The 487,587-nt window shown below is 49.9% G+C and overlaps 9 protein-coding genes across 11 annotated transcripts; 4 read left to right on the forward strand and 5 right to left on the reverse strand.

Moving 5' to 3' along the window:
* Positions 1-36,711: 36,711 nt before the first annotated feature.
* On the forward strand, positions 36,712-46,190 carry LOC128830028 (tubulin alpha-3 chain). 2 transcript variants are annotated; one of them, XM_054015644.1, is made up of 4 exons: positions 36,712-36,810; positions 40,492-40,735; positions 43,046-43,194; positions 44,771-46,190. In XM_054015644.1, exons 1-4 carry the CDS (start codon positions 36,808-36,810, stop codon positions 45,746-45,748), a joined length of 1,374 nt encoding a protein of 457 aa, XP_053871619.1. In that variant the 5' UTR covers positions 36,712-36,807; the 3' UTR covers positions 45,749-46,190. The 2 variants fall into 2 exon arrangements, with proteins under 2 accessions (XP_053871619.1, XP_053871630.1); XM_054015655.1 differs by having other exon boundaries at positions 36,776-36,794.
* Positions 46,191-68,024: 21,834 nt separating this feature from the next.
* Positions 68,025-75,142, forward strand: LOC128830034 (tubulin alpha-3 chain-like). Of its 2 annotated transcripts, XM_054015674.1 has the most exons (4): positions 68,025-68,080; positions 72,305-72,527; positions 72,874-73,022; positions 73,977-75,142. In XM_054015674.1, exons 1-4 carry the CDS (start codon positions 68,078-68,080, stop codon positions 74,955-74,957), a joined length of 1,356 nt encoding a protein of 451 aa, XP_053871649.1. In that variant the 5' UTR covers positions 68,025-68,077; the 3' UTR covers positions 74,958-75,142. The 2 variants fall into 2 exon arrangements, with proteins under 2 accessions (XP_053871649.1, XP_053871642.1); XM_054015667.1 differs by lacking the exon at positions 68,025-68,080 and having other exon boundaries at positions 72,299-72,527.
* A 7,769-nt stretch (positions 75,143-82,911) lies between these two features.
* On the reverse strand, positions 82,912-85,255 carry LOC128830048 (tubulin alpha-3 chain-like). Its single transcript, XM_054015687.1, has 3 exons — positions 85,018-85,255; positions 84,483-84,631; positions 82,912-83,950 (listed from the first exon to the last, which is right to left on the reverse strand). Exons 1-3 carry the CDS (start codon positions 85,244-85,246, stop codon positions 82,973-82,975), a joined length of 1,356 nt encoding a protein of 451 aa, XP_053871662.1. The 5' UTR covers positions 85,247-85,255; the 3' UTR covers positions 82,912-82,972.
* Positions 85,256-99,568: 14,313 nt separating this feature from the next.
* On the forward strand, positions 99,569-105,525 carry LOC128830055 (tubulin alpha-3 chain-like). Its single transcript, XM_054015698.1, has 3 exons — positions 99,569-99,764; positions 103,214-103,362; positions 104,429-105,525. The coding sequence occupies exons 1-3, from the start codon at positions 99,584-99,586 to the stop codon at positions 105,407-105,409; spliced, it is 1,311 nt and encodes a 436-aa protein (XP_053871673.1). The 5' UTR covers positions 99,569-99,583; the 3' UTR covers positions 105,410-105,525.
* A 12,973-nt stretch (positions 105,526-118,498) lies between these two features.
* UCN3 (urocortin 3) lies at positions 118,499-133,413 on the reverse strand. Its single transcript, XM_054029818.1, has 2 exons — positions 133,336-133,413; positions 118,499-118,972 (listed from the first exon to the last, which is right to left on the reverse strand). Exon 2 carries the CDS (start codon positions 118,961-118,963, stop codon positions 118,499-118,501), a length of 465 nt encoding a protein of 154 aa, XP_053885793.1. The 5' UTR covers positions 118,964-118,972; positions 133,336-133,413.
* Positions 133,414-171,496: 38,083 nt separating this feature from the next.
* Positions 171,497-214,819, reverse strand: LOC128830375 (collagen alpha-1(VII) chain-like). Its single transcript, XM_054016197.1, has 13 exons — positions 214,771-214,819; positions 214,415-214,468; positions 213,949-214,011; positions 212,320-212,382; positions 204,436-204,552; positions 195,933-196,010; positions 193,387-193,440; positions 189,485-189,533; positions 185,808-185,846; positions 183,283-183,483; positions 177,357-177,425; positions 175,825-175,995; positions 171,497-171,825 (listed from the first exon to the last, which is right to left on the reverse strand). Exons 2-13 carry the CDS (start codon positions 214,442-214,444, stop codon positions 171,818-171,820), a joined length of 942 nt encoding a protein of 313 aa, XP_053872172.1. The 5' UTR covers positions 214,445-214,468; positions 214,771-214,819; the 3' UTR covers positions 171,497-171,817.
* Positions 214,820-217,255: 2,436 nt separating this feature from the next.
* Positions 217,256-398,725, reverse strand: LOC128830334 (collagen alpha-1(VII) chain-like). Its single transcript, XM_054016154.1, has 84 exons — positions 398,562-398,725; positions 378,705-378,820; positions 372,481-372,620; positions 364,613-364,793; positions 362,902-363,061; positions 361,899-361,992; positions 361,406-361,579; positions 355,003-355,163; positions 352,472-352,601; positions 349,394-349,510; positions 348,842-348,997; positions 347,275-347,391; positions 344,080-344,226; positions 343,191-343,310; positions 341,601-341,759; positions 340,525-340,653; positions 339,245-339,394; positions 338,287-338,424; positions 335,178-335,324; positions 334,293-334,412; positions 327,845-327,991; positions 327,455-327,658; positions 326,186-326,325; positions 325,412-325,535; positions 323,409-323,552; positions 321,965-322,155; positions 321,273-321,404; positions 320,173-320,190; positions 317,858-317,884; positions 317,084-317,158; positions 316,245-316,325; positions 316,114-316,140; positions 314,992-315,036; positions 312,772-312,840; positions 311,783-311,860; positions 310,840-310,866; positions 310,085-310,138; positions 309,313-309,384; positions 308,658-308,717; positions 307,061-307,096; positions 304,029-304,064; positions 303,435-303,479; positions 302,255-302,290; positions 301,040-301,075; positions 299,708-299,740; positions 297,062-297,133; positions 295,994-296,053; positions 294,651-294,686; positions 292,831-292,911; positions 289,509-289,544; positions 288,484-288,528; positions 288,033-288,104; positions 287,567-287,602; positions 287,414-287,449; positions 285,754-285,795; positions 283,636-283,689; positions 282,504-282,542; positions 282,205-282,243; positions 278,052-278,090; positions 275,898-275,933; positions 273,269-273,403; positions 268,785-268,907; positions 262,184-262,300; positions 256,959-257,024; positions 254,003-254,083; positions 253,848-253,898; positions 251,400-251,435; positions 251,216-251,269; positions 249,792-249,836; positions 247,548-247,583; positions 247,011-247,070; positions 246,086-246,211; positions 243,711-243,782; positions 243,201-243,236; positions 241,503-241,562; positions 238,776-238,820; positions 236,431-236,466; positions 235,472-235,507; positions 232,038-232,094; positions 230,523-230,594; positions 228,629-228,700; positions 226,332-226,367; positions 217,959-218,039; positions 217,256-217,345 (listed from the first exon to the last, which is right to left on the reverse strand). The coding sequence occupies exons 3-84, from the start codon at positions 372,554-372,556 to the stop codon at positions 217,256-217,258; spliced, it is 6,759 nt and encodes a 2,252-aa protein (XP_053872129.1). The 5' UTR covers positions 372,557-372,620; positions 378,705-378,820; positions 398,562-398,725.
* Positions 398,726-413,559: 14,834 nt separating this feature from the next.
* On the reverse strand, positions 413,560-460,919 carry LOC128830060 (protein phosphatase 1 regulatory subunit pprA-like). Its single transcript, XM_054015714.1, has 10 exons — positions 460,850-460,919; positions 448,786-448,967; positions 448,702-448,734; positions 447,060-447,170; positions 444,243-444,432; positions 443,102-443,302; positions 442,094-442,371; positions 440,723-440,788; positions 439,807-439,972; positions 413,560-415,618 (listed from the first exon to the last, which is right to left on the reverse strand). Exons 2-10 carry the CDS (start codon positions 448,941-448,943, stop codon positions 415,547-415,549), a joined length of 1,275 nt encoding a protein of 424 aa, XP_053871689.1. The 5' UTR covers positions 448,944-448,967; positions 460,850-460,919; the 3' UTR covers positions 413,560-415,546.
* A 296-nt stretch (positions 460,920-461,215) lies between these two features.
* SLC35B4 (solute carrier family 35 member B4) lies at positions 461,216-486,717 on the forward strand. Its single transcript, XM_054015729.1, has 10 exons — positions 461,216-461,359; positions 470,059-470,172; positions 470,939-471,041; positions 473,561-473,610; positions 474,746-474,827; positions 476,434-476,494; positions 477,702-477,811; positions 478,404-478,479; positions 479,881-479,956; positions 483,115-486,717. Exons 1-10 carry the CDS (start codon positions 461,283-461,285, stop codon positions 483,359-483,361), a joined length of 996 nt encoding a protein of 331 aa, XP_053871704.1. The 5' UTR covers positions 461,216-461,282; the 3' UTR covers positions 483,362-486,717.
* Positions 486,718-487,587: the final 870 nt, after the last annotated feature.

The following is a 487,587-nucleotide window of genomic DNA, read 5'->3' on the forward strand; positions in this document are numbered from 1 at the left end:
GATTGTTTCTGATTGCCATGGAACAGATTTTCAGATAGTTAGATGCCCAAAGACGCAGATAGGTACCTACTGGGATTTTCAAAAGTGCATAAAAAGGTTAGGTGCCTAACTCCCATTGAAACCAAGGAGAATTAGGTGCCATACCTGCTTAGATATCTTGAAAATCCCACTAAGCATTTATCGGCATGTTTAGGTGCATAAATATCTTTGAAAATCTGGCCCAATGTCCTTCAAGTCTTCAGAATTAGTAGAACTTATTCTTTATTCTTATATTGGAAAAGGAAAACAAGCTTTCCTGCATTCTCAACTCTCAATCAGTTTCTCAACTTTGAATAAACTAATCCAAATGAAGAAATCTGCTAGACAAACTGAAACCAAAAGTAATCAAGGCAAAAGCTTTTCTGCACAACAGAAACAGAGGAAAGGTATTTGGAAAAATACAAATACCAGTATCCATTGTAAAGAAAGAAAACATAGAGAACCCCTATTTTACACCAAGTAATTGGAGATTGAGTTCATAAAAGTAAAAAAGTGAATAAAATGAAACTTCTCTGAAGTACAGTAGGTACGGTGCATGAAACTGTAATATGGTGCACGGCATTGATTTCTTCTTGTCCTTCAAACCATTCCAAAGTGATTTCCAAAGCGCTGAAGGCATGGGAATATGAAAGGACGTCAACATGTTTTCATTGATGTCACTTTCATTGTGTGACTCCTTCCCCTGGCTGAGGAAAAATATTCCATATAACTCATCATTTGTAAGTGGTGTTTAAAACTGAGGTTCTACTAACTATAGATACTTAATGCAGTACATGACATTAACTCCAGTTCTATAAAAGTTGCAACCTCAAAAGTTAAAGATTTTTGTCTTTCCCGTTCTGTATATAATTAGAAAAGCAGCATCCTTTAACATTACAATTTGAGGAGGGCTCATTGAGCCAACACATTTTATACATAAATGATTAATAGATTATAGTACAGTTAGGGCTGACTATAAATTGTCAACCTCAAAATTAATTTTAAACAGATTACAAAAATAAAAATTCGGATGTATTTTTTAAATGAAGGGGATCAGGGAGAGGGTTACACTCAGATATGATTGGGGGGTTGAAGTAGTAATTTTTAATAATAGTTGTAACACTTATATAAAGTGGAAACCAGGAGGAAGAAGGAGGCCACCTCAGTATCAGCACATGACCCCATGGCCCACTGGAGGTCTCAGGATTGCTTATACCCATCACTCCTAATCTTTATATTTGCTTTGGGCTCAACCAGTCCTGTCTCAGCATCTGGGATTTAACTCAGCAGCGAAACTCTGCAAGAGCTATCTAGGACTGGAAAGTCCTTTCCTTTGGGAATTGCCTGCGAGCATGTTGAGGGTCCTCTGAGGTAAGTGAAAGGGGTGCCTGGATATTTATTCTTTCACAGGAGGAACTCTGGGTTTAACGGAGTAGACTGACACTTGAGAAATATCCTATGCTTATCCTTTAATTCATGGGACTAAGATTATCTAGCTTCAGCAGTGATAACACATTTTTATCCACCCTGAGTTTCACACAATTATAAAACAGTAATACAGTATTTTGCAAATCATCAGTAACATTGTTGCCCTGAGAATATTAACAATTGTAGCATGAACAACAGATTATGCAACTGTATGTTAACAGAACATAAGAACAGGCATTCTCAGTCTGACCAATGGTCCATCTAGCCTAGTATCCTGTTTTCTGACAGAGTGCCAGATGCTTCAAAAGGGAATGAACAGAACAGGGCAATTTCTAGTGATCCATCTCTTGTTGCCCAGTCCCAATGTCTGGCAGTTGAAGATTTAGGGCAGTGGTACTCAAACTTTTGTAATGGTGACCCCTTTCACATAGCAAGCCTCTGAGTGCGACACCCCTCCCACCTTATAAATTAAAAACACTTTAAAAATATTTAACACCATTATAAATGCTGGATGCAAAGCGGGGTTTGGGGTGGAGGCTGACAGCTCACGACCCCCATGTAAGAACCTTGCGACCCCCTGAGGGGTCCTAACCCCCAGTTTGAGAACCCCTGGTTTAGGGACACCCAAATCATAGGATTGCATCCTTGTCCATGGCTAATAGCCATTGATTGACCTATTCATCATAAACTCATCTAATTATTTTTGAACCCAACTGTAAGTTTGGCCTTACAACTGTCTCGGCAACAAGTTGTGTGAATTACTTTTGTTGGTTTTAAACCTACTGCCTATTAATTTCATCAGGTGAGCCCTAGTTCTTTACCCTTTCACATTACACACTTCCCTATTCACTTTCTCCATACCATATATGCTTTTACAAACTATCATATCCCCCCCTCCACCCCCAAGTCCTCTTTTTCTAAACTGAGCATTCCAATCTTTTTAATCTCTCCTTGTATGAAAGCTGTTCCATACCCCTAATCATTTGTTGCCTCTCTCTACTTTTGCCCATTCGAATATCTTTTTTGAGATGGGACAACCAGAACAGCATATAGTGGCATTATGATATTTGCTCTTATCTATCCCTTTCCTAATATTGTTAGCTTTTTTGACTGCCACTGCACATTTAGAGGATGTTTACAGGGAACTAGCCATTATGACTCCAAGATCTCTTTCTGGAGTGGTAACAGCTAATTTAGACCACATCATTTTGTATGGATAGTTAGGGTTATGTTTTCCAGTGTGCATGGGAAGCAGGGGGAAAAACAAAAACAAAACAGGGAAAAGGAAGAGGAAACCAAGGGAGAAAATGGAAGGAGGCCAAAAAGGGTGGGTCTTATAGTAACAGGGAAAGAAAACAAAAAGATTGTAAAAAAAATCACAAAATTGACAAGACTACTCAGGTGCAGTAACAGACTCTGAAATAATTAAAAACAATTAGGATTTCACATTTACTATTCTTGTTAAGTATTCTCTTAAAATAATACAGTAAGGTGTGGCTGTAACAGAAGATTTTAAAATGTGTCTAGATTTTTGGAAAGCTGCACTTCAGCTTTCCAAATTATGGATTATGTTATTTGTTAATGGTACAACCAAGTTTGTTTTTCCTTTTATCGAAGTCAGTAAAACCTTGCACTGTTTCTCATTGTTTTACCAACCAACAAGAGGCTGGTAGCAGCTCCTAACATATATAAAAGGAAATATCTATCCCAAGGAGCTTAAACACTCATTTCAGACAAGCCACAACAAGGGGGTTTAAAGAGAAAGGAAAAGAAGAAGAAAAAAGAGACAATGGCATCGCCATCAGTATTACTTGGCTGCTAAGTTAATGATGAATCACAGTCCAACATAACAGATTTTTTAAGCATGAGATAACTGGAAAGAATGAATAAACATAAGAGTTAAATGGAGAGTTACTTGCAGAAGAGGGTGTTTGGGAGGGATTTAAAAGAGAAAAAAGGCAGTGACTTCACATACTAGTTCAGGAAGGACATTCTTCATTCAGATCTCTCCTGAAAATTCATCCTTTTCTTTCTGTGCAGACAGCCAGGCCCTTATCTTCGATCATGATTACAGTAATTCCATCTCTGGCCTTCCTAGCAACCACATCATCCTTCCCCAGTTCATGCAGAATGCAGCTAAGATTTTTTTTTTGCCTGCTGCTCTGACCACATCTAACACGCACACTACTTTGAATCATTCTTGTGACTCCTCCTGTTTTACCACATCAAATTTAAGCTTCATGTCCTCACCTTCAAGTTCCTTCATAGCGCCACATCATCTTACTTGAGCACTCGCCTCATATGTCCCACTCACATCAGTGATGCCAGTCTTAAGAAGCTGACAAACAACTGTTTCTTCTCCACACTGTCCTGTCTTCATGGATCAGTTCAGGGAGGGCACTCCATGTATCACTACAGTTTTCTTTCTAATCCTCCTCAAGGCTGACCTCTTAACAGTGATGCCTATAAGAAGCCATCCAGTTAATGACCGTCAGTCAGGTAACAACTGAGGACAATTTGCTCTTTATTTATAATATATCTATATATAAAATTGCATGTGTGACTATTTTTTCTCTTCCCTACCATTGCATGTGTCTTGTCATCTTACACAAGAAATGCCTATGTACTTGTACAGCACCCAGCACAATGGTGGCCTGATTCCGATTGGGGCCTCTGGGCACTGCTACAATAAAAGTGCTATGTAATTTAGGTCTCAGCATTGCAGGGAATGGCTGACCATGAATAAGAGGACATTTGAAATGTTAACTGATACCTTTTTCTGGTTTCTTAATGATTTATTTATCTTTCACTAAAAAGCATCAAGTGTGAGTTTACTCAGCACATAAACTTGCCAGATGTGGCGCAACCTTCCATGTGGGGACAGAGTTCCAGCTGCAACTCCTTTTGGGGTCTGCCTGTGCACAGGACTCCACCTGCATGGATCAAACTGCAGGACTGGAGCCTAAGACAAGACGACACAGCCTGTCCACAAAATAGTCGCATTATTTCCTTGCGCAGGGACAGTCATTTTGTTTGTACAGTAACTAGCTGTGATACATGAAGGGGGGGCGGGGGGAGAAGAGTAGCTCCCTTTGATGGACACTCAGCTAGCTGTAAAATCTCTCTTGGTCTGTTCTCTGCTTGCTTTACCTGTAAAGGGTTAACAAGCCCACAGGGAAAAGAAAAGGAGTGGGCACCTGACTGAAAGAGTCAATGGGAAGGTAGAACTTTTTCAAATTGTGAAAGAAACGTTCCCTTTGTCTGTTGTTCTCTGGGCTGCTGGGACATGGAGCAGTAATGCTGTAAACAGCTTTAAGCCAGGTATGATTATAGATTATCAAGTCATACCTCGAACCTACTTATCTGGAGCCTCAGATATGCAAGTAAAATTAGGGAATGTCTAAAAAGACAGGATTATGGTTATTTCTTATTGGCTTGTGGACTCCTCTGTGCTTACCCCCAGATGCATTTGTTAGCTTTCTTGGGGGTTCAGCTTAAAGGTTACAAGCAATTTTGGGTGCTTGAGTTTTAGAATTGCTCTTTTAAAATCTAGCAAAAGCCTAAATTCCAGATGTATTTTACTTTTTGTTTTTAATAAAGTTTACCTTTTTTAAGAACAGGATTGGATTTTTGGTGTCCTAAGAGGTTTGTGCATATGCTGTTTTATTAGCTGGTGGCAACAGATAATTTCCTTTGTTTTCTTTCCTCAGCTCTTCCCTGGAGTGGGGGGGGGGGGGGGGGAGGGGCATGAAAGGGCTTGAAGGTACCCCACAGGGAGGAATTCCCAAGTGCTCCTTCCTTGGTCCAAGGTGGTTGGGTTTTTTTTGCATTTGGGTGGTGGCAGCGTTTACCAAGCCAAGGTCAGAGAAAAGCTGTAACCTTGGGAGTTTAATACAAGCCTGGAGTGGCCAGTATTAATTTTTAGAATCCTTGTGGGCCCCCACTTCTGCACTCGGCGTGACAGAGAGGGGATTCAGCCTTGACACTAGCACAATGGGGTCCTGGTCCATGAATAGGGCTGCTAGGCACTGTGATAATACAAATAGTAAGTAAGTGTTCCATCAGCTTATACAGCAACCTAAAGACTTCAGCACGGTCATCCCCATCTATGCTACAATTTGACCCATACCAGCTTATTGTAGAATAAGGTTTTTAACATTAATTTTAAAATGTTTGCATAAGCAGTTGTGCCATCCAGAGTGGAAGATGTTTTACTAAAGCCAGTCATTTTAAAATAACTCTAAACAATATTTTATCTATTTAGATTTAGACTGGCCAATTAAAGAAACACCTTTCTGATGCTCTGTGGGCCTTTGACACTGTTCAGCAACTTAAAGTGTACACATTAAACAAATATACTGCCATAACTGCTCCCAGAACACAATACTAGAATGATCACATTCCACATCAGCTAGTATATTTGGAGAAATCATTTCCTAACTCTACAGGTAGTAAGAAGAGAAAGCCAGATTGAATATTTTTGTCTTGACTTTTCATAGCTCGGAGTTAGTAGCTGAGGGAGAGTGGTAATAACCAGGGACCCTAGAAATCCATCTGCTAGAGGAAAAACACAATTTGCATTTTTACAGAGAATCTTTAGTTTTTACTCCAGCTGCCCAGCTCTGACGGCAGAGCGGAGAGCAATAGCTCTGACGGCAGAGCGGAGAGCAATAGCTCTGACGGCAGAGCGGAGAGCAATAGCTCTGACGGCAGAGCGGAGAGCAATAGCTCTGACGGCAGAGCGGAGAGCAATAGCTCTGACGGCAGAGCGGAGAGCAATAGCTCTGACGGCAGAGCGGAGAGCAATAGCTCTGACGGCAGAGCGGAGAGCAATAGCTCTGACGGCAGAGCGGAGAGCAATAGCTCTGACGGCAGAGCGGAGAGCAATAGCTCTGACGGCAGAGCGGAGAGCAATAGCTCTGACGGCAGAGCGGAGAGCAATAGCTCTGACGGCAGAGCGGAGAGCAATAGCTCTGACGGCAGAGCGGAGAGCAATAGCTCTGACGGCAGAGCGGAGAGCAATAGCTCTGACGGCAGGGCGGAGAGCAATAGCTCTGACGGCAGGGCGGAGAGCAATAGCTCTGACGGCAGAGCGGAGAGCAATAGCTCTGACGGCAGAGCGGAGAGCAATAGCTCTGACGGCAGAGCGGAGAGCAATAGCTCTGACGGCAGAGCGGAGAGCAATAGCTCTGACGGCAGAGCGGAGAGCAATAGCTCTGACGGCAGAGCGGAGAGCAATAGCTCTGACGGCAGAGCGGAGAGCAATAGCTCTGACGGCAGAGCGGAGAGCAATAGCTCTGACGGCAGAGCGGAGAGCAATAGCTCTGACGGCAGAGCGGAGAGCAATAGCTCTGACGGCAGAGCGGAGAGCAATAGCTCTGACGGCAGGGCGGAGAGCAATAGCTCTGACGGCAGAGCGGAGAGCAATAGCTCTGACGGCAGAGCGGAGAGCAATAGCTCTGACGGCAGAGCGGAGAGCAATAGCTCTGACGGCAGAGCGGAGAGCAATAGCTCTGACGGCAGAGCGGAGAGCAATAGCTCTGACGGCAGTGCCACCACCTGCAGCAGTGCAGAAGTAAGGGTGGCATAGTATGGTATTGCCAGGGCTTCATTTGTAATAAAAAAGGTGCCGAGCTCGAGCTTTTTTTTTTTTTTAAATATAAACTTTCATAACTGACACATCAAGCCCAGAGGTGCCGGGGCACAGCCCTGGCACAAATAAAGCACTGGGTATTGCCACCCTTCCTTCCTTCAGACCTGGGTGCCTGGCCAACAGCTGCCACTCTCCAGCTGCCCAGCTCTGAAGGCAGAATCTGTTTGGCCCACACAAGGCTGTGCTTCGGTTTATGTGGCCCTCGTACATAGCATGTCATTTTAATTGCAGAAAAATGACAATTGAAGTGTTTTTTTAAATCGAAGAATTTTGTTTTTTAATCACAGAAAACAAGGATCACCAGTAATAACAAAGTGGTCTAATTTGTTACAAATTGTTGGCAAGAGATTTGTAAATGTTCCCAAATCTCTTTATGACGGACAGGATAGAAACAACTACAAAATTCCCCAGAATAGCATAATCATAAAAAAAAAGAAAAAAAAACGTAGATTATAAAACAGACAAATCATCACCACCAATAAACAAACATATGTTGAATGATGGATGAAACAAGACACTAAATACAACTCTTAGCTGTAATGTCAGATTCCTAGATTCCAAGGGCAGAAGGAACTATTGTGATTATTTAGACCAGGGGTCGGCAACCTTTCAGAAGTGGTGTGCTGAGGCTTCATTTCTTCACTCTAATTTAAGGTTTCGCGTGCCAGTCATACATTTTAATGTTTTTAGAAGGTCTCTTTCTATAAGACTATAATATATAACTAAACTATTGTTGTATGTAAAGTAAATAAGATTTTTAAAATGTTTAAGAAACTTCATTTAAAATTAAATTAAAATGCAGAACCCCCCGGACCAGTGACCGGGACCCTGGCAGTGTGAGTGCCACTGAAAATCAGCTCGCAGCCGCCTTCAGCACGCGTGCCATAGGTTGCCTACCCCTGATTTAGACTGACCTCCTCTATAACACAGGCCACAGAACTTCCTCAAAATAATTCCTAGAGCAGATCTTTTAGAAAAATATCCAATCCTGATTTAGAAGGGATTGAGAATCCACCATGATCCTTGGTTAATCCTTCCATTAGTTAGTTACTCTCACTATTAAAAATTTGCATCTTATTTCCAGTCTGAAATTTGTCTAGCTTCAGCTTCCAGAATTCAATTGCAATGCTGCAGCTGTGCGACTGTCACGCTTCAATGTAGACACGACAGTGACAGAAAAGGGTCTCCTCACCTCCCTGAGGGGCTGTAGCGAGATCGATGGACGAATTCTTCCGTCCACCTAGCTCTGTGTACACCAGGGTTTAGGTTGGCATAGTTATGCTGATGTAAGTTTTCAGTGTAGACCAGCCCTGTAATCAAGTGATCCCTTAATCATCTCTTTGTTAGACTCAAGTTGCTCAATCTACTCAGTTTATCACTAAGGCATGTTGTCTAATCCTTTAATCATTCTCTGAACTCTCTCCAATTAATCAACACCCATCTTGAACTGCAAGCACCAGGACTGGACACAGTATTCCAGCACCCATCACACCAGTGCCAAAACAGAGATCAAATAATCTTTCCCAGCATCACACTGGGCGCTCATGTTTAGCTGATCATCCACTATGACCACAACATCTTTTTCAGAGTAACTGCTTCCCAGGATACAGTCCCCCATCCTGTAAATAGGACCTACATTATTTGTTCCCAGATGTATACATTTACCCGTATTAAAAAACAAAAACAAACAAACAAAAAAACATTGCTTGTGCCCAGCTTACCAAGTGATCCAGATAGCTTTGAATCGGTAACCTGTCCTGTTCATTATTTACCACTCCCCCAATTTGTATGTCATCTGCAAATTTCATCAGTGATGATTTTATATTTTCTTCCAGGTCATTGATAAAAATGTTAAATAGCATAGGGCCAAGAACAGATCCCTGCAGGACCCCACTGGAAACATACCTGCTTGATGAGGATTCTCCATTTACAGTTACATTTTGAGACCCAAGAGTTAGCCAGTTTTTAATCCCTTTACATGTGCCATCTTTGTTTTATGTATGCAGGGCAGTTGTAGCTGTGTCTGTCCCAGGACATTAGAGACACAAGGTGGGTGAGGCAATACCTTTTACTGGACCAATTTCTGTTGGAGAGAGAGACAAGCTACACAGCGCTCTTCCTGAGGTCTGGGAAAGGTATTCTGGATATTATAGCTAAATACAAGGTCAAGCAGTTAGATAGTTTCAGTATAAGTAGCTATATTCTATCTCTGTTTGACCTTGTAACTACTTACACTGAACTAACTGCTTGACCTTGTATTTAGCTATAATATCCAGAATATCTTTCCCAGACCTGAGGAAGAGCACTGTGTAGCTCAAAAACTTGGCTCTCTCACCAACAGAAGTTGGTTCAATAAAAGACATTGCCTCCCCCACCTTGTCTCTAATATTAGTTTTATATCATTCTAATTTTTTAATCAAAATGCGATGCCGTACCAAGTCAAATGCCTTCCAGAAGTCCACGTATGACAACACTATTACCTTTATCAACCAAACTTGTAATCTCATAAAAAGATATCAAGCTGGTTTGACAGAATCTATTTTCCATAACCCCATATTGATTTGCATGAATTACATTACCCTCCTTTTATTCTTTATTAATCGGTTCCCATATCAGCTGCTCCATTTATCTTACCCATGATCAATGTCAGGCTGGCAGGCCTATAATTAGCCAGGTATCCCTGCTCAGCCTTTTTAAAAGCTGGCACATTAGCTTTCTTGTATCTTCTGGAACTTCCCCAGTGCTCCAAGACTTATTGAAAACCAATATAATAGTCCCACAAGTTCCTCAACCAGCTTTTTTAAAACTCTTGGATACAAGTTATCTGGACCTGCTGATTCAAAAAGTTAAGGGTCACTTCCCTCCCACCCCTCAAAGGAAAGAAGACTCAAGAGTCCTGACTTCACTGGTGGACTCAGGTTTCCAGTGTTAATTGCGAGATTTCTCAGCTTTTAATTGGAAGGGGGAGATACTGAATCCACATCAAAGGAGTTATTTGACTAAAACACTTGAGACACACTAGGTGTTAAAAGTCCAGTTAAAAACCACTTCCTAGCTCAGATTTCACTTGCTTTCTGCTTATGCTCTAATAAATGTGTTAGTCTCTAAGGTGCCACAAGTACTCCTGTTCTTTTTGCGGATACAGACTAACACGGCTGCTACTCTGAAACCTGTCACTTGCTTTCTGTTTGAGATGGCATAATCCTTCCAGCTCTCCAGCCAACTATGGTGTCATCCAGGCAGTGTAGTGAACACCTCACTGTGTAGTGTTATTTTTAAATAATACAGGCAGGGGGAAAAGCCTTTCAGGTATTTTGTATGCCTCTTTTACAAAGGAAGAGGCCAAAAAAAGTTTCTCTTTCCCCTGGCTGGCCACCTTTAGAGCAGCCTCCGTCTTTTTGTTCAATTTGTACAGCACCTAGCACAATGGGGGGGGCAGGTCAACAACTGGGATTTCGAGGCAGCCTTGCAAAACAAGCAATAAATAGTAATAAACAGAAACACAGCCCGGGTCAATACCCAGCAGCCAACGCTAGATCTGCATTTAAAGCCTTTCCTCCGTTGCCCACCGACACCTCTTCATGGGTCCTTCGATGGCGGGGACCAGGAGAAACGCTCCATTGCTACACAGGCAAGAGAGATGCCAGGAGTGCCCGGACCCCCCTCGCCGGGCCGGGAACTGCGGGTGGGGGGACTCGGGGGTCCCTGGCCCGGGGTGGGGGCAGCTGCACCTACCGGCTGCAGGAGGCGGCCGATCCCGATCCCATCCCGCCCGGGGTCGTCTCGGTCTCCGCCGCGGGGGAGCGGTTGGCCCGGGCGCTGGTGCTGGCCCTGCTCCGTCTCCTCCGGGGGGGCTTGTCCCCACACGGGCCGGGCCCGCTCTCCATGCCCAGGCCTGGCTCTGGGCAGCCCCGGGGCGGGAGGAGGAGGGGGAGCCGGGCCGGGCCGCTTCAGCTCACGGGCTAATGGCGGCGGCGGGCCCACAGCGGTTTGAAAATGGCGGCGGCCACCCCCCGGGCCAATCAGCGCTGGCGATGGTTGCTAGGAGACGGCAGGGCGGGGCCGGGCGGCCCAGGGGCCGGGCTGAGATCGCGGCAGCGAGGAGGGGGCGGGGCCAGCCGGAGAGCCCTCAGCTTCGGGGCGGGGCTGTTTGGGCTGAAAGCAGGGGGCGGGGCAGCTCCGTGCTGCACATGCGCTGTGAACCCCTGTAGACAGGGGAGGGGAAACAGAGGCAGAGAGTAGCAGAGGGGCAGAGAGAGGCAGCTCAGGTCTCCTTGCCCCGTGCCTTACCCCTCCCCCTCTTGCCCACATTGCCTCAGCTGGCCGGTACCCATGATCCTACTGCCCCACCATCCCCACAACCAGGGCTGCCTCTCTGCCAAGGACTTGATAATAGCCCCACTGCTTTGGAGCCCATGAGAATTGGGGGCCATGGTGGGGAATAAGGGGCATGTAATGTGCCTGCCATGCAGCTGGGAGCCAGCCTGGGTTGGCCGACTGGCACTAGCGGCACTCTAGCCAGGGTACTAAAAATAAGTGAGGCTGGTGTAGTTCCAGCTGTTCAGCGCTTGCCCCCCAAAGCTCGAGCGCACCAGTCCCCCACTGCTACTTCTAGCACAGTAGCTCCAGCCCAGCTAGCATGGGTCTGTCCCTGGGGTCTAGGAGGCTTGCACCTAGCTGCAGTGTAGACATACCAAAAGCTCTCATTTCTTTGCACCCTGCTGCCTTAAGGAAACTAGGCTCTAGCCCTGGCATGTATCATTTTCGAGGGCCACGCTCACATAAGGAGAAATCAATGGAGCTGCTTGTAATTGCAGTATAAGTGCTGTTCCAAGTTTTGATGTGTTGAAACTAGTTGTTAGCTGAGGATATTAAAACAGGAGGGGGGGAAGCAGCCATTGAGGAGAGGAGGCTGCACAAAAGCAAGCCGTGATATTATCTAGTGCAGGAGTCTCAAACTCAAATGACCATGAGGGACACATGAGGACTAGTGCATTGCCCCGAGGGCCACATTACCGACACCTCCGCCCCTGCTGCCCTCAGCCCCGCCCCCACTCCACCCCTTCCATGAGGCCCCGCCTCTTCCCACCCCTTCCCTGCCCCCCTTCCAACCCTGTCCCCGGAAATCCCCACCTCAACTCTGCCCCCTCGGGGTGCAGGAGGGGTGTGGGGTGTGGTGGGGGCTCAGGGCAGGGAGTTGGGGTGTGGGGTGCAGGAGGGGTGAGGGGTACAGCAAGGGCTCAGGGTGCAGCAGGGAGCTCAGGGCAGGGGGTTGGGGTGCAAGAGGAATGCAGGGTGCAGCAGGGGGCTCAGGGCAGGGGGTTGGGGTGCAAGAGGAGTGTGGGGTGTGGCAGGGGGTTCAGGGCAGGGGGTTGGGGTGCAGGAGGGGTGCAGGGTACGGCAGGGGGTCAGGGCTCAGGAGGGGTGCGGCATGGGGCTCAGGGCAGTGGGTTGGGATGCAGAACGGGTGAGGGTGAGGCCGGGGGTCAGGGTGCAGGAGGGGTGCAGGGTATGGCAGGGGGTCGGGGTGCAGGGTGCAGCAGGGGGCTCAGGGCAGGGGGTTCAGCTGCAAGAGGAGTTCGGGGGGCAGGATCTGGCCTGGCATGTACCAGGGGCAGGGCAGGCCTACCTGCCCTGCCCCGCCCCCACAAGAGGCTGGGAAGGGGGGGCGGAGGGGCTGTGTGTTTCTGTTGCTTGAGGCACCGCCTCCAGCAGCTCCCATGGGCCACGGTTCCCCGTTCCCGGCCAATTGGAGCTGCTGGGGGCGCTGCCTGAAGCAACAGCCACACACAGCCCCTCCGCCCCCCCTCCCCACGTTCCAGCCTCTTCCCGGAGCTGCGCAGAGCAGGGCAGGGCAGGGAGCATACCCTGCCCCCGGTGCATGTCTGGCCGGAGCTGCTCTGGTAAACACTGGGGGAGCGCGGGCGGGGGGGCTCACAGGCCGCAGAAAATCATGTGGCCCACGGGCTTTGTGTTTGAGACCCCTGATCTAGTGCATGAGGATTTGAGCTACTGACTTCATACAGTGCTAGAATCTACAGGATGCTAAATATTATGTTTAATGCCATTTCTGATTTTGTCTCTACAGATTTTTTTTTACACAACCAAGCCTGCTTCCTCCCTCAGGGACATTTTGGTTTTAGCATAGGCCCTGTCACCTAAGAATTTTTTTTTCAGATTTATCAGTGTTGCCAACTTCCACTATTTTAATCAGAAGTTTTGCCCTCTAGCACTGAAAACTTTTAGCATGCAGCTTAGAATTTAAAAACTGTAAACAGGAAGAAAAAGGGGAAACAAAAAAAACAAGCAAAAAAAAAAAAAACAGCTACTAGAAGGCAAATGAAAGTGTTTTGCAATGATATTATGGGATCTGATGGTTATCTGTGCCATTTCATGGACTTCTAGCATAATGTAAAGGATCGTGGTGAAATTCAATCCACTAAGGCCTGTTCAACACTATGGAGTTAGGTCGACATAAGCCTCCTTTGTCAACCTAACTATGGAAGTGTCTACACTAAAATTTCGCTCCCACCTCTGTAACAGCCCTGTTACGTTGACTTAACTCCACCTTTACAAGAGGCATAGTCACTGTCGATGTATTTAGGTTGACGCAGTGTCACTGTATTATGCTTATGTCAACAAGGAGTCCGGTGGCACCTTAAAAACTAACAGATTTATTTGGGCATAAGCTTTCGTGGGTAAAAACCCCCACTTCTTCAGATGTTTTTGTAGATACAGACTAACACAGCTACCCCCTTATACTTGAGGTGTTCACACCTCAACTGCTAGCAGAGCACCTCACCCTCCCTGATTGAACTAACCTCGTTAACTCCACACTGATATATACCTGCCTCTGGAGATTTCCATTACTTGCATCTGAAGAAGTGAGGTTCTTACCCATGAAAGCTTATGCTCCCAATACTTCTGTTAGTCTCAAAGGTGCCACAGGACCCTCTGTTGCTTTTTACAGATTCAGACTAACACGGCTACCCCTCTGATACTTGACCCCTTATACTTGACACTATGCTTATGTCAACTGTTACTGGCTTTCAGAAGCCATCCCACAATGCCCCACTCTGAGAGTACAATCAGTACAAGCATTCCTAGTGGGGATGCACATCGCCAGCAAAGAGCAAGCTGTAGACATGCACAAGCGATGTAATTACTGTGATGGCAGTATGCTGACATAAAATAGGTTGACTTAATTTTGTAGTCAAAACATGCCCAAAGTCACTAAAATAAACTACATTAGTTGACACCCAGTTTTACAGGATACTGAAGCCCTGTCTAAACTACAAACTTACATCAGTATAACTACATTATTCAGCAGTGTGAAAAATCCACAATTCTGAGCACCACAGTTATACCAGTCTAACTCCTGGTGTAGACAATGCTATGTTGATGGGAGAGTTACGATGGATTAACTACTACACTGATGGGAGAAGCTCTCCTGTCGGCCTACTAACATCTTCACTAAAGTGCTAGAGTGGCACAGCTGCACCCCTGCAGTTTTTTAAGTGTAGACCTGCCTGAGCTTCCCCAGATAGGGCAGGAGGACAATGGATGTTTATTTTGTATTAGTGTTGAAGAGTTGTTATTAGCCAGTTCTTACAACAGAAGTCAAGTTTGGCCATCTATGCAGGTCTGCCGTGGTTTTCTCTCATGCTTCTCGTACTAGCAAGTGCTTTATATGATCTAAGTAGAAGACTTTAATATGTTTCTTCCTTCCATTGTCACCTCTTATTCCAAACACCTGCTATTTTGGTTGAAAGAAGCAATTTACTTTTTCAGTTTGCGCATAAGAACATAACGTAAGAACATGCACCTTGAGGTTTTTAAACCACGATTTGAGGACTTCAATAACTCAGACATACATTAGGGGTTTGTTACAGGAGTGGGTGGGTGAGATTCTGTGGCCTGCATTGTGTAGGAGGTCAGACTAGATGATCATAATGGTCCCTTCTGACCTTAAAGTCTATGAGTCTATAAGAATAGCCCTACTGGGTCTGACCAAGGGTCCATCTAGCCCAGTATCCTGTCTTCCGACAGTGGCCAGTGCCAGGTGCCCCAGAGGGAATCAACACAACAGGCAATCATCAAATGATCCATCCCCTGTTGCTCATTCCCAGCTTCTGGCAAACGGGCTAGGGCCACCATCCCTTCCCATCCTGGCTAATAGCTATTGATGGACCTATCCTCCATGAATTTATCTAGTTCTTTTTTGAACCCTGTTATGGTCTTGGCATGACAGCCCTTAGTCTGTCACTTTCACCATTTCCCCTGCAGGGCCAGTTTCTCCTATTTGGGCTGGTCTTCATACCAGCAAAAAAACAAAAAACAAAAACAAAAAACAAAAAACCCAGAAGATAAGAGACAGTTACTACCTTCCTCTGAGGGACAGCTGAGGACAGGGGCACTCTGGGATTAGTAAAGAAAAGTTTAACAAAAATTATAAAGACTGGATTGCAAGTTGATTCCATCTAAGATTGGATAGCCTTAACACTAGCTTTCTGTCTCTCACCAGTGCTATGATGGAAGAGTCTTTTAGAAGACTAGATGAATGTGGTCTGCTGTAAGACAGTCCCCACTTCCATTTGGGAATTGTTCAACAATACTTTGATACCCAGGAAAGGTACACGTACAGTATGCATCTCAGTGCTGTAAGGTACTGCATAGGGTCTTTTGCTAAGTGACAAGGCTATTCAGAGGCTGCTAGAGAGCACACCACAGATGTGCAGCTGTTTTCAGAATGAAGTTAAATGTTCTGTTGCAAGAGATTGGGGTACGAGGATTTATTTGTTAGAGTTCACCATAGGGCTAAGCAAACATAACTTTGAGTGTCTAGGCAAAAGTTCGAGGGGTACAGAAAGGCCAGATGGTACGTCATCCGGACATCTGCTACTAAAAGAGGTGGAATGAAGGGTAGGCAGGAAGAACGTATTAGATAGATCAGATTTATTGTCAGCATGAAAGTCTCCTGCAAAGCCCGCATAGTCAGATTTCAAGTCTTGATGTGGTTTGAGAAGATCAGACAGACTCAGAATAGAATCAGCTTTGCTTATTTTGTTGAGTTGCTGACTTGTAGTATGACAAGTTGCAGGGTTGTGGAGTACCTAGCCTTTTGTTCCCACTTTAATTGTTGGTCAGTAGGTTGGACTCATCCAGCCAACATTTGATAGTCTCCCTTTTCTTTATAGTTAAGGATTAACATTCATCATCATCATCTACTTCCTCCCCATCTGCACAATCCAACCCAACTTCCTCATAGTCCTTCTCGAGAGCAGCCATTTCCTCCCTGGCTTCAGAGAATTCCCCCTCCTCCATCCCCTCCTCCACATACCAATGCACAAAGGCCCGTTTCACGTACATCAGCTCAAACCTATGATCCAGCAGGACCCAGGCTCCTGCAATAGCCGTGGCTGCATGGTTAAGGCACTCCATCTCACACGGAGGGACCTCCTCCAATTCACCCAGCTGCAAAATGGGTACCCGATCCATCAGGTTAGGGCAGTCAAATGCAGTTGGATGTGAAGCTGGCCACACCACTCCCTTGTGTACAGTTGTCTATGAAACTGATGTGCCTAAACTGTCAGCCCCGTGAACCATTGGCTGAGGGGAACTGTGATTATGGTGAAAGAAACATTTTATGTCTTCTTCTGCCTTGCTGAACTCCGAGATTTTACCTTTGACGAGCCTCTTCCTGCCCTGAAGGTGTTTCAAAGGGATCCACAAATCCCTTTTGTTTCCTCTTTGCAATCAGATCCTAGGGGCTCTCACCTACTCCCATGAATTATGTACTGAAGTTCACAGCTCCACCTCTCCTTGCTCAGACCAACATATCTGTATGGATGTCTCAGACCTTGTTTCTACCCATTCCCTTTTGCAGCTTATGCCTTATTTCTCCGCCGTGCTGCTACCTTCTGCCATTACTGAGAAGTTTTGAGCAGCTGTTGTCTTTCAGAGTGGGAAGCCTCCTCAGTCTGTCCCTATCCTTGGCAACTCCATTCTGTTTGCCTTCCATCGCAGCAGCTCCAGTGCCACTCATTTTCTGTTCTGCTGCCTGATTCAGTCCAGTCAAGCTGGACTGCAGAACATCACGATGCAGTGGTCCCTGCACCTTTGTCACTGACATGTTTGTCTGGCCTATTGAATCAAGGACAGCTATCTGGTAGCTATGCCAGTGACCAGCTAAAATGAGATTCAGTCATTTACACACTAGCTAATGTTTGTGTAAAACTTCTGAGTGTCTGGAGTACTTTAGGGCATTGCATTAGTCCACTCCAGTCACCACATCAAAATCCAGTTAAAACTAACAACTCTCCAAGGGCAAACCAAGGCCTCATAACCAAACACAAATTGAAGTATAAGCCCACCGCTGTTTTACGCAGCCATTTCACAAAATCCACGGAAAGCTAAAATGACATAGGCCTCTTGTTTACTTAATTTCTGATTACACAGCTCATCTCTGTAGAGGAAGGGTTGGAGGGAGGAGCATAAGGACAGATTTCTGAGGTTAAGGGGGAAAATAGGCTGAATTATGGAGGGAGAGCAGGAAGGGAAGCCTGACCTTACAGTTCAACAAGAAAACTCAGGTGTCGGTTACACCTTCCTTCCTCCACCATCCCATCTGTTTTTGCATTTAAGCTATATGCTCTTCAGGGTATGGGTGGCAGGTGACCCCCCCCTTCGGGAAGGGGCTAGCCCAGTGCCTCCGCCCCTTCCGCCCGAGACCCCGACTGCCCCTATGCCCCAGGACAGGCCACTAGCCCGACTCCCGCCATGCCCTGGGCTGGGCTGTGGCCCTGGCCAGCAGTGGGCCCTAGCTCCTAGCTATGGGCTGGAACTGAGCCCCAGCCGGATTCAGGGGAGAGGGAGGGTGGGGCCTCCTGAGGGAACATGGACAGGGCCACGGCCTGGATCAGGGGAGGTTTAGCCTGCCCTGGCCTTTAGGGTTGCCAGCCGTCCGGTGTTTGACCAGAACACCCAGTCGAAAAAGGACACTGACGGCTCCAGTCGGCACTGCCGACTGGGCCGTTAAAAGTCCAGTCGGCAGTGTAGTGGGGGCCCGGGGCTAAGCTCCCTGCCTGCCCTAGCTCCGTGTGGCTCCCAGAAGTGGTCACCAGGTCCCTGCAGCCCCTAGCCGCATGGGCGGGGAGGGAGGTTCTCCCCCCTCACCCCGAGAGCTGGCTCCGCAGCTCCATTGGCCGGGAACCGCGACCAATGGGAGCTGCGAGGCTAGCGCGCGGAGCCTCCTTGGCCGCCCATGCATCTAGGGGCTGCAGGGACTGGCGACTGCTTCCTGGGAGCCGTGGTAAGCGCTGCCAGGATCCCACACCCCCTCTTGCACCCCACCCCTCCTGCACCCCAAACCCCTCATCCCCAGCCCCACCCTTGAGCCCACACCCCCAGCCGAGCCCACACCCCCTCCTGTACCTCAACAACCCCCTGCCCCAGCCCGGAACCCTCTCCCACACCCTGAACTCCTCATTTCTGGCCCTACCCAGAGCCTTCACCCCCAGCCGGAGCCCTCACCCGCCCCACCTCCGCATCTCAACCCCCAGCCCCAGCCCTGTGAAAGTGAGTGAGGGTGGGGGAGAATGAGCAACAGGAGGGGAGGGGGAGACAATGGAGTGAGCAGGGGAGGGGCCTTGGAAAAGGGGCGGGATAGGACGGGACCTTGGTGCAGGGGTTTTCGGTTTTGTGTGATTGCAAAGTTGGCAACCCTACTGGCCTTTGATACCCACCACCCATGAGGCAGGGAAAGACTTCATCTATCTTTGGAAAACGTGTAGCACTGTGGCATACTACCCCATAATAGACTGATAAGAAAGAAATACTGCTGCTCCTCCTACCCCTTTCATTTGAAGAGGAAATCATATTCTCGACTTGCCATTTTATGTGCCCTCTCACTAACAGGATCGATGATTTCCTTCCCAATGGTGGAGGCGCCCCTCCCATAGTTATTGGCAGCCTCCTCCTTGCCAGTTAGGGTGACCAGACAGCAAGTGTGAAAAATCAGGACAGGGGGTGGGGGGTAATAGGAGCCTATATAAGAAAAAGCCCCAAGTATCAGGTCCGTACAAAATCGGGACATCTGGTCACCCTATTGCCAGTGATGAACTGCTCAGGGTGGAACAGTGAGCAATCAGTCCCGGTTCAAATCTCATCTGCAAAGTTGTAAATGCAATTTAATTATTCTAACCCAGAGATCCCGAACTGGGGCCCACGGCCACAGTGCAGGGCTCTGCTTACTGTCAGCCATTACCTGGAGGTATTTGCAGCAGTGAAAAACTTGGATAAGAGCCTGGAGGCCTGTAGAAGCATTCACAATGCTAACAAGGGAACCCTGGCTGCCTCTGTGCAGAGGAGATCGGATCTAACTTCAGGAACTGCTACTATCAGCCAACAGCAGCCAGGGATGGCATGGTATTTGCTAGGGGCATTTTTTTTACCAGGCAAAAATCTTGGTTTTTACTGCCTTAGCAAAAGCTAGGCAGTCCCACTTGAAGACATTTTCTATTTTAAAAACTGTTTCATTCATGTATGCTACATTCATTAGTTTCAGTTACATATTCGAGTTAAAAGAACAGGAGTACTTGTGGCACCTTAGAGACTAACAAATTTATTAGAGCATAAGCTTTTGTGGACTACAGCCCACTTCCTCGGATGCATATTCGAGTTGTGGTTACATAAGGCAGTAGATCTTTAGATTTAGGACTGTACAAACAAAAAATAAAACTGCAGTGGGCGTATTATGTAGTTATAATATTGAACATCAGAAGGACGACACATTTGGTTAGGTATTTTCTAAAGGAAGTTATACATGTCATGATGACTCATTTCAGTTTTCAATGTTACGTAAACAAAAGTCAAAAGCATTTGATGTTTGAAAGCATAGGTGCCGACTTCCTCTGTTCCGGAGGGTGCTTGACCCCCATTCTGCCCCAGACCCTGCCCCCACTCCACCCCTCCTCCAAGCCCCCTTCTCATCCTTCCCCCTGCCCCTTCCTGCCCCCACTCCTCTCTCTCCCCTCCCCAGTGCCTCCTGCATGCCGCTGAACAGGTGATTGCGGAGGGCAGGAGACACTAGGACGGAGGGGGAGGAGCCAATCGGCGGGGCTGCGGGTGGGTGTTGAGCACTCACTTTTTTTTCCTGTGGGTGCTCCAGCCCTAGAGCACCCGCAAAGTCGGTGCCTATGTATGAAAGTGACAATACTGCAGAACTGTGGGCTTGAAGCATTAAGCAAATCAGAAGTAATCAGAGTTGCAGACTACCAGTCCAGGGCCACTTGGTCCTGTAGCATTCTGTAGCAGAAGACCAACTGGATAGACAGAGCCTATTCCACAGCTTTGAACGGAGGTATCCAAGTTTAAAGAGATTTGTTCTATGCTTGCTGGATACTGATGCAGTTATTTCCCCCTGTTTCCTGGCTTACACCAATATTTGCCAGCCGCCTGTCCTAAATTAGTTTTTCCCTGGGAAATTGCCAACCCTCACAGCAAAAGGAAATTGCTACCCAGGTCAGGGTGGGGGGGAAAAAAAAAGTTAGGACCTATGTAGCACATCCTGGGGAGAAGAAAACCAAACACAGCAGAGAAACATGTTCAGTGGGAGAAGACAACCAGAAAAAAGTGTGATGGGACCAGCTGGCAGTGGGAACAAGGATTAAACAGACTGCTCTTGACTCCATTTCTCCCCGCACACTTGGTGGTTTTTTTTTTAAACAGATCATGGTTATGACATTAGATTTTGTAGTTTAAGATACTGTCCTATGAGTTTTCCATGTAACTAGTTGCTGTAACAGTCACGAAGAACCTGCCAGACACTAAGAGGGAGAGGAAGTAGTCCACCCGGTTGCAATAGGGAAGGGAGTGTGACGGTGTGGGACTCACCCCTGCGGCACCTCCTGCTGGTCTCTCAGGGAATTAGCTTCCAGCCTCCAGAGTGCCCTCTGTCAGCCAGTGTCTTGCTACTGCTGGGCCCCTGTGTCCCTCCTGGACCCTGGTGCCCCTGTCCACTGGGGCACTACCCCCTGGCAGTAACCCCACAGTCTCTGGGTCCCCCCCCTTCCAGGGAAACCCCCACCCCCTATCCCCACCTCGCCTCAGTATATGGCAATTGCCCAGTCCCCATCTAGCACCCATTCACTGGGGCAGACTGTAGTATATAAGCTACTCATCACAGGCAAGGAGAGTTTGGACCTGTTGCCTCTGCTTACCCTTGGGCTGCCCCCTGCAACCCCAGTACCTATTTGGCCTTAGGCTAGGCCAGCAGCCTGGGGGGTTTCCAAGCCAGAGCTCCCCAGCCCCTCTGGCCTTCCCCCAGCCCTGCTCCACCTCAGGTACCTTGGTACGCTCCCCAGCAGCCAGATCCCTCCCTCTCCAAAGGCGAGAGAGAGGGACTGTCTGCTCCTAGCCCACTGCCCTCTTATAAGCGCCAGCTGGGCCCTGATTGGGGCGTGGCCACAGCTGAGGCTGCTTCCCCAAGCCGCCTGGGCTGCTTGCCTCCAGCCACAGCCCTCTCCTGGGCTGTTTTAAGCCCTTTATGACAGGAGCGGGTGACCACCCCGCTACAGGAGCCATCAGAACCTTGGCCAACACATGGACCACACTTCGGAAGAGGTTGAGTGCCCCTGTTTTGAGCCAGTCTAAAAAGCTTGTTTTGTACCTGGAGAAGTGGCTCCAACTGATGAATGACCCTGTTTACAAGTGGCAGAGCAGAGAGGGCAATTCTGCCCTGCCCCAAGCCTATCATAAAGAGGATCAAACTATCCTGGCAGAGTTTCTATAGAGGCAGTTTTCTTACCAATGGCTGGTGGTCCCAGGTCTAGGAACACTGCCCTAGGCATGTGCTTTCCAGATCCAGTCTCACTGAAGAAAGTCCCAAAGGAAGAGTCAGGTTGTTCAGTTGCTTTATGACTAGGAATGCTGCCAACTGGCTGCTGGAACCCATGCTCTAGACAGTATCGTTCCCAACAAGCATTGCCCATCTGACTCCAGCTTGGCCAATATGGACAGAAATACACTCCTTCTGGATTGGAGAAGGAAAGAGTGAGGCTAGGTCTACACTACCCGCCTGAATCGGCGGGTAGAAATCGATCTCTCGGGGATTGAATTATCGCGTCTCGTCGGGATGCGACGATCGATCCCTGAATCGACGCTCTTACTCCACCAGCGGAGGTGGGAGTAAGCGCCGTCGACGGGGAGCCGCGGAGGTCGATTTTGCCGCCGTCCTCACAGCAGGGTAAGTCGGCTCCGATACGCAAATTCAGCTACGCGAATAGCGTAGCTGAATTCGACCTATCTTAAATCGACCCCCCCCCCCCCCCCCGTAGTGAAGACCTGCCCTGAGACATTCTCCACAATCTTGTCATTGTTTTAGTTTCCTGTAATTATCTCCTGGCACCCTTTCAACAGTGCCACAGTTTGTGGCTCACTTTTGGAATAAGCAAGCCACACCTTCCTTGTGAAGATCTGCAACACCGACAGGAGTCAGATGTACGTTAGGGTTGATGTTATGCTGGTTTCCCCTATCCCATCCATACTCGCAGGTCAGGCTTGAGGCATCACACCTCAGCAATTCTAGTCCTCGTCCTTTTAAACCTAGGCTAAAACCAACCATCATGCGGTGCAATTATGTGGACCAGTGTTGAACCGGAAAGGCACCACTTCTCATTTAACCGAGTATTTGAGCAAGAGCCTGGTCATTAATGCATGAAGAGCTCCTGACAAGGAAGCAAAGTCCACTTCTCCCACGTGGACTTGTGTATATACTGTGAAGACATGTGCTCTCCAGCACCAACTGTTACTTGTGCAAACTTATTTTCCCCTGCTAGTCTGTCTTTACTAGGTCATGGCATTTTAATAAGCTTTTAGTACATAGAACCTTTAATCCAAGGCTCATAGACATTAAACTCATTACATGTATAAAGGTAGGTACAGCGATCCCTTTATAAGGGTCAGGAAGCAGGAACTAAAGAAGTTGCGACTTGTCCAAGGCCATCTAGCAAGTCGAGTATAGTTACAAGTAGTATGGAGGATCCTTATGCTGTGTGCCATTCTTCAGCCAAAAGAAGAACAGGAGTACTTGTGGCACCTTAGAGACTAACAAATTTATTAGAGCATAAGCTTTCGTGGCTGTAGTCCACGAAAGCTTATGCTCTAATAAATTTGTTAGTCTCTAAGGTGCCACAAGTACTCCTGTTCTTCTTTTTGCGGATACAGACTAACACGGCTGTACTCTGAAAATTCTTCAGCCAGTAGATCACTCTAGCCAGTCAGACAAGAGATTGAGTTACAGATCTGAAGCGTTAGTTATCGTGTTAAGAGCATTAGGCCCAGAACTTCAGACTTTGACGTCTTAAAACTGACATTAATTACAGGCTTACAGTCGCAGCATTCAGCCACTGCAGAGGTGTGTAAAAGGGGAAGGGTTTGTACAGGGCTACATAAGTTCCACGTGGCAGTATAAGGGGTCACCTAGTACAAATGCTGTAGGAAGGTTGCCGAAAAAGACAGTTTCACCCCATTTTCATATGCTTATAGCTTTCTTTCAAAAAAAAAAAAAAAAAAAGTATTGTAGGTTGAGGTTTCCCCAGTGCTTGGTCTCTGTGCAAAGAGAAAGGATTTTGCTCAAAGGAGAACTTTCAGCCAGTTGACTCCCTCAACTCGAAAGAAAAGTATTAAGAACCAAGCTGGCATGTAGAAGGACACGCTGTTAAATGAGGACTAGGTCCATGGTCATTTATTAGAGGTTGGCTGGATTATACAATTTATCGGGACCGTATATCAGTACATATTTATCCAACATGCGCTCTAGCTCAGGAATTGTACTCCCAGGTGGAACCGCCCCTGGCACCCATGCAGGGCTGGCTCTAGGTTTTTTGCCGCCCCAAGCAAAAAAATGTTTGGCTGCCCCCCACCCCAGCCCTGGGCTACCCCCCGCATCCCCCTGCTGCCCCAGCTCTGGGCTCCCCACCAGTGCCCCCCACCCACACACCTCCTGCCGCCCCAGCCCTGGGCTCTTCCCTGCCAACTGTACCCTCCTTCCACCCCAGCCCTGGGTCACTGGTAACTCGCTCCCAGGGTGGGTCATTGAGCAGGAATTTTAGATGTGCACAGAACACAGACAGGATCGGTTCCCATATGGTTACAGAACTGCAGTAAAGTGGAACAATTTTCAGCTTGTGTGATTGGAAGATATCTGGGTGCATATTATAAGACTGTCCTAAATAAATGAGGAAAAGTTGAGGTGCCTTTATTATTCTTTTGTTCCACTCTTAGTTTCTATGGGGAATTTGCCAATGCAATATCACTGTCTTCCTTTTAAACAAGCAAACAAAAGGCAATGGCTGTTGAAAATAGTAATTCCGGTCCTAATAACCTCTGGGGAGCATTTCTTGTTCAATTTTATCCTACTTTTTCTACAGCAAGTTACAGTGGATCAGTATATTTGATTTGGGGGAAATGAAGTAACAGCTGCCCGAATTGAGCTTGAGCACTCCTGAAAGTTGAGGTGTTCAAATCTGGAAGGCAGGTGCTAGATTCCCTTTCTGAATATTAGCTAAATCTGGAAAGGAAAAATCATTTTCTACTTCCATGGCTCAGATGTGGAAATCCTCCTATGTGCCTGGTTCTGTATCTAAAGCTGCCCAGGTCCAGAGCCTCCCCTCCCTTACTTTTCATTTTAAATTCTGGTGGGATCCACGGACCTCCCTTGCTAGGCTTCAGATAGAGAGGGGCACTGTCCATTTAGTCCACCCAATTCTTTCTTTGGGGGCTGCAAGGTGAGGTCACAGCAGTATCCCTAATCCAGTCTGGGGATGTCTTCAGAAGGGGATAGCTGGGCTAAAGCCTTCTACTCCTTGGGCACACTTGTTCCCCGTTCCCAGGGCCACCCCGCTCTAGCGGTGAGCTCTCCATTCACAGCAAGCTGCAGCATGAGGTTTCAGCTACCTCACTCCCTCTACCTCCCTTTCCTGTTGGTAGCAGCCAAGGGAATGCTGGGAAATGTAGTTCTTTCCCTGCTCCAGGGCTGGCTCTATAGGCAGGGAGCTAACCAAGGAACTACAGCTCCCAGGGCCCGCTGTTGGTTCTCAGCTCCCATGCTGGATCCCTGCCGCCCCTGCAAATGGGCTGCCCCAAGCACCTGCTTGCTTTGCTGGTGCCTAGAGCCGCCCGGGCATCCATGGGTCTGCCCCTTTCTTTTGGGCCCATTCTAACAACACCCTGGGCGGCGGCACCGCTCCCCAAGCGGGGGTGTCTTCTCACTTGGCCTGCTTCGCATTTTTCCCCCCCTTACCCCACAGTGGCATACTTGCCAGCAGCATCCTTTTCTCCCTGCAGTGGGTTGCTAGCCTACCACTTTTTCCCCCCACACAGGCTTGAGCTGGAGCCACTCAAGAGACTAGCAGGGGGCACCAGGGGACCCCTACTCTTGGGTCAAATCCTCCACTAAGCTGACTGCATCCTCCCCCAGTAATGTTACCTGAAATTGGGCCAGCTAGTAAGCTTAGGGAGGACTAATGACCCACCAGAGTTTGGCAAAAAGTAACACGTTTATTATACAGATAGCTAAGCTCAAAGGGGGGGGGGCACACACTCATATTCACATACGCTCCCAGGACAGGCACGGCACTGGAGATGTCAGGATCCTTCAAGGTAAGTGTCCCACAGCACAGCAATGGATGGTGCGATGAAGGTAAGTCTTCCCGAGGCACAATGAAGTGCAATGTGGTGAACCACAGTCCAGGTGAAGGGCCTTCATGGGAGGTACAAGCTTGTGAGTGCACTGCTGAGCACTTGGCCCCTTCCCCTTTTAAGGACCTGCTCCTCATGGCCTGCGACTAGAGATGACTTGGCTGCATCTGGTTGGTCAAACTCCACCTCGGGCAGTGTCCATGCATTGGGTGTGTGAGTGCCGCCTAATCAGAGTGCCAGACACCTGGTCTACCTGGGAACTCTTCTGATCTTCCAGCTGCTCAAGCAGCCATTCATCCCACAAGCAGGGTGGGGGGAGGGAGAAAGCCACTCCACAGGTATTCAAAGAGGGAGAGGAGACAAAAGGGGGAGAAGGTGTAACAGACCTGTAGCATACAGATCACTGCTGCTCCTACAACAAAGATCATATGCATTGTTAAGCACACAGTTTAAAACACTTGTCAGTAGGCACTTGTTGGCCTTCAGGATTCAAAGTAACCAATTCTGTAGAATTTACACACTTGGCAATGTTAGTAGTTTAAGCACTTATACTGCCTTAAAAGATTGCTATCTAGAGGATACAAGACAACTTAGACCTTTATAGTGTCATAAATTACATTGACCAGGTTACCAAAGGTTGTGGTGGATTCGCCATCTGACAATTTTCTCAGAGATCTGCTCTAGGAATTATTTTGGGGACATTCTAGGGCCTGTGTTATACAGGAGGTCAGAGTAGATGGTCCCAATGGTCTCTTCTGGCCTTGGAATCTATGAATAAAGCTTTAAGGCTAAGCCATAAAGGCTCAGGTGATTGGAGTTCTTTTGTGACTAAGTATTTGCGGCCATTTAAAAAGCCATCTTGTATTTTTCATCTTTAAAAAAACACTTGCACTTATTTCTTAAGTATCTTTTTGAGATGAAAATTAGAACTGCACTAAAGCAAAGAGTCCTGTGGCACCTTATAGACTAACAGACATATTGGAGCATGAGCTTTCGTGGGTGAATACCCACTTCGTCGGATTCATGAAGTGGGTATTCACCCACGAAAGCTCATGCTCCAATACGTCTGTTAGTCTACAAGGTGCCACAGGACTCTTTGCTGCTTGTACAGATCCAGACTAACACGGCTACCCCTCTGATACTAAAGCACCACAGTTAGTCATCAAGCTTTAGGCGATGGAAGAGTTAGGATTTAAAAGCCACAGTGGCCTTCACAACACCCCCTGGCAATGAGTTCCACTGGTTGACTGTGCATTGTGTGAAGTACTTCCTTATGTTTGTTTTAAACCTGCTGCCTATTAATTTCATTGGGGAACCCCTTGGTTCTTGTGTTATGTGAAGGAGTAACTAACACTTCTCTCTGAGGGGTGGGAAGGGATAGCGCAGTGGTTTGGCCTGCTAAACCCAGGGTTGTGAGTTCAATCCTTGAGGGGGCGATTTGGGAATTTAGTTGGGGATTACTCCTTCTTTGAGCAGGGGCTTGGACTAGATGATCTCCTGAGGTCCCTTCCAACCCTGGTAGTCTATGATTCACTGTCTCCACACCATTCACAATTTTATAGAACTCTATCACATCCCCTCTTAGTCATCTCCTTTCCAAGCTGAAGAGTCCCATTCTTTTTAATCTCTCCTTATATGGAAGCTATTCCATTTCCTTGATCATTTTGTTGCCCTTCTCTGGGCCTTTTCCAATTCTAATCTATCTTTTTTGAGTTGGGTGACTAGAGGCTACAAAGTCAGAAACCCAATAATAATGGGGGATTTCACCTATCCCCATATTGACTGGGTACGTGTCACCTCAGGAAGGGATGCAGAGATAACATTTCTAGACACCATTAATGACTGCTTCTTGGAGCAGCTTATCCTGGAATCCACAAGGGGAGAGACAATTCATGATTTACTCTTAAATTGAGCACTGGATCAGCTATAGTCACCTCATGGATGAGAACCACCGAGTAATAGTGACCGTAGTATAATTAAATTTAACATTCTTGTTGCGGGGGGGGGGGTGGGGGGGTGGAGGATACCAAAGAAGCCACTACTGTAGCATTTATCTTCACAGAGGGGAACTATGCAAAAAAAAAAAAAAGAGGAAGCAAATTAAATGGAAATTAAACAGAACAGTCACAACAATGAAACGCCTGAAAATTGCATGGAAACTTAAAAAAAAAAAAAAAAACCCAACACCATACAGGCTCAAACTATGCAGATACCCCAAATAGTAAAAAAGTAAGAGAACCAAAAATATCCACCATGGCTAAAGAGTATAACAGGTGGTGAGAGATGAAAAGGCATCTTAAAAACAAAACAAAGTCAAATCCTACTGAAGAAAATAGAAAGGAACAAACTCAGGCAAGTCAAGTATAAGAGTATAAAGCAGACCAAGAAAGACTGAAGAGCAACAAGGAAAAGACATAAACAGCATTTTTTTTTAAAAGTACGTCAGAAGCAGTAAACCTGCTAAACAGTCAGGGGGACCCCTGGACGATTGAGGTGCTAAAGGAGCACTCAAGGAAGACAAGGCCATTGCAGAGAAGCTAAATGAATTCTTTTCATTGGTCGTCACTGCAGAGGATGTGAAGAAGATTCCCCTCCTGAGCCATTCTTTTTAGGTGGCAAATCTGAGGAACTGTCCCAGACTGAGGTGTCAATAGAGGATGTTTTGGAACAAATTGATAAGTTAAACAGTAATATGTCACCAGGACCAGATGGTATTCACCCATGAGTTTTGAAGGAATTAAAATATGCATAGGCGGCACGTAGGGGGGCATGCAGGGTCAAGTGCCACCCTAGATTTCTGCTTGGCCTGCCAGGGGGCTCTGTCCTTCTCCTGCTCTGCCTGCCCTCCAGCACGCCTCCTGCCTCCGGCTGCGCCTGCCTCCCCATCACGCTTGGCCCCTGTCTCTGGCAGCCGAGCCCGGGCAGGGAGCAGAGGGAGCAGGACCAGCTCCTTCTGATGCTGGCTGCTTTGGGTCACTGCTCTGTGCAGCGTGGCCGCTGCCTGTGAGAGCCTGGCTGGGGAGGTGGCAGCAGGCCGCCCGCTGCCCAGGCCCAACTGCTGGGAACAGGAGATGAGCAAGCTGAAGCCCCCCTTCGCTCCCAGCACATTTCCAACTCGCTCGACCCGTCCCAGGCAGCCAGGCCCAGGCGGGGTGGGCCGCCGTCCCAGCTAGGTTCTCTCTCAGGCAGCCGCTGCACTGCACAGAGCAGTGACTTGGAGCAGCCAGCTTCAGCCTTCATGAGAAGCTGCTCCATGCCCAATCCAGTCTGTCAGGAACAGGGGCAGAGTGTGCCGGGGGGCAGGTGCAGCAGGAGAAGGATAGAACCCCCCACCCTGCATGTAACTCCGGTGGGGTGGGGAGAGCGTGGCAGCCCCAGGCTCTCACTGGGAAGAGGAGACTAAAGGAGAGGACATGTGTCCTCCCCTTTAAATTGTGGCCCTCAGTATCGGGAGGCACAAGTCATCTATGCAAATATGAACTTGCTGGACTACTAACTGTGATCTGTAACCTATCAATTAAATCAGCCTGTCTACCAGACGATTGGAGGATAGCTAATGTAATGTGGCTTGAAAGAAAAACTCCAGAGGCCACCCTGGCAAGCACTGGCCAATAAGCTTAACTTCAGGACCAGGCAAATTGGTTGACACTATAGTAAAGAACAGAATTATCAAACAAAGGAACATGATTTTTTGGGGAAGAGTCACAGGTTTTTGAAAGGGAAATCATGCCTCACTAATCTATTAGAATTCTTTGTGGGTGTCGTCAAGCATGTGGACAAGAGTGATCCAGTGGATAAAGCGTGCTTTCAGAAAGCCTTTAACAAGGTCCCTCACCAAAGGCGCTTAAGCAAAGCAGGCAGTCTTGGGATAAGAAGGAAATTCCTCGCATGGATCACTAGCAGGCTAACAGATAGTTTATTCCTACCCTTTGTTTCCCATCAGTTTTCATAGTGGAGAAGAGTAAATAGCAGGGTCACCCAAGGATCGGTATTGGGACCAGTTTTGTTCAACCTATTCATAAATGATCTTGAAAAAGGGGTAAACAGTGAGGTGGCAAAGTTTGCAGACAATACAAAATTATTCAAGGTAGTTAAGTCCAGAGGTGACGCGTAGGGTAGAGATGTGGGGGGGTCAAGTGCCCCCCAGTTTGGCCTCCTGGGAAGGGAGAGGGGCTCTGTCCTTTTCTCCCTGCGCCTTTCCCCCCAGCATGTTTGGCCTTCTCTCTGGCAGTGGGGGGGAGCGGGATGGAGCCGCTTCGGCCTGAGAGAGCCTGGCTGGGAGGGCCCTCTCCCTGCCCAGGCTCAGCTGCTGAGGACAGGGGTCAAGCCGGGGCCGGTGCCACCCATTAGGCGACCTAGGTGGTCACCTAGGGCACTAACATTCGGGGGGGGCAGCGAATGCGGCGCCCAGAACTTCCACCGCCTCTGTCAGGGGTAGCATTTCGGGGGCGGGACCTTCCACCGCCTAGGGCAGCAAAAAAGGGTGGGGGAGGGGAAGCTTTGGCTCACTCAGCCCCTGTCCCCGGCAGCAGGGCCAGGGCAGGGGGCGGCCCATCACTGCCCCAGCTGCTGGGGATAGGGGCTGAGCAAGCCAGAAACATGCTGGGGGGAGGTCAAAATTGAAACATTTTGGAAACTGAGTTATATTAGAATTTTGTTTTAGATGAAAACCAGCAAGAATGGTTCCAACAACTTTCAGAACAAAATGTTTCCATTTTTTTGTTTTGAAATGACTTTTGGTTTAAATTTTAAAATTTTTGCATGATACTGCAATGCAAATATCATGTCCAATACACATGTATAATGCAAAATTAAAAAAAAAAAAAAAAAGAATTTGAAACATTTTGATTAACCAAAAATAGATTTTTTTTCCCTTCAGCATTTTCCTTCTCCGAGAACGTTGAAATGGTTGGTTTTCATTCCAATGTGGAATGAAGCCAAACTTTGATCTCTCAAAATCCTTCATGAAAGAGACCATCCACCCTCTGCACAGCTCTGCTTTACGGTGTTTTGAATAGTGGGGAAAATAGATAGCACTGGAATTTGGAGACTTGCACATTTAGGATGCTGGTTCTAATGTAGTCCATTTGGTCAACGACAAAGGCTCCAATCCTGTAACTGGATCCATGTGGGTGGACCGCTGGGGACACAGACATCACTGACTCGCACCCACAAGTAACTTTACACAAGGGAGTAGCCCAGTTGAAGTAGAATCCTGAGATCCACCACCTTCGAAAGCAAGGAGCAAATTCAATCCCTCTATAGCTGGACTCAACTTCAGGGAAGTGAATGGAATTGCACCAGCTTGTGTCAAAACTAGGGTTGTCAAGCGATTACAACAATTAATCGCACTGTTGAACAATAACAGAATACCACTTATTTAAATATTTTTGGATGTTTTCTACATTTTCAAATATATCGATGTCAATTAGAACACAGAATACAAAGCATACAGGGCTCATTTTATATTTATTTTTTATTACAACCTAATACAAGTACTGTAGTGCCATCTCTTTATAATGAAAGTTGAACTTACCAATGTAGAATTATGTATACAAATAACTGCATTCAAAAATAAAACAGTGTAAAACTTTAGAAACTACAAGTCCACTCAGTCCTACTTCGGCCAATCGCTCAGACAAACAAGTTTGGTTACAATTTGCAGGAGATAATGCTGCCCACGTCTTGTTTACAATGTCACCTGAAAGTGAGAACAGGCTTTCGCATGGCACTGTTGTAGCCAACATCGCAAGATATTTATGTGCCAGATGCGCTAAAGATTCATATGTCCCTTCATGCTTCAACCACCATTCCAGAAGACGTCTCCATGCTGATGACGGGTTCTGCTCGATAACGATCCAAAGCAGAGCGGACCGACGCATGTTCATTTTAATCATCTGAGTCAGCAGAACTCAGCAGAAGGTTGATTTTCTTTTTTGGTGGGTTCGGGTTCTGTAGTTTCCACATTGGAGTCCCCCTGGAACCCAGAGCACTCTCACCGTGGCCCCCGCCCTAGGCTGGCTAGTGCCAGCAGCCGAGAGGGAGAGCGTGTGGTGGCGCTGCTGCAGTCTCCCCAGCTACAGGAAGGCAGGCGGTGTGGCCCCAGCCCCTGGAGCCCAGCAGCACCACTGAAGTGGGCCCCTGGGGGCAGAGTGTGGGTGGGGCCACGCCTGGCTGTTTGGGGAGGCACAGCCTCCCCCAGCTTTCCCTACCTGCCGCCCATGCTTGCCAGCACGGTGTGTCTGTTACATCCCAGTTGTGGTCCTGCCACCAAAGGAAAGGCGCCACCATGGCCCGCCAATCTTGACTTCACCTCCATTTTTCTCCAATCATGTTCTCAAAAGAATTATCTTTCCTATCCCACCTTAAATGTCCATGGTGCTGTACCGTGGTAGGTCAGCGTCACCCTGGTAACAGGTTTCTGCCCAGGAACGGCTCTCGAGGTACAAACTAAGGCCAGAAGAACGGATACGGCCAAATATACATAAAGTGGGATGGGGGCCCCCCGAGACGTGGAATCCTCCCTGGAAGAACTTTGTTCGGCTTGTAGAACTTTCTTGTGTCACCTGTTGAGCTGGGCAAAATTTTTCAACCCAAACTATTTTGGGGGTGAAAAATGCAGAGTCAGCGACGCCGAAACATTTCACGACTTTGTGAAAATTTGGGGCAAATTGTTCATTTGGAAAAAAAGCAAAACAAAACTAGTTTGTACCTTTTGATTTTTCATTTAGAAATTGATTCAGCCAGCCCCAGCCACACCCTCCTGCCCCTCCCCGTCACCCTCAAAGGGGTGGCTAGGTCAAATGAGGTGCTGCTGTGATCTCGTTCTAGCTCTGCTGCTGCTAGCGCTGCGTGACACGAATCGGTAGAGCCCTCCAAATCTGCGGCTATCCACTTTATATCCTCAGATCGCCACCTCCGCGGATGCAGATATCTGTAGACCATGTTTGCAGAGCATGGCTCAGATGCGGATACAAATTTTGTATCCATGCAGGGCTCTATTAATAGGGGCTGCTTAGCAAAGCACCTCCGTCTCATACATACCCCACCCCATACAGATGCCCCTCCCACCCCATATGTACAGCACAACCCTCCGTCAGCCCCCACTTATCCTGACAGCCCTGACATACACCCCGCTCGCTGCAGTCCCTGGCATCTCAGCCCCACTGGCCCCAGCCCCCAACATCCTCCACTCGCCCCCAAAATCCCAGCCCACAGCCCACCAACACCCCCTCTTCCTACAGCCCCCCAACACTCCCCACTCACCCCATTGCACAGGCCTGCTCCCACTTTCCTCAAGCTGTGTAGCCAGCCTGACCTTCCCTCTTGCCTCTCTCCAGGCCTTTCCTCTCGCCGGCAGTCCTCTCTCTTTGGTATTGCACCGGCTTGATGGCCCTGTCCAGAACTTCAACCCAGCAGCTTATCACAGAAACGCTTCCTCTTGGAATGGTCCAGGTGGGGACGTTGGCCCAGGCTTCTGCTGCAGAGTGGGTGAGCTGTGGAGGTACCGAAGCCAGCAGAGGTCGAGGGGCTGGAACAGGACAATGCACAGAGGGTTATTGTCTCAAATAGCTCCACACAGGAGTGGCAGAAGCTCCCTAAAAGTGTGTGTGGGGGGGCACTGGTGCCCAAAACATGGCCCTGCCCCCATGCCACCCCTTCCCTGAGGTCCTGCCCCCACGCTGTTCCTTCCCTGAGGCCCCACCCCCACACCGCCCCTTCCCTGAGGCCCCGCCCCCAAAGGGAGATGTTATTCCACGCTATTGGTGGGGAACCTGCAGCGTATGCAACTGAAGTATTCAAATTAATAGTGACTGAACTGCACATCTGGGAGTGGAAAGAGAACAGGAGTACTTGTGGCACCTTAGAGACTAACAAATTTATTAGAGCATAAGCTTTCGTGGAGTACAGCCCACTTCTTCGGATGCAAGAAGTGAGCTGTAGTCCACGAAAGCTTATGCTCTAATAAATTTGTTAGTCTCTAAGGTGCCACAAGTACTCCTGTTCTTTTTGCGGATACAGACTAACACGGCTGCTACTCTGAAATCTGGGAGTGGAGTTAGGGAGGTGGCCCTGGAAAATACGCCCCTCCCGGAAACATGAAATTACCTGTCTGGAATTCCTGCTACGGGAAAAGTTTGCAGTTCTCAGCACCCAGGGTTGGGTCAAAATTCATGAGGGAATCATCAGGCTACTGTGTTAACTTCCACATGACATAGCCAGCTATGGCTGCATGAAAACACAGAGAATGCCCCAGCCATTCTCCTTCCCCCACTCCGCCCCTGCCATATTTCTGGGCAAAATTTCAAACCCCAGTCGAATTTGGTACAAATGATTTTGTCAGCTATGGACCACATGGGATTGTGGGATACTTTTGGTGGACTTCCGGGACTCGAGTTGGGGGAGGGGGCCTGCGTCTACATTGCAAAGCAAGAGGGCTCGAACCCTGGGTCTTGGCTTGACTCGTGCTCAGACTCTCCTCCCCCGCAGGGTCCTAAGACCCATAGGTCTGAGCCTGAGTCTGAGAGACTTGTGTGTAGACGGAGGGGGGTTTAGGCTCAAGCCAGAGTCTGAGCCCAGGACCAGACCTAGACAGCCTGAACTGCTTATACTAAACTGGTTACAAAGGGGCGGACACATGAGGGGGCCCTCTAGTATTACTAACTGGTCTTGCTACTGGTTCATTAAAAACACTTCAGGCTGTTTACACCTGTTCTATGCCACCAGTTCTAAAACTGGTTTGAATGTTTGAGGCTAGTTCTAAGGGGACAGTCCAGTGGTTAGGCTACTAGTCTCAGATATAGGATTCCTGGGTTCACATTTCCTCCTCTGCTACAGGTTTCCTGTGTGACCTTGGGCAAGTCACTTAGTCTTTGTGTGCCTCAGTTTTCCCATCTTTAAAATGGGGGTAATAGGCCCATCCTCCCTCACAAGGTGTTTGCAGGATTAGCACATGAAATCCTGTCAGATGCTCAGATACCATGGTAATGGGGGCCAGATCAGTGCCTTAGCTAGAGAGACAGTGCAAACAAGCCCATTGAAGTCAAGGAGACTGTTCACAGAGTGAGGAGTTACTGACAGATGAAATTTACTCCTGTGCCAAGGACCTGCCTAAGCTCTAGGCACCACTTTATTCCTATTTGGGGGGGGGCTCAAATCCAGACCTGCGAACACTTGTGCTCATGCATCATTCTAATGGGAGCAGCTCCATGGATGTCAGAGTTCACTGTTTGCAGGATGGGGGCTGCCGGTGACGCACAAAGCCAGTGCGAACGCTCTACGCAGGGCTGGATTTCACCAGCTGTCACAAAGGGGAGCAGAATTAGACAGACATAGGCCTGACCTTGTAAGTCACTCCTCACGGGTAGACTCCTATGCCCAGGTGGGAATCCCACGGATGGCAGTGGGGTCCTTGGTACAGATTGACTTGCAGGAGTATGCTCATAGAGTAGGTGTAACGATGCTGGTTCTGGCGGGACCCAACTGAGAGTATCAATTCAGGACCAATTGCTTAAAATAGGGCAGTTACAGCCCAAGGCTGGGGTTTTCCCACCTCTAAGGCAAACCAAACCAGTCAGACAAAGAGGACTTTGGTCTCACCCCACTGGCTAACCACAAGTCACACAAGCAATTCCCTCAGACACTCCAGTTTCCCAGTATCACCACCAGTGCCACTCGTTATGGGGATGAATGGTTATGAAAACCAATACCCCAGTAAAAGAAAAAAAGTTCTCCTGATTCCCATGGACCAAGCCCCAGACCCAGGTCAATATACAGATCAGATCTTACCCACAAATCATGCTGTTGCCAATCCTTTAGAATCTAAAATCTAAAGGTTTATTCAAAAAAGGAAAAAGACAGAGATGAGAGCTAGAATTGGTTAAATGGAATCAATTACATACAGTAATGGCAAAGTCTTGGTTCAGGCTTGTAGCAGTGATAGAATAAACTGCAGGTTCAAATCAAGTCTCTGGAATACATCCGCAGCTGGGATGGGTCATTCAGTCCTTTGTTCAGAGCTTCAGTTTGTAGCAAAGTCCCTCCAGAAGTAAGAAGCAGAATTGAAGGTAAGATGGAGATGAGGCATCAGCCTTTTATAGTCTTTTCCAGGTGCAAGAACACCTCTTTGTTCTCACTGTGGAAAATTACAGCAAAATGGAGTCTGGAGTCACATGGGCACGTTCCTGCATACTTTGCTGAGTTACAAGGCGTATCTGCCTTCTCTCAATAGGTCCTTTGTATAGCTGATGGTCCTTAATGGGCCATCAAGCAGGCTAGGCAGAGCTGACACCAACTTGTCTGGGATGTCACCCAGAAGCATAGCATAAGTTTGAAGTACAGACAGTACAGAGACAACATTCATAACTCCAACTACAAAATGATACACACATAAAGACAGCATAATCATAACCAGCAAGCCATAACCTTGTCTTAGACACCTCATTTTACCCCCTTTATACAAGATTTGGTGCCTCTACAGGACTTTGGTTGCAACCATGTTCTATATGGTCCCAGTTCAAGTCAATAACGTGACAGTAGGCAGGACACAAGATAGCGTTGACAGCTTTGTTACTAATCAGGATGTAGATAACTGTTAAAGAATAAGAACCGGGCACGCTCGTGTGCCAGCCTGCGGCTTGGGAGTGCTTAGTTTATCCTTACGACACAGCCTCAAGCTTCCCTTCAGCTAGAATAAAACCCTCGTGTTTTATTTATTTATTTAATTACTTTTCAATCAAATCCCCCTTTGGAAAACACTTGGGGCCAAACTACCTCCCCCCCCAACCCTATTCAAATCAATGGGATTGCTCCAAGCACAAGTCGGCACAGAACCCGGCCCCTAAGGGATTGTGTTTCAGGCCAGCCCCAAAAGGGGGTCTCTGCCCCTTTAAATGAGCACAGTGCTTCTTTACATTCAGGTGGAGTCAGTTCTTACTGGGATATAAAGTTCCAGGAAGAGAGGGGGAGGCAGCTGAGTTGCTTAAATCTTAGGAAGGTACAAAGGCATCATGGTAAGGCATGCATTATTATTTGTATTAGTGCTAATGTATGTGGTTCTTAAACGCTATTGATCTATACACCTAGTCCTTCCTCTGTGGATGTTAATTCAAAGTAGCTATCTCATTTAATTGTTGCTTGCTTTGTAGTTTATTGAACCAACAGTTTGCTCCTTATAAGGTAAAAGCTAGTCCTTGGATTACTCTAAGTGGGCCCCCTCACTCTGGTTTTTCTCTCTAAGATTTCAGCTGGTGCCTGTAGAGTTGTTAAGTGTTTAACTTTTCATAGGAGTTGAGTTTTTCTTTTTATCTGCCACTGGTCTATATAGAGGCACAAATGTTTTCTGGCAGGCTAAAGTTTTTAAAGTACAGTATGTTTGTGGTCTTTCCCCTTGAAATTAACACTTCAGCAACAGTAACAATGTATGAAACTAATGGATTTTGCAGAGGATAATTTTTTCCTTATGAGCTGCCATGTTCCCTTTGTCTACTGTAATCCCAAGGGTTTGTCTGGTAAATGAGTAAAGTTACAACTGTCCCTTAGCATTTCTAATGTAATCTTGACTCTAAAAAGCCTACACTTTGACGCTCAAATGCTTTAATATACAAGCTTTACAAATGCATGCAATCTACATAACTACCCAGAAAGCTTACAATAAGGTGACTTGTATTATTCTAAGTATATTGTTCTAAAAAAAGGTTTGTGGAATGCTGACAGTTGAATGTGATGTTCTAATCTTGTAAAATGTGAAGAAAAGGAGTTTTCAAAATAACTTTTTTTTTTTTTTTTTTTTTTTTTGCAGACAGTAAAGTCAGACTTCAAAGTGCTGTTCTAGGGACTTGCCTGTTATAAAAATTTAACACTTTCATGACCATTTAAATGCAAAAATCATCTGGGCAACAATGTTTCATCTGTTTGTAGCCTGATGCTGTAAAATACAGTTTATCTTGGTGCAGGATGCAAATACAGTTGATCTGGTACCTCTTAACTGCATCCCCAAGCAAACTGTTATTTCAGCCAGCATTTCCTGCTGTTCCACAAGGGTTTTTCCATTTGCCACGCACTCATTTTAAAAATCCCAATAACTATGGTATGTTGGGAGCAGGTGCTGTCTCTTGTGGACTAGAATAGGTCAGTGATCCAAACAGCTGTCTCTGCTATAGCTGGAAAAAAATGGCAATGGTGGTGACCTTAGCCACATTTTGCTAAGAACTATTGCAACTATCTAAATGGTGGGGATGGGTGAGCTGAGTAACACGTTTCCCAAATAGTACAAATACCAGCCCTGTGAGATGGAGAACTTCAAATATCCGCCAGATAGAATCAGGAGTGGCCATGCCCACTAGAGATGGGACCCACCATAAGGCCTTGGGTTTGAGCTTCCCCCACAGTTTAGGGGTGATGAGAAATCAAGCCTGGACTAAAATTCTGTCTCTGGCAAATATATGATGAGAGGTTAGTGGGAGATCTTCCAATCCCATGAGAGCAATCCAGCCAATTGGCATCTGGATTTCACATTATGTGACTTGGCAAATTTGTAGCCCTTCATCCCTCACCTGGGGTGCTGAGTCCGAGTTAGCTCCTGAGATCTCAAAGCTATGTAGCCTCATGGCATCTCGCTGACTATAACTGCTTGAGTACTTAACATGCATTTAAGGAAGTACCTTTAATTCTAGATTATGGGTATAGCTATTCCAGTTGCTGAAGCTCTGTTTTATTTTATATTAAATAGTCCCTTGCCCATCCATTGCATCTGTCTCTAGATCCGTGGAAACTGAAGTAATGCTTATAGAGGGAAATGTGTATAACAATCAAGGCTCTTCAGTAAGACACAAACCAAACATGAAACCAGGACAATCTTATTGGCTGCTCATACCCTAAGGCCATGACACTGTTGCTAGAAGCCAAGCATCTTTCAGATTAACCCTTTAAAGCCAGGGCTGCCAAAATCTTCCTAGTGCGGATGTCCTTGTGGAGGCCCAGTGGATGGACAGCCACTATATTCCCTTGCACTGGGCTAGGTTACTAGGGTTGCCAACTTTCTACTGGCACAAAACCGAACACCCCTGGCCCCTTCTCCAAGGCCCCACCCCCACTCACTCCGTCCCCCCATCCCTCTGTCACTTGCTCGCCCCACCCTCACTCACTTGCTCATTTTCACCAGGCTGGCTCAGGGGGTTGGGGTGTGGGAGGGGGTATGGGCTCTGGGCTGGGGGGTGCAGGTTCTGGAGGTGGGGCCAGAAATGAGGGGTTTGGAGCACAGGAGGGGAATCAGGGTGGGGGGAGGGATTTGGTGCTCAGGGAGAGGGCTCCAGCTGTGGGCTGGGGGTTTGGGGTGCAGGAGGGTGCTCTGGGTGGCACTGAGGGGTTTGGAGGTAGGGTGACCAGATGTCCCAATTTTATTGGGACAGTCCTGATTTTTGGGTCTATTACCCCCTGTCCTGATTTTTTTTTTTTTTTTTTTTTTTTTTTTTTTTCCCCACACTTGCTGTCTGGTCACCCTATTTGGAGGGCAGGGGGTTGGGGTGCAGGAGGCGGTCAAGGTGCTGGCTCTAGGTGGCACTTGCCTCAAGCAGCTCCCAGAAGCAGTGGCATGTCCTCCTTCCAGCTCCTACACGTAGGCGCGACCAGGCAGCTCTGCATGCTGCCCCCACCCCACATGCCAGCTCTGCAGCTCCCATTGGCCAGGAACTGCAGCAAGTGGGGGCAGCGCCTGAGGACAGGACAGTGCGCAGAGCCGCCTGGTCGTGCCTATGTGTAGGAGCCGGAGGGAGGACATGCCACTGCTTCTGGGAGCTGCTTGTGGTAAGTGCCCCTATGCCTAGAAGCCGGAGGAGGGTCCTGCTGCTGCTTCCGGGAGCCACGGCAGGCAGGGAGCCTGCCTTAGCCTTGCTGTGCTGCCGCCCGGACTTCTAATGGCCCGGTCAGGAGTGCTGAGCGGAGCCACCAGGGTCCCTTTTCGCCTGGGCGTTCCAGTCTAAAACCAGACACTTGGCAACCCTATAGGTTACAGTTGTTAGTTTTTTGGTCCATCTTCTCTCCCTGGTTCTTTCAGCCTGTCTGATCTCTTGCTTTCTACTTTTTTAATACTCATGTGGCTTCTCAGTTCCCTCTCACCAGCTACATGCTGCTTGGAGCTCTGGAGGGAGGGTGAATTATTTAGTCTACAAGTGGCTTCTGGATGCAGAGCCTTATGTGAGGAGCTGAGAACCTGCTGGAGCTGAGACACACTTGGGCCAGAAAGCTGCGCTTGCAGCCCTGTGCAGTACATGTATGCTCCAGTGAAGACTGTGCAAGGGGAGGGATAGAAGGCCAGTGGTTTACAAGGAGTCACCTACTGCATAAATCAAAACTGCAGGTGCCCATTTGCAGTGCTGGGTTGGATCGGTCCACAGCTTATTCTTTGCTCCTTGTGTCTCCCCACCTGCCCCCAGGCTGGAAAACCTTGCATCAAGGGTACTGTCACATACAGGACTCTGTTATAGATGGTCTAATCTCTTTGTGTATTACCTGAAAACGAGAGGTTCTGTCCCAGAAATCTAAGTGTAGACCAAGACCTGCTGTTGGGCTAAATGTCTGCATGTAGGAAATAGTTTGAAAGAGCAAAATACAACTGCCAAGGTGAACATCTAGTAGCCACAATGTGTGATAGCTCCATAACCTGAAGCAGTAACTGGACTTGTCCCTAATTCCAGAGGGAGTGTCTTTCTATCCATATTGGCCAGGCTGGGGTCCAGATGGGCAATGCCTGTTGGGAGCTGTATTGTCTGGAACATGGAATCCAGCCAGATGGGACCATTCCCAGCAACAAGGCAGCTAAACCGATAGAGCCAGAGACTGAACAAGTGGATTCTTCTTTTGAGACCTTCTTCTGTGAGACTGCATCAGGAAAGCACGTGCCCAGGGCTGTGTTCATTGACCTGGAACCCACGGTCATTGGTAAGATAATGGGACAGGCCCCTAAATATGCAGCAGAACGTTCTTTAGCTTCCTTTCCGGTCTCTTGGTGGGAGGGTCTAATGGCTAATGTCCCTGATGGCATCATCTAACTTGCCACCTCCATGGGTTTAACCCTGGTAACACTATCCAATCATGAAGTGTTGTATTTTACGTGTCACTAATTCCAAACAGGACTCTACATGGCAAACAGGCTACTCCTACTACACTAGGGTGTGTGTGGCATTTAACTTTGGACTTTGCTTTCTTATGAGGGCTAGAAGCTCAGCTACTGAAACTGGCCTAGCTCCATTAACTTCAGTGGCACTATAGACTATCAGGGTTGGAAGGGACCTCAGGAGGTCATCTAGTCCAACCCCCTGCTCAAAGCAGCACCAATCCCCAGACAGATTTTTGCCCCAGATCCCTAAATGGCCCCTTCAAGGATTGAACTCACAACCCTGGGTTTAGCAGGCCAGTGCTTAAACCACTGAGCTATCCCTCCCCCCTGTTGCTGACTTACACCCACTGAGGATCTGGCCCAGCAAGCTTGTTTGATACCAGCTACTAAAGCAGGGGTCAGCGAGCTGATTTTTTTTGAGTGGCACGCAGCTCCCTGCCGCGGTCCCGGCCCCCAGCCCCCACTCAGCCCCCCCAGCTCTCCCCTGTGGGGGCAGGAGGCAGAAGCTTGGTTCTGCAGCAGCCAAGCTTCCCCCTTGTCCCCCACTTCTTCCCCCAGTGTGGTGCTTTCCTGCCCCTCCTCCTCCCCTGCGCCAATCAGCTGATAGCCCTAGCGAGGGGGAGGGGGAAGAGCAGCAGCATGCACACAGCTCCGTAGAGGATGCAGAGAGAGGTAGGGACGGAGCCTGGTGGAACAAGGCATATCCCTTCCAGCCCCCTGCCATGAGCAGCTCATGGCAGGGGGCTGGGAGCACCCCCATCCCTCTGCCCTGCACCCCCATTCCCCCAGCCTTCCCCCCCTGAACCCCCTACCCAATACACACCCAGCCCTCTGCCCTGACCCCTGAAACACCCCCCTCACCCCCCCCAGGTCTGGGGTCCCGGCCGCAGGCCCTGCTCAGCCCGCTGCCGGCCTAGGTGAACAGAACCCTAGGCTGGCAGTGAGCTGAGCAGGCTGGTGGCATAAGATCAGCATTTTAATTTAATTTTTAAATGATGCTTCTTAAACATTTTGAAAACCTTGTTTACTTTACATACAATAGTTTAGTTATATAATCTAGACTTATAGAAAGAGACCTTCTAAAAATGTGAAAACGTATGACCGGCACGCAAAACCTTAAATTGGAGTGAATAAATGAAGACTTGGCACACCACTTCTGAAAGGCTGCCGACCCCTGTACTAAAGCATCCCCATGAAGTCTGTGTAAACCAGTTTACCTGGTTCCTGTGGAAAACCAGCATCACACTTTTCAACAATCTGAAGTAGTGAAGAGTATTTCTCTGAGTAGATCACCATAGTCTCTCTTATGTTGGAAACTTCTTCATAAATGTTCACTGTAAAGTGTTTGTGGTGGTTAACCCAGGAGACCTCTTCACTGCTGCCTTTGATTCCTGAGGATTTCAGAGATTTGTTGCCAGAAATCTTGTCTTCGGGTCTGGGTGACTCCCTGTAGATTAAGGGGGAAATAACTAAATAAAGAACAAATCTCCTAAGGCAGGGGGAAGAAGCAGATTAGTCTGTGTAACATGCTGAATTTTTCCCAGTCAGGGAACTGAATGTTTCTCTAGAAGATCTGCTCTAGGAATTATTTTGGGGAAGTCCTATGGTCTGTTATACAGTAAGTAGGACTAGATGATCACAATGGTTCCTTCTGGCCTTAATCTATGAATCTACAGCATATAATGCCACCCCTAGAGAAAATGCTACTAGAAATTCACTGGTGCAAGTAAACAAGACAAATACACAAGTTTCATATGGCAGCTATACTCCCACAGACAGAACATGGGGGAAAACCAGCCAGTGTCCTAAAATGTACTGTAACCCTAATCGGAACAGGACTTTGACTTCCACCTTGAAGTCATGTTCTGATGTGCATTACCTGGGCAAACTTGTGGGTGTTGATCTAGATAGCACTCTTCTTCAGTCCTAGCTCCCCAATCCCAGGCCCCTCCTCTGAAAATTCATACAGTATCTTCAGTACACTGATGTTTCCACTTCATGCTGGACCTTCTTGAAGCTTGTCCCTCACAGACTCTTAAGGGCTTTGCTAGCAATGGTATTCAGTCACGCACTTCTAACATCCCCAGTCTGTTAACTGTCTGCTGTTTAACCAATAATCCAACTTCCTGCAGATGAGATCCGAATTGGGAACTACCGAGCACTCTTCCATCCTGAGCAGCTCATTAGTGGCAAAGAGGATGCCGCCAACAACTACGCCCGGGGCCACTACACCATTGGGAAGGAAATAATTGATACAGTATTGGGTAGAGTCCGTAAAATGGCAAGTAGACAAATACTTTTTCTTCTAAAACAGTGTCTTAAAGCACCTCCCTAATTAATCTTTGGGTCTGGAGGGGTTGGGAGAAGTGGGGTTATGAGAAGGGCAGTACCCACTTAAAAAGGGGATTGTAACAAGAGGCTAACAGGGCATTCCGACGTCCTACCCCAATGTTTGTGATGGGCACTGCAAGCCAAGTAGAAATTCATTGCTTCAAAAGAACCCTCAGGAGCAGTTACTTCTCTTGGAGATGGCTTCATAATGAGATTTGGGGGTCTTGTAATAGAGGGGTCATACCTCTGTACTTAGTGACTATTGTGTGGGACCTAAATAGCTCAGGGCCTTGCAGTCTATCAATGTGTCAAATCCCAGCCTTGATGAGTAGATTACAAAAGTACATAAGAACGTAGGAATGGCCATATTGGGTCAGACCAATGGTCCATCTAGCCCAGTATCCTGTCTTCTGACAGTTGCCAATGCCAGGTGCTTCAGAGGGTATGAACAGAACAGGCAATCATCAAGTGATCCATCCCCTGTCACTTCAGAGCATAGTTTTGCATCCCTGCCCATCTTGGCTAATAGCCATTGATTGGACCTATTCTCCGTGAATTTATCTAGTTCCTTTTTGAACCCTGGTATAGTCTTGTAACCCTTGAATCGCTGGGGTGGCCTATATAAAATCAGCTAGTGGTTCTCCATCCAGTTCCAAATAGACCAGTGTCCAGATCATAAATGACTTGAGACTCCAAGCTGTCAAAAAGCAACTTGCATTTCAGTGATCGTGAAACACTGAGGTCATAGAATCCTAGAATATCGGGGTTGGAAGGGACCTCAGGAGGTCATCTAGTCCAGCCCCTGCTCAAAGCAGGACCAATCCCCAACTGTTAGTTCTCTATCTGGTAGTTGTCCTAGAACTAGCCAATAACTTCCACTTGGCACAAGTGCTCTGTTGGCGTGTGATACATTGCCTGAAGGGTTTAGATGTCCGTGCAATAGTATCTCTAATAGCTCCAAGTACTCTGTCATTGTGCCATCCCTTAACACCCAAACTAACTAATGATCTCCTATGGAAACATCCAAGGGGTAGCTTAAAGGCCCAAATTAAAGCTGACTAACATTCCTCTTAAACTGTTAGTATTACTAAGTCCTGCCTTGCAGGCCGGGGATTGGACTAAGTGACCCATTGAGGTCCCTTCCCATTCTACACTTTTATGATTCTAGGAAAAGGAGAATTATTGGAACTTTATTCTTGCACAGAAACTCACTATCAGAACTTTTGACTAATCCTGCTGTCAGCTGTTAATCAGCAATGAGATTTTCCCAAGCAGCGGGGGGGAGGGAAGAGAAGCCGCAATTGGCAGCACCTCGGCGGCAGCTCCACCGCACCGCTTCATTCTTCGGCGGCAGGTCCTTCCCTCCAAGAGGGACTGAGGGACCTGCCACCAAAGAGCCGGACGTGCTGCCCCTCTTTGTTGGCCACCCCAGGCACCTGCTTGCTGCGCTGGTGCCTGGAGCTGACCCTGGATTAAATAGTGTAAAATCATTGAGTCGAGGAAATTAACAATTATTTTTCTTGCAGGCTGACCAGTGCAGTGGCCTTCAAGGGTTCCTGGTCTTCCACAGCTTCGGAGGAGGCACAGGCTCTGGATTCACGTCCCTCTTGATGGAGCGCCTGTCAGTAGAGTACAGCAAGAAGTCCAAGCTGGAGTTCTCGGTGTACCCTGCCCCACAGGTCTCCACTGCGGTGGTGGAACCCTACAATTCCATCCTGACCACCCACACCACACTGGAGCACTCAGACTGTTCTTTCATGGTGGACAATGAAGCCATTTATGACATCTGCAACCGGAACCTTGATATTGAGCGTCCCACTTACACCAACTTGAACAGGCTGATAGGACAGATAGTGTCGTCTGTCACTGCTTCTCTGAGATTTAATGGTGCATTAAATGTTGATCTGATAGAATTCCAAACTAATCTGGTGCCCTATCCCCGCATACATTTCCCCCTCACTACCTATGCGCCCATAATTTCGGCAGAGAAAGCCTACCACGAGCAGCTCTCGGTGCCTGAAATCACCAACTCTTGCTTTGAGTTCTCTAACCAGATGGTGAAATGTGACCCTCGCCGAGGCAAATACATGGCTTGCTGCCTGCTGTACCGGGGGGATGTGGTGCCCAAGGATGTGAATGCAGCTATAGCCGCCATCAAAACCAGGAGGTCCATCCAGTTTGTGGACTGGTGCCCAACTGGGTTTAAGGTGGGCATCAATTACCAGCCCCCCACTGTGGTGCCAGGGGGAGACCTGGCTAAAGTGCAGCGGGCCGTCTGCATGCTGAGCAACACCACGGCTATTGCAGAAGCCTGGGCCCGTCTGGATCACAAGTTTGACCTGATGTACGCAAAACGGGCCTTTGTGCATTGGTATGTGGGGGAGGGGATGGAGGAGGGGGAGTTCTCCGAAGCCAGGGAGGACATGGCTGCTCTAGAGAAGGACTATGAGGAAGTTGGCAGGGACTCTGCCGATGGGGATGAGGCAGATGAAGATGAGTACTAACTCAAACCTCAAATTCAGTACCAACTCTAGTTAATCAGGCTAAAGTTGTGACAGTGCTCAGGCAGCATCTCACAGGATTCTCCCTTAATATCAAGGTTGCCAATTGAGATACTTTATGCCCTCTTATGCTTGCATAATTGAATGTGGCCAACTCTCTGTAGCATGAGCGCATACTTGCTGAAACTATCAAGCTTCATTGCTAGGTCTCTGAAATGAAATCTGATAAGGCACCAGCTTAATGCTTGGTGCAGATTTTTTTTTTTTTAGGCGCAAAGGATACTAATGTATGAACCAAAGGACCTAAAGCTTGCAACACTCTCCTGCACGAAACATGAAGATTTCTCTGCCTCTTTTACTGCTAAAGCACCTTTTATTCAAAACCGTGTGTTGACATTAGACTATGTATGTCTTGTATATTTCAATAAAAATTATTTGGCTTTAACTTCTCTGCTGTATCAACTTCCTAAGGTTGTCTTAAATGTGTGACTTCACACTAATCCACAAGTAAATACCAAACCCATGTTTCAGGACTAGCTTTGTAATGAGGCTTGGCTACCTAGACTCCCCACTCCTACACCTACAATCTGCTCATCCCTCATTCGCTATACACTGCAGAGATTATTTCCACTGCAAACTGTCCCCAGCAGGAGGCTGCCCTCTTCTCCGAAAGCTGATCCGGCACTGAAATTCCTAGTCTGCAATTTATTGGACAGAAGGGTGAGCGTCTTAGCAAGAGTTGAGGCCGTAGGTGCCAACTTCCTCTCTACATGGGGAGTGCTTGCCCCTTTCCTCAAGCACGCCCCCCTCCCAGTACCTCCTGCACGCTGTGGTAAGGTGTCGCTCAGCCAGGCCAGCAATATGCGGGAGGTGCTGCGGGGAGGAGGGGGAAACTTGGCGGCTGGTTGGTGCTAAGCATCTGCTAATTCTCCTCTCCCCCCTCCCCCCCCCCCCCATGGATGCTCCAGCCCTGGAACATCAACAGAGTTGTCACCTATGGTTGAGGCTATGGAAGAAGTAGCCTAATAAGGCCATTTACTACAGAAAATTCTCTCCCAGCTGTCTGGTGGGTGAGCCTCACCCGCATGTTCAGGTTCTAACTGATTGCCATATTTTTGGGTTGGGAAGGAATTTCCCCCCCCCCCCCCCCAGCTCAGATTGGCAAGGGAGGGATGCCTGCCTTTGCAGTATGGGGATATGGGGGCCCCTTGCTGGTTTGAACTAGAGGAAATGGTGGCGTCTCTGCAACTTGAAGTCTTTAAAACCTGATTCAAGGACTTCAGTAACTCAGCCAGAGGTTATGGGCCTATTATAGGGGTGGGTGAGGTTCAGTGGCTCAGCCTGACCTCCTACATGTTGCAAAGGAGGATCATGGTCCCTCATAGACTTTAAGGCCAGGAAGTAGCCAAATTATTGTAGTGAATGCTGGGGTGCCAGAGCAATACACTGGCCTTTGAAATACTAGTCCTCAAATCATAGAAGATCAGGGTTGGAAGGGACCTCAGGAGGTCATCTAGTCCAACCCCCTGCTCAAAGCAGGACCAATCCCCAACTAAATCATCCCAGCCAGGGCTTTGTCAAGCCTGACCTTTAAAAACCTCTAAGGAAGGAGATTCCACCACCTCCCTCGGTAACTCATTCCAGTGCTTCACCACCCTCCTAGTGAAAAAGTGTTTCCTAATATCCAACCTAAACCTCCCCCACTTGAGACCATTGCTCCTTGTTCTGTCATCTGCCACCACTGAGAACAGTCTAGATCCATCCTCTTTGGAACCCCCTTTCAGGTAGTTGAAAGCTGCTATCAAATCCCACCCCCCTCATTCTTCTCTTCTGCAGACTAAACAATCCCAGTTCCCTCAGCATCTCCTCATAAGTCATGTGCTCCAGCCCCCTAATCACTTTTGTTGCTGTCCACTGGACTCTTTCCAATTTTTCCACATCCTCGTTGTAGGGTGGGGCCCAAAACTGGGCACAGTACTCCAGATGAGGCGTTACCAATGTCAAATAGAGGGGAACGATCACATCCCTCGATCTGCTGGCAATGCCCCTACTTATACAGCCCAGAATGCCGTTAGCAATGATTCCATTGCTCCTTGTCATCCTCCACACGTGAGTGAAACACTCCACAAGATTCTCTCTAGAAAGGCAAATGGGCATGATAAGCTTTGATCTAAGAGCAAAGGACTTCAAATGTCTGGAAAGCTTTTTTTAATGCTTGTGGAGAGCACAGTAGACAGACATAGATCAGTGACCACGGTAATAGAACCAGCTTGCTACAGGCGAGGACTTCTAAGGGCAGCTGTTGCTCATTACTGAGCTGTCTTATTGCTGCTCTCGCTGCATAACCAAAAGAGGCTTCAGCCGGGACTGTGGAATTAATATATTTAGCTTGAGAAAGGAACAAACCAGCCCTTAAGGGCATGTGTGGTGAAGAGAACATGGGGAAAGCAGCAAGGACAGCTGGCAGGGTTGCTAAATCAGGATTTTGAGGTTTCAGTTATGTCCACTAGCTGGTCCCATGACTCTGCTAATAGCACCTGCCCGTGTAAGAGGCTGGGGGCCAAGCACTTACAATGTCACTGAGCTGGGATCCTTTCCGTTCTGAAAAAGGATGGTAACGAAATGCCTTGATGGATGAGAGAAAGGGAGAAAGAGCATCTGCTATGGACTAGACTGGATGTTACTGGATCAACTCCTCCAGTATCCTGTAGCTGCTAGTATGTCCCCTCTGGGGTATTAGACATAGATGGTGTGAATCACATACTCAAATTCCAGTGTTGTACTTCTCTGAGAGGAGGTCAGGTTGGGAGCCTTTTCCAGCCTATAAAATAAAAGGGACAGCTCAGGAAAGACCTGTAGGCCCAGAACATGGGAGTGGGGCCTGCTATGTACTAGAAATTTTAAGTAATGGAGGCTGAAAGTTTAAAAAAAAAAAAAAAAAAAAAAAAAACTTGTAAAGACACTCCCAACTTGAAGGTAATGACTACAGAATAGGGTTGTAGGTTAGGTTAAACCTGGCTGAAGCAGGTGGGTGAAATTCTACCCTTCGCTGATGGGTAGAAACATTTAAGTTCCTTTATGAAACAGCAGTTTCCAAATTAAAGCACAGGCCCATGTCACTGCCCCAAACAAAGCGAACTCAAGGGTATTTGGGAACTTGAATGATAGAGATAGGGGCTTTGCTGGGTATTTGATTCAATAAAGGGGGGGGAGAGGGAGAGGGAGGAAGCAGATAAGCAGAAACAGAAGCCAAATACACAGGCTGGACAAGCATGGTGAGGTCCTGCCTAAAATAGGCTTGAGGCTGTAAGCAAAGAAACCTCCTCCTGTGTTCAGGGAAACAAGACTTTCTACGTTTCTCGTAAAGAAACAGGATTGCATTAAAGGTACCTCACTCCAGCAATTTTTCTTCCTAATTGGAACAATCTGAATTTTTGGCCCCAAAGGGGTAACAATAGGTAAGGGAAGACTTGGGAAAACCTGCTTTTATAAATGTTTCCTAGTCCAGCTCCCTGTGGAGTTAGCTAAAAAGTAGGAATTCTGATTTGACATTTTAACCAATGATAAAACACCCCCAATACAAAACAATAACAGATAAAAACATAGGTGTTTAATAAATACCAGAAACAATTACTTGTAGCTCAGGGCTTGTCTGCATAGAGCCAGGGGTTGATTTCTAAAACATGTTAACGTGCTGCTCATTAGTTGGGCAAGGTAGACCCAGCTGGTGTGCATTAAAGGCTCCCTAGTGTGCTTTAAGGTAGTGCTATTTGAAACAGTACTATGCTAATGTGGTCTGGGGAATGTTACAAAGATGTTACTCGTTATAGTATTTAAAAAGAAAAAGCCCTGAAAAACACTGCTTTTTGGGCATCTGTATAAAACTCAAAAATTGCTAAAAATACCCCCCCACACACCCAAAAGAAGCCCTAAGATAAACTAACTGTGCTAGAGGCTATATTTTAAAAGTGATTGAAAATTGAGACAGTAATAGAAAAATGGTATCAGGTGCTTTTCTACCCCATAAAATAAGGAAACAACTTACACTTCCTCCCACCCACCCTTGTGCCCTTGACTTCTTCCTCACTTCCCCTGTGCTAGCTACTGAAACGATGAGCAATGAAATAGTTCATGCTGACAGCGTTAACATCCACGCAGATGAATGAGGAAGGGAGGGAGGAGTTCTTGTGGGCCTGGGCCATTGTTTCAGGCTGGCTGCAGACTCAGGAAGACAGTACTGCATCCATTTACATGTACTTCGCATTTGGAAGGTTATCCTTGCAACCAGAACTGACCGGAGGACGATGATGATGTTGTGTGGCAACTTTTGAGGTTTTGGAAGTTGTTTTTGTCGCGCTTTGGAATGAAAAGAAACCCTTTTGAACCTGAGGCACTGTGGTGCTTCCCAGGGGTTCTGAGGCTGAGAGGCACTTTGCTACCACCAGCCCATAGGGTGAGGAACCCTTGGCTGTGCCTGGCATAGGTCAGCTCCATGGCTCCACGGGCAACACAAGCCCACCCCTCCAGGCCTAGGCAGGCCCCACTCTCTATCTACAGGTTAGTGATTGGCAGAGTCCAGCCCCTGGTCCACTGGACACTCGCAGGATTCAGAGTCGCTGCTTCTGAAGGAGCAGCACACCCCAGCTCACCAGTTCCACCTCCGCTCACTGCTCCGCTTCACACCCGGCACGGAGACCTGGTGCTAGCGAAAACAGGTCAAAGTTTATTTAACACAGAACAGCACTTCAAGCGGTCGCAAGTAGAAGGCTTGGAAACAGACGATTACGTACCAAATAAAATCAGCACACACATTCTAGAACCTAGACGTGCTGAACGAAATACATTCATGTCCCGTAAAGCAACGCTCGCCCTAAGTCCCTCCAGCGTTTCATAGCCAGGCGAGGCAGTGATCTTCCCTTCCTGAGCAGGGCCGGCTTTAGGCCAATTCAACCAATTCCCCTGAATCGGGCCCCGCCCCTAAGAGGGCACCGCGCCTAAGCCCCGGTACGGCGTCCCGGCAAGAGCCGGTGCGCTGTACTGAGGTGGCCCAGCTTCCCCAGGGAGCAATTTAGAGGGCCTGGGGCTCTCAGCAGGGCTGGAGCCGCAGGCCCTTTAAATTGCCACCAGAGCCCCACTGCTGGAGCCCTGGGGTAGGGCTGCAGGGCTCTGGGGGCTATTTAAAAAGTCCGGGGTTCCCGTTGCATCTACCGCCCTGGCCCTTTAAATACATGCTGGAGCCCCGACGCTTTCCCAGGGCTCCCGCGGCTATTGAAAGGGCTGGGGCAGTGGAACGCAGGGGAGCCCCGGGCCCTTTAAATAGCCCCCAAGCCCCGGGCTGCTGCTGCTACCCCAGTGGGGGAGGGAGGAGGAGGGGGCACTTACGGTACAGGGTGGGCTGTACCCGTACCCTCTGCTCACACCAGCCCCACACCCCTTGCCCTGCCCGCAGCTAGCCCCTGCCGCACCCCCTGCCCACAGCCAGCCCCTGCCGCACCCCCTGCCCTGCCTGCAGCCAGCCCCGCACCCCCTGCCCTGTCTCCAGCCAACCCCTGCTGCACCCCCCTGCCTGAAGCCACTCAGTCCCGCACTCCTCTGTCTCCAGCCCTGCTAACCCATGCCGAACCCCCCTGCGGCCCTGCCTGAAGCCAGCCAGCCCCCCACCCCTTTGTCTCCAGCCAGCCCCGTACCCCTTGCCCTGCCTGCAGCCACCCTACCTCCAGTCAGCCCCTGCCCTGCCTCCAGCTAGCCCCATGTCCACTGGTGCCCTGCAGTTCCCAGGGCAGTAACCCTGCACACCTGCTTCAATGAGGGGGGCAGGGAGCAGCTGGGACCCACACATGTGAAACGGAGCTCATTTCTAGTTCAGGCCCATCTTTTTAAAAAAGAACTTTAGGTAGGGTTAACATACATCCGTATTTTCCCAGACATGTCAGGCTTTTTGGTTCTTAAATCGCCATCCGGGAGGAATTTTTAAAATTTAAAAAACTCCTCCCGGGAAAATACGGACGTATGGTAACCCTATTGGTACAAAAAATACATACTGTGGCACATCCCTTAAATCAGAACTTTTTATAGGGAACCAGTTGCTAAGAAATGAAAGGCTTTTTTTAACATGGTTTTTTTTTTTTAGTCCTCCCTGCCGGGGCCCCGCCGAAAATGTTCGAATTGGGCCCCGCACTTCCTAAAGCCAGCCCTGTTCCTGAGACAAGCACACTGTCACTTGCCTCCTCGGGGAAAGATCCTGGGGGGCGGGGGGAGGGTCTGTTTGCACCCATAGATTATATATGCAAACAATCCACTGTCCTTATTCATATGCAGGACAGGACTCCACCTCTGACTGTGGTGGTTTTTTCCTGTATAGGCCTTTCTTGTAGATTTCGCCATCTCTTAATCAGCAATGGGCTATGTATGCAAATAGGCCTTGTGAGGTGCACACAATGACCATCCTGGGCGATAAGTGTCTGTTACCCCCTGTCCAAACCAGGGCAGCTCCTGGGAACCTGCCTTAACTTCAAGGCCTTAAGAACATAATTTCCCGTGTCTGTGGGGAATGGGGTGGGAGTGTATCGGGTCATTAAGCCCCTGGCCTAGGATGAAGAATGCAGCACAGAGGTTTCATCAGGTGGAACAGGGAATTGAAGCCGGCTGTCCCCATCCCAAGCAGTGCTCTTCCCCCAGGCGATAGAGAGACAAGGATGCCCTGTGGGCCTACCTCCTTGCTTCTCATGGAGTAACACGATTTGCCCGTACAACACAGATCAGTGTATCTAGTCTTGTTACGAAACCTTATGAACAGCTTTGGTTTCAATTACCTGCCTCTTTTTTGGTTTCCCAAGTGCTCACCCACCGATGGATGGTGCCACCATAAGCTTTATTAAAAGCAAACCCAGGCAGCCCAGCTGGAGTGCACATGTTCATCAAAGAAACCCACCTGCTGTGGGAATCCGTGCAATATCGCTGGTTATGGCCTTGGACATCGGCAGGGCACCACTTCTCCTCCCTCTGCTTGCATGGCGGTGGAGTGAACAGGGAGCAGATGCTCATGCACACTTCCAGTCCAGAAGGGCATCGATCGGGTCATTACGCATCCTCCCACCCCAGAATTGTCCAGTGGCTGCTGGACATGGTAGCGTAGAGTCCATAAACCATGGCTGCAGCGGGCCAGCGTCAGAGTCTACAGCCTGCTGGCCATCAGGATAAGCCACTCAAATCGCTCCCTCTGCTGCTGTCAGCCCTGCGCCTTATCACCCTGCTGTGCTCCAAGTACTCCGCTGTCAGGGTCTCCTCCTGCGCCCTGTCCTGTTCCGTCAGTCCTACTAGGGGCTGGTCCACCCTGCAGCCAAAATCCTTCTTCATCTCCTGCAGCAGGTCATCCCTGAGCCTTTTCCTTTTCCCCAACCGGTTTCGGGTTCTTCCCCCGAGGGGCCTGAGTGAGTGCCTCACTCCCCCAGAGGTAGAAAGCCCTGCCAAGGCAAGGAAAAGGCAGAGTATTTTTCCCCCAGAGAAAGAAAAGGGGTTTTCCCACTTTAACGTCCTGCATCACAGCAAGGCCACAGGTTGATATTGTTCTCTCGCCTTTATTCCATCAATACCCGGTGGGCTGCCCAGAAGCAGCTGCCTCTCAGGTCACCGGCTCACCAAGACTAAATAAAATAAATATGGAAATATTTACCATAATAGCAAAAAAAAAAAGTGGTTTTGGGTGGAGTTTTGGGGTCCACAGACCTGGGATTTATTATTTCAGCCATTGGTAGCAATGGTGGGAACAACTTTTCCAGGCCTCTTGTAGAAGACCATCCGTCTGTGCCAAGTCCTGGGTCTGTTTCAGCTCCTCCAGGGTCTCTTCTGGCTCCGCCATCACTTTGGCTCCATTCCAAAAATAAGTCCGTTCTGTTTCAGAAGCCCTATCCAGCATGATGCTTGGCTCCGTGACTGGGGCTGAACCCCATGTCAAAGTCCTTGTAGTAGGGGCAGGTAGATAGTGAGTTTCCAGACGTATCATTGGTGTTTTTGCCTTGTGGTATACGGTCTTCAGGGTTTTGTATGCTCTGCAGCACTGAATTGCCTTCCACTTAAACCCCTCCTCTGCCGGCCTTGGAGATATTAGCATACAGGGGATGATTTCATCAGCAGCATGCCGGGAGGAGGATCTCCCCGACGGCACCTCTGTTCAAATGAACTGGGTGGGCAGAAATGGAGCAGGCCATGTGGCCGGTGGGGTTTCAACACAACTAGGTCTGTATAAACTGGTAGGTAACTTCCGTTGCGGAGGAACTGAGTAGGAAAAGGAAAATACACGCCTGGGGAATTATGGGAGGGCATTGGAGGACTGGGAGAATCCAAATTCTGAAGCCTGGGTTTCAGCTTGTGTCCATACAGCAAAGTAGACGGGTTAGAACCCTAATGAAGGTGAACTCCAGGCTCTAGCCTATACCCCCTGGGTAAGCAAGTCTAGGTTGAAATCACATATAAACTCAGACAAAAGGCTTGTAAGTGTGGATGGTTGAGGCTTTGGGTTCAAATCCAGGTAAGAGCCTTGGCTAACACTGTAGTGAAGACATCCCCTTTCACCTGGGGTGGCCAAACTTACTGACCTTCTGAGCCGCATACAACAATGTTCAGAAGTTCGAGAGCCAAGATCATACCTGCCGGAGCTTGTGGCTTCAGCCCTGTGGGAGGTGCCTGCTGGGACTTGGGTATCCAGCCCCGTGGGACGTGTCTGCTGGGACTTAGGGCTTCAGCCCACCTCCTGCTTAAGCCCTGAGCTCCAGCAGACGTACCCAGTGGGGCTGAAGCCCTGAAACTCCCCCACCCCACTGGGCAGAAGCCCTGAACTCCCCCTCCCCAAGTCTTGTAGGTGGAGAATGGGGGGGTGGGGGCTTTGTGAGCTGCACTTTAACTGTAAAAGAGCTGCCTGCGGTGTGTGAGCCGCAGTGTGGCCACTTCTGCCTTAGACCATCCTGCCACTTGGTGACCTTAGGAACAATGGAGTTGGGCAAGAGATGGTTTTCCCTTCCCATCAATGTTTTTAAGTTTGCGGTTTGTTCCTGTCCCGAATTGGATTCAAAGGTCAAAAATCCCAAATTTTCACAAACTGAAAAAACAGGGAAAAAGAAAAGAGTACAGAACACAACAATTGGTTCTGATCATTTTGAATTTTTTCTGAAAGTTTTGCTTCGATATTGACACTTTTTCCCCATCTAACAAGACTCCCTTTCAAAACAGAAAGCCGCTGCAAACTGGGGCAAATGGAGTTTTCCCTTTAGGGCGCGTGGACAGGAAATGTTTGGAGAATTTTAAAACTTCCTCCGTCAACCTTTTTTTTTTTTTTCCCCCCCAAGTCGGGGGAAGTGTCAAAACTGGACCTGTTTTCTAAACAGGTTTGGTTTGGACAAGTTTGGGATTTGCGGACCCCCTCCCGGCCAGCACATCAGGCTCGCCATCAGAGGTTCTTATCACGGCAGTAATGGCCGCCACCCCCCTCGCAAAGATTAGCACTGGTTATTCATAATGGGAGACCAGGTGGGGCTAATTACCTTGTCCTCTACTTGCAGACCAGCTGTGGGGACGTCCCAGAGAACACGCCCCACCTACCCAACTTTGGAATGGGCTGGCTCCCCCACCCCAGTCCTGGGCCGCCCCGGCCAGCCCGCCCAAGCACCCGCAGCCCTGGAGTGCCCCCAGCAGTCCCAGTGCCCCCAGCCCCCGAATGCCAGATGGGGGCCCCAGCGCCCCCAGCCCCGTAGCACTGGGTGGCCCGAGCACCAGCCCCAACTGCCTTGAGTCCCGGGCTGTAGGCCGGCCCGCCCCAGCCCCAGCTGACGCCCACGTCGGGGAAGAGGAGCAGCCTCGGCTGGGGCCATGGGGAAAGAGCGGGAAGCAGGAGGGGGCCTTGGGATAGAGCATGGGTGGCACCAGGCCTGGCTGTTTGGCGAGGCTTAGCCTCCCCTAGCCTGCGATACCCGCCACCCATGGGAGACATCACATACCGTGGTGCAGCCATTCATTGCACCAGTGTCAAATCCAGAGGTAAAACAACCTCTCTACTCCTACTCGAGATTCCCCTATCTGTGCATCCCAAGACAGCCTTAGCTCTTTTGATCATTGCATCACAGTGGGCGCTCGTGTTCAGCTGATTATCCACCATGACCCCCAAATCTTTTTCAGAGTCACTGCTTCCCAGGATAGGGAATCCTGTATGTGTTTCATGCATTTGGTGTTCCTAGAGGTATACTTTTAGACTTAGCCATATTAAAATGCATATTGTTTGCTCAGTTTATCAATCCAAATTGCTCTGAATCAATGATTGGTCCTCTTCATTATTAACCACACCCCAATTTTTGTGTCATCTTCAAACTTTATCAGTGATGATTTGGGGTTTTCTTGCAGATCATTGATAAAAATGTTAAAGAGCGTAGGGCCCCCACTGAAAACATCCCTGCTCAATGACAATTCTCCTTTTACAGTTACATTTTGAGACCTACCAGTTAGCCAGTTTTTAATCCTTAGCCAAGACTATAACAGGGATCAAAAAAGAACTAGATAAGTTCATGGAGGATAGGTCCATCAATGGCTATTAGCCAGGATGGATAGGGATGGCGTCCCTAGCCTCTGTTTGCCAGAAGCTGGGAATGGGCGACACGGGATGGACCACTTGATGATTCCCTGTTCTGTTCATTCCCTCTGGGGCACCTGGCATTGGCCACTGTCGGACGACAGGATACTGGGCTAGATGGACCTTTGGTCTGACCCAGTATTGCTGTTCTTATATTCTTTTAATATGTGCCACGTTAATTTTATATCATTCTAGTTTTTTAATCAATATGTCATACAGTATCAAGTCAAATGCCTTATAGAAGTCTAAGAATATGACATCAACACTGTCACCTTTATATCAACCAAACTTGTAATCTCATCAAAAAAGATGTCAATTTAGTTTGACCAACCCCTTCCCAGCTTGGAGTCATCCACAATTTTGATAATAAGCACACTCTCCACTCCATCATCCCAGTTGTTAATGAAAATACTGACTAGTACCAGACTCAAGAAAGCACCCTGCAGTTTGACACCAAACCATGGATAACTACTCTTCGAGTATGGGCTTTCCACCACTTGTGCACCCATTTTATAGTAATTTCATCTCGACTATTCCCCCTAGCTTGCTTATGAGAGTGTCATGTTAGACAGTATCAAAAGCTTTACTAAATTCATGATAAATCACATCTATTGTTTCCACCCCCGTCACTGGACCAGTTACCATAGGTGCCAACTCCGTGGGTACTCCAGGGCTGGAGCCCCCATGATAAAAAATGAGTGGGTGCTTAGCACCCCCTGGCAGCCAGCTCCCCCCCTCACTCCCATACTCCCACCTGCCGCAATCAGCTGTTCCGTGGCGTGCCGGTGGTGCTGGGGAGGAGGAGAAGGAGTGGGGACAAGGCGAGCTCGGGGAGGGGGCAGAACGGGGGCAGGAAGAGGTGGGGCAGGATTGGAGGTTGGAAGAGGCAGGGTAGGGGTGGGATTTGGAGGAAGGGGTCGGGTGGGGGCGGGGCCTGGGGCGAAGCAGGAACTTGAGCACCCCCGGGACCTGGAGGAAGCCGGCGCCTGTGTCAAAGAAGGAAATTAAATTGGTTTGGCATGAATCGCCTGCCATACTAGGCCATTTAAGACTTTGTTTTTGTTAAGAAAATATTTAACGAGAGCACCCCGGGAGAAAAGCTTTGTCAAGGATTCAGTGTTTCCATTCCTTCAATTGAGAAAGCCCAAACATCTCAGAGACTTACAAGTCCTCCAGCAAAACTGGATTTGTTATTCCTGACATCTCTAAAGTTAGAACAAGCAAGAAAAAGCCTGTCAGACCTTCTTTGCATCAACTCCCCTGTTCTTTGCGGGTCACTATTAGCTCTTTTCACTTTTGTATGTATTCAGAAAGACTTGCGGGTTTTTTGCCTCTTTGCAAAAAAGCCACATGCATGCTAGGACACCTTAGAGTTTAACAGAATAGTACAATCACAGCATATGTTCTTCTTTCAGGTTCATGAATGGGCTAACAGAGAAGGAGGCACATACCTTTCCTAGTGGGCCTGAGACCAGCCAAACAGCTGAAGTGTATGAATTATCTCGCAAATGTAGAGCAGGTTTCCAGACAGCCTGAACTCTGGCAGCCCTCTGTGCACTACTTTAGCAGGGACTCACAGCATAGCTAGGGATTTAAGTAATAGGCTCACGTTCACAGCCGTTGCTGCATATGTCACTTATTGAGGCACAATATCGTATCGGTGGTTATAGAAATCTGGAAATGCAGCCATAGGGGGATATCTGCCATCCCATTGCCCTGTTCAGATAACAGCTGAATCTAGAGCCACGGTTGCCGCTGATATGTTTCTGGTACAATTTCCCCAGTCACTTCAGCCAGAGATTTCTTCCTCCCGGGTTTTATTAGAGCATGGTGTGAGGAGTTACATGTCATTAAGTACAGCTTCAGTTGTGGTATCATTACAGCTGAGGAAGACAATCCTGATGAGGGTTACAACTAGGGTGACCAGAGGTCCTGATAAAATCGGGACTGTCCTGATTTTGAGGAGTTTGTCCCACGTCCTGTCCGGAGTACGGTCGGGACGCCATTTGTCCCAATCTTTTGTTTCCTGGTCTTCGGCGGCGGGTGCTTCTGTCTTTGTCGGCAAGGTTTATAACCCGCCGCTGAAATACCGCCGAAGACCGTCCGCGACTGAAGGACTCTCCACCGAAATGCCGCCGAAGACCCGGATGGGTGAGTGTAAAAAAAAAAATGCCCCCCCTGTGGCAGTCCCGATATTTTCCCCTTACCATCTGTTACAACTAGGTTTGGTTTAACGTTTTCTATCAACATTGTTTTGATGGACGGTTGGGTTTGCCAAGGGAGATTTTGTGAAGAGTCTCTGTGGAAAGTTGGTGTGTTTAAAAAGAGGCGTGAAAACCAAGCTAATTCTGGGTGGAAATGCTGCCCTGGTGCTTCCTGGGAGTTGTAGCAGGGCTCCATTCTCTTCTCTGGAAGGCCTCCCCTCTCCAAGAGTGGGGCATTCTGGGAAATGTAGTCTGGTTGGAGCCATTGGACTACAGAGGAGAATGGGAACAAGAGGCAATGCAGTACCATTTCTAAACTGAAATATTTTAGCTAAAGCTTTTTTGTTATATGAATTTCTGCCAAAACACAACAAACAATCCTATGGTAGAAAAGCCATTTTTTGACTAGCTTTAGTTATGACCCCAAAGTTGCACTGGTCATATGAAGGCAGTGATGGAACAGCTTGGAAATTTCATCAGGACAATGTGCAATATCCTAGAGGCCAGCAGAGTTTGAAGTTTACTAGATCGGTGTTTCTCAACCAGTGTGTCATTACCAAAGGTGGGATGGGGTGGGGGGTGAGGAAAGGCAGAGGGGTTTGAAGAGATAAAAGTTAGGTCACACTGTAAATCAAAGAGACTCTTGCTCTCCACAAGTATTCCATCAACATCTTGCAACACACAAGTAAGATCATATACATTAGCTGTTCTGGGAGTGATACATTACTACAAGATAGGGTTACAAAAAGTGTTTTACTTTGAATAAGGGGTTAAGAAACACTGGGCTGAAGCAGGATTTTAAAAAAATTAAGAAGTCAAGTCAGCAAGATGCTGGCTCAAAGTAGTACTTTAGAAATATATTTCAGTATATTTCCCTCTCACTCCTCATGCCCATACATTGGGGTTTAACACGTTTAGGGCCAGATTTTCACCCTTGGCTTCTTCAATAGCTGTGGATGGCTAACTTTAGGCACCTTACATTTGCAAGTTTGGGCCTTAGCACTCAGTAAAATGCAACTCCCCCTCTACTGCTTTGCTAATCCAACTTGACTCTGGCCTTCATTATTCAAGCTAATCCAGTCCTGGCTTCTTTTCGGCCTAGGTTGCCGCATAGGCCCAGATCCATAAAGGGACTTAGGTATTGTGATGCTGAGCATTGTAGTGCATGAGGTGACAGATCTCTGTTCAAATCCTTTAGGTGGCCAAATGCCTATTTTCACTGATTTGTGAGTCACTCTGGGGCTTAGATGGGAGACAGATGCTGGGGGGCCTAGAGGGAGGTAGCAGTGTACACACATAGAGGCAATAATTTAGGCACCTACAGGATTAAGCAACAGCCAAATGGGAATTTTGTGGATCACAGCAGTGCCAAAAAATGGGACTTAGGGGTGCATGAAGGGGTGCAGGACATGGGGGAACAGACACACATATTAGGAGCACACACTAAAACTCTCCAAATGCCTGGTTCCAACTTTATACTCTCCCAGAAGGAGAGGGCATCAAAGCTCAGCAACATGGAAGTCCCAATAATTAAAAAAAAACAAAAACGAGGAGTCCTTGTGGAACCTTAGAGACTAACAAATTTATTTGGGCATAAGCTTTCGTGGGCTAGAATGAAAGCCCTTGAAAGCTTAAACCCATGAAAGCTTATGCCCAAATAAATTTGTTAGTCTCTAAGGTGCCACAAGGACTCCTTGTTGTTTCTGCTGATACAGACTAACACAGCTACCACTCTGAAACCAATAATTTTAGTCACTTAAGTCATGTTAGCAACACTGGGTGTCCAGTTTGAAGAGATTTCCTATGCTGACAACTGCTGGTGAACTATTAACATCAGATTTTCGGATGTTCTTCCCAGCTAGTGACAGAACCATGTGATGCCTCATCAGAATCAGAGGTAGGAATGTAAAACACATGTCCGGCACATCAGCATTTGCCAGATCAGCAACTGCCACTGGAAATCTTTGCAGCTGCAAGGACGTAACCCTTTAGCGAGAATAACGCCGAGTGCAAGTTGAGGCAAGGCTGAAGGTTCTAACTGGTCACTAATGTACCTGCACTGTCGTTACACTGATGAACAGGGCAGTTCCAAGTTACTATGCAAGAGCTTCAGTTATACTTACTCTCAGGATTAATGAGTGCTAGTTAGGTGGCCTGTAGGGGATTAGAATCCCCTCTCGATTAACATAACCTAGGAGGCCAGCTGTGCTTCTTCTTTATATATGCTTACCTGCATACCCTCATCTTATTACCAGACCCTTGTCCTATATGGTCACATGGGTGGTGAAGCACTGGAATGGGTTCCCTAGGGAGGTGGTGGAATCTCCTTCCTTAGAGGTTTTTAAGGCCCGGCTTGACAAAGCCCTGGCTGGGATGATTTAGTTGAGAATTGGTCCTGCTTTGACTAGGGGGTTGGACTAGATGACCTCTTGAGGTTCCTTCCAACCCTGATAGTCTATGATTCTATGATTCTATTTCGTCCTTCTTCGGATTGCAGGTTGCTTAAAACAAGAACCATTCATTGTCCTGTCATACAGAACACAGTACAATGGGACTCCTATCCAGAATGGAGCCACTGGATGCTAAATAAATATGTTTACCTAGTGGCAGGGTCAGATGCTTTATATATGAGGACTTGTTCGCCGTAGATTAACAGAACATCCATGGAGCAGTGCCATGCCAGCCTCGGTTACAGCATCACCTCAAACCTAGAAAGCTGTCGCATGGGTGGTAAAGCTGTGAAATCAGGCCTCCAAGCCTGCCCCCACAGGAACACAAGTGTGAACTGGAGTTAGGTTCTGTCCTAAATCAGCAGAGCTGCATGGGAAACATACCAAGAAAGGCAGGAACGTAACAGGTTTACCACTCAGGGAAGAGATCTTGGAGTCATTGTGGAGAGTTCTCTGAAAACATCCACTCCATGTGCAGCGGCAGTCAAAAAAGCAAACAGGATGTTGGGAATCATCAAGAAAGGGATAGATAATAAGACAGAAAACATCATATTGCCTCTATATAAATCCAGGGTACGCCTGCATCTTGAATACTGCATGCAGATGTGGTTGCCCCATCTCAAAAAAGATATATTGGAATTGGAAAAGATTCAGAAAAGGACAACAAAAATGATTAGGGGTATGGAACAGCTTCCGTATGAGGAGAGATTAATAAGATTAAGATTTTCATCTTGGAAAAGAGTCGACTAAAGGGGGATATGATAGAGGTCTATAAAATCATGACTGGTGTGGAGAAAGTACATAAGGAAGTGTTATTTACTCCTCATAACACAAGAACTAAGGGTCATCCAATGAAATTAATAGGCAGCAGGTTTAAAACAAAGAAAAGGAAGTTTTCTTCACACGACGGACAGTCAACCCGTGGAACGTCTTGCCAGAGGATGTTGTGAAGGCCAAGACTATAATAGGGTTAAAAAAAAAAAAAACTAGATAAATTCATGGAGGATAGGTCCATTAATGGCTATTGGTGGGGATGATCAGGGATGGTGTCCCTAGCCTCTATTTGCCAGAAGCTGGGAATGAGCGAGAGGGAACGGATCACCTGATTATTACCTGTTCTGTTCATTCCCTCTGGGGCACCTGATGTTGGCCTCTGTCAGAAGACAGGATACTGGGCTACATGGTGTGACACAGTATGGCAATTCTTATGTTCTTATGGTAGTTGTCATTCTTCAACAAAAAGCGTAGTAGTTAATTAGACCTTGACCAATGACTAGATCCACAAAAAGGGACTTTGGCACCTAAGTCTAAATCCTCAGCTCCCCTGCTCAGCTCCTTTTTAACCATGTAAAGGTCTGTCTACGCAGCAGAGAAAGCCCTGTGGCTGGCCCATGCCAGCTGACTGGGACTCAAGGGGCTTCGGCTGCAACCCGAGCTCTGGGACCTTTGCAGGGTCCTAGAGCCTGGGCTCCCGCCTGAGCCCACAAGTCTACACAGCAATGAAACCAGCCCCACAGTTCAAGCCCCACAAGCATGATCTAAAATGGGTTTTCCATCAAGAACAGCAGGGCCTTTTTAGTTTAGATTTAGGATGTTGTTCAGAAGAGTTTTTGGCAGGTTGTAATGTCAGATTTCAACCCTTCCCCCCAAAGCCAGACAGGAACAGTTGAAATACAAGATGCCAGGCTAGCTTGAATCAAAGCTTCAATTCAAGCAACAAGTAGGTTAGCATTTGCAGCTCAGAAATCCGTCAGTCTGACAGGGCAACGCCTGCAAAGAGTTAATTGTTTCTGTTTTTAAAAAACTGTTCCCATTCGCAGAGAAGGAACAGATTTAAAAACCTAACCAAGCTTTTAAACACTGCTCAGGATATAGCTAGTTACCTTCACAGGAACACAAGCCAAGCGTAAAACAAAGGAAGAAAACAGCCCCTTCCTTAGTCACTCTGTGCCAGACGGGAAATCGCACAACACTGATATTGAACAGGAAAAATTTCCCTTTAACTTGTGCTTTCTATCCAGTTACAACATTAGAGAGGAAAAAAGAGACTAAGACAGAATACACCAGCAAACGCATCATGGCGACAGTCCAACTCGACTCTGCAGCAAATGAACCCTATTGCCAACCCCTGGTCAACTTATAGCTGGAATTGTGTGTGTGTGTGAGCCCGACCTACACAGACTTTGTGCATCCGCTTAAGTTTACTTTTTAAGTGTGTAAAGTTAAGCACATCCATAAATCTTTGCAAGGCTGGGGCCATAACTTGTAGGCCTTTCTACTCTCTTGCTCTTGGGGACTTTTGTCCTTCTTCTTCCTTTATGGATTCTGGTTCAAGGATTTTGTTTGATGCAAGACACTGATGCAGCAGCATCGAAACAAACTCGCCATTTGAATTGCTAAAAGGAATTTCATCCACACCGTTTGCTCTACTTTAATTATCATGGCATCCACTCTGAGCACTCCTGGGGGAATTCTGCACCACTGCGCGTGCGCAGAATTCATGTCCCTGCAGATTATTTTGCTTCCCCACAGAAAAATGACTTCTGATGGGGAAGCAAAGGGAAGCTGCAAGAGTGGTTATGAGCTCCTCCGCTGCAGCAAGGGCGCATCATTTCGGGGACTTGGAACAGGTGGAGAGGTAAATCAGTGTGTGTGTGGGGAGGGGCTGCGGACACTCCTACCCTGTGCCAGGGTCGGCTGCTAGCTCCAATTGGGTTGGCGACGGGGAAGGATGGGACTTCCTCTTCCCCTGAAAGGAGCAACTGGGGCCAGGTCAGTCCCAAACCCAGAAACCTTCCCTGACTGTAGGAAGCTCTGCACCTACCCCTGCTTCCTGTTCCCATTGCTCCAGAGCTCTCTGTATGGGGAGCTGCTCCCTCATCCACCCAACCCCCATGCATCTGACTCCCCCATCTCCATCCCCCCACTGAGCCTCACCCCCGCACCCAGAACCCCCCCACCTAGTCCCTCGCACCCGCACCCAAACCCTCACCCAACCAAGCCTCAGCCACTGCACCCAACCTCACTGCCAAGCCCCTCCCCTCTGCACTGGGACCCTCCCACCAAGCCCCTTCCCCAGCATTTGGACCCCCCTGCTGAGCCCCACCCACCCTGCATCCAGATCCCCACCAAGCCCCTTCCCCCTATATCCATACCCCTACCCCTGCACCCAGACCATCGCCTGCTGAAACCCCTGCATTTGAACCCCCACCCCGACAAACCCCACCCCCTGCACCTGAACCATCACGACGAGCCACCACACCCAGACCTCCACCCCACTGAGTCCCAGCCAGCTGCACATGGTCGCCCACCCCATCAAGCACCACTCCCCCAGCACCTGAACCTCCCTGCTCAGCCCCCTGCATCCAGACCCCCTCCCACTGAGCCCCCATCCTCCTGACACCCAGACCCACCCTGCTGCATCCGAACTACCTTCACCTGGACCCCCCCTTCAGCGTTCCATTGTCCCTGTACAGAGAACCCACCAAAGAGCCCCTGTGCATCCAGATCTCCCCCTGAGCCGCCTGCACTCAGATTGCCCCACACAGAACCACACACCCCACACCTGGATCCCCCTACACTAAGCCCCTCCACACTTGGATCATGCCAGGCTAGGCCTGCCTGCCCCATACCTGGATCAGGGGGCAGGGCCGAGCATGTGTGCGAGCTCTGTCCTCTTGTTTGTGATCTTGGTGTGCCTGGCGTGGAGGGGGAGAGCCCTGGAGTGTTTCTAGGCCAGGTCAGGCCCTTGTGCTCTCACAGGGCTGGGTGCAGCCTCATTGCCGAGTCCATGTCCCATCTCCATGCAGCCAGTGGCCTGTGCTCCCCACTGCCATACGGGAGCCTCCACATTTCTTTATTGACAAATAAAATTTGCAGAATTTTAAGATACTGTGACAGAATTTTTATTTCTTTTGGTGCAGAATTTTTAACTTTTTGGCACAGAATTCCCTCAGGAGTAAACTCCCACTAGATGAGCACAGGCCATCATTCAGTGGTTTGGGACTTACCTCTCATGAGCCGCTATTCTGACAGCAAAAAGAACAGGAGTACTTGTGGCACCTTAGAGACTAACAAATTTATTAGAGCATAAGCTTTCGTGGACTACAGCCCACTTCTTCGGATGCATACAGAGTGGAATAAATATTGAGGAGATATATACACACACATACAGAGAGCATAAACAGGTGGGAGTTGTCTTACCAACTCTGAGAGGCCAATTCAGAGAAGAAAAAAAAAAAAAAACGTTTGAAGTGATAAGGTGCCACAAGTACTCCTGTTCTTTTTGCGGATACAGACTAACACGGCTGCTACTCTGTATTCTGACAGCGACTCCATGTGGACAGACACCCGGGGGCTCCATTCTCTCCAACAAGGCTCCATGCAAGTCAACCTCAGACCCAGGGTCCAGGGCCCCTGCTCCAATGACTCTTTAATTATTGGTCCACAGTGGAACAGCTACCACAGGAGAGATTGAGGGAACCCCATAACAGAATACCCCGTAGCCCAGAGCTCAGAGGTCTCACCTGAGCGGTGGGAGATCCCAGATCAAATCCCTTCTCCTCCTCAGGTGGAGAGGGGCTTGAACTGGGGGGGGGGGGTCTTCCACATCCCAGCTGAGTACCCGAATCATTGAGCTAAAAGTGATAAGGGAGCTCCGTCTTTGACTCCTTCCCCAACGTTAGGACTTCCATATTTGAACTTTCAAAAAAGAGGACACTCCATGGGAGGGGGTTATCCACTCCCTCCAACTTCCCGCCCCCGACTGCCCCCCACAGAACCCCCAACCCATCCAACCCCCCTGCTCCTTGTTCCCTGATCGCCCCCTCCAGGACCCCTGCCCCTAACCGCCCCCCGGGACCCCACTCCCATCTAAGCCTCCCTTCTCCTTGTCCCTGACTGCCCCCTCCTGAGACCTCCCCACACTAACTGCCACCCTAGGAGCCAACCCCCTACCTGTCCCCTGACTGCCCCGACTCCTATTCACACCCTCACCCCCTGACAGCGCCCTCAGAACCCCCGACCCATCCTACCCCCCTTCTCCCTGTCCCCTGAGTGCCCCGCCCCCTCTCCATACCCCCGCCCCCTGACAGCCCCCCCAGAACCCCCAACCCATCCTACCCCCCTGCTCCCTGTCCCCTGACTGCCCCCCAGGACCTCCTGCCCCTTCTCCAGCCCCCTTACCGTGCCGCTCAGACCAGCGTGTCTGGTTCCACATGGAGCGCACAGCCCCGCCCCCCAGAGCGCTGCCGGCGCGGCATGCTGAGGCTGTGGGGGAGGAGAGGGGGGAACAGGGGAGAGACTCTGGCTGCTGGAGGCCCCGATGCGAGCAGTTCAATCTGGCCCGGCTGCTCTGTCAGCCGCGCCGCGCTCTGCATTGGGAGGGAAATCCCGGACCTTTTTAGATTTTTACAAAGTCCTCCGGGACGGCTATTTAAAACCCCAAAATCCGGACACGTCTGGGATAATCCAGCCGTATGGTAACCCCACCCAACGTCTTGCAAAAGCGGCAGAGGCACCGAACTCCAAAGAGGGCTCCCGGCTGTGACTCCCTAGCCGAGAGAGATCTGCAGCCCAGACGTAGTCACTTAGAGACTGGTCAGCGTCTCCCATTGGCTGGCTTAGGAGGCTTCCTGCCTACCATGCTGCGTTCTAAGGCAGTGGTTCTCAAAGCCGGGCCGCCGTTTGTTCAGGGAAAGCCCCTGGCGGGCCGGGCCGCTTTGTTTACCTGCCGTGTCCACAGGTTCGGCCGCTCGCAGTTCCCACTGGCCGCGGTTTGCCGCTCCAGGCCAATGGGGGCGGCGGGAAGCAGCGCGGGCCGAGGGATGTGCTGGCCACCGCTTCCCGCCACCCTGATTGACCTGGAGCGGCGAACCGTGGCCAGTGGGAGCCGGGAGCCGAGAGCAGCCAAACCTGCGGACGTGGCAGGTAAACAAACCAGCCCGGCCCGCTAGGGGCTTTCCCTGAATAAGTGGCAGACCGGCTTTGAGAACCACTGTTCTAAGGCCCCGCTCTCTCCCCATACATTGCGTGCGGAGCCTGGTGCCTAGCTCAGGCTGCATGGATCCCAGGGTTTTTCCAGGGCCCCTGCTCCACCTCTTACTCTTACTCCCAACCCCCGCCCCCGTTCAGCCTTTTCTCCCGAGGACCCATCCCTGCTCCACCTCTTCCCTTGAGTCCACACTGTCTTCTCCTCTTCCCCTGGTCCCACCCCCTTTTTCGCCTCTTCCCCCAAGCCCATGCTCCCATTGCTCACTCCTCTGCCCTCCTCTCCTTGTCGCTCGTTGGATTGTCTCAAGAAGCCTGCCTGCAGGTAGGAGGCAGCCCTGGCTAAGCAGGGGCTGGCGTGGGTTCATGACCCAGTGCCTCCACCCACCCCGCGGTAACTGGACTTTTGGTTTGGGTATCATTTAGGATTGCCAAGTCCCCAAAAACCAAGCACCTGGCAACCCTAAATGGCACCCGGACACAGAAGCCAAAACCTGGATTGTCCAGGTAAAACCCTAAGCCTTAGCCTCGCTGTGCCTCAGTTCCCCATCCGTACAATGGGGGTAATAACACTGCCCTGCCTCCCAGGGGTGTGTGTGAGGATAAACACATGAACGAGCGTGAGGCGCTCAGACACTATGATAATGGGAGCCCCAGAGTACCTCAGACAGACACACAGATAGCTAGAAAACACAATGGGGCCATAGGGGTGCGGGGTAGCGGGAGCTACTGCAGTGGAAATAACAGTAATAATGACAGCAGCACGTTGGAGAATTTTAGGTGAAGTAACTTCTTGTTATTATGCTTGAAGACTGGGCTTTAAATCCTATCCTTCCATGCCAGTTGGGAACACGCCTGCAGCTATACAGCTGACTTAGGGCTTTCTCTGTAGCACCCCTACCAAGCTCCCACATGCTGTTAACAATGGTTGAAAAATGAGCTCTGTCCTTTTAAGACACACCCCTCGCCTCTGCCCAGCTGTGATTGTTTGCAGAGGGGGCTATAAGTGAGCTGGGCGTGGGCAAGGCTGAATGCAAGCTGTTTTGTGTGAAGCTGGAAGAGTTAGGTTACCAGCATGGTGAGTTTGTGACATGGTGGTTTGCAAGTGTTGAGTTATAAATTGGGCTGCAATGCTGGTGGGAAGTGAATGAATCCAGATAGAGCTTTTCCTTTGGTTGCTCTTATTGGTGAAAGCTGGGGTGGGTTTTCTGGGGACCTGCTGCTGTTGTTAGAGCCATTTTCTCTTCAACCCCCCCCCCCCCCCAAAAAAAAAAAAAAAAAAAAAAAGAACTCTGCTCCCATTCCAATAGCTAAATAAAGCTTAGCAGTTGTTTCAAGAGTGCCAGGCTGACAGTCTAAGTATTGTGATCTCCTGGGGGCAGGGACTTTTTTTTTTTTTTTTTGAACTGTTTGCACAACAACTAGTGCAAGGGGGGTGTTGGCTTGTGCAAGGAATCCTAGATACTTCTGCAATACAAATAATTAGAGGGATTTTTCCAAAGGGCTCAGTTTGGACTGCTTGGAAACTCAGTTGCTTAACTTGATGCTTGAATGGGACTGAGATCTCTGGGGAGATCTGGCCCATGCCAGACTAAGGGGCTGGTACTTCTGTTATGGAGAGGGATTGTTTCTGTTTTAATTGAAGTCAACAGTAAAAACTCCTAGCCCAATGAGTGGGTCTCTACTAGCATTTCCTTAAACTGGGATAGCTACGGGCTGACTCTCAACCAGCTTAGCTTAACACTTGTAAGCTGGATTGTTCGCTGTGTGGGGCAGGGTGTGTATGCAGGAAAGTGGGTTCTAACTGGGGAGTAAGGACTGGTAGCCCTATCTTACCTTAATGCTTCCCTGTGGCTAGGGCCCTGTGACTGTATAGGGGTCTAATAAATGAGCTGGGTCTACTTCAGGATTCCAAAGCGCTGCACAGATACTAACTAACTAGCCCCATTCTGAGGGGGGTGAATGTTCCCACCTTACAGAGAGGGGCACAAGGGTATGACAGTGAATCTAGCATTAACTCAAGCAGATTCTTAGTGGTAAAGCTGGAATGAAATGGTGTAGCTAGAGGCAGGGTGGCCTAGTGCAGCAGTTCTCAAACTGTGGGTCAGGACTCTGTTTTAATGGGGTCGCCAGGGCTGTCATTAAAGTTGCGGGGGCCCAAGGCTGAAGCCAAAGTCCAAGCCGCACTGCCCAGGGCTGAAGCCCTCCAGCTTCAGCACTCCCCAGGGCGGGTGTGGGGGGGAGGCTCTGGCTTCATTTTCCCCCTTCCTGGGGTCTTGTAGTAATTTTTGTTGTCAGAGGGTTGTGTGGCAATGAAGTTTGAGAAACTGTGGCCTGGAGGATGGAGCACTGGTCTGGGACTCAGACCTGGATTCTATTCCTGGCTCTGCTGCGGGCCTGCTGGATGACTTTAAGCAATCCCTTCCTTTCTGTGAAATGGGGATAATGAAGTGATCTCAGGCCCTGCTTTAGGAATGACTTTGGGGGAGTTTTATGGCCTGCACTAGCTAGAAGCTCTGACTAGAGGATCACAGTGGTCCTTTCTGGCCTTAGAATCCAGTTCCTGACTCTTAATCTTGTGTTCAGTCTATTTCTATTATCAGAAACTAAGTAGTTTAGAATACCATCAATATGCCTGGAGTTTACTGGACCAGCCCCTGCTCTGATCAGCTCACATCTTACATTATAGCTGTGATAATCTTTCTCACTCTGCATTACGAAGCTGATAGATCTTAGTCTATGTGGAGTGACAAGTAGGGTGACCAGACAGCAACTGTGGAAAAACTGGGACGGGGGTGGGGGTAATAGGAGCCTATATAAGAAAGACCCCAAAATCGGGACTGTCCCTATAAAATAGGGCATCTGGTCAGCCTAGTGACAAGCCCCAAATTATTGATGCGTCTTCGCTTGTCTTCCCAGCCCTAGTTCTGTGTAAATTTCTCTACTGAATCTAAACTGTCCACATGCCTATGGAGTCAATTGTTTCCTCAGAATTTTTCCCTAAATTGGAAAAGGAATAAAGCTGAATTTTAAGCGAGCAAGTAAATAGCTTGATCCCCGTCCCCGTGGGGAGAGAAGTTGGCTGGCCTAGCTTAAACATACAGGCATCCAAGTCTGGATGGAGGGTAGGATCCCGCGAAGAGGCACTGCTTGTTTTCCCTCACTTCAGGGTGACCTTAACGTTGAGCAGACTGAAGCTATGGGCTACATGACAAAGTGTATGGCGGTGTAGCTGCTTTAAAGTCTCTAGCATAGCCGCTCTAAGCTGACAGGAGAGAGCTCTCCTGTCAGATTAATCTATCCACTCAAGGAGCGGCAGTAAATCTGTGGGTGAAAGACGCTCTCCTGCTTACATAGGGTGACTAGATGTCCTGTTTTTAAAGGGACAGTCCCATTTTTGGCATAGGCGCTGACTCCGTGGGTGCTCCAGGGCTGGAGCACCCACAGGGGAAAAATTGGGTGCTCAGCACCCACTGGCAGCTCCCCGCCCAGCTCATCTCCTCCCCTGAGCATGCCGTGTGCCCGCTTTTTCCCCCTTGCTCCCAGCGCTTGGGCTGCGAAACAGCTGTTTTGCGCGGCGGAGGAGGAGGAAGGCAGCGTGCTTGGGGAAGAGGCGGGGCTAGGGCAGGGATTTGGGGAAGGGGTCCAATAGAGGCAGGGAGGGGGCAGAGTTGGGGCGGGGACTTTGGGGAAGGGGTTGGAATGGGGCCGGGGCAGGGAAAGGGTGGAGTCAGGGTATGTGGGGGGGGTGGGAGCACCCACTGGCACAGAGGAAAGTTGGTGCCTATGATTTTTTGGGACTTGTATAGGCACCTATTCTCTTCCCCCCTCTCTCCCCCCCCCACCCCTGTCCTGTTTTTTCACAGTTGCTATCTGGTCACCCTACACTGACATAGCGCTGTCTACTCTGGTGCTTAGGTCGGTGTAACTTATGTCGCTCAGAGGTGGCTTATTCACACCCCGGAGCAACATGAGTTGTACCAACATTGCCAGCATAGCTGCAGGAAAGCTTCAATTCCATTGATGGGTCACTAAGGTTGCAGTTTTCATTGCCTGAACTCTAATTCATAGTTAAAGCTTCCACACCAAGTCTGCCCCTTGTGTTCATGCCCTGCAATAGGGCTCCGTATACAGTAGATACAGAGGGAAGAACTGGATTATTGCTGGTTCTCATTATGCCAGGAAAGAGTTAATTTCTCTTCTGGAACGACTGGCTCTGCAGGACTCATAATAGTAAATGTAATTCCCCAGCCCTCACTAGTTGGAAGAGGAATCTCAATACGCGCAAGGAACAGGACTAAGGTGATGCTTTGTTTCATATCAGAGCAGCCAAAGTCTCTGATAACATTGCTCTGAGTGTGCTCCAGTCCAGTGTCTAGTGTCTCTCCTACTGCAGTAACGTGTATTTAAAGCATTTCACAATGTCCACTATAACAGGGTTTAAAAGAGAACCTCCATGAATGTATCTAGTTCAGCCCATTCATGGGTATTAGCCAGGATGGTGTCCGTAGCCTGTTTGTCAGAGGGTGGTGATGGATGGCAGGAGAGAGATCGCTTGATCATTACCTGTTAGTTTCACTCCCTTGGGGACACGTGGCATAGGTCACTGTCGGTAGACAGGATACTGGGCTGGATGGACCTTTGGTCTGACCCAGTATGGCCGTTCTTAACAAATTAAAACTGGCCAAGTCTCGGGATGGTCTGTCTTCATCTGGTAGAACAATCTGGAAAATGGGCTGGTCTTAGGCACGTCACGCCAGTCACATCTTCAGTACTGGAATTCCCTTTGCCCTTCAAACCATAAGGCCAGGGAGTTTTCCACTTGAGCATCTCTGACTGCACTGAACCATACACAGCCCTTGCTAGAAATGAGCAAACTGTCTTAAATCCCCTTCTAGCCTTTGGGCCTGGCCCACGTGCCATTGGAGAACAATGGTTAGACATGGCTCCAAGAAGCCATGGTAGCCTGGATGGTAGCTCTGTCCAGTAACCAGGCTAAAGCCCTGCTTGTCTCTTGATCGAGGGATCCTGGTTTAATGTGGCCTTAACAGGGCTGTGCGCATAGGACAAGGCTGTAGTTGAACAGCTGGAAATCGAGCCCATTGGTCTATTCCCATTTCCCAGAAGTGAGGGATGAACCTCCCCACACCCAAGCTGCTCTTGAGCAACGCTGTAGCTCTGAGCAGGGATGGAAGTGGAGTGACTGGCTCCCTGTTTCTGGGCGTGAAACACGGACTGAACCACACAGTTAAAGCCACAGTTTCATGGATGCAACGTCTTTGTGTGCCTCTTCCCCATGCAGCGGGAGTGTATTTCTGTCCATATTGGCCAGGCTGGCGTGCAGATGGGCAATGCCTGCTGGGAGCTGTACTGTCTGGAGCATGGGATCCAGCCGGATGGAATTATCTGTTTGGAAAAGTCCCTGGGACAGGCTGATTCTTCCTTTGGGACCTTCTTCAGTGAGACTGGGTCAGGGAAGCACGTGCCCAGAGCGCTGTTCATAGACCTGGAACCCACAGTCATTGGTAAGACATCGGAATCTGCATAGACCAGATCCCTTCTTAGTTTCTATCACTGACCTGCTGGGAAGAGGGGATAACACAACCTTCCTCTCCACTTCTCAATAACTTCTGACACAGAGCTTTTCCTGCAGATAACCCAGCATTTGGGGGTAATCCTGTCTTTGAGCCCAGATCCACAAAAGCTGTTTAGTTTCCTAACTTCTGTTTGCTTCCATGGAAGTTAGGAGCCCAAATACCTTGTGGATCTGGGCCTTAGTGCCCAGATTGCTGTTGACTGAGTGTGGGTACTACAGAGACTCTAGAACGTTCTGTGGCCCTGAAGGTTTTCATGACCCCTCCTCCCTTACAGATGAGATCCGAACTGGGACCTACCGCTCCCTGTTCCATCCTGAGCAGCTGATCAGTGGCAAGGAGGATGCTGCCAACAACTATGCCCGTGGCCACTACACCATTGGGAAGGAAATCATAGATCCCGTGGTTGATAGGACTCGTAAAATGGTAAGTGGGCAAACTCTTTTTTCCGTACTTCCCTTTAGAAGTCGAAGGGACTGCAACCCTTCTAAACCAGACTGGAATAATGCTGGTGAGGGATGAGGGACTTACCAGAACTGTTGGGAAGTCGGTGGGATTTCCTTTATGCCGTGCTCCTCTCATTGTCTCTTTGCTGACTGAGGAGAGCTAAATACAGAGCCCATCACTCCTGGTATAAGGAGGCAAAGCCTTGACTTGCTCTTCCCGTAGTTAGCCTAGAAATAGAGCTCCTTGTGGGGGCTTCTCAAATACTCCTCTAGCACTGGGAATCTTACTGAATGACAGCTGCTCATTCAGTAGCAGATTTAGTGCTGTCAGGCGCCGGCCTCTCACTGCCTAGACAGCTAGCTTGAAAGCCAACTCTGGCTGAAAGTCAAGAGGAATAATTGTATCTCACTCCCATATGATCGTTGTGTTGGAGTTTTGTAGCTGGAACTGTGAGTGGAAGAGCAACCCAAGAATAGACCAGCCACAATGTCAACTTGTAATGGCATTTGTCCACCCAGCTGTTGTATGGGAATCTAGAACCAAGCCTTTAATTCAGTGAATGCTGATGAGGTTCATTCTTGGGATGGGAGGAAACCCTCAAGCTGACTCATGAACCAGCATCTTGCTTGGTACAGGCATTGTGTTCTACCTCAGCTGGCTGACTTATTCAATAAAATCTTCCACCAGTATTATCTGGTTGCTGTTTTGGGAGTTCTTGTCTTGATGTCTAGCAATCTTGAGTTCCCCAACAGGTTGTCATTACAAACTACTTCTGACTTTGTGTTTATGCATCATAATTACACACAGACCTTCAGTTATCCCATCACGGGCATGTGTTAAGTAGCTGATGTCTGGATGGTGATGGAAGGGAAGAGGGGACCCAGCATGGGTAGCATGACCAACACTAGTTCAATGTCCTCTTACCTTGTGCAGGCTGACCAATGCAATGGCCTTCAAGGGTTCCTGGTCTTCCACAGCTTCGGAGGAGGCACAGGCTCTGGATTCACGTCCCTCTTGATGGAGCGTCTCTCAGTGGAGTTTGGGAAGAAGTCCAAGCTGGAGTTCTCAGTGTACCCTGCCCCACGGGTCTCCACTGCAGTGGTGGAACCCTACAATTCCATCCTGACCACCCACACCACGCTGGAGCACTCGGACTGTTCTTTCATGGTGGACAATGAGGCCATTTACGACATCTGCAACCGGAACCTCAATATCGAGCGTCCCTCCTACCACAACCTGAACAGGCTGATAGCCCAGATAGTGTCATCCATCACTGCTTCCCTGAGGTTCGATGGTGCCTTGAATGTGGATCTCACTGAATTCCAAACTAATCTGGTGCCCTATCCCCGCATACATTTCCCCCTCACTACCTATGCGCCCATAGTCTCGGCAGAGAGAGCCTACCACGAGCAACTCTCGGTGCCTGAAATCACCAACGCTTGCTTTGAGTTCTCCAACCAGATGGTGAAATGTGACCCTCGCCGAGGCAAATACATGGCTTGCTGCCTGCTGTACCGGGGGGATGTGGTGCCCAAGGATGTGAATGCAGCTATAGCAGGCATCAAAACCAGGAGGTCCATCCAGTTTGTGGACTGGTGCCCAACTGGGTTTAAGGTGGGCATCAATTACCAGCCCCCCACTGTGGTGCCGGGGGGAGACCTGGCTAAAGTGCAGCGGGCCGTCTGCATGCTGAGCAACACCACGGCTATTGCAGAAGCCTGGGCCCGTCTGGATCACAAGTTTGACCTGATGTACGCGAAACGGGCCTTTGTGCACTGGTATGTGGGGGAGGGGATGGAGGAGGGGGAGTTCTCCGAAGCCAGGGAGGACATGGCTGCTCTCGAGAAGGACTATGAGGAAGTTGGCAGGGACTCTGCCGATGGGGATGAGGCAGAAGAGGGAGAAGATTATTAAACACTTGTTCTAGGCATTAGCCTGGCAGTGCTATTCCTTTAATGGGCCAGATGTATCTGGGGTTACATTTAGTGACTTGCAGTCTGCTTCTCAATGCATCTCTGAACACACTACCCTCTCTCATGCTGTAACTTCTGACAGTCGTTTGCATGTGTCATGTCCTCTGCTTGCCAGTTGTGTTTGAACCTGAACTGTGAGAATAAATTCTTAACTGCAAACCCCTGTCTCTCTCATTCAGCTAATTCTAGCAAAACGTGGAGGTGGGAATTCTAACTGTACGTATCCAAATCTCAGGCTTTTGCATACTTCCTAGTACAAATGACCTGACTTTCAGGGGCTGAGTTTCTGCTTCTATTACAGACAGTAGTAGAAGCAGTAGGTTTGGGCAACCAGGGACCTGCTTCTAATCTGAAGTTAGGCACATGGGAGTGTTAAATATAGGTGCCTGAACTAACTCCTTCCCCTGAACTCAAACATTCTGAAAGTTTGAATCAACCAGTAGGTTCACAAGGAAGAAACTTACAGATGTCTAAGTATATTGCATCAAAATATCACAGGGTACCAGATCTGCAAGGGGTTGCAGACACCTAGATGTGAAGGTGGTCAATAGCAGTCAGCAATATGATTCTAAACCAAACCTAGGGCTCGGCTCTCTTCGTGGGGAGAGAGGAGTTAGTAGTACCCTCTTAGTCTAACAAACACAAAGCTCCAACGTCTACTCTTTACATGGTGAATGTGGAGTGACTCCATTGCTGGTTGGAGCTGCTACAGCCACATACGGGAATAGTAGAGAGGAGAATTTGGCCTTGGGTGTTTGGTGTTTTTGTTTTTTAATTTTAATAAACATAGCAGGCCAGTGGGGTAATATGATCCTCCGGACTAAAGATGGGGAAAGACTTGAGCTGGTCTTTCCCCATCATCTCCTATGGCAGGGCTACTCTCTGCAGTGCATGCTGAGATGTTCTGTCCAGTTCTCAATGCCTTCAGCAATGTTTGTCACAAGACCCCTAGGGAGATGCTTTCAGGGTCTAACGGGGAGGGGAGGGGGGGCGCACACAGCAGAGGGGATGGGGAAATTATCCTGATACACAACTTAAATGTTTTTTCTTTTTAATCTCTATTAGCTGTAGTCCTCTCCTTCCTTGGTAGTTATACCCTTTGGGCCAAATCCTCAAGTGAAATCTAAGGCACCCCATCACATCTGAGGATCTGAGCCTAACTCCCATTGCTTCCCAGGGGAGTTAGGTACCTCAATACTTTTGAGCATTTGGAACCAGGCTGAAGTTCCATCTGAGCATATGACCCTTTATACATGTGTTAATAATTACCTCACATCAGTGCTTATCTGGCCCCTGTTGCATGTGCACCTCACCATCTTTAATGCTGGTGTCCTCACTAAGGTAGGGCAGTGTGGTTACAAATGGGAAACTGAGGCACAGGGGCTAAAGCCCAGATCCTCCTAGATATTTCAGTTCCTAACTCCCAGTGTGACCAAGGGTCTTTTGAGAGCCTGGGCCAAAGTGACTTGCCCAAGGTCACACAGGAAGGCTGTGGCAGAGCAAGTCTCCCAAGTTCTAGCTTAGTGCTCTAATCACTGGGCCATCCTTCCCCTCCTCCTGCCCCATTCACATTCGGTTTGTTTGATGGCCCAGAGCTGGGTGAGGCAGCTCGTGCTGTAGCGACGTGGGCTATGCCAGTGCACTCTATGCCCTGCTTTCATAGGCCTTTAGCAAACCCTGCCTCTAGGGAAGTGTTTTGGGATCTAGGTAAGAACCTGAAATCAAATGATCCATGAGTTAAAATAGAAAACAGCATCTGCCAGGACTCCTAGGTTCAGGAGGGATGTATTCGGCTCAAAGCAAGTGAAGTTCTGGAGGAGCAGTGAAGGCAAAAAACCAAACTGGCTTCAAGCCTGCGCTGGATAAGTTTGTGGAGGGGATGGTACAATAGGACTGCCTAGGATGGCATATGGCCTGGTGGTGACTGTCAGTAGCAAAAATTCCCAATGGCCAGAGACTGGACCCTAGATGGGGAGGGCTCTGAGTTACTCCTACAGGTGGGGTGGCAAGATCTAAACCTGGCTACCCCCCCAAGGAGCTTAGCTTGGTGTCTGGGGCTCGGGTGCTAGTAACTCGGAGAGGGACATGGGTGCTGAGTGGAGGGTGGCCAAGGGCAGACTTTGCTCGCTGGGCAACCCAGAGGGAGAGGAGAGACATGTTGGCACTAGGGGGCCGGTTGTCTGGAGAAGGAGGCGTGGGGAGGATAGCCAGTATGCTTGGATGGCCACCAGCTCGGAGCAGCAGTGGAGAGAAAGGAGGAGTGAGATTCAAACAATAACCAAGTAAAAGCCTGGGAAGAAAATCTTGCCTGACCAGAGGAAGGTCCCCAGTGAGAGGCCTACCACTGGCAGTGCTGTGAGAGGGGGGGGGGGGAAGCCATTTTGGAGGAGTCCAGAGCCAGCCACTGAAAGGGCAGGACTGGCTGTGGGTGAGCCCCAGGCCTGCATGCATGGGGGAGAAGGCCCCCCTGAGAACAGGCTCTGGGAGTCTGGTAGCAAGATCTCTTAGCTTGGTCCCTTTGCTGGTTGAGGTGACTCCAAGTACATAGAGTCTGGTTGGGAAAACTCCCTCCCCAGCCTGGTGGTGTTCATCCTCTGCTCCTAGATAAACACAGTTACCTAGGGGCAAGTGCTGCTCTTGGCACTAGGTCAGGGCTGCCCACCTGCTGTGAGGGGATCTGAGCGCTAAGGAGGAGAGCGGAGTTTGGAGTGTAGCAGAGTTGTTCTGATTTGCACCCGGAGCCCTGCCCCCCTTTGTGATGAGGGCCGGAAGCAGCCTGATTCCTGCACAAAGAGGACACCCGTTAGCTGTGATCCTCAGCCCCTCTGTAGTTGTTGAGGAGCCCACAAGGAAGTCAAATAAAGAGCCACTCTTCCCTGGGGAGGGACCCAAAGCCAGCGATTAAGCTACCTACAGTCTCTCTATATCCTAAATCCAGGCAAAGGATGGCCCAGTGGTTAGGGGCTAGTCTGGGACTTGGCAGATCCAAGTTCAATTCCCTGGTCTGCCACAGACTTCCGGTGTGATACTTATACTCTGTCAGTAGACAGGATACTGGGCTGGATGGACCTTTGGTCTGACTCAATAGGGCCATTCTTATGTATTCTCAGTGCCCAAGTTCCTCCCCTCCCCGGTGCAATGGGTATAACGGCTATGCCCTGTCTCCCAGGATACTCGGAGGATACATTCAAGTTTGGGAGGTGCTCAGGTATTGCAGCCACACAAGCACTCTAGCGTAGCTGAGGAAGTCAATATACCAGCACAAGAGCCCCACCCTGCAGTTCAGGGGCCACCCATAGAGGTGAAGGCAACTCATTCCCCAGGCCCCACCTTGGGCAGAGGGGCTAATAGGCCAGTTATGGAGCTGATCTCTGAGACAAGGGGGGTAATATATTTTATTGGACCAAAGTCTGTTGGGGAGACAGACGAGCTCTGTCCTGCGGATGCCTGTCTATGAATCAGACGGAGCCCCACCATTTCTAACCCACGTAGGTCACCAGAAATGAATTTCAGTCACTGCTGGTTTGGGCTGGATTTGAACCCGTGACCTAGTAGAACCCACCTCACCGAAGTCCAATAATGGACGTGCTGAGGGTCCAGGCACAGCTGTAGATCAGCATGTGTGGGACAGAGACTTCCACTTGCAGCCTCCTGTTAGATGCTTTTCCAGCAACACGTTTCTTGTCTGGCCATTCTGAGCGTAAACTCAGTTCAGCGCCATGGGCTGATCTGTAAGTGACACGCTGCCTCTGCGCTAGACCCGGAGTATCAGTAGCACCACAGCATGGCAGGTGAATCACAAGCCAGGCTGGTCAGGGTGAGTTAGGTAATGGGAAGGCTTTAATAACAGGTCAGCTTCTGAGGTCATTAAAATTCCACCAGCTGAGTTTCTGGGTGGACTGGCTGTTTCCTTAATACCTCAAACTAAACTACAGCCAACTTCCCGGGGTCAGACACAAACTGACAGGCTCCAAAGGGCCTTAACTAAAGACTCCCATTAACAATGGCCTGTGTTCTATTCAGCTGAGAGAGGCAGAAAGCCTAATATACAGGGCAGGACTAGGAATCAGGAAACCTCAGTTCTAATCCTGATTGTGCCACATGGCTTTGGGCAAGTCACTTCACTTCTCTGGGCCTCAGTTTCCCCTCCACCCTTTGGGTGTTTAGATTGCAAGTTATTCAGAGCAGGGGCACTCTTGTTTGTTCACACAGCACCTAGCACCATGAGGCCCTGATCTCTGGGCATTATTGTTGTGATGTTGTATGATTGAAGGTGGTCATTTGTATCATTGTGGCTATCAACTGTTATACAAATGCAACAAATCTTAGACAAAGTGTATCATGTAAGGTGTCAATGGAAAAGCTACATTCTGTCATGTATGATGATTCTGGTTAAATCCAGGTATCATCATTGTCTATCTGTGTTGACTCTTGGGGTGACACCCCCAAGACAGTGTTCATCCAGCCTGTTGTGAAGGGACTAGTCAAGCTGGATGGGCCATTAAGAAGAATCAACTCTCCGGCTAACTGTTTCTGAGGCTTCCTCAGACAGCAAGGAGCCAATGGCTACTCCTGTGATTCAGCAAATCATGTAAGGGCAGGTGATGTGGACATGTGACCTTGGACTCTACCTTTGTCAGTAACTTTCCATAGACAGGGCTATTAGCATTTTCTGGGACAGCAACTTTCCATGCACCTGGCAGAAAATATAAAAGACCCTTGAGACACCTCCATTTTGTCTCATTCCTGCTCCAATTCTCTGAACTGTGGATTTACAACTAAAAGGAGTATTTTGAACTATGGACTGAGAACCTTCCAGCCTTTTAGAAGTTACAAGAGAGATTTTTGCAAGCCAGCCCTCTGTTCCATCACAGCTATGATCCTGGCCTATGAACACTTGTATGCATATGATTCTTAAACCATTCAGTAACTCTCTTCTATTAATAAAATCTTTAGTTGGTTTACTGAGGATTGGCTGACAGTAGGATATTTAGGTAAGATCTGAGATACAAATTGACCTAGGGATAAATGTCTGATCCTTTGTGAATGGTAGAACCTCACGTATGGTGAATTGGGTTTTTAGTAACCTCTTACTGTAATGGACCAATTTGTCTGGACTGGTACCAAGGGCTGGAATGCCGAAAGGGGATTGTGTTTGACTCTTGTTAACCAAGGTGGTGCTACAGAGGCTCCTTTCATACTGGTTTGGTGAATCTAATTATAGAATAAACCAGCAGTTTTTGGTGATTGTTTGCCCTGTTTCTTGCAGTCTGCCCTAAGTTTGGCATTCTCCATGTGGTTCATTCTAGGCACCTGGTCACAACCTTAATACAAATGATGAGCTGTCCTGTCACCAGCTTAAGGATGTGCAATAGGATCTATCTGCAGCATCTGGAAAGCTCCTCTGTGCAGGAGGCAGAACTTTCCCAGGGACCTGTCCATGACCATGGAATGAAATTGCCCCTGAACTAGGGACAATCTCAAACCTCACCACCTTCTACTCCACATGCAAGGTGCATTTCTTTGACCTGCCTTCTCTGACAAACACAGCAACATGTGTTTATACAAATGAAATAAACTCCTCTGCTTCTCCCCCTGCTGAGAGAGACACCTGAGAGCTGTTAGTCACGTTGCTTGATGCACAACAAAGGAGTGCAATATAAAATCCTACACAGAACACAGTAGAGAAGCCAGCTCAGAGCACCCACTAATAAAATTTCCATCAGGCCTTCACACTGTCAGTATGAAGCTACTGGCCAAGCTTGTAAGAAGTTTTCCCCATGTCACTAGCATCATCTAGTGGAGAAAGACAAAAATAAGTGGCCTGGTACTGGCTGGAGAATGCCAGGAGAAAAGTGTTTATCAAATATGCTGGGTAGTAAAGAGGACAGTTAGCCCTGAAGTTAAGGGCATCTCAGTCCAATTCCGATACATTCCTTGTATGATCTCGAGCAACCCCCTCCACCCCTCAATATGCCTCAGTTCCCCCCTCTCTACAGCCAGGGCTGCACGCCATACTTCTGCCAGCCTCACGCTACCGAGCCGGGGTGTGATCACGGACTGACACAGCAGCCCCTAGCACCGAGATAGCTAGAACAGCAGACCGCTTTTACCAGCATAGCTCATTTCACCAGCAGGGGCGATTGTACTGGATGGGTTAAAAGCACAGTTTTGCTTGTATAGCTGCATCCATACTAGGAGTGCTTTGATACAGTGTCCCAGTAAAGCACTCACTGTAGACATGGCCCACATTAGGCCTAGTTACTGCCTTTCCTCCAGGCTTTGTCCCTTATCTATGAGGCTGTAAGCTCTTCAGAGGTCATCTCCACGGTTCTATACTGCACCTTCCACAGAGCAGCCTGGTGATCTCAGCTGGGGAGTCTACACCCTCCTGTAATACAACAAGATGAACAGTGAAAATGTATCTCAGTCATGGGTGTTATGTTGGATGGGCACTAAGCCAGCCAGTGACCAAGGCTGCACTAGAAACTTTTGCCAGTCTAGCCCTGGCTAGTGGGGTGTGATGTTGTGAGGGGTAGTTCTTTGCTGGCAAAAGCCCTAGTGAAGATGCCGTTAGGGCAGCATAGAAGGGCTTGTGCCAGCAGAGCTAGTTTTGTTTGGGGACCCAGGATAAGCAGTACTGGAAAGAGCATTCATGTGTACACTAGGTGGGGTTCCAAGATGCTGGACTTGCAAGCCTTTCCTGGCTTAGCCTAGGCCCAGCTGCTGGTCTAGAAGACAATCTCTAGTCACATGAAGGAGGGCATTGGCTGGGAAAATGAGTTTATAGCCCTGGGCAGAGCCAAAAATGGGAGCAGGCAGGGTCTGCACAGGGCACTGCCAATGTAGGTCATTAACGCTCAGTAACTCAACAGCTACTCCAGTGCTAGGTGTGGCTTTCTACCTCCCCATCCCCGATCCAGCCCTCTCAGAATCAGAGCACCTCCCCCCTGACTTGGAACACCCCCACTCAATAGCTCCAGCCACCAGTTGAATGAAACTTGCTAGTTATCTTGGGCAGCAGTGGCAGGCCCATGAGATGCTGCCAGCCTTTTGCCACCATAGCTGTGATTGTGTAGGAGCCACTTGAAAGTCACTGCTGGGTCATGAGCCTCATGAAGACCAAGAGGAGCAGCAGGCACAAGGAACAGAGGGCCTTAATGGAGTTTGTGAGAGGGGTTAGTGGAGGAAAAGAGCAAGGGAGTGGAGCAAGAGGTTATGGACAGAGTGGCTTGAAGAGGGAGGATTTAGACAGTGAGTGAGTGGAGAGGGAGAGCAGTAAGGAGGAGCCTGAAGTGAGACAGTTAATGTGGTGGGATCCAGCAAGACCTGAAAGAGACAAGTTGGTCCTAGATGGCTCTAGCCTTGGGTAGAAGCTCTGAAGTGCATCTACCTTGTTTCTGGAAGGAGAGGTCTAGGAGCTGCTGATCAGCTCTCCCTTCCCTTTATGACTTAGGCCAGCCAGCGAGCTGGAGCAGAGCCAGGTGACAGACAAGTGTGCACGAGCGTAAAGGGATGGACAAAAGCTGAAATTGGTCTACTCCTGCTGAAGCAGTATTGTGAAGTGTCTCACTTAGCATAGAAGATCAATGCTAGGTGAAGACCAGTCAATTAGTGTTAGCAAGTATTGCAGCCTCTCTTCAATACAACCCGATTACAGCCACTAGCAAGCGACACATCTGCTTGTTCAAAGTGCTAGAGAACTGGAAGCGCTATATCCTGGTGACTCTTAACTAAAGACCAAGCAGACAGGTTTGCTGTTCAGAGGTTTATTTTCAATTTCCAGGCTCAGTCTCTTGACTATGACCGAGTCCACAACATATATTATAGGTACTTCAGAGATGTCCCCTCCCTGTGCTGGATGGATTGCTGTTACATACATCTGGAACACTTTCTCCAGTAATTAGGGTGACATTGAGGGGATGCCAGCGGTTTTGTTTTTAGCAGCCACACAGTTTAATATTCATCATCACCTTCCTCTACCTCCTCAGCAGAGTCCCTGCCAACTTCTTCATAGTCCTTCTCTAGAGCAGCCATGTCCTCCCTGGCTTCGGAGAACTCCCCCTCCTCCATCCCCTCCCCCACATACCAATGCACAAAGGCCCGTTTCGCGTACATCAGGTCAAACTTGTGATCCAGACGGGCCCAGGCTTCTGCAATAGCCGTGGTGTTGCTCAGCATGCAGACGGCCCGCTGCACTTTAGCCAGGTCTCCCCCCGGCACCACAGTGGGGGGCTGGTAATTGATGCCCACCTTAAACCCAGTTGGGCACCAGTCCACAAACTGGATGGACCTCCTGGTTTTGATGGCGGCTATAGCTGCATTCACATCCTTGGGCACCACATCCCCCCGGTACAGCAGGCAGCAAGCCATGTATTTGCCTCGGCGAGGGTCACATTTCACCATCTGGTTGGAGAACTCAAAGCAAGAGTTGGTGATTTCAGGCACCGAGAGCTGCTCGTGGTAGGCTCTCTCTGCCGAGACTATGGGCGCATAGGTAGTGAGGGGGAAATGTATGCGGGGATAGGGCACCAAATTAGTTTGGAATTCAGTGAGATCCACATTCAAGGCACCATCGAACCTCAGGGAAACCGTGATGGACGACACTATCTGGGCTATCAGCCTGTTCAGGTTGGTGTAGGAGGGATGCTCGATATCAAGGTTCCGGTTGCAGATGTCATAAATGGCCTCATTGTCCACCATGAAAGAACAGTCCGAGTGCTCCAGCGTGGTGTGGGTGGTCAGGATGGAATTGTAGGGTTCCACCACTGCAGTGGAGACCCGTGGGGCAGGGTACACCGAGAACTCCAGCTTGGACTTCTTCCCAAACTCCACTGAGAGACGCTCCATCAAGAGGGACGTGAATCCAGAGCCTGTGCCTCCTCCGAAGCTGTGGAAGACCAGGAACCCTTGAAGGCCACTGCACTGGTCAGCCTGCACAAGGTAAGAGGACATTGAACTAGTTTTGTTCATGCCACTCACAGTAAACCCCAACACAACGATCACGTGGGAGTGAGATACAATTATTCCTCTTGACTTTCAGCCAGAGTTGGCTTTCAAGCTAGCTGTCTAGGCAGTGAGAGGCTGGCGCCTGACAGCACTAAATCTGCTACTGAATGAGCAGCTGTCATTCAGTAAGATTCCCAGTGCTAGAGGAGTATTTGAGAAGCCCCCACAAGGAGCTCTATTTCTAGGCTAACTACGGGAAGAGCAAGTCAAGGCTTTGCCTCCTTATACCAGGAGTGATGGGCTCTGTGGGCGCTATATTTACCTCACCTCAGCCAGCAAAGAGACAATGAGAAGAGCATGGCATGAAGGAAATCCCTGGACTGAAGTTCTGCCCACTCCCCAACAGTCCTGTTAAGTCCCTCATCCCTCACCGGCATTATTCCAGTCTGGTTTAGACAGGTTGCAGTCCCTTCGACTTCTAAAGGGAAGTACGGAAAAAAAGAGTTTGCCCACTTACCATTTTACGAGTCCTATCAACCACGGGATCTATGATTTCCTTCCCAATGGTGTAGTGGCCACGGGCATAGTTGTTGGCAGCATCCTCCTTGCCACTGATCAGCTGCTCAGGATGGAACAGGGAGCGGTAGGTCCCAGTTCGGATCTCATCTGTAAGGGAGGAGGGGTCATGAACACATTCAGGGCTTCAGCTTGAGAGCTGTGATTTAGTCAAAGTTTCATTGTAGAGCATGTTCCAGGGTCTCTGCTGGAGACTGAGTGTGGGTACTACAATCTGGGCAGTAAGGCCCAGATCCACAAGGTATTTGGGCTCCTAACTTCCATGGAAGCAAACAGAAGTTAGGAAACTAAACAGCTTTTGTGGATCTGGGCTCAAAGACAGGATTACCCCCAAATGCTGGGTTATCTGCAGGAAAAGCTCTGTGTCAGAAGTTATTGAGACGTGGAGAGGAAGGTTGTGTTTTCCCCTCTTCCCAGCAGGTCAGTGATAGAAACTCTAAGAAGGGATCTGGTCTATGCAGATTCCAGTGTCTTACCAATGACTGTGGGTTCCAGGTCTATGAACAGCGCTCTGGGCACGTGCTTCCCTGACCCAGTCTCACTGAAGAAGGTCCCAAAGGAAGAATCAGCTTGCCCCAGGGACTTCTCCAAACAGATGATTCCATCCGGCTGGATCCCATGCTCCAGACAGTACAGCTCCCAGCAGGCATTACCCATCTGCACGCCAGCCTGGCCAATATGGACAGAAATACACTCCCGCTGCATGGGGAAGAGGCACACAAAGACATTGCATCCCTGAAACTGGCTTTAACTGTGTGGTTCAGTTCGTGTTTCACGCCCAGAAACAGGGAGCCAGTCACTCCACTTCCATCGCTGCTCAGAGCTACAGCGTTGCTCAAGAGCAGCTTGGGTGTGGGGAGGTTCATCCATCACTTCTGGGAAATGGGAATAGACCAATGGGCTCGATTTCCAGCTGTTCAACTACAGCCTTGTCCTATGTGCACAGCCCTGTTAAGGCCACATTAAACCAGGATCCCCCGATTGAGAGACAAGCAGGGCTTTAGCTTGGTTACTGGACAGAGCTACCATCCAGGCTACCATGGCTTCTTGGAGCCACGTCTAACCATTGTTCTCCACCGGCACGTGGGCCAGGCCCAAAGGCTAGAAGGGGATTTAAGACAGTTTGCTTATTTCTAGCGAGGGCTGTGTATGGTTCAGGGCAGTCAGAGCTGCTTGAGTGGAAAACTCCTGGCCTTAGGGTTTGAAGGGCAAAGGGAATTCCAGTACTGCAGATGTGACTGGATGATGTGCCTAAGACCAGCCCATTTTCTGGATTGTTCTACAAGACTAAGGGAAAGTATCCTGAGTCTTGGCCAGCTTCAGCCGGATGACACTGTGCAATGCTTTCAATGTGCATGTCTCTCATATGGCAATAACATTAGGGTTACCATACATCCGGTTTATCCCGGACATGTCCGGCTTTTCAGCAATCAAACCCCCGTCCGGGGGGAATTGCCAAAAAGCTGAACATGTCCGGGAAAAATAGCGGCCGGGCACTTCCCCTCCTGCAGCTGCTCTGCTCCTCCCCTGACTCAGACTTCGGCTCTGTTTAAGAGCCGAGCTGCCCGAGCGCTACCGGCTTCGGGCAGCCCCCTTGCCTCTGGATCCCAGCCGCCGGCCGGGCACTTCCCCTCCCCGGCTCCAGCTGCTCTGCTCTGGCAGCGCAGGTTCCGGAGGCAAGGGGGCTGCCCGAAGCCGGTAGCGCTGGCTCGGGCAGATCGGCTCTGTTTAAGAGCCAAAGTCTGAGTCCTGGGAGGAGCACAGCAGCTGGAGCCGGGGAGGGGAAGTGCCCGGCGGGGGGCACAGGGTCCAGAGGCATGGGGGTTGCCCGAAGCCCGAGCGCTACCAGCTTCATGGTTTGCCAGGCAGCCTCCAGACCCTGCGCCCCCAGCTGGGCGCTTCCCCTCCCAGGCTCCAGCTGCGCTGGGGAAGCGCCAGCCGGGGGCGCAGGGTCTGGAGGCTGCCCGGCAAACCGTGAAGCCAGTAGCGCTCGGGCAGCCCTTTTCGTGTGGCTGGGAGGGAGGAGGGGGAGTTAGGGCGGGGACTTTGGGGAAGGGGCGGGGTTGGGGCGGGGCTGGGGGTGGGAAAGGGGCAGGGCCAGGGCCTGTGGAGTGTCCTCTTTTTTTATTTTTTAAATATGGTAACCCTAAATAACATATTAGATACTGGCCTGCAGTACAGCCGGCACAGTGCTATTACAGAAATTGTCTGCACTGACATGAATTGGTCCTGCTTTGAGCAGGGGGTTGGACTAGATGACCTCTTGAGGTCCCTTCCAACCCTGATATTCTATGAAACTAAGAGTAATACCTTAGTCCCTGCCCTGTGTGTTTTGAGAGTCCTCTTCAAACTGGTGAGGGCTGGGGAATAAGTTTTACTAGTGTGAGCCATGCGCAGCCAGTAGTTTTGGAAGAGAAACTCCTTTCTGGTGTAATCATCAGAACCCCATTAACTAATTCCAGTTCTTTCCTATATGTTACCTACCATGAATGGAGACCTATTGCCTGGCCTGAACACAAGGGGGCAGAGTTGGTTTGGAACGGTTTTTTCCTCCTGCTGATAATTGCTCATCTTAATTAGCCTCTTAGAGTTGGTATGGCAATTACCACCTTTTCATGTTCTCTGTATATCTATAGATATCTATCTTCTTACTATATGTTCCCATTCGCTGCATCTGAAGAAGTGGGCTGTAGCCCACGAAAGCTTATGCTCTAATAAATTTGTTAGTTTCTAAGGTGCCATGAGTACTCCTGTTCTTTGTGCGGATACAGATTAACACAGCTGCTACTCTGAAACCTTTAACTATGCATTAGCATTCAGGGAATGAAAAAAAATGGAACCTTATTGAACTATCAATGGAGTTTAAGCCTTCCTGCAGCTGTGCTGGCTAAGAAAGGACATTCAGTCTGCTCAGTGTTAAGGTTATCCCGAGGTGAGGGAAAATGAGCCGGGCCTGTTCATTGGGGGAAGCCAATGATTAGCCCAGACAGGGCTGGCTTATGTCTAAGTTACAAGTAGGGAACCAGGTTAGATCAGCCAGCTTCTTTCTCTCTCCCCTATTGGTTGGGGCTCAAGCTATTAACTGAATTTTAATCAGGCAAGTCTATATTCCCTTTCCAATTCAGGGAACTATTCAGATGAGACAATTGGCTCCATAGGCATGTGGAGCGTTTAAATTCAGTAGAGGAATTTACACAGGACTAGGACTGGGAAGACAGGAGTAGAAGCACCAATAAATTGGGGCTTGTCACTCCAGATAGATCAGTTTTTAAACAGTTCCTTGCTGCATAGTCAGGAGGAATCTCACAGCTCTAATGTAGGATGGGAGCTGATCAGAGAAGGGGCTGGTCTAGTAAGCACCAGGCATATTGATGATATTTTAACTACTTAGTTTCTGATAATTGAAATAGACTGAACACAAGAATCAGAAACTAGATTCCAAGGCCAGAGAGAACCACTGTGATCCTCTAGTCGGGCCTTCTAGTTAGTGCAGGCCATAAAACTGCCCCAAAGTCATTCCAAAAGCAGGGCCTGAGAATGCTTCATTATCCCCATTTCACAGAGGGGGAGGGATAGCTCAGTGGTTTGAGCATTGGCCTGCTAAACCCAGGGTTGTGAGTTCAATCCTTGAGGGGGCCACTTGGGGGATCTGGGGCAAAATCAGTACTTGGTCCTGCTAGTGAAGGCAGGGGGCTGGACTCAATGACCTTTCAAGGTCCCTTCCACTTCTAGGAGATGGGATAGTTCCCTTTATTATTAGAGAAAGGAAATAACTGGTTCAGAAATCACCCAGCAGACCTGTGGCAGAGCCAGGAGTAAAATCCAGGTCTTCTGAGTCCCCAAACCAGTGCTCTATCCACTAGGTCACACTGCCTCCAACTACACCATTTAATTCCAGCTTTACCACTAAGCCTCTGCCTGAGGCAATGCTAGATTCACTGTCGTACCCCTGTGCCCCTCTCTGCAGGCTGGGAACATTCGCCCCCCGCAGGCTGGGCTGGTTAGTTAGTATTTGTGCAGCGCTTTGGAACACTGAAGTAGACCCAGCTCGGGTAACATGCCCATACACAGTCACGGTGCCCTAGCGGCAGAGAAGCGTGAAGGCAGAGTAGGGCTACCAGTCGTTATTCCCCAGTTAGAACCCAGTCTCCTAAATTCTCCTGCATATACAGGCCCTCCCCCACACAGCAAACAAGCCAGCTTGCAAGTGTTAAGCTAAGCTGGTTGTGAGTCAGTCCGTAGCGATCCCAGTTTAAGGAAACACTAGCAGAGACCCACTCATTGGACTAGGAGTTTTTACTGTTGACTGCAATTAAAACAGAAACAACCCCTCTCTGTAACATTAGTACCAGCCCCTTAGTCTGCCACAGGCCAGATCTTCCTAGAGATCTCAGTCCCATTCAGGCAACAAGTTAAGCAACTGAGTTTCCAAGGGGGCCGAAGAGAACGCTTAGGAAAAATCTGCCCCTCCCCAAGTGCTCTAGTTATTTGTATCACAGGAGTATCTAGGAGCCCTAGCTCCCAAGCCAACACCCCCTTGCATTAGGTATTGTGCAAACAGGACCAAAAATGATCCCTGCCCCCAAGAGGTTACAATACTTACCACTTCACAAGTTATTTTTCCTCCCTTGGTATCCTGCTGTTACTAGATTTATCTCCTTAGACTGACCTCACACTTGGTAAAGCAACCCCCATCCTTTCACATATTTATACCTGCTGCTGTATTTTTCACTTTGTGAATCTGATGAAGTGGGTTCTAACCCACAAAAGCTTATGTCCAAATAAATTTGTTAGTCTCTCAGGGGCCACAAGGACTCCTCATTGTTAATACTTAGACTGGCAGCTTAGCAAGCCTGAAATAAGTGCTAAGCTTTATTTAGCTACTGGAATGGGAGCTGAGTTTTTTGGAAGGAAAAAAAAAAAAAAAAAAAAGTCCCCAGAAAACCCACCCCAGGTTTCACCAATAAGAGCAACCAAAGGAAAAACTCCATTTGGATTCATTCACTTCCCACCAGCATTGCAGCCCAACATATAACTCAACACTTGCAAACCACCATGTCACAAACTCACCATGCTGATAACCTAACTCTTCCAGCTTCACACAAAACAGCTTGCATTCAGCCTTGCCCATGCCCAGCTCACTTATAGCCCCCCTCTGCAAACAGTCACAGCTGGGCAGAGGCGAGGGGTGTGTCTTAAAAGGACAGAGCTCATTTTCCAACCCATTACTGGGTTGCTAACTCTGAGTGAAGCTATTCCGGGAGACTTAACCCCCGAAGCATGACGCGATGCCAGCTCCTTAAAATAGCCTATTAATATCTCCAGGATTGTTTTCAATAGTCACTGGGAGATTGATGCCGATTCTGGGAGACTCCAGGCCAATCCTGGAGGGTTGGCAACCCTGACAGCATGGGACTTTGTAGGGGTGCTACAGAGAAACCCCTAAGAGTGCTGTAAAGCTGCAGGCGTGTTCTTAACTGGGGTGGAAGGATAAGATTTAAAGCCCAGTCTTCAAGCATAATAACAAGGAGTTACTTCACCTAAAATTCTCCAACGTGCTGCTGTCATTATTACTGTTATTTCCACTGCAGTAGCTCCCGCTACCCCGCACCCCCATGGCCCCATTGTGTTTTCTAGCTATCTGTGTGTCTGTCTGAGGTACTCTGGGGCTCCCATTATCATAGTGTCTGAGCGCCTCACGCTCGTTCATGTGTTTATCCTCACACACACCCCTGGGAGGCAGGGCAGTGTTATTACCCCCATTGTACGGATGGGGAACTGAGGCACAGCGAGGCTAAGGCTTAGGATTTTACCTGGACAGTCCGGGTTTTGGCTTCTGTGTCCGGGCGCCATTTAGGGTTGCCAGGTGTCTGGTTTTTGGGAACTTGGCAACCCTAAATGATACCCAAACCAAAAGTCTGGTTACCACAGGGTGGGTGGAGGTGCGGGGTCATGAACCCGCGCCAGCCCCTGCTCAGCCAGGGCTGCCTCCTACCTGCAGGTAGGTTCCTTGACACACAGGGCCGGATTAAGGCAGGGGCTTAAGGCTGCAGCCCAGGGCCCCGGCTCAAGTCCCGCGGCACAGCAGGGCTCAGGCAGGCTGCCTGCCTGCCATGGCCCCAAGCTGCTCCTGGAAGCGGCTGGCTGTTAGCACATCTCTGTGTCCCCTGGCAGGGGAGAGGCAGCTCCATGTGTTGCCCCCGCCCCCAGCACCATCCTCACAGCTCCCATTGGCTGGAAACTGGCCAATGGGAGCTACGGGGGCGGCATTTGTGGGTGCAGGCAATGCACGGAGACACGCTGTCCCCCTCCCATCAGGGGCCACAGACACGTGCTAGGAGCCAGATGCTTCCCGGAGCAGCACGGGGCCATGGCATGCAGGCAGCCTGCCTGAGCCCTGCTGTGCCCCGCTTGTGGTAAGCACCTCCCGGCCGGAGCCTGCACCTCGCATCCTGTCATGCATCCCAACCCCCTGCCCCAGGTCAGAATCCCCCTCCGGCACCCAAACTCCCTCCCAGACGGCACACCCCCTCCTGCACCCCAACCCCCTGTCCCTGCACCCTCCTGCACCCCAACCCCCTGCTCCTGCCCCCTCCTGCACCAAACTCCCTCCCAGACCCCACACCCCCTCCTGCACCCCAACCCCCTGCCCCAGGTCAGAATCCCCCTCTGGCACCCAAACTCCCTCCCAGACCCACACTCCTCACCCCCTCCTACACCCCAATCCCCTGCCCCAATCTCCTCCTGTACCCAAACCCCACACCCCTTCCTGCACCCCAATCCCCTGCCTCAGCCCCCTCCTGCACCAGGAAAAAGACTTGTATACAGGAGCCCCACAAAGTCTAATAGTCCCGGGCCCACAGGAGAGTTAATCCAGCCCTGTCTGGCCTAGTACAGTGAACGAAAGGGGGAGGGGGCAGAGTACAAGTGCTGGGGGTGGGGAATTGGGGGAAGATGTGGAGCATGGGTGTGGCCTTGGGGGCAGAGGCGAAAAAGGGGGTTGGGCCTGGAGACGACATGGGGTCTCAAGGAAGAGGTGAAACGCAGCACGCTAGGCAGGGAGCCACCTAAGCCAGCCACAGGAGACGCCGACCAGTGGGGGTTGCTAAACCCCCCACCTCCTCACGGAGATAGACACCTAAATCTGGCTGCAGGGGGGTGCCTATCTCGGCTAGGGCTTCACAGCCGGGAGTCCTCTTTGGAGTTAGGCCCCTCTGCTGCTTTTGCAAGAGGCTGGAGGAGGGAGCAAAGGCGGAGCTCCCTTACCACTTTCAGCCCAGTGGTTTGGGTACTCAGCTGGGATGTGGGAGAGCTCTGAGCACTGGGCTATGGGGTATTCTGTCCTGGGGCCCCTCAATCTCTCCTGTTGAAGTTGTTCCACTGTGGACCAATAATTAAAGAGTCGGTGGAGCAGGGGGACCCTGGGTCTCCCACCGCCTGGATGAGACCTCTAACCCCTGGGCTTTAGAGCCATTCTCCCTCGCTTTTCCCCCTCCCCCAGATGACTCTTTTGTTAGTTATCCACAGGGCAACAGCTTTTAGAGGAGAAGCTGTGGGAGCCCCACGTCAGAGTATCCCATAGCCCAGTGGGCAGTGAATTCTCAAGCCAAGGGCTCCCAGAGGAAAGCTCTCCACCAGCAGCCGCCCCTCTTTTATCCCCAGGGGTCTCCAGGTCCCTCCGTTGCTTGCAAGTGCAGCGGTAACACACAGGCAGTGGGGTGGTCCCTTTGGCCCCGATCCTGCAAGTGATGTCAGTGGAGTTCTGGGTAGGCTCTGAGGTCGACTTCCATGGAGCCTTGTTGGAGAGCATGGAGCCCCCGGGTGTCTGTCCACATGGAGTCGCTGTCAGAATAGCGGAGATAAGTCCCAAACCACTGAATGATGGCCTGTGCTCATCCATGATGCCATGAGACTGAAAGTAGAGCAAAAGGTGTGGGTGGAATTCCTTCTAGCAAATCAAATGGCGAGTTTGTTTCGATGCTGATGCATCAATATCTGAACAAAACTCTATCCTGGAACCAGAATCCAGCAAGGAAGAAGAAGAAAAAAAGTCCCCAAGAGCCAGTGAGTAGAAAGGCCCACAAGTTATGGCCCCAGCCTTGCAAAGATTTGTGGATGTGTTTAGCTTGACATGCTGTGGTAAACTTAAGCACGTGCACAAAGTCTGGGTAGGTCAGGCCCAAGACTGGAGCCAGTCATTGGCATAAACCCAACATGTGAGTCTGGAAACCGTATGAGGTCACACGCTGTCCTGATTGGAGGGGGGAAATAAAGAAACCTGATTGGAGGGGGGAAATAAACAACTTCAGCCTCTTTCTTCACACACACACACACACACACACACACACACACACAGTCGAGTTGGACTGTCGCCATGGTGCGTTTGCTGGTGTGTTCTGTCTTAGTCTCGTTTTTTCCTGCTCTAATGTTGTCACTGGATAGAAAGCACAAGTTAAAGGGAAATTTTTCCTCTTTAATGTCAGTGTTGTGCGACTTCCCGTCTAGCACAGAGTGACTAAGGACGGGGCTGTTTTCTTCCTTTGTCTTATACTCTTGTCCTGTGAAGGTAGCTAGCTATATCGTGAGCTGTGTTTAAAAGCTTGGTTAGGTTTTTAAATCTGTTCCTTCTCTGCGAATGGGAACAGTTTTTTAAAAACAGAAACAATTAACTCTTTAGAGGCGTTGCCCTGTCAGACTGACGGATTTCTGAGCTGCAAATGCTTTGAGTCAAGCTAGCCTGGCATCTTGTACTTCAACTGTTCCTGTCTGGCTTTGGGGGGAAGGGTTGAAATCTGACATGACAACCTGCCAAAGACTCTTGTGAGCAACTTCCTAAATCTAAACTAACAAGGCCCTGCTGTTCTCCATGGAAAACCCATTTTAGATCATGCACAGTCTAGAGCTCTGGCTAATTAACTCTCACACAGTCAATCTAGCATCACTCAACGTGGGTTCTATTGACCACAACGTTCGGCACTGCGGATAATCAAGCTCCGAAATAGGCTACTGCTTTTCATCACGGCATCTTAAACTACCCTACAGATGTGGGTACGTCTCCTTCAAATGGGCCAGAAGTGAAGTGACGAGGCGCTGGGCCATATTTTGGGTCCATGGCAGCACTCTGGTGGGCCACGCTGGCTCCCGCACAATGCAAACAGCTGGCTGGGTCTTGACATACGGGCAGTGAGTTGTAGGGCTAGATCCACCAAGGAGATTTCAACTCAGCATTGCAATGCCTAACGTAGATGCCCTACAGTCCAGTGGAATCCCTGAGTTACCCACCTAAGCGTGGGATTCACAGACGCCAGCGTGCTGAGTGGGGAGCTGCCTAAGCCAGCGAGTTGGAAATGCTGAGGAGAGGGGCATGGCGTAAACCCTGCCCCTCCAAGGAACCTAGGCACTTAGGGTACATCTACACAGCAACTAGACAGCCAGGGCTGGCCCCTGCCAGTTGACTCAGGCTCGCGGGGCTGTGTAGACTTCCGGGCTCAGGCTGGAGCCCAGACTCTAGGACCTTGTGAGGTGGGAGGTCCCTTCCCCCCATAAGAGGTCAATGTACATTTTGCTACTTGAATTGGAGTTACCAAACAATTCAGTTTAAACACAGCACTGGATTATCTTCGATTAAAGAATAAAACAAGCTTATTTAACTACAGAGGGGAGGGATAGCTCAGTGATTTGAGCATTGGCCTGTTAAACCCAGGGTTGTGAGTTCAATTCTCAAGGGGGCCATTTAGGGATCTGGGGCAAAAATCAGTACTTGGTCCTGCTAGTGAAGGCAGGGGGCTGGATTCCTTGACCTTTCAAGGTCCCTTCTAGCTCTAGGAAAGAGGATATCTCCATTAATTAATTTATTTTATTTTACAGAGAGAAAGAGAGAGATTTTAAGTGAGTAAAAGTATAAGGCATTAAAGGCAGAAATGGTTACAAGAGTAATAAAGAGAAAACGCTTTCTAGGAACTAAAACTTAACAAACTAGACTTGGTTCGAGGTAAAATCCTTCCCATGTGTTCCCAGCAACACTGATGACCCGAAATCTCAAGACAGGATCCCCCCAGAAATTCAAAAGGCTGGTTCCCTTGTCTTCGTAGGTGAAAGAGAGAAGGAGAGAGGCAGAAGAAAAAAAGATAACCTGGGGGTGGTTTTATCCCTCCCTTTTACAGTCCAGTCACCCTTTGAAATGCATTTCCCTGAGGGCTACCCCTGGATAAAGCTCCTTCCAGCTGTGAGAATGGAGACATGGAGTCTCACAGTGACAGAGGTTCCATGTTGTTGTTTGCTAAAATGCAGATCAATCTATTCCTGCTCCCGTTCTTTGCCAAAGAATGGCCTCTTGACCAACGATTGCCAGTCATCTCTGACGGCACCTGGCTAGAGGGGTCTGCTTGTCCTTTGTCTTTGAGAAACAGGTTCACCCCGTCCCCTGACTTGTCTGGTAAACACATTTCAGTCATGATTTCAGCTTCTGTTCATAACTTTACATCTAAGGTTGCTACACACATTTCATCATGATATTATTGACCGGTGAGTTATTAGTTTTCAAATGATACCTCACAAGGCACATTTTGTGCAAAGATTATTACCATGGGATTTAGGGCGTGAATACAGGGGTGTATTCGGTCACACTCAGTTCCTACACTATCTTCCCAGGAATCATCCCCCTTTTGTCATTCAGTTCCAAGTCCTAGGCTAAGGGGGATGATTCCGTAGTGTCTTCAGCATGACTAATAAGGCTGATCTAAGCTTACTTTGGAGTTGACTATTTCAGGCCTTCAGATGTGTCTGTCCCCAGGCTTTCCCCCCATCCTCCCATGCAGGGTGTGTTTTCTGGTTACTCTCAGACTAGGACTTCTGAAGCTCATCAGCCTGAAATAAAATTGACTGTGAATGGGTGATTACTTGCATTGTAGTACCTCCTAGTGGCCCTCTTGTATGTCATATCCAAGAACATCTCTGCCGCTAAGAGCTTACAATCTAAGTAGAAAAGACAGCCATCGGGTGGGAGCACGGAAGCATCTTTATCTCCAGTTTTTAGATGGGGACCTGGGTATGAAGCCATCAGCCCTCAGGAAACTCCACCTAAGGGAGGAGTGCTGTTGTGAGAACATCCAACCTGCCCTCTGCTTGCTACACTAGCTTCCCATAGAATATTGAGTCAAGTTCGAGGGCTCGGTCTTTATCTTCAAGGTGCTCCACGAGCTGGTCCCAGTGTATCTAGAAGAGCCCTCCAGGACAAGGAACCTAGTTGATAGTTTAGTTGATAGCTCCACTCCTCGGGTGCCATGCAACTTTCAGTTACCAGGGTGGAGCTCATCTGTGCAGGAGGAAGAGCTTTCTCAGGGACTGGGTCTGTGAGACTGTAGAATGAACCCTCCTCGGAGCTGAGGGCCATCACAAACCTCATCCCCGTCCTCTCCGAGCGCAAGGTGCATTTCTTCGACCTTGCTGTAAGGTGGGAAACAAAGTGTAGCACTTATGCTTATAAATCAGTAAAAAGCCTTGCCAGCAAGCTGGCCCGTTGCATTAGAAGGTGCTCGTTTAGTGAGGGCCTGGGTTCTTTAGCTGTTCCCCAACATTGCCTCCTCTACCAAACATGGGCATTAAAAAAAAAATCCTGCCACCACAGTACACTCAACACAGTCCTCCTCCTGGGAGCAGAAAGAGCAAAGCCCATGTGACGGATGTTAGCTGCAGGCACTGCTGGAAGGGGCTCAGATATCACAGCGATGAGGGTGGTACAGAGAAAAGGGGATTTGCTTAACATCCCACAGTTAGTCAAGGGCAGGTGCTAGGAATTGAACTGAGGTTTCTTATAGGTGAAGCAAATGCCTTAACCACAAGGCCATCCTTCTGCAAGGATAAGGCCTTCTCCTGTAGCCATATTGTAAGGCCTAAGGCCTTTGTTTGCAGCCATGTTAAGAGAGCACCAGCCATTAGCTAAGAAACAGGAAGTTACCGCCTCACACTCCATCTAAATGACATTAAAACAAAGTAATATCGGGCTGATAAGAAGGCGATCCTGTCCTAATAGCACCCATCATCACCAGATAAAGAAACAGATCTTAAGAGAGTTAAAGACAACTTAGGCTGGTAGCATTCTGTCTGGCAAGAAACCACTTATCAATAGTTGTGGTTGTGAAATCCTCATTTCTTTGTTGTTTTATCTTTATGGTCCCCACTTCCCTATTGTTTGTCTGTATGGTCTCTGTCTGGTTCTTTGATTGTTTCTGTCTGTTACCGTACAAAGAACGATTACTATATCCCCATCTGCCAGATGGGGAAACTGAGGCACGGGGTGGTAAGTGACTTGTCCAAGCTCACCCAGCAGAGCATTGGCAGAGCCAGGAATTGAATGCATGTTTCCTGAGTTCCAGTCCAGTGCCTGGTCCTCTAGGTCATTCTGTTTCCTTTCATAGCCAATGTATTTATCCTCCAAGGGCTAAATCAGTGCTACTGAGATTTAACCCCATGGTTTTAGGGTATCTAAGGGTTTCAAAAGTGAGGCTAGGTAACCCACCACAGCAGTCTGTACTTCACTACTATAGCACAGTCCTCCCCTCAGGAGATAAAGGAGTAACTCTGCTAACCAGTAGCAGTAGCAGGCTGTTATCCTCTAGTGCAGGGGTTCTCAAACTTCATTGCACAACGACCCCCTTCTGACAACAAAAATTACGACAGGACCCCAGGAGGGGGGGACTGAAGCCTGAGCCTGCCCAATCCCTGCCACCCCGGGTGCGGGGGGTTGGCGGCGGGGGACGGCAAAGCCAAAGTCTCACCACCCCAGGGCTTCAGCCCCAGGCAGGGGGCCTGTAACCTGAGCCCTACCACTCAGGGCTGAAGCCCTCAGGCTTTGGCTTTGGCCCTGGCCCTGAGCCCCAGCAAGTCTAAGCCAGCCCTGGCGATCCCATTAAAACGGGGTCCCGACCCACATTGGGGTCCCGACTCACAGTTTGAGAACTGCTGAAAGTGACCCATGCTCCAGGCTGCAGAGGAAGGTGAACCCCCCCCCCCCCCCCCCCCCAGGGTCTTTGCTAGTCTGACCTCAGGGAAAATTCCTTCCTGACCCCAATTATGGTGATCAGTTAGACCCTGCGCATGTGGGCAAGCCGCTGGCCAGACACCGGGGAAAGAATTCTCTGCAGTAACTCAGAGCCCTGCCCATCTAGTGTCCCATCGCGGGCCGTTGGGGATATTTGCTGGTAGCAGTCGCAGGATCAATACTGTAGTATCCGAGCACCTCCCAATCCTTAGTGTATTTTTCTCACAGCCCCCCGGTGTGAGAGGGAAGGGCTCTCATCCCAATTGTACAGAGGGCCAAGAGACAGAGGGGCCCAGATCCTCAAAGAGATTTAGGCACCTAACGCCCATTGAAAGCAATGAGGCACCTAAATCCCTCGGAGGATCTGGGGCCTGAGTGACTTGCCCAAAGTCCCACAGGAAGCCTGTGCTGGAACAGGCATCTCTCAAGGCCTAGGCTAGTTACTCTCACCGGAGCATCCGTCATCCCAAGAGCATCCAATTTGTCTTCGAAGGCAACACCTAGGAGAATGGACTAAGCACCGCACCCCTGTGAGTACAACAGAGGGTTTAATGTCTCGGACACCCCCCAAGAAGGGGCTCCGTAGCTTTAAACTTGCAAGCAGCTTCAGGTGGTGCCCCTTGCAAGCAGGCTATAAAGTTCCAGTGAGCTACAGCAGGAGAGTTATCAGAAACTACTGCTAAGAAAGTGCTTAGACTTGATTGCCATGGTAGGTGTCTACAACTGAGGTTTTGTGGGTCAGCTTGTGAACAGGCTGGAGATTGTGAGGTCTCTGGCGACATGTGCTTTGCTACTGTCTCTTGGGATGCTAATGCAAGCGGTGGGTTTTGGGGGGTGCTTTTTGTTTTTGGAAGGGCTTGTGGCTTATTAAAGCAGGAAGTGTTCCTTATAAGTATAGCTTTACCTCTGATATCTAGTTTCCCTTTCAGACCTGATCAAATGCTGCCTAGGATGGTATAATCCATTAAAGTCTAGGAGCTTTCAGTTGACCGGCTTGCTTTTTCCCCTTTGGCCTGTTGCCTCAGTGAGAACTTCTCAGGATAAGAATATGACACTTGTATGGCTGAAAGGACCCTTGACCTGGGATTTGACCTTGAGGCTTGAAGATCCCAAAAGCACAGCCTCCTACCACTTAAGCTAAAGGAGCAATTCAGTTGACTGGGGAGGTGGGGGATAGTATTAGTCTTTTCCCCTCTAGTAGCTGGCCCTCTACATACACTAAAGGTTGTGTTCTAGTGAAATATAAATGCAGAATGTTCAGGGGTGGGTGTGATTCCTTCAAGCTATTTCACTTTCCTAGAATAAGGTTCTTCCCTGGCATGTCGGTGCCCCTGACACAAGCTTCCCTGGTCTTGCCAAGTGTGTGATCCAGTTAGCCCTTGATCCTGATTGAAATCAGCTGCCATGGCTTCTGAGCTAAAGTACTTCCCCGCAGCATTAGACAGGCTACTAGTGAGTCCCTTGGACTTGGCATGTTACTGTGCTACTGACCTGGCTGTCTGAGAGGTCCTGTTCATTCCATACAGCTCCATTATGGACATGCCAATGTTAAATACAGGCACAAACTGCTTCTCTTGGACTTAGTCCAAAGTGGTAGAGATGGTCACTGAGTCTCAAGCTGGCTTAACTTCTCCATACAGCTCCCTAAGTAGCTTTGTTTCCTCAAACAGATTCTTCACTTGCCCCCTCTAGGGGGAGGGAAACTGTGTGGGGCAGAACTCCTGGGCACCCTATAATAACAAACCAGTCATGGAGGGGTCAGAGGAGAATAGACTTCTAGCAAAAGACTTCAGGGTGATGTTTAAGGTCTCTCTAGAAAAAGGGAAAATATGGGAATTTTATCCTTCCTACTGAAAATGAATCCTGATCCTGCAAGGTAGAAGGTCCCACTGATGCAGGGTTGAGGTTGTCTAGGTCTGTTATTTGTGTGCGTGGCACATACAGCCTGTGTCTCTTTCCAGAGGGAGTGTCTTTCCATCCATGTGGGCCAGGCTGGAGTCCAGATGGGCAATGCCTGCTGGGAACTCTATTGCCTAGAACATGGAATCCTACCAGACGGGACCATTCCTGCCCCAAAGGCAAGTGAACAAGTGGATTCCTCTTTTGAGACTTTCTTCTGTGAGACTGCAGCAGGGAAGCATGTTCCCAGAGCCGTGTTCATAGACCTGGAGCCAACAGTCATTGGTAAGATACTGACATGGCTGAATCTCCTTGACGTACAGTGTGACTGTCAATCTTGCCATGTCCTCTCCATCCCAAACTGCAAACACTTGCAGGGTTGGGAGAATGGCCTCCAGATTACTGGGGTCCAATCAGGCAATGAGCTAGCTCCACCCCATCCCTTTCCCAGCCTCACCAGTGGGGCCAGATTAATTCTCCTGTGGGCCTGAGGCTATTGGATTTGGTGGGGCCCCTGTATACAAGTCTTTTCCTAACTTAAAACAAAAATCACAATTATGGCATCAAGGTTATTAACTTTATACTAAACTTGCCTTTTAATTAACATAAAGCTGTTCTGTGGTTACCTTTCAGTCTTAAAACATGTCGCATATAGTTCAGTTAATTCAAAATAGCCTACTTCTTACTTTAAAACAGCTGTTGTATTAGTTTCTTTCTGGGAGGGAGTTTGGGGGCAGGCTGGGGCAGAGTGTTGAGGTGCAGGAGAGGGTGAGAGGTGTGGGCTCTGGGAGGGGGCTTGGTGCAGGAGGGGATTCTGACCTGGGGCAGGGGGGGTGGGATGCAGGAGGGGGTGTGAGGTGCATGTGTAACCCCCACACCTTTTGGGTGTGGTGGTCTGTCCCATCTAGAGCCACCGAGACCATTAGAGATTAATGAGACTGCTCTACAGCCTCTGCTAACAGCCAGTTGGCTTTTAGCTCATGCACTAAGCTCCGGAGGTCCCTGGTTCGATCCTGCCCACCGGCGCCCAGGGTCTGTCGGCACTAGCCAGGCTCTGGCCGGCAGGCGCTTACCACAGATGGCTCCTGGCTGGCAGCTCAGCAGGGCGCAGGCAGGCTGCCTGCCATAGCTCCATGCCGCTCCGAGAAGCAGCTGGCTGCTGGTAGATCTCTGCACACCCCCAGGGGAGAGGGACAGTGTGTCTCTGTGCACTGCCTGCAGGGATGGTGCTGGGGGTAGGGGCTCTGCGTTGAACCCCCCTGCCCCGCCAGGGGGTGCAGAGACATGCCAGCAGCCATGGGAGTGGTGTGGGGCCACGGCATGCAGGCAGCCTGCCTGAGCCCTGCTGCACTGGGCTTTTAGCGGCCTGGAGACGGTGATCAACTGGCAGAGGTTCCGGGATCAACCAGTCGATCACAATCTATGAGCTGGTGACCACTAAATTGTATATAATTATGGATTTATTTCTGTGGGGCTTCCCTTAGCCTGAGGCCCTGGGCTGCAGCCCCTAAAGCCCCTGTATTAATCCAGACTTCTAGAGAGGGTGTAACTGATAGGCCTTCATTCAAATAGTGGATGTTCAATATTAAAGGGATGCTGCTGGATTGCAGGACCTCTGTTTAAAACATGGTGCTTTATTCATCAATGAAGACCAGACTCCCAAAGTGTCCCGTTGGGATGAGCCTCCCTGGGTGAGGTCAGGGAAATGGGCACAGGAAGGTTGTGGCAGTGGCTAGTGCCTTTCTCACCCAAGCAACTTCTCTCCCTCCTCCCTATGTGCAAGGGTCACTATGTGGGAGTGGGGAGGAGAGAATGCAGATGGTGAAGGAAGCTCACGGTGGCCAGCCTGGTGGAGGGATGCTCTCGCTGCTTCATATCCTAGATCTCCTCCCCAAGGTCCATATCCAGTCTGGGCACAGTGTCACTAGCTCAGCTGGCTTGAACCTGCCATGCTGAAATGTTTCTGAGAAGTCAGAGGGGACAGTGGAACAGACCCTGACAGTGGGGACAGTCTCTGGGCTTGGAGACATGTGGTTGCCCCATGTGCAAACACAAACCTACCTCATGGCCTCCAAAGGGCTGGCATTCTCCTCTTTCATGTGCATTGGGGAGGGAGTGATGCCCGTGGGGGGGAACATGAGGCGGGATCTGAGACACAGGGTCGCTTCTTAGAAGAATATCTCTGTGCTTGTTACTACACCTCTTCAGAGCACAGGAACTGAACACTGCAACCTCCTGCAAGTCCCTCAACAGGGACAATTCCCAGCTCCCATGAGCTAGCACAAAGCTGCAGTGTCTGATAGGGGAATTATTCCCGGAAGTCACTTAAAGTAGTTTTAACCCTCTCATTCAGGGTCTCCTGGTGGACTCATTGCTGTAGCATCCAAGCAGCTTGGTGTGATGGGTTCAGTCACAGAGACCCCCTTGGGACTGTTACCTGATGTGCTGAGATTACCTCTGAGCCCATTTTCCCTGGCAGCTTGGAACTCTGAACCCTGCCTTGTTGAGCCAGACATGCTAGCCTGCTGCAACCCAGACCTAGGTCTGGTCCATGCCCCAAAGCTGCAGGCTTTAAGTGAAAACAGCTCCACTGGTCACCTATCTCCAGCACCCAGACACCCAGTTCCCAATGGGATCCAAACCCCAAATAAATTCATTTTACTCTGTATAAAGCTTATACAGGGTAAACTCATAAATTGTTCGCCCTCTATAACACTGATAGAGAGATATGCACAGCTGTTTGCTCCTCCAGGTATTAATTACTTTGAGTTAATTAATAAACAAAAGTGATGTTATTAAGTATAAAAAGTAGGATTTAAGTGGTTTCAAGTAATAACAGACAGAACCAAGTTACCAAGCAAAATAAAACAAAACACGTGAGTCTAAGCCTAATACATTAAGAAACTGATTACAGGTAAATCTCACCCTCAGATGGGCCAATAAGCTTCTTTCACAGACTAGACTCCTTCCTAGTCTGGGCCCAATCCTTTCCCTGGGTACAATCCTTGTTAGTTCCAGCAGGTGTCTTAGGAGAAAAGCAGGGGCTTTCTCAGGACTGGGACCCCTTTTGTTCTGTTCCACCCCTTTATAGCTTTGGCACAAGGTGGGAATCCTTTGTCTCACTGGGTCCCCACCCGTCCTTCTAAATGGAAAAGCACCAGGTTTAAGATGGATTCCATTATCAGGTGACATGTTCACATGTCCTGTGAGACCCCCTCTATTCTTCCACGGCTGGTCTGCAGGTATACAGGAAGGCTTGCAGGTAAATAAACCATTTACAACCAATTGTCCTAGTCCATGGGAGCCATCAAGATTCTAGACCACCATTAATGGCCCACACTTTGCATAATTACCACAGGACCTCAGAGTTATACTTCATATTCCTAGTTTCAGATACAAGAATGATACATTCATACAAATAGGATGAACACACTCTGTAGCTTATAAGCTTTGTAATGATGCCTTACAAGAGACCTTTTGCATAAAGCATATTTCAGTTACATCATATTTGCACTCAAGCAGATTTCCATGAAACATTATGGAGTGCGACATCACACTTGGGTCTCATGAAACCTACTGTGTGGGCCTAACCTACCCTTGGTTTAACGCACTGTGGCTTTGCTTAGTTGCCCTGGCAGTTTATGCGCCTCTTCTCACGCTCTTGTCTAATAGCAGCTCCATTTTAATCCTGGTAGATTGCAGATATCTCACTCTATGGTCTGACTCCCCCACAGATGAGATCCGCACAGGGACCTACCGCTTGCTGTTCCACCCGGAGCAGCTCATCACAGGCAAGGAGGATGCAGCCAATAACTACGCCCGAGGTCACTACACCATTGGGAAGGAAATCATTGATAATGTATCGGCCAGGATTCGCAAAATGGCAAGTAGGAAAATCAGTTTTGTAAGTGTTTGTTTGGTGTGGCACAGCCTGGCATAGCTCTGCTGCGTGGGTTGGCTGCAGAGTTCAAACCCTGGGTCTTCATGCGTCTCATCCTGAGCTTACATTGCTGGTGCTAAGGGACAGATTCCCCTAGGAACCCTCTCCCCTCAGGAGGGAGCACAGGGCCCTGCTCCCATCACAGAAAGGCAGTGGCTCGCTTTCCACCCATCCCCTTAGGAGCAGAAGTGTGGGGTCCAGTCTCTCCCAACCACACCCTGAATGGTTGTAAGGGTCCCAGTATGTACCCTAGCAGCCAGTCTGTGCCTGTGTATCCCACCGGTGAGGTATGTTATGGCTTGGAGGTTCCCAGCGTGTGGCCATGAGGGCAGAGTGGGTGGGCTGGGCACTCTTTGCCCTGACCACACTCCTCTGCTGTAGGTGGGGGTGGCTGGGCCCCCCAGGGAATGGATCTGGGAACCAATGCTCCACTGAGATGCATAGGACCCCTCACACTGCTTAGAGCTCGTGTCTCGGACTCAGGCAGGCAGCATTGCACTGGTGACACTTGGCTCATGCTTCCAAGCCACCACAAGGGCTAGGAACTCTCTAAAACGGAAGCTGAAAGCCTCCTGGAATAACGTGACCCAGTAGTTGAGCTTCTAGGTATGGGCCTGTCATGCATGGGAACTTCATAAAAACATTTCTCCAAAATGCTTGGGACAAGCTATTGAACAGGTATCCCTCTTACCATGCTCCCCACTCACCTGCTGGCATATTGCCTACACTAAAGGTGAACCCCCTAAAAAATAAATACACTAAACTTGACACAGAAGCAGGGTCTGCTTCACTAGCTGTGTTGGCTGGACCTTGTCCAGGGTAGGCTGTGACTTGTGCCCACACAGCCTGAGGCGGCAATCTATGGCACGTTTCACCTCACTGGCAACTGTAAGTGATGACTAAAAATGTATCACTTGTGCCTTGTCTCAATGATGGTTTCATAAACATGGTGCTCTAAATCCCAGCCCTCAAGAAGGGAACAGGAGTCAAACTCTTTCTTCTACTGCAGGCTGACCAGTGCAGTGGCCTTCAAGGGTTCCTGGTCTTCCACAGCTTCGGAGGAGGCACAGGCTCTGGATTCACGTCCCTCTTGATGGAGCGTCTCTCAGTGGAGTTTGGGAAGAAGTCCAAGCTGGAGTTCTCGGTGTACCCTGCCCCACAGGTCTCCACTGCAGTGGTGGAACCCTACAATTCCATCCTGACCACCCACACCACGCTGGAGCACTCGGACTGTTCTTTCATGGTGGACAATGAGGCCATTTACGACATCTGCAACCGGAACCTCAATATTGAGCGTCCCTCCTACACCAACCTGAACAGGCTGATAGCCCAGATAGTGTCATCCATCACTGCTTCCCTGAGGTTCGATGGTGCCTTGAATGTGGATCTCACTGAATTCCAAACTAATCTGGTGCCCTATCCCCGCATACATTTCCCCCTCACTACCTATGCGCCCATAGTCTCGGCAGAGAGAGCCTACCACGAGCAGCTCTCGGTGCCTGAAATCACCAACGCTTGCTTTGAGTTCTCCAACCAGATGGTGAAATGTGACCCCCGCCGAGGCAAATACATGGCTTGCTGCCTGCTGTACCGGGGGGATGTGGTGCCCAAGGATGTGAATGCAGCTATAGCCGCCATCAAAACCAGGAGGTCCATCCAGTTTGTGGACTGGTGCCCAACTGGGTTTAAGGTGGGCATCAATTACCAGCCCCCCACTGTGGTGCCGGGGGGAGACCTGGCTAAAGTGCAGCGGGCCGTCTGCATGCTGAGCAACACCACGGCTATTGCAGAAGCCTGGGCCCGTCTGGATCACAAGTTTGACCTGATGTACGCGAAACGGGCCTTTGTGCATTGGTATGTGGGGGAGGGGATGGAGGAGGGGGAGTTCTCCGAAGCCAGGGAGGACATGGCTGCTCTAGAGAAGGACTATGAGGAAGTTGGGTTGGATTCTGCAGATGGGGATGAGGAGGAGGAAGGAGAAGATTATTAAACACTTGTTCTAGGCATTAGCCTGGCAGTGCTATTCCCCTTGTGGGCTAGATGATTCTGGGGTTACATTTAGTTACTTGCAGTCTTGCTGCTAGATGCATCACTGAGTATCCCTTTGATCGTTCCAGCATGGAAGAGGATCGTGTGTCCAATGACTGTCATATCCTCTGCTTGCCCGTTCTCTTTGAACTGGAACTGTGAGAATAAATTCTTAACTGCAAACTTCTGTCTCCCATTCAACTAATTCTGGCTAAGCCTGGAGGTGGGAACTCTGAAAGGCGGGTGTCTACAGTTAGACTTTTGCATGCCTGTTCGTACAAGATTTCAAATGACCTGTCTTTCAGGTGCGGAGTTTCTGCTTCTCCTGCAGATTGCAGTGGAGCTGTAGGGGCTGGGCTGTGGGTGTAGCCTGAAGTTACACACATGAGTGTCAGACTCCTTCCCCTGAACTCAAAGGGTACATCTACACTACAGCGGGGAGTCGATTTAAGATACGCAAATTCAGCTACGTGAATAGCGTAGCTGAATTCGACGTATTGCAGCCGACTTACCCCGTTGTGAGGACGGCGGCAAAATCGACTTCTGCCGCTTTTTGTCGGCGGCGCTTACTACCACCTCCGCTGGTGGAGTTAGAGCGCCGATTCGGGGATCGATTGTCGCGTCCCGTCGGGACGCGATAAATTGATCCCCGAGAGGTCGATTTCTACCCGCCTGAATCGGCGGGTAGTATAGACCAGACCAAAGATTCCAAGTGCTTGGATCAACCACTAGGTTCTTGAGGAGGAAAAGGCTCTGCCATTCTTCAGCCATAAAGTACTGCCAGACCCAGAAAGTGTGTGTGTTGGGGGTGTGTGTGTGTGTGTGTGTGTGTGTAAGGTGACATGGGGGGGCCCACTGGAGAACAAACAATGGAGTTTTGTGTAAAATGCTGCCGGATAGCATGCATTTTCCAGCTTCTCCCAACCCTAATTCTGTGTTGCTATCCCCACAGCTGCCAGTCTCATCGTACAACAGCAAAGTACTTGCACACAAGGAGAAATCTATGACCAGCAGAGTTAAGGACAACAAGGAGTTTTTTTTAATATTAGGAATAAAAAGAATCCTGAAAATGGTATTAGCCCATTACTAGATGGAAATGGTAGAATTAGCAATAATAATGCCAAGAAGGCAGATGTGTTCAATATTTCTGTTTTTGCATTTGGGGGAAAAATATTGTCTCATGGTGATAATACCTTTTCCTTTCCACTAGTATCTGTGGAGGATATAAAATGAACAGCTACTAAAGTTACACTTTCAAAATCCACAGGTCCAACTAACCTATCCAAGAGTTCTAAAAGAGCTGGCTGAGAAACTTGCTGGCTGATGAGTGTTGATTTTTCAATAAGTCTGGGAACACTGGAGAAGTTCTAGAAGACTGAAAGAAAGCTAATGTGCCAATTTTCAAATGAGATGAGCTAGGTAATGTCATCAGGCTGACAGGTCTCTAAATCCTCTAAGATAATGGAATGGTTGATATAGGATTCAATTACCAGGCGTTAGTTCTCTTTTTAATGTTCATGCAAATCAACATGGGTTTATGGAAAATAAAACCTCTGAGACTAATTTGATTTTTTTTTTCCAACTGAGACTGCAACTTTGATTAAGTATATTAGAACACTATTACCTTTGACTTCTGTAAGGATTTGGCTTGGTACCACATGACATTCTGACTTAAAAAAAAAAAATCCTATAAAATTAACATGGCACATAACTGGATTAAAAATTGGCTAACTGACAGGTCTTAAAATGTAACTCTAAAGGGGGAGTTGTCAGTGGGTGTGTTTCCAGTAGGTCCTCTAGGGCTTTGTTCTTGGCCCTCTGCTCATTAACATTTTTATGAATAATCTGGAAGAAACACACAATCTTCCCTGATTAAAGTTTGCAGGTGCCTCACAAATGGAGGGAGTGGTAAATAACCAAGAGGACAAGTCACTGATCCAGAACGATCGGGATCGAGTCGTCAACGGGTGTACAAGCAAAGGATATGCATTTTCATAGGACTACACAAAAATGTATACAGCTGGGAACAAAGAATGCATGGTAAGTCATGCATACTGCCTAGTCTGGCCCTCTAGCCCCTCCTCCACCACCCAGCCAAACCAGGCTTCTGTGATAAATGATTATTAAAACCAAAAGTCACATATATTAGGTTCTTCCAGTTCCAAGCTCAAAATGTATTTCAGATCTTACCCAAAACCCATGCCGGTAGCCAATCCTTTAGCAACTAAAGGTTTAATATTAAAAAAAAGCACTAAGTGATTATACACTACAGTTGATTTTAGAGTTTGTAAGTCAGGCTATGACTATCGAGTCCTGGCTCGCGTGTGCCTTGCTGAGTCATGAGGCATTCAGGGCCTAGGTGCTGCCTGAAGGGACCTCAGGAGGGGTCCCTGGAAGAACTGATTGTCCTTAATAGGCCAGCCTTGATGTAAATCTGTCTTGAGGGTGATACCTAGGAACACAACAGGTGTGAGATAGAAACAACTAGCAAAGTTTCATAACCTCATCTACAATGGTGATGCATGTGTATAAACAGGATAACCCTACTTAGCAGACCATGCCTTTTCCAATGATTCTTTATACAACATTTATCACAATTGTGCAACAGTGGTGATACATTAGTGTAAACAGGCTCGCCTTTCTTTTACACAGCGTCACACATGATGGGGAACTCCAGCCGGGGAAGCAACAACTCTGAAAAAGATTTTCACAAGTGTTTTTATCATACAGCTTATCCTGGGTCCCCAAACAGAACAAGCTCTGCTGGCACAAGCCCTTGTGTGCTGCACTAACTGTATGTTCACTAGGGCTTTTGCCAGCATAGAAATACCCCGTTCAACATCACACCCCACTGGCCAGGGCTAGACTGGCAAAAGTTCCCAGTGGAGCCTTGGTCGTTGGCTGGCTTAGTGCCCATCCAACATAACACCCGTGACACTGAGGTACATTTTCACTGTTCATCTTGTTGTATTACAGGAGGGTGTAGCCTCCCCAGCTGAGATCACCAGGTTGCTCTGTGGAAGGTGCAGTATAGAACCATGGAGATGACCTCTGAAGAGCTTACAGTCTCATAGATAAGGGACAAAGCCTGGAGGAAAGGCAGTAACTAGGCCTAATGTGGGCCATGTCTACACTGAGTGCTTTACTGGGACACTATATCAAAGCACTCCCAGTGCGGATGCAGCTATACAAGCAAAACTGTGCTTTGAACCCATCCAGTACAATCGCCCCTGCGGGTGAAATGAGCTATGCTGGTAAAAGCAGTCTACTGCTCTAGCTATCTCTGTGCTAGGGGTTGCTGTGTCAGTCCGTGATCACACCCCGGCTTGGTATAGTGAGGCTGGCAGAAGTGTGGCGTGCAGCCCTGGCCGTAGAGAGGGGGAACTGAGGCACAGTGAGAGGTGGAGAGGGTTGCTCGAGATCATACAAGGAATGTGTCAGAATCGGGAATTGGACTGAGATGTCCTTAACCCCAGGACTAGCCGTCCTCTTTACCACCCAGCATATTTGATAAACACTTTCCTCCTTGCATTCTCCAGCCAGTACCAGGCCACTTATTTTTGTCTTTCTCCACTAGATGATGCTAGTGAAGTGGGAAAAACTTCTTACGTGCTTGGCCAGTGGCTTCACACTGACAGTACTCCTAAGAGCTCAGGGTGAGGAACTGAGGGAAATTTTATTAGTGGGTTTGGCTGGTGCTCTGGGCCGGCTTCTCTACTATGTTCTGTGTAGGTTCTTATACCGCGCTCCTCCTCGGCGTGCATCAAGCAACATGACTAACAGCTCTCATGTGCTTCTTCTCTCAGCAGGGGGAGAAATGTGTGCAGAGCAGTTTATTTCACTTGTATAAACACAGGTGGTTGTTTGTCAGAGAAGGCAAGTCCAAGAAACGCGCCTGGCAGTGGAGTAGAAGGTGGTGAGGTTTGAGATTGTCCCTAGTTCATGGGCAATTTCATCCCATGGTCTTGGACGGGTCCCTGGGAAAGTTCTGCCTCCTGCACCGAGGAGCTTTCCAGATGCTGCAGACAGATCCTATTGCACACCCTTCATCTGGTGACAGATGTATTACTGTAATGCCTGGAGGAGCTAACTTGAGATCAGGACCTCGTTGGGCTAGGTGCTGTGCGAACAAACAACAGTGACCCTGCTCTGAAGAACTTGTAATCTAAACACACAAAGGGTGGAGGGGAAACTGAGGCCAGGAGAGGTAAAGTGACTTGCCCAAGGTCATGTGGCACAGTCAGGATTAGAACCGAGGTTTCCTGATTCCTAGTCCTGCCCTATCTATTAGGCTTTCTGCCACTGTCAGTTGAATGGAGCACAGGCCGTGCAAAGCCTATTGTGGATGGTCACTGGTTCAAATCCAGCCCAAACCAGCAGTGACTGAAATTCATTTCCGGTGACCTACGTGGGTTAGAAATTGTGGGGCTCAGTCTGATTCATAGACAGGCATCCGCAGGACAGAGCTCGTCTGTCTCCCCAACAGCCATTGGTCCAATAAAAAAATATTACCCCCCTTGTCTCAGGGATCAGCCCCATAACTGGCCTATTAGCCCCTTTGCCCAAGGTGGGGCCTGGGGAATGAGTTGCCTTCACCTCTATGGGTGGCCCCTGAACTGCGGTGTGGGGTACGTAGCCCCTGCTTCTGCCTTAAGCAGCCTCTGAGATGCCAGCGTCCTATGGAAGGCCGAGGAAATGCTCGGGTGTGACGTGTTCCGAGGGGCTGGCGTGGCGAGGGCTGGACAGGGCAGAAGTTTGTGCTGGGGTTAGAGAAAGGATTTTAGGGTTGCTGAATTGGCACCTTTTCATCAGCGCTAAGATGACAAAGATAGAAGACAGGCCTGTCGGCTTCCTAACGGCATCATCTTAGTCCAGAGATGAGGCTCTTATATTGACTTTCTGAGCTATGATAGGGTGTTTGTATGGCTGCAGTACCTGAGCATCTGCCAATCTCACATGTATTTATCCTCACAGTGTCGAGGGAGGAAGGGTATGACTGTTATACCCATTGCACAGGGCAGAACTGAGGCCCAGAGAGTGTAAGTATCACACAGGATGTCTGTGGCAGACCAGGGAATTGAACTTGGTTCTGCCAAGTCCTAGACTAGCCCCCAACCACTGGGCCACTCTTTGCCCAGGTCTGGGATAGAGAAAGACTGTAGACTTTTGGCCCCCACAGGGAGGAGTGGCTGTCTATTTGACTCCCTTACCCCTATTGCAGAGAGAAACTGAGGCATCCTCTTAGAACAAGCTTGTTAAAGTGGCACGTCTCGGGGAGCAAACCTGGAACGGGCTGCAGGAGTGCCAAAGCCCATTTCTCATTGTGTTTCGCACTCACTCGCTCTGAGGGCCAGGCTGGTTACGGGCCGGGAAACGGAGTGTCTCCTGCTGAAGTCTCTCAGGCTGGTGCGGTTGCCTGTTTGTGCAGGAATGAGTGGCTGGAGGAGGCAGAGGCTGAGCAGGTTTCGATGTGGAGGGACCTTATGCCCAGTGCCCCGGGACTAGTGGGGAGGGATCTCAGAGGGCAGGCCGTTCGCGTGCAGGGATGGGGGAGACATTCAGGGAAGTCAGGAAGCCTTGTTTTAAAATGTGTGTAGCACCCTATCCACCTGGTTACTTCCTTGAACGCCAATCTCCTTGTGGGTTTTGCTGGCCAGGCCTGGGGTCAGCGGGATCCCACCTCCAGCTCATCCCCACTCCACCCCCACTCCCACCACCACTCCACCCATTCCCCCAAGGCCCCACCAAGCCCCGCCTCTTCCCTGCCTCATTCCGCCCCCTCCCCCACTCTCTCCCCTCCCTTCCAGCACCTCCTGCATGCCGCTGAACAGCTGTTCCGCAGCGTGCAGGAGGCTCTGGGAGGAAGAGGGAGGACTTGATCAGCGGGGCTGGAGCCGGGCAGTAGTTGAGGGGAGGGAGGGCCCAGAGGTGCCAGGGCCATGAACTGCCAAGCCTAGCTGTGCCGGGACTCCACCCTGACAAGCCCTGGTACAAATTAAGCACCGCTCTTGATATATGAGCTCATTTCTGTTTGAACCATCAGGAAAAGGCCAGGGGGGAAAGACCACAGCTCTGTGACCTATGGAAATCTAGGCTGTATGTACTTTTTGAGTCAGCTCCCCAACTGAAGTCATTTGAGCTATGCCGATAGATACCAGCCGAGGATATAGACCAGGGGTGGGCAAAGTACGGCCCGTGGGTCGGATCCAGCCTGCCAGCCATTTTAATCCGGCCCTTGAGCTCCTGCTGGGGAGCGGGGTCTGGGGCTTGCCCCGCTCCGGCACTCCAGCTGGGGGAGCAAGGCCGGGGGCTGCTCCATGTAGCTCTCGGAAGCAGCGGCATGCCCCCTCCACTCCCACCTCCCCCCGGCTCCGACGCGTAGGGGCAGCCAGGGGCCTCCACTCTGCATGTTGCCCCAAGCGCCGCCCCTGCAGCTCCCATTGGCCAGGAACCACAGCCAATGGGAGCTGCAGGGGTGGTGCCTGCAGATGAGGCAGCATGCAGAGCCACCTGGCTGCACCTCCACGTAGGAGCTGGAGAAGGGACATGCCGTTGCTTCCGGGAGCCACTTGAGATAAGTGCCACCCGGAGCCTGAACCCCTGAACCTCTCCCCATGCCCCAACCCTGTGCCCCAGCCCTGATCCCCCTCCTGCCCTCTGAACTCCTCAATTCCAGCCCAGAGCACCCTCCTGCACCCCAAACTCCTCATCCCCAGCCCCACCCCAGAGCCCGCACCCCCAGCCAGAGCCTGCACCCCTTCCTGCACCCCAACCCCCTGCCTCAGCGCTGATCCCCCTCCTGCCCTCTGAACCCCTCGGTCCCAGCCTGGAGCACCCTCCTGCACCCCAAACTCCTCATCCCCAGCCCCACCCCAGAGCCTGCACCCCCAGCCAGAGCCTTCGCCCTCCCCACACCCCACTCCCCTGCCCTAGGCTGGAGCCCCCTCCTGCACCCTGAACTTCTCATTTCTGGCCCAACCCCGGAGGCCGCACCCCCAACCAGAGCCCTCACCCACTCCCTAATCCCAATGTTGTGAGCATTCATGGCCCACCATACAATTTCTATGCCCAGATGTGGCCCGCGGGCCAAAAAGTTTGCCCACCGCTGATCTAGACCATGTTTCCCATCCTTATAGTGTCAAATATCAGGGGGTAGCTGTGTTAGTCTGTATCCACAAAAACAACGAGGAGTCCGGTGGCACCTTAAAGACTAACAGAGTTATTTGGGCATAAGCTTTCGTGGGTAAAAAACCTCACTTGCATCTGAAGAAGTGGGTTTTTACCCAGGAAAGCTTATGCCCAAATAACTCTGTTAGTCTTTAAGGTGCCACCGGACTCCTTATTGTTTTTATCCTTATAGTGCAGTTCTACTCCTGAAAGTGACCCTGCGGGGCTCTGTTTTTACTATGTTTCGCTGATTCCAGCTCCAGTTTGCTCATCTTAAATGACCCCCCCGTGCATCCACACTGGGATCTGAGGGTCAAGCTGGGTTCTTTCTTTCTCATGCATTAGCCCCGGGACTAAAGAATCTTCAGAACATAGTAGGGCCTCACGGACTCCAACGTTTTCCCCATCTCTTGAAATGATGCCCTCACTGGACTTTTTGCATCCCTGTTAGCCTTAATTTTGCAGTGAGTTACTATGTAATTATCATGACTTCCCAGGCCGTTACCACTTAATGGCCATGCTTTGCATTGGGAGCACTGTGGGCCATTTTGTGCCTTTGATTTCATCGATTCATGAACAGTGATTTCAATAAAGACTTCTGCTTAAAGTTGGATGGCCCTGTATTCTTGCCACGCTTGCCAAATAGCGTTATTACAAAACAGCCTCTGTGCAGTGAATTGGCCTCACTGTTGTCATCGGCTCACTGCTTTGCTCATGAAATCATCCTGCCTGAAGGAAAAGGAAAGTCTCCCAGGGGATAGTCAGAATAAGAAATAACCCCGGCCCCAGGTGTATGGGGGAAAGAGAAAAGCATTGGTCTAGTTTCCAAGCATCACCCTGGCTTGCAGAATAAAACCTCAACCATGGTGACCTAAGAATATAAGAACGGCCATATTGGGTCAGACCATGGTTCATCTAGCCCAGTGTCCTGTCTTCCGACAGTGGCTGGTGCCAGATGTTTCAGAGGGAATGAACAGACCGGGTAATTTCTAGTGATCCATCCACTGTTGTCCAGTCTCAGCTTCAGGCAGTCAGAGTCTAGGGACACCCAGAGCACTGGGGTTGTATCGTGACCATCTTGCCTAATAGCCATTGATGGATCTGTCCTCCATGCATTTACCTCATTCCCCTTTGAACCCACTTATAGTTTGGGCCTTCACAACACTCCCGGCAACAAGTTCCACAGGTCGACTGTGCGTTGTGTCCCCGTATGTTTGTTTTAAACCTGTCGTCTATGAATTTTATGGGGCAACCCCTGGTTTTTGTCAAGTATCAGAGGGGGTAGCCGTGTTAGTCTGTATCTACAAAAACAACCCGCAGTCCGGTGGCACCTTCAAGGCTAACAGATTTATTTGGGCATAAGCTTTCGTGGGTAAAAACCCTCACTTCTGAAGTAGTGTTTTTTTACCAATGAAAGCTTATGCCCAAATAAATCTTAGTCTTTAAGGTGCCACCGGACACCTCATTGTTTTCCTGGTTTCTGTGTTATCCGACATGGTAAATAACACTTCCCTCTTCCCTTGCTCCGTAGCATGCATGCTTTGATGGACCTCTATCCTATCCCCCCTTAGGCCTCCCAATCACAGACATGGTATCCACTGCTCATTATCACCCAAGAGATCCCCACGCCTCAGAGAGCAGACACCTCTGATCCTCTCCCACCTAGTTTTTACTAAGTGATTTCAATTTCAAGCTGCTGTGACTTCTGATGCCTATTTGAACGTTCTTCCTCTTCCCTCCCACTATCCTATCCGTGCCGACATGGAATGATCATTTGCATTCCTGCTGCTCCTGATGAATCAAATAAATTGGTTGCTTTGGCCTGCAGCCAAAGGTCTTATACAGCTGACGGACAGACGGAGGCTCAGTTTGCCAGGCCTGGCCCACTGCTGGCTAGAGAGAAGAATGACTAAGTGGCCGCTTTTGTATCCCAAGGCCCTTGAAAGGAGGAGAGATTCTTCAGACTGCAGGGGCACGAAGGACCTGGTCCAATGCCCAGTGAAGTCCATGGGCATCTTTCCTTTGATTTCAGTGGGCACTGATCAGGCCCTAAGGGCGCTAGACAGTCCCAGGATGGGTTTGCTTAGATCGGTGCAATAATGCAATGGCCACACCTGCAGTAATGGACCACTAGAGGGCCTCACTGAAGATGTGAAGGTTCCTGTATGTATTTCATTCTGGAAGCTGTAGGGCAGAGTGAAGGGGAAATCTGGCCCTGTATGGACCATTATGTGATGGGTAATTGGGCACATTAATTAGGTTGAGCGGGGTGTTGTTTTAGCAGGGTAACCGCTGTGCCATGTTTGAGCTGTTGCCATCTGGCTAAACAGGCTTTGTTGAGTGTTTCAGAAACCCACAGATCTTCCTTCAAGGTCGCTCTTTATTGAGGTTTCATTGCACTTTTTTGAATCAGCTGATTAACGAAAATATTGTCCTCACCGTTTTATCAGCAAATCGGGGGTCAGCTTTGCATTTAGCATCCACCCGATTGACTGGCAGCCATTTGATTTCGTTAGAGTAAATGCACAGAAATGACCTCACTGCATCCACAAGTGACCCCTGAAACGTAGTGGTTTCCTGACAGGTCACACATCTGAACTTCTTTGAATTGGCTGTGAGCAGGAAATCCCATGCTAGCAAATGACATGCAAAAGACCACACTCTTTATTGGGTAAGAGCCGACTACTGTTACCTGCTAATGGAGCTACCCCTTTAACTCAAATGTTAGGGACCTGTGCATTTGGGGCCAAATTCAATGCTCATTGAAGTCAATGAGAATCTTTCCATTTAATTCAATGGGCTTTCGGTTGGTCCCCCTTGGTGATGAAGGTCCCAAGTTCAGTTGTTGCTGACAACCCACGGTAGGTGTCACTGCACAACCGTCAAACTCCTGTTGCACTTGAGATTCTGCCTCCATTTGGCTCTGGCAAAAGGGGATGTTTAGGGTTTGTCAGATCTTATGCAGGCAAAGCCCCCGTTGGACTAGAGCCTGTAGGCGTTTGCTTTGCCATGTTCCCCTGAAGACTCAGTAGATCTTTGGATCTCCCCCAAGGAGCCCCTACAAGTGGCTATCCTTTAGCTCATGTAGTCAGCTTGAGTTTTAGGAACCAAACAGCTGAGGGGGTCTAGGCCCAGCTCCCCAGGTGTGTCATCTAGATGCTAGTTGTGTCTGTTGACTGCAGAACAGGAATCTGTCATGTAAGTTGCCGCGGGTGCATATATTACCCAGCAGGCTCCTCTAACTCACAGCACGTCGCAGTGGTGGTGGAGTCTGAGGGCTGGGGATTGTAGCACGGCTTGCGGGTGCCCGGAGTTCACATGCTTTGAACTCCGGGCACCTGCAAGCCGTGGTACAATCCCCAGCCCTCCTTTTAGTGTCTGTTCTGCTACTGGGTGCAATTAATTCATCTTTGATTATTAGCAGGTAAATATGCCCAATGGCCTGTGATGGGATGTTAGATGGGGTGGGATCTGAGTTACTACAGAGAATTATTTCCTGGTTGTCTGGCTGGTGAGTCTTGCCCAGGTTTTAGCTGATCGCCATATTTGGGGTCGGGAAGGAATTCCTCATTCCAGAGGCCCTGGGGGGGTTTCGCCTTCCTCTGCAGCGTGGGGCATGGGTTTCTTGCTGGAGGATTCTCTGCACCTTGAGGTCTTTAAACCACGATTTGAGGACTTTAATAACTCAGGAATAGGTTAGGGGTTTGTTACAGGAGTGGGTGGGTGAGATTCTGTGGCCTGCATTGTGCAGGAGCTCAGACTAGATGATCATAATGGTCCCTTCTGACCTTGAAGTCTATGAGTCTATAAGACCTGCCCTTTGCTGTTTGATTGAAAGGGAGGAAGGGGGAAGAAAGCCCCGTGTAGAGACAGGACAGATTTGGGTGGGGGCGTTGGAAGGGGGAGTTTGAAAAGTAGCCAGGTGAGCGCAAAACAGGCTTTGCCCCCTGTTCCCTGCTGCTGTATATTTTGGTGTGAACGTGGCACTAGCCTGGCAGCGTTCTGTTTAGCCACCTGAATATAGTCTGGGTCTTTGCCCACGTCTTGTGGCCGGTCCACACCAGAGGCTTAGGAGTGTACCACTGCCCTTAGCTCAGGCAGGAGAATTGTGTGTCCCTGCAGACTGATCTGTCCAGGGGGTGTTAGCCACAGGGCCAGCTTTCCCCACGCTGCTTCGTGTGTGTGAGACATTGCAGACTGAGCTGGGTCGCTTTAAGTGCTGGCTTACCAAAGCTGCTGCTCCCAGAGGATGACCGAAGGCCCCCCTCCCTCCTTTTGTTCACACCACTGTAAGCCGTGCTTCTAGCCAGAAGAGCAGGGCCAGGAGAGGGATTGGGTCTGGGTGTGTAGGTGGTGATTGTAATGTGGACATCCATCTGCTGAGAACTCCCCAAACTCACGTCACGTAGGCCTCTGAACGGCTGCTGGATAGCAGCAGCTTGTGGGTGTCATTACCCACCCAGAGAGGAAAAGCTGTTCTGGAGGGTTATGCATCTTATCAGGGAAGGCCATTTGGAAGGTGGCTTGTCATACGACCAGTGTCCCCTTCTGCGACTGCTTCATACTTTTTGGGTGCGTCTACACGGCAATGTAAACCCGAGGTTAGTGGGACTTGAGTCAGTTGACTCATGTTAGGGAACCCTAGGCTTGAGCATCTACACTGCATTTTAATCCCATGTTTTCTAACCCATGCTCGGACCTACAGCTCTGGTGTCCACACTGCAGTGCACAGACCCAGGTCAGAGTAGCCATATCCCAGAATCCTCGGCGCCCACCCCAAAATGCGGCCACTCTAGCCTTAGGAGCATGGTGCACTGTGGGAAAAGTTAACTGCCCGCCCTGCCTGTCACCAGGAAGCAGCTCGCCTTGCAAAAGGCTTGATGGGTTTGTTCTCCACTGCAAACCCAGGAGGCTGTCTGCTAGCGTGCTTGCAGATCGGGGATCAGAAGACAATGGGTTGACGCTGACCTGAGCTGCTGCCATTGACAACGCGGGGAGGGATTGCAGATGGTTGGGATAGAGAGGACTAAGGAAGATGTCTCTAATAAATTTGTTAGTCTCTAAGGTGCCACAAGTACTCCTGTTCTTCTTTTTCCAGGGAATTGTGGGATACTTCTGGCTGCCTCCCAGGACCCGAGACAAGCGGGGCTGCATCTACACTGCAAAGCAATAAAGGCTCTGACCCTGGGTCCCAGTTGAACTCGAGCTCAGACCCTCCAGCCCTGCAGGGTCCTGGGATCCAGGATCTGAGCCCTGGGTTAGTGCAGTTGCAGTGTAGACGCAAGAGGGGTTAGGCTTGAGCAGCCTGGGCTTACTTGCAGTGTAGACATACCCTGTGTGGTGACCTGAGGCAACACAGGCTGTGTTTGGAGAGCCAGGGATGGTTACAGGGTCTTGTCTGGGTCCCAGAGCCTCCGTAACAAATCGTCTTTATAACCTTCACAGTATCTTCTACAGCTTGAGGAACAAGGCCCCGTCAAGCTTTATTTGCCCAGCTAGGCCTGAATGAGAGGAGAGGAAAGGAAAGAATTGGAAACTTGAGAGACTGTTGCTTTAATCGAGGCCCGTGTTATGGGAAGCCAAACATCCCTTCCCCTGGTGTGAAAGCCCCGTCTGCCTCCTCCTAGCAGCGGGAAGCAGTCAGGGTTCTGAGGAGAGGAAAAGTTCAGAGCGAGAAAGAGAGAGAGAGAGAGAGAGATCTGAATGTTATGCAGCTTTAAGGATCAAAAATAGACAGCACTTATATACAATTCCATTTGGGCAGCCCCAGGAGAGGTGGGCTGAAGACCCCAACGGCTACCGCCCTCCCCGGCCCACCCAGCCCTACCTCACCCACAAGTTCGCTCCTCACCCCACCCCACCCCATCCCACCCCACCGCCCTCTTCACTTCCGCCGCCCGATCTGAGCCATCAAGTGGGCGTTGGCGGCGGCCTTTGCCCTCAAGTTCTTGGCCTTGGCGATGTCGAAGAGGATGTTCATGATGTTGGTGGGCACGTCGAGGGAGAGGGTGAATTTGGTGCGCCGGTCGGTCTTGGCCCGGTTCTGGTACATCTTCCCCTTGAGTTGCGCCTGGGAGAGGTATTTGTAACGGGCATCCCCTGCGAACGTCCTTTTCTCCTTTTCCTTCTCCTCCTCTTCCTCCTGCAGTGAGGGTGCCTCCTTCCCAGGCGGGGAGTCGAAACTCCTCTTGTCCACGAGGGAGTTCTCCTCCGGGCGGCTCTTCTCGGCCTCCGAGAGGGCGGCGTTGATGCAGCTGAAGAGGGACTCGGCTTTGTACAGCTTGAGGGACAGGCCCGTCCGCGTGGCGCACACCATCAGGAGCAGCAGCATGAGTCTGGTAGGCGACATGGTTCCCCCCTGAGGCTCAGGAGAGGGAGAGAAGGTAGGGAAGGTAGAAACATAGGTGAGGGTCATTTAGGGTTACCATATTTAAAAAATAAAAAAAGAGGACCCTCCATGGGCCCTGGCCCCGCCCCTTTCCCACCCCCGGACCTGCCCCAACTCTGCCCCTTCCCCGCCCAACTCCGCCCATTCCCCGCCCCTTCCCCAAAGTCCCCACCCTAACTCCCCCTCCTCCCTCCCAGCCACGCGAAAAGGGCTGCCCGAGTGCTACTGGCTTCACGGTTTGCCGGGCAGCCTCCAGACCCTGTGGCCCCGGCCGGCGCTTCCCCAGCGCAGCTGGAGCCCGGGAGGGGAAGCGCCCAGCCGGGGGTGCAGGGTCTGGAGGCTGCCCGGCAAACCGTGAAGCCGGTAGCGCTCGGGCTTTGGGCAGCCCCTATGCCTCTGGACCCTGTGCCCCCGGCCGGGCACTTCCCCTCCCGGGCTCCGGCTGCTGTGCTCCTCCCCTGACTCTTTGGCTCTGTTTAAGAGCCGAGCTGCCCGAGCGCTACCGGCTTCGGACAGCCCCCATGCCTCCGGACCCTGTGCCCCTGGAGCCCGGAAGGGGAAGTGCCCGGCCGGCGGTATTTTTCCCAGACATGTTCAGCTTTTTGGCAATTCCCCCCCGGACGGGGGTTTGATTACCAAAAAGCCGGCCATGTCCGGGAAAAACCGGACGTATGGTAACCCTAGGGTCATTAGCATTAATAACGGTGTATCCTCAGGGCACATAGGCGCTGACTCCATGGGTGCTCCGGGGCTGGAGCAGCCATGGAAAAAAATAGTGGGTGCTTAGCACCCACCGGCAGGCCCCACCGATCAGCTTCCCCCCACCCAGCGCCTTCTGCCTGCTGGTGGCCCTGCCGATCAGCTCCGCTCCCCCCCTTCCAGCGCCTCCTGCACACCACAGATCAGCTGTTCAGTGGCAGGCAGGAGGCGCCGGGGGGAGGGGGCAGAGAGAGAGCAAGGCACGCTTGGGGGAGGGGTGGAATGGGGCAGGAAGGGTCAGGATGGGGGTGGAGCCTGGGGGAAGGGATGGAGTGGGGGCGGGGCCTCGGGTGGAGCAGGGGTCAAGCCCCCCCCAGGGAAATGAGAAGGTCCACGCCTGTGATGGCAGAATAGTCCAGCGGTAAGGGGAGGGGATTGGGATTTCCAGATCCTGGAGGAGGTGTCTAGTGGTTAGAGCCGGGGATGGGGAGTCAGGACTCCTGGGTCCTATTCCCATAACTAGGAGGAAGTATGGTCTAGTGCAGAGGCGATGCATGGGGTGGGCACACGCAGGGGAATGTGCCGCCCTCCTCCCTCCCCCTGATTTCTGCCAAGGTTTGCTGACCCTTTATAAATCCCCTTTTTAACCCCCTCCTTGTGTGGTAGCTCCTGCAGCTGGCAAGCCACAAGCTACAGACATGGGAATAGGCAGCACCAAACAGCTGGGAGCTGCAGGGAGGGGCCACTGAAGGTAAGAGGAGGGTGTGAGCCTCGGGGGGGGTGTGACTCAAGTTGTTGGGGGGGTGAACCTTTAAATTGTGCCCCCCCCCATCAGCAGGTACCAGTCATCTCTTGTCTAGTGATTAGAGCAGGGGACTGGGAGTCAGGCCTCCTGTGTGCCACACCCATGGGCTCCCCCTGTACTTTTGGGCGGGTCGCTAAGACCTACATTTGGAAAAGTGGCCTCTAAGTGTACGTGCTGAACCGGAGACCCGATGCTTTGCAGCCCTACAGACTATTCATACATAAGCATTGCTTTGCTTCACCGTCGCTGAAATGCAGCTGCCTCTGGGGTGGGCCACAACAGCTGTTATAACAGCTCCAGCAATATTACTTGGGACACAGCCACGGGATTGTCAGAATAGCATGGTCACCTCCCAGCCTTCTTCCACGTGGCCCCCTGCGCGCGATATGACTTCCCTGACATAAAGGCTCCCCCCGCCTCCCACCCCCACCCTGACCAACTCAAACCTGGTTCAAAATGTCGATTTTTCGAAAAAGCACTTCCGGGCAATCTGCATCCCAATTGGACACTTCCCGTGGTGCTAGCTAACTCCAGTGGTAACATATGTTCCTATATCAATAGGAAACCCCAGGCGGTGTTGGCAACCCATCAATGGCAGCCCTGAGAGTCCATCTGTCTATAAACCCCAGTATTGACAACCCTGACTAGTCAAAAATCAGGAGTCAGGGCCCCTCGAAATCACGAGCTGACTAACTGAGTCACCTTGGCTTTACCACAAAATGTGGGGCACGGGTCACTTGCAATGGATTCTCTGCACCTTGAAGTCTTTAAACCACGATTTGAGGACTTCAATAGCTCAGACATAGGTTAGGGGTTTGTTACAGGAGCGGGTGGGTGAGATTCTGTGGCCTGCGTTGGGCAGGAGGTCAGACTAGACGATCATAATGGTCCCTTCTGATCTTAAAGTCTACGTCCGATAAGGAATGCGCCATGTCTAGGGCAGGCAGGGGCTGTATAACCGGGTCACCCCAGAGGTTTGCTGTAGTACCAACAGAGCATCCCCAATACACCTCAGTCCTGCCTGGCCACACAGCCGTCTCATCCCTCCATCATTCCAGAGGCAAGCCCGTTGGTGGATGGATTTTCCATTGCAAGCGAAGACGAAAAGCTAAAATTTGGGGGGAAATGAAATTCTGAAAAAATGTTCATGCGGGGCCAGTGGAAACGTTTATTTGTCGCTCTCTGACTCTCCAGACCATGCAGGTCCTTGGCCACTCTCAGCTTTTCCCCCACCTCCTCCAGCCACGGGCCTATTTCCCCCCATCAGTGCCTTTGCACTGGTTCCATTTCACCTATTTAAACCTAACGTAAACTTCAAAAGGAAGGTCGTTTCAGGATGACCAAGCAAAACTTTCTGTGCCAAAAGGGGACATGTTGACTTAAACTCCTCCCCACCCCATTTTTTGCTAAATGTTATGTCATTGACGTGGATGTGATTTCACGACAAATGCTGGTTTTGTCCAAACACCGTTTTCTGATGGTATGTCGTGATCAGCTCCCTTCCTGAGCTGCTGTTCCTCTAGAAGGGATGGCTGACAATAACGCTGGATATGTCTATACTCAGAGGCGCCCACTCCGTGGGTGCTCCGGGGCTGGAGCACCCATCAGAAGCCCCCCCTATCATCTCCGCTGATCAGCGCCTCCCCCTCCCTCCCCATGCCTCCCGCCCGCCATGATCAGCTGTTTTGCGGCATGCAGGAGGCTCTGGGGGGGAGGGGCAGGAGTGAGGATGTGGTGCACTCGGGGCAGGGGGTGGAATGGGGCAGGAAGAGGCACAGCTGGGGTGGGGTGGGGAGAGGTGGGGTGGGAGTGGGGATTTGGGGGAAGGGGCGGGGGGGGGCTGGGACAGAGCCAGGGGTCGAGCACTCTCCCCGCGCATTGGAAAGTCAACGCCTGTGTCTACACTGTACAGTAGCCCAGGTCTCTGGGACGTATGGCCAGAGTGGGTACGTCTACACTGCAATGAGGAACCCACGGCATCGAGTCACAGAGCTGGGCTCTGAAACCCACCTCGAAGCCCAAACTCACTAACCCAGGCCAGCCACAGCTGTGCTGTGGGTGTGTTACTGCAGTGTAGACATACCCCTTGTTTCCAAGTTCATGCTTGAGCATCCACACTGCATTGTAAACCGGGCCCATAGTGTATTATACAGACCTTCTGATCCAGGGCTGTGGTTTGAGCTGTGTCCACACTGCTCGGCCCTGAGTCACTTGGGCTCTGGCCCATGCCCTTAGCAGGTTCCTAGGGCCAGGGTCCTGCGTGCTTTGCTGACCTGCGTCAGACTGAGTTGTGTGTGGGAGGAAGGGGGCTGGGGCCCAAACCGGAGTCAGAGCCCAGGCTTAGTGGGCTGTGTAGACGTCTCCTCTGTGATATGAGCAAACATTCCATCGGGCCTGGAGTGAGACTTCCCGACTCATGCTCCTGTGACCCAGTCAGCGCTGGGGAGCCCAGATATTCACAGACCTTAGGGCCAGGAGGGACCATCTCATCTGATCTCCAGTATAACCCAGGCCACAGAACCTCACCCAGTTCCCCCTGCCCAGAGCCCAGCGCTCCAGTGTCTGGGGAGAGGAGGGCTGGAAGGTGGCTGCAGTAGGTCTGCCCCAGCAAGCCAGTCTAACCTAGTGGGAGGCTGAGTAACGCCTGGCTTTTCGCGGCTCTGCTGCGCATTGTCTTTCTGGTTTGAAAGGGTTTCTCCTCCTCGGGGCGGCTCTTCCTGAGAGGCACCGGGCATCCCAACTCCCTTTGAAGTCAAGGGGAGTTCTGAGTGCTCGACCCCTCTCAAGATTAGGCCCCACGTCTCTTGAGTCAGCGAATGAGCCATTCACGGCAGGCAGGAACCCTGCTGCAGCTGGACCGAGTGGAGAGACAGGGAGGTCCCAGCCAGCCTGGCACGCCTTTTGACTGTTCACAAACTTTGTTTGCTTGGGACACCCCAGGGCGGCCCCCCTCCCATCCATGGATTCTAACTGTTTTCCTGGCTAGCACGACAAACGCTGGCATGGGACTCCGGAGACCTGGTTTCTAGTCCTGACTCTGCCACCGGGCTGACCTCGGGAATATTACTGCCCCGTTCCGTGCCTCAGTTTCCCCATCTATAAAATGGGTGTAATGGTATTGCCCTCCTTTGTAAAGCGCTTTCAGATCTACTGATGAAAGTGCTGCATAAGAGCTAAGTGTTGTTATTAATAATGGAAACTCCATCGAAGGAGCCATTTGAAATAGGAGGGAGGAATTCGCCATAGGGAACAAGCCGGCTTTGGCAAACGAAGATACGGAGGGATGAAGAGTTGGCATTTCTAACAGCACGGTCTCCTAGACATCGTCATGGTGACAATGCATTGTCTGGCTGTGGGTGCTCAAAGGTCCTGGGGCGGTCACTGGCCTGATGCACCCATTAACCCAGACGTGGGCAAACTACGGCCCGCAGGCCATATCCGGCCTGCGGGACCATCCTGCCCGGCCCTTGAGCTCCCAGCCGGGGAGCCTAGTCCCCGGCCCCTCCCCTGCTGACTCCCTCCCTCACAGCCACACCACCACGCGGGCCAAGGTCTGGCCCGCTGCTCCCGCTGGGCAGCGTGGGGAGTGCAGCTGGCTCTGGCCGGGTGTCGCGACTGCGAGCTCCTGCTGCTGGTAAGGGGGTGGGAAGTGGGGGGGTTGGGTAAGGGAGCAGGGGATCCTGGGGGGCAGTCAGGGAGGAGGGGGTGGTTGGATGGGGTGGAGGTTCTGGGGGGGGCGGTCAGGGGATGGGGAACAGGGAGGGTTGGGAGTGGGAGTCCCGGGTGGCCTGTCGGGGGGTGAGGATGTGGATGGGGTCGGGAGGGCAGTCAGGGGACAAGGAGCAGGGGGGGTTGGATAAGGGGGTGGGATCCCGGGGGGCAGTTAGGGGCAGGGGGTCCTGGGAGGGGGTGGTCAGGGGACGAGGAGCAGAGGACGGTTGGATGGGGGTGGGAGTACAGGGGGGGCTGTCAGGGGGCGGGGGTGTGGATAGGGGTTGGGGCAGTCAGGGGACAGGGAGAGGGGGGGTTGGATAGGGGGCGGGGTTCCAGGAGGGGGCAGTCAGGGGACAAGGAGCAGGGGGTTTGGATGGGTCGGGAGTTCTGAGGGGAGCAGTCAGGGGGCGGGAAGTGGGAGGGGTTGGATAGGGGGCCGGGGGCCAGGCTGTTTGGGGAGGCACAGCCTTCCCTACCGGGCCCTCCATACAGTTGCGCAACCCCGATGTGGCCCTCGGGCCGAAAAGTTTGCCCACCCCTGCACTAACCATTGCTTTGCAGTGTAAGGGAAAGGGACACGTTGCTACCTCCTGCTGCAATCACAATGCGCAAGCTCAAGATACAGTCATTCTTGGGTCCCTTAACGGCTTGGCTTGGGTTGCAGGATACGGGAGGGCCTTTCTGGCCTTGGCATCTGTGAATTCCACCGTTCCCAAGGACGCTGTTCATTTCCTCTTATCTAATCTATTCCATCCGGTCATCCGTGACAATTATAAGGAGCCAGCGAAAGCGTAGGAGCGATTTCCCTTCGGGTCTCTGCCCCAGCTACGCCCCAGTGGATAGAGGGGTGGTGATTTTCATTAGCAGTGTGGCATGCGGTTACACCACGGGCCGTGGCAGATCGCTTGTTTCGGTCCCTCTCCCAGCTCTCTCGCCCCTGCAGCCAGCAGGATGATGCAAGGCTGTGAATGAACCCGGGACCAAATAGGTAGACAGCTGAATGCGGTGCCAATGTTGTCAGCTGGCATCGCCAGACCCACGCCCCTGCCGGCGGCAGGGCAGCATTGTCCCGGGGAGAAAGCAGGGCGAGGGACCATACATGCATGCACTGACCGTGGGCACACACAGACCCACGGGGATGGACACACAGACACTCACCTGCTTGTTAGAAAAGTGCCGTATTCAGCTCATCTTCCCCCCCATTGTTCCAACCTGTAGCACTTGGGATGACCTCACAACATTTCACAAGAGCAGGAGCCAGTTTTACAGACGAGGAAATTAAGGCGCAGAGGGATGTATTTATATTACGGCAAAGCCTAGGGGCTCCGGGCCAGGCTCCACTGTGCCAGGTGCTGTACACACACACAATGAAAAGTCCCTATCTCAAAGAGCCTTCAGCCTGGCTGCCCAAGATCACACCCTGGGAGCTAGGAACTAGTAGTGTGATCTAGTGGCTAGGGCACCAGCCTGGGACTCAGGCGTTTTGGCTTCTTGTCCCAGCTCTGCGTGGGTGAACTTGGGCAAGTTCTGTGCCTCAGTTTCCCCATATGTGAAATGGGGATAATGACACTGCTCTCCTTTATAAAGTGCTTTGAGATCTACTAATGAAAAGCACTAGATAGTATTATGCTCTAGCTACTAACCCACACTGCAGACTCAAAACAGCCATGTTTGGCTTTTCCATTGTACCAATATCTACCTTGATCCTGACACAAAACAAAGCAGTGTGCAGAGACCCTTGTGTGTGCTACCTTTTGTGAGCCACAGGCGCCCCCTAGTGGTTATTTCAGTACCATGCAGGCTAAGCAATAAGTGACAGAGACCCTACCCGTACGTCTACACGGCAACTCGACACCTGCGGCTGGCCCAGGCTGCCGGGGCCTGAGCTGTAGAGATGTTTCATTGCTGTGTAGACTTCCAGGCTCTAGCACCCTGCGAGGGGTGTGTGTGTGTGTGTGTGTCTGTGTCTATGTGTCTGTCCAGGGCCGGTGCAAGGAAGTTTCGCGCCCTAGGTGAAACTTCCACCTTGCACCCCCCACCCAGCCCTGCGGCAGCTCCCCGCCTCCCCCCGCACCCTGAGGCGCTCCCCCCGTGGCAGCTCCCTCCCCGGCCCGGGGAGCCATGCGGCAGCTCTGACCCAGGGGTTCCCCCGGGCTGCCAGCAGCGTGCTGACCCAGGGAACCCCTGGGCTGCCTGCTGGCGGCTCAGACTCCCTCTCCCTCCCAGCGCAGCGGCCACTATAAAAAAAAATAAAAAAAAAATCTTGGCGCCCTAGGCAACCGCCTAGTTGGCCTAAATGGTAGCACCGGCCCTGTGTCTGTCTGTCTCCCTCAGGCTCCAGCCCGAGCCTGGAAGTCTACACAGCAACGAAACAGCCCCCCAAGCCCAAGTCAGCTGGCACGGGCTGGCCGCAGGATTGTCTTTGCTGTGTAGACAGAACCGAGGCGAGACGAGGTGGGTGGGGTAATAGCTCTTACTGGGCCAGCCTCTGTTGGTGTGAGAGACACAGTCCGAGCTTCCACACAGCTCTTCTTGTCTCTCTAATATCCTGGGACCAACGTGGCTACAACACCGTAGAGAGCCTCAGCTGTGGGTCCAAAGCAGATGTCCTACGCAGTCCGGCTGGATCCTTTAGTGTCAGTCCCGTGGGTCACTCACCCGGCTCAAACACTCTGTGACTTGCTGCAGGGCTGGAGGGGGGCAGTTGGATTTTCAATTCAAGATCACAACACCAGACAGCCTAGAAGATAAAACCTCCCCTGATAGTTAGGGCTGGTGGAGGGGACCAGAGGGACAGCCCCGCAGCCCTGCTGCCAGCTACCCTGCCCCAAACCTGACCAGGCTGAAGTGATCTCCAGTGGCCAGAGCCGTGGCTTTGGGAGCAGGAATGGGGAGGGCAAAGCAGGGGCCAGTGGAGAAAGGGAACATGGGGAAGCCAGCAGGCCACTCCGCCCCATGAAAGGCTTGTGGAGGCCCTACTCCGGGCCTTAGGGCGTGTGCTGGGGGCTTCCCACCCATTCCACAAACTTTATTATCTTAGCTGGTCCGCCCAAGCCTCCATCGGCTCCTTGGGGTCCCTCCCAGCCAGCTCCCACCAGATGGGGGCATTATGAGCCTTGTCAGATCCCCACATGGGAGCCTGACTAGGGTCGGTCCCCGTAATGGGCCAAAATCAGACAGAGGGGTGGCCCTGATGAGAATCTTCAGGATGGTGGAGGCTGGGGACCCCTCTGCCAACCACCTAAGGCTCATGGGGGACCCCCTGTTCCTCTTCCCATCTGTGTGGGGAAGGTTGAGGTACCCCAAAGGTTTCTAAGGTGGGCCTCAGGGAGCCTTCTACCACCCACGGGAGGTGAAGCTGGAGCACCTTTCAAGTAGCCTTCTGGGGCTTGCCAGGGAGCTGCTACCTTATCCAAGCAGAGCGCTCCTCCTGGGTGCCCTCTAAGCTCCACAGGAATCAGGCCTGAGGAGATGCACAGGAAGGAAGTGGGGAATGCCCTTTGGTATGTGCCCCCACAATCCTCCTGCTCACCTTATCCCCCCCCTTTAAAACCTGACACGGTTCCCACTAGGGTGACCAGACAGCAAATGTGAAAAATCAGGATGGGGGTGGGGGGTAATAGGAACCTGTATAAGAGAAAGACACAAAAATCGGGACTGTCCCTATAAAATCAGGACATCTGGTCACCCTAGTTCCCACCCTGCACACATCCTAAGGTCTGCCAGAGAGGGACTCCCCTCTTGAGCTGTGCATGGAAATGCTCCCCTCCCCACAGACAGTAGGGGGTCAGGGGGAAGGGAGGGAGAATCTCTTCCCCTCCCCCCATTTCCAAGCCCACTGCTCCCTCCAGCCCCTCAGTAGGACAATTTAAAAAAACTAAGGAAATTCCCATGCAAAAAAATTTCTTGCAGGGTGTTTAAAGCTGCAAGCCCATCCCAGTGTGTTGAGCGGGCATCACCTTTCCAGTTCATTAGAGTTAATAAAATAAAATAAGTACCCCAGGAATTTCAGCACTGAGGTTTCACTTCCATAACAAGCCACAGTCACGCTAACAAAATACCCATAACCTTAACTCTGCCCCCTAGAGCGGCGAGACTGTAGTATTCTCAGCTGGGTTTAGAAAGCATTGTGTAACATCACTGCCAGGCTTGGGCTTAAGGAAGTCGGTGGTTCAGCTGAATAATGTCTTTTGAGTGAAAGAAGTCATCTAAGAGAATGAGAGCAAAGATTTGATTTATGGACCAGACGCCCAACTCTTGTTCAAGAACATCTGGCCCGGATGGTTGTTTGAAATTGTTCCCAGGGTACTAAGGGCTAGAGTCACCGTGGAGGTTTATAACGATTAATGTGTAAGGGCTGGAGGAATGACCCTGTAATTCACATCTTGATGGGTGACTTTGCTTACAGAACTGCATAGAAAACTGTCGGCCTGATTCTCAACTGCCTTGCACTTTATATCTCAGAACCCGCTGGATCCCAAATTTGGATCACTGACCCCAGACAGTGCTCCCCAAATTTCATGGCAATCTGAGAAACTATGCAAATTTTAGAGCACTTAGGAAAGCCGAGCTTTAACCAGAAAGTTGGTCTCAATTTTAGCTATAGTAGATCTGGTGGTCCACTATAATATAGTCATTTACACGTGTGCAAAATGGGTGCAAAGTGGTGCACAAGACTACCATCTGGAGCTGGTCGCATTCCTCTCCCCCACCCTCCCACACTTTTCACAGGCGTAAATAACAACACAAAGCAGAAGGCAATGGCGGATCGGGCCCACCGTGTTGTGAAAACGGTTTTAAAAATGCCCGATACCTTGAGAAAATATATTGTGACTGTGGATTGTTAATGAAGAAAGCCCAGAGTGCCTGCATTGGGCCTGCTGACGCTGGCCACTGGCACAGAATGCATAGTCTGGTGTGAACTGGTGGTGTTTTTTACAGTATGCATCCCTCTAGTATTTTGGGGAGGGCTCTCTGGACAAGGAATCTGCAGGGGAGAGCGTTCTGAAGGATGTTTTTTTCAGGCCCATGGCTGCAGCAGTATTTTTACCTGCTCTTCCCGAGGACTGAGTGTGCAATGCGACGTTTCTCCATTTCCCCACTCGTGAGGTTTGGCAGCTGTCTCCATCGGGGCAGAGTTAAGGCTACGGCTGTTATCTGAGGGGAACTCAGTGGCTGGTGGCGGAGATGCTAGCTCAATTTGGAACTTCCTAGGCTTCTCTATTTTCATGAGGATTGTCAACTTGAACGTGCTCAGAAGGGAAGAGATGCTCATCACCCTGATACGGGCCTGCAATTGTCACCTCCCCTGGACTAAGGGCTGAGCTGGGGACTAGTGAATGTTTGTGTAGTGCTTTGAAAGCACCATGGAAACGCTGTGGGTATTGGTATTGACCTCTTTGGGACGGAGCCTTGTATTGCGGGGCCTGTTGGCGTGGTGGCACCTCGGTTTCTCCTGCTTTCCTTTGCCTCTGGCACACAGTTCGGCCACTTGAGGACAGAAATGCTTGAATTTAATTAAAGTAATTGGAATCAATACAGGGGCAGCTGGGTGAAATGTAACGGCCTGGGGCAGGAGATTATACTAGGGGATCTAATGGTTCCTTCTGGCCTCTATGAAATCAGGCATCCAAGACAGTGAAGGGTCTGTAGGTCTTGAGACCTTTTCGTATTACCAGTTAGCACAACCCTGCTCTGGCATCAGGTCTGGGCAGGTCACACGGGCTCACAGTAGCTTTGAAGAGATCCATGCTATATAGCTGGCGTAGAAAGCTGTTTGAGGACAGGCATGGATCCCTTTCAGCTGAGATCAGCTCAGGACGACTTATAGTGGCTGGGCGAAAAGGAAGCGCCTTCCTGACTCCGGGAAGAGCGCGATGGACCAGTTTGGGCCTCAGTTATGGTGCAGGAGATGCCCACCCACCCACTGAGCTTGACTGGCCTGCTGGACAAGGAGCCCTGCCGTTGCTCACAGCCATTCTCACTTATTTCCTTGAGGCGATGTGGCAGGCACAATGCTGACGGAATAGCCTGCCGTGGTTCGGAGGACAAGCGGCAGGAGAATGGCAGTGGAGCTCTGAACTAGGCCCAGATCCAGCGGAGCAGGTAGGCCTGTGAGTAACACTGAGCATGCGTGGGCACCCATTGCCGTCAGCAGAACTAGCCACACGCCACACCATATTTCACCCCCTCTCTCTGCAGAATGAGGCACATCTGTCGGCTTAGAAGACCCAGGCCCGAGCCTACAATGTACATGTGGACATGGTTCGGTCTGAGGCCCAGTGGCTGCATACGTCAGAGCAGGAGTGAGGGTTGCCTGGCATGGGGGGCGAGGGGGGCGCTGTTGGCTTTTTCAATCCCATTCCAGTCCTTAGCGGGTGGCTCCCACCTCTCACCCCTCCACCCTCTCCTTGGGGCTCTGCCCATTCTCCATCCTTCTGCCGCCTTCCTCTTTTAAATAGAAAAGACTCCCTCCTGCCCCGCTCCCAGCCCTCTGGCTGCTGAGGGACCAGGAGAGCCTGAGCTGATCGTGGGTCCCAAGGCCCAGCTCTGACAGGAAAAGCCATGGGGAGCCTCAGGGCTGGAATAGCACCGGGACAGGATTGAGGTGGGAAGGGCGAGCCGTGTGGACCAGGATTGTGGCGCCTTGGCGGGGCGGTGTGTGTGTGGGGGTAAGCGCACGCCGTGTCTGCCATGGCTTTGCCTGGCTCAAGCTTGTGTGATTGGCCCCTTGTTTTAGTACCACTGCAGGCCTGATCCTGTGAGATGTTCAGCACCCTTGTTAACGGCAGGGGAAAGTGCCCAGGAATCGCTCCTCGCCTTGCAAAATCAGGGCTTAAACTCTGCCGCCGGATCGGCGGGTAGTGATCGATCTATCGGGTGTCAATTTATTGCGTCTAGTGTAGACGCGATAAAATCAATCCCCGATCGCGCTCCCCGTCGACTCCGGAACTCCAGCTTGCGAGAGGTGGAAGCGGAGTCGACGGGGGAGCGGCAGCGGTCGACTCGCCACCGTCCTCACGGCCAGTAAATCGACCTAAGATACCCCAACTTCAGCTATGCTATTTGCGTAGCTGAAGTTGCGTATCTTAGGTTGACTCCCCCGCTAGTGTAGACCTGGGCTGAGATTCAGCCTTTGACGTGGCATTTCACCCCCCCAGCCCTGGGAACAGGGAGCCAGGAGACCCTTCAAAAGAGATTTCAACTTCCTGCCAGAGGGACAGGGACTATGTGTATGTGTGTGGGGGGCTGTTTTATAAGAGTGACTTTCCGTTCTCCCTCTTCTCTGATGTCCGCTGCTCTCATGCTGCTGTCCCGGAGTAATCAATTGCACCAATAAACTTGGCTGCATGAGCCGGAGCCAGATAGATGGAGTCTTGCTAGGTTTTAAACCATACGCCCTGCAGGATTCATCAGCCTGCACTTGCCTGAATAGATCTCAGCAAAGACCCACATCGTGCTTATTTTTCCCTAAAAATGCATGGGCCCGGCTCCTCAGCGGGTGGAAATCCGTGTTGCTCTACAATGGGTTTCCACCTGTTGAAGATCTGGCCCCGTGTGCTCTGTTAGCGTCAAGGGCTATTGGCCCTGGATTATTACGAGCTGCCGTTTTGATAGCTGCGTTGTTCAGATTTCGTTTGGAAACACCCAGCTGTAATTAAGAGCTAATCAAGCCCCTTCCCATGTTGTCTCTAGGGATGATATTCCGCTAATCAGTGCGAATCCGTCCGACGATTTGCATCTCTCTGAGCCCTGCACAACGCACTATCAAATCAGTTCGTAACACTCTTTATACCGTCATCTGCCAAGGAAAGTCTGGCCCTATGTCAGGCTATGACTGGACTAGCTTGCCCCATCTCTGAAAACTCTCTGGGGGCTGTCATTGGCGATGGGGACCGTAAAGCATGAAAAAACGCAAATGAAAATGCCCCGAAGCATCGTTGGTTTTCAGATCCCCAGACGCGGGATTGATATAATAAAAAATTCAGTCCAGGCAAAGTCTCAACACAATACACTACCGATGGCCTGGCTAATGAATTCCCTTTCCTTGGCTACTGCAAAAAATACCTTTTGGTCGCCATCCCATTGTGTCTCTTGTACTTGAGAATCCTAGTGCACTGTTAACCATTACAAAACCTCGCTCCCCGGAACGGTCCCCAAAGAAATGTGGAATTCAGCCTAAAGAAGCGGCAAAACAGTTTCGGAAGAGGCTTGGATTCAGGCTAACGATGACATTTACGAGATGTGATCCCCAGGTGCCGTTAGGGGCACATCTTCAGCTGGGATAAATTGTCGTCTCTCCAATGGACAATTTACAGACATTATATCGAAAAGCTACAGACAATTGGAGCTATCAGACTTTCCACTAGCTGGGGACCCACACCTGCCTCTTAGCTATTAAAGACAGGAGGCAAAGTGAAGCAGACATGCCAGGCAGTTCAAGCAAGTTGGGAATAAAGCTTTTTCTGACTTATTGGGGTCCCCCCCTAACAACAACTCCGGCTGGAGCTAATTAGATGGCTCTGATTTTCATAGCTCAGCTTCCTGGGGGTCAGACCAGATGATCATAATGGTCCCTTCTGACCTTAAAGTCTATGAGTCTGTTGAAAGTAGTCACCGGAAGATCAAATATTACAAATTTGGCTCTCAGCCACAGACACCTCCACTTTGCTAACTAATAAACCAACTGCACGTTTCAAACGGCCCGTTTTGCTGCTGATGCACAAAGCTGACTCTAGCCGTGGGGCTGACTCTGTCTTGCTGCCCCATTCTGGCTTTAGAAACCGCATCTTGTGTCCTCCTCCCTGGAGATACCCCTCGAAAAATGTCAAACCCACCTCTTTCCCCCATCCCTGGAACTAGTCAGTTTAACTCTGAAAATTGCAGCCGGTCCTTTAGCTAATCCTTTGCCTCAGTAACTCAAAAGACAGAGTCGTTTTGGGCTCTTAATACAGTTTCTTAGCCTGCTTTTTGATCGAATGCCTGTCTCCTCTCGCATAGAAATGCGGCGCCCAGCAGGGACCTAAGCACCTATGAGAAGCACTGAAATATTTAAACTTCATTGCAAACGAAGCTGGTTGCTCTTTCATAAATGAATTCCAAGCAATGCACTCACCTGCAAGTCTCCTGTGCTCGGGAGCGAGAGCGCTCTTGCTTGCAAGCCGCCGCCTCAGAGTAAGGAGAAATACATCAGGAACATTAGCCTGAACTTCTGTATCCTGCCTCTTCTTTTATTGTTATTAAGAGGGCTGCGATATTTTTTCTCTCTATGGAAACGCTTCGCCCCCTCCCTTGTGTATATATAAAAATGAGTGATCACGGGGTCTGAATCGTAACTCCAGACGCGGAGCCTTCATTTGGACATGATTTCATTAAAATGAAATCTGAAGGAGCTGGCAACGTCACGGGGCTGAGATGTCCCTTCTCATTCAGGAAAAAAAAAAAAAGCTGGCTATTAAGAGTCACACCAAGAAGAGGAGCTGTTGCAAACTCCAGGACTGTACAGAATACACACAGACACACATATTTTGCCTCAACCCTCCTGCTTGGAATCAAGGGACGTTGCACTAACACTTCGCACTTTGGGCTAGATTTTTAAAGGTATTTAGGCCCCTAACGATGAAGCTAGGCACCTAGTGGGATTTTTAAAAGCTCCTGCTACCTCTTGGGCTTTTGTTTTCAGCTAAAACCAGTGCATGCAGCGCTGCAGACCAAAGCTACAAAAGAAAAAGGTACCTGAACTTTTGTAAATATGGACCCTGCTTTTCAGAAAGTGCTGAGCATCTGCCCTCTGAGAAGTGGGTGCCTCCACTTAGGTGTCTCCACTTAGGGCAGGTCTTCACTACGGGAGGGGGGGGTCGATTTAAGATACGCAAATTCAGCTACGCGAATAGCGTAGCTGAATTCGACGTATCGCAGCCGACTTACCCCGCTGTAGGGACGGCGGCAAAATCGACCTCTGCAGCTTCCTGTCGACGGCGCTTACTCCCACCTCCGCTGGTGGAATAAGAGCGTCAATTCAGGGATCGATTGTCGCGTCCCGACGAGACGCGATAATTCGATCCCCGAGAGATCGATTTCTACCCGCCGATTCAGGCAGGTAGTGTAGACCTAGCCTTAGACTGGCCTGTTTCAAGGAAGGTTGAGCTGGTGGTTAAGACAATTGAGTTGGATTCTAGAAACCGAGGTTCAATTATGGTCCTGCTACAGTCTTTTTGGGTGACCCTGGCCAAGTCACTTAGTCGTTGGCAAGCCCCAGAGATGGGTTACTGTGCTTGATAGACCAAATATCTGATGGGTTATGGGCAGGAGCGCCGCCAGCTTTTCTGCCGCCCTATTCGGCGGAAGGTCCCACCCCAAAATGCCGCCCCCCACAGAGGCAGCGGAAGGTCCCGCCGCCGAAATACCGCCGCGGTCGCCGCCCCCCAAATTGTAGTGCCCTAGGTCGCCTAATGGGTTGCACTGGCCCTGGTTATGGGGTAAGTCCTTTGATGAGCCTCAGAGAGAAAGAAAGTGGGGTTTGAAAAGGATTAACTTATCTCCTTATTATCTGCTTAAGGGTTTCCTTTCTTGTTCATTCCTCCCATTATATCGAGGGCCTTTCAATGCTACATGCCTGATTCTCCACCCTTTACATCCTTATAGATCAGAAGTAACATTAGTGAAGCCAATGGAGATTCACCCGCAACTGAGCGGAGGATCAGGTTCTGTCCTGCTTTACTCCATTGGTTCTGAAACTGACTGATCACGGCAGGGACTCCTTCCTCATTTACCTGGGTGAAACTGACTTGATTTCCAAAGGTGCTGAGTACCTGCAGCTCCCATTGACTTCAGTGGGATTTGTGAATGCTCAGCCCTTGGGGAAATCAGGTCCGTTTACATATGGGTACCTAAGGAAGGATTTAGGAGCTTAAAACTGAAAAAGGTTGGTCTCTGTTTCTGATCAGCAGCATCGTTGTGAGCATGGAAGGGCTGGTACAGCTGCAGTATCTCTGGACGGGGATACATCTCAACAAAGACAATGAACCCCCCCCCCGCCTCCCTCCAAATTATCATAGTAGCACATGTGTAGTTCAGATTCCACCACAAATTACTGTGGTTTATGCAGGAATCCTTGGGGAAGGTTCTCTGCCCTGGGTTATGCAGGAGGACAGACTAGATGACCTCCATCATAGAATCATAGAAATGCAGGCCTGGAAGGGACCTCCAAATAGCATCTGGTCCAGCCCCTGTGCTGAGGCAGGACCAAGTAAATCTAGACTATTCCGGGCAGGTGTTGTCCAGACTATACTTAAAAACCTCCAGTGACAGGGATTCCACAACCTCCCTTGGACGCCTGTTCCAGAGCTTAACTATCCTTAGAGTTAGAAAGTTTTTCCTGATGTCGAACCTAAATCTCCCTTGCTGCAGATTAACCCAATTGCTTCTTGTCCTGCCCTCACTGCATATGGAGAACAATTGATCCCCGTCCCCTTTCTAACAGCCCTTAACATATTTGAAGACCGCTATCAGGTCCCCCCTCAGTCTTCTGTTCTCCAGACTAACTAGATCCAGTTTTTTTAACTCCTCAGGTTTTCTAAACCTTTTCTCATGTTTGTTGCTCTCCTCTGATGCTTTCCAATTTCTCCACATCTTTCCTAGACTGTGGTACCCCAAACTAGAGATAATACTTCAGCTGAGGCTTCACCAGTGCCAAATAAAGTGGAACAATTACCTCCCGTGTCTTACATACAACACTTCTGCTAACACACCCCAGAATGATATTAGTCTTTTTTGCCATTGCATCACGTTGACTCATATTCAATATGTGATCCACTATAGCTCCCAGATCATTTTCAGCAGTACTACTGCCTAGCCCGTAATTCCCCATTTGATTTTTCCTTCTGAAGTACTTTGCACTTGTCTTTATTGAATTTCATCTTGTTGATTTCAGACCAATTCTCCAATTTGTCCAGGTCGTTTTGAATTCTAATCCTGCCCTCTAAAGTGCTTGCAACCCCTCCCAGCCTGGTGACATCTGCAATTTTTATAAGCAGATTCTCCACTCCATTATCCAAGTCATGAATGGAAATGTTGAATAGTACCAGACCCAGGACAGACCCGTGCGGGTCCCCACTAGATACAGCCTTCCACTTGGCAGTGAACCATTGATAATTGCTCTTTGAATATGGTCCATCAACCATTTGTGCACCCACCTTACAGTAAGTTCATCTAGCCACATTTCCCTAGTTTGCTTATGAGAATGTCATGTGAGAATGTCAAAAGCCTGACTAGAAGATACATCACATCTGTTTATAGCTGACTGGGATGTAATTCCCCAGGTCCCCATTTTCCCTATTTTTAAACATAGGTGCTATGATTGCCTTTGCAGGGCTGCCCAGAGGATTCAGGGGGCCTGGGGCAAAGCAATTTCGGGAGCCCCTTCCATAAAAAAAAGTTGCAATACTATAGAATACTATATTCTCATGGGGGCCCCTGTGGGGCCCGGGGCTGGGGCAAATTGCCCCACTTGTCCCCCCCCCCTCTGGGCAGCCCTGTGCCCTTCTCCTGTCCTCTGGGACCTCACCTGTCCTCCATGAGTTCTCCAAGATAATCACTAATGGTTCTCAGATTGGTACAGCTGGTTCCTCAAGTACCGTAGGGTGAATTTCATCAGGCCCTACTGACGTGAATACATCTCATGTATCTAAATATTCTTTAACCTGTTTCCCCCATCTTCTGGCTTGTGTTCCTTTCCCCCTATTGTTAATATTAACTGTGTTATGCATCTGGTTACCATTAACCTTTCTAGTGAAGGCTGAAGCAAAAAAGGCATTCAACACCTCAGCCTTCTTGATGTCATCTGTCATAAGCTCTCCTTGCCCACTAAGTAAAGGACCTCCACTTCTCCTCATCTTTCTCTTGCTCCTAATGTATTTACAGTTCCTCTTCTTCTTGCCTTCTCCATGTCCCTTGCTAGGTGTAACTCATTTTGTGCCATAGCCTTTCTGATTTTGTCCCTACATGCTTGTGCTATTTGTTTGTATTCCTCCTCAGCAATTGGTCCACGTTTCCACTTTCTGTAGGACTCCCTTTTGATTGTCAGGTCATTAAAGAGCACCTGATGGTGCCATATTGGTCTGTTACTGTTCTTCCTATCTTTCCTTTGCATCAGGGTGGTTCATTGTTGTGCCTTTAGTATTGTCTCGTTAGGAAACGGCCAGCTCCCTGAACGCCTTTATCCCTTAGATCTTCTTCCCAGGGGATCCTTACTTACCAGTTCTCTGAGTTAGTTAAGGCTGCTTTTTTGAAGTCCATTGTCCATATTCAGTTGCTCTTACTCCTTCCTTTCCTTAGAGTCATGAAACCTACCACGTCATGATCATATTCACCCAGATTACTTCCTGCTTGCCGGCAGAATGGCCCCTATTGGCCTTTGACTCGGAAGTGTTTCCATTGGAAACCTTGTGTTTCACTGTAGAACTGTGATGAGATACCCTGCCCCTTTCAGGCCAGCCCCCTACAATTAGCTCTGCCTGGCACACCTGGGGCAGGGGTTTCATTAGTAGACCCAGCAGGGTATGAGGAGCTGATTATCCTATAAAGAGATGCAAGAAGCTGATGGATTGTACCTCTCCAGTGCCCTGCATTGTTCGGGACATCCCGCACCTGGCCCCAATTTTTACAGCTGTCCCGTATTGCCATTGCAAAGTCCCGGAGGGGCTGCTGGATGGAGGGGAGGGCGGTCTCTTCCCTTCGCAGCCCACCACTGGCCGAGTGCCTAGCTGTGGGGCTGGCCCAGTGGTGAGCAGAAACATTGTCTGGGGGGGCCATCAGTCAACACTGGGCAGTGGCAGAGGTAGGAGGCAATCGTGGTGCCCCCCCATGCTCTCCCCCTTGTGAGACCCTCTATCCCTCCCCCCACACCAGCTGGGGAGGGGACAAGTGGGACAGCTCTTGGGGGTGGGGGCTCAAGGGGAAACTTTGAGGGAAGTGGGGGCAGGTGTGTGTGGGGGTGATGGTTGGTGTAGATCTAGGGGGTGGCGGATGGTGGGAGCAGGTGGGACTGGGATGCTCCGGGAGCAGGTGGGGAGCCGGGAGCTGATGGGGAGCAGGTGTCAGTGGAGATGGGGAGCAGATCTGCACGTGTGAGGGATGGTAGAGGCCAGGTGGGGCTGGTTACTGCTCAGCCAGTTTTCCTGGTTTCCCTACAGAGCAGCGTGTTCAGAGGCAGATCAAGATCTCTTGGGACCCTGGGCCGGAGCAAGCGAGGGGGTCCCGGCGCTGGAACCGTGGCCCTGCCCCACCCCTTCCACCTGTGGCCCCACCCCCATTCTGCCCCTTCCGCCCGTGAGCCTGCCCACGGCCCCACCACATTCTGCCCCATCCTCCGCAGTCCTGCCCTGTTCCACCCCTTCCTCACAGCCCCGCCCCACCTCGTTTCTTTCCAGCCCCCCTCTCGCTGCGGCACTGAGACTGGAGAAGCAGGGGAGATTTTTTCCGGGGCCCCAAATTGGCTAAGGCCCCTGAGTACGGACCCCGTTGGCCTGGGGAGTAATCCACTACTGAGTGTGGTCAGTAAAACATCTGAGGTCCCTTATTTCCAGGTGTGTTGGCCTTCATTCGGAGCCTCACTGCCCATCATTGCAGAATCCAGAGGTTAAAAGTTAGTCTGTGTGTGTGTGTGTGTGTGTGTGTGTGACCAGAATGGTTGGGAATGGGGCACAAGTAGCCCTAATTGAAGTCCTCAATGGGGTTACTCAGGTGAGTAAACGCTCACCCCTGAGAGTGAAGGCTTCACAATCTGGCCTTTGGCTTTGATTCACCCCTTGCTCAGGCAAAAGCCCTTTGACTTGTCTAGCGCCGCAGGGCAAAGTTTCTCTCCTGGTTGGCTTGTTGATAAATGAGACCTACTTTCAGCCGGGCCCCCCTGCTAGGGCGCTGTTAAAGTGATTTCCCATTGGACCCATCAGAGATATTTGAACTCGGAAGCCCAGTGTCCCTAGTTATAAATTCTGCCTCTGCCAGACAAGAGGCTGGGGCAGGGGACTTGAGTCAGCCTGTAGCTTTATTAGCCCGGCTGCACTGAGAGACACCATGGAGAACCAAGAGCAGAACTGGGTAGGTGCAATATGGATGTTTCCTGAATAAATGCATGTTTCTTAGGGTGATGGCCGGCACTGGGGTTCGGGGGTGGAATGAAGAATGGGTTGGTCTGAAATCCGCAGGTAGCGTACGGACTTGTATCTTATTAAAGCAGCTAAACGTGAGCACCGTCTTCTCTCCTTAGCCCGCAGTCCATCGCTGTGATCACTGAACATCTTCCAACCGCGTGTTAAACAACCTGCCTAGAATTGATTGCATGGGGTTCTTTCCTGTTGCTTTCCCCAGGTGGAAAATTGCAGGCCGATTGTCTGCTGTGATGTCTGCTGTGCCACGTGTGTTAACGATGGCACGGTGGGAGAAGGGAGTGAGCTTGGCAGCGGTTCTTCGATCCTGTGGCATTCTGTTCCACAGGCTGGGACCGGCCTCCCAGGAAAGCTTCGTCTCCTGCACAGATGAGCCAAACCGCTGCCATGGACAGGTCCATTGTGACTGCGGGGCAGAGCTGTCGATGGCGGTCCTCAGGCTGGACTCTAGATAATCTTTTAGGTATCCTGGACCCAGGCTGTTGAGAGCTGTGACTAAAAGAACTGATCAGAACCTTGTTCTTTAGATCCACCAGGTCTGTGTGTGTGTTTGTGTGTGTGTGTGTTTGTGTGTCTACTTATCTATCTGCCAGGGTATTAGCGGTGTCAAAAGTCACAAAGGAATATGAACAGCACTATTCCCATTTTGAAATGAGCACTGAGAGAGCATTGCTGTACGTTGAATTGTTTGCCCTGCTAGCCCTTGTTGATAAAACTCCAGGGGCTAAATTTACCGTTCCCCCCACCCCCCATCCCAGTCCCAGACCCAGTCCCAGTCCCAGTCCATCCCTTGATGTCTGGACTTTGGGCTCAGGCACATTTTTTAATGAGACAATCACGTCTTCTAGTTGTAAGCTGGCAAGCTGTGGTCCTGATTCGGATTTCGGCAGAGGAAATCAGCCGGGAAGCCAATGGGATGAGCTCAGGATGCGGCCTCGTGTGTAGTAGTCATTTGATCTCGTACCGTATTTAGAAGTTAAAGCTACTGGCTTTCTCATATGGGAAGAGAGGGGGGCGGGCTTGCTCTGCCATTTGTACCAACTGTGTCAGAATGAACCCCAGCCCCACATTCTGTGGGGACTCGTGGTCAGGGCCTCGGCTGGTGTAGTGAATGGGTTGCGTCACCTTTGTTCTCAGAGCTCTGTGCTAAACCAGCTGTGGCTTCTGCCCCACGGGGGCTGCGCCGTCATTCAGCCAGTCAAAGCCGGGCTGTAAACTTCTCTGTAAATCATTGCGGCTCCTAACTGCTTGGGGCGACCTTTCCACACCTGCTCCTGCGGCTGGCAAAGAGGCGAAGTGAAACAAAGCCCGGAATGGAAGGCCAGGGTCCAGAAGGGGGAACACCGACAGCCCACGCCCTGACGTCACGCCCTGGGCTGTTAAAGCCTTGCTGATTTCTCTTTAAAGGGACTGGGGACCAGCTGGAAATGCCAGGGTGGCATTGGGGCTATGTCTTCAGCTGCTGTTGTGTAGTGTGTGTGTGTGTGTGTGTGTGTGTGTGTGAGAGAGAGAGAGAGAAATATTGTCATTTTGACAATGAGTTTGGGCTCCTTGCTGCTTGGCAACTGTGCCTTGCTACCGTCTCGGCCTGGCACAGTTCCCTTTGCATCTGTGGAACTGCTCCCCTTGTTAGCCCTCCAGAAGGTCCTTGGGCCCCTCCTTCCAGATCGGTAAAGGTAGCCCAGTGATTAGCATGGCAGCTTAGCGTTCAGGAAACCTGGCTTCAACGCCCTGCTTTGCTACAAACTCCCTGTGTGGATTTGGCTACTTTACATCGTTGCCAACTCTCTGTAGCATTCTGCTTAAAGCCCCAGCTGCTGGAATCATGGTATTGCATCCGAATCTCAGCTTTCATTTAAAATCCCGGTGGCAGAGAAAAGCGTGAAAACGTGAAACCAGTGCAGCCTGAAGGACGACGAGGCAGAAGGCAAATCAAAAGACCCCAACCTATTTAAAATAAATGAATAAATAAATCTCACTCTTTTGAAGCCAATCTTGTGATGGGGTGGGGGGAAGGGGAACGGGGACTGGGCTCTCTCATTTTGAATGTTTGGGGTTGGAGATACTGGTTCTCCCTCTGGCCGATGGGGATGATAGCATTGCCCTAGCTCTCGGGGGGTGTTCGGAGGATAAATACATGAAAGATTGTGAGGTGCTCAGATACTCTGGTAATGTGGGGGCATATTCAGTACCTAAGCTAGCACTGGGGTTCCAGTACATATAGCTTAAGATAGAAGTGGATGAATTTGGGCCTCACTTTGCAGCATGTGATAGGAAAGGCCCGCCTACCTGAGGGCGGGGCTGAACGAACACGTAGGGTATGTCTACAATGTAAAGGAAAACTCGAGTCTTTAAACCACAATTTGAGGATTTCAGTGACTCAGCCAGAGGTTAGGGGTCTGTTACAGGAGTGGGTGGGTGAGTTTCTGTGGCCTGCCACATGCAGGAGGCCAGACTAGGTCAGTGGTCCCCAAACTGTGGGGTGTGCGTGCCCCCCTAGAGCGGGTGCAGAGGAACGTTCGGGGGAGTGTGGTGGGGCCCGGACCAGCCCCCATGAGAGGTAGGGAGGGAGTGCCACGCAGCCCCATCCCCACTCCAACCCCAGCCGCAGTTCTGGCCCTGGCCTTGGCCCCCAGCTCTCAGCCCCGACCACAGCCTCTGCTTCTGCACCAAAATGCTGATAAACCTGTGCTAAATCTGAAGATGTTAGCAGCCCCAAAGGAGCAGGGGGTTAGCATGGGGTGAACAAAAACTTTGAGCAACAGGAAACTTATCATAGCAAAACACCAGTGCACACCCACAAACAGCTGTAAAGAGGCATTGGACCAGTGTGGGAGTGTTGTTTAAATAGACTAAATGCGTCTTGTAGAGCACTGAAATGCATTGCACTGCACAGTCATCTCAATTAAGTTGATTTTTGGATCCTACTAAGCTGATGGTTCAGTCTGCCCTGCCCTCATAAATGCTGTGTTCTGTCTGTCGCTCACTAATAATAATATGTTATAGGTGGGGAAACTGAGGCACAGAGCCATAAAAGTGCCTCATTGCACACAGGAGAGCCAGGAAAAGAATTCTTACTCCTAATTTTGTGTTGTAACCAGTGGACGATGCGTTTTTAAAAATTCCGTCTGTACAGCTATTCCTCATTGTTTTCTTGCTATTTCACAGAAAATCAGACTTACTAAGAAATATTTGGTGAAATTGATAGTTTGGGTATGTTTTGAAGCATGGCATACTAGAGATTTCTGCAACCCTTAAACAGCTCTGCCGTTCTCTTACTCCATCATGTGCAGCGGAATTCACGACAGAGGTCAAATCATAATTCCAGACATGGAGTCTTCAGTTTAGGGGTGATTTTATTAACGGGAAATAAGAAAGAGAGGCTATTGATAAATAAGAAAGATAAAGGAACTTGAAACATCCATTTTACCTCTGTTAAGCTGCTTAAAACACAAAAGCATAAATGTTTTATCCACCACGGAACTGAGCAAGCAATTATCCTGCTTTGTATTTTGCTTTTTGGATAGTATCACACGCTAAGATTTTGTTGCAAAACTAGAAACATCGTGGCAACCCCCATCCCACCCTCATTAACAATAATGCCGTTGTAGTATTGTCACAAACAGTCTAGTATATACGTGTGTAACTCTTCTGCTAGCGCTTGTCAGCAGTGAAAAGAAACAGGTTCCAATAGCCAAGGGTTGCTCTTGAAATGATCATGCACCATTAGCTCGAGACCCTATCTCAGGGGTCTCAAACTCAAATGACCGCGAGGGCCACATGAGGACTAGTGCATTGGCCCGAGGGTCGCATCACTGACACCCCCCCTCGCTGCCCCTGGCCCCGCCTCCACTCCACCCCTTCCATGAGGCCCCGCCCCTTCCCTGTCTCTCCTCCTCCTCCTCCTCCTCCAAGCGGTTTTAATAAAATATATACACTCAGTAAAGCCCCCCCACTGCCCTGGGCTGCACCACCACTCCAGCCCTGCTCTGCCTCTTCCAAGGGTGGCAGGTTTTTAAAAATTTTGGTGATGCCCAGAACCTGCCCCCCCCAAACTCCGCCCCCACCTGCCTAAGGCTCTGGGAGGGAGTTTGGATGGGGGAGGGAGTCTGGGGTGCAGACTCTGGGATGGAGTTTGGGTGCTGGGTGCAGGCTCCGGGTTGGGGCAGGGGGTGGGGCTTTTGCCAGGGGTGTGATTTGTGACAGACAGAGCTGTGCCGGCAAAAGCCCCTAGTGTAGATGCACTTCCGTCACTGTTGCGTGTTTCACATGGCAGGGCTGGAATACGTTCCACTGGCAAAAGCACAGTTTTGCCGGTGTAGCCACACCCACCCTAGGAGTGCTTTAAATCAATTAATGATCTGGAGGATGGCGTGGACTGCACTTTCAGCAAGTTGGCAGATGACACTAAACTGGGAGGAGTGGTAGATACGCTGGAGGGTAGGGACAGGATACAGAGGGACCTAGACAAATTAGAGGATTGAGCCAAAAGAAACCTGATGAGGTTCAACAAGGACAATTGCAGAGTCCTGCACTTAGGATGGAAGAATCCCATGCACTGTTACAGACTAGGGACCAAATGGCTAGGAAGCAGTTCTGCAGAAAAGGACCTAGGGGTTACAGTGGACGAGAAGCTGGATATGAGTCAACAGTGTGCCCTTGTTGCCAAGAAGGCTAACAGCATTCTGGGCTGTATAAGTAGGGGCATTGCCAGCAGATCGAGGGATGTGATCGTTCCCCTCTATTCGACATTGGTGAGGCCTCATCTGGAGTACTGTGTCCAGTTTTGGGCCCCACACTACAAGAAGGATATGGAAAAATTGGAAAGAGTCCAGAGGAGGGCAACAAAAATGATTAGGGGGCTGGAGCACATGACTTATGAGGAGAGGCTGAGGGAACTGGAATTGTTTAGTCTGCAGAAGAGAAGAATGAGGGGGGATTTGATAGCTGCTTTCAACTACCTGAAAGGGGGTTCCAAAGAGGATGGATCTAGACTGTTCTCAGTGGTACCTGATGACAGAACAAGGAGTAATGGTCTCAAGTTGCAGTTGGGGAGGTTTAGGTTGGATATTAGGAAAAACTTTTTCACTAGGAGGGTGGTGAAGCACTGGAATGGGTTACCTAGGGAGGTGGTGGAATCTCCTTCCTTAGAGGTTTTTAAGGTCAGGCTTGACAAAGCCCTGGCTGGGATGATTTAGTTGGGGATTGGTCCTGCTTTGAGCAGGGGGTTGGACTAGATGACCTCCTGAGGTCCCTTCCAACCCTGATATTCTATGATTCTATGATAAGACTTGAGGTCACTCAGCCAGAGGTTATGGGCCTATTACAGGAGTGGGTGGGTGAGATTTTGTGGCCTGTGATGTGCAGAAGGTCAGACTAGATAACCATGATGATCTCTTCTGGCCTTACAGTTTATGGGTCTATGGGCTTGTCTATACTTGAACTCTACTGTGGGTTCAGGGTAGACACTACCCACGCCAGCAAGAGGGGTTTTCCCCTCAGCATAGGTAATCCACCTCCCCGAGAGGCAGTAGCTAGGATGACAGAAGAATTCTTCCATTTACCTAGAGCTGGGGGTTAGGTCAGTGTAACTACATCACTCGGGGGGAGGGTGGGGGTGGATTTTTCACACCCCTGAAGCTGGGTCAATCTAACTTTTTAGGCCTATGATGAGTCTGTGGTCTGTATGCTGATATAACAGCTAAACAGGCAAAACCTTCCCAGTGTAGAGCTGTCTGTAATCAGTGGGAACAACACTACCAGCACAGCAGGCACTGGCAAGCTGGAGAGGATAGGGGATCATGATGGCATCGCATCTGTCTCTGCAGGGGCAATGGGCTTACAACCCTTTCTCTTTACTAGCCAAGAGCCCCAACCAAGACCCATAGCTCCAAACACCTGGAGAGTTTGTAATCTGAACCTGGAACTGGATCAGAGTGTTGCAAAGAGCCCCTGTTTTTAGAATAAACTGAACCAAAACCTCGGCTCTTTGGAGTAGTCACCATCCAGACTGGAAGATTGTACTGACCTTTTAGCACCAGAAGGATAAAATTCTGCTCTCATTTATAGTGCAAAGCAGCTCACAGAAATCCACGCAGCTGACAGTGACTGCAGAGTCAAGGCAAAGCTGATCAACTGCAGGTTTTTATCATCTCACGGGGCGTGGGGCGTGTCCCGGAGTCCCCGGGCGATGCTCTGGAACCGCTCCCTACGAAGCCAGGCAGGACTCTGGTGAAGTCTCCTCTCTGTGAGCAGACTGTCTGCAGGGCAAGAAGCTCACACGGCTTCCACCTTCCTGGGTCTGACCTCGGAGCATTCAGCATCCTCTGCCCCTCCATGCGCTTCCCACAGCGAGTCCGCCTGGGCGGGGTCCTGGGGAAGCCACAGGGTCCTGCACCCCAACTTCGCAGTCAGACGTGACTCTCAGCCAGCCAGTAAAACAGAGGTTTATTAGATGACAGGAACACGGTCTAAACCAGAGCTTGTAGGTACAGAGAACAGGACCCCTCAGCGGGGTCCATCCTGGGGGGCAGCGAGCCAGACAACCAAGTCTGCACCTCACTCCATGTCCCCGGCCAGCTCCAAAACTAACTAACTCACCCTCCAGCCCCTCCTCCTCTGTGCTTTGTTCCTTTCCTGGGTCAGAAGGTCACCTGATCTCTTTGTTCTCCAACACAGTTAGCTATGTCCTTGGGGGGGGGGGGGGGCGGGGAGAGCCCCGGCCATTAGTTGCCAGGAGATAAGAGTATCGGCCATTTATGTGCACTGGCCCTTTGCTCTGCAACAATCTTACCCCCTAGAGACTTTAGAAATGCATAGGAGAACCTGAGGCACTCATGCAGTATTCAGAGGAAACATTAAGAACAGTCCCACTTTGTCACAGCTAGCAATGTTGCTAAAAGGGGCGGGGGGTTGTCATTCTTTTTAGTCTGTGCAGCACCTGTAGATAGCAGGAGTCTCCCTGCGTGCTGCAAAGGCATATGGGAGTTAGCTGCAGCTCTGAGTTTTGGTTCAAATGCAGACTGTTACTGAGTGAGAAACACACTGTGCTCTCTCTGATAGAGGCTAAGCACCTTCACTGAATCACTGCAATCTTTTGCAGCCGGTATTTAAACCACTGCTGTCCAGTGTTTGACAGCTGCCTTTGTAAGGGGCGAGGTCAACTCACACCGACTTCTGGGCCTCTAGGCCCTACACACAGGGACTCTTGTAATGACCCCCTTGCTCACTTCTCCGGCAAACGCAAGGTCCAACAAATTTTAAAACCAACTAATCGAACTTATAACTCAGACTGAGCAGTGAATTCTCCACCTTTAGGGTATGTCTGCACTGAAGCTGGAGGCTGTTGGCTAATATATGCTGGCTATCATCTAAATATATAACACATATATATATATATTAGTATGTATTAAGCACTGGTAATATTAAGCACAAATATTGTACTGTAAGGTCATATAGCCTAAACTGGCCTAAACCATAATCCTCTTCACTTATGCTAAATATCCCATAACACCTTGAATTTACTGAAGTAATCATTTGTCACAAGTAGATCAGAAACTTGTCAAAATCAAGAGACATTTGTTCTTTGGCTTAGTACAAGCTAGGGCCATCCCTTCCCGGATCAGTACCTGGAATGCCAGTATCCAAAACTAAGCTAAGGAAGGAACAGAACAAGTCAGGGAACTGGGACGTACTTCGGGGTTGGATTTTAGTGCCGTGTAAAGAAATGTGTAACTAGTAAAATCATCTCAATAGTCCTGGGTGAAATGTGTAACTCAGGGAGCACACCTGCGTAAGGTGAATGTGGCATCGCTCCATGGGACTGCACTTCGGCGACTGGAATCATCTAGAACCTTTTTCCTGTACCGTATTAATAAACCTGACTGGCACTGGTTATTTGGTCTCTTGAGTATATTTCGTAACAAAATAACGAACCCAAGTGTGGTCAAGCAATTGACCATACAATTAATCAACGAGGCGTAATCACCAGCGTGAGTAGACAGACCCGTGCTAGCTCTGACCAAGCAAGCGTGCTAAAAATAGAATTGTAGTAGTAGTGGGAGGGGCTAGCTGTCTGAGTATGCCCCTAAGATCTGGGATGGGATTATACGCGGGGCAGCTAGCCCCTCGCAACACTCGTGCTGCTGTGGCAACACTAGTGCACTATGTCTATCACAGCGGGCGTGGGGATGTCTGCTCGAGCTGGAAAAGACCCCCTCCAGCTCCAAGGGCAGACATACCCGTGCAGTGAAATTCTGCTTTTAGTTACAGCCGGGTCAGTCAGGAGGCACTTGACTGACGTCCCTGGATTTACACCGGCGTCAGCAAGCTAAGCATCAGATCTGTTCTCATCTAGTTTTGAACCCATTTGAACATTGCGGACTCCGGCACGTCAGCGAAATCCAAACCTTGCCAGCGCTGTGCGCTGCTGGGGGCGCTGTGACAGCAGGAGGAGTGGAAAGACATGGGCCAGGGAGTCACTGCAGTCACCCGGGCCAGCCTTTTTTGTGTCTATTTAAAGGGTAACAGACCCAGTGCCTGGGTTCCATCCTCAGGGCTGGCCGCACTGTGCAGGACCCAAGAGACCAGGGGTCTCTGGAAAACTGTAGCCCCTCCAACCAACCCCCCTGTCCCACCCACACCTCTACGGCAGGGACTGCAAGGAGAGGGAGGGGGGGACTGCCAGGGCGTTTCTCCAACTAACATCACGGAACATTCGGTCTGCACTGAGCATGCTCCAACCTGGGGTGGTCAGGTCTGAGCAGGCCTCGCCCTGCAATTGTTCCTCCCGCCAGCTGTGTTGCCGGGCAAAGGGATGAGGAATGGGCAGGGGTAGAGGCGAGGAGTAAAACAGCAGGAGAACAGGAGCAGAAGCCAGTGAGGTGAGGCGGGGGGAGCAGCTGATGTGTGCGTGGAGGAGAGGACAGGAGCCAGGGTGGAGGTGGTTGGGGTGAATAGTAGCAAAGGGGAATGGGGCAGGAGATGAAGTGGGGTGGACATGGGCAGAAGGGTCTGTAACCACTGGAGTACGCTTGCCTCCAAAACCTGGAACTGAACCCAGCAGTATTGAGTCTCCACATTCCTCTGCTGTGAAACTATTTATAGACTACACAGCTTGATTCATTCCCTGGGCACTGGGCACCTGAATGAGGAAAAAATATGATGTGATCATGTGATTAAAGTCTGTACCATCATGAAGATGCACAACCGGGCAGAGTTAAGGTTGCACAGGCAACCTTAATTCTGGCATTTCCTAACTTTTGGGCGCTTGACTTTGCAACCTTGAAATTCTTTTAGTATCGATTTTTTAAAAAAGTAATAACTAGGTTTGGCAGAATTTTTTTATAAATTTCAATGGATAATATGTTTATTTGTAAGCATTTTTAATTTTTTTTATTGATTTAAATGTTCACAGTTGTGCAAAATTATGGGTGTTAAGCTTTTTAAAATATTTGTATCTATTTAAATTTTCACAGCTGGAAATTATGGAGGGGATCAGATAATAATTAATTAACAAGAGTAGATGTTGAGCTTCAAGGAGTTAAAACACAAACCGTTAAAACACAAACCCATTAAAACAGAAACTGTCAACATCACATGTCAAAATATACCAAGTAAATAGCCTTAAATCAAACTCTAATAAGTTCCCAAGCAACATTTTTCTTACTTTGCCTGTCTGTAAATTTCGATTTGTATCGATGACAATATTTATTCATCAGTTTGTGTGTGTGCAGGGAAATTGACATTTATCAATATTTACCGATACAAATTTATTCCTTCCAAGCCTAATTAATAATAAATAATAATCATGGGCCACAAGGCTATGAGAAAGGCAATAAAATCCCCTTCTATCTGGTGTCCCTGGAGGACAGAAAGAGACCATAGGTGGGTATATTTTTCGCTGTCAATTCTCTGGCATTTTGTTAACACTGATAGAAGCCAGGGATGAGAGGTTATTCCATTGAAAATACTTCCACATCTTGAGCTTCTCTCCCTTATGAGTCAGCGCCCGAATGATAACACACTGCTCTTAAGCTGATGGCAGACCTGAACTCACCGGAGCATGGACGTATGGTTGTCAGCTGGCACAATGAGCCTATAACTCCCTAACGACTCATTTAATACAGTGGCAACCCTACTCACGGCTGAGGCTGTTGTGAACAATTGACAAGCGAACCCTACCGCTCCCCACTCTGCAGTTTCTTTTATTGTGGGATTAACGCTACCATTTGCCATGATTTGCAACTGCCAACATCTCGACGCTCCCCACAGGGCTTTGAAGGCAAAGGAAATGTACAGAATATTGTTGCCAACTCTTGTCATTTTATTGTGAACATGGTCATATTTTTTGGTTTTGTTTGGGTTGGGTTTTTTTTGTAAAGCTCCAGCTACTGGAGGCAAGTGATTAGGTGAGACTCTCAGCTTTCATTGTAAAAAAAGAGAGAGATTTCTAGCCCCCATGGCTGCAGAGAAAAGCTTGAAGCACGGCTCAGGTGCAGGCTAAAGGCTCCGAAACCAGACAGCAAAAAGAGAGCAGCCAAAATGCATTATTTAAAAAAAATCATATGATTTTGAAGCCAAATGCTTTGGGGGGGGGGCGCAGGGGGGACTCAAGCTCTTTGAATGTTTGGACTTGGCAGTACTGCGATTTGCTAATAAAAGGAAAGAAGAGTAAAATACTTAATCATTCATATTGCAGTTAATTGGCTTGAGCGAGACACACACACACACCACTGCCCTCTACAGGCTGAAATCCGAACCACTAAATGTTGTGTCATGGGCCCTATAGTGCTAACAGCTAATAGTTCAGGTGCCAGGAGTCTGCGCTTGGGAAGCAGGAGGGAGCTAGTTATAGATTCAGATCTCTCCTCTATCTAGCTGGATGAATTCAAATCTTTATAAACACAACTATTTTGAGAACTCAAGCTCACAGTCGTAAAGGACATGTTTTAACAAGTCGCATTTAGTACTACCAGGTACTCAGATCTAGGGCCACACCCTCTATCTCGCCAAAGCTTGGGGACTTTGAATCCGGGGCTTTGCTTCTACCTGTTACCCAGGGCCGGTGCTACCATTAAGGCAAATGAGGCGGTTGCCTAGGGCGCCAAGATTTGGGGGCGCCAAAAAGCGGTGCCCCCAATTTTTTTTTACAGCGTTCCTACACCCCCTCCCCGAGCGCGCGGTCACCGCTTCACTTCTCCCGCCTCCCAGGTTTTCAGCGCCAATCAGCTGTTTGGCACCGCAAGCCTGGGAGGGGAGGAGAATTAGAACGGGGGCGGCGTGCGCGGGGAGGAGGCGGAGCAGAGGTGAGCTGGGGTGGGGAGCTGCCGCATGGCTCCCCCGGGGGGAGGGAGCTGCCATGGGGGGGGGCGCCTCAGGGCAGAGGAGGGGGCAGGGAGCTGCCGCAGGGCTGGGGGGGTCTTACCCCTTGCACTGGCTCTGCTGTTACCGAGATGAGGGACAGGGCAAAGTCAGCGTTTGGCTCTGACTCTAAACTTCCCCAAAGTTTGGGCCGATTTGGGAAAAGGTTTTGACCCTGTCGAGGCTGCCCACCGCTCCTTGTGTTGTTCGGTTCCGCACTGGAAAACGAGTTTAGAGCCAGGCCCTTCGTCCTCCCGCGGCTCTGATTTGAACGAGTCCCGTAAACTTTGAGCTCCGTGGGCAAAGTATGTTTGGAGCGCAAGACAAACGGCGTGGGGGTGTATGTAATCTCTTCCCGAGCGCAGGCACATGGCAACGGCAGCCGGCTTGGCAGTGAGGAGAGGGACCCATTCCGGGTGAACAGCTGCATCGGGTGATTGTAACTGCAAATCTGGGAGCCGTTCAGAAACAAAAATAAGCTGTAGTTAAGTGTGCGGCGAATTGAGTGCAAGGCCAGTTCTGTACACCGGGTACAGTTGGCTTCTACATTTTGTAGGGAATATGGTGCTAGTGAACTAGCCGCAGAGATTGAAGCTTCTATGTACCTGGGACGGAGCAGGGAGTATTTCTGTGGAAGGCACCTGGATACCATGGTGAGGGGCAGCAGTGCAAACCCCACAGATGGAGGGAGCACAGGCATTACATCTACAAGGCCAGCCTGTGATGGGGCTGGCTTGGAACCTGACCCAATCCCAGATTTCTAAAGCAAGTCTAACCCATGAGTTAGGTCATTTACATTCGAGCCTCGTATTCTTTGGGAGGACTATCTCCAGGGAAGTCTAGCTGTTCAGTAGTTACCCAAGGTCTATCCAGATTACATAAGAGCCTATACCTGGGCTCCCTTGTAGCAGCTAAACCACTTTGGAAGCCTGAGGTTCCCTTCCCCTTTTAGCTCTACAAAGAGTTTTTCTTGCAACCCCGAGGTCTGTCTAAACACAGCATTGCGGCCGTTGCACTGAAGGTGTGGTTTTAAACAGAGTTAGGTCTGCACTTAAAAGTTAGGTTGACGTAGCTATGGAGCTCAGGGTTGTGAAAAGTTAACACCTCCCAGCGCTGTAGCTATGCCAACCTAGCTCCTGGTGTAGACGCAGCTAGGTCGACAGAAGCATGCTACCATCACCTGGGGAGGCGGAGTTCCTACAGCAACGGAAAAACCCCTTCCATGTCTGTAGGAAGTGTCTGCACTACAGCCACATAGCCACGGTGCTGAAGCTGTGCCACGGAGCACCTGGAGCACAGGGATGGCCTGAGTGCAGCGTTGTGTGTAGAAGCTGGATATGAGTTGACAGTGTGCCCTTGTTGCCAAGAAGGCTAACGGCATATTGGGCTGTATTAGTAGGAGCATTGCCAGCAGATCGAGGGGCGTGATCATTCCCCTCTATTCGGCATTGGTGAGGCCACATCTGGAGTACTGCGTCCAGTTTTGGGCCCCCCACTACAGAAAGGATGTGGACAAATTGGACAGAGTCCAGTGGAGGGCAACAAAAATGATTAGGGGGCTGGGGCATGTGACTTATGAGGAGATGCTGAGGGAATTGGGCTTATTTAGTCTGCAGAAGAGAAGAGTGAGGGGGGATTTGATAGCAGCCTTCAACTACCTGAAGCGGGGGTTCCAAAGAGGATGGAGCTCGGCTGTTCTCAGTGGTGGCAGATGACAGAACAAGGAGCAATGGTCTCAAGTTGCAGTGGGGGAGGTTTAGGTTGGATATTAGGAAACACTAGTTCACTAGGAGGGTGGTGAAGTACTGGAATGGGTTCCCTAGGGAGGTGGTGGAATCTCCATCCTTAGAGGTTTTTAAGGCCTGGCTTGACAAAGCCCTGGCTGGGATGATTTAATTGGGGGTGGCCCTGCTTTGAGCCCAAAGCCCTTGAGCCCATCCCTAACTGACTTCTCACCCCTTGTAAATGTCAGAATATTGGACTCTGGTGCTCTCATTATTTTGGCAGAACTCGGAACCGAACCCCTCCTTTGGGCTATTCGTCCCCAGATATTTCATGTTTCTGACAATTAATTAGCTCTGCTTTGAGCTTTCGAATCGGAGGTACAACGGTAGCAACAAAAAGCTTATTCCCATTCAGCGTACATTGGGCGCCCCGGTATTTGATAGGTTCCTGAGCCCCTGTGAATATTAATGTTGTCTCAGTAAGAGTTTCCAGAGTCTATAGCAAGACTAGCCTTAATGCTTCTGCGTTTGCATCGATAATCTTAGAGACCAAACATAAAATGTAATTTTCTGCATTAAAACCCAGCACCTATTTAGTCTGTTATTGACCGTTAGAAGTTAAAAAATCCCTTAAGAACTAAATAAAACTCTGATTTTGATCTTGCCATCCAGAGGGGAAAAAATCCACAATGGAGCAGAAAAAAATACAGCGAGTACCTTGGTGTCCCACCATGCCGCGCACTGTGCATCCGAGACAGTCCCTGCGCAAGCCTAGAAACAAGGTGAGAGAAAGGACAGCTTATCTCCATTTGACAGATGGGAAACTGAGGCACAAAGAGTGACGTGACTCACCCAGCAAGTACTTTAGCCACGTGACTATCCGACCTCTTCCTGCTTCACTGCTGGGTGCCCATAAGACAATTCTCCCCCACGCGTCTGGCCTTTTTTCCTGTCTTCTACAAAAGCTGTTTGCCAAAAGCAATCAGAGAATTTAAGGGCATTGGACCAGGCCATACACGCTTCAGCTTCGCGCTGCTTGAGTGCCAGCCACCTTTTCTGAAGAAGTGTGTGTGTGGGGGGGGGTCGGGGGGTGGCGAGGCAAGGCAGCGGGGATATCCAGCCTGGAAAGAAGAAAATATTTGCAGAGACATTGAGGGGCTCCTGTCCACGAGCCCCCACGCCCGGATCCACATATTTGAGCCACATCAGGCTCTCACAGTTGATTTTGACAGGCGTTGCATAAACAAAAACTAATGATACCACATGGAGCAAATGATTAAAAATAGCTTTTCCCCCCTGCAAGCACATGGCTAGCTCCAGCTAATGAGGCTGTCAGGCTGCAGAAGGGACAGGGGCTTGGTAAACAGCGTGCTTCTCCATGACAGCTTCATCTAGTCCCTGGCTCAATGCAATTGCCCTTTGCACCTCTCCAGCCATCATTTTCCCAAAGGCTCTTTGATCTAATGACCAGCGAGTCGTTCTTCATTCTTCCGCCCCGTAACAGAGCATAGATTTCTAGTTCCTTTGCAACATCCTGCCGAGCCGCTTTTTGATTTTCATTTTTGAGCATCGTAGCAGTCGGGCGAAAAGGCCTGCACAAAAACGAGACCCAGGTTTATGTCCCGTCTACGCAGCCCCTTCCTCCAGGCGAGACATACAGTTGCACAGCAGCGCCCCCTCTGGCCCATCCTAGGAACTGCTCCCCTCACTGCTTCCCTCTTGCCCATCCTACTGCTGCTCCTACTCTAGGGGGCTCCAGGCCACCCCTCCCCTTCCTCGCCCACCATCTGCCACAAGAATGGCTCTCGACCCCCCTTAGGTCACCTCCCATGTTTCCACTCTGGGGTCCCTCTCTCCTCCCCTAGCCGCTGCAGTGGAGTCCAGCAGTCTCTGGCTTAATCACGCCCCTCCTGCCAGACCAAGAGGAAGATGGCTGCTTGGTAAGGATGGGTCCAACCGGCTGCCTGGCGCGGGCATAGGGGAGGCTGGGGGACCATGGCTCAGGGAAGGAGAGTGTCCTGATTGGCACGTGGGCCAGGGAGGGACAAAATGGGGAGGGGAGAGATGGAGAAGCAAGCAAAAATAAAGGCAAAGAGCATTGGGAAGGACAGAGACCCCAGGGGGAGCAGAGCAGAGGATAGGACTCAGTGGAGGGGCCTCTGGGGTGATCTGGGCACCACCATTGGGGGCTACCATTGCAAGAGACAGAGTCAGGCTGGTCCAGTGATGAGGGCACTAGCCTAGGAGAGACCTGGGTTTGCCTGCTCTGCCCCTGGCTTCCTGAGTGACCTTGGGCAAGTCATCAAGGCCCACATTCTCAAAGGTATTTAGGCCCCTTGGTTTCAATGGGAGTTAGGGGACTAAAGACTTTAGCGGAGCTGGGCCTTACCCGTTCTGTGCCCCAGTTTCCCATCGGTACAGTGGGGATGACAGCACTGCCCTGCCTCACAGGGGTGTTGTGAGGACACGGGCACTGAAGAGCGTGAGGTGCTCAGATACCACGGAGATGGGGGGCAAGGGAGGGGCTCACTTGCATCTCCCTGGGCCCCTGGGCCCCTGTGAATCCTGGCTGCTGTCCTGGGCATGGCGGAGGAGTTCGCCCAGGGAGTTGGATGCATTCCACTGTACTGAGCCAGCCAATACAGCGACGCTTTACAGGACACAGTCCAGACAGGCTCCTTGCCCTGGCTGTCCAGGCGTTCACCTGGGGGCCCAGGCCAGCCTCTCCAAGGGGAGCTGTCGCCACAGATGCTGTGATGAGGTCTAGAAGACTCCCCCGCCACAGGGTCGCCGAGGCGCTTTCCTAAACGAGTCAGAATGCAGCTCTGGTTAATGAGATTTGATACGCAGCGCTGCTGCTACCAGCTCCAGAGATTCCCGCATTGAATTCAGCCTGTCACTTTCAATGAGGGAGACTGCTGGGGAAAGAGAGTCGTCACCCAGAAAGCCAGGTACCTTTAACCTTCCCCATCAGCTGCTGGCAGCTCGGTCATTCAGCATCCTCGTCAAGCATCAGCTCTATCAGTGCCGGAAGGGGGGGGGGGAAGAGGGCCGGGGCCCTGGCCCTCCCACTTTTGGAAGTGGTTGGTCCATTTTTCCACCATGGGCCTGGCCCTTTGCCCCTTCTCTTCCCCCTGGGGTCCCACCTCCCGGCCTGGCAGGGAGCCAGGGCAGCTGTGGGAACCGTGGACTCTCCATCTGCCCTGGGCGAGGGACCTGGGGGGCAGGGACACAGGCCGGGGGCTGCACTCATGCCTCCCCCAGGCAGCTGGAAAGGCCTGGCCCAGCTCTGGCTTCTGGCTTGGCGGGGCAGGGCGGGGCTTCAGGGGGAAGAGGCTGGGCAGAGGTGGGGCCATGGAGTGGGCGGGGCCTCGTGCCCCCTCCCCCCCCACACTTTTAGGAAGAATCCGTCACCCCTGTGTGACTAGTACCAAATGTAGTTCCCCCCTTTTTACATCTGGCCGTCTGCCTGGCCGGGGTGATGCTGAAAAGGACTGATCAGTGCTGCGCATGGAATGAATTGGTCCCATTGAGATCAGTGGGAGACTTCCCGTTGACTAAAATGGGAAGCTAGATCCGGCCCTAGGAGAAGCTGCCCTTGTGCCTAGTTTATTTGTTATATTCTACTGGAATTACTGGGCTCTGTAATGCCCAGAGATGCATTAGGCACTGGCCAGGACAAGCCAAAGGCCTCCAAAGAGGTTACAATTGAATTGTAGATGTGATACAATGGCAGGTGTGTGTGTGTGTGTGAGAGAGAGAGAGCGAGAGAAGCCAACAGTGGGCTAAGGGCAAGGAAAGATCAAGGTGCTCCAGCAATAAGATCACCTGGTTACCCATTTTAGATGGGGGTTATCGTAAAGGTGCTGTTATTATGATGTCTGTGAGGGTATAAAGTTCACTGGTGCAGGATGGGTTCTGTGTCTGCCTCTAGCAGCTGGGACACTCAAGAAGAGAAGCCCCTGCAACTGAGGACTGTTGTTACTCCATCAAGTCAAGTGCCTTTGGCATGGCAGGTTGCTGATTTGTTCTCCACGGAGGATCCATAGGGAGGAGGCGCTGAAGTGGGCACTGTTGCATGTATATCGATTCTAGAGACATTTTTTTAGCTCACCTCTCGTAGGTGCAAAGGTGGAGGGGAGCGTCTCAGAGCACCTGAGTCAGGAGACTGTGACCCACGGACCTCTGGATGCCAACTGGCAGAGGGCACAGGGGGTGCACGGGGTTTTACAGGGATCCCCATGGTTAGGTAGATGCATAATAATTCCCTGAAGGGTTGCACATAAGGCCACTGCTGAGAGCCAGTAGCCCCTGGTCATCATAATCACTTTGAAAGCTATGTACGGAGCTGTGTGTCTATACTGACAATTATGTTCTTAAGGCAGGTACCCAGCAGGTGATGTGTTTCGGACAGGTTCTGTTCAGGCAGGGAGTAACAGGCGCTTAGCTGCCTGGCTGGTCATTGTGTAGTGTTTGCTTCGCGATGTATGTCCATTTGCACCCTGAGCCAGATGTGCCAGGAATGGCAACAGCTACAAGAAAGGCGTATACAGGGGAAAACCACCAGCGGGAGGAGAATGTGGGGACAGGGAGCATCTTGCTTCCAAATCAGGACAATGAAATTATTCTACTATCTGGGGGAGGGGAGGGGAACAGATCCCCGGGATCTTTCCCCAAGTAGGCAACCTGGCGTCATGACTTGTCTCATGAATGGAAGATCACAGCCAATCCTGGCAGTAAAACAGTGGAAGGACTTTGCCTAAGCTTTGGTCTATGAGACGTGAAAGTGTCTGGATAATAAGTCCAATACTTTACTTGCTATCCCTGGAATCTCTGTACTCTGTTAAATCAACTTTGACCTGTTTTCGCTAGCACCATGTCTCCGTGCTGGGTGTGAAGCGGCGCGGTGAGACGAGGTGGAACTGGTGAGCTGGGATGTGCCGTTTCTTTGGAAGCAGCGACTCTGAATACTGCGAGCGTCCAGTGGACCAGGGGCTGGAAGCTCCAGGGAGATGCTTGGAGGACCTGAGGGCTGGACTCTGCCAATCACTAACCTGTAAATAGAGAGTGGGGCCTGCGTAAGCCTGAAGGGGTGGGCTTGTGTTGCCCGTGGCCAGTGGAGTCATGGAGCTGACCCATGCCAGGCATTGCCAAGGCTTCCTCACCCTAAGGACGGGGTAGTGAGGTGCCTCACAGCCCTGGGATGCCTGGGAAGCGAGACAGCTTTGGTGCCCATGGTCTGAGAAGGGTCCAATGGAGGTCTAGCAGAAGAAGGAAAGATTGGGGCGGTGGAAACTTGTCACGGGTGGAACGGAAGGGGCGTCTATAAAGTGCTTTGGGATCCTTCAGGATGAAAGGTACTACACCAGCGTCAGGAGCTAGCCGGGAATACGGCACGCACAGCCCCTGCCTTGGCAGCCGCCAAGTGGCATTTGATGTGCCCTAAGGGCACCTTCTGTGCTGAAGCACCAGTCGCTCTCCGTGCAGGGAACTGACAGGCCAGTAATTAAACAGGCACCTCCAACCTTATTTGCTAGTCACAATACGGGCCCAAGAAAGATTTGAATGAATTGCTTGCTATCTCCACGAGGAACTGCCTGTCAGCACAGCAGGGTGGCCGTCAGCGGCTCTGGGCAACAGGAACTCTGTCAGAGGGGACCTAGTGAGCGGCTGGTGCTGACAGTGTTTGTTTGACGGGTTCCTGCTGTCGGGGATGGGCGCGGTGAGCAATGCACCTCACGGCACCTGATGGCCTTGCAGAGCAGCTCAGTGGCAGAAAGAGAAGGAGACTGGTGATCAGGGAGTGAAAGACTGGCCCCTCCCCCCAGGGTAAATGCCCTACAGCATTACCAATTTATCATAAGGAAACGACATTTATTTACGGTGGGGCCCGTAGTGTTCACGGAGCTTTCCAGATGTGGAGGAAGGGGTGGGAGGTCAAGACAGATGGGCAGCCAGCCTAGGGGATAGCGAACACCCGAAGGGGAACTTTTTATACAAGTCAGTTCAGCTCATTGAAGCCAGCAGGGTCGGAGTCTAAGAGGGACTTGAAGGTGGGCAGGTGAGAGACCCATTGATCTTCTCACCAGTGAGATGACTATTATTATTTAGCCTATGGCAGCACCTACCAGCTGCAGCTGAGATCAGGGCCTGGTGAGCTAGGCACTGTCCCTACGCATAGAAAGAAACCGTCCCTGCCCCTAAATAGACAAAGGTCGGGGAAGGAAACTGAGGCACGGGGAGGTTAAATGACTTACCCAAGAATAGGGTTACCATATTTCAGCAAGCAAAAAAGAGGACGGGAGGAGCCCCGCCCTAGCCCCGCCCCTGCCCCTCCCACTTCCCGTCCCCCCAGAACCCCCATCCCTCCCCCCGTTCCTTGTCCCCTGACTGCCCCCTCCTGGGACCCCTGCCCCTAACTGCCCCCAGGACTCCACTCCCTATCTAAGCCTCCCTGCCTCTTGTCCCCTGACTGCCCCAACCCTTATCCACACCCCCACCCCCAGACAGACCCCTGGGACTCCCACGCCCCATCCAACCACTCCCCACCCCCTGACAGCCCCCCCCCAGAACTCCCAACCCATCTAAACCCCTCTGCTCCCTGTCCCCTGACTGCTCCGATCCCTCTCCCCACTCCTGCCCCCTGACAGCCCCCCCCCCAGAACTCCCAGCTCCCCACCCCCCCGCTCCTTGTCCCCTGACTGCCCCCTCCTGGGACCCCTGCTCCTAACTGCCCTCCAGAACCCCACCCCCTACCTAAGACTCCCTGTTCCTTGTCCCCTAACTGCCCCCTCCTAAGACCCCCCCCAACTGCCCCCCAGGACCCTACCCCCTACCTGTACCCTGACTGCCCAAAACTTTCTCCACTCCCCCCAAAAAGCCCCCCCCCCGTTTCTTGACTGCCCCCTCCAGAACCTCCCTGGCCCCCTTACCCTGCTGCTCAGAACAGGGTGTTGGGCTCTGTGCAAGCCGAGCCGGACACATGGCTGCGCTCCCCAGCACAACAAAACCCGGTCCCTGGCCCTGCACAGTGCTGCTGGACCGGGCTGCAGGGGAGAGCTGCTGGCTCAGAATGCAGGGCGGATCCGGCTCCTCTACAGCTGCTCCATAGTCCAGCCCGGGACTTTCCTGCAGCCCTCCCAGCTGCTCGCTCTGCTCTGCCGGGGGAGGGGGGGAATCCCGGACATTTTGAGTGATTTACAAATTCCCCCCGGACGCTATTTTTAGAACAAAAAGGAGGACATGTCCGGGTAAATCCGGACGAATGGTAACCCTACCCAAGAAGGCTGTATCAGAGCCAGAAAGTGAACTCAGGCCAGCGCCTACCCCGCAAGGCCCTGCACCATAGGACCGTCCCTGAAGAGACGTTCGGGACATGATCCATCAGGGCAAGCACGTGTTGGATTTACACACCAGAAAGGAAGGGAATTATTTAGCCTGGCACCAGGGGAAATAGCTAGGGATGAAATAACTAAAATAGAGATGGGCTAAATGGGGGAGGCGGGGCACACATCAGGGACGTGTCAGCTCTAAGGCTGGGGAGCAATTTTCAAGGCCAGTGGCGGGAGCCCCACTAATTTGGTTTTGCTAAGAGCCTGGAGTACAAAACCCTCTGCCCTCAGGTCCTTCTTCATCCCTGATGCAAAGCGACCATCTGGGGACTGGATTCTCCCAGCTAGCCGCTGAGGAGTGGGAGCCTAAGTAGTACAAGTCCTTCTGCGGCTGCCTTAACAATACGCTTCAACTTTGGCAGGGCAGGACCATGTCTATGGACAAGAGGGTAGTTCAGGACCCAAGGCCCATTCAGTCCTTGGCCTTGCTGGCAAGAAGCCAGCTGATTCCAGCTGCAATAGTGGATTTGATTGTGAGGACGTGTAGCCAGGGCACCAGAACAGAGGGGGCCAGAGGGCCATGGCCCTATGACTTTTATTTTTTGCTTGCTTTAAGGGCGAGTGATGAGGGGGCGGGGCCTTGGGAGGAAGAGATGTGGTGTGGGTGGAGCCTCAGGGAAGTAGCGGAGTGAGGGTGGGACCTCAGGGGGAAGAGGGAGAGTGGGGGCGGGGCCACTGTTGTAGCCACTAGGAATTGGATGGAGTCCACCAATTGAGTCATCATATTTATTTATTCTGGAAGGTGGCCAGGCCCAGATCCAGAAAGGTATTTAGGCTCCTAACTCCCATTAACATCTAGGGAGCTGGGCCTCAGATATCATAGTGAAAAGCATAGCCCAGGACAGCATAAGAGACTAGAAAAGAGCTCATTTCAAGAAGTCCACAAAATAACCCCGAGCAAGTGAGGGCTTCCAGTCACCTCCTGCATGGGATGCTTACAAAAGGGTAAATTTGGAATAAGCAGATTTCCAGAAGCTGCTGGAAAGAATCACGCCCACAGGGCACGCTCAACCAATGGCAGACAAGCTGCTCTGAATCTGGCAGTTCGTTGGTTGGGTGTGTCAGTGCTGCGGGCGGCGGAGTTTCTGCGAAAGCTTCAGGAAGTTTCTCTCCAGCACCCAGCTGAACTCAGCTCTGGTTAAACCCTGTGGCTAGATCCCCGAGTCGTCTCCAGACTCCAAATTACTCTTGCTCCAAACAAAGCAGGTAATTAGCTACCCCGAGCCCGATTCAAACCAATGACAAGGAGATGAATGTATTCATACGCTGGGGTGGGAGGCAGGAGCTATTGCCAGCTTCCTTGCAAACAGCCGACCGACTGGATACAGCAAGAAGACACCAGACTATGCTTTGGCCCCTGCTGTCTGTTCTCGCAGCCATTATACTGACTGTAGCATTACCAAATTACTCAATTAGGCTATCCTAGCCTTGTCATCTCACAGCCCATTTTCTTTTGTCAAGGTCACTCAGAAACTAGGCACTGACATTTTAATCCAAGATTAGTCAGCTCCCCTGCCCCCAAGTACTTTCTTACTAAATTCATACTGCTACCCTGATAAAAACAAGCTACAGCGCAGTCGTTGCCCTGGCTGACCCGATGCTGTACGTGCTGAGACAACTAGCATCAAGGAGGGCTGGGTCACCGAAAGCAGACTCCCAGGCCTAGTGAGGACACGGCTGCAGCTGTTCTGTGTGTCAATGGGCCCAGCGTTGAACTGGTTCTTGAAAATCCAGCAGTGGTAGGCTCTGGATTTATGTATGAAGTATGTGATTATTATCTCCCACTGAGGAGTATAGAAGACATGGGAGGTCATTTTCCCACTCTCCTCAGCACTGGGTGAGGCCTCAGCTGGAGTTAGGGGACCAGATGTCCCGATTTTATAGGCACAGTCCTGATTTTTGGGTCTTTTTCTTATATAGGCTCCTATTACCCCCTCCCCCCCCGTCCCGATTTTTCACATTTGCTGTCTGGTCACCCTAGTTGGAGTACTTTCCAGTTTAGGAAAGATGTGGCTAAATTGGAGAGAGAATCCAGAGGCGAGCGACACAAATGATAAAAGGCTTAGAAAACCTGACCTACAAGGAAAGATTAAAAAAACTAGTCCGGAGAACATAAGACTGAGTGGGGACCTGATAGTGGTCTTCAAATATGTTAGGGACTGTTAGAAAGAGGACAGTGATCAATTGTGCTCCGTGCCCACTGAAGGTAGGACAGGAAGTAATGGGTATAATCATCAGCAAAGGAGATTTTGATTAGATTTTAGGAAAAACTTTCTAATTATAAGGGCAGTTAAGCTCTGGAACAGGCGTCCAAGGGAGAATATGGAATCCCCTTCACGGGAGGTTTTTAAGAACAGGTTGGACAAACACATGTCAGGGATTGTCTAGGTTTACTTGGTCCTGCCACAGTGCACGGGGTTGGACTTGATGACTTATCGAGGTTCCTTCCAGCCCGACATTACTGTTATTCTGTGTTTCTATGTATGTATCGGATATAAAATACTGAAAAACACACACACACACGTATATATATATAACATATGGAAGCAGGTGGGCATTTTTAGGTAGGTAGAGTATAATCGCCCAAACTGGAATTTGGATCAGACACTAGGGCAAGCACCATTTCATAAGTGAAAAATATCATGGGATCATTGACGTGGATTAAACTAATTTGGAATAAAGCACTCTTTTTCCCGAATAAGAGCATCCACACATGGAGTTAATCAGAAGTAGCTGTTCTGGAATAACTCCCTGTGTAGAGACATCCTTAATTCATCTTTTTTTTTTTTTAATGAAAACTGATGTAATCACATGACTCCAGGAGCTGAGTCCCTAAACGTGGGCCTATAGCGCCTATGTCTTAATCCAGACCTGACTGGGATGACCAAGAGATCTTTGTCATCTCTAACGTCAATGATCCCATGATACTTTTCACTTATGAAATGGTGCTTGCCCTAGTGTCTCAGTGGGCCTACACTCATGGATTGCTTTAATCCAGCCCAACCCCTAGCCAGCGTAGTATCGTTCCTCCCAACACACTATTGTTTTGAAAGTTCCCAGTGATGGGCCTTTCCACCTCTTCCCTTGGGCCAATAATACTCCACAGTCGAACCCGGCCCACTACCAGCAAGTCTTTGCTGTTATTTGGCTTTCTCCCTTTCTTAAGATTTCCTCCCCTGTATTCTTATTTAAGCCCCATTGTACCACCCTTCATTTTCGCCTCCAACCGTGCAGTTTGAATGCCTCAGTGATTAATAAACTATCATGTCCCCGAGTTAGCTGCGTTTAGCCCGTTCAGTCTTGCCTTGCATGTGACACCTGTCGGACCCTACTTGAGCATTCTCATGGCTCTTCCCTCAACCCCTTCCAAGCTCTCCGTAGTTCTCTGGCAAGGTGGCACCTGCACTAGACGTAGCGCTTCAGCTGTGGTCTGCCCTGATCTGCCTAGACAGCGACACTGTTACCGCTCTATCCCATTGCTATGGTTTAACACAGAGTCAAGGAGCTCAATCTATTTATCCTAACAGAGAGATGGTTAAGGGGTGATTTGATCACAGTCTATAAGGATCTACATCAGGAACAAATATTTGATAACCGGCTCTTCAGTCTAGCAGAGAAAGGTCTAACAAGCTCCAACAGCTGGAAGCTGAAGCTAGACAAATTCAGACTGGAAATAACATGTAATTAACCATTGGAGCCATTTACTAAGGAGGCTGGTGGCGTCTCCATCACTGGCCATTTTTAACTCAAGACTGGATGTTTTCTAAAATATGTGCTCTATTTCAAACGGGTTATTTTGGAGCTCTATGGCCTGTTCGATGCTGGCGGGCAGACTAGATCAAAGGGATCCCTTCTGGCCTTTGAATCTATGAAAAAAACCCTCGTGTGTTTTGCAGTGATGCCTTGCAGTCACAATGTAATGCATTTAATACACAGAGCAATATCGCATTGGCCTTTTTGCTGGCATGTTGCTCTGTACACTCATGGCTGATTTGCTGTCCACTGTTGCCTTCCTGTATCCCAGCTTTCCCCTTCCCATTGTGTTTCAAATTATTTATTCCCCTCTTTCGCGGTGCAGGACTCACCCCTGCATTGTAGTAGCTATCCCAGAGTGCAAGTGGCTGCAATGTGCTTTTCAAATCGGGGGTGGGGGTGGGGTGGAATGTGACAGGAAGTGTGTTGCGTGTATGTGGGAGGAGACAGAGTGGGTTTTGGGGGGGCTGAGAGCATGTCAGCATGCTGTCTGGTAAGTTCAGACAGCAGCAGACCTCCCCCTCCGCCTCTCTCTCACACACAGCATTCCACAGTAATGGTTGCTTTGTCTCCGAGCAGATAAGCAGCCGGCTGTCAGAAACGGAGCTTTCAAAGGGCATCTCCAAAACAATGACAAGAGTGGCCTTTTGGCTTAAGGGGATTATGGGACGTTTTCGGAGGCCGATCAGAGCGCAGTAACGCAACACCTCATTCACACTGACGCTGGGGCGCTCCAGCGAGGGCGCATCAAACATTTTTCTACTCGCCGAGGTGGAGTACCAGCAGCGCTGTAGCCGCGGAGTGAGAGCACTCTATGTGCCTTGCCAGTGTGGACGGGGAGTGAGCTAGGGCGCCCGGGGCTCCTTTAACACGCTGTAACTCGCAAGTGTAGCCAAGCCCTAAGGCTTAGCACTTGGACCTGGTTATCTGTGATGTCAGCTCTATTGGTCCACAACAAAAGACTCGTAATTGAGTCTTAATCAGTTGTGTCCTTGAACAGTGGAGAAAGAGAGGATCAAATGGTGCCGAGGGCCCTTTGGTAGAGCCCACACCACCAGGAACAAATACCTGCCCTCACTGCCTCTCATCTCCACTGGGCGTTGGCGCCCCTACTCCTTGCCTAGCGTGTGCAGTTCAGTTGAGTGTGAACCCTCAATCAAGGCATGCCAAGCACAGTTCTGCTGCCCTTGATTCACACAACAAGGATAACAGCACTTTATTAACCAATAACAAAGTGACTTGCCACCCAACCCCAACCAAAACTGGTCATGTGGGCAAAGCAGCCCCATCATGCTGTGCACGTAAGCAAAGTGGGCGTGTCTATGCAAACGAGGTCAGTTCCTGAAGTCGTCTCCCCCCAGCTCATCAGACTCAGCTTACAGATATTTCTGCCGAGTATATATATCACTCTATCTATATCGACACTATATCGTACAGAGGCAAAAGGGGGGCCTGGTGGCAGGGAAGGGACAGAGACAAGACTTGGGATCCGGAGGAGGGACTGGAGCAGACAACCTGGTGCACCAGATCAGGCCCTCTGCCAGGGAGCAGGTAGGATTCCCCGGCCCAGCCCAATCCTGCCTTCTAGCCACTGCAGGTCCTGGCAGAGACCCTTGGCCTGGGGGAGGGGAAGAAGAAGGTGAACCAGCCGCTGGGGTGGGGGATGAGACAGGGCACCAGCACCTGGTTGTGGGGAGGTAGGCGTTGGTGCATAGGGCCACAGGCACTGAGGAGGGGCAGGGGCACAGGGTACCAGGCATCAGCCACTGAGGAACTTCCATAGGAATGGCAGTAGGAACTACTGGGACACCCCTTCCCAGCCTGGAAGCCAGCCGCTTCCCTCCCCCGCCAAGTCTCAGTAGCTCTCCTCCCTCCCACTCCTATCCCTCTGCCCCCCATTCACCCACTTGCCTTTCTGTACACCAGCTAGAGCATAGTTCAAATAGGGAGATTGCACCATTGCCAATTCTTGTGATTTTTATCACGTCTTGCACTAGTTGGTGTTGAAGCCCCAGGACCTGGAATCATGTGATTTTGTGAGACATTCAGCTTTCATTGCTCTTTAAAAAATTTCTAGCCCTCATGGCTGCAGAAAAACGCTCGAAAGCATGACTTGAATACAACCTAAAGACTCAAAAGTCAGAAGGCAAATGAGAAGTGCCCCAAAGGTAAGTTTTTTTTGGAAAAAAATCTCACATTTTTTAAGCTATTCGCATGAGTTTTGGGGCTCTGACTCAAGCTATTTTGAGGGCATGGAGTTGTGCCTACTGGGTTTGTTTGGTTTTTTAAAAGTCTTTCTAAAGGATACATTTAAGTATTTATGGACTCTCCAGAATGCTTCCCATTTACAATAACGCCACCTCCTGCATGTCTCAAAAGCAGCCTGCTCTGCTGTTGATTGTTGTGCCCTAAAAGTCTCTTCTATCGCACAATCAAATCAACCAGAGAAACTCAATTATAGTGGCATGACATTTCCAAGGAAACGTGGCGGATACATTCCAGTCATATTTTGGTCCTACCAAAGCAGTGCAGATGGTAAATCAATAGTAAACATTTAGGGCTAGATTTGTTTTAAAAAAAATCAAGTTATCCATTTTCCATTATGTCCAACCTCCTAGAGCACTGATGGGAAATCCAAGCTGCCTTTAATACACCCAATTCAGGAACAAACAGTTTGACCATATATAGCCACAGAGCAAGGTTTGTTCCAGGTAGCTACCAGTGATACTAGTTTGTGTGACTATCACCTTCCCGTCAAGGATCTCAAAGCACTTCACAAATATGAAGTCTCACAACTCCCTTGTGAGGCCGATGTAAGTTCGATGATTCCAATATTACAGATGGGGCACTGAAGTTAAGTGACTTGCCCAAGAATTGGGTATAGAACCCGGGCGTCTGGATTCCCAGGACCCCGGCTCTAACCACTGCAGAATACTCAGCCAAAATGTCACACGGGCATCCAAGAACGCAACGCTTGTAAGGACGGAGAGGGGTGACCACTGCGGCAATTTGCCAGATCATTCATGGGGGTAAAGGGTGGGAGTCACAAAGGCATTTGGGTGCCTAACTCCCATTGGCGCACAGCACCTCTGAAAGTCACCGCTTTTATTTCGGAACCTAAGGTTAGGCTGTAGATTTAAAAAAAGAAAATTCCACCAATTGCATCTTTCTTGCAGTGACTAAAGATATGTCTACACTACCCCCCGCCCCGCTAGTGTAGACCAGGGCTAAGGAAAAGTGGGAGCGAAGGAGATTTCTGCTTCTCACATTCTCAGGCAGCTACTGCATCCTCAGGCCAAGAAGTCAGATAGTTCAGAGACCCCTGATCTTTGTTAATGGGTAAAAACAGCTGCAAGGGGAGTTGGGTGGGGGGGTGTCTCGTCAGTTATAAATGTGCCTTAGATTGTAACACTAGCTAGCAAAGAAGGTTCAGACTGGAATAAGCTGCCTGTTTCCCAGGCGTTCCAGTCCTAGACATGCTCCTTGTGCCCATCACCGTCCTGGAGTGCACTTCATAATCCTGCTTTATTGTCGCTGTTCCCACAAGCCACGTGGTTTTCATTTAATGTCACACCCCTACCCAGCTACCCCCGTCCACCTTGACTTCCTGGCTGTCGGGTGTGTGGGGTCTGAAAGGTCATGTATGCTCTGGGACTGTGCGAGCTTTCGAACGGTCCATGCAATGCTTTGCTCTAGTTCTTTCCATTATAGGGACTCAGGATGGAGTCAGGGAGGCCAGTGACATGGTGCTCACTCTGAAAAGGCCCCTGGGCACAGACTGGGGAGCCATTATAAGTGGGGGGGCCTACAGGGGCAGTCCCATTTATAATCGAGTGGGAGGATCAGAGTTCTAACCCTACTAGTGCTGGCCTGGCCATGCACCACATCAACAATCATGAATTCCTGTGTGGCCTGCTGATTTGTTATGGCCTTATCACCCCACTCGTGAAGATGGGCAAACTGTAACTCAGGGAGGCTAAGGGACTTGCCAAAGGTCATTTAGCAGCTCAGTGTCAGAACCTTGTAAGGGCAGAAAGATGTGACCCCCCGGGAATAGAACCTCCAGGCTGTCTATTCTTCTGGAAAGGACTGAAGTGGATGGTTTCCTTCAAGCCATTGCTCCTTCCCTCACTTAAACTACAGTAATACCCCTCAATATCAGCATTATACGGCATAGGCTCTGTATCCAGCTCACCTCATTCTCTTCCATCCCATAGGAGTATGCCAGGCTGTTCACCCCACACCGCTGGGTTGTGGACCAAAAATTCAGCTCCCTCCCCCCTCTTCTCATGTGGTTTATCCTCTGATCCTTGGAGCGCTTTGGTTAGCCTAGGAATTCTCTCTCATTTCTCTTCCTAAGTTGTGGGGGCCAGGGGGAAACCAATTCTCTGACCACGTCTCGCAGGATTGCTTGCAGAAGAAGCAGTGGCCAAAACCTTCTAGCTAAGCGGCGGGTTGGTGTGGCACATTACGCATAAACCCATTGTGAACTGAGACTTGGCATGCTGCTGATTCCCAGTCATAAGAGACATCGATAATATTGTTAATCCTCCCTGTACTTGATATCAACCTAATGCGCCTCCCAAGGCGTCCCACTGGGCAAGGATGATGTACCCTTTGTTTTTCTAACACTCTGCAGTTCACAGCCTGTTGGAAGAAAATGAAACACGCAGCCAGATTCACCGAGGGAAGACGACACGGGGTAGAGGGACGTTTTCTGCTTGGAATTTTAACAAGAAGAGGCATCTTGCTTTACTCAAATAATGAGCTCTCCTGTGGCAATTACCCCATTTCATTGCGTGGGGAAAAAGAGGTGCCTCCACCGATAACAGCACAGGCGGACGTTATCACTGAATCAGAGACACGTAGGGCTGGAAGGGACCTCCAAATGTCCAGTTCCCTGTGCCTGAGGCAGGACCATGTAAACCTAGACCATCCCTGACAGCTGTTTGTCCAACCCGTTCTTAAAAACTTCCAGTGATGGGGATTCCACAACATCCTTTGGAAGCCTGTTCCAGAGTGTAACTACCCGTGTAGTTAGAACGTTTTTCCTAATATTGAACCTAAATCTCCATTGCTGCTGATTAAGCCCATTACTTCTCGCCCTACCGTCGGTGGACATGGAGAACAATTGATCACTGTCTTCTTTATAACAGCCCCTAACTAATTTGAGGACTGTTATCAGGTCCCACCTCAGTCTTCTGTCCTCAAGACCAACCATGCACAGTTTTTTTTAACCTTTCCTCAGATATTGGGTTTTCTAAACCTTTTATCATTTTTGTTGCTGTCCTCTGGGCTCTCTCCAATTTGGTCACCTCTTTCCTAAACTGTGGTGCCCAGAACTGGCCATTGTATTCCAGCTGAGGCCTCACAAGTGCCAAGTAGAGTGGGACAGTTACCTCCCGTGTCTGACACAGGATACTCCGTTAATACAGCCCACAATGATATTAGCATTTTCGCAGCTGTATCACATTGCTGACATATTCAATTTGGGATCCACTGTCACCCCCAGATCCTTTTCAACCATTCTACCACCTAGCCAGTTAGTCCCCATTTTGTAGTTGTGCGTCTGATTTTGCCTTCTGAAGTGCTGTACTTTGCACTTGTCTTTAGAGACAAATTCTCCAATTTGTCAAGGTCGTATTAGCTAGGATGGGGAGGGATGCAACACTATGCTCTGAGTGTCCCTAGCCTCTGTTTGCCAGAAGCTGGGAATGGGCGACGGGGGATGGATCACTTGATGATGACCTGTTCTGTTCATTCCCTCTGGGGCACCTGGCATTGGCCACTGTTAGAAGACAGGATACTGGGCTAGATGGACCATTGGTCTGACCCAGTCTGGCCGTTTTTATGTTCACAGTCTCCACTGCTGATGCAGGAGCCTTACCCTCGGCAGCCCCTGCCATTGCACTCTGTAAGAGAGCTGCAGCTGGACTGCGAAGGTTATTTAGAAACAATACAGCACTCTCTCGCTCTCTCTGTGCTTATCCAATCTACTGGAAGAGGTGTCGGTACAACATTGAAGCAGTAAGGCCCAGATCCTCCCAGACAGCAAGGCACCGAACTCCCGTGGACCTCTACCGGCTAATGCCTGTTGTGCCTAAATATCTTTGAGGGTCTGGGCCTAAGTTCTATGAACAGCACAGTGGCAAGTAACAAGAGTCATTCTCAATTTGGATCGACAAGGGTTAATCAGATTGGGGCTGTGGTGTCAACATGTGTTTGCTTTTTATAGTCACCAACATTTACACTTTGTAAACTTAAGTGTGCGGTATGTGTGATACCCTTTAGATGGGAACGGCTTCCACCAACAAAGGGATCATGGCTTCTGGCAGGGATGAAGCAGTACCCGTAACTGGCTATCCTTCTGGGTAGATTTGGTAGGTGGAGTTTCTGAATATCCTGTAACTGTAAGATGCAGAATTCGCCCTTTACAGCCTCCTCACAGGCAGTTTCAGTTAAGATCTTACTAAATACTTCTCTATTTCCTCTCCCATATCCCTTATTAAACCACTACTCCCATCCGGGTTGTCTTGAAAAAAACATGTGGGGAGTTTTCACTCAGAAATCTCTACCGTTGGCTGGCGTTGGACACAATACTACAAAGCAATTAAACCGCACAACACTCCTGTTAAATAAATGAAGGAGTATTGGAACAGTCATTATAATGGCCACAGAGAGGTGAAGTGACTTGCCAAAGTCTTTGGAGGCTAGTCAGTGGCAGAGGCTGACTGGGAATTCAGGAATGCCATGCTTGCTATACTAGACCACATTGCCTTTCCTGTACAGGACCAAATCAAGGGAATTTAGAATGAACTACATAAATTTGAGACCAGAATGGTTATATTAAGCCAGAAAATTTGACAGTTCAGGAATTGCCTTTGTTAACCAAGCCCCATTTAGTAGGTGCAATTTTTAGCGACAGTATATATATTAGAGATAATTAATATTTCCTTACCAACTCTAAGTTGTTCGTAATTTTCTTTTTCATTTTCCCACTGGCAATGAAATGATTAAAGATTTAAAAAGATCTAAGAGTCTCTTGTACCTTAAGATAGATACAGACGCATCTCATGCTGGGTCACCAGTGGCTCCTCTGATAACTGGTTACTCCTGCCTTATGAAATTCGGTTCAAAGGATTCCATTCTTCTCATCTGAAGGGGACCTCTCAGCCCGTGTTACTTAGATCCAAGACACTGGAATCTTTACCACAAGCCCATCTATCCCTGCAGCTGCTGATCTCAGCATCTGGCAGCTAAAATTGGTGACAGTTAGGATTGCCCTCCAAATGTATCCAAAACACTTTGATCTAGAAACTGGGTTTGAAATTTCACAAGACAAGGCAATGATTTCCAGAGTGACGTGGTATCACCCAATTTGAGAACAGCCTTTGTTGTCAGATTTTAGTAACACTTGGCACGTTCCCTCCACAATGAGATTAACTAATGAGTGCTCAACACATCCCTGTATTACAGGTGGGAATCTGAAGCAGACAGAGGCTAAGTAACTTGTCCAAGGCCACAGAGAGAGTTTAGTGGCAAAGCTGGGATTCGAACTCAAGAAGTTCCATGCGCCCAGTTCTGTGCTCAGATCATGCCCCCTCTCTCACAACAGCTTCCGATCCTGAAAGAAATCAGGAAGTGGGGAGACACGTGAAAACGGCAAACAAGCTAGAGTTAGCGATGGCTGAAGGCTGATTTGAACGATGATCCAAGTTGTCCCAAACTGGTTCCATCTATCCCTAATGACGATTTAATATGAGCGTCACAAAAAATGTACCAGCAAAACTGACCTGTCCTTCCTTACCAAACTGATGGTAATGGAAAAACAATTACATTTTACTTGCCCATCACAAAGAACTCCCTGGTGAGCAGGTGACTGGAATTAGGCAAGGTTGGCTTAACCTACAATTTTATTTTAAAAAATAAAATAACATTTAGGTATCTGTTGGGTGTTGCACAGTGTGAATGGGACTGTCAAGAGCCTCTGAACACTTCAGCTTTTCCAGCCAAACAAAAGATTCCCTTATCAGTCCGATTTATTACATATCCATAACCATAACTATCTCCTTGTTTGCAGAACTAACATCTACCACCTCTTTGTGTTCAATGGTTCATCTTGCTGTATTTCCAACCTCTGAGCTGTCCTGGATTCACCTCCTGCAGCTCCCTTCTCATTTATATCACCTGTCTGCAGCCAGTCACCTTCCTGGGACAGATTTTGGAGAGAAAGGAAAGAGAAAACAAAGGGGTTCAGTTGAAGGCTGGCTGGAAGGTCTGCTCCTCCCTGAGTTTCTTGTGACATTGCCATTGCAGAAGGAACAGTGTTAAGGCTCATTTTTAATAAGTCATTTTTCAATTCTGGGGCAGTTCTAAACAATTTTTGGGGAGTTGGCCTCCCCCACAGCTTTTTGTTTCAAAATTTTCAGTGAACCAAAAAGTTGACCAAAAATTTATTTTGGGGCAGAATGCAACTTTTTGTTTGACCCAAAACAAAACGTTTTGTTTCGATGTCTAGCTGTCTCATGGAAGATTTTTCGAAAACTGGAAGAAGTTTTGAAACAGGAATGGCCATTTTTCGCATGAAAAACAGACATTTTTTTTTGAAAATGTCCCAACAAAAATCTTTCCATGTTTTCGGGTGTGGGGTTGCTCCTTTTCTGACTGAAACAATTTGGCAAATTCACAAAACATTTCCGTTGACCTGGGTCTGCATTTTTCGCTGACAAAGAGGTGGGGTCAAAAAATTTCATCCTGCCCTAGCCATTCTCATGCTGACTGCCCTCCCCTTCCAATGTCCTCCATTCTGCTGTCCCCCGCATGGTAAGGAAATATACTAGACTTCCCCGACCAAATCCAGCCCACCTTTCGAAAGGCGCTAACTGTGCCCCGATTCTATTCCCTGATCGTGAAGCACGTTTCAGGCAGCCAGACTTGATCACGAGAGGAACCTGGCAGGGTAGACTGCGAGCGACCATGTTTATGGGTGCATGCTCAGATTGCCAAGGTGTTCCTTTCCCAAACTGTAGGGGGAGATTTTGGCAAACCAGTAAGGCGTATTGTTAAAGGCGGCCTAGTCAGCAAGCTGTAAATTGGCCATTCAGCAAGTCTCAGTTTGACCAAGGCAGGAGGGGAGGGGGTTCTGGGTGCCTCAGAAAGGGCAGCTTGACAACGCGTCCTTCCTGATAAGAATTGTGTTGAAGTTGCTGATATGCCCCAGGAATGTCTATTGGGGTCTCAAGGCTGAAGACTCTGGAAAAACCCACACCTGGTTAATCAATAATCAGAAGGAGCCTCTTGCTTGCCCATTGGAACTGTTTGCTTGACAAGTTTTCTTCAAGGGACATGTCATTGTATTACTAATGTATAAATAAGGGGAAAAAGCTTGAGATAGGTGGGACTCTTCGGGACCGGTCTCTCCCTCTGGATGCATCTTGTGTTCTCCACTGGCAGACGGGCTGCCACTGTGCCACTCGAGAGCCACACTCAGCTTTGGTAATTAGCGAGGGTTGGGGGTGTGTTACTAACCTGTTGCGGACGCGTGTAAGTGCTTGTGACTAAGTAAAGTTTAGCTTTAAGTGAAAGCACTCTTGTGTTGTCCTGTTTGTGCCATCTATCTATCGGTCGGACAGCCGTGTCTCCCCTGATTTTTTTCCTGACACCACCTCGCACAGAGTAAAAGTTACCAAGAGCTTTGGGTTGCAAGAACCCCGGGTAACACCACATCAGGCACTCACTCAGCCCGGTGGCTGGGATTTGATGTGTATCAAACCGGCTGTTGCTTGGCTGTATATCTTGGCCATTTAGAATGTCATACTCAGTGGCTCAGACAATCAAGAATCATTACACATTTGCTGTCCTAAGCAACCAGCTGCTCTCCAGTAGGGTGATGCAGGTGCTGACCTGGGTCGGATCCACTTAGGCCTTGGCTACACTGGCGCCGTACAGCGCTGCAACTTGCTGCGCTCAGGGGTGTGAAAACGCCCCCCCCCCCGAGCGCAGCGAGTGCAGCGCTGTCAAGCGCCAGTGTAATCAGCGCCTGCAGTGCTGCACGCTCGCTCGCAGCGCTGCAAGCTACTGCCCTCCGAGACGTGGAGTACTTACAGCGCTGTGAGAGAGAGGTCTCGCAGCGCTGGCGGCAGCGCTGTGAATCCCCAAGTGTAGCCAAGGCCTTTATCTATCGGTGGATTTGTATGTCTCCGTAGCATTTGAGCCTTTGACTAAGATAATTCTTCTGCTCACCAGAAAGATGTAACTGAGGTCTGAATCCATGCGAAACAGTGACTAAATGAGTGTATTTTATACATATTAGGAATGGGCTTAAATCAGACACCGAGATCCAAACACCTGCAAACTCTGAAGTGAATCTGAACTTTGTGTCTTAGGCCCTCTCCCCACCCCCAACACATCTATTTTTGATTCTATAAAAATGCACAGTGATAGTGTTTAATGAGAAACTGACTTTCAAGGAGTCAATCACAATCCCAGGCCGTCTTTTTTTTTTTTTTTTTTAATTTAAAGGTGGGAGGGATAGCTCAGTGGTTTGAGCATTGGCCTGCTAATGTGAGTTTAATCCTTGAGGGGGCCATTTAGGAATCTTGGGCAAAAATCTGTCTGGGGATTAGACTAGATGACCCCCTGAGGTCCCTTCCAACCCTGATATTCTATGATTGATTCTATCTACAGCTATATCTAATGAACATCATCAGAAACTTGACTGTGGAGAGTGAATTTTGTCTAGACTGCTACCCACAGGATGAATTGTTGGATTTGATCTATGCAGAGAGCCACTGATCAGCAGCAGATAAAATTGGGGTTATTGTCAACAGCAGCATCCAATTTCCTCTGGAATATCTCTGCAAACCGACAGCCACCCTGAAGAGGTGCTTACCTGTTTATCTAACCCCACAGACTTTAAATTAGGCAATGGAAATCCAGCTGTGCTTCCAAGAACCATTTTTGCCAAGTGAGCCCCTGCATGAGGTTTGATTCTGAGCACAAGGAGTTTTGGGGCCAGATCGGGTAGATTGGTGACTTCAATGGAGCTACGCCACTGGAGATTGGACCCTTGTCTGCTGTACAGACCAGAGAGATAGTTAGACAGGTTCAGAAGAAAACCTGAGAGGTCAAAGGGCACAGACCCTAGGGTTCCTGTGAAATTTAGCAGTAAGAAATGCTTTTTGTCAGTTTCAAACATTAAGGGGGGGAGCTTGCACTACAAAGGCTGCTTCTAACGAAGATTTCCTTCTATGAGCTTAATAATGCCACTGATTAGAACATCTTGCATCCGCTGGATGGAATTGTTAAGGGACCAGATTGTGTTCGCAGGGAACACGTTAACACATGTCAGCAGTGTCAAAGCAAGTTTCCATAGGCACAACGGGAACCAGTGCTGACTTATCATTCCAGCATCTGCTCTCTTTCTGGCAAGAAAGATTAAAGGGACCTCATCCACATGGAATCGAGTCAATTAAAAGGGTTCAAAGTCATTCCAGGGCGTACACCTGCCCTCCACCCTTGGGATCGCCCAGCCAATTTGTAAGGTTTTACCGCCACCTTTTTCTGTTGCAGCATGAAAGACTGGCACAAACAACAGAGGGAAAGGACCAACTCTGCAGGCTCACCAGTGGAAGTGACTCTACACAAAGTCAGTGCCACCAACGTTCAAAGTTAATAGATTAAAACTGGGAACTTTGGTCCCCTCCTCTCTTTCAGACCCAGCGATGTGGCCTTTAACAATGGGAGGCAAAGCATCTCAGAAGGACACGTGGCTTTTCAATTGATGGTGACTCCCGTCTCACAAATAAGATCTTTGTGTCTGTTAAGTATCAGGGGGTAGCCGTGTTAGTCTGTATCTACAAAAACAACAAGGAGTCTGGTGGCACCTTAAAGCATCCATCTGTTAGTCTTTAAGGTGCCACCAGACTCCTTGTTGTTTGTGTCTGTTGTAACTTATTTCCACTCCCTGCTGGGATCAACTTCCTCCCATTGCCCAGTACGTTCTGCTGATGATGCCGCCCTGTCCTTGTGACATCATCACCATTTCCATGGGAGAGACCTGTGATGTCACAGCGCGGAAGGGCTCAGAGGAGCAGGATCAGCTTAATTTAAGCAGCGCTTTTCTAAACAGGTTGGTAACATAGCAAACTGGCGGATGTGGGCACGTGCGTGCCACTGCCATAAGCGAATGGAAGAGAAGTCCCCCTACCTGTTGTGATTTTACACCAACGCTCACATGTGAATTTGGATTTAAACCGATTGCTGTTCCCTCCACAGCCTCCAAACACGAACGGCCTGCAGGCGTTGGCTTCTCCATGGTAATACCAGAGCAACGTGTAGTGCAGGCAGGAGCCCTCGTCCATAGGCAGCCGACAAGGGTCTGAAATGAAACAGGTCCCCCCCAAACGATCGACGCCGGAAGGGAAAGCAACAGGCCAGATGCTGCCCCCTTCCCTGCTGAGCAGTGGCTTACTGCGTAAATAGCCCTGTTCATTTCAATGGGAATTCAGAGGGAGTAAGGTAGGCCAGGATCCTCAAAGGGATTTAGGCCCCTAACTTTCAAGGGGAGTTAGGAGCCTAAATACCTTCCAGGATCTGGGCCTGACTGCTTCCCAGGGCAGAATCCTGCCCTATGTGAGTTTTCCAATGGGGTGTCCAGGCCAGCACCTTGCTCCACAAGTAGCACCATTGAGTTCAATAGGATAACTCACAGAGAAAGGTACTGCACAATGCAAGCAAGGGGGGCAGGATCGGGGCCGTCAGGAGTGGCGCGTGTGTGGCCACGAGCTGGCATGGCAGGTTGGCTTGTGCTGGATGAATAGGATACTCAGGAAAATGAATGAAGTGCTGAGCAAACTTCCCCTCCAGGCAGTTCTGGCAATGCACTGACCTGCCTCAAAGCCCGCTATTCCTGCCAGCAGCCCCGTCCCGACCTGCAACCCCCCCTGCGGCTCCAGCACAGAGACGGTCAGGGCAGCTGAACTGCCTCATGGATTTTTTGCAGACGGGGGCTAAAACGTCTCAATGTCTGCAAGCATCCAAGCTAGTTTCATGGGGGAGAGGGATAGCTCAGTGGTTTGAGCATTAGCCTCCTAAACCCAGGGTTATGAGTTCAATCCTTGAGGGGGACATTTAGGGATCTGGGGCAAAATCAGTACTTGGTTTTGCCTAGTGAAGGCAGGGGGCTGGACTCAGTGACCTTTCAAGGTCCCTTCTAGTTCTATGAGATAGGTATATCTCCATATATTATCTCGGCAGGAAATCAGATTTCCAGTGGTTGGCAAGCAAGAGAACACTTTTCTGCCGTAGACCTCGCAAACGCCACTAGGTGCTAGCCTAGGTCTTCCTAGGGGGCCCATCCCCAGAGCGTCTGATCTCCAAACGTGCAGCTGAACCCTGCCACTGTTGAACTCTGCTGAAGGCTCTTTGTGGGACTCACTGACCCCAGCAGCATCCTGAGACACTTGACCCGGTTTGCAGGGCCACTCAGGCTGGATGGACAACATTGTGGCAGGGGGCAGCAGGTTGCAATTAGTTATCTCAATTATCTCAACAACTGGGGAAAGTCCGGCTCCTAAGTTCATCTGCTTCGTGCAGGAGGAGAGAGACCGAGATTTCCCGTGGCGCTAGTTAGCGGGGGTAACTGTTTCCATGTGTGTGTCCCCTTGAGCTCAATTTTCAAAAGCACTTCCTCTCCTGAAAGTGACTTCCCTAAATGCCATTTAATTCAGTGCATTTCACCTTCTAATGGGCGGCGGGCATGTCGCTGCTCGCGCCGAGCCTGAGCCATTAGCTGCTTATCACTGGGAGCTGCAGAGAAAGCAAATGGAAATCACAGTTAATGAGGGCGTGCAAATAAATCAGCCGCGATTTAAATATTGATCGTTGCAGGTTTACATGGTTTTCCGACGTATAACAAGCTCTTGATAAATGTCACAGAACAACTGGTGAGAGGTGGCAATAAAATCCTTAATGGCTTTTAACAATTCAGTCAGAAAGGTCAGATGTTAGAGAACACTGAAGTCTCTGTGGTGTTTGTGGGAGAAGGGAGATAAATGTCTGATTGGGGTTCTGTAAATTGGAGAGGTTTGAAAAGCCAGTAGCAACGGTAATCCAGCAGTAATAGCCGCCTGACTGCAGAATCCTGTTAGCGTTTAGAATGCCTGTCCACACTCATCACCTAGCAAACCCATTTGTGTGCCTTGTTGCTGGCAAACCAGGCTCTAATGGGGTTGCCAGCAGGAGACAGCTACAGCTGTGATTCAATAACATGGAGTCCGGGCCCCTGATCTCAAACTCCCGAGATCCAAAATGTTTCTTTAAAGTAAATTTAGACCCAGACGGGTGATGCCATCAATGTGTGATAAAGACCCCGAAATGGAGAAGGCAGCTCCTTAGAGGACAAAGCAGGGAGGCTGCAAAATTTGGATTCAGAGACCGTGTTGGGTGATATTTGGATTTAGCTCATAGTAAGATACGGGCCATCTGTAAATGGGTTTCTATTTCAAGCACTCTTCCCCAAAACTCAGGGTAGTTTGGCCGGAGGAGGTCGGTCCAGGTCTGTCTCCAGATGTTGGGGCTCTTTTCTTTAATGAGTCTTGTAAACTTTGCTTCCATTACATGAATGAAGAGAAGTGGTGGCAGGTTTGTGAGCCAGCTCCAGCCTAGAATGCGATAGGTGCAGTTAGGTATGAAACCTCCCAGGAAGGCAGGTGCCCCTTGAAAATAAAGCACAATGCGTTTAAAAAAAAAAAAGGAAGGGAAGTTTCTTTGTTGCTTTGCAACATCTGTGAAAAGTCTCTCAGGGGACGTCTACATTTAAACCTCTCCAGCAGCGCTGACACTGCCTGTGCCGACGGGCGTAGGTAACCCACCTCCCCAAGAGGCGATAGCTAGGTTGACAGAAGAATTCTTCCATCCACCTAGCGCTGTCTACGGTGGTTACATCACCAGAGCTACTTCTCTCAGGGGGGATGAGTTTTTCACACCCCTGAAGGACGTAGTTATGCTGATGGAAGCTGCCTGTGGAGACCAGCCCTCGGAAACCCAGGCATTCTGTTTCCATCTGCATCTCGATTGTTGCTATTTTGAAGGCGCCTCTCACTGCGGTACCTATGGGCAGGGTTAGACACTGTGCCCATTTTGTGGTGCGATATGGGGCCCACATGATTTTGGGCGACAGATGCAGTGACATGAGGTCACGAAGCGAGGGGGTGCAACTGGCCGCACGCCAGCCACCGCTGGGATTGTGTATCTGGTTAGAGGGGCAGTCGCCTGAACCGCTTCCAAAGAGCTTGGCTCAGTCTGTGTCCCCACAGCAGCAGATTTTCTGCTGTGGACATGGTACTGGCACAGCCACACTTCCTATGCTGCCTTTTAGTGCCTCCTCGGAAAAATCTGGGCCGCTTTCCCACAGTGGTGTAGCGCTGTGATTCTGCTGAGTTCAGTGCCATTAGTCTTGATTTACACTGGTATGTTGCACAGGCGTCGCTGGCTGGCTGCTCCACCCCCACTCCACCTGAGGCCCCGCCCCACTCTGCCCCTTCCCCCAAAGCCCCACCCTCCCTCCGCCTCTTCCTGCCACCGCTCCACCCTTTCCCCCAAAGCCCCACCCTCCCTCCGCCTCTTCCTGCCACCGCTCCACCCTTTCTCCCAAAGCCCCACCCTCCCTCCGCCTCTTCCTGCCACCGCTCCACCCTTTCCCCCAAAGCCCCACCCTCCCTTCGCCTCTTCCTGCCACTGCTCCGCCCTTTCCCCCAAAGCCCCACCCTCCCTCCGCCTCTTCCTGCCACTGCTCCGCCCTTTCCCCCAAAGCCCCACCCTCCCTCCGCCTCTTCCTGCCCCGCTCTGCCCCTCTCTGAATTTGCCCCACCCTTGCTCCACCTCTTCCCACCCCCACTCTGCCCCCTCCCCTCCAGAGCCTCCCGCCTGCCGCAGAACAGCTGATTGGCAGGTAACTGGGGAGTAGTGTAACGCCAACAGGCCCCGGGCGTCGGCGGGCAGGATTGAACCAGGGACCTCTGAAGCTTAGTGCATGAGCCTCTACAGCATGAGGTAAAAGTCACCTGGCTGTTAGCTAAGGTTGTAGAGCAGACTCATTAATCTCTCTCTCTAAGTGGTCTCGATGCCACTAGATGGGACAGAACACCACACCCAGAAGGTGTGGGGTTACAGTAGCACCCATTGTTTTTTTTCTGTGGGTGCTCCTATGGTATGTTGGAGGAACATCAGGCCCAGTGTACCTCTGTCCCCCTGAATCGCTTGCTCATGTACAGCTATTTTCTGGCATGAAAAGCCCACCCAGAGTCTGCAATGAGCCCAGCGTGCTACACGGAAAGAGCCTATCCATTTGCAATGCAGAACCTGCCTCCATCCTCACCCCCGCTCTTTTCCTCTCCACGGGGTCGGAGCCTGGCCGCAACGCCTGGCCTCTCCTAAGAGCCTCTGATTACGATGCAATTTCACAGCCGCCGAAAGCAGCGTGTCAAGGAGTCTGGACAAAAAACGGAAACAAAACAAACTCCCCCCACTTCGGCGTTGCTATTAACCCGGGAGCAGCACTCCTAGCACACCCACTCCCAGCTCTCTGCGGAGGGAAATTACTGCTGATTGCAATGAAGATGAGGGAACGGCCCCCTGCCCCTTTCCAGTAACGAGCAAGTACGGATAGTTCCTGGGCGGCAGGGGATTCAGACAGGACAGGAAGCAAAGAACAGATTGTGGATTTTCCTTTACAGGTGCTTAATAATCATTAAGACCTAGCACTTCTATAGCGCTTGTCCTCCATAGAGTGCAATGCTTTACAAAGGTCAGTACCAGGTACATATGTTTCATTATCCTGTACAATACATGAGACAATAGGAATAGGACCTAGAAGTTCAGGGTTCCTAATAACTGGGGGCAAGTCTTCACTACCCACCGGATTGACGGGTAGGGATCGATCTATGGGGAATTGATTTATCGCATCTCGTCTAGACGTGGATAAATCGATCCCCAAACGTGCGCCCCGTCGACTCTGGAACTCCAGTTCGCAAGAGGCGGAAGCGGAGTCGACGGGGGAGCGGCAGCAGTCGACTTGCCACAGTCCTCACAGCCAGGTAAGTCAACCTAAGATACGCTGACTTCAGCTACGCTATTTGCGTAGCTGAAGTTGGCGTATCTTAGGTCGACCCCCCCCAGTGTAGACCAGGGCTAAGTCTCCCAAGCCTATGCTAGTATTAAGTGGGTTGGGTTAAATCACATCTAAACTGCTGTGACCACCACCCCTCATGAAGACAGTTGTGAGAGACAACTCATCAGCCCCACCTAAGACACAGCAGGTATAGACGCCCACCCGTAAGTCAGACTTTGTGGGCAGAGAGCACCACCGGGCAAGGTCTTTGGGTTTGCTGCCACTTGAAACACTACAACAGCACAGTTGTAGCTGCCTAGCTGTAGCCTTTGGGTGTAGACACTACCTACGCCCACAGGAGGGGTGCTCCCATCAGTGTAGGATACAGATTTTTCACACCCCTGAGTGACGTAGCTGGGTCCAACTAACTTTTTAGCGTAGATCAGGCTTTTGTGTGTCTGGCTCTGTGTTGGTGGGACAAGATGGGGGACCATAGGTGCCAATTCCGTGGGTGCTCTGGTGCTGTTTGGCAGCTCGGGGAGGGGTTTGGGGGAGAGCGGACAGCAGTGAGTGGTGGGCAGGCAGGGGTCTCAGAGGAGGGGGTGGAGTGGGGGCGGGAAGAGGCAGGGGAGGGCGGAGCCTTGGAGGGAAGGGGCGGAGTGGGGGCAGGGCATCAGGGTGGAGTACCCCCTGGGAAAAATAAAAGCCAGTGCCTATGAATGGACCTACTTCTGATGGTGAGAGAGACAAGCTTTCAAGCTACAAAGAACTCTTCCTCAGGTCTGGAGGGAGACCCGAAGAAGAGCTGTGTAACTCGAAAGCTTGTCTCTCTCGCCCACAGAAGTTGGTCCGCTAAAATACATTGCCTCACCCACCTTGTCTCTCTAATATCCTGGGACTGACGCAGCTACACCAGCACATACAATCTGTGTTGGTGGGACAGAGCCATCACACCCAGAGAGACACAGGGACAGAAGCAAGACAGCAGCAGCAGAGAGAAAGCTGAGCAGACACAGCCTGGAAGCACAGTAACGCAATCCTGAGATAAAAGTTAGAGAAAAAGCATTCTGGGTACAGAGCGTTGGCTAGAAAGGCAGGCTGCAGACAGTTAACAAAGGAACTGTCTCCTGCTGTTTGAGATCTATATCAGTTTGCCATCCAGAGGTTCTTTTCCCCATAGATTTAAGGACCAATGCTGAGGCCAGGGAACCATGTCCCCCGGCTTTTTAACAAAAGAATCATAAGAGCAGAATTCATGTCCCTGCAGATTCCCTCTCCCTCCCCCGCAGAATAATAGATTCTGCCCTGGAGGTGCTGCAATTACACCTTTTGCCCACCAGGGGCTGCTGTGGTGCCATAAGAGAGGGCAGCTGGCTCACCCCAGAGCAGCCAGCCACAGAGAGGGAGGGGAGACTTTGGCCTTGACCCCCTCCCCCTCCACACACACACTTCTACAAAGGGTCCAGCGCCCTTGGCCAGAAGGACAATTAAGATCATCTAGTCGGACTAAGATCTTTTAGTTGGGGATTAGGTCCTGTTTTGAGCAGGGGGTTGGACTGGATGTCCTCCTGAGGTCCCTTCCAACCCTGATAGAGTCATAGACTTTAAGGTCAGAAGGGACCATTATGATCGTCTAGTCTGACCTCCTGCCCAACGCAGGCCACAGAATCTCACCCACCCACTCCTGTAATAAACCCCTAACCTATGTCTGAGCTACTGAAGTCCTCAAATCATCGTTTAAAGACTTCAAGGTGCAGAGAATCCTCCACCAAGTGACCCATGCCCCACGCTGCAGAGGAAGGCGAAACCCCCCCAGGGCCTCTGGAATGAGGAATTCCTTCCCGACCCCAAATATGGCGATCAGCTAAAACCTGGGCAAGACTCACCAGCCAGACAACCAGGAAATAATTCTCTGTAGTAACTCAGATCCCACCCCATCTAACATCCCATCACAGGCCATTGGGCATATTTACCGCTAATAGTCAAAGATCAATTAATTGCCAAAATTAGGCTATCCCATCATACCATCCCCTCCATAAACTTATCAAGCTTAATCTTGAAGCCAGATATGTCTTTTGCCCCCACTGCTCCCCTTGGAAGGCTGATATTCTATGATTCTATGACCTGCGCATGACACAGGCCAGAGAACTTCATCCAGTAATTCCCACATCTACCCCAACAGTTTGGCTGGACTGAAGTTTTACCTCCCCCCGTTTCCAGGGCAGATTGCAGCCTACACTCAGTGATGGTCCTGGTCTCTCCACCTTACCAACACACTCATACAGCCTATGGGACCATAGTTGCAGCTAGTTACAGGTTTGTTTCCCAACAATCATCTCTGAACTGTTTCCATTCATGGTCTTCCAACCCTGGCTGTCCTTCCTGGCTTTCCAGTCCCATGCCATCAGACATCCTGACTGGCCCTCGTTCCATTGGTACACTGGGAAGCGGTCTTATAACTACAGTTCCCAGGTTGCTGTGGGTGAGGTGGGGGGGGGTCGTCGTCAATTGTAGCCAAAGCTAAAACGCACACACAACCACATCAAAATAAATTACCGGGCATAAATGGAGTTGATTCCATGATAGGCATCTCTAGTTCGGTCGTATTCTGTATTTCACGAAGTAATTCTTGTTGAGCTTCATCGGCCTTCCCTATGAGTTCTGGCGATTGAAAATTCTCTTTGATATTCCTGCCGATTTCTCCTGGAGAGTCTGCACCCAGGTCTGCAGATTTAATTAGTAAGTGAAAGTCTTTCCCTGAATGAAAAGTATTGGTACAGATTGGAGAGGGGACCTCAGCAATCCTATGATGGCAGAAATCTATAGACAATGGTAGGAGAAGCCTAACTTCAAACCACATAGAGTTCTACAGCCATGTCATTTATTGAGGAAAGATAATCCTGGCTAATACTTCAGTTGAGTACGAGTAAAAACGGACACTCAAGTTATGTAGATTGAAAGCTGGATCTACAGTGTGCACCAACCCAAACTTCACAGCTGTGTCAGAAACGAAGCTGGTTGAACAGTGCAAAGCAGGGCATGGACGTGTGCACACGCTCGAACACATGTCCCAGTACTGAATGGCTGATTGGGCCAATCCCATTCCAGCTCTGTGTTGCTCACTCGTGAGGAATCTTTGCACCATTGATGGGTTGATCACACAAAATGGTGGGAGGTTGCTGCTTTTATGTACAAATCCAAGGGGAGTGTGCGAGCGCACCAGGGTGCTCACATGGGAACAAGAGCAGTCACTACATGTTCCACTGTTTAAAACGCAAAGGTGGCCGAGGAGTAAGGGGGCCGAAGCTGGGGCCAGAGCTGGGGGCAGGGAAGGGGCTGGAAGTGAAGCCCCGGCTGGGAGCCGAGGCTGGCAGCTAGGGCCCTGAGCGTGGAGCCCTGGGTGCGGAGCCGGTCGCCCGGACCCCAGACATGGGGTCAGCAGCTGGGGCGGCCGGGAGCAGAGTCCGGGGTGTAGGGCCAGCAGGTGTGGGGTGGACAGCTGCCAGGGCTGGGGCCAGGAGAGAAGCTGGGTGGTTCTCCCTCACCGTCCCCCATGGGGACTGGCCCAGGCCCCAGCCACACCCCCCCGAACATTCCTCCATGCCCCCCAGTTTGGGAACCTCTGACCTAGAGGCTCCAGAGGACACTTGAATTGTTTGTCCAGCATGGGACAAAACTTCAAAGGTGAGACTGAAGGAGCCCCCACATCAGAATACCCCATAGCTCAGTGGTTAGGGCACTTCCTGAGAAGCTGGAGCTCCCCTCGTTCAAATTCCCTTCTTCTCATTTGGCAAAGGGGGAATTGAACCTGCTATTTAGGGTTTTCTGAATTTAAGGTAGTGGCAATTTAATAATTTTTTTTAGGGGGGGGGTTAGGAATAAATGAATAGGGATAAAGGTTTTTTGTTTGATATATGATTGGTATAAACAAGCGTGTTTTTACTTCAAATTACTTTTTAAATAGATTTTAAGCACATACACATATACGTTATAGCAATAGGTTTAGAGCACTTTAAATATTATAATATTAATGCATCCGAAGAAGTGAGGTTTTTACTCACGAAAGCTTATGCCCAAATAAATCTGTTAGTCTTTAAGGTGCCACCAGACTCCTTGTTGTTTAAATATTATAGTTACTTAAACTTTGAGATGGTTTTGAGAGATTAACAGCCGGGCTTCCGGGGGCCCTCCTTCCGTCCAGCTGCTGGGGAGTTTAGGTGTTAGCTTTTGGCTTAAAGAAAAGATTTTTTGGATTGCTTTAAAGTGTATTTTTATTTCATTTTTTATAGTTAATATAAATAAAGTATATACTTTATAGTGATTTTTAATGAGTTATTATAGTAATCCCTACTGGATTACTAATTTTTTTTTGTTTTAGCACATTGTTTATTTTTTATTAGTAAAGTATTTTAGTTATAATAATAATAAAATGTATATGTTAGGGGTATTTCAAATTAAGGTTGTTGATTTTTATTTTTTTTATTTTTAAGGTATATTAATTTTTTGATATTTTTTATTTTGATTAGTAAGACTGCAGGCATGCAGCTATTTGGGTTTGCTTTTTAGGGTTTTAAAAATTATTTTAGCTATGTGGTATTTGGTTTTTAGCTAGCAGTGGCTGGACACACAAAATGGCTGACGGCTGTAATGTCAAATTTAATTCTCCCATAACACCACATCCCAGGTATGTGCTCTAACCACTAGTCTAAAAGTTATAGGGGATCTGCCTCCTCCTCCACTTGCCTTCAGGAGAGGGGTTCCTGCCTGTAGATTGCTGTGAGAGGGGGCAGGGCTTAGGACACACCCCTCTCATGAGCACCTCCCATTGGCTAGTATAGGCAGGGCACCACCTAGCATGCTGGTTTTCATGGATCGCGTTCTTAGGTGCCTCTCTCTCCACTTCATTGTATAGGAAGTGTAGACACCTAACTCAGACTTTGTGCATTCCAGTGATTTTCTAGGTGCTCAGAAGCTAGGCATTACAACACCTAAGTCGTTTTGTGGATCTGGGCCCATGTCTTTTATTTGACTGTAAAACTCCATGTGTGTTTTCCAGGTTACATACATGATAACAAACTTACCGCGGTTTATGGGCGTTCGTCCCAACTCACCTGCACAAACTGCAAAGATAGAAAAGAAAGGGATTCATGAATAAAGCAAACACAAGACCAGGCAAGCCAAGGCATTGTGGGCTCAGAGGCAGGGTTAGGGGTGGGCAAAGATTTTCCATCAAAACTTTTTTTTCGATGGAAAAGTCAGATTTTCAACTAAATGAAAATGTTCACAGAAAGTCTCTGCTTTGCTCAAAAATGTTCAGTGTTTTTGTTCAATAACTGAAAACTTTTCCATGAAAAGTCAACAATTTCCATGGAGAAGAAAACAAAAATTGCAACCAGTTCCAGTTAGTCTTAATAAGACATGCCATTGACAAGAAGGAAGGAATTAATGGCTATGGGCTGGTCCACACTAAGCCCCCAGTTCGAACTAAGATACGCAACTTCAGCTATGTGAATAACGTAGCGGAAGTCGAAGTATCTTAGTTCGAACTTAAAGGTACTTACCGCGGGTCCACATGAGGCAGGCAGGCTCCCCCGTCGACTCCGCCTACTCCTCTCACAGAGCAGGAGTACCGGCGTCGATGGTGAGCACTTCCGGGATCGATTTATCGTGTCTAGACATGACGCGATAAATCAATCCCAGAAGATTGATTGCTTGCCGCTGAACCAGCGGGTAAGTATAGACGTACCCTTAGTCATGTGGCTTCCTTGGTACAGGGCATGGATTAGGGACAGAGCTCACTGTCTGGAACGGTGGTCCCTGGAACAGAGGGGAACAGGAAACGAAGGAGAATGATGCTGGATTTGCAGCATGGTCTTAACTCTTCTGAAAACTCACCAAACTCCATCCTATTTAGCCTGAGCTGCCTTGTATGACAGCAAAGATTCATAGAGATTTTAAGGCCAGAAGGGACATAAGAACGGCCATACTGGGTCAAACCAAAGGTCCACCCAGCTCAGTATTCTGTCTGCCAACAGTGGCCAGTGCCAGGTGTCCCAGAGGGAGTGAACCTAACAGGTAATGATCAAGTGATCTCTCTCCTGCCATCCATCTCCACCCTCTGACAAACAGAGGCCAGGGACACCATTCCTTACCCATCCTGGCTAATAGCCATTAATGGACTTAACCATCATGAATTTATCTAGTTATGATCATCTAGTCTGAGCTTCTGCATTACACAAGCCACTGAACTGTGCCCTTCACCACCCTGATGACATGGGCGGCAGGTAGCATAGGCAAGGGAAGGCTGTGCCTTCCCAAACAGCCTGGCATGGCACTGTCCGCTCTTCGCCCCCAGGCTCCCTCCTGCCTGCTTCCACCAGTTCCCTTCCTGCTCTTCTGTGGCCAAGAGACTGGGATAGGCAGGAGGCCAGTGCACACAAGGCCATAGGTGCCAACTTTTCCCGGAACCGGTGGGTGCTTGACCCCTCCCCCCCCGCCTACACCCCTGCCCTGCCCCCATTCCAACTGCTTCCCCAATGTCCCCGCCCCAACTCCACCCCCTCTCTGCCCCTATTGGACCCTTTCCCCAAATCCCCACCCCAGCCCCGCCCCCACCTCTTCCCCGAGCATGCCGCGTTCCCACTCCTCCCCGCTGTTTTGCAGCGGCAAGTGCTAGGAGCTAGGGGGAGAAGCAGGGATGTGGTGTGCTCAGCGGAGAGGAGGCAAAGTGGAACTGGGGTGGGGCGGTGAGCTTGGCTGCCGGTGGGTGCAGAGCACCCACCAATTTTCCCCCGTGGGCGCTCCAGCTCCGGAGCACCCACGGAGTTGGCGCCTATGCACAAGGCCCAGGGCTGGAGGCGCTGGAGCTGGGGCCACACCACCCGTCCGTCGGCCCGACTGGCACTGGGGATGCTGGGACCATGCTGCCCATCCAGCAATCCGGGGCTAGAGGCGCTACTGGGCTGGGGCTGGAGGCGCTCCAGCCTGACCACTTGCCCACCCAGCACTTGGGTTTGGGGGGCTCTGGCCACGCCACCCCCGTGCTGTGCTGGGGCTGAGGGAGCGCGGGAGGACAGGTGGCCATGCGGGGGTGTGTGCTCCAGACTCCAGCGGGGAAGAGGGGGCGGAAGGGGAGGGGCGGGGCCTTGGGCATAGGGGGAGGGGCTGGGGGCTAGCCTCCCCCAACAGTGTGTTCACCCACCGCCCGTGCCTGATTAGTAAGCAAGGCCTCTAACTTCGCTGAGATTCGGGGAATGGAACCCAGTTCTCTAACATGGCAGACTCATCCAGCCTTGCTGCATCTTAAAAGTTGTAAATGGCACAGTATTATTTACACCTGTTAGCAGAAGAGGAGAGTCTACAACTCGTAGCTTCCTGGTTCACAATTCAGTGCACCTTTCACCAGGCCAAAAAGTATTGTGAGCCAAGTGCCACATCTGAGACTAGAACCAAAGTCGCTTGGTTTCTACAGCCACTGCCTAACCCAATAGGTCTCAGTGCTTGAAATGGGGAAAGGAAGTGACATTCCGATACTGCAGTATGATTGGGGCCCTTCGTTTTCGGTTTTCCCAGGAATTTATCGGTCTTTATTACGACAACAACAAAAACAGGTGAAAATTGGTGGAAAAATATTAATAATTTTTCTGGGTACATACTGGGATTTATTTGGGTGGATGGAAGGACTGGGGGGAAATGTATGCAGTATATTAATACTCTGATGAATGGAATTCAGTGTGGTTTGCTGCAGAACTAAAACAAACTCAAAACACAACGCCACTTCTGAGTTTGAGAAAACAATATACCTCTAATCCCCAAATAAAACGTCAGAGCTTGCGTGAGTGCCTATTTGCTTGTTGTGTGTAACTTCCAGACTAATACATAGCCTGACTTCAACAGGCAGCTTTGCATACACACACAGACTAACGTATTATCGTAATACATAGATCTCATGCAATGTGTTGTATTTTCCTAATACAAGAAGTTATTTTTTATATATTTGAATGATATAAGAGTAGGCTAAAAATTGGGGAAAAAATGAATAATACTTTTTATAAAGCCTGGGATTTTTTCAGTAAAAATCTATTTAAACTGAAAACGAAAGAACTTAAGTATGATTTATGGATTATCTCTCCGATCCTCCATTATGCAAAATGCTTTGTTGTTGAAACAGGGTCATGCTCTGTATACGTCTATGAACCCCAGGGAACAGCATTTCCCGTGACGTTGGGGTAATGGAAGTTTTGCCGTATCTTGAACTCCAAACACCTGCAGCAGCAGCATCACGACAGAGCGGCTGCCGAAAAGGAAATGCTTTGTATGTCCAGTTACTAAGAAGAGCCAGAACATTGGCATGGGAGTAAGAGGTGGTTTGGAGCCATCATCAGGTGTATTCAATCACCCCGTGACCCTTACCTGTGGTACAATACTATCAGCCAGCTACAAGAGAGCCAACATGGCAAGACAGGAAGGGCTTTGCTGTTGAAGCCACATGAAAAGAAATGGAAAAATTGAGTGTTTAAAGGGAAAAATTACAGCTTGGGAAGGAGGTCAAGACTGCAGCAGAGCCCTCGTGCCCACTGGACGCTTGTATTCATCTAGGGGGCTGGACTGGTAATGCGTCGCTCTTTGCAGTTAATGGGATGATATTAGCTCCGCCAAGCAGGGCTGTGCTGGCATTCAAATTGGTCCAATTTAGACACTGACAGGACTCCCGGCGGTGCCGCGTCTCAGCAAATGGGGCTTCCTTCGACTTACTTACCGCATTTGTCACTCATTTCGCTCCTGACCACATCCTTCACTTCTTCTTCCTGTGTTTGCAGCAAGCAAAGCTTGGTTTTAGGATTGGTTTCTATGGTGAGTGACACCAGGACCTCCTCTTCGATTCTATGCCCCCCAGCGACCTGGGGCCACACACATCTGACTCTGCCCCCTTGGCCAGTGGATGTAAGTTACACCCACTTTACGCCTGCTGCCGGAGTGGTGTAAAAGGACCCTGATGTCACCGAGAATCAGGTTCAGGGTGTGCAGCGTGTGGATAACTCATCTAAAGCAATTCTGAAATACATTTGATTAAGGCTGTTTTATAATGTAACTAAATCTCTCTTCAGTGGGAGGCGTTGTGCTGCACAGGTGAGAATCAACACAGACCTAAAGCCACATAAATGCCTGTTTCTTCCTCCAACACTATGTCATGATTGGAGGTGTTTGGTTTCTCAGGGTACGTCTACACTGCAGACAGGAGTGTTATTCCAGCACACGGCAGCATACCCAAGCATAGACGACTCGTGCCTCCCCATACTGGGGGGTGTGGGGGCACAATCTAAAGGGGAGGACATGTGACTGCCCCATGTGTCTCCTCTACCCTCCCTCGGCCCTGGGTCCAGCCTGGGGTCGCTGTGCTCTCCCCCCTGGCACTTTACCTGCCGGGGGGGCCTCTGGCCTTCTCCCACTGCGCCACACTCCCCACACCCGGCATGGCTAGGGTGGTGGCGTCAGCCCACTCCCTAGCCAGGCCCAGCTGCCGTGGACAGAGGCGGAGTGAGGTGGAAATGTGCTGGCGGGGAGAGGAGACTCTGGCTCGCTCGGCTCCTGTCCCTGGCAGCCGGGCCCAGGTGGGCAGTGGGTGGCCCCCACCTCCCCAGGCAGGCTCTCGCAGGCAGTAGCTGCACTGCACGGAGCAGTGACCCGAAGAGGCCAGCTTGAGCTATGTGAGCAGCGGCTCCCTCCCGCTCCCCGCCCAGGCTCAGCTGCCAAGGAGAGCGGCTGAACCAGGGGCATAGCCACAGGGGGGCCCACCCACGTAGCACCCAGGCCCACCTCGCCGGCCCCGGCTCTGCTCGAGCTCCAGCACTTGCCCCGCTCCGCCTGGCGCTCCTGCCGGGCGGGGGCTTGGGGGAAGGGGCGGTGTGAGGGCTCGAGGGCTTGGGGGAAGGGAAGGGGCGCTGCGAGGGCTCGGGGAAAGGGGCGGTGCAAGGGCGGAGGCTCGGGCGAAGGGGCGGGGCAAGGGGGAAGGGGCAGAGCGAGGGCGAGGGGGAAGGGGCAGGGCGAGGGCTCGGAGGAAGGGGTGGTGCAAGGGGTCAGAGGAAGGGGCTGTGTCAGGGCAGGGGCTCGGGGGAAGGGGCAGAGCGAGGGCGAGGGGGAAGGGGCAGGGCAAGGGCGAGGGCTCGGAGGAAGGGGTGGTGCAAGGGCGAGGGCTCGGAGGAAGGGGTGGTGCAAGGGGTCAGAGGAAGGGGCTGTGTCAGGGCAGGGGCTCGGGGGAAGGGGCAGAGCGAGGGCGAGGGGGAAGGGGTGAGGCGAGGGCAGGGGCTCGAGGGAAGGGAAGGGACGGGGCTCGGGGGAAGTGAAGGGGTGGGGCGAGAGCAGGGGCTCGGAGGAAGGGGCGAGAGCAGGGGCTCAGGGGAAGGGGCGATGTGAGGGGTCGGGGCAAGGGGCAGTGCAAGGGTGGGGCTCAAGGGAAGGGGCAGTGTGAGGGCTTGGGAGAAGGGGTGGTGCGGGGGGGGGCGGTGGAGCCTTGGTTTTGGCCCCAGTGGTTTCGCTTCCGCTTCCTCTACTTTGGACATGTCTGATCCGGAAGCCAAGCTGGGAATCTTAAGAGAACAGGTTCTCTGGTGAGATTTCTGATGCTTCCCGGTTCCAGGGGGATCAGATAGAATCATAGAACCATAGAAGATTAGGGTTGCAAGAGACCTCAGGCGGTATCTAGTCCAGGGATTCTCAACCTTTTTCTTTCTGAGGCCCCCCCAAAACATGCTATAAAAGCTCCATGGCCCACCTGTGCCACAACAACTGGTTTTCTACATATAAAAGCCAGGGCCGGCGTTAAGGGGTAGCAAGCAGGACAATTGCCCGGGACCCTACGCTACAGGGGGCCCCACAAAGCTAAGTTGCTCAGGCTTTGGCTTCAGCCCCCAGTGGAAGAGCTCAGGGCCCATGCAGTTGGCCTTCAGCTTTCTGCCCTGGGCCCCAGTGAGTCTAACACTGGCCCTGCTTGGTGGACCCTCTGAAACCTGTTTGAGGCCCCACCAGGGGGCCCCGGACCCCTGATTGGGAACCACTGATCTAGTCCAACCCCCTGCTCAAAGCAGGACCAACCCCAACTAAATCATCCCAGCCAGGGCTTTGTCAAGCCGGGCCTTAAAAACCTCTAAGGAAGGAGATTCCACCACCTCCCTCGGTAACCCATTCCAGTGCTTCACCACCCTCCTAGTGAAATAGTTTTCCCTAATATCCAAGAGCACCTTCTCTGATTGTGTTCCAGCACCTCTGCCCCGTGCTGAAGCCACAGGCAGCCATGGCAACAGAGGTTATGTATTTACAGGCTTTTCTACAGCGCTCGTCTCCACAGTATGCGAATGCCTAGTGGAAATGAACGTATTAAATCTAACTGCACCCATTTCATTTCCCTCATTTAACAGATGTGGAGACAGAGGCCCAGAGACATTAAGGAACCATCTCTGAAATCATATAGAGAATTGGTGGCAAAGACAGGGAGAGAACCTCATTCTCCTGCATCCCACCCCTGAGCCTTAACCACCAGACCCTCCTTCACCCAAGTCAAAATACAAAATAAACCAATCCTTTGGGAGCCTCACTCACTTTCCCAAGCATTGCTAAAGTGTTCCCACTGATCCTTATTATATAGGTAGCCATCCTGATTCACTTCACCTTCGTTCCTCACTCTAAGCCAGGCCTAACTCATTGCTCCATGCGTGTCGTCCTCCCCGGATCTTAATGATTCCGTTTCATGATATGGAAAGGGACACCTCCTGTCACCTGAACGTTGGGTTTCTCATCATCATCTTGCTGTATCTCCATCTGGAGTTAATAGCATTGTGGCTCCTGTTTTCTTTTGCCATCTCTCTTCTTGGGTAGCTCTGACCATCATCTTCATTTCATCAGCTCTAAGTCTCCCTTCCTGGGAGTTGTTTCTCTACTGACTTACCTTCTCCTGCATGGTTCCATGGCACACCTCTCATTCACACTTTTGCCCTATCTACCAATCTTAGGGTTTTTACACAGCCACCCAGCTGTAGTACCTGGGCGCCTTCTATGTAAAACCGATCAGCAATAGCAAAGTCCCTATTTGACCTTCATGGAGTCTCAGCCTCTTCCCCCTTTTACCAAATAAACAGTCTGCCTGCGGTAGGGTATGCTGTTGGTGGATTGGTGGTGTGTTAGTTAGCTTTTGGGGTGGGGTGGGATAGGTGTCAGCATTGTGAATGTCATTCCTGTTACAGGGGACGGGCTTAGCCAACGCTTCTTTTTGCTGCTCGGGCACACTTCTGTCTCCCCATCGCTGTTGGACAGACTGGTCTCGTCTCACCCATGGAACTCCTACTGATGTCAACAAAAAGCAGAGGGTCCACACTGAGGATGGGAAAGGAGAAGTTTGCCCCTAGTCCAGCACCCTCGGAGAGCAGAGCCACGGTCTGCTTTGCTGTTATGCTGCTCTCTGCGTTCTCTCTGACTCAGCGTGCAACTAGCTGACATCTTATCAGCCGCTAATGGTCCAATGCGCTGAACATTCATCTCCTGGAGCCATTCGGAATGAATTTGCTCTGAGTGTCTCTGTCCTCCCCCGTACCTCTCAGGCATCATTTGCCCTATTTTCTCTATTCTGGCTTGTGCACTAGGCTGTTGATTTGGGGATAAAGTACTCACAGAAAGGCCAGGATCTCCTTTCTCTCCTTTCACACCAGCTGGACCATTTTCTCCCTGTTAAAAACACTCAGGTAATTACAGAGGTTCAGCAGATTAGGCAGTAAATGCCTCCAACAGTAAATGCATCCTGAATAGAAAAAGATGCTAAAGAAAGAGGGGGAGGGACCACAAGGTTCAAATACAGTGTTTTCCCGTAAATTTAAGAGACACCAGAAAATAGTTCAGTAAACTGAAATTGCCAGATTCATCCCAATGCAGGAGAGGAGGGGATACATTAGGGGGGCTGGTTAAGTCTCCCTGATTCCGTGGACTGATCTGCACTTGCCCCAGCCTCCAAAGAAGCTAGAGCAGCCCAGGGGCTGCTCTAACATATGCCGTTTGCATATGGTCCCTAAGGGACCATAGTCCAAATGAGAATCTGCTTTGCACTGATGGTCCCCTCCCAGCTGCCTGAATGGACCTCCTACCCCCGATGTGCCCCCAGCTTTATTCCAGATCTCCTCATGCCAGGTGAATTCCCAGCTACAGACAAATTCTGGCTCTGTGGCATTATCTGCGTGGAGCAAAAGTTCTGGGTTGGGGAGAGAATCTGGCCTCAAAACTGAGCTACTTTACACTCCTGTAATTCAAATGCCAGATAGACGATTGCACCAGCTTTCTGGTGGCATTGTAGTTACAACCCTGGGAACACAGCGCCACCACCCTCAAGGGAAACAACAAGCAGGATGGATGATTTCTCTACTCAGTGCAGACAACTGTCCTGCAAAAGTCGCTCTGAGCCATTTCCAACCAAATTTGTTGATTAAAAATTGCTACGGTAAAAAAAAGCCCACACGGCACAGGGCGAATTGTCCGAACGAGAGCCGCGATGGCCATTTTTCTGAATCTGTGACCACCTAACGGGGGCGAAAGCACTGGAACAAATTGCATCAGCCTCAAAGGCTAAACCTGTTAGGGGGCAGAACTGCCATGGCGACTCACTGCCGCAGCAAAACAGTGAGTCAGGGAAGTCGACCCTGCGGCAGATAAAACCTCGGCCAGAAATATGACTCGGTAGCAAAGATCTACAGCTGGCCAAGAAGAGAGTATAAAGAGAGGGTGATTTCAGAATCGATCAGCCTTCGGCCAGTCAGTCCTTGTGCTCTGCCACCCGTACCCAATTCCTGGCCAGACTAATAGGCGTGAATGATTTACGCTGCTTGTCTCTTGCCTTGTTTTGCCTTCCGTCTGGCTAACTTCGTTACTGGAGTATGGGCAATTTTATGCATTTGACTTGCTTGCAGAATAACATAAAACCCTTCAGTTCTTGCATCTGCTGCTTTTTTTTTAGGTTGCCTGGCCTAGACGTAATTTCCCTCTCGCTAGCAATGCAAACAGAGAGAGCCAAGTCGGTCAAAAACGGGAGACTAAAGTTAGCTGATTCCATATTCAGACCTCTAAATAAGTGGCCCGGTTTTCCATAGTGAGAGCAATCAGTAGCTTGCGGGCAAATCAGACCACTTGTTTAGAGGCAAAAACACAGGCTCAGAATCCTAACTTTAGGCTCCCATTTTTTAAAGTCTTTTTCAGCTAGACTAGCTGGGTGAAATGAACTCTGCCTAGCTAGCTAGTCAAGTGCTCTCTAGAACCCTCAGAGGATGCAGGATCGCATTATTGAATTGGACTGCGCAACCCTCTCCAGTCAATTAAAAGGCGGAGGCTGTCAAGGAGGGTGGGCCCCAAATATGGTGTTTCCCCAAGAAGTGTTACAAACATCGTTGGCAAATGCCTAAAACAGACAGACAGTCTAGCCAGGATTGTGCCGCAGAGCCCGGATCACTGACCCTGAGGGGGTGTCTGCACTGGAGCTGCTGGCAGTGATGGAGCTCGCGTGCTGACAAGGGACGTATGCCTGCAGCGGTGAGAACGATGGGGCAGGCTGGCCACTTGAGTATGCACCTAGGATTTCAGACGGGATCCGATTCGGGTTGGCCAGCCCTGCCTGCTGCTCGCGCCACAGCAGCTACACTGTTATTTTCAGCGCACTAGCTTGATTACATATGTCTAGGTGAGCTGGAAATTACGTCTTCCAGTGTAGACACACCCTGAGAATGCCGGCACTCTGGGCCAACACGCTGTCTGTACACAGAGCAGTGACATTCCACAAGGCCGGCAAATCAAAACCGAAGTCGACAGCCTTCACCCAAGAACGATACTAACAAACGCTGCTCCCAGAGCTCAGCTGAGAGTTGGCCTGACCCTCTGTGTATCGAAGCCAGTGGACGCCTTCCTGCGGAGTTCAGTGAGAGTCGGATCAGACTCATTATTATGGCAGAGCATGGGACTGAATCCAGATGTCCTGAACCTCAGTCCAGTGGCCTTTTATCATTCATTATTTGTATTACTGAAGTACCTAGGAGCCCCAGTAACGGACCAGGGCCACCATTCTGCTAGGCATGTACAAACACAGAACAAAAAAAATGTTCCCTCCCCATAACCACGCCCCCCCCCCACCACACAGCTTCAGCTTCGTTTTCTAAGCTACCTGAACAGTTCTCAGTACTCACCTTCTCTCCTTTGTTGCCAGGAATACCCGCAGAACCCCTGAGGCAGAGCTGAGGTCTTCCTCTTCTACCTCTTGCACCCTAAAAAATATAGCAAAAAGGACCATTGTATTCTAAGTGATTGGCCAACTTCCACAGATGCCTTTGAATTCATTCTATATTTCTGGGTGTGTGTGTCCCCCAATCCTATTCTCAGCATAGCAAGACTTCAGACATCAAAGGCAACTTGGGGCAAACATCTGGAGTTCAGGTGTTGCCCAAATACTTCCCCTTCCACCAAACGTTTATGCTTCAGCCCCAGTACCTGCCTCATCCCCTGCAAATAAGAACCCCAGGGAACAGTAAACCGAGCAGCTCTTTAGAGTTTCCTCTGAGTCATCCCAGCAGAAGGGTGAGCTTTGCTTCTTCTGAGCCCTCCAACAGCCAAGGATGTCAGCCCCTATACCCATGACTCGCAAGCAATCAGCCATTGCCCCCCTCACCTCTTGGGAGCACCCCCCCAGCGGACAGCTCCCCCTAACCCTGTCCTTGGGGGTTCTCCATGGAGGACCCAATTCCTGTCCTCCATCCAGTGTGGCCCAGGACCAACCTCTTGCTTTCTTTTCCAAGTGAGGCTGCTAAGAGTTTGTTGAGTCCTGTCTCTGTTGGGAAAGGTCACCTGCTTTCACACACACAGGCAGCAGTCCCCCCACTAATTTAAGAACCACCGTCTCGGCGGGAGGAAGAGGGCTCCTGGGGCTTTGACGGCTGCAGCTCCCTCCCACGCGGGCATCTGGAGGGCCTCTGTGCTGTTCCTGAGGCCTTTATCTTTTAATTTAGGGGAAACACAGGGAGCAGCGTGGGTGGGGAAGGCAGCGTCTCATGTGCGCTTTAATCAGTGCCAAAGCTGGCATCAATAATGATCTCTTACACAGCTTTTTCGGTGTGTGTCACTTGTACTGCTAATAGAAAAGATCCGGCCTGTTTAAACATACATGAGGGTATCTCTTGCTTTCAGTTCCTTCCACTCTCTCGGCTGCTTTTAAATAGTTTTCATCTCCAGGGACGGCAGAGAAAAGGAACAGGGCAGAAGTGCTGGAAGCTCCCACACCCCGCACCCCAACCCCCTGCCCCAGCCCTGAGCCCCCTCCTGCACCCAAACTCCCTCCCAGAGCCCACACCCCCTCCAACACCCCAACCCCCTACCCCAGCCTGGTGAAAGTGAGTGAGGGTGGGGGAGAGCGAGCGACGGAGGGAGGGCGGGTGGAGTGAGTGGGTTGGGGCCTTGGAGAAGGGCAGGGGCAGGGAAACGGCCTTGGGGAAGAGGCGGGGCAAGTGTGTTTGGGTTTGTGCGATTAGACAGTTGGCATCCCTAACTCCTCTACAGAAGAAGCCAAGCGCCGCACTCTTGCGAAGCAGCGCTGGGTACCATGGTGGGCTGCATCAGAAGCAATGGAGGGGATTCTGGGCCGCGCATTCTTCACGAAGGCGCAGGAATTAGAGATGGAAGATGTTATATGATGAGCGGAACTGAAGGTAGAGGGCCAAGTATCAGGAGGGGCCCAATTTAGGGTTGCACCAGTGGCCCAGCAAGCCAAGCCAAGCCAAGCCAGTTTCCTTACACAGAAATGATAGAATCTAAGCACGTAACACTGGCCACGCCGCAGGCGTCACAAAGATCTCTTTCCCATGGCTTGGCCTGCCTGCCACGTCGCTTTTTGCTAATGAAACAGAAAACATTGGTCATCTGATTCACCCCCCCATCCTCCAAACACAGCTCTCTGAGGCCTGCTACAAGACAGGCCTGTACTAAGAGCAGCTGCTCACCCAGGCCCCTGATCCTGCAACTCATTGGGTGTGTGGGCAGACACCAGTCTCAATGTGAGTGCCAGGGTCTACCCATATACAGCCAGTTCCAGGATCAGGGCCCGGGCTTTCTGCAGCGAGATCTCCGCAGAATGTTTGGCACACAAAATGATGCTGATGAAGCCTCACCGATGGAAAGAGAAGAAGACAAGGAGATAGTGAAACAGCGTGTAATACCATAGAGGTGCTCCGGACATGGGTGCAACCGCTGCTGGAACGCTGTGTCCAGTTCTGGTGTCCACAATTCAAGATGGAGGCTGATAAATTGGAGAGGGTCCAGCGAAGTGCCAGTAAAATGATTAAAGGATTGGAAAACCTGCCTTATGGTGATAGATTCAAGGAGCTTAACAAAGAGAAGGTTAGGGTGTGACATGATTACAGCCTTTAACGACCTACATGGGGAACAAATATTTAATAGGCTCTTCGATCTAGCAGAAAAAGGTGTAGCACTGTGCCTGGATGTTGAAGCTAGACAAATTCAGACTGGAAATAAGGTGCAAGTTTATAACCGTGAGGGTAATTAACCACTTGTAGAAGTGGTTGTGGTGGATTCTCTATCCCTGCACACTTTTAAATCAAGATCTGCTGTAGTTCAAACAGTAGTTAACTCAGGGAAGTCCTATGGCCTGTGTTATACAGGAGGTCAGACTAGATGATCACAACAGTCCCTCCTGGCTTTATAATCTGTGAATTCCTATGGAAGCACAAAGCATGGAACGACAGTACAAACACACTGACATTTACTACTTGACATCAACCCCTGTCCAGAATTCGTGGGAGCAGGATCTGACCCAGTGTTTCCAATGACTATGTATCTATGCATGCTGCACAGAACTACCGCAATGACGCTAAATTTCAATGCAGGTGACTGCTCTAATGGCTCTGGGGCAGAGGAGGTTTTCCCATGCAAAGGGACCAGAAATCTTCACAAGGTTTGAGCATTGGCCTGCTAAACCCAGGGTTGTGAGTTCAATCCTTGAGGGGGCCACTTAGGGTTCTGGGGCAAAAATCAGTACTTGGTCCTGCTAGTGAAGGCAGGGGGTTGGACTCAATGACCTTTCAAGGTTCCTTCCAGTTCTAACATCTCAATATATTATTATTTTATTAGGTTCTCCTGCTAGAACTCCCAGGGAAGCATCTTCTCAGGAGGGAGGAATTGAGAGCTGGCAGGAGGCAAGGCCTCCCAACTCCACAGATCCAGGGGATCCCTGAGGAAAGGGAACCCCACAATTCATGGCAGCAGGAACAGGCCTGTCAGAGTTGGCTCCCATGCCACGTTGCTCTGCTGTCCATTTCCCCATGCAGCATGGCTCCTTTGTAGCAGCTGGGGAGAGCATCCTACGGGAGGTAAAGCTGCTTTGGGAATCTTTAAATCCAGACAGGACAGCCAGGTGGAAATCCATGGGGCTGAATAAAAGTTCCGGCCTGTGTGTATAGCCAAGCCCATTGTGCTACCTTCTCTTGTGCTCAGCCAAGCCCTGGGACACTCCTTCTGCATGGAGCAGTGCTGCTTTCTTCCCTTGCATGCCCTGAAGGGAGTTGAGCCTGAGTGAGGTCCCCTGTACCTGCGTAAGCTGAAGGGACAATCTGGGACACCAGGCTCAAATTCTGGAACCTCTCTAAACCATGTGGGGCCATGCACTGGTGTAACAGAGAGCAAGACCTGGCCCTGTGAACATGCCAAAGCTAACTGCATGCCTCCTAGTGCAGAAAAAAAGTTCTAATGAACATTAGGATAGCACCACTGGACAAGTGTTACTCCCAATGTAAACTCCTCTTCTCAGGGTTTTAGAACTTGGATGGGAACCTTGATCTGGGCTGGATCTTCAGTGATAAAACGGAGTGTGGATTTTAACTAAGGAGAGCAAAAAAGGAAGTTACGCCTCATAAGCCAGATGACTCCAAATGTGCTTCCTACTGGGACACTGGGGTCGGTTTCTGGATCGCGCTCTTCCATAGTGGTTTGATGTTTGCTACAGTAAGGGACGATATAGGCCCATCTTTTGTACTAAAGATACTTCAAGAAATGAGGGCCTGTTACTTTGTTTGAGCTTCTGCATCCCGGAGTTTATTTAGTCTAGATTAGGCCCTTCTTTTATAGTATCTCCAAGTACATAATTAAGCTATTAAACCTGACAATTACCATAATGAATGCAAGCTAGAATTAGTTGTGTTCACTGCATTTGCCCTTATCTAGTTGTCTCCTCTCTAGGGTCATGATCCCCCACTGCCCTGCACCTTGCGTCAGCATCTACACACCTGTGCCAAAGTGGGCGTAAAGCACGACCAGCATTTTATACCTCACTCACTTTGTACAGATGTAAATGATGACACATGGTGCAGGGCAGTGGAAAAATCAGACTGCAGATCCATGCACTAAAGACATATTCACTGCCTTCATGTGGTCCAAGATTGGGGTCCAGTGAAAGCCAGGAGAGGACAATCCTGTGACTAATTATTGCTCATTTCAAACAGTGGATTTGGAAGCACTGTTTGCATCCCAAGCTCAAATAGAAGCCAAGGAGAACTTGGGGTGTAATGTCAGTTGTTCCATTCAGTCGTTTGGCCAAATTTTGAACCACTTGGAAACGACATGTCCTAGATTAATGAAGGAAATGGAACTCTTGAGGTCCAAGCTCAGTTTGACGCTGATGTAATAAGCCCAACGCTGCTCTGTGTTCCGCTTTTCTGTCTGTCTACTTTGGGTCATCCCAGGAAATGGGGTTTGAATGACTTCCACAGGAGAATCTCTATTGTTTGTATAGCACAGATGTTATAGAATTGTATCAGTCATACCAGCTCTGCACATCAAATTCTCCGCATCTCTTGACATGATGATATTTGCTACATGATACTTTATTCCTCCTCCCTCCCGCCCCCTGCAACTGGCTGGCTGATGGTGAGAGAGTCTTAAGTACTTGGGTAATGCCACATAATGGTTAAAAGTAAAAACATTGCGTCTTTGCCCCCTCCTCCCCCAATGTGGTGTTTTCCTGAAGCACAGACACAACTTACCTTTCCTCCAGGAGGTATTTACAGAATCAATTCACCCATCTGTGATGTTGTGTGATGAAACAGGACTATTTATACCATTGATATTACCACTGTTATATAATTTATAACCATAAATCTTGTACGAAGTGTATCATGTAAGGTGTCAATGGAAAAGTTACAGTCTATCGAGTATGATTATCCTGGTTAAATCCATGTATCATCTTTATAGTGGACATTATGACTTTTGGCTATGGAAACCTGTGCTGTATTCCTGGGAGACACCCACCAGATGGATGTACATCAGGGATAGACACCTATGTATTGATGGTCCATCAAGGACACTCAGCTCTCACAATGACCATTGAAGAAACTCATCCCACACAGTAGGTCTTCCTGCAGATGCCTCAGAGAGCAAGGAGCCAATGACTATTTCCCTATGATCCAACAAACCCTGTAAGGACATGTGATATGCTCATGTGACCCTAGACTCCATCTTGGGCCAGTAATTTTCCACACACACAGTGGCTGTGGGCTTTGTTTGGGATAGTCAATTTCCATGCACATGGCAGAGGATATAAAAGACCCCTGAGATATCTCCATTTTGCCTCTTTTCCTGCTCTAATTCTCTGGACTGTGGATTTACAAAAAATGGAGCATCTTGAACTATGGATCGAGGACCTTCCAATCTTTTGGAAGTTACCAGAGACACCTTACAAGCCCGCAAGCTATTCCATCCCTGCTACAAACCTGAAAGGCTTTGCAATCATTTGTATGTATATGATCTGTTAACCGTTTATAACCCGCTTCTTTTCTTTTACTATTAAAATCTTTAGTTAGTTTACTAAAGATTGACTGGGAGCGTGATATTTGGGTAAGATCTGGGATTCATATTAACCTGGGGATGTGTGTCTGATCCTTTGGGATTAGAAAGAACCTCACATCTGGTGAAATAGGTTTTCAATAACCTCTCGCTATATTAGATTGGGTTGCCTGGATGGGAGCCAAGGACTGGAGTGCCTTGTTTGGCTTCTGGTTAATCGGTGTGGTGCTGCAGAAGCTCTTTTGTTACTGGTTTGGTGAATCTAAGTATAGAGTAAACCACCAGCTCTGGGGAGTGTCTCTCCTATTTCATGCCATCTGCCCCGAGTGTGACATTTTCAGTGGGGCCCATCCCGGGCATCCGGTCACACCACCATTGATGTGCAATAGGCAGCCACCTCTGGTGTGAAACATGACACACTACAGGGGACTGGACTAGATGACCTCTCAAGGTCCCTTCCAGTCCAACGATTCTAGGATTCTATGAGCCCTCACCTATTCATTGATAGTGATTTTTAAATGCCTGTTTACAGATTAATTTATGGGAAATGGTTGGCCTTTCAGACATTTACCTCTTCTAAGCATTTCTCGTGTTCTCAATTCTTTTGACATTCATTTACTTTTATCGCCTAGCTGAAGGCTGAAACTCAGCCTTTCCCCACAGCACAGTCGAGAGGTATGTTTTTATTTTTAGTCCTGTTTCATTGGCAGATTTCTTGCTTATTTAATAAATGATGCTCGTGGGTTGCTGATTAGCATTAATCTACTGTATCCTCTGCTGTATTATGCTTGCATGCACTCTTCATTATCATAAAATCTGGGGGCAGGACATTCACATTCCTCAATAGCATTAGCATGTCTCGTTTCCAAGTCTTTTTGTTATATTTCAAAAGGGGCCCAGCGTGTCTTGCGTGCAAAGACACATCTTAAAGATGACCCACAAATAGAGCTTTAAAGCATCCAACTACTTCAGAAATATAGGCACCAAATACCCCAAATGTCTAGGGTTGTCGGGGCACATTCACTGCGCTAGCAGCTTAAAATTTACCACGCTTTCCTTTCTTATTTAGGTGCCCTGGAAACTTTTCAACATAGACAGAAAAAGGATGGGAGAACGGGCGTGTTGTTATCCCCATTTTATACATGGGGAACTGATGCACAGAGAGGTTAAGTGACTTGTCCATGATCTGTGTCCATGATCACAGAACAAGGTGGTGGCACAGCCGGGATCAGAACTCCGATCTCCTTCAGCTAGAGGTCTTAGTCCTTTATCTCTGCGGAGGCGCGTCCTGCTCACCTTGAAGAGTTAAAAGAACAAGAGCAGCAGCAAAGCCTGCAGATAAGAACTGCTCTGAGTTCACGTTCCCACGTTGAGCAAGCTTTGAGACACCTCTAGCCCACGCCACCCCTCAGGGCTTTCTTTTGTTCTAAACGTGCTTTCGCCAGGTGGCTCTGTGTAGCAAGTCCACTGAAGCCCAATGGGACTGGAGGACCAGGCACAGGGTCTGTCATGCCCACCTACAGTTCGCAACTTTCCTCTTGCTTAAGTACCGTTTCCAAGCAGTATCTAGCTGGCCCCCCATTGCCATAGTGACGGGCAGTATTTATCCTCACAACATCCCTGCAAGGCTGCCCATACCCGTATTGTACAGATGGGGAACAGAGGCTAAGTGACTTGTCCAAGGTCACACAGTGAGTCTGTGGCAGAGCAGGAAGTCTCCCACATTCCAGGCTAGCACTATAACCAGGGGTCTGTCCTTCCTCTTGCTGAGTCAGTAGCCCGCAGGGGGGATCCTTGAAGAGGTTTACACGTGTGAGCTTTTTGTGGAGAGTTTTGCTTCAACTGGTTATTTCCCTCACACCACCGATTTTAAATCTTGCCTCTTGGGTTACAATATGCCCCAGAGACTATTGGTGAGGGCCAAACTTTGTCATCTGCCACGTACCAACCACGCTGTCTGTGGAGAAGGCCATGGTTAGAGCTGGCTATGTCGCTTATTGTTGTCAGTTAGGTGCCTGTGTGCTGTCCCAGCCCTGCGCAGATAGTTGGTTTGGAAGACCTCGATCATACTACCCAGAAAGAATGACCACTGGCACAGTTCGGTGACAAAGGCACTCGGCCAGGTTTATTGCCCTCATGACACAGTACTAGTGCCCTGGCTCCAAGGTTACAGGGACGCTAACACACGAGTGTCCAGTGGCAAGGAACGGCTCAGTCAGCAGCGGGAATTTCTGCTGTCCCCAAGGCCGCACAAAGGGTTAAGGCGAGACACCCCAATATTTATAGACTGAGATAAACAACTCAGACCATCTTACTTATTTCATGACATCTGCTTATTACCTCCCCTTGTATCATGCTCCAGGTGTCTCTGGCACAACTTCATTACCTATTCATTACCTCTAGCAGACCCTCTTATCTGGCACTGGCCAGGATGTCGCTGGACTAAGCTTTTGGGGTGTGTTCTTGCACATACCCAGTATCTGTCACTTCCTAGGAGTGCCTGTGTTTTAGTCACACTGGCAATGCTTTTGCAAAGGTCATATAGTGAACTTGTAAACATCTGCTTTAATATATGGCCTGACTTTGGTCCACAGCCTCTTGTGCAGGCCTCAGATCTTGCACCAGGCCCCGTGCTCCAGGCTCTCTCTTTCTCCTACAGTTACAGACTCTTAAAAGCCAAAGCCAGTGGGGTATATGGATGCTCAGCTCCCCTGAAAAGCAAGCTGCAAGTGACCGGCCTTGGGTTTCAGGCTGCACTCAGCCCGCTACCTCACACCCCTCTAGACAGTCGCCGGAGCTGTGTGAATTCTGCAGAGCATCTAATGCAATCTGCCCAGAATGTCTTACCTGTGGTCCTGGGTCCCCCTGTGGTCCTTGAGATCCAGGTGGTCCAGCCACACCAATCTTCCCCGGCAATCCAACCTGCCCTTTAAATCCGCCCAAGCCAGGAACTCCCTTGGCCCCCTGAGAATTCCAAACAGAGAGTGGGTCAGAGACTTCCCTTCAAATACGAACGAGGATAGACGTGCCCCCCGGAAGATGGAGGTTTGCAAAGGCCTACCCAACATGCTTTCAGTGGGGTTACTGGCAGTGGGACATATATTAACCCTTTACATCTGGTTGTCCTATTAATAATGCAGTGAAATGATTTTAATGTGTGGGGGGGTGCCCTTTGCCAACATAGACGCAGTGCTTAGTTCATCCAGCCACTCACTACCGGCTCCAGCTTTTTTGCCGTCCAAGCGGCGGGAAAAAGAGAACCCAATCGAGCTGCGCCGAAGTGCTGCTGAGGAGCAAGACAGCAAGTGAAGGGCCCGCCGCCGAATTGCCACCGATCCGGAGCGGGCCGATTTTGCTGCCACTGAAGTGCCGCCGCCGCCCGATCCGGACGTGACGCCCCGACAAGGGACTCATCGCCGCCCCTTTCCATTGGCTGCCGCAGGCACTTGCTTCCTTCGCTGGTGCCTGGGGCCGGCCCTGCATTCACTACAGAGTTACGTCTCTGTGCCGGGCCCTCTGCTGCAATGTTGAAACAGCAGGACAAACACATTTGCGTCGGATTACACTCCCAGAGTAACCTTGTTATCTCAGAGAAACTCTACCCAAAGAGCCCCCCTGTGCTAAGAGACGAATGAGGCTGGGAAAATTTTTCCTGGCAATACCCATTTCCATTCCCCTTTCAATGCCAGGTGCAGGTGGATACAGCCTCTGCTAAGGAACAGTGTTGACGGTCTTGGCATCTGAACTCTTCTATTTACCCAGAGAATAGTGACTAACCATCGAGGTACTCACCTGGCCCCCATCACGGAGCACCTCGCAGATGTACCGATCCTCACAACTCCCCTCCCCCCCTGCGAGGTAGGGCAGTGCTTTTATCCCCATTGTACAGACGGAGAACTGAGGTGCAATGTAGATTAAGTGACTCACCCAAGGTCATGCAGGGAGTCTATGCTGGAGCCAGAATTTAAACCCAGGTCTTGGGAGTCCAAGTCCTGTGCCCTTTCCACTAGATCATCCTGCCGGCCAGGGCCTGGCCTGCCAACATGCTTCAACACTCCGGTGTGCCCATCTGTTGGGCTGAGAGGGTTGTTCAGACTCCCTGGCCCACCCAATCCCCAACCTTTCTGAAGAGGCTGCCACCAAACGTGCCGATTGTGACAGTGATGGCCACACCCTGTGGCACCGTCACTACTTTGTGACATGGACGCCATCCATCTGCTGGGCTCTAAAGTGAGATGCCCAACTCATTTCACACGTGCTACCCAACCCCCCCTGGAAGGTAACATGTTTCTCACTCCCTCTGGACCTGGGCTGGATGAGTCAGCAAACCCAAAGGCTCAGTTACTAATACTTGAGCCATTAAATGCACACTAACGTGAACTCATGAGAATTCTCCTGAAGTTGCTCCGAGGAGAGAGAAGAACTTGAAGGAGGTGGAGGGGAAGACCTCAGTGACTCAGCCAAGCTGGATTTCTAATTCATGCAGCTGTTTCTTTTGAACACTAAAGATAGAAGCCCATCCATCTAAAGCAAGGCAGAGTCCCATTAAACTATTCTGAAGGGAGAGTCAGCTCCTTCCCTCCCCCTCCCCAACCGCTCCAAAGCAAAGCTCTCTTGGGGAATGAGATGGAATGTGAGTCAGTCGGGTCGCTGAGTGGTGGAGGATCAAGATGGAAGCCCCCCCCGACATGATTGATGCAACGCATTCCCCCTGCCCAACAGAGCCTGTTTTCCCATTTAGCACAAGTGACCCCCGGTGACTCTCAGTTTAATTGTATCTCAGGCGCTGACTTGCATAAGCTCGTGCGTGGCCGCAATACAAAGTAGGCGCTCACAAGAGTGGGTGGCAGGCTGGCTAGCCACAAGGCTAGAACTTCTAAAGCAAACTAGCAAGAAGAAAGTACAAAACTCTTCTTCTCTTTCTTCTTTTATAGGATCCCATGGTCTAGCTAGTCCAGATCCAGGGTCCATCCACTCCAGAATCCCATCTCCAACCGGGTCCAAACAGATGCTTCAGAGGAAAGTGCAAGAAACCCACAGCATGAAGAAGCGGGGTAATCTGCTCCCGGTGAAGATGTCCTCCTAATCCCTAGCAGAGATTGCACTGAGCCCTGATGCACTGAAGGGTTATCTCCCTTTCCAAATTTTTTAGCATTAACCATTAAAACTCTGGATATTTTTGCTATCTATATCGAGGTCCAACTTCCTCTGCCTCTTGGCAACGCTTTGGCCTCAACAGCTTCCTGCGGCAATGAGTTCCACAACTCAATTACACATTGCTTCCTTTGATCAGTTTTGAATTTGCCACTTCCAATTTAACTGCATGTCTCCTTGTCCTGGGAGAAAAGAAGCTCTCGATCTACTGTCTCTATCCCCTTCATTCTTTCACATAACTTTATCATGTCCCCTCTTATTTATCTCCTCTCCCAAGTAAACTATTCTCTCTCTTTCTCTCTTATCCTGCTCCCTTCATCTCTTCTCCCCTCCCTGTAGCTTTCTATCCTTCTCCATTTCCCCTCACTAGTTAGTAGCAGACAGGCAGGTATGCTGCATTAATTGTGTCGCTAATACATCTGCAATTCCGATGGCTGGAATTTTAAGTGCTGAATTTGTCCATAGCCTGGATTTCCAAGTTAACACCCCCCCGACCCCGCAACATACTTGAGTTTTGCAAAGCCTTGATAATGACACCATTTAGAAATACTATTTAAGGCTAAGAAGAGAAACAGCCAGCATGAATTCTCCTTCAGATAAATTTCCACCACACATCATAATGCGCCAATTAGCTTGTGATAAGAATAGAGCGTGTGCAATTCAATTCAAAGGCATTTTTTTTTAATATGAGAAAATCTGTAAAGGTGAACAGAAAAGCTGTTTTGATGTCAAAAACTCTTTAGGATACAAAAGCAGCAATAACCTAGATATTGGTGTAGTCTGCAAGTGCAGAGAATGAATGAATGGCTCCAGTGACTGGCTGTGGGAAATACAATAGAGCTGGTTGGAAAATTTGCATCACACCACTTTCCCTTCAGAAAATGTCATTTCAACAAAACCAAATTATTTTTTATTTTTGCAAAATTGTGTCAGGGAATGAGCAACAGGGAATGGATCACTTGATGGTTGCCTGTTCTGTCCATTCCCTCTGGGGCACCTGGCATTGGCCACGTTAGAGGACAAGATACTGGGCTAGATGGACCTTTGGTCTGACCCAGTATGGTCGTTCTTATGTTTTTATGTTCTTATGTAATTTTGACAAAATTGCATTTAGAAAAAAAAATTGGAAAAAACATTTAGAAAGTGTCAAAACATCCCTTTTCAACCTTTTTGCAACTAATCTTTCACTTTTTCATTTCAAAATGACTTTTCATTTGAAACTTAATTGTATACAAGACCAAGGAAAAGGGCTGAAAGTTAAACGAAATGTTTCGATTGACCCGTACTGAATTGTTTTCTGGAATTTCAGTTAAAAAAAAAAAAAAAATCAAAATTTTGGCTTTTTTTCCTGATTTGGGACCATTTCGAAAAAAACACCTCAAGTTTCATGGGGCAGGGAATCTGTTTGCTAACCTGCTCTAATATACATCCTTTCAGCACTAAGCCACAGACCGTGATAATACCGACTTTCAAGCTGCAGCCATGCAATGACTGATTTAATGACCGACATGAAATGAATTGGTAGGTCTCAGTGTTATTCCAACTAGACAGTTGTCCATGTCCTCGAACCTCCCCCCCCCACCAATGGGCATTAGTAGAGAGTCTCTGTGGAGAAGCCAAGGACTGAATGTGCCAAGAGCCTGAACTTCCTTTTCATCCCTAGAGGTGGCGCTAGAGGACAGCACCATTAGTGGTGGTGGGATAAAAAGGGGTCATCAAGCATGTACACTTGGCACCTTTCACCATCACTAAATTCACACACGATCGTGCACACACCATTATTAATGAGAAATTACAAACGCAGTGATAAAACAATATAGCCGAGAAAAAGGATCCCCTGGCACAGCACTGCCAGCCCCAAGCATTCACAAAACATGAGTCAGGACCCCCGAAAAACAACAGATTGGCTTAAAAATCATGAGGCTTTAAAAATAACGCCTTTTGGGTTTGCTTTACTTGCTTTCTGGGGTTTGAGCCTGTAGGTTTCACGTTTTCAAGCTTTTCTTCTCCACCACAGAGGGCAGAAGCTTAGCCTTGGTTCTTTAAATGAAAGTTGAGATTCTAAGGTAATCACGTGACTCTGGGAGCTGGGGCTTTAAGAAAAAAATACCATATATATGGCAAGATGACTCAGGATAAGTCATTAGAGTTGGCAACATCTGACATTATCCTCTAAGGGTACATCTACACTACAGGGGGGAGTCGATTTAAGATACGCAAATTCAGCTACGTGAATAGCGTAGCTGAATTCGACGTATCGCAGCCGACTTACCCCATTGTGAGGACGGCGGCAAAATCGACTTCTGCGGCTTTCTGTCGGCGGCGCTTACTCCCACCTCCGCTGTTGGAGTAAGAGCGCCGATTCGGGGATCGATTTTCGCGTCCCGACGGGACGCGATAAATCGATCCCCGAGAGGTCGATTTCTACCCGCCGATTCAGGCGGGTAGTGTAGACCTAGCCTAAGTAACTGCTAAGGAGTGTGGGGAGAAGCAGCCACAGTGTGCATGGAGGGAAGAGTAGTTTGGGAGGAGAGCCAAGAAGGTTGGTGGGAGGGGAGCTAAGCAGTGAGGGTGTGGAAATCAAGGCGCATGTTAGAATTGGAAAGGTGGGGGGGGTTGGAGGAAGCAGTAGCACAAGCAGGCCAAGGGAGCATATGGGTTTAAATTGGCCATGAATAAATTTTGGCTGAAATTGAGAGGAAGGTTTCTAACCATCAGAGGAGTGAGGTTTTGAAAGCCTTCCAGTAGGAGTAGTGGGGACAAGAAGCCTAACTCATTTTCAGATGGAGCTTGGTAAGTTTATGAACTTCATAGAATCATAGAAATGTTGACCCCGAGAAGTCATCAAATCCAGCCCCCCGCATTGAGGCAGGACCAAGTAACCCTAGACCATCCCTAACAGGTACTTGTCCAACCCGTTCTTAAAAAACTCCAATGATGGGGATTCCACAGCCTCCCTTGGAAGCCTGTCTAACTTAGTTAGACAGATTTTCCTACTATCTAACCTAAATCTCCCTTGCTGCAGATTAAGCCCATTACATCTTGTCCTACCCTCAGTGCCCATGGAGAACAATTGATCCCCATCCTCTTTATAACAGCCCTTAACATATTGGAAGATGGTTTCTACTAGAATCATAGAATATTAGGGTTGGAAGAGACCTCAGGAGGTCATCTAGTCCAACCCCCTGCTCAAAGCAGGACCAATCCCCAACTAAATCATCCCAGCCAGGGCTTTGTCAACCTCTAAGGATGGAGATTCCACCACCTCCCTAGATAACCCATTCCAATGCTTCAACACCCTCCTAGTGAAATAGTGTTTCCTAATATCCAACCTAGACCTCCCCCACTGCAACTTGAGACCATTGCTCCTTGTTCTGTCATCTGCCACCACTGAGAACAGCTGAGCTCCATCCTCTTTGGAACCCCCCTTCAGGTAGTTGAAGGCTATCAAATCCCCGCTCACTCTTCTCTTCTGCAGACTAAATACCCCCAGTTCCCTCAGCCTCTCTTCATAAGTCATGTGCCCCAGCCCCCTAATCATTTTTGTTGCCCTACGCTGGACTCTTTCCAATTTGTTCACATCCCTTCTGTAGCGGGGGGACCAAAACTGGACACAATACTCCAGATGTGGCCTCACGAGTGCCAAATAGAGGGGAATAATCACTTCCCTTGATCTGCTGGCAATGCTCCTACTAATACAGCCCAATATGCTGTTGGCCTTCTTGGCAACAAGGGCACACTGCTGACTCATATCCAACTTCTTGTCCTCTGTAATCCCCAGGTCCTTTTCTGCAGAACTGCTGCTTAGCTAGTCGGTCCCCAGCCTGTATAGGTGCATGGGATTCTTCCGTCCTAAGTGCAGGACTCTGCACTTCTCCTTGTTGAACCTCATCGGATTTCTTTTGGCGCAATCCTCCAATTTGTCTAGGTCACTCTGGACCCAGTCCCTACCCTCCAGCGTATCTACCTCTCCCCCCAGCTTAGTGTCATCAGCGAACTTGCTGAGGGTGCAATCCATCCCATCATCCAGATCATTAATAAAGGATCATTATTAAAGGATAAGCAACTGCCAAATCTAACCATTCTATTATGACTTATTTCTAAAATATTTAAACTTTAGCTCACATTCATAGCCCGAAAAATCTCATATTCATTAACTGCTGCTGGCATCAATGGAAGCAGGTTTGGACCCCAAATTACCATTGCAATAGAGACAGACCCCGGGTGCACCAACGTGGCTACCTATGATAGCAGGGTACTGGAGATGATGACCCAGGAGGTCCCTTCCAATTATGTTCCTATGGAGCAGCACTGCAGAGCAGGTGGATGGTGGGAACTGGACCAACCAGCAGGCAGACAGCTTGGGAGGCAGGAGGGGGTATAGCAGAGAGATGGGCAGGTGAGGATCACATACAATGGCTGCACAGGATGGGTAGATGGTGGGGAGGAGCAGAAGCGGCATGTGGGATAGGACAAGAGGAGAGGCCAATGAGTAGAAGGGGAACAGGCATCTGAGGGGAGGTCAGGAGACATCTGGAGGTGCATCGAGGTGAACAGATTTGAATGAAAGCTTTCCAAGTCTTTCCCCACTTGAGAACTTTGGCTGAGAGGGCCTGGACCTCTTAAAAACATCCCCATTGTTACAACTGATGCAAATATTTGTGCAGAGGATGTTTCTTTCAAGCTAGTCCAGGGAGCTGCATGGTTGGGAAGCATTTCCCTCCCCTTCCCTGCTCTGCTCACAGAACCTGGACCTCGAGTCCCGGCACAAAGAATGAAATAACAAATAAAAACGACACCCCTGCTGTAATTGACGAGCCTTCAGTATGAGCTGGCACAGCAGTGTAGATCATACCTCCTCACTTACACAGTGTCAGCGCCTTATTTACCTCTTACAGCCATGCATCTGCAGAATGCAGTGGACCTGATTCTTCAGGGGCTTAAACCAGTGGAAGTCAGGAGTGACTCCAGGGAGCAATTTAAATTAAATTGAATTAAATTGGTACGAGTGAAAGGAGAATCAGGCCCAGTATGTTGGATGTAAAGAGTCTACATTGTGTGTATTTCAGTCCTTTAAGATCAATTTGCGATTCTACAAAAATGGCCTGGGGTGTATACACCACACCAGGGCTTCCACTCGAAGGCCTAGCCTACACATAGATTTTGTACCAGTACAACTATGTTGGTTAGGGGTGCAATTTTTTACCAAAACATCCCCTAGCGTGGACACAGTTATACCAGCATGAAGGTATCTTATACCAATATAGTCTCCTTTCTGCATAGGAACGGCTATTTATGCCTTTATGCTGCTATAACTGCATCCGCACTAGGGGATTTGTACCACTTTAACTATACCGAGATAGATAAAGCAGTAGACCAGCCCCAAGGGTTAAATGCATTGCCACAGAGTGAACTTAAGGAGACATCTCCCAAGTCCAAGCTTAATGCTTAAGACAGGTGACACTTGTCCTCTGGAAAGGGTACATGCGATTTAGCAAGTGTATAATTTCGTTAACTCAACATGATGGATGGTTCATTCAAAACATGGCCTCTCGGTATTCTTTTGAGAGTACTAACCTTTTCTCCTTTCTCCCCAGAAACTCCCGTGGGGCCATCTGCACCTGACATTCCTCGCTCACCCTGGGGATAGACAAGAGAAAAATCAAAGCCAATGCATAACCGTGTCATTTTCCAAGCGAGCTGTAGTTCAGTGACAAGTGCACATGCTGTTTGAAATGGGCCCTAGTACCGCTCAACGCAGGAAAGAACTCATTAGATGTCAACTTAGAGACTAACAAATTTATTTGGGCATAAGCTTTCGGGGGCTAAAATCCACTTCATTAGATGCATGGAGTGGAAAATACAGTAGGAAGATATACACTACAAAAGTGATTTTTTCCCTCCTGCTGATAATAGTCCATTTTAATTGATTTGTCTCGTTAGAGTTGTCAAGGCAATCCCCATCTTTTCATGTTCTATATGTATATATATATATCTTGCTACTGTATTTTCCACTGCATGCATCTGATGAAGTGGGTTTTAGCCCATGAAAGCTTATGCCCAAATAAATGTGTTAGTCTCTAAGGTGCCACAAGGACTCCTCGTTCTTTTTGCTGATACAGACTAACACGGCTACCACTCTGAAACCTGTCATTAGATGTCATGCTCGCTAGGTTCCCTAAGATGGCAGATCTATTTTGGGAGAGTAAAAAATAAAGCATGGTGGGTTGTTAGCAACAAAACTCGAGGTCCCTGGTTTTCCTTATCAAACAAGCCAACCTCTCACACATGCACAACATCCCACCCAGGTGCTAGGCTGTCACAGAGTCAGATATGTTGTCATGGCACCCTATTGAATCTGTGTGTTGCAGTTCGCGTTTACTAGAATTTGGTTAGCTCAGCAGAAATCCTGATGAGTAACATGCCGTGTCTGCCTGACTGTCTGTCTGACTCCCTCTGCGACCCCTCTGGCTGGGTGTATCGCTGGCGGCAGACACGTTGGCAAGTTACCAGCTTTGGTTTGACACAATGAGGGTCTGGTTCGATGCCGTTCAAGTCAATGGAAAGAATCTCATTGACTTCAATGGGCTCCGGATCAGGCCCTGAGCGAGTGCTCAGAGCAAGCCAACTAATGCGTTGGCTGGCAAAGCTTGACACCTGCCCTCCCCTCCCCGACCAGCCATGGAGGTGAGAAAAGAGAACGAAAATCAAGAACCAAACCCCGAGCTCGTTGACAGATATTCAGCATTCAGCTTTTGCTGTTCAAAAAGACACCCTCCCCACCCCTGCAGTGTTCACTAGGCAGAGGTGCTGGAACAATTTGTATAGTGGGGGTGCTGGGAGCCATTGAACCAAACTGCAAACCCTGTACAGGATGGAAACAACTTCAAGCCAGGGGGTGCGGGAGCACCTATGTCACTAGGCCTGGTCAACTGACCAAAATTTGCAGCCATTTAACTATATTTGGTAACAAACTGAATTTAAGCTAAAACCAGCCAGTCTGAAACTGATTTAAGTACGTCCACACATGAGCTTGCGCTGATTTAACTGCATTCGTTTAGAAGCAGATTGTGTGAAATCAGTGCCATTTCTGTCCCTAGACAAGCCCACGGAGAGGGACATGGGCATTGGGTAATTAAACTTCAAACACCTGTAATGCTCTCACAAAGCTTCCATCTGAGAGAGAAGAGGGGCTTTCCTACTCACCTTTGGCCCAAGTAGTCCATCTGACCCTGGTATCCCTGGTTTTCCAGGGCTACCAATCTCACCCTGCATGTGGAACAAGATATTGGAAATGTAAGCAGGTTGGGAACACAAGGCACCGATTAGAAAGATGATGGGGTGGTTAATGCATGTGAAAATCAGACACAATGGAGAGTATTGCATAGGCGTGGTTAAACCTCCTCCAAACTGGTGAGTGGATCAGCTGCCAATAGAATGGGCCATGGAATGTGACGTCTGCTCTCAGACCTACGGGTAGCTTCTCCGGGATGGGTCTGAGACAGGTTGCCAGGACATTATAACGGCATCTGTCATGGCCCAATGCTGGGCCTGACCTGCGGATAACTAGGAGAACCTCATTGTCCTGGGCTGTCATGGGCACACACTGCACCTACGCTAGATCTCCTTTAAACTAATGTTAAAAGGAGGAAGAACAATAAAAAGTCCTCACCTTTATTCCATCTGCACCAGGGCTACCCATCCGCCCGGGAAAACCACGTAAGCCCTTGGAGAGAAATGACAACTAGCTGGTAAAGATAAGTAGGACAAAGCACAGTGATATCCACCCCTGTGCAAAGGGCCAGCACTAACTCATGCCTGGCTTAACAGGGTCTTTCTACAGAGTTGTGTAAACACTGCACTGCTCTCTTCTTCACCTGCCATCTACCTACCTAGCAGAGTGGTCCACTTGCCATTTTCTACAATCATTCAGGTCAACCAGTTTTTATATTTGCTGCACCATCTTCCCCTCTGCCCCTGAGAATAGCCAAAGCACTCATTATTTCTGTGATGATGCCTGTTTCTTACCTTAGATCCTTTCCGTCCAAGGTCTCCATTTATACCAGGATCACCTTTCGCTCCCTGAATAGAAGACAAACAAGTGTGAGAGAGAGAGAGAGAGAGAGAGAGAGAGTGTGTGGGTGTGTCTGTAGTGGGGCAGTTGCCCCACACAGGGCGGAAGGGATTTATAAAGCAGGCCAGAGGGTGCCTGTGCAGAACCCTCAAATTAGAGGAGGGCTCACTAAGCGAGCCAATCGGGAGGTGGCTTGTTGCAGCAGCCAATCAGGGCCAGCAGGGGCAATATATAAAGGGCTGCAGAAAGAAGTCTCTCCTTGGCCTGCTAGGGAGAAGAACTGACTGCCTAGGAGCACCATGGCTAGAGCGGTGCTGGGCAGGGTAGCAGAGCAGAAGGAGCTTCTGGCTGAACGCTGCCAGACTGAGGCCCTGGAGTAAGGGCAGATAAGGTGCTAGGGCTGCCCCCACTTGCTCTGAGGGAAGTGGCCAACACGGACTGCAGTTTTTCCTTGGAGCAAGGGACTAGACTGGTGACAGCAGCAGGCCACCAAGGCAAGTGGCTGGATTATAGCCTCCCGGTTCCCCCAAAAGGCCCAGAAGAGGACGCCGCGGTCCAGGGAGCGACGCGGGTCCCAGAGAGGTGGAGACAACAAAGCGGGAGTAACGGCGAGCGAGACACCACCGGAGGAGGGTGCTCTGCGGAAGGACTTGATACACACACACATACACACAATGATCTGCAACTAGAAAGTTAAAAATACAGCTCTCCTAATAGCCTCATCTTCAATTTATATTGCCCCTTTCACCCCAAAGGGCTCCACTGCATTTTATAAGCTTGTATAAAAGAAGCATTTCCCCCATGGAAATGCAGCCACCTCTGGGATGGAAAACACAGTAACACACACGCTAGTGGAGTACGCTCGACCCCAAAGTGACTCTCCCTCTCTGTCTTCACATCGCGAACAATCTACTGATTTCTACACAGCTGCCAGGAATATGGTTGGAGCGTGATGAGGCTGAAAAAGTGCCATCACTCATCACAGGATGGCAGCTTGTTTTACGGGATTCCCGATGCCGAGTGAATTGGAATAACGAACAGCCTGGAGTGTCTAGAGGTTTGGAAAGATCATATCAGTGCTGTGACAGGTAGCAGTTATTAGACAATCTCTGTTAGCTCATTGTAGCAGGGTGGTTACCCTGCTCCTGCCCTGAGGGGCTTAAAATAGCCCGGGGAGAGGGCTGTGGCAGGGGACAAGCTGGGCTGATTAGGAAAGCTGCCACAGCTGTATCCAGTGCAATCCGGGCCCAGCTGGCTCTTATAAGAGGGCGGTGGGCCAGATGGACAAACACACTCTCTCTCACCTCTGGAGAGAGAAGGACCTGGCTGCCTGGGGAGCTGGGAAGGGTACCTGAGGTGGAGCAGTGCTGGGGAAGGGCAGAGGGAGCTGGGGAGCTCCAGCTTAGCAAAGCCCCAGGCTGCAGGCCTAGTTAAGGGCCCACAAAGGGGTACTGGGGCTGCAGAGGGGCAGCCCAGAGATAGGCAGAGGCAGCAGGCCCAACCCCCCCTTGCCGATGATGAGTGGTTTACAGACTGCAATTGGCCCCAGTGAGCGGGAGCTAGATGGTGACTGGCAGTATCCACTTAGGCAAGGTGGGGATAGAGGGTTGGGGGTTCCCCTGTGAGGGGAGACCCAGAGCGGGGGGGGGGGTACTGCGGTGGGCAGAACCCCTGGGCAAAGGGCACCGGGGTCCAGGAGGGACACAGGGGCCAGCGGCAGGCGAGACACCAGCCTGCAGAGGGTGCTCTGGGCTGGAAAGAGCTAATTCCCGAGACGGCCAGCAGGAGGCGCCGCGCCGGTGAGTCGTCGCCCCGCCACACTCATACATTAGTTACTGCTCCGAACATTGTAGTGCCTGGCTCGTTCCCTGACTGAATGCTCTAAAGGGCCGAGGAGTTGTAACACAAGCAGTCTGATGTGCTGCCCTGGCTCTGCTCAGAGCTGCCTTTCGATAGATTTGCAACACTTTCTCAAATTCTTTTGCCAAAGATTTTGGCCACTTTCCAGGAAGAGTCAAAACCAGAAAGAGTTCCCTTTCCCCCTGCTCCGCTTTGGAGAGGTTGAAGGCCTTTTAAGGGTTAATGAGAGAAGGACAAAATTCCACCAGGAAACAAAAGAGTTAATTTACAGACCCGGCTTTGCCCCAGGGGAAAATTCACTTTTGCCTGCAGAGGAAAGCTCCCACCACAATTCCTCTTGCCTCCTGTAACAAGAAAATCTCTTTCCTGGAAAAATTATCCTGTTTGTGGAACTAGCAGCTGGCTGATTTTTTTTCCCCTTCTCTCCACACCAGTTTTACCAGCGCTGTGGATATTGTGGTTGGAAGTAGCATGAAGGTAAACGTCTGGAAAGCTGAACTTGCCCTGGGAGAATGTAAAACTCTGTCACAAGAGACTCAGGGCAGATTCTCAGCGGGTGCTAATCAGTGTCCAACGGAACTACGCCAATTTATACATGCTGAGAATCTGCCCACAGCATTGTTCAGAGTTCTCCGGTGGTGTCAGGCAGTAATTTTGCTTACAGCAAGTCTCACAAACAACAACAAAAGCACTTGAGGGACTGCGCCAAATGCTGAGGATTCGTTTTTTGGCGGGAATTCCGAATCTGGGTCAGAAAAGCAGTGTTGCCAACTCTCATGATTTTGTCACGAGTCTCATGCTAATTATTGTTTTCCTTAAAGCCCCAGCTCCTGGAGTCATGTGGATCTGTGATGATTTCAGCCTTCATTCTTAAAAAAAAAAGTCAGTTTCTAGCCCTCGCAGCTGTGGAGGAAGCTTCAAAATGTGAGCCCCAGTTAGGGTGACCAGACAGAAAAATGTGAAAAATCGGGTCCGGGGTGGGGGGGTAATAGGAACCTATATAAGAAAAAGACCCCAAAATTGGGACTGTTCCTATAAAATCGGGACATTTGGTCACCCTACCCCCAGTGCACCCTAATGGCTCAAAAAGCAGAAGGCAAATAAAAGACCCCCACATCTATTATTTGTACATAATCTCATGATTTTTTAGAGCCAATCGCATGATTTTTGGTGAGTCTGACTTGTGATTTTTGAACACCTTGGGGCTGGCAATACTGGAAAAAGCACCAAGCCAATTTTTCAGCCTTCAAAATATCCCTCTGTCTTTCTTTGTGAGACTCACCGGTTCCCCTTTTTGACCGTGCAGACCTCGGTCACCTTTAGCTCCTTTGATTCCATTCTTCCCATCAAGGCCAGCCATGCCCTGTGATAAGAGGAGTAATATTAATTTCTCCATGCTGCCTGCTGGGAGGCTTCTGGGTGCATTAACAAAAATGAAAACTAAATTATAGGACTAAGGCAGCGTGTCCTCCTGGGCATAGATCAGAAGCAGAAAAAATGTACTAATATCAATGCTGCAACTTTGTATTCATATCGCACTGTCCCCCGAGAGTCTCCAAGGCTTTTGCACAGGTCAAGCCTTGCACCTGTGAGAAGTTTTATTATCCCTATTTTACAGATGAGGAAACTGAGGCATGCGGCAGTTGAATGACTTGCCATAGGTCGCAACACAGTTCAGTGATAAACACGCATTAAAGCCCTGAATACCAAACTGGGCGAAGTGACCCATTTTTATTTCGGGAGCGAGGGGTGCACAGAGGAATGGAGAATCGCTCACACTTGTAAAGTTGGTCTGAAGCAAAATTTGGATCTATCCGCCAACGAATGCAGGATATTACTATGAAAACAGGGAAAGTCAATCTCCCTCTCCCCCCAGTCTCCCTCTTGGCTACAATCTTGTCTTTGCATGAAATTTGAAAATAAACAAACAGCAGCAATTCTGAGACGTGCATAAATTCATAGATTTGAAGGCCTCAATGGACCATTATGTTCCTTTAATCTGACCAGGAGGCCAGTGAATTTCACCTAGTGATTCTTTTATCAATCCCATGTTATCACCACCTCCTGTTATTTCTGGTCTTACCTTGCGACTGGGCTATTGAGTTTTCTCCAGCTGTACTTTGCCATGCACCCTATGGCCCCATAAACCTCTTGAGCTTAGTCTCCAAGTATCTCGGGGCGGGGGGGGGGGAGGTCAAAAGTTTGCTCTGGAAAAATCTGCGTGAAGTTGTGAAAGGTTTCACCTTGCACTGCAATTTCCTTAGGAACTGGACTGGGAGCAGGAGCTCTGGGTTTGCTTCCTGGCTCTGCCACTGGCCTGCTGTAAGACTTTGGACAAGCCACGTACCTACGCCATGCCTCAGTTTCCCGAATCTGAAAAATGGGGATAGTGACACTTTGAGATCAATGATTACAATGACATTTTCGCAACGCTTGAGCCCACAGTTTGACCCAGCAGCCAGGCCTGGAAACTGAGCGAGTAGAAATGTCCAACATTTCAAAGGCTGCTTGTTCAGCTGCAGTTTATTTATCTAGTTTTGCCACCTTCAACTTCATAATTAAGAACTCCAACATTTCTGCTGACTGAAGTTGGACTCGTCCCCCCTTCGACAATGATGACTGACTGCAGAGCACTCAATGCCAGGCGAACGAGCGCGAGCCGGCTGCTTAAACAGCTCATGAGAGGAGTAAGTGGCACTCAGCGGTTTGAATCAATTTGCAGTCCTTTGTTGAAAAGAAAGATTCAGTTATTAAAAAGAAATCAGCCATCAGAGTCTTATTTAGAGAGAGTCCATTACCTCTAAAAGGGCCATTTCCCTGCCTGAAGAATGAACAACAGGTGTGTAGGCTGCTGTTTCAGTCCTCGTCCCCTCCCTTCCCACCCGCCCACCAAGTCGCTATCTGCCACTTCTGAAACATTTACAGTGTATCCAACACAATTACCATAAACAGGGCCTGATTTTCCGATATGATGCCTACAGATCGGGTCAGCAGGCCCAATGGTTTCAGGAAGCACTCCACTCCGGCAATTAATTGCTATAATTAATCAGAAGGCATGATACCCTATACGTCCTCTTTATTTCCACGGAGACCAGTGATTGTTTAATGACATGGTCAATTCCGTGTTGTGGCAGGGTAAGTAAATATCATGTACAAACGAAGCAAATAACAGGGTTCCATTTGCTGTCTAAGCCGGATTATTTACAGGGTAAAGGTCGCCCTGGGAAGGGAATGAGAAATAAACCCCTTTGGTGGGTGATTAAACCTTGTGGGAAGCTGAGATGTTGGAGAGTCTTCCAATATTTGATGCTTTGACTTCAAGCCCCAGCTCTTGGAGTCATGTGATTATATGAGAATCTACTGACTCCAACTGGAATCAGAGCCCCATTGTGCTGGCTGCTATACACACACACATATTGTGAGACAGTCCCTGCCCCAAATCATTGACAGTCTAAACAAACCAAAGGTGGGAGGGAACACAGATGACTTGCCCAGAGTCACACAGCAGGGCCATGGGAGCAGCAGGATTAGAACTCAGCCTCCTGACGCCCAGCCCTGTGATCTATCCACTAGACCACACTGCCTCCCCTAAAATCAAATCCAGTCTTGGGTTGGAGAGGCGCATATTTTACATTCACTGTACCTGACTAAAATCCATTTCTCATCATATAATATTGGGATAGCTCAGTGGTTTGAGCATTGGTCTGCTAAACCCAAGGTTGTGAGTTCAATCCTTGAGGGGGCCATTTGGGGACTTAGTGGGGGATTGGTCCTGCTCTGAGCAGGGGGTTGGACTAGATGACCTCCTGAGGTCCCTTCCAACCCTGATATTCTATGAACTGACAGGCTAGGAGCCTTTTGCAGTTACACAGAGTGGGCCAGATGCTGCTGTCTGTTACACCAGTGAAAATCCACAGTAGTTCACGTTTGTTGGCGTCTGAAAACTGGCCGTGCAAAGTGCAGTCCTATCACCCCATTTGGACCATGCTCCCCTGGCTCAACACTTCTGGGCTCGGGGGATGTTACTCAGGGGCGTTTCTCTGGATTTACAGTGCTACTAACAGCAAAGTCTGACCCCTAGTCACTGTCTGGGCGTGGAAGTTGGCAATTTGCCCATGGCATTTCCACTGAGATCAGCATATTCTGTGCTGTCTTTGTGTCCTGAAACCATAAGCTCCCATGTCACATGGGGGTGACACTAAGCTTTTAGACTGCGCCTGTGTAACCACTCCGTGCACAGATATCACCAGTAAGAGAATTATCCAGCCCCTGGGTAAATACCTGTACGTGGTTATTTCCATTCCAACTGGAGCCTCATCACGGGAACTGAAGAGGTCCATGCTGGAGCTATAACTTCCAGCGTGGGCAGACATAGTTGCACTTGCTCTTGTCGTGCGAGCATACAAAAAACAGCCATGTAGCCGCTGGAGCCTGGGTGGGGTGAGCTCGCCACATCAGGTACGTACCTAGAGACCTGGACAGGATTGTACTCAGGGCAGCTACTCGGTTGCCAAGCACCCAACTTTTCGTTTGGTTGGTGACTTTGGCATATAGTTTACAAGCAATAGGAAAAGTGGGCTACTGCGCGCATAGAAGACGCAGAAGGGCCTTCATTGCCTGCTTCTGAAATTCTCGAACGAGCCCCTTCAGGCTTTCTCCCAGGCTGCCCCTCAGACTGGTGAGGTATTCCCCGTACACATCCTCAGAGCCACTTCGGTCCCCGGGGAAAGCCTTCCTTTGCTGAGAGAGCTACAAAAAACGTCATAGAATATCAGGGTTGGAAGGGACCTCAAAGCAGGACCAATCCCTAAATGGCCCCCTCAAGGCTTGAACTTGCAACCCTGGGTTTAGCAGACCAATACTCAAACCACTGGGGCTGCTGGTGGGCTGAGACTGCTGCCTACCGTGCTCACCAGTACTGGCTCATTGCTTCCCCGCATCAGCCAGTCTGTATCCGTGTGTTGTCTCTTGACATATACTTAGCTTTTTGGGACAGGGACCGTCTTTTTCTTCTATCTCTGTACAGCACCTAGCACCCTGGGGTTCTGGTCCATGACAGGGCTCCTAGATGCTACAAGAATACAACAACAATCATAATAAAAAGAGGGGAGAACAGCATTCCCCGAAGGAAGGCGTTCTGAGCACAGCCACTAGGAGTGGTGTCCTGGAAGTGACATTTTTCCAAGGCGATTTGCGTGCAGGGCATGAAAAGAAGCTTTGAGAGCTCAGAAGGGTTGGAGGAAAGTGATATGACAAAACATAAGGAGATGAGTGGGGAAGAGGGAAGCATTTGGGGCAGGGCTGGGGAATAGTTTGATGGTGTTTAAATTTACTCCCTGAGATTTACATTTCAAGCTTCTCCAGGCAAATCAAGGCAGGGCGATCAGAGCTCTGAAACGGGCCATTTACAGGCAATTACTGCAGGAGTTCTGGAAATAACTACCAATAAGTCTAACGGTCAGTGGACACAGTCATTAAAGCACTGCCTCAAACAGGTTTCAGCTCTCTGTATAGAGATTAGGTAGCACAACAGCAAAGTGATGTAGATTAGTCATGACCGCTGAGTGCTGGTGTGACGCAAAGAGATGGTTAAACAGCCCCAGAGCACTGCCTCCAGCTACAGCACTGGGCAAGCTTCGGGTGCAAGCCCGAGACGAAGCCCCTTTGGTTACTGAGCTGCTGTTGCCACTAAAGTGAGCAAATTGGGCATTACTTCACTCGCATCGGGGAAATGTGAACCGCAAGGGAGGGAACAGGACTTCCTAAGGCCAAGCTCAGGCAGGACACCGCTGCTCAGAACAGCAGTGAAAACCCAAATAAAAGAGCCGATATGTCCCCGAGCCGCAGGGTGGTTTGTAACCACCGCTCACAGGCTCGTTGCCTACCGGATTTAGAGGTATATATTTGACAGGAGGTGTCTGGAGTCAGCATTAGCGCAGAGGCCTCGGCATTGCCGACTCTTATGATTTTGTCACGAGGCTCACGCTAATCACTGTAGGCCTTAAAGCCCCAGCTCCTGGAGTCACGTGGATCCGTGATGATTTCCGCCTTCATTCTTTAAAAAAAAAAGTCAGCCCTCGCGGTTGTGGGGGAAGCTTCAAAATGTGACCCCAGTGCACCCTAAAGGCTCAAAGAGCAGAAGGCAAATGAAAAGAACCGCACATCCATTATTTTTACATAATCTCGTGATTTTATAGCCAATCTCGGGATTTTGGGTGAGCCTGACTCACGATGTTTGACCATTTGGGGTTGGCGATCCTGGAGGCCTTGATCTGCCAATGACACCAACCTCAAGCCTCCTTTCTTCTCCCCACATGTCTCTGCACCTTCTTCCACTCCACCCCTGTGCTTGCAACATCCTTACCCACATCCCTCTCCCATGCGCTCACCCTCTCCTCAGTCAAATCACTCCCCAGAACACCCATTTACAGCAGCGGCATCAGAATAGCCTTGTAATCACACAGTCATAATATGTGTCCTTCCTTCCTGTCCCCCTGCTCCTGGAGTATCTCTCTTCACTGGTCACTCATGTCCACCAGCGCTCAAGTCCACCAGGCCCTTAACCCAGGCTCATCCAGGGGAAGGTGCTACTCTGCATCGGGTGGGCAGAACATTTTGTAAGTCCGTCTGGGCAGCAAACCTGACGGTCTTTGTTCTGCAAAGTGCCAAGCACACTGATGGAGCTATGTTAATGACTCGCGGTCATGTGCACCCGCTCCCTTCTCCACGAGTGCTCAGGGCAATAAAAATTGGTGCATCTGAGGAGATGCAGGTCCAAGCATGACCCTCCTGGTGCTAATAAGGCACTTGGCTGTATGCTCCCCTTTGGTCTTACTCTTGCTGCTAAAGTGGGGTAACCTAGCATCTGCTTGGCATGGCTCATGAATGCAGACTGGAATCACTTGTCTGGCTCATCACTTTTGTTGCCTAGCACATACACATGCTCAGCACTATTGCCCTGCAAGATCCATCTCTCAGTACCCATCAGCGACCGGCCGAAAGGTCCAGGGGTTCTCTCTCCTGCATCCGTGCTGAATTTTGGGGTTTCTGATAAAATGGAGCCTGGCCGCAGTGCTGACACAGGTTTCACAAAACTAAAACCAAATCTTGCCATCCCAGCCCAGCTCCAACGACAATACAGGTACTCTTCCGAATGCAGGAAATATCCCCCATTAACTGCATCCTAATAAGGATTATTAGCCAGCGTTCCTGAACCATGAATGTTTACAAGGTACTGATTTCCAGCGGTTATTTGTCTGATACGAGGAAATTTGTAGATGTCGGGAAATCAGCACGATACAAAACCACAATGACGTCCGAAGTGTAGAACCGAATGAAGAGAGCATTGGTTTGGATGCAATTTGCAAGACAAAATGACTCTGAGCATAACCCCCACAGCCATTCAAGAGGGTCAAGCAGCTGGTGAGCTAACTAATGGCTCAGTTTGCTTTAGTACAGTCATTTTCTGCGGGGCTGTGTATATAATCTGCAGGGACTCCCAACAACGTATCTAAACAGAGGTCTGCACTTTCATGCCGGAGTCCTGCTGAGATTGACCAGATGGGGTCACCGCTTTCTTGTGTACTGCTCAGGGCACATTATTCCTTTTGGCAGCTAGTCAGGAAAGCACTTAAGCACGTGCCTAAACTCACCTCAGTGGCACTCTGCATAGGCTTTAAGCTAAGCACATGCTGAAGTACTTTACTGAATCAGGGTCTTTGTCATGGGCGGCGAGTATCAAAGGCCTCCCCTAACCCTGGCCATGGCCCCACCCACGCACCATCCCGAGACCCCTTCCTGTCCCCCAAAGCCAGTGGGGGCTCAGCTCTGGCCGGCGGCCTGGAGCTGGGGCTCGGCTGGAGGCCTGAGGGCAACTTGGGCCAGCAGGCGGCCTGGGCCGGCCAGTGGCCCAGGGCAACTTGGGCCAGCAGGCAGCTCGGGGCCAGCTGGTGACCTGGGGCGGCTTGCGGTCAGACGGCAGATCGTCTGGGCAGATTGGCTGGGAAAGGCTGGCTGGCAGCTCAGGGGGCAGGCCAGCCAGCATATCTGGGGGTCGGTCTGGCACTTGGGGCCAGCTGGTTTGGCCAGGGCTCCTCTGGCCGGGGGGGGGGGGGGGGGCGCTCGGGATGCTGGCGAGCGAGGGGGAGGAAGGGGCAGGGCCTCAGGCAGAAGGGGCGGGGCCAGGGGTTTCGCCTCCCCGAAGGGGTAGCTGACACGCCGTCCATGGTCTTTGTTACACTTTGATGAGGAATTAAAGCTTTGGATCATACACACATAAATAGTACACAATCCATGGCTTCCTAGAAGTTCCATGATAGTCACTATGCAGCATAGAATGGATATGAGGAATTTCACAGGAACAGGGGTGATAGAATCTGTATCCTTTTAGGTCCCAAGCACCAGCCCCTATCACTTGAGCTAAAGGAAAACACTTTCACACAATAGAACTATTTGAAAAACGGTAAGCATCTTTCATGAACATTTCTGAAAGACTCTAAAGTTTGCTCAAAGTTTTTCATTACATTTTTAGTATTTCATCAAAAAAAAAAATGAAACAAAAATGTCTTTTCACTTGGTGGGAAAATGCCTACTTTCTGTCACCTTTTAAACTTCTTTTCCCCCCTGGAAACCGGTGGGAAAAAAGTCAAGCATGGCAAACAGATGTGGGATTTTCCCACCAAAAAAAAAAAAAGAAAAAAAATGGAAGCCTTTCAAAAATTTTGAATAGAAATTTTTCATTTTGAGTTTTTTCTGAAAAATGGGAAATTTCAAAGAATATGAAATGCTTTCCTGAAACATTTCAGTTCAGTCAAAACATCATTTTATGACAAACTGTTTCGTTTGGCTGAAATAGTTCAACCAGCTTCTAGTTTGCAGTATGTGGACTATGAACAGAATTGAGTAGTTCTCGTTCCATCCAGCAGAGGCCACTGGTGCATGTTTCCAGTAGCCAGTTCACTACAGTATATCCTTTTTAGAATTCACATGGATGGCAGTATTCTAAGGTTTAACTACTACTGTGACATATATAAGCCTATATATAAGTGACATTTTGAACATACATTAGCTTCAATTCTGTCCATACAGTACCCCCGCCTGAAATGCTAGTGTGGTAAAATGGAGAAATGCATATTTTAGGTGTTCTTTGATGCAAAATGCAACGCCCTCATTAAATTGCATCTCTGATCTCACTGATCCATACAGCCATCCTCACGCTGTTCAGATCTCCCTTTTCATGCAAGTGTTCAAGAAAGTTTCACCCAAATTATCTCCTTCCCGGAGGCATCTTCTGCCTTTGAAACATGCAGCGTTAACTGTCAGTGAGTCAGAGGGGAACACACTGCACATCAAAGCCCCCCTAGCACTTCCACCGCAGGAGTGCACCTGAAAAAGAACAGGATGTGTCATGAGGGGCTATTCATGGATCCCCACATAAGGAAGGGATGTACCAAGAGTCCTCCATGTACTGTGAGCCCAGCTATCAAAGTACCTGAACACCAGGCAACGTTAGCACATTTCCCTCATTCTTAATAATCTTTCAAGAGCCTGTTGACTGCCCGCTGAGAAAGTTAGAGCTCAGGGTGCTCTCATCAGCAGTATACAGTATGAGGCGATTATCCCAATGCTACTAACATGAAACGCTCTCACAACTCACAGCAAATCCAGGCAGGCCAGGTTCTCCGGGTTCTCCCTGGGAGAGAAGGAGAAATGAGTTAAACACACAGGAAAGTCCTCTATACACTGTGCAAACAATTACCATTCAGTCACTTGATATTCTTTATCCCTAGCAAGGATTCCCCTCCAAAACCCATATCATCATCCCAGAGCACTTTGCTAGCTGTACGAATACAGACATCGCTTATCACACTGACTGCCAAGGTAGCGCAGCCACCTCTGGGGTGGGATGCGGCAGCTGTCTAACCGCCGCACAGCAACAGGGCACACAATTTAGGATGGGAAGTGAAAAATAAAACCTCTGATTGAAGAAACTGCAGGGGGAATTGAAAGTCATTATTCAGTTCGGAGATGGAAGTAACACCGTGAACTCTTGCAAAATGGGCCCTGGGACGACGAAATGGTCTGATGTCAGACGGATTTCATTCATCGTCTGAAACACAACGGGTCTGGCTGACCTCATTCCGTTTGCAATTTGATGTTCTGTGGACGTTGCTCCAACCCCTTCTTTTGCAGCAACTCCTCTTATGGCAACGTGCATCCTCAGCGCACATTAGGCACCTCAGTGAGGGCAGCCAGCACCCCAGCGAGGTAGCATTATCCCCAGTTGATAAATGGGGTAAGTGAAACACAGGGGCCCAATTCATCCTTCCAGCTGAGATGCACTCAGTGCAGGAACCTCTGCACCTGCTGGTATTCTGGGCCTGGCTGGGGGAACCTGGCCAGGCCTGGTGCAAGTCAGAGCAGCCCTCAAGACTGCTTCAATACACATCTGAGCTGCCCACGTGTCTCCCTAGGAGGAGGAGCGGGGGGCTGGCATACAGCCTTTCCACTGGCTCTATGATGGCAAGGGAACTCGCTTACTCAGGCCTGGTCTACACTGGGGATCGATCTAAGATACGCAACTTCAGCTACGAGAATAGCGCAGCGGAAGTCGACGTACTTAGATCGAATTAAAATCACTTACTTCGCATCCTCGCGGCACGGGATTGACGGCCGCCGCTCCCCCGTCGACTTTGGTTCCGCCTCTCGCACTGCTGGAGTTCAGCGGTCGACGGGAGAGCGATCGGGGCTCGATTTATTGCGTCTACACTACAGGCGACAAATCGATCCCCGATAGACCGATCTGGCGGGTGGTGTAGATGTACCCTCAGAGGCGTTTCACAGGAAGTTGTGGAGGAGGGGGAGAAATCTGCAGCCTTTAAGGCCTCTTTACACCACGAGGGACCTTAGAGCAAGGGGGCCCAGAGAGTTTGAGTAATTCCCAAGGCCACAAAAGGAGTCAGCACAGTCCCCAGGCTCAAGACTTCCTGCTTCCAGTCTCGTGCCCCGACCACTTGGACAGCATTACAGCACATGGTTCCTGATCGCCAACCCTAGCAAGACACAAGTGTGCGCTTTCCACCGGAAACACCGTCAGGTCAAGCACTAGCTCCAGCTACCCATGGGATGGTACAATCCTTGAGCCCTACGAACATCCAGGGTACCTGGGAGTCACATTAGACCGAATGCTGACATTCAAAGAGCACATCAAGAAGCTGAACAAGAAAGTGAACTCCAGGAACTGTGTACTCAAGAAACTAATCAAATGACCCCAAACCACTCCAAGTCACCAGTCTCTCCCTGTGTTACTCGACTGCAGAGTACGGTGCCCCAGTAGGGTCATGCTCAAGCCAGGCACACAAAATTGATACTGAACTCAAAGATCATCACAAGAACTTTGAAACCTATTTCCACACTGTCCTTATACTATGTAGCTTGGGGGGAATGCACCACCACCAGTGAGCTGGTTGTCTTCAGTCAAAAGGAGAGCCAAAACCAGGTGTGTGATTGGAGACCCCCACTGCATGGACACGTTCCACCATCCAAGAGGCTGAAGTCTAGAAAGAGCTTTGCCTCTGAAAATCCCTTACTCCCAAAATAGCACTGAGGAAGGCTACAGAAGAACCAAATGGCGGGAAACGCTGGACAACCTGTTTCCTCCAGAACACTGACCTCAAACAAAACTACTGGCGTGCTCTAAATGGAGTGCGAGTTGGGGCGGCAAAACCTGGGGACAAGATGACCGAAGTGGAAGCTGGGGAATGTCTAGCCTAGACAAACACTTGAACACTGCCTGGTGCAGTGCCCCACTGTGAAGATCCTGTCTCCCCGCCCCAGCCCCCCAAACTATTCAAGGTAAGTGACAAAGCCAGGGTTCAGTTGCAGTTGTGGAGCGACAAGCTATGATGGTAACCATGTAGGTTTCTCAGCATTCCTTTGGGCCATTGTACTAACCTTCTGCCCCACTGGTCCTCTGGCACCGAACAGCCCCATGGCCCCTTTCGCACCTGCCTCGCCTTTGACCCCCTAAAATCGAACACACAAATCATGAGCCTTGTTTATTCAGAAATTGTCATTTCCACTTAAAAACATACCTCGCCTCCTGCCCCCCTACACCTTTACTTGGGATTCTAGATTGGGGTCTCCTCACCACTCAGTTGGCACCCATAATTTCCCCTAGGGGCGAGGTTCTCCAACATTTTCACTCTGTGGATCACCTCATGAGAAAGAAGATCCCCACCCCACTCCCACCCCCCACCCCCCCAATCCCCCACTGCTGTCTTCTCAAAGGCTTGTTCTGCGCCATCGTTCAGAAGCGCTGACCCAGATGTTTGATTAACAGGGGTCACTTGGTGTAGCTCTCAGAGCCCTGGGGAATCCTGACTGATGAGGCAGGGAATTTACTTCTTACGCAGAATATGCCCCGGCACCAGCGGCTGCCTCCTTTTTAGGAGCTGCATCAAATACATCGCTGGCAGCTATTGCTCCTGAACGGGCAGTCAGTGGAGGAACAGGTGGAAATGGCGGAGAATTATAACAGCGTCCTGCATTGATTTAGCACCTTTAAGGATCCCGAAGCACCATACAACTCTACATGTGCGTAGGTGAGGGAACCAAGGCACAGCTCGCTGCATAATAGCTGCATGTAGGGAAGAACAGAAAAGCCAACCAGCCCGTACTGAAAATGCCCTGAGATCTGCAGCAGCCACACAAAGCAAAACTGAGCTGTTTTTAAGGAATCATAATCCCAGTTCTCCGATGAAGGGGAAGTTAGACCATTTTCCCTGATGATACCACAATCAACTGACTAGAGTGTATGTGCACTGCTGCCTTCTAGTGGAGAGAATCAGAACTGCCCCACAGTAATTACATCACTTTGCTCCCTGTGTCAGGGGACCATAGAAATGTAGAACTGGAAGGGACCTTGAAAGGTCATCAAGTCCAGTCCCCTGTCTTCACAGCAGGACCAAGTACTGTCCCTGACAGATTATTTTGCCCCAGATCCCTAAATGACCCCCTCAAGGATTGAACTCACAACCCTGGGTTTAGTAGGCCAATGCTCAAACCACTGAGCTATCCCTCCCCCCTGAAATATACAGCCTCACTAGGAGAGCTTGCACCGATTGAGCTGTCAGTGTGGGGCATTGTGGGACGGCTTCTGAAAGCCAGCCACAGTTGATGTAGGCAATGCAGTGTCTACACCAGGGGTAGGCAACCTATGGCACTCGTGCCGAAGGCAGCATGTGAGCTGATTTTCAGCGGCACTCAGACTGCCCGGGTCCTGGCCACTGGTCCGGGGGGCTCTGCATTTTAATTTAATTTTAAATGAAGCTTCTCAAACATTTTAAAAACCTTATTTACTTTACATACAACAATAGTTTAGTTATATATTATAGACTTATAGAAAGAGACCTTCTAAAAACGTTAAAATGTATGACTGGCACGCGAAACCTTAAATTAGAGTGAAGAAATGAAGACTTGGCACACCACTTCTGAAAGGTTGCCGACCCCTGGTCTACACTGACACTGCGTTATCCTAACTACATCAATGCTGACTTTATGCTTCTTGTGGAAGTGGTGTTATTAAGACGGTGTAGTGGGCGAGTTACGTCAGTGGGAGTGAAATTTTAGTGTAGATGCTTAGCGAGTTAAGTCAAAGTAAGCTGCCTTGTGTCGACCTAACTCTGTAGTGTAGACCAGGGCTAAATGAGCCCCCGAACACCAGCCAGTAGAGTGCGTTGAGCGGATACTATGCAAGATATCCTATAGAGGGCAGCAGTGCACATATAAGCTCTGTATATCACAAATGAAGCTGCCTAAGACCCGCAACAAATAAGGAGGTTCCTACCTTTTCTCCTGAAGGCCCATCCTCCCCTTTCTCGCCTTTGTCTCCATCGAAGCCTGGCAGGCCCCGTTCACCCTACGGGATGAGACAGAAGCTCCATGAACTACACTCGCAACCCAAGAAGGACGAGCCAGCATCTTCCAAACCTAGTCACGCCTCTTTGCTGTGCTTACACCAGGGGTGCATCTAAGGACTAGCAGCCCTCAGTGACCACAACTCGCAGAGGTGTATTTCTAGGTCAAGCTTCCCCACCTTGCTGCCTGCCAATGCTGCTCAGGGGGGAGAAGGTAGCTCAATTCCATGCCCTCTAGGAACTGGGTCGACACCACCCAACTTGTTTCGCACAGGCAACCAAACTGCAAAAATTATTCAGCAGCAGCTTGTATAGCCACAGATAAGTATTATTACTAGCACTTGGCACTGTGCAGCTGCAGTCATCTGCAGATCTCAAAGCATTTTGCAAAGGCTAATAGGTATCATTAACGCCATTTTCCAGAAGGCCGAACCTAGGGAAGAGAGAAGTTAAGTGACTGCCTAAGATGGCACAATTAACCAACTGCAAAGATGGGAACATACCCCAGGCCCATGCTCTAGCCACTGTCCCACACTGCTTCTCTGTAGACAATCAACCCGGGTCGAAACCAGCTACCTAGAGGTGAGAGGTCCTTTATGCCCTACCCAATCCCTGGAGCTCTCCATCTCTCCTGGCTGGGCATTTTATGAGCTAGCCAGCCCTCTGAGATAGTCACCAGGCCTGTTCATCAACTCAGCCAGGGCTCCCATCTCAAAAGCCACTGAACACACAGAAACCAGAACCAGGACACAGAATACATAGGAGAGCAGTAAACACCAATCAAGTAGGTTAAGACTGAGGGCTGTAATACTTGGGTCTAATTCTGACAGTTGGCTTGGGGTGGGGGGTGGCTAGATGGTGCTTGGTGGCCTGTGATATACAGGAGGTCAAATTGGATGATCTGGTGGCCCCTGCTAGCTTTAAACTCTGTGACTCTTAGGGTCCATCTACACTGCAACGTAAGCCCAGGGTTAGTAGAACCTTGGGTCCCAACCTGGGGCTCCAGAATCTATACTGCATTATGCGGGCCCGAGTCCAACCACCCATACCCCAAACTTCCTAACAATCTCCCAAAATGTGGCCGCTCTAACCATTTGTTCATGGTGCAGTGCGGGAAAACTTGACTGTCCACCAGCCAAAGGGAGTCAGCCTGTGGGATACTGTTGGCAGACTCCCAGAGCAGGAGTCTACACTACAAAGCAATAGGGCTTGAACCCTGGGTCCCAGCTTGACCCGGGCTCGGACCCACCGTGCCCGTGGAATCCTGGGTCTGAGCCCTGGCTTAGCATGATGTAAGGGGGGTTAGACTGGTGCCTGGGTTTGAACCCTGGGCTTCCACTGCAGTGTAGACATATACCCAACGACTACTACTGCAGATGAAAGAATGAACTGCTCCCAATTACTGAAGGGCAGGCATGCTTTCAAAGAGAACGGTCACAACCTACCGGATCTCCTTTGTTGCCTTTATAGCCTTGAGGTCCAAAAATAGTAATGGGGTCACCCTAGGAAACAGACAGGCAATAACGGTCGATGGACACCCAAGCAATGAGGCAGAATTGCAGTTACCATATGCCCCACTGGACAGACCGACATTTGCTGCGAATGGCTCAGCAGACAACATGCTGGGCGATTTACATCACAATAACAAAGGTATAAAAATATCCACCCTGCCCCTGAGCCACAACACAGATTTCATGGGCTGGCCGAGAGCAGCACGAGGCGAAGCAGGAGACCTGGGTTCATTCCTGAGCTTGGGTGGCAGATGCTGCAGAGATGGGAGACTTCCATCCCAGTGTGGCGAGCTGGCTCCTCACCCTAGCGTGACGCTCACTTGAAAGACAGACTATAACGATAGCTCACATTGATCTCCCCAGCGCTGCACTAGGACGAACCATAATGGTGACGTCTCACTGCTCCATCCGTGGTATCCCGTTATAGGGATGGAGACGTGGAGGGCAGGATGGGGTGTTCCCTCTACAGGAGTCCCGAGCAGGTTAATGTGGGCCAGAAGGGGCAAATTAACCCTATTTGCTGCACCTGGAGGGGAGCCAGGGCTTGATAAGGACTAACTGCAGATGAAGCCCGGCTAGGGAGGAGCTGGGACAGGATAATACAGCCAGGAAGTGAGAGCAGGAGGGGGCTACACAGCAGGGGCCTGCAGCCACTGTCTAGAGGGAAAGGGAGTTGGTCAGGGACAAGGAGGAAGTCCAGGGGGAGAGCACACTTTGGAATCTGGCCCTGGACGAGGGAGTCTGGCAAAAGGACAAGAGGGGGGAAGTAGCCATGGGGAGCTGAGGCAATTCCAGTGGAAATCCAGAGATAGAGGGGTGGGGTAGGAAGGAGCTCAGGGAAACAGCAACAGGGATTGAGACTAAGCAGATCTGGATTGCTAGTCACAGGGTCCCTGGGCTGGAATCCAGAGTTGTCTGCAAGCCTGGTTCCCCTACCAGCCACTGGGATGTGGTACAAGGCCCGGTGGTGGAACAGAAGACCGTCTGAGGTGGCATCCGGACGGCTTGTCCGGTGGAAGTTTGATACCTGTACAGTGGTCTGGCCAAGAGGGCCGAGTCACGAAGAGCGAGCACTTTGAATTGCAAAAAGAGAGCGGGACTGACAACAGGGGGCGCCACAACGGGCAAAAGCTAATTCCCAGCCCAACCCACAAGAGGGCGCACCTGCGGTGAGCAGAGCCCTTCACACCAAGTGAATCGGTGGCAGAGCTGGGATTAGAATGCAGGAGGTCCTGGAGCAGCAGTCCCGAGCTCAGAGCACAAGACCGTGTTTCTTTCTTTGAGAGAGGAGGACCAGGGAAAGGATGACAGCTGAAGGGGTTGAGGGATGGAGAAGTATCAATGGATGATGGGCGAACTGCAGAGTGTGGGGTTCAGGCATGTGCTAAAACGCAGAGCTGGGAGAATAGTGCAAACACTTTTCTGGGAGTCGCCGTTTGAATTTTGCAATGAATGTGTTTCAGTCGCGTTCACACCCTGTCAACATCCCAGCACTGGGCGACTCAGCTGTATTAGTGGCAGCTTTACAAACATTAATGAGTTAAATCCCAACACTTAATGGTGATGTCAGCAGTGTTAAGGGAGAATAATTCCCCAAAGGCATGGACTATGGGACAGTCCAATGTGCTCTCTGTCGATATGCAGCCTTGGGAGGACACTAGGGAGGTTTTGCCTTACAGCATGAGTCTGGTGATGGGTCTATATTGATGTCAATATCCGTTGGTGAGGGAAGTGAAACCCTCATGGAGCACTGCCGTGTATTCTTGATAGTGTAGCAGGCAAGATGACGCTGGAAAGGAATGCACAACTTCTTATTTCCATGCTTTTCGGGTTTTGGATCGATGGGACGTGTCTTGATGAAGCTTTAGCTGGCACCAAACCTAGTCTTTGTTTGCTAATTAACTATGAACGTTAGTAGCACAAAGTGCACATTTAAATCTTGCGGCCTCCTTGTTAGCTTCTCTGGAGACTGTAAACCATTTGCAGCAGGGACTCTACTGTGAGTTTGCACAGCACCCAACACAAAGAGGCCCCTGATCTTGACTGCAATACAAATAATAAATTCATCATCATCATCATCCCTTCCAGTTTGAGACACTCTTCCACTTTCCTGAGCTTGAAGGATTTCAAAGCAAACTGGATTGGGATTAACAGATTTTTAAAACCAGAAGAGACCATGGGCTCATCCATTCCGAGGTCCTGCATAACACGGAGAGTTTCGCACAGGTGAAGCAGGAGCTAGCAAGAAAGTTAGGAAGCAATTAGTGGAAGAACTAAGCACACCCCAATGATCTCCCCCATCCTGTCTTATCTCACCAGCCTCCTTATATTTTATTAAGGCATCCTTTGGAGAAGGCATTCCACATTCCTTTAGGTTGGGAAGTATTTTCAGGTACCTTCAAGAAAGAGATTAAGAATTGATTTGTCACTGGAGCAGGGCGCCTTTGAAAGTAGATTCTTCAGACACAAATCAGCCTTAATCATTTAATACTCTTTGGCTCAACGGTAGAATTGCCATGTAGGTTTTCTAAACCTCCTTTACTAACAAGCCATTTCACCCAGGAGAAAAGTTAACAGGAAACTTGACAGAGATTCAATACTTTCTGGACAAAGGCAATGGGGCACTTTTCAGATCTCTTCTTGGTGTTGGTTTAATATTACTTGATATAACCAATCTCATGATTTTTAAGACTCTAACATGTTTTGGGATGAACTGTGCAAACTGTAATCAGATATATTTTTCACTTCCTGTCCTAAACTGTTACAAAGCAGTACAGCGCAACATTAATCAGCTGCCACATTCCACCTCAGCGGTGGCTGCATTTTTGTGGTGGGTGAAGGATTGCTTCTGAATTCTTATGAAAGCAAGGTTTCATAGTAGTGACTTCAGCCAGCCATGGTGCTAGCAGAAAATGGTTGAAGCTTCTTCATATAGCTCCGCCAATTCATCTCATATCTAACTTAGTATACTAGGCTTGGTTCTTGGTAAAGACAGACATCTACTAGGGACAAACTTGGGTCTACAAACGCCATGCCTTCCATCTGTGAACCAAGGCAGGAGTTGAACCTAGGTCTTCTGAGATAAGAGGCCATTGCAGACACCAAAGTTCAGGATCCTTGTCCAGAACTTGCTTCAGATTAGCTGCACCACTGTCTAGGCACGATACAGCTCTCTCTTCTACTTGGTTAGAAAACAGCAGAGGTCCCAGATGTCTGAAAACATAATTTTTTTCATTTATGTCTCTAATTTGTCCACCCATTGACATTATTTTAGACACGTGTCCAACTGCCAACTGGCATTCATAAAGCCCTTCCAACTTCTTATGTCCCACCTCCCCCAGACAGTCAATATTTTGTATGTCCCTTACTCTTTCTCCCTTGAGTCCCAGGAGGCCACGATCACCCTGAAACAAAAAAGACAATGGAAGGCTTTTTCTCTACCGTTGGCACATCACTCAATACACCCATCTGTTTACAAACTGCTCTTATCTATAACTATAGCAACCTATGCTCAGAGAATGCAATTCAGCTGAGCACCTGGAATCGCTTTGCAATGACTAACTCATCACACAAAGTCGCATGTAACGTAAGTGTCGCCATCCCAATTTTATAGCTGGGGAAACCGAGGCCCAGAGGATTTAGGTGACTTGCAGAACAGCAGGAACCAAACCCACAAGCACTGATCCCCAGTCCCTTGGCCAAGCCCCTAGACAAAGCCTTTGCTATACAACGCTCTCCTATGTGTTTGGGATTTTCCTAGCATTCCAAATGTAATACAGTGGGTGTCCTTCTCACCAGATGTCTGCAAACAGGCATTGATAATCCCACAAAAGGCAGAATCCTGGGATTCCTCGTGGTCTGGCAGGAAGAATAATCCGCACTATACTTTCCCCCTAAATACCACCTTACGTTCTCAAAGAACTGTACAAACATCAACCGGTTTCCCCATTGTCTACAGCGCCATGAGGCAGCTCAGTGTTATTTTCCCCAGCTCACATATAGGGATCGCCCCCCCTCTACACGACACAGTGACCGGATTTAAGGTGGTTGCGAACGTGGTTTTGTTTTTGTTTAATTAGGGAACGGTATTTTAGCCTGGGTAGCTCCCACGGCTCTCGCCCAAGAATCTGGCCCTGGAAACCAGAGCAAAGGGAGAGTGAATAATGTATGGGTGGAGACTGGCTGAAATATGCTTAGCAGCGTATGTCCTCAGCAATGGGGTCCATCACTCAGGGCGCTGGGGAACATGGAGTCCACTGGAGGTCTGCCTGGATGAGGTGACCATCCAGGCGCCGCAGAAAGTCAAGCTAAGACGCCCGCTGCTTACTCTTTCTCCTTTCGCTCCGGGCAGGCCTTTCAGACCCTGCAAACACATGAAACAGCATGTCAGAACGAACACCTGGTGGGGGCAACGTGGCAGGCAGCAGCAACGTCCTCAGGCGAGGGCAGAGTTCTGGGGACAGGACGAGCGTGGCACAGACGGTTTGAGCCGCCTCTCACTCGCGCTGGGGTGACTTGGTAGAACGGCTCTGCTGGCAAAGGCGGCAGAAGAGGAGACTCAGGCCCCGATTGTGGCAAGCGACTGGATCCCCAAAAGGACTCGGGCCCGTCTCCTCATATGCATGGGGCAAAGCGATCTATCTGTCTGAGATACTGATACAGCCCCAAGTATCTGAGCGCCTCACGCTCTGTAATGTATTGATCCTCACAGCACCCCAGTGAGACGGGGACGTGCTGTTACCGCATGGCATAGGGCAGGGGGAGTTAGGCATCTACATGCCTTTGGGGATCTGGAACCTAAGCGCCTGGCCCCATGTCTCACAGAGCTTGCAGCAAAGCAAGGAATTGGACGTTGGAATCCCAGATGAGCACCTAACTACTGAGCATCCCAACCCCCACTGCGCTGTGGAACAGGTGAATAAAGACTTGCACTTTTCTGACTTCCCCCATTTAGCTCTTTTACTTCCTGATTCTCAAAGTGGTGCAGAAGAAGAACTGTAGCGTCTCCATTTATAACCATCCATCTACTCCTGATGGACGTATTCAATCCTTCCTGGGAACACTGCAGAAGAAGCAGTGTGAGACCCACTCTAGAGTCACCAGTGGCTCCATTCCATCCTACCCTCTGGCTCTACACAACCAGGAGGCAGGTTTCCATGGCTTTCGGCATGCTAGGCTTTGAACTACATCCCCACAAGATCGTCTGCACTAACATAGCATCCAAAGATCTCAAAGCGCTTTCCAAAGCTGGGGAAGGATCATTATCCCCATTTTACAGATGGGTGGGGAAAGGGGGTCCAGACATTTTAAACGAATTCCACAAGGGTACATCGAGGTTATCTACAATGGCATGAAGCCACCCTGCAACCAGTAGCAGCAAATATCTCCAATGGCCGGAGATGGGACACGAAATGGGGACGGCTCTGAGCTACTGCAGAGAATTCCTTCCCACGTGTCTGGTTGGTGAGTCTTGCCCACATGCTCAGGGTCTAACTGATCGCCAGATTTGCGGTCAGGAAGGAATTTTCCTCCAGGTCAGATTGGCAGGGACCCGGGGGCAGGTCACCTTCCTCTGCAACATGGGGTACTTGCAGGTTTAAACTAATGTAAATGGTGGATTCTCTGTAACATAAAGTCTTTAAACCATGATTTGAGGACTTCAGTAACTCAGCCAGAGGTGAGGGGTCTGCTACAGGAGTGGGTGGGCGAGGTTCTGTGGCCTGCCACGGGCAGGAGGTCAGACTCAGTGATCAGGATGGTTCCTTCTGGCCTTAAAGTCTATGAGGGCACACAGAGTGGAAGAGCAGAGAATGGAACTCAAGTCTCCAGACTCCACCCTGCTGCTTTAACCACTAGATTATTCTGCCTTAATAATGTAAGAGGTGCCCTCACCGTGCGCTGCATTTAAGGATGAGATTTACCACCAGGCCTTGCGATGCAATAATCTCTGGATGAGCAGCAAAGAGTCCTGTGGCACCTTATAGACTAACCGACGTATTGGAGCATGAGCTTTCGTGGGTGAATACCCACTTCGTCGGATGCATAATCTCTGGGTTTCCACAACTGTCACTATTTCCCATCACATTCCATCTACTTCTCCTTTATTCCCATCCACGGGTACTCCCCGGAATCGTGTGTTGCTGTTGCTGTACCTAGTCAGGGATTTTTGGCCCATAACTCACCCCTCTGGGAACACAGGGCAAGAGTTCGTACGGACTCGGAGCTCCATGAGATCATGCAGAGAAAGGGATGCAGGGGGAACGGAGCTGCATGCTGAATCAAAAAGCCCTTTGTGGAAAGGTCATGCTGAATGGGCAAGGAATGAGTCAGTTACACTCAGCGTTGTGGCCCATGTTTTCAAATCCACCTATAGGATCTGCACACCCAACTCCCATTAAAATCAGTGGGAAGTGGGCAGGCGTCCCTATGTGGCTTTGAAAACCTCATCCTATAGCAGCGTCCACATCTAGGGCATCTCACCAGTCAGCCTTGGGCCTGGTGTCACAAAACCATCCTCATAGGCTTCAGAGGCTGAATCACTCGATAATTGCCCTGTTCTGTTCACTCCCTCTGAAGCATCTGGCATCGGCCACTGTCAGAAGATGAGATACTGGGCTAGAGGGACCACTGGTCTGGCCCTCTAAGGCCGTTCTTTTGTTCTGATTGACTTACCATCATGCCAATGGGGCCTCGGACTCCTGCAATGCCCTCCTCCCCCTGTTAGCAAAGAGAGATTTAGTTTCATTACTGTGTCTACAAACAACGAAGCATGGATAATACACACAAGCCCCATCCTGCGAGCCCTCCGTGCATGGCACTCCCACTGAAGTCAATGGATGACCTGTGCATAGTGGCCCAGATCTTCAATGGTATTTAGGAGCCGAACTCCCATTGAAACCACTGGGAATTCAGCGCCTAAATACCTTTGAGGACTTGGACCAAAGAGCCTGCAGGATTGGACCCTCTGCCATCGGTCTATTATTTAGTGCCCAGTTCCCCTGGAGAACGGTGACCTGGACACTTCAAAGTCACAGTGTATTCATTGCAAAGCTGCATTTCCAGCTGTCCTGTGCGTGCGGCGTAGGGAACGGGAGGCAAGACAGTCCCTGCCTGGTGGGGTAGGGAGCAGTGGGTGACCAACGGAAAAGGTTGAGGTAGGGAACTATCTTCTCAGCTCCCAGTGTTTCCAGGAGGGGTCAGATGCTTTTCTATGGAGTCGTTCTGTGACAAGCAAAGGGCCGAGTTCTGTTTGCATGAACGTCAGGGAGACCACGCCCCGTAAATAAGGCAGCCCAGAATCTGGCCTGGAATGCACCTCATTGCTCTGTCCCCTCTACATTTGTCGATAGGAATTGCTTGCCTGTTATCTACCTATCCCTTTACAAAATGTGTGTACATGTAGCCTTCCTATGAAATCCCATGTGCCTATACCCGTCTATAACACACGGCCCATGTCTCTACCCTGCTTAGAACACCTATTACTCATGTATTAACCCTTCAGAAACCTACATATGCACTGTAGCCTTGCCGGCTAATTCATTGAGTACATTTTGGCCTTACAAGCTAAATCCTGGAAGATCTGTCTGACTGCAAGTGCCAGGTCTTTATACAGACCTAAGTACGCCCCGGGAGGCCAGGTTCTCATCTCAGTTACACTAGTGTAAACTCAGCGTAATGCCAAAGAATCCAGTGATTCACTCTAGGTTTACCCAACAGTACTAAAAGCAGAATTAGCTTCTCATTGTTTTATTACCTCCCCCGGCCCACAAAAAAAAAAAAACCTTAGCAAGATTTACACTAGACCTTACACAGCTGTTGACATTCTCAGTCAGCGGCGCTTCCCAAGTGCCTATTTGAACAGCTCTCCTGGCAGCTGGTGGGTTCGTATAAATGTCTTGCATGGTAAAGTCAGTTTATTCATAGAACGGCCACAGAGGAAGCAGCACATGAAGACGTCTTCTCTGATCTAGCTGCATGAGGGTTTGCATCCCGCCCCGGTACTGCACTCTGGGGGGGTGTTATTCTGTTTAAGCAGCTCAGCTCTCACTAGTCAAATGTACTAATAAGATGTTTATTTTTTATCAATAATTATGTCACAGAACCATAGGGGTTGGAACAGACCTCATCTAGTCCAATCCCCTGCTCAAAGCAGGACCAACCCCAACATCCCAGCCAGGGCTTTGTCAAGCTGGGCCTTAAAAACCTCTAAGGATGGAGATTCCACCACCTCCCTAGGTAACCCATTCCAGTGCTTCACCACCCTCCTAGTGAAATAGTGTTTCCTAATATCCAACCTAGACCTCCCCCACTGCAACTTGAGACCATTGCTCCTTGTTCTGTCACCTGCCACCACTGAGAACAGTCGAGCTCCATCCTCTTTGGAACCCCCCCTTCAGGTTTATACGACATTTATATGACAGTAGCACCTACAGGCCCCACTCCAGGATCGGGCCCCTTTATGGTTGGCACTTTACAGACATATCCATTTATTTGTTAGAACTTTGTGTACATTCTATTCCGGGGGTGGGGAGGCAGAGAGGAATTCACGCTTAATTCTTTTATTTAATTTTAAATGAACAGAAAGATCTGGGAGGCCAGGCTGGCTGGATAGCCACATGTTGATGGCAGTGTAGATGAGGAGTAAATCCACGGAAGGCCATGAAGCTACATGAGTGCAAGCGTAAGTTTACACGGCAGGAGCTGTGCATCAGGCTAGCCTACCTGAGCTAGCTTGAAGCCATCTAGCGCGCGTGATGTTAGCAGTGAAGTGTGGGCTTTATTTATTTATTTATTTAAGCTAAGAACATACCCAGGGTCTATGCCAGGCTTTGCAGCTCAGGCAGTATCTGTCTTCACTGTTGCTGTTACCCCACTAACTTGGATTTCAGGTAGCTCAGGGGTAGGGTAGCCCGTGATCAGGTTTTCCTCTGCAGAGACATACCCTCCATGAGATCAGCATCAGGCCCTCAGCCTCCGTTATGTTCACTTACTGAGGTGTGGTTTCCACCTATGCCACCGGGAGGCGGGGTGGGGTGGCTGAGTGCAAAGGAGCAGGGCAGGAGACCATGGTCTGGTGGCTCAGAGAGAGACGCAAACAGTCAGTGTAATTCCCATGACGCCTCCTTTGCACCTTGGGGGCAGATCAGTAGTGGTGGGAGGGAGCATTAGCTTCATGCCAACTCCACAGAGGCACAGGTGTGTGTGGGGTGGACAGAGCCCATCGCTTCTGAGCATGGCCAAATTTGGTCTCAGTAAAAATTCAAAGGGATTCAAAGGGTCAGCACCTGAAGGGGCTTTTGATAGGAGTGATTATTGCACGATAACACGTTTAGCACGTTCAGAACAGACACTGCAATGAGAGAACCGAACGGAACCTGGCGTGGTGATGGAACGACCTACCCCGGGGCCAGGCAGTCCACGGGGACCTCTCGCACCTGCCACACCGAGGCCAATCTCCCCCTGCACAACAGAAAGGAACACAAAGGGGTCGTTTCAGGGACACAGCTGCACATTCCTCCTCTCGGTGCCACACCTCTCTGTTACTACCTAGGGCATGAGGCAAAGCCCCCTGAAATCAATGGGCATTTTACCATCAATTCCAGCGGGCATTGGCTCAATCCCTTGTATTGCAAAGACCACAATGGCTGGGCCCAAACCAAGCTTATCCCCTTGTTATTGCTCTAGTGCCAACAGCAGGATTGCTGCCTCACAGACAGGTGACAAATCACAGCCCCTGCCCGGAGGGGCCCACAATTTAAGAGGGCAACATCAAAGGGCATGTCTATGCTGCACAGTTAACCCACACACCCCTACTGTCCACACAGAAAAACCTCGGATCTGGGTTTGGAGGAGGCTTGGAAACTTGGGTTGGAACTTGCCCACTTTGATGTGAGGACACTGGCTAAACCACTCGAGTGGGAACAGTCCTCCAATGCCGTGCCACAGTTTCCCCTGAAGGACAGAGAAGTTCTCCTGCAATTGACCAGGAAAGAATCCTAGAGCATCGCAGCACAAAGACACATGGGCTATGCCCGTGGTACACACGGGCAAGCGCAGACAGCATGAGGACACAGTGACGCAGGTACGGCTCGCCAGCGGGGATGCTCACACCTGGGCGAAGCTAACAAAGGGGCTCAATCCCCCAGGTTAACTGTTCTGCACAGACACAGCTTAAAGCACAGGCACGGGGCTGGTGTGCAACAAAAACAACACAACGGGGCAGGGCAGCTCGCCTGGATCCCATCCGTTCCAGCGTTTTCTTAATTAATTTTTCCATTTTTTACAAGTTAGTGGGAAGCGATAATCCCTCAAGTAGGGGCCTGATCGGAAGCCCATGGCAATCCACGGAAAAACCTCCCTGGGCTTGGGAACAGGCCTCTCGTCTGTTAACACTGCTTTGGAGGAGACCATTCAGGTGTGTGGGTCCTCAGGGGGCAAGTGCATGAAGGGGGAGCAGGTGTAGGATTGCCAACTTCGAATTTCTGAAAACCGCACACTACAGCAGGAGCACCGGAACCTTCCGCCACCCCCTGTTTTGCCTCCGCCTCCTGAGGCCCCGCCCCCTGCTCCGCCTCGTCCCCTGAAGCCTGTCGTTGCTCTCCCCCTTCCTCATCACTCGATCCTCTCCACCACCCTCCCGCCCCCCCAGCTGGGCTCCCTCTGCTCCAGGGCTGGGACAGGAGCTGCAGCCCCTGATACGGAGCCTGTCTGCCCATGAGATGCAGGTAGGACGAGGCGGCCCTGGCTGAGGTTGATGACCCGGTGCCTCTCCCTGCCCCCACCCGCGGTAACTGGACTGTTCGTGTCCAGTCAGTGCATTGGACCGGACACTGTACAGGTCCCCTTTTGAACAGACGTTCCAGTCAAAAACCAGTCACTAGGCAACCCTAAGCAGGTGGGGATGTTGGATGGGGTCAGGCCTGGCTTCCAGCTGTATGGGGTGAGACAGGCGGCAGCGAGAAGTCATGGTGTTTCCTTTCAGTCCTCCTCAGAGTGCAATTCCCACCCCTCCATCCCTGCCCATAGCTTTGGGCAGAGGCTACCATTTTGGGATTCATACTGGCATCGTCTCTGTCTTTCCCGCCATCCTCAGCTCACCTTGTTGCCATTGGTCCCGGGCAGCCCTCGCATCCCCTGCAGAGCAAGGAGACACACACTTGAGTTTGTGACACCTCTGATGCACCGTGCCCCAAGGAATGGAGCCGGCGAGCGGCAGGCAGGTTGTAACACGCACAGCAAAAGGAATTCAGAGCGGGTGAAAAGAACTGGGCTGAGAGCCGGAGAACAAAGCCCTCCCTCCCTCCACGGGACAGATACAGCATGGGCAGCAGCAGCACGAACTTCCCTGCCGTGATCCCTCTGCCGTTGGGCCTCACTCCTGAGCCGAGGCCAAATCTGCATGTGGAAGGATCCATGCACCGTCCCCTACCAGCCCCTGTGTAGGACTCCCCCTCACAGTCTGGGGTCTGTGCACTAAGGATCTGTGTTTTTACAGCGCCTAGCCCGACGGGATCCTGGTCCATGACTGGGGAACGCACAAAATATACAATAACAAGGTTACGAGTAGCTCACTCACGGAATGCAACAGTGAAAGTAACCAAAGGTCACCTGTTTTCCCGGGGGCCCTGGAGGTCCTGCCGGCCCCGTGGATCCATTCCTGCCTCTCCTACCGCGTTCCCCCTTCAAACAGAAAAGCCGTTAAGAGGGAGATGGGCAGTAAATGGCCTAAACAGTAGAAGCTTACAATAGTTGTAAGGCAACTGGGTAGGGGGTTGGGTTACAAGAGGGGTGTAGCGAGGCGGTGTGGTTCCCCACCGCCCCCGAGAGGGACGAGCCTCTCTGGACACCAAAGTGGGAGGAGCCAGCAAACGCTGCGCCCGCCTCCCAGAGGTCAAGGCGCAGGACAGGAAGTATAAAAACTCAACCCCAGAGCTCACTAGAAGAACAGCTGCCAGAGAGGCCAGACACCTTTTTTTTTTTTTAAATATGGAGATATACCTATCTCACCGAACTGGAAGGGACTCCGAAAGGTCATCAAGTCCAGCCCACTGCCTTCATTAGCAGGACCAAGTAGTGATTTTTGCCCCGATCCCTAAGTGGCCCCCTCAAAGATTGAACTCATAACCCTAGGTTTAGCAGGCCAATGCTCAAACCATTGAGCTAGCCCTCCCCTACCAGTTAGGAGACCCTAGCAACTGGCGGCGGACCCAGAGACTGGCCTGACCTGCTGACGCCTGACACTGATCAGAGCCCTGAGGAGCTGTCAAGCCTGCCCCTCGCAAGTTACCTAGAGGAGTTGCCAAACCTACCCCTCGCCAGGTACCCTGAGGAGCCCATGGTGCTGGGCCCCCCGGAGGACACCGTCTGGACCCAGGTACCACAGGAGGGGAAGTTAGGCAGTAGCCCAGGGGCAGCCGACCCCAGTCTGGCTGCAGCACTGTCAGAGCCTATGTCCATGTGTTGCGGCGAGGATCCCCCTGACGCAGCAGCGGGTCTTCTGCCGCTGGTAGGGCCTGGGCTGGGACGCAGTGGAGAAGGAGGGGCTGTGTCCCCCCCTGCCACCCAACTTGTGGGTGTCAGTCTCCCCCTCTCCCAGGCCCTTCGGAGCCAAGAGTCTGGACTTGATGTCTACCTGCCTTTGCTCAGCCCTGCCTGAGGGCCTGAGCCATTGACGCCCTGACCCATGGCCGGGGCCTGCTCATTATATAACAGTTACCCAGCTCCTGTCTGAGAACCTGAGCCTGTGACTCACTACTGCCCGCCCACCAGGCGTGAATAACTATTTGTGTTTTGCCTCTACTGCCGCCGCGGCAAGAGACTCCCATGGGCAGGCTAATTGCCCATCACAACTGAAAGGAAGTAGCGAGGCGGTGTGGTTCCCCGCCGCCTGGAGAGGGATGAGCCCCGGCCAAACCACTCTACAAGGGGGCGGCTGAGGAACAGCCTCCATCTCCCCAGATCACACTAAGCAACTCTGAGCTTTCCTAGGAATGAAAAAGAAGATCCCTTTGGGCCCATAGGGTGGCTGGCTCTGCAGGCAGATCTGCAGATCCATCCCAGGGAGAAAGCTTGTCAGAGATCGGCTACTGAGTTAGATGGAGGGCGGGTCTGATGCAGTCTGACCATCCCTAGGTTCGACTGTTGAGTAGGTCATTTGAAATTCTCCAGTGTGCTACCGTCCGCACAAGCTGATAGAGACGAGATGCTCTAGCTCACAGACCAGGTCTGGGCTTGATGCTGGAATCTCTAGGGTGAGGTTCTCCAGCCTGTGTTACACAGGAGGTCAGCTTAGGTGGTCCCCTGTGGCTTCACAGCCTCGGGGAGTTAATAAACGTAGGGAAGAGGGGGAAAGAGTGAACCACTGCTGGAGGGCAAGTGATCGGGCATCATGCAAGGGGAGCAGTGCTTGGGAGGGGGCTACTGTTTGTTTTTCCTGGGCTGGACTGGCTGATGTGGTCTAACATTAGATACAGCAGCTTCCAAGCGCCCCGGTGATTCAACACCTGGGACTGCTCTTGGTGTCGCGCGGAACAGCCGAGCAAAGGAACATCCCAACGTCAGCAGCGCCCGGCAAGGATTAACTGTCCCCGTGCATCACGCAGTTCTTCGCTCACAACACGAGAGCTTGCTCACCGCGCTGTAACTGCTGTGCTTGTAGCACTGAGGCTGATTACGGTGTGTGTCAGGGTGACACAGCCATTTCCCGGGGAGGAAGGTCTTCGTGCTCCGGCAGCAAGACGTGTGCTGAGAACAGCTCTGCCTCCTGAATCTCACAGGCAAGATTTCAGCTGGGTGTGGGGGAACGGTAATGGCCCTTGGGACTGGTTGTCCCACGCTGCGTGAGGTCCCTCCCACCACACGGCTTCTCACAGAGTCTCAGCATCTGTTTGCACCCTCGTGCCTTGCGATTGTGGGTACAATGCAGTCCTCTCTTCCCCCCCCACACCACACTCACTCTTTATTGCCCATGACATGTCACCTACCTTCTGCCCCGGCATGCCTGATGGACCTGGGGCTCCTCTCTCTCCCGGTGATCCTGGAATGCCAGGGTTGCCACGAATACCCTGGATGCCCTGCACTCCCGGAGGTCCCGGGGCCCCGGGCTCTCCCTGTGGCAAAGGAATCATGTGGATGTAGTCACAACACGAGCCGCAGGCTCCCTGGTAACACAGCTCATTGTAGCCATGACCAGCAGGGTATTCGCAAGGGGTTCTCTGCTCCCTTGACATCTACCTGCTCCTTCCAGATTTAACTGGAGAGTCCACCGAGTGCCCATGCAAGGAAGGGCCTAATGACACTGGCCTGAGCCGGGCACAGGGCCGACAGGCACCTCTCTGCACACCGCTGCCCTCATGAGACCTGCAACACCCCCCACTGCCCAGTCCTTGGCTCCCACGCAGCTCACACTCCCACCTCTGCCCTGCAGCAGCCATTGTAGCCCCGATGCCCCACACTGCTCTGCCAGAGCATCTTAACGCTGACCTGCGAGTTCACCTCTATTATTCCAGCCTGAAATGGCTCCACCAATGCCTCCCAATCCTCACATGCCTGCAGCACCCCATTTATTTCAGTCCTGGGAGCTCACAAGCACAGCCTGGCTTCGCCCCTGATTCTTCAGCATCCAGCTCTGGCAACGGTAAAACGACCTTCCATCTGCCCACCCCAAAGGAAACGTCAGGTGTGAAACGGTGCCATGCAGGAGACAGCCCCCAGAGCTGTGCGTTTGGAACACACGGGTGGTCTTGCCCCCCAGAGCCTCGACTGGCTTTGCTAGCCCATCTCTGCAAGCCCCACTGAGCCCCATGGACCCTTGGTGCCTGCCTGCATGGTGGTTGTGCGATCAGCAAGGGGCACAAAGAGAGAGCATCTTGGATGATGTGCACACAAAGTGAGATCCTGTCCACTTACCTTATACCCAGGGGGCCCAGCTTGACCGACGGGGCCTCTGAACCCAATTCCTGGTTCTCCCTGTAAAGAGAGACAAGGGGAGGAGATCAAGAACAATCAGAAACACACCGCTTCCTCCATCATGGGCCTGTCAAAATCATACTGGACACGTCACTACGTGCTGCTCACTTCAGGCCCAATCCTACTCCCACTGAAGTCAATACTCCGGATACGGGAGCTACAGAACCCCCCAAGATAGATGGATGTAAGGCTGCTGCATCTGCCGTTGAGGGAGGAGAGTTATATGGCCCACTCCCAGAGGGAGAGAACTACAGCGAGAAGCTAAACAGCTCGACGCTGGAGAAAACACAAGAGACAGTGGTAGGCAGCAGCTGATCGTCTAAAGGGATTAGCTCTATATACGCAGCATTACTGAACAAAGCCCTTTTGTGTACAGAGAACAGCCAGGAAGGGACAGCAAGACATGAATTCTAATGATGTACGAACAGCGGCCTAAGCAGAAGAGTCCTTGAGTATGGTACCAAAGTCATCTCTTACCTTTTGACCATTTTCTCCTCTGTCTCCTTTAGTGCCCTAGGAATGAAGAGAACGTTACAGAGCCCGTGATCATTGCTGGGGAAGAGGGCTGGGTGAAATATGCCCTGCATGGGATCAGGAACCATGTCAGAGATTTCTGTGTAATCTGCAAGGGGCACAGAGAATCTCCGGCTGGTCATAACTGTGGGCTAGGAACTGCTGCTTCCACTCACTACGAGGGCACAGGAAGCATGGTCGTGGACAGGAGCGGTGCCAGGGCTTTTGGCGCCCTAGGTGGGGGTCCTTCTGCGCTCCTGGTCGTCGTCGGCAATTCTGCGGCATGGGGGTCCTTCCGCGCTCCCGGTCTTCGGGGCACTTTGGTGGTGGGTCCCAGAGCGAGTGAAGGACCCGCCGCAGAATTGCCGCCGAAGACCCGGAGCGTGGAAGGACCCCCCCGCCGCAGAATTGCTGCCAAGGGTGGCAAAATGCCGCCCCACCCCCAAATCCTGGTGCCCTAGGCGACCGCCTAGGTCACCTAAATGGAAGCGCCGGCCCTGGTCGTGGAGCAAAAGGGACGGAGAGCACTAGCTGAATGATCCTAAGTGTATACAGATAAGTCGTAGATCTTTCCTGCAGTCTTACCCTTGGAATCACCAGCCGGTCCTAGGCAGATATGAACGAGTGGTTTTTAGGGACAGAATCACTGCTTTGGGGGTTAAAATCCAGGCGCTCTTGTCTGTAGGAAGCAGCTTCAAAGGAGCTCTTAAGCACCAGGAACAAACAATCTTAGGTCATCAGCCTGCTCTTCCGAATTCACTGTGGATCTGGTCAGTACTAGAGCTAGGCCGGAACTAAAGAGGGTCTGAATGCCCCAAACACTGGGGGAATTTGGACCTGAGTCTTTATCTTTCCTATGGGCAAAACCCACATGCTGGATCCCAACCATCGAGCCATAAGAAACTTCTGATCTGGATCCGGATCCGGACGTTGCAGCTCAAGTTCTCTCCCAGCTCCCCCATCTTCCCTGGCAAGGAGGGGATGCCCAGTCCTTCCTCATCTCCCTCACTACAGAGCATGCACGTTACAGACAGCTCTGCAATGTGACCATTTAATGACACAACCCCTCGAGCAAACCATTCTGATGCTTGCAGTTTCTTCCCTCCTCGCTCCCAAGACACTTTTACAGCGACATGCCTTCGACTGCGCTTCCTGCAGAATACGTAGAACAGGTGGCCCAGCTGGCTTTCCGATCATCGTTATCGCAAAGGCACGCAGCCTCCTTGTGGATTGAATGCCACCCAGGTCGATCCCTAGCTAGGTCCTTAAGGTGGTCTTGCTAGACCTTCAGTCAACGCCCATCACTGGCGAGCTTATTGTGCCACCAAACTTTTAGCAACCGCATGATTGCTGGCCGTGCAGTGGCATTCCCATCCCAGTTTACCCATCCGCCCATTCACTGGATACAAATGGCATGGCATAGACTCAGTGCAATCCACTTCAGTGGCCCTAGACGCTGGACACATGGCTTAAAACGCCTGCCCAGCACTGTCTTTCACTGATAGTTGGTGGGAACTGTTGTATGATCCTAGGTACCTCCCGCTCTGTCACCCTGGGTTCACACCGGCCCATCGTCTCTCCTAGTCTGCAGCAATCCTTGGTGCTGCTTCCCTGCCCTGACTGAGAACCACGTTCCCCTCTCCTTCGCATCCTGGAACATTTGAATATTTCCACCTTGTTTATTTCTCTAGAGCCATCTGTGAAATAAAAAAGGCCACATCCCTAGGACAGCGCATTGCTACGAGCACCTGGATCAGCATAGCAACAACTTCGGGGGATCCTGCTTGAGGTCTGCCGCTGAGCCGGACAGACTGGGCCCGCGTCCCATTGCCTTGCACCATCCACCGTCCTTTCCACTAGTGCAAAGAGGCTGTGAGATGCTCCCCGTTCTGAGCTGGTAGCATTGCACCCCCGTTTTGCACAAACAGAAGCCCCCAGGCAGTAGGGAACTCAGGTCTGCTGCAGAAAGGGGCAGATGTATTCTTGAGCACTATCTATTGGCACATGATCTTTAACTAATTACACATGTGTTGACATAGGTCACTCTCATAGCAATCAGGGCTCCATTTAAAACTCCCGGACTCCAGATCCACCTAGGACTTGAGTTAGTAATTGGCTGGCAATGGGTAGCCAGGTCAGCCCCTAGGGAGCCGGGGACTCGTTCCCCATGTCAAATATTGCTGCAACACACAAAACAATTGAAGGTACCTTTTCTCCTTTGTCTCCCCTGGCTCCAGGAGATCCCTTTTCTCCCTGTAAAGCAAAAAGCCGCTCCTTCACTCCTTTGTGCTAACCTTAGTGACTGACCTGAGCTCTGAATCTGTCCAGTTCATGCCTAGATACCACAGTGATGGGCACAATGGAAATACACATTGTTAGACTAGAGAGATGATGAAGGGGACAGATGTACGTCCGTTGGGGTGTGGGTGGGAACAAGGGAGATTGGCTGTTATTCTAACACAGGGAGAGGGGCCTATAGGATAGAACTGGGTGATTTTGATTATTTGGTGGAAAATTTGAGGCCGAAAAATTCTGGCTGAAAACTGGGACTATTTGGAAATACTGCCCTAGTGCCTCATGGGAGTTGTAGTTTGGGGGCCTCTTCCATGGGCCGGGCTCCATCTCCTGAGGGGCAGCGGGAGAGCTCTGCCTGCTTCGTGCAGCAGCTCTCATTGGCTGCTCTTCCCCAGAGGGCGGGGAAGTGGGGGAGACAGCCAATCAGAGGGAGTTTTCCCCAGGGAGGGCTGAAATTTGCATGGGGGCTGGTGCGAGTCCTTGTGATGGCATCATCGCGAGCCAAGCTCCAGCGAGGCTTTTCACCTGCTGAGATCTGCATTTGGGTTTCTCCTGCAAACTGCTGCATCCCCTCAACTGCCACAGTGACCCTGGGCCAGTCAAGGTTCTGTCTACCCTACATTGTAAACCCGGGTCTGTGGGAGCTGAGTTTGTGCACTTGGTGTTTCCAAGCCTATGCTTGGGCATCCCCACAGCTTTGTGGCTTACTACTGCTGGACCCAGATCTCACAGCCATGCTAACACATCCAGACCTCACTACCCAGATCTTCTGACTCAGATCTGCAGCTTGAGCTGCGTCCACACTGCAAAACAACCCCAAGTCACAGAACCCAGGTCCTGAGTGCTGGCTGACCCAAGTCAGACTGATTTGTGTGTGGACGGAAGCGGGGCTTGGGCTCAAACCTGAGTCCGAGCCCGGGCTTAGTGTGCAGTGTAGCCATACAATTTGAACTTCCTGCACCTCAGCTGCCCATCTGTAAAATGGGAATAATACAACCTCCTTTCTCCCACTTTTGTCTGTATCATGTATTGAGACTGGAAACTCTTCATATGCATGTACAGCACCTTGCACAAAAGGCCCTTGATCTCAGCTGGGGCTTCTAAATGGTACCCTAATATAAATAATAAACAGCAACAAGAACTGACACCCCACTTTGCTCCAGTGTAAATGACTTTACAAGACATTGAGCCGTGGGGAGTCAGGCTGATGATTATTTGGGATCTTCGGGGATTTAATTTGTCTTTAAAGGCTTTTCAGCTCAGCTCTGTGACGGAGCTCCGATTCTGTGGGGTTTTTGTTTGTTTGTTTTGTTAAAATGTTAAAGAAAAACTCAGACCTTTTGACCTTGGAACGGCACCAGTTCTGGATCCACCATGTCTGACTCCTGCTTCTGCAAAAAGAAAATAGAGCCCCCCACACACACACAATAAAACAGGAGATTTTGGACAAAATGATGAAGAACCAGCTGCATCTAACACGCACGGAGCTGTAGTAACAGCTCTATAAAATAAATGTATTACCTTGATCCTCCTTGTGCCTTGAGGTCCTGGATATGTCTTGAATTTAAAAAAAAACAGAGGAGGAGGAGGTTTTCAGAGGAAAGCGTATGATTGCATGCTAATATTTCATATTTCAGAGATATTTCATCCACAACACGTGGGAAAGAACTATTTGAACATGGAGGCACCTTATACCTCTCACGATCAATGCAACCATTCATTCTTACTGCATCCCGATGCCAACCGTGGTGAATTGGGTGCATTTAGTGGACAGGTTACATTTTAGCAGGAATCAGTGAACACTTATCAGGGGTCACTTAGCCGCAGCCTTATCCAATTGAACATAGGGGCGAATGACACAAAAAGGATTTCATTGAAGCTGTTCCGAAATTAGGCTGTGGGAATCGAGAGCAGAATGTGCCTATTGTCTGGTTTTTCAGTATGATCAAGTGCAATGAAAAGGAAAATAAGTGAAACTTTAGGATCGATTCACAACAAACGTGGTTATCTGGAGTTCAGGTGGCTTTTGCTCCCCAAACACTTGAGGAACAAAAGGTTTCAGAGCCCCAAATCCAATGGTTAGAAAGGCAGTAAAGCTGAGTTGAGGTCTCCACATCTCTCCCCAAAAAGAATGTTAGCGTTACAAGACAAAATCCCAACAAGGAACGTACATAAAGCAGGAAATGCCCAGTTAAGATGTTCCTTCACACACAACACAACTGTGTCACCTGAACTCTGCCCTCATAGGGATGGCAATAGGTTCATCACATTACCCCTCCCTAACAAAAATTTTCTTTGTGTCAACCACAGCTCCCAATCAGGGCTCCTATTCATGCAGTCTGAGAGGACCCTCCACGAGCCGAGCTGCAGAATCGGGGCCACAGTAGGGAAATACTTTCTTGTTTAAAAGAACCAGTTTCCACTAAGATTTTTTTTTTAAAAGGGAAAATTTTTCCGAAAGTGCAGGTTCCCTCTGACTGAGCTGCACGGTGCATCGTGAGAGTCACATGACTGAGGTCCATCATGGGAGATGTAGTTTGGCCAGGCAGCCCAGCCCATAAGGGGGAATAAGGGCATGTGGCATCCAACCTACAACTCCCATGAGGCACTGCGGCACCATAAGAAGATGCAGTCTAACACTGAACCAACTCAAAGTGAACTATTTTGACATTTTCCAAATAACAAATTTTCTGAATTTTTTTTCCACTACAAATTTGGATATCCTGACTCTTTTTCCCAATCTGGGATGAAACCAAATGTAGAAATAGCGAGAATTCCAGCCACGGGCACCAGAACAGGGGGTCAGGAGGCCACAGCCCCCCTCCCCACTTTTTATCAGCTGTAAGGGAATGATGGGGTAGGGGGGCGGAGAGGAGCAAGTGTGGGCCAGGTCTTGGGGGGGGAAGAGGTGGAGTGGGAGTGAGGCCTCGAGGGAAGGGGTGGTGCGAGGGCGGGGCCTTGGGGAAAAGGGATAGGGGAGGTGCGAGGCTCGGGGGAAGGAGCAGTGTGGGGGTGGGGCCACAGAGGGAAGGGGCAGCGGTGGGGGGGTACGGTTCGGGCACTGGTGGCCCCCCCACTTTTAGAGACCTTCTGCCACTCCCGATTTTTGCTCTGCTCTAATGCTGAAGAATAGAGTTTCACATGTTCAATCTGACATACATAACCACAATAAAACAGCTGTGTATAATTGTGTGTGTGGGTATAGATATATTTGTTGCACACACAAAACTTCCCCAAAGTTGGCCATTGTGTTCCATCAGTGATTAACGTTGGTTTCTCTGTTCCTCTTGTGTTCTTTACAGGGCCGGCTCTGGCTTTTTTGCCACCCTAGGCAAAAAAGCCACCCGCCGCTCCCCCCCCCAGCGCGGCAGGGGAGGGTGCCGAGCCCTGCCGCGGGCCCGCAATCCCTGACTGGCCAGAGCTCTGGGGGGAGGGCGGTGAGCCCAGTCGCGGCCCCGCTCTCGGGCCGGAGCGCCCCGCCACGCCGCCCCCCTCCAGGCGCCGCCCCAAGCACATGCTTGGTGGGCTGGTGCCTGGAGCCGGCCCTGGTTCTTTAAGCATCATACACTTCCCTTCCCCATCTCTCTTGGGAGGAGCACTTAGCCGTACCAAGGGACACTGGCTTGGCAGCTGCTGCTGCTTGTTTATTATTTACAGGGAGCGTTTCACCCTCACCCTAGGTGTATTACTATTTTTAATGAGTGAGAAAGCAGCAAGAGCTGTTACCCCAGTGTCCATCTGGAATAAATTGCCTAGGGAGGTTGTGGAATCTCCATCTCTGGAGATATTTAAGAGTAGGTTAGATAAATGTATATCAGGGATGGTCTAGACAGTATTTGGTCCTGCCATGAGGGCAGGGGACTGGACTTGATGACCTCTCGAGGTCCCTTCCAGTCCTAGAATCTATGAATCTATGAATCTCATAAGCACTATCTCTGCAAACACTCCAGATATTCGGCCATCGCTTACCACATATCCAGCCGGGGATTTCTGAACTCCAGCGGCACCAGGTGAGTGAACCTGTATAGGGACAACAAGGAGTTATTACCACTTCCTTCCAAATAGTGTTGATTGCTTTGCTCTCATGCATAACATACTGAGGTGGTGGAAACAGGGGTCTTTACCATGTGCCTCTGTCTCTCAGCCGTTCTTCTGACTCTAACATGGCTCGTTAACTCAGGCCCGTCAACTGGATCTGCATTTTCCTGCGTGAAGGAAAACAGCATCCCTTAAAGCAATCAGATGCGTAAGTTGGATTATTTAATTTTACACTGTGCCATAACTTTACTGCTACTTCAAAAAAGCCAACACATTGCAATTGCTAGTGTTAATTGCAAGAGTGTCACTGAACTGTTCAGGTGCGTCCATGTAGAATTCACCTGCGGTGTTGCTGAAGATACCAGGTACATCCAGGAAGAATGCACCTACCTTTTGGGCTATTACACGTACCAACCATGTCTAGGTAACACACAACTGCAGTGGTGCTTGGTGCACTAGCTGAGTCTAGGTACAGCACACCTGCTGTGGTGCTTAGTGGACTTGGTATATTCCACTGAAAGCACTGGAATATTAATGGCCAAAGGCCCCACCACCACATGTGATGAAAGGCCAGATGGGAATGGCTTAATCTGCAACTCACAGATGTTTGCAATGTTTGTGTTTTGGGATGTTCTGGCAGCATACGTGTGAGATGTATATGGTAGAAAGTGTGCTAAGGGTCACCTGCCCTAGCAGTAAACACTCGATGCCTATAGCAGTTCCTACATATTAATTGCACCCAATTATCTGCTCCTGTATTTTGAAAGGGAGGAAATTAGAAGTTGCCAGACATTACTCCCCACGCCACTCACACACCATGAACCGCCAGGACATGAAAACAAAGGAGTTGAGTGATTCATGCTGAAATAAACTCAACTACCCTAGTGGATCGTAGGTCTTTGTCTGTGGAAGAGTCAGGAACAGAACCCCATTTTTTAAATTCCCACCCATGTGTTTTAACTACAAACTCGTTCTTCCTCTCACACGTAACTGCATGTTATGAAGCAAATAAGACTGGTTACTTTCACCTGGGATGCATGTACATCACCCACTGACTTTAATGTGACTCTCCGTGCAATACGGTGCTACTCGGCATGAGGAAGGGAATCAGAATCTAACCCATTGTGACAGAAATATCGGGCCTCAGAGAAAAAGAACTGTAGCATGAAAATATTGATACTAAGCCCAGGGTGGTTTCCGTCTGCTATTTACAACGTTTTGGAAGTGATTTGTTACAGGAAGTGTGAATGAAATTGACTCCATGCAGAGGGCCAACACAAGAACAGGGGGCATCACTTCGTTCCAGGCAAGCCCTCTTCACAGGAGAGGATTTTACCCTGAATAAATTGTAAACCCTTTGGAGCAGGGACTCTCGTTTTGTTCTTTGTTCGTACAGCACCTAGCACAATGGGCCATGACTGGGCTCCTAAGCATTGCTGCAATACACATAAATAAATAATAATCATTGAATAATTCACTGGGAACCAAACTGATCAAATCAATGCATTCGCTCATCACGTCCCCCCAAAATAAAATGGAGTGAAGTAAAAAGCAAAATAACAGTATTTCTCCCAGCTGCCCACTAGTTCTCACTTTAATTTAATTCATTAACTGGCTTCTTTTGTACCTCTGGGTTTATTACCAGCTCATGATCCTTGCACATCTGGGAAGGGGACAAAAAGGCAGAGCTACTTAGGGATGGACAGTGCAGAAAGCTGAAGAGGGGAGTTGTTGGAAATGGGAAAGAAGAGACTGGGGAACCGCTCGTGAATGGTAGAGATTATGGTCACGGGTCCTCGTGCATCTAATAACTGACCGACCAGCCTGTTGGTGCAAGACAAACTTGAACGTTGTCCATGTGAGCAAGCACCAGGCCCAAAGGTGTTGGGCACTTCCTGTGTGGCTTGAGTTTAGCAGTGTTTTCCTGGCCCCAGTCCTTCCGCCAGAAGAGGGGTTTATGAAAGAAGAAGCTATGTGGTAAGAGTATCGCATGTTCATCTCCACCACGGGAGCTCAATTGTGGTAATTTCCCCCATTAGTCTTATTCATTCCTAGTCGTCCAACAGACTCCAGGTAGGTCTTCAGCAGCAGGGATAGAACCTGTGACCTCTGGATCCTAAACCATGAGCCTGTACTGCTAAAAGACCCAGCTCTGTTAGCCAAAGCTGTAACAGGTGCATCCTCTTGCTTCGGGCCAGACATCACTGGTGCACCCCACTGAGCGGGTGCAGACGAGTATGCCCTTTAGGTGGGTGGATTTTATGATATCTACAAGAATGTTTTTTAAAGCGGTGGTTTGGTTCCTTCCCCCACCTTGTCAAACTCCAGACAACCCAAAGGAATTTGCTGAAATGCTCTTGGGGGGAAAAAACCCCACTTTCCTACCTGGAAGGTTTTACCAAGAGAGGAAAGTTTCAGCCCCCAAAATGAAAGTTTTGGAAAGTTACAAGGATGGGAAAAGAGGGTGATAAACAGAAGCTATACAGTTTAACTACAGTGGATGCTACTTGTGCTTGCTATAATGACATAATTTAAAAGATAAGGGACTCGATAGATTAGGTTAGATTGTAAACTTTGGGGCGGGGACTGTCTATTTGTTAATATATTAATAATTATATATGAATACCCAGCTCTTATCTAGCCCTTCTCATCAGTAGATCTCAAAGCACTTTATAAAAGAGGTATCTTTATCCCCATTTTACAGATGGGAAAATTGAGGCCCAGAGCGGTGACGTGACTTTCCCATGTTTACAAACCTAACATCGTGGGGTCCTGGTCCATGACTGGGGCTCCTACATGCTACAAATAAAGAATCAGAATAATAGCTACGGGGACTATAGCAGGAACCTTTTATCTCGAGGGCTCCAGGCCTGCAAGCTGCTCTGTGCATCTTTGCCATTGCGCCCAGGTTGACTTCAATGATCTGCACGGAGCAATTTCCAGGAGCAAGGCCGGGCTCACGAAGACCTGAAACATGTTACCTCCTGTGGAGCGGGGGATGTGGAAGGAGCTAAGCAAGGACAAGCAGATGTGGCCTGTTACCTTTATGTCTGGGAGGACTGTATCAGCTGCTTCAGAAGAACCATTGTTGCCCACTGAATGATGAGGCTGCAAAAGAAAACAGCACAATTCAGACTGGGAGCTCTCTTGGCATTGGCACTATAGGATTCTTTGCAGTGGCCAAGATGGTTGGATGGGAGGTCTCCGGCAGTACTCTTACTGTTATTACTCAAATGGAGGAAAGTAACTTCTACTTCCCATCCAGGACGGCAGGTTTAAAACAAACAAAAGGAAGTATTTTTGCACACAACACACAGTCAACTTGTGGAACTCCTTGCCAGAGGATGTCGTGAAGGCCAAGACTAGAACAGAGTTCAAAAAAGAACTAGATAAGTTCATGGAGGATATGTCCATCAATGGCTATTAGCCAGGATGGGCAAGGATGGTGTCCCTAACCTCTGTTTGCCAGAAGCTGGGAATGGGCGACAGGGGATGGATCACTTGATGATTACCTGTTCTGTTCATTCCCTCTGTGGCACCTGGCATTGGCCACTGTCGGAAGACAGGATACTGGACTAGATGGACCTTTAGTCTGACCCAGTACAGCCGTTCTTATGTATGACACAACTACTTGGGTTGGCTTTGCCTTTCTCTCCGACCAAGTTAATTTGATTCCACAGCCCACTTTTAGTAAACTCTTCTACCACCAAGAAATTGGACCTCTGGAGCCAACTGCTTGGGTTATTGTCAACTCAACACCTGTCAAGGGCCCCATGAACCTTTTAATGGTTATGCTTCCTGATTAGAGCTGCTGCTAAGGGGGACAACAACCGGCTATATTTATCTCTAGCTGTATTTCCCCCTGGTGGGTATGTGGTTATTTAACCAAAGACACCTGAGCCACGCTGCAAGTAAAGAGGGGAGGGAAGCTGGTATCTTGCCACTGTTGCATACCCAGAACCCGCAATGAAGTCCAGGGGAGTTTCACATCAAAATCAACAGCAGGAGACTGCTCTGAAGTTGAGATTAGAATGGGCTTTGGCGTTTCGGAGGGTTTCGTTTGGCTGTCAGAATGAAAGGGCCTGTTGCAGACCTACTGAGAACTCCTGGGAAATGTTCCATCTGTAGAACCAATACTGCCTCGATGGTGCAAGGGTCATTTGCATGAAAGTAGGGTATTTTTGGTCTAGCTGTTTCTCTGCTCCCCTCCCCACTGTTCCTCACCTGAAGGCAGAATTTTCTGGGTTTGGTCTCAGTGCGATGACACTCAGGAGTGAGTGCTGGCAGGGATGGGCCCATAACTATTGCCATAGGAACTAAACGCGACATTACAACCCGGGGATCCTGACTTAATGTCTAGGCTTTTCTACGGATTCGCAGAAGGCCAGAAGGGACCATTAGATCATCTCGTCTGGCCTCTGGCACAACATTTCACCCAGCTGAGCCCAATAACCACAGTTGCCAACTTTCAAGCGGTAAATAAGCACCCGGACTTTCACAATAAGCCAAAAATTAAGCTAATCCCCTTTGAAAACAAGCCAATCCCTAAGAACCCCAACACTCTGTGACTAGATCCCCCTGGCGTGCAGTCTGGGACTGTGATGGGCCTGCTGTGCACCTGACTCTCTCGCAACCTTGCCCCTGCTTACCCCCTTTGCCCCTGCTTGCTGGGAGCCGATCAAAAAAAAAAAAAAAAGAAGCAACAAGCTACAACAAGCAACAAGCTACAAGCCAAACAAGCAACAAGCTACAAGCCAAAAACTAGCCAACAAGCAACTCACAAGCCAATTAAGCTGAAAACAAGCCCACTTTCTGCGCTTTTTCCGCAGGTTTGGCACGTCTGCCAATAACCTGGGTTTGACGAACGCATATCTTGTGTTTGGCTGAAGCCCAGCGTCCAGAAGGGCGGCCAATCTTGAGCTGAAGACAACAAGAGATGGCGAATCCACCCAGGGGTACTGGAAGGAGGGGTGGGGCACAGGGGGCCATGGCCCTCCCACTTTTTACCATCCATAAGGGCAAGCGATGGGGCAGGGGGAGGTAGGAGAAGAGTGAGTGAGGGGTGGGGTCTTGGGAGAAGAGGCATCATGGGAGCAGGGCCTCAGGGAGAAAGGGCATCGTGGGGGCGGGGTCTGGGGGGGGGTAGCATGGGGGTGGGGCCACAGTTTAGTGTTGGTGGCCCCCCCATTTTTAGGAAGCTTCCGCCACCCCCGAATCTGCTTCTCCCCTTTCCAGTTTGTTCGAGGGACTAATCCCTTTGTGCCAAATGTAGACACCAGTTAGGTATAATCCTAACTGGGGTTTGTCTGGGTGCAGCTTCCAGCCACTGGCTCTTGTTCTGTCTTTCTCTGCTAGAGAAAACAGCCCTTAAGTACTTGCTCGCTTCTCCCCACGGAAGTACTTACATGGTGTAACCAAGTCACCTCTCAAGCTTCTTTTTGACAAACTAACCAGACTGAACTCTCAGACCCTCTCACCATAGGGCATTTTCTCCAGTCTTCAGATCATTTTCGTGGCTCTTTTCTGCACCCTCTGTAGTTTTTAATAGCCTTTTAAAAATGCGGACACCAGAACTGGATGCAGCACTCCAGTGTTAGTCTCACCATGGCCCTACCCGGAGGTGAAAATCACTTCCCTACTCACTACTTCCCTGTTTATACAGCCAAGAATCACAGCAGCCCCTTTTTGCCACAGCATTGTACGGGGAGGTCATGTCCCGTGGCTTGTTCTCTATCGCCCCATATCCTTTTCAGAGTCACTGCTGTGGCACGCATCAGTGCAGAATCTAAGCATATCAATACATTTAGCCTCACAATCCCCCTGTGAAGTAGATGAATGGGTATTATCACCCCCATTTTATAGATGGGGAAACTGAGGCACGGAAAGGTTGAGCCCATGAATTATTCCATGGGGGCGGCCCCCGCATGGAGCCCCATGGGTCTGCTGACATGAAACAACTTGCAGGAATGAAGTTGACATTTTCAGAAGTAGCCATGGATTTGGGGAGCCCCAATTTTGGGGTGCCAAACCTGAGACCCCTGGGGACTGATTTCTACCCAAAATGCCAATTGAAATCAATGGGAGCTGTGGGCGCCCAGCACCCCTGATAAGCCTAGATGTCTCCAGTTGGGCACCCTACTATTGAAGCACCCCAAAAGAGGGGCAACTTTTGAAAACGGAGGCCTAAGGGACTTGCCCAAGGTCATACAGAGACATCGGTAACAGAGCACAGAATAAACTTAGATCTTCTGGTTCCTGCTGTAGCCCTTTAACCACAAGACTTTCCTCTCCAGGGAGAGGCTCCAAGAAACTCCTAAAATAGGCTGGCTCTCTGCCAGATTCGACTCAAGTGCTAACCGCTGCTAGATATGTAGGAACATCTGGGTCACAGACTGTGCTTCTGAGCAACAAGAATTTTGTTTTCATTCAAATATCCCTTGGAGAAGGGAGAAGGAAAATCAGGGAAGTGAAATAGAAACAAATATACCATCAGGAGAGATCTTGAAACCTGCCAGTTCCCATAGTGTGCTTATTCGGAGAACCTGTTCCCAGAGCTACAATACATATGTTCCAGGCGCCCTCTAGTGGTCCCAGAACACTAGCTCACAGTTACACTGATTTGCATCTGAATTCCTTCTGAAATCTCGGGACAGAGCCGGGCATTATGCAGAAGATTGTGGCCTGAAGCGAGGGGAGTGGCAGCAGGTCTGTTCTAATCAGAGTTGGATTTCGTCCTGATGTGCATCATTGCCGCAAACTACCCAGAACCCACTGCCTATTATTGCAGCAGTATTTGTAAGGATACACCACTGGTTTTCAGCTCAGTTCAAAGGACCCGGCCAGCGTATCTCCCAGTATTTTCTAAAATAATATTTCTCTCTCTCTAATAAACACCTGGATGCTTGAAAATGACAGTGGATTTCCTTACTGTGCCTCTCTTAACCTCATCGCTAGCTCACAGGGGCATAGGGCGTTGGCCACTCTTGGATGCCAGGATGTTGGGCTAGATGGACCATTGGTTCTATGTTCTATTGCTGGAGAGCTGCTGAGCTGAGGGCACTGGTTTCTTAGTGTAGGGTCACTCGGGAGCACAAGACTGAACATGCTGGTTTATTATTGTCAGGCATTGGGCTACGCACACACCAAAGTGGCTCGTTTCAGGCTCCGAGAAGGGGATGTAATTAGGCATGTGCAGAAGGGCAGAGAAATACAAAGGCGTGAAATGCCAACATAGAAGGGGTGAAAGCCTCAAATCTCCTGGTCCTACCCTGAAATCCCCCCCCAACCGGGCTCAGGTGGGACAAGGGAGACTCGTTGATTTCCAGACACGGCATAGGGTGTCAAACCCCTGCCTGTGCAGAGGCTTACTCTGTTGGTTCCTTTCTCCTTCCTCCGTTCCCCAGGGCCTTTTCTTCAGGGGCGCCAGAAGCTCCCTGGACCCATTTCCTGGGGAGTGATATTCTGACTATGGATGGAGCCTGGCTGAGCACGGCAGAGAATGAAGACAGCAAGTCAGAGGCAGCCTGGTCCAACCAACTGAAGCCGAGAGAATGCGGAGCTAGACTTCAGGAGTTCCTAAGCCAAGCACTGACGGTCTAGATAATACTTACTCCAGCCACGAGTGCAGGTGACTGGACTAGATGACCTCTTGAGATCCCTTCCAGTCCAATGATTCTATTCCAGTCCCCTGCACTGAGGCAGGACTAAGTAGTATCTAGACCAGTGGTTCTTAACCTGGGGTGCATGCACCCCCTGGGGTTGCAACATGCCAGATTTTTTTAGAAGGTAAATCATCGAAAAAACAAATTCAGCACAGGCACGTAAGTACAACTACTTTGTTTCATCAAACCAATGTATTTATTAACATTATACATTTTTTAACAATTACTGTAATATACAAACAAAAATATATCTAGGTTTAAGGGGTGCGAGAACATATTTTGAGAACCAAAGGGGTGCAGGCTGCAGTAAAGGTTAAGAACCACTGATCTAGACCATCCCTGACAGATGTTTGTCTTAAAAACCTCCATTGATGGAGATTCCACAACCTCCCTAGATAATTTGTCCCAGTGCTTAACTGCCCTGACAGTTCAGAAGCTTTTCTTAATGACCAGCCTAGGCAAAACTTTCTTGTAGATCCCCAACAATCAACACTAGCCCCTTGGCTGCAGCTTCCCTTAGTGTCTATTTTAGGGTCACGTGTGGGAAGAGATTAATTGAAAGTCAGCGAATGGACATTTTTATACATCTCCACGCAAAGCACTTACTCTGCTCACGTCTTTCTCCTTCCTCCTCTTCTTCAAGGGCTCTGGTGTCTCCTCAGAAATGTTTCCCAGTGCAGGAGGTTCTGACCCCAGAGCAAGACCAGCTGGGTTCTGCCGAGCCTGAAGAAAGCAGGTTATTTCTCTTTAAGGCACCACGTCTCTCCTATGTCACATACAGTCCATGAGGTAAAAGTCTTATTACTCACACTCACCCTTTCCCTTTATCAGATATTCAATAGCAATATGACGATCAATTAAACACTACACATACAATGATGCACAGCCAAGGTTGCCGACTCCTGAGTGCTCCGTTGTAAATCAGGACACACTGCTGTCAACAAGAGTATTGTTTAAAAGCAGACCATGGGCAGTCTGAGTAGTTCAGGAGGCTGGTTATGGGTTATGGATAAAGCTGGGTGGGAATTTTTTGAAGAAATGTTTTTTGGTCAGAAAACACCGATTCATTGAAACCGAAACTTTTCAGGGAACGGTATCGTTTTTGATAAAAATGTCACAGGGAAGGTTTTGCAGGTCCAGGATGGACTTTTTGGCCACAGAGATGCATCAACAGGTTAGGGCATTCAGGTGGGATGTGGGAGAGGCAGGAAGATCAGGGACTTAAACTTGCGCTATCTACACTGCAGGTGAGGGCCCAGCCGCTATCCTATTGCAGGCGGAATGACCCAAAGCCCATCTTTAAAGTCATGTTAGAAAGGTATGCGAATGGTAAAGGGGGCCATTCCTGGTAGATAGGTTAGAACTTTGAAATGCAAACCTATATTGTTAGAAGTGTCATCACTGGTTCTCCACTTGTAAGGTAACTCCCTTCTCTTCATGTGCCAGTATATTTATGCCCGTATCTGTAATTTTCACTCCATGCATCTGAAGAAGTGGGTTTTTTACCCACGAAAGCTTATGCCCAAATAAATCGGTTCGTCTTTAAGGTGCCACCAGATTCCTCGTTGTTTTTGTGGATACAGACTAACAGGGCTACCCCTCTGATACTGACAAAGAGTCCTGTGGCACCTTCTAGACTAACAGACGTATTGGAGCAGAAGCTCCTCTGATACTTGACACTAATTGTATGTATCTTAGACGCTAGCCATTTAAACAGACAATTCCTGTCTGTCACTATAACTATTAATTCAGAGATCAAAAGGGAATATTAACATTTAGATGAATCTTGGGTGAAGTAATGTCATTGTCTATATGTCTCTTGGAAGTTTGTGATAGACTGCCTAATGGATAAATTGCCCTATGTTCATTTGTGTAACTAATTACTGGTGGTGGTTAGAAAGCAAAAGGTTACATCAAAAGCCTCTTGTTTACCCAGCACTGCATGGGCAAGTGAATGCTAGGACACTGTGGGTCCTGATTCTGCCATCTCAGATCTGCTTGAGGCTTCATACAAGGGAAGCGTAAGCCATAAGGACTGAGATCCCTGTCCTAAGCTAGAACACCCTGCAATGATATTGGACATTGGACTATAACCTATGAACTATTTCTGAAAGAACTTTTTGCAACTACAAAGCTCACCATCTCTGCTATGAATCTGAACCTTAAGTACTGAACTCATGTCTGTATATATATATTGATCTTTTAACCATACTCTCTCTCTTTTCTTTTTAAATAAATTTTAGTTTAGTTAATAAGAATTGGCTGTAGCGTGTATTTGGGTAAGATCTGGAATATTCATTATCCTGGGCGATAATGTGTCTGATCCTTTGGGATTGGTAGAACCTTTTCTTTATATGATTTTCAGAAATCTTCATCATATTTGACTTAGGTACCTGGATGGAGGTTTGAGGCTGGTTTGCTTTAAGGGAACTGTGTTGTTGGGTTTTGGGCAGCCAGTAAGGTAATAAAGAAGCTGTTTTATGCTGGCTTGGTAAATCTAAGTATCGGAATATCCACCAGCTTTGGGGTTTCTCTGCCCCATTCTTTGCAGTTCACCCTAATTGAGTAACCTTAGTTGGCCCCCACTGGGACCCCGGTCACACAAGGTAAGCTCAATTTCCAACAAACAGATATCTGCAAAGGACTGGATTTAAGCACAAAAAAAAACCAAAGAGATTTCTTGGGGCCCTATGTAAACTCGGCAGTTCACCATCCGATCTGCGGGCTTCATCAGCCAGGTGGCGTTTCTGTTCATCTCAAAACCAGTCCTGTATCCACATGGCAGCTAGCACCCACTCTCAACAGAGGCCAAGAGAGGAGTGGGCATGGAGACTGAACTGCCCTCTCGGCACTAGAGCACTCAGGGCCGATTTCTCTTTGCGAGGATTGGGACAGTATTTGAAGCAGGGCATGTTTGCTGGTGCTGAAAAGGAGAATGTCCGTGTCTAGGGCTGCACCTCACTGCAAATCTGATTTAATTTTTAAAATCCCAGCACAGACCATGACTGGAATCTCTCTGTGGTGGTGGGTGACGGGTTTCCTGTAGGCTACACAGTCCTCAGTGGGTGCAATGGACTAAATAGGCCCTTTGAGACTTCCAAGGGAGTGCTCTTGGGCCAACACTACATTGTCCCATGTTTGCCACTTAAAAATTCCCCTCAGTCAGGGGGCCCAGTCGCTGAGGGGGAGGAATTAACTGGGGAAACAGTCTGAAGTTTATGACAAGGCTCATGCAGGTGATCCCAGCTTTAAGGCCCAAGCCTGGAGTCTCAGGAGTAGGGTGGGCTGGAACTCCCCTGGCAGAAAGAGAAAGGGAGTGGTCAGGCTCAGGGATACTTGAGATCCAAGACAGCAGGATGGCTGGGAAATGTAGTCTCTCTTGGCTGCCATGTTGTAGTCCCGGCTTGGGGCATGGCATTCTGGGAAATAAGGAAATTATATAAACATCACCCTCTCCACACATGAGGGCTTTAAAAGGAAGCAGGCTGTGAGGTTGGTGTCTCCAGAAAGCTATGGACAAGTAGGCCCATTTCCTTTGGTTGCTTGACCAATCCTTTTGCTTTATAACGGGGCTTTGAGGTGGGCACCTCAATGAGCATCAGAAGCAATATTCAGAGAGTCTGTGGGGACATTTTGGTCTCAGTTGGGGTTAATGGGAAGATACCCTCAGACAGAGAATGTCTCTGTTTATAAATTCCACAGAAGCACCTTTGTTGGGTCTGACCTGGTGTATGAGATGCTCAACAACAAACAGGTCTAGCTTGGGCATACAAACCAAATATAAGCTGCTAAGCGTGCAAAGGGATTTTCAATGTTACCTCTTCCTTCTCCCTTATTACCGACCCATCCACCTCTTGGCACTCAAGAGAGGTATTTTCAGCAGTATGTTGTCGCCCTGCAGTGGGCTCTTCTTGGCTAGTTTGTAGCCGAGTTGCATTCAGAGCTCTAGGGCGGCCTTCCCGTTTCTCAGCCTCCGGCTGTCTCTGACATGAGCGCATCTGGTTTACCATTACTTCCATCTTGGTGTAGTCACCAGGACTGATGGCTGTTGTCCCATCAACCAAAGGTTTCTTCTGACCTGTTACATCCTAACGAAACAGGGAAAGGGGGCTGAAGAGGCACAGTGGAAAGAAATATCTGTGTGTGACTAGAGGCTTCCTGCTAACCGGCGTCTTCCAAAGAGCTGCATTCACATGGGTCCACAGGCCTGGAACTAGGAGACCTGGATTCTATTCTATTAGGTCTGTTGTGTGATCTTGTGTGAGTCACTTCAGTTCTCTGAACTGACGTTTCCCCATTCAGTGAGATGGGGATAATGCTACTCATCCACCTTTGCGAAGCACTTTGTTTTTGTGTGCTACAGAAGTGCTAATAATCCCATGCTGCAATCACTTTAATGCTATCTAGCTTGGATACCAACGTGGTATCTGAGTGATGATGATGATGATGGGCGATCACTCGTTACTGAGTATGATCATCTCCATGGGAGTTATGGGTCCTCAGGTGGCTGATAAGGCCAATTCTTGAACCACAAGTTCTATCGGAATGAGGGCAGATGTTTTCAATCTCAGCAGGAGGCTATTGACCATGATTGGAAGCCAGTCTCTCCTTCCTTCTACACCTCTTGTCTTCTTCAGCTTGTCGGCGAGCAAGTTCAAAATGCAGGGGACCATCATGTAGGACTTCACTCCATTTTAAGCGATCCTGGGCAAGTGTCTCCAGGAGATACTGGGTATCTGAGTACTTCACAACCTTTCATGCTTTTATCTTACCCCTGCAGCGCTGGAAAATGCGATGAGCCCCGATTTACAGATGAGGAACTGAAACAAAGGGAGGCTAAGGCCCAGATTTTTAAAATGTATTTCGATGTTGCTTTGCCCACATTTCAATGCCTAACTGACTTAGAAGCCTAAGTCCCATTGACTTTCAATGAGATTTAGGTTTCTAAATCAGTTAGGCACTGAGTGCAGCAATGCCTAAATACCTTTAAAAATCTGTTCCAAAGTGACTTGGCAAAGGCCATACCAGAAGTCTGTAGCAGAGCAGGAACTGAACCTGAGTCTCCAGCTAGCATCGTAACCAATGGACCACCCTTCTGCCAGTCATTTTATGAAACAACCAACGACAAATGAAGACAAAGCCACTGGTATCTGGGTTTCAAATAACAACACAGTTAGAAGCATCACTCCCTGCCACCGAGCTGCTCATGGAATGGGGTGGGGGGGTACGCAGATAATGAGCTGCCGCAAACCTTTCATCCAGAGAAAATTAGAAAAGCCCCACAATGGATTCAGGTGTGACGTTGCACCCCATAATGCTGTATGGGACTATGCTTATGAATATATATATGACATAACTGGGACATGCTTTATGCTGTATATGCCATGTAACATATCTCTGTAAAGGTTATGATCTACTGAATGTACTCATCCTATTTGTATGCGTGTGTCACTGTTGTATTCGAAGTTATGAATATTGACTGTACACTTGTTTGATTTTAAATAGCCTTAGTAAGGCATTTGGTCAGCTTCTTTAGAAAGGAATTTGCAAGTTAAGTGCCCAATCAAGAAACACTTAACGGGCAATGGATCTTGGAAGGCTCCAATCCACATAAGGCGTCTACTTGAGGACGTTCAAGGTAGCATGTGAACCATGGCTGCTACCTGTAAGTTCTGAGTCATGCATGGACATGTGACTTGCCCATGTGACTCCAAAACTCCATCTTGTAGCTGGGATTCTACACAGGGGGAGGGGAGGGTCTCCACCCACAAGGGAAAGTCTACTTAAGCCCCTGGGAGACCCCTCCATTTTGTCTTCAGCTGGCTTAAGAGATAGCCTCTCCACCCCAAGGATACCTGAAAGAAACTGGAACAAAGGACAGTAACTACAGGGGTGTGAGTGATTGCTGAACCCAGACTACAAGGAGACTAGTCTGTAAAAGGAAGCTTACTGGAACACTTCTGAGGGTGAGGTTTTATCTGTATTCAGTTTTCTTACTTTATTAGGCATAGGCTTGCATGTTTTATTTTATTTTGCTTGGTAATTCACTTTGTTCTGTCTGTTACTACTTGGAACCACTTAAATCCTACTTTCTGTATTTAATAAAATCACTTTTTACTTATTATTTAACTCTGAGTATGTATTAATACCTTTGGGGGGGAGCAAACAGTTGTGCATCTCTCTCTATCAGTGTTATAGAGGGCGAACAATTTATGAGTTTATCCTGTATAAGCTTTATACAGGGTAAAACAGATTTATTTGGGGTTTGGACCCCACTGGGAGCTGGGCATCTGAGTGTTAAAGACAGGAACACTTCTTAAGCTGCTTTCAGTTAAGCTTGCAGTTTGTAGGACGTGATTCAGACCTGGGTCTGTGATTGTGGCTGGCAAGCATGTCTGGAACAACCAGATTCATAGATTCATAGATTCTAGGACTGGAAGGGACCTCGAGAGGTCATCGAGTCCAGTCCCCTGCCCGCATGGCAGGACCAAATACTGCCTAGACCATCCCTAATAGACATTTATCTAACCTACTCTTAAATATCTCCAGAGACGGAGATTCCACAACCTCCCTAGGCAATTTGTTCCAGTGTTTAACCACCCTGACAGTTAGGAACTTTTTCCTAATGTCCAATCTAGACCTCCCTTGCTGCAGTTTAAACCCATTGTTTCTGGTTCTATCCTTAGAGGCTAAGGTGAACAAGTTCTCTCCCTCCTCCTTATGACACCCTTTTATATACCTGAAAACTGCTATACCAGGCAGGGCTCTGGAGTCCCAAACTGGCAGGGAAAGCAGGGGCAGAAGTAGTCTTGGCACATCGGTTGGCAGTCCCAAGGGGGTTTCTGTGATCCAAACCGTCCCATCAGGAAATGGCAACACCAAAGGATGAAATGTACCAGTGTTCTCTGCATTCAGCCAAACTCTGCTTCCAATGATGTCAAGTAGATTTGTACCATTGACTTCAGAGGGAAAAAAGTTAGACCAACACTGGGCTCTTTTGAAAATACTAGTCAAATGGAGAAACAGATGCTAACCGCTGACTTTATCTTTGGAGGGTGTTCAGATTGCCATGGGTGATGGGCACTGTGCAAGAACATGAACATAGCCTAGAGAAGACAGCCTAGTAACGGCTAAGTAACCTAGGAGCTACCCATTAACCCCAAATGCGAAGAATGAATCCTACTAAACCGTCTCAACTTATTGTTACCTTAGTAGATTGTCCTACAGCTGCTGGAACTGTAAGCTGATGCCCGACATCAATACTCAGGTCTTCTTCAGTGACTTCTATACTGGTATGAGGGTCGCTAGAAAAATCATACTTCAACGAAGCCTGTAAATCCCAAGAAAAGTGGTTAGACCCAGTTGAGTGATCTTAGCATGGGCTCCCAGTGGGTCAGACGAGACCGTGAGCCTTTCCTGGTAGATTTAATTGAGTTCCGTGAGACCAGCTGTTTGAAGGTCTTGCAGAGGAAGCCTGTCCGCTCTCTGTGGTGAGCGCCTGCTACTCTTGAGGACTGTAGAGATTAGCTCCAGCACCACTGGCCAAATTTTCCCCTCTTTCCATAGCTGTGCGCCAGCTGATTGCCACTCTCCCTCCCCAGAGGTGGCTGCATTTCAATGGGGCCGAATGGGTGCAGTAGGGATGGGGCCACCAGGTCACAAAGGGTCCGTCTACACAGTCCACGGCAGCAAGCCCCAGAGCCCAGATCTACAGACTCGGGCTCCAGCACTAAAAACAGCGGTGTAGACGCCCCTCCCCCTCCCTAGGCTTCAGAGCCCAAGAGCCAGCCCAAGCCTGAATACCTACACGGCTGTTCTTAGTGCTGGTAGCGCGAGCCTTGAGCGCTGGAGTCTGCAGACCGGGGCTCTGAGACCTGCTGTCGCTTGCTGTGTAGACAAAACCAAAATCTGCACAACAATTTCAAACACCCCTGGGGTTTTTCACATCCAGGCTTTGCATTCGCTTGTCAAGAGAAGGGCCATCTGGACCTGGGTTCAGATTTCAAACACCCCACGTTTCCGGGATGTTTGGCTCTGATGGTTTGGTTCCAGGCCATTTGCAGCAGATGGCTGCCCAAAGCACTCTGGGATTTTTTAAGGTGAAAAGCCCCGTGAGTCGGTTAAAATGTTGTTGTCCCTTTGGCCCAAGCAATCAGCCAATATTCAGGGCCTGGCTGGGTTGTTTCTGTTAGGGGCAGAAATTGATTATGCGAGCCAGATATATTCTTTGGAGTGATCCTGTTTATTTGTAAAGAATGTAGAAAAAGTCCGGTTTCCCTGAACACAGTGAAACAAACAACAGCGGGCAGTTTCCTTGCTCACAATTTCCAATCCTGCCTTTCCAGCCAGTCCTGTGCCCCCAGGATCTCTGGCTGTGGTCCCTGTGAGGGCTGTGTCCATGACAGCTGCTCTCATTTTCTGCTGGCTTTCTACTTCTAACCTACACAAACAGTTTGCCAAGCAATCCTCTAGTCCCTGGATTTGCAACCAGTCCTAGGGAACCCTCTCAGCCCACATGGCTTAGCCCTGCTCAGGTTTTGCCACGTGTCTGATTGCCTTGGGCAATATCTTCTATTGTCTCCAATTATCTCACTCCATAAAGTAGCTTACTTGCTCCTTTCATTTAGCCTGAAGGGTGGTTACCTCACCTGTACGCTTTAACAAGATCAAAGACCCACTTGATAGCAGTCATTAAAACGTTCCAACATAATATGATGGCATAACAGTATTAGCTACTACAAATCACCAGAAAACGTGGGGGAGTTGCATTGTATGTAAGAGAGGAGTATGACTGCTCAGAGCTCCGGTATGAAACTGCAGAAAAACCTGAGAGTCGCTGGATTAAGGTTAGAAGTGTGAGCAACAAGGGTGATGTTGTGGTGGGAGTCTGCTATAGACTGCCAGACCAGGGGGATGAGGTGGACGAGGCTTTCTTCCGGCAACTAGCAGAAGTTACTAGATCGCAGGCCCTGGTTCTCATGGGAGACTTTAATCATCCTGATATCTGCTGGGAGAGCAATACAGCGGTGCACAGACAGTCCAGGAAGTTTTTGGAAAGTGTAGGGGACAATTTCCTGGTGCAAGTGCTGGAGGAACCAACGAGGGGCAGAGCTCTTCTTGACCTGCTGCTCACAAACCAGGAAGAATTAGTAGGGGAAGCAAAAGATGGGAGGCAGTGACAATGAGATGGTCGAGTTCAGGATCCTGACACAAGGAAGAAAGGAGAGCAGCAGAATATGGACCCTGGACTTCAGAAAAGCAGACTTTGACTCCCTCAGGGAACTGATGGGCAGGATCCCCTGGGAGAATAACATGAGGGGGAAAGGAGTCCAGGAGAGCTGGCTGTATTTTAAAGAATCCTTATTGAGGTTGCAGGAAAAAAACATCCCAATGTGTAGAAAGAACAGTAAATGTGGCAGGCGACCAGCTTGGCTTAACAGTGAAATCCTTGCTGCCCTTAAACGCAAAAAAGAAGCTTACAAGAAGTGGAAGATTGGACAAATGACCAGGGAGGAGTATAAAAATATTGCTCAGGCATGCAGGAGTGAAATCAGGAAGGCCAAATCACACTTGGAGTTGCAGCTAGCAAGAGATATTAAGAGTAACAAGAAGGGTTTCTTCAGGTATGTTAGCAACAAGAAGAAAGTCAAGGAAAGTGTGGGCCCCTTACTGAATGAGGGAGGCAACCTAGTAACAGAGGATGTGGAAAAAGCTAATGTACTTAATGATTTTTTTGCCTCTGTCTTCACGAACAAGGTCAGCTCCCAGACTGCTGCACTGGGCAGCACAGTACTGGGAGAAGGTGACCAGCCCTCCGTGGAGAAAGAAGTGGTTCGGGACTATTTAGAAAAACTGGATGAGCACAAGTCCATGGGGCCAGATGCGCTGCGTCCGAGGGTGCTAAAGGAGTTGGCGGATGTGATTGCAGAGCCATTGGCCATTATCTTTGAAAACTCATGGCGATCGGGGGAGGTCCCGGATGACTGGAAAAAGGCGAATGTAGTGCCCATCTTTAAAAAAGGGAAGAAGGAGGATCTGGGGAACTACAGGCCAGTCAGCCTCACCTCAGTCCCTGGAAAAATCATGGATCAGGTCCTCAAGGAATCAATTCTGAAGCACTTAGAGGAGAGGAAAGTGACCAGGAACAGTCAGCATGGATTCACCAAGGGCAAGTCGTGCCTGACTAACCTAATTGCCTTCTAAAATGAGATAACTGGCTCTGTGGATGAGGGGAAAGCAGTGGACGTGTTATTCCTTGACTTTAGCAAAGCTTTTGATACAGTCTCCCACAGTATTCTTGCCAGCAAGTTAAAGAAGTATGGGCTGGATGAATGGACTATAAGGTGGATAGAAAGCTGGCTAGATCATCGGGCTCAACGGGTAGTGATCAATGGCTCCATGTCTAGTTGGCAGCCGGTTTCAAGAGGAGTGCCCCAGGGGTCGGTCCTGGGGCCAGTTTTGTTCAATATCTTCATTAATGATCTGGAGGATGGCGTGGAGTGCACTCTCAGCAAGTTTGCAGATGACACTAAACTGGGAGGAGTGGTAGATATGCTGGAGGGTAGGGACAGGATACAGAGGGACCTAGACAAATTAGAGGATTGGGCCAAAAGAAACCTGATGAGGTTCAACAAGGACAAGTGCAGAGTCCTGCACTTAGGACGGAAGAATCCTATGCACTGTTACAGACTAGGGACCGAATGGCTAGGAAGGAGTTCTGCAGAAAAGGACCTAGGGGTTATAATAGACGAGAAGCTGGATATGAGTCAACAGTGTGCCCTTGTTGCCAAGAAGGCTAACGGCATTCTGGGCTGTATAAGTAGGGGCATTGCCAGCAGATCAAGGGACGTGATTGTTCCCCTCTATTCGACATTGGTGAGGCCTCATCTGGAGTACTGTGTCCAGTTTTGGGCCCCACACTACAAGAAGGATGTGGAAAAATTGGAAAGAGTCCAGCGGAGGGCAACAAAAATGATTAGGGGGCTGGAACACATGACTTATGAGGAGAGGCTGAGGGAACTGGGATTGTTTAGTCTGCAGAAGAGAAGAATAAGGGGGGATTTGATAGCTGCTTTCAACTACCTGAAAGGGGGTTCCAAAGAGGATGGATCTAGACTGTTTTCAGTGGTGGCAGATGACAGAACAAGGAGCAATGGTCTCAAGTTGCAGTTGGGGAGGTTTAGGTTGGATATTAGGAAAAACTTTTTCACTAGGAGGGTGGTGAAGCACTGGAATGGGTTACCTAGGGAGGTGGTGGAATCTCCTTCCTTAGAGGTTTTTAAGGTCAGGCTCGACAAAGCCCTGGCTGGGATGATTTAGTTGGGAATTGGTCCTGCTTTGAGCAGGGGGTTGGACTAGATGACCTCCTGAGGTCCCTTTCAACACTGATATTCCATGATTCTATGAATCTGCATGACAATAAACTGTCCTCCTACAGCTCCCAGCCACCATTGCTACCAGCAGCCCCACTCTTCCTTGCAATGATAACACCGCAGGGGAGGGGAAGGGAAAGAAGATCTTGATATTGAAACCACAGGACTTGGCGTCAATGAGAACGGGCTCTATTCCTGGCTCTGCCAATGACTTTCTCTGGAGCCCTGAATAAGCCATTTCTCGGTGCCTCCATTTCCCCCCGCTCTCCTCCCCTTCTTCTCTCTGATGCCGCTGAAGTTCAGGAGGATGAATACTCACAGCATAGTCCGTAGCTTGCGTAGATCCCTCCTTTTTCTTGGCGGGCTTGCCTTTCCTGGAGCTGGTTCGCCGCTGGATCAGCGCTTCAAGCCCATCCCTCAGGAGCAGATCGGTCAGTTCCTTCAGTAGCGCCAGCTGCAACAGCACATCAACAATCAATGATCAAACAATGACCACCTCTCTCCCTGTCCCCCGCTGCTCCCTAAGGTAACTGAGAAAGGCAGAACCCACTCAACGTGAGAGTAGGATACACATGCACTCAGGGGCGTTGCCTGGCACATGGACAGACAGAGGCCTGCAGATCTCCAGGAAGTGCCAGTACCCCGTGGAACTGCCTTCTGGTGAAAGGTCCCAGAATTACCAGCACGGGAGACTTTCACCACAAGTGTGTGTACCACTTCTATGCTCACCAATCTCTCCCGAGGTCATTCTGGACACTGATTAGTTGTGCTCTACCTCTGCTGTGGAGGGAGGCGGGGCCAATGGCTGGGACTCGGAAAAGCCAAGTTTAATTCCCTTCTGTGCTACAGACTCCGTCTATGACCTAGGCACAGCTCATCGAAAGTACTTAGGCACCTAACTCCCATTGATTTCAACAGGAGTCAGGATCCTCAGTACACGGAGGATCTGGTAGCTCTGTGCCTCAGTTTCCCCTCTATGCGATGGGGATACAGCACTGGATAAAGGCATTCCAGACAGTGAGATGGGGGTGGGGTTGTCTCTAGGTGACACTAGCTATTTAAGAGGGACTGGCCTTCAGGGCTAGTGCCCCTGTGCCTCATCAGCAAACTGCAGTGAAGAGGGTGGGCAGCATCGCCTCTCCCCCCCGAGGCCCTGCCCTCGCACCACCCTTCCCCCGCGGCCCCATTTCCTTGCTGTTTCCTTCCACGCTCCCTATTCGCTCTTCTCCACCCTGTCGCATGCCCTTACAGCTCTTAAAAGTGATGGCCCCGTAGCCCCCCTCTTTGGGTGTCCCTGTCAGGGAGAGGTCCTGGGAGGGGAAGTCTGGAGAAATCAGGAAAGGGAGAGCTAGGGTGACCAGACATCCCATTTTTAAAGGGACAGTCCTGTATTTAAGCCCTCCTGCAGGTGTCCCGACTTTTTCTTTAAAACGGGCAAATTGTCCCGTATTTCCTGTCTCCCATCCAGCAGGACAGGCGGGTCTTGCTGCTGGCTGGATCCCTGCTCGCCAGCCGCCCGCCCACCAGCGGTGAGTGGGGGAGGAGGGTCCAGTGGCCAACGATGGGGGTGGTAGGGTTGCCAACCCTCCCGGATTGACCAGGAGTCTCCCGGAATCGGCCTCAATCTCCTGGTTGCTATTGAAAGCAATGCTGGAGATTTTAACAGGCCAAAAGTCTGGTTGACGGGGGCAGTGCAGCGGGGCTAAGGCAGGCTCCCTACCTGCCCTGGCTCCGCATGGCTCCTGGAAGCGGCGGTATGTCCCTTTGGCTCCTAGGTGCGGGCAAGAGCAGCCAGGGAGTCTCTGCATGCTGCCTCCGCCCCAAGCGCCGACTCCACAGCTCCCATTGGCGAGGAACCGCGGCCAATGGGAGCTGCAGGGGTGGCAGCATGCACTGCACAGAACCATCTGGCCGTCCATGCCTGTGCCTAGGAGCCGCAGGGACATGCCACCTTCGGGAGCCACTGGAGGTAAGCGCCACCCAAAGCCCCCCCCCCTCCCATGCCCCAACCCCCTATCACAGCCCTGAGCCCCCTCCTGCACCCAAATTTCATGTCAAAGCCTGCACCCCCCACCGCAACCCCCAGCCCTGAGTCCACTCCTGCATCCCAACCCTCTGCTGCCCCAGCCCTGAGCCCCCTCCCACATCCAAATTCCCTCTCAGAGCCTACACCCCAAGCTCCTGCCTCAGCCCTGAGGCCCCTTCTGCACCCAAACTCCCTCCCAGAGCCAGAATCCCCTCCTGCACCCAAACCCTCTGCCCCAGACCGGAGCCCCCTCCCACACTACGAACCCATCGGCCCCACCCCCAAGCCCAGAGCTCACACCCCAGCCCCTGCCCCAGCTCAGAGAAAGTGAGTGAGGGTGGGGGAAAGCGAGTGATGGAGGGAGGAGGGATGGAGTGTGTGGGGGCAGGGCCTTGGAGAAGGGGACGGGCAAGGGCATGGCCAGGGCCGGCTCTAGGGTTTTTGCCGCCCCAAGCACACCCCCTCCCCAAAAAAGCCACGATCACGATCTGCAGCACTTCGGTGGCAATTCGGCGGGAGGTCCTTCACTCCGAGCGGGAGTGAGGGACCCTCCGCCAAATTGCCGCTGAATAGCTGGACGTGCCACCCCTCTCCGGAGTGGCCGCCCCAAGCACCTGCTTGCTAAGCTGGTGCCTGGAGCCAGCTCTGGGCATGGCCTAGGGGCAGGGGCGGGGCAAGGGTGTTTGGGTTTGTGTGATTAGACAGTCGACAACCCTAGGGGGTGGCCATGCAAGGCTGGTGGCAGGGCGAAGATGCAGTGCACGGGGCCGGCTGCTCCTCCTGCTGCTCCGTCAGCACAGCGCCCCGCTGCATACCAGCTCACGGCCAGCTGGGCCCCACCCCCTGTCCCATTTCCATCTGGAACTGGCTGCGAGCCAGCAGTGGGCCAAACGTTCAGAAAGAAAGTAAAATATTCACATACCTTGATCCCATAGGCTTCAAAAAGTCTCTCCAGATCCTGAATTAGGAATGAAGAGTGTTAGCCAATGAATATATGTTGAGTGTAGCACACACCACATTAATAGATATTATGTGCATGGATATAATATACATTTAAAAAGAAAAGAAAATGAAAGAAAGAAAGAAGTGTTGGGAAGTTATGTTAACTGAATTCTGTTCACCCGTCAATTATCCCACAACACTTTGCAAAGCTGAAGTCAGCGCTGGCATTAGAAAATAGAAAACTTGCCAACGGCAAACCACGTTAATGTTCTGCCCTGGTACGAGCTGGGGAGGTACCGTCCTGGACCAGTACCTGGAAAGCTAGTCTCCAAGATAAGGAAGGTACAGAACAACAAGTTAAGAAACTGCTATGAACTGGTGGGTTGAATTCTAGTGATGTGCAAAGAGGTTTGTAACTTTTGAAATCATCCTATAAATGCTCCTAGCTGAAATGTGTCACTCTGGAAGCAAGCCTTCTGTGTAAGGTGAATTCTACCACGCTGCACGAGACGGCTTCCTGGAAGCTGGGATCATGTTGAACCTTTTTTCCTGTACTACATGATTAGTGTCTTTTAGCAATAAACCAGACTGATATTGGTTATTTAGTCTCTGGAGTATATTTCATAACAAACCAAAGTGTGGTCAAGCAATTGACTATACAATTTACCACCAAGGGAAATAACATTAACTCAAGTATAACCTCCACAGATGAGCAGTGATAAGCCCCTAGATACTGATGGCTGGATTCTGCTCTCATTGAAGTCAATGGAAGCTTTGTCATTGGCTTGGACATGCGTAACATCGGACCTAGCATCATGGGAATAGGGTAGGTGCAGAGTTTTACATGTGTGGGCCGATCGGCTCTTTCAGCAGCGAATGTCCCATTGGGTTCTCATTAACAGGCCACAATGATTAGATACATAATGTGGTTAGCAAGAAACAACACTTCCCAAAGTAGGGAACCATACATTCCTCCTCCGTCACCTATGTGAAAGTGCTGTGTGAGAGGAGCTCGTGTCCTTGGGCAGCTGGGCCAGGAGACCGCTCTTAGATACTATGATAATAGGCAGCACTGGAAAGAAACCGACTGGTAGAGACAATCCAGTACTCAGCGTTAGGTGAAAACCTCGATGGAGATTAATGATAATTAATCATGTTTATTATGGTGGTGCCTAAAGGCCAACCAAGAATGGAGTCCCATTCTGCTAGGTGCTGTACAAACATGTGCCTTGCATTGTGCCCTGATGGATCCCTGTTGGGAGCAAATGCCAGAGCCCTACTGGGGACGCCCTACCCCAGACCCAGGGCCGTAATCCCGGGAGGCTGAAAACCTAAGCATCCCATTGTTTGCAACTTCTGCAGTGGCACCAATGGGTGGAAGGTGATCTCTGAGATACAGTAAGCAGGTACTTTGAGAGTATTTAGGGCTTCACAGACCATGGCCAAGCCTTCGATTTGCACCTGGATGTCCACTGGTTCAGAACTGAGACGGAAGCACAGGTGTGGTGTGCTCTTGTCTGCCTACCCTAGCTAGAAGGTAGATGTTCTGCACGAATGTAAGCTTCCAGCTGACTCTCCAGGGTAGCCCCAAGTGATGCAACAATTGCTTAGCTGAGAGTTGACCGACGCGCACAAGATGAGGGTGAGATCAGCATCCCCAGAGCAAAGGTTGGAACCTGATGGCCACAGAGGCAATAAAGCATTTCTAGCCTTTGCTATGCCTGAGAATCCAACAGACCCTAACCAGTGACCCCCATTCTGTGTTCCAGACTGCTCAATGGAGCTGTAGGGCAGGGAGCCACATTCATAGCTGCCTGTTAGTTCATACTAAATTTCACAAGGGATCTCTCTACAGAGCTGCAGCAGTGACCCACACAGCACCCATCCTGGTTAATGTCTCTAACCTGGATCCTACCGGAAGGCCAAACAATTTGATCTTACTGCAGCAATGGGGTAAGATTTATGACGAGCTCCTCAGGGTCTTGTTCTACACTGGCTTTCTTAGGGTTTTGTCTCTGAATCCTAGCACCTGGGGGCGGGGCTCAGAGACCCAGGGACAGAGAAACCCAGTGAGAGAAACAGGGATGGAGAGAGAGCGTATCAATATTATAATTTTCCACATGTTTTTATTTACCTTGATCTCCACTCCTTTGCCGGGTGGACCTGGATCTCCCTTTAAAAAAACAAACAAACAATAGCTGGTTAACAAAAGCATTAGCCCAAAGAAATGCAGTGACAGGTGTCTGGAGCAGAGGTTTGGCAGTCAGGTTTCCTGGGTTCTAGTCCTGACTCTCCCAGAGACTTGTTGTCTGACCATGGGCAAGTTACTTAAAATATGCCTACACTTGGAGCTGGTAGCGTGATTCCTAGCTCAGAGCGACATGCCGTGGCTATTTTTAGCATGCTAGCTCAATCAGAGCTGGCACGGGTATGTCTTCTTGAGATGGAAATCACACCCCCAGCTTGAAGTGTCAACATGCCCTTCGTTTCAATGCCCCGATCTGTAAAAGTGGGGCAATGACTTAACTACCTCGCAGTGGGGATGAGAGGCTCCAATTAATGTTTGTAAAGGTCTTTGAAATCCTCCAATGAACTTGGCAGCTAGTCCCCTTTCACTAGGCCCCACCTGAACCAGAGCCTCAGACATGAATACCCTTCAACTTGATGGAAGCTTGGATTCATGTCAGAACTTTGGTCTGATCCGCAGGGGTTGGGTTCACTAGAGCATACACCTCAGACAGCGAAACCTTTGGATGATCAGCCAGTTCCACACTGCGCTTTGCCTAATTCAATCTGTGATACGGTGTGTGAGCGATGTTGGGATAACTGGGCCTACAAAGTTACCCGAACGGTGAGCTCCACAGTAAGTAGGTGCATCAGATGTCACAATAATGTATAACTACAAATGTTGATGGGAAAAGGGTTGAAAGGGAGACAGAATGAATTCGTCCAAACAAAAAGTCCTGATATAACTCCAAGGCTGTGGTAAGAGCATGCCTGGTACACCAGTAAATGTGGGACCAGAAATTAATGAACCAATAAAGAGGGAGTGGGCTATTCCACCCATCACTCCCTTTTGGGGTCCTTAAAAGAAGAGACTTAGGGACAGGACCGGCTCCAGGGTTTTTGCCTCCCCAAATGGCGGGGGGAAAAAAAAAAAAAAGCCGCGATCACAATTGCGATCGGCGGCACTCCGGCGGCAGCTCCACCGTGCTGCTTTCTTCTTCAGCGGGAATTTGGCGACAGGTGCTTCCCACCTAGAGGGACCCGCCGCCGAATTGCCACCGAACAGCCTGACGTGCCGCCCCTTCCCCTTGGCCGCCCCAAGCACCTCCTGGGACCCCGGAACCTCTTCATCCTAATCCTGAGAGATGTCCTGACCAGACCAGGCCAGGGAGAGGGACTCAGATGACATCGCCACCTTTGCTGGCTACAGCTGGATCCCAACCACCACCCGAGATGAAACAGGATCGGACTTTAACAGCAGCAGCAGCTCCAGCCTATCTCAACTGACTTCCTCTCTTTTCCCCCAAAAGGACAGTTATCACCAGCTCTGATTCCCCCTAAGAGACTGTCGGAAAAGGGGGTTTTTCCTTCTAAAATCTCTCTCCTCCTAAAGGCAACGGGAACAAGGGAGGTTGTTAAAATGAAAGCTTCATTCAATACTTCACATTTCAAATGCTTTAACTGTTTTTTCCTTCTTTTCTTAATCTTTCATAAAGGTGAAAAGGATTGTTAACGGCGTGTTTGCCAACATCCTAAGCAGGCTGAGGTCTCTGTACACCAAATGCCGAACCTTAGTGCTGTTTAATGTTGGACAGCAACTGAGCTATGTAAATAGTTTTAGGTCCATTTATTCCATCTAAATTAATACAGCAGCACAAGAAATTTTTCCTGGTACCTGAGCAAGTCAAACAATCATTATTTGCCCAGTTTTATTAGCATGAGCACTATTATCGTGATCTCAAACAAAAGGCTGATCCCTGCTGTATTGCTGCTCTGCAGACCATACTTGCTGTTGTGTATAAATCTAGAAAAACACCTGAGTGATTCGCTGTAGCTAGGGGCTTAGAAAGGCTCTTGGAGACAGGACACCTCGGTTCTCTTTTTAACTCCGCCACTGATTCATTGTTTGATCACACCCAGGTCATTTAGACCAACATTTTCAAACCTGGCCACCTTTTCCCAGGAGCCAAGCATCCACAGACCCCCGCTGAAGACTTTTTTCAGATCAGAGCCACATTTTCATCACTCTATGCCTCAGTTTCTCCCAGGTGTGAAATTGGTGTTCCAATGACATCAGTGGCAGTTTGGCACATGGAGCAAGTGCAGGACATGTGACAAATTCAGAGCAGAGGATTTTATCAATGACAGGCAGGTGAGGCCCAGGTCCAACCCACTCAGGCTAGGTCTACACTACAAGCGAGGGGTGTGATTTCCTTGCTCGTGCACACATATTCGCACTAGTGCTCATCGAGTTCGTGCGAGTATAAATAGCAGCGTTGGCACCGTAGCACGGGTAATGGCAGCGGAGGTCCAGCTGCCTCCACCAGTTTCAGGCAGGGAAATCACATCCCAGCTCATAGTGTAGACGTAGCCTGATAGTATCAATGTTCCTCCCCCGGAGGATGAAAGTGTGTCATGTCCCCTGTGCAGACGTGAAAGAACCAAGGGATGCAGGACATAACCTATTCAATGCTAGGACCAATGCAATGCTAGTTAGATTCGCAGGAGTCAGGCACTGTGAAAGTCAGAGCTCCAACAGGAACATTACAGCGGCCCAGATCATCCCAAACACCCATTGACTAAGCCTCCCAAGACCAATGGGAAGTGGGGATGGTAACGATCGTCCTTCGCATTTCACCCTTGGGGGTAAATTGAGTCACGCTAACGGTCAGAGCCAGGATTAGAACCCAGATCTCCTCATTCCAAGTCTCATCCTGGGACCATGCCATCTCTCCTTAATTAAGCTGCAGGTTTAATTAGAAAAAACAATCCTAGGAAATATGGCGTGTGTGCAGTGCAGACGAGTTAACATTGCAACAGGAGCCTTGAACTTTGCAGCCACCTTAACAGTGAATCGGCAGCGTGGCAGCACAATGTCTGGACATGGGGCTAAGATCCCAATATGAGCTTTTGGTCAACATTCTCTCCAAGGGCGTGAAGGTGAGGAGTTGAATTCCATGTCTGATGGGCTTCATTACACTGAAATCTGGTTTCTGCCTCTACAGATTCCGGTGGAATGAAGGGCACCAGCAAGCCATGGACTGGGGTGGCCTCCACCACTCAACACGTTTTGCACAGGAGAGAAAATAATCCAAGAGGCTCCAGAGACAACCCAGCTGGTTACACCACTCCAAGAAAGTATTGGCTTGAGAGCTATGAGACCTGGGTAATCATGTGACTTGGGCAATTCCCTTCACCAATCGGCGCCCCCATATTCCCACCCCGGGGCTCAGCATATTTACCACCCGAATGTTGGCAAAAAGTTATATCAAAGCAGAGAATTAAGGCCAGCCATTAGCAGAGGTGGGGAAAGAATGGAGGAGCACTTGGACTCTGGCCTTTTGCTTAACCCACTAGGCCATGATGGGTTTGCCCTGGTGTACACCTACTCCATTCCTCCTGCTCTTTAAAGAGTCTCCAGTGTGATTCTATTGACAGAAAATGGCTGTTAAACTCACGTGTCTTCAGATTCCAGATACATTCCCCCGCCCTCCACGCCACACACACACACACACACACACACACACACACACACAGAGCAATTAGACTCTGGCTCCAATCAGCTTGACTCTACAATTTCCAAGCACCGCCTAGAGCTTTTTCCCCTTTAGTGTCTCAACCACGGCCTAAATAAAGTACCTGACAGCGTGATGTGCTCTAAAGCGTTTTTAACTGCAGTTTCCCTTTGGGAAGACCTGCATGACTCACTCCTAGTCCAGCGACTTGGCAGCAAGGTGAACGTCCCGAACACACACCTCCCAGCACAGTGCCGCTGTGTATGCTCTGTCCATGGATGGGCGTGAATATATTTTTGTGCCAATCAGTGGCACATTTCTATGTACAAATAATTCGTTTTTCCATTTTGAGCAAACAATTCTCCCACAGACAAGGCCATGGTTCCCTTGATGAGGATGATCTGTATTACAGAAGTGTCAAGGGCAAGCCCCCCCCCCCCCCCCCCACAACTCCCCCATTGCACTAGCACAGTACAAACAAATACAAAACACAGTCTCTTCCCTAAAGAATTCACAATCTAGAATTATGACATTAGAAGCTGTTACCTTTTCCCCTTTTGTCCCCTTTTCTGACATGTTATCCAGCTTGGAGAGGGGGAGAAAAAGGCATGAAAACATTATTCAATGTTTCAGGAACGGATACACCAGAATGTAACAGCCATGGTTAAGAAGTAGAACCTGAAACTTACTAGACTAGTTAACGCACTTCAACAAGGATAAATATGGTACAGAATGTGGTATTCGCTATCTATCTATTTAGTAGTATTCTAGAACCATGGTTTAGAAAGAGATCATTTAAGTAATGTTGATTATATGTAGAAAACAAGGCTAGGAAAGTAACATACCAGAGTCCCACCTGCAGGCCCTGGGAGACCATCCGGCCCCTTAAAATATAAAATAAAGGTAGGTTTGACCTCATGGTTCCCATGTTCCAAAGGGATATTATCTCCACAACTAAAATATGACAGTAAGGAGTAATTTCTGAAAGCTGCCACGGCCCCTATTCCCGAGGACCAAAGCGTAGGTCCCCCCCGCATTGCTGGTCCCAAACTGGTTATAATTCAGGCTATGAAAGAGTTCCCGCTAAACGGCCTGGTGCTGACAGAATCTAGGCGCCGTGGGCTGGCCCTTCCCAGCTGTCCAGCAGAAATGGGATGTGTGAATGAAGAGTTTTGCGCAGTTTGGAGCCAGGTGGACACCGAAGTTCTATTAAATTTCCAGTGGCGTGGCCCAGTATTTATATTTGGGGGTCGTCAGGTTGGATGATGATGATTCTTTATGAACTCTATTGTGGTAGCAGATGAATGTGTATGTTAAACGCTAACAGCACCAGGTTGCCCCAAGCAGCAGATCCCATGGTCAGGTGGTGAAGTAAATAAATTTTTTAAATTAATGGAGATATCCCATCTCCTAGAACTAGAAGGGACCTTGAAAGGCCATTGAGTCCAGCCCCCTGCCTTCACTAGCAGGACCAAGTACTGATTTTGCCCCAGATCCCTAAGTGGCCCCCTCAAGGATTGAACTCACAACCCTGGGTTTAGCAGGCCAATGCTCAAACCACTGCGCTATCCCTCCCCCCTCAGTGGTTTGAGCATTGGCCTGCTAGTGAAGGCAGGGGGCTGGACTTGATGACCTTTCAAGGTCCCTTCCAGTTCTAGGAGCTACATTAATTAATGGAGAAGTAAAGATCCACCATACAAGCCTGTGCTCCTGCAAAGGCCTAGGCAGTCGGTAACTTTATGCATGCAAATAGCCCCTTTGATCTCTATCGGACTCCTCAGCTGCATGAAGTTATGCAGGTGCAGAAATCTTGGCATGATCCAGGCCTGGATGTGGCCATGAGTTTAACAGCTCAGCTCAAAAGCTCTCGCTGTTTAAATCCAACCTTTTGGGGCCAAGCATATGAGAGATCTGACCCAATTGTCCGTCCACCTGCAAGCCCAACAAAAACACTCACCCGCAGACTCCCACACTTACCCTGGGACCTGGAGGGCCTCTCTCTCCTTTCAGGCCTGTTTCCCCTGGATCTCCCTGTAAGAGAGGGAGCAGCAGGAATGGGTTAGCTCTCTCTCTTTGGCACTGCAACATGACTGATAAAGCAATGCAGGTATCTGGGGAGAGCTTTCGTTTAATGCTTTGTCGTTAGCCAAATGGAACAAACTCTTAGGACTGTTACTTAAGACTCTTGTTCTCCCGGGGTCCCTCCAGAACCACCCTTTCCTAGCCCGCAAGGAAACAACCACTTCTGCAAATGTTAGCATGAAACTGATGCTGTGGCAGGTCCACTCTCTTGATGGCCAAGTCGCCTCTCCCTGTCCCCTGCTGCACAGAGGGTGAAGATGCCAGAAAATGAGGACGAGTCACAATTTTTGCTAAACCCTGTGATTTCAAGTCCTATTTTTTCTCCACTCAGTTGGGAGACATTCCTTGGCAAAATGGCTGCTCTGGATAACACCTGACCCAACCTCTCTTCCCGCGTAGGTCAGATCGGATGCTGCATGTGGTGATGTGGGTGGTGCATGAAAGGGGCTGGATTCTTTGCGGTTTGTTTCTCTGAGCGGAGGAATGGTACAGAAGAATGGCGTGAAGCAAAGAACACATGGTGTTCCACGTCTCTCAGCCACTACTTTGGTATCTTCGGAAGGGTGCTGCTCTCTGAACTCTGCGCTCCCCTACTCTTAGGTACTGTATTCAATTTCCTTTTTTTTTTAACCCAAACACCCCATACGGGTGGAATCCCTCCCTGCTGATCTTTATTACAGACCGTCCATGCACCTTGCATCCATCATCCTGTGATCAACTGTCTGAGTGCCCTGCACTAATCCTTGAAAGGTGCTACTCAAAACACGCCTGGATATAGCTCTTACCCTAGACAAAGATGCAAAGCAGTGAATTGCTTGCCAGCCCTGGCATAAACAAACAAGTGATTTTTCCCCCCTTTAATGAGAAGCCAGTTGCCTTCATCCAAATTCAGCAAAGTGCTCAAGCATGTGCTTAACTTTAAGCATGTAAATTATCCTATCCCCATTTGGCAAAGCACTTAGGGCAATGGGAGTTAGGACCGAATTACCCTTAAAAATCTGGCCCTTAAGCACATGCTTAAATCCAAGTACCTGCCCGAGTCCCATTGACTTCAATGAATGTTTTGCTGACTCAGGGCTTGAGTGTTTACTCCTGTCTGCCCTGCAGAACCCACACAGCTCTGGAAAGAGAGTTGGAGTCCATTCTGCCTCTTGCGTCCTCAACAACATTGTCAGCTACGTTCCATTTGCAGCACCTTTGTTACTGGTGAAGTGAATGGGAGAACTCAGTTTGCTTTGCAGAGTTCAGCATTTCAGATCCCAAGTTGACTTGCAAAAGTCAACCTGAGTGCAGAAAACTTGATCTGGAAGTCAGGAAGTCATAGGGGAAGTCAAGACTGCAATCACAGCACCTGTGCTTGCTAAGGTCCCAGAGCAGTGATGGCACGTAGCAGTGCAGGCTAGTCCTGCAAATAATTACCCAGGCTTCCAGGTGGGCTTGTACAGCTCACCCTGATGTGCATGCTGCTACAGCTTCCCTGCTCCACTAACTGAGCTAGCTACGGCCTTGGCTACACTCGTGGATTCACAGCGCTGTGAAGCGCAAGTGTAGTCGCGCCGCCAGTGCTGCGAGACGGCTCTGATTACACTGGCGAGGGGAGTAGCTTTACAGCGCTGCACTCGCTGCGCTCGGGGGGGGTGTTTTTTCACACCCCTGAGCGCAGCAAGTGCAGCGCTGTGGATTGCCAGTGTAGCCCAGGCCTACATTACAGCTACCTTGGGTGTGTCTACTCGAGCTGGGTGTGATTGCAGGGTAGATATGCCCTTTGTTACACAGCAGTGTAGGATTATGTGCTCCTCACATCTGGAAAAGTTTGAGGTCAATTCTATCATCTCTATTTCACAGAATGTCTTTAATTTTTTTAACTTAATCCTTTGCAGCTGTTTACAGCTTATTTAAAACGTTTTTGTTGTTGAAGGGTAAAACACTCCCATGCAAAACAACTACACAACCAGTCTTAGGGGACAGTCATCTCAGTGCGCCGTTGCTTCTCCGGCAAGGGAGAGACTTTACCTTATCGCCTTTGTTGGTGATGCTGTTCTCCAGAGATGACACCTACACCAGATGGAAGAAAGACAGGTCACAAAGTGTTGTTGGTCCCAATTAGGAACAGATCTCCAATGACCAACATCATCTCTGCGAACCTTCCTTCTGGTTCTGATACACCCACTTGGCACAAGGATCAATTAACTCACTTTCTTTCCTCCTCTAAAAATTAGCCCTTAATCTGAGCTGCAATATTTGGATCCAAACCTTCTATGTCTTTGGATCAGGGGCTAGAGAGCGTCTTCATCCAATGAGCTGTAGAGGTATGAGCCAGCTGTGAAGTTTGGGTCTGCAGCTGCACTTGCACAAAGCTTAAAGTGTTTAGGTCTGACCCGTTGCAGAGATTGGGGCCAACAGCAAATCCAATATCCAAACTTCCTCAGAGCTCAGGGATGTTCAGACTTAGGATTTTGTTCAGGCCCCTCTCTGCTGCTGACTCAACTTTTGCCCTTGTTTAGGCAGTGTAGTCGTTTGTACTCAATAAACAGTCACAGGACTGCACAGTTTAGAACCCTTCCCCTTTGAATCGGAAGACGATGTACTTGGGTCACTGGGTGCGGTGGTCATTGTGCTAGCGCAGGGTGAGAGAGTCACAGGAGCTGGGAATGGCGAGCCTACTAGGCAGCATAGACTGTACAGTGCTCCCCCCTCCATCCCCAGTGGCGCTGCAATTGCAGAGGAGCAGGGGGAGGGATAGCTCAGTGGTTTGCACATTGGCCTGCTAAACCCAGGGTTGTGAGTTCAACCCTTGAGGGGTCTACTTAGGGATCTGGGGCAAAAATCACCACTTGGTCCTGCTAGTAAAGGCAGGGGGCTGGACTCAATGATCTTTTGAGGTCCTTTCCAGCTCTATGAGATAGGTATATCTCCATATATTATTATTACTTCACTAAGAGGTGCGTGAGCAGTGAGCGAATGGGAGAACAGCAACCAAGGATGACAAGGCTGGGGCAACCAAAGGCCTGGTGAGATAGGCAAGAACCTCCATGGCATATCCCCACAGGTACTGATTTAGTTAAGCACATGATTAACTTTAAGTCATGATTAACCATTGAAGTCAAGCATGTGCTTAAATCTCATTGACTTCAGTGGGATTAAAGGATGTACTTGAAGTTAGCCATGTGCTTTCTGGATGAGTATGGCATTAAGCATGTACTCATATTCCTGAATCAGGTCCGGAGGACTGTTATACTCACACATGCACTGAATGAATTGCTGTGATGTATTCATAGAACATCAGGGTTGGAAGGGACCTCAGGAGGTCATCTAGTCCAACCCCCTGCTCAAAGCAGGACCAATCTGCAGATAGATTTTTGCCCCAGATCCCTAAGTGGCCCCCTCAAGGATTGAACTCACAACCCTGGGTTTAGCAGGCCAATGCTCAAACCACTATTCGCTGCAACACAGAGACTGCGGTCTCCACTACAGTGATTCTGGCCTCTCATGGCAGACACTAGGTACAGGCCTCTACCCCTGAGCAACCTCAGTGCTGCTGTAGACTCACAGCACAGCTGCCTGCAAAGAAATGGGAGCCCCTCCCTCCTGTTGCCAGGACAACGCACCCCCTCCGCCCCAGTTCCCCTTCCCTCCCACCAGTGAGCCCCTCCAGAAAAAGAGTATTACTCACGATGCTTCCAGGTGACCCAGGAGGCCCAGGCTTCCCCTGCGGAGACACAACACCCCCAATCCCCCAAAAAGGCGAGTGGTGAAAGTCAGCATGTCAGACCCCGAGCTGGACTCTCTCTCATGCAAGGTTAAAAAGGAGAACGTGCAAACCTACAGCTTCACCCTTGTCTCCCTTCTCTCCGGCGACTCCCTGGGAGGAGAGAGAGGCAAGGTGAGAACCGGCCCTCGGTGGGACAGAGTCAAAGCAACTCCCCACCGTCTCAGGCCCGCTCAACGCACGCTGAGGCTCAGCATCGAACAGGCTGGAAATGCAAGTGACTCTTCCTCCGAGGTGGGCAGAGGAGATTTCACACACTCGCGTGGTGTGCACACCAGGGGTGCCCATGGCAGCATCCTGCCTTATGTCTTGGGCTTCCGCCCAATCAGACGTTATTCAAACTGGTTTCACCCCTTCCTGCTGGGGAGCAGACCTTCCACGCCGGACCTGCCACACTACATCACATGGAGGGAGGGAGCTTGCAGCCTTTAAAGCAGCAGCGTTATGGGCCTCTCTTTTGCCAGCTATAATATTGTCTCCCATGTGCCCCTTCCTTCCATCACGCCGTCGATGACTGACTTACGTCCTTTCCCGGTTCTCCCATCTCGCCTTTGATCCCCTGTTCTCCATGACGTCCTGGAAGCCCGAAAGGTCCCTGCAAAATGATTCGAAGACACAATCATGAGTGAAACAAGCGATTGATCTTCGCACATACAGCCCAATGGGCGTTCCAGACCCTGTCCAGCAGCACAGGAAGGGCAGAAGACTTGACCCTAGGCACCCGCCTGAACTCTCTGTGGTTTTCATTTAGGAGGTGACTCTTTGTGCATGTGAATTCCAAGGCTGCTGACCGGTGCTGGATTGAAAGGCCCAGGAGAAAGCCCTGGGCTGAGAACCACCAAACTCATTGCACAGATCTCTTTTTCCCCTCACTAATTCCCTTCTATAACTACTCGGACATGGAAACACAGTGCTTGAAGGATGCCACTGAAGCACCGAAAGATCTCATTCTGCACCCTGGAATGAATCATTACCTGGATTCCTCTCCCTCCTGGCTCCCCTGGGGCACCTGCTTCTCCCTAAAGGAAAGGAGGACAATTTTTTTTACAGCCTTATTAGCAGCCTCAGGTAAACGGGTGTGTCAGGCTTCCCCAGCACTTGGGACATTAATTATACAGCACTTCTTATGCCTGCAAAAGCCAATTCAAATGGAGAGCGAGTCAAGCCCACTTGTCTGGCCAGTGGCTTTGAATGAGGGCAGTCTCTTTCCCCAGCACACACCAGAGGGGGCGGAGGAGCAGGCAATGATAAAGATGAGGTAGGTCGTCAGAGGTGCAGTAAATGGGGGTGACATTTCAGAGGGTGCCCGGAGCTGGAGTAAATAGGGTCAGATGTTGCAGGGAGATGTCAGAGTTGCAATCATGCTAGTAGAGATGGGGGAAGGTTGACAATTCTCCACCAGAGAATTCACCACGAAAGCTTATGCTCCAATACATCTGTTAGTCTTAAAGGTGCCACAGGACTCTCTGTTGCTTTTTACAGATCCAGACTAACACAGCTACCCCTTTGATACAATTCTCCACCAATCACCAATGGGATTTTGGGAAAGTCTCCTGCTTTCCACCTCCTCAGCCTTAACAAGCAGGTGACCGCCCCCATAGCTAGTCCCACCCCCCAGAACTTGAAGAACTGTCCCAGAAGAAAAAAGATTCTGAAGTCCCATTTGACAGGTTGGTTGCAGTCTCTAACTTTGGCAGATGAAACCGAACCCAGAAGGAAAACCTAACCAGAGTTGGAGTCAGTTTGGGGGACATTTCAATAACTTGGGTTGGTCGAGCCAGGCTGAACCAAATGCGAACCTGACCTCCATGCCTCTCATCTGAATCAAAGCCCCCAAAATGGGAAAACAAAAGGGTCCTTTCGGATGACTTGGGAGTCACATTGGAACAGCTTCACATTAATATTTATCAGGAGGTTCCGCATTCTACTACAGACTACAGCAGAGAGAGCTCAATCATCTCCATGGCTATGGGAAATCACAGAATTCCCATTATGTTACCTTGGTCCCCACGTTCCCTTTCTGCCCCGGTTGTCCCTAGAACATAACAAAGTGTCAGGTTAAAGTTCAGTTCATGACCAGTTTTGTTATTCTGAATTTCCCAGTTGAATTAAAGCGCCTGGCTTGGTTCTGATCTTACTGTTGCCAGTGTAAACCGGGAGTTAGAGTCATAGAGTCATAGACTTTAAGGTCAGAAGGGACCATTATGATCATCTAGTCTGACCTCCTGCACAACGCAGGCCACAGACTCTCACCCACCCACTCCTGTATCAAACCCCTAACCCATGTCTGAGCTGTTGAAGTCCTCAAATCATGGTTTAAAGACTTCAAAGTGCAGAGAATCCTCCAGCAAGTGACCCGTGCCCCACGCTGCAGAGGAAGGCAAAAAAACCCCAGGGCCTGTGCCAATCTACCCTGGAGGAAAATTCCTTCCCGACCCCAAATATGGTGATCAGCTAAACCCAGAGCATGTGGGCAAGACTCACCAGCCAGACACCCAGGAAAGAATTCTCTGTAGTAACTCAGATCCCACCCCATCTAACATCCCATCACAGGCCATTGGGTATATTTACCGCTAATAGTAAAAGATCAATTAATTGCCAAAATTAGGCTATCCCATCATACCATCCCCTCCATAAACTTATCAAGCTTAGTCTTGAAGCCAGATATTTTGCCCCCACTGCTCCCCTTGGAAGGCTGTTCCAGAACTTCACTCCTCTGATGGTTAGAAACCTTCATCTAATTTCAAGTCTAAACTTCCTGATGGCCAGTTTATATCCATTTGTTCTTGTGTCCACATTGGTACTGAGCTTAAATAATTCCTCTCCCACTTTGGTATTTATCCCTCTGATATATTTATAAAGCGCAATCATATCTCCCCTCAGCCTTTTTTGGTTAGGCTAAACAAGCCAAGCTCTGTGAGTCTCCTTTCATAAGACAGGTTTTCCATTCCTCGGATCATTCTAGTAGCCCTTCTCTGTACCTGTTCCAGTTTGAATTCATCCTTCTTAAACATGGGAGACCAGAACTGCACACAGTATTCCAGATGAGGTCTCACCAGTACCTTGTATAACAGTACTAACACCTCCTTATCTCTACTGGAAGTTACTCTAGTTTAACCTGAGATGAGGACCAGGGCTCTTCCCTTTAATACTTTTCTTCATGGATCAGTACATACAAGGGTCTCTTGGTCTCTATTATGCCACAGGACAATGTGATAGTAACTCCAATGATGGAAAGATTCTTGTATGTGCAAACTCCTTGAACTAAAGGAGAGTGGTCATTGGCTGTCATTAGTAAAGAGTCTTATCTGAGGCCTGTAATAAAACTCTCTTGGGTGGCTGCCTGTGTTCCCTCTAAGCTACGAGGTTGGGCGGCCGCCCAGGAGAGATTCAAGTGCCGCACACTTGATTAGCAGAGCTGCGCACATCCGGCAGCATGTGTTCAGGTGCCCCTCCCCTCGCTGCTTTGCAGCTGCTCCCAGGACCCTCCTGCTGGCTGTGCAAAGCAGGGTGGCTGGGAGGGGGGTGCTGATGTCAGGGTGTCTCCTGTACCCCATCTCCACAGAGCAGGGGAGCAGGGCCAGCCTGGCTCAGAACTCGAGAGCAGGAGAGAGCTGCTGCAGTCTGAGATCTGAACCAGCCTTCCGGGTGAGTGAGTGCCTTTCCTTCTTCTGTTGCTACTGGTAGCTCATCTCAATTGATTGGCCTCTTACAGTTGGTATGCGTACTTCCACCTTTTCATGTTCTCTGTTTGTATAAATATCTTCTGTCTGTGTGTTTCACTCTATGCATCTGAAGAAGTGGGCTGTAGCCCACGAAAGCTTATGTTGAAATAAATCTGTTAGTCTCTAAGGTGTCACAAGTACTCCTGTTCTTTTTGCGGTTACAGACTAACACGGCTGCTACTTTGAAACCTTTCTTAAAGAGATAGCCATGGTCTCTGAGACTTCCCCAGCAGCCAGCTCACACAATCTCTGTCTCTGTCTATCTATCTGTCTCTCTCACACACACACACACATTCTGTCTCTCCCGCTCCCCCCTGCCCATGTACCCCATCTCCGCAGAGCGGGGGAGGGGAGACAGGGCTCAGGAGAGCTTTCAGTGAGTGCCTTAATCAGACAGCAAACAGCGTCTCTCAGAAACTTCCCCAGCTGCCAGCACACACGCTGTCTCGGTCACACCCACCCACACACAGTCTCTGACACACACAAAGTCTCTATGTCACTCACACACACACACACAGTCTCTCTCTCTCTCTCGCACACACACAGTCTGTCTCTCTCACACACACACACACACACACACACACACACACTCTCTCTGTATCTTTCACATTCACCTCCCAACACATACTTGTATTATTATTGTTGTTACTTCTTGGTACTTCCTGCAATGCACAGATATTCTCTGTAATTTTATTCTTTCAAAGTGCTGTTATTTTAGTTTTTTTGCCTGGTCTGTGCATTTGATAATTTTTATTTCTCTTACAATTAAGTTTAATTCTTTGAGTAGTGAGTTCTAAAATGCCTAACCTGTCCTGGCTGGAGTAATTAGGCCTATGGTAACTTAAAAAAAAATTATATCTAGATTTTTTTGTTTCTACTGGTGGCGCACATCCGCACATACCTCGGTGCACATAACAAAATTTATTCCGTACATGGATGGAAAAAATCAGAGGGAACATTGGACTGGCTGCCTGTCTCAATTCTAACGGAGCAGTCTCATGTCCTGCAAAATATACTAGCATGCCCCAAAATGTCCTTGAGGGCTGGTGCATCATCATCACACCAAGATGTCATGGTGCAGTGTACAGCTGTCACGATTTGATGATATGTCGTCATGCTGTGATGATGCGATGTCAAGATGTTGCAATACAAATGCCCTGGTGCAACACATTTGTCCCACTTCAGCTGAAGTTAAAGAGCCAGTGTACTCTGACTGGCAGAGCTCTGCCCAGATATGTGCCCTAATGCCCAGGACACAGCCACATTGCTGAAGGGTGCGTCTTCTCACCAGCTGGGACAGAGCAGAGCGGTATTTTGCTTGAGTTGCTTATTAGCCCAGGATTGTACCTGAATTTCACATAGTGTAACAGGTCACAGACTGAGTCATTTCACCTCATAATTGCAGGTTCCCATCTCCCATGCCCAAAACAAAACTGACACCCACCAGCTCCTTCCACATAAACCCCCCGTCAGATGGTAGCAAGGAGCCATTTTTAATGTGGAAGCCTCTTTTTCCTTTTGTGTTTAAGAAAATGGTGCAGTTCAGCAAATTGTACTGACATGACCGGTCTTACTGGACCATTAGTTTCTACTTACATCTTTACCTCTTAGTCCGGTCTCTCCTGGTTTCCCAGGTATTCCTGGTTCACCTTTCTCTCCCCTCGGACCCATTTCCCCCTGGAGATAAACAGTGAACACAACTGTTGCTTTCTTCTACTGCATTTTGTACCCCTGATATTCTAGGCTGCGGTGTGATGTGGGTGTCTCTTTCTCTCTCTATGGCAGCTGTGTTTAGGGATGTGAAACAGGCCCAGATCACTCTGTTAGGCATCTAAACATCTCACCTGCGTAAGGTTTGCAAAAGAGGCATTCTATATTCATTCTTATCATTGCCCACTAGCATTACCATGTTCCCTTTGTAGGCCGTGCTGGAGCCCTATGCATAAGTAACAGTATGAACCAAAGGCTGTGAACCGGAGCAGGCCGGGCTTCAGCACAATAGCAACGCACCAGGTGGCAGCTAACTACGTTAGCACATTCCTGTCTGGAAAGGATGGTACAAAAAACACACAGCTCTCTCAAGTAACTATGTAAACACATTCTTAAGGGATAGTACAAGAACACATCGACCCCTCAAAGATAAGGAGGGAATGACAGGATAATGGATGAGGATATTTTGTTCTAACTAGCAGGTACAAGGATAACAGTTCTAGCTAACAACATCCGGAGAGTAATACTTAACTTGTTTGTATCAATGTATAAAAAGAGAAGTCATAAAAGGAGCATCTTTGTGTTAGCCGAGGTGACAGGACCCTGGTGTCCTGATTGAGCTGGTCCCATTGTCGCGGGCAGACATGTTTGAATGTACCTGTAACCACGGAGCCAGGGTGCTAGTACCATATTTCCTCAATAATAAGCCTGGCCCAGTGTCTTCACCACCGAACCAAGCCTGTGGCCGTTCTTTATGAGTGACATCGAGGTTTGCTGAATCAGTACGCTGCATTCCCGGCTAGCGCAGCTAACATCGGAGCTCCAAGACTGGGCAGCCTTAACAGCTCTCCACAGCACTAACGTCATCCTTCCTGACCCAAACACCCTTCACCTCTCTCCACTGGCTACCCCACTTCTCCACCACATTGAGTTAAAACGTCTTGTCCTCACCTTTGCTCTTCCACTCTGGCCTACATCTCCCAATCACCTAGGTGCACCCTCCCCCTAGCCCCCAAGTGAACCCATCCCAAAGCAGCCCACGGTTCTTGTGCCATGTTTGGGGAAGGACCAGTCTCCCAAAACAAAATTCCCCTTCAACAAAGTCTAGGAAACACCATGAGAGAAATATCATCGTTAAGCAGATCTTCTGCACAAGGGGCCCAGATTGACAGAGGCACTTTGGGGTGGTGCGGGGTGGGGCAGCTGCCTGAATATCTTTGTGAATCTGCATCTAGGCTTTTTTCAGTGCCCTCGTCCACCGGTCTGGCACTTTGCAAAGAGACACAGAGATATTTTTGAAGCCAGCCTTTAGAAGATATTTCAAACTGGCCCTCGATGTCTCCAGAAGGGATGGAAAGTGGGTTACATTGGGATCGAGGTCTCTCTAGGTTTCTGCACACGCAAAAATGGCCTGGACACCTTCCTACTGGGGTGTGTTAGGGTTAGGCAAGGGGAGAGTACAAAGAGGCAGTTTTAGCCTGTCGTCTTGCAGTGTGCAGGGCTAATGGAGATTCCAACAGAGCCACAACTTGCCTTGAAGCCTCTTCAGCCTTTACAGCTTCCCCACCCCACAAATGTCCACTCTAATCCCACTTTAACGGCATCATTTTTTACGTTGCAAAACCCAACTGATCAAAGTCCATTTGGGCGATACCAGCAAGAGTTGTGATTTTGCTTTGCACACTCTGCGGTCTGTGCTCACTCACCTTTGGGCCAGGTTTGCCGGATAAACCTACATTCCCCTGCGGAGAAATCAGACCGTAAGTCACTTGGCAAGAACAATACCCATAGATGTCACTGAGTTCTGCTCTCACAACCCTAGCAAAACACAATCAGCAGCAGATAGAACTCACGGAAGTAATTCTGAAGACACCCTAGGAATGCGGGCGCTGCGGCCAACATGTTTAGACCTGGCTAGTGATTTTGGGTACCCAACCTGAGACACATTAAAGGGTGTGTTGGAAAGTGCAAAGCACCCGCTCTCTGAAATTAAGGTCCCTGGAAAGTGTCTCAATTTGGGCTCTCTGAAATGACAGTCACAATTAAAAACCTTGGCCTGAGTGTGCCCAAGTCTGCCAGTTGGTGGCCAGGCTCTAAAATGGCCATTCTGTGGCCTGGGACACGTCTGTGTATGTCTTTGAACTACAGCAGCCAACACCAAGTAGGACACTTATGGTCTCTAAATAGCAGTTCTGCCTGGTGAGCCAAAGTGGCATCTTCCCTTGGCTGAGCTGTTCGAAGTTATTCTAAGCTGCCTTTTGCAGCTCTTCAAGGCACCATGTTATGCAACTACCTGTTCTTTGCTTGTGCTCTGTTAGCAGCTGGACTAATATGCTATCGTGTGGGGAGGGGGGAGAAAGCATAGCAAGGGCTTTGATTGTCCACAGTCCTGTGTTTCAAAATAGCCAGAGTCCTACAGTTTAAGGCCAGAAGGGACCTGACCAGATCACATAGTCTGATCTCCTGTATATGACAGGCCACCACTCAGCCATCCCCACACCCAACCCAACAGCGCAGGACACTAAACGGTGGTGAGCCACAGGCAAAGAACAGGAGGGACTGTGGTGCAGCCATGCCCGAGGTCCTTGCAATGGCAGGGACTTGATTAAGGCCCAGCTTGACAAAGCCTTGGCTGGGATAATTTAGTTGGTGTTGGTCCTGCTTTGAGGTCTCTTCCAACCCTAATCTTCTATGAAGTAATAGATTCCGGTGGTGCCCCTGGATCTGCACTACAGGGGGAGTTCACCTTCACCTTTGCTCTGCAGTCCCACAGCCTGGGATGAGCTGCCCTGTAATATGATCGTGCCCTATGGGCTCTGTAGAGTGTTTAAGGTGCATCGTTTTTGTATCAGAAGCTACTGGATTAATTTGCTAATGACAGGCCATACGGGGTGAGGCCAGACATTTCACTCTTAGTGCAGCCCCACTGACTCGTCACGTTGATTTCAGTGCGGGTGCCCAGAGGTAACGGAGCAGAATCAAGCTCAGGGGCTCTTGTTTTCTGTCCTTTCCCCTCTCAGTTCCCATTCATCGCATGGCCCCCACTCACCCTTTCGCCCATGTCCCCCTTCAATCCCGGTTGCCCTGGAATGCCAAAACCTGGACTTCCCTGAGGGGAGAGCAATGAACACAAATGCATCAAATTCACCGTGCTGCTTGCAGTAAAACATAATGATTCTTTTGCCCTCCTCCCTTTTCCTGCCTCCCTAGGAAGACTGAGATGAGACGGTCTCTCCCACCGGGCATCAGCAGCATTCAGCAACATGCAGGAATCCAGACCTGGGCTCGGCAGCCAGCATGGAGGTTTTCAGGAGGAGGCAGTTCTCATGGAAAGGCCCTTAGCTCTTTTGGGCTAGTATCCGCCATGAACATCACTTTGAACAAGTCATAGCTGGGGGCAAACGCTGCTGCTAGAATTCTGATCAGTGAACAGAGTGAGTGCATCACCCTTGTTTCACCATCATCGCACCAGCTGCCTGTGCGACTCTGCATTAGCATCACCGGTCTGCTCTCAATCTACTAAAGCCCTTGAGAATTCCCCTCCCCAAGCACCAGCTGGAGGTCGCCTGCCCCTGCTGCCTATGTCACCCTGCTTCAGTAACATGTCATGTGGTGTGTCCATTGCTTCGGCCCTTTATCTCCCCCATCTCTTGAGCCCACCCACTGGGGGTTCAGAGATGCTGACCTGCTTCCAGTTCATACTATAATTACCAGACAGTGTGCTTTGTGCTGCACAAGACACAAAGGGAGATACAGTCCCACCCCCAGACAGCTTCCAACTCAACAGACAAGCCTTTGCGTTTAGGGCCAGACGGAAAGGAGGCAGCTCCCACATGATGCATTTCCAGCGAAGAGAGGTAGGAAGTGAAAGGAGACGTATTGCTGGACCTCAGGGCCTCATTGTCACCCTCCCACCTTACAACATATTTATCTCAAAGTCTTTGGCCTCAGTGTGCCACTGCAAACATCAGGGGCTACCATGCATGGACCGTGCACACCAGTTTGGCTTAATAAGAAGCTCAGTCCACATTGTGGCCTTCTTCACGAAGACCCACAATATACAATTTGAACCAATAAAGGAACTGAAAATTTCCAGTGCCACGAGCACGGCCTTTACCTTCTCTCCTTTATCTCCTTGTTTTCCTTTGTTTCCCTGTGGTCCTGTGGGGCCGACAGGTCCAATATCCCCCTAAGTATGAAGAAGTCACAAAGTTAGTAATGTCCTAGCCAGGGCTTGCCCTTCCTGTGTGACTGCTGGAATCCATGCAATGGGTGGTTCAGTTTTCAACCCACTCTGATGACTAATTTCTTTGAGAAATCCACCCATTTATCTTCGGATTTTATCCTGCTGCCCATCACCGTAGGATCTGGGTGCCTACTATGTAAAATCAATATCTATAGTTAAGTCCCTAGTGGATTTCATGGAGTCGGAGGCTCTGAAAATAATATCCTTCGCTGTGAAAAACTGTGTAACAGGGGAAGGAATTAGCAGAGTTAACCGGACTTTGCTCTCACTTGCTCCAATGGAGTTAAACCGGTGTAACTCCTAATTCACACTGGTGTAAATGTGATGAGCATCTGGCCCAGGAGTTGTCTGCTATGAAGCTTCAAAAGAGACTGGTATTTTACCAACAAAAATTATCAAAGGTCTGAAGAATAGGACGTCTGAGGCAAGGAGAAAGCTAAGGACCTCGCAGACCCCTCTGCCAGCGCGCCACAGAATGGAATGAAATGTTTTGAGACCCAGACAGCAACCAAGAGAGTATTGCTAAGTCCCAGAATGGGAGGTGGGTCTCATGAGAGGATCCATGTCTTACAGGAGTGCCCCACAGAATGGAAACGGTTGGAGAACAATGGGGATAAATGCGCTGGGCACGCTCAAGCTTGAAGAAAAGCAAAGCAGCAGTTTATCATGTTGCAAAGGGGGGTGTGAGGAAGAGGAGTTGAGGGATATATTAGCTTTCTTAGTCAACAAGAGCAGACCTAGCCAGGAGGGCTGCAGCAGGGAAAATGTAGCCTAAGTTCTGTAGTTCTAAGTCTGGCAATAAGCTGCTAAGGCAGTGGTCCACAGACTTTTCAGGGTTGCACCCAGGGCCGGCTCCAGGCACTAGCCGAGCAAGCTTGGCGCGCCCCGCTGAAGCCCTGGCTGCCTCCCTTCTCTCTCTCCCCCCGCTCCCTCCCCCTTTCCCCCGCTAGCCGGGACACGTCTGCAGCGCAGGGAGTCCCCCTGCACCCTGGCTCCGGCCACCCTGCAGGGTTTCAGGGGGTTTTTTTTTTTCCTGCTTTGCCGCTCCGGCCGCGCCGCAGGTTTTTTTTTTTTTTTTTTTGCTTGAGGCGGCAAAAAAGTCAGAGCCGGCCCTGATTGCACCCCACCCAGGAGCAGAGCCCCGTCTCGGGGCCAAGGCTGGGGGCAGGTCTGGGGTTGGGAGCAGAGCCCCAGCCGGGGGCAGGGCTGGGCGCAGGGCCGGGAGCCGTGGCAGGGGGCAGGGCCAGAGCGGAGCTGGAAGCAGATCAGGGCTGGGTGGCGCTCCCGCCCTGCCCCTCCCAGGGGCTGGATGGGGCTCTGCCATCCCCTCACCTCCAACTAGGGGGGTGCACCCCAGTTTGGGGACCACTGTGCTAAGGGAAGTACCAGAGTTAGAACATTCCATACCGGACACATCCATAAGGGTGGGGAAAAACGGGAAATTAAATCAATCCTGCCGTCAAGCAGGTGCCTGGCATGGCTAATGCAGCAGGCGGTCTCTTCCACCTCTAAGAAGTCCCTGGATTTTGGAAACCGAGTTTACTCTAGCAATGTCAACATCTCTCCACTCTAGACAGAGTCCAGAGTCTGTCTGGGGCACTAGATCTGTGCTTTACTAACCCCCTTAACCAGTACCCCACAATCTAAGCCTTGTCCACAAGCTGACACTGGAAACAGAATGGCTGGAAGCAAATTTACATCTACCACGTGTCTAGATATTATGTGAGGGTTTAAATTTGCTTGCATATAAACAAGAGAAAGATTAATGGGGCAGAATCATCGTTGATCATGTGTCATTATACCCAGACTTTGAATACAGCTTCCATATGAGGAGAGACTAAAAAGACTGGGACTGTTCATCTTATAAAAGAGACTTGGGGAGGGGGGCGGATATGCTAGAGGTCTATAAAATGATGAAGGGGGTGGGGAAAGTGAATAAGGAAGTGTTATTTACTCTGTCACACAACACACAACCAAGGGGCCACCTAATCAAATTAATAGGCAGGAGCTTTAAAACAAATGTAAGGAAGTACTTCTTCACACAACACACAATCAACCTGTGGAACTCATTGCCAGGGGACGTTGTGAAGGCCAAAACTATAACTGGATTCAAAAAAGAATTAGATACGTTCATGGAAGATAGGTCCACCAATGGCTATTAGACAAGATGGTCAGGGTCACAACACCATGCTCTGGGTGTCCCTCAGCCTCTGACTGCTAGAAGCTGGGACTGGATGCTAGGGGCTGGATCACTTAATTGCCCTGTTCTGTTCAGTCCCTCTGAAGCATCTGGCCCTGGACACTGTCAGACAGAGGATACTGGCTAAATGGACCACTGGTCTGACCCAGTATGACTGTTCTTAAGTTCCAATCTCTGTTCACTTGAGCTCTGTCATTTCACGAGGCCAGGTCTTCGTATATCCCAGGAATCTCAGTGAGTAACATGGTACTCAGCCCTAGTCTTCTTAGACAAAGGTCTCATGCGAGTTTTAAAGTTGTTCTGCATAGTTAACTTACTCTGGCACCCTTCTTGCCTGGAGGTCCAACAACCTAGGAGAAAAGGAAGCCGCATAAGTGTCCTCTTTATTTAGAGGAATTATTTCCCTGCCACAGGTGGATATTAGAATCATAGAAGATTAGGGATCTCAGGAGGTCATCTAGTCCAACCCCCTGCTCAAAGCAGGACCAACCCCAACTAAATCATCCCAGCCAGGGACTTGTCAAGCCGGGCCTTAAAAACCTCTAAGGAAGGAGATTCCACCACTCCCTAGGGTACCCATTCCAGTGCTTCACCACTCTCCTAGTGAAATAGTGTTTCCTAATATCCAACCTAAACTTCCCCCACTGCAACTTGAGACCATTGCTCCTTGTTCTGTCATCTGCCACCACCGAGAACAGCCGAGCTCCATCCTCTTTGGAACCCCCCTTCAGGTAGTTGAAGGCTGCTATCAAATCCCCCCTCACGCTTCTCTTCTGTAGACTAAATAAGCCCAGTTCACTCAGCCACAATCAGATCATGTTACACTGGGGTTTTACAGGGAGCAAGTGGGGGAGGACACAACTCAAATTTCAAAGCAAAATAAGCTCAGTCTACTTCCATTACCCTATAGGACCTTGCACCCTGTGTTTTAATGGCAAAAGCCAATTCCTGTACTGTATCCAACATCAGAAAGGACTATAGGCCTGGTCCAAAACCCATTGAAAGACTCCCATATATTTCAATGGGCTTTGGATCAGGGCCTATGTAAGCCTAAGTGTGGGATCCAAAAGTAATTCACCTTCAGGGCAGCGGGGCCAGTTAACTGGTCAAGACTTACCCAGAACAGCCCAAGGACTTTAAGTACACCAGGGCTGAGCCTCGATGGATCCAGCAGGCCTCAGTATCTATCAGAACAAATTTAAGTGCCCTGGTAGTGCCCAAATCAGCCCTGTGCTAACTCTCATAACCGGAAATCAGATTAAATGGATAGGATTAGACTACAAAATCTTTGGGGCCAGGATTGTCTTTCTAGCACCAGTCTCAATGGGGCCCCAGTCTGGATCAGGGCCTTCCAGGAAATCGCATATTACAGAAGAAATAGCAGTAATCACTAATGTGGAACTGGCTTTCAGAATTCCACCACCAGGGAGCCTGGTTTTCAAAAGTCAGTGCAACCCGTGAATCCATGTGACTTTAACAGTGAGTGTGAACAGACGGTTCAGTAAGACTTCCCGAGTTCTGTAGCTTTTCATGTTGCCCGCTGTAAAGCTGTGCGTTAAGCGGCACAAGCCATGTCTGTATTGTACACTGAGTGATGCAGTATCTATTGTGCAGGGGAGTTACTAGAACTACTGTCCACGCATAGTTACCCCCATGGCCGGAGCACCTGGAAAGCCCTGACTTCCCTGTAAGAAAAGAGTAAATACATAAAGTTAAAAGTTAGAAAATTAAATGCTTTTATGCTTAAAAAACCTAAAGCATCATTTCTTAAAGCAGCCCCCAGCTCAGGCACAGAAGGACAGAAGTAAAACATTAGGATGATGCTTAGGGCCCTACCAAATTCATGGTCCATTTTGGTCAATTTCAGGGTCATAGGATTGTAAAAATTGTAAATTTCATGATTTCAGCTATTTAAATCTGAAATTTCATGGTGTTGTAACTGTAGAGGTCCTGACCCAAAAGGGGATTATGGGGGGGTCACAAAGTTATTGTAGGGGGGCTGTGGTATTGCCACCCTTACTTCTGCACTGCCTTCAGAGCTGGTCTCCCCCATGAAATCTGTATAATATAGGATAAATGTATACAAAAGACCAGATTTCATGGTCTGTGATGCATTTTTCATGGCCGGGAATTTGGTAGGGCCCTAATGATGCTGTCTGTCTTTCATTGGCCCAATGACCCGTCGTTGTCATTATGAATGACAGTGATGACTAAGAATGGTCAGTGGCACAGGGAAAGAGTGAGAGATGTACACTATTGGCTGGGGTTTGGGCATTCACTTGGGATGTGGGAGACCAAGTTCAAGTCCCCGCTCCAGTTACTGTTTACACTAAGTGGAACAGGTTGCGAGAGCTCGACCGCAGAATAGCCCATGGCCCAGTCACCTGAGAGGTGGGAGACCCAAGTACAAGTGCCTTCCCCACAACAGGCAGAGGGGGGAATTGAACCAGGGTTTCCTACATCCCAGGTAAGCACCCCTAGCTACTGCGCTAAAGGAGACCCCACCACGACTCATTTTGTGAATCTAGTTCTTTTAAAATGCCAGAAACAAAACATTTTTGTTCGACTCAAAATAGATTTTTTTCCCCTAGTTGATGAAATTTTTTGCAGTTTTCCGATTCAGTTTGACCCAAAATGAATTTAACAAAAATTCTGGGGTTGCCAGTGAACTGAAAAATCAGTTATTCCCCCTGCCCTGCTTGGAACACGATGTTCCAGAAGAGAGGAAACTTGTAAAGGGAGCTAAACACAGTCACTATTTTAAGGTTGTTATCTGATTATCAGGAGTCCTGACTCCTGTTCTTTGCCTTGGCTCCTCGATCTAAACGACCCCCCCACCCCCCGTCGCCTCACGTATTACTTACTTGGTCTCCTTTCTGCCCCACCATTCCTGGAAGACCCTGTAAAACATCAAAGGAACATTTCCAACAGGTTAAAAATACTTCAGTTGTTTAATTCTGGGGTCCCAAAGGGACCACATTGTACAGCAGGGACAACGGCAGTGTCAAGTTGGGTCTTCATGGCGCATTTAGCCGTTGGCTTCTTTGATAAGACTGCCCCCAAAAGGGAGTTAAATGTGATGATGATTTTAATGCCATGAAAACTCGTCCATTAGGGAGTGGAACGAGGTCACCAGAGCCTGGCACATAGGCTACCCCTCAGCCATCAGATGGGAACATTGATCGTGAACCTGGGCCCAATTTGAATAGGGCGACCTAGAAGCGATAAACTCTATGTCCCACTACCAGGCTTTTCAACACAAGCCCAGACCCATGCCATGGACTAGCTCTTCTTCAGGGACCTCCAACCAGATCCACACATACATACAAATCTCACTAGAAATTCTGTTCTCATGAGATTTCCCGCCCAATTTTTAACTGACAGAAGTTTGAATACAAGACCAGAAGGCACCCATACCAGCCCCCACTCTAAGGGCTTTTGGGTGCGAGAGAGAGATCTGCCAGTCACTAGGAAACCTAAATCAAACTCTGAGACACCCAAATCTCACCACGTCATTGCCATTCCAGGAGGCTAAAAGGGGATGGGGCTAGTCTTCAACCTGAATGCAGCTAGGTGACCAGATGTCCCGATTTTATAGGGACAGTCCCAATATTTGGGGCTTTTTCTTATATAGGTTCCAATTACCCCCCACTCCCAGTCCCAATTTTTCACACTTGCTATCTGGTCACCCTAAATGCACCCATTGCAGACTCACGTTAATGAAGAGCCTGATTCTCATTAATACCATGTTTCTTTCACACCATTCTGGCAGGTAAAAGGCCCACTTTAATGCTCCTTTAACCAGAGTGGCATAAAGGGATATTCATGTAAATGAGAGCCAGGTTGAGCATCTCTAGCAACGGGAGATGCCAAACAGAGACTACAATGTTTGCAAGAGCTGTTGAAAGTGGCTCCAAAGGCACCGCAACATCTAGAAAGAGCTGGCTCTGTGATGGTCTCGTCAAGAAAGGGTTTGGGATGGTTCCATTTGTTACAGGCAGGCTCATTCTGACAGCAGCTTGTCAAGCAACTTGATTGACTTACAGCAATTCCTTGAAGTCCCTTCGGCCCCATTTCTCCAGGCTCCCCCTGCAAGCGACAGAAAATACATAGGGATATTAGATGCATAATTGTTGCCAGAACTGACCAATGGTCCACCTACTTCAGCGTCCAATCTCTGACAGAGCCTGATGCTCAAAACTGCAGAGGAAGTCACCTGCAGGGGAGATATCTTCCTGTCCCCAGCTGGTGATGAGCCCATGTCCTGAAGCATGAGGATTGGTAACTTATTTTTATCCTAACGGCAAATGCTAATAAAAAGGTCCAATTTTATTTTGATCCTTGATTTAATAATTAAATGAAAATTCAGAAGAAATGTGCCTTGGGGATCTGTAAAACAACGAATATGCATGGGAAATATTCCTCAAAAGAAAACTGAATACACATTCAACAGGCTAAGACCCCTCAGATATTGGGCTCAATTCTGCTGCCAACCACACTGGTTTTAGCCCAGTGTAACTCCACCAACTTTATCTTTAATCTATACCAGTATAACCAAGAGCAAATCAGGCTTATTCTCTCTCTCCTCTCCTATATCCAAGCATCATTTATTTCTATCAGTTTAAGGACCCCTCTCACCTTCTCCCCTTTGACACCTGCTTGGCCTTTTTTACCCTGGAAAATGAAAGATGCTTTTGTTAAGACAAAGATCCATTTGCAAAGAAATATCAACCCACGAACATGCAAGCCCTGCACTCTGCAGGAGAAAGAGCTTTGGATATTCCTTCTCCAGGAGTTTGCAAAGCAAGAGGACAAATATCTTTGCTTTCATATCAATAGACTTTGCATTCATATATTGCCCTTCAGGTGAGGATTTCAAAGAGCAGGACAAATAATAATTAATTCTCACAATATTGTGTGTATTATGGTAACACCAGCTGAGATTGGGGTCCCATTTTACCGGGGTAGTTTGGGCTCTAAATTCACTGAATTTTTTTGTTAAACTTTGATTTTGGTTCACATGCAAAGGGCAAGTTAGAGATGGCTGTTTGCATGTGCAAATACCCGGTTCCCATGCCTTGTTATAAACATGCACATGCATTTTTCCACATGCAAGCGGGGCTTGGCCCTCATTATTGTGTGTTGAAGGGACAGTTCTTTAGAAAGCAAGTTCTCCATTAGCTAGACAAGATGGTCTGAAGTGAGTCATCTGTCCATCTCCCAGAGCCGCTGCTCTGCAGAATCCTCTCCAAGCAATAAGCCACTTGATGCTGGAGAGGCACGGAAGAGAAACAGTGATAAGAAGATGGAATTAGTCAGACCTGACCATTGGCCAGTTAGGTTCGGTATCCTGCCCACAGCAGTGGCTGTTGTCCCATGCTTCAGGGGGAGGGCAACTGCTCGCTCAATCGTGCATTTAGCTACTCGTTCAGTGCTACATGTAGGGGCCGGGAGATCTTCCCAGCCCATGGAGGTGACCACTTCATGCCCCTACATTTGATTATCTTTCACATACCTAAGCCACTCTCGGGGCTTTTTTGTTACATCAAAAAAATCACAGGATTTGACTCCCTGATCCTTGTCCAGCAGTGACTGTCACAGGCTGATGCATCAACATTTTCCTCGCCCTCGGGCGGCAAAATCCTCCCCACTGTCCCCGAGTCACTTCCCCAACAATCATTGCCACCCATTTGTGAGGGGCCCGTCTCATGGACACTTTGTACACAGTAGGGCTGCTTACCAGCAGGTCAGGGTCCTGTACCAGATATGGACTGGCTACAGAACTCCGTTCTCAGGGCGAGACACACCAGATGTGTTCACTAGAAGATCCTTTAATGCATTGCCAGCAATGGCGGAGGTTAGCTTTAAAAAGGTATGTTGCCTTGTGGCTGAACAGTATAATACAGTTTAATATGCCTTTCCAGACACCTTTCACCTTGCCAGCCTCCACCAGGAACTAGGGTTGCCAACTTTCTAATCGCACAAAACCAAACACCCCTGCCTTGCCCCCTGCCCCCTGCCCCGAGGCCCCTCCCCTTCTCTGAGGTGCAGCCCCCACTTGCTCCATCCCCCCTCCCTCCGTCGCTTGCTCTCCTCCACCCTCACTCACTTTCACCAGGATGGGGCAGGGGGGTTGGGGTGTGAGTGCTCTGGCTGGGGGTGCGGACTCAGGTGAGACCAGGGATGAAGGGTTTGGGGTGCAAGAGGGGGCTCCTGGCTGGGGCTGAGGGGGTTCAGAATGTGAGAAGGGGTGAGAGCTCTGGCTGGGGGTGTTGGGTCTGTGATGGGGCCAGAAATGAGGGGTTCAGGGTGCAAGAAGGGGCTCTGGGCTGTGGTGCAGGGGGGTGAGGGCTCCATCTGGGGGTGTGGGCTCTGGGGTGAGGCCAGAGATGAGGGATTTGGAGTGCAGGAGGGGGCTCAGGGCTGGGGCAGAGTGTTGGGGGGGGGAGTGCGGGCTCTGGGAGTGAGTTTGGGTGCGGGAGGGGACTCCAGGCAGGGGGTTGGAGTGCGTGATGGGGTTCAGGGTACATGGTCCCGCCAGTGCTTACTGTGGCTCCCAGGAAGCAGCTGCCAGGTTCCTGCAGCCCCATGGAGCATGGGCAGCCATGGACAGGAGGCTCCGTGCGCTGCTCTTGCACCCACAGATGCCACCCTCACAGTTCCCATTGGTCGCGGTTCCTGGCCAATGGGAGCTGCGGAGCCGGCACTCAGGGCGGGGATAGCGCATGGAGCCTCCCTGGCCGCCCATAGGCCTAGGGGCCGCAAGGACCTGGCAGTCGCTTCCAGAAGCCGCACAGAGCTATGGCAGGCAGGGAGCCGGCCTTAGCCCCGCTGCGCTGCTGACCGGACTTTTAACGGATCAGTTGGCGGTGCCAACCGGAGCCACCAGGGTCCCTTTTCAACGGGGCGTTCCGGTCAAAAACCGGACGCCTGGTAACCCTACCAGGAACCTAGGAATTCCCAGGCTGGATCAGAGCAGAGACCACCAGATGTTTCAGAGGAAGGCGTTCAAACCGGACATTAGGAAGATGTCGGCTAATCTGTCCCGCACTTTCAGATTCATCCTAATCCCTAATAGTTAGAGGTTAAGACTTGAAGCATGAGTTTTAATCTGTCTTCAAGAATGGATGGATGTTAGCATTAACTACTGCAACTCTGGATATTCTGGCTAGCCATATAAATGGGAACATAGGACACAGGACTCGAAGGGATCGCTGTGTCACTGAGTCCAATCCCCTGTTATCACAGGAAGCCACGTCATATAGTCCCATTCATAAATGTATCAAGCTCCATCTTAAAACTACTTAGGTTGTTTGTCCCCCACTACTCCTATGGGGAGGCTGTTCCAGAACTTTACTCTTCTGATGGGTAGAAGCCTCCTTCTAGTTTCCAGCCTAAATTTATTCATGACCAGTTTCTACCCATCCAGTCTTTTTTTTTTAAGTCTTGCTGGATTCTTGGCCTCAATGTCATCCTGTGGTAGGGAGTTCCACTGTCTAATTATGCCTTGTGTGAAGAAGGATTTCCTTTCACAGGTTTTGAATTTGGGGTAGTGTCATTGTATTCTATGCCACAAGTGATGTCCGTCCACCTTCCCCGTCAGAAGACCACCACCCATTTCCAACCACCCTAGCACAGGTTCAACTTGGATGAGTGTTTTTAATACCCGCCTTTTGTCCTTGTGCTCCGGGTGGTCCCATTTCCCCCTGAAAAACAGAGAGAGAACACAGCTCAGACTCTAGGACTCATTGCTGGCTCCTGTCCTCTTCATCATCATCACCATTCTTCAGTGTTTCTCTCCTTTTTCAACCCCAGCAGCAGTGCATGAGTTTCAACCACACCTCTCCATTGTGATCCAGCTATTTACAAAGGGCTGATTTCAGCAACGCCCGTCCCTCGCCTATCAGATTGTCACCTCCAACAGTTTGCTAAATCCAGTTCCATCAAACAGTGAAGACACAGGCGTCTTGCAAGGACAGAGCAATTCTTACCAGGTGTTTAGGGGCAAAGGGCAGGATGCCGGAAGCCCAAGTGGGATTTTTGTGCCACAAGTCCAGCTGCACAGGAACTCCAGGCACTGCCTGGCACAGCAGGGATTTGGGGGTAGAGCTGCTGGACCTGCCACCAACCATTTCCCTTGGCAGAGGGGGAGGCCAGGTGCTGCACGGGCTGCAGTGGACACTGTGGAACAGCTCCACTTCTGTTCCATGGCCTAGGTGCCTTCCCTCTCTACAGCCCCACTGGAACACCCCAGAGCACAGGCCGTGAGGCTCAGGCTTCTCATTGGGACCAGTGTTTGGGCGTTAATGCCGTGCAGGTCAGATGCTAATTGGATCAGACTGACTCCTCCCCAAGCTGGAACCCCGCAGCCACATGGTGCTCACAGCCAGGTGAAATTCTCTCCTACCTCTGAGAAAATAACGTCCAGTCCAAGTCCGACAAATGAGGTTGCATCTACACTGGGCTTTGCTGCCAAACACCTGGCTATTGCTGGTTTAGTTCTACTGCAGTAGCCATATTGGGCACCAAGGTTCCCAGTACTGATGGTGTTTAAATCACTGAGTCCTCCCACCCTAATGAGAGAAGGTCTAAACACCATGATAAAAATGCTGGTGGCCACTGACACCTTGTCTGCACTAACCTGCCCACGAGAGCTGGTGGAAAAAAGGAGGAGGTTCCACAGAACATTTTGACAAAAATGGAGGGGGAAAAATACATATTTCAGTTTTTGGCAGAAATTTGAATATAGGGCTACATCTCCCATGACACACCATGATCTCCCCTTTTGGAGACAGGAGGCAGTACATCATGGGAGTCCCTGGCCATGGTGCTTCTTGGGAGATGTAGTCACTCTGGGGAGCTCAGCCCATAGAGGAGAATGGGGACATGAGGCAAGTAAACTATAACTCCCATGAGGCAACGTGGCAGCATGTCCAATTTGAAATATTTCCGTTTCGGCCAAAATATTTAGGTTTTCTGACTGAAAAATATAGAAATTTTTGTGTGAAAGCAGATAAATATTGCTCAGAGGTCTAGCATGAGTATATCTAGGCAAGTTGGGAATCACACCCCTAGCTTCAAGTATGGACATAACCTGTGATCATCTAGTCTGACCTTCTGCATAATCCAGGCCATAGAACTACAAGGACAGATTTAGTTTTTTGGTTCTATCTGTTAATAACTACATCTGGAGTGTTGAAGGAAAAGGGGAGGGACAGAGGTTGCCTATTGCACATGTACAAACCTGGTTGCAAAGATTAAACATACCTTTCCTCCTTCTGCTCCCTTAAAGCCAGGTGTGCCTGGAATGCCGATCCCTGCCTCCCCCTGAAAAGCAAACACAGCCTAAGTGAAGGTAACGCTCCATAAGGAGAAGAGAGACAAGAGAAGAGAGAAGAACTGTAACTGAAATCAGTCCTATCTACAGCAGCGTCTCTGAACTCCCACTGGGGGTCAGCAATTTAGTGCAGGACCATTTTGTCTGGAGAAGTGTGTGGTGATGTAGCCTCAGCATTACAGGGTTGTATTTATAAGGTCGACCTAAGTTGCCTGGAAAGGGAGACAAGTTAAGAAAAGGACTGTAGAGGTTTCAGGTGAGATGTGAAAGAGGATGGGGATAAAGGAGGCAGGGACACCAAAGGAGGCCATCCTGTGGGAGAGGAGAAGGCCCTGGCATCTACACTGGCCAAACCATGCAGATGCACAGAGAGGAGAGGAGTCAGAGGAACAGGGAAGGCTGGCTAGACGGACAATGTCTATTCTGTTCCATGATATTGGCTGCAGCAAGTCCATGGAGCAGGGGAGACATGGTAACGCTTCTCCATCCTCTTCGCACTTGGTACATCCTGCCATTACGGCAACACAGCTATTTCTGTCCCCTCTGGGCAGATGAAAAGTAAAGACATATTACATGAGTAATGACCTTTTCTCCCCTTGGCCCGGGAATTCCAGGAGCACCATCCAGCCCGAGGGGGCCAGGCAAACCGGCTTTCCCCTGCGAAAGAGGAAGAGAATTTGGTTCAATGCAGTGCCTGTCACACCCAAGGCATTTAGGGCTAGTGCCAAGCCACGTGATAAAAATGAGGTCCCACAGAGTGCTGGGAATTAGCTCATTCAGCATCTTAGCCAGCGAATGCCGGTGCCCTCCACAGAGGGGAGTGTGACACTACCCAGAGGCACCTCACTCTTTGGCTTTCTCCGCTACCTCCAGCTTTTGGGCCTCTCTCTTGGCCAGCTCCAACTGCTGCTTCTCATGTTCCATGAGCACTGCTCTTATCCCCTCGTAGTTTTGACTGCAGCTTCCAGGCCACGGTCAGCACAGAGGTTTTCTAACTCTAGTTTGGGAAGTTTAGCATATGTCTCCAGCTTACTCATCCTGCTTTTCCCTTTGTTCTAGTTCCCTTACTGAAAATAAACGGAAAACAAGAAACCGTCACCTTTTTCTTCACCCGTTCCCAACCTTCTCACCTTGGACTCTTAGTATCTATGCTATCTGGTGAATAAATTCCGGGAGCGTGACCCATGGCTAACCAGCAAACAGGGTGTAGATCCTGCTGACTACGCTTCCATGACATTTCCCAGGCATCCCAGGATGCATTGCTCTCCACCCCACCCTAAGCAACAGCCTGCGTCTGACAGGCTCCGTCTGGCCCAAAGCGACTATTGGCGAAAGTTCAGCACCAGTCTGTACTCACGGTCTCTCCCGCATCTCCTTTGTCGCCCTTGGCGCCGCTTTTCCCTCGAGGCCCCTGTATAATGCATGAGAGACTCTGACCGCCTAGAACACCACTGCATGTTTCCAGGAGCCGCCCTCAGTATCCATCATATGTTCAGTGATTAATGCTCATGCATTAAAGAACCTTTTGGATACAATGGCCCCCCAGAAACCCCTGCAGCCTGCCACAGGACACAAGCTGCCGCAGAGACCAGCGGTACAGGGGAGAATCATACTCGACATAGTGTGTTATTGTGGCCAGTGATGGTCGGAGGCCTATGCTACTTGGGCAGCTCCCTCCCTGCATCATACAGACACACCTACTCCTGACTGGTAGCCATAGCAACACTACTAGCACCACCAGACAGATCAGGGATCAGGGGGGAGGGGCATAGGGAGAGGGGAGGGAACCAAAAGAAGGAAATGTCTCTTCTTGGATAGGTCCCCAGGCTGAGCATCACTGGGGCATGTATTCAATCCATTAGGCAGCTTAAAAATAAAATGCAGGGCCATCAGTCAGTTGCTGAGACAGACAGACATGTGGCATGCAGTCTGGTTGAAGCCATGTTGGTCCCAGGATGAGAGAGACAAGGTGGGTGAGGCAATGTCTTTTATTGGACCACCCTCTATTGGAGAGAGTGACAAGCTTTCGAGCTGCACAGAGCTTTCCTCAGGTCTGACAGACACACAGACACACAGAGGGGATGAAACTAGGAGTAAATCTCATCTACTTACTCTATGACCTGCGTCTCCAGGCTCGCCCTGAAACAGAGGACAGAGAATGATACAGCCTCAGAACAAGACAGGAGCGATCTTGTTTCCTTCTCAGGGCCCCCTCTCTTTCTGCTGGAACCTCCTCTCGAAGATCTACGCAATCCGGGCTGCAGTCTGCCCCACTGGGAACGTTCTGCCCCACGCGTGTGAGGGGAGCCACCTCCCATGTTTGCACCCAGGCAAGATGCTGCAGGATTCACCGCTTGGCTTGTGCTCTCCTGCTGTTTCAAAGCAGGTGCCAGGACTACTTTTTTGTTTCCTTCTGCAAATTCAGTACTGGGGCTGACAGTCCCAAAGGCCGAAGCCTTCTACCCCCAGGACAAGTATAGCTGCCATACGAGCTTCCGCTACACTGCGCAGCCCAGAGGCCTCCACCCCGGAGAGCCAACTTGGAGGCCACCTCTTGGGCTGAGAGGGGAGTTCAAGTCCCACTCCGCCATTGTCCTCTGCTCAAACTGTCTAGGAGGTGGCTGGGTAGGGAGGCAACTATTGACAACTGGGCTGCACACACTGCAAGCCGGGCTTCAATATTTCACCTCAACCACGGAACCACCCCCAGACGGTAACAACTTTCACTCACTCCTATCCCAGGCTGCTTTCAAACTGGCCCCCTAGGTCCTCTAAAACTGCGGTTGGACCCCATTGTCTTGTGATGAGAGGTCAGGCTACAGAGAGGGGCCTGATCCTGCACTCACAGACGTCACCAGTAAAGCCCCATTGGCGTCAATGGCACAGGGTTAATTTGCAGATGTCTAGGAGGCCTGACCCCTCGCTGTGTGATAGAATGTGGATTCCCCCTGCCTTGACAAGGGTAACTCCGCTAGTTACCCCGCATTGAGCACACGCCCCCAGGTGTCTATAGCGTAGCAAGGCAGACGAATGGCTAGTTCACAGTCACACACACCTTCACAGACATCCCAGGCGGTCCCTGTGGCCCTGGCGGTCCTGCTGCTCCAGGAACTCCCGGCTGCCCTTTCTGCCCCTGAAATGATTCAAGCCAAACATTTGAGAGACACAAGCTCTACCCCAGTGACCTTTACTCCCACTCCTAGTGAAGCTGAGCAGCATAGGAGCCTAGGGTAAGTGCCCCGTGTCACTCAGTGGGGACCACTATGGCCAATCACTGAGCTGCATGGAGAGACACTGAAGGAAAGAAATTCATAACCCTGCTCTCAAGAGGACAGAGGATGGCTGCAGTGTAAAGAGAGGATGAGGGTACAGCAGGAAACACTGAGCGGGCACAAGATTATTTAGAACATACGTTGAGATCCATGCACCCAGCACTGAAATGCTGCCACCTCTGGGGTGAAAGGCAGCAGCTGGTTAATAGCGCACAACACTGCCAGCAGCTCAGGCCAGGACAGGAAGGAGGATTTTGTATCTCATTGAAATGACAAGGGGGGACTTTAAGAAGCCAGAGAGCAGTTAGCCAAACTGTACTTCATCAGGATGTGGGGGTTAACAACCCTAATCTTACACAATGCCCCATGAGAGCCTTAACGCCCGCACGTGGCCAGGTCCACATCCAGCAGCACAGTGCCCTCTAGTGCTAACTCAAAGGAAAGAGCTCTGCCTCCCAAGTCACCAGCACCTGTACAGTAGACTCCCAGGGAAAGGAAAGCACTGACCTAGCCGGCTCGTATGTTGCAACCCTTTCTCCCTCAGTGCACCTATTTTGATCCTAAGCTACCTGGTGTAGGGTCTGTCTTGTGCTATATATGCATGTACAGTGACTAGCACAATCCTAATAGAGACCCCTTGGCCGCTATTAGACTACAGATAATACTAAAGGCCTGGCAGCCCCGCTTGTGCCATCTATGGTGACCATACACCATTTGGAGACACCGCCAGTAGAAGGGAGGGGGTTATACCAGATGTCATGTGTTTACTCACAGGAGAGCCTGGTTGTCCGTTTCGGCCAGGGATCACTTCCACCCCTCCCAGCACGTAGCCCGGTTCCCCCTGCACAACAGGAAGCAGCACACTCAGCAGCTGACTGGGGTGTCAGGAAGTTTTTCTGCTCAGATTTCCATCTGAGGAAACCCTGAGAACTTGCTCTGTACACAATACACACTGCAACCCGTAGGGCCAGATTCCCAGCTGGGGTAGGTCCCCAGGGTTCCATTGACTTCAATGGAACTTCACCCATTCATGCCAGCTGAGGAGCTGGTCCCGACTTCCTCGCTCTTCAGTCAGTTAGTCTATTGCTCCAGAGGCTGTTAGACAGGCAGACAGGCGTATAAACAATCATCCCCAAAGGACAGGGCTGATACAGACGTTACTAGATACAGACTGGCTAACCTAGGGAGGAGGGCTTTAAACTCGGTTTAATGGGGGCAGGAGATAAAAGCACACAGGTAAGTCAAAAGCATGGAGATCTGGGAGAAGGGTTATAATCTGGCTAGAGCATGGGCCATTATAGCAGGGATAAGGGAGAGACAAGCGAGAACATAGGGGGAAATCAAATCCGTAAGTGAGATGTCTGTATACGAATGCGAGAAGATGGGGAATAAGCAGGAAGAACCAGAAATGCTAGTTCGTAAACACAACTATGACATAATTGGCATCACAGAGACCTGGTAGGAAAATACACATGACTGAGATATTGGTATAGAAGGGTACAGCTTGCTCAGGAAGGACAGGCAGGGAAAAAATGGAGGAGGTGTTGCCTTATATATCAAAAATGTACACACTTGGACTGAGGTTGAGATGAAAATAGGAGACAGACTTGTTGAAAGTCTCTGGGTAAGGATAAAAGAGGTAAAAAAACAAGAGTGATGTCATGGTAGGGGGCTACTGCAAGCTACCAAGGATGAGGGAGACAAATTGTTCTCCTTAACCTCTGAGGATAGGACAAGAAGCAATGGGCTTAAATTGCAGCAAGGGAGGTTTAGGTTGAACATTAGGAAAAACTTCCTAACCGTCAGGGTTGTTAAGCACTAGAATAAATTGCCTAGGGAGGTGGTGGAATCTCCATCATTGGAGATTTTTAAGAGCAGGTTAGACAAACACCTGTGAGGGATGGACTAGATCAGGGGTCGGCAAACTTTGGCACCCGGCATGTCAGAGTAAAGCCACTGGCGGGCCGGGCCGGTTTGTTTATCTGGAGTGTCTGCAGGCACGGAGCCCCGCAGCTCCCACTGGCCACGGTTCGCTGTTCCCAGCCAATGGGAGCTGCGGGAAGCAATGGCTAGCACATCCCTCGGCCCACGCCGCTTCTCGCAGCTCCCATTGGCCAGGAACAGCGAACCGCAGCCAGTGGGAACTGAGGGGCACCGTGCCTGTGGATGCTCCAGATAAACAAACTGTCCCGGCCTGCCAGCGGCTTTACCCTGACGGGCCAGGTGCCAAAGGTTGCCGACCCCTGGACTAGATAATACTTAGTCCTGCCATGAGTCGGGACTGGACAAAAAGACATTTCAAGGTTCCTTCTAGTCCTACGATTCTACGGTTGAGAGGTGATGCTCAAAAAAATGCAGACCGACCCATTAAGCAGAGTGCTAGATTCCTTGTGAAATTATTGAGCCGAGTGAGATTAATCAGGGATTTGTATTAATGCCTGTGCAGTCCTCTCCCATTGACTCTGGTAGGACTTAACCTTCACTAAAGACTCAGCTTGGACACACAGAGTCTAAAGCCTCTGTGGGATTTATCTGAATCAGTTTTACAAACCTGCCAGGAGGTCTGCATTGCCCTCCAATGCCCGCATACAATGCGCACCGGGAGCTGTCCGTGGGTACCAAGACAACTGACCTTCCCCAATGTTACACTGCGTCTGGTGCCGTTCATTTTATAGATTGTACCTCCTGGACAGCCATGCTTCCCTTACCATTGACAGCAACTCACTGCTGACATTACGGCTGCACACCATGGTCACTGGGAATTTCACAGCCTCAGCAGAGATGGTACTCGGACCTCCTGTTCCTAGTGTACAGGCCCCTAACCCTTGAGCTGGAGGAGAATCTCCATCAGCTGCCAGCCGTATAGGGCCAGTGACATGCACTTCAGAAGTTCTGATTCTATCCAGTAGAGGGCAGTGAGACATACACACCTTAATAGGAGGGCAGTGTATTACAATGGCTTTTTCTATTGAAACATGTAAAGTGAACTCACTCTGTCTCCTTTCGGCCCCGTTGGCCCTGGATATCCAGGAGGTCCCTGGAATTTAAAATAAATCATGCAGAGTTAAACAACAGAGAGAAACCGGCTCACAATCATTGCCAACCTGCAATTCCTTAGGTGAGGTGATCATTTATAAACCCAAGGCTGTCAGTGCCATTCTGTTGGATCCTAAACTATAAACCCATCTCCACTAGATGACAAATTTTTGTTGGCCCACTGAGTGATAACTTAAACAGGTTCCAATGGGTAGGGTTCCTTCCTTTGTGGTACCAACATCAATAGGAGTCACGTACCCACTAATTTAGTGTATTACATGTCTCCCTCTAGTGGCTGATGCACATAAGATAAGAGCTTACTACTGCTACCAGCTACTGAAGTTACTCCTTTTGCTCAAGCAGTTGAAAGCCACGCTCTTAGCATTGTAGCTCACATGTTCAGTCCCCACTCATGACCTATGATGGGTGGTGGGTTATTGTATACACACTCTACAGGGACAACATGACCCCTCTGAATGGAGTCAGGTGGGTGTTCGTTTGCAATGGTGGTTTCTGTGACTGGGCCCCCTGTGATGCACTAGACTTACACAGCAGGGCTTGGGCTGGGGATCTGAACCCTTGAGCCAAAGGGAGAGCTCCAGTAGTTGGCTGTTATCCTCCCCGGAGTCAGCCACTAGCAGGAGACATTATCGCAAGCACTTAGCCAATGTGGTATCATAACCACTGAGCTCCAGCGAGTGTGAGTGGACGCTACATGTCAGTGCAGGTGAGGCTAAGTCACAGGCATTGCCCTCTGCACTGAGTGGTAGAAAGTCTGTGCAATGCTCCCTAGGGACAGAAAGATGGACACAGCCTCAGGCGCGATCCCGCTCAACCTGATGAGGCACTTGGCTGTATGCGTCTCTCACTGGCCTCGTTTCGGCTGCAGGGCAGGAGTCATTTGGCCCCGGCAGTCCCCAATAAATGCAAAATCGGGTTCCTTGGGGCTCCCCGACTGGCTCAGCACGACTGACTTGGCCGTTGCCCGTGCAACCGTCCACGCCCACACGGTGCAGGATCCAGCGAGGGTTATTTGGGTTTCTGAGTTTCTGAGACCTTGCTGGTTGGGAATACTTACGAGATCGCCTTGGATACCACGGAGCCCCTGTAAATTGAGGGAGAGAAAAATAGATGTTCAAACACCGGAAAAGGGGTTTTCCTCCCTTTATTAATGCCAGCGTTGACAGTGCTCATTAATCCAGATATTACCATCAGCCCAGGGGAGCCAGGGGGGCCCACTCGCCCAGGTCGACCTGGTAGTCCGGGAATTCCATCTTTCCCAGGGAGCCCCTAAATACAAGGAAAGTAACAAGGTCAGAGACAGGGGCATAGCTTGGGTGGTGTTCCAAGCCTCCAATAACTCTGGTCAACACTTTTTTGGGCAGTGATGGGAGAGGATGTTCTAACAGCACTGGCTTCCCTTTCCCTAGAAAAACACATCAGTGTTTTATCAGCGGTTGGATGCCCTCTAGGGGAAAAACAGCCATAAACACATGGGATTTCCCAGCCCAGACAAGTTTTGTGAACTCGAAAATTGGCTTGACGGGGTTTGCAAAGGCCTGAATTCTGCTGGGATTATCCATCCCTAATTCCTTGTGGATTCCTCATGTTCTGGGACACAGGAGCCCTGAGCTAGCAACCAAACAGCCTGGTGGGACTCATTCAGCGTTTTCCTTCTGCATTGTTTTGTCTCTTGGGTTCAACAATGCCCAGGCCTTGACCTCAACAGCCCAGTCCTGCTCAGCCACGCAGGAAACTGTGGCCCATGGGATATAATGTCTTCTCCCCTATTCACGAGACATCGGTTTCTGGTCTCCCCTTTCTCTTTGCCGGGAGAATCATCTCTGAGAAACGAAAAATAAAGTGTCGTGCCCATGCATGTCTCTCTCTCCTTCTCTAACACACACCTTCAGTCCTGTTTGATTTTCAAAGCCAGCAGGGAACAGGGAACATTAAATGCACCATGCGCTGGGGCAGCCTTTTGTAACTATTAATTACCTAGCCATGTGCTAATTAATCCAGTGCATCACTCCTGCTGCGAAACTCACCCTCTCTCCCTTCTCTCCCTTCACAGCAAAGCTGTATGGATCGTAACTGCCTCCAGTCTGCAAACCGGTGAAGCTCTTGAAAAGGAAAAAAATGGGAAAAAAATTTAGGACGTTATTACCCTCCAAAGAAACACAGATCAACCCACCCAAGAGAGCCCTGGGAGGGCAGTTTAGCCCACTACTCAGCCATTTACAACAATGCCTCTTAAGAGGTGGAGAGAGAGAGTTATTGGATCCCTTTAGAAATCCAATCCTCTGCACAGGGCCGGCTTTAGCAGGTGTGGGGCCCCACGCTGAGACACGAATTGTCTTGCACCCCCCCTGGGGCCCCACTCCACCCCCTCCCTACCCCATTGGATCCCTCCCCAAATCCCCACCCTGGCCCCACCTCTTCCCCAAGCACGCCACATTCCTCCTCTTCACCCCTCCCTCACAGGCTTGCACTGATCAGCTGTATGGCAGCGCAAGCACTGGAGGGAGCGGGGAGAAGCAGGACATGTCTTCCCCCCCCCCCCCCCCCGCCGGCAGCCCCGGACGTTGCGGGGCCCCATTTCGGGGAATCAGCCAAATCGGCTTAAAGCCAGCCCTGCCTCTGCAGAAGGGTGAACTTCACTCCCCAGAGGCTACATTCAGACCCCAGGCCCGTTAGCCTCCTTTTTGAGGTTACGCTTTGCTTATATTTCCCCCTGTCCCAGAGGGTCTGTTCAAGGCCTCAAGCCATTGGGACAATGTATTTCCTGGTTCACGTGGAGGATCTTCTCTGATCGTACTCACCAATTCTCCAGGTGGGCCTCTCTCGCCCTGCGCAACAAGGAAACAGAACTAGAGTCACGTGAGGAGGCGCTGCAGAACTGGGTGGGGAGAGCTTAAACTGGGACAGGGAAGGGGTCTGCTCAGTTTCAGGGCCTGGGAACTACTCCATGGTTTACAGGCCTATGTCACAATCAGATCCTGTTCTCTTAATATGGACATATACCTATCTCATAGAACTAGAAGGGACCTTGAAAGGTCATCGAGTCGAGTCCAGTCCCCTACCTTCACAGCAGGACCAAGGACCATCCCTGACAGATTTCTGCCCCAGATCCCTAAATGGCCCCCTCAAGGATTGAACTCACAACCCTGGGTTTAGCAGGCCAATGCTCAAACCACTGAGCTATCCCTCCCCCCTCTCAGCTGCACAGGTGCAACAAGATGACGAGCTCTCTAGGTAGGGGCCCTCTCTTTGGTATGTATTTGTACAGCACCTAGCGCAGTGAGACTGCAGCCTCTAGGTTACATCACTGGCACTGAGAACAGAATTTGGCAGAGATGAAATAAAGAAGAGCCCCCTTCCCCCTCCCAGCCCAGAAGTGTTCTCTGCCCTGCTTTCTTTAGTCTGCTTTTAATTGACCCAAGCAATTGGGTTCTGATTGGATGGGTGGGACTGCTAAAGGCTTGATCCTGAAGATAGTGGCAAAACCTGGTGTGGGATCAGGGTGTCGGGATCCCCTTGTACAGATGGGATCTGAGGCCCAGAGAGACGACAGCCAGGTTTACACTGCGGATGTGTCAGCTCTGATTGAGCTAGCATGTTAAAGCCAGCAATGAGACTAGGGGAGCACAGGCTACCCACCTGAGCCAATGGGTATGTGAGCTGAGCTGCCACCCTTGCTATGCCTGCTCTAGGTACAGAGAGAGGCTGAGTTCAACCTAGTGACCCAGAGGGTCACTAATGTCCATAATTTCCGCCAGGCACTGACCACGTGAGTACAAGCCTGTTAAGATTTTGAGATAGCTCCGTGGTTTGAGCATTGGCCTGCTAGACGCAGGGTTGGGAGTTCAATCCTTGAGGGGGCCACTTAGGGATCTGGGCCAAAATCAGTACTTGGTCCTGTTAGCAAAGGCAGGGGGCTGGACTCAATGACCTTTCAGGGTCCCTTCCAGTTCTATGAGATAGGTATAGCTCCATATATTATTAACCCTTTCACTGCTGCTTTGGAGCCAGGCCTGCTCACACATTCTAGTGAGGGAGGAATCCAGGCTGATAGAGCAGTAAAAGCTGTGATCCAGAACCACAGGGAGTGCTCATTTTAGACTGGAAATAAGGCGTAAATCTGTAACGGTGAGAGTAGCGGTGGCTTCTCCATCACAGACCATTTTTAACTCAAGTCTGGATGCTTTTCCAACAGATATTCTCCTCCAGGAATTCTTTTGTTCTACAGGAGGTCAGACTAGATGATCACAGAACAAGGAACAATAGTCTCAAGTTGCAGTGGGGGAGGTTTAGGTTGGATATTAGGAAAAACTTTTTCACTAGGAGGGTGGTGAAGCACTGGAATGGGTTACCTAGGGAGGTGGTGGAATCACCTTCCTTAGAGGTTTTTAAGGTCAGGCTTGACAAAGCCCTGGCTGGGATGATTTAGTTGGGATTAGGTCCTGCTTTGAGAAGGGGGTTGGACTAGATGACCTTCATAGCTTGGAACTTCATAGCTTTGACCGTATTGTTTTAATCCAAGAAGCACATTTCTAATCCCATAGGGTTCACCCCTATCAGCTAACATACAACTTGTCCTATTTACAGCAGGGTTTTAAAATGCATTGGCTATCCCATTTTTTAAAAACATCTTTTATCTTCATCTAGACAAGGCCAAAGAGTATGTGCTTGTAGCAATGGATTGGTCACAGTGTCCAGCAGAGAGTAGGAGTGTTTGGATCCAGGATTTTGGATCTAGAAATACAGTCCCTAATTTGACCTCAGATCGAGCTCCCAACCCAACCCTCGTAATCCAAACACACCTCTCCTGTTCTGAGTTACCCAGATTAATGCCCAGATATTTGGTACGTCAGCCTGTTGCAAGGTGACTCAAGGGGTTCAGGCCTCGTACACTGAGCCCTGCCCTTCGGTTACTATTTTGACTTGGAGAGATCTCTCATCCAGAGCCCAATGTAGGCAACAGTCTCCTCCTGGCTGTTTCATGGCTCTAGCCAGAGGCCTATCTACAGTCTCTGTCTTGGGTATTTCTCTGGTCCCCTCCAGCGTAGCACATAAATGCCAAGGCTTGTGTGTTCCCATTGAAGAGTGAAATCGCTCAGCTGGCTAGAATATTTACCTTCTCTCCTTTAAGAGCCTGTAACAGAATAAGAATAGAAGCTGTGATGGCAACAGATTAAACAGGAAGAAAAATAATTGCACTTCCTCCCCCCGCCTCTTATTTAGGGTGACCAGACAGCAAGTGTGAAAAATCAGGACAGGGGGTGGGGGGTAATAGGAGCCTATATAAGAAAAAGCCCCAAATATCGGGACTGTCCCTAAAAAATCAGGACATCTGGTCACCCTACTCTTATTGCAGAACTGGCAAGAAATGGCTTCCCATCCCATCCAGTAGGTTAGCATGGTCAACTGTTACAGTTGCTCCTCCTCTCTCCCGGCCTTTATGTTGGGTCAGAGGTTGGCTACAGGTGCTTCCCAATGCAGGCAAGAACCTACTGATGCTTTATTTTTAACAGAGAGAAAGGCAATGGCTCATAGGAAACTATTAAATAAATGCAACAGACCATCTCCTGCTTGGCATTCAAATCCTCCTAAAATCTCACAGCACATTTTTAACAGGGAAGGTCATTAACCATTGGAACAACTTGCCTGAGGACATGGTGGATTCTTTGTCACTTGCAGTCTTTAAACCAAGACTGGAGGTCTTTCTAAATTAGATGCTATAGCTCAAACAGAAGTTATGGGCTTGATGCAGAAGTTACTGGGTGAGGTTCCCTGGCCTGTGTTATGCAGGAGAGCAGACTAGATGGTCATAATGGTCCCTTTTGGCCTTAAAATCTATGAATTCACCTGCAATGCCCATGAGAAACAAGTTGATAATAATGATGAGAGGTCACAGGTTGCTCCTCATGCAACGAGATGCTGCGTGTTTGTGGAGTGCACAAATGACAGATTTGAGCATGAGATCTCCATATGTGGACGACTGGTGACCTAAGCCACGGCTTGTGCCCATGTCTCCAGAGGTAACGAGCCTTGATTGGCCACTGCTCCTATTTCATGCTGATGTAATTCCATTCAAGACAGCGCAGTTACACCGGCATAAAACTGGAGCAAGGTGGTAGGGGATCAACCCCAAACTAATGAGTGTGCTCACTGCACGTGTCTCCTGCAATATACTCCCCCAAGCACACCCTACTGAGCTTCTATCGCTCTTCTTACCTTTGAGCACCTGGGATTGCATGGCCCCTCTGGTCTTTGGATTTCTGCATCAACAGAAGCTGGATCATGGACTGATGAGTTGTTCTCCAGGCCACCAACCTGCTGCAGTTTGCTCATATCCTGTCTAGCAACCTACAACATGCAGTTTGAGTTAGATCTTTGTCTTATCAAAGAGGATTATGGGTGTCTAAGGACCCGGTTGGTTACAAACTACTGATAGCACATTGCCAGGGGCAGATTGAGCAGACAACTGTTACCGGGAGACGACTGTGCATTGGCAATTCACTCAAGTGTTTTTTCACCCTGTAATGGATATGCCACTGACTTAACGGATAACCAGGAAAAGGCCAGATTCTGATTTCATCTGTGCCTGTTTTACATTGCTGTCTTGGATGGTATGACTGCCAGCTGACAGCAGAGGATGATAAATGAGATCAGAATGAGGCCCAAAGCCTCGTTTATAATACTTAGTCTTGCCATAAGCGTGGGGGACCGGACTAGATGACCTCTCGAAGTCCCTGCCAGTCCTACGATTCTTAACTTTTTAGGTTTGCTTTGAACCAGAACGCAGGGTAGGAGCACGATCACAGGCTGCCAGAAATGACCTCTGGGAAGTGAGCTGAGTTCTCTCCAAAGCTCTCTGTGGGAAAAAGAGCATAGACATGGAAAGAGTGTAGGAGAAAGCAGCTTACCTCCCCGGGCTGCGGTAGGGCTCCCGAAGGCGGCGAGTCAGAGCAAATGGTTTCTATCACCTCCTGGATGATGTGGGGGAAGTCCTCAAAGGTGCTGATGTAGAAAACATTCTGCAGGTTGCGGTGTAACAAGATGCTGTTCAGTTCTTGGGGGTCAGCTCTGGAGACCCCCACGGCGATGACACGGATTCCTGAAACAAACGGCTCCCTCATTAGACAGACATACGGGCAGAGATCTTCCAAACTGGCTAGGGGGTTTCACCCCACAGTGCCCATTGACGCTGATTAATGGGAGTTGTGGGGTTAAATCCACCCATCAGCTTGGAAATTCTCAATCGCAGAGTAAAGCCGGGCTCAACTCCCGGCCACAGTTTGTCTTGATTCACTAGAAATTGCTCATACTGGAGTGGGGAGTCAACTCTTAACCCCTAAGGCATCTGTTTCCTCTTTGTCACTTGGGGGAGTTGGGAGCATGGGGTTTGCTCTGACGAAGGCATTCCCAGCTCATAGTCTCCACCTGTGGGCTTCTCCATTGAGACTGCTGGCAAGGGCACAGGACAGTTACACGAACTCTTGTCATTTAGAGATTGGACAGAGACTCCAAACTAGTTTAACACAGTGTTCAGAGGGGAGTGACAAGCCCATCAGGTGGTGCTGTTCTCAGCCCACCCCGCGGAAAGTCCATTACAGACCTCAGCAGAAGAGCAGGGAAACCCTCATTGGATTATCTCAAATGGGTCGTGAGACCAGACTCCCCTCCCGCTCCAGAGCTGGTCTCCGGGTAGTACCGAGATACATTCATGGGGCAGTGCATGGGAGAAGCTGGCACTGCCATTGCCTGGGACAAAATGTGGACATCAGTTTCCCGTACAGTTGTCAACTTTGTAATATTTAAAACTGGACACTCCAGCAGGCGTGCCAGAACCTCCTCCACCCCACCTCTTCCCCAAGGCCCTGCATCTGCCCTGCCCCTTCCTCCTGAGACCCCACCCCTGTTCTCTCCTCTTTCCTCCTCCCCCGTCGCTCACTGCTCTTCCCCACCTCTGCGCGGAGCCAGGGCTGGGTGCTGCAGCCACCCAACGCAGTAGATTTGACCGGACACCATCAGGACCCCTTTTCAACCAGACGTTCTGGTTGAAAACCAGGCACCTGGCCACCCTAGTCTCCAGAGCTGTCAGCCATCAGAGCATTAAATCCAGTGCAGATCAGAGTCTTCATCTAAAAACATTAGGCCAAGCTCATCCCGGGTGTATTGGGCTCAGTATGTCTGGCCAGGGGCACACCCACACTTTTAGTGAAGGAAGGAGAGATAAGAGCCCAGGAAGCCAACAATAAACTATATTAGGACCCAATCCAGCACAACTGAAACTCACGGGAGTTTTATCATCTACTTTGCTGGAAGTAGGATTGGGGCCTTCAAGAAAACACACCCAAAGATCCCTACCTAATGCATGCACCACTCTGGCTGGTGGCAACACGTCGTCCTGGGACTGTCCATCAGTCACTAGCACCAGTGTGCGAGGCACAGTTGGTCTCATCCCTTTGGAGGACTGAAATAACTCCTTTAGCGCATAGCCTAAGCCACGACCTGGGGGAAAGCAGAAAGCTACTCAGCCTAGAACATAAGAACGGCCATACTGGGTCAGACCAAAGGTCCATCTAACTCAGTCTCCTGTCTTCCGACCGTGGCCAATACCAGGTGCCCCAGAGGGAATGAACAGAACAGGTAATCATCAAGTGATCTATCCCCTGTTGCCCATTCCCAACTTCTGGCAAACAGGCTAGGGACACCATCCCTGACCATCCTGGCTATTAGCCATTGATGGACCTATCCTCCATGAACTTATCTAGTTTTTTCAACCCTGTTATAGTCTTGGCCTTCACAACATCCTCTGCCAAAGAGTTCCACAGGTTGACTGTGCGTCGTGTGACGAAATACTTCCTTTTATTTATTTTAAACCTGCAGCCTATTAATTTAATTCGGTGACCCCTAGTTCGTGTGTTATCAGAAGGAGTGAATAACACTTCCTTATTTACTTTCTCCACACCAGTCACGCCTGGATCCCGCGATGCCGGGTGTCTGAATAGTACTGCTGTGGGTCTGAGTCCGTCTGATCCAGTTTGCAGGTGGAAAAAAGGACATGTTAGAAAATGTACAGGCTGGCCACATTAAGAGACACTCATCGGTGCCAGAGCCACTTTAGGAACATAGGAATCAAGACTGGAAGAGACTTCCTAGACCATTGAGTCCAGGTAACCCTGTCACATACGCCCATTCATAAATTTATCAGGTGCCCTTTTAAAACTAGGTAGGTTGTTTGCCCCCTGCTACTCTTATAAAGAGGCTGCTCCAGAACCTCCCCCTGGTCTGGTGGCGTGAAACCTTCCTCTAATTTCTATCCTAGTTAACTTGCTCCTCCGAGACAGGGACAGCTATTTAGGTGACCAGCTTAGAAAGGGTAAAATGAGGGCTAACTTCTCCCATTTTAAAGCTCCTGTGTGTGTATTTCGGAGTCCTTGCAATAGGAACCCAGGTAAAACCTAATTATGTTGTCTGACCGGACTAGCTAAATGGCTACCCCTTCTCCAGCACACCTGTAGTTACAGACAGTGCATCTTCAGACAACTGAAGGTTTGGGGGATTTCTTTTATAAAACATGAAATATTTTGGGTCAGTTGCTCCTTTACTAGCCTTGATGCTCCCAACAGAGGCGAGGGATGTGTAGATAATTTCCCAAAACACACTGAATTGGCCTCTCTCGCTTTCCCTTGAAGTCAATGGTAAAAACCCCCTTGACTTCAGTGGGAGCAGAACGAGGTCAGCGCAAAGATCTTCTGAAAGTCCAACCTAATGTGCACACATATGTAATGTTACTGAGAGTTATAGATGTGCATCCGAAGGACACAGACCCTGTGATCTAAATAAATCCCAAGGAAATAGAATCTAGCGCTGAACCATAAAACTCAACCCTGCAAATTCTTGCGTGTAAGACTAGTAGGATTAGAGTTAGGATCAAGGCTATGTCTTAGAGTTAAAAGCACTCTTAAAAATATTCCCAGTAGGTAGGTAACCTTGCGGTTAGGGCTCCATGTTAGGTACAAAAATTAAATTAAGGAGGGTGAGGGGATATAACATTATAAAGAGAAGGTCAGACGAAAAACTAGGACGCTGATGAAAGAACCAGAATAGATGGCCAGGCTATTATTAAAAATGGGTCCAAACCAAAACTCTAGACCATCCCAATCCACATTTTAAAGTCGTTTAGATCTTAACTTCACAAGCAACCAACCAACCTCTATAACAGACTGATTCAAAACTCTAAACCAAAACCACACCACCTGACTGCTGGGGAAGTTGAGAGCCAAATCCAGATCAAGACTTGGGCCCATATTTCTAGCTGTAAAGTATACGTCCTGCAAACACTAACATGCATACACGGTGCGCACCTGTCTTTGTATTGCCTCCAGTGTACTGCAGCTCCTTGAGGGCTTTGAGAACTCCATTCCGATCCTTGTGCTGGTTAAAGTGGAATTCAGTCCTGGGCTCTTCGCTGTACTGAGCTACAGCAACCTGCCAAAGAGCACGTGAGGCCGATAAAGGTGGCAGGAGGGAGCGAGGGAGCATGGGTCATGGATATAAGAACACGAGTAAAAGGCATAGATCATGGGAGGGGGGTGCTATTAATGGTCTGCAGTCAATGAGAACACGGAACTCCACCTTTCTTAGTCAAATGAAAGAAAGTAACATGGAGCCTTAGCCTAAAGGTCCAATTCAGATATCACATGTGCAAAGTGGATCATTACAAGCAAAGGACCTATACCAAAGCCTATGGAAGCCAGTAGGAGTCTTTCTGTTGACTTCACTGGGCACTGGATTAGGCCCAAAGTGAGCACATTGAAATACAAGGTTTCAATAGCGCTGAGATCTTCTTTTTTAGTGAGGGTTGGGCTTGGGGAAACTCCTAGAAAACGGCATAAAACAGGGAATGTCCAGCTGGGGACCAAGAGGAAGGCTGGCCCAATGGTTAGGATGCTTGTCTCAGGCTTAGGAGAGGTGGGTTCAATTACCTTCTCCACCACAGACTTCCTGTGTGACCTCAGGCAAGCCATTTAGCCTCTCTAAGATTCACAGTGGAGAGACTGCATTCCCTTAACTCACAGGGGTGTTGTGAGAATGAAGAAAGGTACCTACAATAGATAGATAGAATAATGGTCTCTTGCCTGTGTTCCCTCAGGCCCAATTCTGGGGAAATAGGAGACGATCCGGAAGAGGAAGTCCTTCACTTTATTGAAATTGCTCTGGCCAATGCTTGAAGACTCGTCCACCAGGAACGCGATGTCCGCTTTGAACTTGCCACAGACTGCAAAGCGAAGGTAGAATGTCCGTAAATCACGGACAGGGAGGCCATGGGTCTCCAATCTGTCTCATATTGGACAGGATTTGTCATAAAAGTCTGGACTATTCTTCTTTATGGGAGAACAGTCCAAGATACAATCAAGCCTTGTGGTTTCAAGGGTGTGTTGAGTGAAGACGATACAATACATTCACCCCTATGGGATGCTGCTGCACACGTCAATTCTCTTACATGCATTTTATGCCTCCTCTTTATGAATTAGACGTTGGCCACCATCACAGACAGGACGTCAGACACAATGGTTCATCAGTCTGTTTCAGAGCAGTGGTCTCAGTATTATTACGATTATAACAGGTGTGATTATCTAACATCTCTGGGCTCTTTCACCTGCTGACAGAGAGGAAAGTGCTCCACCTACTGGATTGCACTGCCTCAGCTGGAGTACTGTGTCCAGTTCTGGGTGCCACATTTCAGGAAAGATGTGGACAAACTGGAGAAAGTCCAGAGAAGAGCAACAAAAATGATCAAAGGTCTAGAAAACATGACCTATGAGGGAAGATTGAAAAAATTGGGTTTGTTTAGTCTGGAGAAGAGAAGACTGGGGGGGGGGGGCATGATAACAGTTTTAAAGTACATAAAAGGTTGTAACAAGGAGGAGGGAGAAGAATTGTTTTTCTTAATCTCCAAGGATGGGACAAGAAGCAATGGGCTTAAATTGTAGCAAGGGTGGTTTAGGTTCAATATTAGGGAAAATTTCCTAACTGTCAGGGTGGTTAAGCACTGGAATAAATTGCCCAGGGAGGTTGTGGAATCTCCATCATTAGAGGTTTTTAGGAGCAGGTTGGACAAACACCTGTCAGGGCTGTTCTAGATAAAACTTAGTCCTGCCATGAGTTCAGGGGACTGGACTAGAAGACCTCTCAAGGCCCTTGGCAGTCCTACAATTCTATCATTCTATGATTGCCAACATGCCTCCTGCACACCTGGTTTTGATCTGCAGTTTTCCCTCCAAGTATTCACCCAGCCCACCCCAGTTTTAGCTTGTGAGATCAGAGGAGACCACAGCATCCAAGAGGTACGCTGGTTATAACGCACCAATTCATCAGCGCTGAATCCCGTGTGGATTCACACTCACTTGGCCCAGAGAGGGTGGTCCATGGTGGCGACGCTTTAGTTGTCACAACTATGGTTGCTGGGGTCATTCGTAATGTCATGGTGGTGGCTGATGGAAGAGGAGTGGCCCTTGCATGGCTAGAGCCCACGGACCGGGGCCTCGTAGTGGCAGGTGGTAAAGAAGTAATGGTAGGAGCAGGAGTGGAAGGATTCCCTCGAGATGCCACTGTAAAAAGCAAACAAAAGAGGGGAACTGCATCCATTGCGTAACTAGGTCATAGTAAGAACACCACTAGCCCCGAAAGGCATCGGGATTGCATGGGAACATGCCATGCCAAGCACCATCTCATGAGCTAGTAGTGACAGCAAAGACACCAGCAGGAATTGCAACACAAGACTCCGTTTCTCATACCAGTCTGCTCAGTAAGCACCGCCTCTGGCCCCTCCGTCTGTCCGAAGAGTGGCCTTATTGAAAATGAGTACATCCCTCTTGGCTTCAGGTCTGTAACTCGATACGATCTAGAAGCTGCTCCCAACAGTTCAGTGGAAAGGTCAGACTCTGGAAAAAAGAAAGGAAAGAGGGTATGTCACTCGTAGACTTTAAGGGCAGAAGGGACCATCATGATCATCTAGTCTGACCTCCTGCACATCACAGGCCACAGAACTCACTCCTGTAGTAGGCCCATAAACTCTGACTGACTTACTGAAGTCCTCATTTGTGATTTACTGACTTAACGTTACAGAGAATCCCGCATTTGCTGTAGTTCAAACCAGCAAGTGATCCGTGCCCCATGCTGCAGTGTAAGGAGAAACCACCCAGAGTCTCTGTCAATCTGACCGGGGGTGGGGGGAAAGTCTTTCCTGACCCCAATGTGGCAGTCAATTAGACCCTGAACATGTGAGCAAGACTCACCAGCCAGACACCTGGGTAAGAATTCTCTGTAGTATCTCAGAGCCCTCCCCATCTAGTGTCCCATCTCCAGCCATTGGAGATATTTGCTAATAGCAGTCACAGATGGGCAACATGCCATTGTATGCAATCTCATCACACCATCCCCACCATAAATTTACCAAGCTCAGTCTTAAAACAAGTTAGGTTTTTTGTCCCTACTGCTCCCCATGAAGGACTGTTCCAGAACTTCACTCCTCTGATGGTTAGAAACCTTCAGGGCTGGCTTTAGGCCAATTCCCCCGAATCAGGCCCCGCGCCTAAGAGGGCCCCACGTCCTAAGGAAGAACGCCTAACTTTTTAATTTTTACTCACCTGGCGGCGGTCCGGTTCTTCAGCAGCATTTTGGCGGCGGGTCCTTCACTCGCTCCGGGTCTTTGACGGCATTTAGGCAGCGGGTCCTTCAATGCCGCGGACGACCCAAAGCAAGTAGGACCCGCTGCCAAAGTGCCGCCGAAGACCAGGACCACCACCGAATCGGGCCCCCCCAGTTCCTAAAGCCAGCCCTGGAAACCTTGGTCTAATTTCAAGCCTAAATCTATTGATGTTAATATAGAGACAAAGAAACTCATCATAACCACAGACAGACCCTGTGTGGAGCACCCTACATTGTAATTATAGCCACAAAGTTTGGCAAACAGGGGAGTTTTAGAGGCAGTTAGGAAAGTGCGTGTCAGAAGTGTTAGTTCAAGGTACAGTTCTATGTTCAATACCGTCATGGCCAGAGATGGAACCATGTCTGTGACCTGCAACAGATGTGCTATTTTTCTTTCCAGCCTGAAGAAACTTCCTTTGTACAAAGTGCAAGTTGGTGGCCGTGCTGGAAGAAAAGCTTAGTGGTTTGGAAGGAGGAGTACTGACACTGTGAAGTGTGGGAGAGGCTAAGGAGTACTTGGATAACCAGGTTCAGAAAGCATCAGCACACCAGACTCAAGAAAGAAAGGAACTGCTGACCAACAAACCAAAGACAGTGGAAACCAGAGAGGAGGATTATAACCACCAGAGGTAAAATGACCAAGTGGCATTCTACACCCCTGGAGGCAGATAAGGATACACAGACTGTGATCACCAGAGAGAAGAGCACCAGGGGGAATCCCACACTGCCAGAAGTATCCAATCATTATTAGGTTCTCTGCATGGAAACTGCAGACAAGGTCTCTGAAGCTCCAGCTGGCCGAATGGAATGGAGAGGTGTATAGGACATATCTGAGGGTGTCTGCTCAGCCCAGCCTACAGTACTAAGAAACGTGCCAAAGAGATCTCCAACCATCCAAAGAAGACAGAGGATCCTTGCCAGGGATTCTATGCCAAGAAGAATGGAAGGAAAGCACAATCTTGCAAGGCGCAGGAGCAGAGCAGGGTGGAGCTCTATCTTCCCAGGATCAAGACAAGAGATGTGACTGAAAGACTGAATAGGCTTCTGAAATAGGTGGGCATGGTGCACATCAACACTAACGACACCACTTCGTGTGATACCTCCCAGATTATTAACGATTCCAGAAAATTCAGAAGGGAACTGAAGGAGAGAAATGTCCGAGTGATCATCTTGGAGATCCTTCCTGTCCCGTGAAGTCATAAGACAGAACATTCTGGAAGAGAACCACTGGCTAGGTACATGGTGTAACATAGAAGGTTTTGGTTTTGTGGAACATTGGACCACCTTTTATGGAGAGAAAGGGCTATGTAGTTTGGATGGCCTCCATCACAGTAGAAGGAGAACCAATCTTCTAGGGGACAGACTGGCTAGATTAAGTCAGGAAAACATTAAATTGACAACAAAGGGAGAGGGTGAAAAGGGGGAACAAATGAGCATTAATTTAGCACAAAATCAAGATGTCAAGAACAAAATGAATTGTGGCACCAAATGATGTGAAGAGAAGACATTATTTAATTGCTTATTCACTAATGCTAGGAGCCTGGGTAATAAGCAAGAGGAATTTGATTGGCTCATTTATGAGCAAAAATTTGACCTAGTTGGTATCACTGAAAGAAGTGGGAAGATTCATATGATTGGAATGTTAAAATCATAGAACCATCATAGAACTGGAAGGGACCTCGAGAGGTCATCTAGTCCAGTCCCCTGCACTCATGGCAGGACTAAGTATTATCTAGATCATCCCTAACAGGTGTTTGTCTAACCTGTTCTTAAAAATCTTCAGTGATGGAGATTCCACAATCTCCCTAGGCAATTTATTCCAGTGCTTAAGCACCCTGACAGTTAGGAAGGTTCTCCCTACTCCTTGTAACAACATTTTATGTACTCGAAAACCGTTATAATGTCCCCCATCAGTCTTCTCTCTTCCACATGCTTCCCAGAACTGGACACAATACTCCAGTTGAGGCCTAATCAGCGTGAAGTAGAGTGGAAGAATCACTTCTTGTGTCTTGCTTACAACACTCCTGCTAATACATCCTAGAATTATGTTCCCTTTTTTTGCAACAGTGTTACACAGTTGACTCATATTTAGCTTGTGATCCACTCTGACCCCCAGATCCCTTTCCACAGGACTCTTTCCTAGGCAGTCATTTCCCCTTTTGTATGTGTGCAACTGATTGTTCCTTCCTAAGTGGAGGACTTTGCATTTGTCCCCATTGAATTTCATCCTATTTATTTCAGACTATTTCTCCAGTTTGTCCAGATCATTCTGAATTTTAATCCTATCCTCCAAAACACTTGAAATGCCTCCCAGCTTGATATCATCCGCAAACTTTATAAGTGTACTCTGTATGCTATTATCTAAATCATTGATGAATATATTGAACAGAACCGGACCCTACGGGACCCCACTTGATATGCCCTTCCAGCTTAACTGTGAACCACTGATAACTACTCTCTGGGAATGGCTTTCCAACCAGTTTTGCATCCATCTTATAGTAGCTCCACCTAGGATGCATTTCCCTATTTTTTTTAAAGAGAAGGTCATGCGAGACAGTATCAAAAGTTTACTAAAGTCAAGATGTACCACGTCTACCACTTCCCCCCTGTCCACAAGGCTTGTTACCCTGTCAAAGAAAGCTATCGGGTTGGTTTGACACAATTTGTTCTTGACAAATCTATGCTGACTGTTACTTATCACCATATTATCTTCCACATGTTTGCAAATTGATTGCTTAATTATTTGTTCCATTATCTTTCCAGGTACAATGGTTATAATCTATTTAAGAAGGCTCGAGAGGGCAAAAAGGGAGGAGGAGTAGCATGCTATCAAAAATGGCATTATCTGTTTCTGAGACACAGAAAACTTGGAAGCAAATGATCTTCAATGCTCATGGATCACTGTCCTAACAGATAAAAAGTAAGACGGAATACTTGTTGTCTAGAGAACAGGATGTCAAGCTCCATAAGCACCTATCTATAACATGCAGGGAAAAGAATCGCATTATCATGGAGGCGAAACAAGATCCAATGACTGGAAATAAGGAGCATTTTTTCTAACAGTGAGGGCACTGTTGGAACAATTTACCAAGAGCTGGGTGTGTTCTCCATCACGGGAAATTGTTTAATCATGATTGGATGGGGGGGAGGGGGTTTCCCTCAAAGATCTGCTCTAGTTGAAACTCAGCTACTGGACTTGAAGCAAGGATTAATTCAGGAAAACCAATGGAGGTCAGATTCGAGAATCCCAATGATCCTTAATGTATGGATCTCAAGTTTGGGGTTATTCAGGTCTGGAAGGGGAGAGGGTGGGTTCAGGCCCATCTCTAATTGGAACATGATGACTCACGGGCAAAGGCTGAAGTTGAACTTCCTTAACAACTGCCTTGTTTTATTAATGGGGAGGCCGACACAGTCTTTTCAAATCCTGTAATTTCCATATTCTTGGAGTATAGAGTGGCTTCGTCACAGATAGCTGCGTACAGAGCTTGGAGATGGATTTGAAGCAGATCAGTGCAAGGAGGGATGAATAGTTCCCTTATCTTCAGGAACTACTGGGTGAAATTCTATGACCCATGTTATGCAGGAGGTCAGACTAGATTATCACAATAGTTCCTTCTGGCCTTAAACTCTATGAATCCTTGACCTAGGCAGTAGAGTTAGAAGAAAGATTTGCTGGTTAAATATGGAGTGCAGCATTGCTGATCTTCAATGCAGGTAATGTCCTCTCTAAGTTTCCCCTCCTTTACTGTAATGCACATGCAGGAGGAGAGACACAGTGGAACCAGTTTCAGATTGGTAACACAGTCCATCTTATGGGTTTATTTTGATTACTCTTCCCGGGGTGGGGAAATAGATGGAAGTCTAAGGCCAGAATATTGCAGCATTTGGATGACAACTTGCTAGGATCAGACCACAGTGACTCTTCTGTAAAGGGAAATCATGCCTTTCAAACCTAGTAGAGTCCTTAGAGCGCTAGTTTTCAACTGTGGTCCGTGGACCCCTGGGAGTCCACAGACTATGTCTAAGGGGTCCACAGAAGGTTGTTGTTACCATAGAACAGTGGTTTTCAACCTGTGGTCCGCAGACCCCTGAGGATCCACAGACTATATCTAAGATTTCCAAAGGGGTCCACACCTCCCTTCAACATTTTTTAGGGGTCCACAAATGAAAAAAGATTGAAAGCCACTGCCTTCGAGAAAACTAATGAAAGAAGGCAAAACTGAAAGAGGTGCTGAGCACCTAAATTCCCTCTAAGATGCGCAATTCGTCTCTATCACTCACACACACACACACACAGTGTGTGTGTCTCTGTCTCACTCACACACTCTGTCTTTCACACTCACCTCCCAACACATACTTGTACTATTGTTGTTGTTACTTCTCAATACTTCTTTCAAAGTGTGTTATTTCAGTTTTTTGAATGGTCTGTGCATTTCATAATTTTTATTTCTCTCTTATGCTTAAATTTAATTCTTTGGGTAGTGAGTCCTAAAATGCCTAATCTGTCCTGGCTGGAGTAATTATCCCTATGGTAACTTTTTTAAAATATATATTGTATCTAGGTTTTTGGTTTTGGTGCACATCCCTACATTACCTCAATATGGTGCACATAACATTCATTCTGCACATGGATGGAAAAAACTAGAGGGAACACTGCTTGAGCACAGACGGGAGTGGGAGATGTGGGTACTCAGAAACTCTCATCTCCAGAAAGCAACAGAGGGTCCTGTGGCACCTTTGAGACTAACAGAAGTATTGGGAGCATAAGCTTTCGTGGGTAAGAACCGCACTTCTTCAGATGCAAGCACCTTCCACACAAGGATCTCAATGCACTGTACAAATTTTAGACCAGTTAAGTCTCCCAACACCCTTGTAGGGTAGGCATCATCACTCCCAGTATTTATTAGGAAACTGAGGCCCAGAGATGACTCATCCAAGGTCACACAGGAAGAGTGGCATTGTGGGGAGAGTCCAGAGTCCCAGTCCTCTGCACTCACTACCAGACAAGATTCTTATTTCTCGGAGGGAAATGAATGAGGTAAGAGGGAAAGAGCTTAGCAGGATTCAAAAGAAGGATCAGGCATTTATATGGATAATGAGAACATCCACAGTGGCATTAAATTGGATTAGAAAAAGATCAGGGATATAAATCTCGATGCTTCAGTGCATAATCCAGCCACTCATTGTCCGGGTTAGGAAGACACTTCCTCTGTCGATGGTTTAATCCATGATGGGGTTCCATGCACCTTCCTCTGGAGCACTCTTGCCACTGTCAGAGACAGGACACTGGATTAAATGGACCTTAGGGCGGATCTGGTCTGGCAATTCCTATGTCGTCGTGAACTAATAACGGGCCGAGCAAGGGGAACCAAAGAATAGTGAAGATGTGATATTGTGGCAATATGGCCCTTCCCAAGATCTTTCTAAGGAGACACACTCTACAACTCTCCCCACCTCACATTCTCTTCTTCTTTCCTTACATTAGCTCTCCTTACCCACAGCCATTCATCAATGACACCGAAGAGCTGTTACCTGATGCCAGGCGCCATGTTAATAAATATGCCGATGCCCCCGGAACACCCGTCCAGCTCAACAAAACGCTGCTTTCCGTGCTCTCCTGAACTGCAAACTGAGTCACTTTGGGCAAACCCACTATTTAAAAAGAAAGAGAAAGGAAACAATGATCGTTTGCTGCTGTGTAAACGCTTAAATCGATGGCATGAGACAAAAAAGCTCGAGAGGGAGAATCTACTGAATTTCACCGGGCCAGAAGGAAACAGACACACACACCCTATACAAGGGTGGAATCCTGGGCCCATTGAAATCAATGGCAAAAATTCCAGATAGTCATTACAGAAATGAAACAGATGGCTGGCCTGTTGAGTTTGGTATCGTGTCTCTGGCATGGCCTCTGCTAAATACTTCAGAGGAAGATCCAAAATATCCAGACTGCACCTGGCCAATTGTGCCAGGCCACACGTGGGTGGGAAATTCCTGCCAGCTGGTTATCAGCTCCAGGATCCTACCCACGGGCCAGCTGCGATACTGACATTCAGCCTGCCTCACTAGCAGCGTATGTAGGAACAGAGCGCGGGAATGATTCCAACAGCATGGTACTCCATAAGTCCGAGTAAGCATCTTGGGCCAGATTCTTAGCTCGTGGAGATCGATGTAGCTGTACCAAAACCAATGGCGCTATGCTGATTTACTGTAGATATGATCCCTACGCTTTAGGTTGTAGATACTTTAGATTCAGCGCTAGATAATATCCCTACGCTTTAGGTTGTTTCTCCGAATTGATCCCAAACTCTTGATACTTTGAGATGAGCACAGAAATGTCAGCCTGAACAGATCTACTTCCCAGTTGCAGTGGTGACATTATATAGTGGTGTCTGCCCATGTCTCCTAGGTACTCACGTGTTTTGGCAGTCAGAAGCACTGGGCTTCCCTCCCGTTCCCGGATCATTGAAGACACACGGATGGTGTACGTAGTGCTCTCCTGCAGCTTAGTAATTGTGAAAAATATGATCTCTGCTGGAACGATCTGTGAGGTTTCCAAGCCACCTAATTAATAACAACAATAAAAAAACAGAAGAGTTTGTGATAATGACAGGAGAAAGTCATAATGCTTCCTGTAGCGAGCATGATCTTTACAGTCCTTTTCATCCATAGATCTCAAAACACTTGGTAAAGGAGAAGGAGTGTTATTATCCTCATTTTACAGCTGGAGAAGCTGAGGCAGAGGGAACTTAAGTGATTTGCACAAGGTCACATAATGCATCAGTGGGACAGCTGGGAACAGAATCTGGACTCACGGCTCCCAGTGCAATGCTCTATCTATTGGACCACCCAGCCAAAGAATAAGGACAGAGCTGGTCCAAGTCAAGGGGCAATGCGGGAGTTCTCTTGTTAGCAGACAGGGGGCAGCTGCGCTTTTCCCATACCCCCTTAGTTTGCCCCTCCTTACCAATATGTGGGTGTACTAGCTGGTAAAGAGAGAAACCCATCAATAACCCAGCCTTAAGGCTCTTTCTGTTTAATGTGGAGGTTGAGTTATTTTCAACGCTGCGCAAAATTGTCAAGAGTTGGGAGGCTCCTAAGAAATCAGAAAGTTGGGCTTTCACTGGAAAAAAAAAGATAGCCATTTTTTGCATCAAAAAAATTCCCTTTTTCCTACATTGGGAACTTGTTATGAAAAATCGTGTCTTGAAACTTTTCATGGCAATTTTAACCCAAAAATGTCATTGATCATCTTCTATTTTTAAAAACGAGGCATTTGCAGAAGTTCCTTTCTTTGTCCGTTTTTAGAACAATTGCTTAAATAAATCCCAAGATGGGTCTGAACAAGCCAGACGTTCATTCCGTAAAGCTCGTACTTGGTGAAACAGAACATTTCAATCGTCATTTGGAAAAATGCAACGAAAAGGATCTAGAATTGGGTCTGCAACATTTTTTCTCCTGCACTCACTTCCTGCATGCCAGGAAATGCAACTTGTGCAAAACAGCAGCTCAGAAGAAAGCTTTAAGCAGCAGATAATGGAGGTCTCCCACCTGCCAGCCCCGCCAAGGGTGTATCATAGACATTCCAAGCTAGCTTTAATCTAGCTAGCTCCAGTACCAGAGCAGTGAAGCTGTGGCAACGCATGGTTTAGTGCAGTCTCTATCAGTCCATCAAGAACCCTAGGAGATTCCTGGCATAGCTAATGGGCTCTGACATGGCTTCACTGTTCTGGTGCTTGATCTGGATTAAACACAGGCATGTCTACACAAGCAGCAATTATGCTCCGTGACTGCAGTGTAGACATACCCTTAGAATGGGAGATAGACCCTGGAGAGGCTGCCAGTCCTGGGGACTGGCCCAGGAGAGATGGGATGGTCCAGGGAGCTACTCCTATGGCCTGCTTGGACACTCACTGACTGATGGTGGAGCTGTGTAGACCGGACTGGGACCAGGAGGGTGTGCTGAGAAGAGCTGAGGAGGTTGGGTGCAGAGCCAGGAGCTCTCACTCCTCCCATCTGGCAAGACTAGATTGCAAAGAAAGGGAGAAATAGCTTATGTCTCTCCCTGATGCCATGGCTGTCTCGGGAGCAAGGGTGACGTACTCTGGAGCTAGCTATGGCGGGCTCCTCCCAGCCAGAAGGACTGACCATCACGCTTCAGGGATTGTGCTTTGCAGACATGCAGCCTTCTGAGCATCCACTGGGCTTGCAGTCTGGATTATAGAATCATAGGACTGGAAGGGACCTTGAGGGGTCATCTAGTCCAGTCCCCTGCACTCATGGCAGGACTAAGTATTATCTAGATCATCCCTAACAGGTGTTTGTCTAACCAGCTCTTAAAAATCTCCAGTGATGGAGAGTCCACAACCTCCCTGGGCAATTTATTCCAGTGCTTGGCCACCCTGACAGTTAAAAAGTTTTTCCTAATGTCCAACCTAAACCTCCCTTGCTGAAATTTAAGCCCATTGCTTCTTGTCCTATTCTCAGAGGTTAAGAAGAACAATTTTTCTCCCTCCACCTTGTAACAACCTTTTAGGTACTTGAAAACTGTTATCATGTCCCCTCTCAGTCTTCTCTTCTCCAGACTAAACAAACCCAATGTTTTCAATCTTCCCTGACAGGGCATGTTTTCTAGACCTTTTATTGTTTAATCTCTGGACTTTCTCCAATTTGTCTACATCTTTTCTGAAATGTGGCACCCAGAACTGGACACAATACTCCAGTTGAGGCCTAATCAGTGGGGAGTAGAGCAGAAGAATTACTGCTTCTGTCTTGCTTACAACACTCCCGCTAATACATCCCAGAATGGAGGGGTTTTTTTTTTGTTTTTTTTTGCAACCGTGTTACACTGTTGACTCATATTTAGCTGTGATCCACTATGACCCCCAGATCCCTTTCCGCAGTACTCCTTCCTAGGCAGTCATTTCCCATTTTGTATGTCTGCGACTGATTGTTCCTTCCTAAGTGGAGTACTTAGCATTTGTCCTTATTGAATTTCATCCTATTTACTTCAGACCATTTCTCCAGTTTGTCCAGATCATTTTTAATATTAATCCTATCCTCTAAAGCCTATGCCAAGCAGCAATGAAAGGGAGAAAGGGCAGGATCCTTTGGGAGCCCCTTCCCTGATTGAAAACACCCATCCAGGCCCAGGACGCCCACCCATCCAGCAACACACAAACATACTTGTGAGCTGGTGGAATAACTGAGCAGAAGCCAAAAATCCAGGTGCAGTCAAGAGGAGCTTTTCCTCCAGGGACCATGGTTATACCTGGAAATCAAACCAAGTTACCACGAGCACAAGAGAGGAACAAAAGATGCCCCATGCCAAGCGTTCAGCCCACTCTTATGAGCCTGGGTGTGGACCCCAAGTTTCCTAGAAGCATTGACCCCACTCTGCCAGTTTATAGTCTGTCCTCGAGCACCTGTGAGAAGAGGCACGGGAACAGTGAGCTGAGAGCTACCTCCAGCGTACCAGGGACCCCCGGTGCTCGACTTTATATGGCCGATGGAGTAGGATGCCTACCACTGAACGGGACCCAGGATATCTTATAGTGCGTTACACCCGGGGTCCTTTTCCAGGAGACCTTCAAGCTGTTTACTCCAATGTCGACGATCCGCAAATCCCGAACGGTCTGGATGGGGGTAGAGTCTGCGAGCAAGGCTGCAAAAATGAATGAAATGTGGAGATCGGAGTCGGATTCCGATATCTTTCCGGCCACTGAATGACACCCCGCTCCATGACTAAGCCTGCTGACGTCCGTGGTTCTATGCCTGGAGAAAGGTGCTACTCACCGTGAGTCAGAGTATCAGAGTCTAGCCCATGGTACGCCCAGGGCTATATCCCTGATCTCACATGATCCTCACCAGAAGCAGCAGGTATACACCCTCTAGGCATATCTCACTTAATGCCTTATCACCAGACCAACTTTTCTACAGGGAGTTCCCCCATTGGGTTCAAAAAGAAGAAAGGCTAGAGAACATTATAATGAGGTTTTGCTATACACCAGCCTAAAAATATTACCCATGGGTTTCAAAATCCAGTTGTTCCAAACACAGCAGGTCCTCAGCCCTGCACGCTCTAGGGGCATTCTCACTCACACACAAAGGAGCCTTGGAAACACGTGACGTCTGCCATAAAGGAAGGAGGGACAATTTGCAGGGCTTTTCCACATCCCACAAGGAGCAACTGGGCCTGCTGCTGAACTGAGCTGGACAAGAGAGAGAGACTGAAAGATTTGGGTCCCCATGTATAATGTTACTGAGTGTTCCCAAGGGCCTAAATCCAGCCCTGCCTATTTATGAAGGGATAGCATAACACACTGGCAGAATGTGTGTTGCATCCCTCTCAAGGATAACAGTCTTCTACTGCTGCAAGTTAACAGGGCTGCTCCTTTAGTTCCAGTGGCAAAGGTCTCTGCTGAAGGTGGTAGGTTCCAACCATGCTGTCCCATGCAAGACAGGGTCATTACAGCAGAACTCACCAGTACGGTGAACGAGAGTCACTTCTGGTCCCTCGGACTTGTTGAACACAGCGCGAACACCAAGTGTATAGTGGGTATTAGGCAGCAAATGCTCAATGTGATACGCAAGCCCCTTGCTGCCCAGGTACTGGCTCTTGGCAACTCCTCTTCCTGAAAGGACAAGGACACCACAGTGCATATAATTCACCAAGAACAGTGGATCTTCTCCAAAGGGTACCACTTTTCCTCCCAGTAGTGTTATTTCCGAGGCTCCCTGGGGAAGGGGGTAAACACAAAGTTGTGGGGGGAAGCGAGTCATTTAGAGAAGCACCAGGGATGAGAAGTAGGAGGATAGGGATTCAACTGAACAAAGGCAAATGGAGGCTGAATGAGGAAAGGTTTCCCGACAGCTAGCCCTCGTACTCTGTAGCCACATCCGCCTTGGCCTTGGACTGGTACCAGGCCCAGAAGTCATCAGTGGCATAAAGGGTCTGGAAACCCGCCAAAATCTCCACTGGGGAACACCCCCTGGAATGAATGGGATTCCTCGAGGATAACACTTGATTCCTCTACGAATAGAGTAAGAGACGATGGCCCAAAGATTTCCGAAACCAATTAAGACAAGGCCGCAATCCCTGACATAGTCACAAATCACAGCTACTCTGGTGGCCACAAGGGGGAGCTCATGTAAACTACATTTGGCGCACGTGGATCTTTGTCCCCCTCTAGTGGCTGGTCCATGCATGAGATTAATGAGTCAGCTGTAGCAGTGATTCTCAAACTTTTGTACTGGTGACCCCTTTCACACAGCAAGCCTCTGAGTGCAACCCCCCTTATAAATTAAAACCCTTTTTAATATATTTAACACCATTATAAATGCTGGAGGCAAAGTGGGGTGGAGGATGACAGCTTGCGACCCCCCCTGTAATAACATCGTGACCCCCTGAGGGGTCCAGACCCTCATTTTGAGAACCCCTGAGCTATAGCTAAACCCCAGAGGTCTCTGTCCTTCAGATCAACTGGTGGTTGCTCATGTTTTTAGCACTGAGGGTTGAAGGTTCAAACCCTTCTGGCAGTAACACACACAGCCTGGCACAGGCTGCTTTTTCACACCCATCACCAGAAATTCAGAGCATTCGCTCGGCAGATATCGGCCGTGCAGGCCCAGAGAACTAGAATAAAGCAATCTCCTGTGGCCAGGCAATATTCCGTGGGGGCAGACACCCTGCATCGCCAGCTTGTTTGAACGTCCTCTACACACATCAGACAAAAGCAAATCATGGCACCCGATCTGCACTCACCTCTGCCCGCTCCCTCTGGGCTCCAGGAGATTCGGTATCCGGTGGCTGCAGCTGTGGCACTCCATGCAAGGGAGATGGATGTGCTCGTGTAGGAAGTTACCTTGAAATTGGACACGTAGCCAAGCGGCGCTGCCAGGGGAAAGTGACGTTAGCTGATGTCTTGATTAGTAATGTACTCAGTAAATGCCAGCGCCTCTCAGGGTTCTCACTACTAACAGCGCCGGCGGGAGTGACTGTTAGGGAACAGTGACTTTCAAAGGACATGGTGGCGATCTTATCTTTGCGCTGCTGTAGGTCAGCCAGGGATACAGTCCCGCTGATATCCTTCTTGTGAAATCGTGGGCCAGATCTTCAGCTGGTGTAAATCAGCGTAACTCCATTGCCTTCACGGGAACACCGCTGAGACACACCAGCTGAGGAGTTGGCTCGTAGCCTTTGACTGATGTCGGGAGTCTGCCAAGCCACGGGTGCGGATCATCTTATTCTGTCATCCCTTCTGATCACACAAGCGTTGTCGGATTAAGTGGGTCAGAAGCTGGCTGGGAGACAGCCAAAGGAAGTCTGGGTTACTGCAGGGAGTATTACTGGTGACTCAGTAGCTGGCAAGGTACTGAGCCCAATGCCCCGCCAGGGCATTAAGAGGCTCTGTACTGCTGGATGTGGTGTTGCCTTTTGGAAGAAATATAAAACAAAAGTCCTGGCCATACTTAATCCATTGCTCTTTTCACAAGAGAATGGGTGTTACCTCAGAGTCAAATTCCAACACTGGCATGTACTGTCAATTGTCCCTATATTTCAGTTAGCTATAGTATTTTTCCTCTGTTTGTGTCCCAGACTGTGGTGTATTGCTGCTCTGTGGTGTTAAAGTTGTCATGTTCTACCCCAGAGGTGGCTGCATTCCAGAGGCAGGGGTACAGCTAGTTTGTAGAACGCTTTGGAATGAAAGGCTCTGATCACAAGAGGTTAAACTTGCGTCTCCAGCGCCCTTTGGTGCTCTCTGTATTGTCAGTATGTACCGGGCACCTGAGCTCCCCGGGCAAGGAGAGGCACCACTTCCGCACCATGCGTATACTCACACGTCCTGGCTGAAGCGGTGATCCCAGGCCCCTCTGCCGAGCCAAAGAGCACATAGAGGGAAATCACATACTCGCTGTCGTGGGCCAGGTTTCGGAGCTGGTAGGCTGTGGTGGAGCTGTTCAGAGCCAGCTGCCGCGGTCGGTCTTTGTGGAAGAATTCTTTTGGCGGGAAGAAAAAGAAGCTGAAGAGTAAACAATGTTGGCAAGTGGAGCGGGCGGGAGGAAGACTGGGAGCCAGCGAGTAAAGTTCATAGATATTAAGTCCAGAAGGGGTCACTCTGACAATCTAATCCATCCTCCTGTATAACGCAGGCCAGAGAAGTTCGAAGACCCAGTCAAAGACCTGGATTTCTACCAATGTAGCCTCCAGGGAGCAACAGGAAAGCCTGGACCGAATGGGTTAGACCTCGCTGCCTTTGCAGAATCAAACGCTTCGGTTTTTTTGCTCTTGCTGAAGGTACCTTTACAAAACATCAGCAAGGGAATCGAAACACTTTGGTACAGCTTTTCTGCTGCCAGAGCAGCCAAATGGGCCCTTAATGGAACTGGGAATTGGACCCAAAGGACCGGCAGTGAAACGAGCTCCCTGCCCCGATGCATGTGGGTGGTCGTAGGGTGACCAGGTGTCTGGTTTTCGACCGGAACACTTGGTCGAAAAGGGACCATGGTGGCTCCGGGAGGCACCACCGACCGGGCCATTAAAGGTCTGGCCGATGGTGCTGGGCGTCTAAGGCAGGCTAGCCCCTGCCTGTCCTGGTACTGTGCTGGCCCCCGGAAGCAGCCAGCAAGTCCGGGTTCTAGGCATGGGGGGCTACAGGGCTCCTCGCGCTGCCCCTGCCCTGAGCAAATGGCCACGCACTTCCATTGGCGGGTGAGAGCAGCATGCGAAGCCTGAGAGCGACCAGCTGGCCGCTTCCGGGGCATGCGCAAGGCGGTGTCAGGACAGGCAGGCAGCCTGCCTTAGCACCGCTGACCCAGAGCTGCCCGAGGCAAGCCCGTGCCCCAACCCCGAGCCCCAGCCCTGAGACCCCCCCCCAACCTGGAGCCCCCTCCTGCACCCCAAAGCCCTCATCCCAAGCCCCAGCCCAGAGCCCTCACCCCAGAGCCCCCTCCGACACTCTGAACCCCTCATCCCCAGCCGCACCCCAGAGCCCACACCCCTTCCTATACTCCAACCCCCTGCCTCAACCCGCAGCCCCCTCCCGCACTCTGAATACCTCAGCCCCAGCCCCACACCAGAGCCCGCACCCCCCAGGCAGAGCCCTTACCCTCTCACACACCCCAAACCCCTGCCCCAGCCGAGTGAAAGTGAGTGAGGGTGGGAGAGAGCGAGCCACCAAGGGAGGGGGAAAGTAGTGAGTGGGGAGGGAGGGGGCTTGGGGAAGGGGCGGGGCTAGGGTGTTTGGTTTTGTGCCATTCGAAAGTTAGCAACCTTAAGGTTGTGCAACGTGGGCAAGTGACCAGTGCCAGAGCTGCCTCGACATCTGCCATTCCCTGATTTTATGAGCTCGCTGTTCCAGCTTTGGCGCTGCATAAATGCTGGGTGGAGGGGGCCTGTCTGCGCTACGGGCTCGATAAACACTAGCTTACCTGGAGTAGGGCCCCAAGCCACTCTGTACCCAGTGGCCCCAGCCACTGAATTCCAGGAGAGCAGGGCAGAGTTGATTGTTACGTCGGACACTTTCAGGGTCTGCACAGCGCTCGATGCCACTTTAAGAAAGAGAGCCAAGCAGCATGAGTAAGCGGAACGGGTTATGGGTCTGACGGATGCAATAGCAGTGGAAAGACTCCCATTGAATTCAGGGGGACTTGGATCAGGTCCTAAGGGACCTAAGAAAAACCACAATGCACCAGGCTGCTCTATGCAGAAGAGACCAGAGGGAGGTTGTCAGCCACGGGTGATATTGGCTAGGACGTGGCTGTGTGTGACCGGAAGACCTGGGAGCCAACCTGGGTACAGGCAACGCAGGGATAAGCCTGGCTGATCATCTATTTTAGAAGTTTCCACTGCCGCCCATCACCGTGACACCTGAGCACCACCACAGCACTCCATAAAGGAGGATAACTAACATCACCCCCAGTATTCCTGATAGGGAAACTGAGGCACAGAGAGGCAAAATGACTTGCCCCCCGTTCATCAGCAAGTCAGCGGCAGAGCTAGACGCCACATTTCCTGGCTCCCCGTCCCCTGCTCTGGAAACGAGGCCAGGCATCCCCAGAGGGAATCCTGTGACCCCGTAGGCTTCCTTCCCCTTACGTGTCCTTCGACTATCTTCCTGGGCAGCAGCGCTACTCGTCTTCTCCCACCCCCATGTCCCCAGCCGCCCGTTCAGCCCCTTTGACTCCCTCCTTCGCTGCCCCCCTACCCCCAGTCCCTCTTCTTTCTATGCCCGAGGTCTCGCCTACCTGAACTGAACGATCGCATCCACTTGCCCTCCCAGGCCTTTCCCCTCCCACTGGCCCACCCCAGGACACTTACGAGTGGTTGCCTTGCTGCTCACCACGGGCCCCTCCACGTCCCCAAAGATGGGGTTGACGGTGACGGTGTATTCCAGCCCAGGCTGCAGCCCCGGGATCATGTAGTCAGTACAAGTGTCGTCCAGGTTCACGGTCTCAACACTGCCCTCTGCACCGGAGAGGAGACAACAGCTGGATACGCCCAGGTCTAGCTCTCGAGGGACACTCACCTGTGACTGGTTCCCCCCTTCCTTCCCCACACCCCCCAGAATACAGCATGCAGGATACCACCAATTAAATGCCTCACACCGACCAACAGTCAGACCCATCGGTGGTCACCCTAACACGTGTTCAGCTCAGGTAGGAAAGAAAGAAGAGGAAGGCTGGTCTTGTGGTGAAGGCCCTAGATGGGGACTCAGGTTCTAGGTTCAATTCCGGCCCCTGCTACAGCCTCCCTGGGTCCTGCCCCTTAGGATTGGGGTGGGCTGCAGATTTCTCCCCCCAGCTCTACACTGGCTGGGCAGGCCAGTTGCTCTGTGCCTCAGTTTCCCCAACTATAACATAGAGATGATCATATTTCTTTTCTCTGTCTCATGCATGTAGATTGTCAGCTCTTCAGGGCAGGGGCTGACTGTCCAGGACTTGTCACAATGGGGCCCTGATCTCGCTTGGGTCTTAGAGGCTCTACTGTAAACATAAATAACAACAATGACATATGGCAGCGTTGATCCCCCCCAAACTTCCTGGGGGCCAGTCAGTCATTAGGGTGCCCCAATGGCACAAGGAGAATGAACCAAACCAGCAAAGTACAGACAGCTGCATGTGATTGGGCAGGTAACAGGCTTCATTCCTGTTGGAAGAAGGGGGGAAGCCTGTCTGCTTCAAAAGGGGCCCAGCTGGGGGCAGTGCTGTTCACGGGCTCTCAAGGGAGTCCTCTGCCATCTCACTTGGCTGGACGGATGGCTACCCCAAGGCAGGAAGTTGAGGTTGGGGGGACAGAGCAGGGCTGGGAATATCTGTGGAGCTCTGGGAAGGATGGGAAAGGGGCAGCTCCTCTCCTCCAGGGAATATCACAAAACGCAAAGCGTGCTCAGCCTAAAAAGCTATTTGATCTGCAGGGGACAATCCTGTCTTCGCTGGAAGGAGACAGGCAAATCTCACATGTCCATGACTCTTAAAAGTTATTGCAGCATTCATTCTTCTTGCATGCGTAAAGCCAACGGATGCTATTCTTAGTTCAGCCACTAGGGGGTGCCATCTCCTCATTTTCCTGTCTGTGCCAGTGGTATCCTTGCTCCGCCAACACACCCTCCACATGAGCAACTATTTTAATCTATTCCCTGTCTTGGAAAATGGGAAAGAACAATCAGCCCGGTCCAGGGAAACACGTTCCCTGGGATGAACATTGCAGTGTAGAATTATCCCTCACACCAGCTTTCTACAAGCAGGGTGGGAAAACAACCCCTGTTGTATTAATCCCCAAAGGGGCGAATGTGTATGAGTTACGACGACAACGCCCAATGCTCCCGTACCCTTCTGGGGGTCCGCCACAAAGTTGTGTGTCAGGAAAATTTGCGGGGGTTGGATTTGATTACGGACAGTGGATACGATGGACGCACACACACACACAAATTGCCCTCTAGCTAGGAACGCGATGCAGCGCCTATGACACACAGTAGAACGTTTCTGACTCTGTCCAGCAGAGGGCAGTAGTGACACATATACACTGGCCAGTTCATCTAGCCTTCTCCCCAGTTGTCGAATGGGGAAAAGGAGGCACTGAGAGGTAAAGTAACTTGCCTACGGTCGCATAGTGCATCAGCAGGAATAGGACCCAGGAGTCCTGAGATTTAAAGAAACTCAGGAATACACACAGAGACACAGACCCACACACCTTTTGCTGCATTTCTGGGGGGGTTGAGGTACCACGCAAGAGCCTGTTCTTAAGGAACAAGTCCAGAAGGAAAAGAAATGATTATTATTTGTATTCCCAGCCATGGGTCTGGGCCCCACAGTGCTTGGCACTGTACAAACGCAGAACAAAAAAGACCATCCCTGACCCACAAGTACCTGCTCTCCTGATTTCCAGCCAAATGATCCAAACCCAAACGAGAGGACTGGCTAAATCTCTGCAATTTGGGGTGTTTATTCACACTTTGGAAATCCATTCATTACTAGTTTATTACACAGTAGCAGGAATGGTGCTACTTTACCCTCCCCTAGAACAGGGGTTCTCAACCTTTGTCTTTCTGAGGCCCCCCAACATGCTATAAAATCTCCACGGCCCACCTGTGCCACAACAACTGGTTTTCTGTATATAAAAGCCAGGGCTGGTGTTAGGGGGTAGCAAGCAGGGCAATTGCCTGGGGCTCCATGTGACAGGGGCCCCCGCAAAGCTAAGTTGCTCCAGCTTCGGCTTCAGCCCCGACTGGCAGGGCTCAGGGCCCCGGGCTTCAGCCCCATGCAATGGGGCTTCGGTTTTCTGCTCTGGGCCCCAGCGAGGCTAATGCCAGCCCTGCTTGGCAGCTCCCCTGAAACCTGCTCGTGGCCCCCCAAGGGGTCCCGGACCCTTGGTTGAGAACCACTGCCCTAAAGCACCTTCCTACCTGGGGATCTCAAAGTGCTTCAGAGATACCATTGAATGAATCATAGAATATCAGGGTTGGAAGGGACCTCAGGAGGTTATCTAGTCCAACCGCCTGCTCAAAGCAGGGCCAATCCCCAACTAAATCACCCCAGTTTGGTGGTGTTATCCCTATTTTACAACTAGGGAAGCTGAGGTACCCGGAGGAGAAGTTACTTGCCCTAGGTCAACCCGGAAAGTCAGTCACAGGGCAGGAAGAGGACGCAAGTGTCCTGACTCCCTGTTTTTTGTTTTAACCACCAATCCATCCTTCCTGCGGGACAAAAATAAAATAAGAAAATCTGGATTTCTAACACTTCTCCCCCTAAGAACAGCATAAAGGGTGTTTGAATCAAGGGTCAGAGAAAAGACCCCCGTGCAAAACTCAGATCTGGATCTGGATTCAGATCCCAGGTGTTTAGGGTCAGGATTTTGACCAGGTCTGTCTCTAATCTCAAGCTGTATTGTGGGAAGCTTGGGTGGGAACCTGCACCCAGGGGTGATGACAAGAGCAAAAGCAGATCCAATAATGATGCAGGCTGCTAACAGAGCATCATGAAAATAACACGCTCCTCTGGTTCCTGGAGACTGTACCTGCCGACACCCAGGTGAGCCTGTATCCTGATGCTCCCCTAACTGAGGTCCACCTGGCCTGGATGGTGTCAGTCGTCTCATTCTGGAGCAAGATGCTTTTCACTGGCAGGAGCTTCACTGGAAGGGTTAAAGGGAAGAGACATTTCAGAGAAGCTACATTACAGCCCATGCAACCGATGGCTCTGAAGGAACCGTGGGCTGCCTCCCGCCTACATTAGCCAGCGGGGAGAGGGATTTCGAAGAGTTCCCTCAGAGCCTGTCGGTTTTAATGCCTCTAGGAAAAGGCTGTAGTCCACTCATCAGGAACAGCCACTCGGAGCCCAAGCTGCAGCGACGCCAGCTGCTCGAGCTGTCACGGTCGCTTTTTCTAGCCTGGTTTGATTTACACCGAGTGCTGGGATGCCAACAGATCTGCAGGCAGGGAGCAGGCCCGGGCTTAAAGAGAGAGCAAGGCACACAGGGTGAGTGGATAAACGAAGGGAGGGGGCAGAGGGGAAGGCTGCTTGTTTTAAACACTAGGCCAGACTCTCAGCGGGGGTAAATCTCTGCATAAATCCCAACGACTTCCATGAAATGGAAGATCCGGAACAATGTAATCGAGTGCTCGTGAAATGTCAAGTCTGGGTGGGTGGGTGGAGCCTAAATGAACAATAGCCCTGCCCCCTCAGATGAAGGGCGGGGCCACGCAGCCCAGACAGCAACTAGCTATAGTGAACGTTGTCAACAGAGCAGTCCTCTTTCTCCACAGCACAGGCTGTAGCGGGGCTAGCTTCCCTCTTCTAGACCCTGGCCTCAGACCAGACATGCCGAGCCCCTTATGTAGTGATTTGGGACAGGAAACGTTTTAGAAATCTCAAAACATGTTCCAGGCTGGGAAAACCATTTCCCACCTAGCGCTGAGGATGGGCTTGGAGTTATAAGGAGTGAAGGGGGTGGGGCTTTCCCTGAAACATCAAGAACAGGTCACTGCTGAGGAGTGGAGGTGATGCTTCAAGTAACCCCGATGGCCTAGAGTTTTAAAAAACCAGTTCCTAAAGTTAGGCTCCTAAGTCCATATTAAGGCAGCTAAACCAGTGCTGGACGTCAAAAATGTCGAACACCTGCCGCTTCCCTTGACTTCAGACAGTGAGAGGAGATTCTGACTGAGCCTTTATTAAATGGAATGGGCTGGAGCGGAGGCTGAACGGTTGAGAGCAATCTCCCAGCGTGAGCGTGTCGGGGAATGTGAGCAAGAATGGGGGGTGGGAGCAGGGGGGAGCATGCAGGGGCACGGGGATGGATGGAAGAGCAGGTCTGCGTGTGCCAGAGAGCACAAGAATAAGTGTAGAGTGTGTATGAGCATGTGTGAGCACGCCTAAGCAGAGGGACAGGCGTGAGAGCAGAAGCGAGCATGCAAAGACCATATGTATGCACAGAGACAGGCATGACAGCAGCATAAGCGTGCAAAGAAAAGCATACATGTGCACGGGGCAAGCATCAGAGCAGGAGCAAGCGTGCAAAGGAGAACAGGCGTGAGCCCGATTTCCAGTGCAATTAAGAATGCCACCTCAGCAATCAAATCTCTTACATGTTCTCCCCGTAGTGGACACCGGTTGGCTCGGGCCCTGGTGGTACACAGCATAGATACTGACAGTATATTCGTTCTCCTCCTGCAAGTTGCCAAGCACGTGAGAGGTGACATCGCCGCCCAGAATCTGCTCATAGGTCATCCCGGGTCTGTTTGCTGTAGGGGCCAGAACCAAATAGGACACCCTGGTGAGTGACACCTGTGAACAGAGGAGCGTGGCATATTTGCCAGTCTACTGTCAGCGTCAGAGAATTAGACGCAGGGCAGCCACAGAATTGTACCGTCTGGGTTTGCAAAGGAAAGCCCCTGCCTTGGTGGGACTACCTTGCTTTCTACAAGAGGCTCCAAACTCACCTGGGGAGGCCAACACCACGTCGCCCCAGGGTGACACAGACACATCAGCGATGCCATGGGATCCCCACTGCATTGTGATACCAGGGCTGGGCCTTAGAGGACAGAGCTCCGGAAGTGGGGACGTTGCTTTTCCCAAGCATCAGGACTTCCATGAAAATACCTGACGCTGGTGTGAAAACCTAGCAGATCACAACTTACATCTGGGCATGTAGATCTTGTAGCCTTCAAGTTTCCCCAGGGGAGGAGTCCAGGCTACCTTGAGGCTGGAGAGTCCTTCTTCTATGACCCGGAAATTGGTCACTGGAGGTACGGGCGCTTGAAGACACAAAAGGGACCCAGAGGTTAAGGGTCAGGGCTGCCTCACAGCAAAGACCCCCTACAAAGAAGAGAAACTCCCGTGTTCTCCAAGGGTGAAGGGACATAGCGGTGAACAGACACTTCTCTCACAGTATCAGATCCCCCTAGGGTAACCAGACGTCCCGATTTTATCGGGACTGTCCCAATATTTACTTGTTTGTCCTGCGTCCCGACCGATGTTCGTTCGGTCGGGACACAAAGTGTCCCGATATTTTGCCCTCCAGCGCACAGGTGGAGGGGGCTCGCGCCCCCCCCCGCCCCAACTCCGCCCCGGCCCCACCCTGACTCCGTAGCCTCCCTCCCCCATTGCATCCCTCCCCAAATTCCCACCCTTGCCCCACCCCCAGCCCCGCCCCCTCACTGCCCCATTGGATCCCTCCCCAAATCCCCGCCCTGGCCCCGCCTCTTCCCCAAGCACGCCGCATTCCTCCTCCTCCCCTCTCCCTCCCAGGCTTGCACTAATCAGCTGTATGGCGGCACAAGTGCTGGAAGGAGGGGGAGAAGCAGGACGCGGCAGGAGGCGGAGCGGAGGCGAGCTGGTGCAGGGGGGCGGGGTGGGGAGCTGCCGGTGGGTGCGCAGCCCCCACAAATTTTTCCTATGCTCCGGCAGCTCTTGATTTTTTTTTTTTTGCTTTTGTTTTTTCCTCCGCCGCCGTCTCTTGGGGGGTTTTTTTTTGGCTCCGCCGGAACCCCCTCGTCCCGATATTTCACGCCTCTCATCTGGTCACCCTAGATCCCCCATGCTCCCTTCTATCCCCTCACTAACATCCCTAGTTCCTTGCTTCATGCCCTCCCACACCTTGCAGGGTCACTGGCACCTGGGCAAAGTGAATGTCGTAGCATGAGAATGTTACAGGATCGCCCACAATGCACCACTGCTTAGTACGGAGCTAGGAATTCTAGGGGATCTCTACCCCAAGGCATTGCCACTGACGCTACTGAGGGTAGCGTGAGCTTGAAGGCGGGGCAACGCTGCAATGGCACATGCACTGAAGCTTCTTTACTCCTGCTCACGTGCCTCGGTACTGATCCAAGCAGCCAGAGCTACAGCTCCTGCCTCCGGCTCACTGGTGGGGATCAGAAGATACATCGGGTGGCTTTACTTTTCCCACCAAAACCTTCCATCTTATTCCTGGCGAGTGCATGTAAGGAAACGTTATCACGGCACTAGCAGATGGGCAGGGCTCTGAGTTACTACAGAGAATTCTTTCCCAGGTATCTGCCTGGTGGGTCTTGCCCACATGCTCAGGGTCTAAGTGATCTGGGGTCGGGAAGGAATTTTCCCCTCGGTCAGATTGGCAGAAGCCCAGAGGGTTTTTCGCCTTCCTCTGCAGCATGGAGCACGGGGCACTTGCACGTTTAAACTAATGTAAATGGTGGATTCTCTGTAACTTGAAGCCTTTAAACCATAATTTGAGGACTTCAGTGACTCATCCAAAGGTGAGGGGTCTATTACAGGGACGGGTAGGCGAGGTTCTGTGGCCTGCAAGTGCAGGAGGTCAGGCTAGATGATCATGATGGTCCCCTCTGGCCTTCAAGTCTGAGTCTATGAATCTAAGACTCATTATTTATTTAATCCTGCCTGAGATCCTCCCTCAAGAAGACAGACACCACTCAAAAAAGAAGGTCCCTCGGGAACAGCAGACTAGATGCTTCACGCAAAACAGAGGAGCTGAACCGGTGCAACTCCTTAACACACCTGCTGTGCAGCGACACCTGGTTCAAGACGCACCCAGTCAGCCAAATCCAGACCCAGAGTAAACGGGAGTCTTGCTAGTGTGGCACCTGGCCTGAATTTGGGCCTATATTTCTGACACTGGGAAACTGGCTCTTAAAGGAAGGCAGTAACGTAACAGCAGATGAATGAGCGATGTCGAATCTGAGTACAGAGGAAATCCCAATAAAATTATTTAAAATGTGCCTTAAGCAGAGTCCCACAGGAAGCTGCTGTGTTGCCAGTCTGATGATCCAGGATTCAGGGACTCAGGTGACTGGGTGAAAGTCACCACTGTGCAGAGGACCAGCCTGATGCACAGATCAGCTCCTAGAGCAGGGGCAGGAGTGACCTTCACTTAGGTCACTTCCTGACTTCAGGAGCATAATAATCGTGCCACTTCGGTGTTCTCCTTGGGTGAAATTCAGCCCTGCATGCAGACAGCCAGTACCCGGCCATGACACGACCTAAATCCACTGACACCCTCAAAATAGAGCTTCAGGGGAACACGAAGCCGTGCACTGGGGTGAATTGCACCCTTGCTATGGATTAGTGCAGGACTACGTGGAGCATGACAGAGTTCCTTGAAAAAACTAGGTCCCTGATCCTGCCCCCATGAGCAGACCACTGTACCAGTGCTGAGCCCCCAGGGGCCCAATGCACAGAGCAACTTGCAGAGCCATGACCTAAGCAAACTCAACATTCTCAGGCACTTGGAAATTATATTAAATCAGACACCATCACTGATAAATTAGGGTACGTCTTCACTACCCACCGGATCGGCGGGTAGTAATCGATCTATCGGGGATTGATTTATCACGTCTCATCTAGACGCGATAAATCGATCCCTGAACACACTCCCCATCGACTCTGGAACTCCACCCGAGCGAGAGGCGTAAGCGGAGTCGACAGGGGAGCGGCGGCCATTGATCCCGCGCCATGAGGACGCGAAGTAAGTCGATTTAAGATACGTCGACTTCAGCTACGCTATTCTCATAGCTGAAGTTGCGTATCTTAGATCAACCTCCCCCCCCCCCCCCCCCCCGTTAATGTAGACCAGCCCTAAGATACCATGATTCACTAAACCAGACAGTATCGGATGCTTCCAAGCTGCACCCAACACACACCGTTTCCAGGCTGGCTTCTGGACACGCCAACAAATACCGTAAATAACAAGGGGAGCAGTTTCCAAAGGACACACTCACTCGTTTTCCCTTTGACGGCCGTTGACTCCCCGCGAGCGTCCGTATAGACCGCCAGGACCGTGAAGGAATAGTTCGTGTCGGGCTTCAGGTCTGACACCAGCACGGTGCTTTTGTTGCCATCCAAAACAATCTGTCACAGACAAGAGAAGAGAGGCGCTTAGCCGGCTGCTGTTGGGCAAAGCAGGCTCCGAGGAGTTCCGCAACGAGCCATGCAGATCTGGAAGGGCGGTGCTAGAATGCCACTCAGGAGTTCAAGCATTTTGACAGCAGGATCTATTCCCTTTGATTTGGCTGGGCGTCGGAAGGGGATTTTCCCTCTCTACACTTACAGCCAAGGATGTAAACGCCATGAAGGGGAAGCCATTACAAAGGAGAACCTGGTTTGATCCAAGGCTGCATCCTCAAGTCAGTGGGAGACTTTCCATTAATGTCAAAGGCCTTTGGATCTGAAGCCAGGGGATGAAATTGGTAAGCGAAAAATGTAGGCTGAATATTTATTTCTGAGTTTTATTCGGATAGAAAAACTCTCCAGAGCAGTCTGTCTCTTGCTATGTGCATGTACAGCTCCTAGCACAATGAGGCCCGGATCTCGGTTGGGGCTACTGTAGCGTAAATATTAATAACTACCAAGGTAACACTGAATGCTGGACCAGAATCTGCTACTCTTACCCTGAGAAGTCCTTTGCTTTGTGAGTGGGCCCACTGAAATCAAACGCTATGTAGAGTACCGCTCATTGTGAGTTGGGGTGGTGGCATCTGGTCCAATGAGATAAGAGATTACTATTGTTTATTGGCTACGCGCCGGTAGCGTGCTCCATACTGCCCCGATGCCCCAAAGACTGGAAGCAGAAGAGCGAGCGTGTTACAAGGAAGTGGGCTGTTCTCACGTTCTACCCATTAGAAGACTGGAAACACCAGGATGCCTCTGAGAGAGCCTGCTCATGAGATTTCCAGCCTCAGCTCAAGACCAAGGAATCAGGGTGATTCGGGACAGAAAAGAGCAATTAGATTAACCCTGCCCCTCTCCCGCCAGCACAGAGGTAATAGGTGGCCTTGATGGCTGTAATTATGGCTCCCTCTAGTGGCCGGCCACGGAGATGAGACGCGCCTTCTACATACCCACAGTTAACGGAGCTGCTGCTTTAACTCAAGTGGCTGTGCTGTGGGGGCTGAACGCCCCCAGTTCAATTCCCACCACCGTCTGCGTGTGTGGACGTGATTCACTACCCGTGTGGGGTGAAGAGCTGAACTTCTGAGTGCTGATCCACCCTAACCAGACCCCTGAACTATACAAATTGGGATCCCGGCCAATCGCTAGCCTGGATGGCCCAGTGTCTCTGGGTGTTGGCCTGGCCCTTGAGAAACTGGGGGTCAGTTCCCTGTTCTGCCCCAGATTCCCTCTGTGACCTGCAGTGAGTCACCTAGCCTCTCTGAGCCTCAGTTCCCCATCTGTATAATGGGGATACTAGCCCTGCCCTGCCTCACTGGGGTGTTGTGAGGACACATGCGTTGCAGATTGGAAAGTGCTCAGATGCTACAGTAACATGAGCCACACGAGTATTTCTATCGTGCTTGGGAGCCACAGCCATAGATCAAGACCTCCTGGTGCTAGGTGCTGCACAAACGCAGAACAAAAAGATGGCCCCAAAAGATAAGCTGATGCTTGAACATGGCAAATCCACATCTTGAATTAAAGTGGTTATAAATCAGCATTGCAATCATCCCCCTGACCCTCGAGGTATTTTCCATCCATTGAAATGAGAAAGATCTTACAGCTGGACACGACAGGGTCTTCCCCCAATGCACCCTCCCCGCCTTTGGGCTAAGGCCCACTCTCAATGGGGCAGCACCAGCATCCCTGGGAGCAGAATCTGGCCCATTAGCAACAGACATAGCAAGCACCCCTGTGCCCCACTCGTAAAGTGCAGCCTCTTCTAGTGGAAGCGGTTTGATCCTGCACCAGGACAGCGCAGCCCAGCCCCTTGGTCTTCTGCAGAGGCGGATTAAGATTTATTGGGGCCCTGGGCAGAAAGAACATTTTAGCTCCTTAGTCCCTCCCTCACCATGAGGCCCCGCCCCCTGCACCTCCCCTTCCCCCTAAGGCCCTGCCACCTGGCCAGGCCAGAAGCCAGAGCCGGGCCATGGTAAGAGCTGCCCAGGGAGCCCAAGCCGCTGTGGGGAGCCTCGGAACCTCCACCTGCCCAGGCGGGGTTGCCAGGCATCCAGTTTTCAACCAAACGCCTGGTCAGAAAGGGACCCTCCCCAACGCTCCCCAGCCTGGTGAAAATGAGTGAGTGAGTGAGTGAGGGTGCGGGAGAGCAAGCGACAGAGAGAGGGGGGGTGGAGTGAGCAGGGCAGGGCCTCAGACAAGGGGCGGGGCAAGGGTGTTCGGTTTTGTTCGGTCAGAAAGTGGGCAACGTGTCCTGCCCTGGGACATTGGCCAAGATGGCAGCCATCAAACTCAGAGTCTCTGAAAATCAGAGGATGGCAAACATTCCATGTGCCAAACTCGGGGAAAGGAGGATGTCTACCTGCCGCTGGTCTTCAGAAATAAGCTGCCCGGTAGTGGAAACTGAATTCAGGAGGAGGTGGTATTCCGTCACTTTCCCTGTGGCAGGAGTCCAGGTCAGCCTCAAAGAGCTGTAACTTTGTTCGCTGACAAGTAAATCCCGGGGACCAACGATCTTCTCCACTAAAAGCAGGTGGGGAAATAAAACTCCATGATTTGGGTTGTTAGAGACGCTGCAGGACAGGCCTCCTGGGAGGGCCTCTATTAACAAAATTGCCATTCCCCTTCCAGAGATAGCCTTAAAAAGAAAACATTAGCCAAAGCAAACCAACTGGTAAGACTGAAGGGGACCAGCAGCTGGGCTCTAGATCTGTGCCAGGATCTAAATATCTCACACATACCCCTATGGAGCAGTCCTAGAGAATTGATATGGGATGACTCATCTCCTCCTGTCGCTCCTCTCTTGAGTGCCAGTGTTGTGATCCAGCGTCACCATAATGACCATAGTGTGGTCACTGCCCTCTGAATGACAAACCAGATGTAGACATCATAGAATCATAGAATATCAAGGTTGGAAGGGACCTCAGGAGGTCATCTAGTCCAACCCCCTGCTCAAAGCAGGACCAATCCCCAACTAAATCATCCCAGCCAGGGCTTTGTCAAGCCTGACCTTAAAAACCTCTAAGGAAGGAGATTCCACCACCTCCCTAGGTAATGCATTCCAGTGCTTCACCACCCTCCTAGTGAAAAAGTTTTTCCTGATATCCAATCTAAACCTCCCCCACTGCAACTTGAGACCATTACTCCTTGTTCTGTCATCTGGTACCACTGAGAACAGTCTAGATCCATCCTCTTTGGAACCCCCTTTCAGGTAGTTGAAAGCAGCTATCAAATAACCCCTCATTCTTCTCTCCCACAGACTAAAGAATCCCAGTTCCCTCAGACTCTCCTCATAAGTCATGTGCTCCAGCGCCCTAATCAGTTTTGTTCCCCTCCACTGGACTCTTTCTTGAGTCAACCTGAAACTTTTTTTTTCTTTTTTGGTTCGGCCACAAAACTGAAAACTCAGTTATTCACCCCACTGGACTTCAGTGGGCATCATACCAGGCCCTGGGATAGAGGCAAATCCTGTTCCCTGGATGGGGTGAAGCTAATATCCCAGGCAGGGCTTCCAGCCACAGGCAGCTACTAGCCCTCATCTCCTGCTGTCGCTCCTCTCTTGAGTGCCAGTGTTGTGATCCAGCGTCACCATAGTGACCATAGTGTGGTCACTGCCCTCTGAATGACAAACCAGATGCACTGGCGGCTGGCTGCTTTCTAAGAGTATGTCTACACTGAAATTAACCCCCCACCGCCAGCCCGTGTCAGCTGCCACGGACTCGCGGGGCTTGGGCTACGCGGCTGTTTAATTGCGGTGTAGACATCATAGAATCATAGAATATCAAGGACGGAAGGAACCTCAGGAGGTCATCTAGTCCAACCCCCTGCTCAAAGCAGGACCAATCCCCAACTAAATCATCCCAGCCAGGGCTTTGTCAAGCCTGACCTTAAAAACCTCTAGGGAAGGAGATTGCACCACCTCCCTAGGTAACCCATTCCAGTGCTTCACCACACTCCTAGTGAAAAAGTTTTTCCTGATATCCAATCTAAACCTCCCCCACTGCAACTTCAGACCATTTCTCCTTGTTCTGTCATCTGCCACCACTGAGAACAGTCTAGATGCATCCTCTTTGGAACCCCCTTTCAGGTAGTTGAAAGCAGCTATCAAATCCCACCTCATTCGTCTCTTCTGCAGACTAAAGAATCCCAGTTCCCTCAGACTCTCCTCATAAGTCATGTGCTCCAGCCCCCTAATCATTTTTGTTCCCCTCCACTGGACTCTTTCTTGAGTCAACCTGAAACTTTTTTTTTCTTTTTTGGTTCGGCCACAAAACTGAAAACTCAGTTATTCACCCCACTGGACTTCAGTGGGCATCATACCAGGCCCTGGGATAGAGGCAAATCCTGTTCCCTGGATGGGGTGAAGCTAATATCCCAGGCAGGGCTTCCAGCCACAGGCAGCTACTAGCCCTCATCTCCTGCTGTCGCTCCTCTCTTGAGTGCCAGTGTTGTGATCCAGCGTCACCATAGTGACCATAGTGTGGTCACTGCCCTCTGAATGACAAACCAGATGCACTGGCGGCTGGCTGCTTTCTAAGAGTAAGTCTACACTGAAATTAACCCCCCGCCGCCAGCCCGTGTCAGCTGCCACGGACTCGCGGGGCTTGGGCTACGCGGCTGTTTAATTGCAGTGTAGACATCATAGAATCATAGAATATCAAGGATGGAAGGAACCTCAGGAGGTCATCTAGTCCAACCCCCTGCTCAAAGCAGGACCAATCCCCAACTAAATCATCCCAGCCAGGGCTTTGTCAAGCCTGACCTTAAAAACCTCTAGGGAAGGAGATTGCACCACCTCCCTAGGTAACCCATTCCAGTGCTTCACCACCCTCCTAGTGAAAAAGTTTTTCCTGATATCCAATCTAAACCTCCCCCACTGCAACTTCAGACCATTTCTCCTTGTTCTGTCATCTGCCACCACTGAGAACAGTCTAGATCCATCCTCTTTGGAACCCCCTTTCAGGTAGTTGAAAGCAGCTATCAAATCCCACCTCATTCTTCTCTTCTGCAGACTAAACAATCCCAGTTCCCTCAGCCTCTCCTCATAAGTCATGTGCTCCAGCCCCCGAATCACTGCCCTCTGAATGACAAACCAGACGCACTGGCGGCTGGATGCTTTCTAAGAGTATGTCTACACTGAAATTAAACCCCCGCCGCTGGCCCGTGTCAGCTACCACGGACTCGCGGGCCTTGGGCTACGCGGCTGTTTAATTGCGGTGTAGACATCATAGAATCATAGAATATCAAGGTTGGAAGGAACCTCAGGAGGTCATCTAGTCTAACCCCCTGGTCAAAGCAGGACCAATCCCCAACTAAATCATCCCAGCCAGGGGTTTGTCAAGCCTGACCTTAAAAACCTCTAAAGAAGGAGATTCCACCACCTCCCTAGGTAACCCATTCCAGTGCTTCACCACCCTCCTAGTGAAAAAGTTTTTCCTGATATCCAATCTAAACCTCCCCCACTGCAACTTGAGACCATTTCTCCTTGTTCTGTCATCTGCCACCACTGAGAACAGTCTAGATCCATCCTCTTTCGTACCCCCTTTCAGGTAGCTGAAAGCAGCTATCAAATCCCCCCTCATTCTTCTCTTCCGCAGACTAAACAATCCCAGTTCCCTCAGCCTCTCCTCTTAAGTCATGTGCTTCAGCCCCCTAATCAGTTTTGTTCCCCCCCACTGGACTCTTTCTTGAGTCAACCTGAAACTTTTTTTTTCTTTTTTGGTTCGGCCACAAAACTGAAAACTGTTATTCACCCCAATGGACTTCAGTGGGCATCATACCAGGCCCTGGGATAGAGGCAAATCCTGTTCCCTGGATGGGGTGAAGCTAATATCCCAGGCAGGGCTTCCAGCCACAGGCAGCTACTAGCCCTCATCTCCTGCTGTCGCTCCTCTCTTGAGTGCCAGTGTTGTGATCCAGCGTCACCATAGTGACCATAGTGTGGTCACTGCCCTCTGAATGACAAACCAGATGCACTGGCGGCTGGCTGCTTTCTAAGAGTATGTCTACACTGAAATTAACCCCCCGCCGCTAGCCCGTGTCAGCTGCCACGGACTCGCGGGGCTTGGGCTACGCGGCTGTTTAATTAGGGTTACCATACGTCCGGATTTTCCCGGACATGTCCGGCTTTTGGGGGTTCAAATCCCCGTCCGGGGGGAAATCCCCAAAAGCCGGGCATGTCCGGGAAAATCGGGAGGGAGGGATTGAGGGCTCGGCTGGGGCCTCTTTGGCCGGGGCCGGTGCGGGGCCGGGCCGGGGTCGCGGGGCCGGGGGCATGGTGCCGGGCCGGGCGCGGGGCCAGGCGGGGAGCCGGGGCCGCGGGCCGGGCCGGGGTAGCGGGGGGGTGCGCCGGGCCGCTGGGCCGGGCGGGGAGCCGGTCCGGGGTAGCGGGGGGGTGCGCCGGGCCGCGGGGCCGGGCGGGGAGCCGGTCCGGGGTAGCGGGGGGGTGCGCCGGGCCGCGGGGCCGCGGGCCGGTCCGGGGTAGCGGGGGGGTTCACTGGGCCGCGGGCCGGTCCGGGGTAGCGGGGGGTACGCTGGGCCGCGGGCCGGTCCGGGGTAGCGGGGGGGTTCGCTGGGCCGCGGGCCGGTCCGGGGTAGCGCGCTGGGCCGCGGGGTCGCGGAGCCGGGAGCCGGTCCGGGATAGCGGGGGGTGCGCTGGGCCGCCGGGGGCCGGCAGTGCTGGGCGGGCCGGGGGTGGTCGGCCGGGGCCGGCACCCCAGGGCCCGAGCCGACCCAGGCTGGAGCCTCCGGGGGGCCAGCCTGGGCCGCGCCTCCTCCCCCCACACTCCCCCTTACCTGCTTCAGGCTTCCCGCGAATTAAATGTTCGCGGGAAGCAGGGGAGGGGGCGGAGACTTTGGGGAGGGGGCGGAGTTGGGGCGGGGGCGTGGGCGGGGCTGGGGGCGGGGCCGGGGCCCCGTGGAGTGTCCTCCATTTGGAGGCACAAAATATGGTAACCCTAGTTTAATTGCAGTGTAGACATCATAGAATCATAGAATATCAAGGATGGAAGGAATCTCAGGAGGTCATCTAGTCCAACCCCCTGCTCAAAGCAGGACCAATCCCCAACTAAATCATCCCAGCCAGGGCTTTGTCAAGCCTGACCTTAAAAACCTCTAGGGAAGGAGATTGCACCACCTCCCTAGGTAACCCATTCCAGTGCTTCACCACCCTCCTAGTGAAAAAGTTTTTCCTGATATCCAATCTAAACCTCCCCCACTGCAACTTCAGACCATTTCTCCTTGTTATGTCATCTGCCACCACTGAGAACAGTCTAGATCCATCCTCTTTGGAACCCCCTTTCAGGTAGTTGAAAGCAGCTATCAAATCCCCCCTCATTCTTCTCTTCTGCAGACTAAACAATCCCAGTTCCCTCAGCCTCTCCTCATAAGTCATGTGCTCCAGCCCCCTAATCATTTTTGTTCCCCTCCACTGGACTCTTTCTTGAGTCAACCTGAAACTTTTTTTTTCTTTTTTGGTTCGGCCACAAAACTGAAAACTCAGTTATTCACACCACTGGACTTCAGTGGGCATCATACCAGGCCCTGGGATAGAGGCAAATCCTGTTCCCTGGATGGGGTGAAGCTAATATCCCAGGCAGGGCTTCCAGCCACAGGCAGCTACTAGCCCTCATCTCCTGCTGTCGCTCCTCTCTTGAGTGCCAGTGTTGTGGTCCAGCGTCACCATAGTGACCATAGTGTGGTCACTGCCCTCTGAATGACAAACCAGATGCACTGACGGCTGGCTGCTTTCTAAGAGTATGTCTACACTGAAATTAACCCCCCGCCGCTGGCCCGTGTCAGCTGCCACGGACTCGCGGGGCTTAGGCTACGCCGCTGTTTAATTGCAGTGTAGACATCATAGAATCATAGAATATCAAGGATGGAAGGAACCTCAGGAGGTCATCTAGTCCAACCCCCTGCTCAAAGCAGGACCAATCCCCAACTAAATCATCCAAGCCAGGGCTTTGTCAAGCCTGACCTTAAAAATCTCTAAGGAAGGAGATTCCACCACCTCCCTAGGTAACCCATTCCAGTGCTTCACCACCCTCCTAGTGAAAAAGTTTTTCCTGATATCCAATCTAAACCTCCCACACTGCAACTTGAGACCATTACTCCTTGTTCTGTCATCTGCCACCACTGAGAACAGTCTAGATCCATCCTCTTTGGAACCCCCTTTCAGGTAGTTGAAAGCAGCTATCAAATCCCCCCTCATTCTTCTCTTCTGCAGACTAAAGAATCCCAGTTCCCTCCGCCTCTCCTCATAAGTCATGTGCTCCAGCCCCCTAATCATTTCTGTTACCCTCCGCTGGACTCTTTCCAATTTTTCCACATCCTTCTTGTAGTGTGGGGCCCAAAACTGGACACAGTACTCCAGATGAGACCTCACCAGTGCCGAATAGAGGGGAACAATCACGTCCCTCGATCTGCTGGCAATGCCCAAGCAGCTCCAGCCTGAGCCTGGGCTCTGGGACCCCATGAGTGGGGAGGGTCTCACAGCTGGGCTGCAGCCCAAGCCCAAACATCTGCACCACAATTGAACAGCCCTGTAGCCTGAGTCCCACGAGTCTGAATGAGCTGAAATGGGCCAGCCCCAGGGTATAAATGCTGTGTGGCCAAACCCTATGGATCGCACATGCCCTAAAAATCCATCGATGTGAATAAATGGGATGCAGGAGAGGAAGTCTAATGGGATGTAGGAGCCTCCCCAGAGAAAGGGGTTGATTCAACCTAACAGAAAATAAGAGTGGGCAGGGGCCCAGACTCACCGTTCATAGCCGGCCTGGTGGGGCGCGGAGGCTCGGAGGCCGTGACACAGAGCCTTCGAGAGAGCTTAGGGGACACGTTCCCCAGCAAGTGGAAATCTTCAGTGTAAAGCACATGCTCCTCGGCGGGCGTGGAAGCTAGTTTCCTCAGCTCGTTCCTGTCGGCATTCTTAATTCCTAAAGGTGCGGGGGTGGGGAAAGGAAGGGAAAACAAGAGGCCTGATTCGCCATTGCCTTCTACCGGGCGTCGCCATTTACAGCTTCCTGCAAAGCGGAGCAGAGAATCAGACCCAGTGTTCAGAGGTGTATTCCCATGGCGTAGATGCAGTTCCCTTTGCTGTGTATTCCCTTGGGGGATATGCAATATTTTGTAGTGTATAGCCCTTGGTCTATGCAGTATTCTATGGTGTAGATCCTATAGTGTATGTAGCACGCATTCGTGTGCACTCCACCATGTATACACAAAACACAATGTCTTCATTTCTACCATACCTACCCACAGCAAACACTGTCACGCCTCTGTCCTGTAGCGCCACAGCCGCATCTTCAACAGAATCGGCAGATTTCCCATCTGTGATTAAAACAACGATCTGCAAGGAAGGAGAGCCACAGCCAGGTAACCAGGGTGTCCAACGTGGGCAATTTGCGCCACATACTGCGATTGACCGCCATGCTGTACCGGCGGATGAGGCGCTTCCTCGGAGAGCTCGGCAAGGAAGGAGCCAGGCTGATGACCCTGGAAAGGGGAATCTGCTGCTTCTCCACGGAATAGGAATCGCATCCATGCAAGCTTCCTTCCCCGCACCTTCTACTGCCCAGCTAGTGCATCTCAGACACCAGGACCATGGCCCACTGTCCTGAGACCAGCAATGAGCCATCAGATGGTAACCACTCTAAGCCACTATCAACCAGGGCCAGATCAGAAACAGAGGCTGGAGTGAGCGGCTCTGTACTCCACTGCTCACTCCTCGGCGCCACCTTGGTAGCAACCTCCTTGTAGCAGTCAGCTGAGAAGAATGGGCCAGACAGGCCGCGCAACGTTCCCTTTGCCCGGTCTCTTGTGGGTCTGCAGAGCAAACAAGAACTACTGTGTCTTAATTTGAGGCTTTTCAGAATTCAAAGTCCCTAGCAGGGAAAGAAATATGCAGCATTTCAATTTGGGGAAGCGGGTGACCCAGTCAGAAGAGGGCTTCTTTAATAAGAAATTACAGCGGTGCCCGATTTCATTGCTGCTCTGCCATGCTGGGCTACATGTTCTCCAAGGAGACCCTCCAGGAACACACAATCCATTCACCATGTCAGCTGTTCTTCACATAACCGGCCCTATCACAGGGTGACTCTTTGTCCCCCTCTAGACGCTAAGCCATGTATAGAGGTTCCTGAGTCTGCTACTGCCATCAAGCTAGCAAAGCTGTTCCTTTAGCTCAAACAGTCAAGGCTCATGCTCTTAGATGCAGAAGTCCTGAGTTCAACCCCATGACCATGTAGGGCAGACTGACCTTTGCTGCATCTCCTCTTGCTGCTGCCGGACTGAAGACCACATGGGCCACAAACGCCAGGGCATCCCCTGTTTTTACACTGCCCCCTTGGAACGAGAGCTCCCTGACGGCCACCAGCACCTCCTCAATGGTGACGTAATCCGTCAACTCGATACTCATCCTGGGAGCAGGAAGAAAAGGGGGGCACGAAAGAGAGTGTTTATTTTGCATCCCCCGTGAATCACAGTAGAGATCATACAATACAACATCTAAAGGCATAGGCCAGCACTCCAAACCTCAGCTCCTTCTGAGAGGAGAGGGCACGTAGGGTCAGTGAAAGGACATCACAGGCGGATACACCAGCTCTCTTTGCTCCCCTTCTTCCCACTGAAATGTCATGCCACTGAATGAGGGATATGGATCTCCAGGGGCGGGGCCCAGGGGGTAAGGCAGTTACCACTAGTACCAGTCAAACACGGTGGAGTCTCCAACCCAGACAATTTTTAAATCAAGGGAGGATGTTTTTCTAAAAGATCTGCTCTAGGAATTATTCGGGGGAAGTTCTCTAGCCTGCGTTACCCAGACGATCCCAACAGTCCCTTCGGGCCTTGGAATCTATGACTCTAAGGGTCTGTCTACAAAGCAATTCAATGCCCGCAGCTGGCTCATGGCAGCTGACTCAGGCTCACAGGGCTGTAAAATGGCGGTGTAGACATTCGGGCTCAGGCACCTACACCACCATTTTACAGCCCCACGTCGGCGTGCGAAATAACCGAGTTGAATCCAAAAAGCTTTATTAAACTCTACGGAGGGTGATGGTGCTTTCCAGCACGCAAGCTCACTGGGACTGGTTCTCCTCAATCTGATGCCGGTTCTATATCAACGCAACTCCACTGGCTTCACCAGGAAGGGAGATGACAAAGAGGCTACGAATGCCATTGCCTGTATGCATGGAACTGAGGGCAGCATTGGGAAGCTTCCCCAAAACAGTTTTACTGGGACAAGGGACACCCCCCTTGCTGGCTCTGAGACAGATTTTTAAAAGGATTCAGGCCCCTAACTCCCACTGAATTCAGTTTGAGGAAACCTGTGAGGATCTGGGCCTTTGTCACCCCCATCCAGCAGGCTGCAGATCGGAACTTGGAAAATGCACGAGAAGCCCAACCCTTAAATAATCATGTCAGCTACCAGCACACGATCGCTGTGTCTTTGCTGTGTAAGGATCTAGGGTACGGTCATCCTCCATTTTGGAAGTGGGGGGCGTATTTGGATGGCAGAGGGACGGTTCCAGGCTTCAGCTTGTAGCTGAATCTCATTGCTGAGTTATGGAATAGCCAAATGAAAGTAATCATTCAATATAAGCTCTTCAAGCCTTCAAACACCACCGTCAGAGCTAGGGGTGCATAAGATTGCCCATAGGCTGACCAGATGTCCTGATTTTATAGGGACAGTCCCAATATTTGAGGCTTTGTCTTCTATAGATGCCTATTACCCCTCACCCTCTTCCCAATTTTTCACACTTGCTGTCTGGTCACCCCAGTTGCCCATCACTATGGCGTCTGGCAGGGCCTCAGACCAAGCCCCAGTATTTTTAAATGCACCTTTCCCGTTTTAAATTTGAATGCGCCTTTCAATGGATTATGATTCACATACATCCACTCCAGCCTCACTGCCAGACAGAGGTGGGACTTAGAGACTCTCTGTGTTGATAGGAAATGAAGGTTTGTCCCACCTTGGCTTCTCCGCGTAGAGCGCCACTCCCAGCCGAACGCCCTCTCTGCCCATTACCACGTTCTCGAAGGAGAGGACCACACTGTAGATGAAGTCTTTGATCAGCCGGAAGTTCCCTTCTCCCACGCTCCAGGACTCACCCACCAGGAACAAGATGTCAGCCACCTCCGCCGTCCCACACGCTGCGGGGAGAAGAACAGAGTGGCTGCGTGGGCTGAGAGGCTGATTCTGTTCCACAGAGCTTGTAACGGATCAGCTAGTGCATAAACCATCTGAGGGAAGGTCAGCGCTGCGGGGTCATGTAACTCCCCCAACGATACTGCAGCCAAAGGAGGCGGAAATCAGAACCTGGCCCAGGTAGACAAACCCTGTGCAACTCTCTCCATCTTAGGTAATGACATGGCTGCTGTCACCATAGCATCTGAGCGCCTCACAGTCTATCAGTGGTCTCACTGGGGAACTGAGGCACAGACAGACTAAGGCCTACATCTTCCAAAGGTACTTTGGCACCTAATTGCCATTGAGTTCGTTGGTGATCTCGGTCCAGAAGGGTTCATGGTATTGCTTTAAGAATCTGAACCTAAATGACCGGCCTGAGGTCACACAGGGAGGCCTGTGGCAGGGCAAGGAATTGAACCTAGCACTCCCACTGGGCCATCCTTTCTCTCTCATATCAATAATCGGACAGGCACCGACTTCCTCTGTTCCTGGGGGGCGCTCAACCCCCACTCCGTTCCAGGCCCCGCCCCCACGCCACCCCTTCCCCCAAGCTCCCCCTTCCCCCAAGCCCCCACCCCACCTCTGCCCCAGGCCCTACCCCCACTCCACCCCTTCCCCAAGCCCCCACCCCACCTCTGCCCCAGGCCCTGCCCCCACTCTGCATCTTCTCCCAAGCCCCCACCCCACCTCTTCCCACCCCCGCTCTGCGCCAGGCCCTGCCCCCACCCCACCTCTTCCCACCCCTGCTCTGCCCCAGGCCCTGCCCCCACTCCATCCCTTCCCCAAGCCCCCACCCCACCTCTTCCCACCCCCGCTCTGCACCAGGCCCTGCCCCCACTCCACCCCTTCCCCAAGCCCCCACCACACCTCTTCCTACCCCTGCTCTGCCCCAGGCCCTGCCCCCACTCCATCCCTTCCCCAAGCCCCCACCACACCTCTTCCTACCCCTGCTCTGCCCCAGGCCCTGCCCCCACTCCACCCCTTCCCCAAGCCCCCACCCCACCTCTTCCCACCCCCGCTCTGCGCCAGGCCCTGCCCCCACTCCACATCTTCCCCCAGCCCCCACCCCCACCCCGCCTCTTCCCGCCCCAACTTTGCCCCAGGCCCCGCCCCCACTCCACCCCTTCCCCAAGCCCCCATCCCATCTCTTCCCACCCCCGCTCTGTGCCAGGCCCTGCCCCCACCCCACCCCTTCCCACCCCCGCTCTGCCCCAGGCCCTGCCCCCACTCCACATCTTCCCCCAAGCCCCCACCCCGCCTCTTCCTGCCCCCACTTTGCCCCAGGCCCTGCCCCCACTCCACTCCACCCCTTCCCCAAACCCCCACCCCACCTCTTCCCACCCCCGCTCTGCCCCGGCCCTGCCCCCACTCCACATCTTCCCCCAGCCCCCACCCCCACCCCGCCTCTTCCCGCCCCCACTTTGCCCCAGGCCCCGCCCCCACTCCACCCCTTCCCCAAGCCCCCATCCCATCTCTTCCCACCCCCGCTCTGCGCCAGGCCCTGCCCCCACCCCACCCCTTCCCACCCCCGCTCTGCCCCAGGCCCTGCCCCCACTCCACATCTTCCCCCAAGCCTCCACCCCCACCCCGCCTCTTCCTGCCCCCACTTTGCCCCAGGCCCTGCCCCCACTCCACTCCACCCCTTCCCCAAACCCCCACCCCACCTCTTCCCACCCTCGCTCTGCGCCAGGCCCTGTCAGGATCACACGGGGCTTAAGAAAAACAGAATTGGGATCAGTGTGTAAATCACTAAATTTCATTTTTCATGCCGTGTACCTTACATGAGAAGCCTTTGTGGAAGGAGTGGGTAACATAAGAACAGCCATACTGGGTCAGACCAAAGGTCCATCTAGCCCAGTATCCTGTCTACCGACAGTGGTCAATGCCAGGTGCCCCAGAGGGAGTGGATCTAACAGGTAATGATCAAGTGATCTCTCTCCTGCCATCCATCTCCACCCTCTGACAAACAGTCTAGGGACACCATTCCTTACCCGTCCTGGCTAATAGCCATTAATGGACTTAACCTCCATGAATTTATCCAGTTCTCTTTTAAACGCTGTTATAGTCCTAGCCTTCACAACCTCCTCAGGTAAGGAGTTCCACAAGTTGACTGTGCGCTGTGTGAAGAACTTCCTTTTATTTGTTTTAAACCTGCTGCCTATTAATTTCATTTGGTGACCCCTAGTTCTTGTATTATGGGAATAAGTAAATAACTTTTCCTTATCCACTTTCTCCACATCACTCATGATTTTATATAACTCTATCTTATCCGCCCTTAGTCTCCTCTTTTCCAAGCTGAAAAGTCCTAGCCTCTTTAATCTCTCCTCATATGGGACCAGTTCCAAACCCCTAATCATTTTAGTTGCCCTTCTCTGAACCTTTTCTAGTGCCAGTATATCTTTCCTTTTCTTTTTTTTTTCTTCTTCTTCTTCTTCTTCTTTTTTGAGATAAAGAGACCACATCTGTACGCAGTATTCAAGATGTGAGTGTACCATCGATTTATATAAGGGCAATAATATATTCTCCTTTTTATTCTCTATCCCCTTTTTAATGATTCCTAACATCCTGTTTGCTTTTTTGACCGCCTCTGCACACTGCATGGACATCTTCAGAGAACTATCCACAATGACTCCAAGATCTTTTTCCTGATTCGTTGTAGCTAAATTAGCCCCCATCATATTGTATGTATAGTTGGGGTTATTTTTTCCAACGTGCATTACTTTACATTTATCCACATTAAATTTTGTGAGATCTTTTTGAAGTTCTTCACAGTCTGCTTTGGTCTTAATTATCTTGAACAGTTTAGTATCATCTGCAAACTTTGCCACCTCACTTTTTAGCCCTTTCTCCAGATCATTTATGAATAAATTGAATAGGATTGGTCCTAGGACTGACCCTTGGGGAACATCACTAGTTACCCATCTCCATTCTGAAAATTAACCATTAATTCCTACCCTTTGTTCCCTGTCTTTTAATCCATGTTCTCAATCCATGAAAGGACCTTCCCTTTTATCTCATGACAACTTAATTTACGTAAGAGTCTTTGATGAGGGACCTTGTCAAAGGCTTTCTGGAAATCTAAGTACACTATGTCCACTGGATCCCCCTTGTCCACATGTTTGTTGACCCCTTCAAAGAATTCTAATAGATTAGTAAGACATGATTTAGCTTTGCAGAAACCATGTTGACTTTTGCCCAACAATTTATGTTCTTCTATGTGTCTGACAATTTTATTCTTTACTATTGTTTCAACTAATTTGCCCGGTACAGACGTTAGACTTACCGGTCTGTAATTGCCGGGATCACCTCTAGAGCTCTTTTTAAATATTGGCATTACATTAGCTATCTTCCAGTCATTGGGTACAGAAGCCAATTTAAAGGACAGGTTGCAAACCATAGTTAATAGTTCTGCAACTTCACATTTGAGTTCTTTCAGAACTCTTGGGTGAATGCCATCTGGCCCCAGTGACTTGTTTAATGTTAAGTTTATCAATTAATTCCAAAACCTCCTCTAGTGACACTTCAATCTGTGACAGTTCCTCAGATTTGTCACCTACAAAAGCCGGCTCAGGTTTGGGAATCTCCCTAACATCCTCAGCCGTGAAGACTGAAGCAAAGAATTCATTTAGTTTCTCCGCAATGACTTTATCGTCTTTAAGTGCTCCTTTTGTATCTCAACCATTGAGGGGCCCCACTGGTTGTTTAGCAGGCTTCCTGCTTCTGATCATTTTGTTCACTTAAAAATCATTTTGTTATTACCTTTGGAGTTTTTGGCTAGCCATTAATCAAACTCCTCTTTGGCTTTTCTTATTACATTTTTACACTTAATTTGGCAGCGTTTATGCTCCTTTCTATTTACCTCGCTAGATTTGACTTCCACTTTTAAAGGAGGTCTTTTTATCTCTCACTGCTTCTTTTACATGGTTGAAGGCCACAGCTGAGCTGTTTGAGCCTGAGTGATTCTTTTAATCCCAGAATAACAAGACTTTGCTATTCCCGTTTTAACTGGCACTGGGTATTTGCAATGTTCCCGTGAATCAAGAGATCCTCTGGGGAAGTCAAAGCCAAATTCTGTGGATTCCCTTTCCCGGAAATCTCAACATGAGTTGTCAGAGAGAGGGGCCTGTCCCTTTCCCAATTCCCACGCCCCAACCCTTTTCAATCTATCCATCATCCACATTCTCCGGAGAGGATGGGCGAAGATTTAAAAGCAAAACAAGAGGGTGCTGTGGTTTGAAAAATCAGCCTGCAATTGGTATACAAAAGCACCGAGCACACTGGGTACTACGTGCAATACAAATAGCTCCCACGGGGGGTTTTTCACCTTTGGCACCAATCCTGCAAACACATATACACATAGGCCTAAGCGTCTGTAGGATCGGAGCCTTTGCTACCTACAGGGTAGGTAATCCTGTCATCATTACTTACAGCGTATGTCTGCACTGGAGCTGGAGGTAGGTTTCAGACAGGATTGTGCTTGAGGTGGCTAACCCATCCTGCCACTCACACAGCCATAATTATGCTGCTATTTTTAGCACGCTAGTTCCACCAGAGCTAGTGTGGGTACGTCTGCCTGAGGTGGAAATTACACCTTCAGCTCTCTGTGGGTGTAGACACACCCACACAGACAGTCAGTGCTCTGCAAGGGGCCTGAATCTCCACTGCCTTCCTTGAACTGTCATTTACCCCAGGCGGAGCAGCTGTAGGCTGTTACCATCCTCGTTTGCATCCACTTTGCACAGATGGATCTGACCACTCAAGACAGATCAGTCCTGAGTAGCGTCACTGAAATCCTCTCTGTCAGGGGGCAGCGGCAGGTCAGAATTCTGTTGTGAATAACAGTAAGTGCATACACCGTGAGCCAGCACGCCCCCGTGTGGACGGGTGCAGTGTTGCAGATGAGCCTTTACTTAATTTGCCCCTCATCCAGGGGATCAGCAAGTGCAAACAGCCAGTTACGTGCGAGAGAGCCCCTCCTTGCAGAGAGTCTCATTTGTCAACAGAAAAGCCAATGCAGAACCATGACTAAAACGTTAACCCCAACGTCCCAGTGGGGTGACCGGGTCATTCTTCAGCCATGTCCCCCACCTGAGTCCACCGATCATCTCTACCCGGTATCCCTCCAATGCTCTCTTGGTTCCAGTCTCTTGCCCCTACCGGAGTAACATCCTTCTCTGGAGGCTCAGGTTCAGGGAGGTCTGCGTGCTGTGATGCGTCTCCAGGGACAGCGGGCAATCCTTGCCAGGCCGGGCTTCCGGCCAACGTCTGGGGACGAGTGGTAAAGCCCTCTGACTAGGAGGCTCCCCTCTCTGGGGGCGCCTCTTACAGGTTCCCCATCCTGGTAGGTTCCCCAGGTTCGAGGCTCCCTGTTCTGCCCTCTGCCTCCGGCCTCCCTCAGTCTCCTCTCTCCCTTTGGAGTTCACGCTAACTGAGCTCCAGTAACCTTTATTAGGTCCAGGTGCTTCTTTAGTAATCAGTCCCCTGGGGCAGTCAATTACCCCCAGGTGGGACCCTCATAAGGCAGCCACAGGCAGGCTGGGCCCTAGCTCCCCATAAAGAGCAGCTGCCCCTTGACAAGGGCCCCTTCATACAGGGCCTTCAGAGCCATGCAGGACCAGGACCCAGCTTGGCACTGCAACTAGAGAGCATTCGGCCTGGTTGGGTCAGGCACCTGATGCGGTCTTTGAAAGCATGTGATGTTAAGCCTATCTGGATTGGTGCCTTCTGGAGCAAATACCAACACAGACAGCTATATTAATCACAGGGGGATATGATTTTATTTGAAATTTTCCATGCACTTCCGAAATTACCCCGTTTCATCCATCAAAGGTTTGCCGGAGACATCTGTAAACGTTGATTTATTGCACTGTTCCAGGCTGCGAATTAAATGGCATTATAGTCAAAGATATTGGCTTAATTGACGGGCAGGAATTTAATCAAGTTAATTTTGCAGCCAATTCCTAAGCTACCATTAACCCCTTGCTGAATTTTCAGAAGGTTCCAGGCACGTTCTTAAAAGCTTAGAGCTCAATCCTGTCTGGCAAGCCCTATGTTCCTCTTTGAATGTCTGCAGAGTACAGCATAGTCTAGCAGCTGGACCCTTATACCCAGCCAGGTCCTGGATTAGTCTGCCTGCAAGAAGCAGTTTGCAGGCCCTTATGGACTTCCCAGGGACTGAATTTCAGCAGCAGAAAGTCACATCTACTTCAAACTACCCAGTCATAGTGGCCCTTTTACCCCATATGGGTCATCAACAGGGTTTGAACCTACAGCCCTCAACCTCTCCAGGACAGAGCTTTACCACTTGAGCCAAGGGGCAATGCTACCAGCTAACTGCACTAGTAGGCTATTATCCTCTAATGCACAGACACTAGAGACGTGCAAAACAAGCTTCAACAGTATGTTACGAAAGCAGATTTTTGGTGAACCCATTGCACCGATTCTAGTGTGCACGGAGTAGAAATATGCTCGCTGAGGTGCGGGGGACTAGGTAGTGAGAGACAGCCCGTTATGCTTTGCCCCATGCTGCTGATAGCACATAGACTAAAATCCTATCACCGTGGTACGGCAGTGCCTAGCGCCTGCCTCCTGTGCTGACCTAGCTGGACCTGACATTGGGGAGATGCAGGTGGGGCACAATGGGGAGCAAGCTTCCTCCTCGGTAGCTGAAGTAGCCTATGTAGGGCATTGTTACTGCCTCCCTCACCCTGGGGGGAGATGGGCGGACCCACATGGTGACAGTTCTCCTCCCTCACTCACATAGCTCCCCCCCCCCGACATCTTTCCCACCAGTTCCCCTCGACAAGGGCCTCTCCAGACACAGAGAGGTGGGCTAGACTCTGCAGAGCTAATTCTCCACTGCCAATGTGCCTGGGGCGGTCACTTACACCTGTGCTGAGCGTAAAACACAAGCAGATCAGAGCAGTGGCATGTCACGCCCACTTGCGCAGATCCAAGTGACCGGGCAGTGCTCCCGCCCACTGACACGCAGTTCTTGGGATTACTTTTTAATGCCCTACGTGGGGCCAAAGAAAATATCAGAGGGGAGATTGTGGCTGATGGAAAGAGAGGGAGCAGATGAGACCTTGTGCCATTTTGATCCCCTAACTGGCCCTGTGTGGCATTAAGAAAAGCCAGCGGAAAACAAATGCAAACCCCAAGGTTGTCTGCTTGGTGGCTGACAAACGCAGATGGACACTGACTGAGTCTAACTAATAGAGATCAGGATGAGAACTATGCGGGGGGGGGGGGGGGGGGGGCAGGGGTTACGGTGGGATTCTTACATCTTCCTCTAAAACATCTGGCACTGGGCAATATCAGAGACAGGATGAACCATGGGACTGATACAACCTGGCACTTCCCACAATCCTCTTCGGTTTCCCACAATTCACAGCTCACATGTCTTGGCTTAGTAGCTACGATCCTATCTGTGGCTGGCTGCAAAGACTATTTAGCCTGCTAGTGTCCAGTGACAATAGCCTGTGATCTTGATGCTAGAGATCCCAGGTTCAAGCCCCACTAGTGCCCCCAGGTAGCTTCCGCTCATTACACTAGCAAATACAGCCACCTGGAAAAGACATTAACTTCTCTGCCATGAGCATTAGCTACCCTGCTCTTGGTTCTGTTGGACACAGCACGGGACACACGTACCTTCATGCGGAGCCAAGGCTTCAGACTGCGCCAAGAGGGCTGCTAGCGTAAGTATCTTGGCATATAACAATCTCATCTTCCTAGGGCAGAAACTCCTCCTAGGTCACCAGAGTTATTGCACAAGCCGAACATTGATGTGTCTGGAAGAGAAAACAGGGCTTAATGCAAATATAACGCTGGTGAAGAGTGAAATCATCTAGTGCTCCACAGGACAATGGGGCAGTATTAGCTTCCTTCACCCAGCCCAGTCCATGGGCCTCAGTATTCACTTAGCCAGATGACTGCTAAGAGTGAGCAGTCTTTGGCCTCTTAAATCCTTAGCCTCCGGCTGAGACAGCCAAGGGATACCTGTCCCCCAAGGAGCTGGGAGGAGAACTACCAACTCGTTTCACTTGTGCCTCCAAACAGGCACCAGATTTAACACCACTTGGAGAAACATTTTCAGACGCATCCACTACATTTTGGAGCCCCAACTTGAGACGTCCTGATTTTCTGAATGCCCAAGCAACTGCAGCTACTGGAGGGATATAAAACCTTCGGCTTCAGGGCACAGGTGCCTCGCTAACTAATGGGGTTCGGAAACACTTCCCCTAGGGCAGGGGTTCTCACCCTTTTTCTTTCTGAGGCCCCCCCCAACATGCTGTAAAAACCTCCATGGCCCACCAGGGCTGGTGTTGGGGGTAACAAGCAGGGCAATTGCCTGTGGCCCCACACCACAGGGGCCCTGCAGAGCTGAGCTGCTCGGCCTTTAGCTTCAGCCCCCTTGGGTTCGGCCCTGAGCCCCAGGGAGTCAAACGTCAGCCCTGCTCTCTGGTTTATTTTGGCAGCCCCCCCTGAAACCTGCTCATGGTCTCCTAGGAGGTCCCGGACCCCTGGTTGAGAACCGCTTCCCTATGGGAAGGTTGCTCCATAACTCAAGCTTTCTTGCACCTTCCATGGAAACATCTGGTGCTGGCCACCGTCAGAGACAGGACACTGGCCTAGATGGACCTCACATCAGCTCCAGGATGACAGCTCCTACGTCACTTTAATTAATAACCTTCTCCTTCAGGCCGAGGCCAAACAGGAGTCATTTCATGCCCAGCGGTGAATGTTACGTGTGTGTAGGAAAGGGGTGTTAGAACAGAACTCTTTTGCAACCCTTCTTACACCAGTTGCTCTAATAGGAAGGAAAAGTCCGGGCATGTTCAAAGCACAAAAGTCAATGTGAGATCGGAGCATACAGCAGCTTCCTACACGACACACTCAGCTTCTCATTAGACTAATTTACAGCTAACCTTTGGGTTCCTCAAGCTTGTAGCTTGAGAACTGCTCTAATTAGCAGTTTTCCACACAGCCCCTGCAACTTTCCCTCGTCATTGTGCTGTGGACCTGGAAAACACTTGTTACTGTCCATGTGTGACATACACAATCCATAGCAAATGCTGATAGCTCATTAAGGCTACAGGGTCCTCGCTCTAACTGCAGCATTGCCAGAAGGGGTTTTATTCTTTCTTAAGGGACGATAGAATATCCTCTCCTATTTTGAGCTTCTCCTCAATGTCCCAGACTGAATGGACTCCACAGGTGTCACTATGGGCAACTTCCAGGAAATCACAGACACTAGAGAAAGAAAAGCCCTAATACATCATTCAACCCAGCTATCTGCCAGTGCAGGACTGTTCCCTACAGTAAATAACCTGCCATCACTGAGCTACATTAGTACCTAATAAAGGTGCTGATTCCTCTTGGAAAAACCTCTTGGGTTTTTTCCACGCACAACCTTGGGGTTTCAGTCTAAAATGATTTGCTTCAGACGACGGAAAACAGCAAACAAGAAAGAACAAAAGTAAAGTATTGAGGTGGGTGCACGGGGTAGGGTGAGAGAGAGAGAACAGGTTGCAGCAATAATACGGCTGCTGTCTCTGGGCTAAAGGCTCAGCAAATAACTGATTTTTCAGTTCTAACGGAATCTGAAATTTTGGGGACTTTCTGATGAATTGAGAAAATCTGTTTCGGGTCTCAGGGGTTGAAACGTAAGTCCCTCAAATCCCAGGGCAGTGTCGCAAACACTGGCTAATGATTGTGAAGTGTTGTGGCAGCGGCATCAGGTTCTTCTCCAGCCATTTTGGGAATGGCTGAAACCAGTTGTGTCAAATTCACAAATAGTTCCGGATTGACCAACACTGCATTTTTTATCACATAAACTATTAGTCTAAAAAACTTCGCTCCGCTCTACTGCAAGGACAAGCAGAGATCTTTAGAAATGTGCAGTCCACCCTGCGCACAGTCACCCCACTGGCCCAGCTAGACCAAAAACTTTGAACGCTATTCTGTGTACAGACAACTCTGCTGTCCTTCGATGTGTTTTGTGTTTTTCTCTCCCACCCATTTCTTGAAACTTGTGCATTAAATGTAGGTCTTTGTTGCCTAGCAGTGAGCCTGCTCCTACCCCTTATTCCTCATCTCCCATCATAATCCGTTCGTGACAAAACCATTAGTTGCTATGGAGACGGCTTGGATGTTAAAAAAAAAATCCTTCTGACGCTTTTTATAAATTCCAATAAAGAATAAACAACAGGAGCGAACGAACTGCTAAGAACTAAACCTTCTACGGGGAAGTCACTGGGTTGGGACTCGGGAAACCCAGGTTAAATTTCCTGCCTTGTTACAGACTCATTGTGGCAAGTTTTTGTGCCTCGGTATCCCTTTTGTACCATGGAGCCCGTAACACTTCCCTTCGGTCTTGTCTATTTCGATTGTAAGCTCTTTAGGGCAGGGACACACTACGTGTTTGTAGAGCACCTAGTAAGATGGGGTCCTGATCTTAGCTGGGTTTCCGGGTGCTATTTTAATACCAATAATCATTTATGCCCCTCCAGAAAATACACAACACAGGCCTCGTTTTTCAGTGTTTCCCAGGGGCACCTATCTCCCCTCCACACATTTTTCTTCTCCAAAAATACAGTTCTAATGAGGGGACGTTTTGGGGCTAGAGGCCTCACCAGCTGATCTGGGAGCGCCTACGTCTAGAATTGTGACCCCAAAAGTAACAGAATGTGTTCTTCAGTCAGTAATGTACATTACAACCTAGAAGTCAACTGAGTAACAAATCCACTGGCATCTCGGATTATCCGGTCATCGCAATGCTGCACGCCACGGCCTCTCGGGATTTCCTGGTAACTGTGGGGATAGAGCTCATGCGCATCTGCCTCTAAAGCGTAGGCTGCTACATATGAGCTAACGGGGAAAAGCTTGTAGGAGGGAAGCGTTCCAAAAGCACCTAAGGGATTTGGGCACAGAGGCGCTCCCTTGTGCAGTCAAATCCCTTAGGTAATTTTATAAACCTCTTCTTTAGACCCTGTACTGCTAGGACACCTAGCTGAGATGAACTCATTCCATCCAGCAATGGGCAGTGGTACATATATACACCAGCCACTCCATTGTCATCTACTGTTCTAGTCACATCCTTATACTACATGTGGTACATCGGTCCCCTACCTTAGAACACATCCCTGGCTGCCTTTAAAGGCAGAACGCCCCTATTACCTTACGGTAGCAGTCATCGATCCAGCTCATGTAACTTAATGAAGGAAAGTACGTACGTCTGGACAGCAGGCAGTGAACTAATGAGCTCCAATCATCCTGTCATTAAACTAGAGGCCAATGATTATCCTCAATCCATTCTGGCCCTTTTGGAACCAGGTGGTGTCCTTTGCAAAGCTAGCCTTTCCCCCCACCCCCTGTTGCATTTGTCATACTGTATTTGGTTAAATGCAAAATTCAGACCCTGTCTTACTATTTCATTTCCTTGGCTTGAATGGGACAAAAGCCTTATGTGCAAGCCGTTCCAGAGACCTCGCCTCTCAGAGGTGATAGTCTGCTGGGTAGCAGGTTTCAGAGGGGTAGCCGTACTAGTCTGTATCAGCAAAAACAACGAGGAAGTGGGTCATAGCCTATGAAAGCTTATGCCCAAATAAATTTGTTAGTCTCTAAGGTGCCACAAGGACTCCTCGTTGTTTCTCCTGGGTAGGTTTTATTTTTAAACCCTTTTCTCGTTTTGCTTAGCACGGCCCTTAGCACAACGGGGTTCTGGTCCACAACTGGGGATCTGTATTGCAGATGCTTCTGCGATTCAATGAATCAATGGGAATAACAACAACAGCAGCTCAAACCAGAACGCAAGGCACATTGAGGAACCAGGCCTGCGAGCTGTGCTTTGCCTCACAACACTCCAGTGATTAACTGTGCACAAATGAGCAAAGAGGAAAACGCACTGAAGGAGACGTTGACATCAGAATCCAAATGGCCACAAATGGAGGAAGGGAGGGAAGGACAACTTGTTCTCTAAGACTTGGGGTGGGATATAATATAAAGAGGACCAATAAACAGAGAAAAGTGAGCTCTCCATTGGCGATTTCCCCAGGCCGCAAAATCTTGGGGTGGCTCTGATGGGCCAGTCTGGGTGGAGGAGGAGCTCAGAGGGACAGAATGATATTTTATTTGTTAATAGGCAGGTTTACAAATTCAACACTTAGTTTCACTGTGTGGCTCACAGGAACAGTGTGGGGATAAGAGGAGTCCAAAATATAGATGCATGAAAAGAAACGTCTAGAAAACCATAAGGCCAGCAGAAGAGTTTCCTTCCCGCCTCCTGCCCCCTCCCCCCACCACCTCATTTAAAAGGAAACAGGGTTTCTGGTGAAACACTCCGAGTGTATATCACAGCCACGCTGCTGCTAGCCCACCACAAGGTAACAGCCTACTACTGCTGCTACTACAATCTAATGGATTTACTCCTTTGGCTCAAGTGGTAGCAATGTGGGGTATGGTGCTGAAGAGCCCTACTTCAAATCCTAGTCATGATTTAGGGGAAGCAGAAGTCAAACCTGAGTATTGCAGCATTATCTACTGCATAGAAGCATAGAATATCAGGGTTGGAAGAGACCTCAGGAGGTCATCTAGTCCAACCCCCTGATCAAAGCAGGACCAAATCAAGCATGAGAACCAGGAAGTGAAAGTGATTAGAAAGAAAAGTGAATTTGACCGTTCTGTACTCATTAGCCAAGCTAAGAGAAATACAAAAAGTAAACAAACAGGGAAAGAAAGTTGGATGCTCTACAGGTATTAATCCAAAGGGCTATTACCCAGATAAACATTTTAAATCTGCGGGGTTTTAAACTTCTTTTTCATCTGTGATGTTATTTAACAATAAACTATCAATGGAAAGAACCACAAAAATGCAGTTAAAAAGTGACATTAATAGGATCTAGTCTAGCTGTAGGGGAAACAAGCTCTCAAGAGGTTTCGTGCAAAAGAAAGAAAACGCCATCCCAAGAGCCCAAATGAAGTGCGTTAAACTGAGGGGCCTGTGTGGCAGCTTGCCCAGGCATTGAAACCCATGCTCCCGGGGGGGGAAATCCTGCCAAAGCAGATAAGTGGCCGTTTATACCTACTTTACCACAAGGTGCGGGGCCAAACCAGCTCCGGATCCACACCCCACATACTCCACACATCCCTGGGCAGAAATGGATTCAGTTTCATAGATTCTAGAACTGGAAGGGACCTCGAGAGGTCATCGAGTCCAGTCCCCTGCCCGCATGGCAGGACCCAATACTGTCTAGACCATCCCTGATAGACATTTATCTAACCTACTCTTAAATATCTCCAGAGATGGAGCTTCCACAACCTCCCTAGGCAATTTATTCCAGTGTTTAACCACCCTGACAGTTAGGAACTTTTTCCCAATGTCCAAGTTAAATGTCTATGAAATTTTACCAGACCGCATCCCCTTTAACCGCACTGAACAAGTTGACAAAGTGGTTTAAAAAGCAACGGGTGCGCAACAGCTCACGGTTGCAGAAGTCAGGCAGAAAAACGATCCGGTCTGCAAGCTCTGCATTCATATAAATAAAGGGGAAAGGGTCTCTTGTGGCCAAGCTTGGCTAAAAGAAAGTGTAAGTGTCTTTACTACTGCACAGTGGGCCAGGTGGATTATGGACTTCCCCCTCCCCCCCTTTCTCTGAAGAAGCACACAGAGGTGGGACGCTGGCCTGAGTGGATCGTGAGGTCCTTGTGCTACAGCAAATGCTGGCTTCTCAGAGACAAGGTAGGTCTCAGCCCCAGCGTTCAATATCTACTCTTCTTGCAGTCCTTCCAGCCAGAGCAAGCTCCCTCTAGCTGACAAGCTCAACCCCATTCCCTTCCTCCCCAGCTCCCTGGTAAGCGCTGCTGAGAAAATGCACCTGTGTTAGCCTCTGGACTGGGGTGGGGGGTATTAACCCCTTCTCTGCCACTCCAAACAGGATCTGTATCTCAGGACAGCATTTCGGGATCTATGCTTTGTACAGCAGGAATCAGCCTGGAAGAAGAGAAAAATGGACTGAATAAGCAGCATGAGGCATCAAATGAAGTCAGCAAGCAAAAATAAAGGCAGACCGTAAGGTTTCTTTATAGCGGTGAAGCCACTGAAGCAGAAAGACGAGGCAGCCCATATGGTAGCGACTAAGGAATGATTTGTCACACCTGGTCTGCACGATAAAGTCGTGCCAGCATGGCGGGGTGTTGGCTAGAAGTGTTAGCTAGGCCGGCAGAACCCCCCCACTGTAAACGCGACTTAGCTGACAGAAGTACTCTTCTGTCAACGTGACTAACGTCATTCAGGGAGGTGGTGGTGTTACGTCGGCAGAAGAACTCCTTTTGGTGGCATATGCAGCGTCTACACTAGGGGGCCATGCCGGCATAGCTATACTGACCTAGACTCTGCACTGTAGACATGGCTAAAGTTGCAGTCTGCCACGAATTTGTCTATGATGCAATAACTAAAGCAGAGCCAAACTTGCTGGTTTCAGTTCCTGTGGGTCTGGACGGACATTTGAGTCGGGCTCAATTCATGTGGTTTTGTTCTAAGTTTTGGGCTGATTTGAATCCAGCAGAGTGAATGCGGACACTCACAATGAAACCAGGCAGTTCAGTTAAGCTCTTCGTGCTGCTTATAGATTGGAGGTTTAATTCAACCCTGGAACATAGCAAATGCCATCCTAGATCAGTCTAGTGGTCCATAAAATCCGGTATCCTAATGACAGTACGAAGTGCTTCAGAAGAAGGAGCGCATAACCCTGAATAACCTACCAGCGGCAGCCTACAGATTGGATAAAAGCCGTGCTATCCTTGCTACCACTTCATAGATATGGAGCCAAGTTTTATAGCCCAGGTCAGGCCCTGTATCCAGAATTCAAACACCAAAGATTAACTGAACTTTTTCACATTTCAACAAAAAAAGTTTGCTTTGGCTCAAGAACTGGGTTGGGTCTTTGCTCATCCACCCGTACTGCTACCATCAAAATCTGCAAGGAGGTTAGGTTCCAGCTGCGTATGAAATTCCCAGATCCTGAGGGGGGCACTAATACAAGGATGGGGAGCTCTTCGGCTTCCTCCAAATTCCAGGAAATAGTCACCAGTAAAACTGCAGAGGGAATGGATCAAACAGGTTTCAGCCTGACCCCAAAAGACATCTTCTGCATAGGGATATGCCCCCAAGCCTCACTCTGATCTATGGGGCACCACGTTGCTGTGGAACAAATCCATATAGTGTCACAATTCCCACAGAAACCAAGATATTTAGGCGCATGGATGTCAGTGGGGATGGGGTGCCTAAATACCTTTGAGGACTCGGGCCCACGTCCCTACAGGACTGGAGATGCCATCACTTAGCACAGGTCAGTTTTAAGATAACGCATATGGAAAACTGCCAATTGCTAATGGCGAGAGATTAAAGTTCCTGATTGGTTGAGAACGACACACATCCTATTCGTTTTGATCATCTTTCTCTCCCACCTGGCCTGCTTGTCCCATCTACCTATTAGTTGTTGTCTTTTAGACAATAAGCTCTTTGGGGCAGAGACGAGGGACTGCCACCTTCTATTCACTTGCATAGCGCTTGGTACAATGATTGAGGCCCCTCGATGCTCCTGCAGTATAAATATTAAATAATAATAAATGATGGGACAGCAGAAAAGCAAGTTCTACAGCATCAGGCTGAAGATGGAGGCTCCCACCAGCCACCATTTCAAAGAGTGCAATGCAGGACAGTTAGCTGCTACAAAAAGCTTTAAAGAAAACCAATCGGGGCACAGAATTGACCTCCATAAACTTCAGAGTTTTAGATGGAATCTAAACCTTGATCTTTTATTGCCCTGCTTAAACAACATATTGGGGCAATTTTTTTTTTACAGTCCCTTAAACAAATCAATTGCAAGCCCCATAAAGTCTATGGGTCTGAGTTTCTGGTCTGTTATACCAGTTTTAGGGCATTATAACTCCACTGAAGTCAAGGGAAGTGCCATTTTGTCATTCCAGTGTCAGAGAAAGGAGAATCAGGTCCTTTATATTTATGGTTTCCCCAAAAACTGAGCGGCACTCATCAACATTCCTCCATTGTGTGCATTTTTAGGACGTCTCTTTCTTTTTATGGGGAACAATTTTAGGGATAAGAAAGAAAGATCTGCCAGGTTTGTCCATAAAGGACAAGATTCAATGGAGCAAGGTCTGAAACTGACCACACCTTAATCTACTGACATCGGATTCTTTTTTATTGTCTGTTTATAGGCGTTTGTGTTTCTTATTTCCTATTTTCAGAAACGTTAAGGCCCTATGTTTGCAACTGTTCACCCATGCATCAAGTTACTCAGCACCATGGCAAATGGAATCACAGTCTTTCTTAAGCAAGAAGCATTTATTATAGGAAATAACTAGGAACTTCAGACAACTAAACAGACTTCCACACAACTTAAGCCTCAGCTTTGTTCCTGGTAAACAAAAAATCATCATCCCCTGACTGGAACTCCGTACAGCACTGGGAGACATCTGGGGGCTGAATAATATATAGCAAATAAATATATCATTGCACTGCCAGGTGTGCTTACAGGATCAGGGTGTGAGTTTGTATTTAAGAGTTTGGAAAAGCAGCAATCACACATGTTCATAATTCACTGGAAGGAATGTTCCAGCTCTTCCATTTCACTTTGAAATGTTTATGTGAAAATGTAGGCTAAGAATTTTTCTCCCCCAGAGGCAGGCATACTTTTCGACAAGGTTCTTGTTAAAATCATCCCAAAACCTTGAGATATATCTGGTTAGTTGGGTTGAAGGGGGCCTAGGTTAGAGTCAAGCATGTGTTTTTCTTGCATGATAGGAACAAGATTGCAGGGTCAGAAGTTTACAGGGCTGTTTTAAATGTATTTTGTATTGTCATTGATTTTTCTCTGTGTTGCAAATAGGATATTGAAATGGTGTTTGTAAATAAATATTACCGTATTCATTGTCACAGTCTGTAAACTGTGCCTGGGATCAATTGATAACCCATGAGCAGCCAGTGTGGTTAAACTGCAAGTGAGAGACATCAGCAGCTCAGAATTCAAAGGGCCAGGTCCTAAACTGGCATAAGTCAGCATAGCTCCACTTACTTCAGCGAAGTTCTGCTGGTTTACACCAGCCACCAGTCTGGCCCAAAGATCCTGATACCAAGCTCTACGAGGTTAGGAGGGGGATTAACCTCTGACATGCCAGCAATGATTCTGGGAGAGGTCAGAGATCACCTTCCTCACTAGAGCAAATTCTTGAGAAATCCCCAGGTTGTTGCAAACCTCTGTGAAATCCATTGAGCAGCTCCTCCCAGGACCTACTGGGCACATCTAGGGCTATAATTAAAGCTACCCAAAAACAGTTATTGATGAACTAAAAACTAACTCAGTCTGAACGGACTCTGGCTTCTCTCTGCTGTGTTAGCTGCAGGATTGGCCCTTCCACCAACATATTAAATTGTTCATACTTGTTAAGAAATAATATCATGACCACAGGTCAGCAGCAGCATCTGAATGCACCCGAAGAATTAAAGCAGTAACTCCATTAACTGGCAGCAGTTGTAGGCTGTTATCCTCTCAATAGACTAGTCACTAGAAGGGGGCCACGGCACATATTTTACAAGAACACCCAGCATTGGCAAGTCACAGCTCTACCTGCAATAAATAGACTATAGCAGAGAGGGGGAAATGTGATTCATATGCATTGGGTTTGTCACCCAAGTTCAAATCCTCAAGCATTCTATGAACAGCATTAAATGTCATATTCCAGCAACAGACAATTAAATTCTCCAGGACAGCCAAGATCAAAGGCAGGCCACACCACATACAAGCTGACACCCTGTGGTCTAGCTCTTATAATAACAAATCAGTGGGCACAGCCCTGCACTTGTGAGCAATGTGGGGCTAGTGAACCTGAAATGAGCCATCCTGTGGCCCTCGCTTGGCTGAGCAGTCTAACTGAAATCAAGGAGTCTGGTATGCTGCTGCTTTACACCTTCCTTGTGTAGTCAATTCACACCTCTGCAATGTGGGGGTGGAAACGCTGCCCAAACAGAGTGGTGGCATCTTATACCCTTTGGACAGGTGCAAGGCAGTGGAGAATTAGGCCCAATGCCTGGACCTCACCCACCTTGTCTCTCTAATATCCTGGAACCAACATGCCTATAACAACTCTGCATGAATAAGGATTACTCAGATTAGGAAACCTCTGCAGGCTCAGGCCCCAAATAAGCAGCAATCTTGCTAGTATAAGGCAGGGGCTAATGCGAATCAAGCGGAGTATTTGCAGCTGAGCTCTTGCACGGAAAGGCCCAAGGTGGAAGTGGAAAGCAGGGGCTGGGGGAGAAAAGGTCTCTGAACACCCTCCCCCAGCCTCGGAGCTGATGGAAGGTTTCCCAGGTCTGCGGAATGCAGAAAAGGGGAAGATGATGCATGTGGTGCCCCGAGGGCAGATTTGGGATTACACTTCCACTTGGGCAGACAGCACATTTTATTGGAAGGATGTTCTCATGCACCAAAGGGCTGCAGGCCACATCTCAGCAACCATCTCTGATCCGAGGATGAGACAGGAGGCTCACCCCAGCTTCCTAGAGAATCTCAGTTACGGAGGGGACAAGTAAATCCATAGCATCCGCACCAAGTAAAGGAAAATTGAAAAGGACCAGAATGATGCACTAAGAGGCCCTCCATCCTGCAAGTCACTTAAGCAGATTCATTGTGGTAGATCCCATAGTCTATTTATGGTACTTATATGGCCCCCCATCAGCACCATAGTGTCAGAGCACGTGAACTGAGCCGCATGACACTTCTGTGAGGTAGGGAAATGCTATTATGCTCATTTTGCAGATGGGGAAACGGAGGCACGGGGAGACAAAGTGTCTGGCCCAAGGTCACATAGGGAGTCTGTGGCAAGGCAGAGACTTGAACACAGGTCTCTTGAGTCCCAGGCTAGTGCCCCAAACACTGGACCATCCTTCCACCATTACCTGTGAAAAAAAGGCAGGGGCAGCCTCTTCCCCAACAGTGTGTTACAGGTTTTTGCAGCAGAACAGATCGATCATGTCACTGGGGGGGGAAAAAACAGATTCCCACACAGGGCCGGCTCTGGCTTTTTTGCCGCCCCAGGCAAAAAAGCCGCCGGCTGCCCCCACCCCCGCAGTGGGGGGGGAGGGCGGCCAGAGCGCCGGGGGGAGGGCGGCGAGCCCGGCCCCGCTCTCCCCGGGGGCCGGAGCGCCGCCCCCCTCCAGGTGCCGCCCCAAGCACAAGCTTGGTGGGCTGGTGCCTGGAGCCGGCCCTGTTCCCACATGGGGCAAATTAATCCAGCTATGATCACAGGAGGAAATAATTGACATTTTGCCTAAGACCAAATTGTTACCATCCAACAGCCGTCCAATGGCCCCTCTCAGCTGGGATTCTCACCTAAGTTTGTGAAGTGGTGCTGACTGGTCCCCCTGGCCAACGAGACTCCAAGTGCAGAACAAAGCGCATCTATGGGGCTCCAGCACTGGCTCTCAAACCTTTGTACTGGTGACCCCTTTCTCATAGCAAGCCTCTGAGTGCGACCCCCACTTCTAAATTAAAAACACTTTTTTATATATTTAACACCATTATAAATGCTGGAGGCAAACCGGGATTTGGGGTGGAGGTTGACAGCTTGCGATCCCCCCATGTAATAATTTCATGACCCCCTGAGGGGTCCCCCAGTTTGAGAACCCCTGGGCTACAGCTTCCCGGGTCCACCATTTCTCAAACCGAAAGTCACAGGGGGAAGGAGGACACTTAGAGACCAGCTGAAGTGCTCTCGTGCAATATCCACTAGGGCTGAGTGGGAGCGGCTGATGGTTCCCAGCTCCATGGTCAGTTGCACAGACACCCACGTCACAGAAGCCACCACCACGGCTGCTGCTACCTTTCAACAAAGAGGCAGATAGTTAAACAGGCCAATCGAGGTGCTCTCTGTCGGGGTGCTCTCTCTGTAACCGGACTTTGAGGCATATTGGTGGAGGAAGCCTGCACGGCTGCTTTCCATGATGACCTATTTTGTGCACTTGGAGCGTCGCTCTGTCTAGTTCAACAGCTTCACCAATTTGCTCCAGCGGAGTATTTGGCCCCCACTTTCCAGACATGCAAATCCAGTGCCTCCCCCCACCACCACGCAGCTCTCAGGAGCGTAAGATCCACCGAGAGACACGTTCCAGAGCAGAGCCCATTTAAACGGCAGAGTCAGCAATAGCCAGAAAGGGCTGATTCCCTTTCTCTCGGAGCGAGGACTTTGAGAAAGGATTGGGGGGTTTTCAATGCCATTGATTCCCTGATTTAAAGGGGCTGCGCTGCCTGGTACTGTTTAGACGGGAGGAGGCCAGTCAATAAAGGAAGATGAAGGAAGCACTGAATGAGGAGGCCTATTTTCTGCTCCGGCACCCAGCTGAAGGTGCCTGCATTGTTCGGAGGCAGTGATCCAGGAGGGCTGGCAGCCTCCCTGTCCCGTGAACTTGAGGGTGAGACCCCACAGCTATTGTCTCCCCAGGGATGTCAGAAAACATGGGAAAAGCAGTTGCATTAGCATTTCAATGAGCCCCATGAGAATGTGTCAGCTGCTCACTAATGGGGGATTTATAGGGTTCTCCGTTCAGGGGAGGGGGCCACAGGGCGCTTTCCCCAGCCCAGTGGATTCCACTCCATCACGGCTGCTCTTAGCAAGAGATCGCCTTCCGAGTAGCCCAGTGTTACTCCGCTCCTCTTATCCCAGCTGCAAGTGAGTAGTGGCTCCTAACTGAGAGAGACAAGCTCAGCAAGGCTCTACCAGCTAGGGTGACCAGATCAGCAGTCCAAAATATTGGGACGGGAGGGGGAGAGGGAAAAAGGGGGGGGGCGGAGCAAAAAAAAGGGGGGGCGGAGCAAAAAAAAAAAAAGGCGTTTAAAAGAGGCCGGGGGCATTAGCAGGCCCCGGCCCCGCGCACTGCCCTCCCCGCGGAGCCTCCCACTCCCCGGCCCGCCACGGGCATATGCGGCATGCGGTGGATCCGGGCGGGGGCAGCGCGGAGCGGGCAGGAGCCGGGTGGGCGGCAGGGACCGAATCCCCGCTGCTGCCAGGGGGCCCCGCGCCTCTCCCACCCGCTCGTGGTTGCGGCTCCTTCCCGGTGGGACGCGCCTCCCACCGCCCCGACCACATGCGGCGCGCGTCCCCCGCGCCTACTCTCCCTCCCGCCAGGAAGGAGCAGCTGGACGCGCGCCGCATGTGGCCGGGGCAGGCCAGGGGGCGCGTCCCGCCGGGAAGGGGCAGCGGCCCGGGCAGGAGTCCTCTGTCGCGGCGGGGGGCTCAAAGCTCCCTCCCTTGCCAGCCCCCCTTTGCCCGCCGGGTGCCGGAGCTGACTCAACAGCTACAGGATCCAGGCACCGCCGCCACCCCCTCCCTCCCTCCCAGGCTTGCGCCGCCATGCTGCAAGCCTGGGAGGGAGGAGGAATGCTGCGTGGTTGGGGAAGAGGCAGGGCCAGGGCGGGGATTTGGGGAGGGAGCCAATGGGGGAAGGGGGGGCAGAGCCGGGGCAGAGGGGGGGGCGGAGCACAACATTTCTTTTTTGTCCAGTGTCCGGACCAAACATTGGTCGGGACGCGGGACAAAGAAGTAAAAATCGGTCTGGTCACCCTACTACCAGCTGAGACAAAAGCGTGGGTCCCATTTCCGCACCTTTGGCCGTTCCAAAGCTTATGGACAAGGAAGTTTCCCAACAGGTGAAGTCCAAGAACCGACACATGGGGGGACCCTGCTATTGGGCAAAGCCAGCTCTAATATTCAGCAGATGCAACATCCTGCTCTGCCTTTTTGCTCCAGCCGTGGGAGATTCCTTTTTCTCTCAGCCCCTTCAATGAATATTATGAAGCCACAGACGTCCGCTGCCAGAGCTAAATGAATAACCCCATGAGCTGGCAGCAGTAGTGGGCTGTTCTCCTCTAATGGACCAGCACTAAAGGGCAAAGTGCCACATACTTTGCCAGCATGTTCCCATCATCACCCTTTTTTGCCATTGCAACGGTTGCTCTGATTGATTGTATCTAGTTAACCCCAAGTTTGTTTTCATTCATTGGGCCTCAAGAAACACTAGCACACAGGGATACATTGAACCACGTTGGGTTATAAAGTTATTCACAAAGGGGGCGGGGAGGGGAATCTGCAAATTTCTGAGTGCTACACAACTCTCCATGAAGGTTATAACAGTCGGGAAGAGTCCTGTGCCGTTTTATAAAGGCCGCAGGAGTGGAGAGAAAGAAGAGAGGATGAAATTGTGCATAGCTTAGAAGAGTTCTCTAGAGGCAGGAGTAGGAATCCTGTACTTAGAAACACCACAGGAGGAGACAGCCTCTGCTGTCTCTGCTCCAGCTTGTAGTGATTCCACATTCATCAAGTTTCCACACACAAATGCAATTAAGAATATGCTCTTTAAAAAACCTAAAGAAATTCCCAAACTAAAAACTTCATTGTGAATGGCAGGATGGTGCTGTTACACATAGTCTTACAAGTTCTTTTTCTTAGCCTGGGAGCCATGTACAGTCTTTGACGAAATGCTGCATTGTAGTTAGTGTTGCATTACACTTTTTGGGGAGCTGTTGCAAGCAGCAAGAAAGTTTGCTATCTGCCTTAATCTCTCTAACTAGTGTTGATTTTGGGAACAAAGTTGCTTCCTGGGAACAAAGCACTGATTGTGGAGCTGAGATTTCCAAATGAGGGGTTTTTCTGCATATGCCGTTTGTGACCACCTCTGTTCAAGGACTGATGTATACAATGGAAACAAACAAACTGCACTAAGAAAATACCCTGACTCCTTGTCACTGATTTCTCCTCCAACAGGAAACTGACTTGCAAGAACTCAATATCAGCTACCGCCCTGCAGAGGGGCAGCTATACATACCTACTCATTTAACATCAGAATCTCCAGGAGCAGTTCAGGTCCCAGTACCAACATAGAATCATAGAATCATAGAATATCAGAGTTGGAAGGGACCTCAAGAGGTCATCTAGTCCAACCCCCTGCTCAAAGCAGGACCAATTCCCAGCTAAATCATCCCAGCCAGGGCTTTGTCAAGCCAGGCCTTAAAAACCTCCAAGGAAGGAGACTCCACCACTTCCCTAGGTAACGCATTCCAGTGTTTCACCACCCTCCTAGTGAAATAGTTTTTCCTGATATCCAACCTGGACCTCCCCCACTGCAACTTGAGACCATTGCTCCTTGTTCTGTCATCTGCCACCACTGAGAACAGCCGAGCTCCATCCTCTTTGGAACCCCCCTTCAGGTAGTTGAAGGCTGCTATCAAATCCCCCCTCATTCTTCTCTTCTGGAGACTAAACAATCCCAGTTCCCTCAGCCTCTCCTCATAAGTCATGTGCTCCAGACCCCTAATCAGTTTTGTTGCCCTCCGCTGGACTCTTTCCAATTTTTCCACATCCTTCTTGTAGTGTGGGGGGCCCAAAACTGGACACAGTATTCCAGATGAGGCCTCACCAATGTCGAATAAAGGGGAACGATCATGTTCCTCGATCTGCTGGCAATGCCCCTACTTATACAGCCCAAAATGCCGTTAGCCTTCTTGGCAACAAGAGCACACTGTTGACTCATATCCAGCTTCTCGTCCACTGTGACCCCTAGGTCCTTTTCTGCAGAACTGCTACCTAGCCATTCGGTCCCTAGTCTGTAGCAGTGCATGGGATTCTTCCGTCCTAAGTGAAGGACTCTGCACTTGTCCTTGTTGAACCTCATCAGGTTTTTTTCGGCCCAATCCTCTAATTTGTCTAGGTCCCTCTGTATCCGATCCCTACCCTCTAGTGTATCTACCACGCCTCCTAGTTTAGTGTCATCTGCAAACTTGCTGAGAGTGCAGTCCACACCATCCTCCAGATCATTAATAAAGATATTAAACAAAACCGGCCCCAGGACCGACCCTTGGGGCACTCCACTTGAAACCGGCTGCCAACTAGACATGGAGCCATTGATCACTACCCGTTGAGCCCGACGATCTAGCCAGCTTTCTATCCACCTTACAGTCCATTCATCCAGCCCATACTTCTTTAACTTGGCGGCAAGAATACTGTGGGAGACTGTATCAAAAGCTTTGCTAAAGTCAAGGAATAACACATCCACTGCTTTCCCCTCATCCACAGAGCCAGTTATCTCATCATAGAAGGCAATTAGGTTAGTCAGGCACGACTTCCCCTTGGTGAATCCATGCTGACTGTTTCTGATCACTTTCCTCTCCTCTAAATGTTAACATTAATGCTGGTCTCTTAACCCTGACCACCCTCTCCCTTTTAACACTCAGCTAGGAGCTCCAGTATCAGGAGAAAAGCTGCATATTGTAATCCAGCATGGGGGAAATCTTGAATCAGCTCTACACCACCCACTCCTCTGGCCTAGGGGGTGTGCTTCACAAATATAATAGGATTCTTAAGTCTGCCACTACTTTATCCTATCACTGTCATGGGGCATCTGCAACACTATGCTGGTAAGGCTTCTGTTTTGTTTTGTTTTTTGGGTGGGGGGTATTAATTTAATTTTTCCAGGTTTATTTTTTAGCTATTTGAGCATTATGTAGGTGTCCAGAAATCAGGGGATTACGGGGCTCTTTGTATATACTGGAATGAATAACCTCAGTAATCTCTTTGTAATGTTCGTGTAATGGCACAATATTAGAGCACACTAGGGAACCTTTAGTGCACATCAGCAGGGTCTACATCCATCAATTAATATTCAACACATTAGTATGCTTTAGAAATCATACCCCCCATAATCCACAGGACTGCTCCATGTAGACAAGCCCTTAGATACTGGTGTTTGTTGGATAAACATTGATGGGGGGGGCGGTATTTTATCAGTGTTTATTGGTTAACCTAAAATCAGAAGCCCTATGTATTTGTTTATCTGGAGCAGAGGTGAAAGGTCCCCCTTGCAGAGCTGTGTATCTACAGAATCAGAGGTAGACAGATATTGGAGACAAGGAGATCAAGAGATAGGAAAAAAGAGAGAGAGAGAGAGAGAGAGAGAGTAGAAAGTTAAGTGGTCAACTGATTGACGACTTAGCTAAAAGCTAGATTCTGCTGCCCCTATTCATGTTGAATGCTTTCCATAGAGTCACTCACAAAGAAAAGTCCTGCTCTGCACGTTTCAGGGGATTGGAACTGGCCCTAAGAAAAGAAGGCGCCTTTTGTTTAAATCCCATGAATAGGTCCAGTTATAGGGCCCAGTTCTGATCTCACTTATGGTGACACACTTTCAGTGACTCGAGTATTGATGCCGGGGTAAGATGAGAATCAGGCCCACAGCTTTTCAAGGAAGATTGGAAATGGTGATGCTCCAAGTGTCTTGCTGCTGTGTTTGAGCGGGTATAACGGGGCCCTGATCCTCGGCTGTGGTCTCTTGGCGTGGCTGCGATAGAACTAATCCTCACCTCGCTGAGCTGTCCATCTGCTTTTCTTTCCTACTTAAAGGTCAAACAAGACAAAAGTCACATTTATTTTTAACCAGAAAGGGTCTTTTCGAGAGCTGATGCACTTCCCCACTTCGATGCTCTTTGTTCACTTGCTGCTTGGATTTTGCTCATTGTCGATTTCATTTCTTAGCTCTCATGCACAGCGCTGGCACTTTTTGGGCTGCCCAGCAATGCATAAATATACATAAAAAATAATCCGTTCTCATCCCCGTTTAAACATGATGGACCCGTTCTGCCACTACCTTGTGTCACCTTTTATACCAGGGCAAACAGGGCATAAAATGCTCCCACTCTGGGTTGGCAATGTTTTACACCCACTTAGCACTAATGCAAATGGCTAAGCAAGGTACAAGTCAGTGAAGAATTGGTCCCACACAGTCATCTAGTCATTAGGTTTTTATCGAAAGGTTAAAAGACAGGAAACACAGGGTAGGAATAAATAGTCAGTTTTCCCCTGGTCCCTCACTGTACTGGGACCTGTGCTGTTCAACATATTCATTAATGATCTGGAAAAGGCAGCGAACAGTGGAGTGGTAAAGTTTACAGAGGATACAAAATTATTCGAGATAGTTACTGTGACGTTGTGCAGTCTATATGGTTTTATAAAAACTTGATAATAAGTCAATATAATGTAACTGAGATAGTTTTAGAGAAAATACGGTAATAAGTGAATGTAACGTAACTGGGATATGCTTCATGCAAAAGGTCTCTTGTAAGGTATCATTACAAAGCTTATAAGCTACTGAGTATGATCATCTGATTTGTATGAATGTACCACTCTTGTATCTAAAACTAGAAATATAAAATGTAACTCTGAGGGCCTATTGTAATTGTGTAAAGTGTGGACCATTAATGATGGTTTGGAATCTTGATGACTCCCATTGTCTGCAGATGGCTGTATTTACCTGTGAATCTTCCTGTATATGTGTGTGCTGGCAAGTGGGCAATGAAGTCTTGCAGTGACATGTGATCATGTCACCTGAACTGGAATCCATCTTTAACCTGGTGCTTTTCCAGTGAGGGGGGGTGGAAACCCAGAGGGACAAAGAGTTCCCGCCTTATGCAAAAGATATATAAAGGGGTGGAAGAGAACAGAGAGGGAGAGAAGCCATCATGAAGAATCCCCTAGCTACCACCTGAGCTGCAACAAGAGCTGTACCAGGGGAAAGAATTGTGCCCAGGCCTGGAAGGTGTCCAGTCTGAGAAAAACTTACTGAAACATCTCTGAGGGTGAGATTATCTGTATTTAGTTTGATTAGGCATAGATTTGCGCATTTTATTTTATTTTGCTTGGTGACTTACTTTGTTCTGTCTGTTACTACTTTGAACCACTTAAATCCTACTGTCTGTATTTAATAAAATCACTTTTTATTTAGTAATTTACTCAGAGTATGTATTAATACCTGGGGGAGCAAACAACTGTGCATATCTCTCTATCAGTGTTATAGAGGGCGAACAATTTATGAGTTTGCCCTGCATAAGCTTTATGCAGGGTAAAACGGATTTATCTGGGTTTAGACCTCATTGGGAGTTGGGCATCTGAGTGCTAAAGACAAGCACACTACTGTGAGCTGTTTTCAGGTAAACTTGCAGCTTTGGGACAGGTGATTCAGACCCTGGATCTGTGTCTGGAGCCAGACAGGAGTGGCTAGCTCAGCAAGACAGGGTGCTGGAGTCCTGAGCTGGCAGGGAAAACAGAAGCAGGGGTAGTCTTTGCACATCTGGTGGCAGCTCCCAAGGGGGTTTCTGTGATCCAACCCGTCACAGTTACATCCCAAGCTGATTACGAAGAGCCATGGGGAGGTGTCACAAAACTGGGTGACTGGGCAACACAATGGCAGATGAAACTCAACATTGATAAGTGCAAAGTGCTGCACATTGGAAAACATAAACCCAACTATATATATAAAATGATGAGGTCTCACTTAGCGGTTCCCACTCAAGAAAGAGATCTGAGAGTCACCATAGATAGTTCTCTGAAAATTTCAGCTCAGTGTGCAGTCAAAAATAGTTAGGAACAATTGGGAAAGGGATAGAAAATAAGACAGAAAATCAGGATGCCACTATATAAATCTATGGTGCACACCATGAATACAAAAAGAACAGGAGTACGTGTGGCACCTTAGAGACCAACAAATTTATTTGAGCATAAGCTTTCGTGGGCTACAGCCCACTTCATCAGATGCATAGAATGGAACATATATGAAGATGATATATATATATATACATACAGAGAACATGAAAAGGTGGAAGTTGCCATACCAACTCTAAGAGGCTAATTAATTAAGATTAGCTATTTGTTAGTCTCTAAGGTGCCACAAGTACTCCTGTTCTTTTTGCAGATACAGACTAACACGGCTGCAACTCTGAAACCTGTCACCCTGAATACTGTGTCCAGTTCTGGTTTCCCCTCTCAAAAAGGATATAGTGAAACTGGAAAAGGTTCAGAGAAGGGCAACAAAGATGATCAAGGGTTTGAAATCGCCTCTGTGGGAGGAAAGACAAAGAGATTAGGGCTGTTAAGGTTAGAAAAGCTGACAGTGAAGGGGAGATACGATAGACATCTATAAAATGGTGTGGACAAAAAAGTGTTATTTACCCTTTCCCACAACAGAAAAATGAGGTGTTACCTAATGAAATTAATATGCAACAGGTTTAATTCAAATAAGAGGAAGTACTTTTTCCACACAACCCACAACTAATCTGTGGAACTCATTGCCAGGGGATGTTGTGAAGGCCAAAAGTATGACTGGGTTCAAAAAAGAATTAGATAAGTTCATGGAGGACAGGTCCATCAATGGCTATTAGCCAGGATGATCAGGATGCAACCCCAGGCTCGGGGCAACCCTAAACCTCTGACTGCCAGGAGGGGAAGATAAGTGGATCACTCCAAAACTGCCCTGTTCTGAACACTATCCCTGAAGCTCTGGTACTGGCCACTGTCGGAAGACAGGATATTGGGCCAGATGAACCATTGATCTGACCCAGTATGGCCATTCTTATGCTATGTTCTTATTATTATCTTTATATGGTAGCACCCAGGAGTTCCAGTCACAACTGAGGGCCCGTAGGTGCTAGGAGCTGTACAAAAAGATTTCTCTTACCCCCAGGAGTGTACAGGCTAAGCAGATGACATGCGCATAGGTGAATACAATGGACAGACAGAGGAGATGGTACCAGTGAGATGATAGTGAATAGCATATATTGATCTATTTTAGGCACCACTACAGCCTTCATTACGTAGTGCCTGAGCATCTCACACTCTTTAATGCATTTATGCTCGTAACCCCCCACTTCGAAGTAGGGATGTGCCATTATCCCCACTGCACAGATGGAGACCGGAGACAGAGAAAGTGACTTGCCCAGGGTCGCACGGCAAGTCTGTGGCAGGGCAGGTACTTGAAGCCAGGTTTCCCAAGTCCTAGGCTAGTGCTTTAACCATTGGACCATCCTTCCTCTGCGACAAGTTGCTTCCCAGCCAGCTGCCTGCCCATCCTCTGGCCAAGAGGAGCATGAGCAGCAGCGAGGCCTAGTAGACATGGCACGGGAGTGAGAGCAAGAGGTTCTTGCGTTCTAACTAACCTCAGCTCCCATTCCCTCTATGGCAAGCCTCTGAACCTGTCTGCTCCCCAACCCAGGGGCCAAGCTGTGGGCGGCTCGGTGGGTGAAAGATGAGAGGAAGTCATTGGTTCCCCGGAAACAGGAGCCCATTGCCTCCATCCCTGGCACTCCCCCAAGTAGAGATCCTGGGAAGGACCCCAACACGTACACCTTCCAAGGACTCTACCTATAGCCTGGGTTGTGGGAAGGGCTGGGTGGGTACGGTAGCGAGCTGAGTGGGGAAGGGTCTCTGGAACAGCTGGCTATCCAGAGGGCGGTCGGAGGCCGTCGGGTTGCGGTGGGATGTGTTTGGTGCTGATGGGGGCCAATGCTTTCTCCCCACTTGGTCTTGCTTCTGGCCCATCTGCTGTTGCTGGCTCCTCCATGTCTCACCAGCTGCCCGTCTGAGGGGAGATCCGAGGGCTGCCTGCCACAGCAGCTTCCGGCATAGTGGAGGCACGGCAGAGGAACCCCAGCAGCCCAGCTGGAGGCATGCTGGGGAGGCATCTCATGACTCACGTGAGATCCACCCTGCTAGCCGCCCCTCCTTGCGGAGAGCACTATCTACTTGCGGAGAGCACGGGGGGGCTGTGGGGATCACTGGGGCACCCTTTTGCAGGCAAAGTGGTTGCCCCAGATACTAGCCGGTGCAGAAGAGGGATGGGGCCCTGGACTCCTCTCTTCCAGCCATGCCCCCTCTGGGGTGAGAAGTGCCTCAGGGCATGCTAGCCAGCCCTCTCCTGGCCCTGAGGGAGTTCCAGCAGAACCATCTGCAGTTGGGCCGTCAGACGGGTTTGACACCAGGACCTTCAGCATAAGTGAACCTGGGCCCTGCTCAGGCCAACAGTGAGGTTTGAACCCAGGACCTAAGCATGAGTCTCTACCCCTCACACTAAAGGAGTAAGTCCATTCACTGGCAATTGTGGTAGACTCGTATCCCCTGAGGTGGGGCAGCCACCAAAGGGGGAACAAAGAGTCACTCTCCTTTAGCGTGCAATAGTCTGTCTCCTCCATAGTGCACCCTCTCCCCATGCACCCACCCAGCAGCAACTGACCCTTGATGCGTAGGGTTGTTTTCGATGTACAAATATGGGCCCCCTCGATTCATGCATCTCACATGTTAATCACTGGCTTCCAACAATGCCATTGGCCAGATGTTTCCCAGCATGGCTCTCCCATTCTACAACAGATTGGCAGCCGTTCCCACAGCGTAAAAGATGAAGTTTTACCCCCGACAGCCCAGTATCCGCACTCCTCCTTCACAGGCTCATTCCCGCACAGTTTGCGAGACGTACAAATCAGACTAAACGAGCGCCGTGCAGCTCGGTCCCAAACAATGGAGAGATGTCACCCACTGTTCTTCTACCTTTTCAGCAGATAGTGAATCAGAACATGATTTTGCTAGAGAAAAAGGGCAATGAAGTGCCAGGCCTCAGCAGCACAGACACAACTGGTGCGACCACTGCTGGACTACTGTGTCCAGGTCTGGTGCCCACAGTTCAAGAGGAGCGTTGATAAATTGGAGAAGGTTCATAGAAGAGCCACAAGAACGATTAAAGGATTAGACCTGCCTTATAGTGATAGACTCAAAGAACTTGGTCTATTTAGCTTAACAAAGAAGGCTAAGGGGTGACTTGATTACAGTCTATAAATACCGAGATAAGGAACAAATATTTAATAATGGGCTTGTCAATCTAGCACAGAAAGGTCTAACACAATCCAATGGCTGGAAGCTGAAGCTAGACAAATTCGGACTGGAAATAAGGCAGAATATTTTAACGATGAGAGTAATTAACCATTGGAACAATTTATCAAGGGTTGTGCTGGATTCTCCATCGCTGACCATTTTTAAATCAAGGGGGGAAGATTTTCTGAAACATCTGCTGTAGGAATGATTTTGGGGGAGTTCTCTGGCCTGCGTTACACAGGAGGTCTGACCGGATGATCACAGTGGTCCCTTCTGGCCTTGGAATCTATGAAACTTCAGGCAGAACAAACTAGGTCAGGGGTTCGCCACCGTTTTCTTAGGCCCCCCAACATGCTATAAAAACGCCACGGCCCAGCTGTGCCAGAAGAACTGGTTTTCTGCATGTAAAAGCCAGGGCCGGCGTTAAGGGGTAGCAATCAGGGCAATGCCCGGATACCCATGCCACAAGGGGCCCCGTAAAGCTAAGTTGCTCAGGCTTCAGCTTCAGCCCGGGTGGTGGGGTTCAGGGCCCCGGGCTTCAGCCCTATGCGGTGGGGCTTCAGCTTTCTGCCGCCCCAGCAAATCTATTGTTGGCCCTGCTTGGCAGCCCCCCCTAAAACCTGCTTGTGCCCCCCCCAAGGGCCCCTAGACTGCTGGTTGAGAACCACTGTACTAGATCCAAAACTTAACAACAATAATTCTGGGAAAGGCAGGGCTGGTGTCAGCTTTGCACTGAAACAACAAGCACTGTCCTGACATAGAAATCGGGGTGGGGTGGGGAGCAGCACCCTGAAGCCTCCATTCTGCAGGAGATCAAGGTCCCCTTGTGTTAGGTGCTGTACAACCCAGTACAACAAACAGTTCCCCTGCCCCACAGAGCTCAGAATCTAAGATGAGGACAAGACACAAGAGGTAGATTGAGGAGGGGATATGGAACAGCAAAGACGGGCAAGTCTCCATAAACTAGTAGCTACAGCTGGGCATCAATCTACTTTATCCCCGTCTTGGGCAGGGTTGTTCCCTGCAGGAAGTGTACTAGTGCATTGCTCAGATTCGTTTTTAAGGAGACTATTCCACAGCCTCACTGCTCGGAGGATTTTCCTGACACCCCTTTAATCCTTTGTGCCACACTACAGCTCTCTCCCTCCTTGGAGTTTACACCCTTCTGGTATTTCCATAGCATCAGCACAACAGCATATTACAGTGGTTTTGCTCCTAGAACAAATAGCAGCCTACTATGCTAATTGGACTGTATTCTCCCAGGTGAAGTATTTCCAATGGCTAGGTGGGAAAGGGTGGACTTCCCCATTTTCTAATTTGGTCACAATGATCTGGCTCATGTGTCGCCACAGCCCTCTGCTGGATGGAATCAAAACTGCTCAACTGTGGCTCATAAGCTCAATACTGCTAACAGCAACTGGAGATTCTCTTTCAGTGGAAGGGGTAGCAGCCTGTGCTGTTGAGGCAGGAGAATCTGGGTTCTTTTCCCCCACTGCTGCTGGGCAACTCCAAGTGACCGAAGCCTAAAGCATAGGAACAAACAACGTTTCAGATGAGCATGGATTTGTTACTTTACTGAACCAGATGCCCCAGGTAACACTCAACCACCGTTTTGCTCCAGCCCTATTCCCAGACTCATAATTATGAGCGAGCTTTAATTCAGCTCATGGTCCAACTTTCCCTTCTGGTGGCCAGAGCCGGAGGGGAGGTGGCTTGCAATCCAGCCCTTCATTATGCCAGTAGTTGGAGGTCAGGCTGTGGCTGGGAGCCCTGAACGTCACAAGTCCTAGGAGGCTCCTGTCACTTGCACCTTGGCAGATCTAGAGTAACTCCCCTGAGGCCAGTGCAGTTACTCGGGACGGACACCCGAGTGGCAGCGCAGAATTCAGCCCAAGGAGTGCAATGACCGTGCGTATTGCAGGGGCTGCGTGGCCCGGCCAGAATGAAGCCATGTGGCATCACGTCAGCCCCTAATACTATTTCCTCTCACACGCCTAGAGCCGGGTGGAATATTTAGTTCGCTACGAGACTATCAGAATAACAGTGGCCTTATGGGCTGCTCTGTGGCTATTGTGACTTTGATCCAGGATTTGGTTTCAACACCTGTTATTTTACCAGCACCTTGGGCATGTTTGGAAACGGAACGAACGCCTAGTAAACCCAGCTCCTAGTTCTAGCGAGGGGAGGTCGTCCTGGGCTCACACTCAACGCTCTGCATCCTCCCCACCTCCCACCGCTGCCCCAGGGATCCCAGAAAGCATGTGCACCGTGGGGCCGCAATTCTCCACAGGGGTGAAACGGAGGATCCACACTCTCGACACGCAGCAGGGGCAGCGTCTGGGATCAATTGGAGGGGAGGGGGCTGTACAGCATATCGAACATTCTCTGTCGGCCAGAAATTCAATCATCTCGGACGCGATTAGATTTTAGCCTGCAAAGCCGGGGGGAGGCAAAAAGTGGAAGACGTAATGGAGCATATAAGCCTGTGAAAAGTCAGGGAGGGGACGGGGCGACCCCCTGGCCGCACAAGCAAACCATGCCCCTGCCCTGCAGCACAGATCATTTCTATTAGACGATACTCCAGAGACATTGCCATTCGACATCAGTGCTAACGCGCTCCACGTCGCAGCCTCCGACATCCTAATGTGACACAGGCTCTAAAGAACTCCTCTCTGCTTCCACAAGCTTCCCCCCAGCACTCCCATCAGCACGGTGCGTGCCACAAACCGACAACTTGGGAAGAAAGTTAATGTGTCAGACCCCACAGGCTGCAGATTCCCCCGCAACCCCCCCATCCCTTTCCACTTATCTCGTCCAATCCTTCGCTACATTTCTGTGAGAGTTTTTCACGACAGGGTTCATTGCACTGTAACAGGAGGGTTTGAAGAACAACCTAACGGACGGCATGGAGAGATTTATATTGCATGCAGAGAGAGCGCTAGACATAGGCAGTCACTAGCACTAGCAAAACTTACCCGGGTGAAACGTTCACATCTCGGATTTCCCTCCAGGTAAAGGAATGATACAATCATCAGAAGCCTTCAAATTCCTCTGTCCCACGAGGAATTTGCAAGGGTTCGGCTGCGTAATCCCCCAGCTCCTGTAGTTCCACACCGGAGACGTGCCGGTCGCATTGGCTGGAGTGCAACTCTCAGCACAGTTGGAAGAAGTTATGAAGCAGGAGGAGGGGCCCGCTCTTTATTCCGGGGAAGACGGCTGACAGGGGATGGGCTGTGCTTGGCGGAGGGGCCGTTTCCCCCCTCACGCTTTCGACGGGAATGGGGGGGGTGGGGGGAAGAGAGCTACCTCATGGGCAAAAATAAATGAATAAAATAGCTGCACGCAGCAGGAATGTCAGAGCAAAGGGCTCCCTGCGCAACAGAGCGCCAGGCCTGAGCACCTGCAAGGAAGGGAGGGAAATGGGGCAGCGGGGACAGGTTAGGTTACAAGGGGGCAGAGGTAAGAAAGGCAAAGGGAATGCAGCAGCAGGCTTGCCAGCAGCACTTCGCACCTGATCCACAAGGTCTCGGGGCGGGGGGGGGGGGTCATTGCCTCCACTGGCTGTAGGCCTCTCGCAGGGAGAAGGGGCTATTTCTAGCAATTGGGGATGATTAGTATTAGCTGCAGCTCAAGGGAAGGGGCAGATTCCATCTCGCGCAGTCAGAGCCTGACACTGCTTCCGTACTGCATGAGTTGGGGACGGGGGTTGGATACACCCTGAGAAGCACCTGGTCAGGCACTGAAATCAAACAGAATAGCCCTTTGCACTGCAGGTCTCAATCCATGGGGCTGAAGGGCTTTGTAACCCTGGACAAAATAAGTCTCAACACCCCCTTTGAGGTCAGTTAACACTGTCCCCATTTCACAGAGCGGAAAACTGAGGCTTCACCAAACCTAGGAAGGTAACCGAGGAGCCCTAACTTTACCCATTCAGACAATGCTAATCCCACTCCAGCCGTGTGCACAGGTCTAATGATTGGTATTACAGCAGCACGCATACATATAGCGAAACTTGGTCCCATTGTGAGAGGTGCTGACCATACACATAGTAAGAGACAGTCCTTAGTGGATGTCGTTTGGGGTTTAATTACCTTTATTAATATCATAGAATTATTTCAGGCTCATTAATAAAAGATTATACACACTACCAAACACTAGGCAAAATATGTTAAACATATAACCAGGTCCTGCCTCAAAGAGTTTAAAATCTAAGGCCCTGATGCTGCAAACATTTATGCACATGCTTAACTTGAAGCCCAAGTGCTCCGAGAGTGCCCCTTTTCCACTGGGCTGACGTATGCTGCATCCGTCTTATATATTCCACACACACCCCTTCTGTCCCCAATACCCAGGAAGCTCAGATGGCAGGTACATTGTGCAAGCAGAATCATGGCATTGCCTACATCCCAACCCTCCCTGCCCCCTCTGTGCCCACTTGTTCTTGGAGAGGAATACTGAGTGGGCAGTCTCTGCTGTGCTAGGTAGTGCGACTGGTTCTTGGGGTACCCAGGATTGTGAGTCACCATGTTATCCCCTGCCTGCAGCAGGAGGGAGTCTTGCTAGTGCTTGGCTGGGTGTCAGTTCCCTACCACCACCAGCCTGTGAGACATCCAAGCAACCTCCTCTGGGCTAGGCCAGCCCTTACTTTGCCTTGCAGTTTAATAATAGGTGCAGCCCAGTCGCTGAGTCCCTTTGAAGTGTTCCTCTTTGATATCCAGTTCCTGACGCTGGCTACTCACAGAATTACCGGGTCTGCTGTTCCCAAAGAAACAGAGTAAGATTCAACTCAGGACCAGCACTTTCCTGAACATCACAGCACTGAGGTAGTAAAGATACACAAAAGGTTACATATAAAACAAAATCATAATACGCTTTCTAGAGACTAAACTTAACTAACAGGTTAACCTGCTGTCCAGAGAAGTTCATCTCACCCAAAGTCTGCTGCAGCATTGTCAAATAAGGTTGACTGAGACCCCGGTTTTATGAATGCAAGCATGCAGTTTACTTCCTCGGTGCAGGATAGCGAGGTGGGTTTTTTTAGCCTTCTGGAAATACTCCCAAAATTCATTGTCTTTATGCAGAGATGGGATAACCCCCTGTGTTTTCCTGTGTGCTCCTTTCCTGATGCCTTCACATCTCTTCATTAACATTTGTCTTTGTATGTAAATGGACATCCATAGTCCTAGCTTACAATGCTCAATATACATCCTTATAGAAAGATGCGGTTTCTTACCTCCTGCTTGGAGGAAAACCTGTTTTTCACCTTTGCTGGTGACAAATACCTTGACACAGACTTTCAAAACATATTTTCAGTGTATATGCAGAACTCCTTACATAGCATCTGTACATACATTTCACAGTGATGTCAATGACCAGCATGCCACCAGCTTTCCTTTGAGACCTCACATGACATTCTTTGGTAAACTAGAATGTACACACCAGACTCATGAGACGTCTGTAAGCCCTCTGCACCCCCTTGCCAGCTGGCATTAGAGATTCTTGGGTCACAGATAGGCCCTAAGCAGCTGTGTGGTGGAAGGTAGAGTGTCTTACTCCTGTCATCGTCTATAGACTCGCAGTCAGTCTTCGTATGCATTTATTAAAGAAAGCAACTACAACTACATATGCAGGAACAGAGTTGCACACAGCTCAAGTTCCAGCTTTGTCTCCTCTTGTTTACCAGGGACCATACCCAGCCTGAAATTCTGTAAAGCACACAGCAACATCTAGCACCTGAATAATAGATGGCAAGCACACATATGATAGCCTCTTGCATAGTCAAAGAGAATGAGGCCTCTTAATTTTCACAGTTCAGTTGCTGGCCAGAGCAATTGGCAGCAGTAAGCATGATAGTGGAAGGGGATGGATGGTCCACATATCTCCTTCATTCCATTGGCCATCCCATCGGACAGGCAGTAAGTACCTAGGGCGTTCCATTAAGGAATAAGGTACATTTGCTGCTGAACTAACTAATTTTGAAGCTAGAAATACAAAGACTCGGCTGACCACGGGTACTGCCCTAGCTTGAGGGGCCTGGCCTGGCATGAGGCTGGCTCCAGGAACGGGCTTCAAAAGCTACCTTTGCCCCACTCATTGTTTTCTGACCTGCACCATCTGCTGTACAACCACAGCTCAGAATCTGGCCCCATTCGTTGATGGGCGTGCACACCCAAACTCCAGTCCTACCTACTTCTCAGCTCTGATCTATCCTTAGATGCGGCCCACCCCCAGTTCATTCCTTTGTCCAAACTTTCCTTCTATCTACTCTTCCTGTTCCTATATTTGGACCGCCTTTCACACACCCCCAGATTCTTAGACCAGCCTCCTGGGTAACAGGCACCCCATGCCTATATATCTCACTTCAATAACCTTTCAAACACCCAGCCAGGGCCGGCTCTAGGTACCAGCCCTCCAAGCATGTGTTTGGGGCGGCACTGTCCAAGGGGTGGCACTCCGGCTCCTTTTTTTTTTCTTCCCCCTTCGGGCGCTGGGAGCCGGTCCTGAGTGGAGGTGAGCTGTGGCGGTGGGGGATGCAGGGAGGGCCGCAGGAAGTAACCCTGGGGGGGCAGAGGAACTGCTTCCCCCCCCAGCTCACCTCTGCCTTCTCCCCCGAGCACGCCGCCGCTCTGCTTCTCCCCCCTCCAGCCTGGGAGGGAGCGGTAGGAGGGGAAATGCGGCACGCCCAGGGGAGGAGGCGGGGCTGGGGATTTGGGGAAGGGGCGGATTGGGGCGAGGCCGGGGGGAGTGCAGGAAAATTTTTTCGCTTGGGGCGGCAAAAAACTTGGCGCTGGCCCTGCACCCAGCTATTCCATGTTTCCTTCCAGCTGCAGTCCCTGTACACCCAGCACTTTGCCTGCCCAGGACTCTGTACCCTGCAGGATTGTAGCTACTCATGCCTTAAGGACCAGTTCTGCAAGCACTTGGGCTTAAAGTGAAGCATGTGCATAAATGTTTGCAGCATCAGGGCCTTAGATTTTAAACTCTTTGAGGAAGGGACTGGTTATATGTTTAACATATTTTGCCTAGTGTTTGGTAGTGTGTATAATCTTTTATTAATGAGCCTGAAATAATTCTATGATATTAATAAAGGTAATTAAACCCCAAACGACATCCACTAAGGACTGTCTCTTACTATATGTATGACTGAGACACCATTCCTTCCCATTGCTCCTGGAAAGAGAACAGCTGCGCATCACGCCATACTGAAGGGCTAAAGGGAAAGGCCTTGGGGAGAGGTTTTCCCTATCTCATTAAAAGCACCCCCAGAATTAGATGTTTGGGGTATTGTAGTGAGTCGGTGTGGCTCCCCTCCTGCCCAGAAGAGGGAGCCCACGTGCCGGCACCAGAGTGGGTGGGACCACCACCGCCTGTCCCCGCCCCCCGGAAGTCAAGGGGCGGGACAGGAAGTATAAAGGCCGGCCGCCCGAGCTCAGTTGGCGGCCAGCCACCACAGGGAGCAGACGTGCGGCCGGGAGCTCCCGGCCGGGAGACCGTCGAAGACCCTAGCTGGCCTGAGCTACCCCGGGCCCGCTACGAGGAGGAGCCGCCGGAGCCCGTTCACGCCCGCCACTGGGAGAACCCCTGGGAACCGAACCCCGCTAACCCTGAGGGTGAGACTGGACCCGAACCCCTCAGCCCCTGCTGCTATCCAGAGGAGCCGCCTGAGGACCATTGGCCGGACTTCCCGGCAGAGCTACCAGACTTGCCGCCGAGCCCGGGCAGAGAGGAGCCCATGCAGGTGGACTGGCCCGATCCCGGCGCAACGACCGAGGTAGGCTGTGAGGGGGATCACGGAAGTAGCCCGGGGATAGCCGACCCCGGTCCGGCTGCAACTGAGTGTGAGCCTATGTCAGTGTGTTGCGGTCTGGATACCCCACTGACCAGCAGCGGCAGCAACCGCTGTTAGGGCCCCGGGCTGGAACGCAGTGGAGTGGGTGGGCCTGCGTTCCCCCCTGCCACCCTCCGTACGGGTGGCAGGCTTCCCCCTCACCCAACGCTCGGCTACAGCAAGCCTAGGCGTACCTTTGAACTATTTGCTCGCTCAGCCCCTGCAACAAGGGCCTGAGCCTTACTGTGTTTGCCCCGCCCTGCTCCAGGGCCTGGGCTCTGAACTATTTGCTCGCTCAGCCCCTGCAACAAGGGCCTGAGCCTAACTGTGTTTGCCCCGCCCTGCTCCAGGGCCTGGGCTCTGAACTATTTGCTCGCTCAGCCCCTGCAGTCAAGGGCCTGAGCTTTAACTGTGTTTGCCCCGCCCTGATCCAGGGCCTGGCCTCTGAACTATTTGCTCGCTCAGCTCCCTGCAACAAGGGCCTGAGCTTAACTGTGTTTGCCCCGCCCTGATCCAGGGCCTGGCCTCTGAACTATTTGCTCGCTCAGCCCCTGCAAACAAGGGCCTGAGCTTAACTGTGTTTGCCCCGCCCTGATCCAGGGCCTGGGCTTTGAACTGTTTGCTCGCTCAGCCCCTGCAACAAGGGCCTGAGCCTAACTGTGTTCGCCCCGCCCTGATCCAGGGCCTGGGCTTTGAAATATTTACCCGCTCAGCCCCTGCCATAAGGACCTGAGCCTAACTGTGTTTGCCCCGCCCTGATCCAGGGCCTGGGCTCTGAACTATTTGCCCGCTCAGCCCAGCAAGCAAGGGTCTGAGCTAACTGTGTTTGCCCCGCCCTGATCCAGGGCCTGGGCTCCTGAGCTTTAACTGTGGTTGCTCCGACTCTGCACCAAAGAGCCGGAGTTTCAGGACTAACTGACTGCTTATTCCCAGAGTAGTGAGTCGGTGTGGCTCCCCTCCTGCCCGGAAGGGTCGAGCCCCGGCTAGGACCTACTACATTTGGCGCCCAACGTGGGGCACGAGCCCCTGCCCCTGTGAGAAGGGGCTAGAGGGGGAGTGGCAGTTGCCCCCCCCCCCCCGTTCTAAGGAATGGATATGGAGCGGCTGTTTCAGCTGCTCACGGAGAGCCAGGAGCGGCAGCAGACGGCCCAGCTGCAGCAGCAACAGCAACAGCAGGCCGCTCAGCTCGCACAGCAACAGCAGCGAGATGCCGCCCAGCTCCAGTTGCAGCAGGAGCAGCACACAGCCCAGCTCGAGCAACAGCAACAGCTGGTGCGGCAGTTGGGAGTCCAGCTGCAGCAGCTGCTGGTCACGCTCCCTCGCCCCGCACCGGGGCTGGCAGGGGAGGCTGCAGAGATGCCGCGGTTAGCTGCCCCCCTTCGCTTGACTAAGATGAGCCCAGACGACGACCCGGAGGCATTCCTGGTCACGTTCGAGCGGGTAGCCCTCGTCGCCGGGTGGCCCAGGGACCAGTGGGCTACTCTCTTAGCCCCCTACCTGACGGGGGCGGCCCAGGTGGCCTATCGTGGATTGGCGGCTGAGGAAGCACGGGACTACGACCTGGTGAAGGCCGCGATATTGGACGCCCTCGACGTCAGTCCCGAGACTTTCCGACAAAGGTTTCGGGGCCAGACTTACCCCACCGGGGCCCGACCGCGGGTAGTGGCCCAAACCTTAAAAGAGGCTTGCCGACGGTGGCTACAGCCCGGCACCCGGACGGCGGAGGAGGTAACCGAGCAGGTGGTGTTGGAACAGTTCGTGCACACCCTACCCTCCCGAGGGCGCGCCTGGGTGCTTCGCCACCGGCCGACGACGCTGGCCCAGGCAGTGTCGCTAATGGAGGACTTCCTGGCCGCCGAAGATGCAGTAGGGCCCACCTTCCGCCGCCCCGGGCCCGAACCAGCCCGCGGCGAAAAGAAAGGGGAACCCCTGAGCGGACCACGACCCCCCTCCGGTGGCTAATGCGGATGAAAGATAATAATGCCCGCATTATGCGGTGGTACCTCGCCTTACAACCCTACGCATTTACGGTCCAGCATCGAGCTGGTAAGGACCATACGAATGCGGACTTCCTATCCCGCATGGGGGAGATGGCAGGACCTGGCCCCGACAGGCGGGAGCCAGTCTTAAGGGGGGGGGGGGTGTAGTGAGTCGGTGTGGCTCCCCTCCTGCCCAGAAGAGGGAGCCCACGTGCCGGCACCAGAGTGGGTGGGACCACCACCGCCTGTCCCCGCCCCCCGGAAGTCAAGGGGCGGGACAGGAAGTATAAAGGCCGGCCGCCCGAGCTCAGTTGGCAGCCAGCCACCACAGGGAGCAGACGTGCGGCCGGGAGCTCCCGGCCGGGAGACCGTCGAAGACCCTAGCTGGCCTGAGCTACCCCGGGCCCGCTACGAGGAGGAGCCGCCGGAGCCCGTTCACGCCCGCCACTGGGAGAACCCCTGGGAACCGAACCCCGCTAACCCTGAGGGTGAGACTGGACCCGAACCCCTCAGCCCCTGCTGCTATCCAGAGGAGCCGCCTGAGGACCATTGGCCGGACTTCCCGGCAGAGCTACCAGACTTGCCGCCGAGCCCGGGCAGAGAGGAGCCCATGCAGGTGGACTGGCCCGATCCCGGCGCAACGACCGAGGTAGGCTGTGAGGGGGATCACGGAAGTAGCCCGGGGATAGCCGACCCCGGTCCGGCTGCAACTGAGTGTGAGCCTATGTCAGTGTGTTGCGGTCTGGATACCCCACTGACCAGCAGCGGCAGCAACCGCTGTTAGGGCCCCGGGCTGGAACGCAGTGGAGTGGGTGGGCCTGCGTTCCCCCCTGCCACCCTCCGTACGGGTGGCAGGCTTCCCCCTCACCCAACGCTCGGCTACAGCAAGCCTAGGCGTACCTTTGAACTATTTGCTCGCTCAGCCCCTGCAACAAGGGCCTGAGCCTTACTGTGTTTGCCCCGCCCTGCTCCAGGGCCTGGGCTCTGAACTATTTGCTCGCTCAGCCCCTGCAACAAGGGCCTGAGCCTAACTGTGTTTGCCCCGCCCTGCTCCAGGGCCTGGGCTCTGAACTATTTGCTCGCTCAGCCCCTGCAGTCAAGGGCCTGAGCTTTAACTGTGTTTGCCCCGCCCTGATCCAGGGCCTGGCCTCTGAACTATTTGCTCGCTCAGCTCCCTGCAACAAGGGCCTGAGCTTAACTGTGTTTGCCCCGCCCTGATCCAGGGCCTGGGCTTTGAACTATTTGCTCGCTCAGCCCCTGCAACAAGGGCCTGAGCCTAACTGTGTTCGCCCCGCCCTGATCCAGGGCCTGGGCTTTGAAATATTTACCCGCTCAGCCCCTGCCATAAGGACCTGAGCCTAACTGTGTTTGCCCCGCCCTGATCCAGGGCCTGGGCTCTGAACTATTTGCCCGCTCAGCCCAGCAAGCAAGGGTCTGAGCTAACTGTGTTTGCCCCGCCCTGATCCAGGGCCTGGGCTCCTGAGCTTTAACTGTGGTTGCTCCGACTCTGCACCAAAGAGCCGGAGTTTCAGGACTAACTGACTGCTTATTCCCAGAGTAGTGAGTCGGTGTGGCTCCCCTCCTGCCCGGAAGGGTCGAGCCCCGGCTAGGACCTACTACAGGTATATTTTGATCAAAAAGGCCAGGCTCTTTCGGATTATGCTGGAGTTTTAGGCCATTATTAAGATTTCCTGTAGATCAAAATCTTTAATGTAAAAGCAGACACCAAGATTTGGTTTTAACAATTGAAGCTAAATTGAATGATATAAGGATCCAGGATCCCTGAATGCATCGTTCTCAGACTGAATAGACCTAATTGCAATTGTATCTGCATTCTACAATTATATCTATTCGTATCTACAGAACCGGGTAATCATGATGAACTGATGCTGTTCAGTCTAAATACATTTTATGCAAGAGCTGGGTGCGAGTGGCAGGTTTCACATGTGGGTCCGAACTATCGCACAGTCAGGGGATGGGGGGTGGGGGTGTTTGGATCTAAGGGTTTGGTTCAGGTCCATCTAGGCTTGGGATGTCCACGTCTGAGTTCTTGTCTTTCAATAGCCAGACAAGACAGCCCTGACACAACCACACAAGAGCTAGTGCCTTTCATGAAATGGCCTCTAGTATTATTAATGCGTATTGCAGTAGCAGGAAGTGGTGCCAACCAAGGGTCAGGGTCCCAGTGTGCTAAGCGCCAGACCCACAGGCAGTTCAAAGACACTCAGTCCCAAAGAGCTCACCCTGTAGGTTATGGCAATACACAACAGGTGTATGAGAAACAAGCAGTGGGAGGATTACGTTCCCCTTAAGGTTTATAGATCAGTCTCATTTTGTTTTGGTGCTGGTGAAAGAAGCCAGATCGACGGCCTTGCAGCTGAAGTCCTCTGCCCACGGAATGGGCACCACATGGTTAACAACTAACATGCCCCACCCGTAATGTGGGGGGAGATGGAAGTTCGATGTGCATAGCCCATTTGCTCCTTGGCCTCTAGGGGTATATCTACAGAGGGATACAAAACCTGCCACTGGTCTGGGTCAGCTGACTCGGGCTTGCGAGGCCCGAGTTCAGACATTCGGGCTCGAACTGGACTCTGAGTTCTGGGACCCTGTGAGGGCAGAGGGCCCCAGAATTCAGGCACCAGCCCAAGCAATTTTTAGCCCTGCAAGCCCACGCCTGCTGACCCTGGCCAGCCGTGGGTCTTTTATCCGCGTGTAGACATTAACTGGCCACTTTGTTACCAGGGTAGTACCATCATAGGGTGACCAGATGTCCCGATTTTATAGGGACAGTCCCAATTTTGGGGGCTTTTTCTTATATAGGCCCCTATTACCCCCCACCGCCGTCCCGGTTTTGTACATTTGCTATCTGGTCACCCTATGCCATCAGGACATATGGTCACTTGCGATGTGAACAATCCGTCCACCAGGAACTGGACTGGAAGCACTCACTCATTGCCCACCAGCCAGATCTGCCCCGTGCAGATTCAAAGTGATGATCTGGAGCCAAAAGACTCTGTATCTCATTACCAGAGCCCTGAGCCACCTGGCTCCCGCCACATTCTAAGGGGGAGGGGAAGCTGGTGCTTCAAACTTGTCAAAACACCCAACTGCAAGTCACAAAAATAAACTCAGCTGAAGCATGTTTGGTATGTTTCCAAGAGTGGCTCATCAGATACTCCAGCAATCAGCAATATTTTAAAGCAATCAAGTGAAAATAAGACAGGGAAAACCAAGAGGATCCTTCCTGTGCAATCATCCCCTGCCTTAACACTGACCTTCTCGGAGAGGAAAGACTTCTCATTCTGTAAAGTTCAGGATTCCCATTTAGCAGAATGGCTTGCCACCGCAAAATCATTCATCAGATGACTGCAGAGAGAGTTTGCCGGCCCCCTGCAAGCTGGGGCACATACACGTCTCTGTCTGGAAAGATGCAACAAGGGAAACTCTGGCCATGTTCTCTTGACCTCTTCATGCACATGTATTGCTCCAGCCCATTGCCTGGCAAGGAGACTGAAGGGGCCTGTGTATTGGCTCAATGAGCTAAACAGAGCCAAGCAACCTCACACGGACTCAGTAGCATTCTGCTGGGATCAGTAATTCTGGGGCGCTGTGTGCTACCGTATGGTCTGAAACACAATGACTGTGCCGTCAGCAGGTCCCATGCCCCGAGGAGCGATTGACATGCTAGATTCCTTTCTGCCCTGACAGCGAGCATACTCACCCTGATCATCATACTCATCCCTGTAGCCTACTCCCAATATCACAGCCTTCCTCCTTTTTGTCTAAAATGCCGCCTCTAAAATTACCTTCCCTGCTGGTCTTTCAGTGCACATCACTTCCCTCATGCATCCTTCCAACAGCTTCCCCATCAGCTTTCCCCTTCTTGTCCTGCTCTTCAGGGCCTTCGCAAATCACCCCCCACCTCCATCTCTGATTGCGTTTCCTCCCCACTCCTACAAACGACACCAGCCTCGATGCCCCGGTCACCTTCTTTCCATCAGTCCCTTCTCTTTGCCTTTCCACCTCATAGAATCATAGAAGATTAGGGTTGGAAGAGACCTCAGGAGGTCATCTAATCCAACCCCCGGCTCAAAGCCACCTCCTTTTTCAGGCCTTTCTGCCTAGGATTCCATCAGCCGGGACCAACCCTGGGGATTTCAGCACAGGCCTCCACCACAGGCTGTTACTCCTGGATACCCTGCCATTTGCCGGGCCATCCTGCTCTCTCTGCATTGGAGTTCCTCATTAAGACTCACTTCTCCTGCCAGGCTCTAAAAGAGTGAATTAAAAAAAAAAAAAAGTTATAACACTTCCCTGAACTTCCCATTACACCCAGCCTTCTCCAGTTCCTCTGACACTAAGATCTTTGGGGCATGAAGTGTCCTCCATTTTAAGCCTGATCCGATGCCCGATGAAGTCAACAGAAATACTCCCACTGAGACTTGTATTGCGATATGTGCCCGTACAGCAGCAAGAGCTTAGGATAACAAGCAATGATCACTAAGCCAGTTATAAACAAGGCACATTGTTTTCAGGCACCCCAGCCCACAGGCATAACACCTAATGTACCAGTAGTCACTCATCATTCACACCAGCGTGTTCAGTCTGAGCAGCATTTGGCCCCTTTATACCGTGATTGTGCAATATCAGGCCCCATTTTGGGTGATGCCCAGGAGGTTTAACCCGTGTTTCGAGCCCTGGCATTGCTAGTGACAGGGCCCCACTGAATCAAGGCTACAGAGGAAAGAGACATTAGAACTATCTCCCTGATCAGCACAGGATTGTCTTTTATGCTGTATTTTCCAGTGCTTTGTCTAATGGGAGCTGTCTCAAGGAATGGAGCTCCCATCACGTCCCATGACAGACAGTTGCAGGGCCTCATACATCATACCAGGGGTGCCGGAACAGGAGGTCCAGGGGCCATGGCCCTCCCACTTTTTACTGGCCATAAGGGCAAGCAACGGCAGAAGCAGACAGAGAGGAGCAAGCAGGGGCGGGGTCTTGAGGGGAAGAGGTGGCACGAGAGCAAGGCCTTGAGGGAAGAGGCGATGTGGGGGTGGGGTCTTGAGGGAAGGGGCGGAGCAAGAGCGGGGGCTCAGGGAGAAGGGGCAGGGTGGGAGTAGGACACAGTTCGTGCCCCACCCCACACTTTTAGGGTGCTTCTGCTGCTCCTGCATCATAATCTCAGGAACATTTTCCCTCTCCATTTCATTTCTCTTATATATTCACGCTTGCAGTGCTCTAAATAATTCTTTCCCTTCCTTGGTGTGAACACTCTTTCTACATTCATAGGAAGTTATGTCCTTCTTAGCCACCATTTGGTCAAACTATTCACATCTGGGGCTCCTCGAAGCCAATCCCACCAGCTCCCTGAGTATTTTGGTTGCTCTTTCGCTGAACACCGCCCCCACCTCCACGCTGGTCCTGCTAGTGAAGGCAGGGGGCTGGACTCAATGACCTTCAAGGTCCCTTCCAGTTCTAGGAGATGGGATATCTCCATTAATTATTATTATTATAGATATCTTTTTGCTAATACCAATCCCAGAACTGAACGCAGTTAGTCCCACATTCAGGTCTGACAGGTTTTCTATGATGGCCCCTACCCCTAAGGCTCAACTTGCCTGACGGCAATGTGTTACGGCAAGCTACGTGGAACAGGAGCAAGATGAAAGAGGAGGAAGAGAATGTCCCATCTACAGCACAAAAGAGAACCATGATTAAACATGGTTGCAGACAAGCCTTGCTGTAACATGCTTCCTGGGGGCGGCACCTGTCATGGCTCCCCTCTCAGGCCAGATTTTGGGAAGAGTTCAGAATCCAACAGCTCCCATCATTCTCCATGGGAGAGGAGCGCTCTAGGAGCTCCGGTCCCTTCAGTTAGGTGCCTTCATGGGAGCTGAGCTCTTCTGAAAACCTGGCTCCGGTTGTGAGTGCTGAACACTGGTGACAAGCTGGCCAGGAGGCCAAGATATTCAGCAATCAGAGATTTTGGGTGCTCAGCTTGATACCCCTCCAAAGGGCCAGATTGTCAAGAAGTGCAGAGCATCAACCTTCTGAAAACCAGGGCCCTTTTCGAGGGGTCTCAAGTCAGGCACCCAATCTCTGAGCACTTTAGAAAAATCTGATCAGCCTCTAACTTGTTTGCTACATTCACACTTTCTGCTGCTGCTTTCAGCAAAGCCCAGTCCCCTCATTCATCCCCCTTTGCTCAAAGAAGGGTCTCTTACACACCCTTAAGGCCTGGTCTTGCTTCCCTGGCAGTTAATCATGACATTCCCACTGACTGCAATTAGAACAGCACGAGCTCCACTCCTCTTTGAGAGCACAAGCACAAGCCTTCCAACTAACTGACCTCCCACTGCCAGAAAACCAAAGCAGAAAATCCCTGGCCTAGGCCGCTGCCTCAGCCCTGTAGGAACTGGGCACAAGCACCTCCCTATTCCAGAGACACCTCTACCACACTCCAAGCAGCCACTTTTACAGAGTTTCTTGCCAGGGTTGCCAACTTTCTGATTGCAGAAAACTGAACAGCCTTGCTCCGCCCCTGCCCAGCCCTTTACCTGAGGCCACGCCCCAGCACCACCCCTTCTCTGAGGCCCCACGCCCCGCTCACTCCATCTCCCTCCCTCTCCCCCACCCTTGTTCACTCGTTCATTTTCACTGGACTGGGGCAGGGGGTTGAGGTGCCAGATGGGGTGCCGGCTCCATCTGGGGGTGCGGGCTCTGGGGTGGGGCCGGGGATGAGGGGTTTGAGGTGCAGGTGGGACTGTGGGCTGGGAGGTGGGGCCAAGGGGTTTGGAGTATGGGAGGGGGCTCCGGGCAGGGGCAGGGGGTTGGGGTGTGGGAGGGGGTTCGGCCTCTGAGAGGGAGTTTGGGTGCAGGTGGATGTACGGGGTGTGGGCTCTGGGTGGCACTTACCTCAGGCAGCTCTCAGGAAGCAACTGGCATGTCCCTCTGGCTCCAGGGTGGGGCCAGAAATGAGGGGTTCAGTGTGTCGGAGCGGGGGTCCAGGCTAGGGCTGGAAATGAGGGTTTCGGAGTGTGGGAGAGGCTCCAGGCTGGGGTAGGGGGCTGGGTTGTGGGAGGGGATGAGGGCTCTGGGAGGGAGTTAGGGTGCGGGGGGGGGGGGTACAGGTTGCAGGCTCCGGGCAGCGCTTACCTCAAGCGGCTCTCGGGAAGCAGCTGGCATGTCCCCCTGGCTCCTAGGCGCAGGGGCAGCCAGGGGCTTGCGCGCTGCTCCCATCCGCAGCCACCACCCCCACAGCTTCCATTGGCTGCAGTTCTCAGGGCAGAGGCAGTGTGCCCCTGGCCACCCAGGAGCCGGAAGGACATCTGGCCACTTCCAGGAGCCACGCGGAGCTGGTTACTGTGGCCAACCGGACTTTTAGCAGCCCAGTCACCAGTGCTGACTGGAGCCGCCAGGGTCCTTTTCGACCGGGCATCCTGGTCGAAAACCGGACTCCTGGCAACCCTATTTCTTGCTTGTCTGCTGGGGAACCTGATTGGCCAGCAGTCTCCAACTTTGCCATATTATCTTCCCTCCAGCACCTGTGCAAGGGCAGGGGACATGTTTTTGAGGTTCACCCATTGCTAGCCCTAGGTAGGGTTGGAATTTGTGCTGTGGGGAGAGGGCTGCTGCCCCGGGATGGGTTGGCAATTCAAGAAGGAACTGACCCCACATCCCACAACGGGAGATCTGACTAAACAAAAGAGCAGCAGTAACTCAGACAGCTGAAATTCAACACTAGCTCCAGGTACCGCCCTGCACCTGACAAGACAAACACAAGACCCCGCAGATCACGCTAGGCAGCTGCAAAGCAGGTTTATTCCACGCCTGTTACACGGGGCTCAGCCACTCTGGTGCATGCCATTCAGCGCAGAGCAGCAGCTCTTTCGAGGAGGTTAGACGTCAGAAGGGCCTACAGGGCTATCAAGGCTGGTGCTTCTCGTCCGTTTTTGGTTCAGACCTAAATAACTGCCTTGCAACTTACTATGTCCCACAGTCCTTTGCAACTGCAAAGGGCTAGGCGAATTGGGTTGGGGGGGAAGAAACAGTGGGAGATTTTGGGTGCTGGAGAGAAAGCTGGCAATGCTGTGGGGAGGGGGGTATGGCGGGGTGGGCTAGGAGGGGCTGGGGCTGCTATGGGATGGGGCAGATGTAGGACTCCTTTCTTCAGTTTTCAGGCACCTACTGGAGCCCCATAACCAGAGTCTTTTGCTGTTGGTCGAGTCCATCTCCTGGCCAGTGCAGGATTGGTCTCTACAGTGCATGCTGCTATAGGCGTACAGTCCAGGAAATGGGGTAAGGGACTGGGAAACAGCAGATCTTTGGCACTGACCCCCCATGTGAGCTTGGCCAAGTCACATAACCTCTCTGCCCCTCAGTGTCCCCATATGTAAACAGGGATAATGATACTTAACTTCCTAGGTCTATGGATGAAAAGTACCATGAATGTGCACATTATTATTATTATTATTAACAGTACATCTCACTTGGTTAGAGAGAGAAGAGAAAATACATTCCCCTAAAGAATTACAGATTCTACAAACAAATATAAGGAACAGAAGGAAAGATCTAATTGGCACCAACCACACCAATGGTCCCTTTAAGCTGGTTACAGAGTTTTGCTTTTTTAATTTATTGGAAATATGATTTAAAACTAGGGGCTATGTACACACTTATTTAATTTCACGCAAGAACTGCCTCCCTTGGCAAAGAGCATTTGATCTCCAGGGTGAAACGGAGCGTGGCCACTGGTCAGCAGATCCCACTTCTGGTGCAGAGAGAAGGATTAGTTCTCAATTCCCACAGGCTGGTAGGCAGCATCTGTGTTTACCAAACCTGATGAACCCCACACAGAGCCCTTTTCGAGAGGCATTACAAACAAACAGTTCTAGACATTCATGTTCCATATTATTCATTATCTTTAAAAAAAAAACGATCATGTGAATTTTCTCCTTGAAGTGAAATTAATTCTTGCATTTAAGAAAATAGCGAATAATGGACATTATGCAAAGACTCCAGAGCCCTGCTAAAGCACCTCAGTCCTCTCCTTCAACACCCCTATTCAGGAAACTTGTCTACATAGGGAAAACAACCAGTATAGTTATATCAGAATAAGTTTTGCTCAGTATTGTCACTTTAGGGCTTGTCTACACTACCCACCGAATCGGCGGACAGCGATCGATCCAGCGGGGGTCGATGTATCGCATCTCTAGTCTAGACGCGATAAATCGACCGCCGAACGCTCTCCCGTCGATTCCGGTACTCCACCAGGGCGAGAGGCGAAAGCAGAGTCGACGGGAGAGCGTCAGCTGTCGACTTACCTCAGTGAAGACACCGCGGTAAGTAGATCTAAATATGTCGACTTCAGCGACGCTATTCACGTAGCTGAAGTTGCGTATCTTAGATCGACCCCGCGCGGTAGTGCAGACAAGCCCTTATTCTGCTATACCTATGCTAGTCAATTTCCCAGACAAGCCCTCTGTAGTCATGGAGAGAGAGGGGCAAATGCACAGTCAGGGATTAGAATGATTCTATGAAAGTGGGCAAAAGGCAGAGAACAAAGAGCAGGAAGAAGTGATCCATGCTCAGCATGGCAAAAGGTTAATGATGGCACACCCTGCAGCTCCTTTACCACTAGAAATAAGGCGCAAGTTTTTAACAGTGAGGGCAACTACTGGTACGACTTACAAAGGGTTGTGATGGATTCTCCATCATGTCAAGTCTTTAAATCAAGACGGGATGTCTTGGTAAGATATATGCCGCAGCTCAAGCGGAAGTGATGTGGTCTTGCTGCAGAAACTATTGGGTGAGGATCCAAGCCCGTGTTATGCAGGACGGCAGATCAGATGATCATAATGGTCCCTTCTGGTCTTCATATCTATGAATATCTGGAAGGGGGGCTGAGCAATGAGGTGATAAAGTCTGCAGCTGATGCAAAATGACTTAGGTTAGTCGGGACTGAAGAAGGCTGTGCGGAACTCCAGAGAGACCCAACCACGCGAGGTGAACAGGGCGCCCGAATGGCCTCCCACGCCTCTGTCATGGAATCCTTGCAGCAAAGCCACTCAGTCAGACCAGGGAGGAATGGGATCTCATCAATTTCTGCCTAACACTCGTCTTGATAGTTCAGGTATCAGAAATGACATCAGATGTTGGCATCGTCAGTAGGTGGATGGAGTGGTGGGTTCGAAAGCAGCTGAACCGCAGCGTTAATCACCTATGGTAGGAAACAGACCACATGGATTTAGATTTAACACCCAGGAGGAAGGACGGTCTTGGGATTAAAGCATGCCTGACTAACCTAATTGCCTTCTATGAGGAGATAACTGACTCTGTGGATGAGGGGAAAGCAGTGGATGTGTTATTCCTTGACTTTAGCAAAGCTTTAGATACAGTCTCCCACAGTATTCTTGCCAGCAAGTTCAAGAAGTATGGGCTGGATGAATGGACTATAAGGTGGATAGAAAGCTGGCTAGATCATCAGGCTCAACGGGTAGTGATCAACGGCTCCATGTCTAGTTGGCAGCCGGTTTCAAGTGGAGTGCCCCAGGGGTCAGTCCTGGGGCCGGTTTTGTTCAATATCTTCATTAATGATCTGGAGGATGGCGTGGACTGCACTCTCAGCAAGTTTGCAGATGACACAAAACTGGGAGGACTGGTAGATACGCTGGAGGGTAGGGATAGGATACAGAGGGACCTAGACAAATTAGAGGATTGGGCCAAAAGAAACCTGATGAGGTTCAACAAGGACAAGTGCAGAGTCCTGCACTTAGGACGGAAGAATCCCATGCACTGTTACAGACTAGGGACCAAATGGCTAGGAAGGAGTTCTGCAGAAAAGGACCTAGGGGTCACAGTGGACGAGAAGCTGGATATGAGTCAACAGTGTGCCCTTGTTGCCAAGAAGGCTAACGGCATTCTGGGCTGTATAAGTAGGGGCATTGCCAGCAGATCGAGGGACGTGCTCATTCCCCTCTATTCGACATTGGTGAGGCCTCATCTGGAGTACTGTATCCAGTTTTGGGCCCCACACTACAAGGAGGATGTGGAAAAATTGGAAAGAGTCCAGCGGAGGGCAACAGAAATGATTAGGGGGCTGGAGCACATGAGTTATGAGGAGAGGCTGAGGGAACTGGGATTGTTTAGTTTGCAGAAGAGAAGAATGAGGGGGGATTTGATAGCTGCTTTCAACTACCTGAAAGGGGGTTCCAAAGAGGATGGATCTACACTGTTCTCAGTGGTGGCAGATGACAGAACAAGGAGTAATGGTCTCAAGTTGCAGTTGGGGAGGTTTAGGTTGGATATTAGGAAAAACTTTTTCACTAGGAGGGTGGTGAAGCACTGGAATGCGTTACCTAGGGAGGTGGTGGAATCTCCTTGCTTAGAGGTTTTTAAGGTCAGGCTTGGCAAAGCCCTGGCTGGGATGATTTAGTTGGGAATTGGTCCTGCTTTGAGCAGGGGGTTGGACTAGATGACCTCCTGAGGTCCCTTCCAACCTTGATATTCTATGATTCTATGATCTGTTTCTCTTCTTGGCCTTGTTGCTGGCTGACTGCTTGAGCATGGGTGAGTCACATCTGCTCTGCACCTCAGTTTCCCCATCACTAACATGTGGATAACACCTCCCTACTGTGTGGTGCCACTGAGCGCCTCAGATGGAAATGCAATTGTTACCAGGGTGAGGATTTGTCCCCCTCTAGTGGTTGGACAATGTAAACAGATCTATGAGTCTGTTATTGCCTTCGAGCCAATAGATGTGGTTGTTTACCTGAAGCGGGACAAGCTCATGCTTCTTAGAGCGAGAGGTCCTGGGTTCAGTCCCCTCATGTGTCCCATTCAAGGGTCATCACACAAAACATGACCCATATGGTGACTTGAATTGCCATGGAAGATAATTCATTTGATGCTTGTGAGGTGCTCAGATACTGAGGACATAGGGGCTATATAAGTAAACAGATTTCAGCAGTAATTGCTAATTTGAGTATAAACAGTTATTTAGGAATATTCTTGAATCAAGAAGCCAACAGGTTTTGAAATGGTGGAATTAAATCAGGTTGTTGTCACTTTGAAAACAACAACAACATTGTTCTTATAAGATTCTTTGGCATTGTGTGCAATATTGCAAATCATTCCACATGCTGCTGCTGTGTGCTTACACACACACACACACACACACACACACACACACCAATTACATGGATATTGTATATGGGAGATACATTGTGGTTTCACCATCATATTAGAGCAAGATGACAAACAGTTTTCCCATCCAGAAAAGTTTGAGAGTTTGAAAAATCATCATCCCAAATCAGGACACACACAAAAAATCAATTTGTGTCTACCAAAACATTTTGCTTCGACAATTTTGTCATGCAATGTAACTTTTTGAATTTTGACTTTTATTTTCTTATTTTAATCTAATTAGCTTAAGTTTTGAAATGAAAAGTAATTTCAAACCAGAATTTTTTTCCTTTCAAAAGAGTTGAAATGAAACATTTTGACAATTTCAAAACTTTTTATTATTATTATTTTCAAGTCAGGAGACTCATCGAAACTGACCCTGTTCTGCAAAGATTCAGTTTTGATGAATCAGAATTATTCCGCCATAAACGTTTCATGGAAACATCCCTAACCAGCGCTACATGCATGACAGGGAGTCAGGAAACCTCTATTCAGTGGGATAATCTCACTGCTAATAAAATCAAGTGTAAAACCAGCTCTCCCCCCACCCCCTGAAGGTTTATTTACACTTTACAGACAGTGGAGGGGAGACAACAATTACAAATGAAAATGCCGAGGATTCCCTGGGTGGAGGACTGATAAGTGCATGTGTGTTGGTACTGTATGGAATACTCCTTTCCTTTCATCATTATCCAGTACACTGCTGCCACAAATGCCAAGCACATAGAACAAAACCTCTCACCGGGGGCTAAATAGCTCACAGCATCCCCTTCCACCAAGATCCCAATGGAATACTGGGACACCTACAGCATCCTGCTGCAGCGCACCAAGCCAGAGCAGAGGACCAGCAGTGAAGCGGTTAATACAGCATACTCTGAAAATGGTACCCTTCTTGTTGCCTTCCACACACAGGGCTTCCCCCACGGAGAAAAGCAGCAGAGACCGATTGCTTTGCCAGTCATTGTGGAGATTAAGACCATTTTGCCATCTCTGCTAAAAGCTGTTTTCTGGAGCTGCTTGCTCTATGCGCTCATTTTATTCTTCCAGATCCTGTTCCACTCCAGGAAGGGATATGATTTGCAATTCGGTGCATAAGGGACCGTAGTAATTGCAGAACAGAGTGGCCCTTGCTTACGATTTCAGCAGCAATTTTGCCTGCCCTGGTTTTGTAACGGAATAAAGTTCCACGCTTGTCGCAGTTGATTTTCATCCACTTACAGCTGGTCACAACAGTGGGCAAATATTTCCTCTTCCTTCTTCTCTTTTTAATAAAGCAAAGAAGGAAAACAAAAGCAAGGAAATGCCATGCAGAAAACTGCATCATACCCACGCAAATCAAGGCGGACCATTTAGCCTTAACTCAACACATATATGCATATGCATTTCAGTACTGTCTTCTTTAAGTGTGCGCTCATATGTCTCTCAAATAATATAATGCAATGCAATATTAAATATGCATACATTGCATGTTGTAGTATTGTGTAATTCAGGGAAAGCCTAGGAGATTAAATACGTCAGCTGTATAACACCACACAAAAAAGGTCTTATGCTGTATATTATATATGCATTATTGTCCAATGGAAAAAAGGACAAGGAGTCACAACAGGTATATATTTCGCCCATTCCCATCCCCACAATGGCTATACACACACTTTTCCCTTCATCCACCATGGAAAGGCAACCGTTTCTGGGGAGGCACACAGCATCTGTGAATGTCACAGTGCACGGTACCCAACAGTTTAGGACAGGAATGTAGAGAGGGGACTATAATTACCTAAACAGCTGCTTAGCCAGCACATTGCGGGCATTCGTGACTAATACTCCGGTTAGTTATTCTGTGTTTCACAAACACAGAAGGGATCTACGGTTGTGTCCTATTTTTATTCAAAAGAATTTTTTTTCCCCCACTGAGTTTCAGGCCCAGAATAACCTTACCAACATCTCCTCCTAACTCGAACGGATGAGCTGCAGCTATAAATCAGGTGTATGAAAGTCACAGGGTCAGGTTAAGTACACAGCTGCATGCATCTTATGGAGGGTTAATGGATTTGTTCATTAACAAATGAGCCCTTTCTGAAATTCTTCCTTCTCATTATGAGGTTAATTAACATTTCAGAAACCCCTAGCTAGCTGAAGGAAGAGGAGAAGGAGAGAGAGAGAGAGAGAGAGAGAGAGAGAGAGAGAGGTCTCAAGCACAGAGAACGGAAAGCGGATCCCTTTTGACCAGGCCAGGCCTTGCTGTCTAGAAGCACAATGAGCTTAGTCTCTCACCTCCAAAGCCTGCAACTGCCTCTGTTCTTCACAGTGGGCCGGATTTGCAGAAGACTTGGGACTCCACACAGCCTGTTGCCTTCTGTTGGAGTTACAGGTGCTCAGCACCTCTGAAAAAAATAGTGTGTGGGAGGTATATAAAGATAGACTTGTTTGGGGTCTAAATGAGCTGTTACCACTCAAGAAAGATCTTGGAGTCATTGGGGAGAGTTCTCTGAAAACATCCACTCCATGTGCAGCGGCAGTCACAAAAGCGAACAGAATGTTGGGAATCATTAAGAAAGAGATAGATAAGAAGACAGAAAATATCATATTGCCTCTATATAAATCCATGGTACGCCCACATCTTGAATACTGTGTGCCGATGTGGTCACCCCAGCTCAAAAAAGATATATTGGAATTGGAAAAGGTTCAGAAAAGGACAACAGAAATGATTAGGGGTATGGAACGGCTTCCGTATGAGGAGAGATTATTAAGACTGGGACTTTTCAGGTTGGAAAAGAGCAGGGCTGGCTCCAGGGTTTTGGCCGCCCCAAGCAGCTAAAAAAAAAAAAAAAAAAAAAAAAGCCGCAATCGCAATCGCGATCTGCGGCGGCAATTCGGCGGGAGGTCCTTCGCGCCAAGCCAGAGTGAGGGACCGTCCGCCGAATTGCCACTGAATAGCTGGACCTGCCACCCCTCTCTGGAGTGGCCGCCCCAAGCACCTGCTTGCCAAGTTGGTGCCTGGAGCCGGCCCTGGAAAAGAGACGACTGGGGGGAGGGGATATGATTGACGTCTATAAAATCATGACTGGTGTGGGGAAGGTAAATAAGGAAGTGTTATTTACTCCTTCTCGTAACACAAGAACTAGGGGTCACCAAGTGACATGAATAGGCAGCACGGTTTAAAACAAACAGAACGAAGTATTTCTTCCACACAACTGTGGAATTCTTTGCCAGAAGATGTTGTGACGGCCAAGACTATAACAGGGTTCAAAAAAGAACTAGATACATTGATGGAGGATAGGTCCATCAATGGCTATTAGCCAGGATGGGCAGGGATGGTGTCCCTAGCCTGTTTGCCAGGAGCTGGGAATAGGCGACAGGGGATGGATCACTTGAGGATTACCTGGTCTGTTCATTCCCTCTGGGGTACCTCGCACTGGCCACTGTCAAAAGATCGGATACTAGGCTGGATGGACCTTTGGTCTGACCCAGTATGGCCGTTCTTATGTTCTTGTGTGTCTGACATTGGTGGACTGTGAAGTCCCCTCCAGACTTTCTCAACCATAGATCAGCTCATCTGGACCAATGCAGGCCTCTGAGAGATGCTGGCAGTAAAAGAAGTATAGTGGAGGGAGGGGGAGTCCCGAGATGCCAACTTAACTTGCAAGTTATTTCTGCTTCTTATTTAGAAAATTCCCCCCCCCCTCCCGCCCCCGATGATTCAGCACCTACCCACCAGGGAGACTGGTGCAAAGGCTAAACCCAAAAGCTCGTTCCCAAGCAATGGAGCAAGCATTGAACCTCTGCCCGTTGTTGCTTTGTGCAGGCCATCTGGCACCTGTAAAAGGAAGGGGCATGCGTTCTATGGAGAAACTCGTTCCAAGAAGCGTAGAGCAGATTCCCTGGCTCTCTTGTCACAGCTCACCAGACCCCAGTGGATTAGAGGGAATATTTGGGTGGAAAACAAAAATACTCTGGAAGAACAGGAAGTAAACTCCTGGCACTGTTGAGTCACTTATCAATAGACAACTGGCTTTTCCCCAACAGCGGAAGACCTGAGTCAAAGAGATAACTGTACCCTAACCCTACAGACAGGATGTCCACAAAGATCCCTCACAACACTCTACAATAAACACTTATAGGCAGATCTACAAAACTGACTAGGGCCAGATTTTCAAGGGATAAACACCCACAACCAGGACTAGGTTTTTAAGAAGAGCTCAGACCCCAGTAGCTCCCACCATGACTCTGATGGCCAGATTTTCCAAAGAGCTCCCTGCCCAAATTAAGCTTCTAGCCCTCATTGGTTGCAAGAGAAAAAGCTAGAAAACACGACCCAAATGCACCTTGAAGGTTCAAAAACAAGAAGGCAAATAAAAAGAACCCAAAAATCTGTTTAAAAATATGGTTTTTAAGATAATCTCATGATGTTTGGGGGCCAGACTCATGACTATTAAATGCTTGGGGTTGGCATTATTGGGTAGTAGCCTCTATAGCAGAAGTCTTGCTGCCCAAATGGTAAACCTGACCAAGTGTGGTTAATAAGATCTTCCATATAAATATGGAAGACAGCATGGGAGGTGAACAACAAAGAATGGGATCGAATGTGACAGGAAGAATCAGAGGATGGAAGACACCAATTTTCAAAGAAAGAATAGTGAAAAATAAGAACAGGAGAGAGAAACCAGCTCACGGAAATGAGAAAACGGACAGAGAGGGAGGGATGAGTCAGTCATGGAGGGAGAGAAAAAAATAGAAGAAGGGAATTGGCAGGAGGCAGCACCCATAACTTCTGGGTTAACTCAGGGAGTCAGACTTGATCCATTTTATCAGTTAGAGTCTGAGGAGAAGAAACAAGACTCATTCAAGACCAGAGAAAGCAGTCAGTTGAAGAGAGACAGGGAAGCTGTTCCAGATGGTGAAGAGTTCTGCGGCCCATTGCAGAGAGAGATGGGGAGAAGGTAAGTGTCACCATGGTGCCATGAACACATCTGTCTGGAAAATCATCTCACTCAGCCTTTGTAAAGGTAAACATTTAACGGTTAGCATGCCAGTGAGAATCACCATGTTGCAGTTTATCATGATCTAACTTTGAGGTGGGAGGAAGGGGACACGCCAATAAAAACGCTCGTATCAATCTGCCTAATGGGAACTACCCTGACTGTGTACAACTCAGAATGTGTCTATACGGACCCTGACCCAGCAATCCTAACTAACCCAAGCCGACCCACTGGCTCCTGTGCTGAGCTCAGCACGGCTGGGGGTAGGGGCTGGACCTTCAACTGGAGTCAACTGCACCTAGTGAATATAGTTCAGCCATAGCTCGTGGAGCAGGGCCAACTCTCTCATTTTTGCCGTCCCAAGCAAAAAAAAAAAAAAAACCCACTCGGACTGTGCCACCCCAAGAATGGTCAGAATGCCGCCCTTTAGTATGTGCCATCCCAGGCACGTGCTTCCTCTGCTGGTGCCTGGAGCCGGCCCTGTCGTGCAAGATAATGAATCCCACACACTATTTGCAGCACACCCTGTCGTTTCCTGGCCTGTGCTGGTGATGATGGTACTAAAATAACGTTATGGTCCACTTAGATGACGCATCAGGTAGTTCTCCCTGCCCGTTCCTCAGAGGAAGTGCGGACGACAGGTAATAAGGTCCCTGTAGGCTCCGGACCACAATAGTTTCCCAGCCCCTGTTGTCATTAGCACACCCAGCTCCCACCCACCTGCCTAGAAACCTCTGCACAGGGCAGTCAGTCAGTTTCCCTTTTCCCCAGTCACAGTGGGTGGGAGTGGAGTTACGTACCCGCAGCACAAACAGCTTTTCAACGCCCGAGGCTCATGCGGCAATGAGATGTTACCAGCCAAGGAGAGAGAGAGAGAAACCTGCATTACCAAAATCCCTCATCTGTCAGCACTCAAGCTAAATGAGCATGCCAAGGCCTGACTCATCAGTGCTAACGGAGGGGAGCCCAGAATGGCCATGCTGGAGGCAGCACTGCAGCCAAAACCAGTGAGAGAGGGACCTCATACCCACTTGCACGCCGGGGGTGGGGTGGGGTGGAGAGCCCAGTTAACCACTCACTTGCCTCTTGTCTCCTCTTCCTGCTCTCAGCCTGGGCACTGAGGGTTGCCTGACCCTGCTCTTCCACTACCCGTGCTGCAGCTCCTGTTGTCCATCGCTGGATGGGCACACGGCAAGGGCAGGGTTGGACTCTAGCCTCTACCCAAGCAGCTGCCAGCAGCCCTCTGTGACCTCAGGTGCTTCCCAGGCCTTACGGCTGCAGGTGACACAGGGTTCCACTATTGGCCCAGTTGGGACTGCTGTCACTCCCAAGGACCACACCCTTCCTAGCTCCAGGTGAGAATCAGAGACGCTTTTCTGACCCTGAGACCGCACTGAACAGAAATTAAAGGAAAGGGTCGCTCAGTGCATGGGCAGCTCCAGCGGTAAGTAGGACAGATGAGACGCACGATGGCAGACAATCAGCTCCACCGACACTTAACTGTTCTACCTTAACTACTTACCTGACCCTCTTCATGGCAGAGCCCGAGCCCATCACAATCGTTAACGGGTATAGTCTCACAGCACCCATGCGAGGTTAGGGCCGGGTTGTTGTCCCTCTCCCCATATGGTGAGCTAGAACCCGAGTGGTCAGTGACTTGCCCAAGGCCAGATAGGACGCCACTGGTGGAGCAAGGACTTGAACCCAGATCTCTTAATTCTGAGGCTCTGCTCTAACCACTGGACCATCCTTCCCCTCCAGGCTCCCTCACACGGGGCTAGGGAAGCACTCCGCCCTGGAACTCCAGGGAGCTCTTTCAAGGAGCACAACAGTCGCAGCTGCTCAGTGCCTGTGGCTACATTTTTTTTTTTTTTAAAGAAGGCATGTATTGGTTTGACAAGTCCCAGCCCAGGGCTTCCCATTCACAAAGCTCGAACTGTATATCAACACCTTCCCCCCGGAGCTGCAGGTGCTGCCCAGACTTGACGAGACAACCCTTCTGTCCATACGTGTCACATGCGGGAGAGAGAGATTACAGCTTCCAAGTCAGCTTACGAGAGGGGGATCATATGGGAAGCTCCTGGCCTTCCCGCCCCATGTTGCTCAGAAAGCACGTGTCTTTCCTTCTCGCTGTCAAACTGCACATTATAGGAGCGCCCACATCCCCTTCTGCCAGTCTCCCGGACCTAGATGGCGGGCAGGAGTGAGGGGACAGCAGGTACCAGTTACCGAATCTACTTGGAGAGCCCAGAATGGATTAAAGGGCAGACGAAGGCCGGGCCTTTAACCCTGGGAACCGCACTGTTTTGCAATTGAGATTTAACTCGGTCTGACGTGAACAGGGTCTAGAACACACAGCAGAGATGAAGGGATCAGGCCCACACAGCAGCAGACATGGCTGTGGGGTTTACACTTCTCGTTACCTGCTTCCATAGATCCTGCTCTAGCTACAGATATTTGATCAAGGGGCCATGTTCTTTGGCCCAGCCAGTCTAGAGTCAGAGGGCAAAGGAGACTTTAAGCCATCTTTGCACCACCCCGAGCCTGGGACACACGTTGCCTGACCAGCTTGCCGCTAGGTTAGGAATAGAGGTGGGCTCCAAGCCAAGTTCAGAGCTGGATCAGGATTCAGATTTCCCCCAACATTCGTGAACAGTTGGGTCTGGGGTTCCAGCTGGGCCCCATTTCTAGCTTGGAGTGAAGTTGTTGGGTTCACATCCTCCACTGGCATAAACAGGTGCATCTCCATTGGTGTCAATGGACCTACGCTGAGGTCATTCAGTGACTCCATAAACTCCTCCATTCCCCTGCCACAATTCAGCCCAGCCATACTGCAATACACGGCCGCCTTTCCGTCCCCGACAGGGCTGTGTCACGCACTCAGCAAGCTAAGATCATGGCCACTAGCTGAGACAGGAAAGCCTCAAGCATGCGGTTCAGCATTTTAATATCCCCCACATTGTTCGGAGCAAATGATCCCAAACAGCCACTTCATGTCTGTGCCAGGTAATAAATTAGTCGGAGACATTTACAGCAGTTAGGGCTGGAGACAGTACTTAGCACATACATTCTTCCCAGCACCCCTCCCTCCACAGGATCATGCTGTTAAAAGCATGACTCTGGGGATTGGCTAATGGGCTGTGGAGAATTTCACCTCTAGGCATCAGCTCATCTCTAGACTGAGGCTACCAGCGACTGAAACCCATTAGCATCCGATAGCCATTTGATGACTTGTGGGGCTCACCAAATTGCCCACATCACAAAACCACCACCTGCTCGTAGCTGCTGCCCAGGACTGAATGATCAACCTGAGAGGAAATCCCTCAAGATCTACTTTGAACCACACTGTTTCAGGACCGAGCACATTCAGTCGAAATAGGTCAGGGATGAGGACTAGCCCGCCCAGCCTCCAGGCAGATTGCGGAAGGACCACTTGATAGTCCTACTGCAGGCCTGCTTTTAAGCTCAGCAGCTTGTTGCAGGCAATCACTCTTGCTCCTGCCCTGCTCCTGACTCCGGCTCCAACCCTTGGCTCTGGTTCCCGGCTCCTACCCTTGGCTCTAGTTTCTGGTGCCCTCAGCCCTGTTCTAACGCTGAGCTAGACTGCCTGACGCACGGGCAGGGGCGAAGGGGTGGAAGCTGGCCCTGCTGCTGTTCATGCGGTGGATATACAGAGGCTCCAAGGCTTTCAAGCTGGTGCCTTTCACCAGTATTAAAGGCTTGACCCAAAGCCAAAGGACGCATCAAGTGACTTCAGATTAATACAACAACCTCCTCCTCTTCCTCCTCCCCCTCCCGCCAATGGAAGGAGGTTTCCATTCAGAAACTGCAGGTCCCGGGACTGACACCAGAAAGAAAGTGCTTCTGCAGGAGACAGGAAGGGAGCTTCCAGCAGTGAAATCAGCAGGGGGCCTCATTATCCCTTTGAACCCATCTCCAGGACAGATTTAATCTGCCCTTGACTTCTTGGCTTGCATCTCCTTTTGGTTTTACATCCCCACCACAGCAGCTTACCCTCAGGGCCATGCTGAGGCAACGCAACGGTGTATAGAAACCCCACACTAGCACGGAAGGGGTTAAAGAGCTGCTCTGGGCTGGAGTGGCCCTGTCATACCGCCCCACGCCTGAACTACCCTCTCCCTGCACACAAACCAGCTACCCCCCGCCTGCACCCTGAGCTGTTTTCAAACTTTTTGAGCTGAGCCCCCCACCTCTGAGTTATAATTTTTGGTTACCCCCCCCACACACACACAACCCAAACAGGCTGGGTGGCCTGCTGAGTCGGGTGAAGGTGGCGCTCCCTCCCTGGACCCCACCATGCGGAGGTGGATCAAGCCCTCCCGGCCCCTGCCCCCCCCCCAAAAATAGAAGTCAAATTACACCTATGGCCAAGGCGCCTGCCCCGAGGCCTCCCTCCACCCCCCACTGGACCCTGGAGTTTTTATAGCATGTCAAAGGGAGCCTCAGAGAGCAAAAGGTTGAGAACCCCTGTGCTAGAACATAGCCTGGGCCAATTTCCTCCTTGGTGTATCTACATTAAATTAGACGGGATGAACTTAGCTCATCAATTCCCAAACCATGCTGACAGCCTCCATCTCTGTCACAGGTGACACCCGTCTATTTAACCCTATTTCTCTTCTTTATGCTCCTGCTTCAAATACACTTTTATTCGCATGCACCGGATCCATCAGTTCCCCAAGCTAAAGGAAAATCTCCTATAGCCAGCTCATTGCAGTAAATAAAATAGTTATTTTTACAGATGTGCTCATCACAGGACACGCCTTCGGGGATTGATTCTCCACTGCCATGTGCATAGGTCACTTACATGTGTAAAAAATTAGTGCAAAGTGGGTGGAAACTGCTACCCAACCAGAATGATTGTGTTTTACACCCTCGTTGCACAGGGTAGGTGACCCAGCAAGGACCAAAGCAGAATGTGGAGCTTGCAAGCCAGTAAAAGCTCGAGGAACTTAAAAACACAAGTTCCTGCATCTGAAGAAGTGGGTTTTTTACCCACGAAAGCTTATGCCCAAATAAATCTGTTAGTCTTTAAGGTGCCACTGGACTCCTTGTTGTTTTTAAAAACACAAAAATGAGCTGTCCAGGCCTTTAAACTGCCATGACAAGAACGGGCCCTGTGGCTGACAGAATCAGAGGTGCCAAGAGAAAAAGGGCCATGTGCTCTGAATGATCTTCAGGTGAACCTGCCAGAACAGCATCGATCATCAACAGGGGCCGACGGGGAGTACGTTTCCCCTGCCGTTGCCTGCGCGGTGGATAAACAGAGGACTTTAGTCTCCTGAGCTGCAAAACTGGCTCCCTTTCACTCCTGTATCAGGGCAAAGTTCCACCAGACCACGTCTGCCAAATGCCTCGATCCCTTCAGGGTACCTGGGGTGCTGTCTGAGGCTCCCTGCCTGGTGTCCCACCACTGGTTGCCTCTTTTCCACCTCTGGACCCCTTTCGTCCCCTTTTCTTTGTCCCTTTCTGTTGACCTCTGGTTCCTGAAGACCTTTCTCCTGGGCTCGAGGAGTAGGCCATTCTCTTAGGTCTGGTGGTACCCACCTCCCTAACCAGAGCCTGGCCTGTTTTCACTCCCTTATCCAAGCAGAGTTCCACTAGACAGTATCCTCTGATTCCCTAGACTCCTCAGGGCAGTGGGCGTCACCTGGGGTTCGCTAATCAGTGTCCCCCACTGGCAATTTGGTTGCTTGTTTGATCCTGACTCAGCCCTTTTGACTCCAGTCCTTCTCTGCTGATCCCTCCCCTCTAGCTGAGGGGTGGGGCCCTTTGGCTTTCTTGAGCAGGGCTTCAAGGGCCTGGCCCATTCCCTTCTCCTGCAGTTAAACAGACCAGCCCCTTTCACCAAAGCTAAAGCCACTTGGAACATTTTTCTTTTAAATGCAACCAAGTGGAAGGCCCATGGGCCCATGCAGGAGAGAAAAAATGCTTTGAGATAATAAAAAAGACCTCAACAAAGAGCAAGGCCACTAAAGAAATGAGATTAAACCAGATCAGAAAGAACGCAGACCTCCCCCACGCCAACCCATTTCAAACCCCTCAGGATAATGCAGAACACATTTCATTTAGGCTGGCTGACTGGCTTCAAGGAGCTATAGGGAAATCTCTCTGCTATGATCTATCACAAGGCTAGCGGGACACGACAGCATGATGGGACTGGGAAGTTGGGCTGGAATTGCATCGTGCCCCCGTCACACATCAATTACAGGCGCTGTTTGACAACTACAGCATGGGCATTCGAGGAGAGGCCACGTGGCAGATGTTAGGTGATTTGAAACGGAGCAATGAAATGTAACAAGGCCAATGATGATCCCAAGACCAAATGGTAACAATTAGAGAGGATGCGTTAAATGAGTGGGTGGAAATAATTATCTGCTTAGTCTAGGGGAAAATGGGACCCACAGTAACCAAACTAGATACAAACTGTGGACCCAATCCTGCAAGACGCTTAGCAACACCAGTTCATTCAGCCACAAAGCACCGTAGGTTTTGAAAATAACAAGGGCAGAATTCACAGATCAGAAGAGAGGGAGGCTATGAAGTTATTTAGACAGGGGACTGATCAACACCTCATGACCTGTGCGGTAGGAAATTGCTTCCATTGCAAGGGGATACAAGACGTTCATTTAATACACACACCCCTTTGGAAATGACAGCGGAACATCTCTTGATTCAAGCAAACTGGTAAACCAGCTTAATCAGTGTTGGAACAATGCCAGCACCCACTGGGGCTGGATCCCAGAAAATTCAAGCAAAAGCCCCAAGGGCCCAGCCTTCCACAGCAGGCGCTCAGACCAGAAGACCAGAGTCCTGGTATCTGTCATGACCAGAAATCAGACCGAATGAAAGATACCTGGTCATTTAAAGGGACGTCATTAGGTTATAATTAGTTACACACATTATAGGCAATGCTGCCAGCAATCTCTATAGTTATAGCTGTCCAACACTGTAGGCTACAAGTTCCTGGTTTAGGTCTCCTAGAACTTTGCTAAATGTTAACGGTTAGGGCAGACATTTTCTATGCTGGGTTTTTGCCGCCAGCTGAAATTCAGCACAAATGTTTCAGACATTTCTGAGAACAGGGTTAGAAAAAAAAAAAAAAAAAACCCCACAACAGATTTTCCCCTCAATGAGGTTGACCCCCTTGCCCCACACGTTGCCCCGCCCTTTGTGGCAGGAGCCCCGAGCCTTGTCGCCTCCCACCTCCCATGGCCGGAGAAACCCTGGGCAGCCGGAACCCCGAATCAGCCCCACTCCCCCGCCGCCAAAGAGCCCCGGGCCGGCCGGCCCGAGCAGCCGCAGCCCAGCGTCCTGTGGCACAGTCTTCCCTGGCCTATTATACCCGCCAGGCCCATAGTCTGAGGCACCAAAAAGTCCTTCACTCACTCAGTGCACATCTCAGAAAATGCAACTGAGGGATTCAGTTCGGCTGAATACAATCCCCCAAACTGGCCAGGCCACTGGAATTAACATCCTGCTCTTATAAACAAAAAATGCCATGGGATCTTTAATGACCATAGACTTATGTCTCAATCAGACGACAGCAACCCCAGCCCACTAACACCTGGCGGGGACGGATGCTGGTTGAACCCTGGCTGAGAGAAAGAGCACCTCCTAGTGAATCACCACTTCCTGCAGCCCGTAGCATAGGGTTACCATATTTTGTGCCTCCAAATGGAGGACACTCCCAGGGGCCCTGGCCCCGCCCCAGCCCCGCCCCCACCCCAACTCCGCCCCCTCCCAAAGTCTCCGCCCCCTCCCCTGCTTCCCGCAAACATTTAATTCGCGGAAGCCTGAAGCAGGTAAGGGGGGCGGGGGGGAGGAGGCGCGGCCCAGGCTGGCCCCCCGGCAGCTCCAGCCTGGGTCGGCTCGGGCCCTGGGGTGCCGGCCCCGACCGACCACCCCCCGCGGGCCCGGCGCACCCCCCGGCTCCCAGCCCCGCGGGTCCGGCGCACCCCCCGGCTCCCAGCCCCGCGGGCCCGGCGCACCCCCCGGCTCCCAGCCCCGCGGGCCCGGCGCACCGACCCCGGCCCGGCTCCCAGCCCCACGGGCCCGGCGCACCGACCCCGGCCCGGCTCCCAGCCCCGCGGGCCCGGCGCACCGACCCCGGCCCGGCTCCCAGCCCCGCGGGCCCGGCGCACCCCCGGCCCGGCTCCCCAACCCGGCCCCGCGGGCCCGGCCCGGCTCCCCGGCCCGGCTCCCGGCTCCCGGCCCCGCGGGCCCGGACCGGCACCGCGCCCCCGGCTCCCGGCCCGGACCCCGGCCCCGCGCCCAGCCCGGCCCGGCACCATGCCCCCGGCCCCGGACAAAGAGGCCCCGGCCGAGCCTCCCGATTTTCCCGGACATGCCCGGCTTTTGGGGATTTCCCCCCGGACAGGGATTTGAGCCCCCAAAAGCCGGACATGTCCGGGAAAATCCGGACGTATGGTAACCCTACCGTAGCAGCTCCTTGGAGCTTCCCTGCCAAGCACTGACCAGGCCCAGCCCAGTTTGGGAGCTGTGACAGGGAAACCGTACAAAGCTGCGTGGCTTCAGGCGACTGAGCGCAAGTCTCAACTCACTAGGCTCTTCAGTGATGTGACCCTTATGCCCTAGAGGTTAACGAGGGATTTCCTTTTAATAGTTTTGCAAAAGGCAGGGGGCTACCTGTGTGCCCTGGGAAGTTTCTCCTGTCTTAGCTGGGGTTGCTTGCATAAGGGCTACTTGCAGAAATAAAGGATCTTACCGGATCGGGCCCTGACATTTTGCACCCGTTTTTGTTCAACTGCCCAAAAGCTAGTGAGGTTAAATAGCGACATGACGTGTATTTGCATTGCAGTTGTGGATTAGGGCTCTGCTGTGTTGGGTGCTGCACTATCACAGATGGCCCTGCCCCAGAGAGCTCAGAACCCGTGTAAAACTTGAACTGCAGAGGGCTTTGTCGTGCAATAAATCCCAAGAGCGGGTCCGATCCCCCGCCACCTTGCACGGCCATTTCCACATGGGCTGAGTGAGTGCAGTGGGGGTGCGAGATGGTACCCAAGCAGAATCATGAGGTACCCACTCCACAGAGGAAGCCTGTGGAGAATCAGGCCGGTTATCTCACCTTATCAGAATTCATTCTTCCTACAGCTGAACCGAGTCATGGAGTTGAGCAGATTCCTGGCATAGCTGCATACACTCGACAATCTCGGCGATGGAGCAGCTCCTCGCCTTTCACCTGGACTGGCATTTTTATTCCCTACACACCTGAATGCCTGACAGGAGCATTTAGAGGTAACAGCAAAACAGAGATGATTCATATACAGATGCTGTCCTTGGCAGCGGGGGCTGGAAGTACGTTGCTCAGCGGACTGATAGTCACTGCACTGATGACGCGCACTTGGGTGAACAAGCTCCTGAAGAAGGAGGTGGAAACCCTGAGGCTGTGACCTTTAAAATGACAAGGCACTGGGAATCTACTACAGGGGGCGGTCAGAATACAGCCTTTCCATCACCCTGGAGGCAACTGCTTTGAGTCACATGGTCAGAACTGACAAAGGGCATTGATATAAAGAAGATGAGGAAAATCACAGAAGATGGGGCCGCTGAAGGCACCTGCCTCAGCTGTCTAAGCTACTTGACTGGAGTAAGAGTTTCCTTTCTATTAATCCCCTTACTGCCACCACTTGGGTGGCTCAGTTTGCTGTGTGAAGAACTGGTCAGCCCCCCTCAAAAAAGGATATTGCTGAATCAGAGGGGGTTGGGAGAAGGGCAACAAGAATGAATCATAGAATCATAGAATATCAGGGTTGGAAGGGACCTCAGGAGGTCATCTAGTCCAATCCCCTGCTGTCCAATCAGTCAAGCCTGACCTTAAAAACCTTGAAGGAAGGAGATTCCACCACCTCCCTAGGTAACCCATTCCAGTGCTTCACCACCCTCCTAGTGAAAAAATTTGTCCTAATATCCAACCTAAACCTCCCCCACTGCAACTTGAGACCATTACTCCTTGTTCTGTCATCTGCCACCACTGAGAACAGTCTAGATCCATCCTCTTTGGAACCTCCTTTCAGGTAGTTGAAAGCAGCTATCAAATCTCCCCTCATTCTTCTCTTCTGCAGACTAAACAATCCCAGTTCCCTCCGCCTCTCCTCATAAGTCATGTGCTCCATCCCCCTAATCATTTTTGTTGCCCTCCGCTGGCCTCTTGTAGTGTGGGGCCCAAAACTGGACACAGTACTCCAGATGAGGCCTCACCAATGTCGAATAGAGCATGAAAAAAAAATTTCCTTTCAAGAGAGATTGAAAAGACTGGGGTTTTAACCTTAGAAAGGAGATGAATAAAAGGGGACATGATAAAAGTCCATAAAATAAGGATTGGGACAGAAGGTAGATTGAGAACTTCTGTTCCCTTGTATTGTACACCTGAACAAGAGGACATTCAGTGAAATTAAAAGGTGGCAAATTCGAAACTAACCGAAGGACATACTTTTTCACCAAATGTGTAATTAGCCTGTGGAACTCCTTGTTACTGGAAGGCCTTGAGGCCAAGAACTTAGCAAGCTTCAAAAAGGGACGTGGCTGTGGCTATCAAGAACATCCACAGTTATCATAATTCGTGATTACAGACATTTTGAAGAAGTGAGGTTAAATCTCATACTTCAGGGTTTAAGCCCATTTCTAACTATTAGAGATAAGGATGAGACCTAGTGCGGGGGTTGGGGGGCATATTATCCCACAGTTGTGTACTGAAGGGTTCTTGTACCTTTCTCAGAAGCAATGGTACTGGCCACTGTGCCAAACAGGACACTGGACAGGAGGAACCTCAGGTCTGCTCCAGTCCAGCAATTCCTCTACCATTCCAAGAATATAGAATGGGGTGGCTGGCTTCCTACAGAGAGCTCTTATGAAGACCAAAACAATCCCAGGTGAAACTGGACTCAGGAATCGAAGCAAAAAACTTTCAGAGAACCTGGGGTCAGTTTTGAATTTGTTCTAAATGCCAGCAAATGTCACATGATTTCATATTTCACAATGAACATTTTACACAGCTCACGGCTGTTATCCTTCTTGAAAATATGTAATAAACCAAAATGAATCGGAAAGAAGAAAAGAACGCACAAACACAGGAAAGAACGGACAAATTAACAAACTACAAATGGGCCTGAGTTACAAAATTTGGATCCGGGTCTGAGCTTGTCCAAAGTTTGGGGCATTTTGATCCAGGTATTTGAGTCAGGCCCATCTCAAAATCATCATCATAGTCTCCTCACTCTTGCCTTTTCTAAAATACTTGACTAAAAGAAGTGAGATTTATCAAGCACAACATCATCTCCAACAGTTCACAGCATAAATCCACATGACGCAGAGATAACAAGACATAAACCAATCTTATGCTTTCTCTCGCTGTAATATTTTTTTTTTTTGCTTTGCTCTGAATCAAAATTAGAACCAGACTCTCCTGGTTCTGCAATCTATCATCCAAGGGACTGTCTTCAGAGCGCCTTGTCTTTGGCATCTCAAACATTTCTATCACACATCTACTTCCCTTCCTACTGTCCTTGACAACAGGAAGAAGCAAAACGACAGGCAAGGATCTATAAATTTGTCAGCCCGCGCAACTGTAACGTATTTCAGAATTATTCTTCTTCTGAAGTCCCTCCAAACATTGGGACATAGCTTAAAAGGAGAAGATAAAAATACCAAACCCTTCTGGATGACATATTGAAAATCCTGCAAATTCCACGAAGACTAAGATATCAGAGAAACAAGCCCGCTGAGCTTCCTTCTGCAAGAGAGGCAGTTATTGACAGGGAGTTATTGAGTGCAGAGAAGGCAGATGTTGCCAGTAAAGTATCAAGAAAGAGGTCATCACTAGAGCTGGGAGAACTACTGGCATGAGTCGCTGATAATTCTATATGCCCCTTCATGCAGTGACATGTCTGTTGTCTTCTCCAATGTTTGGAGGCAGCTAACTAATGCATGGGTATTTCCGACCACTGGACTCTGTTCTCTTTGGTGATTGCACTAAGAACATTAGGCCCCAGGAGAAGAACCTGTGTCGCGGGAAAGGACACAACTGAGGACAAGTCTACACTACAGCCCTACAGCGGCACGTCGTGTGAAGATGCCCTAACGCCCCTACTCTACTTGCGCTACATTGATGACATCTTCATCATCTGGACCCATGGGAAGGAGGCTCTTGAGGAATTCCACCAGAATTTCAACAATTTCCACCCCACCATCAACCTCAGCCTGGACCAGTCCACACAAGAGATCCACTTCCTGGACACTACAGTGCAAATAAGCGATGGTCACATAAACACCACCCTATACCAGAAACCTACTGACCGTTACACTTACCTACATGCCTCCAGCTTTCATCCAGACCACATCACATGATCCATTGTCTACAGCCAAGCTCTAAGATACAACCGCATTTGCTCCGATCCCTCAGAGAGAGACAAACACCTACAGGATCTCTATCAAGCGTTCTTAAAATTACAATACCCACCTGGTGAAGTGAAGAAACAGATTGACAGAGCCAGAAGGGTACCCAGAAGTCAACTACTACAAGACAGGCCCAACAAAGAAAGTAACAGAACGCCACTAGCTGTCACCTACAGTCCCCAACTAAAACCTCTCCAGCGCATCATCAAGGTTCTACAACCCATCCTGAAGGACGATCCCTCACTCACAGACCTTGGGAGACAGGCCAGTCCTCGCTTACAGACAGCCCCCCAACCTGTAGCAAATACTCATCAGCAACTACACACCACACAATAAAAACACTAACCCAAGAACCAAACCCTGCAACAAACCCTGGTGCCAACTCTGTCCACATATCTATTCAAGGGACACCATCATAGGACCTAACCACATCAGCCATACCATCAGGGGCTCATTCACCTGCACATCTACCAATGTGATATATGCCATCATGTGCCAGCAATGCCCCTCTGCCATGTACATTGGCCAAACTGGACAGTCTCTAGGCAAAAGAATAAATGGATACAAATCTGACAACAGGAATTATAACATTCAAAAACCAGTAGGAGAACACTTCAATCTGCCTGGTCGCTCAATAACAGACTTTAAGGTGGCAATTCTTCAACAAAAAAACAGACTCCAACATGAAACTGTAGAACTGGAATTAATTTGCAAACTGGACACCATCAAATTAGGCCTGAATAAAGATGGGGAGTGGATGGGTCATTACACAAACTAATTTCCCCATACTAATTTCCCCCTACTGTTACTCACACCTTCCTATCAACTGTTTGAAATGGGCCACCCTCATTACCACTACAAAAGTGATTTTTCCTCCGGTATTCTACTGTTAATTGAATTGTCTCGTTAGACTGACCCCCCACTTGGTAAGGCAACTCCCATCTTTTCATGCACTGTGTATATATACCTGCTACTGTATTTTCCACTCCATGCATCTGATGAAGTGGGTCCTAGCCCACAAAAGCTTGTACCCAAATAAATTTGTTAGTCTCCAAGGTGCCACAAGAACTCCTCGTTGTTTTTGCTGATACAGACTAACACGGCTACCGCTCTGCGGCGGCAAATCAGCGGGAGGTCCTTCGCTCCGAGCGGGAGTGAGGGACCGTCCGCCAAATTGCCACCGAATAGCTGGACGTGCCGCCTCTCTCCGGAGTGGCCGCCCCAAGCACCTGCTTGCCAAGCTGGTGCCTGGAGCCAGCCCTGTCTCCAGGGCTGCTAAACCAGCATATTTCGCCAGCAGAAATTCACATCCTACACAATGAGTTCCCTGCCCACAAAAGGCAAAAATAACTGTTCGTTTATTGAAAATACAGTTGTAGAAACGGTGCTGCAAGCTGAAAGAGTTAAAGATGGTGCTGCCCAGAGATGGCTCTGTTATTAGCTCATACCCTGCCTCTTCATGCAGGCTGGGGCTCTGGCTTGTTTAACAAAGATTGAGTCTCTTAGGGAGGCCACAGCTGTCTAGACTTTTTATGACCCACCTTCCATCTCACCCACCCCCACAAATGAACTCAGGACCCAGTCACCATTCTGCAAGGGAAAATTCCAAGCTGTGTAGGAGCAAAAAAGTTACAGTGAACTGTTGTGGTACAGTATTATTTTCACAAATGCATCGGGATCCGTATGGCCTGTGCGTTATACCCAACATAAATGATAGATGAGTTTCTGGAAGTGTAGGGAAAGGCGCAGGGTTTTGGAAGATGACGGGCCATAATATTTTTAAGTGACTAGTGAGTTTGGATGCCCAGTTTTATAAGCTTTTTGAAAAACGTGTGCAGAGAAGGCACGTGATTGGCCTCCTGTGGCCATGTGACAAGAAAAGCAGCCATTGATCAGCCATTGCCAGATGCGAGGCGAGGGTGGGTGCCGTGAAGTGCCTGGCCGGCAGGGGCAGGGCTTCTTTTCCATTGGTCATTGGCTTCTCACTGGGAAGCACAAAAACAAGCCACCATCTTGGAGAGCAGCCCAAACAACTGCAACCTGCCGCTTCAAAGAAACAAACCAAGCAACTCGGGAACAGAAGAAGCCCAAATCTGCATATAACAACAAGCTGAGAAACCTGGGAGGGGGCTGATTTTTGGAAGGTGGGTGCTCAACGCCCCCTGAAAGTCAAGCCCCTCTAGGGCACCCCAAACGGGGCACTCAGAAAGCCCCCCTAGTAACTTTTGAAAATCTTGGCCTGAATACTTTGCCCAAGTGGGTGCTTACCCCTTACCCACAGTAGGGGCACTTAAGAGGCTGCCAGTTGCTTTAGCGAACTAAATTAGGGGCCTCGTTCTCCACTGTCCCGCACCCAATGTAATCATGCACCCTTGTGCCAAGGCAGTGGAGAATGGACCACTGGCACAGGTTATGGCAGCACTGAGGGTTGTCCTAATTTGTGCCCCAGACCACTAGCCACTATGGGCCATTCCACCCCTGCAGAATAGCCACGTCACAGCAATGCCCCAGTGCATGGGGTACTGACAGTGGAAAGGCCCAGAGCTGGGTTATTCTAGCTCTGCATCTGCTGAGGAGGCCTCCTCTGCCAGAGCAATTCCTCAGAGCACCTTGCACCCGCTTGACGACGTGTCGCAGGGCGCGCTTTCCCATTAAGGGGAATGGAGCTCATCCACACCACTGCCTAGTTATCCACCTCCCAGGTGATGCATTTGAGCTGGTGGTTAGATCAGGTGACCAGGCATCATGTGATGATAGTTCAGCTTGGGACTTCCTATAGAAAAAGCCTGGCCGCCCTAAGGGAGGGGGAGATCAGGGGGTAAGGAAGATCTATGGGGAAAGGCTCTCTGGAGAGGCCTAAAGAGTTGGGCAGCTGAGAAGGAAGGCATGTGCCAGGGCCTGATACAAGGGTAGAGAGGAGTGGGACCAAAGAGGGGTGGGGAAGAAGCTTGTTCTCCTGGATAGAGGGAAAAGCCTGGCTGAAGATATCTGCAATGAGGGGCAGAAGCAAAACCATTAAGAGAGCATTATGAGCTTGTGAGGGGCACAGGGCTCCACCAACTGGGCTGGTAGAGAAGGCTGAGAGAGTCTAGTTTTGATTTAAACCCTTATTTTATGTTAATAACTCAGCCCTCAGCAAGGGAGAGTAATTCAAAGGCAGCAACTGTGGTGGTTTTCGCTCTCTGGAACTAGGGAATCCGGGGCAGGGCCTGACACCGAAATGAGGCCATTAGCCCTTTTTCATGGCCATGAAATGAAGAAAGAGAAGTGGCAGGTTCTGTTTTCAGCCAGCCAGCTGAGTGAAATGCACAAGAGCCAACAAAGCGCGATCGTGAACAGTATGTGAGTTTTGAAACTTGAGTTAACTAAGGTAGTTGTTGTGGAACAATAGGAAGGACATTGGCTCTTTACAGACATCATGTCTCACCTGGCTTTGTTCCTCTAGTGAATCAAGGGTTTGCTTCTTCCACTAGAGCTGTTTAACTTAATTACTGCCCCTTAGACCTTCAGCGCTCACACAAGAAAGGAAAAAACTCCCTTTACCCTGGCATTGTAACTTGTCATAAGCTCCTTCTGTGTCGCAGAGCGTGCTGCCCTCCTGCCTTTTAGTACCACGGGAACTGCTAACTCCACACCACGTCGTTCATTTACCTTCCCTCCATGAACACCTTCACCGTTCCATGAAGCAGTGCGGTGTCCCATCTCTGTGAGAGTGGCGTTCAGCTAACCCAGCCCTGCGCCTCTCTCTCCTCTCACTTCCTTCCTGTGCCCTTCTTAGCCTATCAGCTCAAGACTGATAATTGGCTCTTTAGCTCACCTAGCCCCTCCCCCACACCTGATTGGATAATTAACTTCAATTGCCCCCCATCAGCTTTCTCCAACTCACCTGACAATTGCCCGCACTTTGTCACACCCTGCCTCCTCTTCGATGCGAGGATGATGTCTGCCAAAGGGGTTCTGTAGCGGGGCGGTCACCCCGCTCCGGCCCTGAAAGGGTTAAAAGCCAGCCCTTGGAGAGGGCTGGGGCTGAGAGCCAATAAGAAGAGGCTGGGAGGCAGCCAATCAGGGCCAGGCTGGGCCCTATAAAAGAGCTGCCGGACCAGACGGCAAACAGTCTCATTCCAGCCTTGGAGGGAGAAGAGCCTAGCTGCCTGGGAACACAGGGTACCTAGGGCAGAGCAGTGCTGTTGAAGGTGGCTGAGGGGCACCTGGCATTGGCCACTGTCATTGGAAGACAGGATACTGGGGTAGGTGGACCCAGGATGGCCGTTCTTATGGTCTTATCTCACGTAACTGGCAGGGAGAGGGTTAAAAATCTCCTTTCCCATAAAGTAGAGAATTTTCCTCAATTGCCTGAGTTCACTGCAGCAATTGCCAGAGCACCCAGCCATGAGAGGAATGTGTCTGAGCTCAGTTTAGGCCAACTGGGACATTAGGGAAGGGAAAGCGGGAACCCCAGACGAGGGTGAGCATTTAGAAGTCACTGGGTGAAATCCTGGATCCTTTTATGTTAATGTCAAAACTCCCATTGACTTCAATGGGGCCAGGATTTCACCCACTGTCTCTGCAGTGGACTGAGATGAGAACTAGACCCCACTGCTGGGAGAATCCTTTCACCCTTGTTTTAATTAGGAGCAGCTCTCTGCACTTGACATGTTCTCTCACTCTCTCCTGCCCTTGGCCCATGCCAGCACCTGGTTATATTTTAGACACACAGAACTGTAAAGCAATCAGAAGGAAACTTCCCTAATGGTCCCTCGAGCTGAGCCCGCAGCGTTTGACAGGCGCAACGATTTCTAACAATTACACTTCTTACTTCCTCGGGTTTGGTCAGCTCCTTGTAGGGTATATTGGCCGGCTTCCTTCTGCCATGCTGCCATCTCTCCCAGAACTTGGTGAACAGGTACTTCTCCATGGCATTCGGGATCTCCTGAGGATTAACCAAGCCCTGGAAATCCTCAGATGGGAGAGTGTCAATGTACCTAGAGAGGGAGAAGGTCTGACGTTGCGTTAAAAGACTTTGTTTCCTCCTGCATCAGCAGAACACTCTAGCACTGATCCTGCATCACTAATGCCCTAGCACAACCCAGGGAGTGCTGCTCCGTCATGCCGCAGTTTGCATTTTGGACACAATCTGTATGGCAGACAAGATTCTAAGCTAAGTTGTTTTATAGCGATGGAGTAATAATGACATCGGTCTCATGGTGCATCTGGGTCATAACTGCCTTCATCAAGCACCTCTTCATGTAATATCAGTTTGATATCCAGTGGGTCCTCTACAGTGGGATGGGATGGCTGCTCTATTGTAGATGTTAGGGATGGAGAGACATATTCAGTGATCCGGTCCACGCCCCTGCCAGTGCAGGATTATACATCCTTCCCATCTCTTATGATTTCATCGAGTCCAGTGGATATCTTGATATATCAATGCTATATAATAATATTACTTAGCTCTTATGTAGCACTTTACAAAGGAGGTCAGATGGGGAAATTGTGGCATGGTGAGGCAAAATGACTTGCCCAAGATCACCCAGCAGCAGACCTGAGAACAGAACCCATATCTCCTGAGTCCCACCCCAGGGCACTAGCCACTAGGCCATACTGTCTCCCATATGCAGCATGGAATAACATTTAAATGCCAGAGGAGGATGTTGGTTCACTTCCAGTATGTGCGAAGAGCACTGGTCCCTGAGACTAATGAGATGCAGTCAGTATGACATAGCTCACGTTACCTTATGCAGCCATCCACTTCTGTTCTGAAGGTTTCTTCATATTCTCTCAGCTCTTCCCGCAGGTCCCTGTCAGAGGGAGAGGGAAATCTCGCCTTACCGTGAACCACGGGGAGGATTTCTCAATAGGTTCAGCCTAGGTGGCAGTTGCATGGCGAAGGGCCATGCTTGCATTTGACCAGCATGTTCAGCTGACAACACCCTGGGTGCTGTCCTGTGAGTTTGCAATCCAGGGCAGTCGGTGAGGATTTAACATGTAGGCGAGTCACATGGGGGAGTCCCCGCTGACGACACAAGACAGAAAGTGCCCATGCACTTACTGTACAATAAATACCAGGCACATGCCCCCGTTCCTCCAGGGTTCTAGCCATGCAGAATTGCTCCTACCGCTCCGTGCCAATTAACAATGTCAACAAACATCCCCATCACTGCACAGCCGTAAGAGTGGCAAAATTCCCCCACATCTTCAGCAGCCTGGCCATGGAGCTGAGCGTTATAGACCACCCCTTGCCATGTATAAATCTCATTCCCATGGTCAGAGGGGCTGAAGTTGACCTCTGATCCCTCCGTGATGCAGGGAAGAGAGAGGTCGTGTAGGATGGGATATGCCCACCTAATCCCAGTGGACAATCCTCCTCAGCCGTCCACCGTTATGCCAATAAGTTCCCAAGGTCTGTGCCGAACCCTCAGTGGAAGAAAACTCCTCCCTTCCAACCCCCAACTTGATGATCAGTTTAAATCTGCATGCATAAGCAAACAGCTGCTGCTGCCATGTAAGCCCTTACCGGGGCAACGGATTCTTCCTGTCCCCTCCATGGCCCCGTCCCGCCCCCCTCTTCCCCCCAAGGCCCTGCCCCCGCAGCCAAGCCAGAAGCTGGATCTGGGCCAGGGAGCCCAGGCCCCTCCACCTGCCTGGAGGAAGGGGCGAGAGCAGCCCCCGGTCCGTGTCCCCACCCCGGTGTCCCTTGCCCAGGTCCACAGCTGCCCATGAGTCTCTTACCCCGACACGGCTCTGGCTTCCAGCCTGGGGGCGGGGCCTTGGGGGCCGAAGAGCTGCCGCCGGGCCATGGTAACAGCTGCCCAGGCAGCTGTGGGGAGCCGTATGCCCTGGGAGGAGGGCCCCGGGGGCAGGGACACGGGCCAGGGGCTGCTCTCGGGCTCCCCTGTCCCAGGCAGGTGGAGGGTCCCTGGCTCCTCACAGCTGCCCATGCTGGGATCCAGCTTCCGGCTTGGCTGGGCGGTGGGGCCTTGGGGGGAAGAGGAGGGGCAGGGGGCCGGGCTCGTGGCAAAAAGTGGGAGGACCTTGGCCCCCCTGTTCCGGCACCCCCGGCCCTTACACTACCTAAACAAGCAGAAAGGCCATACGCTCCTTACAGCATTCTGCGGTGCAAGTGATGTACAGCGCGCTCGGTGCTCTCTGTCTTATGCTGCAGTCTCTCCAGGAAGATCCTCCTAGCTGATTTTTTCAGATCCTCCTTGGTCTGACCTGAGTCCATTGAACCGGCCGCTGCTTCTCTGAGAAGAGACCAGCTGAACAAAGACAAGGCTGAGCAGCGAGGTGGGTCCCTGAGAAGCACATCGTCCAGGGTCTCCACAGAAGTGGCCTGTTTGATTGCAGTGACGTAGCGGCTATCCCGGGCCAGCGGGTTGCCCTTGTAAAGTCATCATAGGGAAATAAAGCAAAAGTAATTACTGACCCAATGGTTCCCTGGAGCAACATCCCCGACAGCAGCTACAGCAGCAGAGGTATGGTGAGGCAGCTGTGCTGTTGTAGGGTGGGAGCGTAGACACTTTGTACACTGATGGAAGGGGTTTTTCTGCCAAGTCTGCAGTAAATCCACCTCTCTGAGAGGCACCTCTTCTTCCATCGACCCAGCTGTGCTACAGTCGGGGTTAGGTTGACCTAATTACATGGTGCGAAACTTACTATAGCCCTTCCCAACGTAGCTACGTCAATCTAATTTTTAGGTGTAGACCAGGCAGGTGTGACTGGGGCACACGGATCGTGTTGATCCCCTGGTGCATTGGCGCTGACTTGGCACTCGATAGCCTAATAGCCCCAGGCTGCAGCGCTAGAACCCGCAGACCAGCACGAGGGTGGGTGAATGGACTGGTTTAGTGCACAGCAATCCCTGGGGTGGCCCTCTAGCAAGCGTGCAGGTTCGGGTAGCCCAGTGTGAACTGGCGACTCCCAGATTTATATATAGATCTGTAATCGGAACCAGAATTGTGCAGCTTTCATTCCACGGCCCCTTTATTCCAACCTCCCCGTCCTGCGGACATTAGTACGTAAACGTATATGGGAATTAGAGGCAGCTGGTAAAGCTACCCCGATCTGAATGCCCCGCCTCGTTAGTACTTTATTGTAGGCCCCAAACTCACCTGGAGTTTGAGATGTCTCAGCCTGCGGAGTCCTCCAAGCACATGCAGGGCCTGCAGCAGGGAGCCGATGTCATTGCTGGCAGCATCCAATACATTGAGAGCCAGCGAGGAAGAGAGAGGCAGCAAGCTGGAAATCCGGTTCTTCTGGACATAGAGTTCACAGAGCTGGGGCAAATTCTGAATGCCTTCCAGAGACCTCAGCTACGGGGGGAGCAGGAGGAGGAGGAAACAGTGAGAAAGCAGGAAATGAGACAGGCTGGGGATTAGCTAGGACTCAGTGGCGTGACAGCTGCCAGGGGAAGAAGTCAAAGACATGGGAGGCATGTGCTCACTAAGGGGTCAAGGCGTGAAGTGGTATGTGAAGGTGACGGTTTCTGGAGAAGACGGCATGCTGAGAATTCTCGTCACCTTCAGGAAGGGAAGATGGGGGACAGGTATCAGCTGTTAATTGTGTTGCTATTACCACGCAGTCTTGTATCAGCTACTGAAAACCAGCACTGGAGCCTATCAAACTAAGCGGAGCTAGGCCTGGAGCAGGCCAAGGAGAACTCGGGTATGACAGGCACTGACAACAGTGATTCTTCCCTTGGAGTCACTACCGAGTGAGTGACCCAGCATGATGCCAGAGTGGCTGGTGGAAGCTTATACTTTTATGAGGAGACACTGACCTCCCTACTTACCTGCCCCCAATGGTGCCACAAACTGTACCTCTAGACGGACTGTCCAGTGTCCCGGTCTCTTCTCCATCGTTTGGTCAGCGGTTGAGCCAGAGATGGAATTCCTACCTGAGCTCTCCGCTTGGTTGAATAGAGGTTGCGGGAGGGAAGAGCCCAGTCACAGGCAGGGGAATAAACGGGGTGGCCTACACGCATCTTACTTCATACCAAGTCCCACATAACATAGTGCCTGCCCTGCTCGGCCCTGCCGCTGTCTTTTAGAGACTTAAAATCTATTCCTGACAACTTGTGGTTGTTGACGATCCCAAATCATGCTTTTCAAGAGAAGAGGGGTTAAACCCAGTGTCTTGACTAAAATTCTAGGTCGGGTAGAGGATCCCTAGGATTACCTTGAGTACGTAACCTGTCTCGTCTGCCCATGAGCACACCCCAGTGCCCTGCTGCCGGTGCAGTGTGGAAAATACCTTGTTGGAACCCAAGTGAAGCCGCGTCAGGTTGCTCAGGAGTGGCATGTCCCCCAGGACTCTCACTTGATTGTGAGACATATTCAGCACAGACAGGTGGATGCAGTTTTCTAAACTTCTCAGGTCTCTGAGTGCATTATAACTGAGGTTTAATACAGTGAGGTTGGGAAGAACTTCAATCCCTCTGATGCTGGAGGCAAAGACAAAACAGTTGAGAAGGGTATTAGTAATAGGTAGAGCTCCTGAATAATACAGGTCAATGATGGAGGTAACTAACCAAACTCTGGAAACCTATGTTACTCCAACTTTTAGGCAGGGCTTTGGAGCTGTGCTCCGGCTCCGCTCCAGCTCCAGGCAAAAACCTGCAGCTCCACTGCTCCGGAGCTGCTCCATGCTCCAGCTCCGGGCTCTGCTCCAAAGCCCTACCTTGAGGGTTGAGGGACATCTGAACTCAGGTGCAGGATTTGCAAATGGCCTTTATGAAAGGTTCAACCAAAACCCCAGATCCAAGCATCTGGGAGACAATCAGAATATTGCAACTTAAGTCCATCTCTGGTACATAAAGGTTTTGTGGCTTCCCTTCAAGTCACTATCCTATGGAACACTCAAAAGGCAACAAGCTATATTTGGGAAGGATGCATGAAGTTTAGTGAAGAATCCTCTGTATCTGATGCCTTGGTGCTGCAGTGAGTTAGTGTATTACCGGTAGTCCTTCACCTGAGAGCAGTTCAAATCCAGCCTCAGATCATAACCATCATTAATGATCTGGAGGATGGCGTGGACTGAACCCTCAGCAAGTTTGCAGATGACACTAAACTGGGAGGAGTAGTAGATACGCTGGAGGGTAGGAATAGGATACAGAGGGACCTAGACAAATTAGAGGATTGGGCCAAAAGAAACCTGATGAGGTTCAACAAGGACAAGTGCAGAGTCCTGCACTTAGGAAAGAAGAATCCCATGCACTGTTACAGACTAGGGACCGAACGGCTAGGCAGCAGTTCTGCAGAAAAGGACCTAGAAGTTATAGTGGACGAGAAGCTGGATATGAGTCAACAGTGTGCCCTTGTCAGGGCCGGCTCCAAGTTTTTTGCCACCCCAAGCCAAAAAAATTTTCCCGTGCCCCCCCAGCCCCGCCCCAACTCCGCCCCTTCCCCGCCCCATTCCAACCCCTTCCCCAAATCCCCGGCCCCGCCTCCTCCCCCGGGTGCACCGCATTTCCTCTCCTACCCCTTCCTTGCAGGCTTGCCTGGGAGGGAGGAGGGAGAAGTGGAGTGGCAGTGCGCTTGGGGGAGGAGGCGGAGGTGAGCTGAGGGGGGGAGCGGTTCCTCTGCCCCCCCCCAGGTTACTTCCTGCAGCCCTCCCCATGCCCCCCACCACCGCAGCTCACCTCCGCTCCGCCTGCTCCCCTGAGTGCGCCGCCGCCACTCCACTTCTCCCCCCTCCCTCCCAGGCTTGCCGCAAAACAGCTGATTCGCGCGGCAAGCCTGGGAGGGAGCGGGGAGAAGCGGAGCGGCAGCGCACTCGGGGGAGCAGGCAGCAGTGGAGCGGAGGTGAGCTGGGGGGGGCGAAGCGGTTCCTCTGCGCCCCCCCCCCCCCCCGGGTTACTTCCTGCAGCCCTCCCCGCGCCCCCAACCGCCGCAGCTCACCTCCGCTCAGGGCCGTCTCCCTGCTTTTAGCGCCCCAAGCGGAAAAAAAAAAAGGAGCTGGAGTGCTGCCCCTTGGAAAGTGCTGCCCCAAGCACATGCTTGGAGCACTGGTGCCTAAAGCCGGCACTGGCCCTTGTTTCCAAGAAGGCTTACAGCATTTTGGGCAGTATAAGTAGGAGCATTGCCAGCAGATCGAGGGACGTGATCATTCCCCTCTATTCGGCATTGGTGAGGCCTCATCTGGAGTACTGTGTCCAGTTTTGGGCCCCACACTACAAGAAGGATGTGGAAAAATTGGAAAGAGACCAGTGGAGGGCAACAAAAATGATTAGGGGGCTGGAGCACATGACTTATGAGGAGAGGCTGAGGGAACTGGGATTATTTAGTCTGCAGAAGAGAAGAATGAGGGGAGATTTGATAGCTGCTTTCAACTACCTGAAAGTGGGTTCCAAAGAGGATGGATCTAGACTGTTCTCAGTGGTGGCAGATGACAGAACAAGGAGTAATGGTCTCAAGTTGCAGTGGGGGAGGTTTAGGTTGGATATTAGGACAAACTTTTTCACTAGGAGGGTGGTGAAGCACTGGAATGGGTTACCTAGGGAGGTGATGGAATCTCCTTCCTTAGAGGTTTTTAAGGTCAGGCTTGACAAAGCCCTGGCTGGGATGATTTAGTTGGGGTTGGTCCTGCTTTGAGCAGGGAGTTGGACAGGATGACCTCCTGAGGTCCCTTCCAACCCTGATATTCTATGATTCTAAAGATGAATTTGATAGTTACCACTCATGGTCATTGCAGAGCCCTCGTGTCTAATGTTTTAGGAACAAGCAGCTCTCTCTGCTCAGAAATGGGTGCGCTCATCCGGTTTGGAGTGAGATACCCGGACATGCCTTTGTGGCGCAGACTAGCACTGGAATACCAGAGTGGTGCATTTCGAGAGCGAGGTATTTTGACAGAGTTCTGTGGTGCAGATCACAACTGAAATTTCAGAGGGATGCAGGCTACATATGAAGGTGCACCGGCTGAGCCAGGAGAGAAGAAACCTACCAACGTTTTGCCAGAGCTAACAATCCCTCGCTTTCAGGGCTCTAATAAAAAAAAAATGCCTCCCCTCCTTTTTATGAAAAGAACATTTTCATGGGAGCCCATCAATCACTTACACTATGTCATACTCACACGCCTAAAGCATTGAGGGATGCATCCAATTCAGAGAGATTCTCAAAAGGAAAAAGCGCTTCAGGCTGTAGTTCTTCCAGCTCGTTTAAAGAAATGTCAAGTTTAACGATCCTAAGGAATGAGAGAGGGAGAAAAGAAATCAAACTATTTCCAATCCCTGCCTCCTCCCCCTGCCCAAAAAAATGTCTGGAGTTTTTAGCTTCTGATGTAATCACCATGTTTGACAAGCAGCAACACATAGAGGCAGTTTCAACACTAGCACTGCCTGGTTAGAGGAGATGTATATTGGAAACCACCCAAAATAACACTCTTTAGAAAAACGAGAGCTTAAAAAGTGACATGAATGGGAGAGACAGATCCTCAGCCGATGTAAATCAAGGTAGCACCATGTATCTCCTATTTGGTAATGGAGTTAAACGCCAACTTACACCAACTGGGGACCTGGTGCGTAGTGTGTCTAGAAAACATCTACATGTGATAAAGCAGTTTGTGCACCTTTGGGGGAAAAAATCAAATGCTTGAGGCAGTCGGTATATCGGGTGGTTGTTTGTGAAATGCACGGGATCAAGGGAAAAAACGCCAGGACTGGAATCCGCGGAGGCAGAAGTTGCAAGACGTTTAGCAAAGAATAATGGAAACCACTGAAAAATACACAAAAAAGGTGGGGGAAGGAATACTCTGTGGAGCTGGCATGTGACGACACATGTAGAGAATATCTCTGGCTAGCTCATCTAAAAATATATCACTGGTTTTAAAAAAACTAAGTCATGGGGGTGTCATTAAGAAAAATCTCCCAGCAGATGTCCTTCCAGTCACAGAAGCTTGGGATATTTCCAACTAGGCAGGAGAAAGCAGAGTGATTCTCCAGGTGTGGAGCACCTGTGGTCTGGAGAACTCTTCCTGGTAATAATCCCCAGAATGAAAGACATGGAGATGCAAGCGATTGGGGATTATGGTGTTGGCAGCGGGATAGTTCCATGAAGGGATTTCTCTTTCAGCCCACAGACTGAAAACATTTGAAAAGAGACTAGATCATATACCGCAGGCAGGACTTCTGGCTGAATGCCCCAACAAGTCTTTGCTATTGATAATATCTCTCTGGAAAGTACATGGCTAAAAATTTTTCTTAGGTGTTTGTCGTATGCACCCCATTGGAAAGCTTGTAATTGTGTTCCCCTACTTCCTGTGCAAATACTGTGGGTTGTTCTTGTGCATTGAGATCCTAGAAAGATCCAGTGTAGGCCAGCAAATAGGACACTGAACTGGGATGCAGGAGACCTAGATCTTTTTCCCAGCTCTGCTACTGACCCGCTGGATGACCTTGGGCGAATCTTTTCCCCTTGCTGCATTTTAGTTTTCCTCTCTGTAAAATGGGGTTAACGATATTTACTAGCCTTTGTAAAGGAGCTTTAAAATCTATGGATGAAAAATGCTATATGGGGCCCAGGCCTCATTAGGATTTAGTGTTGTCCTGGTTTTTCTAGAATGCCCCACAGTGTGGCATCTAAGCACTAGTTCGGAGTAAAGACCTATTGGTGCTTTTGCCATGAAAGAGCCCAGCGATAAACCCAGAAGATAACGCACATCCCTTCCCAACACGTCGGTACTGACGTTTACGCAAGGTCTTAAATCTCTTCTTTACCTTTCAGGAAACTCAGTCACTGGGAATGCTTGTCTGGAAAAGAAAAAGAAGCCATGTCTGATCGTCAGGGTGGTCTGATATTACCTGGGGTTCACTGATCCAAATTCAAAGGCGAAGGCCAGTCGTTTGAGCCGAGACATCTTCATATCAAGACAGTAGTGAGGCCCGGGTCCTTTGACATTCCAGATAAAAGGGAGTGGGTCAATCGCCACAGCCCGATCCTCAACAAACTGCCGGTTCATCTTCTCACCCGTCTTTGAGTACGCCTTGAACACAGAGCCACAGGCAGACATAGGTTAGAGAGAAGCATGGCTCTCTGGTTTTGGATCTCCTCCCTGGAACAGCTACTACAGAAAGACTCCACAGCACTGCAGTGGTGGCCCTGTAGTCATCGATAGTATGTCAGACTATTTTGCTTGCAGGGACGCTACCACCTTAAGAGGAACAGAGAGGGGCAGAGCTGATTGGGAGAGGCAATGATACTGTAGTATGTTTTTCAGCCACTAGATGGCTCTGTGTGATGTATGTAGGTCCAGATAGGTTGCAGATCCTGGTCAACAAAGGCGAGACAAGCCAGAGCACAAGCTGTGTGGAAGCCCATTTGTTAGTGTCTGCAGTTATGGTGATTCTGTGTAACAACTGCCTCCTGTTTACAAATGACTGTGATTCAATATTCGCTGATGCAAGGGGGAAGGAAGACAGGAAGGAGGGGGCTGCTAACATGTGGGAACCAGGATGCTAGGAGTTGGTGCTTCTGTGGTGAATTGATTGTGAGCTGCCATTTATGTAGCTGTGATGCTGTAAAGTTTTAGCTTGCTGCGTACTGCACCTTTATATGTCTACGGTATCTTCATGAGAGCAGAGTTCACCGCCTCAGAGCTGATTAAATTAAGTGTGGTCTATTGGCAGAGCTGCATTTGGGATATCTGCACAGTATCTCTGTGATGACTGCCAACTTGACTGATACATCAGGGACTGAATCGGGAACTTCCAGAGCTAAACTATAAGCTGCTACACTCAGATCCCTTGTGAATCAGGCACAAAGGGGGAACCTATGACACATCAGTGGGTTACAGCTGTCACACCATGCTTGGCACTATCAGCCTTTCACTAGCATGTGCCAGATGCAGATCGACAATGAGAGGTGAAAGTATCTGAAACTGATTTTTTTTCCACGTTTTATTAAGAACTCAGAAAATAGTCCCATTCCTAGAGAAAATAGCCACCTTTTCAAAAAGGTTTTCCTCAAAAATGCATCCCTTTCCCAATGAAAAGTAGCCTGTTCCCAAATACAAATGGGTTCACTCCCATCAAAAGGCGGCTTTGGGCATTCAGATTTGAAATGTGTACATGTTTACAATTCAAAATTTTGCAACTCTTCAGGATGCTAAAAAACCAGCTATTTTGTCACTTTTTGGAAAACCCAAAGGGCTCAAAACTGTCTCCTGAAATGAAACCTCAAGATGTTTCCATGCAAAAATTTGTAGACAACACACCAGTTTTGCACGTCTTCACCAAACTTATCACATCTTCACCAGCCCCACTGTAAATCGATCTACGCTACGGCGACTTAAGTTACATAACTTACGTAACTTAACTAGCGTAACTTAATTGACTTACCTCGTTAGTGTAGACCAGGCCTGTGTGTTGGAAATAATGTTAAAGCCCCTAATTAAAAGGAGAGAAGCAAAATTCATTTTACTACGTAAGCCCATTGCTCTTAAGCGCTAACACATGGGAGACCTCACCAATGTGGTTCTTAGGCCCAGCTAAAGAAAGGATTTTTGAAGAATGCAGTAAGTCAACACAAAACCCCTGGCACCAGCACAGCAAGTTTGCAACCATGCTCTGAAGTGTATTTCAGAAGGAAAGTTCTAAATGCCTCAGGGCTCTAGTCAACCGGAGAAGGGCTGTACATTCCTGTTAGAAGGGAGCTATATGCCTGTTAGAGGCAGGAAAAGGCCTCCTACTGTTTTCATGAGCTGAAAGCAAGCAACTGCCTTTTATCTCAAAGATCTCTGCAAAGAGTTAGAATAATGCAGTTCCTTCAACCTTAGGGTTACCATATTTTGTGCCTCCAAAAGGAGGACACTCCACGGGGCTCTGGCCCGGCCCCCAGCCCCGCCCCCTCCCCCGCCCTAACTCCGCCCCCTCCCCAAAGTCTCCGCCCCCTCCCCTGCTTCCCGCGAACATTTAATTCGCGGGAAGCCTGAGCAGGTAAGGGGGAGTGTGGGGGGAGGAGGTGCGGCCCAGGCTGGCCCCCCCGGCGGCTCCAGCCTGGGTCGGCTCGGGCCCTGGGGTGCCGGCCCTGGCCCCCGGCCGACCACCCCCGGCCCGCCCAGCACTGCCTGCCGGCCGGCCCCCAGCAGCCCAGCGCACCCCCCCGGCTCCCGGCCCCGGCGGCCCAGCGCACCCCCCCCGGCTCCCGGCCCCCGGCGGCCCAGCGCACCCCCCCGGCTCCCGGCCCCGGCGGCCCCGCGCACCCCCCCGGCTCCCGGCCCCGCGCACCCCCGGCGGCCCCGCGCACCCCCCCGGCTCCCGGCCCCGGCGGCCCCGCGCACCCCCCCGGCGGCCCGGCCCCCCGGCCCCGTGGCCCAGCGCACCCCCCCGGCCCCGCGCACCCCCCCGGCGGCCCGGCCCCCCGGCCCAGCGCACCCCCCCGGCCCCGCGCACCCCCCCCCGGCGGCCCAGCTCCCGGCCCGACCCCCCGGCTCCCAGCCCCGCGTCCCAGCTCACCCCCCCGGCGGCCCGACCCCGCGGCCCAGCTCACCCCCCCAGCGGCCCGACCCCGCGGCCCCGGCCCGGCACTGCGCCCCTGGACCCCGGCCCGGCCCTGCGACCCCGGCCCAGCCCTCCCTCCCGATTTTCCTGGACATGCCCGGCTTTTGGGGATTTCCCCCCGGACGGGGATTTGAGCTAGGGTTACCATATTTCAGCGAGCAAAAAAGAGGACGGGAGGAGCCCCGCCCTAGCCCCGCCCCTGCCCCTCCCACTTCCCGCCCCCCCTGACCTCCCAACCCTCCCCCCGTTCCTTGTCCCCTGACTACTCCCTCCTGGGACCCCTGCCCCTAACTGCCCCCCAGGACTATCTAAGCCTCCCTGCCTCTTGTCCCCTGACTGCCCCAACCTTTATCCACACCCCCACCCCCAGACAGACCCCTGGGACTCCCACGCCCCATCCAACCACTCCCCACCCCCTGACAGCCCCCCCCCAGAACTCCCAACCCATCTAAACCCCTCTGCTCCCTGTCCCCTGACTGCTCCGATCCCTCTCCCCACTCCTGCCCCCTGACAGCTCTCCCCCAGAACTCCCAAACACTCCCCCCCTGCTCCTTGTCCCCTGACTGCCCCCTCCTGGGACCCCTGCTCCTAACTGCCCTCCAGAACCCCACCCCCTACCTAAGACTCCCTGTTCCTTGTCCCCTAACTGCCCCCTCCTAAGACCCCCCCCCAACTGCCCACCAGGACCCTACCCCCTACCTGTACCCTGACTGCCCAAAACTTTCTCCACTCCCCCCAAAAAGCCCCCCCCCCCGTTTCTTGACTGCCCCCTCCAGAACCTCCCTGCCCCTTCTCCTGCCCCCCTTACCCTGCTGCTCAGAACAGAGTGTTGGGCTCTGTGCGAGCCGGACACGTGGCTGAGCTCCCCAGCACAACAAAACCCGGTCCCTGGCCCTGCACAACAAAACCCGGTCCCAGATCCGGACCGGGTTGCAGGGGAGAGCTGCCCTTGTATCAGCACAAAGTGCTCTCGCTCCCGTTTTGCTACGCTGCATGGCAGAAACCGCTCCAGTTGCAAAAGGGGAGGGCTGCACTTTGTGCTGAGACACTTGCTCAGAATGCAGGGCGGAGCTCCTCTCCAGCTGCTCCGGAGTCCAGCCCGGGACTTTCCTGCAGCCCTCCCAGCCGCTCACTCTGCTGTGCCGGGGGAGGGGGAAATCCCGGACATTGTGAGTGCTTTACAAATTCCCCCCGGACGCTATTTTTAGCACAAAAAGGAGGACATGTCCGGGTAAATCCGGACGAATGGTAACCCTATTTGAGCCCCCAAAAGCCGGACATGTCCGGGAAAATCTGGACGTATGGTAACCCTATTCAACCTAGCACCTTCTACACGTTCACACTCCTGAGTGACCTCGTTAAGCCAACCTCATTTTCTAGTGTACACCAGACCTCAGATTCAATACCTCGATTGTAACCTCATTGGGACAGGGACCATGTTTTTGTTCTATGTTTGTACAGCACCTACCACAATGGGGTTCTGGCCCATGACTGGGGTTCCTGGGCACTATCATAAGACAAATAATAACTAATAGATTTTAAATCCATTTAGTTCTACAGGCAAGGCCTCAGATCAGAATTTAAGATCTCTCATTGTCAAATACTTCATAATAGTTTTGTGAGCCTGAGAAAGGCCCCAGAACAGTATCTATTTAAAAAACAGGGAATAAACTACCATTCCGAGTTCTAGGTCTCAGTGAATCTTGTACACACTTGTAATAGGCTTGGAAGGATTCAATTATTTTTTTAAATCAGTAAATGTCAATAAACATCAATTTCACTGCAAACACACAAACCCACACAAAATATTTCCATATACGACAATCAAAATGTACAGAGCGGCAAAGTAAGAAAAATGCTGCTTGAGAAATTATTAGAGTTTGATTTAAAGATGTATATTTGACACGGGGCCTTGACAATTTGCATTTTAGCAGTTATAAAGCTTTAACTTTTTGAATCTCAACATCTACTGTCATTAAATAATTGTCTGAGTCCCTATAATTTTCCATATAAATAAATAAAATAAGTTAATGGAGATAGCCCATCTCCTAGAACTGGAAGAGACCTTGAAAGGTCATCAAGTCCAGCCCCCTGCCTTCACTAGCAGGACCAAGTACTGATTTTGCCCCAGATCCTTAAGGGGCCCCCTCAAGGATTGAACTCACAACCCTGGGTTTAGCAGGCCAATGCTCAAACTACTGAGCTATCCCCCCACCCCCATAACTGTGAAAATTTAAATTGATAAAAAATAGGGGGGGGGGAATGCTTAAAACCCTTAATTTTGAGCAACTGAAAATTCAAATGGATAAAAATCTAAAAAAATGCTTAAAATAAACATTGATGCTATCCATTAAAATCACCAAAAAATAAAAATCGAATTCTGCCAAGTCTAGCTATTAAAATTGCACCAAATCATCCATGAAGGCAGAGCACACACGTTAGTGACCACAACAAAGTAACACCAGTCCTGCTCCAGTGAAGGTCATGGGAGGTTTGCCTCTGGCTTCAGTGGGTGCAGGATCAGACCAAAAGGGAAAGAAGGATTAAAACAAAATCATGGGAGGCAGAAAGAGATTTAAACAAATCTTAGGGTGATGATCTTTTTAAATGAAATGAGGTCAGTACTGCTGAAAGGTGCCAGACTGACTGTCCGGGAACAGAAGCCTTCATAGGTAGAAGTCAGGCAAAGATAACGCAAGCGTCATTCACAGTGTCCAGAGATTGACCCTTTCGATCCTTACTGCAAACACAGGAGTGACTCTAACACAGTGATTCTCAAACTTTTGTACTGGTGACCCCTTTCACATAGCAAGTCTCTGAGTGCGACCCCCCTTATAAATTAAAAACACTTTTTAATATATTTAACACCATTATAAATGCTGGAGGCAAAGCAGGGTTTGTGGTGAAGGCTGACAGCTCGCAACCCCCCACGTAATAACCTCGCGACCCCCTGAGGGGTCCTGACCCCAAGTTTGAGAACTCCTGCTCTAGCATGAGTAGACATAGCCGAGCTAGCTTTGATCTAGCTAGCTTGAGTAGCAATATCAGGGAAGTCACAGCAGCTTGGGCAGCAGTACAGGTGACCTCCCTGAGCACATCCCAGGTACATCTCCACTGCATTTTAAAACGCGTGGTTGCGAGTCTCAGAGCTCAGGTCTACGGACTCAGGCTCACAGGGTCCATGCTATGGCGCTAAAAATAGCTACCCAGATATTGCAGCTCGGACTTCGGAGCCTGAGAAGTGCGGGATTGGCTTCACTGCTGTTGTTACTTGAGCTAGCTAGATTAAAGCTAGCTCAGGTACGTCTACACATGCTGCAGCCACACCCCGATTGCAGTGTAGACATACTTCTAGTCATGGGCGCCGACTCCGTGGGTGCTCCGGGGCTGGAACACCCACGGAAAAAAATTGGTGGGTGCTCAGCACCCACCAGCAGCTCCCCGTGGCCCCACCCCGCTCCCCTGCTCCAACTCACCTCCGCCTCCTCCGCGAGCATGCCGCCGCATCCTGCTTCTCCCCCCTCCCTCCCAGAGCTTGCGATGTGAAACAGCTGATTCGCGGGGCAGGGAGGGATGGGGGAGGAGGGGGAACACAGCACGCTGGGTGAAGAGGCGGGGCTGGGGCGGGGATTTGGGAAGGGATCCAACAGGGGTAGGGAGGGGGCGGAGTTAGGGCGGGGACTTTGGGGATGGGGTTGGAATGGGGGTGTGGCCAGGGGTGGGGATGGGGTGGAGGCGGGGCCAGGGGCGGGGAAAGGGGCGCGGGTACCCACCGGCGCCAGAGAAAGTTGGCGCCTATGCCTCTAGTCTCTTTGTTCAGACTGCTCAGAAGGATAAAGGCCATTTGCTAGGGTAGATTTTGTGATGACGTGAACACCTGTTTGCTGGGAACTGGACTAAGGACCATAACTCTGTTTATATAGACCACTGCTCTGAACTGTCAGATGATAATGATTTTTGGCTGCAGCTGACCAACAGAGAGGTAAAGGGCTCTATTTCTCTTCATTATTCTCCTGAGCCAGGCAGTTCCCCAACCCCTCCCTCCCACAAAAGAATTTCACCTTGTAACTGAAATGTTGGAAGGGACTTTGAAAGTGCTTGCCAGCCAGATGAGGGTAACCTTCCACGGGTGCCAAGCAATAGGAAAATGGTCAGATGTTTTATGAGCCGAGACTTTATTTTTATTGTTACGCTGGAGTGGTTCAAAAGAGGCAATTTGTTCTGCGGCAACGTACTCAGGAAGTGAGGGGCAGCAGATTGATCGTGGGGGAGAAAACTTTGAAGCGAGGAGGAAGTGACTAGAAAGAGAACAAGGATAACCGAACACAAGTCTGCAAGAGGTTATTAATGACAGGAAGCGAGATCGATCATTCTGACCCGCACAGCCGTTGAGGAATCGCAGGTACAAAGTCCTGGACACACTAAAACGCTCCAGTGAGCAAGACTATTTTTCTTTGTTTGATGCTACTGAACTGTGTTGCTTTTTAATAATATATAAACGAATAACAGAGGGCCTGACCCAAAGCTAAATGAAATCAATGGGCTCCTTTGTATCAACTTCAATAGGTTTTTGGATCAGGCCCTGTGATCCTAAGAATGCCTTTATGCCAACTGGCAAAGGGCCCACCTAACACACTGTTGTCAAAATCTTTAGCCCAACAATGTCTTGTAAGGTATCATTAAAAAACTGGTGAACCGCTATCACGACGATCAGTGTGTGATGTATGCACGGCTTGTGTGTAAAGAGTTAAGTACACATGCTGGAAATATGTTCTTAAAGCCCACCCTAGGCAAAGGACTGTGGATTTACCCGTCTGTCTGGATCAGGCTAACAAGCAATGGTCAACACAAGTACATTTGCATCTCAAGTCAGCAAAGTGATCAAGCCAATCGAAAAAGCAAATTGAACAGTGGATGAAGGCGGAGCTTGGCGCTTGCAACCCAGAGAACAAGCAGCCAGGGAGAGGAACTCTGTCTGGGTTTACTTTTCAAAAGGAAAGAAAAGAGGGATTCCTTTGTTACCCATCACTTAGGGGACAAAGGGAACGGAACCCTCTGATTCTGTGAATGGTGGGTCCCCCTGCCTACGGGGCTGGAGTTGCTGGTAGCTTGATGTAAGAGAAAACCGCTTAGGCAAAGATTGCAGCTTCCTAAAGTTGCGTTTTAGTCACTAAGACGTGTGCTATTTTTGTTTTGCTTGTAACCAGCCCTGTCTCTTTATCTCCTGCTGAGTACCACTTAACTCTCTGTTCTTGATCAATATACTGTACGCTAAGTTTTACAATAAACCCTCTCGGTGCTGTGTATTAAAGTGAAATGTGGGTCCTCCGCTGAGCCAACAAGCTGGTGCGTGCACGGCCTTTCTGGAGGTAGCGGACGTGGTAATTTCTGAGAGTGTCCAGTGAAAGGGACGTCTCTGGGGAACTGGGGTTGAATGTTACCTGCAAGGCAAGGTTTAGACTGGCAGACGCTCGAGGAGTTTGCTGGTGAGGCGGGAGCTGACACACAGTTTGAGCTCCAGCAAAACTCTCCTTTGCTGAGGCAGAGTGGTAACAGTGGCTTACGGTTCTGGGCTCCCTGAGGAGAGTGTCACAGGCTCGTACACTTTAAACAGCGCCTTTCATCCTGAGGGTCCCCAGAGTGCTTTACAAAACTGATAACAGAAACTACACATGAAGGGGTAACTTTACCCACCCCTGAAATGCAGCCAGCTCTGGGGCGTACACAGCAGATGTTTAAAAGCGCACAGACAGCATCTTAGGGTGCAGGAAGTGAGGAATCCTTGACCCAGTTCAGAGTCACCCCTCCACCAGCTCCCTCTCTTCTATTGCATCAAACAGAAGCTACTCGTCTTCATTTGCAACGCCTGCACCACCAGTCTTCAACCAGTATCACAAATGTCAATTCCCGCTGGTGTGAAGCAGAACCCGCTGCACCAGATCCTGAACTGCAATGCAGACAGGGGGCTGTGCCCAGTGGCAAGCCATGACAAAATCCTGGGAGAAAAATCACTTTAATGGGAGAGCTTCATGACCTGCTGGTGTAGGGAGACAACACAACGGATAAGCCTATAGACCTGGCTATATTCAGAGTTACAAATGTGGAAGCAGAAACTGGAGTTTCCTTAAAGGTATCTGCTTCTAATTCCCAGCCTCAGACGACTCCTTTTACCAGATACAGCACTTTAAGAAACAAATGCCAGGGAAGTAGCTTTAAAAAAAAAAAATCAGAGAAGGCCCAAGTAAAAGCTATTTGCAGGTAACCTGTGGGTCAGATGAGACCACTTCCTGAGTGGGTCCCAGGCCAGATGAAATTTGCAGGCAATGAGGAGGCAAAGGCCATCAGAGACGGAATTGCCCAAGCAGAGGGAAGCCACAGCAAGGAAAACTAGAAATTGGTGATGCAGTTGGACCACCATCAGCAACTATTAGAATGGTCCATGCGAAGAGCAGCCCAGAAGCCCGTTACTCCATGGCTGGAGACGGCTGGAAAACCACAGTGCTGCTGGATGCAGGGTCTGAAAAAAGTCTGATCCCTGCAAAACACCCAGCGCCAAAGGGAAGGAAAATGTGTATTGCAAGAATTAAATTGGCAACTATTAGTCATCAAACACAGCCAGCAACAGGAGAAATCCAGCTCCCACTGAACTTTTGTTGTGGTGACCAATATTTCTAGTGGCGGTATATTGGGAGTAGATTTCATCTGAAGGCATTTTCACAATTTCGGGGTAACTGCATCTGTATTCATCCCTCCGCGGTCCACTCCAGGTGTTCCCAGTCATGTCTCAGGTCTCCAGCCAGCCCCTGTCTCTGGGCAGGGACCTTTGTCCCCCACTTTTCTGACCAGGAGTTTTAAGGTTGCACATCTCCCTGACTTACACTCCCTGCTTATCCCGCATGCCAGTCAGCCTAACGACCAGTGCCTGTACTTTGCTCTCTCTCTGAGTGCAATGAACAGTGTGGTCGCAGCAGTTACAAGTTCCCATACAGCTCTTTCTAAGCAAGCACATTTATTCTTAAGGCAAAGGCATTACAGAGAAAACATATAAAAAACAATAAACAGATTTAAACACACACAAAACATACAAAGCATTGTCCTGTTTTGGGCCCCACACTACAAGAAGGATGTGGAAAAATTGGAAAGAGTCCAGCGGAGGGCAACAAAAATGATTAGGGGGCTGGAGCACATGACTTATGAGGAGAGGCGGAGGGAACTGGGATTGTTTAATCTGCAGAAGAGAAGAATGAGGGGGGATTTGATAGCTGCTTTCAACTACCTGAAGGGGGTTCCAAAGAGGATGGAGCTCGGCTGTTCTCAGTGGTGGCAGATGACAGAACAAGGAGTAATGGTCTCAAGTTGCAGTGGGGGAGGTTTAGTCTCTGTATCCTAGTCTCTGGAAAACCTGCCTGATCCAGTCGATTTCAACCACTGCAGGGGCTGGAACTTCTTTGGAGTCCTTTACAGTCTCAGGAGTAGCCACCTCCTACTGCTTTTAGTTCCTCTCATAGAATCATAGAATATCAGGGTTGGAAGGGACCTCAGGAGGTCATCTAGTCCAATCCCCTGCTCAAAGCAGGACCAATCCCCAACTAAATCATCCCAGCCAGGGCTTTGTCAAGCCTGACCTTAAAAACCTATGCATTTATTAAAACTATATGAGCAATTATGGACACTCACTGATATTATGATTTGAAGTCTATGCCCAAACAAAGGGAGAAACAGGCTTTCTCCCTGACAAGATGGAAGATAGGAGGGAAATATAAGCAGAAGAAAAAAAGCCACTTAGGAAACACAGGGAACTGTGCCCTGTGAGCCTATGAAAGCAGGATCCCCTAGTCTGGAGGGCTAGGGATGCTGGTAACTTGATGTAAGAAAGAAAACTGCTTAAGCAAAGATTGTATCTTGCGAAGATTAAGTTTTAGTCACTGGAAAGCATGTTTTATTTAGTTTTATTTGTAACCAGACCTGTCTTTTTCTTTTGCTTAGTATGATGTACATCTCTGTTCTTTGTTAATAAACCTATTCTTGATTTTACTACAAAACCATCTCAGTGCTGTTTATTAAAGTGATGTGTAAGTCTTCAGCTACCCTAACAGGCTGATGTGGAGGCAGCGAACTTGGTGACTTCTGGGAGTGTCCTGTGAGAGGGACTGGAGAGAATCGGGCCTTTACTGATTGGTACCTGCAAGGCAAGGTTTAGACCAGCAGAGTCTTGAAGAGTTTGCTGATGAAGCAGACGGGCTGGTGTGGCAGGGAGCGGACACGTAACTCAGCAACAGCAAAGCTCTAACTCTTGCTAAGGCAGAGTAGTAACACAGTGGCTCACAATTCTGGGTGGCCTGAACATGACACCTTAGGCTAGGTCTACACTACCCGCCTGAATCGGCGGGTAGAAATCGACCTCTCGGGGATCGATTTATCGCGTTCCGTTGGGACGCGACAATCGATCCCCGAATCGACGTTCTTACTCCACCAGCGGAGGTGGGAGTAAGCGCCGTCGACAGAAAGCCGCAGAAGTCGATTTTGCCGCCGTCCTCACAGCGGGGTAAGTCAGCTGCGATACGTCGAATTCAGCTACGCTATTCACGTAGCTGAATTTGCGTATCTTAAATCGACTCCCCCCTGTAGTGTAGATGTACCCCCAGTTTGCTTGTTAAAGGACAAACAGTTTGCTTCACTCTCAGGAAACGGGGCTAGAACAAGCTCACGGCAGCTCTGATAGTGTAAGAATTTTGTTCTTGCTCATTCTAAAGTAACAACAAATGTTACTCCATCCACCGCCTGATCTAAAGCCCACTGCAGTCAATGGGAGTCTTTCCTAGGACTTCAGTAGCCTTTAGATCAAGCCCCTAGCCATTACCCAAACCTTAGACTAGGTAAGATTTTGTATTTTGATGATGGTTTCCTCTCTGTACTGTAAGCCCTTTGGAATTAGGGGCTTTTCCATTGGGGTCTGTCCTCTCCGACCATTCTCAGATAAAAGGACAGTGACCTGGGGAGAGCAGAGGAAGAAGGTGCCTCTCCTGGAGCCTTCGGTGGAAGGTGTAGGGTAGGAGGGTATTCGTTCCCAAGAAGGCCCAACAAGGTCAGTTCCAGGGAGCGGGGGTAGGAACTGGGGAAGGCTGGTGCCCGTCTAGACTGTAAGCTCGTCAGGCCAGAGCGGTGTCCCGTACAGCACCGAGCGCGCTGTCGGCATTCAACCAGCATTCGCGTTCATTCGTGCGCATCCTCCCACTGATCAGTCTAGCCTTAGCCAATAATCGAGCAAAACTCAGGGGCGCAGTCCCCCTCCCGCTCCAGGCCAGGGGCACGCACGCACCCCGCGAGCTTGCAGCCCAGAAGCGGCTCGCTCTGGGTAAGCTTTTACCTGTGGGCCTGAAATCCTCCCCACTCCCTGTGGGGAGCTGCTCTGCCTCCCAGCGGCTGCCGCCTCCTCGTCCTCCTGCCCCCACCCCGCTCCCTCCAGTTGCTACAACAGCTCGTCCCCACGGGCAAGCCCAGGGCCAGGGGAGCGCTGGCAGCCGAGGAACTACAACTCCCATCAGCCCCCGGGAGCCCGGAGCCGCGCTCCACAAGGTGCCGGAGTCCATGGAACAGGCGCGCGGAGGGTTCTGGGAGCTGTAGTTCACCGGGGGCGGAGCGGCCGTAGGGATGAACGGCAGGCGGGCGGGGGAGGAACTACAGCAGGGCGGCGGGAAGCGGGGGAGGGGCGGGATGGAGCTGCCGGCTGCCGGCTTGGTGGCGCCTGGGCCGGCGGGAGGCTCAGCGCGGCGGTGGGTGCGGGGCCCCCAGCCGCTATCATGCGCCCGGCCTGGGCCGTACCGCTGGTCTTCAGCGGGTGCTGCAGCAACGTGGTTTTCCTGGAGCTCCTGGTCAGGTGCGTGCCCGGGGTGGGGGGAGCCCGGGGGGCGGCTGGGCTGGGGGGGGGCAGGGCTCAGCTGGGGGGAACTGTGGGGGGCAGGGCGACTGGGCTGGGGGGAACTGGGGGGCAGGGCGACTGGGCTGGGGGGGGGGCAGGGCTCAGCTGGTGGGAACTGTGGGGGGCAGGGCGGCTGGGCTGGGGGGAACTGGGGGGCAGGGCGGCTGGGCTGGGGGGGCAGGGCTCAGCTGGGGGGAACTGGGGGGCAGGGTGGCTGGGCTGGGGGGAACTGAGGGGCAGGGCGGCTGGGCTGGGGGGGCAGGGCTCAGCTGGAGGGAACTGGGGGGCAGGGCGGCTGGGCTGGGGGGGCAGGGCTCAGCTGGGGGGAACTGGGGGGCAGGGCGGCTGGGGGGGCAGGGCTCAGCTGGGGGGAACTGGGGGAGCAGGATGGCTGGGCTGGGGAGTCTGGGGGTGGGCAGGGCTTCTGAACTGGTGTTGCTTGGCCAGGTGTATGGTCACTGCCTGGGGGAGGGGTCTTGTTCCTGGCCTGGGGGGCTCCCAGCCAGGTGAGTGTTAGCATCTTTGGGGGCAGGGTCCTTGCGCTGCCCCCTAGGCTTGGAGGCATCTGGCCAAGTGAGTTGTTAGCACCCTAGGATTGCGGGGCCCGGTCTGTGCGCAGCCTGCTGGGGTGGGGAGCGCCGTGCGGGGGTCGCTAGGCTAAGGCGCAGGCTGGGGGCACTCGTGAAGGTAGGGGGCAGCGGGCTAAGCAGCCTTTGGTGAGTCTGCACCTTGTGCTGGTATTGTCACCTGGTGCTCTGCCCGGCCGTGGGCATCTGGCAGCCCAGAGCTTTGGCTGTGGGCTCTGATTCATCCCTGAGCTCCTGGAGCCACCCTGCACCCCACTGTTACAACCATGTGCTTTGACCCACCTCTGATTCAGTCCATATCTCAGCATCGTGCTATCTGTCCTGTATATGGGGCCACTGAGTAGGGGCGTTTCTGGGGTTGTTCCTTGGGGAGTGGTTCTTAGCCCAATGTCATTCAGTATTGTAATCACTTATCTGGCAGATCTAATGCTGAGTTCAGAGGGGCTGCCCTGTATCCCAGAATCCACCCTAATGTGGAGCTAGATGGCTACCTAGTGCCCTAGTCTCCTGACTGGGGCCTCTAAACAAGGAGGGACCCCAATTTCTGGCCATGCTGCAATTTAAGAGGGTGCATCACATGCTGGGGCCTATGTTCTCCCTGGGATGCATGCCTGCGTTAAAGAGGAGGGAGCTGTAGTCTGTGGCAATGTACCAGAAGTGATGGGGCATAAGATTTTAATAGGAGCAGCAACTTAAAATGTGGTGGGGGGTCTGTTTTCTTTTCCCATCACTGCTGCATTATGACTCATACGCAGATGCAAATAGTTTTCTAAATAATAGGGAGAGGAGGCCCTGGGCATGCATGGGATGGGGATAGAGACATCTGTGTAATGGGACATGAGGGATCTCCCTTGAGTTAGAAGAACGGGGAGAGCGTATGGTGGGTACCAGAGTTTGGTCTGCAAATGGGGGCATTATAGTATGATGGCAATATGCAGAGAGACTGTTACTTGTGAGTGAAGGAAAATCCTCTGATAGCAGAGAGGGGGGAGCCCCCTGTGCGGTTGGTTTGTGACATGACTCCCATTTTATGGATGAGAAAAGTAAGGCTCAAAGACATTAATGACCTGTCTCTTTTCCTCCCTGGAGGTGCTCATGTAACCCATTGGTGAGTGTGTGTCAGGTCTCCCTCTGTGCGGATCTGCAGAGGATATGAGTTGTTACAGTCCCTAGCTCCGGAGACTAGGCTGTTTAGCTCTAGTTGTAGCAGTCAATGCTTTTAGCTTTGTACTTTCCCAATTCAGTCCCCAGTGCGTCAGCCCAGCAGGCAACCGTAGCATTAACCACCCGCTCAAGTCAGTGGCAGTTGTCAGTGCTTAGAACTTCAGAAAAATCAGCCCAGACATGTGACTTGCCCAAGGCTGTGTCAAGAGTCAGGTTATCCTGGTTTACAGCCCGGTACATTGCAGCATGGCCAACCCCGGATTTTCAAAAATCAAACCGTCAACTATCAAAAGTCGTAGTTGACCTAACCGCTTGATCTTTTTTCAGAAATATTACTTTTTGTTTTTATTTGCCTTCTCATTTTTGAGCCTTTAGGGTGCACCTGAGTCATGCTTTCAAGTTTTTCTCTGCAAACTTAGAGGTTATTTTTTCGAAAGGTGGGGGTAAATGAAAACAGAGATTTTAATATATTCACATGACTTGAGGAGCTCGGCCACTAAAAATATCACGGGACTCGTGATCAAATCATGAGCGCTTGGCAACACTGCAATGCCTCCTGTGCAAGTCATGGCCCCTTTCCGTGACTCAGTTTCCCCATCAATAACATGCCAGTGTTTACTTACATAATCGATATTTAATGTCCCTACAGTGTTGACAAATGCAAAGTGCTGTACAGTATTATGGGCATATGGCAATGTTTTATTAAGCTAGAGTTGAGGCTGAGCTCAGATTTTCCTATTTTAAAAGGATGAAAAACCTCAGAAAGGATTGTGTGGTTATCAAAAAAAGCAACCAGTGGAAAGCCAGAACATTTCAGAGTCAACACTACAATCAAAAGAAAGCCAAACTAAGTGTGGCAATGCACGGTTTGGGTACCAAAAGAACTTGGCAATGCCTTGAGAAAAAGCACTCTCTGAGATGAACTTATCTATCCATAACAAAGTCAGCTACTCACTGAGCAAGCAGAAGAATATTTTACTTCCAATTGTACAGTGGTTAAACCAGGGCTGCACTTCTTAGCAGCCTTGAACAGTCCACAGAAAGACACATCTTACCAGTTCCTGATTAGCCAGCAGCATACTGGGGGAAATAATTTCTCCACCCCCTCAAGTGTCTCTGTGCCCCCAATGAGAGCAGTATCATTAGGCACAGACCTACCAGTGTGCAGTATTGTACTAGCGGTGTCAGTCTCAGGATATTAGAAAGACAAGGTGGGTGAGGTAATATCTTTTATTGGGCCAACTGCTGTTGGTGAGAGACACAAGCTTTCGAGCTATACAGGCCTAACAGATTGGGTTTTCAAGCCTCCTAGCCCTGGTCAAGCAATTAAGACCCCTAAGTCAATGAGGTTCTATATAGAGGCATGAGTCACGTAGATCTGGTTGCAGGATCAGAGCCCAAGATGATAACCTAAAAAGAAGAGAGGTGACTGGCAGCAAAGCATCACACCTGGTAGGGAGGGGATAGCTCAGTGGTTTGAGCATTGGCCTGCTAAACCCAGGGTTGTGAGTTCAATCCTTGAGGGGGCCACTTAGGGATCTGGGGCAAAAATCAGTACTTGGTCCTGCTAGTGAAGGCAGGGGGCTGGACTTAATGACCTTTCGGCGTCCCTTCCCGTTCTATGAGATAGGTATATCTCCATATATTATGAGATGGGTATCAGAAAGAGATCCATATGAAACATCACCTGAGAACACTGCAGATAAATCAACCTCACTAAATGTAAGATGCCGACGTGCAGCAGACTTCTTTAAAGGTGACCGGAAAAAAGGACTTTTCCCTTTTTAAATTGGGCACATGCTTTTCTCCTTTAAGATGTCTGAAGGAGGCCTGACAGGTGATGGACTCTATATACACATGTACATAATGTGAGACAGAGAGCGACACTGTAGCCAGTCCCTTCCTGACGACAGAGAGAAATCCATTGGAACAGCCACTTGGATGAGATGAACTGAACAAGCAAGTCCATTATGCCAGGACTCCCAAACTGTGGTCCACTCTAATGGTCTGCTGAGAGCTGGCTGGTCAAATGGGTTTGGCTATTCTAGTTGTTTCCAGCGGCAAAATTGCATCAAGAGATTCCTGCTACCCCTTCCAGACAGCTGCTGTGGTTCCCGGACGCTAACAGTTATGTGATTGGGAATGGGCAGAGAGGAGGCCGAAAAGCTGTTCTCTGTAACGAGTTCTAGCCCAGTGGTTCTCAACCAGGGGTATGCAGAGGTCTTCCGGGGGTACATCAACTCATCTAGATATTTGCCTAGATATTTACAACAGGCTATGTAAAAATCATTAGTGAAAGCAGTACAAACTAAAATGTTATACAATGACTTGTTTATAATGCTCTATATGCTATACCAGAGGTAGGCAACCTATGGCATGCGTGCCAAAGGCGGCACGCGAGCTGATTTTCAGTGGCACTCACACTGCCCGGGTCCTGGCCACCAGTCCGGGGGGCTCTGCTTTTTAATTTAATTTTTAAATGAAGCTTCTTAAACATTTTAAAAATGTTATTTACTTTACATACAACAATAGTTTAGTTCTATATTATAGACTTTTAGAAAGAGACCTTCTAAAAATGTTAAAATGTATGACTGGCATGCGAAACCTTAAATTAGAGTGAATAAATGAAGACTCGGCACACCACTTGTGAAAGGTTGCCGACCCCTGTGCTAGGCACTGAAATGTAAGTACAATATTTGTATTCCAGTTGATCCATTTTAAAATTATATGGTAAAAATGAGAAAGTAAGCAGTTTTTCAGTAATAGTGTGCTGTGACGTTTTTGTATTTTTATGCCTGATTTTGTAAGCAAGTAGTTTTTAAGCGATGTGAAACTAGGGGGTACGTAAGACAAATCAGACTCCTGAAAGGGGTATTGTAGACTGGAAAGGTTGAGAGCTACTGTTCTAGCCCACGCTAAGGAGGAATCCTGCATTCTGGACTTCGTACCAGGCCTCTCAGAAGAGAAAATTCAATCTCCTAGAAGGCCGGAAGAGAAGTGAAACAAAGAAGGATCGTGATCTTAATGCAGTAGCGAAATGAGAGACCCAGAACCACCCAGCCTTCTGGGGCCTTACAATTTATATGTAATTTCAATTTATTGGAAGATGATTGGCCTAACAAAAGATAATTGTCTAGTTGAGTAAAGTTAAAATAGCTATCAAAATTAATTGATATAACTAGGCTCTTAGCCAATTTCTGTAAACCTGACAAGGTGTCAGGATACTGTTATATGGGTGGGGCTGGTTAGTCTGTTTTTCTTTTGTGTTTGTCTTTTAACATTTGCAGATAGCTTTATGTCAACACAATTTAGAACCTGGCTTGTCCCTGACTTTTCTTCACTTGTGGAGTAATGAGGCCGAGTTCCTGTGGCTCAAGAGAGCATGAAGGGGAATGGACTAGTCTAGTCAGAAACCACTCTGGCATCCCACCAGGCTTTTAATTCCTCTTTCCCAGCTCCTCTCAAATCACCCCACACTAGTAGTGGGACGTGAACCAAACGTAAAGGCCAGACAGTGACCTGCAGATGGCTAACTGGACATATTTGTCTCCCCAGTCCTGTTAATTGAGTTTGCAACTTAGACCCAACTAGACAGCAAATCAGTGAAAAATGGGTCCTCTCCAGTCTGAAACACCACAATTTTAGCTTGTCGGAGCTAGTTCAAGAGTTCTTTGCACTGGTTTCTCTGTTGCATCAGAGGAGTTGGTGGTTTTCAGAGACTGTTAGAAAAGGGGAAGCGTCAACTCAATTTTCCCTTGTCCCCCACGACTATAAAATAGCAACAATGAGCATGATGCATGCAATTTGGGGAGGGTGGGGGGCATAGTGGGCTGCTCTTGCATCTGAGCTCCCAGCCAATCATGTACTCTAGCAAATACTCTGTGATAGCTGCATGCTGTCCTGTCCCAGGCATCGAAGTTCCGTGGGAGAATCTCTGAATGTCAGCCCTGGCTATTCCGCTAGAGAGGCACACACAGGGTAGATTTATGCAACAGGTAGTTGGTTGACCTCAGGACACAGTCACACCCTTGTGAGTAATTGCTTGCTTCTTAGATTAATTATGGTTTCTCCATTTGCTCCCAGAACAAGACTTTATATGTAATACAGGAGCATTACAGACTTCCAGATCTTGTGGTGTGGTGGGATGGGAGCGCAGAAGGGGACAAGTAGTGGAGAAAGATCACACTGGTGGTGATCCAGACTCCTAAGTTAGTGACCACCAGGGATAGGGAGATGGTGGGTCCCTGGGGGGAGAAGAACCGTGTATCAGGGGCCTGAATCTCAGGGATTGGATTCTGTGTATCGCTACCAGTAGTTTGTGGAAGCCCAAGACTATAACAAGAAAAACTGGCTTCGTTCTAGTTGTTCCTGACTTGCCTAAATACCACTTTGTGAAACAAGGTGGGTGAGAAGTAATTGTCTTGCTAATATCCTAGGACCAGTGTGCTACCCTAACACTAAATATCCTGTGTGCACCAAACACTTAATGCTGTTGTCGTGTCTGATCTCCCAAGCAAAGCAGGTTTGGGCTAGATCATTTCTGGAATGGGAGGTCTCAAGCAAACACCTAGTTGCTGCCATAAATGGTGTTAGCAAATAATCATATGCTTACTCCCCTCACAAGACGCTAGAAGACCCATACCAGACAACTTAAAATAAGAGCCAGAATGAGCCTTCCACTCTTCTTTAGCATCAAGGTAACAGAGTGATATAAAATAACCCCACTCAGAAACGGATGTTCAAGACCCACCAAGCCCTAAAATCAAGTTCGTATCCAGTACATCAGGAAGAACAGCAAATAAACAGTAACCCCCCCACAGCAAGCAATAGTGATATACAGAAACATCACCCTATCAGACTGCCTTAGCGCAGTGAGAGACACACAGCATAGGCAGGCTCTGACAATCACACGCTGGACGTGCAGGGAGGAACAGCTTTGTTAACCATGTGACACGGTAAAAAGGAGACATTTTCCGTTCCACCGTCCAAACTCTGAGCTGTGGGGAAAGTGCTTCCTCAGAAGATTTCCTATTGAAATGCAAGGAAGGAAAATTGAGCCCGGCTCTGAAAGAGGCTGTTAGGATACAGAGGCGACAACAGTAACCATAAATGTGGCAACCTGCTACCAAGTAGAAACAAATAAGATGGAGTGGACACCTGGTACAAAAATCCATTATTTCTCTGAAGTCCTATCCTGTGTCTATCTGACCGTACTGTATCTTGTATGCTTGCTCATCTCAATAAGCTTTGTTTAAATGAGTGATCCAATAGGTGGCGCTCTTCCCTCTGGGTCAGCACTGAGCAAATGCCCCAGCATCGTGGCAGATGGACCTGTGCCACTGCACGTACTTCGTACAGTGCCTAGCACAGAGGTGCGACCATAGCCCAAATCTTTCTGATGAAATGTGAAACGGAAACACTGGCCTCTTATAGTGGTTAAAGATGGAAGCCCTTCTCGCGAGAATAAAACGCAAGATAGTAACGTTGGTATCCTAGCTGAATTCCAAATGGCTCTCTTTCCTAGTTTGGTTCCTCTTTCCTAGTTTTCGCTGCAGTTTCTGATGGATAACAATCGAAAGGTCTCGGGCCTGCTTCTCAGCATGTTCAGTGGCCAGGCCCAAGGATATCTGAAAGCTCGCCTGACGCTCCAGAGTGAGGACTCTGGGGTCAACAGCTCTGCTCCTCCGGCACAGAGAAATATTCTCCCATGAGGGTAAAGCGCTTCAAGAGACAGAGCTTTCTCAGGGGCTGGTCTGAGACTGGAACAAACTCCCCCAGGAACTAAGGACCATCATAAACCTTATCTTCTTCCTCTCCAAGTGCAAGGTGCACCATTTTGACCAGCCTTTTCTAGCAAACAATTTTTTATGTACACACTATCTCTCTCTCTCTTTATCAAACCCAAACACTCCACTGCATGTACAATTCTCCTCTTGGGGGAAGGATAAGACAATGAGCCACAGGTGACAGCTGCATTAAGCAATGTGAATAACGTGACTGGAAGGTGCTCAGATATCAGGGTGGATAAAAATCAATGATATTTTTTTAAAATAAAAAAATTGGATTTTTTTTAATTTACATCAGATTTTTTTGATAAAATGCATTTTGAGGAAAACACCTATCTAAAGATATCTTTGAGCTATAATGTATCTTAATTAAAACTATCTCATCATGGAATAAGGATTATAAATTCTAATTCTATAGTATGAGACAATATATTCATGTCATGTTTAAGAAAAGTTTTGTAAATGAGTTCCAGTAGTTCATGGATTAGGAACCCAATCTTATGGGGGTCCAGGGGCTTCTGTATAGTATTTAGTATAATCTTGCTATCTAACCAATGGGGCTCAGTGCTCAGTCTAGAAGATGCCATCAGAGATGCTTAGTTTTGCAGTTCTCAAACTGTGGATTTGTGTTTCCAGAGATAACATGCTTGTTAACAGCAAAAATGTTTTCAAATAAATAAATAATATATAGAGGTAAAAAATAACAGACCTCAACCCTATTGTCCCTCTGAAAATTTGTGTACAGAGTGTCAATCCCTTACCTCTCTCTAAAAGTGCAAAGTTTCAAAAAGTTCAATGAATAGAAGATTGTTGAGTGGTGTTGCTGTGCACTGTTAAACAGCTGGCAAGCTGCTCCCCAGAGGTTGCCAGATCCCAGTGATGAGTGAAGTGATCCTTGTGAGTAGTTTGTATATGAATTTACAGTGGAGGTTCCTATACTGCAGTGATGAGGGCTATATAAGAACCACGCTAGGTAAACTTGTCAGGTGCGTTAGAATGGTAAGCGCTGGTAAGAGCTCTATGAATTTGTGTAAGCTACTGGTGTCCTCCTCAGTGCATTCAGTTACTATACACTGTGTGTCATTATGTTTCTCCTTCTCTCTCTTCCCCACAAATCCAGAGAGTTTCCAGGATGCGGGAACATCGTGACATTTGCACAGTTCTTATTTATAGCAGTGGAAGGCTTTATCTTTGAAACCAACTTTGGAAGGAAGCGGCCAGCCATCCCAATAAGGTACAATAGACATAAATGCTTTGACGGGGCTTGAATTGTCTAGATATCTGTTATCTCTTAGCGTTTAATAATACAACTTATCCATTTCTCCTGTCTAATCCCCATTCCCTTTCCAGAGTTAGCAACGCTTCATTCAGAACCTGTCATGCCTGGTAAAATATTAACTCATTTATCTAGGATTATTAATAGGAAACTGTTTTCAGAGTCTTCTCTCCTAAGGAACATGTTAGTAGCTGTTTAGTAAGCGAGTGTTACTTTTAGGGGACTGGATCTCTCTGGGGTTTGGTAACGAGTGGGGCCCACTGGCAATCTGGGGGGGAAGAAGTCTTGCAAAATTCTTGTTTTACCCCCACTTATTCTGTAGGGGACAATCCTGCATTGGCAGCAGTGTGGCCTAGAAAACCTGATGGGTTTTTCCACCTCTAATCCCTGTGACTTGATGGCCTGTGTGAAATGACTTGATTTCAGACTGGTGCCTAGTAGATCGCTAAATACCAGCCCATTCGCAGTTGGTCCCATTGTTGGCAGCCTCCTTACGGAGACTGAATTCCCCACCCACCCTGGAGCAAATGTGGGAATACTGTTGCATGTAAGGGAGGGAGACTTGCACCGCCTGGGCTGTTCCTGCTCTGAGGATGAGCAGAGAACTTGAGTCTCTGGGGCTGACAGATTAGCGCTGCCGAAGCCTTGTGTGAGAGAACATCTAGAAGGAACTTCCCGGTCATCAACTTGCTTTGCTGACCAGCCCCTTGTGTTTCCCTTTCAGATACTACCTGATCATGGTGGCCATGTTCTTTACGGTCAGCGTCGTGAATAACTATGCCCTGAATCTAAACATAGCCATGCCGTTGCACATGATCTTCAGATCAGTGAGTACCTCTGCCAGCCTTTCTCTCCGTGTGCACAATGTCCCAGGGGAGCAGAACACATCCGTTCAGTCTCCCTCCAGGCCCGGTGGAGGAGCAGAGTTTCGCATTGACATCGAGTGCTTTAAAGCTACAATACGTTGTACATAGATAGCAATGAAAAGATGGCCTTGTGGTTAAGGCATGGGGTCAGGGCTTAATATGGGTTCAGTTCCCAGCTCTGCAATAGATATCCTTTGAGAATTTGGGCTGTTCCCTTATTGCCTGTGCCTCAATTTCCCCATCTGTCAAATAATACAACCACCTGACAGGTGATTTGAGAACTAGTTAATCTTTGGGAGGCTTTTGCACATTACAGGGAGGGCCATTGTCACGCACACACCTGGCTGTCAGGGCTGGGAACTTGTTTGTCTGCTCCTTATTCCGGGGGGCATCAAGGCCTGGAGAAGCTTCCTTCTTACAGATGGGGAAACTGAGGCATGCAGAGGTTGAATAACTCACCTAGGATCACAGAGGGAGTTGGTGTTAAAGCTAGTATCTAGACTCTGGAGTTCCTGGCTCCCTGCCCTGCGTTCAGACTGCAAAATAACTTGCTTCTGTTTCATGTAAAACCCCTGCATTTCACTGGTAATGTGACCTATACGTCTGTTTGGCACAGTATAGGACAGGTTTGCAAAGACTGCCCGGTATGAATGCAGTCCGGGAGAAGGATATGTGAGTTTGCATGTGCAAACACTCGGTAGCTATTTTTTAGTTGTACTGAGCATGTTGGTAGCACGTCTGAAAAGTAAATTAAAGTTTTTGCCTGCCCTTTACATCTCTAGTTCCCTACAACTTGCGGATTCACTGATGTGTTTTTTATGGTGCTTCATAGGCACAGAGCGCTGTACGAAAGGTGAATTGTGCCAAAATAAAACTACTAGCATGGAGAGATGTATTAACCCAGGGGTGGGCAAACTACGGCCCAGGGACCACATCCGGCCCTTCAGATGTTTTAATCCGGCCCTCAAGCTCCTGCCGGGAAACGGGGTCCGGGGCTTGCCCAGATCCATGCTGTGGCTGTGCGCGGCTCCTGGAAGCAGCAGCATGTCCCCCCTCCAGCTCCTACACGTAGGGGCAGCCAGGGGGCTCCGTACGCTGCCCCCACCCCATGCGCTGTCTCCACAGCTCCCACTGGCTAGGAACCGTGGCCAATGGGAGCTGTGGGGGCGGTGCCTGGGATCGGAGCAGTGTGCAGAGCCGCCTGGCTGCGTAGGAGCCGGGGGGGGGACATGCCGCTGCTTCCGGGAGCTGCTTGAGGTAAGTGTCGCCAGGAGCCTGCACCCCTGACCCCCTCCTGTGCCCCAACCCCCTGCCCTAGCCCTGATCCCCCTCCTGCCCTCTGAGCCCCTTGGTCCCAGCCCGGAGCACCCTCCTGCACCCCCAATCCCTCATCCTCAGCCCCACCCCAGAGCCTGCACCCCCAGCTGGAGCCCTCATCCTCCCTTCCCCCCCCCGCACCCCAACCCCTTGCGTCAGCCCGGAGCCCCTTCCCACACCCTGAACTCTTAATTTCTGGCCCCACCCCAGAGCCCTCACCCCCTCCCACACGCCAACCCCCAATTTCATGAGCATTCATGGCCCGCCATACAATTTCCATACCCAGATGTGGCCCGTGGGCCAGAAAGTTTGCCCACCCCTGTATTAACCCAATGAGCCATGAAATGTACGAACAGGATCATCTGGTAAGAAGATGTCACCTGAAAGCTGAACCGCACTTCAAGGAAACTAAACCCTTCTCACCTCCTCCCTTTTGCAGCACCCTGCCCTGTTAAAGGCCCACACAGCATGAATGCGCATGCGCACGCTGCTAGTCCTTCATGCGCCCCTAGGGGGTGCACAATGCTGCCCCGTCCATGTTACTCTCACGAATTTTAATGTCTGCAAAACAGTGGCCAGGTGAACTTACATTAAAGCAAAAAGGAAATGTATGCTTGAGTATCAGGTATCGCGCACTACGCTGTGGAGTAACCTTCCATGAGAAGCAGTGGATGGCCAATGGCTCGACACATCTTAAATCTAGACTGTTTTTTAAAAAAAATAAGAGGATACAATCTAGGAACCAGTTCTGTGCTGAGCTAGATAACCTCGTAGGTCTCTCACCTGAACATTATCATTCCTGAGCCATCCCCAGATAGATAGAGGACCTAGGCTTATTCCCCACAATGTTGATGCCAGAAACTCCTTTAGTTTGTTCTCTTCCTGAACTGCCCTTGTAACTGTTTTAGTGTAAATACGACAAGGAGAGAGCCTAAATTTCCCTGCTGCATCCACAAGTCCTATTACTTCTCTGGGTCTAATGAGAATCCGTCCCTCTCTGATTTCGGTCTCTCTCCGTCCTCCTCTTGAGGCTGTTATTTCTATTAGTGAACTGTACTTAACTGTTCAGAGCACACAGGATTTCTCGTGGAATGTGTTTCTATTTCTGGGAGGATACCTGACACACTGACCTTGTTTTGCGTTTCTCTCTCCCCGCTCCCCAGGGCTCTCTAATAGCGAGCATGGTTCTAGGCATCATCATTTTGAAAAAAAGGTAAATTTATAGCTCCCAGTTTCATCACAAAAATGTATGTTATTGACTTAGTCAGTGCAACATCTGATAGTCAGCGGCATTTGGCACATGTGAAAAACTGTTCATCTGCAAAGCGCTTTAGACTTGATCTGTTATCCCCCAGTGTAAATGTTATCCTCCTCTCACTGATGGGGAAACTGAGGCACTGAAGGTAAGTGACTTGCCAGAGGTCAGGGCGGGAGTCCGTATCAAAGCTGGGATTGGCGCTCCAGCCGTACCTCTCTAAGGCAAACCTGAATAGGGAGCACTTCAGTACTACTGCTTTGCATTTCTGTATCACCGTCTGTCTGAGAAGTACAGTGTTTTATGATCATTAATCAATTAAGCCCTATATCACCCCTTACTGATAGGTAAGTAGTGAAGGAGAGTTGGTCCCAGGTTGCTGCTCGTGGGCTGGCCGTGTGACTATAAGTGGCGGAGGAGCGACAGGGAAGAGAGTGCTTTGTCACTCCCTTTGCAGCCACCAGCCTTCCAGCTGAGGTCTGGGTAGGATTCCCTTCCGTGTGGGGTCTTGGCTTAAATATTTTTTCAAGAAGCTTTTGTTTTTGCTGCAATAGGAGCGTGTGGGTCTTTGTCCCCCTCCAGTGGCTGGTTTATGTAAAAGATAAGTCGACAGCTAAGCGAGCTTCAGATGCTCGTACTGTTAGCACTGATGAGCCAGGGTTCGAGACGTGCTGCTGGCCCAGGCAGGAGTGGGGCTAGGTATTGCAGTAAGAGCTCTCTTCTGCTGACCTTTCCATCTGTGTGGGGGTATCAGGGAATGAAAAGTAAATGACCCAGCAAGAGAGTAATCAGAATGACATGATCTTAAGGCTCCCTATCTTGTGATCTAGTGGGGCTAGGAACCCTTTGATCCCGGACTAGTTCTTGGAAAGAGAGCACTTAAATCTCTGAGCATGGAAAGGGCTAGAACTGAAAGAGCTTTTTCCTTGGATCTTCTGTTCAACAGTTTCCAATCAGTAGTTACTCCAGATTTACACCAGGGTAACTGAGCAGAATCAGGCCTAATGCCTCTTCAGTGCAGCATTGGGTGAAAGCTCCCAGGTTGAAAAGGGTGGACAAGAATGCTGAAGTCTCTGTTCTTCTCTTGTTGCAGATACAGTGCGTCTAAATACACATCCATAGCCCTGGTGTCTGTGGGGATCTTTATCTGCACTTTAATGTCTGCAAAACAAGTGGTAAGGAATGCTTTTCAAGTGTCTGAGTCTGTACAGCTGGGAGCCCTATTAACAGCAGGAGCTGACACCGATGCCTTAATCAGGCAATTCCCTTTGTATCAATGGGAAGAAAGTACACTGCGTATTTTTTGTCCGTTTCCCTAGAGATCTTTCCCACAGTCAGACACCGGATTTTTGCTGGCCTTCACATTTTTTTTAGTTCAAGGTGCCTTTTATGACATGCTGCTTAGTTTTTGCTTTTCTTACGGGCACACTGAATATCGCGTTACTTTCACCTGCAGAGGAAACAAAATAATTGGGGTTATGGTAATTGATTATTAGCTGCTTAGACTGGCAGTGGCTATCTAAAAACCTTACTCTCAGCTTCCAGAACAGGTCTCTCTTCAAACTAGAATTTTCCAGGCCTGGCCCAAAACGAAGCGTGATTTTTATTTTTTGGGTAAGTTGGAGCATAAACAGGATGGCAGTTTTTTGCGAGCAAGGTTTTGGGTGGGGAGAATACACACAAGTGTGTAACTTTTCTTGTTTGAGGTTTTTCCTTCTTGGCTTAACCGCTTTTACGCAGGTCAGGCCAGAAAATGGAAACCGACCATGGAGATAGGACTTGGAGAGATGCCCCTTCCAGTGTCTTGGTGAAAACTGATTTAATTTGGCCCAGTTTTGAGGGTTTGAATAGTGTGTAAGCCCATTGCAGACTTGCAGTGACAATAACATTTTATCATGGGGAAAATATACTTAAGAACATAGGATCGGAAGGGACCAGAGAGCAATCTCCTGCTGTCACAGGCAGCTGTAGAGAGGAAAAACGTATAAGATTCATTGCACAATAACTTTCAGCAGCTCCATTGCTCTGATACAGAGACAGCTGCTTGCAGTTAGTCGGCAGTGTAAGAGGCTGGGTTCTGTAAGATCCTTGCTTATTTAAATGCAGATTCAGGAGATTAATGCATCCACAGATGCATTAAACAGCTGTACTTCTAGACTAGACTAGTAGTAATAATCCAAGTTAACTTTAATAGATCCACAGGAAATCCTGTGAGTTAGGCATGTGCCACAGAGTGCAGGCTTGGGTATCGGCATATGTGAGTCTGTATCCCATTTTCAATAGACACACGCCTGAATACGTCTGTTTTCCACCCCGCAAAAGACGCTGTGCACCTGCAGCTCCTGTCAGACTTGGGCTGTGCCAGCATGGTACTTTTTTATTATCATTGGTAATTGATTATTTTTTCCAAATACAACAAATGTCCCAAAATCCCAGCTTCATCATAACACACACAGTCACTCAAGAGTTAGGATAAAGGGAGGGGAGGGGAAGCGACGTGTCTTCAGCCAGCGTGTTTCTTTGAAAGGGATGCTTTGCTGATCAGTCTTCATCTTCTGTCCAACAATTCCACTAAAGCAGGGGTGAAAGCCGTAACTGCCACATACTCTCTTTAACCAGTGAAGGGAGTGCAGAGGAAGGACACTCCGGGCTGTCTTCGATATACTGTTTGTATATAGGTTTGGAACACAATCCATCAGCTATTGGGAACAGAGAGACAAACTTAGTCACTTGGAAACTCCCAAACTGCATACATTATAATGATCTGACTCTCTTCCCTAGGCTTCTAAATCCAGCTTAGGCGAAGAGGATGGACTCCATGTCTTCATGTGGTGGCTGTTAGGTCTGTACATGCAGTGACGCTAACTGGCTTTGCAATTATGTTGGTCAAAGCTGCTCTCACGGGGCTGATATCCAGGCCTGCAGCTGTGCTTAAACGGCACGGCAGCAGAGATCGGTCGGACACCCGGCTCCAGGGATCAGTTGCGTTTCTGCTATCGATTTAAGCAGACTCCCTGTTGATACAAGCCTATCACGTTGCAAAAAGTCGCTTGCAACCAGCTGGTCAAAGATAGTATCTGAAGTGTTTGTGTGAGGGGTGGGTTAGTGATGGAGCTGTGTTGCTCCTTTATCAGGTCCCTTCCCAGGTTACTTTTCCGCAGTGAATTTGAGAGATTCATATTAAGTCATCAGTGGCACCCGTCCAATGGAGTCTGATCTCCATTGGACGGGTGCCACTGATGAAACCAAGATTAGAATCTGGGCCTAGCTCTGTAAAGCAGACTCCCTATAGGAAACAGACATGGGAGGCTAACCTGAGAAATGATGGCTTCTGAAAATATTGCAGCATCCCGTCATCAGCTGAAGCTGGGGATGGGGAGTAAAAAACTGCATAGAGATCAAAGGGCAGTCTCAGTCCTGGGTGTCACTCCATTGCCTACAGCAGGATTAGACCAGGGATGTATTTGGCCCCATGTGTATGCCGACAATATTGGCCCACTTCCTCCCTACAATAGAAGGGCCTTCTTGTTCACCCAGGTGCTGCAGACTACACCGTGAGGGAGCAGTTACCTGCAAACTTGATTGTATTTTATGGGTCTGATGTACCACAGAGGAGCCTTTTTAGAAAACTGGCCCTGAAGAGTTTAATATGGCCAGTCTTCACTTTCTGGCTGCTTTCAGGGGCTGGGGTTGATATCTTGAGGAACCCAATTTTGCATGTGGGGCAGTAATTCCGTCTGTGCGCGGCAGGGGCTGGCTTCCGATTTTCAATATCGGTCAAGGGGGTAACATCATCTAAAGCAGCTAAATCGCTTTTGAAAATGGCCCTTAGGTGCTTAAATCCTATTGGCTTTCCATGAGACTTAGCGCCTAAGTCACATGGGTAAAATATTCAAGACCCCTAACATCTTTCGGCTGTGGCACGGTCTCTTGTGGGCTTTCCCATTCTTTTCCGTTTCAAGTCGTACCCCGGAGATCTGCCTACGCTGATTGATTTGAGGTTTATTAAGCGTTGAGGCAGGGACAGTAAGGCTGCTTTTTTGTTACAGGTATTGCGGCACTGACCTTTGCCCTCCTGATGTCAGCCAGAATGGGGATCTTTCAAGAGACCATCTACAAACAGTTTGGAAAGCATTCCAAGGAGGCGCTGTTTTACAATGTAAGCAACTGCTGGCTTTATCTCAAACCAAACCATTTCGAATATAAATTTCATGCAGTTTTCCAGTCTGCTCTATGCGATAGAACCACTGACCCAACTGGAACCTTTTTTTAGAAAGAATCCAGAGCTGAAGGCCCTGATCCTACAGTCAGAGCCATGCGGGCAATCCCTGGCCGTGCTCGGCACTAGGAAATGTTTTGTAGGAAATAATCCTCCCATGATGATTTTATAATAAGTCTCTTCCCATTTCTACGTCCTATGATGCCAGGTTACTATACTGTAGAGGGGGTTGGGGAAACGAGGCTGGCATTGATCAAAAACTGTCCCCAAACCTCTCACTCAGGTGTTCGGCCCTTTAGAACATGAGGGCTGGGTCAACGAATGCATTTCATCCTGTCGTAATCCCAGGTTGCTCTGCCAAGAGTGACTGATCATTTTGACCTGGGGTTGGGACGGATGGATAAGCTGTACATGATCTCAATTAGAACGTTAAAGCATTTGTCCTTTAATATTAGTTGAAATGCACATACACTGGATTCTCTGCATGGTGTCAGTTTAAAGCTCTGCATTGGATTTCTCTCTCTTGCCATAGCATGCCCTGCCCCTCCCTGGCTTCCTCCTCCTCGCTCCGGACATCTACGCCCATGCTGTTCTCTTCAGCCAGTCTGGTGAGTTTTCTTTGTGCAAGTTGATGCTCTTGTGGGTTCCCTGCAGTGCAGGAATCTCTGGGTGAGACTCTCTGGCTGGTGATTATGTAGGTCAGCTTAAGTAATTATAATGTTCCCTTCTGAACTTAAGTCTGTGGATGGCTATGGAGAGTGCTTTAACCCAGCAGAGGGATTAGAAACTCATCAAGTTCCCAACCCTGCTAATACACCCGTGCTTAATTTTATCTATCATCAGTAGTCCCGTCAAAATCAGTGGGTCTGTTTTGTGTGCATAAAGTTACTCACACGCAGAAGTGAAAACCTGAAAACTGGTGAATGTTATTGTTAAATAAGCCCCACCTCACAGACACAGATCCCCAATTTTATCTGACAGCCAAAAACTTTTCTACGTGATGTTTCGTAAACAGGTCCCCCTGTAATGCACAGCTCATCTTCCCTAGTCAGTCACAGCCATATAAAAATGAAAACCCTTCTATCCAGGGGAAAAGAAGGGCTGTTCTTCCTCCCCATTCAGAAAATCAAGTGATAACAGATTTCATTAAAACATTCACATAAGTGATGCCGATGAGCACAATCATGGGAATGAACAGGCCAGATTCTTTGGTTGAAATTGGATTCCGTAGCTCGGAAATTGGAATCAATGAAGCTACAGAGGCTTACAGCAGTTGAGGATCTAGCCCACGATGCATGACCGGGTAGATGAACTGTGTGAAAATGACAAATGTTTTCATACAGCTTTTTCACGCAAACTTCTCCCGGCGGGTATTGCCAGCACAGAGTTGCCTTGGTGAGATTTCCTTTCCTCCGCAAAAAACTTGCAGAAGCACGTGCAAAGTGGAATTCATGTTCTCATTGCCAATAGCTGCTTGATAATGGGCCCCTCTTCAGCTGTGAATTCAGAAATGCACAGCTCTCGTGGTGCTTATCATGGCAAAAGCTTTGCCCAGCTTCTGTGTGTAATGCACATACAGCAGGAGACACCAAACAGTGAGCAGTAAGAGATGCCACCTCACCGTGCTATTTCTGTCTAGCGCTAAAAGTCAAGTTACCACACTGGATCAGAACCAGAACTGGGCCCCTTTCCAGGGGGTAGGGCCCTGTGCCGCTGGAGCATGTGCAACCGTTACTGCTGTCCAGTCTGCTTTAGAATGCCATTGAATCTGAATACCCTTCGGTCTCCAGAGCTGTGGTGTGTTTATCCCTCGCACGGATACAGCATGGTCAGTCGCAATGCAAGCTCCCCACAGCTTTTCCTTGAGGCCTCGCCGAGTGAGACGCAATCGAGAGGCTTCCCTGCTGACCACCAAGAAGGGGGCTCGTTGCCATTGTGTGTGTTTTTGAGCTTTTAAAAGCTGGGCCGAGATCAGACATGAACCTTTCTTCTTTCCTCTCTCCTCGCAGAGCCATTCCAAGTCCCGGGGATCGGGCTGACCTTGCCCATCATGTGGTTCTACCTCGTCATGAACGTCATCACTCAGTATCCTTCAAACGCACTGGTGGTAGAACCAGGGCAGGCAGCGGGGATGCTAGCGCGTTGAGAAAACTGGGCCGAAAGATCAGTTGTGTAAAGCCTGCCGTGCGCTCTTAGACCTCCCTGAATTCAGAGCTAACGTCTCTGTAGCGCAAGAGGTGCTGTCCGCTGCTGAAGCAGCGTGCGTGTTGTTTCCAAGAGACCAGAGACATTGACGGGTGCGCTTGAGGTGATGTAAGGTACCGACCCAGCAGCTAAACTTTTACTAGTAATAATTATTGGAAGTGTGCGCGTGAAGCTGGAAAAGGCAGGCAGAGAGGGTCCCGGCAGGGAAGCCTTTGCTCTCTGAATTCAGGCAGAATGCAGTGAGGGAAGGCAACAGAAGAGACGGAGACCCAAGCTTTTGATAATGGCTTGTTTGTTATGAACACACCTCAGCGATTCCGGGATGAGACAGACACGCCTGCAGTTTGTCACTTGCGGTTATTGTAAGCTCTGTATGTGGAAAGGGGGAGGGGTCTGTTTCTGTTCCCTCCCAATCTCTGTGCAAGGATTGCTGTTCTGCAATGGCAACTGGCGTGCCCCTGCGTATAAAGCAACAGTGGTTCCTCTAGTACAATATAGCACCTCCTGTCGTCGTGCAGCAAACCAATCCTCCACCTAGACCAGTATCCCTCTCTCTGACAGCAGCCACTGCAGGGTACTTCAGAGGACATTTGGAAAGAGATCCAGACAGCTGTGCATATATAATTTGAGTCAAGTAGGAGCAGAAGCCAGCCTAGCGTCCTGTGTGTGTGGAATGGCTTGACAACTAACTGGCTTTAGCACTTAGGCAACTCTACTTACCTATGATTGAGCTCTACCTTGGTCTTCTACGCTCACTGGGCCAGAGGAGGGTGGAAATATTCCTGAGAATACAAACACTCTTGCCTATCCAGGGGAAGGGGAAAGATGGATCAGTGAGAAGCTTCCTGATCCTCTCCCCTCCCCCCCACCCAAAAAAAGGCAGCCACCTGGCTCTGTGTTGAAATTCTACCACCCCTTTGTCTTAGAATTCCTCCCGCAGCTCTCTGTCCTTATTTCACTATTCCCTCTGCACCCTAGCTAGGAGCCCTTCTACTTACTGCTTCCCAAGCCTCTTGGTAAAAAAAATACCTCCTTAAACACGTCTCTCCTATATTCTAGCAAGGGGACATGGAGGGGAAGAGACTTCTCCACTCCAGCTGTTTATCAGCTTATGCCCTGCAGCAGGAGGGTTGCTAGCTCTTAGATTTAGCCTACCTGGTCTTGCAGCAGGTGCTGTTAGCATATCAGTGCAACTTTTTAACCCTTCTTTAAGAGAGCGGCAGCTCTAGCACTGTGTATTTGGTTCTGAGATTATGATGGCTGGATTCTCAGCTCTGGCTGGTGTCGAAGACTGGGAGGATTCCTATAGACCAGGGGTGGGCAAACTATGGCCCGGGAGCGTCATCCAGCCCTCAACCTACCGCGGGGAACTGGGTCCGGGGCTTGCCCCACTCTGCACGGCTCCCAGAAGCAGTGGCATGTCCGCTCTCCGGCTCCTAAGCATAGGGGCAGCCAAGGGGCTGCGCAAGCTTCCCCCACCCCAAGCGCTGCCCCCGCAGCTAGCATTGGTCGGGAACCGCAGTCAATGGGAGCTGCAGGGGCGGCACCTGCAGACAGGACAGCACACAGAGCCATCTGGCCGCGCCTCCGCGCAGGGGCCGGAGAGGGGACATGCCACTGCTTCTGGGAGCTTCTTTGAGGTAAGTGCCTCCCAGAGCCTGCACCCCTGACCCCCTCCTACAACCCCCTTCCCCAGCCCTGATCCCCCTCCCGCCCTCAGAACCCCTTGGGCCCAGCCCGGAGCACCCCTAATCCCTCATCCCCAGCCCCACCCCAGAGCCCACACCCCCCTCCCGCACCCCAACCCCCAATTTTGTGAGCATTCATGGCCTGACATACAATTTCCATACCCAGATGTGGCCCTCGGGCCAAAAAGTTTGCCGACCCCGATCTATAGACACTGCAAACAGCTATGGAAACATAGTAAGGGCTTAGAAGAGGAGAGCGAATCTTGTGTCTCTCTTTGAAGTCAACTCTTTCTGGGTGGGGGGTGGTTCTTGAGTATTCCCTTGTGGCTGGTGGCCTTAAGTCATGTAAGTCTAGCCCTGAATAATGTGGGGAATGAGACTACTAGCTCTTATACTTAAAGGCACACGGTAGTGATCCCGAATCTCCTAGGGTTTGCCCGCCATTGAAGGACATCCTATCACCCCTTGCATTGGGAGAGCTGTAAAGGTGCGTGGACGTCGGTAGGAATTACCGGAGCGCCTGCAAACCCAGCTTCCGGGCACGGGGCATAGAGCAAAGGAGAAAGATCTCCCAGCCGTGCTCCATTGGCTCGTTTGGATTGTGCGTGAATGGCTGGCTGGAGCCTGGGGCGGGGGGAGCTTTGAGGTGCCTTTGCAGCTATGTTGGGCAGATGAGCCTATATAGACTGTAGGCGATTGGGGCACCAGGCAGCAGGAGATGCACCTGTGGATATCTGTCATGGCTATGAGCAGGGGCAGTGTCTGTACGTGCCATGAAACAGGGAGGAAGAACAAGCCAGGTGGCAAATCAGAAATATGTTAGCATTAAAAGAACATGAGCAAACCCAGCTTCCTTCAGGAGTGAGAGGCCTTCGCAGAACTGGGAAGGGCGACAGGGACAGAGGGCCTGGGGGGTGCTGCAGGACTGGAGTGAGTTTAGCAAAGCTGAGTGGGAGCCCAGGGCTGGAAGAGCAGGGAGTGGAAGGAGGGTTGCAGGTCAGGACGGAGGGGCATCAGCAGAGCTGTGTGTGTGGGGAGAGCAGTACTGGAATAGGAGGGTGGGGTGGGGGGCAGGATTGAGGGGCATGTCCGTGTGGAGAGAGATCAGGAGGAGGGACTATGGGTCAGGCTGGAGGGGCATTGGCAGAGCTAGTATGAATGGCAGGGGTTCTGCAGCTCAGAAAGTAGCACTTAGCTGCACTATCCCTGCCTCAAGGGGTGCTCTCCATTTCACTTTCCTGAGCCCTTCATCCGTCCGCTGGACCCACCCACGGCCCCCGTGTTCTCAAACAGCCGACCACCGGCATGTGCTTCTCTCCACTCGCTGTGCCCTTAACTCGCCCCACTCAGATACGTGTGCATTCGGGGAGTCTTCATCCTCACCACGGAGTGCACCTCCCTCACCGTCACCCTGGTGGTGACGCTGCGCAAGTTTGTCAGCCTCATCTTCTCCATCCTGTACTTCAAGAACCCCTTCACCGCCTGGCACTGGCTGGGCACCCTCTTTGTCTTCATGGGCACGCTGATGTACACCGAAGTGTGGAACAGCCTGGGGCCTCTGCTGGCCAGACAGAGGAAGGAGGCCAAGAAGGAGTAAAGGACTGTCTCAGCAAGGACCTTTTGTTATGGTTTTACGGGGCAGAGCCCCAGGGACTCCCCTGCAAGGGGGGTTGTTTCTGTAATAGAGAGGAGCTGCTGGCTCTGCCAAGCTGGTGGGGAACGTGTAGCCTCCACTGGGGAAGAGAATGAGTTTAGCGTTCGGCTCGCAGCCCCTTTCGTTTTAAAATGGCCCTTTTAAAATTTTTAATACTGTAAAGGTAACGTGCGTCCGTTACACGCTGTCCCTGCACTGGCCCCCTGCCTGTGGTGCTGTCGGCCCATCCTCCCTCCCCACCTGTCTGATTTAACCCTTTGGCTGCCATCCATTACCATTCTCCTTACATTACTGGCAGCCTGGTGCACTTGCGCCCTGACCCGCCCAGTGCTGCTAACGCCCAGCGCAGCATTGTAAAGTTCAATCACAACGCGTGGATGCCAAGCCCTGGCTTCTGGACTGGCTCCCTAGCTGCAGGGGGCATTCAAAACGGCTGCAGCTACCAGCTCTTCCCAAGTCCGCTGATCCCTCTGTGAAATCCTCTGCCGTTCTTGACTCATGGCTAGGAATGATGCCATCGAAACACTCCATTTGTGATATCGCTTTGTGGGCTCTTCGGTGAGCCCAGACGTGAGAGAGAGAGTCACTGAGATGGGAGAGACTTTTAAAAGGTCAGTCACACTGTTGTCCTCATCTCTTGCTTCATTGAGACACCGAAGTATGTAAGATCAGGACTTGACTCAGTTTCTCTTTGTGAGTCACCTTTTAAAGCGCAGGTGACAAATGGCACCAGGGGACTCCATCCTTGTCTGCTGGCCAGTTCCCAGGTCGCTTTTCCCCTCCTAATTGCTAGTGTAGTAAAGCCAGCCCTGAGCCAAAGAACCCAGCTGGACCAGAAAGGTTCTGCAGGCCAAATTAGAGCCCCAGTGACTCCTAGCAACCCCGGAGTCCAGTGGGCTTGTCGAGATGAGACTGATTAGAATTGAGACTATTCTACTGGAGCACAAGATGCAATAGCCAAGAGAGAGTGAGCTGGAGGCTGTCGGCTCTGCATGGCTAAGAGTAGAGGCTTTGTTTGTGTTACTGAACGCAGCCAGGGAACAGATCTCTCCAATCAGCAGGTGCCTCTTTTACATTCCCTTTGCAGAGGAGAACCACCCCGTTGACGTGCCCAGTGAAATTGCAGGTGTTTCCCCCGAAGGGCTCAGAGGAAGTCAGCCATGTTGAAGGCCTTTGCATGGCTGACTGTCCCCTGAATCTCACGGTGAAGTTACTACTCAGGTCTAACATGGCTCTTTCCCTGTGATCACCACTCTTTCCCCCGTGCGGCTGCTGTTTGAACCTCTGCATCAACCAGGTGTGGCGCTCCTGTGACATCAGGTCCATAAAGATGGCTTCCCCTTAGTGTCCTGCTAAATGACATTGCAAGATCTAGCAGCCAACCTTTCCCATCCTCGCTTCGATTTGGGTGTGCCAGTTCTTTGTGCCGGACCATTTCTACCCGCCTGCGTTAGGATTTATACATCCAGGCCCCGGGTGAGGTTTTGGATGCGTACATCCTACTGTTTGGCTACCAGTGCATAGGCAAGTTCTGTGCATTGTGGTAGGACCTGGCCAGCAGTGTTCAGGAATGAGCCTGCACAGGGCTTGTAGCAACAGAGAATTAATAGTGTCCTTTCTAGGAGCAAGGAGGAAAGATAAATGTGCAGTAACAAACCCACAAGTGAGTACCGGCTGGGACCCTGCTAATGGGTGAAAGGTAAGAGGCATAAACCGATCTGAATACAAAGCCGAGATGTTCCTATATTAGATTACACGTACTGCCCTCAAGCAGCTAGGCGAGCATCTGACTAGAAGAAGACGTGATAGCGGAAGAGCGAAAGCCATCATAAGTAGCTCTGATGGTGGCAGCCTTCGGCGGTCTCAGCAGAGAACAAGGTCTGAATTAGCCACTGTGATGACCTTTAGCAGAGGTCCCTATAGGTCACAGCTGGTGCCTTGTGGGAAAGCTTGCAACGTCACTTCCTGGAACTGTTCCATAGCCAGATTAGCTCCCCCATTTTCAGCTGTCTTGACTTTGAGCAGCTGGTCAAACTAATTTACAGTTTCCTTCGCTATTTAAAGTGTCTGCTCATAACACAGACTAACTGAAAGGGGCATAATCAGCCAGCCTGTCCTTTTCATGCTCCGTTGTTCCTAACGCTCTTTAAGTTTGACACCAAGACTTGTTCCATTGACTGCGCCTCTGATTTGTCAGAGAACAGCTCACAATTAAACACCCCTATGTTACAATCAGTGTTCAAGTGGACGGGAAGGGATTCACTGCCTTTGAAGTTCATTGTTCCCTGTAACTGTGAAGCCGTCCATAGCAGGGTGGAGTTGGCATCTACTTGCTCAGAGCAATATTTCTGAGGAGCAAAACTTCCTGCCTTCGGAGTGCCCCAAACGGCACATGGTTTTCAAAGTATTTTCTCTGGCAGGGGGAGAATAAGCCTGCATGTTCACTAGACTGTCTATCCCTCCCGCCCACAAATAACTTGTTTGAAACCCTGCTTCAGCTCATCAGCTGGTATATACATACCCTGGGAAAGACCAGCCCAGAAGTAAGATTTGCATCTTGATCTTCATCGCGGGGGGAAAAGCTTTTTACACAGACTCAGAGCAGGGAGCGTGTGCAGCACAAGGAGAATTCAGTGTTAGAGCAGCAGTAGAGCTGGTAGATCAAAGAGTGGAAATATGGCATGGGGCTGAGACATGGAGTCAGATTCACCACTGGCCTCCACGCCACATGAAACCAGTTTACACTGGTTCACTGTTGCCAGCCAAACAGTAGCTTGGCAAGTGTAAAAGTGAATGTAACGTAGTATTGTACGTAGGCTGCTCTCATTCATCAGCTCCACTCTGTGTGGTCTCTTGTTTCATGTGATGCAGTTATTTTTGCCATGTTCTGGATTTGGATTTTATTTGAATGAAATCAACATGATGTTTTTAATATACAGTATCTCTGTTTACAAGACAGTCTAGGTGTCCTAGAGTAGTTATCACCAGACGCCGGTAGTGATGGCTTCCCTTCTGTATTCTAGTATCTCCAAGTGATAGTCTCTCTAAACTCATGAGAGGCAGAGGGGAAGGAAAATGCTGAGACAACCTGGACTATCCAGAGACACTCTGTCAGTATCCTCCCGGTAGAGGAGGTGGACTTGTTTTTAAAATGTACACTTGAATGACTGACAGTGATTTAGTGCATATGCAAATAGACACTTGAAAAAGCCCAACCCCGAAGCTCTGAAATGCTTTCTGAATGGAAGTAGAGATTTAGGGTTTTTTTCTTTTGTTAAATAAATTGCTCCTGACCCTTCGCTTTTGTTGTGACTGCGACTTTTACTGTTTAATGTATGGAGATAAACCTATCTCATAGAACTGGAATGTCATCGAGTCCAGTCCCCTTCCTTCACTAGCAGGACCAAGTACTGATTTTTCCCCAGATCCCAAAGTGGCCCCCTCAAGGATTGAACTCTCAACCCTGCGTTTAGCAGGCCAGTGCTCAAATCACTGAGCTATCCCTCCCCCCCGGTATGTTCCTTCTGCTGAACACTCTTTGCTAAGGGAAGTAGACCAGGTACTGCTGCTATGAAGTCCTACTGCCTCCAATAGGTGGGCTTCAGAGCAGGCTCTCTGGTTTCAAGGTTAACCTTCCCTCCCGGGAGCAGCCAGCCAGCCCCAGCGTTTGCGGATGACGGTATGCCATGGCTCAGTCCAGAATGTCAGTAACTGGTCTCAGTGTTGGCTTCCAAACAAAAATGAACATTGAGCAGCCAACGCCACGTGAGCAACCAAGGAGCCCTGGCCTTCCTGCTGCTACCAGATCCAATTCTGGAGGATCTTGACTGTCCATCAGTAAAGAACATGCACTGAGGGGGAACAGAGGATGGCAGCCGAATCAGACTTAGATTGGGGTGGTGGAGACTAGGGTTTTTTTTCCAGTGGGGCAGAACCCCCATCTCTTCTTGAAGTCGGTGGGAGCTGAAAACCAAGCTCTTTAGTGTTCTTTTCTAGCTGGGAGGGCAAGGCTGATTTGAAAGCTAATTGCTCTAAAGTTAGACTAAGAGCAGTGGCTACTTTAGCTTGGTCTAAACTCAGATTTAACACAATCCCTGTCAGCCTACCCATCGCCGATATCTATATCGCCTCTATTACAATGGGGCCTGGGTGTCTCATACTCTAAACAG

Source organism: Malaclemys terrapin, chromosome 1 (assembly GCF_027887155.1).
Source record: "Malaclemys terrapin pileata isolate rMalTer1 chromosome 1, rMalTer1.hap1, whole genome shotgun sequence".
NCBI lineage: Eukaryota > Metazoa > Chordata > Testudines > Emydidae > Malaclemys > Malaclemys terrapin.

Bases quoted from the DNA above. Each gene is read 5' to 3' on its own strand.
- LOC128830028 (XM_054015644.1), top strand. The intron at 40,736-43,045 runs GTAAGATAATGG...AACTTCCTGCAG, and splicing joins CCTGGAACCCACGGTCATTG to ATGAGATCCGAATTGGGAAC. The intron at 43,195-44,770 runs GCAAGTAGACAA...TTTTTCTTGCAG, and splicing joins TGGGTAGAGTCCGTAAAATG to GCTGACCAGTGCAGTGGCCT.
- LOC128830034 (XM_054015667.1), top strand. From the start codon at position 72,299: ATGCAGCGGGAGTGTATTTCTGTCCATATTGGCCAGGCTGGCGTGCAG. The intron at 72,528-72,873 runs GTAAGACATCGG...CCTCCCTTACAG, and splicing joins CCTGGAACCCACAGTCATTG to ATGAGATCCGAACTGGGACC. The intron at 73,023-73,976 runs GTAAGTGGGCAA...TACCTTGTGCAG, and splicing joins TTGATAGGACTCGTAAAATG to GCTGACCAATGCAATGGCCT.
- LOC128830048 (XM_054015687.1), bottom strand. From the start codon at position 85,246: ATGCAGCGGGAGTGTATTTCTGTCCATATTGGCCAGGCTGGCGTGCAG. The intron at 84,632-85,017 runs GTAAGACACTGG...CCTCCCTTACAG, and splicing joins CCTGGAACCCACAGTCATTG to ATGAGATCCGAACTGGGACC. The intron at 83,951-84,482 runs GTAAGTGGGCAA...TACCTTGTGCAG, and splicing joins TTGATAGGACTCGTAAAATG to GCTGACCAGTGCAGTGGCCT.
- LOC128830055 (XM_054015698.1), top strand. From the start codon at position 99,584: ATGGGCAATGCCTGCTGGGAACTCTATTGCCTAGAACATGGAATCCTA. The intron at 99,765-103,213 runs GTAAGATACTGA...ACTCCCCCACAG, and splicing joins CCTGGAGCCAACAGTCATTG to ATGAGATCCGCACAGGGACC. The intron at 103,363-104,428 runs GCAAGTAGGAAA...CTTCTACTGCAG, and splicing joins CGGCCAGGATTCGCAAAATG to GCTGACCAGTGCAGTGGCCT.
- UCN3 (XM_054029818.1), bottom strand. From the start codon at position 118,963: ATGTCGCCTACCAGACTCATGCTGCTGCTCCTGATGGTGTGCGCCACG.
- LOC128830375 (XM_054016197.1), bottom strand. From the start codon at position 214,444: ATGGGTAGCCCTGGTGCAGATGGAATAAAG. The intron at 193,441-195,932 runs GTGAGTACTGAG...TGTTTTTAACAG, and splicing joins CTGGCAACAAAGGAGAGAAG to GGAGAAAATGGTCCAGCTGG. The intron at 175,996-177,356 runs GTGAAATGCACT...GTTTCATTTCAG, and splicing joins TGCCCGCCGCCCATTAGAAG to ACCCTTGTCGGCTGCCTATG.
- LOC128830334 (XM_054016154.1), bottom strand. From the start codon at position 372,556: ATGAGATTGTTATATGCCAAGATACTTACGCTAGCAGCCCTCTTGGCG. The intron at 364,794-372,480 runs GTACGTGTGTCC...TTCTCCCCGCAG, and splicing joins AGCCTTGGCTCCGCATGAAG to CGTGTGGGACGGCGGAGGTG. The intron at 294,687-295,993 runs GTGAGTGGGGGC...ATTTCTCCGCAG, and splicing joins AGGGGGACATGGGCGAAAGG to GGGAATGTAGGTTTATCCGG.
- LOC128830060 (XM_054015714.1), bottom strand. From the start codon at position 448,943: ATGAACCGGCAGTTTGTTGAGGATCGGGCTGTGGCGATTGACCCACTC. The intron at 448,735-448,785 runs GTAATATCAGAC...TTTCTTTTCCAG, and splicing joins TTTGGATCAGTGAACCCCAG to ACAAGCATTCCCAGTGACTG. The intron at 444,433-447,059 runs GTGAGTATGACA...CTTTGCCTCCAG, and splicing joins TCCCTCAATGCTTTAGGCGT to CATCAGAGGGATTGAAGTTC.
- SLC35B4 (XM_054015729.1), top strand. From the start codon at position 461,283: ATGCGCCCGGCCTGGGCCGTACCGCTGGTCTTCAGCGGGTGCTGCAGC. The intron at 474,828-476,433 runs GTAAGGAATGCT...TCTCTTCCCTAG, and splicing joins TAATGTCTGCAAAACAAGTG to GCTTCTAAATCCAGCTTAGG. The intron at 478,480-479,880 runs GTGAGTTTTCTT...CTCTCCTCGCAG, and splicing joins TGTTCTCTTCAGCCAGTCTG to AGCCATTCCAAGTCCCGGGG.